The 576,716-nt window shown below is 41.7% G+C and overlaps 2 protein-coding genes and 1 long non-coding RNA gene across 3 annotated transcripts; 1 reads left to right on the top strand and 2 right to left on the bottom strand.

Moving 5' to 3' along the window:
• Positions 1 to 9,573: 9,573 nt before the first annotated feature.
• Positions 9,574 to 31,741, bottom strand: LOC123366286. Its single transcript, XR_006578013.1, has 3 exons — positions 31,612 to 31,741; positions 22,221 to 22,325; positions 9,574 to 9,696 (listed from the first exon to the last, which is right to left on the bottom strand). It is a non-coding gene; the product is annotated as an uncharacterized LOC123366286 (long non-coding RNA).
• Positions 31,742 to 86,027: 54,286 nt separating this feature from the next.
• COL9A1 (collagen type IX alpha 1 chain) lies at positions 86,028 to 188,489 on the top strand. The gene is made up of 38 exons (XM_045010285.1): positions 86,028 to 86,104; positions 86,413 to 86,486; positions 88,212 to 88,289; positions 88,422 to 88,554; positions 97,950 to 98,346; positions 109,118 to 109,201; positions 109,944 to 109,964; positions 111,372 to 111,446; positions 111,951 to 111,986; positions 112,095 to 112,157; positions 118,002 to 118,055; positions 119,828 to 119,863; positions 128,570 to 128,593; positions 128,885 to 128,938; positions 131,612 to 131,665; positions 134,131 to 134,163; positions 134,266 to 134,322; positions 134,831 to 134,884; positions 136,354 to 136,407; positions 138,606 to 138,659; positions 139,903 to 139,956; positions 143,072 to 143,125; positions 143,279 to 143,332; positions 143,459 to 143,512; positions 143,777 to 143,830; positions 146,301 to 146,345; positions 147,203 to 147,256; positions 147,361 to 147,414; positions 159,403 to 159,456; positions 160,246 to 160,317; positions 162,774 to 162,809; positions 162,916 to 162,960; positions 167,072 to 167,104; positions 173,771 to 173,917; positions 175,075 to 175,129; positions 180,595 to 180,783; positions 185,972 to 186,049; positions 187,303 to 188,489. The coding sequence occupies exons 1-38, from the start codon at positions 86,028 to 86,030 to the stop codon at positions 187,485 to 187,487; spliced, it is 2,829 nt and encodes a 942-aa protein (XP_044866220.1). The 3' UTR covers positions 187,488 to 188,489.
• A 12,337-nt stretch (positions 188,490 to 200,826) lies between these two features.
• On the bottom strand, positions 200,827 to 533,752 carry COL19A1 (collagen type XIX alpha 1 chain). Its single transcript, XM_045008597.1, is given in 52 exon segments — positions 200,827 to 200,963; positions 201,190 to 201,267; positions 207,476 to 207,604; positions 220,691 to 220,757; positions 221,907 to 222,077; positions 237,534 to 237,578; positions 237,708 to 237,743; positions 240,670 to 240,732; positions 240,834 to 240,878; positions 242,658 to 242,702; positions 246,508 to 246,561; positions 250,857 to 250,883; positions 252,298 to 252,342; positions 252,427 to 252,477; positions 254,830 to 254,874; positions 259,668 to 259,721; positions 260,923 to 260,976; positions 265,605 to 265,658; positions 266,573 to 266,626; positions 267,799 to 267,840; positions 270,460 to 270,513; positions 270,609 to 270,662; positions 270,759 to 270,794; positions 272,903 to 272,980; positions 273,071 to 273,115; positions 273,425 to 273,514; positions 275,085 to 275,138; positions 277,750 to 277,803; positions 281,472 to 281,525; positions 281,622 to 281,657; positions 284,803 to 284,838; positions 287,263 to 287,307; positions 291,419 to 291,481; positions 321,489 to 321,542; positions 346,052 to 346,105; positions 367,781 to 367,816; positions 369,070 to 369,123; positions 398,246 to 398,299; positions 436,202 to 436,246; positions 473,212 to 473,265; positions 483,954 to 484,016; positions 484,511 to 484,636; positions 487,002 to 487,082; positions 492,981 to 493,256; positions 493,619 to 493,742; positions 524,924 to 525,023; positions 525,574 to 525,648; positions 531,923 to 532,020; positions 532,022 to 532,050; positions 533,489 to 533,634; positions 533,637 to 533,701; positions 533,703 to 533,752. Coding segments are annotated over 52 exon segments (3,579 nt in total).
• Positions 533,753 to 576,716: the final 42,964 nt, after the last annotated feature.

Below are 576,716 nucleotides of genomic sequence, written 5' to 3'. Positions count from 1 at the left end.
GGCCAGGGAGGGTCGGGCGGGGACCCGGGGCCGGGGGGGGGCCGGGCGGGGACCCGGGGGGGGGGATGCGGCCAGGGAGGGTCGGGCGGGGCCCCGGGGGGGCGGGTGGCCGGGCAGGGTCGCGGCCGGGCATGCGGGGGGGGGGGGACGCGGCCCGGGAGGCCGGTTAGGGTCGGGCGGGGACCCGGGGCCGGGGGGGGGGGCCGGGCAGGGCCGCGAACGCGGGGCCGGGAACGCGGGGGGGGGGGAGGACCAGGCAGGGCCGCGGGGGGGGGATGCGGCCAGGGAGGGTCGGGCGGGGACCCGGGGGGGCGGGTGGCCGGGCAGGGTCGCGGCCGGGACTGGGGGCGGGCGGGACGCCGCCAGGGAGGCCGGTGAGGGTCGGGCGGGGACCCGGGGACGGGGGGGGCAGGGCCGCGAACGCGGGGCCGGACGCGGCCAGGGAGGGTCGGGCGGGGACCCGGGGCCGGGGGGGGCCGGGCGGGGACCCGGGGGGGGGGATGCGGCCCGGGAGGGTCGGGCGGTGACCCGGGATCGGGGGCGGGTGGCCGGGCAGGGTCGCGGCCGGGAACGCGGGGGGCGGGGACGCGGCCAGGGAGGCCAGTGAGGGTCGGGCGGGGACCCGGGGCGGGGGGGGGGCCGGGCAGGGTCGCGGCCGGGAACGTGGGGGGGGGGACGCGGCCAGGGAGGCCGGTGAGGGTCGGGCGGGGACCCGGGGACGGTAGGTGGGGGCACGGCAGGGCGGGGGGGGGGTGCGGCCGGAGCCGGGCGGCCGGGGAGGGGTTTGGGGGGAGTCGGGGACGCGGGCCGGGCAGGGTCGCGGCCGGGGAGGCGGGGACGGGCCGCGGCCAGGGACCGGCCGGGGAACACGCCCCCGTTTCCTACCTTAGGGTCGTCTTCCTGGGCCGGGGAAGCCTGCCTGCTTCTCAGCCCTCCCAGGCTTCCCGCGCGAACAGCTGATTCACGGGAAGCCGTGGGGGAGGAGAAGCAAGGAGGAGCTTCATGGCAGGAGGTGGAGGCAGAATTTGCAACTGTTCGCGCGAACTGTTTGCTAAAATTAGACGCCGGACAGAGAACTTTAGCAAGTGGTTCGCTGTCCGGCGTCTAATTTTAGCAAACGGTTCGCGCGAACCGTTGCGAACCGTCTGCAGCTCACCCCTGAATGTTGGTATTGTCCCTTGTGGCTTTTCTGCCCCAACAGTCTGAACCCGCTATACTCTTGGATTGAAGGAAAGAGTTATATCATCATCGTTGTCCGATGAGCCATTCTCCTTTTGTACAAGTCTGAATGAATCTTTCTGTGAGATTCTTCTGCTCTTGTACACCCTGCTAAAATGGTTCAACTTGCCACATTCCTTGCAATGCTGTCCTAGTGTGAGGCACTTCTCCTTTACCTGCTTTTGGTGTCTCCCACAATAAATGCATCTCACTATGTGTAGAGAACCATGGCCACCTGCTCTCCTTTGCTCTTGTCTCATTGCATGTACTTCTGGGGATGTTGTGCCTCCTAGGGCTTTTAGTCTCTTTCTTTAGGCTTCCGCTGCATGCTCCATATCTAAGCATCTGTCTAATGTGAGATTTGCCTTCCTGGAGCAGCTGCTCCCACAGGTGGAGATCTTAAGTCCTGCAGACTATTATGTCCTGAATCAGGGAGTCTTGTCAAGTCCCCAAAATTACACATAGCAGCCAGTATGCATAAGGTAGTAATATATGGGTCTATCCTCTTCCCTTCAGATTGGTCTCTAGTGAAAAACCAGTGTTGCTCCATAGTTTCCTTATGCTTTGAGGACCAATAGGTCCCCGGGGCTCCTAGGACTGCTGTGAGGTTTGAGGCTGTGGTGAGCTTCAAAGAAGCGCAGACCTCTCTGCCTTGAACACCAATCATGTAAAATAACAGTTTTACTTTCCTGCTGTTGTCATCCTTCCATATGTTGTCTGGCCTGGTATGTGCTCAAATTCCTCCTTCCACTGGTTTAGGTTTGTGTCTACAAAATCCAGGGCTCCAGGTGCTTCAGACCAAGTTCCATGGCTCACACTGCCAGCTGCTACACCTTCAGAGAACTCACAGCTCAGATGCTGTCACCATGTTTCATTATTGCAGAGTGAAGTTGAATGCAGGTTAAGTCGAACAAGTGGAATTTTATTAAACCCTGTGCACTGCTCTGTTCATATGGCTGAGTTGCCTCCAGCCTAACTCCCCATGTTCCCTGTTTTCCTGGTGCCCCATCAATAGCAGTCCCTCCAGTGAACATGGCCAGCTGACTCCAGTTCTACAGATCATGATATAATCATGACCAGCTACAGCACCAGTGTGGACAAGGGGCATGATATCAGTGTCCTGATGTCAATAATACGACTGTGCTGTAGTGGGTTAGGCTACCGTGTGTTAATATTCTGCAACTACTTAACCTGTAATTAGCAGGCAATGAAGACATACCGTGCTCACAGGGCTAGACTGTGACTCTTAGTGTGTGGTTCCAAAACTGCACTCACAAACACCAGGAGACCTGTTGGAGAAGGAGAAAAGAGGTGGATGCGGGGGTGGGGGCAGACTGTTCTGTTAAAGAAGTCACATTGTTTTCAGAGTCTACACCCACTAGAATTCTCTTCAAAAAGGTTCTCAGCTCTTTGGAGTGCATGCTCAAAAAGACAAGCTTCACAACAAATCACAAATAAAAATATACAGCTAGAAAATCCTCTCACCCAGAGAGCAGAGACACATTTCCTCTATAAAAAAAACCAAAACCTGCTTTCTGCTCCACTTACCTTGTTATATCTGTTCCTAGTAGTGGGCTCCAGCTGCTACAGTTGATTGCAATGTTCTGCACATGAGAGAGCTATTCCTCTGGGTCGTAAGTTCCAATTTCTCAGACAGGCATTGCCTGTTTTTATAAGGGAAACTGGATTGTGGCGGGAAACATAATCCTGAGGACCCCATTTGGGTACTGAGGTGTCTGTACTCTGTACCTTAGTATTGCCCACCCCAAACATTAAAAAATCATGAGATTTTAACAAAATAATCCATTTGGGTTCTTTTAGCTTGCTTCTGTTTTTTGAGCCTTCGGGGGAGGAGGGTGTCACTATTTCCAGCTAATATCTGTAATCTGAACTAAAAACATACTTTAAAAAAAAATGAAAGCTGAGATTCTCATGTAATAACCTGTCTTTGTGAGCTCGTTTTTTAGAAAACATACCAAATATCATAAAACTCATGATACCACAAGCCCTAACCTAAGGCTTCAATTTAGCAAAGTGTTTAAACATTAAAGTCCATCCCTTTTAAGCAATAATACTTAAGCACATGCTTAAGTCCCAAAATCTTGGAGTCTAAATAAATAGTTACACCTTGTCAGGGGGTTGAAGTCTGAGCCTGACAGCACTGTCCAGTGGTGAGAGTCAGTGGCCTGGGGTAAGGAAACCTGGGCCCTACCTGCTCCACGGGCTCCAGTCCAGGACCCTGTGAATATTAGCCCAGATACATGGCTTAGAGGCAGGCGCTATGCCTGTTCCCTGGGCTACTTCCTACCCCGGCTTTGGTTCCTCCATCTGTGCCAATGGTCTGTTTCTTGATTCCCCCTGGAGTTCTCTCTGATCACTCTCTGGAGGGTCTTCCTTTGTCAGCTGCAATCCCTTGTGCTCAACCTCCATGTAAAGAAGGGCCTATGGAGGTTTGTCAGTGGGGCCTGGTCTTAGCTGCATGGAGCCTTGGCGGCTTCTCTGCAGAAGCTTGCAGCACACAACTGCTCACTGGCTCTGTCCATCCAGACTGAGCTGAGCTGCTCCCTTTTGAGCCCAGCCTTCAGTGTGAGCATGCCCAGCAGATGTGACTGAGCAGCGCCTTCTGGGCCCAGAGCTGTTCTTTAAACCAGTGTGGGACTCGTACACTCCATCACACACCTTATAATGTGTGTAAAAGTGTGCACATGCACCATAATAGGATGCATGTGCGACTTTAGAGGCCATTAAAAAAATCTTAGCCTTTGGATGATAGGAAACTCAGGATATAATATTTTGTGGAAAAAGAAAGGAAGTTAACCAAATACCATGCTTCATGTAAAATAAAATAAAGCCATCCATAAAATGTATTTCCTTGTGAAAATTCTTTCCATAGAAGTATGAATTTATTTAATGAATTTATGTATTATTTTATGAACTGAAATAGCAGTACCCACCCCTTTGAGGTTCCTGCACAGACTGAACAAAATTGAAGTATAGAGAAGTGACATACCACACACAGTGTGGTGTCCCATAAGCCTAGAACTCACTTCAGTTTTCTCAAACCACTATCGCTTTCTTTTTATAAAAATAAGTTCTTTGTTAAAAAGCACTAACAGCAGAGAAAAATATGTCATCACCATTGTAAAATGTGTATTTTTCCTTAGTTTGTTCATGTTACCAACTGTGTTTGTTACCAACCGTGTTTTTTAGGTGATATTTTTCCACCCACCTCATAGTGTGTGTCTGTCATATAATACATTATCATGGTGAATTCTTTTTAGTATTTAGTATTTGTTTTGCTTTATTTATTACTGAAGAGGATGTTAAATGGTTACATAAAAATCTGTAGATATGACTAAAGTTACTCTACCACCGTCCTAGCCTTTTTGTTGTTATTTTATTTTATACAAGTATTTTCCTCTAGCCCTTTATATTTTAATGGACAGGCTAGTGTGTATGTGTACTACTGCTCCACTGGATGAATCTAATGTGTTCAGTTCTTCATCACAGGAAAATTACTATTACTATCTAAAGGAATTTCCCCTTTAGTTCAAATATTATGAGTCAGTTGTTTTGGAGTCTTGAGTAGCTGAATTTTATAGTATGACCACCATCTCTGTGAAGTTCTGAATGGCCTCAATGACCAGCACGGTGACAGAGAAGTTCTAAGTAATTACAGTTTGTTACAATATTCTGGAAATACTACTGGACAACGAGTATATTAACTCATTATAGTAAGTTTATTAATGTTTATAAACTGCCAAATAATATTTTTAATAATATTTTTAAGAAAACCAGTAAAGAAATTCCCCTTTGTCAGACTAGCTCATATAAACTAGTACCAATAGAAAGAGGAAGTTAAAGTGTAAAAGGGAAATAAAATAAATGTGGTTTTTATCGTTTATCTTATTGCGTACAAAAGAGAGGTGCTTTGGTAATATTGTACTGTATAGTGAAATTAATACAAATTACTTTGGCTGTAATCAATTTGAGAAGTTTCTTTAATAATTTAGGTCCAATCTATATTATAAACACAGTTGTGATAGGGATCCATGGTTGACTCAAACCCATTTACAACATAGTAACTGTCGTACTGTAGAAGAGATCTTAACTATGTTTTGTAACCAAGCAAAGGTACACCCCAAAATGGAACTGTGTGGTAGCCAGATCCACTGGTGTGTATCTGTAGTTTCAATGGGACTTTAGGCCCAGTCCACATTGGGGTTCAGTCTCAGTTTGCTGAACAAGTTTAAAACAAGGTGTTAAAGCAGCTCAGGCTAACTTGTTTTAAACATGGTTAGGCAGCCAACATAGATAGTTCCAAACCATGTTTAGAATTTCTGTTCTTCCCTAGAATTTGTGTTCTACCCTCCCATGTCTTAAACCAATTCAAACCTAGTTCTTGGCACAGGATAGGCAGGGCTTAAAAGATCAAAGCATTGGCTGGAACACGACTACTAAAAAGTCTACCCACAGCTTATAAGCAAACAAATTGAAGCTAAATGTCAAATGAGTTTATTTACAGATGGGTGATACAATTATTAATAAGCCAGTAATCAAGTCCTCAAAATAATATAAAATGCAGAGCACTACCTTTGACATTTTGACTGAAATTAAAGAGTGCAATTTAAATCACTGCAAGTTCCTCATAGATTTCTTATATCAAAATTCTGGACAGTTACAATTAATGAATAACTAATTTTATATATTTTTTTAAAAACTGAGCTTGAGCATTGACATCTGTTTCTGCCTATGGTCATTCATTACTCAGTATAAAAATTTGGTATGCTCTAGAACATAACAAGGAATGTTCTGTTTTATTTTTGAAAGTTTTATGTAGGAAGACTTGTGTATTTTGCATTCCAAAGACTAAATAATCTAAATTGTAACACCCAGATAAGCATCTGAACTTAGTTTAATACAAAGACATTAAATAATTTTAGATTCTATACCTAAAATCTATACTGTTTTCAAGATTAAAAATATATTTCTGTGTAAGCTCTATGGGGCATGGCTTGAATCTTCTCTGTGTTTTGCACAGCGTCAAACATATAGTCAGTGCTTACTAAATAATAATATAGCAGTCAACATGCTTTCTCCTCATCAGCCAGCCTCATAAATAAAACTTCTAGGCTGCTTTAACTTTTCTGAACTGCTAAATCCACAAAAATATATATATTTTAAGTTTCAAGCATGATATCCAAAGTATCCAAAGATCTGTTATCTCTCTGCTCCCACATTTTAATTTACTGTGATCTGACAGGTGAAGAAAGTGGCAAACTACAGGATTACTATAGAAATATATCACTTAAATACAACGGCTTTTGTGCAGTTTTAATTTATTCTACAGGTGCTGGTGACAGAGTGAAATTAATTATGGTCTAGTAGAAAACCTACTCAGTTTCATGTTATCCTGGGGAAGTACAAAAGCTGTTTCAAAATTATTGATTAGTAATTCCTCCAAAATTTTTGTTGTGTCAAGTTTGTAAAGCTGATTTTGACTTTGCTACCCCTGTTTTCATGCAAACTCAGTGTTCTTGAAATTTCTCATGTGCGCTTCTCTACAACAGGAACATTTTCTTTGAAAATTTGTGGAGGGTGGGGAGCTGGATGATGGAAAATGGAAGGAAGTAATGGATAAGTTGTCCATTAGAGATGATCATTTGAAAAAGCAGAGGCATTTCACTTAAAAAAAACAACACTCTGTTTTAACTTTGGGGGAGAGAAGAGGGCTTTGTATTTCAAAACCAGCTAGGCCTAGACACCCTTTTTTTTTTTATTTTCCGAAGTTGGGTTTAGTGAAGACTTGTGTCTTTGATTAAATTGTTTTTAGAAAGGTTTGATGGTTACAATCAGTTTTTCAATCCTGATTTATACATAGGAAGAACGTACTAAATCAGCAGGTAGTGGTTCTTTGTGTATCTAACTCCCCCCCCGCGTGATGACAGTCCCAGTGTATGCTGTCTTCAAAAGTACACTAATATCTATTAATCTATTTTGAAAAAATCTTAGTAGCAAAATTTGATGTTCTACTGACATTTCATGTGTTTGCATTTGAGTCAAGTTTACTACTTCTGTGAGAACACACCATGGCTACATACGCTGGCATATTTAGGAGCTATAATTCACCATCATTGCAATTCTACCAGTGTTAATAATAACGTAGGCTGTAGTGTATACAGGAAGTTGTGAGAAAACACATTTGAGATGGACCCATGTCCTTTATAGCTAAAGCGCAATGATGATCCCATGATTAAGGCACTGAAGAGTTATTAAGATGAATGATTTCAAATAGGGATAAGTGGGAAACAGTTTTCTTATTATGCAAGAATTTGAGTTTTTTCCTGTCCTGAATCGGAAAGAAAAGTCTAAATCTTGAAAATGTTCACAAACTGGCAACTTCAAAAAAATTTCAGTTTAGGTCTGTCAAAACACTTGTTTCAATAAATTTGAAATATTTTGTTTACATTTTGATCTTTATTCTTTTTTTTAACCCTTTTTAGTATAAATTAAGATAAAATTTTAAATAAAAAAAATATTGTGAACTACAAACCACAACTTGGTTTAGAAAATATCAAAATGGAACATTTAACAAGTTTGAACTCTTTTTGCCAATTTTTGGGGGGGGGGTCGCGTGGAAAGTTTGTTAAAACTGATCCTTTCCCATCAACAGTTTTGGTTTAGCTGAATTGGCATTTTTCAGCAAAAATGTGTTTCTCTGAAAAATTCCTCTCCAGCTATAGTTTCAGTTCTCAGCTTTGCCAGACTTCTGGTGTGACATGGGCAAATCACTTAATTGCTTTCTTTCACATCTCAGACAGTATTATCCCTGTTTGACATGTGTCCAATACCCTATGTACTTATCAGCTCTCTAGGTGGTGTTAGGATATACTAATTAATGCTTGAGACATTTAACTAATGTAGTAATTGGGTCCTGATAGATACAGAGCCAGCCTGATAGATTAACTAAAGCAAATGTAGAGACCCATTAGACCTATTTTTGATAATTTGAGTTTTGTTAATGTTTCTCTTTAAAAAGACAAGCCGAATAAACTTAATAATAATTATTCTCTTCTTCAATACACTGTCTGTAGACAGTAACAAACTTACCATTATTTACTATCATGTCTTGAAACTCTTTTTTAAAGAGAAGGTTCTTGAAAAAGTGTTGGGGGATTCCACTGATTTCTTTGATTTCTATTAATAATGTGTTTAGACTTAAGCATGGAATTAGAATTGTATTGATTTTCTTCTAGCACCGGAGAAGGGTAAGGAGTTAATGTTTCTTTCAGCCTCTCTTGATACTATTAGCCAAAGGGTATCGTTTACTCGTCTGCAAAATCCTTCAGAAGAACTTGGAGTTGCTCTTCACTAGCTTCTCTTTCTCTCCAAGAAGTACCAGAGGGTACTGCTATACATTTGCCTTCTTTCTCTATATCCTCTGATTGTGGGGTTCCCAGGGTTTTGCTAACACCCCTCCTGTGTTTATAAGAAGCCTCTAGGTGAAAAAAATTAGATATTTTTGGCTGCAACATCACCTATTTGCTGATTATTGTCGATTCTATGTTTCCTTTTCACAGAACCCATATTCTCCAGTCTCAATCTCCAGGGATGAGATCCTCAACCCCCTGGCTGCTTAATGTGCCCCCTGGCTGCTTAATGTGAGATAAAAGGGTCAGAGTGATGTAAACAGGTCCCAAAAGCCCTGGGTTCCAGCTCATGCAGAATTCCGCAGGCCCCTTTGCCATGATTTTTATAGAATTCCAGAGCCGTTTCCATAGGCTGAAGGGAGGATGACTACATTATATTAAAGAGAAACTGTCAACTTGAAAGCTAGTAATTAAAAAATAAAAATAAAAAAAGAGTTTGAAGTAGTTTCAGGTAATACATTTGCCCATAAATTTCTCTAACAAGTTTTGTGATTTTACACTCTATTTTTCCTGTTTTAAAAAGTGTTTTGATCTCCCCTATTGCAGTGAAGATCTGCACAGTACAGGTCAAATTTACCAACAAAGGCCTTGGTTATGCAAAAACTCATGTACATGCTTAACCTTAACCTTGAAGTCAATGGAGTCTTGTATGTGTAAAATTAAGCATGTCTTTGCAGGATCAGCCTGAATATGGAAAAAAACCTATAACTGACTGCAGTAAGTGTTGTCAAATTCACAAAGTAAATACATTGAAAAAGAGACTTTTCTTTTCTCTCTTTCACTTACAGAAATCATATGCATTATTTGTAACAATAGCAGATTAGTAATCAGAATGTATTTTCTGAAATGATTAGTGAAAAGCAGTGAAAACTAACTTGCAAACTAACCTTGAATCTGAAACTTTTTTCAAGGAAGATTGTCCAATGTCATCTCAGAAATGATGTGTTTGGTTTCTTTTAAAAAAATGATTTAAACATCTATGAAAAGAATGTCTGTACTTTTCATGGAAGATCTTTCAGGGTTCTGATGGAAGAAATATGTGTGGTTTCTGTGGAAATCCAAGAAATTATAAGATATTTTCATAGAAACCACAGAATATTTAGACTATTTTTAATAGCACAGAAAACATATTATGAACCATTATTAACCGCTTCTGACCATTCAAGTCAGAAACCAGTACACCTTGAATTTGTGGCCTAGATAGATACAATCAATGAGACTGTAAGAATATGAATCACACTTTAAAGAGGGAATGACTTTAAAAATGAGGATATTTATGGAAAAGCAATGTACCGTGGTGGCAGCTTTCTGTGTTTTCTCAGTTCCACAGATGAATATTTTGTTTGCATAATTGCTTTCACCCTCTTAGCCCATCTCTTTCTACTGCCAGATCCTACAATTAAGTTATCAAATCTACATCATACCAATGGGCCATAAGCGTGCCTCTTGACATTTATGATTATCACTGTAGTACAGGTCTCCAAACTCTTCCTGTTGCTTTAAATTTTAAATAGATTCAAAAAAATCCCCAAATACCCTTTTACAACTGGCTAAGGATGGAATTTCTTCCTACCATTTTCATTTAGCTTATGCCCTGAAGAATAAGAGTTTATATACCGTATATATTCGACCATAAGCTGGTTCATTTATAAGCCGACCCCCCGCAAGATGCATACGTAAAAATGGAAATTTTTTATAACCCGTTCATAAGCCGACCCTATAATTCAGGGGTCAGCAAACTTTGGCTCCTAGGCCATCAGGATAAGCCGCTGGTGGGCAGAGATGGTTTGTTTACCTCGAGTGTCCGCAGGCACGGAGGTAAACCTACGTAAACAAAGTGTCCCAGCGCGCCAGCTGCTTACCCTGACGGGCTGAGACAGCAACTGGTGGGGAATTTTTTTTTGGGGGGGGGGAAGAGGGGAGTCAGGGGAGTAACCCCTGTGACCACCCTCCACAGGACCCCCACACTCTCCCCATCCCATCCCTTCCCACCTTATCTGGGGAGGGCCAGGGGAGGATGTCTCTGACCTGGCTGAAGCTGCTCCAGCAGGCTGGGCAGCGTGGCTGCAGCCTGCTCTGGCGGGCCAGATTGGGTGGCGCGGCCGCAGCACGTTCCAGCCGGCTGGGCCAGGTGGCACGGCCACAGTGTGCTCCAGTGGCGTGGCCACAGCCTGCTGTGGGGGGCAGGGCCAAGCGGCACGGCTGCAGCCTGCCAGCCTGGAGCTGCAGCTGCTTCGGAGGCTGGGGTGGAGCAGTGTGGCCAGAAGTGGAGAGACTCTGGCCCCGCCTCTTCCCTTCTGGCTCTGCCAGCTGTGCTGCTCTCCTTGCTCCCTCTGTTGAGGGGAAGGGCTGTGTCCCACCTCTCCCTCTCTATACCCGTTCATAAGCCGACCCCCATCTCTGGTGCTTCCCTTTGTTACTAAAAAAAATTCGGCCTATGAACGAGTATATATGGTATATTGCTTATAAAAAAATCACATCTAATGTAATTAGCTAGTTTCATTCTATACAAAATTGATTTTTATCGTCTGTCAGGGAACAAAATTCAGCTCCCTAGCATTAACGTGGCAACTGACTCTATTGTTCTAGGCTCTGCAGATTGTTGAATCAATGGGAGTTAGGCCCCTAAATGCCATCAATAATCTCACCCTATGTGTATTCTGCCTATGTTTTTCAGGGTGTTCTTTGACAGCTCTCCCCACCCATGTTCTTCTAGAGCTCCCATTTGCTGCTGCCATGTAATAGTCTTGCAGTCTTCAAATGCCTAACCAATCATTCCTATGATAGCTGAGTGATCACAGAGGGTTTGCAATGTATTTGCCAAAATTTAAAACAAAGTGTCTTCACTCCAGTGTGTGGCTGGGTCCACACATGCGTCTCCTTGAGGGTCTATCTTTCTGCTCTCTATCCAGCAGAGACGCACAGGGCTTCTTACCTGGAGTCTGACCTCCTCCTTACTCTTCTTTTTGTGTTTTATGGCAAAGCAGACTCACTTGCTGAGTCTATGACTGCCAAGCACTGGACACAATAGATAATTCAAGAATTAAGTCTCTCACCTTTTCCAATATTCTTAAAGCACTGCAATATTGCTTAGTTTTATAGGGCCCCATTTTCCTGATGCTCTTACTTGGCGTTGCAGTGAAAATTTTGATACTTTAAGGCAAATATGTTTTTCATATAAATATCCCCTTTTAATGGTATACTCTTTGCACTCCCAAAGGAGATGATCACCTGTTTCCTAGACCTTGCACATCCCATATCATCAATCTTTATGTTTGTTTCTTAGAAACAAATTACTATTTAAGCCACAATGGCCACTTGAAAGCCTACATAGAGCTACTTCACTCTCCCTCTCAGGGCCTTGGTGTATATCAGCATTTTTTACTCTTGGGCATATTTCACAGAATATTTCCCCTCCCCTCATTTATTTTGTCCATATTTCCTGCCATTTCTCTCTCAACTCATTTTTAAACAAACATTTTAACTCCAATTTACTTAAAGGGATCTCTAAATCAACTTGGTCATGTTTGACAGCATTTTTTGCCCCTTTGTCTGTCAGCTCATTGCCCACTACCTCTACATGTGCTAGGATCCAAGCTGTTACTATGATTACACCCAACTGTGTCAATTCTGTTGTTAAGAGAAATATTTCATTAATATGTAATTTCTGCTATCTGAAGTGCCATTTCTGACCACCAGTAGTCTTGATTGGATATCAGACAGGATGACCACGGCAGCTGGGCACACATCCATGAGCCAATTTAATGCCATCATTATTCCTGCCAGTTCAGTCATCAAAACAGTACACAATTTGATAGACGTACAGCTTTCTTGATTCCAAGCAAGGAACGCAAAATACTGTTCCCACTCTTCTAGTTTTTACATCTTTGGAACCATTGGTATTCACTTGGCATTTATCCCAAATGTATTGATTTGCTATATCTTGCACATTAAATCCTCCTTTTTCTCTTTTAATTTGATTATGCAATTCCATAGCTACCTCAGGAGGCATAATTTTCCAGTTATAACACATTTTCCCAAAGCTATAGATTTAAACCTCTTTGAGTTTTTCTTTTCCCTAAGATCCTTTGTCCATGCTTTAACCCTACTTACTTTAGGCATTTTGAGTTTTTGCCCTACTCATCGACCACTTAATTCCCTTCATTCTCATATATTGGCTTAGTGTTTCCATCGTCTAGTGTTTCTAATGTCTTTCACCCAAAAGGTTAAGTTTAAAAGTTTCATTCTTAAAGTAATAGGCATTTCACCCACAGCTATTTGCAGTACACACAATAGCATTGTGAATGAAGGCACCACATGCAATTCGCAGCACCCAAGCTTGGCTTGAGTCAAGCTTTTTCAGATTTGTTTTTTACCCCAAACTGAAAGCCTGGCACCTATACTCAATAATTAGTGCCAAGTGAGCTTATCATCAAATATCACACCTAAAAATGTGAAGCTTTTAACTATATTTATTTGCTTTGCATACAGATACAATTTATAATCTTTTTAAATTTTGTTTTTAGTGAATATCTAATTCCCTTAGTTTTGTCAGTTGAGAATGTAAAGCCCCATCTTTTCCCATTCCACGCCCTTCCTTAGTGCTTCATTTATTCTTTTAGCAATTATTTCAGGGTTTCTGGATTTTTTTTGGCCCATAGGGCACAGTTGTCAGCAAATAAAGAGATGTCTATTCCAGCACTCCTCTCTTTTGGAAGATCATTGAATGATGTTGAATAAGGAGGACTGATGACACTCCCCTCCAGAGTCCCATTTCCCCCTTACTCTTCCTCTGCTCTTATCTCTTCCCCAAAAAGGCCTGATTGGGTCACATGACTCACCAGACACATAGCCACCTGGAGAGGTGAGCTAATTCTGTCTCAGGAGGGGCTCGGCCCATCTCCCCTTAAAGAGGCCAACCACCCTGTGACAGCCCCCTTGAAAATTCCAGCGCATAGTAGTTTTTAATGCACTGAGGTACTATTTTTTTAAAATGTTCACTCTGGTGAAAATGCCATTGATTCCAAGTTAGGTGAGCTGTTGCTAGTTTTAGGGATCCTGCCTAGGCACATCTTTCTGAAAATTTAGCCTAACATCATTTTTAACACATTTCAATACAAAGATAATGCCTAAGGGCTTAGTCCTGAAAACACTTATGCATGTTCCTAACTTTATACATAAGTGATCCCACTGACTTCAATAAAACTATTAATATGCATAAAGTTATTCATGGTTGTTTACAGGATTAGAGCCTAATTTTGTAAGAGATTAGTTTGTTTAATTTAGAGGATATCAAAAAGATATATAAATGTGTTTTGTATTTAAAACACTACTTCTGATTTAAAAAAAAAATGGCATTAAGAAATATGCATATGCGCTTGGGTAGGAACTGTCTTTTTGTTTGTACAACGCCTAGCACAATGGAGTGCAGGTCCATGACTAGGGCTCCTAGGCACAACAGTAATACAAACAAACAATAATAAATAATAATAAGAATTCAAATGATAAGCTAAGGGTAGGGAGTTGTTAGGAAATATCTATGGATTTTTAATGCACCAGAGTGCTATATATACAGTTAAGAAAAAGCAACATTTCAGCTGAAAGGATCATACATTCAATTTCTCCATAGGATTTACCACTTTCTATGTAGGGCTGTTCTCATTTGTTTGTTTCTTGGAGAAAGCATTTCTGGCTCTTCTGTAGTCACTTTTATTGTGGGAAGCCTTGTACAAATAGCAGAGTCCTACATTTCACCCTAAAGGTACTAAGATTTGATCTTATCTCCAATAGAGAGCCTGCTGTCAAGAAGAGTTGACACTTATCATCTAATTATTCAAGTCCCCAATGATTACAGCTATCATGGTGGGTCTCAGAGAGAAAGTTTTTGAGACAGTCAGGCATCAACCAAGTGAGAACTTGAATAATTAATATCAGTTCCTTGAAGCAAATCTTGAATCAGATAGGGATCCAGTGTTGTGGATGTAGCATCAGTCTCTGTACCTACTAGGCAAGTCACTACATGCTGGTCCAGAAGAAATGACAAATGATCTTCATAGACTGACACAGCTAGAGTGTTTTGCTGTCTTGTTGGAAGTAAAAAGGCATGGCTCACACATTTAGGTCTACGTCTGATAGGAAAGGGACTTCTTTTCTAGATAGCCAAAGATGGAAAAGGCTCTACTGGACACTGTTGCTATGTTATCTGGTTGTCTAGAAGCTGCAGTTAGTCCAGAAGGACCCCAAAACTGCACACCCACTTTAAAGCCAGAGAGTACAAAGTTTCAATAAAAAACAAGTCCGGTGCCTGTCTCAGTGCCTTGAAAATTTTTTCTCTCCTACCAACATCATTCACCACTGCATCTATTTGGTTTGTTTCTTGGAGAAAGCATTTCCACTTTCTCAAAGTTCCTAACTGTCAGAGTGGTTAAACACTGGAATAAATTGCCTAGGGAGGTTGTGGAATCTCCATCTCTGGAGATATTTAAGAGTAGGTTAGATAAATGTCTATCAGGGATGGTCTAGACAGTATTTGGTCCTGCCATGAGGGCAGGGGACTGGACTCAATGACCTCTCGAGGTCCCTTCCAGTCCTAGAATCTATGAATCTATTTTAGCTGGATTGAGCTACAGACAGTTGTTTTTCATCCAGATATTTATCATGCTCAAGCATTGAGACACCCATGTGTTAGCATTTTTTTTTGCGCTATGAGAACAAGATATAAATGTGTCTGACTTTGAAGCCTGTAGTGTCTCACTCTTTCCAGGTGGTTTCACATATACTTTGAATATGTGGGAAATATTACTGATCTTTGTGGAGTACTCACAAAGAGTTGTGTGTGTGAAGTTGACTGTCTACAACCAAAAGTCTAGAGGAATTGGTTGATACTGATGAATAAACTAATAATTCTTCTAGAAGTGTTCCACTTTATTGTCAGTTGTATAAATTAAATGGGGCATGGCTAAACAAATACCGGTAAGTAATGGAATACAGAGCCTGGCAAATTTGACCCTGATAAAAGAGATAAAAAAAAACATTGCCAGCTGATGGCTATTGGTGGCCTATATGAAATGATTTAACGGTCTCAGTCCACCAGTTAATAGACATCCACATCAGAAGAATCCTCCCCATATTTGATGTAATTCCTGTGAGGAAAATTTCAGAGAAGAGACCAAGGGCTCAGTGTACATAGGACCCAGCTCATCCCTGGTGCAAATCTGTTGTAGCTAGTGAAGTTATATCAGAGGTGACTTGGACCCACTGAGACTAACGTATATGCTCACCCCAGAGGCTGCCCCCCACAGAGGAGCACACTGGTAGGGCAGGGTTTGGGAAGCTGCTTACCCATACTTTACTGTTCGGTGGATAATAAAACAGAACTTAAACTCCAGGGGTTTCATTCTGGTATCTTTTGGAAGCACTATATTCGTATAAAACCTTTTTTTAAAAAAACTGTAATCATTATTGGCATATACATCTGACTTTACTAACAATTTTCAAATGCATTATTTGTAACTGGAACAATCACTGTTCCTCCAGTCCCTTCTCTTTTTCAGCATGTCATTTATTTGTATAGTGCCAAGGGTTCCCAAACAGAGAAAAGGCCTTATTATGCTAGGTACTGCATAAACAAATAAACCAACAGGCCCTGCCCCAAAAAGTTTACAGTGTACACATCCTTGTGATCTGCACCACTGCATAATAGATACTCAATGGTCACTTAAATGTCCACATGGTTTACATTGCTTAATTAAAATGATAGAAAACATATTTTCAGAATGACCTGGAAGTATGTCAAAGCACAACAGACTCTTTCAGCGGAATCAGATATAAATTAGATACCACAATGATAGGTGCCTTAGAAATACCTAATATACCTATTTTTTTTTGTAGGAAGACACAATAGAGAATAATCTCAGCAGTCAGTGTATAAAACAGTCCATGGTGATTCAGATAGGATCATGAATGCAAATGATTAACACACCCATAATTAACTCTGCAGAATAAATTCTTCAGACTCTGCCTCAGTGTACACATGGAAAATTGTGTACAAATAGGTACAGTATGTACTGGAGTTCAACCTAACACCTATATAAATTTCCTGTTGAATATTCATTGTGGGTAGGGACTGAAACCTCCTATTAGATAAGTGCCCTAATCACCAGGCTATAGAATCAGTCTGTTTGGCCCAGTGACTAGTCAAGTATTTTATACAAAGTGGATCAGCTTCAACAGGAGAGACTGAGGGTATGTCTACACTATGAAATTAGGTCGAATTTATAGAAGTCGGTTTTTTAGAAATCATTTTTATACAGTCGATTGTGCATGTCCCCACCCAAAATGCTCTAAGTGCATTAAGTCGGCAGACTGCATCCACAGTACCGAGGCTAGTGTCAACTTCCGGAGCGTTGCACTGTGGGTAGCTATCCCACAATTCCCGCAGTCTCTGCTGCCCATTGGAATTCTTGGTTGAGATCCCAATGCCTGATAGGGCAAAAACAGTGTTGCGGGTGGTTCTGGGTACATGTCGTCAGGCCCCTCTCTCGCTCCCAGACGTGGGACTGCATTGCTACATAGCAGCAGCTCATTGCCTTTTGGCAGCAGACGGTGCATTACGATTGGTAGCCATCGTCATCGTATTCCTGGGTGCTCTTTTAGCCGACCTCAATGAGGTCGGTCAGGGGCGCCTGGGCAGACATGGGAGTGACTCAGCCAGGTCATTCCCATCTTCTGCCAAGCACCCAGGAGATGATGATGGCTAGCAGTCGTACTGCACCATCTGCTGCCAGCCTAAGATGTAAAAGATAGATGGAGTGGATCAAAACAAGAAATTGACCCGATTTGTTCTGTGAAATCAACGGCCTGCTAAACCCAGGGTTTTGAGTTCAATCCTTGAGGGGGCCATTCTGTGTGACAGTTGTTTGTGTTTCTTCTTGATGCAAAGCCACCCCTTTTGTTGATTTTAATTCCCTGTAGGCCATGTTGTCAGTCACCTCTCCCTCCATCAGAGCAACGGCAGACAATTGTTTTGTGCCTTTTTTCAGTGCAGACCCCATAGCACTGGGATCATGGAGCCTGCTCAGATCACTATGGCAATTATGAGCACTGTAAACACCACACGCATTATCCTGGAGTATATGCAGAACCAGAAGCTGCAAAAGCAAAACCAGGCGAGGAGGCGACGGCAGTGCGGTGACGAGAGTGATGAGGACATAGACATGGATATAGACTTCTCACAAAGTACAGGCCGGGCAATGTGCCCCAGCAATGTGCACATCATGCTGATGAGCTCTTCATGAGCTCTGCATGGTCACCTGTGCTGATCAGCTCACCACGCTGGCCGAACAGGAAATAAAATTCAGAAGTTCTCGGGCCTTTTCCTGTCTACGTGGCCAGTGCATCTAAGTTGAGAGTGCTGTCCAGAGCAGTCACAATGGAGCACTCTTGGATAGCTCCCGGAGGCCAATACCGTCAAATTGTGTCCACACTACCCCAAATTCGACCTGGCAAGGCCGATTTCAGTGCTAATCCCTTCGTCGGAGGTGGAGTAAAGAAATCGATTTAAAGAGCCCTTTAAGTCGAAAAAAAGGGCTTTGTCGTGTGGACGGGTCCAGGCTTAAATTGATGTAACACTGATAAATTCGACCTAAAATCGTAGTGTAGACCAGGCCTGAGAGTAACTCAGCCTAGAATAGCCAATAGTCTAGTGGATAGGGCACTCACCTGGGCATGAGGAGACCTGGGTTTAAGTCCTGTGTCTCTGACATACCAGGTAAGTGACAGGGCTATTAGGAATAAAGAGATGGTGCAGGACCACTGCTAAATCCCCCTGTGAATCTAGTCTGCAAAATTGAAACTGTTCATTTAGATATTTTAGAAAAAAATATTCTTTCATTTCAACCAAAACAATTAGCCAAAATCAACACAAATTCGCAACATTTTTCAGCTAATCCAAATCTGCATTTTTTGGTCAGAAAACGTTTTGGCCAAAAATCCCACCCAACTCTAATTTGTACTGAACATTTTTTAAATGTTCAACAACAACAACAACAAAAAAGAGGAAATCATAAGCATTTCTCAATAGATGACTTTCTCCTCCCACTCTTATACACTCTCCAGTTCAAAGTGTTACATCACAGCAACCTTCCTTGAGCAAAGAAAATTGGATGAGGCTTCTGTAGGAGAACACCAACACCACTCTCATTTTAGCCAGTGGTTCAGCAGTTCACTGATTTTTGTATATATTTAAATACTAATAGAGATTTTCTCACAAAAGATGCATTTTAACACATTAACACTAATTAAGCAAACACTATAAATGTGAGATATTTCAAATAATATATTTTTTTGACTTATGTGTATATTCACATTATTTAGTCTAAACCATTGTTGCAGGCTAAGAATCATTCTATAAATCTCCATTCGTATTGGCTAAGGATGCTGGGGAGTTTCTATAGTATATTTTACATAGGGAGAAACCAAGCCCCCTACCAGTATGGGTGCTGGCTAGATAGCAGGACTGGTATATTTCTGCTGTACACATGAATAGGGTGTGGAGAACCCATACAAGAAGTCTGCACTTCCTGTGAGCTGCTGAGCTGTCATCTGCAATGACTGCCTTAGTTCGGACATGCAAGAGTGTTATGAGGATGGCAGCTGGCCAGGGGAGAAGTGCAACACTCTGCATTTCAAGGATGAGATGTCTATTCCTTCCAGCTATGGAGGAACTAAGTTTGGAATAATATATGCATTAGATGGGCAGAAAGCAGCCTTTGATACTTTGAATGTTTAATGCCCATGAATTCTTCTATCTCTCAAAAGTGTATCTTCCCTGATCCCCACACCCTATGAGTTTGTAAGGGCAGGTCTCCCACATGAAGCATGGCTTTGTTTCAAATAGGTGGCTTCAGATAATTACCTACTTTGATTGTATGCTGCTCCCTGAAACAGGAGACTCATGAGTCAATAAAATAAGCATAAATTACAGCCAGTCTGCAGTAGAATAATTTATTGTGTAAACTTGATTATGACTCAGATACTCTCGTACTTCTTGGATAAATCTTCTAATTTATTCATTTGGATACCACATGAAAAGACAGGAGAAAAAGTAAAAGAATAGATTTGGCACAAAGAAGGTCACAGTCAAGATTTACAGGGCCCATCCAAATTAAGGTAATCTGGGGATCTAGACATACTCTATATGCGGATCCCATGGCCCAACCCCAGATTGAGGCACTGATCACACTTCCTGATCTGACAGCAGCTTTCAGAGTTAAGCAGAACGGTGTGGTTCATACCTTGTGGAGCTATTCTTTCAAGCATCACAGCAAGTCTGAGGCCTGGGCTACACTAGTGGGGCGGGGGTGTTCGAACTAAGATACACAACTTCAGCTACGCTAGTCACGTAGCTGAAGTCAAAGTATCTTAGTTCGACTTACCTGGCCGTCCTCACAGTGACGAGTCGACTGGCGCGGCTCCCCCGTCGACGCCGCTTACTCCTCCTGCCGAGGTGGAGTACGGCCATCGATTAGCGGATCGATTTATCGCGTCCAGACGAGACACGATAACTCGATCCCCAATACATCGAACACTACCCGCCGATCTGACGGGTAGTATAGACATAACCTGAGTTACACTTGGGTCAAGTTTGCAAGATTTTCTTTCAGTCATGAAGGCTAGAAACATTGTTTTAAAATGAAAGCTGAGATTCTGATTTTATCATTCAGCCCTGAACCCAGCACAAGCTTTTGAAGCAGTACCTCCTATATCCCCAAACCCAGTAGTTGTTTCTACATCATTCCCTGGGATCATGTACTTCAGCTCCAACCCCTTCTCCGATAGCTTTCCTTCTCGTTGTTTCTGTCTCCTGAGAAAGGGCCCTCAGATTACCCAGAACCTGAGTTACTTTCCAAATTTATCCCCTTCCTGGGGTTTGGCTTTATAGGTGACTCAAAAACACTAGCACAACATAAACCTCAGCCTAAAGTTTTCTCCCCAAGATAGGCTGTTCTTAGGATTTTCTTACAGGACCTTCTCCAGTCCTGCCCCATTTATATCCTTGTTGGAGCTAACTTGACTCACTGCACAGCATGACTGGACAGTACTTACTTTGAATTCTAATGGAGGGTTTTAGCACCTGGACCTATGACGACTCCACAGGACAGCCCTACACTCCTATACAGGGACTTAATCTGCCACCGTGTTACATTCTCCCTAGGTGTTTTTATTCCCCTTCTTCCCCCTGCATTCTACTAGACATCTGCACTCATCCAGCCAGCTCGCCCCTCACTGTATGCACACCCATACTCATCCAGGTACCCTCTTGCACATTCACCTGGCACCCCCACTCACCCAGATCCTTATACTGGGAGAGAGGGCTGGAGCTCTAAGGGGCACCAAGGGAATGGTGAAGAGGAAGCATAGGTGCATAGAAGAGTGGGTGCTGCCAGCTGAGAGGCAGTGGTGTAACCAGGTGCAGTTCCTTCTAGCAGTCAAAGGGATATTGCTTATTTGCCTCAGACATGTTGTCCCACTGAGATCTGGGAACTAGGAGCTGGGGTCTGCTTTCCACAGCCTATCACCTTGTATACACTGGTATAAATAACTATACACTTATGCCAATGCAAAGTGAATTTCAAATGGTGGATAAAACTCTACTACTCTGATATAATAGCATTTTACAAGCACTTTGATCCAGTATAAATTACTATACAAAATGCAGGGCAGTGGAGACTCATGCTCGGGGATTTCTAAGAGGAGTACTCCAAATCTGGAATTTTACTTCCCTCTTGCTCAAACAGAGCTCATATTTATTGACCATTGGGTCACATTGCAAAGCCTATTAGTTTACCCAGATTTTTCAGGGAGTGGGAGAAGGTTTCCGTTTTGTAGGTTGGAAATGTGTTAGCATTGTCATGCCAACTTTAATTAATTTGTAACGTATTGTTAAATATTGTTCATGCAATCAGAGCTGGAGGATAGCTGCATTGTGTTATTCAAAAAATAAATACCGGTACATTTCCCCTTGCAGTTCTCGTACACCATCTATGTGAACTACGCTCTATGTGAATGCTTAAAATAGGTTAAATTCTTATGTGTAAAAGTTTGTAAAGCACTTTCAGATCTTTTAGGATAAAAGGTGCAATATATAGGTGTCTTTCACCCTGTTTATTCAGTACCTAACACAATAGAGCCTTGACCAGGTCTATACTACAACATATATATGTATATATATATATAACTTAATTATATTGCAATATATTATATTACTGAGGTAATCAGAGAACACATTTATTCTGGTTTTTAAGCAAATTTCAGATCAACACTTTTATTTTCATTATACAGTCCACAATGGTAGAATAATTTTTGGCTGAGCAGAGGTTGCCATAATAGAGTATCTAGTTCAGTATTTGGTCTCTGATGCTGACCAGATGCTTCAGAGGAACCTCATAGTCTCATTCATTAATTTGTATCCCTTGGTCATGTATTCTCTTATTCATCTTCTCTCTAAACTTAACCATCCCAATCTCTTCATATGGAAGTCTTTCCGTGCTTCAAATTACTTTTGTCACTTACCTCTAATCTCTTTCTTTTTCTGCTTGACTTAAATGCAATCAGTACATTTTATTCAGAAATATATCCCCAAGTTACTGACAGTGCACAGTTTTCCCATTAGGTTTCCTAAAGAGGCAAAAAAACAAAAACAAAATCAGAAGTAGGTCAATAGTTATTTAAATGAGAAGACAGGCTTCTCTATCTACTAAATTAATTGTAGCTCATTTTCATGCAAATTGGTAATTTACCAGTATAGAATACACACTAAACATGTCAGCAATACGTTCTGTTATAACTGGGAAAGCAGTGTCACTTAATCTAGCATCCAGACTCTCAGGAACAGTATTTATATTCAAATTAATTAAATTCTGGTTATTATGGATGAATTTAGCAAGTATAGACATACAAAACTTGAATAGGTCATTATTTTTGGAACACACATGTAGGCTGTGAGTTTTCTCAACTCAGTTTACAGAAATAATCTGCACCTTCTGACTTTTTGAGGTAAAAAATTAGGACTAAATCCATTGGAGCAACAGCTCCACAGCTATATGTTTTATTACATTCAGGGCCATCCCTAGCAGGGTGCAGGGCCCAGGGCAGAAGTGATGAATCTGTCACTTCCGGGTCCCGACCCGTCACTTCTGGGACTGACCACGCTGGCCAATCACACTGGCCCGCAGAGTCCCCCAAAATGCGGGGCCTGGAGCAGTCGCCCTGATTCGCCGTACCCAATGGATGGCTCTGATTACATTACAGTACTACATGATTTTCCTTTTTGCCTGAATGGTTAGCCAGTATTCAGGATCTTGTGGGTTGTTTCCATTAAGAAGAGAAAATTGACGAGGGAATCAGGTATTTCTATGATGCAACCCTGTTTATATACAAAGCGCACACAAAGTCCTGCTTCCCCAAACACCCCAGGAATCAAACAATAGGAGGCAGTTTCTTTGCTCACAGTTCCAAGTCTCTTTCCAGACAGCATTCTGGCCAAAGAGTTCTCTTGCTAAGTTCTTTCTCAAGGCCATGCTCCCTCTCCCTTTCTGGCTGTCTCTTTGGCTTGACTGCTGCCTTCTCTTTTTGTTTCTTAGCTGCTTCTACTTGCAGACATGCACACCTCTATCAAACAATAAACAGCAAAACCACCCCACCCACATAGCTAAAACAATAGGAGCCACATAAAAGTGCAGTCAGAAATTGAGCTATATTATGCCAAAAAAGAAGTTTAAGTGCTTCTGACATTTATCATGAGTGCAGCTTTCATACTCATCACATCAGCTCCATGGAACAGTCATATAGTAGGCTGAAATTGTCTAGCCCTTATCACTGCCGGAAAGTGAACTACTTTTTTTTTAAATAAAATTTTGAGCCAAAACAGTTAAACCATTTTGAATTAGGAGACAGAGAGAGAGAGTGTGTTTGTTTGTTTGGGGGTGGGTGGGCAAGAAACACTTTTCTCAATATAAAATAATTCTTATGACTTTTCTGTGATCAATTCTAACACAGAAATATCTGAAGTTAAAATATACAAGCCCTCACTGATAAAAATTGACTTTATGCTTTCTCCTGAAAATTGGTCAGGAGATCACAGAATCATAGGACTGCAAAGGACCTAGAGAGCTGTTCTAGTCCAGTCCCCTGCACTCATGGCAGAACTAATTATTATCTAGACCATCTCTGACAGGTATTTGTCCAACCTGCTCTTAAAAATCTCCAATCATGGAGATTCCACAATCTTCCTAGGCAATTTATGCCAGTGCTTAACCACCTTGACAGTTAGGAAGTTTTTCCCCATGTCCAACCTACACTGCCCTTCCTGCAATTACAGCCCATTGCTTCTTGTCCTATCTTCAGAGGTTAAAAAGAACAATTTGTCTCCCTCTTCCTTGTAACAACTTTTTGTGTACTTAAAAATTATCATGTCCCCTCTGAATCTTCTGTTCTCCATACTAAACAAACCCAGTTTTTTCAATCTTCCTTCATAGGTCATATTTCCTAGACCTTTAACCTTTTTTGTTGCTCTTCTCTGGACTGTCTCCATTTTGTCCACATCTTTCCTGAAGTGTGGCACCCAGGTCTGGACACAATACTCCAGCTGAGGCCTAATCAGTGGAGAGTAGAGCTAAAGAATTACTTCTTGTGTCTTGCATACATCACTCTTGCTAATACATCCCAGAATGATGTTTGCCTTTTTTGCAACAGTGTTACCCTGTTGACTCATATTTAGATTGTGATCTACTATAACCCCCAGCTCCTTTTCTGCAGTACTCCTTCATAGGCAGTCATTTCCTTTTTTGTAGGTGTGCAACTGATTGTTCCTTCCTAAGTGGAGTACTTTGCATTTGCAGATTCAGATTTGCCTGTGTTTTATGAACCTTTGAAAATCATACTGTGGCATGTAATTTTTTAAAATAACGATGGTATTTTTTACATTTTACCTAATATTCAAGATGAACATAGTCTATACTGTGTACACAGATGTGTGTGAATAATTATCTGTGTACTAAAATGTACTGAAATTTTGTTCATCAAATGGGGTAGGATTCCATAGGGCAAAAGGAACTTGTGATTTTGCAGAAGTATAACTTTGTGTGGTCAATGGCATGGAGCTCAGCCACATGTTCCTCTTTTGCCCTACATGGTGCTTCACTGCTTTAGTTCTCACTCAGCCTCCTAGGGCTGATGTCTGTGTAGGGAACTGCTTCTAGATGGTTCATGTGCATGTTTCATGGATTTGGATATGACTATTCTTCTGCATATCTTCCTTAGCTGCTTGAGCACATGAAATAATGCAAAACAGCCCTGCTCCAGCAGATATGTACACTTTAGCTCTGTTTACCTGACCCTTAGTTGCTAATTTTATGGGTCAGAGCCTCACCCTGGCCCCTTTTATACTGGGTAAAAGGGGTAGAGTGATATAAAGGGGCCTTAAATCCCTCATACCCAGTCAGAGGAGACCTTTCCCCTAGCATATGCACTGCAGAAGACAGCTCTCAGGCGTCCTTCCAAGAGTCTGCATGCAAGCCTCACTATCGGGGGTGGGATGGGTGTGGTAGGGATGGAGCCACCGCACACAGAACTGCTGAGATTCTAGGCGGTACTGTCACCTATAGGACAGGCCTAGGAACAAGGTTGCCATAACTTAGGCTCCTAGGGCTAAGTTATGTTGAGAGTCTCTCCAGCCTCTAGAGCAGCCCAGGATTGGGAAGATGTAAAGGTGGCCTAAAGCCATTATAGCCCCTCTACCCTCTGGGCTGGGAGTTCTGTGGTGCACCTTTTACAGGCAAAGCACAGAATCTCACCCTATATTTAGATCTTGTTCCCATAACTCAAATTAGGAGTATAAATCATGGTACTGAATTTTTTCAGTAGATTATTACTGGTGTGGGGCAGATAAATTTCAGCAGAAGTATGCTCGGCAGCAATGTTAAATTGGGATGCAATGATAATGCTGTGCTGCTTGCATCCTCTTTTGTGTGAAAAGCTTTCTAACTGGTTTGTCAGGAATGAAAACAAAACTTAAGAATAATTTTTGCTCCTGCCTCCAAAATCTTCATTTTGTACAGTAGGTTTAGAATATGAATTACAGGTGTGGACAGATGATTAATTTTTAATTAAATAATTGTCTATGCTCTTAGATGCTCTGTCTGCCTCTTACATCATCTGAGGGCAGAATTTGGCTCTAAACATTTATCTGGGGAGAAAAAAAATCACAGAAGAAGGAATTACGCAGATTGTGCAAAACAAACAGATGTAAGAAAAATAAAATAGTGCTAGGTACTATACACACATGATAAAGACAGTTCCTGCCCCAAAGAGCTTACAATCTAAATATGCCAGGCAGACAAAGGAAATAAGGGAAAAGGGGGAAATAGACATAGGAAGGTGAAGTGATTTTGCCCAGTGTTACCTGGCATGTCAGTAGCAGAACTGAGAGAACATGTTTTCTAATACAATGCATTGCTCCACTGTACACAAAGACACAGAAGGAGAAATGCCTCACAGTTTCTTGGGGTTAAAATATTGGACAGACAAAAAACCATTTGAGTGGAACTAACCAACACCCTTTTTAGCAAACTCTAAAGAGTTGAGAAGGCCTGAATATACCATTAAAACTGAACTATCCTGTCACCAAATTTTTCCTTCCAGAGGAGAGTGGAGATATATCACAAAGCAGTATGGAGACACTGACACACACTGTGCCAATGCAGCAAAGAGTCCTGTGGCACCTTACAGACTAACAGACGTATTGGAGCATGAGCTTTCGTGGGTGAATACCCACTTCGTCGGATGCATGTAATGGAAATTTCCAGGGGCAGGTATATATATGCAAGCAGGAAGCAGGCTAGAGATAACAAGGTTAGTTCAATCAGGGAGGATGAGGCCCTCTTCTAGCAGTTGAGGTGTGAAAACCAAGGGAGGAGAAACTGCTTTTGTAGTTGGCAAGCCATTCACAGTCTTTGTTTAATCCTGAGCTGATGGTGTCAAATTTGCAGATGAACTGAAGCTCAACAGTTTCTCTTTGAAGTCTGGTCCTGAAGTTTTTTTGCTGCAGGATGGCTACCTTTAGATCTGCTATTGTCCAGGGAGATTGAAGTGTTCTCCTACAGGTTTTTGTATATTGCCATTCCTAATATCTGATTTGTGCCCATTTATCCTTTTCCGTAGGGACTGTCCAGTTTGGCCGATGTACATAGCAGAGGGGCATTGCTGGCATACAATGGCGTATATTACATTGGTGGATGTGCAGGTGAATGAACCGGTGATGGTGTGGCTGATCTGGTTAGGTCCTGTGATGGTGTCGCTGGTGTAGATATGTGGGCAGAGTCGTCATCGAGGTTTGTTGCATGAATTGGTTCCTGAGTTAGAGTTACTATGGTGCAGTGTGCAGTTACTGGTAAGAATATGCTTCAATATGCTGCCAATGTTGTGCCTATTGTAATCAACCTGCTGGCTCAATACCAGGCAGTGTGCAAACCCTCTATGCAAAATCTAGCTACCAGAAGATCTATACCCTCAGAGTACAGGAAAGGGAAGTACAGTCTGAGGTCACAGGGAATTAGGCTAGAAAGGAAGCAAAGGTTGCATGAGAATAATAGGAGGCCAGAGGTAGCAGTCTGAGAGCTAGTTGAAGAAGGAAGTCTGGATAGCAGGTGGCCTAACAGCTGGGACTGGAGGGCTGGAGAACTGGGCTGAGACATATCCTGCTGCTGGCAGGGGATCAGCATTAGCCACAGGAGAAGTCACAGGACAATGGCCTGGAGGCAAGAAGACAGGGCTGAAGAATTATTCTGGGACCTTACCATCTTATATTTCCCCTTTAGACTGGAGTGTCCTCAAAGGCTGGGTTGGGAACTGTTGGGGCATATCTGTTTTTTTATTAGAATCATAGAATATCAGGGTTGGAAGGGACCTCAGGAGGTCATCTAGTCCAACCCCCTGCTCAAAGCAGGACCAATCCCCAACTAAATCATCCCAGCCAGGACTTTGTCAAGCCTGACCTTAAAAACCTCTAAGGAAAGAGATTCCACCACCTCCCTAGGTAACCCATTCCAGTGCTGCACACCCTCCTAGTGAATTTATTTTTCCTAATATCCAACCTAAACCTGCCCCACTGCAACTTGAGACCATTACTCCTTGTTCTGTCACCTGCTACCACTGAGAACAGCTGAGCTCCATCCTCTTTGGAACCCCCCTTCAGGTAGCTAAAGGCTGCTATCAAATCCCCCCTCACTCTTCTCTTCTGCAGACTAAACAATCCCAGTTCCCTCAGCCTCTCCTCATAAGTCATGTGCTCAAGCACTCTAATCATTTTTGTTGCCCTCTGCTGGACTCTTTCCAGTTTTTCCACATCCTTCTTGTAGTGTGGGGCCCAAAACTGGACACAGCACTCCAGATGAGGCCTCACCAATCCCGAACAGAGGGGAATGATCACATCCCTTGATCTGCTGGCAATGTTCCTACTTATACAGCCCAGAATGCCATTAGCCTTCTTGGCAACAAGGGCACACTGACTCATATCCAGCTTCTTGTCCACTATAACCCGTAGGTCAATAATAATAATAATTGGAGATATACCAATCTCCTAGAACTGGAAGGGACCTTGAAAGGTCATTGAGTCCAGCCCTCTGCCTTCACTAGCAGGACCAAGTACTGATTTTTGCCCCAGATCCCTAAGTGGCCCCCTCAAGGATTGAATTCACAACCCTGGGTTTAGCAGGCCAATGCTCAAACCACTGAGCTATCCCTCCCCCCAGAAAAGTAGATCTTTTTCTGCAGACCTGCTGCTTAGCCACTTGGTCCCTAGTCTGTAGCAGTGCATGGGATTCTTCCGTCCTAAAGTAAGTGCACCTATGGTATAGGCCCTCTTATTTCTGGCAGCCCTTGTAAAGGAATCCTCATTGTTACTTGCAGTAAAGGTTAGATCCTAGTGCTTGGCACAACCATAGTACTTGCCTCCAAGCTCATACAGTATTGCCAATGCTACATGTACAAAAATCATGAGTCAGACCCTCCCCCATCACAATCATGTGATTGGCTTTAAAATAATGAGATTTGCTAAAAATAATACATATGGGTGGAAGGTGTTATTTGCCTTCTGATTTTTGAAACTTTAAGGGGAAGCCACCTGCCCCCAAAATGTCAGTGTGGTTTCCAGGATCAAAATCCAGTTTTAAATACACATGCTAAATAAATCCCTCCCACTGGCTGTTCAGAGGGGATCCCCTTACCATCTACTAGCCCCTGGGTATTCTATGCCTCTTTCACACCCATCACTATCCTCTGCACCGTTCTCAGTCTCTTCCTGCTCCTCACATAACTTTTCCCCTCAGACTCCTCCTGCTCCCCATACTCCTGCAACCCTACATCGGCCTCATGCTCCTTTTACAGAGTCTCCGCTGTGCCTTCGAGTTCCTGTCTCCTAACGGTGTCCTGGCTAATATCCCAAGCCAGAAAGTAGCAGCAATCTTGCCCATGGACATGCCTTTGGTTATTAAGGACAGACTCAGTCCCACATCCTGACAGACTGTAGGGTAATGGTTGCCATCTTGCTGGCTTCAGCCCATTGACAGTAATGAGGAATGGTAGCCATTTCAAATAAGAGAAAATTCACAAGTTGGCAGCTTTTCTTCGTATTTTCATGAGACAAGTAAAAACCACCCCAAAACCCACTAAGGTCATAATAAACTTGTGAGATATAGCAACACTGCCCATGGTACACGCAGCATGCTACCAGGCACCAGGGAACTTGTGTACCACCACACTTCACAATGACTCCCTGCAGCAGGTGCAGTTACACTATCTTGTGGCTAAATGACTGAGTTTAACTTCCAGGGCTGTCATTATGCCACTTTTCTTTAGCACTAAATTCACAATTAAAAAAACCCCATAATCTTTCTTCCCACCTCTTCCCACCCCCAAAGAAAAGGTGATGCTACATAGAAAAAAAGTCCCAGGATGGAGGCTATAAGAAAAACAATGTTCCAGGAAACTTTAAATAGTGTGAGATTAATTTGTCAAGCTTATACATTTGTTTTTAACTTTGGTGTCATGATTCTGCATAAAGTGAAATAATACCAGGAAATAAAGGCAAAATGCAAAGTAAATTTACCAGCTACCATTGACTAGGTTGATGACTACTTATAAGTCTCACAGGTAGTTTACGCCCATCTTCATTTAACCTAGTTCTTGCCTCACACACTTCCTGTTTGTTTATTCATCTTTCACTATCTTAGACTGTGATCCCTCTGTGGCATGGACTGTCTTATGTCTTATTTATTTGTATAGTGCCTAGGATAACAGGAAACTGATCCATATTTAGGATCACTGCGCACTACTGAAATAGTGTAATAAAGTGGGTCTGACTGGTATGAGACCCACTATTTAAAATCAGTACTTGCCTACAGTTATCATTTAGTAGTAATTTATAGTACTACATTCAGCCTATATGCAGAATAGGATTTTTGTCATAATAGCTGGCAAATATTTTTAATGGTTTATACTAAAATGAGTAGCTAGAGATAACGGCTTCCAAAACTGCTAAACTAAACAAGAAGGTTAAGCAAGTCAAAGAGAGAATTCAGCAAACTGAAGGAAAGGTCTGGCATAAATTTTACATGGATTGTAAATGCTACAGGGCAGGGACAGTCATTTAGTTTTATGTTAGTACCGCTGGGTCCTGGTCTATGACTGGGATGCCTAGGCACTATCACAATACAAATTAAAAATTAATAAACTGCTGCCCCAGATAAAACACTTAGTGAAAGTAATCTTGTCTTTAAATTTAGTTGAGCTGTAGCAAATTATATTTATTGTGGAAATATGACCATAATCAGAGCCCCATTTGTGAAGGAGTCTCTACTGAGTATTGGAAAGTATTGTTGGAAATGAAATGAAATGCAGGAAATTAAATAGGTAGACAGAACGAAGCAGAAAATTAATTGTCAGGCTGACTGGTACCAAGAACAGTGAGACAAAGCTCCTGGCTAAGAAATAAATAAAAAAACCAAAAAAACCTTTTTATCTTTTCTCTGAGGATAGAAGATTTTCATTCTAACACCATGACTCTAACAATGCCATGACTCAAACTCAAAGGAAAAAAAGAAGTTAGAGATTTTAATACAGAGCTGTACTGGTTCATGGCAAGGTATTCTAAATCTTCCATTCTGTGGGTAAATTGTTCCAAAATTACCTAAGTGACTTAGGAGCCAAAATTCCATTAACTTTCAAAGTCAGTAGGACTTAGCACTATTTTTTATCTTGGCCTCTGACACACTTTGTGGGTATAAGATTTTTTCTGTTACTCCTTCCCAGAAATGGGATCTCATGATCCAGCTGTCCTAGCCCCCAGGATCGGTCCTGACCCCCCACATAAACACCTCAGCTGCTTAAGCACACTCCTCCTCAGAACTCCAATCTTGTGGGCCCTCTGGGTTACAGTTGAGCTCTCCAGGAACACAGGATAGTTTAGCACAGGGGTAGGCACCTATGACACGCGTGCCGAAGTCGGCATGTGAGCCAATTTTCAGTGGCACTCACACTGCCTGGGTCCTGGCCACCAGTCAGGGGGGCTCTGCATTTTAATTTAATTTTAAATGAAGCTTCTTAAACATTTAAAAAACCTCATTTACTTTACATACAACAATAGTTTAGTTATATATTATAGACTTATAGAAATAGACCTTCTAAAAACGGTAAAATGTATTACTGGCACGCAAAACCTTAAATTAGAGTGAATAAATGAAGACTCGGCTCACCACTTCTGAAAGGTTGCCAACCCCTGGTTTAGCACATAATACACAGATGTTTATTCCTAAACCAGTCATCCATTACTTTGCTAGCACAAGAGAAATACAGATAGAGACAAAACAGTAAAACATCTAAACACTCTTCCCTGCCTCAGTTTCCTCACCATTCTGAAGCATTTTGGGGATTTGGTCAGAGTCCTCTAGGGTGTCTAGGATCTGCCCCCTCCAATATATGGCCTCTCCTTTGAATCGTGGAGTCTCTCTCCATCTCCAGCCAGCTTTCTTCTTCTAGGTCCCACAGTTAAAAAACAGCCCTCCTGCTATGAAATAACCCCCCTTTGTTCCTCTCTTCTGCCCACACTTCCTCTGTTTTGTGAGTCTCTCTGAGGTTATAAATCTTAGCACAGACATCTGTTTTTTTTGTGCTGCTTCTGGGGAAATTCCATTCCTTCAAACCCCAGCCTGCCTTTGTAGAGAAATTGGAGAAAACTGGCTTTATTTAGGATGCAAGGTTTTTTTGGGGGGTGGGAGGGGTGGGAGGCTGTTTTTGGTTCTCTCCAGGTTCTCTCTCAAGATCTATTCAGGTGCTGATAGTCCTTTATGATCAGCCTTTTCATGGACAGACATGCAAGTGCCACTGCCTATCTCCTTAGCACAAGGAGCATAAGGTAGAACACAGCAAAATACAGTTATAAGAAATAAGGATAAAGGCAGTTCAAAATCAAACTAGAATTCATATGTTGTATACAGATTCACACCATGGCTAGGTCACTTGATTACACTTGGTTCTCAATGGCCCTACCTCCTTTATCTACAGGCAGAATTGGTCAAATACCTGAAAAACTGATCTGTTGAAAAAAGTTATTAAATTGAAAAAGGCAAAAATCCATCAAATAATTTGACAAAATCTGAACACCTCTGCCTGAAGACAGGTAGCACTCAAATACTTGCCTGCATTTGAAAACATCAACTAAATCACTTGTGATTGCTCAGAGTGGAACATTCAGTTGTAAGTATCCAAGTACATGTACACCAACAGAAAATGGCTTTTGAAAAATAAACTTTATCTATGTAATAACCAAGACTGCTACAAGAACTGAACTCTATTGTACAGAGGTATTTTGCTTTCTTTTTCAGCAGATCACTAGGATCTGGAATCTCTGTTGGAGCTAGCTATGCATGGTGTATGATGTAATATAATTCAAAGCATAATAAACAAAACATTTAAAAGATTCACATGGTAAGGTATAAACACCATCATCTGGTTGAAAGGCAAGTTCTTCCCACTCACAAAACATGTAATCCTAGACTATAACCTCCTCTAAGGCCCAGGCAATGTTCCCAGCCTTTCTCTGTTTACCATATCTGACAATCAGAGTCCAGAAACTCCAAGGGGTGAAGAGAAGGTTTAAATGAAGGAAAAAAAGCAGTTGAACCAACTGAGTGCATACCATATGTTGTACTATAAAAAATACATCAAGAAAGATTTTTTTATGAAAGGTTGTAATTTTCTGAACTTGACAGTCATTATGAGATATAGTTACAGACAATGGTTATGAATCTGTATATATAGGAAACTATAATAATAAATTTCAGTTGAACCTCATAGCAGAGCAGCGAGTAGTCAAGCAAGGAGGGCTACTGTGAGGAGGGCATACTCTTTCCCTGTCCTCAGCTGTCCCAGAAACTGCACAGACCCAATTTCTTTTAGTGGTCAGGCTGTATTTTATTCGAAATCAGGGATCGCAACCTTTGGCCCGCGGCCTTCCAAGATAAGCACCCTGGTGGGCTGGGCCAGTTTGTTTACCTGCCGTGTCTGCAGGTTCAGCTGATCGCGGCTCCCACTGGCCATGGTTTGCCACTCCAGGCCAATGGGGACTGCGGGAAGCGGCGGCCAGTACATCCCTTGGCCCGCACCACTTCCCACAGTCCCCATTGGCCTGGAGCAGTGAACTGCAGCCAGTGGGAGATGCGATCAGCCGAACCTGCGGACGCGGCAGGTAAACAAACTGGCCTGGCCCGCCAGGGTGCTTACCCTGCCGGGCCACGTGCCAAAGGTTGCCGATCCCTGTTCTAAATCCTTCTGCCCACACCAATACAAAGCAACATCACAGTTCTAAATCTCTACATCTTTTAACCCTTCTTTACTAGCGCCTTAGTAAGACAAGCAGTCTCCCTTGCAAGGGAACTCTTTCATTCCACATCCAGCTAGTCCTTTCCTCCTGTAATGCCCTTCCTGTCTTCTATCAGGGTAGTCAGATGAGGGCAAATTAGTTCCTTACCTCCCCAGCCTCTCTTTCTAATTAGATAATTATTCAATCAGCCATCATTGGGGGAACTAATTGAGGCTACAGTGATCAGACTGTGACCCACCTGCCAGATCTCAGCACTCTGTCACAGGTACCTCACAAACCCGTTGTTTACATGAAACTGGCTGTAAGTAATTATCCACTGTGCATCCTAGGAAAGGGCAATGGTGGACATTAGAGTTAATTGAAAGAACTCCAAATTGAAAAGGACACCCTGGCTCCTAAGCATCAAGTCAAGAGGGAATTTTCCCACTCTGAATAACCATGTGGGCCTACCTCGATAGGGTCCTGTGAGAGGGCGTCCCTTCTACCCTCCCTACACCCCAGGCCATCTGGACCTTTTCATTAGGCCCCTGTCCTGGGGAACCACTTGGCAATCCCACCCCTTCACTGTGAGCCGGCTGCACGAATTGCAGCTGGCTCGTTTCTGGACCATGCCAAGGAAACATCTGTACATGCTCATGCTCCATACCCTTCATGTCCTCACCCTCATGTCCCACCCTGACACGAAGGGGTGGGACCTCCTACCACCTCTGGAGAACTGGATACATTCATGGTGGTTAAGTCCATAAATGGCTATTAGCCAGGATGGGTAAGGAATGGTGTCCCTAGCCTCTGTTTGTCAGAGGATGGAGACAGATGGCAGGAGAGAGAACACTTCATCATTGCCTGTTAGGTTCACTCTCTCTGGGGCACCTGGCATTGGCCATTGTCGGTAGACAGATACTGGGCTAGAGGGACCTTTGGTCTGACCTGGTACGGCCGTTCTTATGTGAGGAACCCCGGTGGGCCAGCCTATATGCCTCCCTAGTCCCGAAGCCCACTGGGGATATCAGTTGGCGGTTCCTTCACGAAGCTGTGTGAACGGGTGTGTTCTTGGCATGGTTCATCCCCATCCCAGACACCTGCCCCTTTTGCAGCGTGAGGGAGACCCTGCTGCACGTGCATCTGGAGTGTGCCAGGTTGCAGCCCTATTCTGGCTCCTCCAGAACCTCCTGATTAGGTCCTGGCTGCACTTCTCCCCACACTTGTTTATATTTGCACACCCTATCCATGGCCTCACTAAGTCATGAGACCTCCTTGTCAACCTTCTCCTGGCCCAAGCCAAAGTAGCCATCTACACCACTAGGAGGAGGATTTTAGACCAGGGGGTACTCTGCAATTGTGAGGTCTATTTCTGCTCCTCCCTGGTCTCACGCATCCAAGAAGAGTTCCTCTCGGTGGCATCCGCTGGCTCCCTTGATGCCTTCGAGGAGCAGTGGGCGCTGTCTGGGGTTCTCTGCTTGGTGTCCCTGTCAGGTTCCCTTAATTTAGCCCTGTGACCTCACTCCTGTCCCTGTTATATCTTTAGTTGTCCCCCGTACTTAATTGAGATCCTGGACCTTGTAGATCCTCCTCTTAGGGTGAGGGAGGTCCTTTAGCAGTAGGATCGCCCACTCCCAGGATCCCAACAGGCTGAATAACCATGAGTCACCATGGACTTGGGGTGGGGGAGGGGGGGAAGGAAAAAGCCTCTTTAAAACAGGCTTGGAACTGCGGATTTTATCCAGAACTGGTAGAACAGTGTCAAAGGAGGAGACCATGAATGAGTTCTTTGAATGTGTGGATTTCCTACTAAATACACTTTGTTTATTTTTAATCCCAAGCAGCTCTCTGGTGTGCAAACTGTGTGGAGTTTGTGTGCCAAAGTGAGCTGATAACTGGGGGCTGGTTTCATGCCTTCAAGGCTAATGAACCAGAGGGTAACAGTTGGAGTTAGTGGTAATTAAGAACACAGGGAGCCAGGGAGGGTGTATTTAGGGTGACTTGGGACTGGAAGGGCTGTTGGTGTCACTCTGCAAAGAGTAACTGGGCAGGCAAGAACCAAGGTGAGACCTTATGCTTGCAGGCTGTCTACAGGTATCAGGGATCTGAACCATAGCTGTACAATACAAAGGCCTCCTAAGGTTACAGGGCAGGTGGTTATAGAACCCCTTAGCCATGTGGGTAGTCCCCAAAACATCACAATGGCATAGTCAGCACTATTTCAATACAAAAATCTCGACAGCACAGACTCCCAAGCAGTACAATTCCTGGGGAAAAACACTGTTCATCACCTCCTTTCCAGCGAATACCCTATGCAAATGCTGCAGCAAGCTGAAGGATAAAAGGATACATATTTTTAAATGAATAAATTACAGTAATTTTCATTCTTCAGTGCTTGAGTTTTTAATGAGAGAAAGAAGATGGGTGAGGTAATACTTTTATTGGACCAGCTTCTGTTGGTGGAAGAGACACGCTTTCAAGCTTCACAGAGTTTTCAATGTCAGTTGTGTTTGCTTTGCATTTGAGAAAGATTTTATTTGGAGTCCCCAATACTAAACAAATCCCATTTTCAAAGCTAGATTGAAACAGCTGACCAAAAATAAAGAGGGACAGTAACTCTGCTTAGTTCAATGAATCAACAGCAGCACAGAAGTGTTAACTGTATTTGAGGAGGTAGAATAATAGAGATATCTTAGATCATACATGATAAAAGTTGGTGTGATTAAGGAAGCTCTAAAAACCTAACTATTGAAAGATAAGCAAAAGATTATAAAACAGAATCTTCAGAGCAAGTTGTTCATATGGAACATTTATGTCATGCAGAAAACTGACTTGCACATAGACACTGTTTCTCTTCTGCCCCCCCCCTTTGTTTTTGTTTTAATTGTTGTACATAGTACAGAAGATGCTTGATTTTAAACACAGAAATGTGGCAGCAGAGATTGGAAAGGAACAGGAAGTTATAGAAAAATCAACCTGATAAAGATGAGTGTGAACTTGGAAAGTGCTGAAATAAGGATATAACATATTCCTGTAATATGTTTTTCCCCCAAACTCTTTTTGCATGGTGAATCTATAATTTCAATTCTTTTCAGGTCATTGATAAAAATAACTGATGGACTATATCTACAATTGCATAACTGGATCCATGCCGTTTTTCATAAACATTTCAACACTTAATAACTGGATGGCAGTACTATTAACAAGGCGCTCAGATACAAATGGGAAGAGCACCATAAAAGAACCCGAATAAATAGCAAATGTAACACAGTCTTTAGTACGTACTATGTGTACATCTGTCCATCTTTTTGTGCATCTCCATGTTCCACAAAAACACTAACTGTTCATACTTCTTCTAAAATCAGAATTTTAGCACTAACTGTATAGTATGGCTTTTGCTCAAAATACTGCAGGCTGCATAGCTGCCTAAGAGCTAAGCAATTCTGTATTGTAGTGGTTTCATTTTCAGACACAAAGCATTATGTATGTGCAGAGACCATGAGTGAGTGTCTCTAAAAATGCCTGTAAGGCAAACTTGATTGAACAGATATCAAGCTCTACTTGAGCTAGAAAAGGCATTAAATGTGGCCTTCTGAGAGTTTGTATAATAGATATAAGTAACATTGTTTAATATCTAATTTAGCCTATTCAGGGAAGACTGTTTTATTTTAAGATTTTTTTTGTTATCGCTTATGGAAATATATAGACATATAAAACATACTATGCTTTATATTATTGCCTATGTTTACATATAGACATATTAGTACACTGACATTTATTAGTACTACAGTGTGTGTCTGTGTGTATACACACACACACACACACACTTTACATTATAAAAAAGAGGCATATTATAGATACATGAGTTCCTCTGTAAAACAGTACATTTCCCCCATTTCTTTCTTAAGAAAAAAATGAAGAACTACAATGTATGCTATTTATAATATTCAGAGTTGCATAAAAAAAGATGGCAAAACAGCTAAAGGAATTTGGGAGAGAGGTTGCATTTTAATAATAAAAACTTTCAGAGGCTTTTGAATCTATGTGATGCTACACTGTATATAAGCATGCCATGAATATTAATTTATAGGGATTTTAAATTAATTTGAAGACATCTTTCAAACACAACTTAGTTAACTTGAAAAGTCTAGAAATGGGGGGGTTATGAATAATTTGTGTTTATATTTAAAAATACAGGTAATCAATTTCATATTTGGAGTTTCTCACTGTTAAATACAAATGCAAATAAATATGGACTGAGCCTGCTACTTAATGGGACAATGTCTAAGAAAAAAATACTATGCGCAGGAGTTTACAGGATCCAGCTTGTAGTTATTAAACACATTATGTCACTTTATATGTAATTTTGCTTTATGGAGTGCAACTGTGTACAATTTTCTTCTGGTTAAAGTACAGGAGTGAGAATCAGGCAATTTGAGTAGTGTTTCAATTTCTGCTGCATACTTGCTGTGTGACCTTAGCAAAACAACAATCTCTGGTCTTGATTTCTGCAGAGATTTGTTGTTCACAGATATTCACCTACCCATCATGTGAATAAATTTCAATTTATGGGGTGTTTGCAAATGTTTCACTTTGATTACTTAACTCTTTGCCTTTCGGGATGTGTGATTGTTCACCTAAGTCACAGGCTATTCTTTTTGTTATCCAAGTAGCTGAATAAAACTGTTAACTTGATGAAGGAGTAAAAAATAACCAAGAATGAACAGTGAATACTCTTGCTCCCAAACATTTGTAAGTACAACAATAATTTTGTATGAATAGTTAGATATATAATAAATGGTACTGAATGAGGAGGAACTGAGAAGACAATCAGCATTCCAATGAACGTATGGGACTTGTATTTTTGCAGCATTTGACCTACTCTAGTTTTAAAGTATTTTTTTACTATTAAGAGACGATCTAGTCACTTGCTTATTATTTCTTGCAGAAGCTAGCTCACTCCTACTTAACTTTGACAGTAAATAACAGCAAATATTACTACTAAATACAATTACACTGGTAGGGAGAGTGAGTTACAAAGAATCTTCTGGATATTTTGGAGTGTACAGTAGTCAGAGTTCACAAATGTCCAGTTTTGGATCAGAATATCCATTTCCATTCCCTGTCTTACATAATTTCTATCAGAAAAACAAATTATGAAGTTACAGCACTAGGCTTTAAACAGGATAATGTTGTATGCATCTTAAATTCACCAGAGGTATTTTTTTAAATTCGCTTTCTATGTTAGTGGTAGTCTTTACATGGCTTACCTGATGTTTATAGAAGTCTGCTCTTTAGAACAGAAGGTTGTTCATTCAGGTCCCCTAGCAGATACTGCATTCATATCTTATTGGTAAACTAGTACTATGATGGCACCACCTAATATGAGTCAATGCCACCCACATACACCAGAGCTTATGATTGCTTTGATGTCATCTTTCAATGACATGTACAGAATAAATCAAATTGAAGAAGGTGAAATCCTGGCCCCCTAATGAACTCAATGGAAGTTTTGACCCAAAAGGATTTTTTAAACCAATTTAACTGAGAGCCGAATCAGTCCCATAGATGTTACAAGCCAGATTCTCTACTGCAGTAGTTTTCCAACTTTTTAGGGTGTATACCCCTTTCAAAATAATGTAGTCTACTGCATACCTCCATCTGAGATAGGGTCATAATATATCTATGAAAACAAAAACAAAACAAAAGTCTGTAAGGGATAACATGATGCAATACAACACATAAGCCCTGGAGAGTGTTGCCCCAGAGCACAAATTAAGCACTGCTGCCCCATCTCCCATTGCCCTGAGCTCACTTATGCAGCCTCGCACCCCATGCCTGCCCTACTCCTTGCCTCTGGACTATGACATGTCCCTGACCATGGCACCCTGTGTGGTCCCATGTGATCCATCCGTAAGGCCAGCACTGCATCCCCTTGCCCTGCCTGCCTGAGCCTGTGTAGGGGAGTCTGCTCAGGTGTGCATCGTTCCACTCCCCTTCCCTATCCAGCATTAAAGGATTTTTCTCCCATACCCCCTGACAAGAGTTTGTGTACCCTTAAGGGTAAGCATACCCCAGTTTGAAAACCAATATTTTATTGCACCAGAGCAGAGAGATGGGGCAGTTAGGGAGATGGTAGCTGCTTCATGACTTTCTGCTCCAGTGCTGGCTCTGGCGTAGATTAAAGAAGCCTAGGGTGGCCCTAAATTGTACTAGCTAACAACAGCCTCTCAGACCACCGACCTCTTTGCCCATGAAATGGCTCTTTCCCTAGGGATTATGGGGAAGATGATTTAGAAGCTAGCTATCTTGGCTCTGCGATCATGTGGGAAACATCCTTAGAGTTAAGGCTGGATTTTCTGTTCTGCCTGAGTGTGGCAATGGATAATGAAGGCCAGAGACTCTGGTCCTCTAATAGATTTGTCTAGCCAGATTGTTTAATAAAATAAGCATCAAGGCTTCTATAAATGACTTTTTCATCCTGTTTTCTTGACCTCATTTTAGCATCATGTCTTAATTTTCTGGAGGTCTGAACTTAAAATGATATTAAAGTGAGAAGATAAATACATACTAATTTTGCATGGTATATTTTTGTAAGTCAACTAAATCTAAAAAGAAATTGGCTTCTCTTTGAACAGTCATCTGAGAGGCTTGCTTAATGGCTCTCTTTTGCAACACTCCTGGATTTACATACCAAAACCTCATTTCTAACCACTAAACCAGAAAATGACACAATAGAGAGTTGCAGTACTTCACAACTCACTGAAAGTGGTCTCTAGCAATAGGCCTTATAGAAAATTATTACCCATTTATAGTATAACATTAAAGACAAATTTCACACCTGGGATATGTGAATTTGGCTCCTGGAGTGTGAGACAAAGATGTATGTTACTGTATAATAATTACAAATTGAATGCAATTAGAAGAGTGACTCAAGCTTTATCACCTATAAAGCATATGGGTCTGTGATTTTTGACCAAATGCGCAGTTATGTTCCTTTAAATGGCAATGCTGCAACTGTAAAATTGTAATTTTACTCCAGATTGCATAGTCACTGTAATTTTTTACTTCCTTCCAGCCAAATCCTGCTCTAAACCTCTCCAGAGGTACAGGAGGAATGAAAAGCAGCAGGATGTTTTCCTGCTGCACTGAAGGCAGTGCGAGCAGCAGAGCAGGATGTAGGAAGGCTGCAGAGGGGTGTCATGGTAGGGGTCTACTACAGACCACTTAACCAGGAAGAAGAGGTGGATGAGGCTTTTTTTAAACAGCTAAAAAAAAATCATCCGAAGCACAGGACTTGGTGGTGATGGGGGACTTCAACTACCCAGACATCTGTTGGGAAAATACACAGCAGGGCACGGATTATTCAATAACTTCTTGGAATGTACTGGAGACAATTTTTTATTTCAGAAGATGGACACAGCTACCAGGAGAGAGGCTGTTCTAGATGTGATTTTGACAAATAGGAAGGAACTGGTTGAGAATTTGAAAGTGGAAAGCAGCTTGGGTGAAAAAGTGATCATAAAATGTTAGAGTTCATGATTCTAAGGAATGGTAAGAAGAAGAATAGTAAAATAAAGACAATGGATTTCAAGGCAGACTTTAGCAAACTCAGGTTGTTGGTAGGTAAGATCCCATGGGAAGCAAGTCTAAGGAGAAAAACAATAGAAAACAGTTGGCAGTTTTTCAAAGAGACATTATTGAGGGCACAAGAGCAAACTAGCCCACTGCATAGGAAAGATAGGAAGTATGGCAAGAGACAACCCTGGCTTAACCAGGAGTTCTTCAATGATCTAAACATCAAAAAGGAATCATACAAAAAGTAGAAACTTGGTCAAATTACAAATGATGAATATAAACAAATAACACAAGTATGTAGGGACAAAATTAGAAAAGCCAAAGCACAAAACGAGATCAAACTAGCTAGAGACATAAAGGGTAGCAAGAAAACATTCTACAAATACATTAGAAGCAAGAGGAAGACTAACAGGGTAGGCCCATTACTTAATGGGAGCGGGGGAGGGAGAGGGGAACAACAACAGAAAATGTGGAAATGGCAGAGGTGCTTAATGACTTCTTCGTTTTAGTTTTCACCAAGAAGGGTGGTGATGATTGGACATCTAATGTAGTGAATGCAATGAAAATGAGGTAGGATAAAAAGAGGCTAAAACAGGAAACAAGAAGTTAAAAATTACTGGAACAAATTGGATGTTTTCAAGTCACCAGGGCCTAATGAAATGCATCCTAGGATACTCAAGGAGCTGACTGAGGAGATATCTGAGCCATTAGCTATTATCTTTGAGAAGTCATGGAAGATGGGAGAGATTCCAGAAGACTGGAAAAGGGTAAATATAGTGCCCATCTATAAAAAGGGAAATAAGGACAACCCAGGGAATTAGAGATCAATCAGCTTAACTTCTTACCCAGGAGGATAATGGAGCAAATAATTAAGCAATCAATTTACAAACATCTAGAAGATAAGGTGGTAAGTAATAGTCAGCATGAATTAGTCAAAAACAAATTGTGTCAAACCAACCTGATGGCTTTCTCTGACAGGGTAACAAGCCTTGTGGATGGGGGGAAAGCGGTAGATGTGGTATATCTTGATTTTAAATCTTTTGATACTGTCTTGCATGACCTTCTCATAAACAAACTAGGGAAATGCAACCTAGGTAGAGCTACTATAAGGTGGGTGAAAACTGGTTGGAAAACTGCCCAGAGAGTAGTTATCAGTGGTTCACAGTCATGCTGGAAGGGCATAAAGAGTGGAATCCCACAGGGATCAGTTCTGGGTCTGGTTCAGTTCAATATCTTTATCAATGATTTAGATAATGGCATACAGAGGACACTTAAAGGATGTGGACAATACCAAGCTGGGATGGGTTGCAAGTGCTTTGGAGGATAGAATTAAAATTCAGAATGATCTGGGCAAACTGGAGAAATGGTCTGAAGTAAATAGGATGAAATTCAATAAGGGCAAATGCAAAGTACTCCACTTAGGAAGGAGCAATCAGTTGCACACATACAAAATGGGAAATGACTATCTAGGAAGGAGTACTATGGAAAGGGATCTGGGGGCAAACACCTTGTCAGCACTAGGAATGTCCAGAATGATAACTGTGGAAAGCAGACTGATGAAACCACTGGCCTCTGACAGTTCCTGCTGAGACTGCTCTTTGCATTTGTTCCTGCTGGGTTGAATTTCTCAGGCCTGGATGGCTTGCTCCTCCCCTGGATTTCTTTCTTCCTGAACCCCCACATCTGGGCAGGGAGTGGAGGGTAAGAGAAGGAAGGCCAGATGATCCCTAGTAACCCCAGAAGGAAGCTAGAAGTCACTCCTGCACAATTCTGGGCTTGGGTGGTGCTGGCTTGGTCCCAGGTGGGTCCCATTTCCCTCCCCCCATTCTGATAATGTCAGATTAGTGGTGATATTGAGGTGGGAGGGAGAAAAAGAAAAGAGGGAGGGAGGGATGGAGAGAATCATGAAGGGCAAATACAGTGACACTAAAGTGGAGAAACTGGGAGGAAGGGAGGGAGGGAAGAAGAGTAACCAATTAGAGAGGAAAAAAGGAAAAATATCTACAGTCAGAAGTGAAGCTCTCCTTAAGCATTTGTGGTTGCAAGGAATTATCTGTCACATCAGCACTTCTTGAAGATGTATTTGGATTTAGGTTTGAAATATAATATGAATGAGATGTAAACAAATGCTTGTGATTAAAGTTAAACAAGAACCAGGGAGCTTTTGCGGGTGTAATTCACTGATATTTTCTGAGTAATTTACTCACTTTCTATGTATGAGAAACATCAGTGAATGCTCAGAATCATATAAAATACTAACAAACTAATCTTAGCATTCTGCAGTCTGTACTATGTAGTTGACAGGTGCACAGACTGAAGAGCATCTGAATTACTAAAACATAATTGCTGCTGGTCTTCCATAAAGCAATATAGACCTGATAATAATCACAATGTTTGCTTCATCCCTTCAAATCCACTGTCTTCTTAGCTCACAGTTTTTCAGTTCATTGAGTTTATTCATGCAGTGGGAAGTCACAATTAAGTCTCAAACAAACTTTATTTGACAAGGGTATTTTCCCCACTCCTCATAGACAGGCTTTTGCTAGGCTGATTTTTGCATGTAGTGTATTTTATTTTAAGATTACCAAACTTTTTGATGAGGAAATCAGAAAGTACAAGAATGTTTTGACCAGCTAGTTGACTGCTTAAATACGTGTTCTTAGGCATTTTTTCTGGACAAAAAACAGGTTTTTATAAATTCTTTTAAAGATACAATTACACATTTCTGGATATTTTTCAGCAAGTATTCATGAAGCTTTTTAAGTCTTGCAACATGGTCACACTAAATTAAATTAAACTACCTAGGTATTGCTTACTACTACTACTATTATATGTTAATAGTATTAGTACAGTAGTGCTCGAGATCTGTTGACACTTGCTGATACTCTAATTGCCAGCTCAACTGTAAAAAGTATGTGAAAGTTCATAAGATGTTACAATAACCTATTATAATTAATGTTGATGTGAAAAGGTGTGAAAGGGAGACAAAGACTGAATTAGTCTAAACAAAAAGGCCTTCTGATATAACTGAAAGACTCTGCTGAAGTCATGCTTGGAAAAAACAGAAGATGTAAAACTGGAAATTAATGAACCAACATTAGTATGTCAGTGTGACAATCTGTATCCCTATTTACCTTTTTTACAAAACTATAATAGATTTTGTACAAAGTATGCCTTGTGAGGTATCCTTTGAAAACTCAATCTGCTGATCATTATTGTCCAGGTAAAATGGGTGTGGCAATATTGTATGTAAAGTTGTAAGATTGTACTGTATGACATTCCTGAGACATGTTCCAAGTTTTAAAAAAGCAGGTGCAAATCTGTTCCTCGGAGACAAAAGGCAAGCTGACTTCTCAACAAAATCTAATGGACTATCACTGGTTAAGCAGCCATTCAGCTGAGGTTCAGTAGACAGTTTTCAAAGAAAAAGAACTATAAGAAAGGGGGCTACTCTCTTTCTCTCTGCGCAAAGGCATCTACAACACTTGAAAAAGGAAAACACTGGAATGGGGAAGGGGTCCTGGCTGAAAGGATTCCAGCCAGCAAGACTGCTAAAGCATGTGGTAAGAGACCTTTTGCTTTGAATTCACATAGCTTGTAAAGTATTAGTGCATTTTACTTTTTATTTCTTTGTAATCAATTCTGACTTGTGCCTCATTACTTGTAATCACTAAATCTATCTTTCTGTAGTTAATAAACTCATTTTATTGTTTTATCTAAACCAGTGTGTGTTTGACTTGAAGTGTTTGAGGACTCCATTTGAGATATGCACAAATCTTGTTATGTTCTATTAATGAAATGGACTTTCTATGAGCTTGTATTGTCCAGGAGGATTCTGGGCAGTACAAGATGCACATTTGAGGGAAAGTCTGAGACTGGGAGTTTGATTATGTCATCCTGCAGTGTAATTCAAGAGTGACTGGCAATAGCACTCATACAGTATAGCAAGGGGTGATTTATGTGCTGGAGGCTGTGTGTGAGCAGACAAGGAGTGATTGCTCTCACAGTGAAGAAGCATAAAAGGTATCCCAGTGTGATGATGTTCCTTTTGTCTTTCAAATGTTGTTGGTGCTGTGAGTAGAGATGAAGGGAGAGAGATGATGTGTCCTCTGTTCTCCCTTCTTATAATATTTCTCTTCAAGAATCATCTCCAGCTGGGATTCAGGTGACAGCAAGTCTGTCTGCCAATATGTAAGTTTACACTATGCGTTTAAACCAATTTTAGGAGCGTTAAACCAATTTAACGCCGCACCCGTCCACACTCAGAGGCCCTTTATATCGATATAAAGGGCTCTTTAAACCGGTTTCTGTACTCCTCCCCGACGAGAGGAGTAGCGCTAATATCGGTATTACCATATCGGATTAGGGTTAGTGTGGCCGCAAATCGACGGTATTGGCCTCCGGGCGGTATCCCACAGTGCACCACTGTGACCGCTCTGGACAGCAATCTGAACTTGGATGCAGTGGCCAGGTAGACAGGAAAAGACCTGCGAACTTTTGAATATCATTTCCTGTTTGCCCAGCGTGGAGCTCCGATCAGCACGGGTGGTGATGCAATCCCAAATCCAAAAAGAGCTCCAGCATGGACCGTAGGGATGTGATCGCTGTATGGGCAGACAAATCTGTTCTATCAGAGCTCCGTTACAGAAGATGAAATTCCAAAGCATTTTTAAAAAATCTCCAGACAGAGGCCACAGCAGGGACTCAGCACACTGCTGCGTGACAAGCGTAATGGAAAGCCAAAGAATCAAATGGACGCTCATGGAGGGAGGGAGGGGGGACTGAGGATTCAAGCTATCCCACAGTTCCTGCAGTCTCCGAAAAGCATTTGCATTCTTGGCTGAGCTCCCAATGCCTGTAGAGTCAAACACATTGTCCGGGGTGGTTCAGGGCATAGCTCGTCAATTTACCCCACCCCACCCCCAGAAGGAAAAGGAAAAAAAATCATCTCTTGACTCTTTTAAATGTCACCCTATGTGTACTGAATGCTGCTGGTAGACGCAATGCTGTGGCAGTGAACTGTAGCATCCTCGCTCCCCCTCCTTGGTGGCTGATGGTACAATATGACTGATATCCATGGTCAGCCTTGTGGCAGATGGTACAGTACAGAAGGACTGGTATCCGTCCTCATCATCAGCCCATGAGTGCTACTGCTTCCCAGTAGATGGTACAGAACGGCTGGTAACAGTCTTCATCATAGCAACAGGGGGCTGAGCTACATCAGCCCCCACCCTTCATGTGTAAAGAAAAGATTCTGGTCTGCCTGGACTATCATAGCAGCGGGATGCTGGGCTCCTCTCCCCCACACTGCTTAATGTCTTGTCTGGACTATCATAGCAGCTGGAGGCTGCCTTCCCCTCATTTTATCTCACTAACAAGTCACTGTTTCTTATTCCTGCATTCTTTATTACTTCATCACACAAATGGGGGGGACACTGCAACGGTAGCCCAGGAAGGCTGGGGGAGGAGGGAAGCAACAAGTGGTGTTGTTGCAGGGGCACCCCCTGTGAATGGCATGCAGCTCATCATTTCTGCGGGATCTGACACAGAGCGGCTGTGCTCTCTGGTTCTCTGATACACTGGTTCTCTAGTACACTTGCCCCATACTCTAGGCAGGACTGATTCTATTTTTAGATACCATAAAGGAGGGATTGACTCGGGGAGTCATTCACATTTTTGTCTTTTGCACCCCCAGCCGATCTCAGCCAGGGGCACCCATGACAGCAGCAGAGAGTACAGTACAGAAGGACTGGTAACCGTCATCTCATTGCCAATTTACAATGGCAGCAGACGGTACGGAACGGCTGATAACCATCTCTGCTATCATGCAAAAGCAAATGAATGCTGCTGTGTAGCACTGCTGAATCGCCTCTGTCAGCAGCATCTAGTACACATACGGTGACAGTGACAAGAGGCAAAACAGGCTCCATGGTTGCCATACTATGGCGTCTGCCAGGGCAATCCAGGGAAAAAGGGCATGAAATGATTGTCTGCCGTTGCTTTCCCAGAGGGAGGAGTGACTGACGACATTTACCCAGAATCACCCGCGACAATGATTTTTGCCCCATCAGGCACTGGGATCTCAACCCAGAATTCCAAGGGGCGGGGGAGTCTGCAGGAACTATGGGATAGCTACGGAATAGCTACCCACAGTGCAATGCTCCAGAAATTGATGCTAGCCTCGGACCGTGGACGCACACCACCGAATTTATGTGCTTAGTGTGGCCGCGTGCACTCGACTTTATACAATCTGTTTTACTAAACCGGTTTATGTAAAATCGGAATAATCCCGTAGTGTAGACGTACCCTTACTCACACCCTTCTTCCTGCCAAAGAATGGCCACTTACTCAAGTGGACTATAACTGGGTTATGTTGACACCTGGCTGAGGTGCTGGCTAAACTTTGTCCCTGAGGAACTGATTTGGGCTGCTTTTCTAAACTTGGAGCATGTATCAGCAATGTTATACAGTAAAATCTTATAACTTTACATACAATGTTGCTACACACATTTTAATAGGACAATAATGTTCAGTAGATTGAGTTTTCAAATGATACCTCAAGGTGTACATTGTACAAAGTTTATCATAGTCTTATAGTAGTGGTGACCATAAAGGTACAGTCTGTCACACCCATCCATTGGATTAAAGCAAACACTTATCAGAAAAAAACGAAAACATTTCTTCCCATGCCTTTCCTTGGCAGCATGACTGAAGATCCTGTCTGCTGCTCAGACTTCTGATAAATGCACAAGAACAGGCTATGTCTGCTCTTTAAAAATAGTTTTGCTATGAAGATGTCTAACATGTTCTTCACTATGCCTCTCCTGAATGAATGAATTTATATATATATATATATATATATATATATATATATATATATATTCCACATCAAGACAAACTTTTTCAGATTATCCAAGCAAATTAGCCTCTATACAATTTCCATAACATTTCTAGGAATATGTGAATTACTATTTTTCTTAATACAAGTTGGCAGGATTCCTGGGTTCTAGTCCTGGCTTTACCATTGACTTGCTGTTTGAACTTCAACAAATCAGTTAATTTCTCCATACCTCAAGTTACCTGTCTGTAAAATGAAGATAATATTTACCTACCTTACAGTGGTTTTACTTTATGGTTTTGTTAATGCTTGTAAAATACTGTACTTCTAGAACCTGGGATAAGAACTGAAATAGCACTACAAAATGTTATTGTTATAGTGGGCTTTTGAGGGGTTGTCAAAAGCCTTACTAGGTAATTGTCCTTCACTGGTTTGCTAATATCAAAGAATTCTAATATAATTCTTATTGTGCCAAGATTCTAGGCCTATGCATATTAACAAGTTTAAAGGACTTTATGCACTGTGTCTTTTCAACTGGGTGACTGGACTTGCAATATCATTGGGCACATGATATCTGATCTGGAGAATGATTTTCCATAGTTGTTGAACCTAATCTTTAAACAAGCACACAGTTCTAGCCTCAGCATGTCATAACCCTCTATTCCATATCTCCAAGTCTGGAGCCCAGAGTAGAACTACAAAGTTTTAGTTGTATGAAAGGGATTGATGAATTTTGTTACATCATGTTCTGTATCATTCTGTCCCATACTATCAGCTGTCAGCATTTAGCCAATGGACTGGAAAATGACTATATAAATACAACACTATACCAGATAGTCTCAGTCCAATTTCCATTTAGACACTAATGTGTATCATAAATAAAATGCTAAAAATTTTAACCAAACAGATTAGTTCCATATTTTAATAACTCTTGCCCTTCAACTTTAAGGCAATCAAAGGACATTTTCAACATTTCATTAAAGATGTTCTATAATAGATGATGATGGGGCTTTATTTTATTAGAAAAGGGTGGTAAGCAGGATGTTATTAGATAAGGGCTAACAGGCATTTTGTGTTCTGCTCTTTTGGAAAAGTCCTATTTAATGGACATAAAATTCTATAGATTTCATTAATTTCAACTGGGTTCTGTAAAAAACGTAACCTATAGAATTTGATAGAGAATTCCATCCTTTCTGCAGGATTTCTTGATCCACCCTCTAGCATGGATATATTTCTCTATTAATTTTATAGGATGGTTCAAAAATCCTATACAAGGCTATCATTCTCTATACATTTCTGTAAGACATTTTTATGCAGGTGTCCAAACTGCAATCACAACCATACTATTTCATTTTCCCCTTATTTTCAATTCAGGCCTTGTCATTTACATAAATAATGATATTTAACACTATTTTAGTGCTTTACATTTGTAATGGCCTTCACTCGGGGGTTGGTCAGCAAGCGTGGCATAGTGATCAGGCCTAAGACCCATGACCAGCAGGGGGATTGTTGGTAGGGGAGCCCGGGCCCTCCCATTCTACTGAGGGTCCTTTGGGGCTACCAGTGGTCTGGCAACTGAAGCTCCCCTCCTTGGGCCACTTCCTACCTCTTCCCTGCCCCTGGGCCAGCTCAGCTCAAAGCTTTCCACTGCTGGGGTAGTCCAAACAAAGAAAGATAAAAAGAGATTACCAATGTCTGTATGCAGGAGAGAGGGAAATGCTCTCTCTGACTGTTTCTGGGGTGGGTCCTCCCTTCCCTCAGGGAGGGCCCTTTGGGGCAGTTATCTTAGAGATTTCAGCCTTCCCTCTATTCTGCTCTGCTCTGCAGGAGTTGCAGTTTGCAGGTCTGCTCTCTTCCAGGTCTGCCCCCAAATGAGCTGTTTCCCTGTCTTTTAGTTGCTCCCTCTGATGGAGCATTTAGGTCTGTCCCACCCCACTATATAGATATAGTGGGGTGGGACAGACCTAAAGTAATTACTTAACCCCTTGTTGCCCAGTGTGGGGTTTATACACCCCCTCACAACATCTTCAGAATGCTATTTTATATAACAACCTCACAACTATCATGGGAGACGGTACCTAGCATAAGCCTCCATTTTATAGATGAGTAAACTGAATGCAGAAGTTGAACAGAGAAGTTAAGTGGATTACCCAAAAACAGACAGAAAGCATCAGAACCAGGATTAGAACTCAGGAGTCCCTCAATCCCATTTAATCCACTACACCACACTGCCACCATTCACAAAAATGGCAAAATAACTAACTTACAAACAACATGGGCTATACATTCTCAATGTTTCAGCTCAATTGATTATAGTATGTTTTGTGACTTTCATATCTGTTATGTTTATTCATTATTTTTTCCATTTTAGTTTTTTTTTAAATGTATCCATATAATAACATTCCAGCATTATCACACTGTGTCACTCTGAAGCCTGGTATGTCTACACTGCGACGTTGTCGACAAAACTTTTGTCTTTCATGGGTACTTAAAAAAGGCCCCCTCCGCCCCACAAAGACAAAAGTTTTGCTGATGCAAGTGGCCGTGTGAACGCGGCTTTGTCGGCAGGAGTGCTCTCCTGCCATCAAAGCTAACACTGTTAGCGGGGCCAGAAGTATTTTGTTGGCACTTTTGCCGACAAAATACCGACAATGTTAACAAAGCCTTGTTGCTAAAAGCCGTGTAGTGTAGACAAATCCTAGAGAGAATGTTTGTTGAGTTAGTGTGAAGTGATGGAAACAGTTACAAAGATGGTTTACAGTTTTTTGTTCAAAATATCAGTGTCAATCATCAGTGCAATTCATGGTCTATTACTGTCCAATTTTTAAGGCCTCAGCTATTTTGACTTTACAAATTTCATCCATATGGCATGCGGCTACAGTAGGGCATATTGCTATGCCTTGCAAAGATTCCTAGACCACTGTTATGTCAGAGGTAACTCAGCAAATCACCACCCTTGCTCTACAACTAATTTGCATGAAACAATTTCATTGGTTGTATGAGAGCGACTATGCAGATGGATAACACTTGGCCCAGCTGCCACACCTGTGAGATAGCATATGCTTTCAGCTACTAGTTTTATATAATGAATACAGATTCAAGACCAAAAAAAGAAACAAGGCCTGATCATGAGGTACCATACATACATCAAAAAAGAAGCACATACAAAATTGTCATACTAGTGATGCCCCTCGATTTAGAATGGCCCTATCTCTCTCTCCCCCCCACACCCCCCACCCTCCTTTCATCTCAGTATACCTTAGGACACATTCATGCAGCTGCTATCCATACTAAATCCACTAAAGACAGTGGAGTTACTCAAGGGATGAATTTGGCCCATGTTGTTGTAATAAACACATGGTAATCTAATCTAGTAGGGTATTTCAATCAGATAGTGTTATAGCTCTCTTCTTCTAGGTGTGTTGGTCTCTTTGCTTGTCACTAGTCTGTCCTTCCCATATCTCCAGTATGGAAATAAAAGTGTGCATATTTATGACCAATGACTAATGCATTAATGTGCTTTTATGCGCATACCTTATTTCAGTTGACAAAATAGCTTTTTCAGATTAGTATGATGAAATTTGAGACATTAATTACTAACAGCACATTTCAAAATTGCAACTGCGTGTTTGCTGGAGGCAAGCCATTTTTTTTAAATGTACAAGTAAAAATATCATTTGCCTTTTTCATTACCATCCTCACCGTGGTAAGGGTGGATAAGATGACATTTATACATGAGCTGGTAAATTTATGAAAATTTTGCAAAGTTTTATTGTGCCATCCAGGCTGCCATTGATAAGATGTTTTTCTTCCAGTGATATAGGTCAATCAATGCCATTTCAAAAGCATTGTTGGTGAAGTGTGGCTATGCTATTTTTCAGCAAGATATATACATTGAATTCCTCAGATTTAAAGTTTTCTTGACCAGATATTAATGTGGAATCTGAAAACAGGCAAAATTCTGTGTATTTTCTCTCATAGAGGTTTTATATGTGCATCCTGAGGTGCAGTGGTTACCATATTAACTATGTAGGTTTGCAGATTATTCAAGAAACTCTGCAAGTCAACAGTGTCTGTGCACAGGCCATCAGAGCTAATCAGGACATTGGGGCTAATCAAATTTGTGAAAAATACTTTTGCAAAATTTTGGATATGAGGTCACAGTCCAAAACCCATGTAATTGATCAGTGTCTTAAAACAACAGTCAGACATTTGTTGTGAATATTGAAAGATTTTTTTGGGTGCTTGCCTAAGATGAAATAAAAACCTATTACAATATATTTCACGCCAAATCCAAACTTATAAATATGCTGAAGAGTGAGAAAGGCTGCTCCTCTGCTAGATAAGAATGATTGGAAGTGCGGTGGCCCAGGCTCAGTTGTTGTCACAAGTTTAGATTCGTTTGAAAATCATGCCAATTATGTTTGAATTATTTTTCCATTGCCTGGACACGGTTTCCACCCACAATCTGATGTAGGATGAGTCATTTCATAGACACAGAGACAATAGTTTAGAAGGGTCCTCAAACTGAACATGAGTATTTGTGCTCCAGTTCTCCATCTATATGGACTGCAGGAGGCTTTAGATAGTGTTTCTCTGTGCTTAAATGCATCGTGATAGTTTGCCTTTTCATACCACAGAAAAGTAGGAATTCATATAATGCTAATTAAAGACACAGCAAGTGTGAGGTATTATTTAGAGGAGCATATAATCTTTAATAGTGTTCCTTTGCCTTATCCTGCATACTGTTTTGTGCATCATAGCAACACTGTCACAGCCCATAGTCTAATTTTCATGCTTTGTTTTGCAGAAAATATATTTTGAGGCAGTATTGAGTATTGTGTGTTCATTTGCATGAGCTCAGAATAATACCCAGAATACTTTGCTAGCACTTGTGAACCTTTTAGCAACACTAAGTTCATTCTCAGAAAGAATTAAGGAAAATGGAAATAAAAAATTGCCCAATTCTGCTTGTAATCAGTAGTGGATCTCACATTTACTTTAATGGAAATTAGCTTTTCTTAGATATAAGCCTGTGTAGGAAATTAAAATTGAGCTCAATCCTGATGTCAGTGGAAGTTCTGTCTGAGTAAAGACTGCATGATCAGTTATGTTATATGTGCACTCTTCTGCTTTTTTGTTTCAATTACTGGACTTAAAAATGCAAGCTTGGCTATTTTATCCTTTATTCTGCTAACAAAAAAGTGTATTCAGTTTACTGCAGATGAGATGAAAGATTTTTTTTTTGCCTTCTTGTATTATTCTCTGGTAGTTCTGATAAGACAAATTCTAACATGTAGAGTGAACTCAAAGTGGCTTATACTCAATTAGTACATTCGTTTGTTTATTAAAAATAAAAATAAGTTCAGAAAACATCATTACTACCTGATGAAACACTCAATATCAGGCAATGCTAGAGTTAAGGTTATATGCCTCCTTCTTTGTAAGTATCACAATATAGCCTGTAGTAATACAAATAGTATTGGTCTGTGTTAACTCAGAAAAAGAACTTGAGCTTCTTTGTGAATGAACAAAGACTTTGCTCAATGTGCAGCTGAGGTCAAAAAGGCAAACAAGATATTAATATGCATAAGGAAGGAGTTGGAGAATAATACAGAAAAAAATATACCACCATTATTACACTTACCCTTTTGGCTCAAACAGTTAACCAATATTTGGAGTCTCATGGGTTGTTTTGGTTGTGAGGAGAAACTGATGATAGTCAGGTATTTGTTTGATATAATGCTGTTTATTTACAAAGAATGTAGACAAAGTCCTATTTTCCAGAATTCAGTAGGACTCAAATAGGAGGACATTTCTTTGCTGACAGTTTCAACCCTGTTCTCCAGCCAGTACTTTGCCCAAAAAGCTCTCTTTGCTTTCTATCAGGTTCTTGGTTCCAGTCCTCCTTTTGCTGTCTGCTTGGCTTTTTTGGCTGCTTCTCTCTTCCTGTTCTCTGGCTCTGTCTGTTTCTGCTCCCAGCTACACATACCTCCATCAAACAATACCCAGAAAAAAACCTTCTACCCACATAGCTCAGTTTCTATCCAGGCTTGTTTGAAGCTGTGTTTTGCTTGTAGCTCCTATACTTTTAGCCCTCTTACTCCAAAAGAGAGCTTAACTGCTTCTTACGTTTGTCCTGAATAAAGGGCAGCTGTCTCGTCCATGAGCTTCAATGAGGTTTTACCCAAAATCCATCATGTGGCTAGTGAGATGCAAGCACCTGGGAGACGGCCAACTGGTGAATATTTCTAGGACACTTCTGTCTTATTGCTAAAATTTGGGGCATGTGTGTGAAAAGAAGCACTTACTGTGCTGGGAATTTGCAATTGAGTTTGGTAGGACTCTGGGCTGGCTGTAGTTTTTTGAAATCTAGGCTTGCTTGCTGACTGTCTGGGCTAGATTGCCCTAGAGTTAGTTCAGTTAGAGTCTGCTTTCTAGCAGGGTTCTTTCAAGGGCTCTTTGAAGTGAGAGCATCTGGGAGACTAAGGGAGTTAGCCAGATGAGTTCACCAGCAGAGGAAGGTAGGCATGTTTTTGTTTTCCTTTCCTTAACTTGCAGGTACTCTACAAAGAATAACCCACAATGGGATAAAAATGGCATGTTGGCAACACCACTGCTAGCTCTTCCTATGCCAGACAGGTATCCTGACCCTGGAAGTTTCCACCCAGGCCTGGTCTTGACCTGCTGGGAATGTGGCCTGCTGACAAGGTGGTGAGGTGTCTATTCGTGGAGTCCCTCATGAAGCAGGTAAGAGATGCAGGAGGCAGCTGGTCTGTGTAGCATCAGGGAGCCCAATTACTTCATCAACAGGATGAACTTGGAAACGTCTGGGACAGAGGATGCTAGCCAACTACAGAGTTACCAGAAGAGGAAGGAGAACCAGTTGCTCAGTGGGGAGGAGAATGATTGTTGGCCACCTTGGGCATTAGACAGTGCTCTACCCTTCATGCAGGTCATGCATCATGATCAAGAACCAGTATACTGTACTGCCAATTGGCGGTGAGGAGCAGACTTCAGGGGCTGAGGAGGAAGAGCCACCTGCCCCAAAACTGGGAGGCTCATAGCCACCACACCCCAAAGGAGGAACTATATGGTATTGGTGGTTGGGGACTCTTTTCTGAGGCAGATGGAGGCATCCATCTACTGACCTGAAACGATGTCCAAAGTTTTGGAAAGATTGTTGAGGCTCATCTGTCATTGCTAACCCACACTGCTCATCCACCTGGGCACTAATGATACTGCTAGGTGTGACCCGAGCAGATCAGTGGTGACTACAGGGTCCTGGGAGTGAGGATGGAGGAGTTGGGGGCACAAGTGGTGTTCTTGTCCATCCTTCCAGTTAAGGGTAAGAGCCCAGGCAGGTCCATGTGCACCAGGAGAAGAAGGCATGGCTGTACATATAGTGTCGATGGGAGGGTTTCAGCTTCCTCAACCATGGGATGCTGTTCCAGGAAGGTGGTCTGCTGGGAAGAGATGGGGTCCATCTGACCAAGAATCATAGGACTGGAAGGGACCTTGAGAGGTCATCTAGTCCAGTCCCCTGCACTCAAGGCAGGACAGGACTAAGTATTATCTAGACGATCCTTGACAGGTATTTGTCTAACCTGCTCTTAATCTCTAATGACAGACATTCCACAACCTACCTAGGCAATTTATTCCAGTGCTTAACTGCCCTGACAGTTGGGAAGTTTTTCCTAATGTCCATCCCAAACCTTCCTTGCTGCAGTTTAAGTCAAATTGCTTTTTGTCCTATCCTCAAAGGTTAAAGAGAACAATTTGTCTCCCTTCTCCTTGTAAAAACCTTTTTTTATGTCCCCTTCCAGTCTCCTCTTCTCCAGACTAAACAAACCCAATTTTTTCCTCAATTTTCCCCTCACAGGTCATGTTGTCTAGACCTTTAATCATTTTTGTTGCTCTCCTCTGGACTCTCCAATTTGTTCACATCTTTTCTGAAATGTGGTGTCCAGAACTGGACACAATACACCAGTTGGGGCCTAATCAGTGCAGAGTTATGATAGTTAATATTAAAAACAATATTTGAAGGACTATAAACCTTATGCTTCATGGTTTAAGCAAATTTTTAACTAGTGGTGATTAAGCTGGAACCTTCACAGGGGCAGATTATTCCACATCTATGTACTGTGGCTCTCTTGAACCTTTATTTGAAAAATCTGGTGCTGATCACTGACATAATTTTGGAGTAGATGGATCATAAATCTGATCCAGTAAGGCAATTCTTATGTTCCTATGTTTCTCAATTTACAGAGGGTCTGACTCTGGTCTGTCGTCATTAGAAGTCCTCTTACTCCGCTGTACCAATTACCTACACCATCATGGAGGGGAGAGCAGCCTCAATGGGACTAGAATGTCCCCCCTGTGCATGTGGGCTTGTAGTGGGAGGAAAATGAATGGAGCATTAGCTCCATCTCCTAATATACTGACCAGTGTGGCAGTGTTGGGGCTCTGGGGGGACATATAAACTCCCCTTGGAACATGAAGAAAACCAGGAGGCACATTCTGACTGAGTCACAATCTGCTTCCTTGTCTGTTCCTAGGGCAGCACAGCTACAAGCTGCCACATCCATGGGGCTTGTGACAAAGCCAAAACTGATTTTGAATGCTGCTGCTATTCTGGACTTTGAATACTGTGTGCAGTTCTGGTCAAAAAAAAGATATTGGAAAAGGTACAGAGAAGGATACCAGAAATAATTGGTAGAAAACAGTTTTAGTACAAGGGGAGATTAAAAAGATTGGGACTCTTCAGATGGAAGAGAGATGACCAAGAGTGGGATTAATAGAGGTCTATAAAATCATGAATGGTGTGAAAAAGTGAACAAGGAAATGTTATTTACTCCTTCACATAACACAAGAATCAGGGATTATCCAATGAAATTAATAGGCAGCAGGTTTAAAACAAACATAAGGAAGTGCTCCTTCACACAATGCACAGTCAACCTGTGGAATTCATTGCCAGGTGATGTGGTGAAGGCCAAAAGTATAACTGGGTTCAAAAAAGAATTAGATAAGTCCATCAATGGCTATTAGCCAAAAATGGTCAAGGATGCAACCCCATGGGGTTGCATGTCCCTAAACCTCTGACTACCAGAAGCTGGGACTCGATGAATTGTCCTATTCTCTTCATTCTCTCTGAAGCATCTGGCATTGGCCACTGTCAGAAGACAAGATACTGGGCTAAATGGACCACTGGTCTGATCCAGTGTGGCCATTCTTATGACCCCACAAAATCATATGCATTTTTTTCTACCATTTTAGATTCAAATGTGTAGCATTTTCTTCTACCATAATACTCTGTGTGCATACCATACAATCAGTGACCATGCAGTTCATTTATTTATAAAATACAGCTTTAAAAGTTGCAACTAAAAAACTTCATGATGATATCAGTGGATTATTTGATTATGTGATGTACTCATGTGCAGTACCTTTTCAGCATTGAGCTCTCATTCTAACTAAATTACTCCCCATGTGAAAAGTGTGATTTTCAAAAGACTAACTTGCCAGATCAACTGATGGTCATTAGCACATTGAAATGCACTTTTGCTCAATGAGAGCTAGTTTCTTTCCAAATTTCAGTGTTCTAGTCCCAGCCATACAGCACTAGCATTGATGAAGTTTATCCATTTTCTTTAAAAAAATGGATAAAGATTTCTTTTCCCCACTCCCCCACTCTCAGAAATAGCTCACGCGGGGCAGAGACTGGGCCAGCGCCTGAAAGGCAAAATTTCAGAAAGCGAGGCACATCTGCAAGCCAAAGGTTAGAGTGGAAATGCTTCAGCAATGTTATGTATAGATGTTGCCGCTTAAATTGAAGAAAGGCACATTTAACCAACTGTCCTAAAATACATATTTTTAAACACTATGAGGAATAGTCTCCTCACAGTGCTTCACAGTAATACTAATTATTTATTCATTTCTATATCTTTAATGAATAAACACTCATCCATTCAAGTTGGAACTATGTACATTAAGTGCATTGAGATGAGACAAATACTCCTTTCTTCCATGATTTTGTTTAAACAATCTGTTTTTCTCTGGCAGACAAAGCCTCTGAAGCTGTTTACCTTAGCATATTGTACAATGAGAGCAAATGGACTGAATCCTACTAATTAGAACAATTAGAAAATCAAATCTTTTTCTTAGATAAACAGTAGTCTTAGGAGTTTGCAAACTGTACAGCTGCAAGGCACTCATAGCAACCACTGTCATCTACTTTCATCATAATAATGACTAAAAAAGTGTGATATGACCTGCAATAAAGAAAATGTGAATGGCATAGAAACAGTTATTTCCACTGGAACCCCACCCCCCGCAAATCCTAAAATATTCCTGCCTTCAATAAGGAATGGTGACTAAACACATGCTTCTCTCACATTGTAGTGCCCTGGGCAGTTATAGAGGTTCATTGAATAGGTAATGCCCAGGCCAGTATCATTGCTTATGTTAAACCTGATTGGCTATGTACTCTGTCTCTTCCTCTAGCAATTTTTTCAGGGTTCATTGTTTGTCCAAGCATCTGATGGGATACACACAGACACACACTAAGAGATTCCATTATTTACATGACATTTCCTCGTGTATTGTCAGTGTAGTATTTTTAAATATATGTTTTAGCCAAATTCCTGTCTTGGTTTTACCTCCGTTAATCTGAACAACATCCATTGACTTCATTGGAGATACTCAGGAGCAACTTCAATGTAAGAGTAGAATTTGGACCTCTGTGTCTACATTTGTCTCATCCTTAACTCTGGGCAGTAAAGGGATTAGACGTTAACTGTTTATCTGAATTCATTAAAAGTTAAAGTCAAATATGAAAAATACCAGATTGATGTCACCAGAAACTGAAATATTTATTGACAAAACAGGTGCAGCAGAAGCAGTGCAAGTTTCCTTGCAATGCACAAGTTCCTGGCTAAATGTCAAGGCAGGTATTCTATCTTCATCCCCCTAGACCTGTCTACTTTGATACTCTAGAGCAGGGGTTCTCAAACTTCATTATAGCACAACCCCCTTCTGACAACAAAATTTACTACACAACCCAGGGGGGAGGGGCAGGGCACACAAAGCCTGAGCCTGACTGAGCCCCACCACCCCTAGCAGGGGGCCAAAGCTGAAGCCTAAGGGCTTCAGCCCCAGGAAGGGGGCCTATAATCTGAGCCCCGCCTCCCAGGGGGGCGGGGCTCAGGCTTTGGCCCTGGGCCCCAACAAGTCTTAAGCCAGGTCTGGCAACGCCATTAAAATGGGGTGGTGACCAGGGCCAGCTTTAGTAAGTGCAGGGCTTGATTCGAATACCCGGCGGCAGTCCGGGTCTTCGCCAGCACATTGGCGGCGGGTCCTTCACTTGCTCTGGGTCTTCTGCAGCACTGAAGGACTCACTGCCGAAATGCCATTGAAGACCCAGAGCGAGCGAAGGACCCACCACAGCCGTGCTGCTGAAGACCGGGACTGCCACCAGATGAATAAAAAAAAATTAAAAAGGTGCTTAAGTTAGGCTCTCTTCTTTAGGGTGTGGGGCCCTCTTAGGCACAGGTGGGGCCCCCCAATTTGGGGGAATCGGCCCAAAGCCAGCCCTGGTGGTGACCCACTTTGGGGTCCTGACCCACAGTTTGAGAACCCCCGTTCTAGAGCACTCTGCTCCTTGATGTGTTATCCTCCAGTAGCTTCCATAAATCTCTCTTCTCTTGAGTCTCCTCCTACGTCTTTGGATCCCCTTTCAGTGTCTCTTTTGGTCACTCTCTACCTCTCCACTTCCCCTCTGTTGGAGTCCTTTGGTGTGCCTTTCTTGGCCATCTCTCCTTTAATACTCTATCCTTGGGTGACCTCATCTGCTGCACAGCACTCTTCTCTAAGCTGCTGACTCAAATATACATTCTATACAACATTATGCCCTTCAATTTCAGATCTTGGACTATATCTCCAACACTTCAACATGTATGGCTCACCATCTTAAACTCGAGATGGCCCAAACTGAGCTCATAATCTTTTCTTCCAAACTTCCATTCTCTGCAGTGGTTGACACCACCACTATTCTCTCACCCACAGCCATAACCTGGGGATCATCTTCACACCTCCCTCTTTCTCCCCTCATATTTTGGCTCTGACAAAATCTCGTTGCTTCTTTCTCCACAAGATTTAAAAAAACAAAAACCTACCATTCCCCTTTTATCCCAGAGCCAAATTGTTTTTCCATACTCTGATCATCTTGTTTCTACTACTCCTATCTCCTCTTGATAGCCTTTTTGATACAAAAGTCACTCCCCTCTGGCCCATCCAATATGGTGCAGCAAAAACCATCCGTGTTCCTCATTGCTTTGACAATGTCACTGCCTCTTTCAGTTGCTTAGCTGGCTCCCTATTGAACTAGGCAACAAGAAAATCTTCTCCTTGCTTCTTCTCAGCACTCAGTCCTGCCTATGTTTCTGACCTCTCCTTTTGTGTTGTCCTCACTGCCCTCTACTCTGTCAGTGATAAAAGCCTTGATAGCCCTTTAATTTCCATCTCTTCCAAATTTCTGTCCTCCTTCCATGCTACTCTTCACACTTCACCAAATCTCCACTTTCACCTCATAAATATTACTCCTCAAAACTCACTTTTGCAACATTGCCTACAAAAAATGAATGTGTTTACATGTAAAAAATGACAAATGTCAAAATGTACAGTATTAATGACTAAAATGAGTCATTAGATCCATAACCTTAGTCCTTTCCTGCATCCACCATTTTCTGGTTTATGTATTATCTTGACTTCTCTGGGAAGACAATTTTTTCCCAAGAGCTGGGTGGTTTGGGTGCCCAATTTAAAACAACTTTAAAAGGCCCTGGTTTTCAAGAGGTGTGGAGCACCCACCCTCTCAAAATGAGGCTCCTTTAAGGTATCTCAGGTTGACATTAAAAAAATCACAAGTCCCTTTTGAAAATCTTGCCGTAAATTGTTTGAGACAGGGAGCTGCCGTTTATGTGGTTTCAGTGAAGCCCCTGACAGACATGTGCGATGCTATAAAATATGTAATATTCCTGTCCTGACAGACTCGCATCTTAGAATGGAAGGCAGCTCAGTCTCCATACCATCAATTTCTTCTATGCAGTGGTGAGCATATACTGTCAAAGGATGGCGGTATTCTTCGGCCACTCCAGGAGGCAATGTCTGTGGAACTCACACTCCCTACTGGGGATGAGGAGACATAAGACCTTCAGGACTACATTATTTTCAGCTGTAGCAATACTTCCACAGATTGATAGAAACAAATCTGCCAGATCAAGTATTTCTGCATATTCTTCAGAATTATTTTTTTTTTAATTAAAAATGTTTCAGGCAGCAGGAATGAGCTATAAACGTGGTCAACACCTGCCCTCTGATTTGAATTCAGATATCCAAACCAATTAAACTTTGAACAGGCTTCCATTACAGATCAGTGTCCCATCACCACCCAATGGATGCCTTTATTTCCTCAGTACAGCTTAATGTGCTTTTATTTGGCAATATGTTTCAGAATGCTGGACTCCCTTCTCTTATCAAAGTATATAACTCTAAATTTCATATTATTAGATTCCTTTCTACAGACTAGTGGCCTCTATAAATAATAAAGTATTCTATAATTTACTGAAGGACACCTAATTTTAATGCCCCTTTATCACTTCTAACTATGTGCCAGCATATAGCATCTAGCATCTTCATACTGCACAGTAGTTTTCTTGCCTACATTACTTGCAGTATTTTCTAGGCCTCTGTTATGGGAGACAAATTTCTACCCACAATATTATCTTCTACTGAATTGTGGGAGAGATTCCTACTTGTTGCTCCTCTGGTACTTGTAATAATTTACACACCTTTCCACATTTGGCTTCTGCCCAAATCAGATTATATAAAGCTTAAAAGAAAATTGATAAGGAAAACAGCCCTGCTAAACCTGCGATTTCTCAACATCTGTTGCAAAAGAGAGCAGTGTAGTCAGTAATGCACAATAGTGTTGACTATGACAGTCTTCCCCGCCCCCCCACAGAGTTTTGTAACACTTGGTTGAATAAGGTTTTAGGATTAAACCATCAGGCTATATAGAGTAACTCATCTCAGTTTGTCTAACCTAACTAAACTGTGCTCTTATTCCACTGTAACCACACTTCAATGCATTTTCCTTTTTCAGAGCAATTTTAATGTTAATTTTGTGTGGACTGCAATATAGAACTATTCCTGGCTGTTACCCAAGTACATGCCAGGATTATACACTGCTTGAAATGTCTAGCAGATTTTTTAAAAGGAGTATGTCTTTTGCACTACTCTGTGGTACCTAATGGTTATTTCTTGTGCTATAATGTTTATGTATGCTTTACAGTTTGGTATCTAGCCCTTCCCCCACTTTAAGTTACATTTACTGTTTAAACACTAAGCTGATATCATCAATGTTACCATTACTTAAACTGCAGCTGCTGAAGGCTTCCTTCTGACAGCATCTTTAGGGGCCAAATATTTCTTGTCTTACATATGTACAGGCCTGTTGAATTTTTAGGAGCAAAATTTCCCTTCTGAAAATGAAAAAGGAAGCTACTCATTTCAGCCATTGTTTTGCACTCAATGAAGATTTACAAATGGCAATTGCAAAATTAAAGGCTCTGTGTGCTGGTGAATGTGTGCAGGAATGCTGAAACGCATGCCTATGTTTTATATACCCTAACCTTCATCTTTTTAGACTGAGCTCTTCACGGCTTTTCCACAGGTCTGTACGGGGCCTACTATATTTTCAGCACAAATGTGATAAAACAAAAAAGATACAAGATATTTGATGCTTATAGAAGAAATTCTAAAACCCACACATCAGTGCAGAGACTGTACCACACACTAGCTTTAATTATGATGTGGTTCTACACTATTTAACATTTTTATCAATGATCTGGCCAAAAAACAAAATCACTGATAAAGTTTGCATATGACACCAAGATTGGAAAGGTGGTAAATGGCTCACTGTCAAACTGGGAGGACATATCAAGTGATATTGATATTACTAAAAATGTTAAAAGTCAAACAATATTTGGAAGACTGAAGATTTCCTACATCTCTGCAGCAAAGTTCTCTATAAACAGGTCACCTATGATTGTTGTGGGTGATGTTAGAGTGATTAGTGTGTTTAAAAAAATTAAAAGAATAAAATTTCATTCTTGATATTGTCAGCACCAATTCCCTTTGGTCTGATAGTAGTAATACTAATTCTGCACCTTTCTGAACTGGCTTTGGGTCACTGCTTTGACTCTCGATAGGCTACACAATACATAAAGATGGAAAGGGCTATCTAGTAATCCATGCAATACATTATGTAAATTAATGTTAAATAACTGATACAAGGTAAAAAACAAGACAAAGTCTAAATAACTAATTGAAAAACTGAATATTAGTGATTGTAAAACTGCACCTATTGGACAGATGGGAGAATTCACTAATCATGCTGTCACTCATTTACTCAGGCCTACTCTATACTAGAAAAGGTTTGCCAGTATAGCGATACAAGTATCACCATACCAGCAAACCCTTCTAGTGTAGACATGCTTTACTAGTATAGCTTATATCAGTTCCCTGAATGAAATACACCATACTGGCAACAACACTTTTTTTTGTTGGTATGACTGAATATGGTAGGGCTTTTTCAGGCATAAAAATGTTGTAACACTCCTCCCCCCGCAGATACCTAACCAACCTTACTGTACTGGCAAAAGTTTCCAATATAGACCTGACCTCAGTCTGAAGGTAGCATCTGATAGGGTGATGGAGAAGACAAAGATACAGGTAATCTGAAAATGGTAAAGTTGTTGAGAAAACTCCTGAAATTTTCAGAGCCTGAGAACATTCTGTACCAATCTGTGCTGGACCACCTCTAAAAGCAGGTTCTGTGTCTTAGAGTACTGTTCCCAATTACACTGGAGAAATCAAAGTACTCAGAGGAACATCTGAGAGAAAGCAGTCATCCTGGGTGACACTTTGCTTTAGAAAGTGTCCTCCTGTTTTTATTGCTGAATGTGGCAGTCAGTTGTGTTTGCATATCCATGCTCCAGGACTGCTACATGGCTCCCTGGGGGTGCTATTAATAAATATACTTAAAAGACATCTATCTATACAAGTATCCTAGGCACCTTCCAATAAATGAAACCCATTAATGGTCAAATCTTCAAAAGTGTCCATGAATAGATGCATGTGCCCAAGTCAAGAATTACACACATGCATCTTGAATTGCATACATGCACCACCTGGGATAGTTGTGCTCTTCAGTCAGGTGGATGAACATTAGAAGATTTGGCCCAGAAAAGATGTAGAGTGTGCAAGTTCAAACAGTCAATGGTGTAAAAATAAATAAAAACATGCCTACACAAGGGTGGCATTCTAACCTAACTAGCAACCTCCCACACTGTTCAGAGAATGTATATCTATCTATATTTAGGATTTTCATGTGTTTTGGATGCTCCTGAAAGGTACTGGAGTGGTGACCCTGGAGACTAAAGTTTAGAGATTTGAAGATAAATACACATCCTCAAAACTTGTACTGCTTGGCCAGCAACATTAAAGAATGGCACTTCCTCCCCCATCCTGAACCTGGAGGGATCTCATCTAGGGGTGATAAGGTTAATTCATTGTCTGTGTTCAATTAGTCCTGGTTCTCCTCTAAGACTGCCAGAAGAGGGGGTAATTGTGTCATATGGATGTTTGTCTGCTAGGTGCTGGACTGAGATACTTAATTCATTTGTAACAGGCTAAAAGATAGCTGATTATAACAACTTTCATTCACTTCTGAGACAAGATTGAATCAGACCATTAGCCTAGAAGTGATAGAATTCATATCCCATTATTAATCCTCTGAGCTACTGACTGCCCTCTCCAATATACAATTTTCTGTACCATTTAGACTTTCTACAGTAACATCTTTACTGTAATTGGTCCTCTTCACAGAAAGACTGCAGCATACAATGTAGTGTCTAACTCAGTGAAAATTACAAATATTGCAGAGAAATGTGTTTGGCATCTCAGATGAAGATAGCAGTTTTTACGATAAACTTATCCTCAATTTTTATACAAAACTCCTACTGACATCAGTGGGAATTCTGTGTATAGAAAAATAGTAGAATATTGCCATTTAATCATCATTAAGAGTTTGTTAAGCCTTGAATTATTGACCGTAGTCTCAGTCAAATTTCCACAAACATTTTCCTGATTTTTGTTAGGCTCGCTTTTGACGACTATTGTTAGTCATCTTCCCTCCAAGTTATACTGTGGCTGCAGGATATAAACTGTTTAGATTTAAAAGAAAAGAAAAATGTACAAAATATGGTCAAGTACCTATATCTCAATGCATATATTTAGTCAGATAAATTCTGACAAATAAAAATTCAATGAAATTTTTAGTTTTATGAAGTTATTATTCACAGGAATTTTGTTTTGGTAGCATGTGAGGGTGATAGTAGAAACTTTTGGGATATATTACAATAAACATGATAGTAAAAAAATGCTCTCCTCAAACCGATATAGAAAACATTTGAAGAACAAATAAAGGCCATCCATTTGGATTTCTTGGATGAGAACATTTCTCAGCCAGGTTTCATAATTCACTGTGTTTTGCAAAAAAATTCCACCAATGTCAAAAGGAAAGAAGTATGGTAATAGTAGTAACAATGTATGTTTGCTTGTACAACCAAGTTCAGTGTGTACAAAAACAAATGAGAAGGTATCAAGACAAGTTCTGTGATATATCCTGGAGTAGGTGACTAATTATCACATGGCATCAGGAAAGATGGAACTATTACTGATGCAATGCGGTTCAGGACATAGCATCCAAGATGGAGAGAGCTGTCCCTGAAGATAGACAGCTGAACTGTTTTTATAGCCAATTTACATTCCTTCTTATCTGAGCTGCAGCAAACTGTTTACCAGTCTTATATAAAGCCATCAAAGTTTAAAATATATCAAGCTGATGAACAGTCTCCTGGTCTACCCTCTCTCATTAATCTTTTAAAGAAGAGTTCTTCAAGTTCTCAACCCTGTGGATTTCCTTTAAAAGACAACAACATCTCAAAGCACCTTGCGTACTTCAATTTTTTTTGTTCTGAATACATAAAGGCTGGCCCTACCTGACTGCCCTAGCTGTTAGATTAAACAGCTGAAGATGTGATTAGTCACAATCTACCATAAATATCCATTTATCTCTTTGCAAAGTGGGTATAAAGTGCTACCAAATCAAATTTCTCCCTACTCACACTATCGGAAACTCTCTTTACATTCATTCACAAAGTAGAAGGTAATGGAGAATCAGGTACGAATCTACAGGAGAAATATAGGCTGTGATCCTAGACATTATCTGTGAATTGTCTGTGTTTCATTCATAAAGAGAAGCTGAATTCAGGTTAAGTTGAACAAGCAGAACTTTAAAAAAAACCCTGTGCACTGTTGTGTCCCTGTGGCTGAGTAGCTTCCAGCCTAACTTCCCACATTCCCAGGTGTCCTCTCACTAACAGTCCCACTCCCCCGCCCCAAGAAACATGGGCCCTCCAAACCCAGTTTAACTGATCATGATACACTCTAGATCCCCATATCCAGGCTGTGTTCAAACCTTGCTGCTTCTTCCTGTACAACATATCTAAGATCCAACCTTTCATCTCCAGACACAGATAAAATTCCTCTTCCAGTCTTCAATATCTCACATCTTGGACTTCTCCAATCTCCTCCTCTCAAGGCTCAACAAATCCCAGCATGTTCCACTCATATGCCTTCAAGATGCAGATATAAAGATTTCCCCAGCTTGTCACTTTGACCATGTCACTTGTCTCTTTGCATTCCTACACTGGCTCCCCTTCCTTCACCACCACCACCACCACCACTTGTCTTAATTTTTCAAGGCCAGTCACAGCCTATCCCCCACAACATGACTTATCTCTCAGACTATTGAGGAATCAGCTCCCCCCTTCCACTCTGCCAATGAAGCCAGCCTTCATTGTCTATTTGTTAAATTTTGAAAGAAGCATCTTTGTGGTTTCTCTCATGTTGACCTTCATGCATGGGAGAAGCACCGGTAAACATCCATAAAGCCACCTCATTGTCCTCTTTCAAATCCTTCCTTGCAACTCACCTGTGCTGGGATGCCACAACATCTCAACAGTTATTGGGCAGCTGTTGTGCTGTGACTACTGCTTATGATGCCTGTAAGTATTCTCATTGTTCCCTTGAACTTTTGCTGTCTGTTTATTGTACCCACATATTGCCTTTCATCTTATACTTAGATTAGAAACCCTTTAGGGTTAGGATCAGCTTTTTGTTCTGTGTTTGGATAGCACCTAGCATAATGGGGTCCTGAATCATGATTGGACTCATAAGTGTTACTCAGGGACGGCTCCAGACCCCAGCGCGCCAAGCGCGCGCTTGGGGCGGCGTCCCAGCAGGAGGGCGGCAGGCGGCTCTGGCAGACCTCCCGCAGACATGCCTGCGGAGGGGCCGCTGGTCCCACGGCTCCGGTGGTGCATCCGCAGGCGTGCCTGTGGGAGGTCCACCGGAGCCGTGGGACTGGTGACCGCTAGAGCGCCCCCTGCGGCGTGCCGCCCTGCTTGGGGTGGCAGAAATCCTAGAGCCGCCCCTGGTGTTACTGCAAAACAAAAATTATTCAAAACCAAAACTATATATAAAGAATGTTAAGGTTGCAAAGTCAAGCACTCAAAAGTTAGGAAACGCCACATCTAAGATTGACTTAATTCAGCCCCCTGGGTACCTATGCATTATGATAAAGTCTTTAATTACACAATTACATTCTATTTTTTCCACAGGGCCTTGGCCTAATCCAATGCTTGATCCTGCTCTATTGTAATCAAAGGGAGTTTTACCATAGAAATCAATGGACACAGGATCAAGGTCAGTCAAGCACACTCTCAGGGTATGGCTACACAGCAAGTGGTAGAGAATCTCAGAGCCCAGACTACCACTCTAAAAATAGCTGTGTAGACATCACAGCTCAGGAACTGAGGCTTAGGGTGGGCTTCAGAGCCCAAGCCATGACATCTACACAGCTATTTTTAACATGGTAGCATGAGCCACATGGGCCCCATTCTGTCAATCTGTGTTGAGACTTGTTTTATAGATGTACCCACAGTGCACAGATTATATGGTGCACACTGAATGGGTAGCTATCTAATATTTTTATTTTCACCATTCAGTGTGTTCTGCGCTCCTTCCAAGCCTTGCACTGAATACAGAATTATTAATTTCCTCATTAACTTTTCTATGATACTCATCCCTAAGGCTAAATTTTTTTCACAGATATTTTTAATAAGAGTCACGGACAGGTCACAGGCAATAAAGAAAAATTCATGGAAGCCCATGACCTGTTTGTGACTTTTACTAAAAATATCCATGACAAAATGGGGAGCTCAGCTGTGGGGTCCCCACACCACCCATGAGCTCTGGGGTACCCTCACCAGGTGGGGGGGTACCCTGCAGATCCCGGCTGCCACAGGCAGCAGGGGGACGCTGCTGCTCCCCGCCGCCGCCAGCTGAAGTCGCTGGAAGTTCTGCAACCTCTATGAAAAAAATCATAGCCTTACTTATAGCCATAGTATCCGAACACTTGGCAAACATTAATACATTTATATTTTTAGGAGTCCTATGAAAATAGGTGGTACTATTACCCCATTTTATAGATGGGGAACTGAAGAACAGAAGTTAAGGCCGACATTTTCAAGTATCCACTAATTTTGGGTGCCCAACTTGAGGTACCTAACACCTCATTGTTTTGAGTTCTTAGCATTTTTATAGCACATCTATAGCATTTTAGGGCACAGCTCCCATTCACTTTAGTTGCAACTGTAAGTGCTTAGTGCTTCTATGAATCAGGCCTCAAGGCAGCCACCCAGAAAATGAGGAACGCAATCAGTGAGACTACCTGTGGAAAGTTTCATTTAAGTGTCATGGAAGCTTTATGTAAGAGACAAGACTAGAATCCAATTCCCCCAAGGATAGCATCCAGCTACCTTAACTAGGAGAGCACCTTTCTTTTTGCCATTCCCTGCCTCTGTCACGACACACCTTACAGATTCCTCAGTAAATGAAGCCAGGGTCCTATGAAGAACAGCCTCCTTCACAACATAACCCTGATTTTTTTTGCTGAACACTATCCGTTTTGTGCAGCAAATGAGGCATGCACAGCATGGGGCCAAATTAAGGTTGCACGGGCAACCTCAATCTGGCATTTCCTAACTTTTGAGTGCTTGACTTTGCAACCTTAATTTGTGTATGGAATTTTCTAAATATTTAAAAAAAGCAAACACCTGCCCCCCACTGAAAATCCATCATGTTAAACCATATTGATACCCACATGGTTCATCTTCAGTGTTGGAAGCTGTAGGTCCTTAGCACAGACCTCTACCACTTGAGTTAACAGGGAACCGGTAACAGCACTAGTCTGTTATCCTCCACATGGAAAAGCCACTAGAGGAAAACAAGAGACACAAAAACAGTTCCTCAGCCCATCCTGAGCTACAGTTCTGAAGGGTTTTCCCCTTGGTCTCTCTATCCTTCATGCTTCAGGGTTTACTGCAGAATTCTCCCTTGCTTTTTTAGCTGAGCACTGCTTCCCAGGGCTTTCACCCCCTTCCCCAGTGGGTTCCCACTGCCTCCCTTCCATTGGACTTTAGCAGTGACTCTCAGGGAACCACTTGTAGCTGCAGCTGCCCTTTCCTTACAGTCAGCCTGGCTCCTTAGAGCCCCAGGTGCTGTTCCATCCTCTTAATTGGCAAGACTGGGAGCATCTTTTAGCACAGGGGACCTGACCTGCCAGCCCCATAAAACCCTGTCCATCCCAGCATGCCTTGTGTTGTTCTTCCTCACCTCTCTCTCTGAGTGAGTCAGGTTTCTTTCTCCTCCATCACAGTGCTTGGGTGCCTGCAGGTGGATCACTGAGAGCCCAGTAAAGAGTCTGCTCTCAGTGCTGTCCCTGATTACAGCCAGCAGGGCTTATTGCAGGAAAGTACCTGCGCCACCTCAGTCCCCAGATAGAACATGTTCAGTCTAATCAGCTTGTAGGAATTATATGGGGATGGAGCATGCTAAGGGCATGTGTAATCTAATGTGCTGGCCTCTAACAAGCAAACAGTGATTTTTTTTCAGAGGTTTATAACTAGGCCAGATTAGGTTTCATGTGGGTTGCAAGAAGCACATCCCTGCCATCAAGATGACCCCCTTGTCCAACTTCAAGTCCCTGCTTCAAAGCCCAGAGGCACTAGAGTTCATGATGAAATCAATGAAATAATTTTTAACATGGTGTGACAAAGTTCCTCCCCTACCTTGGTGGGTTCTGCGCTTATTTGGCAGATTTGCTCACCTCAGTGATCTTCCCCACAGTCTGGGTCAGCTTCTCCTGTGTCTGATCAGGCATTGGGAGGTTTGGGGGGAACCCAGGCCCACCCTCTACTCCGGGTTCCAGCCCAGGGCCCCATGGATTGCAGCTGTCTATAGTGCCTCCTGTAACAGCTGCATGACAGCTACAACTCCCTGGGCTACTTCCCCATGGCCTCCTCCAAACACCTTCTTTATCCTCACCACAGGACCTTCCTCCTGGTGTCTGATAACACTTGTACTCCTTAGTCCTCCAGCAGCACACCCTCTCGCTCTCAGCTCCTTGCACCTCTTGCTCCCAGCTCCTCAAACACACTTCCTCTCCTCTGGCTCCCCCCTCCCTGACTCCTTTTTAAACCCAGGTGCCCTGATTAGCTTGCCTTGATTGGCTGCAGGTGATCTAATCAGATTGTCTGCCTTAATTGGTTCTAGCAGGTTCCTGATTACTCTAGTGCAGCCCCTGCTCTGGTCATTCAGGGAACAGAAAACTACTCACCCAGTGACCAGTATATTTGCCCTCTACCAGACTCCTGTACCCCACTGGCCTGGGTCTGTCACAATGGGTAAAATATTTTTTCCCCTTAACCTCACTCTCTGAAGTGGCTGAATGGGTTTAGCTGAAGCTTAAATACAGACAAAACCTGAGTCTGAGGCCTTGTCTACACTACAAGACTATTTCGAATCAACTTAGTTCGAATTTGTGGATTCGACCTTATGAAGTCGAATTTGTGTATCCATACTAAATACACTAATTCGAATTTCTGAGTCCACATTCACGGGGCCAGCGTCGACTTTGGAAGCGGTGCACTGTGGGAAGCTATCCCACAGTTCCCGCAGTCCCCGCTGCCCTTAGAATGCTGGGTAGAGCCCCCATTGCCTGCTGGGGGGAGGAATGTGTCGAGGGTGGTTTTGGGTAAGTGTCGTCATTGAACCGTCAATCACAACCTCTCTCCCTCCCTCCTTGAAAGCGCCTGCGGGCAATCTGTTCGTGCACTTTTCTGGTCAGTGACAGCGCGGACGCCACAGCACTGCAAGCACGGAGCCCGCTGCGATCATCGCCGTTTTCTCCTCCTCGCACTTTATCGTCCACGTCTTCCACAGTCAGCTGCTGAGAAATTGGGCTACTTTTCAATGGTGCTGCAAGCACTGGGGGACCATAGGGGACGTTTTACAAACATCAACGTCAGGTGGCCGGGCAAGGTTCATGATGCGTGTGTTTTCAGGAACTGTGGGCTGCTCAGACGCCTGCAGGAAGGTAGTTTCTTCCCGGACCACGAAATAACTGTTGTGGATGTGCAGATGCCTATAGTCATCCTCGGGGACCCAGCCTGCCCGCTAATGCACTTGCTCATGAAGCCCTATACAGGCGCCTGGGACAGCGACAAGGAACTCTTCAAATACCAGCGAGCAGCGTGACCTGTGACTGTTCAGTTTCTTTACAGAGAAGCTGAACCTGCCCCTGTTTCTTTACCCAGTTACTGTTGACTCTCCTCTTCGGTTACATACCCCGTTCACCCCGTTACCCCCACTTCCAGCACACGTGTAAAAATAAAATACATGTCCCATTATTACTTAGCAAAGGTTTCTTTATTCATGACTTTTCGTGAAAGGGTTGAAACTGGGACGCAGGCTGTGCTGGGTAGGGTGTGCGGTGATGTAAAGACCGCCTCTAAACTCAAGGAATGACAGGCTCCTGCTCCTAGAGCGGTCCGCAGTGCCGGAATGCTTCTTTCAACGGAGCCTGCCATCCCTCTTTATGGAATTCTGTGTGCGGGCGGATATGTGACCTTGTGGTGGAGGAGGACGGATACAGATTCCTCAGCTGCGTGACTCAGCGGTCCAGGACAAGGACCGCTGTATAAGATCTGTAACCGCCCTCCCCCGCTGCAAAGTCACATCTCCCCCGCCCACACAGATCCTGGAAACCACCTCCAAAAACCGACCAGGGTGCCTACTGACTGCACCGTGTGTGTGACCCGCTGCTGATCCTGCCCCCGTGTCTGTACCCTGGGAAAGGTGACTGTCCTATGCAATTAACCACCCCCTTCCCCACGCCCCCCATTCAAACACAGTCTTCTTTGAAAAAACATAACGGAAACAGTAATTAACAGCAAAGCATTTTTATTAATTAAGTAGACAGTTAGGGGATGGGACTGGGATTGGGACTACTGTGAGTCTGGAAGTGAAGGACTTCGGCAAATGTAGGGTATGAGAGCTTTTGGGTACTTGAGCACTGTGCTGTGGTGCAGTGACAGTATTCACGTCCCCGGCCGCCCCTCCTCCTGATTATTTTCGGTGAGGGGGGTATGGGACTTTGTGGCGGGGGAGTGCGGTTGCAGATACACTGCAGGGTGTCTCTGTACTCCTGCGGTCCTGCAGAACATCCACAAGGTGCCTGAGCGTGTCCGTTTGCTCCCTCACTAGTCCAAGCATTGTTTCAGTCACCTGCTTGTCTTCCTCACGCCACCTCTCCTCCCGTTCGCTGTGTGAGCGCTGGCACAGAGAGACGGTCTCCCTCCACTGGCTCTGCTGGTCCGCCTCTGCTAGGTAGCAGCCCATACGTTCCTCGAACATCTTGTCCCTTGTCTTTTTCTTTCGCCGCCTAATCTTCGCCAGCCTCTGCGAGGGGGATGCTGTGGCAGGTCTGGAGACAGTGGAAGCTGTGAGATGGGAAACAGGGAGTGAATTCCTTGCAAAGATACATTTTTGCGAACAATTAACTGAGTCTAGGCTGTCTCTGTGAATTCTGGGTTGAGACCCCTGTGCCTGCTGGGGCAGAAATCATTTTCGCGGTGGATTCTGGGTAAATGTCGCCAGTCATTCCTTCCTCCGGGAAAGCAACGGCAGACAATCATTTCAAGCCCGTTTTCCCAGAATTGCCCAGGCATACGCCATAGCGTGGCAACCATGGACACTGTTTTGCCTTTTGTGTATGTCACCGTATGTGTACTAGATGCCGCTGACAGAGGCGGGCCAGCAGCGCTACACAGCAGCATGCTTTTGCTTTTGCATGACAGCAGAGATGGTTACCAGCCATATTGTACCATCAACCATACCATAAATTGGTAATAAGATGGTAATAAGATGGGCATGGTTACCTGTCCTTTTGCACTGCCCCATTTGGGGCTGTCATAAGTGCCCCTGGCCGAGCAGCCAGGGGCGCAAAACAAAAATTGGGAATGACTCCCTGAGTCAATCCCTCCTTTTTGGTATCTAAAAATAGAATCAGTCCTGCCTAGATTATGGGCAAGTGTACTAGAGAACCACTGTATCATAGAACCAGAGAGCACAGCTGCTCTGTGTCCGATCCTGCATAACTTATGAGCTGTATGCTATTCACAGGGGGTGCTCCTGCAACAACACCACCTGTTCATTCCGTTCTTACCCCAGCCTTCCTGGGCTACCATACCATTGTCCCCCCACTTGTGTGATGAAGTAATAAAGAATGCAGGAATAAGACACAGTGACTTGTTTGTGAGAAATGAGTGGAAGGAAGCCTCCAGCTGCAATGATAGTCCAGGCAGGACATTAAGGAGTGTGGATGAAGGAGCCCATCATCCCTCTGCTAGTCCAGGGGCAATTGAATCTTTTATTTACAATGAAGGGTGGGGGCTGATGGAGCTCAGCCCCCTGTTGCAATGATGAGGACGGTTACCAGCCATATTGCACCATCTGCCATCAAAAATTAGGGACAGGCGCCCTTGATCGACCTTACTGATGCTAGTCGGCATGGTTACCAGCCCTTTTGCACTGCCCCATGTGCCAATAGGCTGATGATGAGGACGGATTTCCATCTTTTTGTACCATCAGCCATCCATAGCGTGGGGGGAGCAAGGATGTTGGTGTTGAGTGCTGCACCATCGCGTCTATCTGCAGCATTCAGTAAAGATAGGGTGACATGTAAAAGAGTCAGAGGATTGTTTTCACTTCTGGTGGTGGGTGGGGTGTGTGCGCAAATTGCCGAACTATGCACTGACCCACCGCAGACACTGTGTTTGACCCTAGAAGCATTTGGAGCTCATCCAAGAATGCAAATACTTTTCGGAGACAGCAGGAACTGTGGGATACCTTGCGTCCTCATTCCCCCCTCCCTCCATGAGCGTCCATTATATTCTTTGGCTTTCCGTTACGCTCGTCACGCAGCTGCGTGCTGAGTCTGTGCTATGCTGTCTGTCCGTAGATTTTTTAAAAATACTTTGGACCAGGCGTAAAATTACAGTAATTACCCTAATTAGATGCAGGAGTCTCCGAGCGAGATCACCCTGAGGAGGGTCACTGAAGGAGATAGAGAGCGCATGCTGCGTGAAAGCTAGCACGAACCAGGGCCCGATGCAGCCGTGCTCGGGGAGGCAGTGCTCCCTGAGTACCTCATGAAAGCCTTGCGCGGAAAACTGTGCTACCACGGAGCACCCAATAAGGCAGCTCTCCCCAGGAACCTCCTGCTGATGCTTTTCGATTAACGCAAGGAGAGCTTCGTGGAGATCTCCAAGGATGATTTCTGTTCTATCCCCATATCTAGAGAGACCTCCTTTTCACACAGTTAAGATTCCTGTTATATTAAGAATAAAAGTTAACATGGTTAAAGCACTGCATGGTGTGGACTGCACCCTTAGCAAGTTTGCAGATGACACTAAACTGGGAGGAGTTGTTGATACACTGGAGGGTAGGGATAGGATACAGAGGGACCTAGACAAATTAGAGGATTGGGCCAAAAGAAATATGATGAGGTTCAACAAGGACAAGTGCAGAGTCCTGCACTTAGGACGGAAGAATCCCATGCACTGCTACAGACTAGGGACCGAATGGCTGGGTAGCAGTTCTGCAGAAAAGGACCTAGGGGTTACGGTGGACGAAAAGCTGAATATGAGTCAACAGTGTGCCCTTGTTGCCAAGAAGGCTAATGGCATTTTGGGTTGTATAAGTAGGGGCATTTCCAGCAGATCAAGGGATGTGATCATCCCCCTCTACTCAGCACTGGTGAGGCCTCATTTGGAGTACTGTGTCCAGTTTTGGGCCCCACACTACAAGAAGGATGTGGATAAATTGGAGAGAGTCCAGCGGAGGGCAACAAAAATGATTAGGGGGCTGGAGCACATGACTTATGAGGAGAGGCTGAGGGAACTGGGATTGTTTAGTCTGCAGAAGAGAAGAATGAGGGGGGATTTGATAGCTGCTTTCAACTACCTGAAAGGGGGTTCCAAAGAGGATGGATCTAGACTGTTCTCAGTGGTAGAAGATGACAGAACAAGGAGTAATGGTCTCAAGTTGCAGAGGGGGAGGTTTAGGTTGGATATTAGGAAAAACTTTTTCACTAGTAGGGTGGTGAAGAACTGGAATGGGTTACCTAGGGAGGTAGTGGAATCTCCTTCCTTAGAGGTTTTTAAGGTCAGGCTTGACAAAGCCCTGGCTGGGATGATTTAGTTGGGTTTGGTCCTGCTTTGAGCAGGGGGTTGGACTAGATGACCTCCTGAGGTCCCTTCCAACCCTGAGATTCTATGATTCTATGATTCTATGAAAGCACTTACCGACTGCTCCTTCCCCTGATTCAGGGTCTGGGTTAATGGCCGGGGAGGGTTGTTGGGGGATCTCCGTGATGGTGATGAATAGATCCTGGCTGTCGGGGAAACCAGCGTTGTAAGCGCTGTCGCCTGCCTCGTCCTCCACAAACCCTTCCTCATCTTCACCGTCCGCGAACATCACCGAGGAACTGGCCGTCGACACTGTCCCATCGTCAGAGTCCACGGTCACTGGTGGGGCAGTGGTGGCAGGCTCCGTAGCGTCCGTTTGCCGCTTTGATTTTTTGGTAGCCTTGTCTGGGGTCCTTGATTTTCACGCGGCGCTGCGTTGCATCCCACCTGTATCCTCTGTCTCTCATGGCTTTGGAGACCTTCTCGTAGGTCTTCGCATTCCGTGTTTTGGAGCGCAGCTCCGAAAGCACAGACTCATCGCCCCACACAGTGATCAGATCCAAGACTTCCCGGTCAGTCCATGCTGGGGCCCTCTTTCTACTCTGAGATTGCATGGACTCCTCTGCTGGAGAGCTCTGCATCGTTGCAGGTGCTGCGGAGCTCGCCCCGATGTCCAGTCAGGACGTCAGATTCAAAGTGCCCAGACAGGAAAATGAATTCAAATTTTCCCGGGTCATTTCCTGTGTGGCTGGTCAGAGAATCCAAGCTCCGACTGCTGTCCAGAGCGTCAGAGTGGTGCACTGTGGGATAGCTCCCGGAGCTACTAAGTTCGATTTGCATCCACACCTAGCCTAATTCGACATAGCCATGTCGAATTTAGCGCTACTCCCCTCGTCGGGGAGGAGTACAGAATTCGAACTAAAGAGCCCTCTAGTTCGAATTAAATGGCTTCCTGGTGTGGACGGTTGAGCGGTTAGTTCGAATTAATGCTGCTAAATTCGAATTAAAGTCCTAGTGTAGACCAGGCCTGAGGCAGATGCCTAGAAGGAAATATTTTACCCTGAAAGGTTAAAGTTTGCCAAAAAAGTTATAAGTAACTGAAAACAGGGTTTTAAAGTGAACAATATCAAGAAGCCTTGGAGTACTGCTTATAATAAATAATAATAAAAAAAATGATAATGCTGCACTAAGTTCCACGCAGATGGACCCCTCCACCCTTATAGAACCCTTACTGAAGTCAACATGTCTTTGCCAGGGTCCAGTGGGCTGCTTGCAGAGAGCTCAGTACAGGATCAGGGTCATTCACTAAGTTGCCAATAGATACATATTATTTATATAATATAAACAGACTCTCTTTCTTAGAGTTATTATACAACTTGATCCTAACATGCCCAGGGGTCATAAACTTCCTCAAATAAGTCCACATGGGCTTGGTCCCCAGTCTCTCTCTTCTTTAACTCTAGTTGTGCAAGTTGTGGAAATGCAACCACCTTTTACAAGAGCAAAGGAGACTGAAGAGAAGGAACATCAAATGACAGGAACACTAAGAGTATTGCTGATTCTGATGGCACTTATTTTGTGTATGTTTTTTGGCTTTTACTGTTGGTACAGTGGAGTGCCTGGTTTTAAATATATAAAGTAGAAAAATCAAACTTACCATGAGACTAGGTCTATGCAGTCCTTTAAATCTCATTAGCACATTGGCTTTTCCTTTCCATGCAGAAAGGTGTCCCTTCTTGGTTTGCACATGCCTATATTTAAACTGAAGGAAAAAAAATGTTCAAGGAACCAGCGACAAAAGAACTGAGAATAAATATTCTACTCCTAATTATCACCTACATGACTCAAAGCTAGAAGACCTGCTAGACTGCAGTCACATGGAAAGCAAGGGCCTACACTAGAGAACGGAGAAGTCTAAACTTCTAATTGCTGTTGAGTCCATACAGCTCCAAATGAAACCCTGGGAGAGACATCAAAAAGCAGGCACAGGAGCCAGCAGTGACATAACAGTGAAATGACTGAGAAACAAATTAAGGCAGCAAAATTAATTTTAGCAAATTTCCTTATTTGCCAATTTTCCCTATCCTTAGCTTCACCTCAATGAATTTCTGATCATAATACTTCCATGTTGGTGTAAGTATATTGATGACAATAGAGTTATTTCTGATTTACACAGGTAAAAGTGAGAACAGAATCTGGTCCTTTTTCTCTTAATATGAATTACTGCATACCTATAAGTTATAAGAATCATGCTTTGCAATATTTTGCTTTTGTATTATTCATATTAAGTAGTTAGAGAATATGTCAGCTAGAAAAATTTTAGCTACTTTACGTTTCTTATAAGGAAAGAAACAGTTTTAAAATTTAAAAATATTAACAGAATTGTTTTTATACCTGATCTAAATTGCAAACAAAAATATGCGCTTTTATAAATTTGGGCAGGGCCCTTTGAGTTCTGTGGCTGTGGAATTTGCTTCTGGTTTTACACCTTGTTGAGGAATTGTGCATCTGAAACTCAGCTGTCATTTGAAAACAAAATGTGTGTCTACCCTTCTGGTTGTGAAGATAGAATAGAAAACATGAATGAGTGTACATAATACATGCCTACCTGAGTCTGCAGAGGTACAAGTATGAAACAACATGTAGGAGAAGTCTGAACTTCCCTATTTATCTCTATGAGGGCTTCAGTTGCAGAATTTGGCTTTTCTCCCCCCCCCCACAAGGAATTTGCCTTTATGCTGCAACCAAGCATCTAGCAGGAACAAATCATCCCAAAGTGCAGAAAGAATAGCAAATATGGCAGGCAACCAGCTTGACTTAACGGTAAAATCTTTAAAAAAAGAACAGGAGTACTTGTGGCACCTTAGAGACTAACAAATTTATTTCAGCATAAGCTTTCGTGGGCTACAGCTCACTTCTTCGGATGCATAGAGTGGAACACACAGACAGGAGATATTTATACATACAGAGAACATGAAAAGGTGGAAGTACCCATACCAACTGTAAGAGTCCAATCAACTGAGATGAGCTATCATCAGCAGCTCATCTCAATTGATTGGACATTTACAGTTGATATGGGTACTTCCACCTTTTCATGTTCTCTGTATGTATAAATATCTCCTGTCTGTGTGTTCCACTCTATGCATCTGAAGAAGTGAGCTGTAGCCCACGAAAGCTTATGCTGAAATAAATTTGTTAATCTCTAAGGTGCCACAAGTACTCCTGTTCTTTTTGCGGATACAGACTAACACGGCTGCTACTCTGAAACCAGTAAAATCTTCAGTGAGCTTAAACTAAAAAAGGAAGCTTACAAGAAGTGGAAATTTGGTGTGATGGGGTTGGGACTCACCACTGCAGTGCCTCCTGCTGGTTACCTCCAGGAATTAGCTCAGTTCATGGGGAGCACCTTCTGCCAGTGGTGTCCCATCCGTCATCTGTTCCTTGCCAGTGTCTGGACCCGTGTTGCTCCCCACTCGGTGGCATCCTCTTCAGGCCATTTCCCTCCGGCAGTGCCCACTAGTCCATCCTCACCCCCTTCTCGGGGGGCGGCAGGGGAGTTAGCAACAGTCCGTGCACTGGCCTCTGTGGACAACCACAACCTCCGAAGTCTAGCCCCTTGTCTCAAGGGCCAGTTGCAGTTTGTTTCAGCCACCCTACTGCATGGCCAGGTGCAGTACAAGGGAGAAGGGGGGCAGGGTGGGACCCAGGCCTGCCCACTTCTCTGGGTCCTGACCTAGGGACCCTTTGGTGGCAGCCTTCCTGCCCTCCTTCTCTCCCCTTGTGTGCCTCTCTTCCTGGGCCGCTTCCCCTTTGTACTGGCTAGGCCCTTCCCTCAGGGCCTGCAGCCTGACAGGTAGCAGGCTGGAGTTCCCTTCTGCTCCCCTGAGCCTGCGCTGCTCACTCAGAAGCTAGACCTTCCCCTCTGAAGGTCTAGGAGAGACTCCCTGCAGCTTTTCTGGGCAGCCTTTATATATGGCCAAGCTGAGCCCTGATTGGCTGTCTCCAATCTCGGCCCTGATTGGCTCTCAGTAAGCCCTTTCCTGATTGGCTGCTGCCTTTGCAGCCTCTCTGGCCTACTCTAGCCCCCTGTCACATGTGGGTGGGGCAGTTGCCCCACCACATTTGGACAGATGACTAGGGAGGAATATAAAAATATTTCTAGAACATGCAGGGATCTAATCATCATGCAGTGTCAGGGTTGGAAGGGACCTCTGGCGGTCATCTCCTCTAACCCCCTGACAGATTTTTGCCCCAGATTCCCTAAATGGCCCCCTCAAGGATTGAACTGACAACCCAGGCCAATGCTTAAACCACTGAGCTATCCCTCCCTCCAGGAAGGCCAAGGCACAATTGGAGTTGCAGCTAGCAAGGGATGTGAAGGGTAACAAGAAGGATTTCTACAGGTATGTTAGCAACAAGAAGAAGGTCAGGGAAAGTGTGGGACCCTTACTGAATGGGAGAGGCAACATAGTGACAGATGATGTGGAAAAAGCTGAAGTACTCAGTGCTTTTTTTGCCTCAGTCTTCACAGACAAAGTCAGCTCCCAGACTGCTGCATTGGGCAGCACAGTATGGGGAGGAGGTGAGCAGCCCTCAGTGGTGAAAGAATAGGTTAAGGACTATTTAGGAAAGCTGGACTTGCACAAATCCATGGGTCCAGATCTAATGCATCCAAGGGTGCTGAGGGAGTTGGGTGATGTGATTGCAGAGCCATTGGCCATTATCTTTGAAAATTCGTGGCAAATGGGGAAGGTCCCAGATGATTGGAAGAAGGCAAATATAGTGCCCATATTTAAAAAAGTGAAAAAAGAGAACCCGGGGAACTACAGACCAGTCAGCCTCACTTCAGTCCCCGGCAAAATCATGGAGCAGGTCCTCAAGGAAACCATTTTGAAGCACTTGGAGGAGAGGAAGGTGACCAACCTGATTGCCTTCCACGATGAGATAACTGGCTCTGTGGATATGGGGAAAGCGGTGGATGTGATATAGCTTGACTTTAGCAAAGCTTTTGATACGGTCTCCCACAGTATTCTTGCCAGCAAGTTAAAAAAGTATGGATTGGATGAATGGACTATAAGGTGGATAGAAAGCTGGCTAGATTGTCAGGCTCAACGGGTAGTGATCAATGGCTCAATGTCTAGCTGGCTGCCGGTATCAAGCGGAGTGGCCCAGGAGTCGGTCCTGGGGCTGCTTTTGTTCAACATCTTTATTAATGATTTGGATGAGGGGATTAATTGCACCTTCAGCAAGTTTGCAGCTGACACTAAGCAGGGGGAGAGGTAGATACGATGGAGGGTAGGGATAGGGTACAGAGTGACCTAGACAAATTGGAGGATTGGGCCAAAAGAAATCTGATGAGGTTCAACAAGGACAAGTGCAGAGTTCTGCACTTAGGAAGGAAGAATCCCATGCACTGCTACAGGCTGGGGACTGACTGGCTAAACAGCAGTTCTGCAGAAAAGGACCTGGGGATTACAGTGGACGAGAAGCTGGATATGAGTCAGCAGTGTGCCCTTGTTGCCAAGAAGGCCAATGGCATATTGGGCTGTATTAGTAGGAGCATTGCCAGCAGATTGAGGGAAGTGATTATTCCGCTCTATTTGGCACTGGTGAGGCCACACCTGGAGTATTGCATCCAGTTTAGGTCCCCCCACTACAGAAGGGATGTGTACAAATTGGAAAGAGTCCAGTGGAGGGCAAGAAAAATGATTAGGGGCCTGGGACACACGACTTATGAGGAGAATCTGAGGGAACTGGGGTTATTTAGTCTGCAGAAGAGAAGAGTGAGGGGGGATTTGATAGCAGCCTTCAACTCCCTGAAGGGGGGTTCCAAAGAGGATGGAGCTCAGCTGTTCTCAGTGGTGGCAGATGACAGAACAAGAAGCAATGGTCTCAAGTTGCAGTGGGGGAGGTTTAGGTTGGATATTAGGAAAAACTTTTTCACTAGGAGCGTGGTGAAGCACTGGAATGGGTTACCTAGGGAGGTGGTGGAATCTCCATCCTTAGAGGTTTTTTAAGTCCCGGCTTGACAAAGCCCTGGCTGGGATGATTTAGTAGGTGTTGGTCCTGTTTTGAGCAGGGGGTTGCACTAGATGACCTCCTGAGGTCTCTTCCAACCCTAATATTCCATGATTCTATGATTTTTTTTGTCTCCCTGCTCTGCTGGGACTTGTCTGCAATTGCATTTTGCTCTCAGGCTTTCCCCAGAAGAGGGAGTTAATGGGACTAAAGTGCATCTTTCCTACTCTGTTCCATGGAGGCAGGCTGCAGAGGGTCAGAGAGCCAGCTGGCAGCTTGGTAGTGTGGGGAACCAGCTAAGCTGCCCGGAGAACAGTGCAGCAGCTGAGGCTTAGAGAGGTGGACACATGAGCCACAGAAGCTGGTTACAAAGCTCCCCTTCTCCTAGAGTTTCAGGGGGAATAGTGAGGAAAGGTGCCAAGCCACCAGGACAACTATGTGGTGGGCAAGACCTAGGGAGTAGAAAAAGGCCTTCTGGAAAGTGTAACAGAAAATCCATCTGCAAAAATAATCACTGTCTGAAATAATCACACACCAACTTCACCTCATTAAGTTCTTGCAACTATGAGCCATAGTTGTATGTACATTTGTGTGGAGTGGGGGTAGGGAGAAGGAATTGTGGGTGGAATCCTGACCCTATAGAAGTTAGTAGGAGTTTTGCCATTGACTTCAATGAAGCCAGGGTTTCACTCAAAGAGTAACTCATGATGGTAAAATAAATTAGTGTTGCTGCAGCATTTAGGGGTTGCTACCACAGAATTCAGTTCCATTGTGCCATAGGGTACACAGGGCCCTGCTCAGAAGCATTACAATTTGTGATAATATATCATGAGTCTGGCTTAAAATTAATTTAAATGTGTTTAAAATATTTTATTAATTGAATATTTTATTATTTCCCCATTCTGTTGGGATTTATAAGAACCTCCTCTGAACTGATGTTTTGCTGTGTCTGTGGAATTCTCAAACAACACATAATGGGAGGCAATGGGTGCAGCAAGATAAATAAGGTAAAGATTCAGGAAGACATGTTAAAATCTAATTGAAAATACTTGGAAATATTTTGAAAATTTCTGTGCACAGGTTATCCTTTGACTTGTGATTTAAGAGACCAGTGCTTAGTGAGGGAATTTGCAAGCTGACTCACTAATGTTTTAGTATTATTACTAAATAATTTCTTGTACATTTTAAATTGCTCATATTCATATACACCAGCACATGTCCATGGACATGTTTCTGACCTCTCTGACATTGGTGTAAATGAGTTAATCCACTGAAGTCAGTGTAGTTACACTGATGTCAAACCATTAAAAGTGAGATCAGACTTCAGTCCTCGGCTGCAGCCTAGCTGTGTTTATTGTCATCTTAGCATGGGTTTGATTATATTCTGCTTAACATCTATTTTCTTTTAATTTTCTCTTTAATTCCTCTAGTAAATACATTTTGATATATTTAAGTTAATTGGAATTACTGACTGTAACATTAGAGGATAATGACTGTCTGTCACCCCTGGAGACAAAGTACATATCTTCTGACCTAGAAACGATAGCACAGTCTGGATTTTCATTCAAAGGCATGGGGACTGCAGGTTCCATCATCTCAAAGGAATTGTTAAGATCAGAAGGATGGAGAGGCATGGAAACAGTTAAACTGGCTCCAGTTTATGTATTTTCTTTACTTTTGCCCTTTAAACATTTCACTGATATTTTTTTGATTATTTGTAAAGATGACTTTGTGGTGGAAATTGAGTTTACAGACTGATTTCAGTGACATTTCACTGAAGTTACTCTAGACGGGCTTCTGTGAAAGGAGATAAAAATCTGGCCTCTTATGTTTCCAGTTTTTCCTCACTGACCTATCCTAGAAATAAGCCATTTGATCTTTACAAAAATTAGAATCTGTCAGCTTGGAGAAAGCTGCTTTCCCTCCCCGCCATGCCAAATTTCATACAACTTTGGACAGAAAAGCATATTTTAATAATGAAGGTAAGAATTTATTGGATAGTAAATTATTTGTTACCCTCCAATAATGTGCTGGAGCCTGACAACGATTATACTTTCACTGTCAATTCAATTAGTTCCTAATTCTAGATGTTAGCTCAGTTATTTGCGGGGTTTTAATTAGAAGGCACTTGATGTCAGTGCAAGTTTCGCCATTGATTTCAGTGAGAATACTCTCGGGTCCAAAATACCACAATTCTTAGAATGAATAATAATGAGTAGAACTTTCAGAAATGCAATCCCTCAAATCATAGAAGTCTGATACTATAATTGAAATCAAAAGACAGTTGAGGAAAATTATCTATGCAGTAGAATAAGAGGAAAAAAGCTGAAATGTAACAACCATTTTTTTTAGTTAGGTTATAGTATGTAGAGAATAGAAGGTCACAGCAATCAGGAGGGAATAAACAAAAGTTAGTACCATTCAGGGCCATCCATAAACCATAAATTTACAGCAAAATAGCTATCTGGGTCACAATTACTTATTTTCACCCTCAGCTTACATGCCTAGCTTTGAAAATTTGACATTTAGAAGCTAAAGTTAAAAGGCAAGTATGAAGGCAAAATTGAAAAGCAAAGTGCCTCATCAGGACAGAGGTAGCATTCCACATAGAGCAGGAGAATAGGAGAATACTCCCCACCCCCGCAACAGTACAGAGTTATGGAGATGGGACAGAGTGGAAGAACTGCCAGGGAGCAGCTACCACCACTCCTTCCAGTGACCACCATTCACTTGTTAAAGTCACCACTTTAACAGACCAAATTGGGCTTTAGTTTCTTCTGCTACTCTGATCCCAAAGGAGAGTGCTAATTCCCTTGTCCTCAGGATTTCAGAATATTACCCAATATGGATTGGGTAGGGGGAAGGGTGGCAGTTCTCTTCTGAGCTTCACCCACACAATAAACTCCATCCACATGAATTGTCAAAATTAAGCACCACACACAGTAGATTGTACAGCAGTTCAGAATGTGACCATATGTTTCTCTGAGCTACTTGAGCTACTGGGGTTTGAATACGTTCACAGACTCTGTCAATGGTACTTTCCAAAGGCCACCCATTTGGGATACCAGAATGAGCCATCACTCAAAGTACATTGTGTACGTCTGTGACTTTCCCTTACACAAGGTATGGAATAGTTCACATTACCATTTAAATGATCGTTACTGGACATCTGAGTTGCATCTCATTGAGATGAATGGGGCAGTTCATAACTTCCAGAGCTATTGCTTCAGACTCTCAGCAGATTCAGGCAGACTTCATTGAATTAGTTATACACCATTCACTTTTTTTTTTGGTTTGGAACCACAACAACTAGAAACTTGCTTTTTTTTAAATGAAACCTGAGAACCTCAAGCTAGCACTTTGACAGACATGCTAGTAGGCCGTACTGCCACACACTGGCCCAATCTGACCCTGCCTTTCCATACCACATTCTAACTGTTGATCAGCAGTAAATATCAGAGTCTCCTACCTGCTCGTGCTCTTTGACTCAGCCTTTCCATGCATATAAGCTTCAGTCCCTCTCACTCTCTGCAGCCATATGAGCTAATGTTTATATGTCTGAAAACACAAAATAAATGGCCTCTAGCAAAAACAGCTTATCAACTAGGACTGAGGAACTGCAGTCTCTTTAGCTATGTAATGTGTATACCTTGGCAAGGTTCTAGTTAAAGCAATGAAACCAACTTAAAAATGATTGCTTCTGTTCAGAAGAATCCTTTGCCACACCTCCCAGGGTCTAGCTGGGACAGTCTAGTGAGGAAGTCAATGAGAAATGAAAGGTTCTTCTTTCCAGGGTTAGGGGTAGTTCAACCTTATCCTAATTCCCAGAACTGTCAAAATATACACATCATAGGGCCACCTGTTTCTTCAAGACTCTTTAACACATTTATCTTTCATTGGCTTCCCTCACCAGCAGACCCTGCCACTCAGTGGGTGGTATGGTCTAACTTATGTTTCCTCACCACATCCCCATTCCGAAGCTGGCATGAATAGCAGCCTTTCCTCCACTCTCGTTGCCTTTTTATATCCCAGCTAGTTCCTGAGAGCCGCCCTCAGACCCCACCAGGACACACAAGCTGTCCAGCCCCCACCTCCTTCCCTCTGCAGGATTAAAGCAGCCCCAGCAGACGGAGCCTCATTCCCTTCTGAAGTCCTGTATGGGGCAGAAAGAGCCAAATCTGCACTCATTCATGCACTCTTTGATGGGATTAACTACAGGAGAGCACAGGACATAAATATACACCCCAAATACTCACATGATAGAGCTGAAGAAAACCAGCAGAGAAAATGAAGAGGAACTGGTAAGAGAGCAAGTGGCATTTGTAAGCAATCAGTAATTAACAGCTGACAGAGAAAGTGATTAATTGGTAGCATTTAAAACTGTCTTTGCCTGCTGTCTTCCCTATTTTTTTATTTTTATGACAGTTTTATAAGTAAGAAATGGAAACTGAGATAACATCATAGGCACATTTTGTTGCACTGGTAAAGATAAAAAGCTTAACTCTAAAAGGGTTTGCTTGCCAAGTGTTAGCAATCCCTAAGTCATGTATTTATTTAATATGTGTGACCATGAGCTGAAACAGGATCGCATGATATATCAGAAGCTGTAAATTCATGTTTGAGTTTTCTTTCTGTTCACAGGCAAGCTCCTGTTTTCTTGTACATGTGTAGTTTTCTGTGGGCTCTGGTGTCAGCCAACGTCCAGCAGCAAACAAGTAAGGGTCTATCCTTTATCTGTGTTTCATTTCACTGGTATTTTGATAATCAAAAGAGTTCCTCAAAAGAGTTTGATAATCAAAAGCATTTTAGTCGCAGCTAAAACACCTCACTAGCTAGACATCACTTAGACTCTCAAAATGTGTGTGAGAGAGTGAAAGCAAGAAGGAGAATTTAGAGAAAGTGATGTCTTTCACAGACTGGTATTTTAAATCTACCATTTGGGGTACACTCTCCATCTTCCTGTCATTGTCTGATTGTTCTTGTTTATCTTCTTGCCATCTAAACAGACCAGAGAGTAAATACATTTCTAAGGTGAGGATCACAATCTGGAAACGGATACTAAGGACTGGGTGCAATAAAAATAATTCCTCTAGTTAAAGGTTTTTCTGGTAGATGTGGCAACAAACTGGATCCACTGTATTAGCTGACCATCAAGCAGAAATGACTGGATGTCAGCCGCATATCCATTTCAATAACATAGAATAAGCCATTTCTAAGGTGTAAAATGTCAACCTGACGTTTTTCTTTACGTCTATGTTGTGAGAAGGAAACCCACATTTATGGTTGAGTCCTTTCAGCAGACAAGAGGCTCTCTGTGGACTGGGAAGGTAGCTCCTTCCAACTTGCATGCATCTTTCTTCCCCATCCAAACTTTAGTAACATTTTCCAGTTTAACTAGATGTTAGGCTTGGGTAGAGCTCTTTCCAGCAAATGTTTATTTTGCCTTTTTACTTCTTTAAGATAGGGGGACTGGTTTTTTCCCCAATGCTCACAGCAATAATTTTAAACAGACAGTATTTAGAAAGTGAGACATGTATTTGGTTTTCCAGGGAAATTTCTTTTACACTCTTGTTCATGTCAATAAAGAGAGCCTGCAAGTCTCTTTGGCCCCAAACTTATGCTTCACCAAGGCTTGTTATTTGATCAAACATGGCAAGGATGTGGGTGGGAACACCTGGAATATCAATGAAGGAGTGGATGCCAACAACTTCCTTTCTCAACAGCCACTTCAGCTAGTGTGAGGATTGCTTTCAGTTAGAGAGGCAGTAGATTGAGCTAACTAGTATTTTTAAAAACTTTGCTTAAACCACCAAAGGTTCTGGACAAACCCTCCATATAGTGTAGGGGTCGGCAACCTTTCAGAAGTGGTGTGCCGAGTCTTCATTTATTCACTCTAATTTAAGGTTGCGCGTGCCTCTAACATATTTTAACATTTTTAGAAGATCTCTTTCTATAAGTCTATATATATAACTAAATTATTGCTGTACGTAAAGTAAATAAGGTTTTTTAAATGTATAATAAGCTTCATTTAAAATTAAATTAAAATGCAGAGCCCCCCAGACTGGTGGCCAGGACCCAGGCAGTGTGAGGGCCACTGAAAATCAGCTCGCGTGCTGCTTTCGGCATACGTGCCATAGGTTGCCTACCCCTGATATAGTGCAAGATACATGGGACAGCTGCAATTCACAAACAGTGCTGAGGAAGGGAGAATTACAACCCTTTTCTAATTTAAACATTTAAACAAAAAATGTACAAATAAATCAGCCATCAAATTATTCTGTTAAATTTGAAGACTTCTAAAAGCAGATGCTCATCTGCTTCAGTGGGTCCAGTATTGGCCATTATTCTAATATTACTTTATTTAATACATATTAATTCCCTTAGCTGGGCAATTTCAGGCAATTTCCATCATGTGATGAAGAAGGATCTTTTCTTTGCAGGGTTCCCAGTCACCTTCAGCTCTAACCAAAAGACTGACCTCTGCCCACCAATCAGGACTGGCGAAGATGACTTGCCAGGCAAGTAAAAACTTTGCAGGAAAAAACTGCTGTTTAGACATTGCAATCAGGGTATGTTCAAGCTCTGTGATTCTTCAATGCTCACTTAAAAATAAAGAAATAATGTCTAGCTGTGCATGTTTGTTCTTGTAGGTTACGACCTGATTTCTCAGTTCGCACTAGATAAAGCTGCCTCCCGAGGAGTCATCCAGAGAGTGGTGGGCTCCACAGCTTTACAAGTGGCTTATAAATTAGGCACAAACGTAGACTTCAGGATCCCAACCAGGTAACACATTTAGTTGTTTTACTTTAAAAGTCTGTTTTAGCATATTGTCCCCCTGAAAGTTTGCCCCCCTCCCGAAATAACTAGTTCTTCAGCTGGGGTTGGCAAAGCTCTTGGAATGGATACAATGTATCCAGTGCCTCCCCCCTCCCCCCTTTTGTTTTTGTGTGATGTCACTAGACTAGATTGACTAGACAGTAATAGCTAGAGGGAGCTCTCCCCACTTCCTTCCCCTACCAATAGTGCTGCTCGGGGGGCTGGAATTTTCCAGCTAGAAAGGGTGTAACCTCCAGAAACTGATGCCAGTAGCTGGAGAGGGCTGTGTGGAAAGGCTAGGGGGGCATAATGAGAAGGTGGGACTGGGTGGGTGCAGAGGGGCAGAGTGAAGATCCTTTCAGTGGGGATGCCTCACAGATGGCTTTGCCAGGGAGGAGGAAGAGAAGGGATCTTTTTGCCAGTGTGATAGTCACAGGGGAAAGGTAAGGAGGAGGAGAATGGATTGAATGGTGGTTTATTTTAGTCCTTTGGGAAGAGAGTGCACACATGCTCCCACTTCAGTATCAGTCACATGACATAGAAAAGTTGAAAACCTTTCCCCCACGTGTCACAGACAGATTGCTACAGGAGACTGTATTTTGGAATCTAATCGTATTTACATTCTATGGGCCAGATCCTTGGTTCCAGGTGAGTTCTGGACCCAGGACCAAAGGGGGTTACAGGATTAAGATGCCTTACCCAAACTTGGGAGAAACTGGGGGCTGGTTCAGCTCCTGATGTAAGTTAGAACAGCTTCACTTATCCTAGCTGATGATGCCCCTTAATGGACCATTATTTAGCTGAGGAATCACCGTAAAGCAAAGTGCTGCTGCTATGCCTCAGCTGGTCCTCTCGCACCCCTTCCTGCCACCAGTACATTGTGGCTGCTTTGTGCTTAATTTGTAGGCTAAAGTTAGACTCCAGTGTAACTGTCTGGTTAAACTGGGTTTATGGTTGCTTTGCATTACTGCAGTAACACAAAGCAGCTGCAGTCTCCGGGTCCTGATACCTTATGACCATAAGAGAAATGGGAAGTTAATGCCATTAAAAAGGAGGAGACTCTCAGCTTTTCAGTGTGATACACAGTTCTTGTTTCTAGCCTTGGAATAGCCTGAGATATAAATTAAAACGTTACAACTCTGAAGTCTGATCAAAAAGCTATTTTAGGTCATTCATAAAGGTGATTTATTGGCACATATGGTAACTGAGCACCTGTCTTCACTGCACCGTTAGCTCATGCTGTAACTTGAGTGTTGCCCCTAACCTGACTCCTGTCTACATACCAAAATCTCTAGCTTGATTTAGGTGGTGCTTTAAGCTCCAGTTAGTTGGGCTGTCAGTGGGCCTAGGTTGAAGTGTGAGTGCAGCTGATGCTCCAGTTAGGAGCACAGTGGGAATGCAACTACTCTATGTTGCTAATCCAATCACTCAGTGCGTCGCAAGTGTACTTTTGCAGTGTGGCCACTTTAACTTGAGTGTAGATAATTCGAGCTAACACTGCAGTGGAGTCAAGCCCTAAGGCAACACGTAGTCCAAGTTAAAATGCTTTAAAACTCTCTCAAACATTTCTCTAATAGATATTCTGTGAATGGGTGGTATACACAACACACAATGGTTAGGTGTGGTTTATGGATTTTATTGGCATGAATTTTGGTTGGCTGAATTACTCAAGAGCATTAAAGTAGTGAGAGAGCTATGGATGCCACCCCACAGAGACTGAAACTTCTTTTATGTGACCTGAATAACTCAGGCTTTGTCACTGTGACTTATGTAGGCATCCCATATTCCTTCTAATAAACCTTTAGCCTGCACCACACCAACACTTATTCATATATAATATTTTAATACAAGTTTTTGAAACAGCAGCCAACCCATTACAGCTTAGGTCCAGGAAGTGTGTTCTCCTGCACTCTCCTTTTCTTGTAAGCCATTGGGGGGAGGGATAGCTGTGGTTTGAGCAATGGACTGCTAAACCCAGCATTGTGAGTTCAATCCTTTGAGGGGGATCTGGGGCAAAATCAGTACTTGGTCCTGCTAGTGAAGGCAGGGGCCTGGACTCAATGACCTTTCAGGGTCCCTTCCAGTTCTATGAGATAGGTATCTGGTTTTGGGTCCCATTGAAGGACTGGCTGTGGCATTGCTAGGTGATGACTGAACTCCAGGCAACCTGGTGGCTATAATGTATTACAGCCAGGCTGTTCTCTTAGGGTATGTCTTCACTACCCGCCGGATTGGCAGGTAGGGATTGATTTATCGGTCTAGTCTAGACACGATAAATCAACCCCCGAGCGCTCTCCCGTCGACTCCTGTACTCCAGCTTGGCAAGAGGCACAGGCAGAGTTTACGGGGGAGTGGCAGCAGTGAACTCCCCAGAGTGAAGACACCACGGTAAGTCGATCTAAGTATGTCAACTTCAGCTACATTATTCATGTAGCTGAAGTTACATAACTTAAATCAATTAACTCCCCCCAGTGTAGACCAAGGCTTAGATGCTGAAATAGAATTTTGTATAGAGCCATAAGCATCCTCCATAAATTTAGTGGTTTCAGTGGGCTTGTTTCTGCACTGCATTGTGCTGTGTGTAGGCACCTCTGAGGTGATTGACTCCCATGCAAAGCATAATTGTAGTTATGCTGCTGGCTGTGTGAGCCAAAGCCCAAACTCCAAAAGGGCATAGTTAAATCAAAAGAGGGAAGTGATTAGGATCAGTCTATGCTGCACTTGTTCTCCAGCTGGGAGTAAGTGGCTCGAGTAAAACACAGCAACCATGAGGCAGCCTTACCACCTCTACGATACTATGCTCCGTATCTGCTCTTCTGCTGATGTCCATCTTTGTACTGCCATTACTGTGCTGCCCCTTAGCATGTCAACATCCCTTTACATTGTAACTGAGTGATAAGAGACTCCCTTTTTTCACATGCAGGCTTTTGAAAAAAAAATCGTACTAGCAAAGTATTTATGACATGTAAGCAGGGATGAGGTCTGGTCATTCTAATACATTGTATTAATAAACTACCATTCATTGTCCCTAAAGTGCACCCACAAATATTGGAGATTGGAATTATATTGAGTGGTGTCCCAGTACCCAAATATTATAATTCTGCAAACTGCACGCCTGAGTTCTCAGATTAAGTTTTCCCTAGGGTAGAAACCAAAGTGCTTGCCAAATTTCTAGTGCAAATAGTACAACATTTATTTACACGGGTCTGGTGAGCTCCCTTTAACGGGTGAAATGCCAACTAAATTACATTAACAAGATGTAAGGCAACAAAAGGAGCTTTGTAAATTTCTATATAGAGATTTGTATCACCTGCAGAGGACTCTCAGAAGCTGTTTTCACTGTTACTCCCTTCAAAGACTGTCTGAAAATAACATTTATCTGTGAAGAAGGGCTCCTTTGAAGGTCCTGCTGCTCTGGATCAGGCCATAAATAGTCTTCTACTGCCTTTTCTTTTTATCTTGAGTATCAAACCTGTATGCAACCATACAACTGACGTTGATGTCACACTGTAATAGAAAGGATAAAAAGCAGTAACCTACCAAAAAGGCATTAATTTATCTAAGGGTATGTTATCTAAAAGGACAATGGAGCCCACCTAAGGAAACAGATCTTAAAAGAAACAGATTTATACTGCAAATCAAAAACAAGGATAAGTTAACCTTTTGAATGGTCAGTTTCTGCCACCCTTACACAAAATGATTAGTGCCTTGCACCACAAGTAGTCCCACTGAAATCAATGGGCTAGTCAAGGGGTATTCAAAATGAATAAGGGTGGCAGAAACTGGTCCTAATCAATTAAAGGAATCTTTCTGGTGTGCATTAGAGTTATGGGTTTAATAACTCTCATGTCCCACTGAAACATTCTTTTAAAAGGAAGTGGTAATGTTAAAAAAGTTTGCTAAAGGCCAACTGCAAAGGAATATACAGAAATAAAACCACCTTTAAAAAACTGTTTATGAATTCAGATCAGTAACACAATATCAGCCTGCTTCTGCATTCCTTGCACAGTCATAACTGTTAGTGGTATTTCTGGGTACATGCAGAAAGCAGGATTAGGCCCTATATAGAGAATTAAGAATTATAAATACATAAGGTTGAAATTCTGCTCTGATACACATCCTTCGCAGCCCCACAGTAGAGGAGAGGGTAAGTCAGGTCAGAATTTGGCCTATACTCTTAATATATATTTGCAAGTTAGCTTTTCTTTCACTCCTCTGCCAAATTCTAAATCCAAAATGTCTTGATTTCTCCCCTCCATACATTAGGGCTATCAGACGCACGTATAGGAGTGTAGTTTCATACTTGAAGTGCTTGTGTCGCCAACGGTGGTCATAGGGGAAACATGGAATCTGGTTCTCCAGACTTTGAAGGGAGATGAAGAATTATCAGCAAATATTTTGTTTAAAATATTAATATATTTTTACCATAGTTTCTAATTTTGCCTTAGTCAATATGGCAGAGTCTGGGCCAAATTCTGTACTCAGTTCAGGGCCGGCTCCAGGGCTTTTGGCGCCCCAAGCAGCAAAAAGAAAAAAAGAAAAAAAAAGCCACAATTGTGATCTGCAGCTCTACTGCCACCGCTTCAGTCTTCGGTGGCAATTCGGTGGCTGGTCCTTCGCTCCGAGAGGGAGTGAGGGACCCGCCGCCGAATTGCCACCGAAGACCCGGACGTGCCCCTCACCGTTGGCCGCCCCAAGAAGCTGCTTGCTGGGCTGGTGCCTTGAGCCGGCCCTGACTCAGTTACCCTGATGTCAACGAAGCCTGTGGAATTACTCTGCATTTATACCAGTATAACTGAGATGAGAATCTGTCTGCTCACCATTCAGTAGAGTTATGCATGTAAAACATACACAAAAATAGGTCATCTCCTTCTCTAAACATTTCTTGCTTTTGGTTCTGCCAAGTTTAGCAGTTGCTCTGTGAGAATGCAGTTCTTAGGTTTTCTGATAGCAGGGTTGAGTTATTAAATATGAATATTTAGCTATGTTTATGTAAAGTCATTGTCTTTTCCTTTACTGTTACATATATATTTCTATTCATTTTGTTTTCTCTTAAAGAAAACAGTAGATCTGATTAGACAATCAATTCCCTTCTTTCGATCCGGCTTCCAAAAGTTACAGTATTTCTTTATTTTAATTTGTTTAAGGCAGAGGAGGGGCTGTCTGAGATTCTCTCATTATTTCCCCTGATGCCAGATTCTGCCCCCACCTCTTTCAGAGACACCATGATGTGGAAGCGTTTGCTGTAGCTGAGTGGCATATGGGTTCTTATGGGGTGATTGAATTTGATGCAGAGAAAGAGGAAGCCAACTGATAGATTTGAATTGAGGGGTGATGTGATCACAGCAGCAGGAGAAAAAGATGATTTAGTGGCAACATCTTGGATAGACAAGTGGTAAAGATAGGTCAGATGCAAGGAGTCCACAGAGATGAGGGTTGCAGTAGTTGGAGAGGAATGCCCTATGCATGAACTAAGGATTTAGCAGTAGGGATAGAGAGACGTATACATGTAAGAGATATTATAGAGGAAGAAGTCCACTGAAAGCAGTGAAAGAGTCCCATTATGGGGGAGGAGGGAAGGAAAGAGGGTATGAAAACAACCCTGAGGCTTTGAAGCTAAGTGATAGGGAAGACAGTGGATTTGTCACTACTTGTAAAGAAGGGAAGGAACAGAGTGGGGTTAGGAGGAGAGACAGAAAAATAATATCAGATTTTGACATTTTGTGTTAGAGGTGGCAACATAAAAAACAAACCAAAAGGATTCGAACAATAAGATTTAAGCAAAATCCTATTCTGTAAGGCACATACACATGAACATCTCCATACTGTTCCAAATCCCACTCTACAGGTTTATCCATATATAGGCACATCTCCAGTTACGTATGTATGTTCTCCTCATTATACCCCAGGTCCCTAAATGGCCCCCTCAAGGAGTGAACTCACAACCCTAGGTTTAGCAGGCCAATGCTCAAACCACTGAGCTATCCCTCCCTAGGGTTGCACCAGCCCTGCCCACCCCAGCCAGCCAATCACACCCCCACCCTGCAGAGCCCAGCTGCAAGGTGCCCTCCAACCCAGATAGTCACCCCCTACCCTTCCCAGAGCCTAGCTGTGGGGCATGCCCCAGCCCAGACAGTCACACCCGCTACCCCACTGAGCCCAGGGTCCCAGGCTTGAATGGAGTTTTCTGCGTGCTATCTCCTTCCTTCAGTATGTGTTGGGAACCACAGCTGCCGGGAAAACCTCCAGCTCCCCCTCCCCGCAGCAGTGTCTTCTATTTGTGAGCTGGGGAGCTGGGCACTGTCAGGTCCAGCAGTGCCAGCAGCTCTGCAGCAGAAATTCTGCAGGGAATAAGGAAATCCGGTGCAGAACATTGCAGAACTACTAACTGCTGTCTGTAACCTATCATTTAAATCAGCTTCTGTACCAAGTGATGGGAGGATAGCTAATGTGATGCCAACTTTTAAAAAAGACTCAAGAGGTGATCCCGACAATTATAGGCCGGTAAGCCTGACTTCAGTACCGGGCATACTGGTTGAAACTATAGTAAAGAACAAAATTATCAGACACATAGACGAACATAATTTGTTGAGGAAGAGTCAACATGGGTTTTTCACCAAAAGCTCTTAAGCAAAGTAAGTATCATGGGATAAGAGGGAAGGTCCTCTCATGGATTGGTAATAGTTAAAAGATAGGAAACAAAGGGTAGGAATAAATAGCCAGTTTCAGAATGGAGAGAGGTAAATAGTGGTGTCCTCCAGGAGTCTGTACTGGGACCAGTCCTATTCAACATATTCATAAATGATCTGGAAAAAGGGGTAAGCAGATGATACAAAATACTCAAGATAGTTAAGTCCCAGGCAGTCTGCAAAGAGCTACAAAAGGCTCTCTCGAAACTGGGTGACTGGGCAACAAAATGGCCGATGAAATTCAATGTTGATAAATGTAAAGTAATGCATATTGGAAAACATAATCCCAACTATACATATAAAATGATGGGGTCTAAATTAGCTGTTACCACTCAAGAAAGAGATCTTGGAGTCATTGTGGATAGTTCTCTGAAAACATCCACTCAATGTGCAGTGGCAATCTAAAAAGCAAACAGAATGTTGGGAATCATTAAGAAAGAGATAGATAAGAAGACAGAAAATATCATATTGCCTCTATATAAATTCATGGTACGCCAACATCTTGAATACTGTGTACAGATGTGATCACCCCATCTCAAAAAAGATATATTGGAATTGGAAAAGGGCAATGAAAATGATAAGGGGTATGGAATGGCTTCTGTATGAGGAGAGATTAATAAGACTGGGACTTTTCAGTTTGGAAAAGAGACGACTAGGGGGGGATATGAAAGAGGTCTATAAAATCATGACTGGTGTGGAAAAAGTAAAAAGGAAGTGTTATTTACTCCTTCACATAAACAAGAACTAGGGGTCATCAAATGAAATTAATAGGCAGCAAGTTTAAAACAAACAAAAGGAAGTATTTCTTCACACAATGCACAGTCAACCTGTGGAACTCTTTGCCAGAGGATGTTGTGAAGGCCAAGACTATAACATGGTTCAAAAAAGAACCAGATAAATTCATGGAGGATAGGTCCATCAATGGCTATTAGCCAGGATGGGCAGGGATGTTGTCCCTAGCCTCTGTTTGTCAGAAACTGGGAATGAGCGACAGGGAATGGATCACTTAATGATTACCTGTTCATTCCCTCTGGGGTATCTGGCATTGGCCACTGTTGGAGGACAGGCTACTGGGCTAGATGGACCTTTGGTCTGACCCAGTATGGCCATTCTTATGTTCTTAACCTGAATTCTGCATTGCACAGTGGCACAGAGTCCCCCAGGAGTAATATAGGTGAAGGTACAACCACTTATTTTGTACCCCTATCAGAAGTACAAGAGTTAAGGTTATGCTACGGCAAATCTCATCCCCTGCATTCCATCTCCCAACATACCATCTTTTCCTGCTACTCAGGTAGTAGCAGGCATGGAATTCATAGTATAAGGACAATTAGTGGCAGCACTAGGTTAATATTTTAGGTAGAGTCTATACCTGGACAATCCTTTGTGACTGCAGTCTAGTCACGTTCATTCCTGCTGGTGCTTTGGAGCCTCCTACTGGAATGTGACTACACAGGCTGAGGCACTTAAAGGCTCTGTTGTTTGTAGTGCAACTGTTAATCTGGAAGGACTAGTTTATTATATTAATTAAACTGTGTTCTGAGGTAGATAACTTATTTTAAGACTATTTTCTCATTTTTCTGCATAGGCTAGTCTAGTGGCTGAATTGCCATTAGTGAAGGACCAATAAGCCCTACAAAGCCAAGGCAGATTGCGTCTTTGGGTAGCCTACTTGTTCTCTGGAAATTGTTTTTGTGTGTTGTCCTGATAGCGTAGCCTGGCACATCCCCATGCCTAATCAGGCTTAGTGAAACATATTTCTCTTTTTATAAGAATTTTAAATGGGGACAGATAAGAAAAAAAACCCCTACCTAATCAAAAGGTTTATGAGAGTATAATACCAGTATCTGTAGCAAGTTTAAATAGCATAATCTTTAAACACTGTCCTATCTGGTGAGATGCATTGACACAGCTTTCTAGAAAGAAGCAAATTTCAGTTATTTTAGATTGCAATGTTGCAAGAAACATTAGACTGTTCTGTGTTTCCAAATTGCATATTTTAAAGGGTACATAGTAAAATAATGCAAATAATAAAAAGCAGAGGGATTAGCTATTTCATAATAGTAAATCTGTTCTCTAGTGCATGTAGCACTGAAATTGAATACCACAGAATACAATAAATTTTTAAGTGTGAGTTCTTACCTTTTATATAATTTTCAAACAAGTAACCTACTTCTGCTAAAGCAATTGCTAATACGTAATAAATGGTTATTGTTGGGTAGATCAACAGAATGTGTTTGAAAAAACAATCATGGAACTTTAGAAATGAACCAGTTCTGCATTGATTAGAAAGAGCATTATAATATCACAACAGATTTAAAAAACAGGATTGACTGGTTGGTTTGATAGGCCATAGGTGCACAGCACTATTATAGGAGACCTTGATTTAATTCATAATATTGGCCTCTGATTGCTTGAGCCATCATGGACAGAGAGGCTTGGCATGAACATTATGTAATGTAGGAAGAGCCCACACTGATGAAGTACAGTTTCTTTTGCCAAATGAGGAGCAACACGAATGGCTGAAAAAGAGTTCCCCTCAATTTCTCCTCAGCGGAAGGATAGTAGTTGTAGTATGGTTCCTTTGAGTGATGGACTCTTATTTCTCTCAGAGATGACAGTCATAGAGGACTCCCCCACAAAAACCAATCTACTGTGCTTGATCCTATACAGGTTTTTGTATCCCAATGGATTGCCTGATGAATATTCCTTTCTAACTACATTTCGGATGACTGGAAGCACACTTCAGAAAAGCTGGAGTATTTGGCAGGTCCAGGATTCGTCAGGAAAAGAACAAGTTGGAGTGAAGCTTAATAGTCAAACAAAGGCTCTTGAGTTTTCTTATAAAGGGCTAGATGGAAGTCTCCAGACTGCAACCTTTTCACATTTGCCTTTTTTATTTGATTCCCAATGGCACAAGGTTATGGTCAGCGTGGAAAAGAGTAATGTCACTCTTTTTATTGACTGCATTATGATAGAATCCTTACAGATAAAGCCCAGGGGCAAAATCAACGTGGATGGCTTTGCTCTGCTGGGAAAACTTATAAATAATCCTCAAATTTCAATTCCGGTAAGTTTCAAAGTCTTCTATCACAGAAAAAGTGCTAGAAAATCTTCTCTCTTGTAACATTTTTTCTGGTGAACATATCTTCAAATATCTTGTGACCAAGGGGTTTTAAAAAGTACAGACCAATTTAGGGTTAAAATTAAGTTTTAGCTCTTTATTCCAATAAAATTGAATCAAGTCAGGCTTATAATGCAGCAAATTATCTTAAGATATTTTTGTTGTCAACCATATTATTTTTGTGAGAAGACTAAATCAAAACCAAGGCATAAGTTTGAAAGGATGCAGTGCTTGGCACAAGACAGGCCTTGAAAACTAGCAACAAGGTGCACATTTTTAACAGAGAGGGTAATTAACCATAGAAATAAAATTACCAAGATGAGAGGTGGATTCACCATCACATGAAATCTTTAAATCAAGTCTGGATGTCTTTCTAAAAAATAAGGTCTAGCTCAATCTGAATTTATGGCTGGTACAGAAAGTACTGGGTGAAATTCTATGGCCTGTGTTATGCAGGAGGTCAGATTAGATCATCATAATAGTCCTGTCTGACCTTAAAAGCTATGAAAACAACATGCCCTGAATATATGTCACAGATAATACCCAATTTGATGGACTATTAACCCTAAAAGTTTCATTTATCTTGCACTAGTATATGTTTTGTTTCTCCTTGCCTTTTTTGCGTTCTCTTTAAGACGAATAAAGAAATCAGTTGTTGGGAATGGGAGGGTGTGTGTGTGTGTGAGGTTCTAAGCATTTCACTCTAATTGACTATGCTTCATACTATATAAATACCTCAACATTCTTTGTTATTTAGGGGGTCCAAGGCACATTTAAATGTGTTGTTGGAATATATTACTTAGAGTAGTATAATTTTTAAAGAAATAAATTGAGTTTCCTAGTCTCCTTTTCCAATATTTATCGTACAGAATAGCTTGGCTTTTTATTGGTGTACTATAAAAATATGTTATTTTAAGATAAATTCTTTATCATTTGTTGTCACTATGATTCCTAAGGAGAGTTGCTGGTATAGCTCTGTTAGAAAATTATGCTGGCCTTTGAGCCTTTACAAGGATTTATGCTCAAGATTTCTGGTATGTTTTTCAGAGGCTAGAAGTTCATGTGGCTTTACATTGTACCCTATCATTCTTTTTTATCTAAGGATAAACCAAATAATCCATTATAGAAACTAAACAATACAGAGTACATTATAGTTTGAAAATGGAAAAAAGACCCTCTTGAAAATAGGCCTTGCCAATTGTTTGTGATAAACCCCCCACCCATTAGCCCCTTACTGTTCAAATTCTAAATGCTCCGTCTAGATTCTCAGATGAGATAAAACTGGTGAAGCTCCAACGACTTCAGTGGTACTACTCCAATTTATACCAACTGAGGATCTGGACCCAAAGGATCTCAAAGGTATTTAGTCATCTAACTCCTGTGGATTTCCCCAGTATCCTAGTTATAATTATAGGTCAGTTATATAAATCAGTGTTTTATCATAGGTTAGCTACAAACTTATTCTTGTTACTGAAAACAGAAAGGAATAAACTTCAATAAAATAGTGATTAATTGACTGTTGATACAAAGTGCTGAGCTCCCATAGCTCCCACTGGTTTTAGGGAATTGAGGATGTACAGCACCTCCCTGTAGGCACTTGCATTTTGCTGGAGCTGACCCTCAAGCTACAAACATAGAATCATAGGAGATTAGCATTGTAAGAGACCTCAGGAGGTCATCTAGTCCAACCCCCTGCTCAAAGCAGGAGCATAAATCAACTAAATCATCCCAGCCAGGGCTTTGTCAAGCCAGGCCTTAAAAACCAAGGATGGAGATTCAACCACCTCCCTAGGTAACCCATTCCAGTGCTTCACCACCCTCCTAGTGAAATAGTGTTTCCTAATATCCAACCTAGACCTCCCCCACTGCAACTTGAGACCATTAATCCTTGTTCTGTCATCTGCCACCACTGAGAACAGCCTAGCTCCATCCTTTTTGGAACCCCCCTTTAGGTAGTTGAAGGCTGCTATCAAATCCCCCCTCACTCTTCTCTTCTGCAAACTAAATAACCCCAGTTCCCTCAGCCTCTCCTCATAAGTCATGATAAGTCCCCTAATAATTTTCGTTACCCTCCACTGGACTCTCTTCAATTTGTACACATCCCTTCTGTAGTGGGGGGGACACTAAAACTGGACATATTCCTACTTAATTTATATGTTTAAATAGGTTAACCAGTCTGAACCAATTAAATGGCATGTAACATCTAAAAGGCAGCCCTTATCAACATGCAGTGCACAGAGGTAGATTTGTTCCATAGCGCAGATTAGGAGAATTGCTTAAATGTAGTGTGCTATAGCCAATGGCCTTGGTGTTCTAAAAGATGTTGCCTACATTTTTTTTCTGCTTATGTTTATGCTGTGTATTTGAAGTTCAAAAGGTGGAACTCCTGCTACAAATGGTCAGTTAACACAAGCAATTGATGTACTGAAGTAGGGCCTTGAAGAAGCAGAATCAGATTGAAAGAATATAGGTGGGGAATCCTGCAATGAAAAAGAGACATAAAGGAAGTGAAACTTAAAAAAAAACCAAAAAAAAAAAACCTGTACCAGGTGGGTTCAGAATATACGTAGAGTATTCTTGGTTTACTTTAGTATAAATTTAACAAACAGCAGATAACATGCTACCTGTCAGATACAGAGATGTGGGCAGTCAGGGCTAGTGTTTAGAGCAGGAGTTGGTAACTGGAAGTAGGAGCCCAGGGTCAGAGCCAAAGGTCAGATGCCAGAGCTGGAAATCAGGAATTGGAACCTAGAATAAGAACCAAAGTCCAAGGCCAGAGCTGAAGTCAGGAAGAGGGTCAGAAGCGGTCCCCTGAGAGTGAGGAAGGGCTGGGAACAACTATGGGTTTTAAACAGCCAGCACCCTACTACTGTTCTTAAGATCAGGCCTGCTGATCCCCTTTACCAGTCCTCTGTTGCTCACTAGGCAAGTAGAACTAGTGATCCCAAGCTCAGCTACAAGCTCTCATAAACAAATATGAACACAACAAATTAGTAATCTTACAAGACCCATCTGTGTTACCTGCCCTTCCTACCATGGGATCCTCTTCAGTTTTTTTATATACTGTAGTTGCATACAGACCCCTCCATCTGCATTTTCTGAGAGCATGAATTTGAGAGTGTGAGCATTTCTCTCATTGTCACTATTTTAGCAAATATTTTCTCCAGTCTCCCTGAGAAAGTTAAAGAGCATCTTGCTTCCACTTTTCCTCCAGGATATTATGAATTCTCAGGTCTTAAAACTCAGCATGTCCAAAGGAAGGTGCATATGAGCTGGTACCTTTATCAGTGTTTCTAACACTTGTAAGGTATATTTATAGGACAATTCTATAGGCTAAACTTCACAGAAAGAACTGGAACTTAATGCAGAATAATATTTCTCTTGTGTGTATGCAGTGAATATAGTGTAAAAGAAACTGGAACACAGAACATACCTACAATCCTAGCTCCACTTAAGTCAATGGGAGCTTTGCCATTGATCTAAGTGGGGCCAGATTTTACCCCTAATGTTGAAAGAATGCTTATATATGCTTAATACAGCAAATACTTTGCTGAAGAACATTCGAATAGTGTATAAAGTTAACCCTTCTAATATATAAATCCCCTTCTACATGTAAAGACATTGTTTACAAGAGTTCGGTTCAATATACATTCCAATTACTAAGGTTGCCATTGATTGTACTGGGAGCCCCAGGCATATATGAGTGATAATCTGGTTTTAACTTCACTCAGTGATTACTCTAACTGAGGCATCTCATGTTTCTGAATAGTCTCAATTTATTTTGCTCATTTGTGTTGGTGATTTCCATTTTTCGCCTGCTATTTGGCATGTATTTTCCTCCCAAACACTCCCTTCTCACGCATTCCGAGTATCCTGTTGCATACTGAAACACCCCAATAGAAGACACTGATTTTCTGTAAACTACATGGAAGAAGATTGTATTGCAGGATTATACAGTGTAACTCTGAAAATTGACCCTACATAACCCACATTAAAAATACCACTGTTTAGGCTGTGTATCAAAGAATTAACGGAAGGACCTAGGGGGTTGATTAACTGCTCTTTTACACTGGTGTAAAATCAGTGATTTAAGTGAGAGGAGCATCAATAAAGATCAAAAGGATCTCAATACAGATCTGATTAATTGTATTTTTACAGCTGTATTACCTTTTGAATCACCCACTAGATGGCAATAAAACCAATGAGGCACACACAAGTCAATTCACTGAACAGGTAGTTCAACAGATTATAGAAAATGTTTTAGATTTATTCTAAATGCAGTGGAACACATTTTCTTAAACCATATCAGACAGCTAAATGTTTCAGTGAGAGTTGGCTCTTGTGCTATTGTACATCAAATACTACCTTGGAATCTCAGGCCTCATTTAGATCCCACTTATGCTTAATCTACCTCAGTTCTTGCACAGCACAGATAAAACAGTAGCATTTTTGGCTCTATTGTTAATGTTTTGCAAGCCTGCTGGCATTTTACAGATACCTTAGGGAATGAGATCACGTACAGAAAAATAGAACTAGCCCAAATAATATATATTTGCTATTTAAATATATAATAAATTAACCTCCCTAACAATATTGGAAAATGGATGTTACTCTATTAACCATTTAATTCCTATAAGACGCTAAATTATTGCATTTGTAAGAAACCAATCACTATAGTATCTAGGCATTGTAAAATGGTGTGCTTTGTGTATGATTACAAAAGAATTCTGAAATGAATGGGTTTTAGCAGGCTCTGGACATGATGAAGTAATCAGTGGACATTAGGGCCCAGTTAAACCATTTCCATCCCATAACCATAATTCTATAATACAGGTATATGAAATTAGATATTCTAAATCAACCATAGTAAAGATGAGAGTGACAAGATTTGTTCTGGTTGTGTGTGTGTGTGTATATATATATCAAAAAAACATAGTGGTAAAAATCACACATCATATACTGCATTTGCTTTAAGAATAATATTTGATAGAATGATTCAGAAAATAATCTTTAGCTAACCATAATTAACTTTGTGTTCAACCTTATGCAACTTTTTTCTCAGGTGTATAATCCCCTGGACATTAATGGAACTGCATGCATGAATCATTTCTATTTACATGAGTAAAGCTTGCAGGATTGACCCCTTATTTTAAAATGCACTTGTCGCAATGTCTCTTTCACATATGACTCCATTATCCACTGCTAAATAACACACTAAAATAGTGAAATGAGAAAAGCTATTTTAGTAGGCTTAGTTTATATTAGTTCTGAAATCTCCATGTTCTTTTCTGAGCACCTCAATTCTGCATTTCTCCCCTAATAACTCTTTGTGCTGATGTGTATGAGAAGAAAGTATGACAAAGTATCCTCATATGAGTGCAAAGCACCCTCAAAATATTTTTCTGATGTAAGGAAAACAGTGTCGTCTTTCATGACCTATTCAACAGAATATAATCCATGGTCAGTTTGGTTATGTGGGAAGAAACCTATAAAGCAAGGCTGGGCTGCAGATGCTCTTTTTAAAAACTGTCACTCTCTTTTCTTTAATGGGCTCCAAGCCAGCTGTAGCTTTGAACAATTCACTCATAGTTAAACTTTTTATTTTCATTTTAAAAACAGCTTTCATCTAAGCCTAGTTATACATTACATCCAAAAACAAAAAAACAAACACATTAAGGTTGCAAAGTCAAGTATTCAAAAGTTGGGAAGTGCCAGAATTAAGGGTGCCAGTGCAACCTTAATTTGCATCCCCCTCTTCCTTCGCCTTTGGGAGTCTGTATTATGATATAGTCTTGAATTACACGGTCATTTTTTTCCCACAGGACCCCTCCTCATTCAGTGAATGGTAGTTATTCAGTGTTTTTGTTTAATGGGGCATTTCTACGGTGCTGTCACCATACTATCTGAGCTCTTCACAAAAATGAATGAATGCATCTTCACTACACCCCTGTGAGATTAGCTGGGGAACTGATACACAGAGTGATTAAGGTCAAAATTGTCAAGTATTCATCAATTTTGGATGTACAATTTGAGATACTGAGGGCCTGATTATTTTGTGTTTAGCATTATTTAGCACTTTATATGTCAAACCACAGCTCCCATTGACTTCAGTTGGAGCTGTAAGTGCCCAACACTTCTGCACATCTGTCCCCTATGCTGGGCACCCAGAAATTAGACACCTTTTAATATATACGCATGCCTAGTCTTTACAGCATTAAATTGTTAATATTTCAACAAGCGCCAAAGGTTAGGAATGCGAGGGAGTTAAAACACACCGAACACTAAACCAAGGAGTTAGAGTCAGAACTGTGAGATGCTTGTGTTTCTTATCAGTTTTTCAAACAGTGTTTCTCAATATAACACAGCTGGTCCCAGCCCCTTCACTGATCTCACTGTTTCCCAGGGCTTTGTGAGACAATGCTGCTTCTCAGTATTTTCCACTCTGAGATTACCCAGAAACCTCTAGATGCTTGACTTCAGTCAGGTTGGCACAACTGGTTTTGTGCTACATCTTTATTCAGGCCTAACACCCCCAACTTGGGTCATCAGCAGGGTCCGGACTTTTAGAACCATAACACAGACTTCTACCACTTGATCTAATACAGTAAATGGTGGTAGTGGTAGACTGTCATCTTCTATGTGGACCATCCATTAGAGCCGAGAAACATACTTTGCCGGCAGATTTCACAGCAGGGGAATGTAGAGACTCAGGACTCCTGAATTCAGTTCCAGGTTTTAGAGAGGAGTATCCTCTAGTGGTTATAGTATCATCTGCCCCATCTATGCCAGCCTGTCTGTGTTCCCCTTTCCTTCTATTCAACCACTTGCCCACTGATTCCGCCCCTTCCCCCTCTGTTTTAATCCAACCAGGTGCCCAATCCCTCAGCTCCTGCTCATCTCCTCTTCTGCTTCTATCTAACCCCCCCACTTCCAAATCTTCTCAGCTCTGGTTCCACATGTTCCTATCCAACCCCCACACTACAGCTTCTGACCCTCTCCTCCCTGCATCTATACACCTGCTACACACCCCAGCTCCTGACACACTCCCCTCTGTTGCTATCAAAATTTATGCTCAAATAGTTACAGTTTGACAAAGCAATAAACAATTGAAAACAGGATCTTATAATGGAAAATGTCAGGCAGCACTGCTAGCTACATCTATGATATCAAAGAAAGAAACTCTTTGGAATATCAAGGATGGTTAATCTTTTGATGCCTAGAGTCAAGATTTCCCTTTATCAGTATTGGGATACATTGAAACCAGAGTCATAAGGTGTAAATATGAATTTTGAATGTCTTATTCTTATTATTTTGTGTTATAGCCTTACCAATGCTTAACGATAATTTACATCATGCAATTATGTATATATGCAATTGGCTCTGGTTAAAGCAAGCAGGGAGGTTTTAAAATGATTGTTGAAGAAGTGAAGTAAATAAGTGACTCACAACTAGGGAAGGAGAGTAAATATAGAGAACAATAAAGATTTGATTGCAAGAATTTCAGTAAAGGCAGAATCAAAGTTTGACATCTGTAGTATGCAAGGTCTTGGAAAATTTTTTGAAGGAAAAAGTAGTCAAGGACATTGAGGTCAATGGTAATTGGGACAAAATACAGCATGGTTTTACAAAAGGTAGATCGTGTCAAACCAACCTGATCTTCTTTGAGAAGGTAACAGATTTTTTTAGACAAAGGAAATGCAGTGGATCTAATTTACCTCGATTTCAGTAAGGCATTTGATACGGTTCCACATGGGGTATTATTAGCTAAATTGGAAAAGATGGGGATCAATATGAAAATTGAAAGGTGGATAAGGAATCGGTTAAAGGGGAGACTACAAAGGGTCATACTGAAAGGTGAATTGTCAGGCTGGAAGGAGGTTACTAGTGGAGTTCCTCAGGGATTGGTTTTGGGACCAATCTTATTTAATCTTTTTATTACTGACCTTGGCACAAAAAGTGGGAATGTGCTAATAAAGTTTGCAGATGACACAAAGCTGGGAGGTATTGCCAATACAGAGAAGGAGCGGGATATCATACAGGAAGATCTGGATGACCTTGTAAACTGGAGTAATAGTAATAGGACGAAATTTAATAGTGAAAAGTGCAAGGTCATGCATTTAGGGATTAATAACAAGAACTATTGTTATAAGCTGGGGAGGCATCAGTTGGAAGCAACAGAGGAGGAGAAGGACCTTGGAGTATTGGTTGATCACAGAATGACTATGAGCCGCCAATATGATATGGCTGTGAAGAAAGCTAATGCGGTCTTGGGATGCATCAGGCGAGGTATTCCAGTAGAGATAAGGAGGTGTTAGTACCATTATACAAGGCACTGGTGAGACCTCATCTGGAATACTGTGTGCAGTTCTGGTCTCCCAAGTTTAAGAAGGATGAATTCAAACTGGAACAGGTACAGAGAAGGGCTACTAGTATGATCTGAGGAATGGAAAACCTGTCATATGAAAGGAGACTCAAAGAGCTTGGATTGTTTAGCCTAACCAAAAGACGGCTGAGGGGAGATATGATTGCTTTCTATAAATATATCAGAGGAATAAATACCAGGGAGGGAGAGAAATTATTTAAGCTCAGTACCAATGTGGACACAAGAACAAATGGATATAAACTGGCTATCAGGAAGTTTAGCCTTGAAATTAGACGAAGGTTTCTAACCATCAGAGGAGTGAAGATCTGGAACAGCCTTCCAAGGGGAGTAGTGGGGGCAAAAGACATATCTGGCTTCAAAACTAAGCTTGATAAGTTTATGGAGGGGATGATATAATGGGATAGCCTAATTTTGGCAATTAATTTGTCTTTGACTACTAGCGGTAAATATGCCCAATGGCTTGTGATGGGATGTTTGATGGGGTGGGAGCTGAGTTACTACAGAGAATTCTTTCCCGGGTGTCTGGCTGGTGAGTCTTGCCCACATGCTCAGGATTTATCTGATCGCCAAATTTAGGGTCGGGAAGGAATTTTCCTCCAGGGCAGATTGGCAGAAGCCCTGGGAGTTTTTTGCCTTCCTCTGCAGTGTGGGGCACGGATCACTTGCTGGAAGGTTCTCTGCACCTTGAAGTCTTTAAACCATGATTTGAGGACTTCAGTGACTCAGACACAGGTTTGATACAGGAGTGGGTGGGCGAGATTCTGCGGCCTGCATTGTGCAGGAGGTCATACTAGATGATCAGAATGGTCCCTTCTGACCTTAAAGTCTATGATTCTATGATTCTAAGAATTCTAGCAATTTTATGGAGGTGGCAATTGGCGAACTTGAGGACATAGATGTGGTAGTAAAGGACTTCAATCTCTGAAGCATTAATGAGGTACAGTATATGGAGTAATGTGGAAACGAGGAAGTCAACATAAGGAGCCAGATAGGAATGGAGGGATCTAAGAATGAGCCAAGGGGGATGTAAGCTGGGTTCTAGCTGCATAGAAATCATGACCATGATTGAAGAGGCCAATGAGATTTCCCAAAGGGAGCAGAGAAGATGACCAAGAAGCATTGAGGCATTGAACAGTGGAAAGGTTGAAGGGAAGATATGTGACATCAATCAGCAATAAGAAAGAATCAGGGAAACAGGAGTCTAACCAGGAAATGAAAGTCCTAAAGACTCATACTTCTTCCTTGAGGTTCTCAGGAAGGCTAGATCTCGACCTTTTCCGTATTACGAATATATTTTACAACAGAGAAAAGTATCATGCTCCTTCCTTCCCATTCCATCTGGTCATAAAGAAGGGAATGTTGTGACCCCCCCTTCACCTGTTTTGCAGCCTGAAAAAACATGGAATAGACCATTCATTAGCTTCATGACCACAAAAATCATGTAGAATGAGATGGGGAAATGATCTAAGATCTCACAAAAAGAAATATTATGCATGTGTACTAATATAATTTACATGGATGTACCTGTGTTTAATGTACCATATGGTACATTACATACCAGAGGACATACCTCTGAAGCTATATACTGCATCTATTCACCCAGTCATTTCCAGCAGAGGGTATGTAAAGCACACTTTCCTCATCTATGCAGACACATAAAGGATCAGTTGTTAGTTCTTAGAGGCAAAGAAGTGATTTTATTTCTGGGTCATTTTACAGAGTCAATGTGAAAATATTGAAGAAGATGTGAAATCTCACAAAGGTATATCAGCCCGCCCCAGAATGTTTCTAGTGTATATATGATTCAGGTCTCTAGAATTCCTCCTACTTAGATCTTCGACTCCTGCATTCATTGTCAGACCTGTCATTCTTTATCCACATAGCTTTCTAGTCCCAGGAAATCATTTTGTGAATGTGTGTTCATTAATAAAACAACTTCCACAGCATAATATAAACATGAAAGAACACCTGTTCTTGGACATGACCAACTGTAGACTTCCTTCTCCCTTAATTCATACAACAGGTTTTATGCTCCTTTCTAAATACACAAACAGATGCTAGAGCAAGGGAAGAGCCGAAGATAACTAGCTGGTCTGTTCTAAAGAAGTAAGCTCCAGCACCTGATACCATTCAATTGTTGAGCACCTGCTGTTTATGCTTAATGTTCCAGGAACTATAAGTGTTATATGTGTTATATATCCCTTTGAATCGTATCTCTTCTTTTCTACTACACAACTTTTAAAACCCAGAGATGGCTGATCAGAGTGGTCTTATTCAAACCTGGCAAGCATGAACATCTGAAATAAATCAATCTCATTTTATCCCCTTCACTAGTTTGAAATCCAGTGGATGCTGATTCATTGCGACCCTCTGAGACCACAAAGAGAAAGTTGCAGTGAACTTCCAGCCAGGAGACAGGTAAGGGGCTTCCTTGGCCTTACATTCCTAATATTCATACTATCATTGAGTCTACATCTTTAACCTTTTCCTCTGGGTCGCTGGCAGTTATCAGTCTCCTCATTTTTCTTCTGGTTATAGATGTCTATATTTAACATATGTGTCTGGGATTTGGTGCCTTTCAAAACGGTCTCATGGTTTTAACTCTTCTCTTGCTTTCTTACTTTTTTCTTATCAAACTACCTAAGGCAGTGATATTTAAAATGTGTGCCTCTGTAGGGCGTGGGGCTCTTTGCAAGCACCATGGCCTAGCTTTGCTTTTCTCTCTTGATAATTCATGCAGAAAGTTAAGGGATTGCTGCTGAGGACCATGGTCAGAGCAGCAGCAGCAGCAGCAGGGCAAAGGGTTAAAGGAGCTGGTATCATTCAATCCCCTCCCTCCTAGCATTCAGATTTCCTCCAATCCCCATTACCCTCCTCTAAAGCCATTAATAAACAGAAGAAACAGATGCCTGTAGCAGGGCTTACCTTTCTGCTGCTGCTAGTGGAGTCACTTGGGGGGAATTGTATGTCTTGCGGGTCCTAAAATCCATCAAGAGCAACAGAGTGGAAAACATTGCTGGCCAGCAGAGAAGTGACCATGGCTAGCACTGCTCGGGGCAGGGGATCGTTACCTTTAGGGGTTTTTCTACAAATTATGTGCCTTTGCCTGGCTCAAGTAAGTTGTACCTGACTTTTATTATACATTTCTTATTCATTGCAGATAAGCCAGACTACCATGGAGGTAAGTTTTAAGGAAAGAAAGCCTGCTCAGTGCAAAGAGAAAGGGTCTATACAAAGTCCCTGGGAAGCTGAGGACAATCTCCTGTCCTTTTGTCTGGGATCTGATGCCTTTCAAAATCCAACAATCTCGTGGCTGGGTTGTCTTATCCCAGCAGTGGTGGCTGTAATTGTATTTTATTTAAACTGAAATCACATTAGCATTTCAAAAGTGGAAAAAATAAGTTAAGCAAAGAGATGTAGATGCAATGGTTGCTATTGCTTTGAACAGAGCCTTTCTATGCAATGTGCCAATGAGCAGTGATATGGCACGGTTTAAACTGCAAGTGAGAATATCATCAGTTTAATAAGAACTTGAGAGGGTGCTCTAAGAAAGAAACATTCCTAAAATGCCAGTAACATTGGAAAAAGAGCAGGAAGGACAGGGGCTATAGCTAGGACTGCCTGAATGGGACCGGAGATTTCAGACTCTGGCAGCTCCTGCCAGACTGAGTGCATCACCTCCTCCTGTAGGGGCTTGAGGTTTCACTCACAAAGCCCCCATTGTGAGGTTTGCTTTGCCCGGCAGTTGGAGCTTAGTAATAAAGAAAACAGTCCAGTATATTATAAAACTCGAAGGTTACAAACATTCTTTCAAAGAACGCATTTCTTTCGGTTCAAACATACCCCTCTCAGGAGCCCAGCCTGTGGAGAAGGCTAATTATAACCAGGATTGTAGATTTTAATGTACTTGTGAGGACAGGTAACAGGAGTTTTTTTATAAGGAAAAAAATGTTATTGCAGTGAATATATTCAGAGCAGAGAAGGGCTGTATTTTTAAACTTTTCTTCCTAACACAAACTCTTAAGAAAAGTCTCTTCTCTTTAGGCTGAATGAGCTTGTTAGAATAGGTGTGGAGAATTTCAAAGCGTTCTTCACAAAGAACATTATTATTTTTCCTTCACTGTTTTTATATTGATTTTTCAAGGACCGGGCTACTGAATTTCGGATGCAACTATTACCCCCAAACCTTTTGCCCCGCAAAGCCCAGATTGTACTGTACAGTTACACAGTGACAGATACACTGGCATGCCTGTTTTGTGCAGTGGGTGAATGACAATAGACGAGGACAGGGGGAGTTTTTGAGAATTTGTACTCCTGGTTCAGATGTCAGTGGACATGTTGGCAGTCACTGAACAAGGGGGAATGCAGTTCAGTGGGTCAAAATGACAATTACTTTAATCATCAGGTGCACAAGACCAACTGTATGGTCAGCTAAGAGCCCTGGTGACTGAGGATCCTACTTAGAAGCCTTTGGAAGTTCTTTCCCTATGGGCTGATCTCCCCGTTCTTGTTCCCTTACCCCCGAGGTGCTGCAGGTTTTCTGGGATCTGCCCACTGTCTAATTGCAATTTGTTTTATTCCTTGTCAGAGAGGCCCCCCAGGTCCACCAGGCCCCCCAGGTCCCCCAGGTCCACCAGGAGTTCCTGGCATCGATGGCATTGATGTAAGTGTCTCCCATGCATGAGTCACCACAGCTGGCAGCTAGGAATGCGTCCTGCACACACCTGAATTATTCTTACTACATTAGTATTAGCCCTTGGGATCCTTTGAATTTGGCAGCACTCTCTAGTGTCCTTAATAACCTTCATAGGAATTATTGTTCAGCATCAGCTGAAAGAGTGATGGGTGTGTGGGGTGGTGGTGGTGGGGGGAAGGCAGTCTGGTAGTCTGCAAAAAGGATTACATGGGAGTATTTATTACAGTATGTGATAGGAATCATATGCAGTTATTCTTGATAATCTGTAAAAACTATACAGGATTATTCTTGATAGCATACAGTAGGTCTATAGAATTATTCCGCATAATAGGAACTATATGGGATTACACAATAGAAATGAATTAGGGATCATTCCTGATCATCTGTTTAACATTGCACATGGGTTTATTAGTGTCACCTCGGGACTCTATAGGCTGCTGACTGAACTGTTTCTCTTTTACATCCTGTTAGGGAGACAGAGGTCCCAATGGCCCCCCAGGCCCTCCAGTAAGTAATTTACATTGCTTTGCATTCGATCTTTGTGTCAGAGTGTCTCAACTCTGCTTGCATCTCACTCTAAAATACATTATTTCTTTGTCCATTTGAATCCTGAAGGGTCCGGATGGTGAGCCAGGCAAACCAGGTGCCTCCGGGACGCCAGGAGAGCCAGGAGCTGATGTGAGTAGACTTTGCCTTCTTTTTTGGAAAAATAATTAGTTCTAGACTATTTCTGTAGGGAGGCAACCTCCTTCTAAGGTCTCTGGTTTAATCACAACCCAGATGGCCAGCCGTGCCTGAGTGAAGGATCTGGCTGCCATTTGAAAGGCTCTCTCTTACCCACAGGGCTGGGCTGGGAGGTGGTTAGAGAGACTGGGCACAGGGGAGGACTGAGGATTCCAGCCTTTCCTTGGGTGATAACAGAGCAAGGATTGTTTGGAGTTACAGAGAAACAGCTCTCTCTCCCCTTGCTCTGAAGAGGGGCAAGAGCTGTGACAAGAGGGGAGAGTCAATCAAAGGGGAGGGGATGCGATTGGGAGGAAGGTACTTGGTGAAAGTCCTCTGTGTAGGTGCCCATACTGTTCATCTACGTACAGCCTGAACAGAACCAGCTGCCGCAAGGGAAAGGGAGGAGGAGTAGAGCTACTGCATATGCTGGGGGACAGGCGGCTGCAGCAGTGAAGGGCGCCCTCTCCCGCCCTATGTCCTGTTGTAAACCAGAGCGTGCACACTGCCCTCCACATGGAGTCCAGGCTTTGGGAATTAATGGGAGCCAGGGGCATTTGTGGGCAAATGAAAGCCAAGCGAGATGAATGGAGTCTCAGCATCAGGACCTGCCAGGCAGCATCCTTCATTGGCTCCTCTCCTGCCTGCGGGGGTTCTGGGAGCAGCCCGGGGAATCAGCTCCACACTGCTGTGGGATGAGAAAAAGGAGACCAGAAAAAGAAGACAGAGAGACACTTTGAATTGCCCCCTACTGACCAACAGGCAAGGGCAAGACCTGTCTCTTGAAATAAGCAAGGAATCCACAACTGAGGCAATTTCTTTATTTCCAGTTGGTGTAACTGGTCTGCAGGGGGTGTTAGCAGTTTCCAGGATGTTAAGAACTAGCCAAAGATTGATTCACTTTGCCCTGCCTGTGGAAGCATCACATTCACTTTTCCGATACAACGCTATAAGGGCAATCGGGGGCACAAACTGAGAAACTTCCTCTTGGGGAATGTTGAGACAGAACGAAGAAAAGGGAGAATATCTGTATGAGGGAGCCTAACAAGACCAAATGGAAGACTCATGCAAGAAACATGCTAGCATGTGAAGGAATACATTTAAAATGTGATCCAATCCTCTGGAAATCAAGGGTTGTTTTGAGTCATTCTTCATGAGACAAGTTGTGATCTTTTTGTTTTTTGTTTTAAAGATCTGGAATTTACTGCTGAAAAGCAAACTTTTATTTTATATAATTATTTTATTTTATATTAGAAGAGCAGTGGATTGTGAACTAAAACAGCAGATAGAAAGCTCATGCACGGATTTAACAATATGTCACGTACTCATGAGATCAGTCAGGAATGGATATTTTTAAATCTTCCACCCCACAAGATGAACTGGAAAAAAAAAGTCTGTCACATATTTTTCAGTATTTTCTGATTATGAAGCTTTATACTGGCTGGTCAAGCAGTAATCTAATCTGAAAACTTTATGCCTTAAATAATAACCATGGACCATGGAAACGCATAGTATAAGAAGTAAATAACCAGAGGATTACTATCTGGTTGTAGTGTTAATCAGAAACACTAGTTTCTCAGTAACTTCAGATAGAATGTTAATGTATTTTATAATGTGAATGGTCATGCATTTGTTGTAACATATAGTTACAAAATTATTACAAGCTTTTAAGTGCCCTATGGAAACAAATGAGGTCCATTTTTTACAATTTAAATGAAGAAAGAGACTGATTAAAAAAACTTGCACAAATATAGATTTTAGTTATCTTTATATAATTTTAGAAAACCAAAATATAATATGAAAATACAAATTAATTTAAATACCCAGATGATTGATGGTCTTTAAGAGTGTTGCTTAACACATCCCACTCATTTTATATTATATAAACATTTCCCCCAAATAGAATTTTTATTCCTCAATAGCAATATATGACCTTGTAAGTGTGAGAAAACTATTGTTATGTCACATTTAGCACATCCAAATTTGAGACAGCTAGCTAGGTGGAACTGTGGTAAAGTAATGTTTATGCTTTACTGAACTGAAGCTTATGGATGGACTTTAACTGTGTTCCCAGGAGAAACAGACTCCCAAGAGAAATAGTGACTTAAATATATATTATTCTGAAGGAAGGAACATAAGAACATAAGAATGGCCGTACCGGGTCAGACCAAAGCTCCATCTAGCCCTGTATCTGTCTATCGACAGTGGCCAATACCAGGTGCCCCAGAGGGAGTGACCCTAACAGGCAATGATCAAGTGATCTCTCTCCTGCCATCCATCTCCATCCTCTGACAAACAGAGGCTAGGGACACCATTCCTTACCCATCCTGGCTAATAGCCATTTATGGACTTAACCACCATGAATTTATCCAGTTCTCTTTTATCCACTTCCTTCCTTTCTTCAGAATAATATATGACTGTTACTGCCCTGGTGACTTTGTTTCTTCATGGGGAACAACACAAGGGCCTAAATATCTAAGGTTCAAGGGAATCTTATTTTGATGGAAAGCTAGAACAAATCCATTGAAAAAATATACTGGCACTAAAACACTATCTTATTCGTAGATTTGGGGAAATGTCTTATTGTAGTTCTTTGCTTTGATAGAGTTGTCATATTGGTATTTATGTCTTATGCAAGGATTTAAGCACATTACTGTGTAGCTTATATAAAAATGACAGAAAAATAATTTGTAATATTAAGACCTGACTCAGCAATTTTAAGGGGTGGAGTATTATATGGAAGTGCTTAAATTAACTTGAAAATGAAACATGCTGGAAGTTGATTGTTTTTTCTGTAAAAGTCTTCTGCAAAAGGTGAACTAAAAAATCCTATTAAAACCTGTTTAAGATCCAAAATCCATAATAGAATAGGGATTTGATCTTGCCAAAATTCACATTAATTTCAATATTCCAAATTGACTTCACTGAGTTGTCCCTGAGACCCTCTGTGTGCAAACTGAAAAACAATAAGCAAAGACCAAATATAAAATCAAATATTTGAACATCTTTTTCTTCTTTACTTTCCTGCCAAGACTCAATTTCTGGATTCTTTATTTCCTTTTCAGGATAACTCAGTCACCTAAACCACATCATTTTCTTGAACTCCACAGTTAAAACATAAGAACATCTAGCCTAGTATACTGTCTTCTGACAGTGGTTGGTGCCAGCTGCTTCAGAAGAAACGAACAGAACAAGGCAATTATCAAGATCCATCCTCTGTCATCCCGTCCAGCTTCTGGCAAATAGAGGCTAGGGCCACCCAGTGCACATGATTGTATACCTGACTATTCTGGCTAATAGCCATTGAAGGTTATGAACTTATCTAATTATTTTTTTAACCCAGTTATACTTTTGGCCTTCATAACATCCCTTGACAATGAGTTCCACAGATTGACTGTGTGTTGTGTGAAGAAGTACTTCCTTATGTATGTTAGAAACCTGCTGCCTATTAATTTCACTCTGTGACCCCAGGTTCTTGTGTTATATGAAGGAGTAAATAATGCTTCCTTATTCACTTTTTCCACACCATTCATGATTTTATAGACCTCTATCATATCCCCTTAGTCATCTTTTTCTAAGATGAACAATCCCAGTCTTTTTAATCTCTCCCCATATGGAAGCTGTTCAGCTTTAGGTGCTTTTGATGCCTTCTTGCTCCTGCATATACCCCAGTCTTATTGAATGAGTGAAAAATAGTAAAATGTAAATTTGTTTACAGTTGAAGACTACACAAATTGACCTTAACATACTCTCATTGTGCACCCAACTGGCATGGAATTAAAAATATCATGTATCTAGGTTTTTCATTTATACTGTCCTTCCTCATCCTTAAATTGCTGGGCCAGTTATGATTTCTTTAATCTTATTTTTCTCTTACAAATTATTCCACTGCCAATTATAATAAACCGAACAAAAATACTGCACAGTAATTGTCCATAATGACCATGTAAGATCCAGAAAGTAAATTAGCAGGAAAAAGCCTTTTGGGTCACATACTGAATTATTAGAAACTCACCAAAAAAGGAAAATATTGGACAAACTTAAAAGAGAGGATTTTTTTTGATAGATTTCTTGAATTATTAAGCCACATAAAATGATTAAGGACAAATTAATCCTTACTGAACTCCCAGTTATAATTGCCTGCTTTTTTTTTTTTTAAAGTTTTAGTCAGAGGTGCAAGTATGGCTTAAGGGCCAAATCGTGACCCAACCTGTATCAGCCACATGGCCCTTTAATTCAGGGGATAGTCTCAGCTCTGAATCTGTGTGACTATCTCATTTAGCTTGAGGCAACCATATAGTATTCCCCAGAGGCTGGGTTTATGATTCCACCCTCCTGGATTGCCATCTGTGAACACCAGGAAGCTGGAGGGGATGAGACAGGGGAGGCCTACTTCAATATTTCTGTGTGGTATGGGGGCCAGTTCCTCCTTGGCTGAATGACAGGGACGCTCAGGGCTGGTGCAACCATTTAGGCGACCTAGGCGGTCGCCTAGGGTGCTGGGATTTGAGGGATGCCATTTTCTTCGGCAGCGACCGCGGCGGCCGGATATTCGGCTGCCCCAGTCGCTGCTGGCATTTAGGCGGAGGGAGCTGGGGCAGGGGAGCGCAGGGAGGGCCGCCTGCAGCAAGTAAGCGGGGGGCAGCACCCAGGGGAACTCCCCGCCCCAGCTCACCCCTGCCCCGCCTCCTTCCTGAGCACGCCATGGCTGCTTCACTTCTCCTGCCTCCCAGGCTTGTGGCGCCTAAGCTGATTGGCGCCACAAGCCTGGGAGGCGGGAGAAGTGAAGCAGGCATGGCGTGCTCAGGGAGGAGGCGGGGCAGGGGTGAGCTGGGGCCGGGAGGTGTCTCAGGGTGGAGGATGGGGGGTGGGGAGCTGCCACAAGGGGGCACCTCAAGGTGGAGGGAGGGAGCTGCCGCAGAGGGGCAGGGGGGGGGGGGGAGATGGAAGTTTTGCCTAGGGCGCGAAACATCCTTGCACTGGCCTTGGGGACACTGAATGGTTTACTATGGCCTACAGAATGAGGTCATGGCTAACATGGCCTCAGTAGAGCTGTTAGTCTGAGGACCAAAGAATTCCTGTCCTTTATCATTGCAATCAGAAGTAGAAAGGGAAGAGATCCTTCCTCAGAGTGCTTCCACATATGATTGGGCCCTGCTCCCTATCCTTTCTTCCTCAACAGTAACCTCTTCAACTTGTTTTGGGAAGAAAGACAAGGGTGAGGAGATACACAGAGGGCTGCTGTGAGGAGTGGTTTGGGGAAGTCATTTCCATCCCCTCCATTCTTGCACAAAGCAGATGTGGCTTCTATTCCCCTTCCCCAACTCCCTAGGCCTAACTATCTTCCTGATTGGTCAGCCTGGTGTCTAGCTGACATATATAGCAAGTAAGTGGCTGCCATGTGCCTTATTACGTACATAGGGCTAACATTTGGTTAAAATGATTGTACTTCCTAGGGTACATTTTTAATACTATCAACAATAGTCTATTTTGGATGCCTATGTGTAGCTGTTATTGAAGTTATGCTTTGAAGTCAAAATATGGCCTTATATGTATGAATAATCTATACAACATATGAACAGTATCGGTGTGGGTATAAATCTAATGTAATACAGAGGCTTTTAGGGGGATGACTGACAATTTCCATATTCACATTGAGCTGAATATGGAAGGAAGGGTGGGGCCTTTTCATTGGAGATCACCAAAAGGTCATCAATTTTTCTCATCTGATTTCAAAGTTTTCTGTTGTGATTAACAAAAATATGAGTTACATTAATATGCTACATTTTATTTCACAAGGGACTGACAGGCCCTGATGGATCACCTGGCCCAGCTGGACCCCGAGGACAAAAGGTAAGAATGAAGTCATTTATTAAGTCTTTGATGCATTTTTTACAGGCATACTTATAGACTTTTTCATAGAATCATAGAATATCAGGGTTGGAAGGGACCTCAGGAGGTCATCTAGTCCAACTCCCTGCTCAAAGCAGGACTAATCCCCAACTAAATCATCCCAGCCAGGGCTTTGTCAAGTCTGACCTTAAAAACCTCTAGGGAAGGAGATTTCACCACCTCCCTAGGTAACCCATTCCAGTGCTTCACCACCCTCCTAGTGAAAAAGTTTTTCCTAATATCCAACCTAAACCTCCTCCACTGCAATTCGAGACCATTACTCCTTGTTCCGTCATCTGCTACCACTGAGAACAGTCTAGATCCATCCTCTTTGGAACCCCCTTTCAGGTAGTTGAAAGCAGCTATCAGATCCCCCCTCATTGTTCTCTTCTGCAGACTAAACAATCCCAGTTCCCTCAGCCTCTCCTCATAAGTCATGTGCCCCAGCCCCCTAATAATTTTTGTTGCCCTCTGCTGGACTCTTTCCAATTTTTCCACATCCTTCTTGTAGTATGGGGCCCAAAACTGGACACACTACTCCAGATAAGGCCTCACCAATGTTGAATAGAGGGGAATGATCACATCCCTCTGCTGGCAATGCCCCTACTTATATAGCCCAGAATGCTATTAGCCTTCTTGGCAACAAGGGCACACTGTTGACTCATATCCAGTTTCTTGTCCACTGTAACCCCTAGGTCCTTTTCTGCAGAACTGCTGCCTAGCCACTTGGTCCCTAGTCTGTAGCAGTGCATGGGATTCTTCCGTCCTAAGTGCAGGACTCTGCACTTGTCCTTGTTGAACCTCATCAGATTACTTTTGGCCCAATCCTCTATTTTGTCTAGACTCTAGCCTATCCTTACCCTCCAGCGTATCTACCACTTCTCCCAGTTTAGTGTCATCTGCAAACTTGCTGAGGGTGCAATCCACGCCATCCTCCAGATCCTCCAGATCATTAATGAAGATATTGAACAAAACTGGCCCCAGGACTGACCCTTGGGGCACTCCACTTGATACCGGCTGACAGCTAGACATGGAGCCATTGATCACTACCCACTGAGCCCGACGATCTAGCCAGCTTTCTATCCACCGTATAGAGCATTCATCCAGCCCATACTTCTTTAACTTGCCAGCAAGAATAGTGTGGAAGACCATATCAAAAGCTTTGCTAAAGTCAAGGAATAATGAGGGTAATGAGACTCTACAGTCTTTTCTAATTAATATGAAAGGCAATCCTGATTCAGTTGGACCCTCCTTCTGAGACACTGAGTGCCCTCAACTCCCATTGACTTCATTAGCAGTTGAGAGTGCTCAGCATCTCTCAAGGGGTATTCAGCCCTTTGCATGATTGGGCCCTATAATAGCTGCTATCACCATATGTAGCCAGAACCATAGCTGCAAAACCTCAGTTCCTCAACAATTCAAATGTAGGAACTTTCAACATAAAAACACTAATACAGAGTAAAACAAAATGTTTGAATTGTTCTCTTTAAAACAAAACAAAGTTATAATATTTATGATCTGATTCCCTGTCCTTTTCTCACTCTGAGTAGAAATTTCCACTGAATTAAATGGGACTGCTCGATTAAGTGCTAGTCAACATGAGACAGGATTGCAGAATCTGTCCCTTAGTATGTAGCCTTCAAGGGACAAGAACTATATCTTCCTAAATGTTGTGTACAACACCAAGTGTGGTATTATAGCTTGACAAATAATAATATTCTTATTATTTGCAGGGTGAACCTGGATTGCCTGGAGGTCCTGGACTTCCAGTAAGTCATATATTTATTATAGTATAGACTTAAAATAGCAATATGAATGATTTTCATTGCTAGATGGCATGATGGAAAACAAGAAAATCTCTTAACGTAGTTCTCAAGGAACTCTGAGGTAGTAGAGCAACACTTTTATTTTTGCATTGGTAGGGTACAGATTCAGTTATTCAAAGGCATTTAAGGCACATTCTTTAGAAAATGGAGTCTCTAGTTGATGGAATTGATTTTTTTTATAACCCCATTACAAAGAGTTCATTGCATTCAGAATAACTGATTTATCTGCATGCTCTAAAGGGAAGGAGAATTTCTGAGAATGGATCAAAGTTTTTGCGAACATATTTTCTAACAATTTCGATCTCTTTGTGGAAGTGAAGGAGAGCCCTCAGACAGGGAAGCCCATGGTTTACATGGGCATGTTAGCCCAAGAAGGGTCAGGTTTCTGCTCCTTATCGCCATATAAATTTAAAAGTTTGTATGAGTGAAATATGAGTGCATGAGAGAGCTTATTTATTTATTTATTTATTTTTTTAATGGTGAAAGACACAGCATAATGTGAGAAGAGGATTTCAAAGAGAACTGTTCAGCTTTGAATTCAGAGAGGGCTAAATATTCAGGTTTGGAGGCTGAGAAGAATTGCCAGGTTCAAGACCTTCCAGAATTGGAGAACTGAATGATTCTAGACATAGAGAAACTGAGATTGTAAAGGAAACCCTTTAAAAAGCTGGGAACTGGAACAATTGGAGGGTATTGTGTCCTGATATATGGCTTCAGGAGATTAAGAATTGATTCGTCTCTGAGACTGGAATTGTTGGGACTAAGTATTAGGTTTGCTCTATTCCATCTTGATCCACAGCTTTGTAGCCCTGACTGTATGTTTTCATTTTTAACTGTGACCCATTAATTTTTACTATTATTTATATACAGGTTCACTCAAAATGCTTAGGCATAAAAGAATATGTATTCCTTTTCTTGAAGAATGGCTTACATTTAAAAATGTTCAAGCTTAAGGTACATCATTCCATGTGGATATATTCCTTTATTTTCCAAGGATACATGTTCCTTAGCTGAAAATCTGAAACCTAGGACAATTGGAGTACAAACTTGTGACAGCTAGTGGGGTCTGTGTATCCATAACATAAACAAGCCGTGGTTACAGAAATAGCAAAACTGAGAGGGGTGCTAAACAGATTGAAATGACTGTTTTTGGGGGGGGAAGGATTTGCCAGTTATTCAGAAGAGTAGATGGTGAAATGATTGCTTAGGACACTGGTTTGAATTAGCTGCAAAACTAAATAGATAGAATGAAGGAGATAGCTTTAAGTTGCCAATTCTGTTACTCAGAGGATCAGAAAGAGTGTGTAAGAAGAAATTTACGATTTGAGGTGAAAAGTGACTATGAACAGGGGCGGCTCTAGAAATTTCACCGCCCCAAGCATGGCAGCATGCCGCGGGGGGCGCTCTGCCAGTCGCCGGTCCCACGGCTCCGGTGGACTTCCCGCAGGTGTGCCTGTGGAGGGTCCGCTGGTCCTGCGGCTTAGGTGGAACCGCGGGACCAGCGGACTCTCCGCAGGCACGCCTGCGAGAGGTCCACTGAAGCCGCGGGACCAGCGGACCCTCTGCAGGCAAGCCGCCGAAGGCAGCTGGCAGAGCGCCCCCCGCGGCATGCCACCCCAAGCACGTGCTTGCCGTGCTGGGGCCTGGAGCCGCCCCGACTATGAAAAATTAAAAGCTGCACTAATGGAATTATTTCAACCTAAAATACATGGTAATGGAAGCTGGGCTGCATTTCTATAGATGTGAAACTTGGGGAAAGTATAGAGTAGTTTAACTTCATCCAAAGGGAACCTGCAGAGAATGTTGGTTCCAGGACAGAATAATAGGAGTGCCTGTTGGAAAGGTGGATGTCAGAAATGTCTTAAAAGGATTTCCCTTCTTTTGGAAGCAGAGTTGCTACTGTGAAAAAACATCAAGAATGCATCACTATAAAGGAAACTGCAGTTGTTCAACCTGCCAGCTCCACTAGGAGTGGAATTTATTTGGTCTATAAGAGCTCAAATGGTCCTTGTGAGGTTTGTAGAGAACACAGATTTTTCACATGCACACACATTGTGGAGGAAGGTCACCTGTGGTAAGACAGTGAATTAGAAACCATATTTGGGGGCTGTAAAAGTGATCAGTGGGGGTTACCTGAGTATCATGGGCCACTGTTTTGCAGTTCTAGCTGCTAGTGATCCACTCCAGTGTGCCTTTGTAGTGATTGATTTTTTTTTACTGGATTGCAAGCTGTACTGCGCATGCCTAGTAGAACATGTATGGTAGTGTGGTTGGTAAACAGGTATCACTAATATTGGAATGTGGGGTGGCTGATGTTGTGTGTAAAGTTGTGATCTAGAACACAAATATTAGTAATTCTCAGGTCAAATGAACTATTTATGGCCAGGAAAGAGGGATGTACTGGAGACATGTGCTGATACTATTGAAAAGTATCATTTCATTGTGGGTAGGTAAAACAAGACATAGCAAATTGCCAGTCCATTTAGTAAATGTGACTCCTGAGCCCCAGATTTTAGGAAAGGATACAGTGTTTGGAGAACTTTGGGGTTGGTGATCTGGCACAATGGTTATTAGCATGAAAGAGCCAAATCCAGATAGAAAGAGTTCTGCTGAGAATAAATCTCTCTGGGGAATTACATTCATGCAAGCTTCATACTGAGTGAATGGGACTGAATGCTAGAGAGAATAGGGAAATTACTGAAATTCTCCAAAAAAAGCTAATATTAGTGATCTTGACTTTAGTGAGATTAAACTAATTCCTATCCCTGCCTCTTCCCTGCTCATGGAACCTAACCTATAAACCAGGGAATAAGGAGGGCCTCTAATTCTCACCTGCAGGCAATTCTGAGAAGCGCATACTGGCCTTGTTTCATGTTTCAGTCTCCTGAAACCCTGAGGTTGGTCTGTTAGACCTCAGCTAACAGAAATACAGTGAACACACAAAAAGGCATATTGGTTGCCATGGTTAGATGAAAATCTGGATGCACTTGTCTTTGTGGGCTGGTTTTCTTCACTGGATTTAGCCAATGGCCTTTGGTGAGCAGATTAGCCCCCAGATACTCATTCACAGACTTATTTTCTTGCAAAAAGGGCGACTTGAAACTGTTGAAATGCTGTGCACTATTAGAAAATCAAACACTTTGGTTACTACTGTTCTTTGCCACTGCTTTTTATGACCATTCAATGGGAGTTTTATCCAAATTGGAACTGCAGGATTTGGTCCTAATAGAAATTTTGAGGACATGAACTTTACAATATTTCATATCCATTTTTCTTGTCTCTGTTTCTCTTCTTCTCCAGGCCCTTTTCTGACCCTCCCTCTCTCTTTCTTTCCATTTTTTCTTCTAATGTTCCCCCCCATCTCTTTAGTCCTTTTTATTCTTTCATCTTCTGCTCTTCTCTTTTGTGTAGTCCTCTCAAGGGCCACCTCCACAAAATTAGTGCAATACTTCAGATAACCACGTCACCAAACAGACTGATTTCTCTACTCTGGTTAGGTCTAGGGAGATTGGGCTACCAGCTACAGTGTATGTATAAGGCCTCTCAAAGTTAGAATATGTCAGAGATACATTTTTGTAGCAGTTACAATTTTTTAAGAGGATTTGCCTGTCATACAACTTTTTAAATTTTTGATGGTCACAGAGTTATCTAAAGCCAGCAGAGGCGGTTTGGAGCATATTTAGCCTGCAGCTATAAACATACTATTTTGTAAGAGCAGCAGCCTCTTTACTTCGTTAAATGTTTATACACCTCTACCTTGATATAACATGACCCGATATAACACGAATTCAAATATAATGCGGCAAAGCAGTGCTCTGGGGAGGGGCGGGGCTGGACACTCCCATGGATCAAAGCAAGTTCAATATAACGCGGTTTCACCTATAACGTGGTAAGATTTTTTGGCTCCCGAGGACAGCGTTATATCGAGGTAGAGGTGTATATGCATTAAGCAACCAGATCCAAACCACTTACCATTATTTTTTTAATACCCATGCTTCTGTTGCACTAGAAATCAGAGACTGAGGAAAATGCCAATTATCACATCAATTCAGCAGACTAAAATATTTTTAAAGGAAATAAGGCTGTGAGATAGATTCTGAAATACTAGTTCTTACAATGATTAATCTCTAGTAGTGAGATGTTCCATAGTTTACAGTCATTTGGAGGTGTATTACACTTTTCCTATGTTTTTATGCTCCACTGTATACCTGTTACATTGTGATTACGTACAGGCAAACGTGACAGGCATTTCAAGCAGCCTGGGTATAGGTTCATTTTCAGAGCAGAAATTATCTGATTTGGCTCATGTTTTAAATATGGAACTCTTATTCTCTTAGCTCCTTGCAAAGCTCTGTCTTAAAAGTAGTATTTTGTAATGTCCCCTTACTTTAATATTGTTCGTTTTAAAACTCCCAACATTCCCTCACCCTGTTGAGTACTTCCTGCCATTCCATTTGATATTTCCAAGACCTGTTCAAATGCTCCAATGCAGCAGTAATTTTTGACTCTTATAGTGCTACACACTGTAGCCTATCTTGTTGTTGCTGTGGCACGATCCCCAAAGCTGTTTCATTTCCACTCCCCTTCCCTGCCTCCTCTTTGTTGGTTGGTGAACTCTAGCTGGAGATCTCGAAGAGGATCTGAGACTTTGGGTTTCATAAGGATGATATTTTAGATGAAGTCAAAGTATCACTTTCATTTCTTGCAGATCTGTCAAAAGTATTGCTCAAATTTACACAGGAAGAAAAATAAATTTAAGCAGGATATACAAGTTATGATATGCAGATGCTACTTGTAATAGAACTGTAAGAAAAATGTACTGTACATCACAACATACAGTGTAAAATAAGAAACTGAAATAGTGGAAATTTGAATGCTTGTATAAATTCCTGATTGCAAATTAGATTTTGCTACCTGATATTGTTCAGCAAAATAGATACCAATGGTGGTAATTAGCCAATATTATAAGACATGAAAAATAGTAATATTTTCTATTAATATGCAATACATTTTTATCAAATACTGTGAAATCTACAGTAAGAACCAACTCCAATAGACATTCCCTGTCTCAAACAACCATTTTAAAGTAGCTTCAAGATTTCGAGTACAGTTTTGTACTATTGTTTGTTAAAGATCACTTTCTTCTAAACAAGGCAGTTTAGGTAGTTATTTAAGACAGGATTCCTTGTACTGTGTGTGACGGGTTGAATCACCGACCCTTCCTTGGGAGCTGCCACCTGATGTGCCAAGACTACTTCTGCTCCTGCTTTCCTGCCCTGTCAGCTTAGGACTTAAGTGCCCTGCCTGGTTTGAGCCAGACTTGCTAGCCTGCCGCAAAGCCAGACCCAGGTCTGAATCACGTCCCCTAACAGCTGTAGGTTTACCTGAAAGCAGATTACATAAGTGTTCTTATCTTTAACATTCAGAGGCCCAACTTCCAATGGGCTCTAAAATCCAAATAAATCCATTTTACCCTGTATAAAGCTTATACAGGGTAAACTCATAAATTGTTCACTCTCTATAACACTGATAGAGAGAGATGCACAGCTGTTCCCGCCCCCAGGTATTAACACATACTCTGAGTTAATTAATAAGTAAAAAGTGATTTTATTAAATACAGAAAGTAGGATGTAAGTGGTTTCAAGTAATAACAGACAGAATAAAGTGAATTACCAAGCAAAATAAAATAAAACACTCAAATCTAAGCCTAATACAGTAATACAACCGAGTACAGATAATATCTCACCCTGTAAGATGTTTCAATAAGTCTTTTTCACAGACTGGATGACTTCCTAGTCTGGGCACAATCCTTTCCCCTGGTACAGCCCTTGTTCCAGCTCAGGTGGTAGCTAGGGGAATCCTCATGACGGCCACTCCTTTCTCTGCTCCGCCCACTTATATATCTTTTGCATAAGGCGAGAATCCTTTGTCCCTCTGAGTTCCCACCCCCGCTTCTCAATGGAAAAGCACCAGGTTAAAGATGGATTCCAGTTCAGGTGAGATGATCACATGTCACTGTAAGACTTCATTACCCACTTGCCAGCACACAGGTATACAGGAAGACTTACAAGTAAAACAGAGCCATCTACAGTCAATTGTGCTGGTTAATGGGAGTCATCAAGATTCCAATCCACCATTAATGGCCCACACTTTGCATAATTACAATAGGCCCTCAGAGTTATGTTTCATATTTCTAGGTTCAGATACAGAGTGGTCCATTTATACAAATAGGATGATCACACTCAGATGATAAGCTTTGTAATGATACCTTACAAGAGACCTTTAGCATGAAGCATATTCCAGTTACATTAGCATATTTTCATAAAACCATATAGAGTGCAACGTCACACTGTGCATTCACTGCACATGGCAAATATTTGCTAAACTATTCTGATTACTAGGTTATAAATACGTTATATAACTGTGTGTGTGTGTTATACACACACACACATACACACACAGACACAAAAGGTGGGATTTTCAGAGATACCTAAGTGACACAGGAGCATATTTGCCATTGAAAGTGTATGGGAGTGATGCTTCTAAGTCACTTAGGTGTTTTTAAAAATCTCACTCTAAGTATTTAGCATATTTTCATATTATTTCTAAAACTGGGTGACCTTCACCCACAGGTATTTTGTTTGTCACAACATTTTGTGTATGTACAGGAGTTCATGTTTTCAGCATGTGACTGTTGAGAATTCCCCTGAATAAACCTCTCAAATCATTAACTTCCACCATGCACCACCTGTGCTGAGGAGACATTGGACAAAATTTTGATCACAGTGAGAATGGTATAAATCTGACCTGACTTCAGCTGAGTTAAGCCAACTCCATTTTGCTCTGTGGACTCTTCCTAGTGAGAGGTGGCACACAAAAGCCAGAAACCATTCAATTCTGCAACAAAGGTTGGTGAATTAGTGGGGGATCTATTTCAGGGGCTCTGCCATTGTGGCAAGTAAAGCACTGCCTCATTTAGAAAAAGCACAACACGAATCAGTATAAAACACATTCTGTTCCTCTCGATTCTATGCACCATTCATAGATGGTAATTTAACAGGGTAGCCCTTTGAAATGAAGGATCCATATGGAGACAGCTGCTTCAGTGCCCTAAGTGTGTATCCTCCTCCTTCCTATAAGCAGAATAGAAGCATGATTTCACTGAACAGCCTGGCAGCTACTACACAGCATTTAGAGACACTTTCAAAAGTACCCTTACATAAATGGTACATGTTGAGCTAAAGCTAGTTACAGTATCTCAACTAAAATTTTGACCTAGAGGCACAATTTGATTAAACAACATATAGTGGGTGCCCTTAAAAAGTTTCCTTTTACTTTTTTACCAGTAGGTCAGGTATTACAGGTATGACCATTATTCCCTTTTCTTAGGGTTATGTTCTAGCCTTAAAAAGGTAAAAGGAAACTTTTAAAGGGAATCCATTAAACATCCAGGTAAGTGATTTCTTTTCTCTGGAGGATGGTTATATTATGATCTAGAACCTGACTGCAGGATATGTGCTGTCAGTATGTGAGACTAGTAGAGGGGAAATTTCATACAAACACAAAATAGTTAGGCTTCCCCTAGTATTGCATGACAATGTACATTATATTTATTGCATAACATCTTTCAAACACACTGAGTTAAACCATGCAAGATTTAAATTATGCAGTTACACAGTTAAATAACAGCAGAGGCAAAGGTAAGTGGTGTAGGCAAGGAAGAAAAGTTTACTTATTATTTATCATTAAAAGAGTAAAATGAAATTGTATTTGGTTATCAATATGTTTGAAATTCTTCTCTCATTATGCAAGTTCTTCTAATGCTACTCTGGAAACTACAGTCAGTATTCAGTGTAGTCAATATTCTATGGCTTCTAAACTCCACTCAACCCAGGTGGTTAATTTCCTAACACAGTCCCTGATCTTGCAGAGACTTAGGCATGTGTGTAACTTTGCATGTGAGCTGTCCCAGTGACTTCATTGGCACTATTCCCCTGCATAAAGTAAGTCTTACAGGATTGGGGTGAACCTTGCTATGGAGTATGTATTATACCTAACAGGAAAAACAGCATTTGTTGCTAGGACATATCTGATTAAAATAATCAAGAACAACACTGATAGTAAATGTAAACAGGAGCAGCTAGTTGCTTCTCCTGCTGAGCAAGAAGCAGTAGTTTAATGGCTTTAAGGGACTTAAGAAGACCTTGAAATAATTGATTTTTTTTCTACTTTATTATTAACCACTACTCATGGAGAAGGAAATGACCACTTCCTTCATGTGTCATCAAGGCGTATCTTTTGGCATAGGTTTCAGTGCTTGATAACTAGCTAAACCTATTAGTAGTAGTTTCTTGATTCCTTTGCCAGCACATATTTTTGTACTGCAGGTTAGTTTAGTCAAATAAAATTACTGTACTTGCCTGCTGATATTAAGTATCTCATGATAGTCTTTATACTACATGTTGAATATCAATTAAAATTGCCAAAATACCTACTCAGCAATATCACATTAGGATAGTAATGTTCATTCATTGAAGGAATTGTCACAATTTTGTGTTTGATCACCCTAAATGATCCTACTCTTGGCATCCAACAAGATTAAATGTCAGAAAACGTAAATATTTGCTAACCACATTTTTCTTTTTTCAGGGTAAGGGGATTTTTGGACCAGCAGTAAGTATCATTTTATACAATCTACAGTCTGTGATTGCATAACAAATCAAAGTAATAAAATGAAAAGACAGAATAATAATTTTGGCCCTCATGTTCTGTATCTATTCATACATATTTTTACAACTAACATTTTAGACCATTGTAATCCTTTGGGTGTACAGATGTGTTTCTGAGGGCACAATTTATCTCCTGTTGCTTTGGGAAGATTTTTCCCTGTGTACTTACATCTCTATCATACAGATGATTGTAAATAATGTATACATTTTTCTTTCTTTTACTTGGTTATTGTAGGGCCCCCCTGGTGTAGCAGGACTTCCTGGTGAAGTAGGCCGTGTTGGTCCATCCGTGAGTACTGCATTATGTTTGCCAGTAATTTGCATTTTCTCATTGGCTGAAAGACACTGTACAGAAGGAAATATAATTATTATACCATCCAAACATGGTTTAGGATATGAGAACGCAAAAACATACATAAGTATTTCATTTGATTATTTTTCCTACTGGGATTGTAGCGGGGTAGGTTGGTGGAAATCTCGTCAGAAATAAACAAGAATTAATAGCACAAAGATTCGGCCATCTGTAATAATAGAATGAAGTGTTTCATACAGTATTCCACACACAAAAAGAATGCTAAGGATGCAAAGGAATTCACTAAAAAATTAGGAAAGGGCAAAGTTATGGTTGGCTATAGAATGTTAACTTGGCCCCTGGTGTGTATACATTTTGTTAAAATATTTTATTACATGATCACACACTGGTTTTCCCCATGGTCCCTGTCTCATGTCCCTGAATAAGGCAGTTGTTCAATATTTCTTTGGATCCTCATCATTCAGTGTGGCCCCATTTACTGCATATCAACCAATGCTGCCCTGATTAAGGATTTTTTTCTCTTTAATTATAGCCTTTTTGTGGCACTGATCTCCAGACTATCTGAATACCTCACAAACATAATTAATTAATTTATCCCCTGGACACCTCTGTGAAGTCAAGAACTATTATTATCCCCATTTTCAGAAGGAGAACTGAGACAGAGACAGATTAAGGGCTAGTTTGTACAATTTAAGTACATCCCATCCATTCACAAACCCATGAGGATGGAGCAGTCCCTGTCATCTCCTGAGCACTTAGCACTTATATTTCACATCTTCAGAGCTCTTTAGAGACAATATGGGTTACACTCTTACTGGAATCAGAGGTGATACATAGTTCCACCACTCCTTAGGTAGACCAGAAAATAAACTGTAACTCAGAATCTTAATTTCTTCACTTGATCAGGAGTGGGAGTGGGTAGTAGAGTAAATTACTTTATCCCTTTTTGTGGAACTGCTTATTTGCCACTGTTTACATAGGTACTCTGACCAGTGAATAGGTGTCCCTCGTCCCTGCCCACCTACCCACTTTTTCACAGTGGTAGCTACCAGGCAAATGTTAGTAAGGGCAGGTTCAGCATGTTGTCTTATTTTAGTTGATCATTTAACTTCAGTGTGAACCTCTCAAAACACTTTGCAGTCAGTCATATCAAATAAGAACATAGTTAAAAGGTGAGACCAATCAATAAGCAATAAGACTTGATTTAAAGTAAGACTGTAGTCAGAAAAATGATACAGAACTCCCACAGTGCTATTTTTACTGAATTATTCTCTTTCACTTACTTCCATATCAAGTTTTCTCAGTTTTATATATCAAAAGATATTAGCGAGACAGGGTAGATGAGGTAATATACATTGTCGGACCAACTTCTGTTGATGGAAGGTACAAGCTTAAAAAGCTGAATAAGAACAGAGCTCGTATTCAGGTTTGGAGAAGGAAGCAGCATGTCTGCTTCCCGAGACCTGAAGAAGAGCTCTGTGTAGCTCAAAAACTTGTACCTTATAGCAACAGAAGTTGGTCCAATAATATGTATTACCTCACCTACCTTGTATCTCTCATATCCTGGGACCAACATGAGTACAACAACACTGTAAATCAAAAGATTCTAATTCTCAGCTTGGGCTTCAAAAATCTAGCTGTTCTCTTCCTGATTTGTACATCCTTCCCAGGGATGAAGATTCTTGATTCAGAAATTAGCTGACAATTTTGTGGATGACACGTGAGGCAGAATAGGCTCTAGATTACTTTCAATACTTTACTGGTTCTCCAATGACAACAGTAGTAAAATCTTGGTTTGGGGCCTACTCTTGCTTCCAGTAAAGACAACTGCAGAGTTCCCATTGGCTTCACAGTACAGGATTAAGCCCTTGTCCTTAAAGCAGGTATGCCTCAAAGACACAGACAGAGCAAATAAGGGAGTGTCTGGTTTACACAATTGCTTTTCTGACTATAGCTATACTTTAACAGAGGCTTATGGCATACATGAGATGGAGCAACAGAGAATGCCACAAGTAATGGGACATAGTAAAATATCGCCTCTCAAACATCTTGCATACTACAGTACTTGACAGTATTATTTCACCTGTCATTCTATAGAATTCCTTGGGAGATATCAAACAAATCAAATGCTTTACAGTTCAAATGAAATTTCTGTTGTGACCTCTATTGTGCTGAAAATGGCCATTTCATGGCAGATGTTATGTGATATATTTTTACTCCCTATTAAATTAGTACCAATGATACTGGTGCTCTATATGAAGTAAAGAGATGACTGGTGTTATTCAAGAAGACTTCTTATGTACCACGTCTTTCTTTATTTTAGGATTTTCTATCATGTCTATCATCATAGTATCCACACACTTAAATAATAATAAGTCACATGTTGTTTGAGGATTACACCACACTCTTAGGAGAACTTCAGCCATGTGATACAAGCAAATACAATCTCACACCCATCTTGACTTTAAGTTTATTTCCCTATACTCTACAACCAGACCTGTATTCTTGAAATTTGAGTTTTACTGTTCTAAGATTGGTTGCTTAGTCTGTCCTTTTGTGGTTGCCTCACCGTAGCTACTACAGGCCTGAATATACAGCTGTTTTATGTATCATTGCCATGAATTAATGACATTTATTCTAAAATATTAGGGTGATGCTGGAAAGAGAGGTCCTCCAGGCCCACCAGGGCCCCCAGGTCCCAGAGTAAGTGGTTATGTTTAATATATGCTAATGTTTGGATAAGTGCTGTGTCCCTGTGTGACCTGTCATTTAAATCAGATTCTGCACTAGATGACTGGAGGATAGCTAATGTGATATCAATTTTTAAGAAAAGCTTCAGAGGCAACCCCAGCAATTACAGGACAGTAAGCCTAACTTCAGTACCAGGCAAATTAGTTGAAACTATACTAAACAACAGACATATCAGATACATAGATGAACACAATTTGTTGGGAAAGAGTCAACACAGATTTTATAAAAGAAAATCATGTCTCACTAATATATTAGAATTATTTGAGGGGGTAAGCAAACATGTGGACAAGGATGATCCTCTGGATCCTGTGGATGTAGTATACTTAGACTTTCAGAAAACATTTGATAAGGTCCCTCACCAAAGCTCTAAGCAAAGTAAGCAGTCATGGGATAAGAGGGAAAGTCCTCTCGTGGATCAGTAACTGGTTAAAAGATAGGAAACAAAGGGTTGGAATAAATGCTCCGTTTTCAGAATGGAGAGAGGTGAATAGTGGCATCCCCCAGAGTTCTGTACTGGGTCCTTTGGTGTTCAACTTATTCATAAATGATCTGGAAAAAAGGGGTAAATAGTCAGGTGGCAAAGTCTGCAGATGATACAAAACTACTCAAAATAGTTAAGTCCAAAGCAGATTGCTAAGAGTTACAAAGGGATCTCACAAAACTGGGTGATTGGGCAACAAAATGACAGATAAAATTCAATGTTGGTAAATGCAAAGTAATGTACATTGGAAAACATAATCCCAACTCTACATATAAAATGATGGAGTTTAAATTAGCTGTTACCACTCAAGAAAGAGATCTTGGAGTCATTGTGGATAGTTCGCTGAAAACATCCACTCAGTGTGCAAAAAAGCTAACAATGTTAAGAACCATTAGGAAAATGATGGCTAATAAGACGGAAAAATATCATAACGCCTCTATATAAATCTATGACACACCCACATCTTGAATACTGTGCGCAGATCTGGTCACCCCATCTCAAAAAAGATATATTAGAATTGGAAAAGGTACAGAGAAAGGCAACAAAAATTATTAGGGGAATGGCACAGCTTCTGTATGAGGACAGATTAGAAAGATGGGGACTTTTTAACTTGGAAAGAGACAACCAAGGGCTTGTCTATACTACCCACCGGATCGGCGGGCAGTGATCAATCCAGCGGGGGTCGATTTATCGCATCTAGTATAGACACAATAAATCGACCGCTGAACGCTCTCCTGTCGACTCTGGTACTCCACCAGAATGAGAAGCACAAGCGGAGTCAACGGGAGAGAATCAGCTGTCAACTTACCGCAGTGAAAACACCACAGTAAGTAGATCTAAGTACGTTGACTTCAGCTACACTATTAATAACTCTTTTTTCTTCTATTGACTGCACCCCTTTTGTACACAGATCTCTAACTTGCAATTCAAATGGCTGATAGAATCATGAATTGTCTATCAACTCTTCTACTGCAAGAGGGATCTTTTTTCTCTAAAGAACTAAGTCTTGTCCTTATGAAGGAGAAGTTTTTGTTCTGTTTTCATTAATCATCAGAATGTAAGAAAGTGCACCTTCATGTGTTTCATTTACCCAGATAACTTCTTTAAGAATCCCGACTCTGAAAACAATTTTCAGTCAATTACAAAGTAGAAATACTTCTGCTAAGAACATAACATAAGATCTGTGGTGCAACTGGACTACATAGCCAAATGAGATATGGGAACACTTAATATATAGTATTAAAAATCAGATGCAACTGTTGATATTTAAAACAAAAATATGCTGTGTTTACAGAATACACTGAGTTCATATGTGATTATTAGTCTGAATGTATACAAAAATATGTATTGTATTACTTTAGTCTAATTCTCATGTGTGGCTTTCAGTACTTAGAAGAAATATGTGATGCTTCGAAAACAAAGAGTTTTTGCTTTTCAGAAAAGCAAATCCATGATGGAGGGCAGAATATTGCACACAGACGCCTGCAATTTATGACAATTAAATAAAGCTCCCTTTGCGTATGTCTACACAGCAGTTAAACACCTGCAGCTGGCCTATGTCAGCTGACCTGGGCTCACGGGGCTTGGGCTCCAAGACTGTAAAATTGTGGTGTTTGGGCTTGGGCTGGAGGCCGCCTTTCAGGGACCCTTCCCCCTTGTGGGGGTCTCAGAAGTTAGGCTCCAGCACAAGCCTGAACATCTAGACTGCAATTTTATAGCCGCAGAGCCTGAATACCATGAGCCCAATTCAGCTGACATGGGCCAGCCATAAGTGTTTAAGTGCACTTTCTGGATTTCAGCCCCAGAGATTATCTGACATTTCTATATTTTCTGCTTGCATACATTGAAGTGTGTCAGGTGTGGTTTTCATTGTATGAGACCAGGTTATTTTTTTCTGCTGTTCTCTTTCTAACTTTGAACCTTTTATCAAATTTAGGGAACAATTGGGCTGCATGAAGGAGATCCATTGGTAAGACATTTGTTCACCTTTTTGAAAAATACAATCTTAAACCAAAATGTACTTCTTTAAGTTTCTTATCCATGTTAACTCAATGTGTGGATACTTTTTCAGTGTCCCAATGCTTGTGCACCTGGTCATCCAGGACATGCTGGCCTAATAGGAATGAAGGTAAGAGAACTGATGTACTGAACCACTGATTGGGGTGGGGACTTTCTGGCCTTTGGGTCCCATTATATTGTCCAGAAAGCATGGTGCCAAGATACTGGTGAGATCACTTTCCAAAGCATCTATAGTCCCAAAGCTTCAGACATGCTAGGTATTCCTCCAAGCCTTTTGATTGGCTTGGAAGGCCTCAGAATGTCAAATTGAAACAAGCACCTTCTTGACTCACACTTACTCTAGTTTCTTTTATGTTCTTTTGTCTGATTTCTGGGGATACTATCCCTATGAGAGGATTACTAGTGCAGTGTTGGACACATTGATTTACTGGATCTGGGATTAGGTTTTTCTGAAGGTTGCACTACAGCCCATTTCCGAATGTGTCTAGGTGTGCATGGAGTTGGGGAGGTTTTACAGAAGGTACACCTGGAGAGTGGTAGGCAGGCTATATTGGAAGAGTGGATTTCTCAAATTCTAAATAAATTGTCTGCACTCTTTTTTTATTCCTTTATTTTAGGGTCACAAAGGAGTAAAAGGAGAGGATGGTGAACCAGGGAAACAAGGTCATAAGGTAAGAGAACAGTATTTTAATGGGCAAGCAGTAGTTTAATGGAAGGCAATGATTGGTAGCAAAATAACTGCCAGCTTAGCCTATGCTTCAAAAAGAGTCATCTTGTTAGAATCCATCAAAATTATTGATAGTTCTGCCAGAAACAACTGACAGCCCACTTCCTGTATGGCTAAGTCATTATCTGCTAAGTCATCCCCTCTATTCTGCATTCATTATCACACAGAAATTGGCATTCTCACTTTTCATTTTGATCATCAGAATAATTATTATTGAACTAGCTGCACAATAAAACCAGTATTTATTAATGTTAAAAATTGGGAATTAAGTGCAGAGAGTCTGTAGGAGATTAAAGAATGCTTAGGGTAGCACAACTGAGCAGGGAGAGGGCAAAGGGAGAATGAGATGGCAGCATGGGGGAAAAGAGTACATGATGGGGAGGGAAAAGTATAGGAAAGATCTAGGTAACCACAGCAGAGATGAAGGAAAGGGCCAAGGACTGAATTGCTTGAAGACTGAATTCATCTGGAATGGGCTTGTTGGATACTTGTGAGGAAATTTGGGGAACCCTGAACTACCTTTGCCCATGCTGTAACTTTTTGGTCCACAGAGGACTTCTCTTTCCAAGGCAGGCAATCTAGCATCTTAAACTACCTTAAAAATAAGGAACAAAGTTTGTGCCATAAACCCCTGCTCCATATCCATATATACAATGAAAAGAATATTAACTTCTCAGAAGTAGTCCGCCCACTTTTCAGAATGCTTGAGCTATGGGAGTTGCCAAATCCCTGTTGTGCCCCAGAACCAACCTCTTGTAAATCAGCCTGGCACTGAGAATTGTAGTTCTGCTCTCTAAGACAGGGGGAGCGGGGGTAGGGCGTGTTACCTGGTCACCAGAAAGGTGTCTGGATTAATAAGGCACAGTATTGGTTTAGTAATAACAACACTGAAGGATAATGCTGGATTGCATGTGAGGCTATCAACGTACACATCCAGTTTTCAGACTCTGACCTAAACCTCATTACAGTTTTTTAAAATCTGAATTAATAAACCTGGGAATACTAACTTTGAGAAAAATGGAATGATTTAGCTTAAATAAAACATACCCTTGCTACTCTTGAGCAAAATGACCTCATCTTCATTCACACTCCTTCTTGGAACACATTTCTTCCATGAAGCCTATAAACAATAATTCAGCAAAGAAAGAAGTCTGCAAATTTTTAAGAGAGAGTTGAAATGTGTTGCAATTCCCCTTTAATTTGATGAGCCAATGTATTATGTGCCTTAATTTACTATCTGTCTAATATTAAGTGTAAGCTCTTTGGGGCAGGAAATGTGTCAATGCTGGGTTTCCTTCAATGCAGAGCATGTTGACAGGGATCAATGAGTAAGAAGTGGTAACTCTTATGCTGTTAGTGTTTTCTCTTTCCTGGTACGGATTTGCTTCAGCTTTCTTTCTTTTGTTTTTCCAGGGTGAGGAAGGTGCCCAGGGAGTCATAGGTGATGTCGGAGCTCAAGGCCCTCCAGTAAAGTATTTCCTTTTTGAATAGCACTATCAATTTGTTTCATGTCACCATATTTGTTTTTTATAAGCAATTAGACATGAAATAATATTACACATCTATCTTTTAATAATAATATCACACTGATTGTGATTAAAGGTCAAAATATTTAAAACTGTGCATAGTAAAACCTCACAGCATGCCCTTTTCTGCTCTCACAGCTTGGTTCTTGTAATGCTTTCACCTTGTTAATAATTAGTGTGGTCTGTCTTATATTAGCAGCAAAGAGTCCTGTGGCACCTTATAGACTAACAGACGTTTTGGAGCATGAGCTTTCGTGGGTGAATACGAAATACGTGGGTATTCACCCACGAAAGCTCATGCTCCAAAACGTCTGTTAGTCTATAAGGTGCCACAGGACTCTTTGCTGCTTTTATACATCCAGGCTACCCCTCTGATACTTGTCTTATATTACTTTTTAAACCACAGGGAGGCAACTAGATGATTGAACTGGGCTTTTCTGACCTTACTGTGCATGATTTTGGTGACCTAGGCCTGAACCTGGAAAGACTTTGAGACTTACGGTACATCTATACTAACAAAAATAAAACAAAAAACACAACCCTGCAGCAGTGAGTCTCCGAGCCCACGTCTACAGATTTCGGCTTGTGTGATGGCGCTAAAAATAGCCAAGTAGATATTCTCACTTGGATTGGAGCTTAGGCTCTGAGACCACACTTCTTACCATGTTTCAGACCCTGAGCTCCAGCCTGAGAGGGAACATCTAACACGGCTATTTTTAGAAATGTGCGCCCAAGTCTGTAGAACTAGGCTCTGAGACTTACTGCCATGGGTCTTTTTTTTTTCCAGAGTAGATGTACCTTTAGACTTTGCAGAACTGAGGATTTAGTGGCCACCACTCCTGGGCAGATTGTGGCATACTCCTATAGTTTCATTGTGCCTCTCCCAAGAGTCCTAATTTCCCTGTTCCTGTTTGTTCTTCCTTAGCTGGTTCCTCCATGATCAGCCCTCCCTCCAGTTCCCATAGCTAGGATATGCAATAGGGAACAGGAAGGAGCAAGGGGATCACTCCCAACAACAGAACTGGGCCTTAATCATGGCATGCTTACTCCCTTTGTCAGAGTTTGCATAGTCTCTGGTTTCCTGGTGAGTGAGTCAGGAGAAAGAAGTGTGGATGGTGAGGACTTATATTTTTCTGGGATTTAAAAGAGTTCTCTAATGCTTACTGTATCCAGGTTTGACTGGAGATTTGACTAGTGCAATTTTGGGGGAAATAAAATCATTCAGTAGGCCTGAACTATCCTTCACGCTCATGACTTTCAAGTCGTAGATCACGAAGGTCCAGACAAACATAAAAGTCTGATTAGAGCTTACAGAAATATAAGAGACTGCATAGAATGAAGAATATAAGCCCTTCTTATCCTTAATACTGATAAAATCTCTCTGATAAAGTAGTTGCCTGAGCTCACTGTCCTAAAAAATCCATTTTCAGTTCCCAAAGGGGACCTGTAGTGTTCATCCTCAGCCAGGCCTAGTCATTTAACACACTTGTAGTTAGTGGCCCACGGTCATACAGGTTCTCATGTAGTGCATTCATCAGGAAATAACACATTGCTTTACTCATTTAACTCCACAGCTCTTCAAAATCATAATATTTTAAAGTGTTGTCCACTACAACCGAGGATTCAAGAGGCAGGGAAAGTGATGTCATCTTAAAAAGGGACATGCCAGGCCTGGGGGGGGGGAGGGAATCTTTATAGGGAAGACGGTAAGGATTGAAATAGTCTGTAAGGTTTCTTAGAAATAAAAGCCTTAGACCCAGTTCCTCTGTCAAATTTTTTTTCAGGGGTTTACTTCAACTTTATGGTCCTCAGAACAATGAGTGTTTTTCTGTCCCTAATATTTAGTTGTGTTTGAGGCCTCAGTGCGGTTTTGGGCAATCTGACAATTCCTCTAGACTGAGTTACCTGTGTTCTAATTTGATATTTTATTAATTGTACAGTTTTCAAATTACCACATGAATTAAACATTTTAATGCAGAAGCATTTGGCTCTTTTTTATATATAAGGGAAGGAATAAAATGACAAAGAAAATATGTAGTATCTTAAGAAGTCTACTATCTGAAAACTACCACATTTCTGATAACAAAATAGCAGTATGGTCTAAATTGTCACAATACTTTTCTTATTTTTCATTTCCAGGGGATTCAGGGTTTGAGAGGCATAACTGGTATAATGGGAGCAAAAGGAAACAAAGTAAGTACTAGCAATTATCTCTATAAAATCAAATGCAGCTGGTAGAGGTTGGCTCCACTACATGCAATTTTTAAACCATGGATCACTATGCAATGGGTGCTTTCTGGGTTTAGCCTTACTTAAACCTTTGATGCCCTCCTTTGCTATGCCTGCACTTTCCCTCTCCCACCAAGTGTGTTGCAGTAATTGTAACATCATACTTCTGGTCAGGACGACAGCCAACCCTTTCTTTTCTGAGTAAATGCCTTCAGTACATCAGTAAATTTTGCAAAGTGGACTTTCTGCAATTTCTTACTATTCTCTCCTTCTCCCCAAGACTTACAGTAGTTTGGCATATCCTCTTGGTGCTGTTGGCAAGGCATCAAGCTTAATTGTGATATTAATTTACGTGAACCATAACCTTTTGAAATAAAACTGAAGTTTATTGAATATTCCTTTCCCCTAATTGTGTCCGCCTCAACCTTTCTACTTCTTCTGTCTCTAATTTTCACCTGCTTGCCTTGGTACATGGATCACTTTCATTAACTCAGTTTCGATAGCCAGTCACTGAACAGTATGGTGCAAATCCACTCTGAGTATCCAGTGAAAGATATGGAAAGCAAAGCTTGCTTTCTTGTTCTACGATTCCCACCATATACCTCCACTGTCCCCTTCACCTCCCACAGTTATTTGGCCATTTACATTCCTGCCCCAGCTATGTGAAATACTTACTGCCTCTTTCTGAGGCACACATTCATTATTCTTTCTAAACCTTTCCTGAAAAGATTTTTTTTCACTTTGGCTTATAATTGATTCTCTCTATAAAGCATTTTTGAAGATAGTTTTATGAGACACTATATAAAAATCAATTGCAATTCACATTTTGGTGTCAGTCTATTATACTATATATGTGCAGTGTGTTTTTGTGTGATGCAGGGAATTAGTTAAGAACAACAATGAATTGTTCTGAAATAGTTTAAAGTGGCTTAATTCATCACTGTCCAGTACGTTTTGATAGAGGAATGACAATTTCATATATAACATTTGCTGGCATTTAATTATATAAGTCCCCAAAAGGCAAACTAGAGTTTAAAAAGATTAAAAAGCCACTTTATGAAAACTGTACTTATTTTAATAACCCAGAGCCAAATTCAGAGAGGTGCAGGGCACTTGCAATTCCTACTGAAGTACTTGGGATATGTAGGTGCTTGGTACATCTCAGGAAGTCAGCCCTACTATCTTGTGTTATCTCTTTATTCTGTAGGGTGCTCGTGGCCTTGATGGTGACCCTGGTCCACGAGGGCTCCCTGGTGGATCTGTAAGTAGAGTTTTGTGTCAGCCAGATCATTCAAAGTGATATTAACTTTTAAGAAAATTTATAGAAGTAAAGCAGGGGGCTGTTTGCTTTGGCAAAGGGTTTTCTCTTAGTACAGTGGAGGGAAAACTACAGCCTGCGGGCCGGATCCGGCCTGTCAGGGCTTTCAATCCAGCCCGTGGGATTGCCAGCCCCGTGGCTACATCTTGCTCCATGCAGCTCTGGCCTCCAGGGGTGAGGAGGAGTAGCTGGCTAGCCCCAGCTGGCATATGGCTCCTAGGAGTTGGCTCTAACTGGTATAAGTCAGAGCAAGCTGAGAAGAGACTTCAGGCTTCTCCAAACTGAGCTAGGCAGAGACTAAGGGAGTCATTATTAGTGTTGTTTGCCAGCTTCTCTCTCATTTCCCCTTGGGGTGGATGTCATGGGAGGGAAGTTATTTGCTAGGCACAGCCTCAGGTACAGACAGAACCAATCAAACTTCGGTTCTGCTTCCCCTGGGCTTCCACATCCTGACAGAAAATTAGGGAATGAAGGAACCGGTGCTGCTCCCTCCAGCCTCTGCAATGAGCAGATGCTAAGCGTGTGAGCTGTATAGCAATCACAGCAAGGAAGGGACAGCAGTTGCTCAGAGTTCTCCCATCTCACCTCAGAGCTGCTCCTGTGGCCATGGAGAAAGAGGTGTCCGCTTGTGGATCCCTGTAGTAATAGGGCTAATTCAAACACTTTGGTTTAACAATTTCAGGGCATTTTCTTCTTGACACAGTTATGCTCAAAGGCCACAATTTAGTCTCTTCAGGACCACAAGCGTCCCCACCCCAGACCCAGGGTTGGACACCACTGCTTTAGAGGCTGCTGTACACTTACAGCTGGCTGCTGCTGTGAGACTTCTGGTTGCACTGGAGCTGTTCTAGTCACACCTCGATTCACGGCAGCATGATGTTTCTGCTATGTGCTTGCTTCATTTTCATCAGCCCCGACTGCCATGCTCCTGGTGCCATGTGTTCCAAAGTTAGCTCAGACGTTCACTCTAACTTTCCCAAAAGTTCCTTGTTCAAAATCCCAACATCTAGACAATCTTGCATGTGTTCTCCTTACTGATGCCAAAGTCACAATGTTCTGCAAGTTCTTATAAAGGCTTCCAAGCTTTCTCCAGGTCTCTGCCCTTTTAATAAAAGCATGCCCATTTGTGTGTTACATTCAATATAGAATGATCAGTACCTGTATCCTCAGAGAAAATGTTGGGAGACAGCACAATGGGCCTCCTTTTCTTCCCACTTCCCCACTAACCTCCCACATCCCCACTGGTTTCCCAGTTTTCCACTTCTCAAATCTAGCTAAACTAAAGGGAGGAGGGGGGATGAAGGGAAGGAAAAAGTAGATCAAATACCACCACTTATTGTGGGTGACAGTTGCCACTGCTAGGCATCAGCTCCCCAGCTACAAAGGTTTTTAACATTATTGAGGTATAAGCAGATTCTGAGGGAATCTGGAAGTAATTGCCCCATACCCCCTAGGATCATTGTCTCCCCAACCACCCTTCACATAACATTCAACCTTATAGTTGATCTCATTTAATCTCTACTAGACAGGATTTCTTCATGCTTAAGCGCATGATCATAAACGGTACAAATGACAATATATGTAAATAATTCTCTCTCCAGCCCATGATGTAACATTGCACAATTTGAGCATAACTGTGTGTGTTTGAGCATTTCTTTCTCAGAAGCATCAGGAACAGATGATTTCCTGTAACTGATACCAGACAAGATGGGCCAGGTTAGCCTGGTATAACAATTTGTGTTCTTAAAATGGCATATATAAAAAATAAAGAAAAAATGTTTTTTAAAAATTGGGTATAACATACATGCATATTGTTGCCTCTATTCCTGCCCACTGTCAGAACACAGCGGCGAGCACTTTTATGTTTTGGAGACACAAGAGTCTCTTGTTTTACAAACAAAACAGAAAATCTTCTCTTTGCATTATTCAGTTGAATGATAAAAATCACAGTGACTCTTCCCTTTCATACATGGGGATAAACAAATCATTTCTGAGTCCAATACAAGCTAAATGTTGTCCATTTAAACAAGGGCACTTTACCTCTTTTCAAACAATATTTGTTTTGGTGGGGAAAGCAGCTTGGGATGTCATAACAAAAGAAATAAAAGTTAGCCTTATAGCAGAGAAATTGTTCTAATTAAGCACCTTTATTCAGGTGGTATTGTGTATTGTATAGGTTTTTTCAGACATTCTGAGTCTGACAGTGTTGCTATTGAGGTTAATGGTGTAACTTGATAACAGAACAGGCACTTAGTAAAAGGATGTTTATTTCTCAGTGCCAAATCAGTAAACTCCCTTTGGGCTCTGAAGGTCAAGCTGGGCCTGTTAACTATAAACTGCACAGGCCAATTAATGTCTATGTAAATTACACATTAGTTTAAATGTAAATTAGATATATTTCATTTAGAATTAGTGCGTCCTCCACAGAAAAAATATAGATGTACTCACCTTCTGAGCGTAAGTACCTAAACACCTGAAACAGTGTTTTGATCTAATAAGGGGAAGGGAAGTACCATCTAATATATCTTAAGAAGGTTTGAGAAAACTATATATCTATCTATAATTGCCTAAATGGACTAGTCAGCATGGACACCAGCATACAGTGAATGTAGATATCTTCCCTTCCCATAGTGAAGTGATTCCCTTTTGAGAGGGTTCCACTGAATTACTTTTTAGTTGTTTATAGAGTGAGAGTGCAGCCTAAGCGGCATATGGGTAAATGTGAAAACAAAAGGACATTTAAAAGGCAGTGGTGCTTATTAAAAGCTAGATCTTGCATCTTTATGCACCCAAACGCTAATTGGCTTCACTGGGAGTTTTAGGTGTTCCCAAGTAATGCAAGACTGAGCCATTAAACTGAAATTCACCAGTTAGAGGTCGCTATGTACCATTTAAGACTCACCTAAACCCTTGATTTGGGGCTCAAATGTTGCACAGGGCCAAGCACATGCTCTCTGCACAAGAGTGAATTTCACCTTTGATGTTTTACCTGATTTCATTTAATCAGTATGACCAATTGTATTCTGACAATTTTGCTAAATGAAAATATTTCCTGCAGGGAGACCAGGGACAGAGAGGTCTACGGGGAGAGACAGGTCCGAAGGGAGACAGGGTGAGTTCAAATCATATTTACCAGTAAACATTTAGCAATAATATTATATATCACATTACGTGTGCTGAAGGTAACTTACCAAATACATCCATGAATAATCATGTATTGATGCTTCTTGCATATGCCACTTCAATTTATCTTTTTTTTTTTTAGGGTCCTCAAGGTATTAGAGGAATAACTGGCCTCCCTGGGCCTAAAGGAGAAGCTGTATGTATATCTATTTATTTTAAAAATTTGCTCCCTATCATGATCCTTTAAATTGCAAATGCTGGGGAACAGCATTAAGACAAGCAAAGAAAGTTCTTTATAACAGTATGCTATCTGTTTCTCAAGGGCTTACCAGGGGTTGATGGCAGGGAAGGGATCCCTGGAATGCCTGGAGCAAAGGTAGGCTAACTATATCCTATCTAGCTATCTCAGTTTACATGTCATTTGATTCACATTGTTCTAACTGTAATAGCTCCACTCACCCATATATTTTGTATGTTTTTCAATTGTGCTACTGCTTTTGGTTTCTGAACGTTCCTGTGGTAATTTGTAGTAAACTTCCCCAGCCTAAATGTCTAAAATCACACTGTTTCTAGAAATAAAGTTTTTTTTACTGATTTAACTGAAGATTTTATATAATTTATGTAAATCGATTTTTTTCAGGGTGAACCAGGAAAACCTGGTGCTCCAGGTGATGCAGGACTTCAAGGACTGCCAGTAGGTATCTGATACTTTAAATGTGAAAGTCCTATTCAGTTCAAACACAAAGAAGAGACCAGTTTCTCAGATGCACTTGTGCCAGCTTTTGTGCCTCCTCATCATACCTTGGGTGGAAAAACTGAGTGAATGGGCCAGGGAGGATAACTCCAGTGCAAGGGTGATCCTAAAGTGTATAGCCAAAATAGAGGGTTGCACACAAAACAAAGTCCTGGCTGTCAGCATAATAAGGAAGTAGGTTACTAAAAAAGGGTGGACCAACATGCAACTTCCTTGGGAGTTCTTTCTGGGCTAAGGGTTCAATGTCTTGTGGCTGTTACAGGCAGGCATAAATAACAGCCCGCAGGCTACTCTAACAGAGCACAAAGTAGAAGGCCTGGACACCAGGATCAGAACAGTGTAAGTAGAAGCTTTACACATCACCCCCTGACTCTCTGCACCATGGGAATATCGGAGCATGTGGCCCAAGAAGTTTTTAATTTTGCAAAAGTTTATCCAGGCAGTGGAGTTTCCTAGCCCTTGTCTGATAGTCGGGGTGTCTGAGCACGGTTTAGTTTTAAGTATAAAGGAATTCGTTTACAAATCAGTAGAATGCTATTTTCATTCTTTCTACCAATATTTATTCTTTATTCAATTCTTTTTACTAATCATCTCTTTATAGTTCTATCCGCCTATCTATCTGGGTTTATATACTTGCTCATCACACATTGAAATGAAAAGAGTTAAAATGCCTAAATAACTTTCTGAATCCCATCCCGAGTGCCTTATAAATTTTAACATAAATACAAACAAGAAATTCTGGGCTTATTTATTTGGTATGGGTTTTAGATTTAATGCTGTAGGAGGTGAGGCTTGTGGTCATCCTGATGTGTAGGAGGCATTGCTATTGGGTTTTTTTTTTTTTGGTCTGAGTTAATGGATTGAAGGTATATTCTGATATTTGTGTATTGGGATTTGATTTTGTCTTTATCAGCACTGAGGGCTCAGCTCTCAGCTGTACTGATCTTGTGTTTGGGGCAGCTAAGGAGGTGAGGCAGTGAAAGATGGCTTTCTGCCTTTCCTAATCTTGGGACTGGGTGGGGGGCCAAAATGATCCACAATGAAAGTTAGAGCAGCCTAAGGCTGGTTGAATTTACCCAGATGGAACAATCCCCAGCGGCTGTTCTGCCAGTCTAGGATTGCTGGAGTGCCCCATACTTCCTCCTGCCCCAAAATGTCCCATGTGGAAGGGATGTGGGGGAGCTAGTGGCCAGATACACTCACTTTATGTCAGTGAGGGATTTGCCTGTGATAGGAGAATCTGCAGCTGTCCCAGTATGGGGCTCTCCACACTTGGGTGTTGTGAGGGTTTCATTTAATTCAAACAGTATAACTAAGAACAAATTTAATCTACCATAAAATACATACATAATAGGCATAGCCCTGCTCTGCTGTTAAAATACACAAGGCTATTCTTAATTCATGTGGATTGGCCACAGTCAAGGAGACGTATACCATACCAGTAAATACATTTTTATGTTTAATCTTGTAGTTTGTAGATTTAAAATGTTGGATATGTTGGGAATATAGATAGTGCATAATGTTCCCAAATTAAAAACCTTATTTCCTTTACATTTGCAGCTAGAGAAAAATTCCGCCTCCAATGCCAGGGTAAAGAATACTTCCTGCACTGGGTCAAACCAGTGTCAAGTGTTAAAAAGAAACTTTTCCAAAACATTCTGCTACAGGAGCAGATACTCAGAGAAGATATTGAAGGAACTAAATTAAAATATCATTTGATTTACAGTTGCATTCTGAAGTTGGTTTTGGTTTTTGCTATGTTTTTTCCTAATGATAGAGAGCACTTGCTGTGAACGGTTGTATACAAGAGAGGGAATGTGGAGTGTAAACAAGAAAGAGGGGTCTTGTAGTCTGAGCATAAGATTGAAGTGGGGAGTTCTGGGTATTATACCCATTTCTGAATCTGGCAGTGGCAGTGACTTATGTTGTGACCCTGAACAAAGTGCAATCTTTCACCGCCCTGTGCTGCCTTTTGCCTAACTATAAAATGGGGATAATACTATTTACCTACTTCACAGGGGGATCAGGCTTTATCAATTGCTGTTTGGAAAGTGCATCAAGATCTTCAGGTGAAAGGAATCAAAAAGTATAAATTATGATTGCGATAATGTAAAGTTACATTTTTAACAGCAGTTTCAGCAGGTGCTTTTTGTACATTTCTAGACTCCGTAATAACACACAAATGACATTTAAAATGTTAAAGAGTTCTGTGGCACCTTATAGACTAACAAACGTATTGGAGCATGAGCTTTCGTGGGTGAATACTTCATCGGATGCATGTATTCACTCACGAAAGCTCATGCTCCAATACGTTTGTTAGTCTATAAGATGCCACAGAACTCTTCGGCGCTTTTACAGATCCAGAGTAACATGACTACACCTCTGATATTTAAAATGTTGTTTCTTTTAGGGTTTACCTGGCTCCCCAGGTGCAAATGGTGTTTCTGGTCCAAAGGTAAAATAATTTAAATAATCTACTTCCTTTCCTCTAAAACTGGATTTTGTGTTTATCAAATTTTAAAATAGCCAATGAAGTATTGTTCACTTGTCATTATGGTTAAATGAAAAATAACCATTGACATAAGAAATGATACATGCCAGATAAGTGAACAAAAACGTAATCAGTGGTTGGTCTGCAGTTTTTGCAGTTCTTTCACTGTGACAATAGCACTGATTTTACGTAAAAGATGAAAGAAGGTTTTGTTGATTCAAAATACTTAAAAGAATTTTTTTTTAAATGCAGCATATAGTAATTCTGTGAAATTCACTGCAGAGGATATCATTGACACATATAGCATAGTACACTTCAAAAAAAGATTAGATACGTTAATAAGAACAGCATATACAGCTGCATTAAATGGATAAAAAGACAAGAGCTTTCAATTATAACAGTTCAAATAACTGAAAAATGGCTGTTCCAATTCTGCTCAAACTCTCCACGAATATTCACATAGGGCCTGAGCAAAAAGCATTGAAAATTTCAGACCAAAAGAAATTTATTTGAGGAAAAAACCATGAGCAACTCAAAAAAAGAGATTAGCTGGAAGTTGGGATTCAATTTAAATATATGGCATGCTTCCGTGCATCCACTATAATTGGAGTCTCATCAGTGTGATTGGTTGCTGTACAAAAATAAGGGAAGAATTTATGGGAGTTGGATGGAGGAGAATCAGGTGGAGAATAAAGAGTAAGAGCAAAAATGGGTACAGTAGGTGGTTTGATTTCATTGCTTGTTAATTTATTTGTTAATTCTCTTGAACTGCTATGGTAACTGGTAGTTTGGTATAGCTAACTTTTTCACCTTTCTAACAGGGCAATGCAGGTGCCCCTGGGATACCAGGTTTGATGGGAAATTCTGGTAAACCTGTAAGATCACTTTTCTTCTTTTCTGAATCTTTCACAAGAACATTCCTTTTTTGTGCAAAGAGTCAGTTTTCAAATATGCTCTGTTCTTATCATCATGAAAACAGGGCGAACAAGGACCACAGGGGATAGAGGGACCAATAGGACCAAGGGGTCCACTTGTAAGTACTTGACTTGTTTCCTACTGTGCATATTTGGAAGTGTGATGTCTGAGGTCCTGGTTGATGAACCCAACAATGTGGTATACATACTACTTATCACAAGTGCCAGTTACTTAAGGAAAACACTAAGCTCTAACTCCTTAGTCAAGTGAATGCACATCAACCCACATTAAAAAAGCAGCTGTGCTCACAATTACAGTATATACAGATTTCAGCTGGACTCAAAACAAAACAATTGACGCAATTATTCCACAACTTATTTTTGGTGGTGGTGGCGAGTTTGAAACTGAAACATGGATCCTAGCTAGTCCCTGTTTTCATAATGGGCTGAGCAGAATCCCCAGATCCAAACAGAAGGACCCATGGACGCACATGTAGAGACCCCCTGGTCAAGAGTGGGAACTAAGCCCAAGACTGTCAACACCAGCAGCACAATCCCTACCACGAAAGCTAAAAAGGTAACTGATTAGCTATCAGTAAAGAGCATGCCCTTATCCTTTACAGGGCCAGCTATTAGAAACAGACACCATCACGTGCTCTGAGCCAGTGCTGTGTACACACACACACACACACACACACACACACACCCCTCTGAACATTGGAGTGTTAAACATGTGAATTTTGTGGCTTGGATCCTTTCTAATGCTTCTACTAGATATATTACTCACTGGTGGAGGGGGCTGGACAGGTAGTGCTTTGAACCATAGTAGTTCCTTCTGGTTGAAAATACTGGTGTTCAGAGGGGCATGCACTTTTGCTGGAGATTGCTTCCACAGCACTAGCCTACTTCAGAAAAACATACAAGAGGTTTTGAAAGATGGCTAGCCCAGGGTAAGAATAAGCCTCGAGGGGGGCTAGGATAGGAGAAGCAAGGACTTACATAGAGAAATTTGGTGGCACTCGTTGAAGTGTAATGCTGAAGACAGAGGGACAGAGTCTATGCTGTGGATGAGATATGAGAGGTGGTGGCTGTAGGGGGCTGGTAACAGCTTTTTGATTTTCTCTCTCTGTCTCTCGCCTGGCCCCAGTCTTGGTCCTGAGAGTAGTTAGAAGAGCATGATGCTGCTGTAACTTACTGGAAATGGTCCCCAACAGACTGTCTGTGAGTTGGGGATAGCTTTAATGCACTGGAATTCACAGTGTGAGACCATTTGCTGCTCAGAAGAACTCATGCTCCATGACCTCTGTTTGCGAGTTCCTCTCTTGCCATCCCACTCCAGAGGTGCTCACTTGCTGTGATATAACATTAGTGATTTACTTGTAAGGGGAACCAGGCAGGGAAACTGGCTTCTATAAACTAATTGTTCTCTGACTTTAAATATTCAACAAAACTCATCAAAAGAACAAGTTTACTTTTCCTTTCTGTATGTTTCTGTGGTTTGCATTGTCATTTGCTGAATGTACTTCATTACAACACACTATTTTCTTTGGAACACACCTTTGCATGACTTTTGGCCATTGGCTGTCCAGGAAGGATATAAAAATAGATAACATGAATATATATACTCAGCATGTTGTGACACAATATCTCAATGTTAAGCTTGCCATAATTATACTCACCAAAGCTTGGGTTTGTTGGAAGCCTCCAACTGCATTGTCTTGGATGGAATGGAATTTGTTTTCTGAACCCTTCTCCTGGCATTGATCTCCTAAATACTTGAGAGACACATAAAAGTTATAGTTAGATCAAGAACAAAGTATCTCTCTACATTGATAATGCAAGATAATCTGCTAAACTATGCTTTTAATCCCATAACATGCAAGTATGAGTTTATGAAATCAGCAGTCCATAGAAACAGGAGTTGACATGCTGGGTTAATTATTAGTAACCCTGCTGTCAGACAGAAACACTCAATGAAGATTAAATATAGTGATTTTTCTGATTGTCACTGCAGAGATCAGGGGAATGTGTTCCCCTCATTTTGTTTCATCATTCAGTAATGTAACAGTTTCTGTAAACATGTGAGCAATATGATTAAAAAAAAATCTAGAAAAGAGTGACTTCAAATCCACAAAAATGGAGGGACAGCTTGTAAGTGTTATCATTAGTAGGATAATAGAAATACCCACTGCACATCACACAGATTTAAGTAGAAGTAAGCTGTTTTTAAGCCATAGTATTTTATTCTCTGAAGTTTATAAACCACCCTTCTGATGAAAATACTGAAAATATTCAGTATCATTCTACTGAGGAAAACAGACTGTGAATGGCTGCCACAGCTTCCTGCTGGCTGCCTGGGAAACCAGGGTGGGAAGTCCAAGTCTTTTTCACAGGCAAGCTTCAGTGATAGAAGAATCAGGAATTTATGTTCAGCCAAAGGCAGGAAGTTGAGACTCTCTTTATTTTGGGCAAGATTCTGCCTAGTCCTTACTTGTGTGTGCAGTTGTGTAGCAGGAGCAAGCAGCATTCCCTGTACACCTTGTGCAGTCAGCATTCATGCCAGGCATATAGCCCTTGCTCTCAGGAATGCAGAGACTGTTCTGCCCTTACGACTCAAGGACAGTTTGCCTCCTGCCTCTCCTCATCTCTGCACTGCCATGCAAGGGGAGCAGACTGTGCCCATTAGGTGTAGCACCCTTGTGCTCTCTGCACTTTCCCTTACTCTGGACTGTGCATAACAGGTTGGAGCTATCATCTGCAGCTAGTGGCAGGAAGAAGTAGCTGCTGTGTGGTTTCTGCATATGTTGGAAGTAGGATTAGTCCTACTGGAGGTGTACGGATGTCTATTCTCCAACAGAACTGATCCTGTAGTGGGAAGGGGAGTGCAAAGAAAAAAAAAGGCCTTAGCATAAAGTCTTGTGAAATCCCAGTATTAAGTGATATTTTTAGTCATCGCATCATATGGTGACAGCATTCAGAACAGCCGGACATGAACCTAGGAGCTGGCCCCTAAATAAAACACGCACTGTAAGGCGTACTCTAGTTTGCTTAATAAGATCTGATTTCCATAGTGTTTGAACTATTTTTGTGTGTACATTTACCACAGGTGGGCAAACCAAGGGATTTGTGCACTCGCATATGTCTAGTCAGGAACTTCTCTCTCCATGAGCTTGTGCAAAATCCCTGATTTGTGCCCATATGTCAAAAGAGTAAGAGCAGGCAGAGACATGGGCCAGGCAGAACATTTAGCCCACATTTTATTGACAAAATAAAACTGTCACTTTATCACACTGTTGCATCATGTTCCAGTTCAATCTTCACTAAACAATGGTAGTAACTGCCCACTGAGTGTGGAAACAATGTTTCATATTGTGACAAAGTTCCTCCTCTACCTTGGTGGGTCCTGCGCTTATTGGCAGATTTGCTCACCTCAGTGATCTTCCCCACAGTCTGGATCAACTTCTCCTGTGTCTGATCAGGAGTTGGGAGGTTTGGGGGGAACCCGGACCCGCCCTCTACTCCGGGTTCCAGCCCAGGGCCCTGTGGATTGCAGCTGTCTGTAGTGCCTCTTGTAACAGCTGCATGACAGCTACAACTCCCTGGGCTACTTCCCCATGGCCTCCTCCAAACACCTTCCTTATCCTCACCACAGGACCTTCCTCCTGGTGTCTGATAACACTTGTACTCCTTAGTCCTCCAGCAGCACACCCTCTCACTCTCAGCTCCTTGTGCCTCTTGCTCCCAGCTCCTCACACACACTTCCTCTCCTCTGGCTCCTCCTCACCTGACTGGAGTGAGCTCCTTTTTAAACCCAGGTGCCCTGATTAGCCTGCCTTGATTGGCTGCAGGTGATCTAATCAGCCTGTCTGCCTTAATTGGTTCTAGCAGGTTCCTGATTACTCTAGTGCAGCCCCTGCTCTGGTCACTCAGGGAACAGAAAACTACTCATCCAGTGACCAGTATATTTGCCCTCTACCAGACTCCTGTACCCCACTGGTCTGGGTCTGTTTCAATATGTATCAACAAAGAGTTCATTCTCCCTGAACAAGTCCTGATGAACCACTGCCCTGCTGTGGTGTTATGGAATAGTGTGCTTCTGGAGAGGCCATCATTTGGCTGTCATGACTAGAACATCTTGACAAAAAGAGGGAAAATTCCACAATGTTTTTCAGTATATCCACAGGTTTTATTTTTAAATAAAAATTTCAGAATTAGACATTTGCAATATTTTGACCAGTTTCTACAACTGGTCAAAAATGGAAACTTAAAAAAATTCATATTTTCAAATTGTATCAGTTATGGAAAAATTGAAAAATTTTGACCAGCTCTGTTCATGACCAACCACATACAGTCATCAAAGATCCCATAGTTGCTCTTCAATGAATTATTTCTTTTGTCTTTCCTTCCCCTCCCCTAATCTCTATGTTGGTCACCTCTTTACCACTTATTTCACTTTATTCCTTACTCTCTTCTAACTTTTCCTTTCCTCAAGTCTACACTCTCCATCCTCCTACTGATCATTCCCTTCCTTTCTCTTCTCTCCAGGTTCCTTCTACTGTCAAAGGCCCTCTACTCATATTAAGCCCGTATTCCATTTACCTTCCTAGTGGAGGGTTCTGTGGCAGGAGTCAGGAGGGGTCTGGAGTTCTTCCCTTTTTCTCCTGACAGAGAAGAGGAGGAGCCACCAAGAAGTCACTGCTATTAGGATCATTTTCTTACTAGGCCTAAGGAAGTGAGAGAACTGGGAAGCCATGGCACCTTCTCTGGGTTAAAAGGAAGGGGAGTCAAAAGGGTTGTGTTACCTCTGTCCTCTGCTTTAGTGCTGTGGATAGACAACAAGGCTAGTAATTGCTGAAGGGCCAGGACACTCTTCAGTGTGGGATGATGGAGCCAACAAAATTAGCACTCCTCCAGTGCGCCTCTGTGGTGTAACTTGATATGGAAAAAGCAGCAAAGAGTCTTGTGGCACTTATAGACTAACAGACGTTTTGGAGCATGAGCTTTCGTGGGTGACATGCATCTGATGAAGTGGGTATTCACCCACGAAAGCTCATGCTCCAAAACGTCTGTTAGTCTATAAGGTGCCACAAGACTCTTTGCTGCTTTTACAGATCCAGACTAACACGGCTACCCTTCTGATACTTGATATGGAGAGGGGGAATAGATTCTTGTTTACAAATTTAAACATGATTTTTTTCTATTTTATTAACAATATTCGCAGGCTGCCTCTTTTACCTAAGCAGCCTGCAAGAGACACTTACCAATGGAAAATTCCCATTTCTGCTGGCAAGTGAGTTTTCAAGCCCTGTTGCTGCTTCTGTGCCCTATTAAATAATGGCTGCATTTCCCTCATTGGTGATTACATTTCAGTGGTGAAGAAGTAACACCTGTATATTAGAATCATAGAAGATTAGGGTTGGAAGAGACCTCAGGATGTCATCTAGTCCAATCCCTGCTCAAAGCAGGATCAACACCAACTAAATCATCATATTGTTAACATATCAGTTTGGGAACCTTTGGGATGTAAGGTGCTATATAAATAGGACAATTTTTATTATTAAAATCCACAGAAGAATATTGTTACCCTGGTTGTTAGCCAGTCAGTGCTCAGAAACCAGAGTTGTCATATCCAATAGCTTAAACATTTATAATAGTTTTCCAGAGGAGGTTTTAATGATTCAAAATGAAGATAATTAGATTACATAGTCTATTCCAACAGACAAAATACTTTTTATCTGTTTGTTGGAATAGATCATACAATCTTATGTGCTTGACTACTGAAGATTTTCTGTATAGGAAAATAAACACTTGAGAAAATATAATCATCTATCTAATTTTAATTAGAAAATTGGTATGGGCCATTGAGAAAAAGCCTGTTATAATTTATGCGCTTTTTATGAGATGTTCAACCTTCATTTAATAAAACAGGAAAATGACATCCTTACATTTGTAGCAAGAGTACCATGCAACTTGCATTTTCTAATTTCCAATCAAACATATCTTCTTTTCCATTGTAATTGTTTTGTCAGTTAACAGTATGTTTGCATCACATTACAAGTCATTCTAAATAATTACTGAACTCACTTGTGGTTTAAATCCTTTTTAAACTGGTCATTGTGGCAGGTGGCCCAAAAGAAATAATTCTTAAACGTCAAAGTGTCAAGCCTAATCAGTGAGGTTGACTGTGTTCCCTTAAGTAATTATGTGAAATTTTTCCTCCCCACACATTTATTAAGATTTAGCAGCATTTAATTTTTCATAGTGAATTTATACCTTTTGCTTTATTCCCAGCCTTTCTAGTTGGTTAAAATTTTGTATAGTTCTGAATTTGTTAAATAGCTTGGGGTGTTTTAAGCTTTAATAGTAAGTTGAGTAAATAACCTTGAGACATGCATGCATATTAGCTTTTATATACTGGCTGTTTTAAAAAAATATTTAGTATATACAGTAGTTTTTAGCTAAATTATTTTCTTTATCTGTGCTCTAGTGCAAAGATTATTTTCATCGGTACAATTGTAAGACCTTTTTTTCAGCCTGAAATGCATCCTGGATTGCTATACTAATTGTTCTGTCACTTAAATCAACTTTTTGATACCAGGTCCCTTTACATGCCTCAAGTTTAAAAAGTGGGTCCATTTTCTTCAGTTGGGCATCAACACAGTGGCAGGATAAGTAGTCCGATGTCTTCACCTTCCCAGGACGTACTGTGCATACACACATTTTTTGGCACTGCTTGTCCATTTAAGTCTTAGAGCTTCACAAATAATGATGTTGTTTTTAAACAACCCCTAGGGCATAGGGTATTATTACTATTCCTATTTTAAAGATGCACAGATAAATTAACATCACACAGGATATGTGAAGCAAAAGAAGAACCCAGGTTTCCTGGTTCTCATTTCTAAGCCACTAGATTCTTCCTCCTGTGCCTGACTTGATTTTGAAGGGATAATGTCTTAGGCCATACAATCACTTGGCACTTGCAATAAGTGTATGTTAATACTTATCAGATTCTATATTTCTACTATACACACATCTTTAAATATTTAGCCCAGGTAACTTTAAATAATGCTGGATGGTTAATGGAATGTTATCTGTATTCTTGATGCCATACATTCCATGAATAATTGTTAGTGTAGCATTGGCAGATAATGTGATGTTCAGAGGTGTGACCATCCTGTCTGACAGTATAAAACTGATATTAAGCCACTTGAAAAAGTTAGCTTTTGTTAAAGATGTTTAATTTTTTTGCTGGTAGTCTCAGTTAATTCAGGCTAGAGTTGGCATGTGGGCTGGAGGGGAGGTGGAGGAGCCGTGCTACAGACAATGTCCCCAGGAAGAACCCTGTCTGGCTCAAGGCAAAACTGCACACATGCACTCAGATTTACCCCAAAGTGTGTTTATTCTTTTCTGCAATAGTAAACTCTAACAGGGCTGGGTCCTTGCCTATCCTACGAGCTGTTTTGCATTACTGGGACAGACGACTTGTCCCCTTGCATAGCCACCAATGCCCTTCTCTGCTCAGATGCACCTGAGGATCCAGCCCACAATGGATGGTGCCTTTTATCTGAGGATCTGAAAGGACACTGGGGCTAGATTGTGGCCAGCCCCTTTACACACCAGCATGGCAGCTGCATCACCCTTAGAGAGTGCACCCCTCCTCACCCCTTTTCTGGCAGCTATCACCACAGTGGTGCTAGGAAATAGCATGGACTGTGCTCCCCAACCACACTGTGGCTGTGCCCAAAGCAGGGCACAGGTGAGGGGGAAGCACCTTGCATATTCCATGCCCCCTCCCTGGCATTTGGGCACCCAAGACGGGCAACCACAATTTGGCCATTAATGCATTAATGTGTGGAAGTTCCTTTTAAAACATCAGATAAAAGGCACTATGTACTATAAGTGCTCATTCCAGCTGGCAATAGTACATGTTTTGGCATACATTTTTAGTGCAGTGCTTATAGGTTGGGCAGGAGTCATAGCTAAATCCCTGATATAACATTAAAATTTACTCCTCTGAGATGTAGGATGAAAAAAAATATTGAGAGATATACTAAATTAAGGGTACTTCTACACTTGGAGCAAGGGGTCTGATTCCCAGATCACAGAGAGATACTTGCACTAGCTCTCATTGAGCTAGGACACTAAAAATAGTAGTGTATCTGCAGTAGCAGGGGAGTAGTGGCACGGGCTTGCTGCCCTAAGTACAAACCCACCTAATCTCTGTGGGTCCATACTTTGGGCAGCTAGCCTGTACCATGCTCTACACTGCCCATGTTACCATGGCTACACTGCTATTTTTAGCACACTAGCAGGAGTGCAATTGCGCGTATGTTTATACAAGATAGGAATCACACCCCCAGCCCCAGGTATAGACGTAGCCATAATGAATGCCACTTTGCAGTGACAGTAAGCCATTGCTAATCATAGTGATGACTGGGTTTGCAAATGACTGAATCATGTGAAATAATGAGTAAAAATCAAAAGCAAAGATGATGCATCATAAAATATACATTGTTCACTTATTTTTTCAATTGTAGTTTTCATTATTTCTTACATTGCTGCCTAGTATACCACAAAATGCAGCATAATGAATGTTGTAAAAGAAACAAATACTTAGCAATTTGAGATTTCATTAAGCTTTGGCTATACAATCTTTGCTGAAAGGCGGGGAGAGGCTGCCAGTTTTTGTGTAGATTAGTGGTGCAATTTAGTGAACTGCAGATTAGCAAGGTACTACTGTAGTTCTCACAATTTTTCACTAACAAAAACATCACTGTAAAATCTATAGAAGCCCAGTAAACCACTGAAATAGAAGAATTAGCCTGAGAATAAGTTCTGTATTGCATTACAGGTGACTTGAATTCACCAACAGAACCTATCTCCTTTTAAAAAACTCCACATGGTGTGAAATCCAAACCAGCACAGAGGGCTGGTTGAAGTTTCTCCATGCAGCATAATTCCTGCATAGGGCACAAAGGGGCACTGGCTTCCATTTCATCGCATAGGCTGAAATAGCAGCTATGGAGGGGCTGCACTTCATCATCATTATTATTAATTAGTATTATTATGGTGCTGGGTGGATGGCCTGCTTGGGACTTTTTATTCTCATAACCTGTGCCAGAAGTACATTCTGCATATGAAGGTCACAATCCTGCTTCCAGTGAAGCCAATGTTAAAACTCCCACTAATTTCAGACAGGGGGGAGTGATCCCTCCACAGCTGCAAGATGTGTAATATAAAATCTATTTGCCTTATATAAGAGATAAGATAAAACTAATGTGTATAAGCATGAGAATTCTTGATGATCAGAACTGGTCATGAAGTCTTTGGCCCACATCCTCGGCCTGCCATCCAGCTGTTTTGCACTGGAGGAGTCAGGATGCTGTTGTAACAGACTATCTGGGGATTCTATGATATCAGGGCATCCCCAAGTAGCAAAATACCACCTACTTCTGGCCCTTCCACCCCTGACATGAGTGATGTGCTGGGGGCATAGCCAATGTAGACAATATTTTTATTGTCTATTCTGTTTAAAAAGTGAGCAGTGAACAGGTGACTTTTACACCTTTTATGAAGACTATTTTGTGTTCTGGTGATCTCTGGCCAACAAAATAGATCCTAGGGGATCGTTCCTGTCAGGTGTAATGTAGAACAGGTCTTGGGCTGCTTTAAATTATGCCTGGGGCTAATGTAGATCCTGGCTGGCCCTAGGACTGGGAGTTGGTGGTGGTGGAAAAGTGGCTTTGAGTTGCTGTCTTCCTGACTTTCCACTCAGGTCCAGTGTCAAGCACAGCTCATCTGGACCCAAATATATGACATTAGTATGAAATAATCTATCCAATAACAGTATCTGTGGTAGCAGAAGATGATATCTTCAATGTATTTTTTCACCATACTAGGGAAACAATAAAAAATACTAGTATTTGAGGAAAAGTTGCAAATTTAGTATTGCATGACCAGAACCTGCATGATTCAAGTCCCAATTATTTATTCTGTGTCAATGTAATTGTGTTGAAAGGATTTATTTTACTTGCATGTCATTCAGAAATGGTCCTTATGTGGTATCCAGATATAAATGGTTTTTAAACTGATCTTAGTTAAAATTAAATCTTCTTTCTTGAACCTGAAATCTAGAACAATATGTGACAATCCTGGGTAGAAGTGTAATACAGAATTCATGTGGTTAAATGTAGGATTTACAGAAAATTACTGAGTTTTTTGGGTCATAGGGTGAGGGTCAGACTGTTACTATGAATAATGCTTTCACAAACCATGCAGCAATACTTCTTAAAAAATAATGGCTTTAACAGCACAGGAACTTTGTTGAGGAAATGACTGGGAAAAAATCTTTCTAAATTCTCTGATCTCTCCAGGATACCTCATTATTTTGTGAAAATTTGAGAGTTCAGTCTTTCTAACCTTGTCTGAGAAGCCAGTCCATGCATTTATGACATATGGCGTAAAATGCATTTTTTGTGTCTCCTTTTATACACTCATGTCACAATTTCCTTTTCATTCTGAAATAGTAAATTAAATATTGTATGTCATATTGGAGTAATTAGATCCACTCTCAGCCAGATCTTTTAGAGCCACACACATCAGATTAAAATCACTAGTCTTTATAACTGATAACTGTCACTGCTAAATAAAGAATGTTGTCTCGTTACATGCTATATCATGATTTGATAGCAAGTATTATCCCTAAATTGTATACGGTATGAATTTCAAAAGTCCCCAAAGACCAGATTTTTAAAGGTTTTCAGGTGTTGTGACACTGATCAGTGCAATGGCTAACAGATTTAGGAGCCTAATTCTCATCTTCTAAAGGGATTTAGGCACTTAGGACAATCACTGGAATTTAGGCTCCCAAAGGTCTAAATGCCTCTAGAAAGTGAGATTTAGGTTCTTAAATCAGTTGAGCCTTGCAACACTGAGCACTGCAATGCCTGAATACCTTTAAAAATTTCAGCCTATGTGATTTAGGTGCCTAAGTCCTATTGACTTTCAATGAGACAGACTCCTAAGGGCCAGATTTTTAAAGGTATTTAGGTGCCTAAAGATGAAGGTAGGCACTTAGTGGTATGTTCAAAAACACCTAGGTGCCTAACTCCCATTGAAATATCTTTGAAAATCTGTCCCAAATTCCTTTTGAAAATGGGACTTAGGCACTTTTGAAAATTTTTTCAAATTTTGAAATTCACCCATAGCATATATTTTAAAGAGATAGTGCTGGTATTAATATATGGATATGATGTCTAATATATATATATATAATTTAAATTTTAATATGTACACATATCATGAGGTTAAAGCATAATTAAAGATGTATACTTGTCCTGACATCCATGACAAAACCCTCAAGTTTTAGGGTTTTTTCCCCCCCAAAAAAATTCATGGTCTTTGTTACCTCATTGAGTCTGCTGCTGACCAGAACTCTCCCATGAAATTTTCACATTTGGCTCTGGATGTGTCCACTGTAAGAGAGTATGAGACTTTAGGCTAATAGTTAAAAGCCAGATTATGATATTCAAACTCACACTGGGCCTCATGACCACACTTATGCATGCATGTAAGTCCCATTGATGAGACTTAAAAGCACATGCCTAAAGTTAAGCATGTGCTTAAGTGCTGTCTTGGACAGGGATAGACTTAATGAAGTGATCAAGTGCTTTCCTGAAGTTGGCTAGTGATGAGCGGCTACTCACTGGAGTAGTCCCATGGAGAGGATCACTTCTGTGAGTAATGTCTAACTGGTGTGAGTTAGGGGTTCACAGACTGTCCCTAAATATTATTAAATAATTGTAAAAATTGTAATTGTAAAATAGAGGTTGTTTGTCTGTATTGGGAAATTATGAGAAAAGTCCAGGAATGTAATGTTAACATAGTGTATGCCATGACAGACATATAGTGATTGTTAAACTACTTTTAAGAACTTTTTAGTTTTATGACTCTTGCATTTGTTTTCATTAATATACATGAGCCTTAAATTAGAGCCCACTGATAAACAGTAATTGAATCAAGATTGAGGGGGGAAAAGGTCATTCATTTACAATTAATGAGAAAATAAATATTCAAGGTTGTAACAATGCCCTTCTGTTTCTTTAAAGGGTAGCAGAGGTGAGCCAGGTCCTGCCGGGCCTCCAGGTCCACCAGGGAAACTGGTAAGCAGCATATTTCAGTTCCCATCAGCTTATATTTATTTTCCAGGAACTTATGGCATCAGAAGGAATCCTCACTCCCCTATTCATTTACACAGGGAGTCAAGGGAGTATGATGAAAAGGATGATTGATAAGCTTCCTTTTCAATACGCTGTGTCTGTAATAAAAATCAGTGTTCAAATTTTAAAGCATATGAAAATGTGTTGAGAATGTATTGTGGTTATGAGAGGTGGCAAGATAGAAAAAGTGTAAAGCTTTTTTTGTTTTGTGTGAAGCCAAAGCTGTAAGATTGTGTGTGCGCTATGCATTTTCAAGAAGCAGGAGTAGTGAAAGACCAGCTTTCTGCTAGCAGCTACCTAGAACTAATGAATGGGACAGATCATGAATGCCCTCTTGTACTACCACTCAAATAATATTTACACAGTACTAGTTAGAAGCACAGTTGGCGAGGTCTGAGCTGAAAGAGCCTGCTGTTAAGGAGGAATGTACAAGCCATGGGGGATAAATGACAGGAATTTTTTTGTTAAGAACTAAACTATTTAGCACTAGGGCTGGAGGGGAAAGTCCAATAAGTGCTGCTATTTGTGTTCGTCAATAATAAGTTCCTCAAAAGTACTGTTTAGATGGGCAAGATTCTGCAATCTCCACTCACACAGACTATGCCCCGACTGGGACTAAAATCCTACTCAATGTGTGTAAGGGGCCCAGAAACTGGACCTTGGTTATAGTTATCCATTGGTTCTATCCAGAAACAATACTAGGAAGTTTCCATCCTTGGTTTGTTTTCACAGGGTCCTGAAGGGGACCTAGGACTACCGGGACTGCCAGGTCCTTCAGGCCTGCCTGGCACCAAAGGTGACAGGGTAAGAAATGCGCTCAAATGCACCATAAAGAATGGCAACATGTAGAATACAATGATTTTAACATCACTCCTTCATTGTTATGATTATTAATTTCTCAGAGTTTCTTGTTTCACAGCAAAATCAATTATAACTTCATAGAAGTTGGGTGCTCTAAATGTCCGATGGCTAATTAAGGCTCATAAGAATCTACCAAAAAAATCCACCCTGTAAATAAATAAGGTTACAGATAAAATTTTCAGAAGTGTCTCAGTCCCTTTGAAAATCACTGATCTAGGCACTCTTGAAAATGGGAAGTCACTGAAAATGTTACCCTACTTCAGTATCTGCTATGTTTCTGTACTCTGTATATACTATAGAAATATAGTGACTGCTGAAACTCCTGAGGCTATCTATGCACATTCACAAGATACAAGTATCTCAAACAGTATTTTGTAGGGAAAAATTGGGCCCCTGAGAAGCCTCAGAATTCCTACTCACTTGCTGGATTATACAAAAGATATGCTTTTCCTCCAGTCGCTCAGGAAGGACATGGAGAGTCCACATTGGTGATGTAGAGAGGCTAGGCGTGGGTTGTGGTTGTGGTTTATGCCCCCTTACTCCTATGCTTGCCCACAGAAGGCTTAATAACAGTTTTTTAAATTACTTATCTAGGTAAACTGGCAAATTTTTAAGGGCCACCTTGAACATTTGTCCTCTCTGTATTGCCATCAAGTTAGTATATTTCTGTGTGGTTTTTCAGAATGTTGACTTCAGGTACACACACTCCTAGCCAGCTGTCAATGCTGCCAGATAGGAATCTGCAAACTCCTCTTTTTAGTATCAAAGAGTCTTTCATAGTTTCTGAGGGTACATCCAGGTAACTTCCATTTATGTAAGTGATTTCTGAGAGTATTTCTACATTTGTTGTGTTTTTTTAAGCATAGGGCCAACTTCATTCCCAGTGTAACTCCCTTAAAATAAATGGAGTTATGCTAGGAATTAATTCAGCTCATTGTTTATTTTTATTTTTCCTATTTTGAGAGACAGCCCTATATATAAAACCATATTTTTAGTCTATTTCCTTTTTCATCCCATAGAGGCCATGCCTTCCACTGAGCCTTCCCACCCTGCTCGTCCAGAAGATTTGGAAATGGCTACCTCTGGAGCCAGTCTCAGGCTTAGACAATGGGGTCACTCCAGACTGATGCAAAGTCATCAGTGTCTCCCTCCTCCCTTCCTGGGGACTGGATGTGCTTTGCATGCAATGTATCCAGCCTTACTTGAATGAAAAACCCAGTGGTATGTGCATTAAGAGCTGATGTACAGAGCAACCACAAGAAGCCATTTGCAATGCATGACAATTCATTTTAACAATCCTTCCAAACCCAGGAATTAGGCCACATATTCTTCATCACCATCCACTGGGACCTGTTCTATTTACCTGTATACAAATATAGAGGACTCCTGTAACTGCATGGTAGCACTTTGGTGGATCTTTCATATTTATGTGGGGAAGTGGGGGGAAGCAATGCCAGCTCTCATGTCTCACACTATTTCTGATTCACCATATTTTGGTCTGGTTATTTATGGCTTTTCTGTGGCCTGTCTTTGAGTGGCAGTTAAAGTCCTTTGTGATGATGGCATTGGTCTTATGAATATCTTTCCACTATGAATTGGACAGAGATAATCAATATAGGGCCTGATCCGAAGCTTAGAGGAGTATTTCCAATGATTTTACAGAGACCTTAATGAACAGCCATTACATCATAGTCACTTTTGGTCACTACCCTCCCGCTTTGAATTTGAACTGGAGTGAAATGCTCTGTTTGGCTATTAGCCAGGATGGGCAGGAATGGTGTCCCTACCTTCTGTTTGCCAGAAGTTGGGAATGAGCGACGGGGGATGCTGGGCTAGATGTACCTTTGGTCTGACCCAGTAGGGCCATTCTTATGTTCCTATGGCCAAATGCTTGAACTTTCTATTCCCCAAGTATAAACATTCTGAACAAGTGTGTCTAGAGATGGACAAAGGAGATTGGAAAACTTCAGAGTGAGCCCTATGTGACATTTGATCTAACTGGATATAAAGATTTACTAGTGCCTTCCCTCCTCTCTCTGTCCTTATCACTATCCTTTCCCATAGGAAACATCAGAAGAACAGAGGACTCAGATCTAATCTTTGCCTCTGAGTGAATCTGATTTATAAGTACACCAAAAAAGCTCCTGAACTGGTTGTTCTACAGTGTTGTTGCAATAATATAACATGAATCGAGACCCAAATATCTCTAGGAATACTTATGATAAAATACATTTTAAAATGGAAGAAGGAAGAAAAAGCTGCTTTCAGATCCAAATATTCCAGAAATGCTGGTTCAAGATAACAGCCTCTTAGTTCTGACCAGAGTGAAATATAAAATCCCTCTTTACATTCAGTGATTTCTAAGTTCTAAAATATTGTGTTTTTTATTTTACATTTAGGGATTGGTTGGTGAGCCAGGGCCTAAAGGTGAACAAGTAAGTCTTCTAATACTAATCATGATATCAATCACTGTACTCTCTAGAATCATCTAAATTTTAAGGAGCGTAAGACTCTTACAGCATGTGTCTTGTTTTGATACAGGGTCCTGCTGGAGGAGAAGGAGAACCAGGAGAAAGGGGTGACCTGGTAAGACATTATTTTCACTTAATCTGTTTTAAGATGTTCTTTATGTGAATGATACTAATTTTTTTGTTTTATCTGTTGAAGAAACTTTTCCAACATGATTTTTTCCCATTAGAAACCAAATCTCAGTGTTATCATACAATTTTATCACTGCAAAAGTAGAGTGGATGTATTGGTTACACTGCAGAGTTTTGCAGTGTCCTTTGGGACCTGCTGCACCAGTGTCTCAGTTTTGAAATCCCCTGGCTCCTCTGAAACATTAAAAGCCTTGTTTTTGTTTTTAAAACTATATGTAAAAAAGGAAACATCAACACACTTGTCCATCAGGTCCAATAAGCTGCTTCTGGCAATGGCCAATACCTGATGCTTCAAAGGAAGATATATCCTTCTTCTACTTGTAAAACAATATACTAACCAATTGTATAATGCAGTAGTCTGGACAAGAAAATTCATTCCTCACTCCTGCAACAATCAGCTTACTTCCTAATGTATGACATTTGATTACCCTTATGTCAGCAATTAAAAGTTTTTAAAATTGCAATAGGGACTCCAGGGGATTTGCTCTTCAGCAAGTGTGGTTCCTGTGAAGCAAAATTTTGAGTCTGCTACTAGTGAGTCAGTTTCTGAAGTGATGACATGGCGTGTTCTGTACGAAACACAAAAATATGACCATAGGGACATTTATTTGTAAAAACAGTTACTACATAGTAAATGCCCATTCCCCGCCCTGGGAAACCTGCTACTCCGCTACAGGCTATTGAAGATTGGGAGAGCAACCACTGTCAGGCAGGGCTGGATTAACTCTCCTGTGGGGTCCGGGGCTATTAGATTTTGGGGGGCCCCAATATACAAGTCTTTCCCCTAATTTAAAACAAACTGATCACAATTATGGCATCGAGGCTATTAACACTACACTAAACTTGCCTTTTAATTAACATAAAGCCATTCTGTGGTTACATTTCAATTTTAAAACATATAGAATATAGTTAAGTTAATTCAAAATGGCCTGCTTCTTACCCTGGAACAGCTGTTCTATTAGTTTCTTTCTGGGAGGGAGTTTGGCTGCAGGAGGGGGCTCCAGGCTGGGGCAGGGTGTTGGGGTGCAGGAGAGGGTCAGGGGTACGGGCTCTGGAAGGGAATTTGGTGCAGAAGGGGATTCTGACCTGGGGCAGGAGGGTGGGGTGCAGGAGGGGGTGCAAGGTCCAGGCTCCAGCTGGGAGGTGCTTACCACAGGCAGCCCCCTGCCGGTGGCGCAGCAGGGCTCAAGCAGGCTGCCTGCCTGCATGCTGTGGCCCCACACCACTTGTGGAAGCAGCCAGCTGCTGGCACATCTCTGCGTGCCCTCGAGGGGAGGGGGAAAGTGTCTCCATGTGCTGCCTGTGCCCACAAGTGCCGCCCTCGCAGCTCCCATTGGGAGCTGTGGGGACAGTGCTGGGGGCAAGGGCAGCACGTGGAGCGAACTCACCCTGCCCCCCCACCAGGGGCCACAGAGACGTGCCAGCAGCTAGCGTGCCAGGAGCGGCACGGGGCCATGGCATGCAGGCAGCCTGCCTGAGCCCTGCTGCACCAAGGCCCCCTTTTGCCCAGGGCCCTGGGCTGCAGCCCTTAAAGCCCCTGCACTAATCCAGTCCTGCTTTCAGGGAAATATCTCCATTGGTATTATGATAAAATGCATCTACACATCATTATGGTAGTAATTTGAGCTCAGTGTAGGACAGCAATTTTATTTCACAGAGGATTTTGAGATTTCCAAATCTGGTTCTGTTATGATTTGGAACAGAAACCATAAATTTCAAAATTCCTCATGAAATGGAATTACCGTTCTCTGCCCAGCTCTACTGAGAACCCGGGTTATGGGACAGTCCTCCTGGCAGGCTGCTGGGGATGCTGGAAGCCCTGGAAGCTCTGACTCGTAGGATATATTTACTCTGGAGCTGGAGGTGTAATTTTCAGCTTGGGTAGACATACCTATGCTAGCTTTGATGAAGTTAGAGCACTAAAAATAGCCGTATAGCCACAGCTGCACATGAGGCAGAATGGACTCGCCATCCCTCTCTGAAACCCTAGGTCAGTGGTGGGCAATCTGTGGCCCATCAGGGTAATCTGCTGCCGGGCCGTGAGACAGTTTGTTTACATTGACTGTCCACAGGCATGGCTGCCTGTATCTCCCAGTGGCTGCGGTTAGCCGTTCCCAGCCAATGGGAGCTGCGGGAAGTGGCACGGGCAGCAGGGACCTGCTGTCCACTGCTTCCCGCAGCTCCCATTGGCCGGGAATGGTGAACCACGGCCACTGGGAGCTGCGAGTGGCCGTGCCTGCGGACAGTCAATGTAAACACTGTCTTGCGGCCTGCCAGCGGATTACCCTGACGAGCTGTGTGCGGCCTGTGGGCTGCAGGTTGCCCACCATGGCTCTAGGTACATACTCAGGGCAGGTAGCTTATCTCTCTGTCCGTTCAGCCACAGCCACATTGCTATTTTTAGCATGCTAGCTCAATCAAAGCTAGCACAGCTATGTCTACCCAACCTGGAAATTATACCTCCAGCTCCAGTGTAGACATACCTTCAGGCAGCCCACCAGGCAACCTACCCCAGAGCTGGGGAGCCTGGGCTGCTGAGGCTGGGAGCTTGGTGACCCTGGTCTTCCAGGGCTTCCAGGCTTTTGGTTCCCCATCAGCTAGTCAGGCTGCCACCAGTAAGCTGGGCAGGCAAGATGGCAGGAAAACAGGCAGGTTTTGAAACCTGCCTGGCTTCTGGGGGAATTTTGTTGAAACTGACGTGGTCCTGCAGAACATTCTGATTTCAGCAAATCAGAAAATTCTGATTAAAAAAGAGTTTCAGCAGTTTTTCTGCCCAACTCTAATTATTATAGACCGGAGTGGGGAAACTGTTTTAATCCGGCCCTCGAGCTCCCACTGGGGAGCAGGGTCTGGGGCTTGCCCTGCTCCAGTGCTTAGCCGGGGAGCAGGGTTGGGGGCTGCTCCCACAGCTCCCAGAAGCAACGTCATGGCCCCACTTCAGCGCTCCAGCCAGGGAGCAGGGTCGGGGGCTGCTCCACTTGGCTCCTGGAAGCAGTGGCATGTCCCCCCCGGCTCCGACACGTAGGGGCAGCCAGAAGCCTCCACTCTGCATGCTGCCCATGCCCCAAACACCACCCATGCAGCTCCCATTGGCTGGGAACCACAGCCAATGGGAGCTGCAGGGGCGGTGCCTGCAGATGGGGCAGTGTGCAAAGCCACCTGGCCGTGCCTCTGAGTAGGAGCTGGAGAAGGTACATGCCGCTGCTTCCGGGGGCCACTTGAGGTAAGTGCCACCTGGAGCCTGCATCCCTGAGCCTCTCCCCACGCTCCAACCCCCTGCCCCAGCCCCACCCCAGAGCCCGCACTCCCAGCTGGAGCCTGCACCCTTTCCCACACCTAACTGCCTATCCCAGCCCTGATCCCCCTCCTGCCCTCTGAACGCCTCGGTCTGAGCCCAGAGAACCCTCCTACACCCCAAACTCCTCATCCCAGAGCCTGCACCCAGCCAGAGCCCTCACCACCACCCCCGCATCCCACTCCACCACCCCAGCCCGGATCCCTGTCCCACACCCTCATCTCCTCATTTCTGGCCCCACCCAGAGCCCACTCCCCCAACCAGAGCCCTCACCCCCTCCCACACCCCAACCTCAATTTTGTGTGCATTCATGGCTCGCCATACAATTTCTATTCCCAGATGTGGTCCTTGGGCCAAAAAGTTTGCCCATTCCTGTTATAGACTATTACTCAACAATGGGATGTTAGGGGGCTTTCCCTGTTTATAATATATATTTTGAAACATATATTATCAATAAACAAACATATTTGATAATATGATACAAAAATCACTTTTTTGAAATTGCAATACTAATGGAAAAACTGAAATCTGTTTTTTTCACAAATAAATGTATCAATACAAATTACTTTCAATCCTTTTGGTTGATTTTGGTTGGTTGTCATTTTGTGTACTTCAGCAAATTCCTTAGCTCTTAATGGAACAATCATTTTTTAAACATTGAGGAAAACATATCAAGTACACTGCATTTGTAATTGAATATGAATATCCTGTTCTGACATAATTTGTCTTATTTTTTGTTTAGGGTGATATGGGATTGCTGGGCCCAAAGGGATCAGTAAGTATGATGAACTACACTGTTATAGAAAATCAAAGGTATAATAAATCCTGTGGATCGTTTTCTGGTTTAGGAAACAGAGCACAAATATTTAGCTCTTCAAAAACTGCCGTGTAAGCAAATGAAATCCCACACTCATTTTTTGTTTTTAAAATTCTGGATGACTCTAATATGCAGACTAACTTTGAATAGAAATTCTCATCTTGCAAATTAAACCCTGTAAAAGAACACGGTAGTTTTATTTGTATATTAGGATATGACTGGTGGCTATGTCAGTTTGGAGAGTGAGTGATATTGTATAAAAGCACTGGCAACACAGTGTCCTGCAGACAGTATATAGTCTTTCTTCTATGACAGTTCTGGCTTTGGGTTATAATGTCTTTAAAAACAAAATTATTTCTGGTACCAATCCCATGTACTACATTATCCTGAAATTAAAGATAGTGGGCTGACGGGGAAGCCTAGCAGAAGCACCTTATGTACCATAGAGGAAAAAGAATAGGAGATTTCATCTTGATCCTTCATTTTTGGATCATCCAAGGTTGGGAGTATTACTGTAGCTGAGGGTTTGGTCTGTGACAATAACTGTTCTTACCATGAGAAACTGAGGATGGATGCTACAAAGAAAAGCTCTTCCAGAATTCTCAATGGAAGGTGGAATCATGGGTCTGAGAAAGCCTTCTAGCAAGCAATAGAAGTTGTACACTACTGATCAGGAGCTTTAATGGAATAAATGAAACATGAGATCTTCCAAGGCAGTGGGTCTCAAACTATTGTATGGGTGATCCCTTTCAGAGAGCAAGCCTCTGAGTGCGACCCCCCCCTTATAAATGAAAAACACTTGTTTATATATTTAACACCATTATAAATGCTGGAGGCAAAGTGGGGTTTGGGGTGGAGGCCAGGGTCGCCCGGGGGGGGGGGGGCGCGGGTGGCGGCAAGTGGGGCAATTTTCCCCAGGCCCCGCAAGTCCTGGCCCGGCGGCGGTCCGGGTCTTTGGCGGCATTTCAGCGGCAGGGGGCCCTTCAGTGCTGCCGAAGATGTGGAGCGACTGAAGGGCCCCTGCTGCCGAAATGCCGCCGAAGATCCGGACCGCTGCCGGGTGAGTACAAGCACCACAGCTCCCCCGCTTTGCCTCAGGCCCCCGGAATCCTCTGGGCGGCCCTGATGGAGGCTGACAGCTCGTGACCCCCCCATGTAATAACTTCATGACCCCCTGAGGGGTTCGGACCCCCAGTTTGAGAACCCCTGTTCTAAGGACTGCTGCCTAAAATCACACTGTTCCCTTACTGTGGCCCTAGACTGATCATCTTGGTGAGTGGTCCCGCAATGGAGGGTATGGCTACACTTGAGAGTTGCAGCGCTGGGAGTTACAGCGCTGGTCATCCAGCTGTGTAGGGAAAGCGCTGGTGTGTGGCCACACTCACAGCTACCAGCGCTGCAGTGTGGCCACATTTGCAGCATTGGCAGCGCTGTTGGGAGTGATGCATTATGGGCAGCTATCCCAGCGTTCAAGTGGCAGCAACGTGCTTTTCAAAAAAAGGGGGGTGGGGTGCAGTGTGACAGGGACCGGGGGAGAGAGAGAGAGTGGATTTTTGAAGCCGACACTGTGTATCAGCTCCCTGCCTTGCAAAATCAGAAAATTTTCCCGACCCCTTACTCTTAACTGCAAACAGCCTGCAGACCAGATAAGCAGCTGCTCCAACGGACTCCCTTTCTCCGCCCCACCCCCGCTGTTTCTCTCGTCAAGCAAACACTCGGATCCCCCTGCCTGCCTCATTCACAGCAAGGTAGTGGGTTTATCTCATTTGATTGTTCAGTCAGTTACAGATTGATCACGGCAAACAGGAGTTTTGTTTGTTTTTTAGATAAGCAGCTCCCGGAGCCCCGAGTTCACAACAAAACAAAGAGAGGCAGCATAACAAAACAAAGGGAGTAATTTAGTTAAAAGCATTCTGGGATATCTCCTAATACCCTGGAGGCCAATAACAGTGCTGGTGTGTGGCCACACTTTACGAGCAGCGCTGTAGCACCAGCGCTGCAATCCTTATACCCCAAGCAGACCCAGGTGTACGGCCAGCGCTGCAGCCAGGGAGTTGCAGCGCTGGATGTGCCCTGCAGGTATGGACAGTTACTAATTACAGCGCTGGAAAGCCTCCACCAGCACTGCAAATCTCAAGTGTAGCCATACAGGGAGAGATAAACTTGGCAATTGGTCAGATACAGTGACAAAGAGAGACTGGGGCAATGCAGAGTCTTCAGGATTGAGAGAGGGTTTGTAATAAACATGTTAAAGGCTACTTGCTGGATTTCCTTTGTGCAAGTCCAGTAGCCTTTAAGATAGCTCCATCTTGTGGGTTTAACAGAGATCACATACGGGTAATTTACCACATTTGTCGGTATCCCCTTGAGTTGGGAAGTTCCCTGTTTTTGATAGATTTGTGGATGCCTAAAGTGCTTAGGTATTTATTTATTTATTATTTTTATTGTAGGAGCACCCAGAGGCCCCAGTCAGGTCAGGGCCTCATTGTGCTCAGTGCTTCACAAACACATGAGTGAGAGACCGTCCCTGACCTGAAGAGTTTATAGTCTAAGGCCTGCACTCCACTAAAAAGTGTTTGCCCATATTCCATATGACCATATAGATATACCGGCAACCCCCTTCCTTCCATCCTCCCCTTGGGGGAGACACAGCTTATACTGGCAAATGAGTGCTTTTGCTGGTGTAGCTTATTCCAGTTCCCCAGACTAAAGACTTTTTTTGCTGGTGCCTCTACACTAGGACCTGCTATGTTTGGGGGTGTGTGTGTGATTTTTTTCATACTCCAAACCAACATAGCTATGTTGGTAAAACTTTAAAGTGTAGACCAAGCCTAAGGCCCCTGCAACGTGTGTGCAAGTTAGAGTTCTGTGCCCAGGCTGAACCCAAATGAGGTAAACAAAATATCAACCCCCCATTCCCCGATCTTCTCACACTCTTCTGCCTGATCTCCTTGGCCCTCCGTGTGGGCTCAAGGGGCTGACTGTGTACAGCAAATTTTAGAATCAGGGTCTGAGGCCCTAATCCTGCAAACATTTACACACATGCTTAACTCTGAGCATATGAGCAGTCCAATTGATTCATGTGCATTCAGTTTAGCAAATGTGTTAGTGTTTGCAAGACTGGAGCCTGCATATTCATATGTACTTCACTACAAAAAAATCCATCAAAACTTTCCCCCAGTTCCATACTGTCAGAGAATATCACGTTCATGCAGAATTTCATATTAACTGATAGCACATACTTATGCTGTTGCAGTTGCCAGGCGATGGGTCTGCAGGGATTGGCAGCTGGAAGGCAGTCAGAAGTTCTGTCATTAGAGGAGTATTAGGCATCTGGAAAAGAGAGGGAGGTCAGACGGAGGGGGTGGGGTGAAGTCAGTTGTCTTGTTACTAGGGGTAGCTTCTGGGGCCCCTCTTCCAGTAGGATTGCGCATGGTACAAATTAGGACAGAACTTGGCCTGAAATTTGAATATGAATATACTTTTAAAAGTTGTGCATCAAAAAATGTCTTATATACATACCTAAAATGGATGCTGATTAATCTGTGTCAGTGGAATGGTTTATTATTCACCACTAAATTCAGGAATACAGAACTCTTCAGGTAAGGCTATATGTCCCATGATGGTTATGTCACCGCTGACTCCAGTAACCTATTTAAAAAGACATAGAAAGCAACTCTTCTGGTTCCTTCTCTGCCACTCTGCAAGCATCGATTGATCTAGGCCAGTGATTCTCAAACGTTTGTACTGGCGACCCCTTTCACACAGCAAGTCTCTGAGTGCGACCCCCCCCTTATAAATTAAAAACCCTTTTTTATATATTTACCACCATTATAAATGCCAGAGGCAAAGTGAGGTTTGGGGTGGAGGCTGACAGCTCGCAACTCCCCATGTAATAACCTCACGACCCCCTGAGGGGTCCCGACACCCAGTTTGAGAACCCCTGATCTAGGCTCATATATGGTTTTCTGAGACACAGAGGGTGCATCTACACTGCAGTAAATAATGCATGGCATGGCTGCGGCTGGCATAGGTCAGCTGACCTGGGCCTAAGGGGCTCCAGCCTCAGGGCAAAAAATGGCTGTATAAATCTTTGAGCTTGGGCTGGAGCCCAGGCTGAGACCCCATACATGGGAAGGTTGTGCTGGGTAGCTGGATAGGTAGCTGCTGGGGCAGCTAGAGTTAGGTAACTGCTGGTGGGTGCTTAGGAGCAGGGCCAGCTCCAGGGGTTTTGTCGCCCCAAGCAGCCAAAAACAAAACAAAACAAAAACAAAAAAAACCCCGCGATCGCAATCTGCGGCAATTCAGCGGGAGGTCCTTCGCTCCCAGCAGGAGTGAGTGACCCTCCGCCGAATTGCTGCCGAATTCCTGAAAGTGCCGCCCCGCTCCGGAGTTGCCGCCCCAAGCACCTGCTTGATAAGCTGGTGCCTGGAGCCGGCCCTGCTTAGGAGAAGTTAGCTGGGGCAACGTGGTGGGGGAGGCTGTTGCAGCTGCAGGAGGATGCAGGAGCCAGTGTTGGGTTCCTCACTTTGTCCTTGTGCTGCTACTACCTCCTCTTCTCACTGCTCCTTCCTAGCTGTGCTCAGCAGAGGGAGCAACAAGCCAGGAAGCACTTGGCTGCCTGACCAGCAGACACCACAGCAGCCCCATGTGATCAGAAGACAAAATTTCAGGAAAATGCCTACTGCCTTCCTGCAGCTCAGGTGGCTGAGATGGAAGAATGCAAGAACCTTGACAGACTTGCAAGCCAGACTTTCTTATTAAACAAATGCAGCTTTTACTTAGCTGCAAAGATGGGGATTGCAAGATCCTTGCACCTTTTCATTCAGTGAGTGTAAAGAGCTGTGGCCATTAACACTGACTGCTTAATTTCTCAAAAAGAACAGGAGTACTTGTGGCACCTTAAAGACTAACAAATTTATTTTAGCATGAGCTTTCGTGAGCTACAGCTCACTTCTTCGGATGCATAGAATGGAACACACAGACAGGAGATATTTATACATACAGAGAACATGAAAAGGTAGAAGTATGCATACTTCCACCTTTTCATGTTCTCTGTATGTATAAATATCTCCTGTCTGTGTGTTGCATTCTATGCATCCGAAGAAGTGAGCTGTAGCTCACGAAAGCTCATGCTAAAATAAATTTGTTAGCCTTTAAGGTGCCACAAGTACTCCTGTTCTTTTTGCGGATACAGACTAACGCGGCTGCTACTCTGAAACCTGCTTAATTTCTGTTTCTTTGAAAAGCTAAATGATTGCAGTAAAGCTTCTTCCTTATAGTCATGAGGCTGCAGCTTAAATGCACTTTGATTACTTTTCTTCAGCGTATCTAATATTTATTGTTATAGATTACAAAATGGGATGCTTCAATCTGCCTTAGTTTATGGCCTTTTTGGTTTGTAGGCTACTTTTAAATATTTAATATTATAGGATTTGTGCAAAGGCTTAATAAAAAAATTAGTTCTGCTTCAGGGACTCTGAATAAGTAATATAGCATTGTGGAGGTGTCAAGTGGCAGTAAAGGGCTTGTTTAACAAGTCTTTCTTTCCAATCAGTTTATGGGCTGCATTGTCAGGGGAAATAATTGTTCCCCCAGCTGAAGATGCTGAAGTCCTCAGAACACCATGTGTGCTTGATTCAGTGGCTCTGCCCTGGCACAAAGAGAACAAATCCTTGGATGATTGAATGTTCCCCTCCTAAAAAGCACATTACTTGTCTTTCTGTGCAGTGTGGCTAGTCTGGGGACCTTTCATCCTTACATGTGGGTTTCACAGGATCCTACTACAGTAGCCTGTACTCACCGAGCTGAGCTTGGCTACCACAGAAAGGGCAGTGCCAGCACAATGGTACGTTCCCCTTCCTTCCCTGACACTGCAGAGGCTCCTCCTTGGGAGTCCATGGGGTAGGAAGGGATGAGAGCTCTCTGTGGGATTTTCCTTCCTATGGAGGAATGTGGTGCCAGTTACTGCAGAGAAAGTCTGCAGTAAGTTACAATGCTTACCTCCTTTCTGCTGTTCTAGGGACAGATGCAGATGAAGGGATCTCATTGGAGGCAAGACATTGGGGGAAACAAGTGACAATGTGAAGGCCTAATGTCTCCATACACAAGCCCCTTGTCTCTGAAGATCCACCCCTGATCTGTGAAGGAAGAATCAGAAAAAAATTATAGGAGAGTTTAAACACAAGAAATAAAATCCTAATCCTATTGGGGTCAAAAGGAGTTTTGCCATTGACTTCAATGGGGCCAGGATTTCACCCATAGAGTTTCAACTTCCCTATGCAGGTTCACCCTGCACAGAGGAGCATCCAGCTCTTAAAATAATGTGGGCTGATACATATAATAGAAAGTTTTATAATCCACTAACCAACCCTTCATTTATTTCAGATTTTAGTGCATCCCTTCCCTCATGCTATTCCCTTTGTAACAGAAAGGATATTTTTCTTTAAAAAAAGCAGAGTCAAACAATAGCCAACAGAATTTGACAGAGGTGACCTCATCTTTCATAGTAAGCAATGTGAAAGCGTAGGCATTGCACACAGCATATCTGGTACTGCAGAAACATAGTGTATAGCTTGTATTGCAAAAATGCAGTCATACAAAGTCACTGTCTCTCATTTGTAGGTTGGTAACCCTGGTGAGCCTGGCCTTCGTGGACCTGAAGGAAGTCGTGGACTGCCTGGCACAGAAGGGCTACGAGGCTCACCTGGACCTCGCGGTTTGCAAGGTGAACAAGGTGCTCCAGGTCTGCCTGGCAGCCAGGGTCCAGCAGTAAGTGTTATTTTTATGTTACACAGATTTTTCTGTCTCTCAAACACCACATACAACAAGGTATGCAGTTATAACGGAGATGTGTTTGCTGCTGGTGGGTTAGGGACATGCGCATGAAGCCAAGGTGACTTCAAACACCCCACACATTCTGGAATACATTCTTTCTTTGTAGGTGGTAGCACTACTGAAACGAATCTGGGGGCTAGAGTGGTTCACAAATTGAATATGAGTCAACAGTGTGATGCGATGATGAAAAAGGCTAATATTCTAGGGTGTTTTAACAGGAGGGTCATATGTAAGACACGGGAGGTAACTGTCCCAATCTACTTGGCACTGGTGAAGGATCAGATGGAGTGCTATGTCCAATTCTGGGTTCCACATTTAAGAGAGATGTGGACAAATTGGAGAGAATCCAAAAGACAGCAACAAAACCGATAAGATTTAGAAAACCTGGCCTGCGAAGAAAGGTTAAAACAAATTGGGCATATTTAGTTTTGAGAAAAGAGGACCGAGGGAGGGGGAATCTGAGAAGTCTTCAAATATGTTAAGGGCTGTAATAAAGAGCACTGTGATCAATTGTTCTCCATGTCCATTGAAGGTGGGACAAGAAGTAATGGGCTTAATCTGAAGCAAGGGAGATTTAGGTTAGATATTAGGAAAACTTTCTAACTCTAACGGAATTTAATTTCTGGATCAGGCTTCTAAGGGAGATAGTGGAATTCCCATCATTGGAGGTTTTAAAATTGGACAGACACTTGTCAGGGATGGTGTAGGTTTATCTGGTCCTGCCCTAGTGCAGGGGATGGACTTGTCTTCTCAAGGTCCCTTCCAGCCCCATATTACTATGATTCATGTGACAATTAGCTACAATGTAGTAATGTCACATATCTGAATAGCTGGAACCTATGGTACTCAGTCTGCAGCCTGACTTTTTCTATTCATGTTCTTATACTGCATACATTCCTGTGGTATGTGTGTGTATCAAGATCACAAAAGTGGTCCATACACTGATACTCCCATTGACTTCAATGGGACTAGTCACATGTGTAAGGTTGAAGACCTGGAACTTTTATCATCAGCCAGCCAGAGTCTTAATTGCATTCTCATTTTATAAATAACTACTGTATATTAACTGCTATTAAATATTTTTATCCCAGGGTAGAGAGCCAACAGATCAGCACATTAAACAGGTCTGCATGAGAGTCATGCAAGGTAAATAATTGCAATGTTTAATCTTTCTTGTGCATTTAAAGCAGGGATGTCAAACACTAGTGCGCTGGTTGGATCCAGCCTTCTTGATGTATTAGTGTGATCCATTTGACATATTCAGATTCTGCAGAATCTAAGCTTTGATTTTTTTTAAAGTACGATTCTAGCCCTCCTAGTTGCAAAGATAATCTTCCAGTGTGAAGCAAGTTTAACCCAAAGCCCACAGAGAACCTGGAACAATCACTCCTGTTTCATTTATTTTAGGGGGGTGTTCCATCAAAAGCCTGATGACGACATTTTAAATGTCACCATTAACTATTTGATTGCTGATCATTTTAGCAGAAAGAATAAGGGAGGAGTGGGAGTACAGCACGTTGGAAAGCAGGAATTGCTGCAAGGAAGAAAATGCAAAGGGAAGAAAAGAGATGACACAAAGGAGGGGGATAGAGAAAGGGAAGGAAGAGAAATAAATACCAGAAATAATAGTGGTCCTAAAGTTGAGCACATTTTTCCATTAAGTGATATTAACTGTGACAAAAGCTATTGAGCAAAGAGAAAAGAATTGTGATAATATATAATTATTACACAAAGGCCATCCTGTGCCCTTGATCATTATGCAAACTCTGTACTGTCTTCAGAGCTCAGCTGTGGACTAAGGGTGCTTCTAAAGCTGTAACATTTATTAAAAATTGAACTTGTCCCTATATACAGAATGAGTTTGATCTCCCTGGAGTAAAGAAAGTAGAATTTGGATGAGATCATTGTACTCTTTCTTGGATTGAATGCTTTCCAATGAAAATAACCGATAAAAGAAACATTCTCCTCACTTACACCCTTGCAATACTGTTGACCGATGCAGGGACTAAATGGAAGCAGAATCTGGGGCTTTATCAAGCAAAGACTGTTTTCATGCAAATAATTGTGGACTAAGTCCAGCGGTATTGGGCCCCCTGTTCATTTAGAAACAAAACAATTGCCAAATAGGCTCATTGTGTCCAAAACAATTTAAAATTATATTTGTAGAGTCAAATCCTGCCCCCTCCCCCCCTAAACCCATGCAGCCCTATGGAGTTCTCTGGTATAAGTCTGCCTGTCTTGGGGTTTACGTCAAGCTAATTACTGTCATCATTGAGGGGAGAATTTGCATTTATATGTATACTTGGAAGGATTAGATTTGTTTTTTATCAGTAAGTGTCAGTTTCACAAACCACCAAAAATACTTCCACTGCTAATATGTCAAAATTTACAGATAGGCAAAGTTAAAAAAATGCTGTTTGAGAACTTATTGGAGTTTGATTTAAGAATATTCACTTGGTATATGTGACATGTGATACTGATAGTGTGTTTTAATGGTTATAAAACTTAAACTTTTTGAATGTTACCACCTATTGTTATTACATAATTATTATATGACTTGTTGTAATAATTAGGCCTAAAAATTTACCCTAATTGTAACTCTACTGTAAAAAGTATGTAAAAGTTCATAAAATGTCATAATAACCTATAACAACAAATAATGAAAAAAGGGATGAAAAGAGGAAAGACCGAATTAATCTTAACAAAAGGGCCTACTAATATGGTTCAAATACTATGTTAAAATCATACTTAGTAAAAACAAAACATATAACACTAGAAATTAATAATTGGTGTGTCATAAAGTAGGCCTAATTGGTAAACAAAATGAGGGGATGGGCTATTCTACCCATCACTGCGTTTTTTGGGTCCTTAAAAAAAGAGACTTTGTGGTAAAAAAGATGGAAACTACTGAAGCAAGCTTCACCATCATTGCTGCCACCCTGCCATTTCTTGGAACCCTAGGTCTTCGTCATTCTAATCCTGAAAAACTCCCTACCCAAACCAGGCCAAAAAAAGGAATCCAAATAACATCGCCACCTCTACTGGCTCCAGCTAAATCCCAGACACCACCTAGAATAAAATAAAATCAGACTTGAGCAAGAGCTGCTGCTGCTGCTGCTCATCTCAACTTATTTCTTCTTTTCTCCAAAAACCGGTTACTACAATCTTGGATACCGTCCAAGAGACTGTCAAATAAGAGGGGGTTTCCTTCTGAAAACTCCTTCCAGCTAAAGGAAAAGGGAACAAGGAATGTTGTTAAAATAAAAGCCTTACTTGATACTTTTACATTTCAAATACTTTAACTGTTTTTCCTTCTTCTTTGTATCTTTAATAAAAGGTTAAAAAAGTGGTGTGTTTTCCATAGTACTAAGCAAGCTAAAGTTTCTGTGCATGAAACCGCAAACCTTGTTTACATTGTTTAATGTTAGACAGTAACTAAATTATGTTAACACCTTTGGTCCATATATTCCATCAAAATTAATATAACAGACCCTTTCATAAATTCCTGCAAATGTGAAAATTTAAATAGACAAAAAATTCTTATATCCCATAATTTGCACAACTGTGAAAATCTAAATTGAGAAAAATAGAAAAAAACCCAACATTAAAATAACCAGTGATGATATCCATCAAAGTTATAAAGAAAATAAAAATCAGATTCTGCCAAACCTGTTTATATGTTAGGAATTTGCATCTCTATTTATTACATTGGAGAGTGGATTAAACTGTGGTTTGAAAAAAAAACATCATTGTGGGCCAGATGCTGCAGTCTAACAGTGCAGGACCTGAATGTGGAGGTGGGGAGGAAAGGCAGCTGTAAGCCACCTTTACACTAACCTGATTCTGTGGCTGACTAGAGGCTGGTCCCACTCCCAGCATAAGAGCAGCCTCAGAGCTGCTCTGACTTGCTCCCAGATGCTCACAGCCCCATGGAACTTTTCCATCAGCCAAGGATAGCCAGAGCAGAGCAGTGCTTCAGACTCTCCCTTTCCCCAGATATGCCATCCTCCCACCCCAGTCCGGGGAAGAGAGGTGGGTTAGAGCTACTATGCTGGCTCTACATGTCCTGCGGATCCCCCTTACGTAACAGGAATCCCCAGGCAGCTATTTAAGCAGCCAGATCTTAGGAGAGGATCTAGCTCTCTATCCACAATGGATATTGATTGGTAAGAATTTTAGAACAAGAGCTGGAGAACAGCCTCTCATGGGAACCCCCGCCCCCCAGGAGAAATCACTGTCATGATTCCCTCCCTTCCACTGTGGTCCCATTGGGGAAGGGGTTACTATCTCTGCCCTCCCATGTGGAGCAGGCACAGGTCCCTGCAGAGCCTTGTAGCCAACTGCATAGACCATCTGCCACGGCTGCCCCAAAGCCTGTATTATCTTTTTTTGCAGACTCTCCTTACATCTGGGAGAGGACAATGTTTATCCCCTCATACCAACTCCTGCCTAGGCCCCAGCTTTCCCTATCGAGGTTTAAGGACCCACAGAGTGTCCTGCAGGTGGGAACAACTGTGCCAAGGGGTTGTCTGGGCCTTCCTACTTTTGTACAAAATCGGGAGATGGATACAGAGAGGATTGCCTCTGCTTGAGGACCTGAGACAGCCAATCCCACCCATATTACAGAAAAATGAACATCTCTTATCTATCATACAGTCCTTTGCAGCCCATTGAATTGCCAGTTCTTTTGTGCAGAGAGTTCCCTGAAGTTCCTGGCTATTACTATGGTAACTGGAGACTGGAAAGTGTTTTTATGAAAAAAGTAAACTTCTCATAATCTGAAATCACTATGCTTTAAATGATGGTAACTGCCTGCACTGAAAATGTGATTTGCCATTGGTACTTGTTCACTGTTAAATTATAACATTCAGCCATCCACTTGCAATATATATAAACATGTAGAGAGTTGGTAGGGCCTTATAGGATTAAGTGACATGTCAAAGTGAAAATCATGGGCAAATATTCAATCCCCTAACTCTATTTGTTTGGTGGGATTTGAGTCTAAACATTTTTAGAATCACCAAAGAGATTATTAGATGTCTGCCATAGAATAGAAGATGCCCTTTGGATATTAGGCTATCACTTACCGGGATGACATCATTGTTCTTTATTATTTAATTTGAAAATTCTCTGGTTTTTTTGAAACTGCCCAACAGGATATTATCTTATTACATTTCAGATTTGATTGCTCTAGCAAAACAATATTTTGATCTGTCCGTTACCAGTATTAAAGGACCTTTCTAAAAGAAGTGTTCTCTTGAAAGGCAGAAAATACAGGGCTGTGGAAGAGGCTTATAATGAGATCAGCCCTAGAACTTGAAGCATATACTTACAGGCATCACAGCTAGTGATGAATAAAATGATCTGGAAAAATCGGTATTGTCCCATTGTACCCATTCAGACCTCTCCAAACAACATTCAAACTTTTCAAATATTCATATCCAAACTACATTGCTCCTGAAACCCACCTTGTTTAAAGACAACTGCCTGAAGCCCAGCTCTTCATGCTCCAAATGTCTCTCTCACCTACATATTGTATCCTGCCTTCTGTGCAGCTTTCCCCAGGCTCCCCCAACTGTAGTACCTTCCTGTCCCTACTGGAATCATGTGCTTACACATTCTAGGATCTCTCTGTTCCTTTCCTGTTGAGAAGAATGTGTTTAGCCAAGAAAAACAGACTGTCTGGCACAGAATTGGGACTGACTGTGCCTAGGAATGGCTGTTAAATGTAGGCGAGGATCTCTGGACGGAAGAAGAGAACTGAATAGTCTGAAAAGGGGACCACTGCCACTAGAATGAGTATGGCAGTGGCTTGAAAGAAAAGGAGGAAGAGGAAGTAGTCTGTGGAGGCCATTCTAAGGAACATTGAGGAGCTGATCCTACTCCTATAACAATCAAAAGAGCTTTGCCATTGACTTTAATGAGACAAGTAACCATCTGAAACATGCAGAAAAATTTAATGCACACTTACAAATTGAATTTATGCACATTGTCATGGCGAATTCGAGTATTTTCCCCTGAAAATGTGGGTTTAGGAGCTGCTCTCTATAATTACCTCATGTGCCATGTCTTGACTTAGCGTTATATGTAGGATGATATATTTCTTCCTTATTTTGGTATTCTTTATATGCCCTTTCTTTTGAGGCCAGATCCTAACATTAACTACAGTGAAACTGAAACCCACCCACCCTTTAAAGAGGCACTCTTATTTTCTATTTTATTAATTTTACATATATACATTTTACAATGTATATAATTTATTTAGATGATTTTGAACCACAAAATGTTTTGAGCATGAGGTTCAAAAAGCACAAGATACTACTTTGTAGGATACGTATATAGCAAGCAGCTTGCTATTGACAGCACTGGCTCACAAAAGCCTCCTGTGTCATGGCTTATGGAAAATGCCCTGTAGAAACATTGTGTGATGTCACGTGTGTCATCCTTCTCTAACAGCTTCCATGGTACTGTATTTGCTGTAGGTCAGCTATCCTTTCCCCTTAGTGACAATCAAATACAAAATGCTCTTTACACTCTTGGGAAAGCCACTTAGTGCTCAACTAATATAGGCTCTGTCTCTTAATTTCTCCCTTCCTGTTTCTTTCTTACAGAACAACTTGCTCAGCTAGCAGCCAGCCTTAGGAGGCCTGAATCTGGTGCTACAGGTCTCCCAGGTCGACCTGGACCACCAGGTGCTCCCGGGCCTCCTGGTGAAAACGGCTTCCCAGGACAGATTGGATCCCGTGGTTTGCCAGGTCTTAAAGGTCCTCCTGGTGAGATTGGTTTTAAAGGTCCAAAAGGTAAGAGAAGCTGCAGTAGGCTTTTTAATTTGTGAAGCATAAATGCTGCCTGCTTTTTGGTAAGGTGCTTACTTATAATATGGAATCAAATCACACTGAAGTGATGGTGACCTTAAAAGGAACTAATTTAAACAACACAGAGTATGGCCTCATGAGTTATCTGGGTCGTAAAGCTTTGAGCACTTTGATTTTAGGATTAATGCTGTAACCTCCTTTCTCTGCCGGCAAAGTGGCTGAATTTAAGTCTCTAATTTTTCTTTCGTTATTGTTTACTTTAACCTGCTAAGCTGTGAGTTCTAGTGTCTCTGGGTATGTCTAGACTGCAAAAAAGCCCCCTGTGGCAGCAAGTCTCTGAGCCCAGGTCTATGGAGTCTGGCTCATGGGGCTAAAGATATGGCACTAAAAATAGCAGTGAATATGTTCCCACTTGGGCTCAAGCTCAGGCTCTGTGACCCACCCTCCTCACTCCATTTCAGAGCCCGACTGGGAACACCTCATTGCTATTTTTAGTGCCATAGCATGAGCCCTAGGCTGTATACCTGGCCTCTGAGATTTGCTGCTGGTGGTATTTTGCAGTGTAGACATACCCTCTGAGGCATAGAAAGATAAAGGGCAGAGGGCCAAATTTTAAAAAATATTTAGGTGCCTAGTGGGATTTTCAAAAGCATTGAGGCACCTAACACCCAGATGCTTAGGTGGTTCTGAAAATCCCATTAGGCACATAAATACCTTTAAATCTCTGACCCAAAATGACTTGCCTAAGATCACATAAGCCTCAATTCAGCAAAGCATTTGGTCTTAAATCCAACCCTAGTCATCCAATCACTTAACCACATGCTTAACTACTGTGCTGATCAGGGATGGACTTCTGAATTGTGGCCATCATGAATAAATGGCAGGGTCTTGCCTCCTAGTTAATTCCTAGAATCCTCCTCACACCCATTTACTATCTCTCTTCCCCCCCACTCAGGGTGTGTCCACACCAGTGGTAGCTAATACATGGTAAAATCCTAGGGTGGACAAGGCAGCTTGGCCTTTCATACATTAGTAAGTTGAGATAAACGGTAGGAGGAAGAACTAGCAGGAAAATACATTTTTTCCCCTAGTGACGACAGGGCCTTACAGTCTTCTCTCTTTTATTTACCTCGTCACTTTACATCTGCTTAGTTTTTACCATGCCTCCAGTATGTTCATCCTGCAGCTCACACAGATGGTGCTCTTTGTCTTCTGATACACCCTCTGAATGTAAAACCAGCCATGTTTCATCAACAAACATGACTTATTCATTAAACTTTATGGTAGTATCAGCCTATCATTTTAAATCCATCAGATCTCTTAGCTTACAATCGATGGACAAATCTTCCTTACTGTTTTCCTATAATAATCAAACAAATTCTACATTCAGCACCATTGCACTGTACATTGCAAAATCTATTGATCCTTTGAAAAGGTGAAATCTGTGTTAAGGAATTGGCTTACCCAATGTATTAAAAATCTTTATGTAATCTAAATTAATAATTTTTTGTTCCTGACTGACAGGGGTCTTTGCCTTCAGAGGATGGTTGGGGGAAATTTTCTGCAAAACTAAAGTACTTATTTCTATTTCCAGCCAGCAGGGTTTTTTTTTCTTCTTCTTGAATAAGGGCAGCAACAGTGTCCTTTTAAAAATTCTGTTCCCTTGCAAAACCCTCTGGGTAATAGGATTGGAGTGTTAGTTTTTGTCAAAAGCAAAATCATAAAACCCTGATGAGAGGTACAGTATACAAGGAAAACACAAACTTTAATTACAGTGGTGCTAGAGATCTGCAGCTACATTAATGTAGGAATTGCTCAAGGAATTATTTTCAGGAAATTCTATGGCCTGTGTTATATAAGAGGTCAGACAAGATGATCACAATGGTCCCTTCTGGCCTAGGAATCTATGAATATATAATATAGTCTCACCCACATTCTCTTCTTAAAAAGCTGGAAAAAAAATAGAGGCACAAAGGTTCACATACTGAACACTCTTCACCTGGCTAAAAAATGTAATTATAAAATACAAGAAAGAAAAGTTTAAGCACAAACAATAAATGAAAAACAGCAACTAGAAAAAGCAACTTCCCATAATGCCATGCTTCCATGTTACCCTCTGGTAAATGTGTGGGTGCATTTCTAAATAGCTCAGTGGTAGTATACGTCCTATCCCATGCAAGGGTTTTTGTAGTAAAGAATGTTTTTTAGGCTGTAAAACATCCATCACCTGAAATTGGGTACATGTGTCAGTAATTGTGCTTTGGACCAACCCTTACTGGAAGGTTTCTTTGCATGTAATGGCCGGGTGATTCTTCTGCACTCTTGAATGCAAGAGAACTAGGGTAGGAAAGTGAGGTGAGTTCAGGGAAAGCTGCTGCAGAGGCTTCAGTTCAACCTAAAGAACTGGACTGGCAGGAGCACGTTGATGCTGCTTGCTAAGGAGGAGCTATCAGAGACATTTCAGTCTGTAGCTATTCTGGCACCTAGACACCAAGATGATCAGTGCCTTAGAAACACAGATAAATACTAAGTGCTTCTGATCTTGCTAGTTTGGCTTTGGAAGATGGAAAGAGTTTTTAACTGCTGTCAAGGAAAAAACGATTCCGCAGAAGAATTACATGTTGCCAGGGCCGCCCGGGGGAGGGGGGGGCAAGTGGGGCAATTTGCCCTGGGCCCCACAGGGGCCCCCATGAGAGTTTTCGGGGGCCCTGGAGTGGGGTCCTTCACTCACTCCGGGGGCCCCGGAAAACTCTCATGGGCCCCCGGAGCTTCTTCTGCTCTGGGTCTTCGGTGGCAATTTGGCGGCGGGGGCCCGCCACCGCCGAAGACCCCAGGCCCCCTGAATCCTCTGGGCGGCCCTGCATGCTGCTGTTGATCTGAACTACATACACAGTATGGCTCTGAACGTGATAGCCCCTGCCTTCTAGCACTAAGGGTACATGGTGTTCTGCAGCAGGCAAACTGTGCCAAACAAATAACAGGTCCCTGCTCTGAGAATCAGTGTTACCATCTGAATGCACAGTGGTGACCGAGAGGTTATAGAGACATACAAAGACGCGGTCCTGAATGCAGGGGGGAAAGTGAGGACTGGGAAAGTATAGCTGGGAGCTATTTGCAGAGAGGTGAATCCATGGGATTGGAAGAGGTCATCCAGGAAGAGAGTCAAAAGAGAAAAGAAATGAGATCCAAGCAGGGTCACCGAGTACTATGGATCCATGGAAGCGCACGCTAAAAGAATAGTCAGAGAGGTGAGAGCACAATGCAATGGAAATCTGGAAGGAGAGTGTGTGAGGAGTGATCAGCTGTGTCAAGGGTTGAGAAGATTGGGTCTGAGGGAGGAGGTCTTTAGTGAGAGCAACTTTGGTGGAACGAAGGAAGCCAGAAATGGAAATTCAGTCAAAAGCCACTTTGAAGCAGGTCAGAAAAAGAAAACTGGAAGAAAATTGTCAGAGGGTGCAGCTGTAAATGATACACTCAAGGAGTTTAGTGCAAAGAGGAGAGGCGTGTCTATAACTGGCAATAAACACTATTCCAAAGTTTGCAGTAGTTTGGAGTACTAAAATATATATGAGTAACGTGACATCAAGGCTCCCTGCTGCTGTAATTACCAGGACAGGGTTAATCTCCAAATGGCGTGGGCAGCTGTAATCTTCTCTGAAATTTGGAGATAGCAGCTTCCTCCTGTAGCACACATTCGGCATCCTCAATGGATATTCAAACGTGTGATATCTCAACAGCATCAGCTCAAATGACTTCCCAAGAAGCTTCTGCTGTGCCCTTTCTAACTAAGTGATAATTGGCTATTCTGGCTGTAGCGAGTTAGGACCATGAAAAGAAAAGAAACCATTCTAGTTTTTATTCTAAACTTTCTCAAACATTATTAGATTTATACTTCAAGGGTTAAACTACTAACTTTCTCTCTGCTGCGGGATGCCAAGGGATTGCATAGGCGGCGGCCTCTTCAAAAGAGGATGAAAGCATTCTACAGTGACTCTATATGGGGTGGACAGCATTTAATCCAGATGGCCAAAGTAGCAAAGATTTTAAAGCTCCCACTCAGGGGTGAAAGTAATAATAAATTCTTACTGGTACGGGGCCGGCTCCGGCCCCCAGAAGGGGTGGGGCCTCGAGTGGAAGGGCAGGGGTTGGGGGGGGTCAGCCTCCCCCAGCCAGCCCATCCACGCTGCCTGGTCCCCGCCGCCCAGGGCTCCGGCGGTGATTTAAAAGGGCCCGGAGCTCCAGCTGCAGCATTCCTTATTCTTTCAGGTGCCTAATAATACCCAGTTTGGATGTCAGAGAACATTCTAATAAGAATGGGGTTCTTTTTCTCCTGCTCTAGGAGGTGGAGCCATGACATCCAAAGCAGTCATGCACAAACCCACTCAGGACCCAGCACCTGAGAACTAATGTACTTTGTAGCCCACCTACTTCAGCCTTCCCCCCAAAATGGCTTGCCTGTTTTGTCCTTCATGTTTTGTTTTTGACTAGTCTCTCTCAAGTTAGATTAATAATAATTAATGGAGATATCCTATCTCCTAGAACTGGAAGGGACCCTGAAGGGTCATCAAGTCCAGCCCCCTGCCTTCACTAGCAGGACCAAGTACTGATTTTGCCCCAGATCCCTAGGTGGCCCCCTCAAGGATTGAACTCACAACCCTGGGTTTAGCAGGCCAATGCTCAAAGTGGCACTATATGAAACATAGCATAATCCAATTGTCATTTTAGGGAAAATGTTTTTTTTAATGTGTCTGCCCTTAAGTGTAACTGCTGTGGATAGTAATATGCTGAATCCACACTGAATTTTTACAAGAATATAATTCATTGTTGTTTGCAGTGTTGTTGTAGTTGAGTTGGTCTCAGGATATTAGACAAGGTGGGTGAGGTAATATCCTTTATTGGACCAACAACTCTGGATGCGAGGGACAAGCTTTCGAACAACACAGACCTGGAGAAGAGCTCTGTGTAGCTTGGAAGCTTTTCTCTTTCACCAGCAGAAGTTGCAAAGAATGTAAGTCAGGCCATCACTCAGACATGCTTGCTCTGCACCTCACCAAGTGAGTCCTCTGCTAAACTCCCCTTCTCAAAGAGTCAGTTGTCCTGATAGTTAAATGCCTTGAGGTAGAAAAAACTGCTTTCCACAGACTGTGAATGACATTTCACTAATTTACCTCAGGTGAAGCTGGTGAAAAGGGGGAGAGAGGATTTCCAGGCAGAGGACCCAAAGGCTTACCTGGAACAACAGGTCTTCCAGGTAAATATTCAGGGGTGTATGGAAGTGATAAGAGGAATATATAAGGGGGGAAGGTGAAGGGTGGGGGAGGAATTGACATTGTAATTTTGAAAAAAATTCAAGTGCAGGCATTTGTTAAGGAATCAGCTGTACGTCTGTATTTTTATATTATATATAAACAGTTACACTGTCATGAACAAGGATTATTATCATCATAGTAAGAGAAATGGGCCTGGCCCTGATCCTGTTATCATTGAAGTCAATGACAAAACTCCCATTGGTTTCAATGGGATCAGTATTGGGACCAGCGTGTGTAAATCAAAAAATGTCATATATGCAATTCCCATAATGACAACCACAGAAAATGAAAGAATCCTACCCATCAGCAACAGTGGAGTCCTCAAAGCCTCTGTTTACAATTTGGGGGCTTCAAATTACAGTTCTCCTTTACTTTTGTGGTCATTAATTGCCATGTTGTGTCACAGAATTCCAGAACCCAGATTCATGCTCATAAATGTAACGCAACTGCCCTCTAGTGGTTAAATGAAAAGATACATTCATTTTCAATATAACAAATTCTCTCTCCGGCACATTTCTGAGTATATGTATGGATATAAGCTAATGAATGTCCTTCTCTGTGTAACAAGGATAACAGTAAACACAGATGTTTGGGATGTCTGAAAACCTCAGTTTATATAATATAAATGTACCACTTGAAGAAACTTACAGAGATTGCTTATTATTTCATCAATTCATTGACAATTTAAAGAGAAATACATAAAAACACACCTTGTTACTCAACAGATCTGCTCCCTGTGTGTATTGAGAGTCACATCTGACTATAGGACAAAAATAATTTTTTAGTGCTTTTTACTCCAGTTAGCTCTAGTAAGTTAACAGCCTGGATTCTATCCTTCTTGTGCATCATCAACAGAATTGTTCACTAAGTTCTAATTATTAACACTGCAACACCATTGATGGCAGTTGAGCTGGACAGAGGTAACTGTGGGGAGAATTTGGCCTATGGAAACTTTATTGCTCGTAATATGTGAGAACCCAACCAAGCTCAGGTTGAGTTTGGAGGGATGGCTAATAGAGAAACATCTTTTAATGTGTAAAGGGAACACATTTTATATAGAACTCAGAGTAAACATGGAACCCCACAAAGCTATTTTCACAGTCACTTAAGAACAAAACCAAACTTTAAATAAAACAATCCACATTTTATACCTGCCATGTAGTGCTTCTGTTTACATATATGTTCATTCTTCCAGGTGAACCCGGCAAACCCAGCTATGGAAGGGAAGGCCGTGACGGTGAACGAGGCCCACCAGGAGTGGCTGGTCAGCCTGGAATACCTGGTCCTCCAGGTCCTGCTGGTCCTCCGGGATATTGTGAGCCAGCGTCTTGCACAGTGCAAGCTGGACAGATTGCTGGTAAGAACGTGAAAGGGCCTTGAAAGTGCAATGCAAGTGCTGTGACATGTTAGTATCAGTTTACTCTCTGCACGTACAGCTGACGATAAAAAAAATGGAGGAGAAACCTGCCAAACGAGGAGAAACCTAGCATCCAAGGCTTCAATAGAACATACTTCAACACATTGTTTGTACGTTCTTACCAAAAGGCAACCAAAATTAGAATGGTGGTGCTTACAAAACTACACAGGCAAGACCCTTTGGCTCTCTCTCCCCCCTTGGAGACAACAAGGCAGTTGTCCTAAAGCAATTTCTTTTAAAAAATAAAGCCCTTTCCCAGTCACTTCTTCCCCCTCTCCTTTTTCCTCCCATCAACTAAATAAAAAAGACAGAATGGTTTGTTTATCTCAGTTGTAGCTGTTAATTTTTTTTTGATACACTTGTAAAATAAATTCCATGGAGCTGAATTGAACTAATCAGATCATCTCAGCTATAATCATTTCACCATGTGTTTGTGTTGTACAATGTATACTAAGCCTCTGTCTCCAATAACTGTGATTTAAATTGTACAAACATGGCTGCCAGACCCTTCCTGTAAAAACATGCCACACTGAATACTTTGTATGCTGTAAATCTCTGTAAATGTGTGATCACTGGGTTATCATGAGTACATCATGTACAACAATCTCTATACGTAATGCCGGTTTTCATTTTTGTCTCCAATTTGTGTTGAGTTCCTACTTTTATATGAAGCCTGCTCCATCTCAGGTCCTTCTATGTGAAATCAAACTAAGAAGGCAAGAAGCCACTGTGAAGGGAATTTTAATAGCCAGAAATAAATGAGTTTGAGATTATTTATTTTAAAGGTCTAAAGTGACATCTCTGGTTGTACAAAAGGAAGAAATAAATAATGTTTCTTAACCCCTTGCATGTTTTTGTATGAATGGTCATATACACCACAGTTCAAAGAAATAGTTCAGGTACAGTCTATCCCATAGAGACATCCCTGTTTCCCTTTTCTATTACAGCTCTGTTGCTAGAGAAAAATGTGCCATGTGGATATTTTTGTTTCTCTCCACCATGTAAATTAAAGTTTGTGTGTTTTGGAATATATAACTTCTCTAAAGTGTCCTCTCTTGAGACAGAAATAAAACTGTCCTGATTTAATACTTCCTCCCCCATTAACATTAGTTTCCAAATAATTTTAAAATCTATACCTGGGTACAGGTGCCATAAATATTAATGTCTTCTAGTTCTTCACTTTTTTTGCTTATGCTCAAACCCTTCACATTTTTGTGACAGGAAATAAAAATGATGGTGTGTGTGTGGGGGGGGCGGGGAGATCAGTCAACTAAGCTATAAGTTTTGCCTAGAAAATACAAACATCATCAGTGTGTTTTGGGGAAGAGGGGAGGGAAATCCTGGGGAAAAAAAAGTACTTGAAACATTTTTGCTTGATGAGACTGTACATTAAAGCGCAACATACTTCTGAGTAATTCCTCTGAGGGGCAGTAATGAAATTAATACCTACCAGAACAATGGCAACCAGAACTCCTTCCCACCTCCAGAAAAGTCAGTTACTTCTTGTTTCAGGCACATACCAAGAGGATGTGGAGGCAGATCCAGCACAGCACTGAAGCACATGCTTAACCTGAAATGTATTGTCTAACTATGAAAATATTACCACTGCAGTGGTTGAAGCAGATCACAATAGGAGGAGAGGAACTCTCTAGTTTTGGTGGCTGTTGCAATGCCCAAGATCTTGGTGTTACAACAGCAATATGGCAGTTACAGGATGTATCTTTGGGAAGAAAATAAGGACAAAAGAAGAAAAGTACACAAAATCGGTTCATGGCCCCAAGCAGGTCCACAGCCTGTGCTCTGTGTGTGTGTGGTGGTACTTATGAACATGTCTGTTGTGGAGCACCTATTCCTATAAATTCCAACAGTTAGACTGGACCAGGATAGGGAATCTGTAAGGATGTAAAAGTAAGTAACAATGGAAGGTTTGGCTGGCTGTCCCCTGGCAAATTTTGAAATACATTTTAAAAGATGTTAAGACCTTAAAGGAGAAGGAGGTATTAACTGTGAAATTGCCATAACACCTTTCCCCAAACAGCACTGCCTCCTGCATCCTCCTCCATTCTCCTGCAGCAGCCAGCTTTGATAGGGGCAGCCAGTGGCCTTAGTGCCATTGAGAACAATGGGAGAGAGCAGCCATTTTGAGATGATCTGAAAGAGATGACTTCTGCCTCTGCTGAAGGAGAAACTTCAAGTTACGATGAATAATGGGAAAAAGCCAATTAATCCTATTTTTTTTAAATGACCCATTGCACAAAATGTATTCAAGCTTCATGTATCTGCTACTCTTGTGTAGTCAGATAGTGGCCTTACTGTGAGCTTTTGGGACAAAAAGGTCTGACATTGAATGTGAGTTTCATAAAGGATCCATTAAAAACAATTAAACAATTAAAAACAAGAGATTTACTTGTAAGTATTCAAAAAAATTAATTCTGTACTCAGTAAATGTAACTTTGGAGAGAATACACTGTATTTGTCATAGTACATAACTAAAAGGTTGAATCCCTACTTTAAGAACAACTCAACCTGAACAATAATTAAGGTGCTGCTGGAATTATTATTTATTACTAGTATTATGGTATGGCCTAAAGGACCCAACCAAGATCAGGGCTGAGGCACTGTATACACACTGATAGTAGGAGAGTCCCTGCCCCCAAATGCTTACAGTCTAAATAGACAAAGTGAATTGCCCAAGGTCACAGCAGGACACTGGCAGAGCCAGGCATAGAAGCCAGGTTTCCTGCATCACAGCCAAGTGCTCTGTCCAATAGCCCACATTGCCTCTCAGCTAAAGTCCTCTACTCTAATACCCTCATGATGTCAACAGTGAAGGATCTGCCCCAGGGAGTTTAATTCTTTGGAAATACAGCTCAGCACTTTTATGTAAGGTGATTAGTTTGTTCACCCACAAAACAGGGCTATTTAGTAAGTGGAACCTGGCCTGTGTTTTCCACAGATAGATCGACTTCGTTGAAAAACCCAAATAGTTTAAGAATAGGGTGCAATCCTGTAAGGTGCTGAGTACTTTCCATTTCTTGTAATTGCTTAGCTCCTCAAAGAACAGGGACCACAGTGAATTCAACAGAACATGAATACAATGTTATAGTTTCACCAACAAACTTTTATTTGGACTATATCAATGTAATAAAACGTGTAAAACTGTTACAAGAAAAGAAAAACCTGATAGACTGAAAACTGTTTCTCCAAATGTAATATAGTAACATCAGGAAGGAGTGGAAGAAAAAGAAACATTTTAAAGACAAAAAACATCCAACTGCTTAAAAAAATTATTACGGTCTTAAAATGCTAAATATTCCACAATAGAAATGAACGATGTAAGGTACAAAACGTAACCACATATATATTAAAAATAAATAAAATAGAACTATTACGATAAATATATTTGACATTCTGGGTTCAAGTCAATGCAAACTTCAGTTAAGTGGATAACTTATGATTTTGCAGCAGAATTTCTACTTTGGAGCTGAACTGGAAAATGAATTTCTAGTTTAAAAAGCAAAATAAAACTGAGCAGTAAATCCTCAGTCCCATGAATAGTCAGGTATATGCAACATGGACAGAGGTCTCACTGGTCATAATATAAATAGATGACAACCATATGTAATCTATGTGTATATACGAATCCAAGTGGAAATATCAAGAAAGAACAACGAAACAAAGAAAAGAAGAAGTGACATGGGTCACTGTTAAGCAGAGTCTATAATGTGGACATCACCCAAAACAAATGGAAGTTCATTGATTCTTTACAAGAGAAGAGCTGAAGAAGTGCTGGCATTACCTACCTTTGATTTCCATTCCAAATCTCTGGCACAATAGTGTGAGTTAAGACTAATGGGAGTCACTAATTAGGAGTATGATGGCACCTACATTAATTCCTATAATCTGATTGCATAACGAGAAATAGCACAATTAGCTCTACTGAACTTCTGGGTTAAGTGTAGAATCATAGAAGTGTAGAACTGGAAGGGATCTCAATAGGTCATCTAGTCCAGTCCCCTGCAGTCAAGGCAGGACTAAGTAATAGTTAGACCATTCCTGACAGGTGTCTGTCTAACCTTTTCTTAAAAACCTCCAGTGATGGAGATTCCACAACCTCCCTGGGCAATTTATTCCAGTGCTTAACCACCCTGACAGTGAGGAAGTTTTTCTTAATATCCAATCTCCCTTGCTGCAATTTAAGCCCATTGCTTCTTGTTCTATCCTCAGAGCTTAACAGGAACAAATTTTCACCCTCCTCCTTGTAATAATCTTTTATGTACTTGAACACTGTTATGTCCCCTCTCAGTTTTCCTTTTTCCAGACTAAACAAACCCAGTTTTTTCAATCTTCCCTCATAGGTCATGTTTTCTAGACCTTTCATCATTTTTGTTGCCCTTCTCTGGAGTTTCTCCAATTTGTCCACATCTTTCCTGAAACGTGGTGCCCAGAACCGGACACAATACTCCAGCTGAGGCCTTTATCAACATGTGAAACAGCAGCAAAATATTGCTTCATGTTAAATACAAATGTAATACCTGCTTATGATTAATCAACTCATCATTCTCTGATCGGAATTCAATTAATAAGTCTAGTCTGAGGTATTGCTTATTAGGCTATCAGCCAAAGAACTGCAGCATGTGCAGTCGCACCAAAATGCATCAGTGGTTCTCCACCGTCAGGCCATGAGGCACAAAATGTTGGGTGCAGGTGCTCCCAGTCATTCCCTTTTCAAACACATTCAGTGTGAGTGATTCACATGCATTTTTTTTCATTGCTATTTAAGAGTTGCAATAATATACCTGGACATCAGCAAGGCTTTTGACACAGTCCCACGTGACATTCTGATAAGTAAGCTGGAGAAATTTGGGCTTGGTGGAACTGCCATTAAGTGGATACATAATTGGCTGAACAACTGCGAACAATGAGTAACTATTAATGGAAAGGGTCAGATTGGAAGAAAGTCTCAAGTGGGATTCCATAGGGATACATTCTGGGTCCGGTGTTGTTTAACATTTTTATTAATGACCTGGATGCAGGAATAGATAGCTTCCTGATTACATTTACAGATGACACAAAGCTGGGGAGAGGGCTTGAAAATGCTTTGGAGGATAGAGCTAAAATTCAGAGGAATCTTGATAAATTGGAGAACTAGCCAACAAAATGAAATTAAACAAAGACAAATGCAAGGTGCTACATTTGGGGAAGAAAAACCAAATGCACAAATACAGAATGGGGGATAACTGGCTTGGCAGCAGCACTGCAGAGAAGGACCTGAGAGTTGTGGTGGATCACAACCTCAATACGAGTCAGGCTATGTCTATACTAGAGAGCTTATAGCAATGCAGCTGTACCAATGCAACTGCACCATTCACAGCTGTCTAATGTAGTAGCTCTAAGATGATGGGAGAGAGCTCCCAATCCATCCCCAAGGAGCAGCGGTAGCGACGTTGATGGGAAAAGCACTCCTGTCGACATAGCGCTGTCCACACCAGCGCTTATGTCAGTGTAACTTATATCACTCGGGGATTTTTTTTCACACTCCTGAGTGACAAAGTTATACTGACATAAGTGGTAGTGTAGACAGAGCCTCAGCAATGTGATGCTGTTGCAAAAAGAAGCAAATGCAATTTTATGTCGCATTAACAGAGACATAGCATGCAAGTCAGAGGAGGTGATAATACTGCTTTACTCAGTATTGGTTGGGCCTCAGCTGGAGCACTGCATCCAGTTTTGGTCACCAATGTACTGAAATGGTGTGGAGAAACTGGAAAGGATCCAGAGGTGAGTGACAAAGATGATCAAAGGGATGAAATGAAAGTCATATGAGCAAAGGCTGAAGGAACTGGATATGTTTAGCTTGGAAAAGAGGAGATAAAGGGAGGGGACATGATAGTGGTCTTCAAATACTTGAAAGGCTGCCATAAAAAAGAGGGAGAAAAGTTGTTCTCTTTTGCCACAGAGGGAAGGACAAGAGGCATAGCAGATTTAGATTAACTCTCAGGAAAAACTTCCTAACTGTAAGAACAGTAGGATAATGAAACAGACTGGCTATGGAGGTTGTAGAAGCTTCTTCACTGGAGGTTTTCAAAAGGAGGCTGGATAGCCATCTGTCTTGGATGGTTTAGATACAACAAATCCTTCATCTTGGCCGAGGGTTAGACTAGATGACCTTGCAGTCCCTTCTAATCCTATTGTTCTATGATTCTAACAGTTGATTACAGATGCTTTATTTTTAGTAGTGGTTTATAGATGGTCTCGACAGTTGGGTTACTATAGAGTAGAGATTTTAGTGCTGCAAATATTTCATTTCTTGGATCTGAGGTTGCATGGGTGTAAAAGAGTGGAATTTGGCTTTCTGCCACCACTCTACCACTCCCTCTGAGGAAAGAGGCACTAGATGAAACAAGGCTACTTTGTCAGGAAGAAAGAGACAGAGCAAGAGATCATGAGCTAGATTCACAAAAAATGTAGGTATAGTGATGCTCAGCTTCATTATACCTAAAAAATCACTGGGATTCAAAAAGCCTCCCCGTACAATGAATGTGGAGAGTCAGGTGCCTCAGAATGGCAGTCACAAAAGCCGATGTGCTACATGGCTGCTCACCAAAGCTACCTAATAGGAGATGTAAAGAAGAGGTGTGTATTCTAAGCCCCGCCCCTCAGCCTAACTGTGGGCTGAAGGGAGGTACTTCCCTCTGTGTGGGATTTCCCAGCTGCAAAACCTCTTGAGGTTAGGTGCCCTGCCATTTTTGCAAGAAGATGGTTGTGGGGATGGGAAGAGGAAGAGGGCCTTGATTCTGAGATTTAGGTACCTAAAGTGGCAGTTTAGGTGCTTAAGTCCTTTTGGACCAATGGACTCTGTGCCTTAGTTTCACAGACATTAAGTATTTTTCCTAGTAGCAGCTAGTAGTTATGCTACATGGTACAAACAAATATCACACTCATGCAATAATTTTTTAATTGCTGGAGTAATTGCATGAAACCTTGACCTGATGACTGGATATGTCAAGGAGATGATGGATGCCACTGGTTTTGGTATTATTAACTGGCCATGGGTTCTTTGCTTCCTTTCTCTAAGCTGTTGCTTAAAATAAGGTCACTATGTTCTCTGTTACAGGCACAGGCAACAAAGAGAAGGAAGAGAGACAATATGTACATCAGTTCTCTTCTTTTGCAAGGCCCTTTCCACTCCCATTTTAATTTTGTCATAATCCTTTATTTTTCAGTTCTTTAATTTGATTATAGTTATAAGAAGAAAACCTTGCCGTAATCTGCATTTCTGTGAAATTATCGATGAAGACTGAAAAGCTTAGACAATAGGAGCAGTGATTTTGCTGAGGCAGCTAACTTTGTCTTGAGAAGAAAATCATCATTACTGGTCAAAATGCTGTCTAGTGCCCTTTCAACTCCATCTAGCCCCTCTGTTCTTTTCCTCATGGGAGAGTTGGACATTTATATTAAATTTTCAAATGCAGGTATCTAAAAATAGGCACCTATATTAACCCGTATTTAGACAACTAACTAGATTATCCGATTTTAGGATGGGCTGAGTATCTACCTGTAACTCCCATAGAAGTCAATGGAACCTCTGAAAAATCAGTCCACACTGAGGTGTCTATACACAGATTAGGAGTGAAATCCTGGCTCCGGTGGAGTTAAACTCCCATTGACTTAAATGAAGCTGTGATTTCAGCCCAGATATCCAGCCGTAGGTAACTACATTTGAAAATACTGGCCATAGTGAATAGCAAAACCTGAATTTACTCATTTGTGCCTGAGGCTATGTCTACACTCAAACTGCTACAGCAACACAGCTACTCTGGTACAGCTGCGCTGCTGTAGCACTTCAGTGTAGACACTTACTACAGCAATGGGAGAGGTTCTCCTGTTGCTGAAGTTAATCAATCTCCCTGAGAGGCAGTAGCTAGGTCGATGGTTCTTCCACTGAACCTGGCCTTTGGGCTGGTCTAAACTGGGGGGGGGATCGATCTAAGATACGCAACTTCAGCTACATGAATAGCGTAGCTGAAGTCGAAGTATCTTAGATTGATTTACCTCGGGTCCTCATGACACGGGATCGATTGCCGTGGCTCCCCCGTCGACTCCGCTACCGCCGCTCACTCTGGTGGAGTTCCGGAGTTGACGGGGAGCGCGTTCAGGGATCAATTTATCGCGTCTAGACGAGACGCAATAAATCAATCTCCGATAGATTGATTACTACCCACCGATCCGGTGGGTAGTGAAGACGTACCCTTAATTGTCCCTTTTGTGCTTTACCTGATTTTGAACCTTGTGTTGTCATTGTCACATATACAAAATGAGTGTAAACCATTACCATTCTCATCTGGTAGGATCTGACACAGATGTAAATGACCATGCAAGGTACAAGGCAGTGAAGGATATCTTGTAATCCACTTAACATGTATGCACTGAATTGAACTTTAAATGTTGAGAAAAAATAAATGAGGCCAAGAGGTATAATATTTATCACTAGAGCCTTGCGTGGATACAAAATTTGTATCTGAATCTGATTCACGATCCGCAAACACTGTGTGCGGATATCTGCAGATTTTCAGGGCTCTATTTATCAGTATGCATGTACCATGATGAATTCAATGACAGCTAAATGTTATTCAAAAATGAAATACAACAATAAAATACAGTGCATCATCAAATTCTTCAAACTGTGAACAGAGATAAAATATATTTACAGTGAAAAATTCAGTATGTAATTAAATGCATCACTTTTCTAAGATAAAAGTCTCAAAATCTTTGTAGATTACATTCTTTACACTTATGAGCTTGTTTTGGTCTATCAACACATAACATTTCTGTTAGCATACCATATGTTATACAGATTCTCTTATGGTATGATAAAGCTTGGATTTTCCATTTGAACCAAAAAATTTTTAGGCAAAGTCATAGTTAAATTTGTAAGCCTTCATGAGCCATACCAAACACAGTAGATGGAGCTGGATTTAGATATCATGTACTTCGGGATCTATTTTAGTTTTGGCCACATTTCAGAGAGAAATTTATGCTTCTTGATATACACAGAATATGAAGTAAAAATTATTCAGTAAAAATTAATATCAACTTTAATTTTGATTTTCTCCTAATAATTTAACAAAAACAATTTTATATCACAGCAGTCATTTTAGTAAATAGATAAAATTCAAAGACCTTAGATGACATTGCAGTATGTTGAAAAACAGATGTGTATATAATATAAACCATCTAGATCATGTTTCTTCATACAACTGTTATGTAACACTACAGACGACACATAAAATACTATAAAAAGGCCAAAGAAAAGAAACAGATGCTGTATTCCATAAAGCTGGGCACAGGCTGACATGAAAAGTAATAGCTCACCATCGTGACAATCAGAAGCACTACAATATTTTATGAACTGGTTATCAGTGAGTTAAGAAATTACTTCACACTTAGCCTTACCTATCAGGTAAACATGTATATCTGTCAATAACACATATGATCAGAAAACACAAAGGGAGGATTGATAACAAGGGAAACCAATCCTAATACTATACTACAGAAACCTATGTGCTTATTTTACCACTGAAATTAAGTACAGTTTATTTATTCAAAATATCCATGTATTAAAAGCATTAATGTAAAAGATCACAAGTAGATTGCAATGCTACTTGATTTAAAAAAGCACCCTACTCTACGATTTACTCAATACTCCAATAAACTTGCCGCTCCCTTAAAGATGCATACTCTTATGGTGGAGATAAACTGATGTATAGAAGTGACATGTTTTATTACTGTACAATCTCCTGCATTATATGCATATATAAAACATAAATAAAACCTATGTCATATAACCTGGAAATATTCATCCAATAAAGGCAGTATTTTTGCAAACACTGCTGTCTAAAAACAAACTGTAAATTTTAGAAAAAATATATTAGGCTCAAGGATAAAAGTGGAAAGATGGCACAAGATGTAATGTATCTACACTGCACTGTTTCCTGCCTTCCATTTTTAGAGTTCAGTCTCTGTTCAATCCTTTGCACTAACAAAAGTGTCCTGAGTACCACCATGTGGACAAAAGGAGGTATATAGCATAGGCTCTGAATAACTCTGAAAGGTTTTGACATTAACTAAGCCACAGCAGCTTTATTACTTTCCTGAAGCAAATCTAAATCATTTCAAATATATCAGCCACTTTAAGAAAATTCCAAAGTTATCTTCATAAATATTGGACAGTAGGATTTTAAGTGATAAGAAATACAGGAAACTGGTCCTGGTATATTCCAAATATCTCAAAACTAATCTAGAGCAATTTGAAGAACCTAATTAATAATATATCTCATCATATTTCAATTCTAAATATTGTTCTAGCTAAAAAAATCCTAGTTCAGAAAAATATCTTGAGCTCTCAGAAAGATAATCCTCTTGTATTAGGCAACATTTACTATAGCACACGTTTGTTAACAAACATATAAATGAAATTGAAGAAGTAAAGCAAAATCCTCAAAACAGGTATAAATCAAGGAAACATTAATTTGAAACTGCAAAAATGTTTTAAAGATAAAGCCTGACAAATGAGAAGCACGTTTCAGGCCATATTCTGCTTTCAGTTCTAATCATGTAAAACTGAAATAACTCAGTATAAAAGTAGTGTTAATCCAGAATGATGCCATTCTATCCAAACACAGAATGTGGCTCAGCATCTTGGAAATGGTATACAGGTACCTGATATTACAAAACACCCTTTTTCTCATGAGAAATTAAATTGAGTCTATATCAAAGTGAAAAATCATTAACCAAAAAGACTGTGAAATAAATTAATCATTACCAACACAGTTACCGATGGAGAACTTCAAAGTGTTCAAATACTCTAAACTCTAATAATGAGTCAAAAATGAGGGAGAGAAAAAGCATCTGTTGGAAATGTGTATGAAAAAATAATCTTTTTAAAATTCAAGTAAATTAACATTTATAAAATCAGGCTAGGTAAGTTACAAGCTTTCAGAGTTGTAGTTCAGCCAGGAAAATGCCCCAAATATACAGATAACACCAAGTAATATATCTATATACACTGTTCTGTATAGCATTCTAGAAAGGGAACAAGCTCATAAAGATTCTAATCATGTCGTTTTCTTAAAAGACAGCACCATTTTTTGGTATTATCACAGGAAGTGAAATTTAAAATTAATTTATAAAGTTAAAAAAATATTTTAAATATTTTAAATAAGATTTGGAATCACTAGAGAAGTACAAATAAATCAACTTGAAAAAAATACCCATGCAATGTACCTGACCAGCAGTTCATGTAACTAAACTGAAAACATATATGGCCAATTTCTCTGGTGGTATAAATCCATTGACTTCAATGGAATTATGCCAGAAGAGAAATTGAACCATACAGTCATGGGTGCATCTGAACAAAGCAACCCATTTTAAAATCTGTCTCAATCTAGATATACTTGCTAGGAACTCTATTCAAACCAAATTTCATTTTCACTGTAGGTTCTCTGAAGGCATCCACACTTCAGCTTCTCTAATACGCATTTGCATTCTAAAGTAAAAAGAAAAATTCTTCTTTGAAGTCCAAGAGTCCAAGATTTGGCAACGATCTCCTGATAGCTGTGGATCAAGAAATTCTGTCTCCCCTAACTCATACTGTATATAAGCACTTAGCAGAGCACAATCCAAGAGAACCACTAACAACCCACTGATAGGATAGATTGTTTTCCACCATCCCCACTGATTTACTCTGTGGTCCTTGATTACAGCTACCTGTGCTCTGCTAACAGCATTTTCAGTTTCTAGCACATGATAGTTTCAAGTGAGATTAGTGATCTGAAGGTCCCTTCTGGTCTTAAACTATGAAACTATAAAAAACTTGTCATGTGACCCTACATCTATCCCAGGGCATGAATGAGGCTAATATTCAGATGATCTGGCTTCATCTGTTTCAGATAATCCAGAGGGTATTTTGGGGAGAAAAAAAGCCTCTTTTCATTAGCCCTGCAAGACTAAACATTTTATTCATTGTTGTTGACCATTTGCTAAATGATCCACTTCTTAAATGTCTGTAGGATTCATTTCACTTTATTCTATTTTGCTTTCTAGTGATAGCGTCTGCCATGGTAAGAGTCACACAAAGCGTTTGTAAACAGTATCCAGTTATGCTCCTTGATGCCTTTCCAAAGTGATTTTCACATGTTTCCAGACATCTTGTGCCATCCAACTAGTCTTTTTGCATTCTAATCTGTCCCTGTACAGATATCCTTTTTTGGCACATACTGTTAGTGTGATGAGGTAATCAAGGAAATACATGTTGCTTGTGTACCACTTGCTGAGCTTTAAAGGTTGCTTCATTGACCCTATCATTGTCTAGTACCTACACTCTAAAGTAAAAGGTCTTTACATTGCAAGCAGGGATAATGCCTGCCTACCAGATTAATCTGAGCATAGACAACTAGGAGACCACATATTATATGATTATAACTATTTGTTGAAGGATGTGCCATCACAATTTAGTTCCAAGCTCAAAATAAAGCCAAACCCCAACAACTGGCCAGCTTAGATTTATGCACCTGAAGTTAAGTGAATGAGCCAGTTCTGAACTGGATTATCATTCAGTGATAGGAAATGCCTTTATTGGCCAGATATGATAAATTTCCAGACAGTCTGAATCCAGCAATATGGTGCACAAGGGTAGAGAGGATATCATAACAAAATCTTCATCTCCCCCTTTGGCTCCACAGAAGCAATTCAAGTGAGCTTGAATGTCCTGGGTGTGCTTCGTAAGCATAGGTCAGCTGGGTGTGGAAACCTATGCCATGACTTTCTGAAGTGAACAGTAACATTTCGTATGAACAGAGTTCCCCAGCACCCTACCTAAGAAAATAAACTTCAGTGGGAACATGTGAATTTAAAAACTTTACAACTGTAATTCACTCTGTAATAAGATGAATAAAACCATTATTAACAAGACTGAAAAATCTGTACTGTCTTAAGTCATCAAGTTGTAAGAAAATAAATTGTGTTTGAAGAGAAAAGATCATAAGAACTATTTGGGCCTGTTGCCGCTCTAAACCAGAGAAACAGTAAAAATATAACACATGGAATGAACTCACAAAATCATTTCAAAACTCTGACACGGCAATTAATGTAGTAAAAGGCTCGATCTAAGTGCACTATAAAATGTCTATATATTGTACAGTATATATATGGACAAAAATGCACTAAGTATTATGAAGATTAAATTGATTCATAAAGGGAAATAAGGTATAAACATGAACCAAAGTGTCTCTGGAGGGATGTTTATTTCCCACTGGCACGCTGTCGAGCCTGAGATACGTGATAGTAACAATCTGCTGGGTTGCACCTTCCGCTCGGCCCTGGAGGCCCCTGGGGACCTGGTGATCCTGGAGTGCCTGGGAGGCCTGGCACACCAGTGGCTGATAAAATAAATATTGCAATTAGCATAGACATCATCACTGTGCATATGAGCAGCCTCTTGGTATTCTGGTCCTTCGCACCAACTAAACAGCAAGAGGCATGGAGTCTGATTCTGACCTCCAAAGAAAATCAATGGAATTACACTGGTCTAAAACTGGTGTGAGATCAGAATCATGTGCAAAGAGTGTGTATTTGTTTTACAATGATAAAGCTAGAGACATTTACCTGAAGGGCCAGGTGGACCAGGATTACCTGGGAGTCCAATACCAGGCTCTCCTCTTTCCCCCTTCTGTCCTCTGTAACCTACAAAGGATAAAAAGATACAAAGAATAAGAGTGCCCTGTAATTATAACAATCTTTTTTCTAGGCACCTTACTGACCCAAAACTACCAAAACAAACATGTGAAAACTGATGCCCATTTTTTCTGAGACTGGTAATCCAGCTATTGTACTATTTACCTTCCTTTTATTACACTTGGGAAGATTCCTACCAGTAACTGATGGATCCTGAGACAGAAGAGTATCAATAGATAAATTGGCCTCACCCTTTCCAAAGATTTTCTGTTACTTTGGTCAAGACTCCAGGACAAAAAACCTGAACGTATATCCTACTTCAATATTAACCATAAGGTGAAATGATATATGGTATCAAACAAAAAATTAGATGTAGTAGAAAGAGTAAAAAACCTGCCTACCATGTACCTAACGTGCTCATTGTAGTGAATAGAATAGAATGCCGGAGGATAGCTTATATACCAAGGTAGTCAAACTTTCTGACCACCAGTAGCTCAACATCTCCCATGAGCTACTGCAGCTAATTTTTTATCATTTGTATTATGCGTGTATTTTACATTGTAAGATTTTTGGGCGGGGCCTACATCCTCCTGAGGGTTTGTAAAGTACTATGCACAGCTATGCCACTATATAAATGGGGGACGGGGGAGGAGCCCTTTAGTTATAGCGTACATCCACAGCGGTCTTCACTTTTAATACAGTGTTGCTGGAGCCTGTGAAGATTATAGGTTCCAGCATGCAACGGACTAGTGCTCACATGCTCAATAACTATGGATGGCACATTTGGATTTGTGCTCTGCACAGGCTACTACTCTGTACTGAAGATGAGTGGCTACGTTTGTTCAGCTGTATGCAAACAAATTCAGCCCTCAGCTGAATGAGAATTAGGTTCAGCCCTCCCGTTTCTTGGCAAGTTGTCAAGATGGTTCCATCAGCTGGGAAAACTCTGGATGTACTTAGAATAGCAGTACAAGAGTCACTGAAATGATAATATTCCTTACAATTTCCCTAGGCCTGTGACTTTTACATTAAAGCAAAATGACTGATGGGAAATAAATATAGTTTAAGAGGAATAACAAATCTGACACCAACACCTAACTTTTATAAGGATTTTTGGGAGGCCCATTTCTCCTCCTCCATGCAAGAGTAAAAGTGGGTGGGGTGGTGACATACACTCAAGATACACTGAGAATTAATGCTCCATCCCTGGTTAAATACAGAATTGCAACAGAGAAGATTAAATTTGCTGTGGATAAGGTACCAATATATTTCCAGTGTCTTACTATGTCAAGTAAGCTGCTCCTTTTTGGAGCAGCTGTCCCCCGATAAGAGCAAAATTAGAAGAGAAGGGTTGTGAGGTGACCAATGAGCACTGAGTCAATTGTTATCTGAACAATAATGGGACTGGTAGCTGTATGGCTGAAGTAGCCGGTTAGCAGTACAACATGGCAACACCACTTCATGTGACAACTCAAGAAGAAAATGGGAGGACATATAAGTATTGTGGGCACCAAATGAAACTATGCAATAGAATGGTTCGCAGATTCAAACAGTTTTTCTATTTAACACAAGATCATCTTAAATTTCAACGGAAAACCTATTATCAACTGCCATCATTCTTGGTCTCAGAGCAAAGCAGCGATTGGTAATTTAGTCTCCTCTCTCAACATCCCAACATTCCCCTTCAACACTGAAATGATAATTGGAGTCCATAAAATCCAAAACAGTAGAATACGCATGCAATGTGACATGCACGACAGGACAATCATATAAAAACAGGCAGGTATCTAAAAAGAAAACAAGCAATTGAATAATTCAGAGAGAAAAAAAGCTCTCTTTACATCAGCTGTGCATTCTGGTAGCTGAGCCCCATTAAACAGAACTGTCTAAGACATTCACACACAACTGTGAAACCCCAATACGAAAGGTGAAGGAGCTTATATTCAGTAATGGATCTTGAATTTGTTTTTAAATTGCCATGATTAACAGTATTTGTGACTATATAAGCTAGCTGGCTATGGAAGTTTTGTGCAATTCATTGCAGTTGCTACTGTTTGTGAAGGTCAATCACATAATTAAGAAGCTGATTAAATTTCGTATTTATTATACCTCTATGCGTCTTAATTTTACAATTAGTAGTTAGAGTACAGTTTATCAGAACAAACCCAGCTAATTATACTTTAACAAAACAGGGCTACCATTAATCATTTATGTTTTGTATTTCTATATGCATGGGGCACAAAGAAATCACATTTCAAATACATCATGTTTACAATGTTTATAACATATCATGTGTACATAATAACACGGTCAGAAAGGGACTGAGGCAGATTGACAAATTCTGTAAACATTACTGAATTTCAAGTCAATAATTAAAAAAACCCTCAAAAACAATACTATATACAGCAGGCACATTGTATGAGTGAAAATAGTATAAACAATGGCTAACTGTGTTTGAGTACATATACAAATGAGTCTTTTGTACATATTGGCATAGTAAGTTTCAATGATACCAACATTTAATAAAACATTTCTCAGGTAACTTTTCTAAAAATAGTGCTTTATTTTACAGTGTGTGAACAATAAGAAAAACATGTAAGTATATTATTGGAGCACCTTTCCGAAACAATCCAGTATTTAACTCTTGCAATTAAACAGTTGATTTTATATGAGGTATATTTTACGCAGAAGTAGGTCCCATGATTACACTTCTGGAGGATAATATTACAATCTACCTGAGCAAATTTTTAACAAACTCATATGAGGCACAGAGGAATATAACTATACACCTAAGTAAGGTTTTAGGTTTATTACAAAAAACCCAGGCACAGATCCGATGCCGTGTATTTTCTGTTGGCAGAGTTACAATTTCAGTAACAGGTTTTAATTTAATTCAAAAGGCTCACAAAAGGCAACAGTTTTCCTAAAGTCTTTTAATTGTGTTCTGGAAGTTTTATTTTGTTGTAATTCTTAAAACAACAAATACCCAGAAGATTTAGGTCCACCAGTATAATATGTGGATAGTTTTGGTAAACACTTAGTAGTGTGCAGAAAATATATACTATAGTGGTAGAGTGCTGTTTTCTTCTCATAGACTGATTTGACTGGAATTTTACATACAGTTTCAATAGAGTGCTAACTGCCAATATCATCATCATTAATAGTCTGTCAGCAGCATCACTACTCTAATCCAATAGTATATATTCAGGAGAGCACAATTACAGGAGAAAAGTCACTTGAGTTATTTAACTCAGAAAAGCTTCAACAAGATTTTTCTATGCAGTCCTGAGTCTCTTCTCCCCACACTGATACTCATGGGAGCTACAAGATTAGTGTCTAGAGAAAGATGAGGCTCTTTAGCATACATGAGAAGAGAAAGGACAACAATGCGAAAATATCTGGTGCATTTTACTGTGTAAATAATCTAGATATAAAAAAATCTTAAATACAAGAGACCATACCATAAACAGTTGTAAGAACAAAATTCTCCTGTCTGATCTCCCCTGGATATTTTGTGTGTAGGGCCAGTTCAGCCAAATCTGTGGCTGCAAGGATCATGTTTACCGCTTATGCTCTAGTGTAATATGGTATGTGAAAAAACAAACTGTTTCATACAGAAAGATCTCTGCCCTTCCCTTCTTGCTCTCAGTTACATCTGTGCAAACTCACGTAAATCAATGGAGTTAAGTCAGTTACTATAACTTTGAACACAATATAGACTCACATGAATGCTACTCCTGCAAATTTCACTGGTAACACTGCCTTATGGTATCATGTTACAATATTCGTACTGTATACTTACTTTTAAAAAATGAAAAAGAAATGTAAAAAAGTCTCACTCACTATTACATATAGCAGGGGTCGGCAATCTTTCAGAAGCAGTGTGCCGAGTCTTCATTTATTCACTCTAATTTAAGGTTTTGCGTGCCAGTAATACATTTTAACGTTTTTAGAAGGTCTCTTTCTCTAAGTCTATAATATATAACTAATCTATTGTTGTATGTAAAGTAAATAAGTTTTTTTAAATGTTTAAGAAGCTTCTTTTAAAATTAAATTAAAATGCAGAGCCCCCCGGACTGGTGGCCAGGACCCAGACAGTGTGAGTGCTGCTGAAAATCAGCTCGCGTGCCGCCTTCGGCACCTGCCTAGCCCAACATATAGCCTAACAGCTTCACTGCTAGTCCTGTATTCCAGCATCTGTGCTGCAACTTTTGTTGATATTATACCACTTCACTCCAAACCTAATGTAACATCATGATTATTTGTATCTGATACATTTTGTCGGATGCACCTACCAGTGAGGTTAACATCAGTTCTTCCTTGCAGTGTAGGAACATTGTCAAGGCTTGCAGTGAACAATTCTGGGCTCCATTAAAATTTTATGAATCTGCTCCCAATGTTCTAGGGATCCCTTAAGTATGTTTTTTTTTTAATTTGAGCACTGAAGCACTTAGGCACTGGCAACCTTTACTCTTCTCAAAAAACAATGGCAGAACTACAGTTTAAAATAACCAACCCAGTGCATATTATCTCTCTGGTATACCAGGTGTGCACATGAACATACCCTGTTGAACCTAGACACACATGCACATAACATGCTACCTTGCTGAGACTAGACATACATGTATGTTACATGCTTCCCTGAAGAGTCTGTCTACTACATTTTTTATTGTCTCTGATTGCTCAGTATTTTAAATTTTGTTGCCTGCACCCAAGAATGAAATGAACAGGCATAGAGGGAAGGACATCTAATGCTTGTGTCCTCTCTCTGGTTTCCCACTACTGATGTAGGGGTAGGTAGGCAGGTCAAACTTTTGCTTTTTCTTTCCTTTAAAGTGCAATTTTATATCAACACGTCTATTTTCTTATGCATCAGAGGTGGGAATGCCTCTCATTTAGCTCAAGCCTTGTTATTTTACATACTGAAACTGTGTACTGAAATGAAGGGTAAAGTATGTCGGAATCCTGTGTCAATGGGGAACTACTTTTACTTAAGAATAAAGCACCAAAAATAAGCTTATTTTTTCTATACGTATAGCTACCATCTTCACTTCTTGAAACTCACTAACTTGAAGTAATTCATATTACGGTTTGCTACTTCTGAGAGTATCCACCAGGTACAATCTCATTGAACAATCTAACAGTGGCATTAAAGTTGACCATTTACAGTGATCTGAATACTTAGAAAATTAACAAGTCACTGTTGCAAAACTCTAATCCCTTTTATTGCCTTCCTTGAGCCTTTATTCTTGTTTATTCTTCTTATTCTGAGCTCATCACATTTTTCAAGCTTCAATCAAGGGTTTGCTCTTATCAGTGTTATTAGTCTTTACTCTTCTTTTAGCTCTCCATTCCATACATCTTCAGATATGCTTTCATGTTCTTCATTCCAGTCTGACTTGCTCTGACTCCAGAGCAGACCAAACTAACAAAAGATAATAATAAAGAACTACCTATACATATATTGTAAATTATATACTATCCCCAAATCATTTTTATGTATTTTATAAATTCTTCTGCCATTCTTTTCCTATTAATTTCCCATGCTAGTGTGGTTTGTGATGAAATACAGGAGAATTCAATTATAATGAACTCAGTTTCTGTGAAACTACTTCTATGGTGAAGGATGGTACAGTAGAATCAAGGTCCCAAATTGTTTCAGTGCACTGCACTGTGCAATTTGCAGTTTTGAATTTAGTGAAAATCCAATTACTGTGAAACTGTTTTGTGAAAATAAATGACTTCACTGTAAGAGAGATACATTATATGGGGAATATTCTTTCCCTCGGTCTTTTCTCATCAGTGTTGTCTCTGGATCAGAACTGCAAGAACTCAGACTTAGAGCTCAAATCTTTGCTTCTCAGGAGATAACCTGGTTACTAGAAATGTGCATCAGATATGTTAAGAGCTACAATTGAGCACTGGTATAGTTTTTCTTCCATGTGAAATCACTTCTATAGCAGGTTTAGATAAAGTTTAGATACTGACAGATAGCTTATCATTTATTAGAATAAAATGCATTGATTAGGCATTTTTAATAGGGAAATACCACACATTTGCTATGGGTTAATTTATAGATCTACTCTGGAAATGCAGTAGTATGGTTTTAAAAGTTAATCATTAGGAAGCTAGATATGTAGTTCTAATTTAACTATCATTAGCAAGTATATGAAGACTAAAAGCACGATACCTATGAACATTTTATTAGAAACCCTACCTTGAGGTCCAGGTTCTCCTGGTGGCCCTGGTAATCCATCTTTTCCTGGTGGACCTGGTTTCCCATGACCGTGGGAAGCTAACATTGCAGCTGGAAGCTTCAGTTGGGATACAAACTGAGCCATCCTCTCTTCATTAACAAAGGACATAGAAAAGAAAATGTGTAAGAGATTTGGTAGCACAACATATGAAAATCACTAAAACACCAGCCTCAATTTCCAGACTAATCCAGAACTAGTTATCAGAAGTGACTTTAGCTAATCCTTTAAATAGATAATACCTTGATCTTACAAGGTGCTGGATACTCCTGTAAGCACTGAGAACCTTCAACCCCTTTGACATTAACGGCAGGAGTGCTTATACCTCCCAGAGTTGAGCACTAATGAATAAGCACTAACACTCATATTCTGCTGTATATATATATATTTTTACTATTTACAGTTCCCACCGTCTCCTGGTGATGGAAGTATACGGATACATGGCTACAGAACAGTATATAAAGAGAATGAAATTCACTCCTGTGCAGAGAGTCCACACAAGATCTATAATTCCACTTAAGGTACAAAAACAGGGCTTAAGTTGGACTTAAATTCTACACATCCTTGTACTGGCTGCCCTCTGCGCTGGGGTGAATTTCCCTCTATGGTTACCTTCCCTCTATGGTTTCCCTCTATGGTTACACCTGATGGAGTGTCTGAAGGTGTCAAACCTAAAAGTGATCACAGTTAAAAGCAGAGCCAAGTCAAAGTTGTCAGACACTTGACTTGTCAGGGAGGGTGCAAGTAACCCATTTCCCAGTGTGTGGAGAACGAGGAAATGCTGACTTCATTAATGAAGAAAAACCATTGAGATATGCATTCCACTAAGTCTTGCTGGCTCACTGCCTCTGAGATACAGGACTTGGAAGTGGCATATTCAGGATTTAGCTTTTGGACTAGTTGTTGGAGTGGCAAAGAAACTGCTTACGGTGGTTGGGCAATTTCCCAATTACAACCATGTCTGCTGCAAAGATTTTCAATTAAAAATATTAATATTACATGAGAATCAGACCAATGGTCCATCTAGCTCAATATACTGTCTCTGACAGTGGCCAGTGCCAAATACTTCAGAGGGAATGAACAGAACTGGGCAATTTTGAGTGATCCATCACCTGTTGTCCAGTCCCAGCTCCTGGTAATTGGAGGTTTAGGGACAATATAATCCACGTGTGGCTGCCTTATTAACTCTTTAGATGTAGTCAAAGATTGTTACTGTATAATTCTGAATCCATTCTAATGTTGTGGATTCAAAACTTTAACTCAAAGTCAGAATATTTCTGGGCTTGAATTCCATTCATCAGAGAATTTGAATAAAGAGCCGCATGGGCAGAAAATAAAATATTAAGGTGAAAAATGGAGCAGAGAACAGGTAACGTACAATTCTATTTTGAAACACAACTGTGGGGTTCCATGCATATGAATGACTCCAAATCACTGTATTTATGGTGCTGGGTGTTCTTCATAGAAAAACATGTGCACAAATGGCTTTCTATAGCATGCAAGTTCTGCTTTTTTAATATTTCTGTGCAAGAATGACAACACACAAATATAGGGCCTGATCCTGTAGCCACTCCAAGTACAGGACTCCCATTCTCATTGGTGGGAGTTCCACTTACAGAGTGACTACAGAAACAGGCTTACACCAGTCTTGTAACACACTAAATATTATTCTGCATAAGTTTGGCCCAGCTGTTAGTGCTTGGACTGACATGTTAGGCCTGGTCTACACTAGGAGTTTATGTCGAATTTAGCAGCGTTAATTCGATTTAACCGTGCAACCGTCCACACCAGGAAGCTAATTAGTTCGACCTAGAGGGCTCGTTAGTTCGAATTCGGTACTCCACCCTGACGAATTTGAATTCCTTTTCCTGTCTGGCCATTTTGAATCTCAATTCCTGGTTGGACATCGGGGCGAGCTCAGCAGCACTGGCAACGATGCAGAGCTCTCCAGCAGAGGGGTCCATGCAATCTCAGAGTAGAAAGAGGGCCCCAGCATGGACTGACCGGGAAGTCTTGGATCTGATCGCTGTGTGGGGCGATGAGTCTGTGCTTTCGGAGCTGCGCTCCAAAAAACGGAATGCAAAGACCTACGAGAAGGTCTCCAAAGCCTTGGCACTCAGAGGATACAGCCGGGATGCAACGCAGTGCCGCGTGAAAATCAAGGACCTCAGACAAGGCTACCAAAAAATCAAAGCGGCAAACGGACGCTCCGGAGCCCAGCCCCAGACATGCCGCTTCTACGAGGCACTGCATGCCATTCTCGGTGGGTCTGCCACCAGTGCCCCACCAGTGACTGTGGACTCTGAGGATGGGATAGTGTCGAGGGGCAGTTTCTCGGCGATGTTCGTGGATGGGGAAGATGAGGAAGGGTTTGTGGAGGACGAGGCAGGCGACAGTGCTTACAATACTGCTTTCCCCGACAGCCAGGATCTCTTCATCAGCCTCACAGAGATCCCCTACCAACCCTCCCCGGCCGTTAACCCGGACTCAGAATCAGGGGAAGGATCAGTCGGTAAGTGCTATAAACATGTAAACATTTATTTTTTAAAAAACAGGAATAAAAACTATATGAAAAGAAGGTCAATACATATAGGGATAGAACAGAAATCCTCTTGGGAGAGTTCCACGAAGCTCTCGTAGAGGTACTCGAAAAGCCTCCGCAGGAGGTTCCTGGAGAGAGGTGCCTTATTGGGTGCTCCGTGGAAGCACATTCTTCCGCGCCAGGCTATCCTCAGGTACAGTGGGAGCATTGCCTCGATGAGCATGGCAGCATAGGGCCCTGGTCTGTGCAGGGATTCACGCAGCATGCGCGCTCTGTCTCTCTTAGTGACCCGCCTCAGGGTGATCTCGCTCGGTGACTGCTGCATCTAATTAGGGGAATTAGTGTAATGTTACTATTGTGAATGCTTGACTTTTCCTTTGCATAACAATGACCGTCGTTTAATAGCCACGTGGTGGAGGCTGCAGAGGGAAAGCATACAGGGATCTTTCCCGGGGACAGCCGCGAGGGGCTAGAACAGGGTCAGACTTTATGCTTTCCAGATTGCCTGCAGCAGGAGGGCACTGCTATCCATTAACTGTTAAGTAGCCTAAAGTTTACGGCTTACCAGGCCTGGCTGCTACACGGATTCTGCTGTCCTGCCCCGCTTGTCTGATCTCCAGTGCAAGACCCCAGGCAATGAAAGCGAATGCCGAAAATTCGAACTTGTCCTGAGAGCGCATGAGATAGGTGCCGTGTATGGTCTTGTTCACAGAGACAGACTAGACTGTGTTCAGTGTTCGCAAACATGTATCTTTGCAAGGAAATCACTTCCTTTTTCCCATCACACAGCTGTGGCTGTTTCCCGACCTGCCCCGGCATCCCCCTCACAGAGGCTGGCGCAGATTAGGCGGCGAAAGAAAAAGACTCGGGACGAGATGTTCGCTGAACTGATGGCCTGCTCCAGAGCCGAGGCGGCCCAGCAGAGCCAGTGGAGGGAGACCCTCTCTCAGCAGCAGCGCTCACACAGCGAACGGGAGGACAGGTGGCGGCAGGAAGACCAGCAGGCGACTCAAACGCTGCTTGGACTAATGAGGGAGCAAACGGACACGCTCCGGCGCCTTGTGGATGTTCTGCAGGACCGCAGGCAGGAGCAGAGAGCCCCCCTGAACTGTATCTGCAACCACCCTCCCCCGCCACAAAGTCCTGTCCCCCCCTCACCCAAAATCACAAGAAGGAGGGGCACTAGGGGCCGTGAAAACTGTCACTCCACCCCAGCAGAGCGCTCATGTAACAAACAGCTCTCATTCCCTAAAGTATGAGAATTGCTTCCCTTCCTGGCTCACCCAATCCAAAATCCCAGTTTCATCCCCCAACTGTGTAGTTGAGTATTAAAAATAGTTTGCTGTTCATTACTGTTTCCGTCATGTTTCTTTGCAGAAGATTTTTTGTGAAGGGGAGATAGGGGTTTGTTAATTGCATAGGACAGCCACCATTACCAGGGTACAGACATGGGGGCAGGATCAACAGCAGGTCACACACAGAGTGCAGTCACTAGGCACCCGGGTCACTCTGGGAGGTGTCTGCTGTCCCAGGTCAGTCTGGGAGGTGTATGCTGCCCCAGGGTCCGAGCGCCTGGCATCCACAAATGGCAAGGCAGGCTGCCCTTACCATGCCCTTCCACCCTAGCCATGAGCCTCTCCGATGCCCTGAGCCCCAGGCAGAGCCATCATCCCCCTACACCTACTCACCCTTCCCACACACCCCTCACCCCTTCCTGCAAACCCACCCCTTCCTGCACACCCTCCTGTAACCGTCTTCCCCCCAGAGACTGCTGTAGGAGCAGGAGCCTGTCATTCCTCGAGTGTAGAAGTGGTCTGTACATCACTGCACACCGTACCCACCACAGTCTGCGTCCCTGTTTGAACCCTTTAACGCGAATTCGTTAGTAAAGAAAATTTGTTAATTAAAAATGTTCCAATAACTTTATTTTTAAACGTCTGTTGGAAGGGGGGAAACCTGGTGAATGGGGTATGTAACCGCTGAAAAAAGTCAATAGTAACTGAAACAGGGGCAGGTTCAGCTTCTCTGTAAAGAGACTGGACAGTCATAGGTTACCCTGCTCTCTGAGGAACCTAGCTTTCAAAGCCTCCCGGATGCACAGCGCTTCCCGCTGGGCTCTTCTAATCGCACGGGTGTCTGGCTGAGCGTAATCAGCAGCCAGGCGATTTGCCTCAACCTCCCATCCCGCCATAAAGGTCTCCCCCTTGCTCTCACAGAGATTGTGGAGCACACAGCAAGCTGCAATAACAATGGGGATATTGGTTTCACTGAGATCTGAGCGAGTCAGTAAGCTCCTCCATCTCCCCTTGAGACGTCCGAAAGCACACTCCACCACCATTCTGCACTTGCTCAGCCGGTAGTTGAAGAGCTCCTTGTCACTGTACAGGGCGCCTGTGTAGGGCTTCATGAGCCAGGGCATTAGCGGGTAGGCTGGGTCCCCGAGGATCACTGTAGGCATCTCCACATCCCCAACAGTTATTTTGTGGTCCGGGAAGAAACTACCTTCCTGCAGGCGTCTAAACAGACAAGAGTTCCTGAAAACACGCGCGTCATGAACCTTGCCCGGCCACCCGACGTAGATGTTGGTAAAACGTCCCCTATGGTCCACCAGTGCTTGCAGCACCATTGAAAAGTAGCCCTTTCGGTTAATATACTGGCTGGCCTGGTGGGCCGGTCCCAGGATAGGGATGTGAGTCCCATCTATAGCCCCACCGCAGTTTGGGAATCCCATCGCGGCGAAGCCATCTATGATGACCTGGACGTTTCCCAGGGTCACTACCTTTGAGAGCAGTAGGTCAACGATTGCGTGGGCTACTTGCATCACAGCAACCCCCACGGTAGATTTGCCCATGCCAAAGTGGTTCGCTACTGACCGGTAGCTGTCTGGTGTTGCAAGTTTCCAGAGGGCTATGGCCACTCGCTTCTGCACACTCAGGGCTGCTCGCATCCGGGTGTCCTGGCGCTTCAGGGCAGGGGCCAGCAAGTCACACAGTTCAAGGAAAGTGCCCTTACGCATCCTGAAGTTTCGCAGCCACTGTGATTCATCCCAGACCTGCAGCACTATGTGGTCTCACCAGTCCGTGCTTGTTTCCCGGGCCCAGAATCGCCGTCCCATAGCATGAACGTGACCCATTGCCACCATGATCTCCGCGGCGCGGGGTCCCGTGCTTTGTGAGAGGTCTGTGCCACTCTGACACTTCATGTCCTCACTGCGCTGCCGGAGCCTCCTCGCCCGATTTCTCAGCAGCTGACTGTGGAAGAGGTGGACGATAAGGTGCGAGGAGTTGACAACGGCCATAAGTGCAGCGATGATTGCAGCGGGCTCCATGCTCGCAGTGCTGTGGCGTCCGTGCTGTCACTGACCAGAAAAGTGCGCTAACAGATTTCCCGCTGGCGCTTTCAGGGAGGGAGGGCGGGAGTGACGGTTGAATGACGACGGTTACCCAAAACCACCCTCGACACATTTTTCCCCCAGCAGGCATTGGGGGATCTACCCAGCATTCCAATGGGAAGCGGGGACTGCGGGAACTGTGGGATAGCTGCCCAGAATGCACCGCTTCCAATGTTGACGCTTGCCCCGTTAGTGTGGACTCACAAAGTCGAATTAGTGTCCTTAGTGTGGATACACAAATTTGACTTCATAAGGTCGAATCCACAAATTCGACCTAAGTTAAATCGAACTACTCTTGTAGTGTAGACAGACCCTTAGAGGGACAGGTTTGATTCCTGAGCTTTGCAGGGCTTTGAAGGCTGAACATTTAACCCTAACTTTGCTCTGCAGTAACCATTATGGCAGAAGGGAAGGAGGGACCTATATCAAGCCATCATAAACCAAGCAGAGCCAACTGATTGTGGGGGAGAGGGGGAAGAGAAGGTACAGATGGAAAGTAAGTTTCCACTGAGGACTGGGAACAGGAAAATTCTCTCTTAAGGGTATACTAATTTATTCCTCAAACAGGAACAAACAAACAAACAAACAGGCCTTATTGGTGTTCAACGTCCACACCAAAACTAGTGCCAGCTGTGAATACAAACAGCAGAGTATTCACAATAAGGTCAGAGAAGTTAGTGTACATGCTAGAGTTGATTGATGTATTTGTTTGAATAATAATTCTTTTTTGGTAAGTGAATTTTTCATAAACCAGTCCTGATTTTTTCAAGTATGTCTACTATTTGTATATATGTGATGAATAGCTTCTACAAATATTTTTCAAACTATTAGTTGTCATTAATGGTTTGCTTTGACTATTTGGTTATCATTGTTCATGCTGTGAAGAGATCTGCCAAAATGACATGGCATTACTTCTGCTTCCCGACTAGAAAACTAACTTTTTAAATAGAACAGCAAATGACTACATTGCTGTAAGAATTAATGGCTGAATAAACTCGCCTCAATTCATGAAACATTCACAATTTGCAAATATTTTGGGAATTCATGACAGAGGCTGAACACTCACAAATAATATACATTAATTATTGCCTTGAGCCAATATCTCAACTCCTTTTAGGAATGGTTTAATATTTCTTAAGTAAAGAGGAGACATAAATAAGGAAACATGTCAAAGAGTAAAGATAGTATCAATGTATATTTCAACACCAAGGACTGAAATTAACATGACACAATTCCATCTGAAACACATAGCATGCAGAAAAGCAGTTAACATGCATAATAGTATGTATATCTTTTCTAAAGAACTGACATTATAACTCTTTAGGCTAATATATTTATGGAGAAAGGACAATTAAATAGATATTTTGGAATGAGACACCTGTGCAAAAAGTAAAGCTTAAATACATTTCTAGATTATCTTTCATACATGTGATATACTATATACATTATTACGGTTGAAGTTTAATGTTAAACTAGCTAAGAGTTATAACTAATAGTTAAAACAATTTTAGCTAATAGTTAAATCTAATTATTATTTTACATATATTGTGACAGGGTCGGGCCAGATGGCTACAGGAGAGTGTAGAAGGCAGATATATTAGCCCCAGATTAAGCAGGTCCCTTTTCCCTGGGTAAGGTAACAGGAGTGGGTTCCAGAACAATCAAGAACTTGCTGGAACCAATTACGGCAAGCAGGCTAATTAGGACACCTGAAGCCAATTAAGAAGCTGGTAGAATCAACTAAGACAGGCAGGCTAATCAGGGCACCTGGTTTAAAAAGGACCTCACTTCAGTCAGTGAGGGGCATGCAAGGAGTGGGAAGTGAGAGGGCATGCTACTGGCGGACTGAGGAGTACAAATGCTATCTGGCATCAGGAGAAAGGTCCTGTGGTGAGTATATAGAAGGTGTTTGGAGGAGGCCATGGGGAAGTAGCCCAGGGAGTTGTAGCTGTCATGCAGCTGTTACAGGAAACAGCTGGAACTCGGAGTAAAGGGCGGGCCCGAGTTTCCCCCATTTCTCCCTCCCTATTGCATACAAGAGGCGTTGACCTGGACTGTGGGTCCCACCAGAGGGGAAGGTCCCTGGCCTGTCCCCTGATCCACTAGGTGGATCAGCAGAGATGGCAGGGATTGTTCTTCTCCCTTTTCCCCATGCTGGCCAGTGACGCAGTTAGCTGAGTGAATGGCAGGTTTGAGCCACTAGCAAAAGTAGCCAAACTGAGGGCTGCCATGAATCTCTGAGGTGAGCAAATCTGCCAATAAGTGCAGGACCCACCAAGGCAGAGGAGGAACTTTGTCACAATATCTATTTAAATATATCTTAATACATTTGGCAATATGTAAATAATTTTGGTTTAAAATACTTTACATATTTATAAGTTATTATGTTTCTCCTTTTAGAGTAGTTTTATTACAAAGATTAATAACGACAGTTTTTAACAAACATTATTCTCATCCACTTGCTATATCATATATTGTTTTGCACATGGTAGTCAAGATACTTATACGTTCAAGTATTATGTAGTTTAATTACAAACATTGGTTATGAGAACCAACTTACTTTATTAATATAATCATAATACATGTAATTTCATGAGTTTTATAACACAGATAAAAATGCCCAAATAAATGGGCATGGCTCTAATTGAATAATTTTAAATATTTCTATATACTTTCCATCCCAGCTGTCTTAGCAGGTTGATTGCAATCCAGTTTAAACCAGTCTGTGAGTGGCCAGAAATGTGTGCATTAAATGTAGGGTTGCCAGGTGTCTGGTTTTCGACTGGAAAGACCGGTCGAAAAGGACCCTGGTGGCTCTGGTCAGCACCGCTGACCGGGCCTTTAAAAGTCCGGTCAGCAGTGCCGCAGGTCTAAGGCAAGCTAGTCCCTAGCTGTCCAGGCACTGCACTGCGCCCTGGAAGCGGCCAGCAGGTCTGGCTCCTAGGCAGGGAAGCCATGGGGCTCTGCGCACTACCTCCGCTCCGAGCACCAGCTCCGCAATCCCATTGGCCGGGAACCAATGGGGGGGCGGTGCCTGCGGGCGAGAGCAGCGCGTAGAGTCTCCTGGCCCCCCATGAGAAGCTGGACCTGCTGGCCACTTCCCGGGAGCAGTGCAGTGCCTGGACAGGCAGGGAGCCTGCCTTAGCCCTACAGCACCACTGCCCACGGTAATCCCAAGGCCCAACCCCCTGCCCCAGCCCTGAGACCCCCCAAAACCCAGAGCCCCATCCTGCACCCCAAACCCCTGCCCCAGCCCAGAGCCCTCACCCCCTTTGCACCCTGACCCCCTGCCATAGCACAGAGCCCCATTCTGCACCCCAAACCCCTCATCCATGGCCCACCCCAGAGCTCACACCCCCAGCCCAGAGCCTGTACCCTCTCCCACAGCCCAACCTCCTGCCTCAACCTGCAGCCCCCTCCCACACACTGAATCCCTCAGCACACCCCCAGCCTGCAGCCCCCTCCTGCACTGTAAAACTCCTCATCCCCAGCCCCACCCCAGAGCCCTCACCCCGCCCTGCACCTCAACTCCCTGCGCCAGCCCCTTCCAACACTTTGAACCCCTCATTTCTGGCTCCACCCCGGAGCCTGCACCCCCAGATAGAGCCCTCACCCACTCCCGCACCCCAATCCCCTGCCCCACCCCAGTGAAAGTGAGTGATGGTGGGGGAGAGCGAGCCACCGAGGGAGGGGGAATGTAGAAAGTAAGGGGTGGGGCCTTGGGGAAGGAGCGAGGTTAGGGTGTTCGGTTTTGTGTGATTAGAAAGTTGGCAACCCTAACTAGATGGCTGCCTATGACTCTAAGAGTTAATATGAAGGAGACAGACTATCTCACTGGAAGATTTTGCAGGTTATTAGAAGAGTGTCTTTGGTTAGCAGGTGGCAGTAAATACCCAAACCTTTTAGCTGTATAAAACAGGGATGAATGTATTGTGGGAGAATAGGCTTTCTGTGCCTCCTTAACAACGTCCAGGCCTCCCATCAAAACCTTTAGTGTGAGTGAGAGTGAGAATGTCTACAATGCAGAGTTTTGTCACCAAAAGTTATGCTGCTTTAATTAAAGCACTTTAATTAAACTGCTGTTGCATGTCCACACTATGCTCCTTGTGTCAGCAGAGTGCATTCACACTAGCAGCTCTTGCATTGACACAGAGAGCAGTGCACTGTGGGTAGCTATCCCACTGTGCAATTGGCCGCAGGGTGTTTTGGGAAGGGTTTGCACTGCCTCATGGGGCAGGCACAGCATCACATGATGCAGGTTTTTCAATCCCATTGTTCCATAGGCATCTTACTAGACTGCCAGTTGCTTTTCAACTGAAATGGGGGAGGGGGGAAGTGTGTGACAGGGAACGTGTGTGGGGAGGTGGGGGTGGGAGGAGAGACAGACAGTGTGTGTGTTGGGGGAGTGTGAGAGAGAGTGGGAAGTGTGTATGTGAGAGAGACAAAGTGTATATTGAAGGCATAGGCGGTGCACGAAGTAGACCCCTGGGCCTGCCCCTTCTGCCCAAGGCCCTGCCTATGCCCTGTCCCTTCCTCCCTCCCCGCTGGAGCCCCAAACTCCCCACCCCACGGCCGGAGGAGCCCCAGTCAAACCTCCCCCGAGCTACCAGCTGGCCCACTCTATGCACACCAGCTGGCCCAAGCACCAGCCCAACCCCCAGGCTGGCCTGAGCCACCCTAGCTGCCGGCCCAGAGTGAATGCACTCTGCTGCCAGCTTAGGGGGAGAAGAGGAGTGAGGGCGGGGCCTCAGTGTGAAGCATGGGCCTGGGTTAATGGAGACTTAGCCTCCTCTGGCCTATTATACCCGCCACCCACGGTTGCGGGAGTATGTGTAGGGGGAGAGTGAGTGTGTCGGCATGCCGTCTCTAAGTGCAGACAGCCGCAGGAAGCAGCCAGTCCTGGGGGAGGGAGGGAGAGGAGAGAGGGACATCCTGACATGAGCCCCCGCCTCCCTCCCTAACTCTGTACAGCACAGCAGTCTCTCACATGCACACACACATCCACCCCTGCCTGCCTGCCTCTGTGTTCGTAGTGCAGAAGAGAGAAACATTCCACATTAATGATTTGCTCTACACAAATGTCTACACCAGGCCTGCACAACTAGTAAAGCGGCGAGGGCCACATTACTCCAAAGAAAACAGCTGAGGGCTGAAACCTCCCGGCCTTGCGGAAACACCCACCCCCAGCACCTCCCGGCCCCATGGAAACACCCCGCCCCAGCGCCGCCCAGCCCTGCAGAAACAAACCCTCCTTCCCCAGCGCCGCCCCACTAAAACAGCTGTGGGCCAAAAAGGAAGGTTGTGGGTGGGGAGGTGATACTTGATTTTAAATCAACCAGGGGCTCCCAGCTAAAGAGGTGGCTGAGAGCCCTCAGGGGCAAATTAAAGGGCCCGGGGCTCCGGCGGCTGGGGGAACCCGGAGCTTTGCGGGGCTGGGGCAGGAATTTAAAGGGCCCAGAGCTCCTGCTGATGAGGGAAGCCCGAGCCCTTTAAATCCCAGCCGTGGCCGGGAATCAAAGGGCTCTGGGCTGCCCCAGCTGCGGGGAGCCCTGAGCCCTTTAAATCTCAGCCGCGGCCAGGATTCAAAGGGCTCTGGGCTGCTCGCAGCTCTGGGCATACGGCCCGTGGGCCGTATGTTGTGCAGGCCTGGTCTATACTAATGCTTTGTCGCTTTAAGTTTGCCGCAAAAAGCTTTATGCCTCTAGTCAAGGTGGTTTTGTCGCTGAAACTGAAGAGTTTTGTTGCCAAAAGTGGCATTGCAGTGTGTACACCTGCACTGTTCTGTTGCCAAAATCTGCCTTTTGGTGACAAAACTGTGGTGTAGATAAGGCCAGAGAGAGAGAGAGAGATGCTGACCACTCTGGGATGGGCAATGCAGTCTGAGGGAGGGAAAGGAGAACGTAGCCATGCCCCGGACTGCTCCAGAGCCTGAACAGTGACACGGAAAAATCTGATTGCAGCTTTGGCCATGCTCATTGACCTCAGAGTTATGCCACTACTGCCCAAAACTGATGTAAAATCCTAGCGTTCTGAGTTCCTCCCTACCTGCTTTGGGCTAGGTCAGAAATGTTAAAGCTATTCATGCTATTTGGTGCTTCTGCTTCCAGCCCTGACTAGAAACAATAAGGATAGATGTGTATAACATGAAAAATAGGGTTTTTTTTTTGTTTGTTTTTTAAAGTGAACCTCAACCCAGCTGCAGTTTGGCCTATATTTGCATTTTGGGTTAATCTTTGGGGTAATTATATATTTTTATTTTACCCAAATGAGTTCACCCGTCTTTAACAGTGAAAAAACAAGCAGGACAATGGTTCATTACTTAAGAAAAAGGGCTACAATAAATACAGAATGACTGGAATTGTGCCTTAATGAACGTGATGAACCAATCAAAGCACATAATTGAAAGTCTTCCAATGAGATGTAAAGGAAGTTACACAACCCTAACACAATTGAAATTTTTGTGAGAAAAATAAGGAATATAAGGCAAAAAGTACAAGCAATGAGAAACTGAGAAATCAGCAGGATGTAAGAATCTGGAAACACAGAACACAGTTTACGTATCAGAGCATGGCAGAATAAGAATAAAAATGTAAATACCATATCTTCACTTAAAAGCCACCCATAACTACTAACAACCTTCATTTAATAGCTATACCTTTACCATCTAAGATTCAAGGGAAAATAATTAAATTTAATAAATGCTACATTGTTCTTGAAACTGCTTTTGATTTAAAGCTAATGGCAGTTAATGTAATTTAAGAGAAGCTGTGGCTTCATTAACAACGTATATGAACTGTTTTCTTTTAAATCAATACACAGTTAATGGGGAGCTTCTGAATTAGTTGGAAATAAAATTGCACAATCCTAAACGTTGTCCAGTTAATGCAAGAAGACAATGGGAATTTTACCTCTGTGGGATCAGGCCCTTCACATTCCAACTATTATTTATTTTTTTACTTTTGCTATTACTATTAACATTTTGAACAATCTTTGTTTTTTAATGCTAAACTGTATTGCATGTTCTGGTTAACAGATTTTTGAACATGCAGTAACAGTTATTTGTTTGAATATGATTTTATTAGATAGACTTTCACTTTTATTATACCTAAGTGTAAATAATCAATCAAGCAGAAAGGATGTCCTTGCACAATTGTTTAGAAAAGGTACACAAAGACTATACGGAAGTAAACATCTAGAACAGAAGATAAGATTTACATTTAGTTGTACAACATTTCATTTCCTTACCTTCAAAAACTCTAAGAACCTCTTGTTTGATGTATTTTTTCATTTCTTCAAATGAAACTGTGTCAGCCTGATGGAAAAACCAACAGGGGACACACATCAGTAATCTACAAATGTGGAAACAGAACATTCTGAAAGCAGCATATCTGATGCTGCTGAATAGATAAATTTAATCAAGGGATCGTGTAGTTGCATTGAGTATACAAAGGAAAGCACATAAAGCTTTTGCTGGAGATTAAACACTGAGAGAAGTTAAGGCATTTAATTAGCTGCAAAGGCTGTTTATTGCAGGTACACTATAATATTATGAACAATTACTGATCCTATGAAATAAGCAGCAACATGTTCAGATTATATCATTAAAATAAGCACGTTTTTTGTCATATGTTTTAGCACAAATTTGTCACTATCAGATCTGTGAAAGACTTTCTAAAGATGTCCAATAATGTAGTTTTATCATTCTCACCCTTTGTATGTTGCTTGTCTATTTAGATTGTCAACTCTTGGGGGGAGGGACTGTCTCTTGTTCTGTGTTCGTGTAGCATGTAGCAAAATGATGCACTAATCTTGGTTGGGGACTATTTTTGTTATTGTTGTTTGTTTTTTGCATAAAAGTAGCATCATCAATGCTGATATGATGAATAACTCAAACCACAGCAGGGTGAAATATCCATTATCTGAATGATTGTGTCTTCCAAGTTAATAAATATTCAGAGCACAAAGGTATGTGTGTGGAAAAAACAGAAGGCGTGTGAATGAAGAAATGCAGTGTTAGGAAGTATTTAGTGTTATTTTTAGGTACTAATTTCTGGGGAGAGTGTTGGGATGTGTTTCTTTCTTACATACTTTCACTTGTATTTTAGGTCTTTATTTTACAATGCTTCACATACAAAACTAATTGTATAGTGTAATCATCTATCCAATTTGTCAAAAGCAAAATTTAATTAATTGACCTTAAGCTATTTTCAGTGTAGCAGAGACTACCACAGTTCAGGTATGGAACACTAACAAAAAAAAAAGAAAATTAAAAATGATGGCTTGATTGCTTGCACTGATTTTTTTTCATTTGATAACTGAACAATTAGACAGCTCAAAGTAACTTTAGTATTTGTGATGTATTGTACTGGATAAGTATGGATTCATTTCTGCTCCCCAGAACGCACAATGTTTACTTCTCTAGGTTCCCCCAGCAACCAACCAAAGCACTTTATTTTCTTACCGGAAAACCTGGAGGACCTGGGGAACCTGGGGAACCCTGATGACCTGGTGATCCTGGATAGCCCCTGTCTCCTGGTGGTCCAGAAGGTCCTATACCCCCCTTTTCTCCTGGAAGGCCAGATTTTCCTCTTTCACCTTGTGGACCTCTGTCCCCTGGAATACCTTGATCTCCCTATTCAAAATAAGAAGCATAGAGAATACGTCTGTTAGTCTATAAGGTGCCACAGGACTCTTTGCTGCTTTTACAGATCCAGACTAACACGGCTACCCCTCTGATACTTGATAGAGAAGATTGTTATTCTATATTAATCAATCAATGTGAAAACTCAATCAAGAATGTTGGGAAGAAACTTCTCTCCTGAATGACACTGAATGTCCATTTGGAGAGGGAATCATATTTGGAAAATAATTCAGAAGCTGATGCTTTCTTTGAAAAACAAAGGAGACCATATTCTCTTTTCATCTGTTGTAATGTTTACATTCAATGACAAAGAAAATCATAGGTGCTGTAAGTGGGGATGCTGCCGTTCCCACTGGCTTGAAGTGGTTTACATCATATACAGAGTTTACAGTTTGGTTGAACAGCTCTCAGCACCCCTACTATACAAATGGTTCCAGCACCCCTGAAAAAAATGTTGATGTACAAGAATGAACTAAAAGACCATACAGAAGGATTACACCAAGCATTACTGGGTTTCAAAACATGGTCTCTCTCTAAAATAGATGAAAATAAAATTAAAAGTTCTTGGGTGGTTATGCCTGATCAAGAGCCTAATAGTTTTCTTTCTATCAAATCGATCACACTTTTATGTTCCCCTCTGCCATAGTATCTGAGCACCTCACAATCTAATTAATCCTCACAACACTCAATGAGGTAGAAGGACTATTATCCACATTTGATGATGGGGATCCAAGAGACTGAGACTGAATGACTTGCCTAAAGTCACATGGGATCAGGCCAAACTATTAAATGACTAGAACCACAGAAAGCCTAATCTTCCCCTCTCTTTCTCTAGTGAAGACTTACAGCAGACCCTAATACAAGCAGGTTGTAGAGCAGGGGTGGACAAACTATGGCCCGTGAGCTGTTTTAAGCTGGCCCAAGAGCTCCTGCCATGACCCCAGGTCGGGGGCTGCACCATGTGGTTTGGCCCTGCTCCGGTGCTCCAGCTGGGGTGCTGGGTTGGGGGCCGCACTGCGCAGCTCCCAGAAGCAGCCGCATGTCCCCACTCCAAGGGTCGGGGGCCACTCCATGCGTAGGGGCCGGAAAAGGGACATGCCACTGCTTCCAGGAGCTGCTTGAGGTAAACGCTGCTCAGAGCCTGCACCCCCTGAGCCTCTCCCCATGCTCCAAACTCCTCAATCCCAGCACAGAGCACCCTCCTGCACCCCAAATCTCTCATCCCTTTCCTGCACCCCTGCCCCAGCCCTGATCCCCCTCCCGCCCTCTGAATCCCTCAGTCCCAGCCCAGAGCACCCTCCTACACCCCAAACTCCTCATCCCCAGCCCCACCCCAGAGCCTGCACCCCCAAACCAGAGCCCTACCCCCTCCCGCACCCCAACCCCAATTTTGTGAGCATTCATGGCCTACCATACAATTTCTATTCCCCAATGTAGCCCTCAGGCCAAAAAGTTTGCCCACCACTGTTGTAGAGGGTGTAACATATGAAACAGGGTAGAAGGGACACAATATAGATATAAATAGGCTAACAGGAGTTATATTATAAAGAGAAAAAAGTTGCTAAACCTTAGTAGTTCAATGAAATGTTAAGGGGAGCTGAATACAAATTAGCATTCAGTACAGCAAGTATCTAAAAGCTGTGCCCAAATGGGAGCTGCACTGGAATTTGACTTGTGTTCTCAATGGGACATGCCTCCCTATTAAACTGAGTGTAGCAATATGATGCATTGCAGAACTCTGTGGGCTGCATTTGCCCCATAGGCCATATTTTGGCCACTCCTGCTCTAGTGCACACTAAAAGGGAAGGGAAAGAAATATATCATATCAACACAGTTTCTACTGAGTCAGGTGATAATAAATCAATGGGATATTTATGTGCCATTTTCATGATATTGTAATAAGGAATATATAGACTCAATATACCAGGCACAAATTAGAGAAAAGAAATACAGTAGACATTTGAACAGATTTGGTATTTGACCTTGATGGCAAAACTGTGAGAAATTAAGTGCATGTGTTTTTCTGGACTTGGTGTGTTCCACAGTTTCAGTTCATCAAAATAATAGCAGATAGAAGAAGTTGTTTTTAATGATTTATTTCCTTGCAAACAAAACAAAGCAAAGGTCAATGTTTCAGCCAGCAACAGCTTTAATCAGGCCTTGGGTGTTCCTGGCTGAGATGTCACTTGATTTGTTTTGTATGAAGGAATTAAATCTTTAAAAATGACTTAATATATTTGTTATTAGTCTGCTGAACTTAAGCTGTGGAACAGAATGCAGCAAGTCATGCATTTGGACTGCTCATGAACAAATGATGGCCCTTAAGGGTCAATGACTCTCCTTGCTGCACCACTTAAAATTAATGTTAAGTTACACAATTGGAAGTGACTAGTACAAAGAATTTATTAATTTTTTGGATGAAATCCTGAATGTACAGTAATAAGAGCAAAGTAAACAAGTGTATTAGTTGGATTAATAGGATGCAATGAAATGAAGTATTAGTTAACTATACAGAGATTTGAAACATTACTCACTCACAGTAAAATTGTAATTGTACATTGTAGGAGTAAGCACAGATACTTAAAGACTGCATGATAAAAAGGACATAGAGAAAGGGAAGGATGTACAGCAGGAAGTTAGAGATCTCTTTTTATCAGGCATTTGACCTCCAAATCTCTGATTTCTTCTTCGAGTGCTTGCTCATATCCATTCCAGTTAGGTGTGCGTGTGCACGTTCGTCGGAAGATTTTTACTCTAGCAACCCCCGGTGGGTCGGCTGGGTTGCCCCCTGGAGTGGCGCCTCCATGGCGCCGGATATATACCCCTGCCGACCCAACCGCTCCTCAGTTCCTTCTTACCGCCCGTGTCGGTCGTTGGAACAGTGGAGCGCGGCTTTGCTGTCCTCCACTTCCCTAGCTACTCCTTATCTCTTCGCTATCTTTGTTGTATATAGTTATAGTATAGTATAGTATAGTAATAGTTAATTTGATAGTTCTTAAATAGTTAGTGTATATAGTTCAGCGGGGTTTGGGCATTAGCCCCTTCCCCGCGCCCGGTGCTGGGGCCCATGCCCGGTTCACCGGGGTTCAAACTGTGCTCGGCCTGTCATAAGCCGATGCCTGCAAGCGATCCCCATGACTCTTGTCTAAAGTGCCTCGGGGAATCGCACATTACAGATAAGTGCCGTATTTGCAAGGCATTTAAGCCAAGGACAAAGAAAGAGAGAGACTTTCGCCTAAAGAATCTCCTCATAGAGGCAGCTTTGAACCCTCCGTCCTCAGCACCGACCGCTGAGCACACTGCTAGCAGCGCTCCTCCGGCACCGGACCGTGCCAGCACCGCCAAAACACCGTGGCACCGGCCATCTCCGGCGCAGGGTCCTGCTCGGCACCGATCTCTCTCCCCGAAGCAGAAGAGATCGAAGTCCTCTACCTCTGTGCCTTCGGCGCCACAGATGCAGCCCCGTTCGGACCACCCGGCACCTGCACCTGCTGAGGCACCAAATGCTGCAGTACCGTTGACTCCGGTCCCACGGGGGCCGTCGAGTCTGGTCCCTGAGAGTTCCCCGCTGAGGCCTGTCGTTGAGCTTACGGTCCCCTCTACACCGGAGACATTCTCCACAGCCAGGGACCTCATTGCCATGACTGAGTCTGTCCTGCCTCAACCCTCGGCACCGCCGGTGCGGGTATTACACTCCAGAGGCAAGCCAGCCATAATGAGGCCTCCTTCAGTTGACTCGGCAGACCGGCACCGATCATGATCCAGGTCCCGGCGCCGTTCGCGGTCTCATCGACGATCACGGTCCCGACGCCGCTCGCAGTCCCAGCACCGCTCGCCCATTCGGTACCGGTCATACTTGCGGCATAGATCAACATCTCGACCTCCGGCCCAGTACTCTCGGTACCGTTCCAGCTCTCGGCACCGCAACTCTCGCAGCCATTCCCGCCGCAGACCTTCGAGATCCAGGTTGACCTCCCGGCACCGCGCTGGTCGCAGGTCCCGGTCTCGCTCTCGGCACCGGTATGACTCCAGGTACTGATCCCCGGTGCCGAGGAGATCACCAATGGCGAGAGAAAGGGGCTCGTACCAGGGTCTTTCAGCTCCTCCCTGGCCGTCCCGGCACCCATCCGTGTCTTCGCAGGCAGACAGTGCGTATGCCCAAGACAAGGACACCGATGTACCCGCTGCGATATTCCATGAGCCCCAGGCTCAGGATCACGGTCCTCAACAGTGGGCATTCTGGACACCTTGGGCATATCATCAGGCCCAAAGTGCGCATCCAGGTCCATTGCGTTCTGCCACATCAGAACACCGGGTGCTGGAAGCCACGATAAGCCGCCCTCCTCCTTCTGCTTCGGAGGAAGTGTCGGTCCAGCCTCAGGATTCCCAGATCCCACGGGAGACAGAGCCTGTCCAGCAAGAAGAGCCCTCGACTGACACACTTGTCCCAGGTCTCTCCTCATCCTCCTCCCCTGACAAGGCAGTAGCTGGAATGTTGACTGTAGGCCCTCCACCAATCGACCTGAGGGCCCACCAGGACCTCCTCCGGTGTGTGGCACAGAATATGAACTTGCAAGTCGAGGAGGTCCCAGAGGTAGAGGACCCCGTGGTGGACATCTTATCATCTGATGCCCCCACGAGAGTGGCCCTCCCCTTTATACGGACGATCCAGGCCAATGCCAACACGATCTGGCAGTCTCCGGCCTCTGTCCCACCTGCTGCCCGCGGAGTGGAATGTAAATACCTGGTGCCCTCCAAGGGCTATGAATATTTATACGTCCATCCCCTTCCTTGCTCCCTAGTTGTCCAGTCGGTCAACGAGAGAGAGCGCCATAGCCAGCAGGCTCCAGCCCCGAAATCAAAGGACGCGAGGCGCATGGACTTGCTGGGGCTCAAAGTCTATTCTGCAGGGGCACTCCAACTCCGTGTGGCTAATCAACAAGCCCTCCTTAGCCGCTATAACTATAATACCTGGGCAGCAGCGGACAAATTCAAGGAGTTGCTCCCGCAGGACTCCCGACAGGAATTTGCGGCCATCCTGGACGAGGGAAAAAAGGTCGCTAGAACTTCCCTCCAGGCTTCCCTGGACGCCGCGGACTCAGCGGCCAGGACCCTAGCCTCTGGGGTTACTATGAGGCGTATCTCATGGCTGCAAGTCTCGGGCCTCCCCCCGGAGCTCCAACATACAATCCAGGACCTCCCCTTTGAAGGGCAAGGCCTGTTCTCTGATAAGACAGACCCTAGGCTGCAAAGCCTAAAAGATAACAGGGTCATTATGCGCTCACTAGGCAGGCACATGCCAGTGACCCAGCGCAGGCCCTTCCGCCCCCAGCCACACCGCTCTTACCCTCAGCCCAGACAGAGACAGGACTTTGCTAGAAGGCGGGGTAGAACCAGTCGCCGGAGGCAATCAGGCAACCAAGGGGGCCAGAACCAAGGTACCTCTGGTCTCTTAAGCAACAGGGCCTAGCGGTGTCATCTTTGACGGTGCACTTGGCGGCCATCACTACCTTCCACCCAGGGGAGAATGGCCGCTTGGTGTTTTCGCATCCTATGGTATCTAGATTCCTCAAGGGCTTGGAGTGCCTATACCCCCAGGTACGCCACCCCGCCCCGACCTGGGACCTCAACCTGGTTCTTACCAGACTTATGTCGGCCCCATTCGAGCCATTAGCAACTTGCTCCCTTCTCTACCTGTCCTGGAAAACCGCCTTCCTCATGGCCATCACATCGGCAAGACGAGTTTCGGGCTCTCATGGAGGACCCTCCTTATACGGTGTTCCACAAGGACAAGGTGCAGTTGCGACCACACTCAGCCTTTCTCCCCAAAGTGGTATCGGCCTTCCATGTTAACCAGGAGATCTTCCTTCCGGTCTTCTTCCCGAAGCCACGTTCATTGCGCAGAGAGCAACAACTGCACTTCCTAGACGTCCGTAGAGCACTCGCTTTTTATATCGAGCGGACAAAGCCCTTCCGCAGAACCCCCAACTCTTCGTCGCAGTGGCAGAGCATATGAAGGGCCTACCCGTTTCCTCACAGAGGATTTCATCCTGGGTAACATCTTGCATCCACACCTGTTACGACTTGGCTCATGTTCCGTCGAGCCACCTCACTGCCCACTCTACCAGGGCTCAAGCTTCAGCCGCTGCTTTCCTGGCTCACGTGCCCATCCACGAGATGTCACACAGCTACCTGGTCCTCGGTCCATACCTTCGCCTCTCACTATGCCCTGGTTCAGCAGTCCAGAGATGACGCAGCCTTTGGCTCCGCAGTATTACACTCTGCGACATCTCACTCCGACCCCACTGCCTAATTAAGGCTTGGGAATCACCTAACTGGAATGGATATGAGCAAGCACTTGAAGAAGAAAAGACGGTTACTCACCTTTGTAACTGTTGTTCTTCGAGATGTGTTGCTCATATCCATTCCAAACCCGCCCTCCTTCCCCACTGTTGGAGTAACCGGCAAGAAGGAACTGAGGAGCGGTCAGGTCGGCAGGGGTATATATCCGGCGCCATGGAGGCGCCACTCCAGGGGGTGACCCAGCCGACCCACCGGGGGTTGCTAGGGTAAAAATCCTCCGATGAACGTGCACGCGGCGCGCGCACACCTAACTGGAATGGATATGAGCAACACATCTCGAAGAACAACAGTTACAAAGGTGAGCAACCGTCTTTTCCAGTGAGTTAGAGCTTATTAATCACTATAATTAGAGCTTCACTATAAAGACCCTTGTGATTTGTGATGTTTTGCTGAATTAATTGAAATCATAATGAATTTCTGACTGGGATTTAAATTGTCATTGGTAAGTGTGCAGACATAATGAACTGTGGGAAAGGCTATAACTGCAAAAAAACAAAACAAAACCCAAAACAAAAAAACCCAACCCAGTTACCTACCTTTTGTAACTGTTGTTATTTGAGAAGTGTTGCTCATGTCCATTCCATTCTAGGTGTGTGCGTGCCCACGTGCGCAGCTGTCGGAGATTTTTGTGTTAGTGGTACCTGTAGGGCTGGCTGTGGCACTGTCTAGTGTGCCGTGCTCATGCTGTGGTATATCAGGCGCTGCCGGCCCACACCCTCTCAGTTCCTTCTTGCCAACAACTCTGACAGAGAGGCAGGAGGGCGGGTAATGGAATGGACATGAACAATACATCTCGAAGAACAACAGTTACAAAAGGTAGGTAACCATTTTTCTTTGAGTGCGTGCTCATGTCAATTCCATTAAAGGTGACTTGAAAGTATTATCAATGGAGGCGGGTTCAGAGTTCACAATCGTGCATCTTGTAGCACTGCTCTGCCAAAGCCAGCGTCATCTTGAGGCTGCTGGGTCAGCGCACAGTGTGACGCGACTGTATGAATGTACGACCACGTGGCGGCCCTCCTGCCCATCTGTACTTAGCCATGCAGCAGCTACACCATCAGGTGAAGCAATGCCAGGTTCAGGTACAGCAGATTGCTGTGGTTTTGGGAGAGGTAACTGCAGCAGATTGGTCACCGAAAGACTCAGCAGCATTCCAAACCAGTGCTGGTGAGTCCAGGGATATGAGGATGACAGATGCTTTTTCTTGCTTTACCTTTAGCAGGACTCAGTGGATAAACGGCACTGGCAGAAAGGCATACATCAGCATTCCCGACCATGGAGGTACGTGGGCGGCCACCAGATGGATGACATACCGCACACAAAAGTTCCAGAGGCTGAGCTTCTCCCAACACAGGGTTGAAGGCCTGGTGCAGCCCTACCTGTTGATGCAATACATTGCGGCCATATTGTCCGTGAGGACTTGCATCACCTTGCCTCTCAGGTGGGGCAAGAATGCCTGACAGGCCAGGAGCACCACCGTGAGCTCCCTGACATTGATATGAAGGGCTATATTGTGCTGCAGTCAGCAGCCTTGGGTGTTGAGCTCGCCCAGCTAGGCCCTCCAGCCCAGATACGACACATCCAAGACTAGGGTGAGCAATGGTGATGGGGACTCAAAGGGAACTCCCTGCAGCACTGACTTGGGGGCTAGCCACCAGTCCATGGACAAGAGGACATGGTTCAGTACCATGACCACTCGGTCTAGGGGGTGCCTGCTGGGAACATAAACCATTGCCAGCCACGTCTGCAGGGGTTGCAGATGAAGCCGGGCTTGACTGACCATGTATGTGCATGCAGCATGATGATCGGGTGCTTCCTTATGTGGGCAATGAGATCTGACATGGCCTGAAAGCGTGCTTCCAGAAGGAAGGCCCTGGCTTGCATGGTGTCGAGAACCACTCGGATAAACTCTAAGTGCTGGACCAGCATTAACATGGACTTTTCTATGTTTATTAACAGACCCAGGTTGCTGCAGGTGGAACGCATCAGATTGAGGCTTCTTTGCACCTGCTCCGGAGACCTGCCCTTGATGAGCCATTCGTCTAGGGACGGAAAGATCTGGACCCCTGAACGTCTGAGGTACACTGCTACCGGCATCATGCATTTCATGAACACCCTGGGAGCTGAGGACAGGTCAAAGGGTAGCACTGTGAACTGTAAGTAGTGCCCGGCCACTATGAAACGCAGGAAATGTCTGTGTCCTGGGAATATGGAGACATGGAAGTAAGCATCCTTTAAATCGAGAGTGGCATACCAGTCTCCCGGATCCAGAGAGGGGATAATGGAGGCCAGGGAGACAATGCAGAACTTCAACTTCTTGAGAGACTTGTTGAGGCCATGCAGGTCCAAGATGGGTCTAAGGCCTCCCTTGACCTTCGGGATGAGGAAGTATCAGGAGTAGAATCCTCTTCCTTCCATTTCCTGAGGAACCATCTCCACAGTCCCCAACTGCAGGAGTTTGTTGACCTCCTGAACCAGGAGTTGTTCATGACAGGGGTCCCTGAAGAGGGACGGGGAAGCAAGGGGCGGGAAGGAATGGTTTCCAAAAACTGCAGGGGATAGCCTGGAGCTACTATGTCCAGGACCCAGCGGTCTGACGTAACCCGCGACCAGGTCGAGCGGTAGGGAGAAAGGCAGTTGAGGAAAGGATGGGCAGGATCCGTCTGGATGATTGGGGCATTGCTACCGAGTGCACCCTCAAAATGATCGCTTTTGGCCCCCCAGGTACTTAGCGGGTCTGGCCTTGGCTGGCAAGTGGGAGGAAGAAGGGCGGCGATGGCTAAACCCAGCATCGCTTCTTCTTACAAATCCCTGATGGGCTTGCCAAGGCCTTGACGGTGGCAGAAGCCGGAATCGCTTTCTGGCAGACTGCGGGGTATGCATGCTCAACGAGCGAAGGGTAGCTTTAGGGTCCTTCAACCCGTGTAGCCTGGTGTCCATCTGATCAGAGAACAGCCCAACTCCATCAACAGGGAGGTCCTGAACTGAGGCCTGCATCTCCTGGGAGAGGCCTGTCACCTGGAGCCAGAAGCTGAGTTGCATGACCACAGCTGATGCTACATCCTCGCTGCGGAGTCCCATGCCATCTGCAGGGAACATCTGGCTGCCATGGTACCTTCCTTTAACAGGGTGCCAAACTCCTGAGCCTGACCCTCAGGAAGGGAATCCTGAAACTCTTTAAGACTGTCCCAAAGATCAAAATTATATCAGTCCAGCAGGGCATGATGGTTTGCCACCCGGAATTGTAGGCTGGCTGTTGAATAAATTTTTCTGCCAAATAAATAGAGGTTTTTGGCCTCTTTATTTTTGGGAGAGGAGGCAGTGGGGACTTGCTTGTACTTTTCATTGGCTGCAGACACAACCAGCGAGCCCCGGGGGTGGGTGGGTATAAAGATACTCAAAACCTTTGGCCAGCACAAAATATTTTTTCTCGGCCCATTTTGAGGTGAGCGGGATGGAGGATGGGGTCTGCCACAGTAACTTGGCAATCTTGAGGTCCCCGTTGTCTACAGGCAGGGCGACCCGGGCAGGCGTGGAGGCCAAGAGGACATTGAAAAGGATGTCCTCCTGCTCAGTCATCTCTTGCACCTTGAGCCCCAACTTCTCAGCCACCCACCGCAGAAGGGCTTGATGCTCCCTAAAGTCATACAGGGGGCTAGCCCTGGAAGGTCCTGTGACCAACTCATCTGGGGAAGATGAGGAAGACTTGGCCTCTGGTGGAGGCACTGAGGGCTTGGCCACCACTGGAGAGGGAGGTTTAGGGTTGGGTACGGGATGCTCTACTCTGACCTCAGAATGGGCTTCTGGTACCAGGACCAGTGCTGGTGGGGCTGCCTACCGCTGTTCCAATGTGGCTACTGAGGAGCGATGCGAAGGGGGCATCATCATCACTGGAATGCCCCATGTTCCAGAATACGGAAACTGTGTTGGCCACTGGCCTTGCTGCCAATGTGGTGCTGTGGATGATGGAGCAGGCTCCGGTGCCCAATCCTGTTTCTGAGACTGGGGCAATGGGCTGAACTGAGCCCCTCTGTGCCAGAGCAACCACGTCTGGCAACCAGGGAGGAGCCATCGATGCCTGTGTCTGTTTACTGGTCATGGCTAGCGGTGATCGTTGGCCAGGCTTAATTGACGGTGACTGTACCAGGGAGTGTGGTCCTGGTGCCAGGGAGATTAGCGTCAGGGGGACTGGTGCCATGGAAACCAGAAAAAGATGGGGAGCATTCCCATGGTGCCAGCAATTGGGATCGTTGAGATGGTGAATGATGTTGGACATAGTATGGGGAGCGTTGATCCCGTGCCAGACAGTAGTGCCAAGGAGACCGGGAGGAGAGTCAGAGCGACCAACGATGAGATTGGGACCTGTCTCTGGATTCTCTACGCAGTGGAGATTGACATTTCTTGTCCGGTGACCTGTGGTGCTCCCCTGCCAGGGGTCTTCACGGCAGGCTTGCCTTCTCAGAGAGCCTTCGCCTGTTCCTGCAGCAGTGAAGACATCATAGGAGCAGGTGGAGACCTGCGTGCCCTCAGTGCCTGGGCTTGGGATGATGATGTAGGTAAGATTGTGGGTCCCATACCACTCTCAGGAGTTGATGGTGGACCTTTAAGGGGGCTAAGAACCCTGGTCATGGAGGCACACTTGCACGGCTCTGGAGAAGGCTGGCAGGCAGGCCCAGGTCCTTTGCTGGATGACCCCTGGCCCTTCTTACTCGGTGCGAGAGACCACTTTTTAGCCTTCTCTTCAGTACAAGCAATGATGAACGGTGCCGAGAAGAGCCAGGTGCCAGTGGTGGGTTGCGCAAGAACGCTGGGGCGCTTGGTGCAGCCTGCGTGAAAGTCTCGGAAGCCGGACGGAGGGTGGACTCCATGAGGAGAGCCCTGAGGTGAATATCCTGCTCCTTTTGGGTGCAGGACCGAAAGTTCTTGCAGATCCAGCAATGCTCCTTGATGTGTGACTCCCCCAAGCACTTAAGGCAGCTGTTATGGGGGTCACTCACAGGCATAGGCCTGCTGCAGTCTGAGCAGGGCTTAAACCCAGGAGCCCAGGGCAGGCCCGTCTTGGTGAAAGGTCCCTGCTGGGACCCTAACTATTTAACACTTAACACTATCAACTATGTACAAGAGGCCTGAAGGCACAAAGTCCAAGGGAAGAAAACTGCTAGCTCTTGATAAGCAAGAGAGGCACTCTGACTGACAACCATGGGCAGCAAGAAGGAACTGAGAGGGCGTGGGCCAGCGGTGCCTGATATGCCGCGGCATGAGCGCGGCACTCTAGAGGGTGCCACAGCCAGCCCTACGGGTACCGCTAAGGCAAAAATCTCTGACGGTTGCACACATGGGCGCGAGCATACCTAGAATGGAATCGACATGAGCGAACACTCAAAGAAGAATCCCCAACCCTGTAACCAATATATCAATGTAACCGGTCCCAAACTGCTAACAATAGTGCACATTCTAGACATCAGAGTGGCACAATAACATTCTCTTATAGATATGTATTCAGAGAATACATTAACATGATGTTTTTTAGAGAGTTACTCTGCCAGTATTACTGAAGCACATTAATTTGCAGCCATTTAGGTTCTCATGGAAAAGTCTACCGAGCATGCGTATTATATTTTGGGTGAAAAAATATAATACATCTGAAGAAGTCTTTGCTGCACATACATAGTTTTAATTCAGCTAATTCACCTTTGCAAGGTGTGCAAGGATTTAACCATGACTAGTTGCCCAGATGCTACAGTAATACTACTAATAAATAATAAATGCAATGAAGGTTCCAGTGGCATCCTAGTCTCAGTCATTGTGGAACTTATAAGGGGGGAAGGGACTAGGAAAAGGATGCTGCCTGCTTTGAAGGGTGTGGCTGAAGAAGCCCAGTGCTGATGCAGTTTACGAGCTCTGCAGACAGTGGAGACTAAGAGTGCCTTCTCCAGGTATGAAGCATCTAAGATTTATAGGAGTGGGCTTCTCTCTTGCGGACTTCCTAAAGCATACAGGAAATGACTGGAGCATCTTGACAAATCCATAGTAGGGGAAAGATCCTGATGTCATCCCCAGATACAGATCTACATGTTTCATAAAATGGGCTCCTTCCTTCCTGATTCTAATGGGAGTTCTGCTTGAATAAGGACTGAAGGATCAGACTGCATGTACTAGTCTTTCCTTGGCAAACTGAATGCCAGAGAAGCATTCTAAAATGAAACGGATGAGAAAATCCTGTTCTGGAGTGAGTATAATATTGAAAGCGGGAAGTAGAATAACCATCAGTATGATTTCTCTTTCTCAGATTGAAATTGGGCCCGGAAGAAACTTCAACAGACCCAATTCTGCTTTGCTGCCATTATGAATTCAAACTAGACTATGAACAAAATAGCAACCTGAAATAAAGTAGATTTACAAGAAGCCTGATTTAAGAGTTTCAATATCACAAATGTATGTATAATTACCATTTTACTGGTTTAGAATTTAGTAGTTTAAGCATGGATAAGGGTTTCACCAAAAAATTTAGAAATGCTGATTTCTCTTTGACAAAGGTTCTATTGCAGGGCACAGTTGCTCTGATAGAAGCACTTCTAGGAGTCTACAATATTTTAATACCACCATAGCAATTTAAAAATACTAGATTGGACATATTATAACTTAATAAAAAAAAGTGATTCTGAATTTCTACCAATAACATAACATCCACAAATAACTGAAGTCCTGAAATAGCGTTTCTTTTTTTTAAACTAGTTCTTTATTTCTCAGGATACCAACATGGCTCTAATCTCGGTGCATGAGGCAAATCAAATGACAGAGCCAAATGAAGTGACTTAGTCATTAGGATTTGAATGTATGGTAGATGCACCCCAAATGGAATCCAGTGCCATCTCAAGTTGTATACCATTTATAAAGTACCTATCATTGCAGTGTCTAATCACCTAAGGTGTATGTACAGTTATCACAGCCTACATGCACCCACCTTGGTCCCATTCCTTCTCAAACTGGACTCTACAAAGACTTAGATATGAAATCATCAACACTATAAACATTTTCTCCTTTTCATTCTGCCCTTCAAGGATTGATGCGTCTCTTATTTTATAATCATTACAGCTGCTTTCAACCTGAAAAGGTATATTGGGGCTAGGAATGAAAGAAATCAAGGGAGGCAGTATAATCACTGTTGCAAGAATGGACCGACTTGTGCTATTTTCTGTTATCATTGCAATCTCTCTAACAGGAGCAGGGCTTTAATACCTAACTCCAACTAAATTTCTCCTCTCCAATTGGCACTGCGGATCTCTTATCTGCAATGCAGACTTCTATTGTACATTCTGCAATTGTTCCCCATGCAAATCTTAAGCTGACATCAATGGGACTAGTGTTTGCAGAACAACTGCAGAATTTGAAAAAGTGATTCCAAGAGAGGAGGTTAATTTCATCCTCATTCTGTAAACACAGTAATACAGTTGGGGCATTCATGGTCCTTCTGTTTTACAAGATTGTGAGAGATTCTTTATAATTAAAATGGCAAGTATCACTGGAACCATCATTATCTCTAAAAAGTGAACGAATGTTTTAAGTACAGCTCTTCCACACAATGGTAAGTTGTGTCCAAGAAGAGCAGCAGAGGCAGGCATAATTGCTTTTTTGAGGGCAAAGGTATACAATCTATTCCATCCATTAGGATGGAACTGATTTTTCCCCCAGGTGTCAGAGTCCAACTCTGGTGGAGAGAGGAGCAAGGACCATGACCCCCTCTCCTACCCCTTTTTAGCATCTTAATCCTTAGTAGCAGAATGCAGGGAGCACAGGAACATCTACTGTGCAGAATGGTGAAGAGAAGTTGCTTCTGGGGAAGCCACACTGCTCAGCATCCCGCCAATTATATTTGAGTACTGCTAGAACTGGTTCACACTTTCAAAGAATCAGAAAAGTTGTAAGGGCACCCAATGTATGTTTTAGTGTCCAACCTTTGTATGGGTGGCCTTTTCCTTTATCTTTATCTCAATGGATACTAATTGCATGGAGAGTCAACAAAATTAAAGAATATCGTAAAGGTCAAGGTATAGTAATATAACACTGTAGATAGTGGAATGTTTAATAAGAAGATGGCTCATAAGTTTCATTTGGGTCCTTTATTTTTAAAGGCAGGAATAGCAAATTGCAAAACGTTAATCCACACAGGTAGAAATTATTTTAACAATGATAAAAACTTCATTCTTTCTCCACACTATAATCTTGGGTTCCTCCTCACAAGTTACCATAGGGCAGTGGTGGGCAACCTGTTGCTCATGGGCCACATGCAGCCCATCCGGGTAATCTGATTGCGGGGCACGAGACATTTCGCTGACATTGACCGTCTGCAGGCACGGCCCCCCCGCAGCTCCCAGTGGTCGCAGTTCACTGTTCCCACCCTAGGGACAGGATTTTCTGATTCTCCAACTAAAATGTGTTGTTGATGATGTTACATTTGAATTGTGGGGCTTTATTTCTGAGGAACAGATCTATTAACAGTGGAGAACTGCTGATGGAGACAGAACTAGCATTTTTGGGTAAGCCCGCAAAATAATTTTTTGCACCTCCCCCAAATATAACTGATTCCTGGGCCCCATAATCACATTACTATGCACGGGCTGCCTAAGTGAGATGATTTCTTGACTTCCTGACTCAAACTTAACTGAATCATTTTATACAAAACATATGTGCATGCCGGAGTCCTGGGGAGTGGAGGGGGGAATCTTTATTGCTCCCTCAGCTGCCTATTGCTGCAGTAGAGCTTCACTGCTTGTTCCTTTCCACCCTAGTGATTGATTTATATTGTCAAGGCCATCTTTGCTAGGAAAAAATGTTACAAACCTTTTCTCTTCACAAATGCTAATTTTTTCCTTTAAAATTCTAGTCCCCCAACTCGGGGGAGGGGGCTCTGGCCCTGAGCTTCTCAAGACCTAAAAGCTGACACTTAATCGAGTTCTCACAAAAACTTTTTGTTGCTTTTGTCTCAAAGATTTAAAAGTATACTAGACAGACATCTGGATGTTCTCCAAAGAGCAAAGTTAAATAATGGTATATACTAGAAAGGATTATTACACCAAGACTTACACGTTCTCCTTTGGGACCTCTGTCACCTGCTCTTCCCATCAGACCCTGAAAATAAATGTTTTTGAAAGTGTAAAATACCTTGCTTAACAACTTGATTATACATTCATTTATTAAAACAGTTACATTATCTGTGAAATATGAAATATACTAACATTGCAAATTATGTTTTCCTACCTGAGGTCCTGGCAATCCATCTTTTCCATTTATTCCCTATAAAGAGAAAACTATGTTTTAACAATTTACTATAACTGCAGGTAAATACGTACGTTAAAAAATAAGAAACAGGCAAGGAAAACCCTGTGATCTGTGATGGCATTAATAAATATTTTGAAAGATAAATAGCTGAGTCAGAGGTTTGTGTTTTGGTGATGGCTGAAGTCAAGTGTAAAGAGCTGGAAGATGTGACAGACAAGTAAGTTTGAGCTTAAACTGCACAGCTACAACATGCTAGATTGGAGTTGAGGAGGACATAGGTAAAATAACATCTTAGTCAGCATGTTATTCTATGACGATGCCATTTTGAAAGACAACTGAATTTGGAATTCTGCAAGTCAGAGTAGGTTCTATGGATATGGAACTGAATGGGCATGTTCCCAATGCTACACATTCACTAAAATATGGCACACATTTCTCTTATTGTAGCTATTGGCCCTTAATTGATGCAACATTTCAGGGAACAGATGAAAAGGGAAGTTGAAGGTAAAGCTATAAACCAGCCTAAGTGCCCATCGATCTAAATAATGCAGAATTTTTTGACTTGCATTTGTGATAAATCCAGACCCCTCTCCACACAGTCACAGGGGGGCCCCAGATGCAGCAGAACCAATGTGGTTCTGCTGAGAAGGAAGAATTTGAGGAGTATGTACATGGAGAGCATTTCCCTTGCACACTGTAAATGGAATTCCAGGAGGACTATGCGTTTGCTCATACAGTAAATTGATTGAGGCAGGGAGAGGGATCAGGCTGAGGGAGATGAGGAATAGATCTCTCTCTCTTTCTGGAGATCTCCTAAATTTTATCCCCGGTGGAGCAGGGTAGTGGCAATAGTAATAGTAAGTAATATAGTAATAATTGGAGATATACCAATCTCCTAGAACTGGAAGGGACCTCAAAAGGTCGTCGAGTCCAGCCCCCTGCCTTCACTAGCAGGACCAATTTTTGCCCCAGATCCCTAAGTGGCCTCCTCAAGGATTGAACTCACAACCCTGGGTTTAGCTATCCCTCCCCCCTATGGCAGTCACCACTACAGCTCTGGGGCTGCATTAACAAGTGTAGATGTTCAGACCAGTTTTTAAACTGGGTAAATTTGGCATGGAAGAAAGTAAAGGAGAATAAGTATAGGTTCTATACAGGTTCTATAACCTTGCTCACTTACTTCCACATTGCCCAATTTAAAAAACGATATTCTCAGTTGTAAATGCCAGCCCATCAGACTCAGCCTAGGCTCTCAAAATCCAGCCATATTCTTTCTACCAACCTGACCACTAATAAAGATTCTGAATCAGAGCTTAGCTCAAAATATTTTGTTAATGAGGTGCTAAGGTAACAGGGAGGCCAGCTCATCCATTTATATTTGTATTGAATGCAATGCCAAGAGGAATAAAATCTGTTTCTAAGTTAAAGTAAGAAAATATAACCCTAAACCACCACCCCCCACACACTATTTTTACAATTACTCCCCCCCCATTAGACTGCAATTTTAATATTGCTATTAGAGGTTTGTTACTTCAGGGCTGAATTTGTAGGGTTTAAAGAGATGTTCAATGAACCTGCACCTCTCACTCTGTTCCTGGACTCGTGAGCACAAATGCAGCATTAGCCATTCGTGACAACGGTATTATTAGATTAATATGTTACATAAAACTACTGTACAGTGTTGCTAACTCTTGCAATTTTATTGAGAGTCTTGTGATATCTGGTGGTTTTCTTAGGAGCACAGCTCCTAGAGTCAAGCAATTATAAGAAAATAATAAGACCCAAGTGAACCCCAAGACTCAAAACCCACAAAGCATGTATATATATTTAAATTCATGTTTTTTAAGCCCATCTCAACATTTTTGGGGGGCTAGCTCATGATTTTTTTAATGCTTGGGCTTGGCAAAACTGACTTTATTGTTACTCCTAAGCACCTTTAACTCCATATAACATTACAACTATTGCTATTTATTTATTATTTAGTAAGAGTCACTTGTGTGCATTGTACTTTACTGAAAAACAGAAGGACAGGTCACTGCTCCAGACAGTTAAATACGGTGCATAGTGACCCATCTTTACGGTGTCCAGAGGATGAAGCTAGCAGGATGGGTTCCTGGTCCTGTCTGAGACCCTTGGGTACTACCAGAATAGAAATAACTATTATTATTATTAATTAAATGAATTTGATTTTCAAAGTTGCTCAACACACACCAGTTCCCATTCAGTATAATGGCAAATACTGGGTAAAGACACCTTTTGAAAATTTGACCTCTTCATTTAGGAGATTAAATGGGAGGTGCAGGGTTCTTTTGAAAATCTGCCCTTGAAGAATATAGTGAACTGCAACAGTATCTTGACCACTTCACAACTACCTCTCAGGGAGCAGAATGCTTCAGCTGCTATGTTGCACTGGCAGCCTACAGAGGAGTTATGACAGAGTTATGAATCAAACATTTCTTTACTCATCTGAAGTTAGGAATTTGGGCAGGCCATCTTTTATAGACTGTATGAATTCTTGGATTAACATCCCTACTCCAAAAAAGCTTGTAGGGGATCATTTTTGTCAACAAGATTCAAAGGGCCCTCAGGGCATATTCAATAACATAACTACCCATGACAATCCCAATCTTCATCCAGCATGAACTTGGACTTGCATGACCAATGCCTGGTTCTACAGCATCAGATGTTCATTTGAGGTTACCTATCCATATATTATCAGGGTCAAATCTATTTATTTTGTAATCTCTGACAAGGCTGAGTGTAGCACATGAAGGGTGTGTCTACACTTGGAGCTAGGTGTGTGATTCCAAGCTAAAGGAGACATATTTGAGCAAGTGTACTAAAAGTAGAATATAGTCACAGCAGTGCAGGCAGCCAGGAGGGGTTAGCCACCACTAGCCTACGCTTATCAGAGACACTAGGTATGTGGTTAACTACTTACTGGTATTCCAGATTGCCCTTCTGGCCCCGGAAAGCCGATGTCTCCTACAGGGCCTCTTTCACCCTTAAATGAGAAGAACACACACAAATATATAACATCTTCCATTTTATATTTAATATGTAGGAATGGCAACAGAATAAGCCAGAGTTCAAACATGCACTTACTGGTTCCCCTGGCATTCCCTGTGGTCCAGGAGATCCAGTCTTTCCCTGTGGAGGGAGACCAAAGAGAAACATTTAAGATCTAAATAAACAGACCTAAAATATCAATTTCCTTTAAATGAAACAGAAAATATTATGCTTATTTGGTCAAAATGATCATGTAATTAACACTTCACTAAATGCTTTCAGAGACCTTTCAGAAGCATTTTGTAAGAAATGCTTTAAAACACAGTTGTTTATTTTTGTTTCATATTTATCCAATTCCTTGTCCAAAAATAAATACTGCTTAGTTTAGCCAAGTGAAATCACTCTCCAAGTCATCTTATTTTCATCTCAGAGAATCTATACAGACATGAGAGCAGTACAGCATCTCCATTCCTTCCTGTCCATGACTTGTTGCTCCATTACACCCAGCCTGCTCATGTCCCTGCACATGACATCCCACTATCTAGTGGGTGGTCGGCCTTCAGATTTTACAGACACTGGTTGTGTTTGGATGATCTTTCTTTGGCATCCTATCATCTATTTTCCTTCTGCAGTGTCCCCACCCTCATCATCTTTTAAATTGTGGGGCTAATCTCTTACCCTGATTTCATAACTACTCTCCTGACTATATCTTTAAATCATTCCACTTTATACCTGCCACCTTTCAAAGAACTCTCATCTTTACGGCCTCCAGCATTCTGATGTCTGTTTCATTTAAGGCAGCTGCTTTCAGCCCATAGAGTAATACTGTCAATACACTAGTCTAATACATTTTCATTTTGGTACCAAATGTAATGTTTTTTTCAGTCCATGATTTCACCAATTTCTGTGCAGCACTTGTGGCTAAGGCACATCCCCTTTTAAACTCATCCTTGATGCAACTGTTGGCACTGATCGAGCTTCTTGGGTACACATAAGATTCCACTTGTTCTACAACTCCTCTGCTGCATTTCAACATTTTATCATCCATGTTCCAAAATGAAGCCACTTCCTCCTCTTGGCATTTATTGTAAGTCCAAGTTGACTACACCCATTTTCCAAGGTAGTGAAGAGTATCATCAATTTAAATGTGTCCGTCCGTTGTAGGACATCATCTGCTTAAGCTAAGGAGCCTAACTTATCATACCCTCCAACTCATCTAACTTTCAACTCCATCTTGTCACTCATCAGTTCCTAACACATGATTAGACCTGTACTAACTCTGTATCTACAGCAAAGAGTTCTGATACCCTGCCTTAGCTGAAACAGTTACTACCACACATGTTCTTCCTTTCTCCCCTACCACTTACCATATAAAGAAGGGGCATGTTGAAGAAGGTATTTCCGAAGTTTAAAAGAATGACATGAACAGCTTGTATACTCACAAGAAGCAAACAAAAAACCCCCCCACAAATATTTTCCCTTCTGATATTTGATAAATACAGGAAATATATAATGGACATAACTCTCTTTTATTCTAACTGTACTTTTTGAAACAAAACCAACAGAGCTATGGTGATTTACACCAGTTGAGGATCTGACCTACTGACTGCTGTAGAAGTGTTGGATGCATAAGGAATGAAGGATTAGCTTTATGCAAGTGGCGGCTCTGTAGTTTTTTTCAGCTTCTTAGTATGAGCTTCTCTAAAACTCTTACTCAGAAAACAGCTTAAAATACAAAGAGATATTTAGTATCCCCAACTGGGAAAAAAAGTTGCTTCATCTTGATACATGTCTATAAAATTTCTAGCAAACATTACTCCACAAATAGTAATGAGTAGTGTGGATGAGCATCTTTTGCGCTTTGGCATTTTTTTCAACTTTTCCCAAGAAATAAGCTGTTTCTTTCATGAACATACTCACTGGTAACCCTGGTGCTCCTGGTGAACCAGCAGGTCCCTGATCTCCCTAAGGAAAAGATACCACAGCATTGTAATATTTCCAACAAATGAGGACACAGAGTCTTCAAACAGTATTAGTTAATGAAGATATAAATAGAATGGGAGAGGCAGGATTGTTTGAATTCTTATATTTAGTTCTGCCATTGACTCTTTTTGGCATTGAGTAAGTAACATAACCTTTTCTGTTTTAGTTCCCTGTCTGTAATGTCATGTATATTTGCCCTTATGTTCAATCAAAGGGATATTCCGGTGAAAGTTAATGTTAAAATGCTTTAAAATGGACCAGGGTCAAGTATCTGACCAACACATAGATCTCCAAATAACCCTCATTTATACTCATGGCAGTGACCATAATTAACAAAGTATAATTCAGTATTGTATGACCATCTTTTCCTTCCATGTCATCTTAAAATAGTTGGCACTAATACCAACATTGTAGCTTTATGCAGTGTCCTGCTATTACACAGGAAGGGAGTCTAAGAGCATTAGGAGTTCTTAGTTCTACTACTGCCTTTACCATAGATTTTTTCTTTGATTCAGGGTGCCTCAGTTTCAACATATATAAAATAGGGTTGAGGATGATAATAAGTAACACAACTACATTACAAGGTACTGTGTGAACAAATTAATTGTCTTTAATGAGTTTTGAGACCCTCAGATCAAAAATGCATGAATAACATACTACAGTAGAGATTGACATTAACTAGATGGTAGATCTCAAAGTCTTTTGGGCATTTCATTTGGTGCAGACAACAGATAAAATACATGTAGCCTCTTGCCATTTTGGGGGCTTCAGAAAGGCAGCTCCCAGGAGCTCTCACAGATGGAGAGTAGTGCAGACACTGAGACTGCAACAACTGAAACAGCTTGTCTTAGCGTGTGCATGAGACCACAACCAGCACCAGGAATTGGGACAGAGAAGAGGCGTCACCAGGCTAGAGGCCTGACTGAAATGCCTGGACAGCCACCTGCAGGCTACAACCACTTCCAAATGGCAGAGGCTGCCCATCCATGTCCTGCTCATGGACAGGCACTGTGCTCAAGGGATGGGAGTCAGCGGTTGGTTACTGGCTGCTAGCCCAGGTATGAGATAGACCTCCTGGGTTGCTCTTCATAGAGCAGGCAAAAAACCTCCAGTTTTCCTGTCAGCCACAAGGGCCTGGCCAATGGGAAACACCCAGTTTCCCAGAGGATGTTCCATCTCCCCTAAGTGTCTGTGAAACAAAGCCACTTTTTCCACCCAGCCAATAACCAAGCAAAACCCAAGAGGGAAAGAAGACTTCATAGGGAGAAGATTGTTTGCCAGCCTCACTCATTAGGCCTCCCTTGCCCTGTAAAACAAGGGAAAGGCAGGGTTGGAGCCACCTGGGATCTGCTCCACCCAATGAGGGATCTACCTTGAATCTTTAACAATGAATATTTGGGATACATCACCTAGATAGATAGAAAAGGATGCCAGGGGTAAGGAAAGCCCTGGTTTGTGGGTGCACAGCCAATTGAAAACTCACCTGGAATCAAAGGGGTGGGTGACACCACACTGCACATAAGCGGTGGTCAAGCCTGCATCCTCCACATGATTATTTCACTGCACAACTTACCTCTGTTCCGTCAGCCCTACAGAGCTCACACTAGCCACTTGGGACCTGCAGGCAGACTCTGGGATCACACCTATTTATTTGTATAGTCTATGTGGGATTTTGACTGTGTTGGCTAATTAGAAGAATATATTTCAGGAAGAGTCTGATTGTGGTAGTGGGGTTTAATCTGTTCATTCATTAATCAGTTTCCTTGCCTTTTCCCTTTACCTAATTCCTGTCTTCTAAATTAATCATATCCTTTCTTTTAATAATGTGTTTATTCCTTTTTAAACTTGGTTGGTCTACAGTTGCTTTTAATTTGTAATGTCCTAGAAGTCACAAGCATTGCATTTGAAGTTATTCACCAGGCCACTAGCTGGATACACTGTGTACTGAGAATGCAGTTTCGCTTCACTGACTAGCAGGTTAAGGGCTGAGACCTGCCATCAGCCCGTGAATTCCAGAGAACCCAGTGCTCATTGGTCCTACACTGGGACACAAAGCCGGAAGGAGGAGCAAGTGAACTCTACCATGCTTGGGGGTCAGATGTTCTCAAGAAGGGGCTACATAATGATTCATTATGATTATCGTTATACACAATGATTTATTAATGATCTGGAGGATGGCGTGGACTGCCCCCCCGGGGAAGTTTGCAGATGACACTAAACTGGGAGGAGTGGTAGATATGCTGGAGGATAGGTATAGGATACAGAGGGACCTAGACAAATTAGAGGATTGGGCCAAAAGAAATCTGATGAGGTTCAACAAGGACAAGTGCAGAGTCCAATGCACTGCTACAGACTAGGGACTGAATGGCTAGGCAGCATTCTGCAGAAAAGGACCTAGAGGTTACAGTGGACAAGAAGCTGGATATGAGTCAACAGTGTGCCCTTGTTGCCAAGAAGGCTAACGGCATTTTGAGCTGTATAAGTAGGGGCATTGCCAGAAGATTGAGGGACGTGAAAGATTGGAAAGAGTCCAGCAGAGGGCAACAAAAATGATTAGGGGGCTGGAGCACATGACTTATGAGGAGAGGTTGAGGGAACTGGGATTGCTTAGTCTGCAGAAGAGAAGAATGAGGAGGGATTTGACAGCTGCTTTCAACTACCTGAAAGGGGCTTGCAAAGGGGATGGATGTAGACTGTTCTCAGTGGTAGCAGATGACAAAAGAAGGAGCAGTGGTCTCAAGTTGCAGTGGAGGAGGTCTAGGTTGGATATTAGGTAACACTATTTCACTAGGAGGGTGGTGAAGCACTGGAATGAGTTATCTAGGGAGGTGGTGGAATCTCCATCCTTAGAGCTTTTTAAGGCCCGGCTTGATAAAGCCCTGGCTGGGATAATTTAGTTGGGGATTGGTCCTGCTTTGAGCAGGGGGTTGGACTAGATGACCTCCTGAGGTCACTTCCAACCCTAATATTCTGTGATTCTATGATACAGACTCATTATAACACAAGAAGTGCAAAACAAAAATGGTTATAATCCACATATTTAAAAATAGCAGGTCAAATCCTACAAGGCAAGAGAGTTGCCTTAGCTTCATTGGGAGCAGGACTGGGCCCACTGGAAGTTTCAGGTGCTCAGCATCTCTCTGGATTTGGTCCACTTTGCTTACCTAGATTTTTAGTCTCATTTAAACTAGCCTTCTTTGTAGAAGTCATGCATGCAGTCAGTCTGAGGCTTACACTATCAGGTGGGATCTTTGCCTCAGAAATGCATTTATAATGGACAGCATAACTACATTAGATGAGGAAGATGATGTTTGGTCAAGGGGAATAAAAAACAGTGAACATATCTAGGGCCATATCAAAGGGTTCGTGTCTTCTGCTAAGGAGTGCTTTGCACTTCTAATCGCATTAATCAAGGAAGTAGCTTGTTTAGTAAAATCGAAGTGGCTGCTCTAATACTAATGGAATAGAATGAATGACTGGTAATGGATGGAAGTCTGATTACACACAACTCGTTATTCCTGAAAAAATGGAATTTTACATTGATTGAATTGTATTATGTAGACCTAGATTTAAACAGAAAATGAAAATACAGTAGGCATGCAACATTTCTACATATGCAGACTCAATCTTTCATGAAACATTCTGCTGCAGATAGACACCATCAACAAGTGAGTAGCCTCTTAAATGAAGGAAACATTTCCCTGCCAATAAACACTGTAGATATACAAAAGAAGCAACAACACCAATGGAAAAGAAGAGAGGATATTTTTCTTTAATAAAGACTTACCTTTTCTCCTGGAAATCCCTCTAGTCCAGGTAGTCCCATTGGACCTGGTTCTCCCTGTTTTTTTTAAAGTGTTGCTTAGATTAATAATTCTGCATGCTGAATGACATAAAAATAGTAATATAGCAAATAAAAGCAAAGCATTCAACTCGAGATTATTTAAATATTGTATTTACTTTAAGTGAACAGCTTTTGCTATGTGTTGTTTTTATGACCTGAGAATTAGAACTATTCCCAGAACAAGTACATGTTTATTTTCTGATTAATTGTTTCAATTCTGATTAAAAACCTAATCAGAGCGAATCCCCTCTGGTTATCTACTTGGTCAAGGTCAGCACTAAACCACTTTCAGTCAATAAAGGGAGGGGTTTGAATATATCTTGTCAATTAGAAAAGTAACATGGGTTGCAAGGTTACTCTAGAATTCTCCTTTTGACTGTAAAAAAAAAAGATGCATCTAGAGGCTTCAGAGCAAAACTCTGTTTGCTAAGTAAAGCCTATTCTCCCTAGGGATGTGTAGATCAGGAGCACTCCAGCATTAAGTCTATGAGCTTTGGAAGAAAAGCCAGAAAATGAGTGAGATGATGTAGCAACTACTGAATAGTAATTCAGCTTTACAGACAAGTAATATTGAGTGCCAAAAAAAAAGGACATTTACCATAACAAGCTATTTATCTAGCTATCTTGGAGTTTTATACTACTGCCCATCACCATAGTATCTGAGTGCTTTACATGTAAAATCAATAACAAAATCCCAAGGGGATTTCATGGCATCTCTGTAACTTGTCCCTTTAATGGGGTCAGAACTCTGTTTGGGATAGAGAGATTTTCTGAGGATTTAGAGGCTTGAGAGTGGTTTGGGAATAGAAAGAGTGTTCAAATTCCAATAATTACTCATCGTGGAAAGGCTTTTTTCTAAAGATGGTGAGACTTTGGATTTGCCAAATCTCTTCTGAAAGACTGTTCCTTACCAAGAGCCCCTCGACAGAGAATGCTTTGTTCCATACTTCATCCTGCACTTTGTAACCTGCACTGTACTAAAGGAGTGCAGATATCACATGGGTTCATATATCAAAATTTGGTCTTTGATGTAGCTGGGGCTTCATCCATTAATTACTTTGAAAATGAGGACCAAAACCTTAAAATGTCATCTGACTTGAGTCTGTCCAGTGGAAGGACTTGTGCACAGGCGTAATGTGTTCTAAGTGACCAGGGATACGGAGAAGGTAGGCAGTCGTTGCATCATCTTCACATTCAGCTTTAGATATAATGAGTTATGTTAATCCAGCCTGGTGGTGACAAATGCATGGATCACCATGGTCAGGTCCTCATATGGAAGGAAGGGACATTTTCTAGCAAGCTGGAGGTGCAAGATGGCATTTTTGGAAACTGACTATAAAAAAAAAGGACATTTGCAGGGCTTCTTGATCTTCAGCATGTGTTATGGGGCCAACTCAGCCAGAGTGGTGGGCTGGATAACACAATTTTCTTTCCTGTTGGGCTCTGTACACATTCTATTGAACTTTTCAGTGAAGGATGCTGATAGCCCTTCATAGCAGTTGATGCTGGGATCTTGTGTCTGGGATAGGCAGTCTGGGTTGACTAGCTGGTTCACTATGCAAAATAGCTCTGCTGGCCATGATTCTGCCATGTTGATTGTGAAAGGGTTATTTTGCCTCCTTTACTGCAATGGTGCAGTTCTGTAAATGTGGGTTTGTGCTGCTTTGTCCCCCATGACCATGGTATTTGTGACATTCCTTAGACTGTGGTAGATTTAACTGCTGTGAGTGGTAAATGTCCAGTTTTTAATGGCACCCACTGCATTATGTTAAATAAATTGGCATCCTTTCCTCTTCGAGAGATGGTGGGAATTGCAGCCTACGATGTAGATGGTTTTCAATGTCTCATGTGACTGACTAGTCCAATCTGAAATTTGCATGCTCTTTGGCAGTTATTGCAGATGTATGTATCTTGGTTGGGAGCTACTTGCTTCCTACGGGCTCTTTAAAAATTTCATATTAAAACTGAAAAAATATTTCATGGTGTCAAAGTACAAACAGTTATCTACCAAAACCTGGGCATTGCAAAGCTTTTCTATTTGTTCCAAAAATGTAAATATATGAAATATAAAGCTTTTGTGAAAAGGGCACACTGCAATCTTTGAAGAGAAACAGCAAAGCATTCAATGAATCGGCTTTATTACGATAGGTTTTAAATGTGAAGCTATACAATTGAGATGTACTGTGGCTCCAATTATCATCAACTTCTTGGCAGCTACAGACAGCCCAATCATATTCTAAATACTTTTGAGCATTAATCCCTCATTACACTGTTCCTTAAGAAAACATAGTCTTCTGGTTGCTAAATGCTGGTACAATGTGATCACCCCCTATGAGCAATTTCAACTTTACGTGTTACTGCACTGGGCTCAAAATTAAAACATTTTCCATCTTTATTTCTACTGGGCCTACTTCAGGTAGTGATTTAATCTCATAGAATCATAGAATCTCAGGGTTGGAAGGGACCTCAGGAGGTCATCTAGTCCAACCCCCTGCTCAAAGCAGGACCAAACCCAACTAAATCATCCCAGCCAGGGCTTTGTCAAGCCTGACCTTAAAAACCTCTAAGGAAGGAGATTCCACTACCTCCCTAGGTAACCCATTCCAGTGCTTCACCACCCTACTGAAAAAGTTTTTCCTAATATCCAACCTAAACCTCCCCCTCTGCAACTTGAGACCATTACTCCTTGTTCTGTCATCTTCTACCACTGAGAACAGTCTAGATCCATCCTCTTTGGAACCCCCTTTCAGGTAGTTCAAAGCAGCTATCAAATCCCCCCTCATTCTTCTCTTCTGCAGACTAAACAATCCCAGTTCCCTCAGCCTCTCCTCATAAGTCATGTGCTCCAGCCCCCTAATCATTTTTGTTGCCCTCCGCTGGACTCTCTCCAATTTATCCACATCCTTCTTGTAGTGTGGGGCCCAAAACTGGACACAGTACTCCAAATGAGGCCTCACCAGTGCTGAGTAGAGGGGAACGATCACATCCCTCGATCTGCTGGAAATGCCCCTACTTATATAACCCAAAATGCCATTAGCCTTCTTGGCAACAAGGGCACACTGTTGACTCATATTCAGCTTTTCGTCCACCGTAACCCCTAGGTCCTTTTCTGCAGAACTGCTGCCCAGCCATTCGGTCCCTAGTCTGTAGCAGTGCATGGGATTCTTCCGTCCTAAGTGCAGGACTCTGCACTTGTCCTTGTTGAACCTCATCATATTTCTTTTGGCCCAATCCTCTAATTTGTCTAGGTCCCTCTGTATCCTATCCCTACCCTCCTGCATATCAACCACTCCTCCCAGTTTAGTGTCATCTGCAAACTTGCTAAGGGTGCAGTCCACACCATCCTCCAGATCGTTAATGAAGATATTGAATAAAACCGGCCCCAGCACCGACCCTTGGGGCACTCCACTTGATACCGGCTGCCAACTAGACATGGAACCATTGATCACTACCCATTGAGCCCGACCATCTAGCCAGTTTTCTATCCACCTTACCGTCCATTCATCCAGCCCATACTTCTTTAACTTGCTGGCAAGAATACTGTGGGAGACTGTATCAAAAGCTTTGCTAAAGTCCAGAAATAGTACATCCACTGCTTTCCCCTCATCCACAGAGCCGGTTATCTCGTCATAGAAGGCAATTAGGTTAGTCAGGCATGACTTGCCCTTGGTGAATCCATGCTGACTGTTCCTGATCACTTTCCCCTCCTTTAAGTGGTTCAGGATTGATTCCTTGAGGACCTGTTCTATGATTTTTCCAGGGACTGAGGTGAGACTGACTGGCCTGTAGTTCCCTGGATCTTCCTTCTTCCCTTTTTTAAAGATGGGCACTACATTAGCTTTTTTCCAGTCATCCAGGACCTCCCCCGATCGCCATGATTTTTCAAAGATAATGAAATAATACAAATTTTTCATACTTAAATGCCTCTCTAGATTACTAAACAGAGAACAAAATCCACAGACACCTTATATAATGTATCACTGAACATAATATTAACAGCTGTAAAAAGAAATCTATTGACCTGGAGCTGTACATTTCTCTAGCCTTGGTTATAAAACAAGTTTTCTTAAATGTATTGATACAGTAATTTCCTGCTCAGCTTCCTGTATTGTCCCACTCACATGGCTAGGACCATACTTTGAGCTTTTGGGAGGGCTCTTCTAATGACCTATGAAGTCCTCAGTTCCCTAGTAGTCCTCCCGCTCCTTCTCCTCATCATCCCCACATCCAAACTCATGAAGATACACTTGTCAGTATGACTGAAATGACACATTCCAATAAAATATACATACCATTGTGCCAGGATCACCTTTTGGACCCTGCAAAGAATGATTAACAAAGGTATTAGAAAATAACTGACCACAATTAGACAAGAATGTGGTGTCTTTAACACTACCATAATAAAAATATATAACAATTATAATAGAACGGTAGAGTAGTAGTGTATTCAGAATCACTACTAGCAGCCATCTTATTTTGTTAAATCTGGGTCAAATCCTAGTGTGTGTTATTCCATAGTGCAGAGCAGGGCATATCTCTGTGCCTGGCTTGATTCTATGCCACGAAGTGCAAATGGTATCACAAAGGGGAAAGCAGTGCCTCATTAGTGGCCACAAAGGGTTTACACAGCTGCCAAAATGATTAAGCCCGGGGTGAAGTCTGCCTATGGCTATAACGTCACAAAGGCACTAACCATGTGGCTCTCTGGCTCCACAGTCCAAGTGTATGTGTAAGAGGGATGGGGCAGACAGAGTCCACCTTAGACACACAGGAGTGCAAAGGTTACCACTGCCTGACAGATCTCTTTCAGAGCTCTCAGCCAGGACAGCAGCCCCTATGGAACTCATGAAAATTGAGGGGAGGGATACATTCAGTCCATATGACTCCCACATTCTCCTCATCATCCAGAGACAGATGGGGAAACCGAGGCAGAGAAATTAAGAGACTTGTCCAAAGCTATGCAGCGAGTCAGTGACAGCACTAGACTAGAATTAATGAGTTCCTTATTTTCAGCATGAAATTTAATGCACTACTAAACAACACTGCCTCTAAAGATAAAAAGTGCACTATATGTTTTAAGAATTATTACATTAATGCAATATATAGTCCAAGGTCAAATTATTTTTGTGCCCAGTTCTGCAACCTATATTCATATTAAACTGCACTTACTCAAAGGAGTAGTCCCATTAATTTTAATTAGGGTACTGGCATTTTGTAAAGTACTATTCAGCAAAATCTACGGTTGTAATTATCAATATTTATATTGAAATTTTAGTCATTCTCCCAGTGTCTGCTAGGCAGGGGGGCTCCAAGCACCAGTGCGCCAAGCGCGTGCCTGGGTGGCAAGCCGCGGGGGGTGCTCTGCCGGTCGCTGCTAGGGTGGGAGGCAGGGTGCCTTCGGCGGCTTGCCTGCGGAGGGTCCGCTGGTCCCGCGGCTTTGGCGGACGCCTGCGGGAGGTCTGCCGAAGCCGCGGGACCAGCAGACCCTCCATACTTGGGGCGGCAAAATGTCTAGAGCCGCCTCTGCTGCTAGGCTGTTTGTTACATATACTTATGAAATGTGTGTTTTATTATTAATGTGTATCAGTCACATCCTATTTGAATTGTTTATTGTTATTTTTCAAATGTAAAGTTTTCCATTACCCAGCTAACAGACAAGCTGCATGCAAGATATGAAGCTTTCTGCAAATGTTTTAAACTAAATATTACAGATAATATCTATTAAATACTTACAGGAGGGCCCGGCGGACCAGGATAAGTAGCAACGCTTACACCTCCCTGGGGGAAAAAAAACCACATTCATTTGTTTCATAAGGCAATAATTAGGAAAAAAATGTTAAATCATTTAATAAAGAAAAATACCTGTAGCTTATATAAGCTGCTCATTCCATTCCTTTCATTGTATGGCATACCCTTAAAATATGAAAATATTCAGAAAATATTTTTAAAAATATCACAACTATGAAGGTGAAATCAATGGAAAAACAGCCTTTCATCCTTTGAATTGTTAGTACACACAAAGCCAAAGTACCATTTCTGTTAATGGGTCTTGTGACAGATATGGTAACTACCTGCAATATCCTGGACAAACCTTACTGAATTCAGTTTATTATCTTTGTAGGTCAGGGACTGTGTGTAAATCCATGGAGGAGGGGGGCCTCAGCTCTCCAGGAACTAAGAGGAGTGGGAGGTGGTTAAGCAAATTCACTCAGGTTGTAACACCTCCAGAGGGCTACCACCCTGGAGAGAGGTTCTCAAATACTGGTTCAAACCAGATTCTCCAGGGGCCAATAAAGAAAAGACTTTAAACTGATTCAGTGCATTCTTTCTGATCCAGCAAATGGTCAGAACCTTTTGTCCAAGGGGGGCCCCAGTCCTTGGAAGGACATGGCCCAGTCTTTGTGTTTGTTCGGAGCTAACTGCTGTTATGAACTTGTGACCATAGAATAAACCCTTGGTGGGATGCGAAAGATGATTCACTGGCTACAGCCCTTGTTGTAGTCCGGGGGTGATCTCTCGTATGTTTATTGGCACGTAAGTAGGTTCTTTTATTGTTAACATGTTTTCTCTGTAACGCTTTTCCTTAAAATAAACGTACTTGCTTAGAAAGAGCTGTGTGGCAACTTAATTGTGGCAATTACCCTGTTTACCATCTCTGAGGAGAAAAGTAAAGCAGGCCTGTTTAGGCAGTCTGACTTTCCTGGGGAATACTATGTAGGCAGGGAACCTGGAATTGCCGGGGAGAGAGACGTGTCTATGCCCAGAGTGGTGGCGGCTGGGCTGCTGAAAGCCTATGAGTGGGTGCCCTTGTGGGACCCTAGAGAAGGAATATAGGTGCAACTGCTCCGAACTGTGACAGTCTGTCCTGCAAAAACTCCAGTGAAGTCAGTTAAGAGTTTGGGATGTATGATGAATGGAGGATTGGGCTTTTTATCAGCTTATAAAAATGAAGGCTCATGAATCCTAAGGTAACTGTATAATTTTTATTATATAAAATTGCCAAACCATTTATGTGACTGGCCAAATGATGTGGGTAAAGGAATTCAAGGTATTGTACATTTCTTTTTTTTATCACCTTAAAAAGTTACATTTTAAATGAAAACTACAAAGCATTTGAGTCAGGCTTCAAGTACTTCAAGAATATAGAGGCTTGTACTATAGCTTTGAATTAATGCTCAAATTTGACAGATGAGACACTAATAAATTCAGAAGAAAAATTATGAATTCAATAAAATTCAATAGCTGAACTACCAGTTTATGCTAAATGTTTATAGCCTGTTGACTGCTAAGGCACAAGTTAACTCAAGTGTATTCAAGATACAAATGGATGAAACTTTTGCTTCTGAAAAGAGATTTATATTTTTTCAAATTCTATTCACAGGATGTTTAAGGTGAAGGAAGGAAATATGGATGTAATCTTTTTTCATATATGGAGATTTATAAAATGTATGCATAAGAAAAGGGAGAATGACAAAGTGAAGACCAAAGATGATACACACCTTTTCCATCCCCAGATCAATTTGCACTTGAACTACAATGTGTTTTCAGTATGAAAGAGAAATTTATTGAGTTCAGAAGACTTTAAAATGTGAAGTTTTATCATGCAAAACAAATGAATGTAAATAAATATGGCTGGTTTTATTTTACTTTAATTTTCATATACTTTATTGGTGAAACCAGTGGGCTGCAGCAGAACAGTCACAGTTGTGGATGTGAGGAACAAAAAAGGAGCAGACTAGGGGAATGGTCATGCAGTCAGATACTACTACAACCCATTGGCTGTACAAGATGCCATGTACAACATGAACAAGTAGCCTACACCCTGACTCTAGGTTTATAAAGGAAGAATCTGTCCCCTCAAACCTCATATTGTTTTAATATATTTTCTCCATGCCTGCCTGTTATATTCTTAAAGCATTTTGTATTTTTCTGTATTTTGTATTTTTAAAAAGAAATATTTTATGAAGAGCACTTTACAGAAAAAAGTACTCATATTATTTTCAGAGATTCATAGGGCGAAATCTTGGCTACTGATGTCAATAGGAGTTTGGGCCCAAAGGGACCATTATGATCATGTAATCTTGCATTCTGCGCAACACTGCCCAAAGATCTCCTGGATCAAGTCCATACACTTCGGCTTGAGCTATAGCATATCTTTTAGATTTAGATAGACATCCAATGTTGATTCAAGGACTTGGAGAATCCACGACGTCCTTAGGTAAATTATCAAAATATATTCTTCAAAATATGAAACAAATGACTTACTGGAGGTCCAGGTGATCCAGGCTTTCCAGGAGAACCCTCATTACCCTATGACAGTACAAGATTCATACATTTCATTTACTGAAACTGATGTAATACCTAGCACAATGATAATAAACAAGAAATAAAATCTATATGACCCTCCTCCTTCTCTTTTTTTGGATAAGTACAGCTATATAAGAGGTTAATTTGGACTCCCCTCTCTCTAGTTTCATCTTAATCCCCTAAGTAAAATAACATAAACAAACAAACAAACAAGCAAGCAAGCTGATATGGGGATAACACCTTTATATTAGATCTAGAGTCTTAGCCCTATGACATTGATTATTTGCAATAGGTTTCCTTATGGAAATTTTAACATAGTAGTTTTACTCGTTTTACGTTGAGTAACTGAATACAACATATTCTTCATATTATTGGGAGAAAAGACAGCGAGAAAGATGTTCAACTTCATAGCAATAAACAAAATTTAGAAAATAAAAGTTCAGAATAATTTTCATAAATCATAAACCACATTGTTGAACATAATCTTCAGTTTATGGATTAAGTTATAAAGAAACAACCATTACTTAAACAAAAACAAAACAAGAACAAACCTATCATTGAAATATGACAGAAAGAATGAATTCATCACTTTTTGTAGTGAATTGTGATGATGGTCTAACTGTGGGTAGGTTATATCTGTTGCCTGTTGGGCTGACATGGACATGGACAGAAATGGAATACATGTGAGCAGGCTCCCCAAACAGTTTACATACTAGTGGGCACTCTTAACAAGCATGGGCTGTTACGTTTTTATGTTATGACATGAAGCACTGTCCCATGGAAGTGAGTTCTTCTGGTAATGTCACTATTATGAGTCAATAAAAACACAGAATCATGGAAACGCAGGGCCGCAAGCGTCCGTGAGAAGTTATCTAGACCATCTATCCCACGCTGAGATCTATACCATGCTGAGACAGGACCTAGTACACCTAGATGATCTGTGACCCATAAACCTTCAGTACCAACTGGTAAGTGTGTTACAAGAATATTCTGATTCTGGTATGTACATTCTGGTTCACCAAATACAGTTGTGTGAGGCCTTAAATGAAAGCCAGTGTCATACTGTTTGGTAATATAGTTGTGAACGTATAACTCCTCCTATTAGGTGAGGAGTTATATATGTAAATTGAAAATATGTTCTTGAATTCTGTATCACAGGAGAGGTGGAGGAAAAAAAGTGTTCCTGACAGACAAAAGATGTTTATTCTCCTGTCTCCTTGTTGGCCAGTAAATTAAGCATTGTAAGCAGACACAATGGTGGAACATTACATACAAAGTCAACAGAGAGATACAAAGACAACACAGAAGAGCACACAACAGGGGAATAACTTGAGATATACTTCAAAGGTCTGCTGGACTTTATTATGGAAACAGAGAAGACAGCCTGTCATCTTGCACTTAGGAAGTAAATGGGCAGTAAATTTACATTCATGAAAATGGTATCTCAACCAGCCTTGGTTGAAACGCTTCAGAAGACATTTGGGGGGAGATAAACTTCTTCAGACAGAAGATTAGCCTACTAAAGCAAGTTTAGTCTCTAGAAAGTGTGTTATGATTTTGGTTTTTATGTAACCTTTTGCTTCCATTATCCTTACTCACTCTCTCTTGAATCTTTGATAATAAACATATTGTTTTCCCTATAAATATACCTCAGTGCTGTAGTATTAAGCAAGGCGAGACTCCTGAGTTGAATTATACAAGTTGGTATTCCTGCAAGTGTTCCATGAATAAAAGGCTGGACACTATAGGGGAATGTATCAAAGGAGCTTGGGGACTGAGACACACCTATTGTTAATTTGCCAGACAAAGTAAGGGTTGGCATTGTCCAGAGGAGACTGGATGATGAAAATGACACGCAGTTAAGCACAAGCACGTCTTTCTCTTGCTGGAGGTGAGCGGGTAACAAGGTGACTCACAGTCCTAGATACCCTAGATACCTAGAACTATCACACCATCCCTGACAGGTGTTTGTCTAACTTCTTCCTCTTCTCCTTCCCCTAATTCCATCATCTGGCATCAGTATGTCACGCAAATAGGATGTTCATTTGTCTCAGGCTGCACTAAGGTCCACCTGCTTACCATTTTCTTTGATGCAATCCACCCACCACTTCCTCGGCTTTCCTTGGGGTCTCTTTCCTACCATCTTCTCGTGCCATGCTATCTTCACCAGGTCCTCTTCATTCATCCTCTGTATGTGTCCAAACAGCGAAGTCATGCTCCCTGGATTTTGTCAGCGACATCATAGACCTGACTTCCATTCTAATGCTTTCATTTTGAAATCTGTCTTTTCAAACTCTATAGCCATCTCTACCCCAATATAACGTGGTCATGGGGAGCCAAAAATCCCTACCGCGTTATATGTGAAACGCCATTATATCGGGGTAGCGGTGGCAGAGCTGCAGTGGTGGTTTAAAGAGCCCGGGGTTCTTTGCAGCAGCCGGAGCCCCGGACCCTTTAAATCGCCGGCCGAGCCCCGCTGCCGCAGCCCCGGGGTAGCAGCAGCAGGGCTCCAGTGGTGATTTAAAGGGCCCTGGGCTCCCCACAGCAGCCAGAGACCTGGACCCTTTAAAGCGCTGCCTGAGCCCCGCTGCTAGCGTGCTATATGTGAACCTGTGTTATATCGGGTTGCGTTATAGCGGGGTAACGGTGTACCTTGAAGGCATCTCATCTAAAAAACCTGTAGGTATTGAAGCTACCATTTCTTTAGTGACCATGCTTCTGTGCCATACAACATTGCTGGATGCACCTGGGTTCTGTAAATGGCATATGCTTGTCATACAAAACCTGCTATGTTATTCCTCACTCTTCCAGCATTCTCTAGTTTGAACTGTATCTGATATACTACCTCACTGTCTTCTGTAACCCAGCCACTAAGGTTCTTAAACTGGTCAGTTTGGTGTAGCTGTATTCCATTAATCTCTATATCCAGTTTCCTGTGGCACCTCTACTGACCTACATGACTTCAGTCTTAGTCATGTTAATTTTCATCCCAGGCCTGCTTAGCTGGTCAAATCACTGATTTATTATTTCCCCAAGGTCTTCTTTTGAGAACATCCATATTGCTATCTTGTCTGCATACAGCAACTTGTGACCTTTTTCCCATTAAGATCTTTCTGTTGATGTAGTCCATCAATATGATACACAGCAGCAGACTGAGGGTCAACTCTGATGCAGTCTGATTATTACTTCAAACGGGCTTCAAAGGGGTTTGTTGCTCAAACATGCCTGAATCACTGTTTTGGATGATCTATATAGTGCATTTACCATAGTTATTAAATCTTTGGAAACTCAGGTGTCTGTCTAACCTGTTCTGAAAACCTGCAATGACATGGATACCAAAACCTTCCTTGGTAACCTATTCCAGTGTTTAATTATCCTTATAGTTAGAAACTTTTTCCTAATATATAATCTAAATCTCCCTTGCTGCAAACCAAGCCAATTAACTGTTCTACCCTCTGTGGACATGGTAGATTACTGTCCTCTTTATAACAACCTTTCACATATTTGAAGACTTATTTCCCCCCCCATCAGACTTCTCTTCTGTAGACTAAACATGCCCAATTCTTTTAACCTTTCCTCATGGTCAGGTTTTTTTATCATCTTAACCTATCATCATTTTTTGTTGCTCTCTTCTGGACTCTCTCCAATTTATCCACGTCTTTCTTAGATTATGTGCTCCAAACGGGACACTACTTTAGCTGAGCTCTAACCAGTTCCAAGTAGAATGAAACAATTACCTCCCATGTCTTAGGTATGACACTGCTGTGAATACATCCCAGAATGACATTTGCTTTTTTTACAACACTATGACATTGTTGGTTCATATTCAATTTGTGATCTTGTATAACCCCCAGATTCTGTCCTGCATTAGCCAGTTATTTTGTATTTGTGCATTTGATATTTCTTTCCCAAGTGCAGAAGTTTGCACTTGTTTTTTACTGAATTTTGTTTTATTGATTTCAGACTCTTTATCTAATTTATCAAGATCATTTTGAATTATGATCCTGTCCTCCAAAGAGCTTGGAACCCCATCAGCTAGCCTCAACCAGAAATCCAAGAACAGAAAATGTGTGTCCTGCATCTGAGTTAGTTATTATTGGAACTTAGCTTTACCAGACTTTTTATGAGTAGACCTGTGTACTGAGTTAACAAGGAAGTTTCTTCTATTTAATTTTGTTTTAAGTGACTTGGAGGAGGAAGGTGAGTTCCTATCTTTGCTGCTGCTATTGTTTTGTTAGAGGAAATTTTCAAATCCATCATTCAGAATAAATATAAACATTGAGCTCTGAAACAATATGGACCTCCACTTAAATAAAAGCCACATGCCAGGCTCGGGTAGGAGTTAGACATGTGGCTCAAGAAGGGTTCCATTGTGCTCTTATCAGGGGTGGAAGACTGATTGGACTGGAGCAGTGTGTGCATGTGTAACAGAGGGAAGCAGCAAGAAACACTAGAAACAGACATGAAAAGGGGAGCATAAAACTAAACAGACTGGAGACCTGGCTGAAAGAGGATGTGTATATCTTCATAGACAAACAGGATTGCATCATAGAAATACCTGGCTCCAACATCAATTTCTCCTCTTAACAGAAACAACCTTGTAGGACCACAAATTTTGGCTAACCACTTGGGTCAAAAATGGGTAGCAATATTGTCTGTTCAATTCCTGTTTGCCTTTTGACTCCCTGGGTAGTCATGCTCTGTTTCTGGCATGTCAAGAAAATCATAAGTGAGGAAAGGAACTAGGGAATTCTTCATAGACCTTCACTGGAACTGAAATAAAGAATGTTCAATACCTTTTCACCTTTTGCCCCAACTGGACCGGGATGTCCAGGTCTTCCTACTGCTCCCTGAAACACATAGGATTGGTTCATATTAGTGAACAACAAGGTATTCTGCATTGCAATTAAGTTATTAAAACTCATACTTTTTGAAGGTCATTTCAACTTAATTAAGTCTCTCCTCTAGGCTTATATTTCTTCTGGCTGATACAACAGCTGCATACAACTGATAAGCCCTATGAAGGGTAAAAGTTGTGTTTGTGGTTGCATTTTCACCTTGGCAGACTAAATGTAGCGACCTTAATTGGCACCTTTTGATACTGCTAAGCATTTCGCCTTGCTGCTTAAATGGCAATTTACATAATTACCCATTATGCTTTGCTAAATGTGTTAGAGTTTTTGAAAGAAAGCTTAACTTAAGTACTGCAAGCAGTCAGGAAATTAAAAATAAGCGCAATAAACAATGTGATCTGCATCTTTTAAATAGGAAGCAAAATGTAGTAGTATTTCCTAAGGGTATGGAAAAGATATAACATTTTCTATCATTGCTTTACAAATGTGGCTCGCTGGCTTTCTATATTAATAGCCAATTTAGAGTCACACTTTATAATTACTAACTTTCAGGATTCAGTGTTTTCAGAGTGTTCAAATTGAATTATTATTAGAATTTATCACTAACATACCAATAATTTGGGTTCAGATGCATAATTATCTGAAAGTTATTACATCATTCAAATCAATTTTGTGTATAGATTTCCTGATAATAATCACCAAGAAACGTATTATAAATTATATACACAATAATGGTTCTGACAATGGCAACATTTTCAGGAATTTAAACTCACAACATAAACTTGTTTCTACAAAACTACTTGGGCCAACTTCTGTTACTCTTACAATGACATTCATTCAACTCCCCAGAAGTCAACTGAAGGCAGACTCTGGCTCTTTATTAGCCCCACAGAGAAAAGAACAGGCTAGAAATATGAAGAACCAATATGAAGCTATTATTTAAGTGAAAGTTAAATCTCTGGAGTCACAAACTCATATTAAATTATCTCATCTTTCCGTAAGCTAAAGCATTACTCCCAAAATAACATCTTTAATTTTCAATTAGTATTGGATTATTGGATTTATTAGCATCTTTAACATTTGGCTCAACCTAGTCTCCTTTTCATTACATCTTGATATTGAGTACAACAGGTTCATTAGACAGTTATTGTAACCTCCAAAGGAACAGATTAGATCATAGATTATATCAAACACTTACAGAAGGTCCACTAGGTCCTGTTAGACCAGGGAGTCCTGGAATACCTTGAAGACCCTGAGGAATTAAAAACATTTATGAATATTTTTCTCCATAACACAGGTTTAATCTTGAAATCCATTATATTCATCATACCCATCACTGTTACAGTTTATATACAAATTATTTTTTAGCTAAACAAACATATACTGTTCTGAAGTAGCACATAATAGATAACCTCTTGTTTGATTGATAAATTACACTCTTCCCCATCACTACTGTTGGTAACTTCTGTCCTTTATATCTTTTCCTCTTTAGCTCTGTAGATAAGAGCATGATGTCTGAGCAAAGTACAGAAACAATTTTTCCTTTTCCTATCACTATAAACTTTCTTCCTATTCAGAAAGGCGTCTGTTCACACCTCTCAATATTACCTGATATTATCTAAGCAGGATATTGCATTGTGCCAAATATCCCAATTATTTTGGTTTTATGTAAATAAAAAAGTATGGATTTTTTGTCATAGTACTTAAAGAACTACTGCACACTTTTCTTCCAGCTACTGCTCGTAATTCTATTTTATGGCCTGAAAATTCACTAGCATTCGGCATGCGTGTAAAATATATTTAATAGTTTTAATAAGGCTTCATCTCAAAAGTGAATAGCTAAATCTCTTTGTTTGAATTTATAATCCATGCCTCATATCAATACTAAAAAGACCTGGAATGATTATATCAGTTAATATTCAGAGTACTAGTGCAACATCTGGTGATGAGCATGCGATGGAAAAGAAAGACACTTAACCACTATGCAGATGTAGTATATCTGAACAAAGATAAGTAGCCCATTATCCATATCATTTCTACATTGAGATCCTAAAGGTTCTCAACATAGGATTGGAGGTCTCAGTTTCCAAAAGATCAACAACAAAAAGACTTCTCTGTAACTCCCCAAAGTGTTTTTTTCTTTTGTAACAATGTACTTGGAGTGAGGGAAAATGGTGGTTTTTGCACTCACTGTCAGTGGTGCTGCTGCTCTTTGTAGGGCATTCCAGAACTGTGGCTTTCAGTTATCATAAGTTGCTTTCCCAGTGGGCATACAAAACCTCTGTGATGGGATCCCTGGGGTGCAGCCTAGGACTGTGGGACCACTGTGCTCCCTTAACTCTCCAGCCTGGGCAGTCTCTCACAATGCCTTGCTAGTGACCATCAGCAAACTCCTCCGGGTGCTGTTATCACTCAGCTCAACCGCATGTGGAACCCCCAAGCCAGCTAGATTGCATGAATGCTCCCAGAGCCACTCATGAATCACACAGGGAAAGGCACCAGCCAAATCCCTCCAGCTCCTAGCCTTGTACCTCAAGAATATACTGTCTCCCACTGCTCAAGATGGGCAGTGCAAATTTATTAATTGGCTCACCACTTCTTTGGTGGAAAATGGATATCAGCCTTTGCAAACCTGACCAGTTTTGCCACACACTTCATACAAACTCACTGGTAAAGATAAACAGTTAAACAAATTTATTGACTACAAAGGATAGATTTTAAGTGATTGTAAGTGATAGGCAAAAAGTCAGAGTTAGTTACCAAAAGAAAATAAAACAAGCACACAGTCTAAATTCTCAACCCTATTAGACTAGGCAAATTCTAGATTAAGCAGTTTTTCTCAACCCACTGGATACTGCATCCTTAATATACAGGTTTGTCCCTTAAACCTGGACCAGCCTCCTCTGTTGGAGTCTTCAGTCTTCTTCTGAGTGTCTTGGTTTCTTGCAGCATAGGTGAGGGCAGGAGAAAGATGAAGCATGGGCCTGCTGTGTTCTGTTTTATACCCTAAGTCCCATTTGCTTGGGGAACACACAAGCCCAGGCATGTCTGGTGGGCATTACTGAGTCTCTAGGGAATGTTGAGCAATTCCCCTGGTATGACCTCAAGCAGGTGAGTCACTGCATTGTAGCTCCCTTGCTGGACAATGGCTGTTGATGGGCTGTTTGACGCTCCACCTGGGTGTTGGTTACTTTCCTTCCTGTTGCCTCTGGGAAGCTAATATCTGGCTGATTCCCCAACTTACAACATGTTTTAGTGACAACCATACAATACAATTCTCATAACTTCATATGCGTTAATGATATACATATATGGATAGAGAAATGACTTTCAGCAGATCATAATCTTTCCCCTGATACTTCACAGAAAATCTGAAAGCAAAGGAGCCCAGAGGAGGGAAAATTCAGGGGGAAGTAAAGGGTTAAAGAAGAAAAGGGAGAAATCAGGAAAGGATGAAGAGGCCTTTGCAAAACCTAAATCGTCTTAACAGTGTAATTCTCAAAGTATAGTGAAACTCGGAGACCAGATACTCTGGGGGAATATGAAAGAAGTGGAGGAAAGATCAGGGAAAAGAGAATTCTGAGTTATGGAAGAAGCATAATATGTAGGTAATAGAGGGCCTGATACTGCTCCCACTAAAGCAAATGAGAGTTTATCATTGAATTAAATTGGGGAGGCACTGGATTGTTCAGCTGCATAAATGGAGTTTTGGTTTATAGTTCCATGAATTATAAAATAATATGCAATTCCAAATGTATACTCATTAAGAGCCTGTTCCAAAAGCTCATTTATGTCTTGAGACTATTGAGAGTATATGAGAGTATTTCCACTGGCTTCAATGAACTTTAGAAGACCCTAAAACTATTGTTCCATTTTGTGGCTCTGGTAATCAAACCAAATCATAAAAACCATGAGAACTTCAGATCCATTACTGGAGTAACAACTCCATTATGTAGTGTCCTGGATGTAACATTCATTCACCCAGTTACAATGAAGTAACCTAAAGCATCTGCTAAAACACTGGAGCTACCCAACATTGTTGGAGTGCCTCTTACCAAATGGTGAAGGAGCATTAGAATAGCTTCGTTATTGACTGAGTGAGCACTGCACCCTATTGAATCAATAAAAATTTACTTAGAATGAATTTACTCTGGAGCCTCTTTAAAAGCCTATGTGCAAATTATAACCTGGTCTTTTTGTTATTACCTTCTTGATTGCCTCTAAGATCTGTCTCAATTTTTGGCAGTTAGATACTGTCAGAATTGTTTAAAATTGGTTCTCTGTGTGTCAAGTTGCTGCTGCATGCATTGCACCAGAGATGTTGTGCATAGAGAAAGGCCACACTACTGTTTTACCACAGTCCCATTTATTTTTAAAATAAAATGTTTTAGAGCCTTATTTATTATTGTAATTATTTTAAAGTATGTCTTCTAAATCTCAGGACATCTTGAATATTTAAGAAACACCAACCTTGCAGATTCTCTGAATAGTGTCAATACAAAAGGAAAAAAAAACATGATAATTTCTGAAACCATATTTATATTTTGGCAATCTGCTGAGATCTAGGGCAAGCAGGGGCAAAAGCGGAACACTTTTGTTCTGATTCTTTACACCACCCTCAAGATAAGATGTTCCACGTGAATTTTCTTTTTTCCCTTAACATTTATATCAGTTGCTTAGTCTGACAATAATTCATCATTGTTATTAGCATTTTTCTGGATTTATTTTGAATTGTGCAGGAAAGAAAGCATATCGACTAAATCAAAGGTAAAAATCATCATCATTCCATCACAGTTTTGGTGAAAATCTGACACACACTTTACCTCATCACGCTCTTGAAGTGATGGATAGTGTTGAGTACAAATTTCAGTTTGAAAAACACTTTCAATCCATATTTTTATTGAAAATTCACCTTCACTCCATAAATAACATTAGCTATGTACCATGAAACCCCCAGAAAGAATACGAAATTCATCAATACATTCAAAATTCCAAATATTAGCGATCATAATTTTTCAGATACTTTCTCTCCTATCAAAGCAATAACATTTACAAGAGAGTAGTATATTTAACATGTTTCAGTTTAGGTGCTTTGGTATTTAATAGAGCTCACCAAATAATCTGTAATGGATGATTTATTTTACCTATTTCATCTGGCAAATTATCTCCAAGGAGCACATGATTCACTCACATTTATTAGCTGATTAATTTTAGTGAATTCTTTTGACATAAGATTGATCTTGAGCTTTCATTGCAAATATCTGGCATTTAAAACTGGAGCTGTGGAATTTCATTTTCATTAGGCAATAGGTCACATGGTATTTCTCTGTACCCTTACTGGCTTACAATACTCTAGGAATCCAGTATCTCGCGAAAATACATTTTCAAATTCAAAATTCAATCTCTCTGAATATTTTCCTACATTCACTTAATATTTGCTGTTGACATGAATAATCCTGCCACTAAATTTGTTTATTAGAATACTGTTGGAAAATGAACACTAAAGGGGCAGTAATATAGTCAAAGCAAATTTGTTATAAAATGTGAACAAACATTCTAAGAATACTCAGCATATACCCATTTATTGCTCCATCCTGTATTATCTTCTCAATGTTAGCATTTAAATATACAATCATTTGTAATTAAATTAAGAGATGTGAAAAATAAAACTGCCTTACTTAACTGAGTAACAGTACTTAATTATCTGGAAAATTCAGAATAAAAAACTGTTAATATCAGCCTTCCTAACGCTTATATATCTTCTTAACATATTCTAGAGAATTAGATAATATGTGGATTTAATTCTCAATTTGGACCTTTATTCATGTACACATAAGAATAACTGTAATATAATGATTATTGAAATTAAAATAATTTTACCTCATCACCTTTCTCTCCAGAGAGTCCAGGAACTCCACGTTCACCTTTGCTTCCCTATAAAGACATAACTTTTGAACTATCATGAAAACCTATGTACTGTAGTGTGTTTCATTTTAAATATGCTAGTATGGAACTTACGGGTTAGCAATAAGGGACCATAAAAAAACAAAGAGCCAAATTCCACCCCGGCACAGGTCCCACTAAAGTCAATAAACATTATGCCTACTTCTTATGTGCTTGAATTTGGCCCAAAAGACTGAGGCTGGGTGCAAAGTTAGCTTGATAAACTACAACTAGATCACAGAGGGCATGGATCAGTGTTAATGTTGTGCTCCCCATCAATAATTGGCCCGGGCTGGGGAAGCTAATGATTCAACCAACAGACCAAATTCAATGATGAACCCTGGTAACGTGCCATCTGAGGCACGTTGCGCATATACTACGCAGAAGGCTAGGTTACAACTCTTTTCAAAGCAGAATATATACTTTTAAATTATTATTATTGGATTTTGCTCTAAGGGATTTAGGTGTCAAAACCTGCGATCTTTAGTAATTCTTCAGTAAGGCATAATTCCTAATGACTTCAATACAAGTTTAGAATATGTCCCTCTGAAATCAATGAGACTATTCACATGAGTAACAATATGTAAGTACTCAGGATGGTCCAGTGATTGTGGTGCTACCCTGGGAATTGAGAGATTCCCTGTTACACCATAGACTTCCTGCATAGCCTTGGGTAACTCACTCAGTCCTCTGTGCCTCAGTTCCCCCATCGGTAAAATGGGAATGAATCACAGCACTTTGTAGCATAGGGGTGTTGTGAGAATAATACACCAAAGATTATGAGGTTCTGAGATACTACAGTAGTGGGGGCCTTATAAGTATATAAGATAGACAAATAGGATTTGGACCTGCATTTTTAATGGATAAAAAAAAAGTTATCTAAAGTACTCACTTAATAAACTTACCTTTGGCCCCTCCCTGCCAGGGATTCCTGGAGGACCTCTCGGCCCAGTATCACCCTGGAGAACAGAGGAAAATAAAATGATGGGAAGTACTTTAGCAAAAGAAACAGTGGATCATATGAATATATAGTCACACCCATAATCTTGCCTTCCTGCCATTGTGACCATCCCTGTTAGGAAAGCCTGCTACTCCCTTTTCTTCTTTAATGCCTATTAATCCAGGAACACCGGCCTGGAAGTTGCTACAAACATTTTGTTAGAAATATATAGAATTGTGGCGACTAAGCTTTCTACAGAGACATTCATAAATCAAGAACACAGGAGATGCTGGAGGTTTCATTATTTTAAATCTTCCAGTGGTGTAATTTTAGTGATAATATATTAAATGTGAATGAAACAGAAACTGGTGCATGATCTCCCCGGTTTCTTGGCTCTAGATTTTGAGGTGAGACAGAAGTTGCACTTTTGGAAAATATGAGATTCCCCGAAGCAATGCACTGGGAGAGTCCATCACTCACCAGGATTGCCTCCTGGCACAACAGGTAATGTACACACAAACACTTATTTTTTGGAAAAGGTTTTTTTAATTTTTTTTTTAAATTACGACACCTAAAATTACTACAAAGTACTAACTACTACTAAGAACAATTAAAATAAACTAACTACTAAAAGAACTAAGGGGACACAATTGAGGTAAAACAACATGGACAATTGTTAAGGCCACTTCAGCCTGAAGCGGTTGAGAAGGAACTGAGAGCAGTTCGCCCGGGCATGGCTATATAACACCAGCACTCAGCACATGCCTGAGTAACGTGCATCTGTGGGCTGAACAGACACCTCTATGAGAAATCTCCGATCAAAGGTGCCGGGGATGCAAGAACACCTAGAGTGAAGGAACTAGGGTGTCCATAGGGACCTTACTCGAAGAACAACTAGATTTGTTTTTGGATAAAAGAGAGGATTAAGCAGTTTAATGAAAAGCAAGAGGTGGACCCAGGCCTCAAAGGAAGGATCTGGATCAGGATCCAAATTTTTCCGATGGCAGACATGACAGGTCTTTTACTATCTCTGAAGTGTCTTACACCCATAACTTTGGTGATTTACAGTATATAGTAAAACATAACCTTGGTTTTAGGAAAAGCTGACTTATGAAAACATGCAATGTCTATTTTGCTTTGAACAACCCATTCATATTAGTGGTAAGACTTCCTCCTGTACCAATATACTACCTTCAATGAAGCACCCATGTCTCCCAAAAGTGGAAGTGCAATCTGAAATAAAATACATGCATACACTTAAGAAATATTTAATATACTGTATATATCCCACATCTTTAAATATTTGGTTCATGGTTTCCATATGTATTAATGGTATCCAAAAAGTTTACATAAATATGCAAATGAGTCATGATTAAGGCTGTTTTATCATGATATTTTTAAGGAAAAATAAACAGTATTCATGCTGAAAAGTGCAAGAGTCAAATATTCAAATATATTTTTAAAATGTTGTCAATGCTTTCTACCCAAGGTAGTTCTTTGTTCCCTATTGTAGTGAACTAGCTAGAACTGTGTTTGTGCTATGAAAACAGTCAACACACTGAAACATAGTAGCCCCGCTATCAGAGTGTACTCTTCTGAAACCCAACTTAGCCTTCCAAAATGTTTAACAGTCTTTTTTTTATTTCTGCAGGAAAAGGGAGAAATATCATCACCCCTGGAAAATTAAAGCCCTTGCAGATAGTTCTTTGATCTGGTCTTCTGTGTAGCAGTACTGTTTTCCTCCTGTCTTCCCTTAGTTTTCCAAGTGCTAGGTTTAATTTTGTATCTCTCAAAGTGTCCATGAAACTGACTGAGGGTAGGTCTATACTTACCCGCCGGGTCGACGCGTAGAGTTCGAATTCTTGGAGTTCGAACTATCGCGTCTAATCTACCGCCACCACGAACGGCGGTGGCGGAGTCGACGGGGGAGCCGCGGACTTCGATCCAGCGGCGTCTGGATGGGTGAGTAGCTCGAACTAAGGTACTTCGACTTCAGCTACGCTATTCGCGTAGCTGAAGTTGCGTACCTTAGTTCGACCCCCCCCCCTTAGTGTAGACCAGGCCTGAGCTGTTGCTGTTACCTCCACCCACACAGCTCCAAAAAATGAATCCTCATATGTCAAAATGTAGGGATATTTTTGTAAATCATTAAAAAAATCACAAGCTAAATTACTCCTGTGATTGTTGGGGAAAAAAAACAGCCTTGGTCATGATATACAGTTAGATACACTGACAAACTTGGTGTGTACTTGTCTTCAATTTAACCAATTTCAAATGTTAACATTTTTAAAGCTTTAAGGGTCCTGTCCACACCAGGAAAGCAAAAGTGTCAAACCTTGATCTTCAGTACATCAGGAAAATTGCCCTTTGCTGACAACGGATGTTGTCTGTGCAGTGGCACCACCGCTAAACATGATTTAACAGCTAATGTAGAGAAGGACATACCACATTCAGCATGGTTTCACAAACCTTGAAAAATCTGCCAGGAAAGTTCTTAGAGAAGGACTACTCTACATGGCAGGGTTTAAACACTCACCGGGAGGGATGTTCATTAGAGAAGAGGCTAAATTCACACTTTTGTAAGCAGCAGCAATTTGGCTGAAAGACACCATAAAGTTTCCCAGCACTGGAACTTGATGTTTGGGATAGCCATGTCTTTTTATTTTCTTTTTATATATGTCATGTCTCAGTTATCACTGCATCTCACCTGTTATCTGAAACTAAGCCTTCTTAAAAATCTGGTTATATGGTAGCAGGTTTTGGTCCAAACCACTTAGGAAAGGCCAAATCACATTATAATTCTAGGACCACAAGTGAGGTTAACAAGTGACTAAAGGGTTTCACTTTGCGGAGCAACAGGTCCCAAGAGCTGCTCTAGGAATTCTGAGAGGTTTATTTATCTTTTTTGATGCCTCTGTCAGCATTTGTTTTAAAATCAAAATTAAGCTTGTAAAGTTTCAACTCTGGGGAACATGTTAAAGGATCTAAACTCGTTGAGGTGTCTGTTCATTTTAGCCATTTAATTCTTTTGTTACTACTTGAGAAAATTAGTTCACATTATGGGCTAATTACTTGCAAAATTTCATTAATAATATAATAGCTTTTTAAATGTGTCAGAGCAATGCAATTTTTCCCATAGTCTTCTAATTTAAGAAGAACCAAACTATAGTCTTTGAAAATGTATACAGAACTGCTCCTGGGGCTGAGACATGGTAAGCCAAGTTGCAGCCTGGAACAAACTATTAAAGCTAAAGCATAACCTCCTGAAAACAGGCATTTATCATGAAAGTGCTCACATAACCCTAATATTAATGATATTGTAACAAGCTAAATAAAAAAAATCACTAGGTAGTCAATTGAATACAACAGGGATCGGCAACCTTTGGCATGCGGCCCGCCCGGGGCCTGATGGGCTGGGCCCAGGGCCGGTGCAACCCATTAGGCGACCTAGGCAGTCGCCTAGAGTGCTAACATTTGGGGGGCGGCGACCTCAGCGGCCAGATCTTTGGCTGCCCAGGTCGTCGTCGGTCTTTCGGGGGCGGGACCTTCCGCCACCTCTGTCGGGGGCAGGATCTTCCGCCACGTAAGCCGGCAAAAAAGCTGGCAGCGCTCTTGGCTGGGCCGGTTTGTTTACCTGCCGCATCCACAGGTTTGGCCGATCACGGCTCCCATTGGCCACGGTTCGCCGCTCCAGGCCAATGGGGGCTGTGGGGGCTGGCCCTGGTGGGCCGTGGGCCAAAGCTTGCTGATCCCTGGAATACAATTTGCTAGGCCTACTAGGCATCTGATGTCTTTCTGTTTTAAAATACTTGCATCCACACAATGTAAGTCAAGCATAGTCTGTATACATACTGGGTCACCTGGAGGACCAGGAAGTCCTGGCTTCCCATCTGGTCCCGGAGCACCCTAGAAACAGAAACAAGGCCATTGCATTTTAAATTTTGGTCATTGATAAGGGGCACATATATCAATATTGTGTTATATAAAGAACTGTTACTTACATCAGCACCTGGGGTACCTGGAATTCCAGGTAATCCAGGGGGTCCTCTAGGGCCCTAATATACAGAACAGTTACTTAAGATATTATTCAAGAAACTGGAAAACATGTTAAGTTAAATTTATTTTTCCAAACTATACAATAAGTATTTTACCTGTGCACCTGGTTCCCCAAATGGACCTTTAGGACCCTGTAAAAATAGCCAAATGTAGACTCAGATAACAGCAGCAATGCTTTTAAAAAAGGGGTAATCTTGAACCAAAAATACTGAATGTGGGCTTTTGGTTCAGCGCATCTTAGAGAATGGGACCTGCTGAAATGGCAGGTTACAAATCTGGATCCAATTTTGCCAAAGTTCAAGGTTGATCAGATCCAGTATTTTGGTTAAGAACCATTTCACATGGAAAGTAAGGCCACCGACTAATGACACAATTATGTTATTATGAAATGGACTGTTCAGTTAGCTTGTGATTTACAGGGAAAACTGAAATTTATGCAATGCAATAGGCAAAAGCATCACAAATTGTAGGATGCCTAAGAATCAATGTAAAAATGTAAACATTTAAATAACATTAATTTGTTTTTTACATGATTAGACTTGCTTAAAACTTATATTTGAATCTATAGCCACCTGTCTCAAGCATTATGATTTCTATAACTTAGTCATTTCAATAAAGTGTAAAGTACAGTTTAATATGTTGTATTGGACTGACAAGATATTGCCATTTTCATCACAGTGGGATTCAGGAGCATTACCTGTGTCATCTACCTCCTATATTATTGAACACTGTCAAGACAACTAGACAAAGAAAGATTATCACTTGGAAATTATGGAACAACTGCTGGCATTCTCTGAAACTCAGTCCTTTTAAGGCCAAATATTTTCCCAATTTCCCAAGTTGCAGACGGTTCCAGGGCTTATGGAGGGGAAAATTCTGGGGGAGCACACTGGGGTCCTGATCACCATAGAGCTGTGCTGTATTGGGGCTCACACAATAATGAGGATGTTTGAGTGGACATGTGACTATGTAAATGCAGAAGGAAAAATCCCTCACCTGGTGAATATGGGTAGCAACCCCATGTAATCCACTGCAGCCCTGAGTTTCCCTTGAGGGAGAAATCTATCTTCCAGTCCACACTATTACACATTGGCTCTGTACAACACCTCTTTACACAGGCTTGGCAAAGGATCTGTACTTGGTATTGCAACCTTGAAAAACTCTAGGGCCCTTAACATTTTAAGTTAGCAGTGAAAGCTGAGAGAAAATAGTATAGGTTGTTGTAATGAAGTTAATAATTTGTGGAGCTAGCTACATTCTAAAGAAAAAACACTGATATTTTTCAATGTCTTACTTTTCAAAAATATGTTCTATTTACTTTGTGGGAATATCTGAAGAAGTTCCTGTAACCACTGATACTTCCAGAAATGGACTGGATGCTGAAGTAATAAGTGCAATAAAGATGCAGTGTTAAGAAGCAAGAATGAAATAGCATTTTGAACAGTGTGCTGCTGATAGCAAGAATGATTTAAAAGACCATACTACTGCAGCTATTTATTCTGATTACTCCAGATATAGTGTCCTTTGCTCATTTCATGTTTAAAATATACAGGTGGAAATTGGCCACATCTGGACATTGTTGTTTGATGGGTGTGAAGCTTGTGCTGAGTTGTGCAGCTCTGGCTAGAGACTCTGCACCCACAATTCACCCACAGTACTCCAATTCTAGTAATTCAGGCATCCTAACACTGAAGCCCTGGAGCTGCTGCCCAGCTGCCCAGCCTCACCTTTTCCTTCCCAAGGCAGAGTACCTGCCTCTGCCCCACCCACTGTACAGGGCATGGGGGATGACACAGAGAAGGGGACTGTTGTTATTGACTGACTGACTGACAGCCAGGGATGCTTTACGGGGCTTAGTGTCTCTTCTCATGTGCCAGTGCTGGAACCAGAAGGGGCAGACAGATTCAAAAGAGCTGTCAGCCAGAAAAAGAACCTTCAGCTTTAAGATGTCCCAGAGCAATGTGCAATTAATGTGGGAGGGCACAGAGCACAGGCTCTTGTAACTCTCCCATCCTCCACTTATAAGTGAAGTTCTAGGGGGACTAACAGCAAGACCTAGACAGTAATATCATTTTCCGCTCTGTGAAAGGAGAAGAGGTGTTGGGTCAGGAATCACAGTGCAGCAGGGAACTCATATCAGGAATATCTAATCTGAAACGTGTTATATGACCCTGATCATTACATAGATTTCTCAGTAATAACTAAAATAAAACTCTCATATACTGTTTGCTATACTTACAGGGGGTCCTTGAATTCCTATTCCGAGTGGCCCCATCTCTCCAGGGGACCCTTGTACGCCAGGTAGTCCTCTTTCACCCTGATAAAGTTACAAAACTTTCTGTTTCATCTTTAAAAGCAGAAATTAGTGTATCTCTTAGAAATAGGAACTGTGATAATTTTTGTATACCTTAGGCCCTCGTGGACCTGGGGTTCCAGGAGTGCCAGCCAGACCCTAAAAAACAATAGTTCTACCTTAAAATTACAGAGTCTCATTGAATTTTATTGTCAGAGGTAGTCAGCATTTGTAAATAAAAATGATCTGTCTACATCTTGATTATTAGTGCCACAGTCTGTAAGATCATTGAAAAGACACTTGCATTAACAAGAGATTTTAGACTGTATTGTTTATGCACTTGCTTTACAGGTATAACATACACTTTGTTTTCAAAATTATACTAGTATTGCTATACAAATCATTTTCAGTAGTGCTAGAAGTGCTACATGGAAACAAGCAATGAAAGCCCTTGTAGTAAGTACTTACTGGTTTCCCAGGCAGACTTGGCCCAGGGGGTCCTGTCTCACCTTTTGGACCTGGATATCCAGGAGGCCCTGTAATTCCACCAGAATCACCCTGTGGAATAGATATAAACCACTAATTGAAATGTTAGTGTTTTCTTTCAGGAAAATTAACATTAAGGTAGGTCTTGGTTATCATGACTTTTTTACATGGTAGATCTCTGTTACCTGTTATCTCTAGTATCAGAGGGATAGCCGTGTTAGTCTGGATCTGTAAAAGCAGCAAAGAATGCCACAGGATTCTTTGCTGCTGTTATCTCTAGGTATTGGTAAACATTTTAAGCAGCCCTATTTCAGAATGTACCACTGTACTTACATCAGCTTATTTGATAATCAAACACATGACTCCAGTTTTATAAAACAAAACCAACTTTTTAACATTATTTGCAATGCCAGTCAGGCTCTACACACTAAAGCAGGTGTTTGCTATACTGCTAGCAGAGATTTTTCATTGTAAATCAGATAGGCCAACACCTATTCTACAGGGTAGTGAGTTTTCTGACAGGGTGTTTGGAAGTACTGACATGTATTGAAATCTGTTACATATGTTTAGATAACACATTACAGCTTTTAATTTCTTAACAAAATATATATTTGCCCTAAAAAAATGTTACACAGGTAAGTATGCAAGGTAAAAAAACAAAATAAAACACAGGAACATGGGATTTGCTATAGCAGAAAAGACCAAGAGTCCATCTAATCTAGTTAATAACTCTGCTATTTTCCCAGTTACTCAGGCTTGCAATGCTGGTATCATACCTATACTTCTTTCTCCTTCATCCTCTAATACCCAGACTGCCTCTTAATCCTACCAGTTATTCCTCTGTAACATCTCCACAGTCTATCCCCTCCTCTCTATCCCTATTGCAAAAATCTGGGTCCGTGCCTTAGTCAATATCTCATCTCAGTTACTGACATTTCCTCTTCTCACCTTAAAGGCTCTGCTCAGTTGTACTCCTGCCTACATCTCCCTTATCTTTCTCACTTTAACTCTACACTCTACGAACACAGCACATCCCTGGCTAGCCCAACTCCTTCTTCCACAAGTGACTTTGTGCCTTTTCTCATGCTACCCTTTCCACCTCAAATATCCTCCCAGATCATGTGTGTTGTGCAACCTTATGTTTCTTCCTGTTCCACAAGACTAGCTTCTTAGGTCTATGCCCCAATGCTGACCTCTATTCATGCCTTCTCAACAGCTTGCACCCTCAAACTATTAATGTACTTCATTGGCTTTCTTTAAAACACAAACCCCAAGATGTATAAATGCAATAACTTATCTCAGAATTCACATCCTTCCCATATAATTCTCCCTTTCTCCCTGTACATGAAGGTACACAAACACACAAACACAATATTAACCCTTCCTGTTCTGTAGTACTGGTATGTCCAACTGCAGGCCTAATCCCACCCCCCTTTAAGTCAATGGGATTCTTTCAATTATTAAATTGAAATTGGATCGACACATTAAAAGGTAAACTCTTCAGGCAAGAGACATGTTTTTTATTTATTCTTAAAGTACCTAGATAGATGAATGTGGAAGGATGGAAGACTCCTTCAAGATTATAATATTTGACTAATATTTTCTAAATCATAAATTTAATTGATCAAATTTTAGTGCATACCTTTTCTCCTTTAATTCCTGGTTTTCCTGGTATCCCAGGCTCTCCTGGTAAACCCTAGTTAATTTAAAAAAAACAACATTTTACATTGATTACAGCATCTTTCAGGTCAGTATGCTATCTGAGATTAAAGGTGAAAAAGGCACTTAATCTGGAGTAGTTACCATACATTATAGGCCCAGCTAAGATCCTCTTATTCATGCAAGTGAGAACTTCTTTAGGGGTATGCATATGTTATTTTGTTTAAATGAATAATTACTAACCAAAAATTGCCTTCTATACCCTTCTGGGCAGTACCTTCCTGAAAAAATTCAATTTAGAGATTTCTGGGGAAAAAAATCAAAATAAACCAAAGTCCTGAAAACTGACAGTGTTTAAAGGAAGATGGCAGCAAGTAAAATGACTAGATTTAAAGGATTAGTTTGCCTGCGGCTACTGGGATATGATGCGCATGGTGTTGGGCACCACTTGCTTGATATTTTCTTTACTCTTAAAGCCTCAAGGAACCAAATTTTAATATTGTACATTTGATTAACTCCAAATCTCCTTTTTTAAAAAAAAATGTTAGTTTTAAATAGTCAAAAGACAACAATTAAAAATCTCAGCAAAATAATGGCATTCTGTCCCTCCTCCACATGTCTGCTTCCACATCAAAATTTTGAATTTCATATTTGTCCTTTCCCTCCTAATAATACAAGCAACTAGAGATGCAAAGACATGAAAGAATAATAAAATAAATTTAAAATTACCTAAGCATGCATAAATAGCTTAAACTCAAGTTCACTCTCTAACCCCACAAGATTTTCATTTACTTTATATAAAAGTGTGATCTACATTTGTTCCAAAAGGAAGTATAGAGTTGTCATCTGCCTTAACACATTACATTACATTTATTCCATGAAGTAATGTATGCTTGTCCATCATGAACCTTAGGTAAGTTCCACAGCAAATGGTAGATCTACTCAAAGGCAAGAATGTCTAGTATTCATGCCCAACTATGATATGCAAATTCAAATGAAAAGTAATTATCTTTGTCAAAAAGATCTTGAAAGGCATATCACTTGAACTTTTCTTTGCACTGGGAAACATTTAATCTTGTTAGCACTTGCAGGTAAAGAATGAATGGAATGTTCATGTCAGTAGGAAGCATTCAATTGGCTGTGTTCTCCTTGCTTGACTGTATTCTGCCCTAAATGCAGACAAACTGTTTGTTTCATACATTTCATACATCATTCATTTCAAAAGGATATAAAAAAATCCTGAACTGTAGATGAGTGAAAGATGTTCATTAGTTTCACAAATGGAAAATCATTACAAAAGTACATAGGAGTTTAGATGTGTTAACTATGAGCCAGATTTTCTGCCCTGCTTCATCCCTGTTTAGAGTGACACAAAGGGGATTCAATCTGGCCCTACCTGCCTTGCTGGGGATTCCCCTGTGTAGATAAGTGATCTTCCCTTGCAGACTCTGGTGTACAAGCCATGTCAGAGGCAAGGAGGAAAAAAGTCCAGAGTGAGTTAATCACAGCTGGTGAATGGTTTCTCGGGGAACAAGATTAAAGCAGCACTACCTCCCCATGCATTGGGCAGAAAATCTGGGAGTCAGAACTAGCTTCATGACAGTCCTCTTTCCCAACTCTACTGTTCCAAATCAAAGCCTAGGCAAAAATAGGGACTATGGCTATACACATTGCACACAAGTGTGCTTGGTGCTGTACAATAGATAAAGGACAATGCAGTCCCGGCCCCAAGAAATTTGCAGTACAGTTCACAAACAATTTTTGGGACTGGAGAGTTCAGTCTTGAAATTACATGTTTTAATATGCCACTTAGTCAAAGACACTGTAGATGAATGTACCTTACAAACCAAAATTTTAAAACTAGGTACCTAAATTGGGCATGTATAAATTAAATGTTAGTAACTAAATTCAGGTGCCAAATAAATTATTGCATACACAACCAACTACTTGTGTTCACAGTCACTTGTTTTGCACACAGCTGTGTATTTTGTACTCAAAATGCCCATTTGCATACACATGCACATATTTTGCGTGGCCAACAATAACAGAATCGAAATATAGCTTCAATGTAGTTATACAAGGGATTAATTTGGTCCTTACTTATACCACTGACCTAGAGTGCTAAGGTAATAAATAAGTCTGCATGCTTAGGTTCATATTATCCACTATTACTGAAAGTTTGTTGATAATGACAAATTATAGATTTGAAAAACACAGATAGTAAAAGTGAGGCCATTTATTTATAAGGCCTTGAATTTTTCTTCCCTTCCCAACTTCCCCAATCTTATATCTTATCACACTGATCTTTCCAACTCATTGTAATGATCTCAGACAAGCTCTGTAAGGGGATTATAGTGGGATTTTTCACCTTTGGTGTATATTTCTATAGTAGGGGGTGATCTGGGCACTTGTGTGTTACACAAATTAGTATTAAAATCCCCACTTGGTAGATGACAAAACAAAGACACTCAGAGGTTTTGCACAACCCTGAACACTAAGAGTTGGAATTTGCATTTTCAAATCCCATGGGCTAACTATTAAATCACCCCCCATAAAAAGACCACACAACAATAGTTCACCTGGCACTGTTTGTCTAATATCTCACCTGAACAGATTTTACTGACTGTAGAAAATTACACAATACTTACGACTTCTCCTGGATGTCCTCTGGGTCCAATGGGTCCTGGAGGACCTTGCAGTCCCTACAGTGTGTGTATATATATATATATTAATTTGAGTTAAAAATCAATATATTTGCAATTATTTTATACTGAATAAAGAATAAAGCACTTTATCCACTATAAGGACATAAACCAGGGGTGGCCAACCTGAGTCTGAGAAGGAGCCAGAATTTATGAATGTACATTGCCAAAGAGCCACAGTAATATGTCAGCAGTCTGTGATCAGCTCCCTCAACCCCAGCGCCTCCCACCCACAGCAGCCCCGCTGATCAGCACCTCCCCCTCCCTCCCTGCACTTCCTGATCAGCTGTTTTGTGGCGTGCAGGAGGCTGTGGAGGAAAGGGGGGAGGAGCAAGGGCACGGCAGGATCGGGGAGGGGACAGGAAGGGATGGAGTGGGGGCAGGGCCTGTGGCACAGCCAGGGGTTGAGCAGTGAGCACCCTCTGGACAATTGGAAAGTTGGAGCCTGTAGCTCCAGCCCTGGAGTCGGTGCCTATACAAGGAGCCGCATATTAGCTTCTGAAGAGCTGCATGTGACTCCAGAGCCACAGGTTGGCCACCCCTGACATAAACAAAAGAGCTGCTAAGAATTATTTTCTACCTGGATTAGAGAGCAACTGTAACCCACACACCTCCTGGGTGTGGTGCTCAGTCCCCTCTAGTGGCACCAAGACCACTTAGAGATTAATGAGTCTGCTCCAGTCTTAGCTAACAGCAATATGGCTTTTAGCTCACACAGTAGAGGCTCATGCACTAAGCTCCAAAGGTCCCAGGTTTGATCTCGCCCGTCGAAGACTATGGTCTGTCAGTGTTACAAAAAAGTTACTGCTAGTTCATTCTCCACTGCCCTGATAGGATTTGCATTGTTATGCTTCCCAATGAACTATATTAGAAGTTTCCATATTAATGAGCTAATTTCTCAAAACATGTCCACATAGGGGGTCTGCTTTATGGGCCAGATCGTCAATTGTGTAAATCATTGTAGCACTGTTGAAGTCAATGGAGCTATGACATTTTACACCAGCTGAGGATCTGGCCCAGTGTGTCCACAGGAAGAGGATAACAGCTGCTGCTGAAAAGGTTGAAAAAAGAATACTGCCCATGGGACTTTAGGACTCCAACAAGGCCATGTGTGACTGGATGGACCCTAAGCCATTGAACTGGAAAAAAAATGAATCAAGGCTTCTTGCTTTAGGATTCTGTTGAAGGAAGGAATGCTCTATCTGTTTGTCATGGTTATAACTTCTATAAGATGCATATGCATCTGGGAAGGAATTGGAGAGTTTCTTTTCTTAATTATATCACCTGTCCAAGGTCACGGAAGAAGGGTGAGAGGAAAGGGGTTTTAGCTATTAGGGCAGTAGCCACTAATCAGGAGACCTGGGTTCAAGTCCCTGTTCTGCAACAGACTTCCTGTGTGATCTTGGGCAAATCAGCTTGCCTCTCTGTGCTTCAGTTTCCCATCTGTAAAATGGAGTTAATAGTATTTCCCTATCTTATAGTTTTGAGAGGATAAATACATAAAAAATGTGGGGCACTCCTATACTATGGCAATGAGAGCATTTAAGTACCTAGGATAAATAGACTGAACCGTGTCCTTGGGTTGCTGCAGAGGTTTCCTACATCAGTGAATCCCAGATCAGCCAGCCAGGTGAGGAATCATGCAGATCTTTCTAAAGGCAGCTGAGATGGTGACCATTGTTTTGGTAAGGTCCTGGGGGCTGATGTCAGACCAAAGGAAGCCAGGTATATGGCCTCTACCAAGTGGAAGTAACCAACAGTTTACAGAACATATCCCCATTCTGAGGATTCTGGGGCAGAATAGAGAAGGAGAAATGTGACTGAAGATCGGGGGCAGGAGAGGATTTAAGGATTTATAACCCAAGAGTTTGAGGCAATCCTGTTTCAGGAGTGAAGGAACACAGAATCTATCTGATTTGAGGGACAGGAATAGTTAGAAATGGCTCCAGTGTTTTTTCTCTGGACAAAGCTTTGGCTCTAGATTCCTTCTTGTGAAAGGAATGCTGAGGTTTGTTCTTAGGTTTCTATTTCACTGAAGATTTCCCCACAAGAAGCTGGGCCTATTCCTCCCTGAGGAAAAGGAGAAAAATGAGGCTTTGTGTTTCCCTAGCTGGGAAGCAGAGGTGGAGAGGAAGGTTGTTTTCTCCAAAACCTCCTTCAATGCAGAATCCACTAAATTCCCAATCATATGGGGACACTTAAAGATTAAGGGCAAGGAGACAAAATTTGAAGATATCCTCACCTCAGGACCAGATTGGACTGCAAGTGAACAGAATCTTGAGCCACATTGAGAATATTTGATAGGGCAATGTTAGAGGTTCCTGTGTACCAGGAAGGGCAACTTGGAGTCAACAGCATTGATCCCCTGGGTCTCCATGAGCCACAGGAGGTGCAAGGGGCATAGAAAGTGATAGTGATTTGGATGTTCTCAGTTTAAAAGATTATTTTCATAGCTTCATCCCAGGGGCTCATGAAGGAACACACTGGACTCCAGAGTTAGGTCTAAGGTCTTAGACTGGGAAATTATGGCTAAATCCATGTTTGAGTGGAGCAACCAGAGGCTGTGGAAATCAGAGTCCACATTGTAGAGTCTGAAAAGACCTTTTGGGGCAGGGTGGGTGTAGAATCAGAAGAGGCAGGAAACAGAAAAGGCCCTGTTCATTCAGGTTATGGTTTCTTCCTGAGTGTCTAAAGCTGGGGATGGCACCGGATTCAGAACCACTTCTGTCCCTGATTGGGCTTGAGCATGGTGTGCTGCATGAGCAGTCTGCATGGTTCTTAAGTGAGGTGGGAAGGATGGACAGAATGGGCCCATTGCCAAAGGCTGCAGAGGAAAGGCACAGGAGAGGTATTTTGGCTCTGAGAGGAAGACTCCATTGTACCTACTATTCTATGCAATTACAGAGCTCAGCTGAGGCCAGGAGGAGAGATGGTTCCTCAGCTAAGAAACACAAGCTATTTCTAGAGAGGAAAGAGAACAACTAGAGAAGTCTGCCTGCACTCTGTAAATTGAGACTGATAGTGTTGCATCCACTCTGGCTACCACCTGGTTGGCTGACAGATGAGGACTCATTCATTAGTCTGTATTGGTGATATCCACAATACAAAATGTGTAATTGCACACATAAATAGCCAAAGGATAGAAATAGTAGTGGTCCTAAAAGTTCCTTGCAGCATTTTTCCCTAGTGAGTGAGGCTGAAATCAACCACAATATTACTAACTAAATGTAAAACAGCTATATTCTGCCTTCAATCTTGTGTAAGTCTCCAACTGACATCAACCCTGCTATATATTGTGGGTAGCATATATTGTATCACCTGCACCTAACCATAATTAATTTGTAATTTAGCTCCCTACACAGAATAAAATTGACACGTCTGCATAAATATTAGCATCAGAATAGCCTCTTTTTGGTTATGGAGGCCATATTTCAAAAAATGTAATTCCCAAAAAGTGCATTCAGACTTTTGAATACACATGTTATTCAGGGATGTGTGCATGTATAACCCCAGCTTGTATGTACACAAGAACTTTGGGAATGCAACTCAAGTACACACACTAAAAAAAATTGGCCTGTGCTATATAAAGTGAACGAAATAACACCCAACGGCATAATAAGAAGCCACTACACGCTACTTTCAATTTTATAATAAATAGTTTTAAATACCTCTGGTCCTGGATTTCCAGTGAGTCCAGGAGGACCACGATCTCCTGTTTCACCCTAAAAAGCATAATTTTTCTCAAATAATTTAATGTTATTTCTACAAGAGACAGCTGTGTACAAACTAGATATTTTGTATACCAATCAGAAAAATACCTTAATTCCTTGTGATCCTTTCATTCCAATTTCCCCCTGAAAATAACAGATATGATCACAATAAGTTGAAATTTAGACTAAGATTGACTGTGTTGAAGTTACTACACACAGAAATGTTGTCATATTAATTTAGTTAACACAATTTAGCAAATAATGAAAATCTGGTTATTCTTTAAAGAGTTGTCGATGGAAAACTTTGAAAAGGATTGTCTTCTGAAAAATTCTATTTGGAGTTTCGGGTATGGTGATTTCTCGTCTCATGTTTTATTCCTAAGGATATTTGCATGAAAACAAAATATTTGCTTAAGAACTCTCTGTTCCTGGTGCTTTTTCCTCACTTAAAGTCATTACCCTGTTTGTGATGGGATATATGCCTTTCCAAAGCTACTCATTTTTACAGTATATCCTATTCCACATAGGTTCTTATACAGCATTCATCACCATAGTATATGAGCCCCTTCCTGCAGTGCATTAAGCAATGTGACTAACATTTGTCATATCATAAAGAGAGGATTATGATTTACTGTAAGAAATACAAAGCAGCTCTAGATGTAATCTTAAAGAATAAGGATTCTGATTCCTTGAAAACATCTTTAGTAATAAAAAAGGGACATGTAAAAATATGGCTATGAGAAGAATTGCCTGCAAATAAAGTTTTTAAGAGCTTCCCAAAGAGATGAATGGGCTTTTAATAAAGACGGTAACATATTTTATGTAGTATGCTTGATGTTCAGTGTTAATTGCAGAGTTAATGAAATAGCTGCAGTTTCTCACTAAGATGACTAGTGCATTTGCTAGTGTAATAGTTAGAACTCTGAGGGATAGTATGCTTGATCTTGCTACCTTTAATCTCTACAGCCAATATCTTATTGACTCAGTAAGAGCAGAATAAGGCCGCTGTTGAGATGTTTAGACTCAGCTACTTCCATCTCAGATCAGCCAGACCTTTCTTGGGATCTACAGTGCCAAAGCCTACTCTGTGGTGACCCTGCACCTTGTATTTAAAGTTCCAAAAATTCATCCCAGAAATAGCTTCACAGAAGAAATCAGAGAGAGGCCAAGGACAGATTTAGCCCAAGGACTGCAAGCACTGAGATTCTAGCTGCCCTCATGCAGATGTACAAGAAAGGGAAAGGTTCCTTTTTGCCAAAGCCTCTCTCTGAGTTGGAAGAGCGGGCAGTTGAAAATGCCAACTTTTAATATGCCGATTTGATATGTCAATAATCGAGAGGCAATAAACATGGAACCCCATGATGCCATTTTTATAGTCAAGTTTCAGAATATTTGGCATGAAACCTATTAAAATGTACCAAAAAATTACAGAATGTAAATGTGACAGGATCCCCAGGTGAAGCCTGGGGGTTAAGACCCCCTTAACTCTCCAGCCTGGGCTGTCTCTCACAATGCCTTGGAAGTGACAAGCAGCAAACTCCTGCAGGTGCTGTTATCACTCAGCACAACCACATATGCAGCCCCACACCCAGCTAGATTGCATGAATACTCCTAGAGCCACTCATGAATCACACAGAGAAAGGCACCAGCCAAATCCCCCCAGCTCCCAGCACTGTACCTCAGGAATATACCATCTTGCACTGCTCAAGATGAGCAGTGCAAATTTATTAATTGGTTCACTACTTCATCAATGGAATGTGGATATACACCAGCCTTTGTAAAACTGAGCAGATTTACCAAACACTCTGGGTAAATTCACCGGTAAAGATAGTATCAGAGGGGTAGCCGTGTTAGTCTGGTTCTGTAGAAGCAGCAAAGAATCCTGTGGCACCTTATAGACTAACAGACGTTTTGCAGCATGAGCTTTCGTGGGTGAATACCCACTTCTTCGGATTCTTCATCCGAAGAAGTGGGTATTCACCCACGAAAGCTCATGCTGCAAAACGTCTGTTAGTCTATAAGGTGCCACAGGATTCTTTGCTACCGGTAAAGATAAACAGTTAAACAAATGTATTGACTACAAAAGATAGATTTTAAGTGATTATAAGTGATAGGCAAAGAGTCAGAGTGGTTACCAAAAGAAAAGAAAATATAAGCACTCAGTCTAAACTCTCAACCCTATTAGACTGGGCAACATCTAGATTTAGCAGTTTTCCTCAACCCACTGGATACTGCAGTTCATAGTACACAGGACTCACCCTTGAAACCTGTGCCACTTCCCTCTGTTGGAGTCTTCAGTCTTCTGAGTGGCCTTGTTGCTTGCTGCATAGGTTGGGGCAGGACAAAGGCAAAGCAGTGGGGCCACTGTGTTCTGTTTTATACCCTTAGTCCATGTGCTTGGAGAACACAAGTCCAGGCATATCTGGTGGGCACTGTTGAGTCACAAGGTGAAGCAATACCCCGATGTGTCTACTGTGAGTGAGTCTTTGAATTGTAATTCCTCTGATGGACAATGGCTGGTGATGTCTGTTCAGCACCCACTTGGGCATTGGTTACCTCCATTGTCATTGCCTCTGGAAAGCTAGTATCTGGGTGCTTCCCAAACCCACAGTGTATTTTAGTGAAAACTATCCAACACAATTCTTATTATTTTATATGCATTAATGATACACATGTTTGGATGGAACAATGGGTTTCAGCATATCATAACCTTTCCCCTGATAACCCACATGGGATGCTTTATATGTGTGGAAGTAGAGATGGAAATGAAGGGGATTTCAATGTAAATTGTGTAGTTTGTGAGCAAGAGCTAGGCTAGCTGTAATCCTAATAACGTGAGATTTGTAGAAGCGAGGATTGTGTGAGGCGAGTGGGAAAGAACTGTGTGAGAAGTTGTTGTGACCTTGAGTTAGATAAGTATGGAATGTAGACTATAGTTTAAATTGGTGAGAAAAGTAAGATATCAGGATGACCTGTGTATAAACAAAATGCAGCTGTTGCCCTTTATTGTTTGTAACAAAAGATATAAATGTTTGCTGTAATTGTTATCTGGAGAGAGACCTCTGTCTCTCTCTCTCTCCATGCAATTGCTAGAGATAATAAAGTATCTGACTTGCTGCACCCAACCTGAGTGTGAGAACTTTGTTTTTCTCCGACATATGCAATATCACAATTAGATGAGGAATATAGGGGTTACAGGACATTGCCAGAGGTAAGAGTGTCACAGCATACATGGTGAGAAAATAAGATCTAAGCATAAATATTGTCTCAAAGCTTTAGCTGTACTTACTGGATCCCCCTTTTCTCCTTTTTCAGAAGACTCTCCCTGTGACAGTATACAGTAAATGTTAATACTTACATGGTAATTTTAAATGATAAATAGTTTGTATGTCTGCTTTTGGAAAACAACTCTTCAAAACATATAGAAAACAAACTAACAGTTATATGTATTCAATACATACATACAACTTTATAAAATATATAAACTATGAAAGCCCATTTAAAGATCACATTAATTTAATTATAAAGAATATAGACAGACAATAAAATGGGATTCTATCCAAGTTTGTTTCTTTTATGTCTGGGTCACGTATTATATATTACATGTAATCATAAGCATAAAGCTTTCAAACCTGGGTCTGCACATCATCATGCTACAACTTTCCACCTGCTAACTTACTAGCATTAGCTAGAACTGGGACTCCTTGAAGCCCAATTCAGAAAGACGGCTCCACCTCTGGGCCCCAACTGGTGGGACAACAGAGCTCTTGATTGGCCTGCTCCCCCTACTGAAGGCATGAGGAGAGCAGTAAATTGTCAGTACAACTGGGGCTTCATTCTGCTTTGGACTTCTTACCCTCTACTACCTGCTTTTGACTTTCGGTTTCCTTACTTGGCCTGATTCCTGGTTCTGGATCTCTTCTCCTGACACTGACCTCCTGGTTTCCTGACTCATGCTGATTCCTGGTATCAGTCTCTCTGTTCCTAATCTCCTGGTTCTGAACACTGGGTGGCATGGGGACCTGGCCACTTGCCTTGTACTAACCAGCAGGCCTGTCTGCCTATGTCTTGGGCCTGACACAGGATCGGAAACAGATATCAGAAAGTGATGACTGAAATAGTGTAAAAATATGAGTTAAATTCTCAAAAGCAAATGACTTTTAATACACAAAACCATGATTCTTTCAAATTAACAGCCTAAACTAGATTTCTGTTTGTATGAAGATCATTTACAGTACACGGTTTTAACAAGAACTAGTTGATCCTCTAACATTCTGGGGCCTAACATTACTTCAATTTAAATCACTAGCAAAACTCCTATTGATTCAATGGAAGCATGACTGAACTTTTTGCTATTTCTAGAAAAAATGCGGTTTACATCTTTTCACCAGTAATGAAAAAATTGTTTCGGCTGAATCTGCTGTTGGAAAGCTTCAACTAAAACTAAAAGATGATTAACTAGAAAAGTCTTTTTCTAAGCTTTGATCATGCTAAGAATGCTGTTTTTTTCATCTAGGTATTGAAGATGGTACTTCTTCACACAATGCACAGTCAACTTGTGGACCTTGTTGCTAGGGGATGTTACAAAGGCCAAAAGTGTAACTGGGTTTAAAAAAGAATTAGATAAGTTCCTAGAGGATAGGTCCATCAATGGCTATTAGTCAAGATAGTCAAGGATGCAACCCCATATTCTGGATGTCCCTAACCTCTAACTGCCAGAAGCTGGGACTGGATGACAGGGGATGGATCACTCAATAATTGCCCTGTTTTGTTCATTCCCTATGAACCATCTGCCATTGGTCACTGTCAGAAGATTTGATATTGAGTTAGAAAGGCCATTGATCTGACCCTCTATGGCCATTCTTATGTTCCTAATTTAAAAGAAAGTAAAAGAATATTGTTATTTTAATCAGCAATCAGTATTTCATTGTTTGAGATGCTTGCTTTCTTTTGAGGTTTTAGGTACCTCCTGGTTGTGCCTAGATCTGTGGTGTTTTGGAAATTCATGCATCTTGAAATCAGGAAGCAGAGAAGCACACAAAAAATAAAGAGGCAAAGCAAAAAATGGACTAACCTTTTTCAAAGTATAAAGAAGATTAATTCCATATAGGGCTTTTTTATGGCCAGCAGCTTTTGTCTTATTTTATGCTAGCAGGTCTGCCCATCTCTAAATTATAGACTCTATCCTGATCCATCACCATCAGAAAGGAAAGCCCAAAAGGACCAGAAATGTTGCAATGTCACCATGCTGGTAAGCAATGCAGCAGAGAAAGCATTCAGAGGACTCTGTACATGACAGATCGGCAGTATCCAGGGCTACATACAATGAGTATATGAAAAACTCAGCAATGACTGGACAACTCATTCAACAGCTCATCCCTCTTCAGCAACCTACTTAAGCACATACTTAACTTTAAGTTCGATGGGATTTAAGTATGCAGTTGAGACACAGCTTCAATACACCAGGGTTAAACCCAGCTTTGGTGCACAGCAGGTGGCTCTGTCCATTAGTCACCCACATGCCCAACAGCCATGACCACCCTGTAGAGACGTCCAGGCCAGAAAACAAAATGTAGGTTGTGAGGATGCTGGGCCCAAAGTCTACCATTGGAGCATATTTTTCTGTGCCCACAGTTCTTCTACTTGACCTTTACTCTTTTTCAAGGATTTGGCCCAATAAAAATAAACCACACTGAGCCATCTTAGCCATCATCACTTCTAAGAATATGAGTTAGGAATTCTTATTTACCTTTTCACCTTTTGCACCAGTTAAGCCCATTTCTCCTTGCCGGCCCTTTTAAGAAAATAAAAAAAATTATTGACAATCTTTGTCCTTTTTTATTCTGACAAATGAAAAGAATCTTCCCCATCCATCTGCTCCTTGCACTGAACGTGGCATGAAATCGCGTAATCATCATAACTGAAATGTGTGATTTAACCAGCTTCAACTGAATTTAAGTTATTGTCTTCTGCTGGAGAGCAGGAAATTCTACATGCTACTCAAAATCAAACATTTGGCAACACTATGATATATGTAGTGTGTCTTTTCTCTTTTCTCCTCAGACCAACAATACATCAAATTGGCAAATATATATTCCATTATTTAAAATACACAGATGCTTTCTGTCAAAAAGTTTGAACCCAACATTTGACCACTTAATTTGCTATAAACTGCTTGGGAATGACCTGCATCTTTTAAATACTTTTGGTGTAACAAACCCTGTCACTTTATTAAAGAGAATTTTTTTAAATACCCACTATTTGCTAGTGCTACCAAAAATATTTTTGAGCTCTCCTTGCTGGTTCAATAGATAATATTATGTATGCACATATTCCAAACACTATGCACATTTCCTTTCGCTCTCCTAAAAACACAGAAAAAATATTTTTCACTTTTCCCCCTGCCCAATTCAAACCTAAAAAATGGAGGAAATTAACAAAATATTAATATTTTCAGAGTTCTAAAAGAGCATTACAATGGTACAAACTATCATAATTTCATTGCAAATCACACAATTTTGGCCCCTGCTTGAGCCAGTCTTAAGATGACATGAGATTTTCAGCCCTATTGGGGAAAAATCCTATGACAGGCTGTATTCCCCACTTCCCTGCCTCCTGGAGAGAAGCCAATCAGGGCTGCTGCAGGAACCAGGCAGAGCTCGCTCCTCACCCTTAAGAACTGAGTTTTTAGGTAGGTGAGGTGGAGAGGGACCAGCTGACATTTCACAGAGGGGAAGGGGAAAAGAAAGAGCCCAGCAAACTTCCTTCACTGCTCTCCTGTTATAAATGGATAATCTCCCCTGTGTGCTCCTACACACCCCCTACAACACCAGACCAGGGAAGTGGGAGGAGGGCATGAATAAACTCTGGAATTAATTCCCACACCCAGGCCTGGGAAGACAAAGAGGAACCCCCTGAAGCCTCAGATCTGAGAAATAGGGTGAAGAACCACTGAAGCTGCAAGAGCAGAGGTGGGGTTGGGGGGGCCAGAAATGCTGTGACAGTTGCAGGGGAATGTATAATTAATTGCTGTGATGGGCAGATGTGGGGCTGTAGAGGAACAGAATTAATTAGAATTTGGGGGCTTGGGGATAAACTAGATGATCTGCATAATCGTGCAGCATTTTATAAAAATCTTTGTAATTTGAGCTCATGTGGGTCCCCCAGTGAGACCTTCTGCAGCAACTTACTCTATACATTTGAGAGCAGTGCCAAAACTGAAATTGTCACACAAACATTGAGGGGTGTTCAAAAATCAAAAGGCCAAAAACATGAGATCATCTCTTAAAACAAAATCTCATTATTTAGGAGGGGGATTGACTCATGATTTTTGAACTTTTGGGTTGGATATAACTGCATTACAAACAGTGGAGATTAAAAATATTGCAATGAACCTACAGGCTCATTACTGAGCACTGTGTTAACCTCCAATGCAACGTTCAGCAAGTAGAGGGCTCCATAATCCCTCCAGTTCAGTAAAAGGAAGCACTGCCAGAAGAGGACCTAGCTTGGGGGGGGAACAAGAGGCTGCATGATGACTGCAGTAGCAGGCTGGAGGCAGCTGCCTAACGCTGGTTGTGGAGAGAAGCCTAACGGTGGTTGGAAAGGCTACGAGCCAGGCTGGGAAGAATCCTGTCACGGTGAGTCCATGGCTAGCTGTGACAGGCAGATACTTAGAAGCAGCCTGCAAACAGCTAGGCCACATGCATGGGTCTGAAGATGACAGATGAAGAAACATAATTCTGGCTGTGGGATCTCCAGGCCAGTGCATAACTGACTCCTGCAGGGAGTAACCCTGGCACTGGACTGGAGGTCACTGACCAACATACCACTTTATAAAACTTAAGGGGGGGCAGGGAAGGATAGCTCAGTGGTTTGAGCATTGGCCTGCTAAACCCAGGGTTGTGAGTTCAATCCTTGAGGGGGCCACTTAGGGATCTTGGGCAAAAATTGGTCCTGCTAGTGAAGGCAGGGGGCTGGACTCAATGACCTTTCAAGGTCCCTTCCAGTTCTAGGAGATTGGTATATCTCCAATTATTACCTTTTATTACCCTTAGGGGTTGGATTAAGAACTGCTGTGTGCTAAATTTCTCTCTTTTCATTTGGAACCATTAAAACCTAGATGCCTAGGGAAAATCCAGTATTTATTTCTGGCAACCCTCGTAATGCAATTCTTTGTTATTCATCATATCATATGAGTATGTTTTGGAAGAGGTAGGCAAATAACTGATTTTTCAGTTCACTGGCGGTTAAAAAAATCAGTTTGATCTTAACCAGAATATTCTGAAAAATTGCGGTGAATTAAACAAGTAGGTGAAAAACTAGGTTTGGGCAAATAAATCATTTTTTTAAACTAATCATTTAGTTTCCAGACATTTTTTAATTTAAATGCAAAGAAAGTGAAGGAGAAGATGGTGGTGTGTCCCCCTCCCATGTTATAATTGTTAGCACAGTAGCTAGGGAACTGGAAGACTCAGGTTTAATTCTTCCCTCTGCAGAGAAGGGATTTGAACTTGGGTCTTTCAGTGTAGAAGCATACCTTAGCTACTGGACTATGGGAATATTCTGATGTGTGTTTTTCTCAATCTCTCCTATTCAAGCAGGTCCACCGTGTATAAGTAATTAAAACATCATTGGCAGAGGGACATCAAGTTGGGTCTCCCACACTACAAGAATGTGCTCTAACCCCTGTCCTATAGCATAGTCTTGGGCAGCTCTTTCTCAGTCTCTCCCGTTGAAGCTGCTCCACTTTGTATAAAATACCTGAATAGTGATTGGACCAGCAAGAGAAAATGACAATGACCCTAGATGTCAAGGGACTCATCTAGGAGGTAGAGAACCAAATTCACGTCCCTGCTCCACTGACTCTTTCATTATTTATACACAGCAGAACAGCTTGACCAGAAGAGACTGAGAGAAACCCACTCCAGAAGGTCCCATACTCCAGTGGCTAGAGCACCATTCCACAATGTAGAAAACCAAAGTTCAAATCCCTTACCCAGAAGAAGGGGAATTGAACCCAGGCTCCCACATCCTGAGTGAGTGCCTTAACGTGTGGGCTAGAAGCTGCAACATGCACACACACACAAATCTGTTTTGTGAACGGTATCTAAGTTCCACCCCACCTGCCTCCCAAATTTTTATTTGGCTACTTTGTGTCCAATTTCAAATAGATGTGGGTGATCAAAACTGCATTTTCCAGTGAATAAACTATTTGTCTGAAAATGTCACCCAGTTCTATTTGTGGGACCCCCCCCCAAGAGCTAGAGCCTGAAAGGCCTAATGCTTGGAGTGTCTACATAACTTGCCTCTGAGCACACGGTACACCCAAATCACTGCCAAACATCTATCAGACTGCTGTACCATAGCATTCACAGCACTTTCCTGCAGGTTAGACATACTGTAGGTGAGCGTCCTTTCAAATGATAAAGCTGATTTTTCACTACAAAAATGAAAATTCAACTACATTAAAGAGGTATAAGTCTAGAACTAATTGAATAAAAGAGTCAACCTGTGTAATTCCACAAGAGTCTGTTGGGACAATTAGTAAGGCTGGATTGAACAAAGTAGTGGATTCATATATGACTGGTTAAATCACTGGTGCCATGCAAGCTAAGATGATTAAATGAATAATTATGTCTCTAGTTTCAGGGCATGAAATGAGCACTTGACATGCTCACTAAGGAATTTTTTCCCAGTATAATATTACACAAATATATAAATGTTATTTTTTTCTCTTCTTCCTTTCTCTCACTGGCCAGTGACCAAAGGTCTGATCAAGTATGTAATCTGCTCCTCCTAAGGAGATTGTGACAAACCAGATGAATGAGACTACGGGAAACTTAGCAGTGACAAGCTGGTTGTTATTTTGCAATTCCTTATGCCCTTATGTCTCAGATGCTTACAATTTCTCCCTTTTGTCCTTTATGTCCAGCAGCCTCAGGTAATCCTAGTTGTCCTGCATCACTCTGTGAAGAATTGCAAGTGAAAGAATATAATAAATATAATATACAATTATAATAAATATAATATGCAGTTACATAATTTTGCAATATTAGGTCCTATGCTGATATGTTATTTTCTGTGTAAATGCAAACACCCTAATTCAGCATCAAACAGAGGGGATAAGATAACCTGTGCACTACATCAAAGTTATGTGGCACAAGGTTCTTCTTCTCCGTGTGGGAGATATTCGTATTCCATTCAACTAATGAGAGTTCTACATCTATAGAGAGAGCAAAATATCCATGTTGAGTACTGCTGTGTAGATCTGAGAAGAGAATTTTGTCTTAAATCATTGGAAATAACATTATTTTTATGATCATTATCACAGTACATTTCTTAAGTGTGGGAGAAAGGAACAAAAACCAAAAAATCCCTTTCTAATATGAACAAGCATCTCAAGAAATATTCATTTTAGTTTTGAACAGCATGAAGACACAGATAAAGAAAGAGACAAATTGATATTAGTGACAGTATATTCCCACTGTTCCTCAGAATAAGCAAACTGATTGAAGCAATTTGGCTTCAAATTTAATTTTTATTGAGACTACCCTTTCGCAAAAGGCCTGTACATATTAAATATGTAATACATGGCTTTTTGCGTTAATTTTACATAGGGAAGACATGATAAAAAGTGAAGTAGGTATATGCAGTGGATGCAATGTGGCCTAGTGGCTAGCTGAGTGACCATGGGTAAGTAACTTTACCTCTCTGTGCCTTGGTTTCCCCATGTGTAAAATGGGAATAATGACGTAAAATGTTTTGAGACCTACTAATAACAAGTGCTAGATAGATATTATCATTAACAATAATAAAGGAGATAAAATAACAAAATATAAATTTCAGTCAGATTCCTATTGATTTTATAAAGGTATATCTTTATCTCTTGATGGCTTTCTGTTCAATTTCTAGGGCATTTCAGCAGTTAATCTACATGAGTCTTCATCTGTCTGCTGGCTACCAACTAATATTATGATTAGCTGCAGAGGCAGCTTAATGACGACTGCTGAGTACCAGTTGACGTGATGAAGAGAACAAATTTGAGACAAATAGTTACTATAGATTGAATATAGATAGTTATTGTTTGTATTGAGATGTGCCTTGAATTTATATGTATGGAAAAATTTAAAACATTCTTTTGGGAAAGATAATATTACATCAACCAGCTGTATTTTTATATATTATTTGAATATCCACATATAAATCATTCTTTGTTAATTTTTTAAGATGCAGGAAAATATTTAGAAGAAGAAAATAGTGATAGAAAGTATCAATAGATTATTCAAGAATTAAAGCAAACATTGGAAACATTTTCTAGAACAGTTTATGTATATACTTTCAGTCACTTTCCACTGTGCTTTAAATTATTACCTTTCAATGCCTGTGACCTGACTGAGTCCCACAACGCTGACTTTTCTGCCCAAAGTAAGGACGTTTGTAAGTAGATTTGATTTTAAAACTGAACTGACCTTATATTTATGTGCATCGAAATAATGATAAACCACAAATCAAAGGCCAAATTCTGCGCTCGCTTAAACCCACTGAAACCATACTGAAGTCAGTAGAATTGCGCATGGTGTGGGCACAGAATAAGCCTTGACTATGTAGAGAAACAGGTAGAGATGAGTGGTTATTAAATTATGATGGGTCTTCAATGGTATCTGTCCGTGCCACCTCCTTATTTTTCTTATGGGGACCATAATATTTGTCAAAATTTCTAGAAATGCCACTTTAAATAAACCATGAAAATATCACCAGAAAAAATCCCTATGGACTTCACAAGAGTTTCCTACAAGGAAAACCACTGAAAAAAAAATCTTCAGTGAGAACTTGAGAGAGCCTTGAGAGGCCACATAAAATCAAGGAAATTGGCATTCCATTGTTACCTATACAGAAGGGAATCTCATAACCCACAGAACATCACAGAACATATTATCTTGCATTTATATAAAGCTTTTCATCTTACAGACGCTTTACAAATGATGTATTGTCAGTAAAGGGATTTGGCACCTACCAGGTGTAGTGGAATGCCCACTCAGTATTCACCACATTATATAACAGTGTGAGAGAGCAGAAATTTAGATCAAGGATACAGGAACAACCTCCTACTTGTGAGAATAGCTCAATGGGATTTTTTTAATGTCCACGAAGAGCAGACAGGTTCTCATAAATATTCCCCTACCCTAAACTACACAGAACTTAATTTATCTGCTTCAATGGGTCAGCCCTGCTGAGAGTTAAACCTGTGGCTCCAGAGAGTCTGGGTATTTAAAACCTGATGTTTAGACTAGTAAACCATCTCTGCTATCATAGTAAATACTATGCATCCGAAGAAGTGAGCTTTAGCTCATGAAAGCTCATGCTAAAATAAATTTGTTAGTCTTTAAGGTGCCACAAGTACTCCTGTTTTTTTTGCGGATACAGACTAACACGGCTGCTACTCTGAAACCTTGCTTGTGAATAAGTCATTAAACTCTTCACACTGGACAGCTGAAGGAAAGAGTAAGTTGGTGCTCTGTAAAGGATTTAAAAGATGATTAATTTCTTGAAACAAACAGCTGGCCTATATTTTGCCAGAAGACATTAATTGGGAAACATAAGATGCCCTAGGAACCCTTAGAGCCTCACGATGGTGAGAAACATGACTCCTGTAGACAGATGCATATCAAATCCTGAGGACCTCCACTGTCGCTTTAGAATTAATCTTAAATAGTGTGGATTCAAAGAGAGCCTTTGGAATGTAAAAAAGGAAGATGTCAAATAGCCTGGAAGTAGCTTCAAAAAACAAGCTGTAGACAAGGAAAATACTTGATATTAACAGAATTTACTTTTTGGCAAGAAAAAATAATTGCTAAGGTGATCAGATATATACATGCACAGGAAGGTGACAGACCAAGCATAGAGACTAAGACTCTGAATCTGGAAAACATCTCTCCTCAGGACAGCACATAAGCATGTGCTTATGTCCCAGTAAAGTTAATGTCCTGAATTGGGGCTTATATCCAAAAGGAACTTATGGAATGAGTCAACTCATTGGAATATATAATGGAATTGGTTGCACGTCACATATATCTTCTGTGCCATAAATATTGATGAAATAATTTAAACATTCTTATTTGAGCATAAGCTTTCGTGGGCTACAGCCCACTTCATCAGATGCATAGACTGGAACATACATCCCATGAAGTGGGCTGTAGCCGATGAAAGCTTATGTTCAAATAAATCTGTTAGTCTCTAAGGTGCCACAAGTACTCCTGTTCTTTTTGCAGATACAGACTAACACGGCTGCTACTCTGAAACCTGTCATTAAACATTCTGTAGTCCTCTCCACCAAGAAGGAAAATTTATAAATTTGGTAAAAAAAAACCTTGTGAGCATTCAGAAGCTTTGTAAAGTCAGAGTTCTGACATTCAGCAGGACAGGTTGCATTAGAAAAATATGAACTATGAAAATATAGGCAGTGATATATCTGATCTTAGATTTTAAAGCCAAAAGGAACTTTTATAATAATATAATTTGACCTCCTGCATAACATAAGCCACTGAACTCACCCAGTAATTTCTGCATCAAGCCCATATTATATATCTCATTATATATATGATATATTAACAGCTCATTTACATGTGTATTTGAAGGTTTTCTATATAGACCCAATTTATTTCTTACTGTAAATTTTACTCACCTTAAATGAAACAGAGCTTGGAAAATCTTGTATTAAGGTTTAGCAGCTTACAGTGACAAAAAACTGAACTCAAGGCCAAGTCATATTTCCTAATTACAACAGACTGCAGAACTACGGAAAAAATCTCTGGTAAGGATTTAAAGGAATGACTGACAGTATTGTCAAAGTAATTTGAACCTTTATCTGCTAGGTATAGGAGGGAAGATTAAATGAAATACATATAATCTAGAGGTACTGCAATAAAAATGTAGAACTTTAGAGAAGGCTGTTTGGAAATCAGAAACGACGAGGGACATAAAAAATGTGACAATATATTTGGATTCCAACACTGCAAAAACTTGAAATACTCTAGACAGCAAGGTTCAGATATTCAAAGTAGCCATTAGGTTTTTACAGAAAACATTTCTTTAAATCCCTTAAATAGCTTTGCAAATATCAACTCAAGTTTGTAATTTTCCATTCTATTCTCAGGTTCATCACAGGTCATATTAAGAAACAAGAATTTAAACTGAAGTCTTTGAGGGTAAAAGAGGAATTAATAATCTGTCTTTGGGAAGGTTAAACCTCTGAGTTTTGTAAACCATGAGACAGCTTTTGAGAAGTAATATGTATATAGCCCCCAGATTTGTAATTTCTTTAAGTTCTGCATTCTTTTTCCAAGATTGTAGATTTAGACAAGAAGAAACATATTTTTCAACTCAGGCTGATACAAAATGGGTTTAATTTTCTTAGTTTGAATAATGAAACCTCTCTCTTATATAGTGCTTTTCATCCGTAGATCTCCTAGCGCTTTATAAAGGACTGATCAAAAGATATCAAAGAGGAATACCAATGAGGAATATATAAGTAGGGGAGAAAAATTAGCACTCCTGCAATGCTTCCTTCTCACATTATTTGTCTAATAACTTTAAAATATGAGAGCTCTGTCTCTTCAAGAGGCTTTACTGAGTTTTCACTTCTATGGCTATTCACGGAAGTTTATGAAAAGTACCATTAGACAATCAAAGAGATCTTCACAGTTCCTTTGAAAGAGAAACTACCAAGTTTGATTTTTGGTCTCTTTCATAAATGTAAAGCCAAACTATTAAAAATTAAAGATTATGGTCTGAGCAAACAATAAATACACTCAGACATACACACCCTCATTTTCATGTGAACACAAGAATGGCTGATTCAAGGAGCACTAGATGTCAATGTATACAATTAACCCATTTATGGTGTATGTGCGGGTGTGCATGTTTTTCACATGGAGACTTTGAAAATTTGGTTCTGAATCTCTACAGCTATAATTATTTGGATGAGAAACGACAGATCTCTACCTGTTGATTATGAGAATTGCACTTTAGAATGCTTTTTATAAAGAATAATTGGGACTATATTGTAGAAGCTGCCTTTATAGTATAATGCAGGTTGATACCTGTAGAATCATAGGTCTTGAAGGGACCTCAAGAGGCCATCTAGCACAGTCCCCTGCACTCATGGCAGGACCAAGTATTATCTAGACCATCCCTGGCAGGTGTTTGTCTAACCTGCTCTTAAAAATTTCAAATGATGGAGATTTCACAACCTCCCTAGGTAATTTATTTCAGTGCTTAACCACCCTGACAGTTAGGAATTTTTTCCTAATGTCCCACATAAACCAGTCTTGCTGCAATTTAAGCCCATTGCTTCTTGTCCTTTCCTCAGAAGTTAAGACAATTGTTCTCCCCTCCTTGTAACAACCTTTTATGTACTTGAAAACTGTTATCATGTCCCCTTCTCAGTCTTCTCTTTTCCAGACTAAACAAACTCAGTTTTTTCAATCTTCCCTCATAGGTCATGTTTTCTAGACCTTTAATCATTTTTGTTGCTCATCTCTGGAGTTTCTCCAATTTGTCCACATCTTTCCTGAAATGTGGTGCCCAGAACTGGACAAAATGCTCTAGTTGAGTATCAGCACGAATAGAGTGGAAGAATTACTTCTTGTGTCTTGCTTACAACATTCCTGCTAATACACTCCAGAATGATGTTCGCTTTTTTTGCAACAATGTTATACTGTTGACTCATATTTAGCTTGTGGTCCACTATGACCCCCAGATCCCTTTCCACAGTACTCTTTCCTAGGCAGTCATTTCCTAGGATTGTACCTTCGTAAGTGGAGTACTTTGCATTTGTCCTTATTGAATTTCATCCGACTTACTTCAGACAATTTCTCCACTTTGTCCAGATCACTTTGAATTATAATCCTATCCTCCAAAGCACTTGCAACTCCTCTCACCTTGGTATCGTGCACAAACTTTACAAGTGTACTCTCTATGCCATTATCTAAATCACTGATGAAGATATTGAACAGAACCAGACCCAGAACTGATCCCTGTGGGACCTTACTCGTTATGCACTTCCAGCATGACTGTGAACAACTCACTGGGAACGGTTTTCCAAGCAGTTATACACCAATCTTATAGTAGCTCCATCTAGGTTGCATTTCCCTGGTTTGTTTATGAGAAGGTCATGTGAGACAGAATCAAAAGCTTTACTAAAGTCAAGAAATACCATGTCTACTGCTTCCCCCCATCCACAAGGCTTGTTACCCTGTCAAAGAAAGCTATCAGGTTGGTTTGACACAATTTGTTCTTGACAAATCCATGCTGTTACTTATCAACTTATTATCTTCTAGATGTTTGCAAACTGTTTGCTTAATTATTTCCTCCATCATCTTTCCAGGTACACAAGTTTATCTGATCTGTAATTTCCCGGTTGTCCTTATTTCCCTTTTTATAGATGGGCACTATATTTACCCTTTCCCAGTCTTCTGGAATCTCTCCCATCTTCCATGACTTTTTGGAGATAATCACTAATGGCTCTGATATCTCCTCAGTCAGCTCCTTGAGTATTCTAAAATGCATTTCACCAGGCCCTGGTGACTTGAAGACATCTAACATGTCTAAGTAATTTTTAACTCATTCTTTCCCTACCTTAGCCTCTGATCCTACATTATTTTCACTGCCATTCACTACGTTAGACGTCCAATCACCACCAACCTTCTTGATGAAAACCAAAACAAAGAAGTCATTAAGCACATCTGCCATTTCCACATTTTCTGTTATTGTTCCCCACATTGAGTAACATGCCTACTCTGCCCTTAGTCTTCCTCTTGCTTCTAATGTATTTGTAGAATGTTTTCTTGTTACTCTTTATATCTCTAGCTAGTTTGATCTTGTTTTGTGCCTTGGCCTTTCTAATTTTGTCCCTACGTACTTGTGTTATTTGTTTATATTCATCCTTTGTAATTTGACCTAGTTTTAATTTTTTGTAGGACTCTTTTTTGATTTTTAGATCATTGAAGATCTCCTGGTTAAGCCAGGGTGATCTCTTGCCATACTTTCTATCTTTCCTACGCAGTGGGATAGTTTCCTCTTGTGCCCTTAATAATGTCTCTGAAAAACTGCCAACTGTCTTCAATTGTTTTTCCCCTTAGACTTGCTTCCCATGAGCTCTTACCTACCTATATCCTAAATCAAAATACTACACAGTGCCCAGACTGTAATCTTTACTGTCAGAGTTTTCCATATAAATAACATCTAAAGGGACAGATTTTGGATTAAGCTTCTGACCTGCTTGTGCCACTCTGGTGGTGGAATCCAGTCCAGTTGACAAATCTCTCTCGCGCGCACACACACACACACACACACTTAACTTCCCTACCTGGTTATAATGCCTGTTTAAGGAATTTTGAAATCAATATAACCCAGGAGGACCCTATATTGGAGGGGGAGGAAGGAGATATTTTTCAAATAGGAACACTTTATGTTACTTATTCCTACATTAAAACTATGGTACACTTTTAAAGGTTTCACATGTTAAATTTGGTTACATAGTAAATTATTGGTTCTAAATTCATTATAATTACTTCCGGATAAATAAAAGTACTGTAAAAGAGTGTATCATTTAAGCGAGATAAAGTCCCCCAATTCTGGGAACCAGCAGGTTATTTCACCAAGGATCAATGTGGCAGAGATTGAAATAGATAACATTTGTATCAGGCTTAATTGAAGTCTGCTCTGGTAGGTGTAGAATCTTTTTTAGTTTGTTACTGGAATGTCTCAGAACTGCCTCCCACAAAATTAAACTGAAAAAGAAAAAACCTAGTTATCAAGCAGAAGCAGTTACTGATGGGACTGGACAAACAACTCAATTATTGAATCTTAATTTGAAGGATAGTAAAGTTTTGTTTTCATTGGGAAGACAAGAACCCTTAGATGGACTAATTTTCAATTTTTATCAGTAATAATTATACTTTACACTTTTATCGATGCCTTTCAACCAAGTGGTGTAACTGCTTCATAGAAGAAGATATCATGTTTAGATACAGGGGTGGTGGGTGCTCTAGAAAAACAATATATTACTTAGACCTGTAAAACTCAGAAGAATAAAATATATTAGGCTAAGTTTTTCCCTTACAACTGCACTGAACTGTGTCTCCAGTGAGGTTTGCACATGCTGGAAATCAGAACAGAACATGCTCTGTTAGATCCTTGGAAGTAGGAAACTGGGAAATTTATAACAAAAATAATGTATATATCTTAAACCTGCACTGTCCATATTCTGCAAAAGAAATTACATTCTGCCTTGATGGCTGGGAGAAATACTCATTTAAATAACAAAGGGAAAATATACTGGGTCACATCCTTGGATCTCCCTGAGATACATTTGGTGCTTCCCATCTGAGGCCAGTTCAGCCCCTGGCACAAATCAAAGCAACCCAGGGCATTTGGGCTGGAGGCAAGAGGCAGTAGTACGTAGCATACATCAGCTGTGTGGGCTTTACACCACCTGAAGATTTGTGTGTGCGAGCTAAATTCTGTTCAGTTTTAAGAAGGGCTCTCTCTTGCTAAAATAGAATTTGTTTAGCCAGAGACTATTCAGATCCTATGGCTTAAACACCACATAACCAAAAATATCTCTACACTATAACTTGTATAAGCAGGGTCTGAATGAGCTCTCCCCCGACATCTTTGCATGGACACCCCTACTCAGCACACCTGAGAATGAGTCTGAAGAGAAGAACACTACCGTGCTATAGCCTAGAATGGAAACTGATTCTGGCCTTGATCTGTTGAACCCTGTGTAAGCTCCACTTCTTCATGCCACCAATGAGACCACCCTGGAGTAACGGGCCTGACCTACCAGCATTCCCAAACATCCTTGAAAAAAGACAGGATGTGACGACACACTTCGATTTTTGGACAGTGGGATCATACAAGTGGAAGGTGTTCTTGGTGCCCCGGGCCCTCCAATACTAGAACCATAGATGCAAAGGTCTATGCAGTATCTGAGGAACCCTCACCTTCTCTAGCCCCAGGAGCAGTCCCCTCTGCCCGTGCAATGCCCACTCTCAACAGGCTTAACAGGGTTATAAGGCCAGTAAACAGGTTAACTTATGATGCACCTGAGGAAGAAATTATGTACTTACCTCATAGGCTTGTGGCACCTATGGTAGGCTTCCTAAGACCCTATGAGGAGAACTAGTGGACCTGGTACAATATGGAGTGCAATTTGCCAGATCGACAAATTCTTTCCTGGGGGGAAAAAGTAAGCCGGGTCTGAATGAGCTCTCCCCTGACATTTAGTGATGAACTGGAAGAAAAGACTTCAGGAGCAGAACCGTATTTGCATGGACACACTTACTCTCCCTAGGTTCAGCAGACAGAACTGCTTTAAAAATGATCAATTTTGGCTTTTTTTTGGCTTCAATTCATGTTAGTATTGAATGCAGGGGTCCTGAAACGTTGTTTTCCCTGCCGTAACAGTAAAGTGCAGCAGTACTGTACTTATCAGGAATCCTAGTTTTCCACTATTAAAAAACGTCAACATTCGCCAATAAAAAAGATAAAAATCCTCATTTATCTGTGATTAAAATGAAATGCTGATATATATATATATATATATATATGTATCAGTTGAACACAATGTTTTTAATTGATATAGTTACAATTTTTAAGCAAGTTCGAAGCCTATCAGTGCCCTCACTCAGTATAAGAAAATTATCCAGCTCTCTGTATCAACCAAACCACCAGCCACCCAGGACTGATAGTGGCTAGGGCTCTGGCTGTCAGTCGCACGGATAAATGGGATTCCACTGTATATGTTTTTACTTTTTCAAAAAAGGTAAAAACTAAAGATTCTCTATGGAAATACAAATTCTGCATTTTTCCATGGCAAACAGATTTCTAAGATCCCTGCTCATCATGCCCTGATGGAGGGAGTCACCCTAAATTGAACCTCACTTACTAAGCAATGGATAGGGATGCCAAGTCTGAGTAAAGATGAGAGAGGGTGGGGACAGATGTTCCTATCTGATGGTGTGTACTCTGCCTAGAGCATCCTAGACACCATTTGACTCTCCCCTCTCCAGTGTTTAAGAGTAGAGCTGATTGGATTCAATTGAGAATCCTTGGTTCTGTTCAATGATTACTAGAATTGAAATCACTGAGGAGCAGGTCTATGGGCTACGCCATAGATGTGGTGTCAGGACAGTGTTGCAGTGAAAAACAATGAAGAGGCAGCAGCAGAGAAGTTCTACACCTACTCAGTGAAATCACTGAGAGCTGGACCAAGTAGTGGAATCTCAGAATGAGGCATTGCAGAAATGCCAGTGAGTGGCACACAGGATCAATGATAACAATGGGTGAGGAGCAGCAGATATAACTGTGGCAACAGCTGTGGCCAGTGGTGGCAGAGATAACAGCAGCAACCACATTGCAGAGATGGAGGAAGCAGCGGAGGTATTGCTTGACCATGGGCGGTGTGTGAACTGCCTCTGGGGGGAGGCTAGCCACTGGCCCCACCACTTCTGCCCAAGGCCTTGTCCCTCCCTCAACTTCCTGCTAGAGCCCATAGCCACCCTTCTGTGGCCACTGCTCCCCCCCATCCCAACACCCCCAGCCCCAGAGCGCCGGGTGGATGGCACGGTCCCTGCACCTCCAACCCCAGGCAGGCAGGTAGTGCGACTCTAGCATTCCCAGCCCCTCTGGGTCCTGGCTGCAGGCTGACCCACCCTATCCCTAGCCTGGGCCACGGGGGAAGAGCAAGAACTGGAAGCAGGCAGGAGTGAGCCTGGAGGCAGAGCACAGGCTTGGCCATGTCAGGATGTTTGGGGATGCTCAGCCTCCCCTGGCCTGTGATACCCATCGTCCATGTGCTTGACGTCTCCCATCCCCTTTTCGGGTTAGGAGGTGAACCCATGTGAATGCACCTCTGAACTCTGAGTCTTCACTGACCAAAGTTCTGTTATGCATTGTTACATGGAACTCCTAGATATTTAACCCTGCCCATGTTGCTGCCAACTCCACCTAGCAGAAGGGTTACACTTGCTAATGTTATACTGAGGAAAGCCGGGTTGGGCCAGGTTAGTAACTAGACAAGAAATCTCCAGTGAATGCACGCATTGCAGGAATTAGTGTCAGTGATTCAGTGGATGGCAATCTGCCCTTAGAATCAATACTGAATGGTACCCTAGCATGGTGTTAGGTGGCACTGTGCTCCTGGAAGCATTGTCTTTTGGATGAAATATCAAGAAGAGGTCTTGTTCACTCATGGTCATAACATGTCTTATGGCACTTTTTGAAATGGTACAGATATTAACTTTGCTTTCCTGGAAAAATTTCAGTTAGTAAAATTACATTCTAAATTTTCCCTGTAATTTCAATTGGATAAAGTATTTTCACTTCCTGTCCTAAAAGGTCATGTAATGATGCTATGCCCTCTTAAATAGTGGACTTATTTCACAAGAAGTAACTACGTTTCAGTATGAAGTAATCTTTCTATTTTACCTCAAATATCTCTATCTTTTGTGTAACACTTTCTCAAGTGCTTTAAGAGCCTTCAAGATATTATACACTGAAGATATTATTGTTAGGCAACATGAAAGAGGAAAGCTTTTGAAATCTTCATAACATGAATCTATAGAAAAACCCTATGATCCTGCCCAAGGACTCGTAAGCACATTCCTGTCATCTGCAAGAAGATAGCAGCCCAAATCACTTATTAACCATCGTGCAAAGCAGGAACTAGGGAATAAGTCAGTATTAGAACTCTACTGTTTTTGTTTGGGTTAGTGGATAGGAGCAAAGACTTTGAGATCAAGAGCCAGCGTGAAATTCAAAAGAGTGGAACATCAAGAGATTCCAGAGGAGTCTCAATAAAAACCCGTAAAAGGGGTTGGCTCTTGATCAGATCAAGAAGGCCAACCTCAGGAAGCTTCCAACTTTAGGAATGTCCACATGGGGCATGGCCAAACAAGATTCTGATTTGTGTAAAACCATCCAGGCCTAGTGAGCCAGAAGGGAAATATTGAAATGATAAATACTTACGTCTCAGTAAACATAAAGCAATAGAGATATTGTTCTGAATAAAGGAAAAATGCAGAAGGAGCTCAAACAAATCCAACTGTTCAATTTTAGAGAAACTACTATAAAAATCAGATAGCTCAGGAAAAAAGAAAAATGTAAGGAACAATTTGGCTATACCAATACATACTGGCCTTGCCATGACATTCTTGATATCTCTGACAGTTCCATGTGTTAATGGGTATGAAAGATGCTATTGTGAACTCGATATGACAGAAGATCTTTGTTATGTGATACTTTTGTATTGTGGTACCAATTGTTCTGGACACAAAGATGTAGTGATGGATTCATGGAAGCAGTTTGATATAACTTCTGAGAAAATAATAGCTCTCAGGAGTAATAGAACTCCAACTATGATTGAAAAGAAAAATGACACAGTTATCTTGCTAAAATAAAAACATAACTGATATCAGAAAAGGGTTCTTCCCATGGTGATATATATATCATTTCATACTGCTTTTCCATAAATCAGCTTTCTATGAAGAATATTAGGTTATTGTAAGCGACATTATTATTATTATACCTAGCTCTTACATTGTGTTTTTCATCCATATATCTCAAAGTGCTTTACAAAAGAGGTCAGTATCATTATCCTCATTTTACAGGTGGTCAAACTGAGGCACAGACAGGTTAAGTGACTTGCTCAATCCACAAGTCTACATTGCCTCTCTCCACTAGGTCACACTGGAGCGTGAGCAATGACTATAGTTAATATATTTTTTTGGGTGGGGTGGTAGCTGGAAATAATAGCTTCTGAGCATAAGACTTGCTCTTGCCCCTTCAAAGGCATATAATAAGGGATGCATCATCAAAGCAGTGATTCATTAGTGTGTTGAGGAAAGGTTATATGGCTTTCACTCATCCAATTATTTTGAGTCATTTCTCCAAGTATAATTCGTTTTCCCCTTTCTTAAGAGGAGCTAGAACCACTGTATTCAACCTGTGTCTGAAGGGAGCAGGCAGTTCTGTAACCAGAAAAGTACAACTTCCCATTTTTCTCCTCAACCTTGAAAATAAAGAATCACTTCCATAACACACTCAACTCCTACTACTTATTTGCCTGAGGAGTTAAGAGTCTCAAGGCTGGATCAGCACATGGTCACATTTCTTTGCCCTATACACTGAGACATCAGGATAGATTGATAAATCATTATTTCGACAAAGTCTTAAAAATGACCACAATTTAAAGCCATTGTATTAAGAATATAACAGTAATTCAATGATTTTGTTATCTATGCTGAAGTCAGATGGCTGTCCAAGGATGGATTTTTTGAAGATGGCATCATTTGGCTCCTATATAACTGTGTTTTAAAAAAGCATTTAAATGAAGTAAAACTGAAATTGTAAGGGAGCATGATTTGCATTCTGACCCCAAAGCCTTTTCCTGCAGACTCCCTCTCTCCATAAGAATGCACAGAATGGCAAACACCAAGTTTTCCCACACATATAGAACACCATTCTGCAAAATCCTGATGGGATCTCTTATCAGTGAATCTTCCTTGAGGTATTGTATTCCATGATGGGATGACTGCCACCATGCTGTGCAATGGCTCAGAGACCAAACCATTCATCATTTGCACTGGTGTCAAGCAGGATTGTGTCATTGCTCCAACAATCTTCTCCATTTACCTTGCCGTGCTCCTGATTCTTATCTGTGACCACCTTCCTGATGCAATAGGGATTGAGTATCATATGGATGGTCAACTCCTGAGTGTCTGACGTCTCCAAACAAAATCTAAGATCATGAGAATTGGCATCACTGATCTTCAGTATGCAGATGATTGGATCATTCTCCCACACACAAAGGCCAACCTGCAAAGTACCCTAAATCTTTTTGCAGATGCCTATCACAGCCTGGGTCTCTCTCTCTCAACATCGGGAAAACCAAGGTACTCTACCAATCCTCACCTGCACAAACTACTCTTTGAACTTAACAAATCACCATCAGCGGAGAACCCCTGGAAAATGTGGACCATTTTCTGTACCTTGGCAGCCACCTCTCCCAAACAGCCAGTATTGATACAGAAATCAAATACAGGATCCGCTGTGCTAGCACATCCTCTGGAAGACTATTCAAACAAGTATTCAATGATAGGAATCTGCAAACAGCTACCAAGATCTTGGCTTACAATGCCGTTGTCATCCCCACCCTTCTCTATGGGTGTGAGACCTGGGTAACCTACAGATGACATCTCAAGCAGCTGGAGTGGTTCCAGCAGTGCTGCCTGAGGAGGATTCTCAGAATCAGCTGGGAAGACCGATGCACTAACATCAGTGTTCTTTCTGCAGCCAACACCAGCAGGTCATGAAAAACCAACTCCGTTGGGCTGTCCACTGTGTACGTATGGCTGAAATTCGCCTCCCAAAGCAAGTACTCTTCTCTCAGTTAAGTCAGCGAAGAAGGGCTCATGGAGGGCAGTGGAAAGTACACCTTAAAAAGGGAGGCATCAACCCAACAAACTGGGAGGACTTGGCATGGAACAGAACACTGTGGCGCCTCACCCTACGCGAAGCCACAGCTCACTTTGAGGAGAATGGATGTGCTCATGAGACAGAGAAACAACAAAGGAGGAAAAAAGGGAACAACACTCCAGCCAACAACTATGTCTCCTCCAAGATCACATCTGTCACTTCTGAGGGAAAATCTGCAAGGCATGAACTGGGCTCCTCGGACACTTAAAAATCAATCAATGAATCCCTTTAGCAGACAGCATCCTCGCATCGAGGGATAGTGAAGAAGATTACTTTAAAAATGAGAAACAGGCCCATGTTTTCAAGTAATCAAAGAGAATGTTACTTCCTAGGGGGAAAACGTTTTGCCATGATGAAAGTGAATGAATGAAAGAGAGGCATTCAAGGGTATAAGTTTCTCCAGACCTCCCCATGGAGTTTGTGGAGATAAAAAGCTAAGAAGACAGTAAAGACAACTGAAAGTCAAACAGGAAGAAGTTATTTAAAAATAATGGATTAGAGAATAAAGTCTGGGAGAAGCGTATTATATCAGAACAGCACAACTCAGGTGAGATATAAAGCTGCAGGCCAATTGCCTACAACCACAAAACAAGGATAATTATGAAATGCATGCCCCTATGGCTCACTGTGATTATACTATTATAGAAAGAGACAAGGACATAAAATTCATATCAAAGGGTTAGATTGTACCTAGCCTTGCACAGCTGCACAGAAAAATTGGGAGTTGGGATTGTGGGGGAGGGAGAGGAGGGCACAAAGAAACTTTCCTCATAAATGTGCTCTTGAACAGAGACCTGGCATAATTGCAGTCCTTTTATTGTAGGTGCAAAAGGGCTGGGGCACTTTAGCATTGACAGCAGCCCTAGAAACACCATACAGGGTGGCGAAGGGCAATTGAAGAACCATAAGTCCAGCCAACAGAGCTGGATCAGAGTGAGAGAAAGTTCCCGCTGCAACCTATTAAAAGGCGTAGCCGATGTTGCCTTTGCATAGCCTATGGAAACCTCATGCCTGCCTCATCATATTCTCTTCATCCCCAAGGTGGGAAATGGGATAAAAACACAATCTAGACCATTGCTTGTATTCTGGAACTAAGGTGTCACCTTAAATTCACGGTGAAAATATAAAATAAATGTAGCCATGACATTTCAACCATGAAACTTCTCTCAGATATGATTTCTAAAGTTAACAGTGAAGCACGTATTCTAATATCTAAGTTTAAGATGTTATGCTTGTGCTGTTCTATAACTGCATGGCTAGATTCATTATATGTCAATCTGGTGGCTCAAGTTTACAGTGCCATGATCTAGTAAGATTTCCTCTATGCTGTAAGAGGTCAGGAAAGTAACTTTACCTTCCTAACTCATTTACAGATATGCCATTGCTTTTCCTCCTCTTTCAAAAATAAAACAAGTGTAATTGAGCTATAATATAACCCTGGAAGGACTGCACTGCTATGTCTGCCACCAATCCTGACCTCTCAGAAATTGCCTTATACATGAAATAAATCATTTATCACAAAATGGAACGAATGCCTTTAGTATGTCACAGTTTCATAAAACTGTCCTATCCTATGCCATGCAGGATTGTCTTGTGATTAAGGCACACTTGGGAGACCTGGATTGTATTCCTGACTCTACCAGTGTGACCTAAGGAAAACCAATTAATCTTGCTGCCTTAGTTTCTCCATCTGTAAAAACAGAAATAACACTTCCCTACTGCACATGAATGATGTGAGGACACAATTTATTAAAGCAATTTAGGTGCCCAATTACTACAGTGATGAGCACCATAAAAAAGACTATAAATAAACTAAAAGTATAACTCAACAGCAGAAATATTCCTACTTTTGACTATATATCTAAACCCAATCAGGACCAGTCTTTATATTTCCTTTCACCTTACTTTTCTATACCAGCATCCCTGCATAGTACTTTGGAAAGACCTACAGCTCACAAGCCTGTTTGGCCAAAAAAGAACTAGTATGACTGGTTCACAGGTCAGAAGCAATTTGATAAACAGTGGTTACAGGAACACTGTAAAGGCAGCTTCCGTCTTTTGAATGAGTGTTTTTCACCTCTGCTACTTCAGATATTTTTCAAACTTGCTCCTTTGTGAATATCAGGAAAGTGCTCACCTGAGCTGGGTTTGTCTGTTTTTGGACTGCATACTGAGTTATATAATTGACGGAACTGAAACACAGACAGATTACGGTTATACGAATAAGAAAAGTAATAAAAGTGTGTCCTGATTGTTTCCCAAAAATTACATGCAAGTTTTAGGTGTTATTTTTGTAGTAAAGCTGGGGGTGAGAATGTGGGAACATAAGAGAAAATGCCTTTAAATACATTTTAAAACATATTTTTTCTAAGTTATATTGTGGTCCTTTCAGTTTTACACGTCATCTGCATTTTCAGCAAACATGAGATTATTGAAAATGTCCTTTCAGTCTCACAGCATGTTGAATGGATCAATATAATTTACATTAAGTATGTTACATTGCTGACACAGCAGTAACAGAAAATTTTGGATTGATTTTCACAGGATTAGAAGTGAAAAAGTGAATTTTCAGTGCAGTCTGTCTAACCATCTAAGAAATATTTCAGAGTAATCACTTCTTTCCATACCATATTGCTTCCCCCCCATGGAAAAACATTATTTTCTGCTCATTGTAAAAGAAAAATGAGAATCTTCAGCACAAATTTGTGACACACAGGGCCGGCCCACAACATTTTGGCACCTGAAACGGGGAGCTCAAACGATGTCCCCATACCCCTGCACTTGGGCCAAAACTTTGAAAGGTCTCAATTCTGCGTTCTTCCTGTTCTACTCCTCTCCTGATACTGCTCTGCTACCTACTCCAATAAAGGAGAACAAACAACTTAAAATGCCTTGTTCAAAAATTTTAAGTAACACTTAACTTTCAAACACCTGAACAGCAAATGTAACTTTTCTTGTCTGCATAGTAAACACTGGCATTTTTATCTGTTTGAATAATCAAACTGGTGCTTTCTGTGCCTTCTTGGTTGCAAAGATTTGAACTGCTTCCTGAAGGTCCACAGTCTGGGCCAGCTCATGCTCTGTTGAGATGGTTGCAAGGCCAACCAGCCTCTCCTGTGTCATTGTGCAGGGTAGATGTGTTTTTATTAACTTCAGCCTGGAGAAGCTGCGTTCTCCACTTGCAACTGATACAGGAAGTGTTAGAAGAATGTGCAGAGCAACAAAAGCATTTGGAAAGAGGGTGGTCATCTTAGGCCTGGTCTACACTAGGGTGGGGGGTCGAACTAAGGTACGCGACTTCAGCTACGCGAATAGCGTAGCTGAAGTCGAACTACCTTAGTTTGAAGTACTCACCTGTCCAGACGCCACGGGATCGAAGTCCGCGGCTCCCCCGTCGACTCTGCCACCGCCGTTCGCAGTGGTGGAGTTCCGCAGTCGATGGGAGCGCGTTCGGAGTTCGAACTATCGCGTCTAGACGCGATAGTTCGATCTCCGAGAATTCGTATGCTACGTGTCGACCCGGCAGGTAAGTATAGACCTGCCCTTATTTGTGAACATATATTCCAGAACAGCCTTTGGAATTGATCCTGCTGAAAGGATCTTGTAAAGGGTTTGAAAGGGTTTTCAGTTCATCACCTTAATCACTCGCATCAATATCTCTAGTACTCTGCATTGCTGGTGTAGGTCTTCAGGTATAGTGAGGAGTTCTGGAATATCATACAACATCCCAAATATACTGCTGTGTTCTTTGAGCTGCATGAAGCATTCTTCAACTGACTGTATTGCACAATCTAGCACCTGGTTAAAGAATTCAACTTTGAATTGTTGCTTGAGGTCTCTTATGGGATTATCCCATGCCTCGTAATCAAAATGTCTTCTTCTTCGGTGACTCTTGTATTCTTGAATGGGTGGGAAAATAGCTTTAATGTGAAGTTCCTCTGCCAACTTCTGTGCACTCTTCAGAATGTTTTGATATCCCTCATCTGACCAGTAAGACTGTAGGTATGACTTTGCTTTGTCCAGTTGTTCCATTGCTCCAGATATGTCAAGGTCAACACCTTGGAATCTTTTGCTTACTACATTTATTTCAAACAGTATGTCATGCCACAACACTAAGCCACACAGAAATTTGGAGTTTCTGGTGATTCCATTTCCCTCTGCCACTGTTCTCCCATGAACAGTTTCTGTCATAACATTATCCTCCATAATGGCAACTATGGCATCATCTATCTTCCCAATTTGGTGTTTGATAGGCTTTATCGCCTCCACTCCACTTTCCCATCATGTGGCACTCAGTGGTTTCAGTCCCAGAGAGGATGTTCCCAGATGTTGCTTCAAAATTTGCCATCGATGAGTTGATGCAGAGAAAAATACATAGATGCTTTGAATTACATTAAAAAATTCAGCAGCCTCACTAGAAGCTGATGCTGCATCACTGACCACCAAGTTCAGTGAATGAGAACTGCATGGGACAATAAAAGCTTGAGGCTTTTACTCTCGGATTCGTGTCTGCACACCTCTGTTCTTTCCTCTCATGTTGGCACCATTATCGTTGCCCTGACCTCTCAGGTCAGCTATCACAATTCCCGTATCTTCCAGCTTTTTAAGAAGCACATTTGTCATACCAGCTCCTGTAGTATCATCAGTGTCAATAAATTCTAGAAAATGCTCTCTGACAGTAACCATTGCAGGGACATTTTCATTAGGTTCTGTTGTTACAAAATGCACCATTGAAGTCATTTGTTCCATATGGCTCATGTCAGGTGTGCAGTCCAGAATAAGAGAGGAATATCTTGCTGACTTCAGATCTGCCACAATCTTCTGTTTGACTTTTGTTGCAGTAAGTGTATGATCTCATTTTGAATTGCTTTTCCAAGGTAGTGGTGTGTGTACATTTCCTAGGTGGTGACTCGTCTTAGATGCTCCTGGAGTACAGCATCAAACTCAGCCATCAGCTTCACAATTTTAAGGAAGTTTCCATTTTTTGGCACAGACCACCCTCTTTCCAAATGCTTTTGTTGCTCTGCACATTCTTCTAACACTTCCTGTATCAGTTGCAAGTGGAGAACGCAGCTTCTCCAGGCTGAAGTTAATAAAAACACATCTACCCTGCACAATGACACAGGAGAGGCTGGTTGGCCTTGCAACCATCTCAACAGAGCATGAGCTGGCCCAGACTGTGGACCTTCAGGAAGCAGTTCAAATCTTTGCAACCAAGAAGGCACAGAAAGCACCAGTTTGATTATTCAAACAGATAAAAATGCCAGTGTTTACTATGCAGACAAGAAAAGTTACATTTGCTGTTCAGGTGTTTGAAAGTTAAGTGTTACTTAAAATTTTTGAACAAGGCATTTTAAGTTGTTTGTTCTCCTTTATTGGAGTAGGTAGCAGAGCAGTATCAGGAGAGGAGTAGAACAGGAAGAATGCAGAATTGAGACCTTTCAAAGTTTTGGCCCAAGTGCAGGGGTATGGGGACATCGTTTGAGCTCCCCGTTTCAGGTGCCAAAATGTTGTGGGCCGGCCCTGTGTGTCACAAATTTGTGCTGAAGATTCTCATTTTTCTTTTACAATGAGCAGAAAATAATGTTTTTCCATGGGGGGGAAGCAATATGGTATGGAAAGAAGTGATTACTCTGAAATATTTCTTAGATGGTTAGACAGACTGCACTGAAAATTCACTTTTTCACTTCTAATCCTGTGAAAATCAATCCAAAATTTTCTGTTACTGCTGTGTCAGCAATGTAACATACTTAATGTAAATTATATTGATCCATTCAACGTGCTGTGAGACTGAAAGGACATTTTCAATAATCTCATGTTTGCTGAAAATGCAGATGACGTGTAAAACTGAAAGGACCACTTAGTCTCATCTCAAGCTCTTTCCACCTATGGAATGCTCTCTGGTGATTTGCTGCCTTTTCCTGGCATGCCAGATTTCTACTGTCCTTTGTTCCTGCAGAACCCAATGTGTCTGGACCATTAGACTGGAAGAGCTTGGAACAAAAACAGTATGCAGCATTCTGGGTTTTTGAGTACATAAGCCATGGCCTTTCCACTTTGTCACAATTGGGGATTTCATGCCAGTAATGTGTTGGATGGAAACTTCTATTTTCATTGTCTTTGGGGAACATGATGTTATTCACTTGCTGTGGCCCATGCAGTACAAAGAAGTCCCTCAGGCTACTGCTCAAGTGGGTCCACAGTCCTGGATCATCTAGACTTAAGGAAGAGGAGGTTACTTACCCTGTGCAGTAACTGACGTTCTTCGAGATCAGTGTCCCTGTGGGTGCTCCAGTTCAGGTGTTGGTGCATCCCTGCATCTTCGCACAGAGATTTTTGCAGCAGTACTCGTACCGGCTACGCATGCGAAGAGCCTGCCCCCCCGCTCTGAGTATACTTTAATAGTACGCATGCATGGCCGGTCTCCTCAGTTCCTTCTCTACAACGGAGGCTACCCCAACTCCGAAGTAGAGAGGAGGAGGGTGGGTAGTGGAGCACCCACAGGGACACTCATCTTGAAGAACGTCAGTTATTGCACAGGGTGAGTATCCTCCTCTTCGAGAGAGAGATGTCCCTGTGGGTGCTCCACTTCAGGTGACTTAAAAACAGTGTGTCTCAAGGAGGTAGGGACTTTGGATCTGATAGGAATGCAGTAGATAATACAGCTCTGCCTAATCATGTATCAGAGAGAGGGCCTTGAGTAAGGGCATAGTGTTTAACAAATGTGTGTTCAGTGGACCAAGTGGCCGCTTTACAGACGTCAGCCAGGGGAACTTTGCATAAGAAAGCCACAGAGGTAGACACAGATCTAGTGGAGTGAGTTCTGATGCCAGCTGCTGGAGGTGTAACTTGTTTTATCTGATAAGCACAATCGGATGCACTCAGAAATCCAGTTTGAAAGTCTCTGGGTAGAAATAGGTGTCCCTTTGGAATGCTCCGCGATCGAGACAAAAATTCTAGAAGAGTTTCTAAAAGGTTTGGTTCTATTCAAATAGAAGGACAAGGCCCTGCGTACATCTAACATATACATTGTGGCTTTGAAAGAGTTTGCATGTGGTTTCGGAAAGGTGGTCGGTAGGTGTATCTGCTCATTAATGTGGAATGAGGAATGCACCTTTGGAAGAAATTTGGGGTGTAATCTAAGGGTAACCTTGTCCTTGAAAAATAGCGTATATGGTGGATCTGCCATAAGAGCTGCTATTTCTCCTGCTCATCTGGCGGAGGTAATTGCCACGAAAAATGCTGTTTTCATAGAAAGGTGTAAAAGAGAGCAAGTGACTAGGGGCTCAAATGGTTGTTGAGTTAGGCAGGATAATACTAAATGAAGGTCCCACGGAGGGGTAGGCGGTTTAATGTCTGGGTATAGGGCTTGGAGTCCCTTGAGGAAATGCTTGGTGATCAGATGAGCAAAAATGGAGGTATTGTCGATTCTGTCATGAAAGGTTGTAATAGCAGCTAAATGGACTCTGATGGAGCTGAAAGAAAGGCCAGATTGCTTAAGGTCCAATAGGTAGTCAAGTATGAGCAGGAGAGGTACCGATGTGGAAAAAAGTTGTTCAGCTGAACACCATTATGTGAATCGCTTCCACTTTTGTAGATAGGTGGTGCAAGTAGATTGTGTTCTGCTGTGTAGGAGCACTCTTTGAACTTGGTCAGAGCAAGCTAGTTGGGAGAACTTTGTAGGAACCAGGCTTTGAGGTGAAGCATGGACAGATTGGGATGAAGAAATCGGCCATGTTGCTGTGATAAGAGGTTCGGAGTGAGGGGCAATGAAATTGGTGGTCGAATTGACATTCTGGTGAGGAACGGAAACCACAGTTGTCTGGGCCACGACGGGGCAATCAAGATCACCGTGGCACGATCTGTTCATATCTTTGTTAGAACTCTGTGGAGAACTGGTATGGGGGAAAAGCATAGAGTAAGTTTGGGTGCTATGGGACCATGAATAAGTCTCCCAGGGAATGTCTCCCCAGTCCCACTCTGGAGCAAAATTCAGGACATTTCGTGTTTTTCGCAGTTGCAAAAAGGTCTATGGTTGGGTGACCCCAAATGCGGAATATGTTGTGGATGACTGTCTCGTTTATCTCCCATTCATGATCCCAGGGAAAGCGTCTGCTTAATTCATCCGCTGTGGTATTCATAACTCCGGGAAGATAGGTGGCTGATATCCGGATGTTGTTCACAAGGCACCAATTCCAGAGCTTCATAGCCTCTGTGCAAAGTGAATGAGAGCAAGCTCTTCCCTGCCTGTTTACACAGAACATGCAGGCAATGTTGTCTGTCATTATGTGTACATGTTGATTCCTGATTAGTGGGAGGAAGTGATGCCAGGCATTGCGTATGGCTCTAAGTTCTAGGACATCTATGTGCAGGGAGGTTTTGGTTGAAGATCATAGCCCCTGGACTGTGTGGTGAGATGTGTGTGCCCCACCCTGTGAGGGATGCATTGGTAGTCATTTTGAGGGATGGAGTGTCCTGGAGAAAGGGGACTCCAGAGCAGAGTTTGGAGGGAACTGTCTACCATACTAGAGAGTCTTTGACTCTGAAAGGTATGGAGAGAGGCTTGTTTAGAGTGTGCACATTTGGTCTGTAAACCATGGCCAACCAAGCTTGGAAGCACCTCATATACAGGTGTGGATTTTGGACCACGAAAGTGCACGAGGCCATGTGACCTAGTAGTTGTAGGCAGTCTCGGGTAGTGACCTGGGGACTGTTGCGAAGTTTTGTGGCCAATAGTTATATGGTGTTGAATTGGTCGGGCGGGAGAGATGCCAATCCGATCCGGGAATTGAGGTCTGCTCCTATGAACTCCAGGTGCTGGGTAGGATGTAATGTGGATTTGTTTTTGTTTATTTGCAGGCCAAGAGATAGGAAACAATCAATGGATAATGGAATGATAAAGCAGTGATGTAGAACCTTATTGAACACAAATGCCAAACAAGATCTGTTTAAATATCAAGATAACAGGTGTCAATCTTAGGCTTTGTCTGGCCACGTTTTTTGTATCCGTATAACATGTTAGGTAGGGTTATCATGTTTTACATATTTAGTTATCGTAGTACAATCTCTAATGTGGACTTAGTTGTACTGGTATAGTTTATTCCCCTTCCATATCGGAATAACAGTATCAGTATAAACACACGTACAATTTTCTACACTCTGGGTCCTAGTGGCACACCCCCCCCCCCCAGTCTGGCACCTGAGGCAGCCACCTCAGTTCGCCTCATGGTAAGGCCAGCCCTGGTGACACAGTGTAACTACACCAAAGAGAAGCCGCTAAAAGCCACAAAGGCATGACATCTACCATGACTGGATAAAGTAAACAAATCATGTGTTACCATGTCTTTTAAAAACAACCAGACCAAAAAAAAACAAAAAACCAACCAACAGGACCAACCACTGCCAGATTCTTCAGCACTACCACAGGAGTTTTCCAATACACTTCTAAAGGCAGAGAAAAGTCTTGCAAGGCTAGAAACTCTACCAATGGTCTCTGCTTACCATTGCTTTGATTTTCTGTTTATTGTAATTAACTGATAACATTTGTTCACTTTCAAAATATTGGTAGAATTACAATATTTCCTGAGGCAGAGGAAATGAGATTTCCAAGGCAAACTGCTGGCTACTTAAGATAACTAGGCTGGTGGCACTGACATACATACTGAATTCTGAGAGAGAATTAAACAGACAGAATGCAAGTAGTCCATGAACACTCACTCACTGCTTCATGGGGAATATGGACAAGAAGAGAGACTTTTAAAGGTTTCATGTAGAACAACGAAGCCCCATATAATTTAAAAAATACAAAGCATACATAAAGACTACCTTTCAAGAAACAAGTATTGCTAAAGGTATACTTGCAAGTAGCAGCATGTAAACTCTTTGTGGCAGGGAATGCCTTTTTGTTCTGTTTGGTGCCTTGGTCCATGACTGGGACTCCTAAGTGCTATGATAACACCAATAAATAACCACAACCGTTTCCCAGACAAACCTTGGACTCAATCAGGAGAACGAGACCTTGATGTGAAGCATCATGTGATTCCAGAGAGGGTTTTTAAGGAAGGTTTTCAATGCCAAAGTATGTGTGAAATAGAGACTCTGTGAAAACCATAATCTTGGGAGTTTTGGTAGAAAGAAAGCAGAGAAGAGCAGTTTTAAGAGGACAGATCATTCAGAGTTTAAGATGCTAGTCTGGGACTCAGGAGACCCAAGGTTCAGTTCCCTGCTCTGCCTCAGATTTCTGCTGTGACCTTGGACAGTCACAGTCTCTCTAGGTATATGCTGTAATAAAACATTGCAGCTGGCCCGTGTCAGTTGACTCAGGCTCATGGGGCTCAGGCTGTGTGGCTAAAAAATTGTATTGTAAATGTTTGGGCTCAGGCTTGGGTCCCAGAGTCCAGGCCTAGTGCAAGCCTGAATGTTTACACTGCAATTTTATAGCTCTGCAGCCTGAGCCCAAGTCAGCTGACACGGGTCATCTGTGGGTATTTTATTACAGTGTAGACATACCCTCTGTGCCTCAATTTCCTAGCTTAAAAATGGAGATAACTGTACTTCCCTGTCTGAGGTGTTCAGTTACTATGGTATTGGGGCTATCTGAGTAACAGATTAATAGTTGATACGGGGTTGGTGAATTTACAGCGTGAGGGGCAACAGAAGTAAACATGCAGAGCTACTATATAGAGAGAGATAGACAAGCTTGCATGCTTCATATCAAGGGTAAGATTAATTTCTGAGAGTGTGATGTTGTTAGCTTTGAAACAATCTGGTTTCCCCAATAACAGACAGGTATATTGAACAAATTAAAGCCATAAGTGTCAGAGTGGTATTAAGAGAAAACACAGGGCCCAGTTTTGCATCATCGAGTAGCATTTACTCTTGCAAGTAGTCCCAGTGAAGACTGCAGAATTAGTACCATAGAAGGCAATTCAGAATGAGAAAGCAGGTGAAACCTTTTTATTCTCTGCTTCAACTTACATATCAAGAAAAAAATCAAGAAATGTCTAGGATCTTCTATAAGGGGGGGGGGAAAAGAGGGCAGTGCCAGAAAATTAAACCAGTGTAAAGCTTTTTGATCATTAGATGGATTTCACTAGCTGCCTGATGTGTTCTGTAAGGATGTCTTTCAGTATTCCAATGACCCACAAGGTGACACTGGAATGTCAACAATGTCCCTAGCAGCTGTATAGTCTGGAACTATGACCCGAGCAGGACATGCGACAATGCATATTATTAAATGATGGTGTTTCCATTTTACAATTCTTAACAGATTTTTAAACATATATTGTCATTCTGTGGTTATGATGAGATAAAGTGATAATTATTGCCATGAGTCAAATATGATAGGTCAGTTTCTCCTGCAAATATTGTCATCATAGCACATTTCTACCACGAACACATTTGTGTTTCATCTGCAAAAGGGTTTGCAAACATTAACAATCTAACCCTCATAATGGCCCTGAGATCCATAGAATATCCATAGGATATTTTTATTTCTGAAGCCTGAAAAAATATGTTAGAATTAATCAATATGTGCAAATACATACACTATGATCCTGCAATCCTTTAGGCAGATGAAACATTAATTGAAATTAAAAGGAGTTTATCTAAGGACTGCAGGGTTGGGCCAATGCAGGATTAGGCTGACAGCATATATAAATACAGCACTCAGTTCCCTCTACACTCTCCCTCAAAACTACTTCAAGTATTCAAGAGAAATTTCTTGCTGGAACAAGATTTAAAACAGAATAATTTTACACAAAGAAATATACTTTGCCAGCATCTCCTTTTGTGTTGCTGGTTCCTGCAGATATTTCTGTTAGCAGGTACTGCAGGAGAAAGCTCTTAACAGCTTACTTCTGCAATGAAGTTATAATCCTGTGCTTATGACCTCACAGGTTTTGCTATGATAATGCCCACTTTAGTATCACAAATTGAGCATTTTTAATTCAACAAAGACTGAAGCAGAGGGAGAGCACAGTTAGTGAGAGATGGCCTTCCTTTCAACAGAAATGTTTGTTAAGCAAGCAAGAAAAAGATATGAAATGCATGTGAAAGGTGAATGGTTTTTGGCTTCGGAGTCATACTATTTGGAAACTTCTCAAGTAACAAAGGCATACTGTATTTAACTGTAGAGCCTTATATAATTCTCAATCATTTAAAAGGGGAGAAATTAACAAATAAACACTAGAGGGAGCTGCTGTTCTATTTAAGCAGCTTCTTGGCTTTACTGTTTTCAGCATAAATTGTTATGCATTGAAGTGTGACAAGTATGAGCACACAGCTCAGCTGTCTAATACTGAAATAATGGAACAATACTCAAAAACAATATCAGAGAGCAAGGACCAAAATCAAGAATTCTGCACCAGGAGTGAATAATACATTTTACAACTACACACTGTTTAATAAACCCTTTAAAAATACTCAAAGGGGAAAACAGAATATCAACTGGGGGAAATAAAATGACAAAAATCTTCTTTTATAACCCATTAATAGAAATTCTCATTGACTTCAATGGAAGCTAGATTTACCCCAGAGAATACATGAAGCAAAAAAGAAAGACACCTGAAAGGGGATGAGCAGAAAATGTCTCTTTATTCAATACTCCAGCTAAAAAATGTAATGATTTGCCTTTCTGGTATTGACATAGTTCTTAATCAAGACTGTATAGTAGGTTGTAAGGGAATATGAACTCACTACAAATATAGATTTTATAAAAATAACAACAGAATTTAGGTGTTGAACAAATTAGTGAGCCACAGATAAGAGAGCTAAGAGTCATCAGGCTAGATTCACAAGAGGGTGTAAAGAAAGTATAAACTGGCATAATTTATACCTTCTGGCTCTTCAGATATACAAATAACACTCATTTAGACAGTCTAACACTCACATCGCTTACCAGTGTACACTTATAGTCTGTATACGTCACTTGAATTTGGTCCCGCTAGCCTATTACCCTGTACTACTTTAGGAGTGTCTTCTACACCAAACCCCCTAAAGATTTTATCGAGTCTAGCCTTCAGTGTTGCTGGCTCAGAACTCTCCTTATTGAAGTTTTTGCCCTTTTAATATTTTAACAGTTGAAAATGTTTTCTTACTATCAAATTTAAATGTTCCTACATTAATTTCATATACCCAATCTGTGTTTTAGCCACTTTAAATAATTACTCATTTTTATCTTATTCTTTCTGAAGTACTTATGGGTGGTGATCTCATATCTCTCTTCTCATTTTTCCTGTAGAGTCCAGGCTTTACATGCTGAGCTCCCTTAAGCTCTTCATAAATCATAGTTGCTAATCTTCTGATAGCAAACCTATGGGCATGTGTGCTAACTGTGCTGTGCTCTGGACTGTGGAGAGGTAAGGCCAAAAGTAGGGGGAGCCAATGTGTCCATGTGAAAGAAGCAGCTACTTCCATTTAATGTCCAGCATAGGAAGGGCCAATGGAAGAGCAAGATAGCAGACTGAGATAGATTGAATGGGAAGAGAAATGACAGAAGCAAAAAAGGGAGTGGAAAAGAAAGGGAGTGGAAAAGAAAGAAGGAATTAAAAAAGCACCCTATAGCCTTGTCTATTCACAAAAGTAGTACCTCTATAGATATTTTAGTACAATCTCTAATGTGGAATTAGTTGTACCAGTATAGTTAAAGTGGTACAATCATCTTATTGTGGATGCAGTTATATTGGTGTACGTGTGTTTATACTGATACTGTTATTGCCATATGGAAGGGGAATAAACTATACCAGTACAACTAAGTCCACATTAGAGATTGTACTATGATAACTAGATATGTAAAACATGATAACCCTACCTAACATATTATACGGATACAAAAAACGTGGACAGACAAGGCCTAAGATTGACACCTGTTATCTTGATATTTAAACAGATCATGTTTGGCATTTGTGTTCAATAGGGTTCTACATCACTACTTTATCGTTCCATTATCCTTGTTTGGATTCCCTCCAGTGTACGGTGTCTCTATCACAAGGAACCACAAACTGTACACAGGACTCCAAGTGAGGCTTCAGGATGGCTGTATGAAGATGAATTAATATCTACTTATTTTTACATACAATGAATGACCACCACCACCTGTTTTGCTTTCTGAAAATATTTTCTTAGAAAAAATTAAAGAAATTGCCAGTGACAGAATGTGTGATCTTTTGTTTCTTCTTAGATAAGTGCAGGAACCATCTATTCCAATTTACTCACCTACCCCTGACAGCTTCCCTTCACTATGTCCAGCAAGAACATTTCTAGAAATAAGGATTCTGAAATATGGATTGATGGATATCACCTATTCCAGTGAAGGCTGAAAACTGTCAAAATGTGGTTTGAAACTGGGAATATTACTAATGTTTAACCAGCACAAAAATTTGATTATAACAATGACACTTTTGTTTAATCCTAACCATTAGTATAGACCAGGGATTCTCAGACTATGGCTCAGATGTAACCTTTTGTTCACAGAGTCCTTCCTGATGAGTCACAGAATGGAACATTATGAAAACTGTGCAGTAGGGCAAGAGGCAGTGGTCCAATGGTGGATTTATATTTTATGGAGTGATCCACAGGGTGAAACAGTTGAAGAACTGCTTGCAGACAGTGAGTTTCACAAGACAAATACACTTTAAGAAAAGAACCTTTCAACTCGTTGACTATAAGTTTACCTTATTAAGAAGTACACACCTAGCTCTTAACATCTTTCATGCATTTGCGTGTGATGGCATTTTTACAATATAGTAAACAGTATATAATGTCACAACTCTTATCAAATCTTATTCTCTCAAAGATCACATTTGTTACTGCCCAGAGAAGCCCTGAAGCAAGACAAACCCAAGCCTGAGCTCAAATTCCAAATCATGTATCTCTAATAAAACCCAAACTCTCAGATCTGAGCTAAAACCTTTAGTGCTGCATATTATAAATCCTTTCATATAGTTTTGTATTTCTTAATCTTTTTTATTCTTCTGTAAACTCATTTGATCTACAGTTGAGTGCTCAATCCAGTATTGGGTATAATCCTCTACACCATTCAGTTGGCAAGCTCATCACACAGTCCTTCATCTTTCAAATTATCCCTCTGAGAAAGAAATTATCTGATCTTAAATACAGCATCATACATTTGGTAAACTGAATGAATGCATAATATCCATAGTTAGCATTTTCAGCCAGCCCCTCTCTGAACTGTTAGACAGCAGTGTGGGATCTTGTTTTTCCTTTTTAGCTTCTCTTATTTAGGATCCAATTCTTTACCTTTGTTCTATCAAAAGGTTGAGAGTTGTAACTGCCTGATATTGCAGAGAGAACAAAGATCCATTGTGTTCATTTAAAGCTATCCTCAGGTAAGCTGCTACAAAAATGCTAACAAAGTATACACCAGTTCTTGACTGAAGTGAGAATTTCCCACTTTCCTTGCTGGTTACTCACCGGAGGTCCTGGTGATCCTGGTTTACCAGGGAGTCCTGGTTTACCTCGCCTTCCCTGGAAACAACAACAAAAAAACCCCAGACATTTATAAATATTACATCTGAGGATTGATTTGGAATAAAATAATCTGTAAAAGCAAGATTGTTTGTACTGTTTATTAACAAAAAGATCAAAAGCTATCCAAAACGGAAATACTTTTTTACCATTTATTGCAGCATTGATAAGAACTTATTGCCTCAGAAAAGTTCTTAACTATGGGAAACAATGTATTTGCATCACAATAATTTTTACTGGCACATTTTTCCAGCTAGGTTTCAAGAGTGAAAGCATATTGGTAGGGAAGTAACATATAACAAACCCATCATCTTGATAATGTCCAAATAAATTACATTTTATTTGATCGCTCAATGGTCTGGGATGTAAAACTATAATGCAGCTGTCACCATAAGCCATATAATAATTGTACAGGTTGAACATAACCAATTTAACATATACCCAGCACCCTATTTCTCAAAGCTGATTTTCAGCTGTGTCACTAGTGAACTGAAATATGTGTGTCTTACTTATTGATCTCCATTACTTAAGTCATTTGTCACCTACTCAGATTCACAAACAGCTAAACCTCAATTTCAAGAGCTAAGCAGTTATACAGGAACCCAAGACCGGAAGAGAGTGGACTAAAATCTTTGAGCAGTCATACATCTACCGGTATCATTTCAAAGTTTATGTATTTCACATATGGTCTTGAATTGTTATGCTAAAACACCCATTACTTAGCTTATAATCAAAGGTTTCTTTATGGCTGATGGAAAGGAAATTTTTTGTTGATTTAAGTCAAACTGATAACATTTAATTAGAGATATTTTTGAGGTTTCATTCCTTGGGGTTTCTTCCCCCATAGTCCTATGTTACTAACAAGCTAAGAATGTTGTGGTTGAAACTGAAATCATGTCAACGACCCATTAAGATTAATCTCAGTTTGATGTGTTATTCTAAACTCCATTAGAACCATTACGATTTATGCTATGAATATGGAATGGCAATAGTGTAGATTTTGTATTATTGATCCTTTATATGGAAAGAGTTTAGTTATGTTTCAAGCATTTTTCTCAGTACACATTTATGAGCTGGAGCCATTGCAGTGTAAGCTGTGAATGAGTATTAAGACCCAGTATGAATTTCAATAATACTTATCCAGAATACCAAAACTTAACAGTGAATTTTTTTTTCTATTTGCAATAAACACTAGCTAACCTCAATATTTCACCTATTTTATACAATTATATATATGAATATATTCTTATTATTGGTAACTTTTTATTCTGAAACACAAAGAACCATATGCTGCTTTCTGATACACATCCACCTTAAAGTGACTTCAGCAAGGTTACTGCAGACATATATGAAGGCAAAAAAGGGCTCAGAATTATTACTTAATTCACAGGAGTTTAAAAACTAAGGCCACCAATGCCTTTCCTTGCATTCTGCACATACACCTGCAATAATTTAGCCAAATGCTGCCTCAAAATCAATGGGGATGCATAGGAGAAATTGAGGAAGAAGTTAACCAAACAGAAGTTTTTTTTAGAGTGCGTGCATTCCTGTGTCTTACAAAGGCTACATCGATTTTTGGAGGGTGAGGAGCGAGAGGGGATACAGAACTTGATTTGCAAAAATGCTCCTTGTTTATGCAGTTACTACCTCTGTGTATAAAACATGCATTTGTGCCTGTAAATACCAGTCACACAAATACCTAACTAAGGCATGATCCAAGTCAATGGGAGTATTTCTACTGACTTCAATAGACAGAGGGCAGGCTCTGAGTGAACAAATGCAGTAATTCTGTTTTTGACAAACAGACTAAAAATGAAACAACTTACAAGCTTAAATCTTGATTGTAAAATTTAAATTTGTAGCATTTTTAGACACAATAACTGCTGACAACTAATGTCAAGTTGCTATGGCAAAAATACACATATTTGTGGCCATAAAACCCATTTTTGCCCTTGGATATGGGGTAAATATACATGCAAAAAGGTATAAGTTAACAATTTACAAATGCATCCAATTTATTTGTAAGTACCTGATTTAGCCAGAAAATATTTGATTTGTGCCTGCCATTTTGTGTGTGTACATACAAATGTGGTTTTTTGCAAGAGTAAAATAGGAACATTATTCCGAAAACATTCAAAAATTTTCAAAATGAAAATCCTTGTAGATTCTGAATGAGTGTCACAAATTGACATTGCTAGAATATCACATAACTGAATAGATTATTTAAATACATGATAAATGATGTATAGAGATGGGCCTGAGAAGTAGCATTTGGATTTGGGTCCAGATCTAAAACTTTCCTAAAAGTGTTTGGACCTGAAAGTTTTCCTTTGACCCTTCACAGGGTGATGTTAGGGACTAGGTTCCAATCTGGTTCCATACTTCCTGAAAGTTCAGGGGTGTAGAGGTCTGTGGTTTTGTTTGGGCTTATCTCTACTTTACAAGTGTAAATATAAGCTAATGTTTATCAGCTTTATTTGAAAAACAGTAATCATATATATCCCCAAAGAATATAGACAGAAATATGTCCTAAATACAAAATAACCATACAATGGATCATCTTTTTAAATAGCTCCTCTGAGTTATTAGGACCAACATACTGTCAACTTCTTTAAAGCATGTCCCTGTTCCTGGTTGTACATATTTAGGGTGTATTGAGGACGACACTTAGAACAGTCTAAACAAAGTATCAAGGAAGTGTTAAAGGAAAGAAGGCAGGATTTTGATTGACATACACAACTGTGAATGGAGTGTTAATTACATAGGAAAAACCAGAATATTCTGGGAGCTAAATGTTTCTTTTTTTTACATGAGCTGAAATATAATTTGTGATGGATGTTGCAAAATTAAAACAAGAGCGGGTGGCAAACCTTTTTGAAATCATTTACATGAAAAAAATCAGAAAGAGAAATAGCTTTTTTGGTTCTGTTTTTGCTTTGCCATTCATTAGTCACTGCCCATTGAGACCAACAGTATACTTTCTCCTACTCTATATTCTACAATTAGTTTAACAGACAATGGTTTATGTCAAGTGTACAAGAGACTATATGGCTACAAGAACATCTGCGGTACACTCAACATTAAAGGACCGGAAGGAGATGAACATATTAATACGAGGGGAAATATTCTAGGAATGCAAGGTTTATGTTTGTCAAGTGCTTGTTTCCTTTTATAACTGATTTTTTTAAAATTTGTTTTCTTTACAGAATTTGTAAAAGTGAACATCTGTTCATTAATGTGAAACATTTTAATCAAATTGTTTTTTTTTAATAAACAATGTGCACTAAAAACAATGAATTTTATAACTACTCTCAGCTCATTAGAACTATAAACATAGAGAGCCTTTAAGACACTAAGACTACTAAAAGAATGCAATAATATTAAGTCACTCATAATGTACTCACACCACTGCTTTACAAAAATATTTTCAGAATTTATTTCTGAAATGAAGAAGTAGCCATTCCTGGGGGCATAAAAATCAGTCTTCCCCTGCCTCTCCAACAGATACAAGACTTTTCTTAAAACTGTTATACTGTTATAATTGATCTATAATTGTTGTTTAAATCCTTCTATGACCATCTGAAAGCCTAAGCAATATCTGGGAGAAAAGAATAATTATAGAAAGATAGCTCTTTTATTGATTTAAGATACTTTAAAAAAAAAAATTACAAGCTTTTCCCCAAGCCCTGGGGTAAAGTCTTTTCCCCAGGATCAGGCCAGAAACAGATTGTGACTCAATCATAATCTGCTTCCTAGTCCCTCTTTCACTCCAGAAGGGAGAAGCAAAGATCCCCTTGTGTGCTGTCTTCTTACTGTGTGGGTGGGAGTGCCAAGACCCTATCCACTCCTCACCTACCCATGTGGAAGAAGGAATTAGCAGCCATAGGGAATCTTAGCTCCTCTCTGCAGTGCTGGTCACAATGCAGATTGTTGGCACAAGGGAGTAAAAGGTTGCTTTTTGCCCCCCTAACTTCCCTGCATGGAGGCACCAGACAGACTATATCTGGGCTCACAATAAAAAGTTGCTTAGCACAACACTCCATATACCCATCTTATTTAGCAACTGTTACATTTAGAGTGAAATTCACAATTTTCACCGAGTAGTTAAACTCACAAGAGTGTTAATATCTGGATTATGGAACTGCTCATATGAGAAAATAAGAAAAATCATCATAAACTTGCTCTTCCTAACTAAAATGAAATATCCAATATTCTGTAAGCTAAATTAGAAGAAAGGAAGGCATGATACTAACTGACTATATACCACTATCCAGATCAATCTCCATTAAATAATATAAAATAATTCACAAATAATTGTAACTGAAATTATTGCTGGCATGTTGTTGGTACTGGCATATATTTTTGCTAGTAATTCAATGTAGTGAACATTATCTATGAAGTAACTATGTAAAGTTTACATCCATACCTCCCTTTATTCATGGAATGTCTTCTCTGGAATAATTTGCATTTCACTTCCTTCTCTTACTGAAGACTCACTTTTGTTGCCAATTAATCAGCCAACTAGTGATTGGTAGGTCACAGGCAAAAGAAAAAAAACACACCAAAAAACCAACCAACCAACATGTTATATGCTTCAGAACTCTCAGGTTGTGCACACAGCAAGAGAATGTACCCCGTGAACTTATTTTACTCTTGAGCTTGTTCCTCTAGTTTGTCAAAGCTGTCAAGTTTTGTCTTAAATCAGAATGTAAACTCTTCAGAGCAGACTGTGCGTGTCTTCCCATGTGTTTGTATAGTGCCCGACATGACTAGGCTCCAATTCTGACTGGACTGGTGCCTTTTGGCACTACTGCAATACTAATAAATACTAAAAACATTAATCTCGACTGTAGCTCTCTACTGTATCATAATATAATCTATTCAACTTTAAGAACAGAATTCTTCAGGAGAAATGCAAGTAACGTTAGTGTCTAGAATAAGCTGCAGGATTATTAAATATTTTAAGATATAAACAAGTAGCATTATGCAGGGAATCCTACAAGCCTTATGAAAGAGAATTAATAATTTAATGATCCCATACTCAAGTATGAGGGAGAAAATGTACTTGAAACATGTCAGGATGAATTTTCAAGGGAAAGGGCTAATTAGCAGCATCTTAAAGCATATGTCATCACATTTTGAAAACAAGAACTAGTCCCTATGGAGAGAGTAGGCAGTTGGGTTTTAAAGACTCAACTACTCTAGCTAATATATATGATTAATGAGCGATATGTCAAGTGGCTGGCCTAGCTAAAGAAAGACACCTTGAAAAAAAAAAAAAGGTTGTAAGTATACAATTTTTTAGAAAGAGATTGCTCGTAAGGCCAAATTCAACATATAAGAGGATAAGAATGACCATACTGCATCAGACCAATGGTCCATCTAGCCCAGTATCCTGTCTTTGACAGTGGCCAGTGCCTTATGCTTCTGGCAGTTGGAGTTTTAGGGACACCCAAAGCATGAAGTTGCATCCCTGACCACCTTGCCTTATACCCAATGATGAACCTATCCTCTGAATTTATCTAATTATTTTTGAACTCATTTATACCTTTTGCCTTCACATCCCATTGCACTGAGTTCCACAGGTTGACTGCACTGTGTGAAGTAGTGCTTTCTTTTGTTTGTTTTAAAAAAAATGCTGCCTATTAATTTCGTTGGGTGACCCCTGGTTCGTGGGTTATGTGAAGGGGTAAACAGCATTTCCCTATTCATGTTCTACATACCATTCATGATTTTTAGACCTCTGTCATATCCCCCCTTAGTCATCTCTTTTCTAAAATGCATAATCCCAGTCTTTTTAATCTCTCCTTAAATGGAAGCTGTTTCACCCACCTAATCATTTTTGTTGCTCTTCTCTGCACCTTTCCAAATCCTAATATATCTTTTCTGAGATGAGGCAACCAAAAGTCCATGCAGTATTCAAAGGGTGGGCATAGCACAGATTTATATAGTGGCATTATGATATTTTCTATTTTATTATCTCTCTCTTTCCTAACGGCTCTTGACATTCTGTTAGCTTTTTTAACTGCTGCACCACATTGAGCAGATGTTTTCAGAGAACTATCCACGAAGACTCCAAGATCTCTTTCTTGAGTGATACCAGCTAATTTAGACCCCATGATTTTGTATGTATAGTTGGGATTATGTTTTCCAATGTGCATTACTTTGCACTTATCTACATTGAAGTACATCTGCCACTTCCATGCCCAGTCATCCGGTTTTCTAGTTTTCTAGTGGGATTCCAGAGGGATCGGCACTAGGCCCAGTGCAATTCAACATTTACATCAGCCCCGTGGGAGAACCACATGGGGAAGGGGTGGTCAATGCGCTTCCATAGGATAGAAAGTTTGTTCTTTCAATTTGTTTTTAATACACCTAGAAATTACATTAACAAAACTACCTTAAAAGAATATTCAGGTAGCAAAGTCAAGCATTCAGAAGCTAGAAATTGGCTGAATTAAGGCTGCTTGTGCAACCTTAATTCAGCCCCTTTGAACATATGCATTATTGATACAGTCCTTGTTACAATTATGTACTATCGGCTCTCTGAGCTAAGAGGTGAAAACATTATCTAAAAGTTGTATTCTACAGGACTGCTTCCTCATTCAGTGTACAGGAGGGACAGTGAATGAGACAGAGGGTTACAAAAAGAAAACAGATGTTCTTTTCTGTGATGATGGATAAGATTATTACAATGCATATACACCAAGGCATTGAATGCAGTCTACACAATCAATTTTAATTGTATTTCCTAGCTTTTTTTGTATGCAATTTAAATTGTAAGCTCTTCAGGAAAAGGACTGTCTCCTATTAGTGCATGGACAGAACCTAGCACAATGGTACCCCCATTTCAGTTGGAGCCTTCAGGCAAGTTGGGATGCTCATCTTAACCTTTGGAACGTCACCTCTCTGAAGCCTTTCAAATTAACCTCTCTCCCTAACAAACCTTGGTGCCTCCTCATTTCTTGTATCCTTGAAGTCTCCAGAGGAAGGCAGAAAGGCCCGCTTCCTTTTCCAGTGTTTTCAGGATGGGAAAAGATGACAGGCCTGCTTCCTCTTTAGTGTCTTCAGGTGCTTCAATTTTCTCCCCCTGCAAACTTCTCTATTTCTCCTCCCCTTCAGTTCTGAATCATTCCTCTCTTTTTCTCCTCTAAGGCATCTCACCCCATCTTCTAAAGTTTTTGCTCTCAAGTTCTCACTCTCTTTCTCCATCCATTTGAGATTTTTTAACTCATCCTCTTTTCCTCATCATGGAGAATCTGTCTCTATTCCATGTCTCTCATGCATGTGTATTGTGGCAACATTACTAATCTTTACCTCTGCTCCAGTTTCTCCTCTCAATACTAACTCATTTCTCAGAGCAACTGTGCTAACATGCAAAGCAGCAGGAGGGCAAAGGAGGAGTGAAGCAAAGATTGAAGGTAAATGGAGTGGTTGATCCTCCTGCTCTCTCAGCAGGCAGGACAGAAGGCCACAGAAGGAGAAAAGCTATATGGAGTTCTTACCAACGTAGGGTGGAAGGAACAGGTTGCCAAAAGTGAGACATGTTTGATTTCCTGCTTAAAGTTAGAATACTGGGGCTGTTGTCTGCTGTAAAACACCTTCAAGTTCAAGTTCAGAGGTCAGTGAAAAAAGGCTTCAAAAGAGTAATACATCTTAAGGAAAAATGTGAAGGAAGAGTTTTGCTTGGTACACAAGAATTACCCCTCTCTTACTCGATATCACAACAGAATAATTCCACACCCCAAAAAGCCACTCCATTTACCTTCAAGCAGCCTGCTTGCTCCTCCCAGCTCTGCAGCAGCGAGACTCAAAAAGCACCAGTGAGGCCTGCTGCCACTTTGCCTCTGGCTGGAGTTGAGACCTGCCCTATACAATTATTAGGATTATTTTTTATTTATACAACAGTAATGCCCAGAATAGGCCCCCACTTGTGCCAGGCACTGTACAAACACACAGGAAGCAACACATGGAAGGTGAGGGAAAGGTATACAATAAAAATTTGTATATTAAAGCTGTAGGGGAACTTGACTCTGTTAGGAAAATGAGAATTATAATAAAAGCACAGCTCAGAATATAATACATGCCCAACTTGGGACCCCGGAATGACAGTATCTCCTCATTATCATCTGTCCTGATATCCCACAATAAAATCTGAGTGTAGAGAAAGTTACCCAGTATTGCTTTGCTAAGAGAAACCTCTCCCTACTGTTTTTAGAAGTTCTAAGTTACTTAAAACATATAAACCAGAAAGCAATAACTGTCTGCAGGATTTAAAAAAGTTCATGGAACTTTATTATTTATTTTTTGTAATTTGTTCTAGAAAATATCCCTGATTATTTAAAATGATATGACAAAGAAAGAAAATACACTGCTTGTTTTGAGCAAGGAAATCCATTACATGGTTGTTACATATGAAATTGAGTACAAGTATTAAAGAGGGATAAGGAGGCTAAATTTGGGGAATACAATTAAGTATGTTATGAGTTTTTAGAAAAATGAAGAACTTGTTCTTACAAAAACACTGTGATCATTTCAGCTCTTTGTTCTTTGGTTTGATTTATTGTCTACTGTATATCCACACTAGAGGCTTTCTTACAAAACTACATTAGACATGCTTAAATTATATGCTTCTCAAAAATAAATGGAACTGTGCATCTCTTTTCATTTCACAATTAGTGGCATAATTTCTTCAGAATTAGTAATGCTTCATATCTTCACTTTTTTACTTCGAGATTTAGTTTCTATGGCAACCTCTGCATATTCAAAGAAATTCATCATGTTCAAATCATCAGGTACCAAAAAATGTAATAAAAGTAGGTAGCTGATACTATATAACAATTTACACACTAAGGCTGGGTAACTTTTTTTTTAAGTGATAAAGTTCTGTTGACTACTAGAAGCACCTCTCTTAGCATGTTGACTTGGATTTTTTTATAAGCATATTCAATTAGCATCTTTCAGCCATTTCATACAATTCTAGAAAATAAATGACAGAAGTTAAAGGATGTGAACCAACATATAAAGATGTGAAGATTGCCAATAGCAATAAACATAAAAACTGTTTGGGGGAAGATGGTATACTGGCATCATTTGCTTTATACCAATGATAACATGCTTCCTTGGAGTTTAGTATGCAATTTTGGTTGAACAGTTTTCAGAACGAAAATAAATTAAATCAGATAAGTCACTGGTAAGTAAAGAGCTTTGTAAAAAGAAAGCCTGGTTTTCAGTCATGAAGATGACAAAGAAAAGTAGCAATTAGTGCTGAATACTGCTTATTTCCCCAAAGGCTTTTCTTACCCTTGCTTTAACCCCTTTACAATCTGTTTCTACTGTGCCATTCACCATTGTATCACATGCCTTTTTAGTTGACTTTATGGACTGGAAGGGTATTAAATATATTATATGTATATATAACGATAGATATCTCCATCACCCATCGTACAACGAAAGTGAGGAATAGGATAATGTGGGGTATCGGGGAGAAGAAGAGTGAGAGAGAGAGAGAGAGAGAGAGAGAGGGGGGAAAAGCAAAAGGGAAAGAATGTGTGTCTTGGAAAGAAAGTGATAAATGATGGGTATGATATAAATGAGGAGAGAAATTAGTTAATAAATGGAAGAAAGAAAATATGTGAATGAAGAAGCAAATGGAATGAGAAACTAGGCTCATAGGTTTTTAACTTGAATTCTGGCGGTAATTCATTCTTCTCATAGGAAAAAAGAATTAGAGGAAATACTGGTTAAGATCAGAAAGTTGAACTACAGCGTGTCAAAACTAAATGAAAAAATATATTAGCCCAGGTTTGTAAAATTGAGCGTAAGTTCACTCAGAAGACTTGCACAACAAAAGGAGCTATTCAGCAGCATGGTCTGTGCCTCAAGTTTGTAACACAATTGGAAACTTGGCCCCACAGCATGTACTCTGCTCAGTGCAAGTCCTGGGAGGTGATCACCACCTGAAACTCTTACTGATTTCAATGGAAGGCAATGCTCAGTATCTTATAGGATTGGACCTCAAACCTTTCTGTTCCTTTAGTGATGCCCTCCTATTTTCTTTTTCTACATTTTGCCCTATACAAAGAATGTTTCCAAAATCTGTATTTCAAACTATTCCCCACACTTTATTCTAATCCTTCCAAAAAACCTCTAATTTCTCCTGAATCATCAAAAGGGAATTTTAAAAATCCACAAAAACAACCACCTAATTTAATAAACCATAAATAGGTGTAAATGCTTTCCTGTAGAACCACATGATATTTCAGTAAGGCATTTGATACGGTTCCACATGGGGAATTATTAACTAAATTGGAAAAGTTGGGGATCAATATGAAAATTGAAAGGTGGAAAGGAACTGGTTAAAGGAGAGACTACAATGGGTTGTACTGAAAGGTGAACTGTCAGGTTGGAGGGAGGTTACTAGTGGAGTTCCTCAGGGATCGGTTTTGGGACCAATCTTATTTGGAAAAATCCAATCTTATTACTGACCTTGGCACAAAAAGTGGGAATGTTCTAATAAAATTTGCGGATGACACAAAGCTGGGAGGTATTGCCAATACAGAGAAGGACTGGAATATCATACAGGAAGATCTGTATGACCTTGTAAACTGGAGTAAAAGTAATAGGATGAAATTTAATAGTGAAAAGTGAAAGGTCATGCATTTAGGGAGTAATCACAAGAATTTTGGTTATAAGCTGGTGACGTATCAGCTGGAAGTAACAGAGGAGGAGGACGACCTCGGAGTGTTGGTTGATCACAGTGTCATAAATAAACAGATCAGGGTTAAGGTCTCTTCTACCTGTAAAGGGTTAACATGCAGTACCTGGTGACCACCTGACCAGAGGACCAATCAGAGACAAGATTTTTTCAAATCTCTGTGGAGGGAAGCCTTTGTCTGTGTTCCCTGTTTTGCTCAGAGAACTCTTTTTGGCTCTAAGAGAGGACAGTCATGTCTCCAAGTTCTCCTGGAGTAGTTTCTACTAATTAATAGTGAGTATTAATTAGAAAGGCGAATTAGTCTTATGATTTGATTTCTATATTTGCAATTGTGTGTTTGCTAAAGGAAATGCTTTATTCCTGTTTGCTGATATTGCTTTTACTGAGAAAGGGGGAGGGGGAATTCTCTCCAGAGATTGATAAGGTTATACCCTATGAATGTCCAGCTTGGGCTCATAGAGATTCTGTATTTTCTTTTTATTCTTTAATAAATTCTCTTTTCTTTGGACTTGGTTAATTCCTTCTCTTGTGGAAATTCAGGGGAAGGGGAGGGGGGAAAGAGACAGTCCTCCTGGGTTTGATTCAAGCAGTTTGAATCAGGTATCTCTTTCCAGGACTAGGGAAGGGGAGGGGGGAAGTGAGTCCCTCTTTGTGTTGAGTCAAGGATTTGACTCGGTGTATATCTCTCCAGAGCAGGCTGGAGAGAAGGAAGAGGGGGAGGAGGGGAACTGGCTGTTTCTCTCTCTCTCTGGTGAGATTCAAGGGGTTTGAATCTGGGTTCCCCAGGGGAAGCTTGGGGGACAGGCAGTGTGTCAGACACTTTAACCTGACTGGTGGCAGCGACAAGGAGACCTACCCTAGGATTTTAGGGTGGGGGAATACATGCTGGTCCTCACTTTGAAACCCCCCAGTTTCAAGTGAGGGTGTAGACCATGACATGGTGAGCAGCGGTGTTTTGGACCCATTGATAAAGGCACGGCTTTTCTACCAAAGGCACTCTGAGGCAGTTTCAGGGTTAAAAGCATTTTCAGTTTCTTGCAGGGCTATTCTCTTCTCCTAAAGCAGGACTGCAGGTTTGGAGGCACAGAGACCCCGAAGCCAAACACACACAGGTTTTCTAACTGGTATTGTTAGAAGAAATCTTCAGCCAGGTTGGCTGGAGGAAATTAAGTTTTCCAGCAGGCTTTGTTGGAAGCAGTTTTTCTTTCTTGTTGCTTGAACAGGCAGCTTGAGGAAAAGGCAGTTTTGAAGCAGTTTTCAGGGTTAGAAAAAGTTTTTTTTTCTCTGCTGGCTATGCTGAGAAAAACTATTCCCTAGAGGTGTGTCCTTCCTTTGTGATATCAGGTATCACTCAGGATTCCTAAGGTGGGGGGAAGTGCTCGTCAAAGTACATTCCCATCCAGCGGGAAAAACAGGTTTGGGGGGGGGGGGGAGACAGAAACCCTCCAGCCAGATTTTTTTTCCCCTGTGTCTTTTGAAATCCTCTGGAGCCAGGGAATACAAATCCCTGAGAGAATTCACTATACTTTTCTCGCAGGTACTAAGTAGCACCAGCCGGTCAGCTGGGCTTATTAGTACCACAGCTCAGAAGGAGAGGGAGATTATTTTTTGTTTTTTTTTTTAAACAGATTTTCAGCTGGGTTTAGCTGAGGGAAATAAGGTTTTCAAACAGGCTGTGTTAGAAAAGGATTTTTTTTCTTCTTCTTTTCTTTTTTCTTTCTGTCCGCTTAAAAACAGCTAGGCAAAAGGTGTAAGTTTTTCTAACAGGCTTTGTTATAAGGACCCCTACTGTGAGGTACTTAAAATTGCTAAATACAAGTTACCAAACCAGATTTTCTAGTTTCTTGTAAGCCAGCAAACAAGCAAACACCATTTGCAAATCAAAAGCTTTTGTTTCTTTCTATTCAATCGCGAGTAGACAGGGTAGGAATTGGGAAGCAAGCAACCCAATTCCCTGACTGCAGAGGGGTGTGGCCAGCACCAGAAGGCACTGTTCTCCATCCCAAGAAATTTCCCACCTACATGGCAGGTGAGAACACTGAGGCCTTCTTGAAAAAATTTTAAAAGGACCTGCCATGGGTACAGCATCCCTGAAGACCAGTACAAGGACTGGTCAGGAAAGTGGACTTTTGCTGTCTATGACAATTATTCCATCCCCATGCTACTGGGGGAAGACTTGGCCAACCATGTGCAGCTGGCCAAGAGGGGGGGAGTGGTCACCCGCAGCCAGGCCGAACAAGCAGGCACTCCCATCCCTGTTCCTGAGCCATCCACCAAGACCCGGTCTGTGTTACCAGACACCCAGACAGAGGTGGTGGAACCGGATCCCATGCCAGCAACTACAGCAGCCATAGTACATCCAGTCCCAGAACCGGAACTGGAAGAGCAACCAGCGGCAAAACCAGCGCCAGCACTGACGCCAGCGCTTGCAACTCCACCGCCAGGGGCCGCCAACGGGCCTAAACTGGCAGAAGCAGCAAACAACTCTACCCAACAGGCTCAGCCAGAGCCTGAAATATCACCTTGTGCACCAGCGGAGAGCGGTTCACAGTCAACGGAAACAACCTCATCACCTACATCGCTTCCAGAGGGACCAAGTCCAAGTCCACAGTCTAAGGAGGAACTAGTGTCTCCAGCTTCAAGGAAACAGTTCCAGACTGAGCAGGAAGCCAATGACAGCCTTAAGAAAGCTTGGGCGGCACGGAGCAACCCACCGCCTCTCAGCTCTTCTACCCAATTCCAGTTTGTTGTAAAACAAGGACTTTTATATAAGGACATTTTTTCTGGTGGACACCAGAAAGGCCACAATCCTCAAAAACAGTTGGTAGTTCCAACTAAGTACCGGTACAAGCTCTTAAGCTTGGGCCATAACATCCCAGTGGTCATTCTGGGGTGAACACAACCAAAGACAGGTTGGGGAAGTCCTTCCACTGGGAGGATGGGCAAGGACGTCGCCAAGTATGTCCGGGCAAATGCATAAAAAGTGTTGTTCAATGTCAAATATCTTGTTGTTTACATACTTAGTAGTATATGTAATAGTGCATGTGTTTTGTTAATCTGTTTATTTTAAAGTTCTAGAAGGAAATCACCGCCAGTGTGGTTCCCCCACTGTCTGCGATTTGGGGGGCGTGTCATAAATAAACAGATCAGGGTTAAGGTCTCTTTTACCTGTAAAGGGTTAACATGCAGTACCTGGTGACCACCTGACCAGAGGACCAATCAGAGACAAGATTTTTTCAAATCTCTGTGCAGGGAAGCCTTTGTCTGTGTTCCCTGTTTTGCTCAGAGAACTCTTTTTGGCTCTAAGAGAGGACAGTCATGTCTCCAAGTTCTCCTGGAGTAGTTTCTACTAATTAATAGTGAGTATTAATTAGAAAGGTGAATTAGTCTTATGATTTGATTTCTATATTTGCAATTGTGTGTTTGCTAAAGGAAATGCTTTATTCCTGTTTGCTGATAATGCTTTTACTGAGAAAGGGGGAGGGGGAATTCTCTCCAGAGATTGATAAGGTTATACCCTATGAATGTCCAGCTTGGGCTCATAGAGATTCTGTATTTTCTTTTTATTCTTTAATAAATTCTCTTTTCTTTGGACTTGGTTAATTCCTTCTCTTGTGGAAATTCAGGGGAAGGGGAGGGGGGAAGAGACAGTTCCTCCTGGGTTTGATTCAAGCAGTTTGAATCAGGTATCTCTTTCCAGGACTGGGAAGGGGAGGGGGGAAGTGAGTCCCTCTTTGTGTTGAGTCAAGGATTTGACTCGGTGTATATCTCTCCAGAGCAGGCTGGAGAGAAGGAAGAGGGGGAGGAGGGGAACAGGCTGTTTCTCTCTCTCTCTGGTGAGATTCAAGGGGTTTGAATCTGGGTTCCCCAGGGGAAGCTTGGGGGACAGGCAGTTTGTCAGACACTTTAACCTGACTGGTGGCAGCGACAAGGAGACCTACACTAGGATTTTAGGGTGGGGGAATACATGCTGGTCCTCACTTTGAAACCCCCCAGTTTCAAGTGAGGGTGTAGACCATGACACACCGGATGACTATGAGTCATCAATGTGATATGGCCATGAAAAAAGCTAATGCAGTCTTGGGATGCATCAGGCGAGGTATTTCCAGTAGAGATAAGGAGGTGTTAGTACCATTATACAAGGCACTGGTGAGACCTCATCTGGACTACTGTGTGCAGTTCTGGTCTATCATGTTTAAGAAGGATGAATTCAAACTGGAATAGGTACAAAGAAGGGCTACTAGGATGATCCAAGGAATGGAAAACCTGTCTTATGAAAGGAGACTCAAAGAGCTCAGCTTGTTTAGCCTAACCAAAAGAAGGCTGAGGAGAGATATGATTGCCCTCTATAAATACATCAGAGGGATAAATACCAGGGAGGGAGAGAAATTATTTAAGCTCAGTACCAATATGGACACAAGAAAAAATGGATATAAACTGGCCATCAGGAAGCTTAGATTTGAAATTAGATGAAGGTTTCTAACCATCAGAGGAGTGAAGTTTTAGAACAGTCTGCCAAGGGGAGTAGTGGAGGCAAAAGACATATCTGGCTTCAATACTAACCTTGATAAGTTTATGGAGAGGATGGTATGATGGGATAGCCTAATTTTGGCAATTAATTGATCTTTGACTATTAGAGGTAAATATGCCTGATGGCTTGTGATGGTATGTTAGATGGGGTGGGAGCTGAATTACTACAGAGAATTCTTTCCTGGGTTCTGGCTGGTGACTCTTGCCCACATGCTCAGGGTTTAGCTGATCATAAGAACATAAGAACAGCCGTACTGGGTCAGACCAAAGGTCCATCTAGCCCAGTATCTGTCTACCGACAGTGGCCAATGCCAGGTGCCCCAGAGGGAGTGAACCTAACAGGCAATGATCAAGTGATCTCTCTCCTGCCATCCATCTCCATCCTCTGACAAACAGAGGCTAGGGACACCATTCTTACCCATCCTGGCTAATAGCCATTTATGGACTTAGCCACCATGAATTTATCCAGTTCCCTTATTTTGCCATATTTGGGGTCGGGAAGGAATTTTTCCCCAGGACAGATTGGCAGAGGCTCTGGGGTTTTTTTGCCTTCCTCTGTAGCTTGGGGCATAGGTCACTTGCTGGAAGATTCGCTGCACCTTGAAGTCTTTAAACCATGATTTGAGGACTTCAGTGGCTCAGATATGGGTTAGGGGTTTGTTACAGGAGTGAGTGGGTGCGATTCTGTGGCCTGCATTCTGCAGGTCAGACTAGATTATCATAATAGTCCCTTCTGACCTTAAAGTCTATGATTCTATGATACTGTCACTCTCATCCTTCCTCTCCCACCCCTTTTTTGTGTGTTTATGACATCATTTGAAGAGACTCTCTCTATTGTATTTCTGTGCAATGCCTAGCATACTTTGATAACACAATATTATATATGATATATATGACAATAATAACCACTATTAATTCTAGTTTTGCTGTACTGAGTTACTATAGAGAATTCAGCTATCCTTTTCTTCACAAAACACATGCAGTTTGCATATTTTAAGAACATATATAAGGGTCAAAATATGCTTGGGGCACAAATAAAGGACAAAATTGTAGTACGATTTACTATATGAACATTCACCTCCCACTGACTTCAAAGAAACACTTATTTCAAAGGTTAGACTTTGATGATGTAATTATTGAAATCATGACTATGGAGCTAATAATGAATGAATGTTGTTGGTAATCTACTTTACAGCCAGGGAAAAAACCTTGCTGCCCATTTGAAAAGTATAATTTATTAATCCTACAGTACATTCACATTAACTGCCAGCATTCAGCATTACTAGAAACATGACCCCTCTAATTCAACAGCAAAAAGAACAAGAAAATTGCTCCATTTGATCAAAGTTCAGAAATAGAATTAATGTTAATCTACAAGTGGCATCTCATCTGTCTGCTAAATTCTGAAAATGTGCCCTATGTAGGTACTGTCTCCTCTGCCACAATGATTACTGAATAAGATTCTAATGTGGATACAATCCATGATCATTAAGAGCAGAGTGCACACTGGTTGTGTCACTTTTTCTTTGGGCTAAATTATGGAATCACCATGAGCCCAGAATAAGCACTTGAATGTAGTTTGAGGACCCAGAAGCAGACCAAGTACAAAATTGCTACCCTCCAAATCATAGTTTGGTTCCTGATTTTCTCTTCCTCTGGGAGTTGTTACAGGCTTAGGGAGGGTTTAAATAAGGAGAGGTTTTTTTGTTTTAGAAAAGATGACACAGCATGCTGGTCAGATGGGATTCTCTAATGATTCAAAGATCTAGTCAAGGAATTTCAGGGTTTCGTCTCCCTCATTCTGTACAATCTCATTACCTTGTAGTTCCCTAAATATATCCCACTTTTCTTCTTGGTTTCTGAAGAATTTTTTCACTCTTTGGAAGATCTGGAAATACAGCTCCTGCTAACATTATGGCCAATGGTATTTTAGGAAGTATCCAGAAATGGGCCCTAGAACTCAAGGCATTTCATACATTCCTCAACAAGCATCTCTACTGCTTATTCTCCAGATATTTAGGAAACAAGAGACCTGAAATTGCTCAGTGACTTCAGGAGCAAGAGTTGAGAGATACTTCCAGTCTGAATTTGATCATACAGCAAAGTAATACAGTACTGTCAAGCCACCAAGCCAGTGCAGGATCCATATTTATAACTTGTATATTCATGTGTTTGGGCTCAAGTGATACTACAAAACTGTATCTCTAATTTATCTTTTTGACATGGCAGTTAAATTATTTTAAATAATTTATTGATTTCCCCTTGCTCTTCACATAAATAACTTGTAGTCATAATTTGTTTCAGTGCTATTAGTATCTTGTGTTAGTAAGCAATGATCACAGATGTGTCAAAAAGTATTTTAAGACTCACATAAGTGGGATAAAATTAAAATTGAACATCGCTGGTAAAGTCTAAGGCATTTATTTTTACTTGTGTATCATTCTTACTGTACATGCACGTATAATTTTTAATGCGGACATTTTACATGTGTGTAAAGATGTCTACTAATCATATTTCAATTTTAACAATAATGTATCCTCACTTCAGTGGAAAGAAAAAGTCACTTGTTCTTCTACCATATAGAATAATAAAAAAGCGTGGTTATTCAATACAGTAGATGTGCACATAAAGAATTCAGTCGAAAAAGTAATATTTGTTTTATGAACTAAAAATGGAGGCTTTAGAAAATCAGTTTTGCTCCAAATGCTTGAGCATTACTATTGTACTGACTGAAACTCAATGAGCTAAATTCTGCTGTTATCTATTTATTTTGCATATAAACTGAATCATGTATTTGATATTGCTTTCATGCTGAAAATTTTGATATCATCTGAGATTGCAAAGCTCAATTTACCTGAACTATCAAAAAATACTGATTCTCTGAGTATGCATATAATTTATTTATGTGCTGAATTCTTCTATAGCTGACTCTGCCACTCTGTGCTGAATATTATTTAGCAAGAAGGCACTGAGGCAATGTCCCAGAAAATGTATGAGACAGTTCTTGTAAATTACTTACAGTGGGGTGAGAAACAAAAATTGAGTTCTGTACACTTGAATTAATAAACTCTTTCTTGATTGGTGTTGGCTCCTTTCTCCATGCTTCAGTTAGGAGCTCAGATCTTCTGGAAAGATAAAAATAATTTTCCTTTGAAGTTATTCCTCTTTGCTCTACGTTGTAGGCAACACTTTTCTCATATCTGTAGGTCTGTTCTGAGTAGAATCCTGGTGCCTTCACTTCTCTCTGTGGATTTTTTTCTTAGTAAACTTTTTTTATAGCCTGTCTGTATAACGGTACTGCTTTGATACTTATATTTAATAGGTCTCTCAGTTTCTCCTACACACTCACACACACACACACATGTACAGGTCAAATTATGTTCTCTGTTACACAGGTGTAAATTTGGAGTAACTGTATTAATTTAAATGGAGTTACTCTGGATTTACAAATGTGTAGTGTGACAAAGCACCATGCCTGTATTGGTGGATCCCGCGCTTCTGGAGGATACAGTGGCCTCAGAAGTTCATTAAGGCCCTCAATATGACCTCCCTTTCCCAGTATGGTGGCAAAGGTTACAGCTTATTCAGCTATTTTAATCACAGGCTGGTATGGGAGGTGGGAAGGTGGAATACCCACAGTCTCTGTTGCTCCTTAGAGCTCCTTAGGCAGTTTGGTCTCCTGCCTGGACCAAAGTTTGTTTCCCCTTTCAAAGGGATCTCTGTAGATCATGCGGGGGGGAAAGAGGGGAACCCGGGCCCACCCTCTACTCCGGGTTCCAGCCCAGGGACCCTAATGATAGCAGCTGTTAGCAGCTTCCCTCCTCCACTGACGCTGCTTTGATTCCCTGTGCTACTTCCTCGAGCTCCCCTTTTCCAAGCTTCACCCTTACCTCAGGGTTCAGTAAAGCTTCCTCTCCTCCAGCTCCTTTCACCTGGGCTCCTCTCAAGAGAACTGGAAAGGAGAGCTTTTAAAGCAGTATCAGTGGGACCTTAATTGGTTCCAGCTGTCTCCATTAGCCTAACAGCCTTAACTGACTAAATTGGCCTCAGGTGTCTTGATTGGCCTGGAGTAGCCCTTGTTTGGCTATGCAGGGAACAGGGACGTGCTCATTCTGAGGCTGATATACCTGCCTTCCACCACCCTCTTATATCCTTCTGGTCTGAGTCCGTCACAGTAGATAACTTACTTTCCAGACCAGAAAATTCCAATGCGGGGTGTTGAAAGGCCCATAGTGATCCTGGGAGACCCAATGTACCCCTTACTCCCAGGGCTCATGAAGCCTTACACTGGAAACCTGGACAGCAGCAAGGAGTGTTTCAACAATAGACTCAGGAGGTGCAGAATGAACATATAATGTGCATTTGCCAGATTAAAAGCTCACTGGCGCTGCCTTTATGGCAGGTTAGACCTAACTAAGGATATTATTCCCATGGTCATAGCAGCCTGCTGTGTGCTGCATAATGTTTGTGAGGTTAAGGGTGAAAAGTTTCCCTTGAGGTGGAGCATGGAGGCAAATCACCTGGCTGCTAATTCCGAGCAGACACCAGGGCTACTAGAAGGGCAAAACTGGGGGCAATTTGAATCAGGTTTTGAGGAAGCATTTTGATAATGAACACCAGTAATATGTCTTTCTGTAAAGCATTCTGTCATGCTTTGTTTTCTTGACGCCTTGCATTAAAATTTTGATGATTGCTTCCTGTAGTCTGCAAATCTTCCAATTTCCACTATGTATTAATTTCATCAGCAACCACTGCGTGTAGGAGACAAATAAAGATTTATTATCTTTCAGAGAGTATGTTTTTATTAAATACTAATTAACAACACAGAACACGCTTGGTGTAAAGGGAGATAACAGTGAAGGGCAGCGTCCTGATGTAGGCTCTCATAGCTGTGTGCAACTCCAGCTATCATTTTGGAAGCTGTCCAAAGGGGTGGAGTGAATGAGGTACTGAGACGGCCCGGGAAGATGCAAGGAATTTGTGGAAGGAGTTTGGAGAGGGCATGATAAGCAGTTCTGTATCAGCTGCAGGGGTTGGGGGCGGGGGAGGAGCATGCATGTGTTCTGCTTGAAGTCAATTAGGGACTTCAACATCTATGTTTGTTCCTGCATCACTTTTATCATCCGTTCCTGGCCCATTACAATTTGCTCCTAGGTCTCCTTCTTGTCCTGTCTATTTTATAATTTTCAGTAACAGTCTGTCTTCACGTCCGTTATTCTTGCTTTTCGACATTTGAGGACTGGAGCACTTCTCGAAACATGTCCTTCTTGCTCCTCCTCATCGCTTCCTTATCTGGTGGAGGTGCTCCACCGGTTTGTAGGAGGTTCCCCTGAAGGCCACATCTGCAGAAGCACAGGAAACAATAAATAGAAGCATAATTTTGAGTGCACTCAAAGCATTGAATCATTATAGTAAAATACACCTCTTTTAAAATAGGAGCTGGTTTCTCATTGCCTTTTGGCAAGCACACAGCTCAACGAACAACCCAAACATGGTGAGTTCAGGACAGGGCCGGAGTGTCACTCAAGATGGGTCAAAAGGTCTAGGTGGCTTTCTAAGGGGATCACTGCAAGCAACTGGGGACAAAATTGTAAATTCTGCTGTCATTTTCCATGGGGTCACTGAAGCTCATATCTCACTCCTGAGGGTAAGCAAGGATGTAAGGGTGGACTCCTGCATATGTGTGGCATCAGACCAGGTCCCTATGCTGCATGTCTATGCGCCGCTTTGGTCCCTGCACAAGTGATTGCCTATTGCCGTGGAAAAGTTTCCTACAATGGGGGAAGGAACAAAGCAGCTCTACCAAGGAACCTTTGGCAGAGAATTGGCAAGTATCTCCAGGAATGCTTCCTAGAGATATCTCTGGAGGATTTCTGTGAAATCTCGGTGTCCGTTAACAACTTTTCCACAGTGCCCCTACTGCGTAGCTGCATAGGGGAATGTGAAGCAGATGAAAACACAGCTAGTCGTGTACATTTCTATTCCTTAGCCCACTTCTAGCGTATAACAAAGCAAAGGACAGCTCTACCTCATGTAACCGAGCAGCATCAACTCAAAAAGATCACTTACCAGAGCTTCCCTCTCCTGCATCGTGATTTCTGGGACTGGCTTGAACAAGAAGAGTGTTGCCTGTCCCATCTCATCCTCCAGCTTGACTTCCTCATTCACCACTTTGTCCTTGAGGTTGAGTCTGCTATCTCCAGTCCCACTGAAGCATCAGCAGGGCTCTTGGAAGCGGAGGTGGGGTCACCACCAAGGACGGTGTCCAGCTCCTTTTAGAAGCAGCAGGACTTTGGTGCAGCACCAAAGCCATGGTTTGCTCGCTTGCTTTCTGGTATACCAGCCTCAGCTCCTTTAGATTCGCACGACACTGATGTATATCCCGTTTGTAGCCCTTATCCAAGATGCCACAAGAAATCTGTCCATAGATATCAAAGTTTCTACGGCAGGAGCAGAGCTGGGACTGCTCAGCCACTTCTCCCCTCAGATCCAACAACTCACGTGTACTCCAAGCAGGGGAGCGTTTGCTGCATGGAGCCACCATGGTCAGCTGGGAAAATGTGATGTGAGGTCTCCATGCGGAGCAATCAGGAAATTGCCTTTAAAGGGGGAGGGGTCAATGCCTGTGTACCTGGGTTGAGGGCAGTGAAGTTCAAACTGCTGACCACAGCAGTCAGAATGGGCATTGTGGGACATCTCCTGGAGGCCATTTTACAGTCACATAACCAAGTGCAGTGTCTACACTGACACTCTGTCGATATAACTTTGCTGCAAAAAGCTCAACGCATCTTGTCTAGGTGGTTTTATTTTGTTGGAAAAGCAGGAGAGTTTTGTTGACAGCAGGAGCATTGTAGTGTGTACACCTCCACTGTTTTGTATACAACAGCTGATTTTTGTCAACAAAACTCTGTAGTGTAGACAAGACCTTATAGTATGGTTCTGAGCTCCAGAGGAAAACTCATGAGGAAATAAATAATTCTGTATTAAGTGTAAGGTTTCGATGGTGTGTAATAAATGAAGCATAGGGTCACATAATGAGTGATGAAATAAAAAGAAATATCGAATAACCACTGCTTTGTCCTTCCTGTGCACTGAAAGAGGCAGACGTCTCATTAAAAATAGTATGTGACACAATAATTAAAAAGTGCATCAAAAATCCATATGCAGGAAGAGGATGGAGTAAGGTTGCGTGCACAATCTTAATTCTGTCATTTTGTAACTCTTGCGCATTTGATTTTTCAATCTTAACATCCTTTTAACATAGTTTTTATTTGTTTGTCACTATGTAATACCATATATAGAAGATGCGCAACCTGACTGAGGCCTTCCATGCACTGGTTTTTTTAGCATTCAGGTAGCTATGCTGGTGTAGCTGCATTGGTGCAGACCCCAGATTTGCAACTGCTGATTTACACCAGTACACCATATCTATTACTACATGCACCCACAATGATGCACCTACATTAGTGTAACTATAACAGTGGCTAAAAATCTCAGTGTTGATAAGGCCTGAGTTATTGTGGTTGTTAAAACCTTAACATCTTCATTTCCAGATTTTTAATGTATTTAAATTAAGCTACCATGATGATGCATGATAATTAATTAATTAATATTATAATGGGTGGTGCAGGGCACGAAAGAATTGTCATTCACTCTACAATAATATGAAGCGTATGAGAGAGGGCGTAGTCCAAACCTCTGTTGCTGCTGCTGTTTGGCTGGAGACAGTTGTCTGCATGGCTGTGATAGTAGGGGAAGAAGCACTTCTGTTTATACTGTATTGTCTGTATACTACTAACTGGAAAAGACATCAGCTTGATGTTATGTATGAAATACAATTGGCTAAGGGAAATCTAGCTTCTCACTAAACTTCCCTGCTTAACAAAAAGAATACAGCTACAATTCATTTTTCTAGCAGTGGACATAATGTTACAGTCCTAGCCTAAAAGCAGCACCACAAAATAACTACATTTTAAAATTTCAGATAACTACCATTGTCTGCCTTTCAGATTATTGGATATAAGGGACAAATAAGTGTTAGTATTCTGGCTGTTTTGCAGACCTGAGACTCCACAGAAAAACTTCCTATTTAGAGCATGTAAAAAAAAAAAAAAAAAAGGACAAGCAAGGCCTTTTCCATATCTCACATATTTAACTACATAACAGTAAGAGTTAGAACATTCCCACACTCATCACTGTGTACCAGGATCAGGCCTGTGGATAGTTCCACCAAAGTAAGTGGGACTGCTTTCCTGAAAAGAAATACTCCTTTGTGTGTCAAGGCTGCAGCATCACATCTTTAGCAATCAGCATTATGCCATTCATGAAAGATTGTACACAAAGGACCCAATATGTAAGGTACTCAACACCTTGATTCCCATTAACTTCTCTGAAAAATGAGTGTCTCAATGCCCTGTAGGACTGGGCCAAAATTAATTGTGAATGAACAAACTTCAGAAGGGCACACTAGTTTTGTTTGCTAAGAAATCTGACTTTGAGATAAATATCTTTAAAGTTCAGATGTTTATCCAAACTTTGGTCTAAAATTGGTCTGACAATCTCATGAGAACAAACTCTCTTTTGAGTTTTCCAATACTTTCCAGTTCAGGATGGCTCATAAATACTATGACATCAGCATCCGTCTTTGTATTTTACTACTTCTGCTGGTAGCAGAGGAAGCCAAGAAATGCAGAGGCACAAGAAAATGAGTAAAAAAACCCAGTTAACCCAACATTTTTTAATTTCGCAAATGGGTCTAGATTCATTTCAAGTTTTGAGCATGTCTTGGTTGCTTCTTATTTCTTCCTAACCGTTATCCATTCCTTGTATAGATATCATCAACTATGACATGCACATATCAAAACTATAATAAAACCTGACCATTGGCCCTAGCTCTGAGCAGTATAATACTTAGCATAAAAATCACATGCTGATGTATGATATGTGCACTAGGATACCTTCCATTCCCACAACAGAACTGAAAGTTGAGATCAATTTTTATTATTTTTCCAGTTTAAATTACACCAGATGCACTTTACACAAACTACAATTCTGCATCTGTGCTGCCAGTCATTAAAACATTTAAGATTGAATGAGATTTAACAGTTAAACAAACAAAGACAAAACTCAAATTTCAAAGCTCAGTTTGAGGAGACTGCTTCATACTCAGCTGCTATCTTTAAGACTTATTTTTATTGGTGCTCAGCAAGAACACATTAACATCAGTTCACACACTTGCCAGTTGTTCACAAAGTTTACTCACCCTCTGACCTTCTTTCCCTGGTGGACCTGGAGGACCTTCTACCCCTGGCAAACCCTGGAAATACAAACATTCAAGAATGTAACATTTCAAGATGATCTTGGCTTAATTTGACTCAGCCTGTAACAAACCATACTTGTAACCAAAGGAAACTTAAAATGTTCATTACTGATAGAGATCACCTTATGTCCAGGACTACATTATGTTCACATGTAAAAAAAAAGTAATACTTTTTATTGATGATCGTAATACCAGCATAACCATATTGTGCCATATAAAAGCCAATGGATCCGAATAATTATTGGGTTTTGACGCAGTATTGTTTTAAATATAATTATAAAGGGTTTAACTATGATTTGTATCTGTACTACCATATATCTTGTAAAGTCAGCATGCCACATACAAATTAGCTGGCTTCATTAAACTAGGGGGTCGCACACTCTGTAGCTTGTGTAGGCTGAGCTTACTGCACAGCAGGGGCTCCTTGCATTCCTCCATTCCCCTCCCCCATGAATTACCTGGGTGCCACTTTCCCATCCCACTCTACTTCAGGGACAACCTGCATCATCTCTCTGCCAAGAGTTCAGTGTGCCTCCCATTCCCCCCTTCTCCCACACTAGGATCCCCCAATCTTTCCCCACACACCAACAGCTCTGATTGTATCCCCATTCCCACTTCCCTCATGCCCTTCATTTGCCCCTTTGCCCTCCATACCAGGGTTCCCCAATCTCCTCTCCACCATGGTGTGACATTTTCTCAGAGTGCCTAGGACTCTGAGTCACGGTAGTAACCTACTCCCTCAAGTAGAGAAAGACTTGCGAGTGCTAAACTGGGTGTCAGCTCCCTGATACCCTCAGTCTGTTAGCCATTCAAACAATCTCCTCAGGGCTCTGCCAGCCTTTACTTTGCCTTGCAGAATGACACTTGGTCTCCAAGCTCCTCTAAAGCATCCCCCTGTAATGTCTGGCTCCCCTCTCTAGGCAATCACAGAATTTCCAGGTCAGTTGTCCCCAGAGAGACAGTGTACACAAAGTTTGACAGGCACAACCCAGGATCAGGTCCTTTATAACATTACAGCACCGAAATATATTTATAGTGAAACAATCATAAGTTTATTATCAAAGGTTACGTTTATGAGATAGTGAACAAGTGGAAACAGAAATGATTACATATAAAACAAAAGCATTACATGCTTCTTAGAGCCCAAACTTAACTTTAAGAGGCTAAAATCCTTGTCTGAAGTAGTTTTTCACCTAAAGCAACCTCCAAGTACCCACCAGGCTGGGATCCACCATTCATGGATGCAAAAAGCACTGTCCTTTTTGCTCCCCCAGTAGCGAATAAGTATGTATTCTTTTGCATTCCCCCAAAGTCCTTGTTTTCTCCCGCAGTCAGTAAACCCTCAATGTTTATTCTCTGGTGCTGGCTGACTTCATGTTGACTTCACATCTTTGTTCTTTATCAGCATTCAGTTCAAACTCAGAGGCTCATTGTGAAACATTAAATGCTTAATTTATGCGCCAGTTAGCTAGATGGACAAACATTCCTGATCTGAGGAAAAAAACCTCTCTCTGCAGGTGACTCATACTTGATACAGAAGCTCAGGATATATTGTCAATATATACACAAACTTTTCAAATATCATTAGTACATACTTTTCATCATTAGTACATAATGACCAGTGTGACACCAGTTTTTATCCGATACCTTACAAGACCTATTTATGGATAAGTACCATAAAAGCAGTGTTTTAGGTGAAGAGTTTGTAAGGCTTATTAGGAGTTGCTGACACAGAGTAGTGAACCTTTTGCCAGCTGGCACCAATGGACCTCTGTGTCACACATGAGTTCCCACTATCTCCCATGTTACTGTCTGTGCATGCGTCAGCTTTTCCTATTCCTCTTTCTACCCCAGGCTAGGGTTTTGTGTGCCCTATTCCTCCATATCAGAGCCACCAGGAACTATGTTGCCTGCCCATTCCCCCATACCAGTGTCCCTATTCTCCTCCAAAGCGAGGGACTATGAACACACTGTCATTGCAACCTTATTTGTCTGGGTGATAAATCATTCAGTGTATCAGTATGTTAAACTCTACCAGGAGCATGGGCAGAGATTGTTATTCTGTAAGGTGTTAATGGGCACCATCCACCAGTTTGACCAACAGATGAAGGTGGAGGTGCCTGAAGCTGTGGCTGTGCTAAACTAATGGCAGAGACTCCATGTGTCCCACATTCTACCCTCTCCCAACCTTCTCTTTCCATTTTCCAGTTGCTCCCCAAATCAGTAAGATTCTGGCCAGTGATGCCTATAACATTCCCTGAAATATTGGAATTGATTTCATGCAGTGTTCAAAAGTTATCACATCACATTACATACAGACCAACACCTTTGAGTATAGGGTCTTGCAAGCTCACCCAATAAATAGCAATACACACCATATCTCTGAAATCAAGTTTAGGCACTTTGCCCTGATCTTATAACTGACTGTGCCCTGGTCGACCCTGGAGCCCACATCCAGCCTCACTGTTGAGATCAAGGTGCAGGGTTCTGGCTGTGCATAACAAGTCACAAGATTGGAGCCTTAGGTTTTTTATTTATTCAAGATAAACTCCCTTTTTGACTAGTTAAGACGTAAGTGTGGAATCATGTCATGTTTTTAGAAAACTGTGTATATTTCCAGAAAATGAATTAAAACATTATGATCTGCAATTCTGGTGATAACATTGAAAAAAATAATGAGGTTTAAATTGCTACCTCCCAAACCTTAAAAAGGTGGCATCACTTTATTAAAATGAATTGTATGAATTCAGTTTTAAATCAAAATTAATCTGTTCAAGAGCTTTCCCATTTATATAATTTCTCCACTCTGAATCACAACAGCTGGGAGAACTCCTCAGACTTTATTAATTCACTACATGATATTCTGTCGCTTTAATTTAAAATGTTAACAAGTTATTGTTTCAGACACTTCAAAACTGCTGCAAACTACATTCATGCTTCAAACGATTTCTAAATTTTCTATTATTAATGGTTGATGATGCATAGTTGTTCACAAAGTCACAAACATAACAGTTAACTTGCTAGAAAATATTTGTGTATGTTAAAGTAAAACATTTCCTGTGTGAACCAGAAATCATACAGCACTAACTGTAGTGAAGCTATGTAGTTTAAACACACACATGCATTCTCTGTGAATGCCCCTCTACTTCAGAATTCACTCCTCCAGGTTGGTCTACAAATTTGCCCTGCACTGGTCACTTCCCAAAAACAATGCATAGATAGCTCATCTTTTTGATGATACTGTTGCTGGGAATTGAAGAGGTGGAAAGATTTTAGTTTGTGATTTTCTCCCCCTCCTGAATAGTGGTTGCACACAAGGGAGCAAGATGTTGCCTTGCTTTGTAATTATTTGATTATGAAATGTATTGTAAATTGATGGCAAGGGTACTTGGAACCTTGGAGAGGCATTTTTTTATGTTTGCTTGCAAAATATAAAATAGATTCCTAAAACTAAAAATTAAGGTCCCGTATGCAATGACTTTTCTAATCACTTCAGAAACTGAGCGGTTCAAAAAGCAGCCATTATTATATGCCCTCAAGATAAAAGGACAGCTTAGAATATGACCTATAGTCTATCCTTTGGCAGAAGCAATTAGTTAAAATGAGAACACACCAAATATTTATTCATAAAGTAAAAAAAAATTAACTTTATGAAGAATTTTATGAAAGACATTACCTTCAAAGACTGTTGTTAGCCTTACAGACAAGTACAGTGTTTGGTCTTCCTAAACCTTAGCCATTTTTTGTCTGTGCAGCTAACTCTCCACTGCATCCCCAAACCAAAAGACCTTTGTACCATGGTTAATAAGAAGGTAAGTTTCTTTAAAAATAAGAAACGGCCATAACAAATATGACAGTGTATGAACCCCAGAAACTTGTGTATTACATAAAAGGAAGCACTCAGCATTATGTACCTGTACAACAAAGTCTTAATGGAAAAAACTGTCATAACAGCCTAACTGTACAACACAGTGACAACTAGTTTTGTAGCCAACATTTTCTGTTCTAAATCTATTCTCATTCTTTTTCTTCTAATTTTAAAATATCACATAAGAACATAAGAATGGCCGTACTGGATCTGACCAAAGGTCCATCTAGCCTAGTATCCTGTCTACCAACAGTGGCCAATGCCAGGTGCCCCAGAGGGAGTGAACCTAACAGGTAATGATCAAGTGATCTCTCTCCTGCCATCCATCTCCACCCTCTGACAAACAGAGTCTAGGGACACCAGTCCTTACCCATCCTGGCTAATAGCCATTAATTAACCTCCATGAATTTATCCAGTTCTCTTTTAAATGCTTTTATAGTCCTAGCCTTCACAACATCTTCTGGCAAGGAGTTCCACAAGTTGACTGTGCACTGTGTGAAGAAGAACTTCCTTTTATTTGTTTTAAACCTGCTGTCTATTCATTTCATTTGGTGACCCCTAGTTCTTGTATTATGGGAATAAGTAAATAACTTTTCCTTATCTACTTCTCGACATCACTCATGATTTTATATACCTCTATCATATCCCCCCTAGTCTCCTCTTTTCCAAGCTGAAAAGTCCTAGCTTCTTTAATCTCTCCTCATATGGGACCTGTTCCAAACCCCACAATTACGGACAAAGAAACAGCTAAGGAGGTTTATATTCAAGGAAAAGGAGGAGTGCTCAGTGTAATCGGAAACTGGAATGGAAGAACTGCTCTGTAAAAGCGGCTGTTCCCTGGCACTGAAATTTAGTTTTATTAGGGCCTTCTGGTTTACAGATGAAAACACAATATGTTCCAAAGTACCCAACATCCTAGATTTAGAAATGTAATAAAATAGCAGCTACTGCTCTTTACTCAATGAGGTACTAGATAAAAATAACTATATACCTTCAGTCACCTTCCAGAGTAACTTTCAAAATGAATGAAAAGGACAATTGTCCAACAGAGAGTCCTCTTCACTACAAAGGAAGTAGAGAAGCAGCCATTGCTTAAGACTGGAAACACTGAAGAATCTACCATAGTGGATAATTCTTTAATGCGGTAAACTTATACATAAGGACACAAGAGCAAAGCATCCCACTGCGTATGAAAGATAGGAAATATGGCAAGAGACCACCCTGGCTTAGCCAGGAGTTCTTCAATGATCTGAAACTTAAAAGAGAGTCCTACAAAATGTGGAAACTAGGCCAAATTACAAAGGATGAATATAAACAAATAACATAAGTATGAAGGGACAGTTCTGGTCAATATTTTCATCAATGATTTAGACAATGGCATAGAGAGTATACTTATAAAGTTTGCTGATGATGCCAAGCTGGGAGAGGTTCCAAGTGCTTTGGAGGATAGAATTAGAATTCAAAACAATCAGGACAAACTGGAGAAATGGTTTGAAGTAAATAGGATGAAATTAAGTAAGAACAAATGCAAAGTACTGCACTTTGGAAGCAACAATCCGTTGCACACATGCAAAATGGGAAATGACTGACTAGGAAGGAGTACTGCAGAAAGGGACCTAGGGGTTACAGTGGATCACAAGCTAAATATGAGTCAACAGTGTAACACTGTTGCAAAAAAAAAAAAAAGCAATCATCATTCTGGGATGTATTAGGAGTGTTGTAAATAAAACATGAGAAGTAATTCTTTCGTTCTACTCCGCACTGATTAGGCCTCAATTGGAGTATTGTGTCCAGTTCTGTACGCCACGTTTCAGGAAAGAAGTGGACAAACTGAAGAAAGTCCAGAGAAGAGCAACAAAAATGATTAAAGGTCTAGAAAACATGACCTATGAGGGAAGATTGAAAAAATTAAAGTTAATTTAGTTTGGAGAAGAGAAGACTGAGCGGGACATGATAATATTCTTCAAGTACATAAAAGGTTGTTACAAGGAAGAGGGAGAACAAGTGTTCTCCTTAACCTCTGAGGATTAAATTGCAGCAAGGGCAGCTTAGGTTGGACATTAGTAAAAACTTCCTGGTTAAGCACTGAAATAAATTACCTAGGGAAGTTGTGGAATCTCCATCATTGGAGATTTTTAAGAGCAGGTTAGACAAACACCTGTTAGGGATGGTCTAGATAATGCTTGGTGCTGCCATGAGTGCAGGGGACTGGACAAGATGACCGTACAATGTCCCTTCCAGTCCTTTGATTCTATGTCTTTTCTATCTCTAACATCTATGATTCTAATACAGAAATAAAAGGGATAGATTTTGGAGTAAAGGACATAACAGTAGAGCAGGGGTTCCCAAACTTGTTTCACAGCTTGTTCAGGGTAAGCCCCTGGCGGGCCGTGAGATACTTTGTTTGCCTCAGTGTCTGCAGGTATGGCCGCTCCCAGCTCCCAGTGGCCACAGTTCACCGTTCCCTGCCAATGGGAGCTGCAGTGGCCTGGCCCACATCGCTTCCCACAGCTCCCATGGCCAGGAATGGTGAATCGCAGCCAATGGGAGCTGCAAGTGGCCATACCTGAGGACACTCTGATAAACAAAGTGTCTCGCTGGGGGCTTACCCTGAACAAGCCGTGAACCAAGTTTGGGAACCTATGCAATAGAGGAAATCCAGAAAAAGAACTCCCCAGCTGTTTGAGAGAGATGTTGAGCATCCACCTCCATCTCACCTCATGAAATGCTCTCTTGATAAGCTCTGTCAGTTTGTGATGGGAAAAACTGTGTCTGGGAGGAGGTGGTCTGTTTTACCCATGTCACCACTTCCTAGCAAACATGTTTAGCAATGTCCACAGGAACTAAGGTCACGTATCAACCTTAATTCTCATGTGGTCCTGTTCTGCACTGTCATATCTTCTTGGGGATGACAATGAGGTGTGGGAAGATGTAAGTGTCAGTACTCTAAGTGAGGTCATGGTGGCAGGAGAAATAGAGGGCAGTCTTCCACAGATGGTCTGCGATCCATGGGAATTTTTTGAAAATCTTGAGCTACAAGATTGGAAAGTCATGCCTTGTACCCACTTTGCGGACAAGTGAACTCCACTCCAATCCAACTGGATGATCTCTTTGAAACTCTGTGAGAGTTTTCTGCATTTCTTTTGCCCTCCTGCAGGTTTTTCCATGGGAGGACATGATATGACCCAAAGACTAAAGCCATATATGTTTATATACATTTATTTTAGGGTTTCATATGTACAAAGTCCAATATGCAACATGTAAAAATTGGCCAAACAAGTTACTGCTCTGAGACATTACAATATAATGGCACAACCAAATCAAATACAGAACAAGTGGTATATGCAGTCTTTATAGCCAATACCTTTCATGGAACTGACAGGCTTCTAGGAGGCTTTTTAAAAGAGGAGGCAGAGTGTGCTTGGTGAAAGTTAAATAAAAGGAGGACACTAAGGTGTGTCATGAAAAAAAAGCAGTCAAGAGTTTCAGGAGTGGGCAAAGGAGGCATCAAACAGGAAACTTGTGAAGAACATAGAGGGTGAATAGGGGCATAAAAAGGGATTAAATAAGATACGTAGGCAGATGTTGAGTTGTGCAAAGCCTTAAAAATGAAGTTGAGTCACCTAAACTTGAAGCAGAGAAGAATGGAAATTTATGAAGGAATTTGCAACAGACTAATCCATGATTAGAATTGTGGGCAAGGGAAAGGATGGGTTAGATATGAAGCAAGGAGGTGGTTACAGTAAATAAAGTGACAGATAGAGGTGTGGACTACGCTATTAGCAGTGGGAATGGAAAGGGAATGCTGGATTTTACAAATGGTATAGAAGTAGCGGTGAATCTTTTAAATTAATCTGAAAAGTCACACATTTGTATGCAGTGTTATTGTAGCCATGTCACTACCAGGATATCAAAGAGACAAAGTGTAATAATATCTTTTATTGGACCAACTTTTGTTGGTGAGAGAGACAAGCTTTGGTGCTTGTCACCTGAAGAACTCTGCGTAAGCTTGTCTCTCTCACCAACAAAAGTTGGTCCAATAAAAGATATTAGCTCACCCATCTTGTCTCTCTAACTTACATATTGTAAATCTCACACAGAGCAGAAAATCTATAATTTTAATATTTTTAACTGGGTGGTTATTATACACCACAATTCTCATACATAAGTTTCATGGGCTAACATGGAATAATCTGTATGAGTTTTGTTAAATACACCTCTATCTTGATATAACACTGTCCTCGGGAGCCAAAAAAATCTTACCGCGTTATAGCTGAAACCGCGTTATAGCTGAAACCGCGTTATATCGAACTTGCTTTGATCTGCCGGAGTACGCAGCCCTGTCCCCCTGGAGCACTGCTTTACCGCGTTATATCCGAATTTGTGCTATATTGGATTGCATTATATCAAGGTAGAGGTGTATCTTGAATGAATCATCAAAATGCGTCTGGGTTTCTTGCGTTATAGTTACTGATGACACATAAAAGCAGCAAAGAATCCTGTGGCATCTTATAGACTAACAGACGCTTTGGAGCATGAGCTTTCGTGGGTGAATACCCACTTCGTCGGATGCATGTAGTGGAAATTTCCAGGGGCAGGTATATATATGCAAGCAAGAAGCAAGCTAGAGATAACGAGGTTAGTTCAATCAGGGAGGATGAGGCCCTGTTCTAGCAGTTGAGGTGTGAAAGCCTAGGGAGGAGAAACTGGTTTTGTAGTTGGCAAGCCATTCACAGTCTTTGTTTAATCCTGAGCTGATGGTGGATGATGACACATAGTAATTGTTAAAATTTTCAGCTGATCATACCCTAAATCAACATTTTTGATAAGTAATTGGAGATAAGAGTTATTAAACCTTAGATGTGAGAAAAGAAATGTGTTTGCAATGATGGAAGTAAGTGACTAGCAGTGCAATCTAGTTAAACAGTTTGTAGTTTCAGTAGGTATTAAATGAAGTGTGTTAGATTTCATACAACTCCCCCATTATAAGCTGCTCACCACAGGATAAAGAGTAAAATCTTCTGATGTGACCATGAAGATACAAAAAACATTTGTATTGATTTAACAGGTCTTTAAAAATGTTTACAGAAACAGCAGATGTCTGCTTATTAGATTTAATGGTACAAATTAATTACATTAGAACATGTTTTGAACAAAAGCAAAGTACTAATCATAACCTCAGTCAGTTATGAAAAGCAGCTGAAGTGGACAAGTGAAGTTACTTAAAGACATGATTCATATTCCTTACTTCCTGAGGCAACTTACAGCCCATGCCAAAAACACAGTACAACAAATATATTATACAAGTGTATTTTAAGTATATAAAAGTTAGTACAGAGTGTGTCTGATGGGTTTTGAAACATAAGATTGGACAGGATCTCTATAAACTCTTTGTTCTGCTGAAATGGATTCCATGCATGACAACCTACCATTATTAGCACAAACAATAAATGCATTAGCCTCACTGAAGTATGGAACTGCTTCTTCATGAGAACTTCACAGATTAATTCAATAAAAAAATGTATGTACAAAACTCATATTATAGGTTCTTGTTTTTCTTCTCATTATGAAGCAGTGAAATTCTTAGGTGAATCCAATTCTAACAACATGTCATTTCTGCAAGACAGCAGGTAAGCTATATGTGGAGTTTAGGGAGACAAGTCACAAGTACACAAAAATCTAAATAAGGCATGTGGAACCATCTCTCATGGCGATGTGTGAACAGATCACTTCCCCATGTTTGGAATGTGTGATTTTGTATAATATTTAACTAAATAATAATAAACCTTTCTAGGACTCAACTGTCATGGGCATTACTTAGTTGTTCAGTTTGGCAATACTAAATTTCTAAACAAAAATGTATGTTGACTCTGTAAATGGGATTATTCAAATACCATAGAACCAGATCTGCTCTCATTTACATGATAGGAAGCAACAGAGCAGAATTTGGCTCTTTCTCTGTATTTTCCTTTACAGGTGGATCAGTGATGTCTACTACCATGTGCTGATGTTGAACTGCAGGCGCAGTTTTCATTGGTATGAATGGAAGTCTTGACTTGGATAGAAGGCAGTATATATGGCCCTGCCTCTTGCAAGGATCGATGGTAGAATGGCATTAATTAGCACAAGTAGTACCAGTAATTTACTAGCATGATTAAAAGGTGACTATTAATGTCAACTGTAATTTTGAAGCAACAAAAAGCTGCTGCATACTGGAGGGAGCAAAGAGCCTTCCCTGGACTTGCATGGAATGCTAAGTTGGGGAAGGAAGGGACAGGCAGTAAGCAGAGTCTTGATTTGACTCTACTATTTCTCAGCTAAATCTGCTGGCTTGAGGCCCTAGACGAAGCATGCCATACTCCTCCTTTAAAGGGGTGTTGCGAACTGCGGCGCAACCTACAAGCCCTCAACATGCACAGTATCTTAGAGCCAGGGTGCTGCCACTCTGCCTTGCCTCTAATGCGGGGCTGTGGCTAAATGCCATGAATGACCCACTGTGAGCAATATATTGTTTTATAGTGGAATCCCTATTTTATGAACTAATTGGGGATTGAGCAAAAATTGAAACACTCTCAATCTCAACATCTTGAGAATGTCTCAAAATTACAGAAAAAAAAACAGGAGTACTTGTGGCACCTTAAAGACTAACAAATTTATTGTAGCATGAGCTTTCGTGAGCTAAAGCTGAGCTTTAGCTCACGAAAGCTCATGCTACAATAAATTTGTTAGTCTTTAAGGTGCCACAAGTACTCCTGTTTTTTTTGCGGATACAGACTAACACGGCTGCTACTCTGAAACCTGTCAAAATTACAGAAGGTACAGTGCGTAAATTAATGTATTAATCATTCAATTATAGTGTATGTTACAAATGTACATGGTGTGCCTGATTTTTCTTTGTGATAACTGCATCTCTTCTTTCCCACCAAAACTGTCTTTTTCAAAACTATTACAGTCACTTGAAAGGTGGCTGACAGATTTAAGTTACATTAGATGGCAGAAAGATAAGATCAATGCTCATAAAATCAGGGTTCTACTATAGGTCACATTTACTTTCTTCACTATAGTACCACAAATTTAATGAGGAAATTCGATCAATATTTCTTTAAAATAACCATGTGGGATTAATTTAATCTAAATGGGACCTGACCCTGCATTCAAAACTCACTGAAGTATATGGAAGTTCCATATGCAGAGCAGCTGCAGGATCAGGCCCCATACTGCTCCCACTGAAATCAATAGGTGTTTTGCAGACTCCAGTTCTATCACCAGTTACTCTGTCACCACTCCACTGACTTCAGTAAATCTCAAAGCAGAATTTAGCCCTAACTGTATATATCAGATTATATCAAAACATGGCCTATATTTTTAAAATATATCATGGAAGCAAACAAAAATATAATCTCATTTTCCTATAGGTGTGGTAATTTCTACACCTTTTTCAGAGAGTGGAGCTTTAAATTTATTTTAATTTATTTTCAACAGAGACCACCATTTGAATAAGAAATGGACAGAACTATTTCATAAAAGTTCATAGTTTATGAACCTACCACTTTTACTAGACAAGGGTTTATTTTCTAAGTGAAAAAATGCATTATTTAAACTCCTGAAAGAGGGTCACTTCAAATGTCTCTTTACATTGAAGTGCACTAGTAATAGAGAGGAACAGGGAACTATTCTGACATCATTCTTCTAATGAAAGACACATAAATCATTTACATGTCAACTGAGCAGACTGCAGGTTTTTACAAAACATAAATCTTCTCTGAGACCAAAACATAAATCTTCCCTTAGGCCCAAAGCACCAGCTCTCTTGTATTACTGCGCAGAGGAGATAAAAATAAAAATAGCTTGAAACTACAGAAATATCATCTGCTTCTCTAGACAAGTTTACCTTGACAGAATCTTCCCTCACATTTAAACAACATTTAAAAACCAGGAGCATTTCCAAATTCTGCTATGAGAGTTAAAGATAATCCCATGACTACATCTAGCCCAAAAGAAATGGATAGGTTAATATTTTCATGAACACTAATAAACCTCCATTTAAATGGCAGAAATGGTTAAAATCCAGGTTCCTGTTACTGGAGACATATTTTTAAATAATGAAAATATAAAATCACTTCCAAGTTATATATTAATTTATTAATCAGTCTGCTCTCACCTGCAGTTTTTAATTTTAAGAGGCGGAATAATACTGGATGAAACATTTATGAAGAGGATTTCCCTTGTAGGGCCTGAATCTGCACATCCTTTTTCACACTAGTAGTCCTATTTTGGGATGTATGGAAGGACGAGTTACATAGAAAATGTCTGCAGAATCAGCCCACTGGGTATGAAGAGCATTACTTCAAATGGCTAACATTAAACCCTCAAGGATATAGTATATTACATCTTCAGTTAATTAACTATTCAATAATTAAGGTTTTAAATACAATGGGTAAACTGAAACTTTGTGTTATAAAATAATTTACAGTTTTATTCCTATGTGACTATTACATAACCTGCTACATCAAAGCTGAATAGTCTGTTATTGGTGTGGCATGTTTACTGAATCTGAAAGTGACCACAGAACTTGCCCAGGCCTGAATTTGCAATTTCCTCATGCTGACTGCTCTGCACAGTATCTGTGTATGAATTTCCCTTGAGCTTGATTTAACTAAGCCTCCAAAGCCCAAAGAGTCAGCATTCCAAATATCTGTTTAGCAAGCAAGTCTTAGGTACGTTTGCTTGTGACTGACTTAACCTTTGGCTTCTGTGTAAACACTTGGTGCCATCTGGATGAGTATTTTATAACTCCCAAAAGGGATAGGTCCACAAGAACGTACAGACGGACACTCATTTTCCTGGGGAACTAAAAGCAGCAGATCAAGTGTCAAGAGGAATAGTTTTCATATACTTTACAAGAGAGATCGCTGCACTACCTTCCTTCACCTGTCACTCTTCTGACATGACATGCCCAGGCTTAAACTGTGGATGCCAGAGAGGAAGAGAGGAGCTTAGCCAACTGACATTTCAGAGACCAGTCTGTCCCTTCCCAAGCCTAAATTCTGTATTTTGACAAAACTGTGCAGTATAACACTGTGACCCCTGCTTTTTATTCCCTGGAGGGTTTCTAGAGATGTATTAATTTTTAGGACTTGAAAACAAAATAATATATTCATGTATAAGCCAGCTTCAGTAAATTACATAATGTTAAGGGTGTAAAAATATAACTACAGTGAGAAGATTCAAAGTTCATTCCTAACTTACACTATTATAAATTTTAAAAAGTGTTTAAAAAGGAATAATGATGAACCTTTAATACTTGTATAGTACTTTAGAAAGGTAAAGCACTATACAAACTACACACAGTGGCAGAAATGAAGTACGACTGTGAGCCCTAACTTTGGATTCCCTGCATCAAATCATTACCATAATCAAGGACTCAATGTAAAGGATATTCCACGAGCAGATGTATGAATGACTGACTTCAGGAAAACATAACATCTTGAATTGAAGATCTTTTTAAAAAATGCTTTAAAATGTAGTGATCAGAGCCATTAGAGCTTATTGTGTAATAATGTATGATTCAAATGCATATACTTAAATTCTGCAAGAGCTCCTAGAAACCCTCCCTGAACAAAACTCCTTTTGACTACTCACTTCAACAGAAGTTACATGCATAGATGCTTTAAAATTTATCTTGGTGTCTCCTTCTCAGCTTCGGTTGTATTATATTTCTAATTCAGTTTCTTTTTTTCTAAAAATTTTAAGCATGGTGAAATTACATTAAAAACAGCAAAATATATAACACTTTATACTTACATATTATCTTAGCAACACTCAAACAAACACACTGCTTTAGGGCCTGACCCAAACCCCTAGACTTCAGTGGGCTACAATCAGACCTTTATTTAACAGTATGACACACACATTCCCTCTTGAATTCTTTGCTTCTTCTCTATGCCTAAAGTTTTGTTGGTGGTGGTGGTGGTTTTTGGAGGGCAGTGAAGAGATTTTTATGAAAGGTTTTCAGACTTGTATTATTAACTGGACAGATTCTCCAAACCATTATGATCTCTCAGAGCAATGCATATTTTGACTCATGTCAATATCCAATATAACTGACTAAACATTTTGAGGAGCTTTAGAAGAAGTATTTCCATTGTCAAAATATTTTGGTATGTGTTTCATCTATCTGTTAAGACTTATTGAGTAATTATGTATTTTGGCACACAAACTAAATTCTGATCATGCATTATTTACAAGACATGGCTCTTATGGTTATCTCTGTCATGTATGCATAGTTAAACACTTGTTGAAAAAATGTGGATTTTCCCTCAAAATACAGAGGGCTCCACTATCCCCTGCATCCTAATTCTGCTTAGTGTTGGGGGGTGGGGAGGGAGGGTGGAGAGTCAGGGAGCTACTTACAGCTCTCTGTTTCTATCATGGCATATCCCTGGCATGAATTAGAGCAACACTGGGTTTGCTCTAGCTCATGCTAGGGCTGGGCAGCACAGAATATGGGAGCCTAGGGCCTGCTTTAAGTTATACTACTGGTGCCTGGTCTCCAAGAAACCTCATGCAGTGGAGGATGTGCATAGGAAAACAGAGCTCTGCCACACCAGTGTCACTCCCACTCCCTGAGCACTTCCTCTACACTGGGATGGAGAGTGGCTGACATAGGAAATGATCTTCCAGCTTTACACCTGCAAGGAGTTCTCTGTTGAAAGTTAAAGCCAGAATCCAGTCCCTTTGGATCTTGGATCACATGAATAGCACAAAAAAGGCTAGTGCCAAATCTGGTCCAGAATCTCTGTTTGCCTCATAAAATTTCAGATTAAAAAGTGAAGTTTATTTTAGTTATGCCCCCAAATCACCCAAGAACAATTTATTTTATATTTCCGTATCACCAAAATAACCAAACAAACCATTTTCTTAGTAGGAAAAATCAGAAATGGCTCCAAGTAATGCCAAGCTTCGGCCCAAAATACTATTTTGTGATGAGTTTTAACCCCTTGAATTTAACAATGTTTATAACTGAAACACTGACACCTCAGTTTTTGCTACAGCAATCTGAATAGTATTGCTATCAGGCCCAATTCAGTGTTATTTGAACCTCGGGTGTTATCTGACCTACTATTTATTTATGGCAGAATGAGCCATCTTTCATCTGAGGTTATATATTATAAAGTCATGGCTACATAAAAATCATGCAAAATGAAGCATAAGATTTAGAGACTGGACTGGATTTTCCTCTAATCCCTGACCTCATTTGTCTTTTTTTAGAATTTGCCACCCGAAACCCATGACACTTTGCAATGGTAGAGCGACAATTTTCCTGCTGGACTATCTATTCAAGCAGTGTTGTAATCTGTCTTCAAGTTGCTATGGTGATCCAGCCTCACCCTTGCCTCATCTTTCAGTTTACTACTGTACATGGAAATTCTTCAGATGGTATTAGCACTTATCTGAGTGCTTCATCAGTTTCTGCAGAATTAAAGCTGTTTTACTATGCCTGAATCATTTGGACTGGAACACTTTATAAAGCACCTTCCATCAAAGAACAAATCTCAAAGCGTTAGATGTTTGTTTTATAAATGTGAATGATTTAAGATAAAATAAGGTTAAGCCCAAGCAGTTCAAAAGTGGCTTCTGATTTTGAATGTCCAACTTGATACATCTTGGACCTAATTTTCAGAGAAGCTGAGCACTCACAATTCCAGTTGAAGTAAATGGGAGCTGGGGGTGATCAGCACATCTAAAATTTAGGTTCAAGATATCTCTAATTGCTTGATTAGATTTATGGTCTCTTTTTAGCGTGAGAGAGGCACAAAAGGACCATACCTGGGCCATGGAGCACATGGAATATAGATCTCCTTAACTCTCCTTCCTGTGTCTTAAACTCAAAATCATTTTCTCTACTTCTGATCTAATGGTCCCTTCACGCCTTAAAATCTAGGAATCTGTATGAAGTGTAAACTACTCCCATTCATCTGTGAGACCATTAACTCTGAACCCTAAGGCTCTCCAAGTTAGAATATCAAATTTGTCAACTATTTCACTGTTAATCATTTTCAGAAAAAAAACATTCATCCTCTCTGTGACAGTGATCAGAGTTTGGGTGTGTGAACAGGTCATTAGTATAGAAGTACCACTTTTTCCCTCCTAACTGAAGCCTATATATAAAATCTTTTTTATGCTGGACAAAGTGCAAAGGTCCTCACTTCTTCGTTCTTGCCTTCCAGGCTTCTTCCTTCAAAAATTGTATTTCAGTATGGATGCATAGGCCCCAATTTCTGACACTCTTTCCCACATATCCTGCCTTAAAAATGCCAGAACAATATGAAAAAAGTTCAGCGGTGCTGAGTCAGATTGGATTATATTTATATCAAGTTATTAACTCCATTTTGTATGATGTGTCGAACAGATGTCTAAACTTGCTTGAGAGCAGTTTACCATATTGCACTCCAAATTAAAAGACTGTCACCAAGAGTCATCAAGGTTGCAATCTGGGGCTATCGACTGAGAGACTTTTAGCTACTGCCCATCCCTATGGACAATGGCAGCTGGCAAGCGGAGCATGAAAAATGGAGAAGGGGTTGGAGAATCCCATTGGAGCAGATGACAAAGAGACAGACTATATTTAAGAGCAAGGAGCAGCCCATCACCACAGGTAAGAAGGGAATGCAGGAGAGAATAGGCAAGGGGGAATCTGCCCAGCCTGAAATGTTGACAAACCTCACTCACAGAAAGGGTGAGCTCAGTCTAGGGGAGGGTGCCTCTCAGGACTAGTCTGGGCCCTAAAGACTAGCGATTAGACTCTGTGAAGATCCAATTGGCTTAGAAGCACATGGGACCCAGTGAATGAGTCCACTTTCAACTGATTGGTGCCTATACAGAGGGGTAAGAGGCCAGGTTGTACCAGGTGTAACAGGCATCTACTATAATGTAAAGTGTAACTGAATGTTAATGAAGAAAAGCAAATTTCAAAGATTTCAGTGATTCAATTCAGAAAAAAATGCAAAATCCCACCAGCAACATGTAATGCCCAGCCTACACCCAAGAAATGGTCACTGATGATAATGAAATCACCAACTTCAGCCCAGTTTCTATTCTTTCCTTCACAGACAAGATTATTGAATAGCCAGTAGCAAACAAACAAGCAAATCACTGATATTTTAGACCCCAATCAGACTTTGGATCAGTTTACTGAGACACTGCAGGTTGAAAATATGGGAGATTGGCTTATGGGGATGGACACAGGTGACACATCCATGTTAAAGCAAGGTGATCCATCATTTGCATGACAGCATCCAACAAGGTGCTGTTCACTTCCAAAATCTTGCAGTTGTGGAAGGACTTCCATTAGGATGCCTCTTCTACTTTGTCTACAGGGAATTAGTAGGGGGTAACGTGTTGGAAAATATTGACCCTTTCCTTCAGCTTATGCTATTTAATGCAAGATTTACTAATGAGGTTACAACCACCCATGTTTTTATCACAAATACGGGGCCTGATTTTGCTTGTATATTCAAGATCTGCTGGACAATAATTAGCCTAGATATCTCCAGGTAGGTGTTCGGTTTGTCATCAGGACATGGGAGGTGGTGTTGGTTGCATCTCCATGACTGCAAGACACCTGGAGGTTTCCTACACCAAAATTGGATCTGATAGACTGTACCTATCTAGTATGAAAATTCCAAGGTGCAGCAGAGATATAGTAGATTTTAGTATATAGATCCCTGCTGCACCTCAGAAGGCCTTGCTGAGCTGAATGAGGTCCTCTCTGCTGTGGAGATGCTGAGAATGAAATCACCCAGAACAATTAATGTCAGTATGGATGATGGCTCTTCTAGGTTAGCTCAGGAGCTCATGAAAACCATGGCACTATCTCAGATGGCTGGCTGACTCAGTGCAAACAGCTGGTCACACTCTGGATCTCATGTTTGGACTGAGAATTAAGGTGGAAAGTATGGAGCTTACACCTTTACCTGTGTTTTCATCATATCATCTACATTATCCTGATCAGTGGAACGTGTGTGTGTGAGTGTGAGTGTAGAGAGATAACAAGAACAAACATGATTATTCCTGGTTGTCTTCACTCAGACAACATCAATACCCTTGCCGTGAGGAGTTTTCATTTTACTTTGGGAGTAATGTTATTTGATTCAGACTGAACTTTCAGTTCCATAGAACAAAAAACTTTTCTGGAAAGTTTTGGCCAGCATCAGTCAATGCAGTTCTGTAGGTGCTCAGGGAGCTTCAAGCTATCACAATGCAAATTAGATCCATTTTCTTTCTGGCTGATAAAGTCTAACAGAAAGACATTTGACTTATTAGTGGAGAGGACTGCCAACATTTCCTTTCTGGGGCACAAAATGCCAGCTTCTCTTAAAGAAGCAAGTGTTACATACTTGCTCAAGAAATCACCTCTTGACACTGATTTTGCTAATTATCACCCTGCCTCAAATCATCTTTTTGGAAGCAGGTTACAAGGAATGTAGTAGCACAGGAACTGTGGCAATATCAGGAGTCCTGAGACTTCCTTGACCCTGACAGAAGTACAGAGACTGCTGTGAGCTTTTTGGTTTACAATCTCATTCTGGGAATGAGGGCTGGTCTACACTACGGGGGGAAATCGATCTAAGATGCGCAACTTCAGCTACGTGAATAACGTAGCTGAAGTCGAAGTATCTTAAATCGAATTACCTACCGTCCTCACTGTGCGGGATTGATGTCCTCGGCTCCCCATGTCGACTCCGCTACCGCCGTTCGGGTTGGTGGAGTTCCGGAGTCGACAGGAGCTCATTCGGGGATCGATATATCGCGTCTAGATGAGACGCGATATATCAATCCCCGAGAAATCGATTGCTACCTGCTGATACGGCGGGTAGTGAAGACGTACCCAGAATGAAAAATCAATTTCCACACTGTTTTTGATATCATTCACTATGCGGTTTTTAACATGGTTGCAGAAACGAAAAGGGATAAATGGAGTTGCTCAAGAGGCTCTTTTCTCTTTGACGAGACTCAGAGGGTATATCATTGATTGCACATCTACATTAATGGTGCTCAGCCAATGAATTGCAGGATTTTATTTTTTCTCCCTTCTTGTTCAATGCATATTTCAGCACATTGGGTAAGACAACAAGCCACTATAGACAGCAGTGCCTCCAATGCGCTAAACATTCAGCCATCAGACAGCAGTAGCCAAAAATATTTTTTATCTTGTACACTTGAAAGAATTTTGCAATCTTTTTGCCTTGCAATGCTAACATTGCTCTGACATCAAAAATTACTAGAACATGTTCTGCATAAAATCACTCAAACGTTCAAACTTTAGGTGGTGCAGAATTATATTACTATTCGTAGTAGTAGGTTTGCAGTGATCACAAGTGCTATTTGCTTCACAGAAGACAGTTAAATGGTGTTTCTTTCAGTGTTTCACAGACTGCAATGCCTTTCAATTAATTTCCATGTGCAATTTAACCTGGTGATTTTAATCTACAAATTCCTGGTTACTTTAAGGAACTTTCACATATGATGTTGCATTAGCTGAAGCATTTGAGTGACAGTGCCCCTGGTTTAAACTGGGAGGCGGGTGTTGGAGGCACAGGATTTTCCAGGAAGCACTATTAACTTTGGAATTTGCTCCCCCCCACACACACTTTGGGTGCCCTCCTAGATGCAACAGAGTGAGGGGAAAGGCTAAGAGGGCAATATGACAGAATAAAATGTTAGACATTTGGACCAACAGTATAGAGTATGGATTTTTATTAATATATTTTATATAGGAACAACCACCAACAATACACAACTCTATGTGTCTTTCTCCTCTAGCACAGACAATGCTGTCTTCCAGCTTTCATGGAGTCAGAAAGAAATTAGAACCTGGATAAAAAATAACTCACTCAAATTAAATTCAGGTAAGATGGAGATGATGTAAGTAGGAAGAGAAAAGCATTTTGATGAACTGTAAAAAACTCACCCTCTATCAAGGTCATGTGGCCACCAGTGGTTAAGAAAATGCACAATCTCAGGGTTCTGTTGTACTCATTGCACCTAGACCCAGTATAGCACCAGTTATCCAAAATGCCTTCCTTCATTTTCAACTGACAAGAAGACTTCACCCCCTACTCTTGAAAAAGGACTTGGCTGTGTGACTTCACGCTTTTGTCATGCCCAGGACAGACTAATGGAATGCGCTGTACCAAGGATTGAAGGCATAGGCCAAGTAGAAATCCACTCAATAATTATACATTCATGAAACACAAATATCAAGTAATGTCCCATCTTCAAAAATGACTAGATGTTTATATAGCTAATAAGGACATTCACAGTGATGTTGGATAGAATAAGAAAATGATGAAATTAAGGGCATCAGGCAACCACTTGCTGACAGAGTTTAGGAAGAAACTTCTCTTGTAAAAAGACAATTATTCCATGATTTTCCACTACAGAGTTTCTCACAGTTGCCTCTGAAACATATGGTATTAGCCACTGCTGCAGAAAGGATACTGAACAAGATGGACCGCTGGTCTAATCCAGTATGGGTACTCCTATGTTCCTAAACACGATAGGCCAAAAAGCTACCTATCAGAGTGTCCAGTTATACTAGTAAAGAATAAAAAAAAACAGACTTTTTGAAGGGCTAGAAGCACTTGAGCTTCAGGTCAAAAGCCAAACTAACTAGCAGCTGTTTGGAAATAGAATAATCTGGCCTGTTCAATTCTGGATCAATTTCAAGGTGCTGGTTCTAATATTTAAATTGTTGCATGGGCTAGGTACTAGCTATTGCAGAGTCCCTCCTCTCTTCTTGCCATAGCAGTTATGAAAGACTGCCCATAAATACCTCCTCGACAGTTTTCAGGGGAAAAGGGGAAATAAAGGTTTTGCAGTCCTCCTGGAAGATTCACAAATACAGGCTTTGGCAGACCAAGTAAAAGAGCAAGTTCAAAACAGGGAACCCCTAACATAAAACATCCTGCCAGCAACTTTATCTCGTTTTATGTAGAGTGAGTTCCAAACTGAATGTCTTTTCTGATCTCAACTGTGTCCCTTAACTCAGACTTTGAGTGTGATTTTCAGAAAGGTGAGGCCCAAGAGCTTCATGCATTTTATGTACATGTAATTGCATACCAACTCTGGTGCAATGATCACTATTATACACCCAAATCCTCCATTTGCACTAGCAAATTTCACAAGCAATTGTTATAGTTGTGTGCACAAAGGCCAGTCTTTAACTTTCTGAAAATCAGGCCTTGTATGTCAAGTTTCAATATTTTGAAAATAGAAACACAATATTATATCACAACAGTATACAGCAACAGTATCATAGCCTCAACTAAATAATAAATACTTAATAAATGAGCTAGCTGATAGAATAATCACATTATCTTTAGACAGCAAATTTCATTTGCATTCTAAGCTTTTACTGAAAATCAGCAGTTTAGTTCTTTCACTGGTAACATGCATGTTACGAGCCAGCAGGTTAAAAAAGGACATTCTCATTGAAGTTGTGTGGGAAATACCTTCAGGATGTTTTGAATATTGCTATTTTCTTTTTTATATTTATACATTTCCATTTACCTATTCAGTGCCAACTAAGAAGTGAGAGCCCCATCTTACAATGAATTACCTACTGATAAATATGACATTTAGAAAATACACAGACATCTGGAAAGAAGGATGTGGCTTTTTTTTTTAAAACAGGAAAGAGGTTTGGATGGCAAATAAACAAAAAAAGCCCCACTTCTTGAGTGTTTTCCTTCCCCCCACTGCTTTTTACTGTTTGTTCCTTTGTTTTCCAGAGTACGTACCTGTAAAGCAGCTTGTCCTGGAGGCCCTTCATCTCCCTAAGAGAATCAGGGGGAGAGGGGAGTCAGCAGTTCATTCAGTTACACATTTTTTACTTTTAAGCATAGTTAGAGGATATCAGAAAGAAACATAAATAAGTTTGATACCATATTGATCAGCAACATGCTCTCACTTCACAAAAACTTATGTAAAATATAAAATAGCTTTACTAGACCTGAAGAAGAGCTCTGTATAACTTGAAAGCTTGTCTCTGTCTCCAACAGACGTTGGTCCACTAAAAGATATTACCTCACCCACCTTGTCTATGTAAAATGTTATTTCTGTAGTGCCATATATGTGCATGATATTTTACAGCTATACAAAAAGACAAGCCTCTGACCCAAAGAGGTACAATTTCAGAAACCAATCCTGTGGATACTTTGCACAAGATTAATTTAATGCACACCACTTAGCCCACTGAACTCAATGAGACTGCTTATATATGTAAAGTCACTCGTGCGTGTAGTGTTTGCAGAGTTAGATTCTCAGGGCCTGAGCATACCCTGAGGTTCATGCCCTAAGCTAGAGAAAGGACAGCAAGGGATGACATAAAAAATGTAGAGAGGAGCTTGGGGAAGATTGAGGAATATATTAAATACTACATAAAAATATATCTCACAATCATTAATGTACAGATCTTGTTGGTTCCTTTATTAAGATAATTTGTATTGTATATTTAGAATTATAAAATACATTGATATCTCATATTTAACATTTGAGAGATCAAGAGAAGACAAGAGGATGTGTGCTCTTGACTAGAAGTTAGCAATGGAAGATAGTCACAAATCATGGTTATGTTTATGAAGATGAAAAGTATGGGGTATAAGAACTCATATTCTTGGTAACAATATATATATGGAAATTAATATTTCTGTATACAGAACTGGCATTGAATAGTGTAAATAAATAAATTAGCCCTGAGGCTACACATTGAACAATGTGGATAAAATCAATGATTGAGTAACTGCTCATTCAGTGGGCACCTTCTATCCTGCACACTGAGGCAGGGGTCCTGAGGAAAAAAACAGTATGTGATCATGTAACTAAATACTGTATCATAATACAAACAAGGGGGCCCAACTGAATTTGCACAGGCAAACTTAATTCTATTATTTCCTAATTTTTGAGTGCTCATCTTTGCAACCATAATGCTTTTAACAGTTTTCTGTGTGTAATATGTCTCCCTCTGTGTGTATTTGTATATATATAGATTAATGGCTAAATATTAATGAATTTACACACACACAAATACCTTTTCTCCCTTAGGACCAGCCAGACCAGGATCACCAGGATCACCTTTTAAGCCCTGTACAAATAAAAAAAAATGCATATAATGTATATTAATTTTAGTCCACAAAAGGTCTTGGGCAACATTCTCTGTTTGTGTGAATTAGCATCTGCTAATCAAATCACTGTTAAATCACTAATATTATTAGTATTGAAATAAAGTAAATATTTATTTTGATTTGTTCAAAAACCAAGAGACACCTACTAGAAGTTTTAGGTGCCCTCAACAGATATTTAAATATACAGGGCCAAATTATCTAGACAGCTGTGCTTCTTTTGCTCAAGTGATGCAAAGGGAGTGGGGACGTCCTCTAGGGCTGGTCTACACTGTGAGGTTAGGTCGAATTTAGCTGCGTTACGTCGATTTTATAAGCAATGAAGCTACACAACCAACCCCATTCTGTCGACCTAAAGGGCTCTTAAAATTGACTGCTGTACTCCTCCCTGACGAGGGGAACAGTGCTAAAATTGACCTTCTTGGGTCGAATTTGGAGTAATGCAGATGCAGCGTTGTGCAAGTCAATGGTATTGGCCTCCGGGAGCTATCCCAGCGTGCTCCAGTGTGACCATTCTGGACAGCACTTTCAACTCCGATGCACTAGCCAGGTACACAGGAAAAGCCCTGGGAACTTTTGAATTTCATTTCCTGTTTGGTCAGCATGGTGAGCTCAGCAGCAAAGGTGCCCGTGGAGTCCCAGAATCGCAAACGAGCTCCAGCATGGAGTGAACGGGAGACACTGGATCCGATTGTTGTATGGGGAGAAGAATCTGTGCATGCAGAACTCTGATCAAAAAGAAGAAATACTAATATATATGCAAAAATCGCACCGGGCATGGTGGAGAGAGGCTACACCAGGGACACACAGCAGTGCCGCTTTAAAGTTAAGGAGCTCAGGCAAGCCTACTACAAGACAAAGGAGGCAAATGGTAGTTGCGGGTCAGACCCCCATATATGCTGCTTCTATAATCAGCTGCATGCCATTCTAGGGGGGGACCCTACCAGTACCCCACCACTGTCCGTGGACACCTGCAAGGGGGGAGTCTCACGCAACACAGAAGAGGATTTTGTGGATGACGAAGAAGAGAAGGAGGAGGAGGAGAATGTTCTCCCGGGCAGCCAGGACCTTTTCATCAGCCTGGAGCCAATACCCTCCCAAGGTGGGTTCCCGGACCCTGAAGGCAGAGAAGGCACCTCTGGTGAGTGCACATTTGTAACTAAACTACAGGGGTTTAAAGCAATTGTGTTTAATGTTTGATTTGCCCTGAAGAATTGGGATGCATTCATGGCCAGTACAGCTACTGAAAAAATCTGTTAACGTGTCTGGGGATGGAGCGGGAATCCTCCAGGGACAGCTCCATGAAGCTCTGAGGAACTCTGAAAGCCTTTGCAGAAGGTTTCTGGGGAGGGCTGCCTTATTTCATCCTCCACGGTAGGACACTTTACCATGCCAAGCCAGTAGCAAGTAGTCTGGAATCATTGCAGCACAAAGCATGGCAGTGAATGGTCCTGGGTTTGGGTCGCATTCATGCAACATTCGGTCTTTATCTTTCTGTGTCAGCCTCAGGAGAGTGATATCATTCATGGTCACCTGGTTGAAATAGGGGAAGTTTTGTAAGGGAACATTAATCCCCTCTGTTTGCTGATCCCCAACACATTAGACCCCAGGCATGCTTGGCTGTTTGCACTTGGCTAAAAGGGATCATCCTGTAGAATAGCCACGCAGTGTGGGGAGGGGTATACTATACGTCCACCAAAAAAAATGCAGACCCTCCTTCTAAATGGGAAACCCAATGGCAAATCCCATTGCTTGCTATGGGAAAGGAGGGTGCTGCAGTTTGAAACCTTCCCACGTGTTATGAAGGCAAAAGAAGCCAACCCCACGTACCCTTTGGCTTACCATGGCTCCAGGGCAACTGAATTCTGTTGCCCAGCTGTGTTTGATGTGTCACCATACCGGAAGGCACTCTATATAAAAGGCAAAATGCGACCTTGTACCTAAAGCACATGCTGTCTGCTGTGAATTGCTTGATTCTCTGTGAAAGAGTCTCCCTTTTGTTCTCAGAAATGTATCTTATTAAATTTTACTCTCCCTTTTTATCCCCCCTGCAGGTGCAAATGTTTCTATGCTCCCCATATCAACTCTGTCCCTGAGGTTATCGCAGATTAGAAGGCGAAAAAAACATACTCGCGATGACGTTTTCCGAGCTCATGAAGTCCTTCTGCACTAATAGGGCACAGTTGAATGCATGGAGGCATTCGGTGGCAGAGGCCAGGAAAGCATTCAGTGAGCATGATCAGAACATGCAGAAGGAGATGCTGAGGCTAATGGGGGAGCAAACGGACATGATCAGGCATCTGGTGGAGCTGCAGGAAAGGCAACTAGAGCACAGACCCCTGCTGCATCCATTGTATAACTGCCTTTCCTTCTTGCCAAGTTCCATATCCTCCTCTCCTAGACTCCCAAGAACATGAGGGGGCACCTCTGGGCACCCAGCCACTCCACTCCAAAGGATGGCCCAAGCAACAGAAGGATGCCATTCAAAGTGTTTTGATTTGTAGTGTGGCTACAATAAGCAATGTGGCCTTGTCCTTTCCTCCTCCCCCACCCCACCCAGGCTACCTTGTCAATGATCTCAATTTTTTTTTAATAAATAAAGAATGCATGGATTCAAAACAATAGGGACTTTATTTCCTTAGCCAGCTGTGGTCAAAGGGGGGAGGGGGATTGGCTTACAGGGAAGTAAATTCAACAAAGGAGGTGGTTTTGCATCAAGGAGAAACACACACAACTGTCACACCGTAGCCTTGCCAGTCACGAAACTGTTTTTCAAAGCCTCTCTGATGTGCAGCACACCTAGCTGTGCTCTTCTAATCGCCCTGGTGTCTGGCTGTTCAAAATTGGCTGCCAGGTGATTTGCCTCAACCGCCTACCCCACCATAAACGTCTCCCCGTTACTCTCACAGATATTATGGAGCACACAGCAAGCAGCAATAACAATGGGAATATTGGTTGCTCTAAGGTCTAACCTAGTCAAGCAAACAGCGCCAGCAGGCTTTTAAATGTCCAAAGGCACATTCTACCACCATTCAGTACTTGCTCAGCCTATAGTTGAGCTGCTCCTTACTACTGTCCAGGCATGTGTACAACTTCATGAGCCCTGGGAGCAAGGGGTAGGCTGGGTCCCCAAGGATAACTATTGGCATTTCAACATCCCCAACGGTAATTTTCTGGTCTGGGAAGAAAGTCGCTTCTTGCAGCTTTTTGAACAGTTCCTAAAGATGCAAGCATCATACACCTTTCCCGAACATCCCACATTGATGTCGGTGAAACATCCCTTGTGATCCACCAGTGCTTGCAGCACCATTGAGAAGTACCCCTTGTGGTTTATGTACTTGTTGGCACCAGTCTATCGTCTCACCACAGTTAGGGAACCCCACTGCAGCAAAGCCATCCACTATGACCTGCACATTTCCCAGAGTCACTACTCCTGTTAGCAGAAGGTCACTGATTGCCTTGGCTACTTGGATCACAGCAGCCCTCATGGTAGATTTGCCCACTCCAAATTGATTCCCAACTGACCGGTAGCTGTCTGGCGTTGCAAGCTTCCACAGGGCTATCACCACTCGCTTCTCAGCTGTCAGGGCAGGTCTCATCTTGGTATTCCTGCGCTTCAGGGCGGGGGAAAGCAACCCACAAAGTTCCATGAAAGTGGCCTTATGCATGCGAAAGTTTTGCAACCACTGGGAATTATCCCATACCTGCAACACTATGCGGTCCCACCAGTCTGTACTTGTTTGTCGGACCCAGAATTGGCATTCCACTGTATCAACCTGCCCCACTGCTGCTATGATGTCCCAATTGCCACATTCCATGCTTTCAGGAACATCTGTGTCCATGTCCTCCTCACAATCATCCTCGTGCTGGCGGCTCCTAGCCAGGTTATGCACATACTGCAGGATAATGCGCGAGAGTTTACTATGTTCACAACAGCAGTGCTGAGCTGAGCGGGCTCCATGCTTGCCGTGCTATGGCGTCTGCGCGGGTAACCCAGGAAAAAAGAAGGAAATGATTGTTTGCCGCTGCTTTCAAGGAGGGAGGGAGGGGAGACTGACAACATGTACGCAAAACCGCCCACGACAATGTTTTTGCCCCATCAGGCATTGGGAGCTTAACACAGAATTCCAATGGGCAGTGGGGACTGTGGGATAGCTACCCACAATGCACCACTCTGTGAGTCGATGCTAGCCACAGCATTGAGGACGCACTCTGCCGACCTACTGCGCTTAGTGGGGACATGCACAATCGCCTGTATAAAATTGCTTTCTAAAGATCGACTTCTATAAAATCAACCTAATTTCATAGTGTAGACATACCCCTAGACTCCGGCTGGGGATCTCTCTGGCGTGGCCTAGCAGGGATAAAGCCAACGGAGCCAGCTCATACACCACTCACTCCACAGTATCTGATAGGAAAGGTATGTGGAGGATGAGAGGCAGGAGGAGTGGGTTGCATTGTAAATGACAGGGAGTGAATCCCCAGCTGACATATTGTTCCAAGATCACCAAGTCAGAAAGTGTAGTTCAGAGCAACCCTCGGGCTGTTCTAACCTTCATCTGGAGCCAGGAATAGAATCAGAGAGAAATAGTCAATTTTGTAACAGTCCCCCTCTATGTTGCAACCAGTGAAAGCGAGAGAAGCAGAGAATATGGGCTGCCATTCTTAGATATTACAAATTCAGCAATTTTGCCTACTCACATCACCAGAAATGTCCAATAAAGAGAAGATAAAGAAAGTACCCTCAGCACTACTACTCTACAACCCTCATTGTTCTCCCTACTCCTCAAAAGCCTGAGGAATAGATGGGCTTTACAATGTGCCCCTAAACTCAACCAATTCAAGCTATTCTGGAACAAGGCAGGGACTGAATTCTGAAGCTGGGGCCCATCACAGAGAACTACCAATCAGAAGCTCCCTTTCCTTTAAACCAAGTCATCCCCAGCTCAGCACCTCCACTGATCTCAGCTTCAGAAGTATGCCATGGGGAGAGAGTAGGGAGGTCCTAAGGCATTTAGGGCTTTATAGGCCAAAATCAGATCCTTAAACTCTGCCTGGAAACCAACTAGCAGATGATACAGGCCATGAAGCACTGATGTAACATGGTCACACTTAACAAGCAGGCCATCGCCTTCAGCACTAAGTGCGTTGGATGAGATGGTGACATAAAAACTGGATGTCAACTAGACATGAATTAAGATTTACTGCCCTGAATTCTTCACCACCCTCTTCCATGCCTTACAAACTCAGATTGCAATAATTGGAAAGATAGAGACAACTGACACTAAAATGATAAGCAACATCTGTGCCTTGGTGGGTACAGAAACATTAAATCAGCCAGTGTTCTAAATACTGCATATTTGTGCAACTTCACTTCCTGCTAAAATTACATTAATTCACCATCTGGAAGGAACATCATTTACAACTATACGAGCATTTAAGTACCCACTTCGGATTAAATTTGTGGTTGTTGTAAATACCCCTGATTTAGCTTTGATTTGTCCTTTATTAAGCTTGCCAAATATGTAAGAGTTAAATCAAAAGTAGTTTTGCTGGTTGATCTTAATTTTTTTTTAAAGGCAAACAGATCCAAAAAGCAAGCCAAAAACCAGCTTTCCTTTTTAATTCTCACGTTTACAGCCCCCATACCTCTATGTCCACCTACTGCACTAGTTATCACCTAGAAGAGTAAAAAATCCAATATTTTATATATAAAAATAAAAGACATTTGATGGATATGTCAGGTATCTGGAGAGTTTGTGTTATTTTCTATTTTGTGGATCTGGTTCAGAACTGACAGCATTAGAGAATCAGTGGTGCAACAACAGGTTTCACTAGAGGAATTAGAGAGAGAAAAAGACACACAGAATTTTTCAGCGACCAGAATGACAAATATATTGAATATGTCAGTATTAGGCAGGAAGGGCAACAGTGGAGGAATAAAAACCAGCGAAATCAAACCGTGTACTGTCAAGTTATGAGCTTCTTTTTTCTAACTGGTATGTTTATGGCTGTTAGTGCTGAGCCTTGGGGGTACCAAGCAGAGGTATACAGCCTGGCTGCTATTGCAGGGACACAATGAAGACAAAAGTCAATCTTTAATTGAGAGGAATAGGGGGAATTGGACAACACTTACATTTGCAGTTAGTGCATTAAAATGAGCATATTTGAAAACAACCCTTTACAGACTAAACTGAGTAAAACCAGGAATCAAACTGGCCAGCAGGGCTTTTAAATCATGCATTTATTTCAATATACCTGAACAGGCTAGGAGTAACTAGCAACATGTCTGTCCTTTACGGTTACGCGACAACAAAAAGACGAAAAAGCAAGTAGGAAAAATCCTTAAGATGCTTTCCTACTATAAATATTTTTTATTTTTCCACTGTATAGTTTTAATTACATTTGATTTAATTTTAAATATGTTAATATGTTACAGACATAGTTGCTGTCAGGAAACAAAGAGCTGGCATTGTATCAGACTTGTTCCTCTCTGTCGCCCCCGCTTTTAAACTGACCAGAGTTCTAGCTGCTGCTGGCTGCCTCTGAAATGACGTAAGAGCAGAGTAATTGCGATGCTGGATCAGACCTATGGTCCATCTAATGCAGTATCCTGTCTCTGACAGTGGCCAGAACCAGATGCTTCAGAGGAATGTGTGTGGTAACTCAGATCTCATCAGAAATAAATTAGGTGATTTTAAATTAACTACTACATTAAAAGGCTGTTTTTCAGCACTGTTTTAAGAAAACAGTTGATTCTGAAAACAAACTAATTTCCCCTGACCCAAAGAGTCTATTATGATATTTCACCAATGTCCAAGAATAGTATAAAAATTCCAACTGATCTCATCACAAAGAATAAATAATTCAATGAATTCTTACTTGTTTTAACTCTAAACTTCTCTGGGGAGCACAACAATACACTTTTGTGAATTAAGGAATACACCTTCACACCCTACATTCAGCCTTCAACTAGATGTCTTTCCTTTCTCAGAAAAACGCATAAAGTAGGTCCTGCAGCCAACTGTGCAATAAGATGCGTGTCCCTATGGCTCTGAGGTACACCTGCCTTGTGAAGCATTTTGGCCTCTTTTTGTTTGCATGATTGGTGAACAAGTCAGTTGAAGGTAGGATGAATGTCCAAATGATGAGATCGAAAACCTCTTGATTCGGGCATCACTCAGAGCTGTTAATCCTGCACCTGCTGCCTTTGATGAGGATTGCTCTGGAAAAAAGGAGGAACTCTTCCACCCATCTACTTGTCCCCACTGCTTCTGCATGTAATGTTGTTTCCCCTCAGTTGTTTAAATATGTGACCGTTGTCAAACTGTGTGACTGAACCATGACGTGGTTCCCTCTTAGGGTGGGCTGGAACCTTTACAGAGCTAACTTTACCAAATGCTCTCAGCTGTAGGAGGTTTCTGCTGTGATCCTTTTCCTCCAGGCTCCAGAGATGCTGGGTTATTTGGGTCACCAAGTGAGCTCTTCCGACTGGTATTGATTATGAGGACTAAAGAATCCGTATTGCAGATGGCCATGCCTTTGGTGGACTCTGCTGTGGACTGATCACCATTGTAAGTAATTGAACACTTGTGTCAGAACCCATACTTGATCTTTCATGCGTTCTGGGGTGTGGTCCAACACCTTCAGAATGAAGGCCTGAAGGTGTCTAATATGTGACTGCACCCAGGGAGTGATCCCGATGCACAACACCAAAAGTCCTAGCAGTAGGAGCCATAATGCTATGGTAGGTCTCTGGCAGCTCAGAGCAAGAAGATACATTCCTGGATTTTCTGAAACCTTTCTAATGATGGGTAGACACTTGCTACTCAGGATTTTTGCCCCCTGGTGGGTTATTTTAGTGGATGGAACCAGGAAACTTTTCTTGCAATTAATGATGAAGCCATGCACCCGGAGAAGACTCAACGTCTGAGACGTGGTCCTGTGCGCTGCTCAACACGATGGAGCTCTAATAAGAATGCCATCCAGAAAAGGATGGAAAGGTGGGTTTCCTGCAACCTGAGTCAGGCTATTATCCCTATCAACCTCGTTGTAAAAACCCCGGGGGCAAGGACAGGCAGAAGTACTGCTTGGTACTGATAATATTTCCTGTCTTTAGTGAGTCTCAGAAATCTGTTGTGGCACAATCTGAGGATATATAGAGATATTCATGGGCTAGATCTACTGAAATCAAGAAGTCCCCCGGGTCAGAGATGACACTGTAAAGGCTAGGATCTCCATCCACAACTTCATTTTCTTCATCCACTTGTTAGTCCACAAACTCACCTTCCTCAGTGGAGGAGGGGGAGGAAGAAGAGGAGTCGGAGGATTCGTATCTCCTAGATTTGTTGTGCTTTTCCTTCACTTTTTTTATTTTTTTAAACTTTTTTTGTGCACATTGGGAGGGTAGGTGGTCTGCTACAGCCTTGGTGATGCCTTTTGCGGCTTGTCTTCTTTAGGGCCTGAAGCCCTCTAGAGAAGTCTGTCTCAGAATCCTCCCCACTGAGTCCCATTCCTCCTGGGAGTGGAGAGAGGGAAAGTCATTGTTGGAGCCCTCTTGGTTGGCTTGAGAGAGAGGAGGGCTGATTGAAAGCCCTGCTTCTTTCCACAGGATACTTAGGACAGAGACTGGGTGGGGGTGGGGGTTGTGGCCTTGCAAGCCTCCCTTCTGTGTTCTGTAGGGGACTTACCACCTAGTTGAGTGGTCAGGGCTCTCCTTAGTTTTAGAGCCTGTATCTGCTCTGCACAGGGGTTCCTGGTCTATTCCCCCCCCACTGGAGACCTGGCTGCCTTGGTAGTAGGGAACCCCACCTTCCTGTTCAACTCATAGCCCCAGGACATAATGGAGTTAGGGATGGAAGGCTGGGCACAGTCTGGGGATAACTCATTGTCTGCTGAGCCTGGGATGGCAGCCTCACAAACAGAGCACTGCTTTGATTTAACCGTGGGCTGTCTTGGATGCTCTGCCAAACCTGGAAGAGGCAGAGGAGCTGGCAGGGAGATGCCATAGAGGAGGGTCAGAGAGGGTTAATCCCCACCCCCTGGAAGAGTTACCTGCCCCAGGGAGGAAGAGAAATGTCAGAAAGGGAGAACACTGCTCTCCCCTGCCCAAAAACTTGGCGGAAACAGCTCAAAGTGCAAAGAAAGGGTGGGAGGAACAGAAACTGCTTGCATCTGCTGCCACAGAGGCAGAGAATCTGGTAGCAAGCGGGAGCACAGGGGGGCATGGCCAGAGCATGGGGAGCTAAAATGCTGCTCTGCCTCTGAAGCTGCAGAGTGAGGAAAGCAGCCCACATGTCCAGAACTGTGGGAAATGCTGGTTTGTGGAAAACACATTTTCCTTTATCCCTTCAAAGAGGGCCTTTATTTCCTGTATACTTAAAACTGTCTGTCACTTCATGTACACACATACATACATTAAACAAAACCTATCACTTACTGGACGTAAAAGGCAGCAGCCAGATTTGTAATTTTGTTTTAAATTTAAGAAAAGCAAAAAAACACCTGAACAGCTACCTAAGGACAGCCTGCTATGGAAAATCGTGCCATTTTCAGGGATGCTTTGATACCAAGTCAGGAAAGACTAACTTGATTTAGTGTTCTGAGAAATACTGCTGCAGCTCCTCTTAGTGAAAAGTTTTGGTAACAGTTCTGAGAACAATTTACTCAGCAAAGTTGGTTGTTATCTGGAATTGGAAAATAAACAGTTCCACAAGTCCTTGGGATCAACCACAGAGAACAGGCTGAGTAGAGAAAAGCCAAAGGACACAGGAGAGACCAGGACAGAAAAGAGGCTTGAACAAATTTTCCCCCTGAGCCACCTGGGCTTCATTACAGGTCTTTAACATCCCAATGATCTGCCAGCCAGCAAACTTCTCTAAAGGTAAGGGACAGTTGAGAGGGTAAAAAGAATAAACAATTGTACAGCTTGCTAAATAGCTGTCTACATACGTGACAAACTGTATCGGGAAGCTTATCCAGCATTCCAGTTTATGGAAACATTATCTGACTTGTCAAAGGGAGAAGATCACCTTGAGCTGGGTGCTGTTTGAAAGTATGCTGGGGGCTATCCTACAATGATATTTGCATTTGGTTATGTTCAAAGAGAAGCCTTGCTGTTGGGCCTTTATACAGAACCAGGACAATGCCCTGGGATCTGCAGTTTCAGCACGTGGTGTTTTAGCAAGATCTTCTGCTGCTCATAACCTACCATATGGATTTCTATTGTTTGAGATTCTTACCCTACATTAACCATTAACCTGGCCACAAAAGTCTGAAGAAAAGTACAGTGCCCAGAACTGTTAATTCTGTAAGAATGTACCTGTAAGAATCAGTAGGTCACATTCTGAAGCCTAATGAACATTAGGAAAATAAACTTTTTGTTCCCAAATGCTTTGCACTCTGAATTCTTATTATATAAAAATCTACCTGTGCTCTTTCACTCCTTTAAGCACTATGTGAACTATACTATATATTAAAAATGTTCTGAGATGCCAAGTGGCAACCAGTGCGTACATGCCTCATAAAAATTAGAAAGACACCACTAACTGACATCACATTATGTTGCCAGTGCACAAATGATGCCACAAATAAGTTCAATGGGCTCCAACCTAAGGACCCAGTCACCTCATACACAATTCATGTGCCTTTTACTGAAACCTGGAATACAATATGACAAGCACTACATCGCACAAACATCTCACTGAAAAACACTACAAGACTGGCATAACTTTTTGAGGATGGCAGATCTCTCATCTAAAGGAATGTTACTGGGGAAGAAAAAAAGCATATGATTTATTATTAACTACACTTATTGATGCACGTAGAAAATGTTCTTACATCTCTTTCACACATATTCCTTGACATGAATTCCACGTCCTGCATTTGAATAAATGGACTCGATCTTACCTTGTGCTAAAATCTCCCATGCTGGTGCCGATCCCCTTTATGTACTGAAAACTGGGAAAACAGCCCACCTTACTGCTGCCTACAGTACGGATCAAAATGACTATAGGGAAGATCATTGATCCCTTACTGAGTTATACAACTCCATAGACAACCAACCCACAACTTACTATATAGCACACTCAGGAAACCTAAACTGAAATATCAGTTATGGAGTCACACAGATTGATACCATCAGGATGTAACAGATTGGGGCAAACAGTATCATGCTTCGACATAAACAACTGACTACCTTCCTGTGTGCCTCTCATGAAGTTCTAATACAGTAACTCCTCACTTAACATTGTAGTTATGTTCCTGAAAAATGCAACTTTAAGCAAAATGATGTTAAACGAATCCAATTTCCCCATAAGAATTAATGTAAATGAGGAGGTTAGGTTCCAGGAAAAAAATTTTCACCAGACAAAAGACTACACACACACACACTTTAAACAAACAATTTAATACTGGTACACAGTGATGATGATTGTGAAGCTTGGTTGAGGTGGAGGAGTCAGAGGGTGAGATATTTCCAGGGAATGCCTTAACGCTAAATGATGAACTAGCAAATGACTGAGCCCTCAAGGGTTAACTCTCACACTCTACTGTACAAGGCAGCAGGAAAGGAGGGAGAGCAGGCAGAGACAGAGAGACACACCCTGTGTGTGTGTGAGAGAGAGAGATGTGCATTTCCCCTCTAAATATGAAGAGTGGGGTCAGAAGTACGCCTTGTTAATTAGATCAGCAAGCTGAGACAGGACCGCAGCTGCCTGGAAGCTCCCTCTGTTGTGTGTCCCCCCTGCTCTATGGAAGATGGGTAAGCGGGGTGCAGGAGCAGGGGGACACCCTGACATTAGCCCCCCTCTTCCACCTCCCCACACAGCAAGCAGGAGTCTCGGAGAGCCACTCCAAGGCAGATGGCAGGAGCAGCACATGGCAGTGGGTGGAAGGACATCTGCAATTGCTAGCCTGCTGGGCAGCTGCTGCACAGGGAACTTAGGGGAGCAGGGGAGCTGATATGGGGGAAGTCGGTCCACCCTGGTTCCAACCACCCACCAGCTAGCTCCACCAGGCTGCTCTTCCTGCAAGCAGTGGACAAAGCAGGCAGCTGCCAAATGATGTTAGAAGGGAGCATTGCACAACTTTAAACAAGCATGTTCCCTAACTGATCAGCAACGAAACAACATTAACTGGGATGACTTTAAGTGAGTTACTGTATAAGCATTGATCTTTCTCTTGCTCCTCTCCACAAAACATAGACTTCAAACACTGCACTCTATTTGGACTTTCTGGGTTTCAAAGCAAGGGCTAGCATTTGGAGGGAGGGATAGCTCAGTGGTTTAAGCATTGGCCTGCTAAACCCAGGGTTGTGAGCTCAATCCTTGAGGGGGCCACTTAGGAATCTGGGGCAAAAATTGGTCTTGCTAGTGAAGGCAGGGGGCTGGACTTGATGACCTTTCAAGGTCCCTTCCAGTTCTAGGAGATTGGTATATCTCCAATTATTACCTTTAGCACCCCATTCTGCTTTGCTCCTAGCAAAGTCCTCAAGCACCATATATAATGTAGAAACGTAGCTGATTTTTACCTTAAAAAACAATCAATTTCTCATCTATGTTCTCCTATAAGTTCCTCAGAGCATTACAATGGACCTGTAAAATGCTGCTGTGAAATAAGTTTGAGTTTTTTTTGTAGATACCTCTATAAGAGACACCAGTAAGGCATTTACACCTAAAAACAAAATACTGTGCCTATGTACCTTGACACTGGAACTGTCTAAAAATTTGTATGTTTCTGTACATCTGTTTTCCTTCTCTACCCAACCTCAAACTGACTTCTGCCACCTCGGCAAGCATAGAAATAAAAACACACGGCTGGCATAATTGGAAACAAAATGGTGGACATTTTTTACCTAACATTATTTCTTCTTTGCATAGAATTTAATTGCTTTAATTTGACAGCCCAATTATTTTCACAGGTCTGTCCTCTGAACTTTTAGGGCTCTAATAAGTGAGGGCTCTAATAAGAGTGCCAATATTTTAACAGAAAAGGTTTCTTCAATTATCCTTTTTGATTGGAGAAGGAAAATTCTTCATTTAATCAATTGGTCTAGCTATACATGGAGTATATATTTTTTTCATTTCAGATATGTGTTACCATTTCCACTCCATATTTTGCTAGTTGTCCTTAAACCCAATTGTAGACATGATACACCAACATTGTGCATTTAATGATTTTTCCAGGGATTTTATTTAATTTGTCAAACAATTACCAGTAGTGTTCTGTGAACTCCTCTCATGCCTGCCTAAGGAGTCTGGAGTTTCATTGATTAGAATTTCCGTTTCAAACCCTATTCAACTGGCAGTAATCTGAATAGCACATAGATCTTAATGTCTCTCCATAGCTACATTAATGAATATTTACATTGCAAATCTGTTCTTATTTCATGTGGGATGTAGGATTTAAGCATGACTGAGAAGTAATTATATGTATCAGTATCAGAGGGGTAGCCGTGTTAGTCTGGATCTGTAAAAGCAGCAAAGAATCCTGTGGCACCTTATAGACTAACAGACATTTTGCAGCATGAGCTTTCGTGGGTGAATACCCACATCGTCGGATGGCATCCGACGAAGTGGGTATTCACCCACGAAAGCTCATGCTGCAAAACGTCTGTTAGTCTATAAGGTGCCACAGGATTCTTTGCTGCTTTTATATGTATCAGGGTATATTTCAGGATTAGTGCTGACTCTTCACACTGCTATCAGAGAATGTGACCATGCAGAGCCTACAGTGATTAAGAACTGATGGTATTATTAATGTTAGGAGGCTCTAAGTGGCTTGTAGGGATAAAGTTTTGATGTAATGCTCAAGTTAACGTTACTCTTTATGTTATATAGGTAAATAATTACTTACAGGTGTAATGGAAACATATACTTTAGGACTAAAAGGATAACATGTAAACTATTTATAGTTACTCTTTAGGAAGCCAAAACCAATCGTATCAGCTACTACTGGCACACACAGTATCTATGCTGTCAGATGAGTTTAGAATAATGGCTCAAACTGGGATATTGTGTTGTATAACTTGGGTTTACTCAGAAATAAATGGACTTGTGCAGTGTGACTCAATATATTTAGAGTTTCGCTCCCAAACCTTGCTGTGAATGAGACTAATGAAATGAAATAAAATAGCAAGTATAATTAATTTGGGACCAGGGAAGTAAACTTTGGGGTCACATCTCAGCACTTCATACTACTGATCTAAAAAGAAGACCTGGCATCCCTGTGTCATTCTGGCTGGACGAAAAGTTCTCACAAGGGGAGAACAGAAAGAAGAAAGGAAATGTTGTAATCTAAAGGAAATGTTACTCACCCTGTACAGCAACTGTAGTTCTTCAAGATACATGTCCCTATATGGGTGTTCCACTCCATGTGCTTCTTGACCCCTTAATCAGAGATTTCTAGCTAGCAGTGCCCACACGGCCCACCTTCTTGTGGCAGACACTGAGGGTATATAGGGGTGCATGGGCAAACTGCCCTCGGTTCCTTCTCTATCCAGTTATCCTCTTAAGGAGCAACCCAAGGAGAGGGGAAGGAGGGCGGGTAGTTGAGCATCATAGGGACATGTATCTTGAAGAACCACAGTTACTGGACAGGGTGAGTAACCATTTCTTCTTCTTAGAAGAGCATCCCTATGGTTGCTCCACTCTAAGTGATTACTGAGCAGGTGAGGGCTTCACCAAATGCAGCATCAGACCTGATGACATGGAGCAGGGCACAATGCTGTGAAAACGTATGCAATGAAGTGCAGGAAGCAGCTCTACATAGCTCACAAACTGGGATATTCTTCAGAAATGTCACTTGGTTTAATGAGCTCTCACCCTCTAGGGAGGTGGAGCACCTGCCAATTGATAACAGGTGTAGCTACAACCTAATGTCCATTTGGAAAGTCTTTGGGAAGAAATGAGCACCCCCTTAGACCTATCTGTGAAGGACAGATAGAGTCTAGGTGGTCTCCTAAACTGCTTAGTCCTATCCAAGTAGAAAGCTAAGGCCCTTCTAACATCCATGGTATGGAAGTAGGATTCCTGCTGAGAACTGTGAGGTTTCAGAAAACATATTGGTAGATACATCAATTAGTTAAAAAATCCAAAGTAATCTTGGGTAGAAACCTAAGATGCAAACATAAAGAGACCTTATCATGAAAGACTGTGGTAAAGGGGTATAGGCCATCAAAGCCCCAATCTCCCTACCTTATGGACCAACATGATGGCAAGTAGGAAGGCCGTCTTCATAGATAATGAAGAAAGGAGCAGGTAGTCATTGGTTCAAATGAAGGTCTCACAAGGTAGTTAAGAACTAGATTGAGGTCCCAAGAAGGGGTGGTGTGCCTAATGTAGGAAAAGAGATTACTCAGATCCTTGATAAATCTGGACGACACTGGGTGAGCAAAATGGAAAATCCCTTGACCAGGGATGAAAGACTGATATGACAGCCAAGTGTACCTTGACCAAGTTGATGGATAACCCAGATGTTTTCAGATCCAGCAAGTAATTCAGGATGAGGGACAGAGGAACCAACTCAGGCTGAAGGTAACAATGACCGCACCAGTGGGTGAATCGCTTACATTTCTGCAGGTAAGTAGTGCAGGTGGATGTCTTTCTAATGTGCAGTAAGACCTGCAGTACATCTGTAGAGCAGGAAACCTCTATTCCCTAGGGCCATCCAGGAGCCAGGCCCTAAGAGACAGAACCACCAAATTGGGGTGAAGTGCATGATCTGAGTCCTTAGACAGGAGATGGAGAATGGTTGATAGCTTTGTGGTTAGATTGGTGGCTGGATACAGAGCTGAAGCAGGTAAGCTTGTCTTGACCAGGAAGGTACTCTGAGACTAACTCTGGCCTTTGTCCTACCTGACCTTATGCATCACTTTTAGAATTAGGAGTGTTGGGGAAAAGACATAGACAGATTCCTCTTCCATGTTAGAAGGAAGGCAAACCCCAGGGAGTGGTAACCCAGATGCTCCCTTTAATAGGAGAGAGGACACTTCCTGTTCTCATAGGTGGCAAAACGACCTACTTCATCTCTAGAATATGTCCCGGAGGACCTGAGAATCCAGCTCCAATATATAGTCATAGGAGAGGTGTCTGCTGAGGACATCAGCAGTGGTGTTTTGGATGTCTAGAAGGTAGGCTACTGAAATCTGGATGTGGTTGGCTATGCATCAGTTCCTGAACTTTATAACTTTGGTACACAAGGAGGGTGATGTTGCTCTGTCCTGCTTGTTGATGTAAAACATGTAGGACATGTTGTCTGTCATGGTCCTGATCACTCTGCTCCTGATGAAGGGCAGGAAATGGAGACAAGTATTACTGACCTCTCTGAATTCCAACAGATTTATATGGAGCCCTATCTCATGGGCAAATCATCTGCCCTGAACTGCGAGGGCACTGAAGTGGGCTCTCCAACCCAATATAGATGCATCGGTTGTTAGTCACTAATGGGGTTGGGTGGCAGAAAGGGATGCCTGCACAGACGTGCAGTTTACCTTTCCATCAGTTCAGGGAGTTCTTGACATGCAAAGCATCCACCCCCTGACTGACTAAGGTGTGTCTAATGAGGGAATAAGCTGTTCTCACACCTCCACTGTTTCCAAGGTTAACCTTGCATGACTGGTCACAAAGGTGATGCTGTCATATGGCCAAAGAGCTGAAAATAGTTCCCTATGGATATCTGAGGGCTTCCCTGAATTGTCCTTACCAGTCCTGACAGAGTCATAAATCTGTCTAAAGGGAGGTACGTGCTGGCTGCCTCCGAGTCCAAGTACGCTCCTATGAACTGAATTCCTTGCACCAGTACTAATGTGGACTTCTTTATGTTTAGTTGTAGGCCCAACTCTCAGAACAGAGAAAGGGCCTTTCAGTGGATAACTTCACTGCCTAGAAAGAGCAGCCTTTGAGAAGCCAGTCGTTGAAACACAGGAAGATGAGAATCACTTCCTGTTGAAGGTAACATATCATGACTGCTCGAACCTTCAAGAACACACTTGGGGCTGAAGATAGGCGAAAGGGAAGCACTTGGTACTGGAAGTGATTTTGGCCCACAGCAAAGCCTAGGTATTTCCCTCGTGATGGATGAATGGCTATATAGAAGAAGGTGTCTTGCAGGTCAAGGAAATAAAACCAATCCTCTTCCTCTAATGCAGAAATTATAGTTATGAGTTACTATAATTCCTGCTCTAGAGGAAGGGGATCTTACCTTCAACATCTGGGGCTTCACAAACTTGTTCAGCTATCTAAGATCAGCCTCCATCTTCTGTTCTTTTTTGGTAAGAGGGGTTGCTGCAGAGGGATGGGGAAGAGGTTAGAAGGGAATGTCTGTGACTGGGATTCCAGGAGGGCCACACTGAGGTTACTCAATTAGGGCAAACTGCAGAGAATGGAACAGACAATCCCCAAAGCTGGTGGATATTCCAATACTTAGATTTACCAAGCGAGCACAAAACAGCTTCTATAATACCTTACTGGTTACCCAGAAACCAAAACACAGTTCCCTTAAAAGTAACCCAGCCTTTGGGCTCCCTCCCAGACAGCCAAGTCAAATATGAAAGTTCTATCAATCCCAAAGGATTGAACGCATTACCTCCCAAGTTAGTGAATATTCCAGATCTTACCCAAATACATGCTTACAGCCAATTCTTATTAACTAAACTAAAATTTATTAAAAAAGAAAATAGAGAGTATTGGTTAAAAGATCAGTATACACGCAGACATGAGTACAGATCTGAGATCAGTTTCACAGTAGAGATAGTGAGCTCTGGAGTTGCAAATAGTTATTTGAATTAGTCCATAGATTCAGTCCAATGTTCATATCCAGGGTGACCCAGGAGATCTCAGTCTTACAACTCAAGCTTCCACTGCATAAAGCATCAAGCAGATCTGAGATGAAAGGATCAGGTCCCAATAACTTTTATACAGTTCCAGGCCTTCTCTTGACAGCACAGAGTCCTTAGGTGAGCAATAGGCAATCATTGAGACTTTGAAGTAAACCTATTTCCTAAGCATCACCGGTAATTAGCTACATGGGTTAACATAAGGCAATTGCCTGTTTTTCACCATTCACAGGTGACTGGCTATACATTTCAAAGAGTGATATCACTATATTTACAGTTCATTTAAATGTTAAATTCTCCTTTTGATCTCTGAATTAGCAGAATACAGAATAGACAGCAACTGTTTGATTACATTGTCAACATCTAACAATAGATATGTAAACACACAAAAAACACAAACAGCATCTACCAATATCTTCCTAAAGGTTGAATTTGGGTCATTTATCCTGCAGGATGCTTAAGCCTTTCTGGCCATGTGTCCCAGTGTCAAAAACTGGATGGTGTAGCCTGATGTTATGACCTCCAAGACCCATTGGTCTGTGGAGATCTGCTCCCAAGCCAGGCGGAAATGGACAAGGCAGTCCCCAAAGGGAGGAACCTGAGTGGTCATGGATGGCAGCTGGGCAGCCCTCCTCCTCTAAAACTTCTGCATCTTTCTGGGAGGTTCCATGGGTTTTTGGTACCCCATAAATTGAGCAGGACATGATCTTGAGGCAGCCTGTAACTTACTGAAATGTTTCTTGTTCTTAGGTATATAGATGCCCAAGAAACATAGGGTCACACTGGAGTCCTTAAGCACATGCCGAGGATCATTTGTGATCTACAAGAAGAGTTTGTGACCATCAAAGGAGAGGACCTCTGACCTATTTTGGAGTGCTCCTGGAAACCCCAAAAACTGAAGCCAGGACGTCCTGTAGACAACTACCACCATGGAGAGGGACTTGGCATCAGTATCTGCAGTGTTCAAGGATGCTTGAAGAGCCATTTTGGCCAACAGCTGACCCTCAGCAACAATAAATTGGAATAGTTTCCTGCAGTCCTGTGGCAGATGTTCAACAAAGGCCACGAGCTCGCTGTAATTTGTGAAGTTATATTTAGCAATGACCACCTGATTGATCCAGTCGCTTTTGGTCCTTGTCATAGGAGGTAGCCCTGGAAAGTGCCATCTACCCCGTTCAGTCACAACATCCACCAAAAGGGAGGTAGGTGGGGGATGAGAAAACAAGAAGTCACAGTCCTTAGGAGCACCTAATACTTCTTGTCTGCTCTTCTGCAAGTTGGTGGAATAGTGGCCAGTGTCTGCTATACTATCTTAGCTGGATCCAGGAGAGCCTCATTAATGGGTGGTGCCACTCTGGAGGATGTCACTGACTACAAAATGTCAAGCAGCATGTGCTGCTGGTCTCTGACTTCCTCAAGAGGGATCCACAGAGCATCCGCTACCCTTCTAATGAGGCCTTGGAATTGCCTAAAGTCATCAGCAACGGAAGAAGGGGGAGGCATAAGCGCCTCAAGTGGCAATGACAAAATGGGAGTTTCAGGGGTGACTTCCTCATCAACTATGGCTTCCAACTCCTCAAATGTCTCCTCCTGCCTTGGAGGGGTAGAGGGTGGATGTGGAACCCAGGTCTGCTGCTGGGGTGGTACAGGTGGTTTATTGACCTATTGCCAATAGGCATCTCACAGATCCCAATATGGCCATTGTAGAGGTCCATAATGGAGAGGGGGTGGCATACAAGGCTGGGCCCACCATGCTTGATGTGCCGCAAAGTCCTCCCTTCATGAAGGGAGATTCCCAAAGTAGTATGTAGGATAACCCCTGACAGAAATTGAGGAGACTGACTGGGAGTCCTCTTCTTCCTCCACATCATCCCATGGGGGAAGGGCGTGTCAATGAGGATGGAATAGAGTCCTGTGTCAGGGAATGGCCACTCAGAGACTGAGGTCTCAGTACCATGAAGTGCTTGGTACCTGACAACAGTGGGGACTCTTGTTCATTCGACACCAAGAGATCCCTTGAATACCAGAACTCTTGATGGATCTGAAAAGGGTCCCAGGACTGACACCGTAGCCAAAGTTACTGTGGCTGGAGATGACAGTACCAGTAATCCTGAGTGGTCTGCAGGCTTTGTCAGGTTTCCTCATTACCAAGAGTACAGCTTGTACAGGCACCCCCGGCTGAGCAATTTGCATCAGTACCAGTCGCTGGGTTAAGGTACGGAACTGCACCAATGGCTGAGTGGAATGCTTCGGTGCTGACAACAGGGCTGAGCTCGATGGTAATCTGTGCGAGACATTGACAGTAATGGAGACACAAGGGTATACAGCCCTTTAAGTTTAAGCCCAATGACTGGCATCTCTAAGCATGCTGATAATTGAATCCAAAGCATCTTATTTAAGTGTTAAAAATAGTCATGTGATGTTTCCAAGTAACTTAGGGTATTATTGTCTTGTGTAATATGACTTCAAAAGTATATTTTTCTGAGATAGTTTCTGAAGTTCCTGTGTTGATAATCTATCACATTTTGACACAATATAAGCAGCTCACTTGATTGAAATATTCAAAACGTAAAGAGTTAATACTGTATGCATTCATACTACCCCAGTGCAAACCTGTCTCAGAGTTCACCAGATATACAATATACCTTACTCATCCTAAAAAGATTGTGGAACAAGATCCTGTGTAGTAATAGAGATCATGTAAGAACCAACACAGAAATGTCTCCAGTGCTATGGAAAGAAACACAGATGTGTTTTTCCATGCTGTAAGCATATACGTATGCATGGCAAAAGTATACAGTTCACCTTTCTAGACGGGCAGGCTACAAGAAATTACATCTTTGAATCCCTAAATGTAGGTTCAGCTGAATGTACAGTATACATGTTCAAATAGAGGATATTCACTATTAGCCAAAAATCATAACATTTCTTATTGTAAATTTCCTTTCTGATTGCAGCGTCTCCCACAATTCTGGATGTCTGGGTTGCTCTCCTCCCTCTGCAGCTCACACAGGTGGATCTGAGTCTGGCCCAGTCCCCTCAGCTCCTGCTTGCTTCCAGAGGAGTTATTTCCAAGCTATAAAACTTACATAACATCATTAACAAACGATCCAGAGATAACGCAGTAACCATGTACGTTAGACCAAGGAAGATGACCACATGGTGATGATTTCACTTAACTTTTTACCCTTCACTCATGAGCTATCCATGGTGGTTAGAACTGTGGGAGCCACTGCTAGCAAAAAGGAAATTATCAGTAAGAAATTTCCCATTCTGCAGCTCAGTGTCTCCCACAATTCTTGATGTCTGGGAAGTAGCAAGCAGTGAACAGATGGAGAAAGGGTCATAGAAAAGGTCAGAAAAGGGAAAAATGGTATCCCTCCCCATTTATAATATCTGCTCAAAGGGCAAAATCATTTTTGGGTCACTGCCTGCAGCACATTCCTGCCAAAAGAAGCCTCTACAGAGGAGAGGAGAGGAAGTCCACCTTGTAGTGCTTGATAAAGGTGGTAGCACTTGACCAAGTGGCCACCTTACAAATTGCCACTGTGGATGCATAAGCTCTTTCTGCCCATGAGATCACCATGGATAGTGTGGAGTGTGCCCTGACCCCTTCTGAAACTGGAATCTCCGATGCCTTGTGCTCTTTCACAACACAGTCTAATCCTCCTAGCAATAGAGGAGTTGAAAGATCTGAGTCCTTGGCATTTCAGATGGGAGGATACAATCAGAGCAACTGACCTCATGGATTCTATGTCTGAGGTAAATTTTCCAAGATATTCTGACATCTAAGTCATGCCACCTCTACTCAATGGGATGCTGTGGGGCCTTGAACAGAATGAAGATAGAGCCACCTCTTGGGAAGCATGGGAAGAAGAGTTCACCGTCAAGATAAAGGGTGGAGTGTATTGTGAGCACCACCTTGTCCTCATGAAACATGCAGTAAGGTTCCTGCATAAAGAAAGCCACCACCTCTGACACTAGCCTGGTGGATGAGATAGTTATCAGAAGGCAAGTTTTGATTGATAAATAAAATGCTGACATTGATGTCAGTGGTTCAAAGGGATGGTTTATCATGGCTCTTGGTATAAGTGGAGTCCCATTTGGAAAAAGAAGTCTAATCACCAGCTTGGCTAACTAGACTGTCCTAAGGAATTTGGCTACCTGGGGGTTCTCTGCCAGAGTATCTGCAGATCTTGTGAATATCACATTAATAAGGGCAGACATATGATACACAATGGTGTCTGAAGAATGTTGGAAAAAAATCCAAGATAGCTGGAATTCCTGGATTTCTAGGGTTTGCTTTTGATCCTGGAATCAGCCACAAAACCTGGTCCAAATAAAGGAGTATACTACTTGTAGCAGTCTAGGGAACCTTGGAAGATTTTGTTATGGCTTGGCTCAGGCAATTCCGCTTTCTCAGCCTCCGGTTATTGTAGGACACAGCATGCTAGCTTTGACCTGCCTCAACCGGCTGGGACTGCTGCGTGGCAAGCCCCTGGCTGTTGGCCAGGGGGGGCAGCCCCGGAGGGCGGAGAGTGTCTATTGCATTATGTATGAGCTGATATGCTGCTGTTTGTATAAAATGAGCATGCTTTGTGTTTGTTTTAGGACTTCACCCCAGGCCGAGCTACAGGGCGCTGGGTCCCCGTCTCAGTGACAGCAACGCTTGGGGTCCCCGTTGCAGATGTGTCACTTTACCTTCATTAAAGCCAATTAATCTCAGTGTGGAGTCGGTCTCGTTCTTGCAGAGTACCTCGGACCCTTTTGGGCAATAACACTACTTTAAAAGTTGATAGTCTTCTAGAAGAAAGAAGTGTTCTGATAACTTTGGAGGACAGACCCAACGATACTAACACTTTCCTTTCAATAGTCAGGCTTTTGATGCACCCGGTTCAGATATAACTTAAGCAGAGGACATTGTGTCAGGATGTCTTGTCCCTTTGGGAACTATAGTGGCAATTCCAGTTTCATCTCTATCAGGCCAGAAAACCAGGTCTCCTTGGCCAGTGTGGGGTTACCAATATTACTGTTCCCTGTTCTCTTTTTATTTTCCGGATCACCTTTCCTGGTAATGTGAAGGGTGGAAATGCACAAAGAAGGCCCTTAAAGCCATCTGAGTGATAGGGCATCCATCTCCATGAATCTGGGGTCCACTTCCCTGGTGAAGTACTTTGATCTCGCCACATTCATGTGGTTCACAAATAGGTCAGTTGGGGGCAGGCCGACCCAATTGGACAATTAACTCAAGAATGTACTGATTCAGGCACCACTTGGAGTCGTATACCATGTGCCTGCTAAGCCAGTCTGCCTTCTGGTTCAGATCTCCCATTAGGTGAACTTCCTTGAGGGAGAAGAGAAAATGCTCTGCCCACTGCATGATTTCCACTGCTTCAACATGAAATGCTGGGCTTCTTGTTTCCCCCAGTTGTTCACATATACAGCTGTGGTTATGTTGTTTGAAACAGGACATGGCTCCCCTCTAGGCTGGGCTGGAACCCTAGTAGCATCAGCTTGATTACTCTTAGTTCTGGAAGGTTTATGCTATGGGTCTTTTCTTCCAGGTTCTAGGTGCCTTGAATCATTGGGGACCCCAGGTGCACTCCGCAGACCTCCAGACTGGCATTGGCTGTGAGGATCAGGAAGATTTGGAAGGCATATGGATATGTCCTTACGGACATTGACCTGGGCTGACCACCATTTTAAGGAGTTGATTACCCACTCCAGAACCATCACTTGATCTTTCTTGTGTTCTGGGGAGTAGTTCCATACATTTAAGATAAAGCCTTGAAGGAGCCTGATGTGTGATTGCGCTCGTGAAGTGATCCCTAGGCACAGTACTTGGGGAACTAGCAGTTGAAGGCTCAGTGCATTAGTAGGCCTCTTGCGTACATGAGGAGGTCAAGAATCTTGTGGATCCTAGAGATGGATACATCCTTGCTTGTAAAGTGTCTATGTCCATTTCCAACTGAGTTATTTGGGTGGAAGGAATCAAAGACCTTTTCTTGATTTTGATAATACAACCATGTGCCTGCAAGAGATTCAAGGTCAAGTATGTAGCTCCGTGTCCCACTGCTGGGGATGGAGCTCTGATTAAGATGTCATCTTGTGATGGGCGTCTGGATATGATTACCACCACCATCTTTGTAAATGGGATGGCATGGTCTGATAGAGATGCGGAGGTATGCATCCGGCTGATCCATTGCACTCAGAAAATCCCCTAGCCATGACACCATAGAGGTTAGAGTCTCCAGCTGCAACTTTGTTTTCTTCATCCACTTGTTGAATCTTTTGAGATCTATAATGGCTTGGAGTACCCCTGTATGCTTCTAAATGATAAAGGAGATGGAGCAGAACCTTGAGAATCTGTATGCTAAAGGAGTGCTATCTATTACTCCCATATGCAGGAGGTGAGAAATTTCATTCTGGATTAGACCATGCTCTACTTGGTCATTTGAGATGGAGGACTGGATGAAAAATGCATGGGATGGAGCTCGCAACTTGAGGGAGTATCCCAGACACACTATCTCCCTGCCCCACTAGTCCATGGTCAAAGCAACTCATTACTCCAGGAAGTGGGAAATCTTGCCCCCAAGCTTCAGCTTCAGGTGGAGGCCTAGGTGGTCTTTGTTATAAAGAGGCTTTGGGAGCGGCAGGGTTCTCTTGGGGCTTTCCTCCCGAACTATGGTTCCACAGCTTTCCTCTGGAGAATGTGCTGTATCTTCATTGATATTTCTGTGAGGATGAAAGGAATGCTTTTGTCTGGAGGCTGCTCTGTGCTCTCTTAAAGGCATGGTGTGACATTGGAAGGCACTCTTTAGATTTTGCTGCCATGTCTGCCACTACCTTGTCTAGTTTCTCTCCAAAAAGCAGGGCTCCCATGAATTTGGCAGAGCACATAACCTGCTTTAAGTGGTTTTCCACCTTCCAGGGATTGAGACATAGGTGGCTCCTGGTCACTGAGCTGGAGTCCATGGCTTTGGCTGAGATTCTCCTTGTGTCCTCTGAGGCTTCAGCAATGAATGCTGTTGCAGGGAAACTTTCTTTTAAAAAGAGCCAAACTCAGGGTGATCTCTATCCTCGAGGGGTCTGAGACCTTTGAGCCAGGAGAGAGATGCCCTTGCAAACCAAGTAGCTTTTAGAGATGCCCTGGGGGAGGATAAAGAGGCCTCGGAGTCTTTTTTAGAGAGTGGCCTTCATTTTTCTTTAGCCAGGGATGCTACAGCAACATGAACATTCAGCATCTCAGTAACCAGGACTTTTGGTTCCTGGATCCTATAAACCCAAGACCATTTCTGTCAATGTGCTTGCTCTTGTCTAGCTTATCCCATTCACCCCTAATTACTTCCTTGAAGGTGGAGTGTCAGGGAACTGTAGCTTCAGGGGAAGATTTTGAGAGGAGAAATCCGTTCAGAAGCTTACTCTCAGGATTTTGTCCAGGTTGAATCTGAATATGGATACAACCTCATTGCACATGGCCTAAAATTGCTCAGAGGAAAAAACATTTGCTGAGTCTTTCCCTGGTGCTGATTGGGGTCAGAGACCGACAATGCACCATCCTCTGAGGAGGAGGAGGGGGAAGAAGAAAAGGAGTCAGAGGACTCCTTAGGACGGAAGAATCCCATGCACTGCTACAGACTAGGGACTGAATGGCTGGGTAGCAGTTCTGCAGAAAAGGACCTAGGGGTTACGGTGGATGAAAAGCTGAATATGAGTCAACAGTGTGCCCTTGTTGCCAAGAAGGCTAATGGCATTTTGGGTTGTATAAGTAGGGGCATTTCCAGCAGATCAAGGGATGTGATCATCCCCCTCTACTCAGCACTGGTGAGGCCTCATTTGGAGTACTGTGTCCAGTTTTGGGCCCCACACTACAAGAAGGATGTGGATAAATTGGAGGGAGTCCAGCGGAGGGCAACAAAAATGATTGGGGGGCTGGAGCACATGACTTATGAGGAGAGGCTGAGGGAACTGGGATTGTTTAGCCTGCAGAAGAGAAGAATGAGGGGGGATTTGATAGCTGCTTTCAACTACCTGAAAGGGGGTTCCAAAGAGGATGGATCTAGACTGTTCTCAGTGGTAGAAGATGACAGAACAAGGAGTAATGGTCTCAAGTTGCAGAGGGGGAGGTTTAGGTTGGATATTAGGAAAAACTTTTTCACTAGTAGGGTGGTGAAGAACTGGAATGGGTTACCTAGGGAGGTAGTGGAATCTCCTTCCTTAGAGGTTTTTAAGGTCAGGCTTGACAAAGCCCTGGCTGGGATGATTTAGTTGGGTTTGGTCCTGCTATGAGCAGGGGGTTGGACTAGATGACCTCCTGAGGTCCCTTCCAACCCTGAGATTCTATGATTCTATGATTCTATGATTCTATGACTCAGACCTCCTAAACCTTTTATACTTTTTCTTCTCCTTTGTCACTTCCCTTGATTTTTTAAACCTTTTTAGCTTGCTTAGAGAGCATATGTGCTCCTCCACAGCTAGCTTGCTGAGGGCCTGAAGTCCTCTCACAAGATCTCTTTCTGAGTCCACCTACATGGTCCCATTCAACTTGGGGTGGCCAGTTTGGGAAGAAGGGGGGCTGCTTATGAGCCCTGCTTCTTTTTCCAGGGCACTCTCCCTGGGGGGCAGGGAGAGAGGGAGAGTTTGTGATCCCACAATGTCTGCCCTCTCTCTTTTCCAGTGACTCCTTGGGACTTAACCCTGAGTTAGCTGACAGGGATGCTCCTATTCTTTGAGCCTCTCGCTGCTCTGCCCATAGACTCCTGGTCCATTTTTCCCATGTCAGAGTCATGTTGCTCTGGTGAGTAAGGGAATCCACAGTCCTATCTGACCCATAGCCCCAGCACGAAACAGAGTTAGAGATGGAAGGCTGGGTGCAGGCAGGGCATAACTCACTCAAGCCTAGGAAGGCAGTCTCATGATGGAGCACCATTTGGATTTCATTTGGTGCTTTTTAGGCTGCTCTACTATACTTGGGAAGGTGCAGAGGAGCCAGCAAGGAGGCTTTGAGGGATGTAACAGCTGGCTAAAAAATTGATCTGAGGCAGGAGAGAGATCACTGCTCACCACTGCTCTAATTAAAAAAAAAGCCCCCCTTAGGCAGATGTGAAGGCGGGAGCTGTAAAAACCAGCATCCACATGCTGCCATGGAGGCAGAGAAACTGGAAGCAAGCAAGCACTGAGCGGGGTGTTCTGCCTCCATGATTTTCAGAGAGACAAGAGCAGCCCAGACATCAAGAATCATGGGAGATGCTGGTCTGCAGAAAAACTGGATATCTGGTGTAAAAATATAGCTCCCTAATATAAGAAAAAAATACTTTTCCGCAAAGAATATACACTATATAAAAAGCCAATTAAAATAAAGAATGTCATAAATGGGAAGCATATTTAAAAAGCTATAAACTGCATGTCAGGCTTCAATGCAATTAATGATACTCATTGTTCACAGTTATTAGCAAACACAGCAGACACCACTGGTGAAGTGGTTAAAGATGTTTCAATTCTCCTGCCTTCCAGATCTGATCCTGATAATGTTTCTAGTTTTCAACAGAATCTATACGTTGAGGTTCAGCTCCTCAACATACTTGACAGCTTTCTGTGAGGTGCTGAGTGCCATCAACACCCAATTACAAGCTCTCTACATTTGCAGAATTGATGCCTTGCAGAATCAGGACCTAACCAGGGGCGGCTCCAGGCCCCAGCACGCCAAATGCGTAGTTGGGGCGGCATGCCGCGGCGGGCGCTCTGTCGGAGCCGAAATGGCTAGAGCCGCCCCTGGACTTAACCTAGGTGACCCTAGCCTAGAAGGTCACAAAGGGGACCTAAGAGGGCAAAATAAATAATAATTTGTTGTAGTCTTGCTGTTAAAACCTTCTGAGTCATCATTTTGGGACTGAGCTGGGGAGGAAAAAAGAAATCAAGATTTTCTGCCTGCTCCCCTTTTCCTTTCTTTTCAGGCAGAAATAGGACTCACTAAGGGGAAAGGGTGCCAGTATTATGCCCTTCACCTGAGCAGCTTCTCAAGGGGTATCACAGTCAAAGGGAGAAGGGGGTGCAGGGAAGAAGTGAGGAAGGTTCAGGCGACAGATACTGGTTTTCTGCAAGAGCTCTCATGCTGAAGGAATTTTCCTCCCTTTACTTGAACATGTTTGAAGGCTTTGTGGTATGATGCAGACTGGCAATGATGGTTTAAAGCAGCCCTGCTGCTTTCCCCATGGAGATCCCAGACTTCCAGCAAAACACAGACCTGGCTTGTAAAAGAGACTCCTGAAGGGGATGCATGGGGGTGGGACTAGGTCCTAAAACCATCTTGCTGAATTCTCCAGCATATGCGCAATACTTTGTGCAGAAATGTGGGAGACAGCTTAGAGGATGCCCACATAATCAAGTGCCTTGGCATGTCCCTATGAAGTGCTAAGTGCTGGGGGATGCCTCTGGTGCAACAGAAATCTGGATTAACTGCTGCATGCTATTCCAAATACAAAACTCCTTTGCCCTGTAGTCACCTAAACCTTTTTCCTTCTCAGAAATCAGGGATTCAGCATTAGCTTCTCCTTGGCTCCAAAAGATCCCTCTCCCCCACAAAAAATCCAAAACAAATGAACAGTAAACACACACACATCCCCAGGGCTCATTTCCAACCTACAAACTTGTTCCATTTTCCTTCATGGCACCTGAGCAGTAATTCTTAGGTGCTCCCTGACCTCTGACTTCCCCATTCAATTATCTCAAACCTCACACAAAATGTTTCCTAGTCTTGCTCCTGAAATGTTCTTCCCCAGTTTAGCTCCCAAGCTCTACAGGCTTTCAAAACCCCTTCTCTCTCTTTTCCTAAGGTATAGTAGTTATTTTTACTGCTTTACCAGACACTCATTGTTTCTGTGTAAGTAACATTTTCTACTGTTACATTATATTATACTGTTTCATTTTATGTTTAACCTCATTCAAATCAGTCTGATTAAAACCTAACCGAAATGATGACTCTTTTGGGCATTTTAGACAATCTTTCTCTCTCTCTCTCTCTCTCTCTCTCTCCTTTTTTAACAGTTAATCAAGAAAGTTTTAGAACAGAAGACAGTCAAAGAGTTATAGAGGAAATCCATTGTTACTTTTCAACGCAGCGTGTGTATTCTCTGAACTTGCAATTTTGTCTTCTGCTTTCTATTGGAGGATATACAGTAATTTATAATGTAAGCTATTTATATGTAAGAATTAAAAGGTTATAAATTATAGACTGCTGTTATCAATCAACTTACATCTTTTCCATGCATGCCTTCAGGTCCTGGTTCTCCTTGATCTCCCTTCTCACCCTAGGAGGAGGAGTATATATTTTAGTTTTATGAACAAAAATTATTTTCAGCTGGAAAACTGCATTATGGGAAAAATATCATCATATTCATTACTGTGCTCTATATACAGTACAATATATTTATTGCTGACAGCATAGGAAAACTATTCCTGACACTTAAAGAGGTGTTTCATCCAAATTAAGAGCCTGACCATGCAAGGTACCAAGTATCTGGGGAGCTAATGCTCAGTTCTTCGCAAGAGGCATTGAACACCATGTAAATATTCATGTTTGCAATGTTGCACTCAAAAAATGTGGATGGATGGATGTTTAATAGAAACAGACAAAATTATTCCATTAGAGAGTCATCTGTTAGAGGTCTGGGGACTGTCACACTCTCACTCTGCCAGCTGAAACAGTGTATTCTGATACTGAGTTTGACTAAGAAATGTATAAGAAAGTTCCTATATGACTGAAATAATTTACTTCCCCCTCCACCACATGTGAAAACTCTGATTTATTATTTCAATTTAATATTTGTTAACTGTGTGCCAAGAAACAATTTAAAAAGTAGAAAGTTACATTCAGATGGAGAATAAGTATTTACAATCACTCCCCATATCCCCGTCAGAATGGCCTGCCATGACAATTATCACTAGCACCACATGTGGTCTTAAATATTTATACTGTAAGTTCCAATAGGAAATGAAGTCCACATGTTGATTTGAATCTGTTACTGAAACATAATCTGGAGTTTAATTTAAGACCAAAGATTGGCATTATAGTCTTTTTAGCATGACATTTTATTTTCCATCGATAATCATAGGATAGCTAATCAATTTAAAATAAATTTGAACAGTTTATTAGACTTCCATTTATTTCTATAAGACTAACAAATACTGGTGATACAAAAAAGCCATGTTTTACTCTTTCTTAAAGTATACGTTCTTCAGGACAGGGGTGGTGTTTTCACACATAGGCCTGGTCTACACTGGGTGGGGAGGGGATCGAGCTAAGATACTCAACTTCAGCTACGAGAATAGCTGAAGTCAACGTATCTTAGATCAAATTAAATTACTTTCTTTGCGTCTTCACGGCGCTGGATCAATGGCTGCAGCTCCCCCGTCGACTTTGCTTCCGCCTCTCGCACTGCTGGAGTTCAGCAGTCGACAGGAGAGTGATCGGTAAATGCAGCTAGACTGAGCTTTGCAAGTAATAAGAATAATTCTCACAAAACCATGGGGACAGGCTGTACTGAAGATCAAATCCTTCATGTCAACCAAAGAAAGAGAACAGCAGTGCACTGAATCTCAGTCATCTCAAGGGGACTACAGTGGTCTGAGCAAAGCCTATTAATTATGTCAGTATAATCTTCATAATTCTGTTAGCTAAATGCTATAGAACTGAGATCAACTAATTCCATTTGTGACACAACCCTGATTCAAAGCTATTCCTCCAGTGGCAATAACAGAAGGGCATTTAATCTAATAATAGAAGACCATTTTTCTAAAATGAGTTTATATGAGCTTTCTTAAACAACTGAAGCCTACCAATAAATTAGCATCAACAGGGCTGTATATTTAATGGACCTCCCACACTAGAAGCCTCTAGGTAGTTCTTTGTTTTAACTCTTGTCCATCTAGTTCATAACAAACAATATTATATATTACCCTAAAATATCCACTGAAGGCTTTTCCTTAAGCATCCCTATACTTTTATATTTGGTCAAAGCTGCAGTTCAAACCAGACTTTCATGGATTCATGTTTATTTATTTATTGGGGGGAGGGGAGATGGAGGAAGGGAGGGAAACTAATGCCAGCAGGCCATTCTAGAAATTTAAAAAATCCTTGTTTAAAATGTTGGTAGTGCATTTTAGCTATCAGCTAAGCTCTGTTTTGTCTCTGGACTTATGTTCAAGAGCATAATCTTCCTTGACAGACAGCTTAAAATGTAAGCAAAGCCCCAAAATGAATATTGTTTTTAAGTATCTTAAGTAAGACTTCAGAAGAAACTGAATTAAATAAGAACAAATCTTTTAGATTTCTATTTGTCTGTATCATTCTGACAGTTTGGAAGTTTAATGCTGGTTTCCCCTTTTTCAACTCACAATAGTCAAATTATTGTTACAGTTTGCCAGAATTTCCAAAAGTACAATAATATATTTACAATAACATCTCATTACTGTAGTTGAATTATTTTAAGATTTCATTTTCTAATATATTTCTAGGAGATTTAAAAATATCACTTGAATATCAGGAAATACTTTTCCTTTTGTGGTTTATCTTTAGTTGTTTACGTATTTTATATACATGGAAAATGAGATGAACAGGTGCAGTGCAGTTTCAACAGTGATGTTACTCTGTGAACCCAATGAAGTCTATACAAGCCTGAGTACAGTATACCTTTCCATATTTCATTCTGCATTGGCAGAAATAACATACATCCTCAGATTGTCTAATCCAAATTAAGACCACCCATATAACCTGGATGAAAAAGATGGGTCACAAGCTAAGATGATCTTCTATGCCAGGGATCGACAACCTTTGGCATGCAGCCCGCCAGGGTAAGCCCCCTGGCAGGCCAGGGCGGGCCAGGCCAGTTTGTTTACCTGCCGCATCCGCGGGTTTGGCCAATTGTGGCTCCCACTGGTTGTGGTTCACCGCTCCAGGCCAATGGGGACTGCAGGAAGTGGCGGCCAGCACGTCCCCAGGCTGCTTCCCGCAGCCCTCATTGGCCTGGACTGGCGAACCACAGCCAGTGGGAGCTGTGATCAGCCGAACTTGCAGACATGGCTGGTAAACAAACCGGCCCGGCTGCTAGGGTGCTTACCCTGGTGAGCCGTATGCCAAAGGTTGCTGATCCCTGTGCTATGCCTTAGAAAACATTCGTCCTCCCTACTGCAGGCAGGCAATCACTTAAAATGCTGATGAGTGGTGCAGGCCACAAAGGGGTGGTAGTGTGGTGATTGTGGCTGCTGGGTGCAGGTGAGAGATACAAATATTCCAGTTTCCATGATTCAAAAGATGTCAGACTTCAAAATGCTCATTGGTTGTTTAGACAAAAGCAAAGATCATTTAGCAGACAGGCCAGGATCCCTTTAGCATCTAAAGAACCTAGGTCAGCCTGCCGCACTGTATGATTTTCATGTGAATTTACATTGAATTTTCAGTAGATTAAATTACTTTCATTCACAAACATTATTCTGTGGATTGTTTCTCTCTTCCTTCTGCAAAGCAAGAATTCCTGTAAAACAGAGTTCTGATTCTCATCACTTACTCCTATGTTAATTAAGCCAAGTTATCTTGCTCATTCCTGACTTTATTATATACATTGTATACTTCATAACCTATCTTAAAATGTCGCCAATCTGCAGAATTTAACATTCAGTAAAGTGTGGTAAGAGTTTTAAATAGTCAACATTGCTGGATATATCTTAGGTTTGCACAAAAAAAAGTGTTAAAAGCTATTTTAAGTCCAATGTTCCTGCCTGCTCAAAACATCTTCAGATGGGACAATTAAAGTTAATTTGTGAATATTTGCAAAATAGCATTATAATGCTGGAAGTACTGTGTGCCTTATTTGTTAATTAAAACTAATCCAGCATTACAATATTGAATTATGTGCAGAGATTGTATTTCCTGGATTGAATTCTGCTTTCAATTACACTCACACAACTAGGCAGTGGAGTTGCTTCAGTATAGCTGAAGATACTTGTGTGAAATCCTGGCCCTACTGAAGTCAGTGGGAATACTCCCATAGGGCCAGAAGTTTGCTCTCTGCCTACAAAAATTGTCATAAAAAAGAGAGTATCAACTACCAACTCCAATTTTCCATTGCATTTAAAATATTATTGAAGTTTCCCATAGCAACTGCTATAGTTAAGGCTCAGTTCTAACTTTTATTCTAAACTCCACTTATTCAATTAGCCATTACTGTCACAGATCCTTTTTATGGTCTTTTCCAACTTTGGTCCCAACCCAAATAGATGTTTAAAAAAAAAAAAGAGAGAGAGAGAGACAGTTTGAGCAAAAATGAGCTAGCTGGTTTTTGAGTGTGTTAGCATGAAGAGATCTACATTTTCTCATAAGTTCCAAGTGAGAATTTTCTGCTTACATGAAGCTGAAAATATGAACCTTGGCTTGTTTTTACAGTCTTTCCTGAGGAAGGGAAAATAACCCAAAACTAAACAAATTGTTTACAGTATTTTTTATAATTTAAGCATTTAAAGTTGGTAGTTTCATGTAAGCTTGTTAAAAAAATCTCTCATTTTTCTGCTACATTTTAGGGACTGTTCATTAAGGATGGTTCAGTTAAGGACAGTGATAAGGATTCCTTAAAGTAAAGATGTATTTGTTAAGGATGATTCAGTTAAAAGAAGTTTATGTCAATGTGTTCACCAAAGACTCCGTCAGTTAAGGAGGTGTTTGTTATAGATGCCTCAGGTAAGGCTGCCTGAGTTTAAAATGAACCAGTTATGGTGATGTTTCAATTTAGAAGCATATTTTCCTGCCTTTCCCTCCTCCCTCCAATTTTTCTTTCCCCCACCCTTTAAATTACACACAAAATCTATAATTAATACAAAATTAAGAGATCAAAAAACATGTCAGGAAACTCCAAAAAATAAGGTTTCTTCTGCAGCATTACCATGTCAACATTACTTATTTTCTATTTCTGATTTCCTTGTTAAATAAAAATCTTAACATATTTCTCTTTATTCCAATCTATTCTTTAAAATATGCAGGCTATGCAGAGCTGAGGCAGAAACATTGACTTTTGGAAATTCCTGATTTTAGAATGCATTATTTTACCTCTTTAAAAGCTAGTTAAAGCCAGTTTTGCATATAATAAATGTAATCTTTATTACAGATGCATTTGTGGTGTGCTGTATCTGAAGATTAATTTCTCTTCCTTGTGACTCTTTCTTCATAACTCATAATAAATTGAATCCAGCTATAGCAAATATTCACTAATTTTCCCTGCAGATGGTATGAATTTACCAATTGAAATATTGGGCTGAAGACAGCCCTTAGGGCTCTCTTCTGGCTTTTACAGTTAGAATCATGCAGGGGTGGGGTTGTGAAGGCCCTCCATCCCAATGACATTCTCGCTGACTGAGCCAGAATGCCTCTGGCAGTGCTGGGACAGTGGTATCCCAGAAAAGAAGCAGCAGCTGATACACCTTTAAAAGGGTCCAAGATATGCTTCCCCCTATGCCACTGGCCAGGATGAAAGGAGAGTGGTGACACAACCTCATCCCTTGGAGCTGTTTAACATTGCTGTTGGCTATAGATGCTCTCCATACTTGAGTACAAGGAGACAATGACCAAGACTAAGAATACCCTCTGCTCCCTGACAAACTACACTGGGCTAGCCACGGCCTAACAATTTGCTTTCTTGTCAGTAAACCATATATTTTAAATAGCCCCATTTTAACTTTTTCTTTGCAAATCTCTATAATAAATATTTTTGTTGCATTCACTTTTCTAAACAATACTTCTATTTATGTTGACATAGATAAGAGTCACTCACTTTTTTTTTTAACCTTTCCGTAAAAGAAAGATTTATATGGGTTTATTACTAAGCCATAACAATTCCAAGGTTAAAATTTGACAAATAAGTTATCAGCGATTAATTTTTTTAATCACTTGACAGCCCTAGTCGTAAAGCCTCTAAATGTTTTTCATGGTGATATCCATTTTTAAAATGTCCATTGATACATATTTATACAGATTATAATACCTTGAACTCTGTTGAGTTAGTAGTATTCATTCTAAAATACTCTGAACTTTCAAAAAACTTTAATGTGGTATTTATTTTAACTACATCTAAATACAAAAGGAAATTCACACAAAAATATAGCCCAGAACAGAAAATGAAATAGAAGTAATGGCTGAAATGCTGTTCTTAGCTCTCCCCATTAGGGCAAATTCTGCACTGCCTTAAATCCCATGGAACACCACTGTTGTTGAAAAATTTGGCCTAGTGTGCAATTGTGGTGTACACCATCTGATGTACCAAAAAGCATTTTAGCTCCAACCCGTGTGAATTCCTGTATCATATGAATAACAATACTCAAACACAAAGGGATGAGTTAAAGATATAGACTTCTGAGCTTCAGCCTTAATTGTGTTATCACTGATGCAAATTCTGCCCTCAGATAAGTGGGTTCACTTTCCATTGGCTTTAAAGGAACTTGCGTATGTTTACCTGATGGCTGAATTTGGCCCCAAGGCTATGGTACCAAAATCTGTAATAGTATTTTAACATTCTTTTGTGTATGTGAATAAATCACATGTTAAATAGCAATGCCTGTGCTGATGTGCATTAGTTGTACTTCAAATAAATATTACAAATAAATGCATTTCATGTTCAATTGCAATTGTTTCAAATTTTATATTGGGCATGCCTCATTCTGAGAGAATTTGTTTGAACAAACAAACAAAAAATCTACTCTTTAATGGGGCTAGATATTTTTCAAGGCAACCAACAGACATTACCTTCCAGGTAAATTACTGCAACATCAGCTGATGAGATAAAAGGAACTTTTCAGAATTGTGTTCCAGAGTTACTGTAAATAGAAGTTGTGCACTCCTGCTCGAAATTTACTTCTTCTTAAGAAGAAATTGTTAGTTCAGAAAAAGGTAATGGAATATAGAATCTTTTACCTCTACCAAATTCAGCCCTAGCTGGTAGTAACCAAAACTTGTTACCATCCATTAAATGAACTGTCAGGTGATCTCAGTCTAGACCCTATTGGACAAATACCCCATAAACAGAACTTACCATTACAAATGACACTATTTGGCAGAACACTTTTGTTGGAGGTCTAAGCAGAATCAATATGAAGAATTAACTATCCACTCAAGAATAGGGTTGAAGCACAAAAGTGGGGCAGTGTGGGGAAGCCTATACTACTGCTATACATGACACATCTGTTCCATTGACAGACGAAGGATGTTAGTTTCCTGGGTTGTCAATCAACACTTTTAACAAGTACAGTACTAATTTCAAAAACAAAACAACTAAATACAATTATGTAAGTCATTGGGTATACTTGGGCATTTCTGAAAGTTGAGATAACAGCTACTTCCAGTAAGTCATTATCCATCAAAAGAATGCTAACAAAGGAAGACGTTATTATAGTGATTTAATAACTTATGGAAACAAGATGTGGCTCCATAAAGTGATCCAGGAATGTAGAACTCCAACATTTCTGCTGACCATGAGAAAAAGAGAACTAGCTGTTTGTCTCTTGTTACCAGAAGTGAGACTGGATGAAAAGTACAATACACTCTGATCAGTGTGGATATTAATATTAATACCATATTTATAGTTTAAGGTAAACAGGAAAAAAAGAAGGTATCACTGTGGTTTCTCCTCTTTTCTAGACTATGTACTATATGCAAAAGGTGGTAAGGTGCTTCATATTCACATTAATATACAGGGCCAGATCCTGATTCAGGTTTCTTCTCAGAGCCCTAAATATGTTCACAATCCAGTCAAGTGCTGAAGCTCCAGAGGAAAAATGAAATCCTACAACAAGGAAACACCCACTCAGAAACAGCTACATACAACTGCTGAGCCCGACTAGGTGGTGATCTCAAAGACACCTTACAGTACTGCCATACATAGCGATTGGAATACTGGGAAGTGTAACTGGGAGAGAAAGTGCCTCCGCTTATGTCCCAGAGGGGGTGGCAGCGTGACAGTTGTGGAGAAAGCAAAGGGAGCAATGGGCTAACATTCCCCTTACTTCCATGTAGCTGAGTCAAGATGTGGCCCACATTTTTTAATTTGAAGTTTGATTTCTGTTTATAACACCTTTGTGTTATTGTTGAGTTAGGATTTTTCTGTAAAAGGAACAGACTTGGGTTTTTTTTCCCCTCAAGGCTGATCTCCTAAGGAAAACTAAATACCAATTTATTTCTGTCAGCTGTTGCCAAAGAGCATTGGTTTCACAGAATCTGTTGGACTGTATTTTTTTAGGCACCAATAATTTCCATGGCTTTGGCAGGCTATTACTATTGTTATTTAGTCACTAAAAATGTTTTGCAGATGGTTAAAGCAATGTCTAATATTTGCATTACTCAATGGACTGCAGTGCCTTTTCTGCAAAGACTGAAACTTCTATAGTACTTCTAGAGAAACATTGTCTCATTCTATATTTGTGACTATGTAATGTGGTTATCAGGCCTTGATCACTGGTCTACAATTTTTGAGAAGTCGTCTGCTTCAGAGATAAAATGTGCTATTTATTATGTATTTTGATGTGCTGAATTCAAATATGACAATTAAAACAACTGATTGGCTACTGTTTCTAAGTTATTTAAGTTTTTACATTTTATGTCTATGTATATTGTGTAGATAGTAGAGTTTTAATCATAAATTGTAAACCTAGGTCTTTTCATGTGTTTATGGTTGCTTTAAATGATACTATTTCACCTGTCCTGTTTATGTAACACTTTAAAAATCAGCAAAAGGGTTATATAAATAAAATTTATTATGAAACAAAAGGCAAAAAACTATTATGTACATAGTTTAGTCCTATTCAGTGTCTACTCGGCGCTTCTTGGCTTATCTCTTGTATTCATTAAATGGAGCATCTCTTGTCACTGTCCAGCAACAATCTGCAAGCATTGATGGGCTCCATTTGCCTTGATAGCGTTTCTCCATTGTTGCAATGTCCTGGTGAAATCGCTCGCCGTGCTCATCGCTCACTGCTCCGCAGTTCGGTGGAAAAAAATCTAGATGAGAGTGCAAAAAATGTATCTTTAGTGACATGTTGCAAACAAGGCTTTTGTATGCCTTGAGGAGGTTTTCCACCAACAACCTGTAGTTGTCTGCCTTGTTGTTTCCGAGAAAATTTATTGCCACTAACTGGAAGGCTTTCCATGCCGTCTTTTCCTTGCCACGCAGTGCATGGTCAAATGCATCATCTCGAAGAAGTTCACGAATCTGAGGACCAACAAAGACACCTTCCTTTATCTTAGCTTCACTTAACCTTGGAAATTTTCCACAGAGGTACTTGAAAGCTGCTTGTGTTTTGTCAATGGCCTTGACAAAGTTCTTCATCAGACCCAGCTTGATGTGTAAGGGTGGTAACAAAATCTTCCTTGATTCAACAAGTGGTGGATGCTGAACACTTTTCCTCCCAGGCTCCAATGACTGTCGGAGTGGCCAATCTTTCTTGATGTAGTGGGAATCTCTTGCACGACTATCCCATTCGCAGAGAAAACAGCAGTACTTTGTGTATCCAGTCTGCAGACCAAGCAAGAGAGCAACAACCTTCAAATCGCCACAAAGCTGCCACTGATGTTGGTCATAGTTTATGCACCTCAAAAGTTGTTTCATGTTGTCATAGGTTTCCTTCATATGGACTGCATGACCAACTGGAATTGATGGCAAAACATTGCCATTATGCAGTAAAACAGCTTTAAGACTCGTCTTCGATGAATCAATGAACAGTCTCCACTCATCTGGATCATGAACGATGTTGAGAGCTGCCATCACACCATCGATGTTGTTGCAGACTACAAGATCACCTTCCATGAAGAAGAATGGGACAAGATCCTTTTGACGGTCACGGAACATGGAAACCCTAACATCACCTGCCACGAGATTCCACTGCTGTAGTCTGGAGCCCAACAGCTCTGCCTTACTCTTGGGTAGTTCCAAATCCCTGACAAGGTCATGAGGTGTGGTTCAGAGGAGGAGGATGGGAGAAAATGTGGGTCCTGTGACATTGATGGTTCAGGACCAGAAGTTTCATCCTCTTCCTCGTCTGACTCAAGTGAGAATGATTCTGGTGCATCAGGAACCGGCAGTCCTTCTCCGTGGGGTACTGGGCATATAGCTGATGGAATGTTTGGATAATGCACAGTCCACTTTTTCTTCTTTGACACACCTTTCCCAACTGTAAGCACCATGCAGAAGTAACAATTGCTGGTATGATCTGTTGGCTCTCTCCAAATCATTGGCATTGCAAAAGGCACAGATTTCCTTTTCCTGTTCAACCACTGGCCAAGATTTGTTGCACAAGTGTTGCAGCATATGTGTGGGGCCCACCTCTTGTCCTGATCTCCAATTTTGCAGCCAAAATAAAGGTGATAGGCTTTCTTAACCATAGTGGTTATACTGTGCTTTTGTGATGCAAAAGTCACTTCACCACAAACATAGCAGAAGTTATCTGTACTGTTCACACAAGTACGAGGCATCTCTGCTCACTTTGGCTAAACAGAAATGTGTCACTTTGCAAAATCAAACACTGACAAATAAGAGAGCACGACACTGTATGATTTCTAGAGCTGATATAGGGCAATTTGTTCAGCAGAGTGATGTAAGCTTCGTTATGATTGCATCATCCATGACTTCTAGGAATAACATGATGCAATTCATATCATGTATGACGCAATACCAGCTTCAGATTGCATCATTCATTGTTTTGCCTAAAAAGCAAGTACTGTCCAAACCCAGTGTAGCAGGGTGGACCCTGCTCCTGCCCTGAGGGGTTTAAAAAGCAGCCTGGCAGGGCTTGAGAGCTGCTGCTCTAGGCTGGGCTGATTGGGGAAGTGGCTGCAGCTGGGGCCACGCCCCAAACTGAGCCACAGCTGGCCCCTATAAAAGGCCAGGGAGGCCAGAGGCCCGAGGACCAGACAGTCTCTTTCTGTCTTCAGAGAGAGAAGGGCCTAGCTGCAGGGAGCTTGAGACTGGATACCTGAGTGAAGCAGGGCTGGGGAAAGGCTGAGGAGCTGGGGAGCTCCAGCCTGGAAAGCCCGAGGCTGCAGCCTAGCTATAGGCCAAAGGTACTGTGGGTTGCAGAGGGCAACCCAGGGGTAGGACAAAGCAGCAGGTCCAAACCCTCCTTGCCAAGGATGAAGAGGCTGAGACTGCAGTCTGCCCCAGGGTGTGGGGCTAGACAATGACTGACAGTAGCCACATACTGAGGCAAGGTAGGGATAGAGGGTGGGGGTTCCCAGAGACAGAAGGGGAAGCCCAGAGCGAAAAGGGGTTACTACCAAGGGGCAGCACCCCCCTGTAAAAGGGCACCGGGTCCAGGGAAGGGCGCGGGGGCCTGAGGACAGGTGGATCACCAGCCTGCAGAGGGCGCTCCAGCGCTGGAATAGAGCTAATTCCCAGAGTCACCAGCAGGAGGCGCCGCAGGGGTGAGTCCAACCTGTCTACACCCAGTCATAGATTTATTCATAGTTCCAGTCAAAGATGTACTTTAGTCATTTCTGGTTTAAATTGAGATCCCTTCCCTTTATAACTCACTTATCCTCCGCTATTCCCAAGTCAAGGGTCGTATATACTCACCCAATAGCATATATTGAAAACTAGAGCCAATCAACAATTTTAAGCATCATTTTTGTTCTCAGTGACCCAAAATTAGTAAAGTTGGACTACATTTATTTCAGAAGCATTTTGGCTGTAGAGCAGTGTTATGTTAGTATCTGTTGCCTTTGTATTTTTAGACTAAAAAACATTACTTTATCAACGTTATTGAACCATACGTGCAAGTCCAGCGGCACTTTTTGGCTATACAAAACTGCTGAAATATCCTGAGGTGTGATGTTTAGTCCTTTGTGGTGAGTGTATACTGTATGAATGTTTTTTATTTTTGTATTGAGAAGATTTGTGCAAAAGTCTGTTGTTTTGCTTTTCAGGAGTTCATGTGAATGTTTTTCCATGATTCGATCTATGAAGGTTGTATTCCAAGTTTCATTTTAAATTGGAAACCTAATTGCAAATCAGTGAAAATACTGGACTTCACCTTGTTTCTGCTTAACCAACATGAAATCACAAATTTTGTCCAATTTTTAATGCAAAAGCATGAATTGTTCCAAACTTATTTGAAACTTTCATGAACTATAACAAATCTTTCAATGAACCAGATCTGAGTTTAAACTTTGTTACAAAACCCATCACTAAATGCTTAAAGTAGTTTCACTACAAGCATTTTGCAAACCTTAGAAATTAAGCAAGTGTATAGTGGTAATAGTTTTGTGTGTTCATTATACAGTAATGTAAGACACCGCTCCATTTGATGTATTATCTCCTTAAGAAATAGAAGTGCATGGAGGTCAGAGGTCAAGAATGAAAAGTGAAATAAGAATGAAGACATAGGAATGTATATGCAGCAAAAATGCTTTGGAAAAGAGGCATTTCTTTGATTTTATTTCACTTGTTCATTCTAGAGTGCGATGTGGTTTTCCTTTTGAACATTGTGCTGAGAGCATGAAGATAGTGAAACGGTTTCAGCAAGTTAGTTACCTGTGAAAGGAAAAGTTATGAGGGAAGATCTGGGAAAGGCAAAGATTAACTTGTCTTGGACTCAGAAAAAAGGGTGCATAGGCAGTAGTAGGGATATATATAAAGGATGCCAACTTTTATGTATTTGTTGTCTATATCTTTTTTCCTCCTCTTTTACATTGAATACCTTTCATATATTGCAAAGGAATACTTATTTTTATTGTAAATACAGAATGAAAAAAATGTCAGATACATGCACCAGTCTCCCATATTAGGCATCCACATTTGAAAGTTTGGGGACAATATACCACACATAAATTATCACTTTTTCTGCTAAATAAATCTGAAATGGTGAAATTAAATTAAATTAAATTGAACCTTCCCTTCTTTTAGTGAAGATATAGCAGAACTTAGCTGAGACTAGTAGAAAAAGTAACTAGAAATAGGCAGAATAGCAGACCAACATGGATTTTCTTTGAATTTCATTTTTCTTGTACTAAAGGATCTCTTATAATGAAATTTCTGCAAGAGAAAACATACATACGCAATGCCATTTTTAATGGGTGAAATATCTGTTTTTAAGATAATTCAGTTATTTACCAGGTAGACACTAATATGCCAAAAAAGAAAAAGCAGTACCACTAGTTTGCTTCTATGCTTTGTTCATGTCAAAGAGACTGCCACCCTGATTGTGACAGAAAGCCAGAGACAAAGTTCAAGTTCTCTCTAAATGTGTTCACCATCTTTTTTCTGCTAAAAATAATCTGATCTCTGCTTGAGAAAGTTGGCTGTGTCAAGTCAAAAAGAGCCTTTAATCTGTAAATGTTATTTACACATGACTGAAAGACGTTGGAAAAACATGAGATGGAAGCCAGAGCTGAAAACCAGGCACTCTGAGGTCTGACTGTGTGTGGAGTGTATGTACTAGTGTTGAAAGAGAAAAGGTTGGCTTCAGGAAGTATCTCCTGTACATTACTGGGTTGAATACAGCCCCATTCAACACTCACAAAAGGTTATTACCATCTGATACCTTTTCAGCAGACTACATGAAATAAGTTCCACTGAACATCTGTCCATATCACAAAAACAACTCTCTCTGTTAGAACTCATTGGTAATCTTGTTCACTATTTTAGCAGAGAACAGAAAAATTGATAGATGGTCTGAAATCACTACCAGAGTAAGGTTCAGAGATAATATGGAGGAATCATGGAAGTATTTCAAACAAAAGTTCTTGCTGTATATAACTGCAATTGATGCAGACACATCCTCAGCAGTTCCAAGAAAGTGACCTTATTAGCTGGTGCTAAGACTAGATATTTAGAATTTCCAGCTCTCATTCATGAACCGAATTGATTTTGATAGGGTCCTAGCACAGTTTGAAGCTTACTGTATGCCTAAAAGGTGCACCTAAGAAAGATTTCTCTTCCACACAAAATTATAGGAGGAATCTGCTACAGACTTGAAGCTAAAAAGACAGTCTTACAGTTTTGGCCTCTTCAGAGATTCCCTGATTATAGAGAAGCTGGTAGTGGGCTGCAGAGATAGGAAAGTATGCGATGATTTGCTGAGAGACTAGGAGTTGACTTTAGAAAAAGCCTTTCAAATTTGCAAAGGAGTGGAACATGCAAAATTGCAGGCTTTAAGTAAGGATGAGAGTCAAGGAAGCATACATGAGGTATCCCACTGCAGCATACAGAGGACTGAAGAATATGAAAGTATTAAAGTACAATCATTCTGCCAAACAACACCAGGCAAAAGAAAACTGTAAATGCAGTGAGGGAATACACTGATGAGGTATTGTACATTGGTTTCACAGAACCTTATCACAGACCCACGTAGCTGGATTATCTCACCATCTCTTCTTTAGATACCTTGCAACTTTTATTTCTTGTACAGAATAATTCTCTGCAACAGTGCATATAGCAACATCCACTGGTGGTAGCAGCTGCAATACATTGCTGGTTTCCTTGCAGTGGAACCCTGCCAGTCCAATCTAACAGCATACCCTGGCTCAGCAATTGCCACTCAGACCACACTGCTTCCAGCTTGAATGAGAAAGGAGACTCTCACATGTCAGTAGCTTTATTCAGGTTGCTATGTTAAATAAATATATTGTATCTGCCAACTAGGGTTCAATTATGTTTGATTCATGTTGCTGTAACACCAGATCCCCTGCAAAGCCTCCTGCATTTAACATTCCTGGTGACACATGTCAAAGGGAAAGCTCTAAAATTAGTTAGAAATGGCATAATTTCTTAGACATCCATTACTTGGTATGTAAAAGATTTTATTGTTTATATTTTACTATTCTACAGATGGAAATTGTTACACATAAAAATGACATTTCTGCCTTATTTGTTCTAATTTTATATGCGTGTATACACACACACACACACTAGATAGTACACTGAAAATCACAGTCCTGTCAAAATTAGTTTCATTCACAGTCACAGTTAATTGCAGAAGCAGGTTAATTAGGCCATTTAAAATCACCTGGATCCCATGAGATCTGTTTAAAACAGACTAGATCTGAATAGGAGAACCTGGTATTCTCTCTTATCTTATGGATGTACAGCAAGAAGAGAGATTCTCATGACATTTTTGGTTAAAAAGTTATTTCCCACAAAATTTCCAGTGAAACCAACCAATGAAGTTAGCTTCCAGAAGAATATTTTACCTGTAAGAAAGAATTAGAGGATCTGAGAAATTTAGAAATTCATAGTCGTTAGAATAAAATCTCTCTCCACTTAGAGCTTGCAATAGCCACTATACACCTTTATGCCATACCAGCACTTCTGTGATCCTGCCAGCATCTCATCCTACACCTGTCAGCTCCAATGGCCAATAAAAGCTTGATAACAGGTACCCCAGCTTGGGAGCAGCTAGTGCTCCTTGAAACAATAGGGCTGGAATGTGCCTGCTTAGAGCAGGTTAAAGAGTAGCAGCAGAATGAACTGGTCTGCATTTTCAGTGGTGGCTGGGCTCCAGTGAGTATTACTGCTTTTAAAAAAATAAAAATAAAATAAAAAACAAAAAGCTGATCCTGTCTGTACTTATACTCCATGTCTGTTTGTTCACAATAACAAAGCAATTAACTGATTTTATGACTGGATTTCTAAGTGTTTGGGGATATTTGTTTTTATATTAGCAAAGAACAAAAGTGTCAGAACACAAAAGGCTCATTTGTCAATGCTGTGCACTCACATTCTTGATGTCCCTGAAGTGAAAGGATTTAGAAGGTAGTTCAACATTTTAACCTACATCAACAATGGTTTGGAAAACTTGTATCTAAGACACTATGTATTAAATTGAAAAGAATTACCAACTATTTATAAATCTCTGTGAATGACACTGGCAAAGTCTGTGTCAGATCTAAAACCTTAATTACAATGATTCAAAACAGAACTATGCACAATAGCTTATTAATAATCCAAGTACATGCAATATAGAGCACACCTATGCACGTGTCCTGTGCAGTGAATCTGCAAGTGAAATAAATACTTCTGAACTTGTAGTAATTTCTGTCATATAAATTCTTAGACAGACAAATGCAACTAGCATCAGGTGACAGACGTCTATCATCATATAGCCTTTTCTCAAGTTTGGCCTTTGCTTTAGGGTTTCTAGTAATACTGAGGTCACTTGAATTCCATCCATTAGTAGGCCTTTCAATATCATTCAGTGATTGACAGAAACATGAACACAGACATTACAGAATGCTTGTGCAAGGATATCCGAGTCCTCAAACTATTTTGGAGTAATTAGGAAACAGCAGCCTTAAAGGGACATTCCAATCGAGGTTAAATGTTTCAGTTTTGTAAAAAGGAAAAAAAAGTTTTTACAATCACCAGAAATGTGATAATTTTTATATTCAACTGAAACATTTTATTCAGATTTATATATTCCTTAAGTGTCTCAACCCAAAAATTGCAGTACTGTGCTAGTTCATGACAGAATATCTAAAAATAGGTTATTTCCAAAATTGTTTTATTGTTAATTATCTTCATCCTTCCAATTCTGTTTGTTTTGTCTAGCTGTTGTGTTCTGCCTGTCAAGTCGAATTTAAGCTCTCTGAGGTAGGGACTGTCTTCTTTGTTACTTGTCTGTACAATGTCCAAACATGGGGACCATGACCTATGATTGTATAATAGAACTACCTATGAACCCCAAATAGTAAAAGGTGAAACTGATTAATCTTTTTCATTGATAAAGATGAATTGCCCTAGAAATGGGTGGGATGTCTTTTAAATAGGCTATGCGAATATAGCTGTATTTTGCTACTGCCTTGAGATCCACTAGTACATACAATTGTGCAAGTGCAGAGTAGCACTGAGGACAACAGATCTCTACAAGTGCTCTGGGGTCTGCATTAGCATATCATGATGCAGGACCAGGGCCATGGCTTGCATTAGGAAGGTGGAATTAGAGGTTTGAGAACCTTGCAAACTATTTGATGGTTTCCTCAAACCTAATTAGAGTTCATTAGCCTTTCTTCCTGAATTTTAAACCCATGCTTTTGCTCCAAGAGTTAATTCACCATTCAGAAATGTTTTCCTAGCTAAAGGGAAGCTGATGCTAGGTAATGTGGATAGAAGAACCTCCCACAGCCTCTGAGAGCCAGGATGGCAAAAATGCATGGCCTGTACCTTATCTATTTTTCCTGATTCATTTCTCTCTCCCTCATTCTTGCTCCTTTTACTACAGTGTCTCTGCATTTATTTTTCACTTTACCTATTCTCAACTCCTTTTTTCATCCTCCCCACCTTCTGTTTTTCACACTTTCTCCACATTACTGGATTCATATACTAATGCTCTCTTTTGAAAGGTGTGCAATTAAGAAAAATGAGGTTTTCCTAGTTCTAGTTCCTATCTCTTTACTTGGACATAGCAGAATAGCATGTTACAGAAAACTAGATGCCAACATATGAAATGAGTGGACTTCTAGTTACAGGTAGTAACAGGTAGTTCTGTTCCACTCAGTCTGACAAATTGCAATGAAATATACTGTACTCAGTTCAATATATTCCATAAGAGTAAAATATCAGGGTGTGGCCATGGTCCTGAGTGAGCAGGTCGGGATGGAGAGGAAGAGATATGGGAGGAAGAGCCAACAGAGCAAGGAGCAACACTGAGAACCAGCACTGTCTTGGCCACACTGGAGCAATGAGAATGAGCTTGGCCCAATCCACCTAGAGCTTGAAGATTACTTGCCGAATGATCAGAATGGGGACGTAGGCATACAGAAGGGCTGACTTCCAGCTGCAGTGGAAGGTGTTTGAGAGGGAGCCTACGCCGAGATCCCCTGGAGAGCAGAATAGTTGACACTTCCTGTTTTCCCTCCTTGCAAACTGGTCAATCACAGAGATGCCCTGGGTTGTGAAGACAACCTAGAGAACACTCTCCTTCAGTAACCATTCATGGCTTATGGAGAAAACCCTGCAGAGGTGGTCAGCAAGGTGATTTTGCACCCCCCAAAAATGGACTGCTACCGAGTGAGTGATGTCTTCTTCAGTGCAAAATTGCCACAGGTTGATTGCCTCCAGCAGAGTAACTTAGAATGTACCCCTCCTCCGAACTTGTTCACACAGTACTTCGCAGTGGAATTGTTAGTGAGTATGTGAAATACTGCATGCATGATGAGGTCTCAGAAGGCATGATATGTATTGTGCTTATCCTGAAGTTAATGTTAATATCCCCTTTCGATTGCTGAATCAATAGAATATAGTAATGAAACATTATAGATAGGAACAGGAGTTTAGCATCTACAAGCTAGTTAGATCACATTGTTAAACTTCTAACAAGATAGAAGTAAACACAAATACACTTGGTATATATTCTTAATTCTCTAACAATACAGGCCTACATTGCCCACTAACTCCAAGGCCACTGATATCCTTCCCGTATCAGTGACCTTGTACTCAGTGGGAAGCTATTCGGTCATGGAGATCCCGCTCTTTGTCCTACTCAAAGCCAAAATCATCTGCCAGGTTGCCGGTTGTGGCTTTGAGTCAGCCACAGCCCAGCCATTGGTGGTCTTCCTCCTCAGAGAACTGCTTGAGATTGTTGGGGAACATGCTCTCGGGGCAAAGATGCCACTATGGGGTGCAGCAGCAGCAGCAACATCTCAGTTTTGGTTTTAGAAAGCCCTTCTGTATGCCTACGTCCCCATTCTGATCATTCGGCAGGTAATCCTCAAGCTCTAGGTGGATTGGGCCAAGCTCATTCTCATTGCTCTAGTGTGGCCAAGACAATGTTGGTTCTCAGTGTTGCTCCTTGCTCTGTTGGCTCTTCCTTCCATATCTCTTCCTCTCCATCCCGACCTGCTCACTCAGGACCATGGCCACTCCCTGATATTTTACTCCTATGGAATATATTGAACCGAGTACAGTATATTTCATTGCAATTTGTCAGACTGAGTGGAACAGAACTACCTGTTACTACCTGTAACTGGAAGTCCACTCATTTCATATGTTGACATCTAGTTTTCTGTAACATGCTATTCTGCTATGTCCAAGTAAAGAGATAGGAACTAGAACTAGGAAAACCTATTTTTTCTTAATTGCACATCTTTCAAAAGTTTGAGAAACACTGATGTATATGCCCTTTCCCATACAGAGACCCATTCAGCTAAATCAATTCCTTTGTCCAAATCCGTCTCCCACCTTTCATCTTGGTTGTTTTCCTACCCACTTCTTTTTCAATCAAAATATCTTAGAAATAAAACATTTTGGTCCAGATCACTTCTGGGTCAAATCTTCAATTGTGCTTAAAGGTCCAAATAGAGCTATTTTGTATCCAAATTTGACAATAAAATGTTTGACTTCTACATATTGAAAATACAGGATCTTTATATTATTTACATTATTACATGTCTCTTGGTATGATTTCAAATCAGGACCCAGGAACAGCTGTACAAATTGAATAACCTTAGCTCTTACAGTGAATAGTTAATTTGATATTTCCTGGGGATAAATTCCTGATTATTGATTAAAGTCGCTAAGGGAGAAGTCCTCTGCAGCAGGAATTTAAAAAAAAATTGTCCAAAGCTGCTAAGGTGGTCTAGAATAGATGAATTTTTTTTCAATGTTTTGGTGACAAATTTCTTTTAAACCCAACAACTGCTACAAATAGCTATATATGGGCTCCAGCCTTGTTTGAGTTTTACCCAGCATGTGTATGATTGATAGTTAACACAACTGATCACATCTTTTAATTGTGATGCATAATAAACTATATGAGTGAAAGCCAGCCCACCCCTCATTGTAGGTCTGTGCAGACCTTTAGAATGCACACTTTGTCTTTCATGTTTCCATATGAATTTTAATAGTGCATCCTGCTATGTTTTTAATGTCATGTGTTTGACCAGTAAAGCCAATCAAAGGGTACATTGGTAGAGAAGAGGAATGCCAATCACCAACTACTGAATTGCATTGTGTCAAATGCCTAACGGAAAAAGAGGATTCATCTTCTGTTTATTCACCTTGTTATTTCTTCATGTATACAGTCTCTCTCATATTTCTGCAAGTCCCAGTGATTAAAAACAGAATCTAACTTGGGGCAAATGGATTTTTAACCAAAGAAACACAATGAATTCTTTCCAGCAAGGAATTTTTGTAAGTTAGGATACTGACTGGAAGAAAAGGTTCAAGGTGAGGGATATTTCATTTTTATAGCTTTTGATGTAAGAAGAAGATTTTCCTCACAGAAAAATAGCCATCTTTAAGACAGAGGGGCAGATCCTCAGATTGTCCAGTTGTGATAGCTCTATTGAAGTCAGTAGAGCAAGGACACTTTCCACAGGGTGAGGATCTGCCCCTATTTTTTCTTTTATTTCTAATTTTCATATATGTTAGAAAAAATGTTAACTTATGAAATATAAAAATGGAAGATTTGGGGGAAGATATTTGCATTTTACTCTTCGGTCTTAGTTTATTCTACAAAAATAACTAGAAAATAAACTGTTTAATGTAGTTACAGTCTAATTAAGTTCAAATTGCCCCATATCCTTTCCCAGCCAGGAGGGAGTACTGCCAAGTAGCCATTATAAAACTATGGCTTGAGAAAAAGAGCATGGTTTGCAAGATAATCTAGGGATGGCGCTAAGGGAGTGGTTAGTTAAAATTTTGGTCAGTGAAAAAGGTACCATAGGAACTATTAATGTGCATTATTTAAAAAAAAATCTGTACAGGATCTTTTATTATAGGATTAATTTCTAGGCCAAGAACACAATATTTCCCCAGTTTTTAAATCAGAAATTGCAAAGATTTTATGAAAAATTTCCCACAGACGAGTTTAGAATTTGTTCCCTAGTACTTACCTTGATCCTACACATTAAGAACCTTGAAACATTAAAAAAAACTATTTTGAAACTTTTTAAAAGCCTTCTTGTATGATGGTTTTACAAGGTGAATGAGACCGAACTTCTTTTCATTTGTGCCTTAAAGTAGGATTATATCAAGTAGATGTTAAAATAAAGTATATTGAAAGAACAAAATTGTCTCACTCTTCTTTAGACTAATCCTATAAGAAATAAACTGAAGTGATAATGTAACTTTTGCACACTATTTGGCTCAATGGCATGACAACAAAGTGAGTTTACAGGCTGATCTATGGCTTCATTGTGGTGCTGACAGGTTCACTGTATGTTAAAGAATAATACTTGCACTGCTCATAAAGCCAACAATCTCCAGTACTGATAACAGTGCCCATAGCAATAGTATTAGATGAATTGAAATGACAGCTCTGACCTTCTAGTTTCATGAAATGTGTCTTTCTTTGGATTACTGTGCTTGCACAGAAGGGAACAAACAGTGCAGAATAGTAGAGAACCACTTACTTCCATACAAGGTATCCTTGTACATGAGATCAGTCCATTCCTCCTAGATGCACAGCTTATGTGGATGCCACAGGCTGGATTCTGCAGCCTGCCAAGTTCACTTTGCACCATTTACACAACACAAAGTGAATTTAAAATAACCAGACATTTGCACTTCTCAGCATCTTCCTGGGCCAGCTCTCTCTTGGCTCCACTGTACAGTGTAAAGGGGAGCAGGGGGTGGGAACAGGAGAAGAAGGAGCATGACAGAATAAGGCTTTACTATACTTGATCCGTCTCTGATGGATCTTCTACTAAGTGTAAATTAAAGCTGCCCCTTTTCACCCCATATCTTTAATTTGAGCAGGATCATGCCACTGAGAATAGTGGGAGTGTATTGGGCTTCCTGTCAGCTCCCACTCTCATTGTGCCCAAGCAGAGGTTGGACCAGCAAAGAATCAAGGCCAACAAGTTCATGCCTGATTAATTTAGAGATTGAAGACTGCGTCAGTTTTAAATGTTCATCTTTACAGACTTGCATAGTCAGCATAACAGAAGTGTAAAATTTAGTTAATTCTCACACTTTAATATAAAGAATAGTGGTGTCATATTTGTTAAAAGTCACAGGTGCTGTTTTAAACAGTATAAAACACATGCCATATTGTCTGAATTGACATTTCATTCCATGTGATAAATCCTGATGTGACAGTGATTTTTGCAGTAGTAAAATTAATTTTTCAGTATTACATTTATTTTAATTTAGCAACACTGCAATTTCAAACCTACTTGCTACTTACAAGTATTTAATAAAAAACACCCTCAACCTAATGTTGTCTAGTAAGTGAGCCATTACACGTATTACCATGGCATTTACACATCATGACTATAAACCATGAGTCACAGGTGTTAATACATTTATAAAGCTGCAGAACAGCAGCACTGGAATAATGGGAAATTAATTCAGCTTTACTGTGCTTAATATTCATTTGCATTGAAAAGAAAATTATTAAATGATAGAACATCTCAGTTTTGGTTTTAGAAAGCCACTTTGTCCCTTATCCCCACAAATCACCAGATGTAGCCTCTGAAAAGACTGAACCAGTTCAGTACATAAGGTTTGGGCAGGCACTGGGAAGGAAAGAGATAACCAAATAACACGTGACTGTTACAACAGGAGATGAAACCCAAAAAACTGGATAGTTGCTTCTATCCACAACAATGAAATGATATTTAGTGTTTGCTGCCCACTTGATATTTTTGGATTTTCAAGACCTGAAAGTCAATAAGTTTGCTATGAAAGTCAAAGTTCAACAGATCATAAATTTGGGAGAAAAGTCCAATTTTTAGAAGAATACAGAAAACACTGCTATTTACAAATACAAATAATTCAGGATGGAGGTTCAATAATTTACTATTCATTGTTCTTAAAGCAGGACTCATATGTTAAGGGATAAGTTTCTAGAAAATAAAATAAATAAATAAAATAGGATATGCTAGTTACAAATTGTTTTTGTCCTTCTCACCTTCATATTTTCTTCTATACTATCAGGAGGCCCTGAAATGACAATTCTTTTCTAGTGTACTAACCACTTACCTTTCTTCATTTCAATTCCGCTGGAAATCCCATTTATTCTTTTCAGCCCACAAATGCTAACTACATTAATATAATACAATTACCATTCACTCCCATTTGTTTATGAGCAAGAAAGCTCTAAGTTATCATCACACTCTGGTCTCACAGTGTGTGCTGTCCTTTATTGAGATTGTGAGCTCCTTTGGGTAGGGACTGTGTCTTTATTTGTGTTGTATATGGCATATACATAATACAAATTGTTTAAAAATCAATGGTCCATAAACCATAATGTTACCTTTTGGGTAGCTAGACCTACGATAAATGCAGGATGTTTAACTTGCTCTGATTACTTGGCACTTGGCGTCTGTTAGAAATCAGATCCAATGCAATCAGAGCAGTGTTGTGAGATATACAAAAACACCACACCCCACAGGTTCAGGAATCTTCTGCCCACCAGTGATTGATCTCAGGTGAATAGCAAGTCATGTACTGAGGCTTAGGATACTGGAAGAAGACAATGTCCGTTTGCCCTGTTAGCCAGAGTAAGAGCACTATGTCAGTAGCCCTCAGAAGAATAATAGAAATTAAAGGTGGAAAAAATAACCTAATCCACCTCAATCAGTATAAATTATTGCCTACACTCACTCTCTGTGCTTTGCCCAATCTAGTTTTAAATTGCTCAAGGTAAGGGACCTTTATTTCCTTTGGAAAACTTCTCCATAGTCAAACAAACATTCTCCAACTACCATCTACGTATACTGTAACTTCCATTAAGTGCAAAATATGCCTTCTGCATTTTCTTCAGAGCCAAGCATACCGTCAGCATTTAAACAGGGAATAAATTGAACAACTATTGGTTCTTATTAATTAATGTCTAAAGTGGCAAATTTAGACTTGTTGACTCAGTTTTCACAATGAAGAACTGTTACTACCAGGGAGTGCATGTTTTTAAAATGGTCACCTTAAAATAAAGGGAAGCTGAATAAAGAGTGGCAGCAGCAGCTGGAATCATGTCCCTATGTCCAAACAAAGTTTATTCATAAGACTCAAGGAGATCATGGCACAGCTGCAAGGGAAATACTTATAAGTCAACAAGCACTTCAGAGCAGAAGAATGGGAAACATAACCAAAGAACTGAGAACTCTCTGTAGAGTTAGAAAAAAATCCTAACGGCAACAAATCATATTTCAGAAAACTGAGATTGAATAATCTCATATAATAATTTTTAATGATTACAGATGTTGATTGTAACTTCTGTTATTTATTACCATTACTGGATAATACAACATCCCTCTCTCTCTCTCTCGGTTCCTAAACAAACAACTTTAAATGTGACTAAATTTTCCTAATCTATAACACATTTTCTTTTAAAGCATTAACAGGGGAAAATTGACTGGTACTTTTGAAGAGGTATGGTAGCTGGTTACACCCCAGCCCTTAAAAAGAGCATAGCTCATAAGTAGTTTGTACTTTCCATAGCTCAGGAGCTATATCCTCCATGGTCTTCCCCCAACATGATTTTAAATTGGGCAATGTTAGGTACTTATATGTGCCTCATAACCACAGTACCAGAGCACCACACAATCTTCAATGCATTTATTCCCACAAACATACTTGTGAGTTAGGGAAGTACTATTATCCCCCTTTTGCAGATGGGGAATGAGGCAGAGAGAGACTTAGGGTATGTCTACACTACAAGAGTAGTTCGATTCAACTTAATTCGAATTTGTGGAATCGACCTTACGAAGTCGAATTTGTGTATCCACACTAAGGACACTAATTCGACTTTGTGAGTCCACACTAACGGGGCCAGCGTCGACTTTGGAAGCGGTGCACTGTGGGAAGCTATCCCACAGTTCCCGCAGTCCCCGCTGCCCATTGGAATGCTGGGTAGAGCCCCCAATGCCTGCTGGGGGAAAAAATGTGTCGAGAGTGGTTTTGGGTAACTGTCGTCATTGAACCATCAATCACGCCCTCCCTCCGTCCCCGAAAGCGCCTGCGGGCAATCTGTTCGTGCACTTTTCTGGTCAGTGACAGCGCGGACGCCACAGCACTGCGATCATGGAGCCCGCTGCAGTTATGGCCGTTTTCACCTCCTCGCACCTTATCGTCCACCTCTTCCACAGTCAGCTGCTGAGAAATCGGGCTACTTTTCAATGGTGCTGCAAGCACTGGTGGAGCATAGGGGACGTTTTACCAACATCAATGTCGGGTGGCCAGGCAAGGTTCATGACGCGCGTGTTTTCAGGAACTGTGGTCTGTTTAGACGCCTGCAGGAAGGTAGTTTCTTCCCAGACCACAAAGTAACTGTTGGGGATGTGCAGATGCCTATAGTGATCCTCGGGGACCCAGCCTACCCGCTAATGCCCTGGCTCATGAAGCCCTATACAGGCGCCTTGGACAGCGACAAGGAACTCTTCAAGTACCAGCGAGCAGCGTGACCTGTGACTGTTCAGTTTCTTTACGGAGAAGCTGAACCTGCCCCTGTTTCTTTACCCAGTTACTGTTGACTATCCTCTGCAGTTACATACCCCATTCACCCCGTTTCCCCCACTTCCAACACACGTGTAAAAATAAAATACATGTTCCATTGTTACTTAACAAAGGTTTCTTTATTAATGACTTTGCGTTAAAGGGTTGAAACTGGGACGCAGACTGTGCTGGGTAGGGTGTGCGGTGATGTAAAGACCGCCTCTAAACTCGAGGAATGACAGGCTCCTGCTCCTAGAGCGGTCCGCAGTGCTGGACTGGTTGTTTCAACGGAGCCTGCCATCCCTCCTTTTTAGGATTCTGTGTGCGGGGGCTATGTGACCTTGTGGCGGAGGAGGATGGATACAGATTCCTCTGCTGCGTGACTCTGCGGTCCAGGACAAGGACCGCTGCATAAGATCTGTAACCGCCCTCCCCCGCTACAAAGTCACGTCCCCCCCCACCCACACAGAACCTGGAAACCACCTCCCATACCGACCAGGGTGCCTACTGACTGCACTGTGTGTGTGACCTGCTGCTGATCCTGCCCCCGTGTCTGTACCCTGGTAAAGGTGACCGTCCTATGCAATTACCAACCCCCTTCCCCACCCACGCCCTTCAAACACAGTCTTCTGTGAAAAAACATGACGGAAACAGTAATTAACAGCAAAGTATTTTTAATAATTAACTAGACAGTTAGGGGATGAAACTGGGATTGGGGCTTGGGTGAGCCTGGAAGGGAAGGACTTCTCAAAATTTAGGGAATGAGAGCTTTTGGGTACTTGAGCACTCTGCTGGGGTGCAGTGACAGTTTTAACGCCCCCTGGCGCCCCTCCTTCTGGTTATTTTGGGTGAGGGGGGGTATGGGACTTTGTGGCAGGGGAGGGCAGTTGCAGATACACTGCAGGGGGGCTCTGTCCTCCTGCCTGCGGTCCTGCAGAACATGCACAAGGCGCCGGAGCGTGTCCGTTTGCTCCCTCATTAGTCCAAGCAGCGTTTGAGTCGCCTGCTTGTCTTCCTCACGCCACCTCTCCTCCCGTTCGCTGTGTGAGCGCTGGTACAGAGAGAGGGTCTCCCTCCACTGGCTCTGCTGGGCCGCCTCGGCTCGGGAGCAGCCCATAAGTTCAGCGAACATCTCGTCCCGTGTCTTTTTCTTTCGCCGCCTAATCTTTGCCAGCCTCTGTGAGGGGGATGCTGTGGCAGGTCTGGAGACAGTCGAAGCTGTGTGATGGGAAAAAGGGAGTGAATTCCTTGCAAAGATACATTTTTGCGAACAATGAACACAGTCTAGTCTGTGTCTGTGAACAAGAGCATGCACAGCACCTATCTCGTGCGCACTCCTGCTGCAGGCAATCCGGAAAGCATAAACTCTGCCCCTGTTCCACCCCATCGCAGTGTCCCCCGACCCTTGGAATTCCGGGTTGAGATCCCAGTGCCTGATGGGGCAAATTTCATTGTCGCGGGTGGTTCTGGGTACATGTAGTCACTCATTCCTTCCTCCGGGAAAGCAACGGCAGACAATCATTTCGAGCCCGTTTTCCCTGGATTACCCTGGCAGACGCCATAGCGTGGCAACCATGGAGCCTGTTTTGCCTTTTGTCACTGTCACCGTATGTGTACTAGATGCCGCGGACAGAGGCGATTCAGCAGTGCTACACAGCAGCATTCATTTGCTTTTGCATGACAGCAGAGATGGTTATCAGCCATATTGTACCATCTACCATGGTACAATCATCATTGGCAAGGTGATGATGGTTACCAGTCGTATTGCATTATACCTTCTGCTGCTGTCATAGGTGCCCCTGGCCAAGATCAGCCGGGGGCGCAAAAGACAAAACTGGGAATGACTCCCCGAGTCAATCCCTCCTTTATGGTATCTAAAAATAGAATAATTCCTGCATAGAATATGGGGCAAGTGTAGTAGAGATCCACTGTATCAGAGAACCAGAGAGCACAGCCGCTCCGTGTCAGATTATGCAGAAATGATGAGCTGCATGGCATTCACAGGGGGTGCTCCTGCAACAACCCCACCTGTTGCTTCCCTCCTCCCCCAGCCTTCCCGGGCTACCGTTGCAGTGTCCCCTGATTTGTGTGCTGAAGTAATAAAGAATGCAGGAATAAGAAACAGTGACTTGTTAGTGAAATGAAATGAGAGGAAGGCAGCCTCCAGCTGCTATGATTGTCCAGACAGGACATTAAGCAGTGTGGGGGAGAGGAGAACAGCATCCTGCTGCTATGACAATCCAGGCAGTACAGAATCTTTTCTTTACACATGAAGGGCGGGGGCTGATGGAGCTCAGCCCCCTGTTGCTATGATGAAGACGGTTAGCAGGCCGTCTACTTATGGACTGATGACGAGGACGGGTACCAGTCGTATTGCACTACACCATCTACCGCAAGGCTGATGATGATGATGACGGATATCAGTCATATTGCACCGTCAGCCACCCATGAGGCGGGGGGGGAGGATACTACAGTACAGTGCCGCAGCATCGCGTCTACCAGCAGCATTCAGTACACATAGGGTGACATTTAAAAGAGTCAAGAGACGATTTTTTTTCCTTTTCCTTCTGGGGGTGGGGGAGGAGGGTACATTGACGAGGTATGCCCTGAACCGCCGCGGACAATGTGTTTGACCATACAGGTATTGGGAGATCAGCCAAGAATGCAAATGCTTTTCGGAGACTGCAGGAACTGTGGGATAGCTTGCGTCCTCAGTCCCCCCTCCCTCCATGAGCGTCCATTTGATTCTTTGGCTTTCCGTTACGCTTGTCACGCAGCAGCGTGCTGAGTCTCTGCTACGCCATCTGTCTGGAGATTTTTTAATAATACTTTGGACCAGGCGTAACATTACAGTAATTCAAAATAATTAGATGCAGGAGTCTCCAAGCGAGATCACCCTGAGGACGGTCACTGAAGGAGATAGAGAGCACATGCTGCGTGAAAGCCAGCACAAACCAGAGGCCTATGCAGCCATGCTCGGGGAGGCAATGCTCCCTGAACACCTCCTGAAAGCTTGGCGCGGAAAAGTGTGCTACCACGGAGCACCCAATAAGGCAGCTCTCCCCAGGAACCTCCTGCGGAGGCTTTTCGATTACCTCCAGGAGAGCTTCGTGGAGATCTCCCAGGAGGATTTCTGTTCTATCCCCATATATATAGACCTCCTTTTCACATAGTTCAGATTCCTGTTCCATTAATAATAAAAGTTTACATGTTTAAAGCACTTACCGACTGATCCTTCCCCTGATTCAGGTCCGGGTTAACGGCTGGGGAGTGTTGGTAGGGGATCTTCGTGAGGGTGATGAAGAGATCCTGGCTGTCGGGGAAACCAGCGTTATAATCGCTGTCGCCTGCCTCGTCCTCCACAAACCCTTCCTCATCTTCCCCACCCGCGAACATCGCCGAGGAACCAGCCATCAACACTATACCATAGTCAGAGTCCACGGTCACTAGTGGGGCAGTGGTGGCAGGCTCCGGAGCGTCCGTTTGCCTGCGTCCTTGTCTCAGGTCCTTGATTTTCACGCGGCACTGCGTTGCATCCCGGCTGTATCCTCTGTCTCTCATGGCTTTGGAGACCTTCTCGTAGGTCTTTGCATTCCGTTTTTTGGAGTGCAGCTCCGAAAGCACAGACTCCTCGCCCCACACACCGATCAGATCCAAGACTTCCCGGTCAGTCCATGCTGGGGCCCTCTTTCTATTCAGAGATTGCATGGACTCCTCTGCTGGAGAGCTCTGCATCGTTGCCGGTGCTGCTGAGCTCACCCCGATGTCCAACCAAGAAATGAGATTCAAACTGGCCAGACAGGAAAAGGAATTCAAATTTTCCCGGGGCTTTTCCTGTGTGCCTGATCAGAACATCCAAGCTCGGACTGCTGTCCAGAGCGTCAACAGAGTGGTGCAGTGTGGGATAGCTCCTGGAGCTACTAAGGTCGATTTCCGTCCACACCTAGCCTAATTCGACATGGCCATGTCGAATTTAGCACTACTCCCCTCGTCGGCGAGGAGTACAGAAGTCGAACTAAAGAGCCCTCTATGTCGAATTAAATAGCTTCATGGTGTGGACGGGTGCACGGTTAATTCGAATTAACGCTGCTAAATTCAAATTAAAGTCCTAGTGTGGACCAGGCCTAAGGCCTAGACCCACAAAAGGGACTTAGCCTTTGCCATGTTGAGCATCACAACACCTAACTTTCATGTGCCTAGAAAAAAACACAGGAACACCACTACAATCCACAAAGCCTGAGTTAGACACCTACACTCCCTATACCATGAATGGAGTGAGATAGGCAGCTTAGAATGTCATCCACAAAGCCAGCATGACAGGGAACGGCCTAAGTTAGCCAATGGGAAATCACAACAACTAGGGTGTGTACTAAGCTCTGCTCCTCTTTCAGAGGTAGATCCTGAAGTCTGGGCTGCAGGGAGGCACCTATCTCTGCTTGTGATTCACAAATCAGGGAAAGACAGGCATTTATCTGCCTAAATCATGTGCAGGGCCAGATCCAATAGGCACATTCCCCACAAAATGGCTGGGGGGTGGGAGGAGGAAGTGAGAGGAGAAAGATATCCCCTAAACCTTGTGGTCACAGTACTCCCCTGAGATGTGGGAGAGTCCTAGTTTTCAAGTCCCCTCTCTGCCTGATGAGGAGAAGAGATTGAACAGGAATCTGCCACCTGTCAGGTGAGTGTTCTAACCACCAGGCTATAAAGTCATGCTAATATTTTCTCTGACCCAAATAATATTTAATTATCCAATCATTTAATTAAAGCAGAACTACTTAAATAGGAGAGATTGAGGGAGCCCCACATCAAAATATCCCATAAGCAATGGGTAAAGCACTCACTTGAGAGATGGCCGATCTCTATTCAAATCCCTTCTCCTCAGACAGCAGGTGGGAGTCCCCAGGTGAGTACCCTAGCCACGAGGCTAAAGGTTATAAGGGAGGTCTGCCTCGAGCTTCCCACCCTTCACCTCCCTAGCTCTTTTCTGTAGAGTTAGGTGGCCTCTGACAACCATCTTTCTCCTGGTTCATGAACTGCTCTGGGGCTCAAGTGGGAGATAGGTGCCTGGTGTTCTAGAGTGAGGTAGCAGTGCACATGCTCAGAGGTAGAAACATAAGCACTGAGGGAACTTTTACAGCAAAAACTTAAGCACTAAGCAAGACGCCTATGGGTTCAATGGCAGCTAAGCAGGAGTTTTGTGGATAGCAGTGGTGCCTAAAAACAGGAGTCAGGTACTTAAGAACTTTTGTAGATCCCACTCTAAGTGACTTGCCCAAGGTAACATAAGATGTCCATGACAGAACAAGACTTCCATCCAGGTTTTCAGTGGCCTGGGTAGTGTGGAGGGAAGCCTTTGTCTGTGTTCTTTGTTAGAGAGTTCTCTTTTTGGATCTAAGAGAGGCCAGACATGTCTCCAAGTTCTCCTGGAGTAGTTCCTACTATTCAATAGTGAGTATTAATTAGAAAGGTGGATTAGTCTTATAATTTGATTTCTACATTTGCAATTGTGTGTTTGCTGAAGGAAATTCTTTATTCCTGTTTGCTGTTACTTTGCTTTTACTGAGAAAGAAAGAGGGAGGGGGAATGCTCTCCAGGTTTATAGGTTAGACTCTGTGTATTGTTCCATCTTGGTTACAGAGACAGTGACTTTCTTTTTTATTCTTTAATAAATCGTTTCTATAAAGGACTTGGTTGATCTTTCCTTGGGTGGATTCTCAGGGAAAGGGGAGGAGGGAAGCATCCCTCTGTAGTGGATCTCGGTATCTCTCCTAGGAAAAGGGAGGGGGGAGGAAGCAGGGGGGAATGGTTTATTTCTCCTGGGTGTAAGAACTCCATGGATTTGGGGCTCTTGGGATCCCCAAGGATTTTGGGGAAGGACTGTGTCCCAATACACGTACCTTATTGGGTGGTGGCAGCTTTTACCAGATCTAAACTAGGATGTTCGTTTAGAGGAGTCCAAGCAGGTCCCCATTTTGGAACCCAACAGCTCTAAGTGGGGGTGAGACCTATGACAGGTACGAGTAGCAAATTCTCATCCTAAATGATGATTTAAGCCATCTGCAGAGATTCTTAAAGAGCAAGCTGCACTTGCTTGCAGCTTAAAACCCCAGGTACTCCTTTCACAGGCTAGAAATCCCTCTAGCCTGGGTTCAGCCCTTCCCCCAGTTCAGTCCTTCTTCCTCGGGTATTTTCAGGAGTTTCCTTGGGTGAGGCGTCAGTGAAGAACCACAATGTCACTCCCCTGCTTTAAATAGCTTTTGCATATGGCAGGAACCCTTTGTCTCCAGGCTTAGTTCCCACACCTTTTAGTGGAGAAACACTGGTATTCCAAGATGGAGTCCAGTACCAGGTGGCTTGGTCACATGACCCTGTAGGGTCACAGTAGACATAACTCCTGTTTTTAGCGTCCTCAGGAAGGCTCCCCAGTGGGAGATTAGTTTCTTCTAGAACCTATTATTCTCCCTAATGGCCCTTCCCAGCCAGCCAGCCATCTAGACTGACTGCATTCTGCCTAATGGGTGTTCCCAGGTGTAAACACATTTTAATAGATGTATAGACAATATTCCTAACTTCAGATACCAAAATGATACTTGCATACAAATATGATAATCATATTCTGTGAATCATAACCTTTTCAAGGATATTAGACATGATCTATCTTGCATAAAATACATCGTAGTTATGCCATAATCATATCATAATGATATTACTATGAAGAATATGGGATGCAATGCCACAACATACACCCTATTTAATGAGAAATGCAATCAAAATGCAATTCCTTCAAGTATAGGAACATGCAAACTACCTAATCCAAACACAGATTCCATACTCCACACCCCCCAAAACCATCTAGCAGGAGGTGGTTCTCATTTCATCTTTCTTTCTTAGCATCCACATCCAAAGCATTGATATGGCATATATGAAGTCTATAGATCTGGAGATCAAGAAAATGGAAATCTCCCAAATCGCAGCATATGGTATTTCTCTCACTTTACTGCAAAAATTCCCCATTTTGATTCCCCTCCCAGATGTGGCCCTCTCTCCCCTTCTAACTTCACCTTTTGAAGAATTCCATTCCCTTATATAGCAGCCTAAAGTTTAAATGAGGGTAGGTGAAACAGTAGGCTACAACATGCAAGCTTCCTATTTACAGTATGTTGCCAAATAATTCAGTTGACACAGCATCATGAGCTACATCATGATGGGGAATCAAGCTCAAAGTTTTGAGATGCACAGATTCATATACCAGCAAATAGTTCAGGGCTTTCCAGCAGCTGTTTGTGGTGGCTGCATTATTCTTACTGTTTTGGCTGATGTGGTTGGTGAAGTCAACAGCTTATATGTCAGTTTTAGTAGTATGCCTAAGATAAAGTATGCAGAACTTAGTCCAGCTACGATAGCAGCTCATGCTTTTCTGCTGGAAAATGTGTATGTGGTGTTTGTTAAAATAATTTAGAAATGTTTCTTCATTTTTGTTTCTCTGATATAAATTCTGATATATATGTCCCATTATGCATCTTTGATATATTCCTACAAAAAAGGCATTTCCTCCATTTAGCTTCATCAGATGCAAGATTGCAAATCTTTTGTGACTGTGAAAACAAGATGTCAAATTAATCATATAAGTTCCCAAAACAAACTAGATACCTGTGCAAATAAAATGTGGGTAGGTGAGCAGCTCTTCCAGTAGAAATTGAACTAATTCTCAATTTTCCCTACGGCTAGAATCTGAGCTCTTAGATTTTATCAAACATCTATGATGCTACTAGCGTTAGTTAGTTATTTCCAATATCATCTCTGGTGCACTATGTGTTTTCCAAACATTTGGAAGACAATCTCTATCCACAGGAGCTTACAGTTAAGCAAACAAAGACAGCAGGTAAGGGAAAAGTGGAATAAATAAATATAAATAGGATAGGAAAGTTATGCCCAACTTACTCAAGCATGAAAGCATCCAACAGCAATTTTCTTGAAGGCAAAAAAGCTGAGTATCATGAAATGTGTGGACAGACAATAAGACCAGATGACAAGTGGAAGTAAACCACATAACAGTTCTGGGTTCATCATGCATTTATTCCCCACTGTGATTATTAATTGCCTACAATGTGTTTTTCTTAGCAACAGTAGATTTAGAGATGTTCATGCAAATGAACATTTGCAGGATATCTAAAAGACTCTCTCCTTTCTTTCCACACTCAGACTCCTTTAAATATGTAGCCCTGTTCTTTCAACGGGAGTTTTAATAGTGCTATGTTAGTGGAATAATTTGCTATTTCTAGTTTTTAAAGCTTGGTCTACACACAGAGTTCAACTGAAATAACTAAAGGAGTGATTTTATATCATTTTAGTAAAGCCAATGCAATTTTCTACATACACACTAGGATATCCATTTAAGCCAGGCTTATTGCAGGTGCAAGATAAACAGAAATAAACAAGCCCACATAAAAAGTTGCACTGGTTTAACCAAACCAGTTTAGTTTACCCCTAAAGCACATGTTCCAAAATGGTAGCCTACACAGGAGCGCACCTACCACAGGACTGGAAGAAGCCATTTCTGAACTGGTTTAGACCATATCTATCAGTAAAAGATACTACTAAATATATACATATTGCACACAAAAAGCTACATTAAGAGAATTATTAAGGTTGCAAAGTCAAGCACTTAGGAAATCTTAGTTTAGCCTTAATGTAGCATATACCTTTAATTACATAATTATATACCATTTTTATCCACAGGATAAAATGTCTTGTCTCATTCAATGCACAGGAAGGACAGTGCCCACTCAGTGAGCAATTATTCAATATTTTATTTTATCACCACTATTCAGTAGTGGCCCTATATCTTATTCGCCGCACAATTTTCAAACCCTGCATTGAAGAAGTAGTTTCCTTGTGAGCTTTCCTATGGCATTCATCACTATCGTAACAGTGCTTCACACACAAATTATTATTGTCACAATACCCCCGTGGCATGACAGGGTTGCATTATCCTCAATTTACAGTTGGACAGTTGAGACGCAGAGAGAGTAAGGGTGCCCAATGTGAGACAACTAGAGCCTGATTTTTCAGAGTATTTAGCATTATATCATACTTTATGTGTTTGAAGCAAAGCTCCCATTAATTTCAGTTGAAGCCTTGAGTGCTCAGCCAATCTGCGAATTATCCCAGGGTCTCAAGTCAGGCACTCAGACAATGAGGAACACACAAGTACTGACCATCTGTGGAAAGTTTAAATGAGGTGTCTAGCATCACATAGGAACTCTTTGGCAGAGGCAAGTACAGAATCCAATACTCTAAGGCAGGGGTGGGCAAACTACAGCCTGCGGGCCAGATCCAGTCCCTCAGGGCTTTCAATCTGGCCCACGGAATTGCCCCTGTGGTGCTGCGGGCCCCACGCCGCTCTCAGAAGCGTCCAGCACTGGAGCCCCCAGGCAGGGGGGCAGAGGACTCCAAGCGTTGCACTTGCCTCCAGGCACCACCCCCCACAGGTCCCATTGGCCGGGAACAGGGTACCTGGAGGTGCGGCAAGGGCAGCACACGCAGAGCCCTCTGGCCCACCTCCCCCAGGGGCCACAGCTCTTCCTGGAGCGGCACAGCGTGGGGCCAGGGCAGGCATGCAGGGAGCCTGCCCTGGCCCTGGTGCATGCCGCTGCCACCCTGGAGCCGCTTTAGGTAAGCTACACTGGGCTGGTGCCCAAACCCCTCCTGCACCCTGCCCCCCAACTCCCTGCCCTAAGCCCCCTGCCTGCACCTCGCACCCCAACTCCCTGCTCTGAGCCCCCTCATACACTCTGCATTCCTACCCCCTGCCCTGAGCCCCCTGCTGCACCCCAACCCTCTGCCCTGAGCCCCCCCCTTCCACAGTCCGCACCCCTCCTGAACCCCTGCCCTGAGCCCCCTCCTGCACTCTGCACCCCTCCTGCACCCCAACCCCCTTCTCTGAGCCCTCTCATACACCCCGCACCCCTCCTCTGCTCCAATCCCTTGCCCTGAGCCCCTTCCTGCACACCGCACACCCTCCCATACAGCACACTCCCTCCCGCACCCCAACCCCCTGCCCAGGCTCTGCATACAATTTGCCCTCCCAGATGTGGCCCTCAACCCAAAAAGTTTGCCCACCCCTGCTCTAAGGCAATTGAATATTACCCTGAGACTAACCTTTCTGTTCCTGCAGTCTCCTGCCTCATTCATGACACACCTTTCAACTTCTAAATTAAGGATAGTATAATATATACAAACAAAAGGCCCAAATTAAGATTGCATAGGCATATACTATTGCATGCTCAGTTGCTTTGTAACACGAAGGAACCATGAGGGGGATGGAGCTCGTGCAGTAACGCCATGGGGATAACACATGCACAGCCTGATCAATACCAGGAGCTTTAAGAGGCCTGAGCATGCTCACTGAGGATGGAATCATCCACGTTTCTAGCTGCTAAGAACTGAAGTAGTATCTACTGAGTGTGTGCACACAGTGATTTTTCAAAAGCTTATAACTTGGCCAAATTTAGGCAGACACAGTCACCCTCTTGCCAAATTTCAAGTCTCCGCTACAAGATATGGGGGCACTTTAACTTTTTAAAGAAAAGGTCACCAGAATTTTTTTTAACATGGGTAAAACAATGTTTTCCCCTAGCTTTGTTCTTGGAAACTGCTGAAGTTTTCCAAAAGCTTTCAGCCTAAGCAGACGGGGATGAAAATTTCAGCTCAAATGCTTAGAGTTTGGCAAAGTTATAAGCAACTGAAAAGCAAAGTCAGAAGGCTTGTCTACACTACCTGCCAGATTGGTGGCAGCAATCGATCCAGCGGGAGTTGATTTATTGCATCTAGTAAAGATGCAATAAATTGACCGCTGAGCACTCTTCCGTCGACTCCAGTACTCCATCAGAACGAGAAGCGCAAGCAGAGTTGACAGGAGAACATCAGCTGTCAACTTACCGCAGTGAAGACACCGTGGTAAGTAGATTTAAGTATGTTGACTTCAGATACACAACTTCAGCTATGTGAATAGTGTATCTTAGACTGACCCCATGCGGTAGTGTAGACAAGCCCTCGAAGTGGGAAGTGTCAAGCAACTTCAATAGCTTCTAAAGTGCCATCAGCCCTGCCTACAATAAACATGCATCTTTTTATGAATTAAATCTTTTGGGGTCATCTTATGTCTTGTTAATTGAGCATTTTGGTGCTGTTACGATGTTCTGTTCACGAGTACAACAAACATATTTGTCACATTTTCAAGCAGCGTGAGACAGCTGAGGTTAGAAAATTCCTGACCCAATATCTAGAAAGATTATGCTTTCTCAAGAATATAAAAAGAATGAAGGCATGTTTGTAGCAGAGTTCATTTTTTTTTAATAATATACTGTACCAGAATATGTTACTGGGTGTTTATTACCACTGTGCTTGCATGTATATGTTCAGATTGAGGTCTATTGCCTGTCCCAAGATCTACTACATGTAAAATAATGCTCATTTATCATCACTTATGAAGGAGGTTAACAATAAAAGTTGTATGTAAGTGACATAAAACATCTAAATGAATGAAGTTGAACTGCTGAATACATGGAAATACAAATCTTAAACATAGAACAATATCATGTGCATGAGTTTTATACTTTCCTGTCAAAAAAACTGAAGAAAAGTTTGTTCTTTAAAACTTGAGTATTATTGTTAACAAGTCTTTTAAAATTACATTTTATGGATAATTTGATCTAATCACAGCTAGCAATATATTACCCAAACTGCCAATATGTAACACCAGCCAAACAGTGTAATGAGAGTTCAACAAGCAACATAGCTTCATCCAAACTTTTAGGACAGAAAGCACTGAGGTGGTGGTCAAGGCAGCACAATCAGCCCATAGGGTGTAAGGAATGCAATGTATTGCTTTGTAGTGACCCCTGTTAGTGTTCTGAAGATATGTCACAATCAAACTCCCAAAATAAATTGATTTATTAGGCACCCATCCTGGGTTCTAGGTGCTGAAGTGCGTCCAGCCTTCCTGAGCAGGGGCGGCTCTAAGAATTTGGCCGCCCCAAGCAGGGCGGCATGCCGCAGGGGGCGCGCTGCCGGTCCCGCGGCTGCGGGGGACTTCTTGCAGACGCGCCTGCGGAGGGTGCGCTGGGAGGGCGGCAGGCGGCTCCGGCGGACCTTCCGCAGTCATGCCTGCGGGAGGTCCACCCGAGCCGCGGGACCAGCGAACCCTCCGCAGTCGTGCCTGGGGAGGACGCTGGTCTGGCAGCTCCCGTGGACCTCCCGCAGGCATGACTGCGGAAGGTCCGCCGGAGCCGCCTGCCACCCTGCCGGCAAAATGCCGCCCCAAGCGCGCGCTTGGCGCGCTGGGGACTGGAGCCGGCCCTGTTCCTGAGGGAGACTTAATACCATGTGAGCTCTCTGAGGGCAGGAATAAATTGGAGAATGCTGCACCAAAGAGAAATTTCAACTGGGAAGACAGCAAGTGACCTCACTGTCACCCTCCTCCTCCCTGGGATTTCACCAGGAAAGGATAGTTTTGAATTTCTGAATAAGCACATCTCCAAGCTAGGCTGGCATAGCCCAATTTTGAGGCTTAGCCAACTGATTCCAAGCTCCTAATGCAGAATGACAGATGCAGGCGGCTGTGCCTGCACAGGCATTTCTCGTGTCATTTCTGGTGCCAGAGGCCCAGTACTAGAGTTCCACTGGCACATGAAATGAATCTTACACCCTACATGTAATTTCAAATACTGACCAATTTCTATAGATAGTGGACAGCTGGGAAAAAGAAGGAAGCTTTAGAAATGCAAATATACAAAACTAAAAAGCCTTTACCTTGGAACCAGGAAGGCCAGGAACACCTACTAAGCCATCTTCCCCCTGAAACAAAATGTACATAACGTTCATTATTTGGCTCTCATTCATATGAGCAAACCACAAGAAAAATCAAAGACTGCTTATTCCCAGCAATATTTTCAAACTAAGCAAGTCACAATAGTTTTACAGGTGATTATGGATAGATATTTGCCTCTTTAATCATTTTGTATATTATATGTATTTTTACAGCAACATCCTGGGTATATGCTGTATAGCTACATACTGATAATTTTTGTTGCTTTGATCAAACTATATTTCACTCAGAAAATCGTGAATAATGACTAGTTGCAGTGTATCAAGGAGTACTGTCAATTTTCTTTATTTTACTGTGAGTGACAGGATTTCAGAGGGTTCTGGAGCCCATCTTGTGATGACATAAGGAAGCTCCAGCTCCCTCACAAAGTTCAGCCCTGCCAAAAGCCAGAAGAGTCTCTCTCCTCCGCTCGTTGTTTTCACAGGAGGAAAGGAGGAAGCAGAGAGCCCAGCAGCTCAGAGCGGGTCCAGTCCCTCTTCTCCCCTCTCTTGTGAGCAACTGGGACAGAACAGCACATCTGCTCCTCCCAACTACTCCCTGCAGCACCCAGCCTGGGAAGGGAAGTGGGGAGGGGTGAAGAGTCTCCATAGCTGCCCTCCAGTCTGCAAAGGGGGAGAGTTGACTCCACTGTTGCTGCCCCCTGGCCTCAGAGAGTGGAGTGAAGAACCCCATGAGAAGCAGAGGTAAGGAATATAGCCCCACATTACAGCTGGGTGAACTATGGTTTTAAACTGGGTTTGGATGTTCGCTAGAGTGACAGGCCAAAGGCACGTGACCAAAAGGAATGTGTTCATGAGAAAGAAGAGTTGTTTTGTGTTAAACTTGTAGTGACTCTTGAAATACCATTGTTATCTTATTTAAGGTTTGGGCTGGAGTAATAGAACTAAAGAAAACATGGTTAGCCGGGTAATAGGTGAAGTAAACAATTATTCGTTTGTTTAGAAAGAAATACTTAGTTCAATAGCTAGGGGAAAAATCAGCAAAATAAGATAAGGAGGAAACCCTGAAAAGAAAGGGGCCAGCCACGAATCTTGTCTTAACCAGGCCAGGGTTCAGCCCCAACACTCTCTCACCTAGTTTTGGCTAAGGTCCAATGAATAGCAATGAAATCACTGGTATATTATAATGTACAAAAAGCAAGGTTCTTTTGGAATTTCTTTGTCAGATCTTTTCCTTCTCTCTCTGGAGTCATGCCATGATGGGACGAGATCTCCTGCTCCTGATCTTGTTGTAAGTATTTTGGCCAATGCTTATAACTGTCTTGTTGCTAGGAGTATAAGTATGTATATGCTTGTATTGGTATTTTGTATATAAAACCAACACAAATTGGCCATCGGACTAATAAAGGAATACTTGTGTGGAAGCTGAGTTATAGTAAGCCTTAATAAATTTATTACGAAAATCATTTCTAACAGCAGAGCAGAATTAACTGCTGGGCAGGGGCTGGGCAGATGTCCAAAAATCTCTGTAAGTAATTCATTTAGGAGAGTGGGCAACACTAATGGTCACACACACAGAAGAGCTAGGGAGAGTTAAAAATATCAAAAGACGAATCAAAAATATAATCCCAACAATATATTTTTTAAAATCATGATTTTGGGTCTAATCTCTTGAGGTTGGCAATATTAATCTAGCAATATGTTCAAAAGGTAATATTCTAGTCCTTCCTGAATGCTGTAGCATTGCTTTATAACTTCTGGGCAAGAGCCATGATCAGAGAGTTAGGGGCATATTCTGAGGCTATGTCTACACTAGCACGGTAAGTCAACCTAAGTTACGCAACTCCAGCTACGTGAAGAACGGAGCTCAGGGATCAGCAACCTTTGGCACGCGGCCCACCAGGGTAAGCCCCCGGGTGGGCCGGGCCAGTTTGTTTACCTGCTGCATCTGCAGGTTCAGCCAGCCAATCGCAGCTCCCACTGGCCGCGGTTCGCCACTCCAGGCAGGAAGCGGCGGCTAGCACATCCCTCTACCTGCGCCACTTCCCACAGCCCCCATTGGCCTGGGACGGCGAACCGCAGCCAGGCCAAACCTGCCGACGTGGCAGGTAAACAAACTGGCCCGGCCCACCACGGTGCTTATCCCGGCGAGCTGCATGCCAAAGGTTGCCGATCCCTGACATAGCTAGAGTCGACATAGCTTAGGTAGACTTACCCCGGTGTCTTCACTGGCCACATTGACAGGAGACACTCACACGTCGACCTACCTTACTCCTCTTGTTCCTGGTGGAGCACCAGAGTGTGCTCTGCTGTCAATTTAGTGGGTCTTCACTAGACCCGCTAAATGGACCCCTGGTGCATAGATCACTGAAGCATTGATGCTGCAGTAGTGTAGACATAGCTTGATTGCCCTTTCAGTGATGTAACTCAGGAATAATTCCACTGAAATCAGTTGTATTACATCAGCCAAAGTGGTATCAGAATTAAGTTCGAATTTCAAAAGGTATTCATGCTGTATTTCACAGAAGACTCCATCTTGAATCTTTCCAGGAAGACTATGATTGATTTAAAAAAACAAAACAAAAAAAACCCCACTGATCTTTACTGGGGAGCTTTTCAAATTGAGTGACAATTCAACACTGCACTTAACACATGCCTGCACAACATGCAGCCTGCATGGGCTCACTGTGCTGCTCGCGGGCAAGTAGCGCAGTAGCGCTGCTGGGTTCGCCCCCTGCCCAGGGGGGTCCTCGCCTCACAGCCCCGCGCTCCAACCACTCTAACGACCAGAACAGCATGTGTCTCTGTCTCCCGCTCCCCCCCGCCTGGCGTACAGTGGGTGCATCTCTTCCGGGACCCACTGAGGTGGGAAGCACTGGGCACGAAGCAGAGCCGGAAGTGCCGAGCGAGGGGAGGGGCACCCGGCCTGGGCCGAGACACCCCCCCAACCCCTCCCTTTGGTTGGGGGTGGGGCGGCTACTGTGCTGGTTGGTCCCAAGGCAGCCTCTGTAGTGATCGGGGGTGGGTGGGTTTGAACTGTCTGTGAGCAGCCAGGAAATCCCAGGGGGAGACGTGTGTGTGTGTGTGTTGCACCTGCCCTGCCCCGACTGCTGCCCCCTTCCCTGGTCCAAGGACCTTCCCCTTCCCCAGCCCCTATCACACTGCCACCCACCCCTTGGGTTCCCTGCGGCCCCTATGTTTGTGTGTTGGACAGTCACATCCAATCCCTTCACACTGCCCCCCTTTCCCCTCCCTATATTTCATGGGGGGATGACGAACCGAGTGGGCGGGCAGGTAGGCAGTGGCGGCGAGGCTTTATACTTGGGACGGGCGTGAGGAGGCAAGTAGCGAGTCGGTGGCTGGAGGGAGGTTGTTTCAACAGGGCCGGGTGGCGCTGGGGTGGGGGATGTGTTTCGGGGAGGTGGGGCTGGGCGGCGCTGGGGTGGGGGGGTGTTTCCGTGGGGCCTGGGGGTTTCGGCCCTCAGTTGTTTTCTTTGGAGTAATATGGCCCTCGCCGCTTTACGAGTTGTGTAGGCCTGACTTAACACATGGCTTTCGAAGGAATAGTATAACCAAAAGAAATGTTAAGAATTCATTATCACTAAATGAATCCCTTCAATAAGCATGATCACAAAAGTAAAGCTCCTTATATAGTCAACCTCTAATTTATGTCTCCACAATGGAGAAAATGAAAATGTTTCCAATGTATACAGTTGAACAGATATTTTCATTGAATTGTCCAATGTGCATAGGTAATCAGACAGTGTATAGTAAGGAAGGGCTAAGGAAAGGGTTAGGCTATTATATAAATTACTGATATTGGTCTAACTTTGAATTCTGCATTTATTTCTCGTCACTTTACCACTAAAAGCATATAGCACAAACAGAAAAGATTCAGACGAATGATGGAAATGGTCAGAGGTATAGAAAGACTTCCATATGTGACAAGATTAGGACTATATAGTTCTAATTTACTTATTAGATATACAGTAATAAAAGGCTAGAGATGGTAAAGTAGACTCTCCTATTTCTCCTCTCATAATAAAATATATGAAATAATACATGAAGTTAATGGCAATAAATTTTAAAATTATTACATTAAAAACCTTTTTAAAAAAACACACACAATATATCCTGTGACAGTGAGAGTTCCTTCTGTTATTAAGATCAGGAACTTATCCAAATTCAATGAAGGATTGGACATTTATATGACTAACAGCATCCACAATTATAAAGAATAAAAATGCGTAAGATATAAACACAAAGAGTGTTCTTTGCTCCTGGCAAATCACGTACTGAGCCATTCATGCTGAAGCCTACTTGCACTTTGAAACACACAAGAACAATAATTAATTAGCATTCCCTACAGAAGCTTTGACACTAGCTCAGAGAATTCAGCCATAAAATCTCCTCCATTGCCCCCATAAACCTTCATGGGCTTTTCATCAGCAAAACTATAGACTTTGATCCCTAGTGAGTGTCGCAACCTGATACGCAGTTATGGCTCTGTATGGCCAATTGTCGGTCCACGGCCATCTTGTCCTGTTAAAAGGACAAGGCAGCCTCCATCTTGGACCAGGTTCTTGTTGCATAGGAAAGGGCAGAGACCTAATCCTGCCCAGCAACACTAAAGTGCTGTGTGTACTTTCCTGCTTTTTTTTTCTGTTGGGCCGTCTAAAGGTCAGGCTAGTGCAGTGTGCAAAGACCTGATTCTGCCCAGCAACTCCGTAGTATGCATTTTCCCGCTCTTTTTGGGCCCGGTCGTCTGGAGGTCAGGCTAGTTCTGCCCAGCAACTCCAGAGTACTGTATACAGAGACCTAATTCTGCCCAGATACCCCAGTGTGCCGTGTGCAAATCCTGCCGGCGTGGAGGGCAACAGCTCGAAGCCTGGAGGGAGGGGGAACCAGGGAACAATCAGATGTTGACACGAGTGAGTGAGACCCTTTCTATAAAATTAGGTTTCCCCCCAAAATCTGTGTGGAGTATCCGCGTGTCAGCTGAAGGACCTGATCAACCTTTCGGCCAGAGTCTCCTCCCGGTATAGTTAGCTCGTGTCGTGTCGTCTTCGTTGTCGCCTTGGACCTGTTCCTGGCACCTCATCATGCTTCTGGTGTCTGCTCTGCTGGTCAGCTGCGCCTGGAGTGCGGTATTTGTTTTCTAATTTCTGGCAGTTTGCTTATCTAGCCTCCTATTTTTCCCCTCCCTAACCCAGTACCAAGTGTGTACACAGTGTTAAGGATTAAAGTATTGAGCTCATAATTGCACAATTGCCTAGGTGTATAGTTGTTCTAAGGTTTTAATAAATTGTTTATTGTAAACTGTTTTAAGTGTGTAAGTCACTGCTCTGTCTTTGTCCGGAATGTTTGTGTCTGGGAGCTGTCTCCACCTGGGGATTAGCTGACCAAGGGGTTCCTGTCCCCCGGTCTGTGTGAGTGGAATCTGCCCAACTGCAGCCGCACCACACTCTGGGTTTACCCTTAGTGTGAAAGCAAGGGCGGTTGAGGCAGTGGCCTGTAGGTCTCTTTCCTGTGTTGCACCGGGCACCGCCCTGACGAACCCGATTCCCATCTTGTGTGATTGGTGTGTCTGCCTATCCAGTGTGGTGCAGTGAGCAGTATAGAATTGTACAGTTAATGATTTTTGGGTTGTTTATATTGCCTAACAACATCCCAGCTAAAAATTGCCTCTCTCCCTTGGCCCAAGTTGTAACTTTCCCCCAAATAAACGCAGCCACTTGGCTTTGCACCTTATTCTGGTCCTGCCTGATTTTCCTCTCCCAATATAAAGCTGATCGAACCGCAATCTATTTCGGACAGTGAGTAACTCCTACTGCACTCAATTCACTATTTTCCATCCACATCCACTAAGTAACACAAATGTTTTGAAAGATGGAACTCTCACTTTTCTACCTCCAAGTCATATAAAATATATAAAAAGGACAAAGGAGGAGGAAGAAACTCTCATCACGCCCTAATACTATGGACAAAGAGACAAAAACAAATGACTCATCCATATAACAAGAAATTAATTAAATAAATAAATAAATACAAAGCTCTTTTGGTCTACAGCAGTCTTATAACTTAGCCCTGGTAAAATGGAGTTTTTATAACTCCATTCGTGGCATGTTTTCTGGTCCCTGGGTCATTCATTTGGCTCTTCTCGGTCAAAACAGATGTAAATGCATTGGAAAAATTCTGATAAGTTATTAAAAATAATTCACATATGTAAATTTGCGGAAAACTAGGAATTCAGAGACTACTAATAATCCTAGATAACAATTTTCTATCTTCACAGTTGCATCAATACAAACCAGAAAACATAAAAGCTTCTCTCCACAAAAAGAACAGAAATAAGGGTTTATTATTTAATTTGACAATAGTCTAACACACTGCTATTTCCTCTCTTGTGAAGTCTAAGATATGGGTAAACCTTCAATGTTCTGTTTCAGAAAAGTAGTCTTTGTAGAATCAGGGTTCTCAGTTAATTACATTAAAATATGCATTCTTTATTTAGAAATCTTTATGACATAAAAATAAAATATTTTATAGCAATGTATTTTAATATCTTACTGCCTATAGGATTGTGTAGCAGGGTGGACCCTGCTCCGGCCCTAAAGGGGTTAAAAACAGCCCTGGGAAGGGGCTTTTTGGCTGAGCAGATTGGGGAAGTGGCTGCAGCTGGGGGCCACGCCCCAAACTGAGGAGCAGGGCCTTATAAAAGGCCAGGGAAGCCAGGGGCCCACAGAGTCTCTCTCTGCCTGCAGAGAGGGATGGGCCTGGCTGCTTAGCTGGAGGCTAGATACCTGAGGGAAGCAGAGCTGGGGGAGAGGCTGAGGAGCCAGGGAAGCTCTAGCCAGGAAAGCCCCAGGCTGCGGCCTAGCAAAGGGCCTATAGGTACTGTGGGTTGCAGAGGGCAGCCCAGGGGTAGGACGAAGCAGCAGGTCCAAACCCCCTTTGCCTGTGATGAGTGGGCTGATACTGCAGTCTGCCCCAGGGTGTGGGGCTAGACCATGACTGTCAGTAGCCACTACTGAGGCAAGGCGGGGATAGTAGCGCGGGGTTCCCCTGGGAGGGGGAGACCCAATTATAGATAGCGGGCACCGGGTCCAGGGAGGGACGCCGGGGCCAGAGAACAGGCAGGTCACCAGCCTGCCGGGGGCGCTCCAGGGCCGGACCGAGGGACATTCCGGGACCGACCAGCAGGAGGCGCGGCAGGGGTGAGTCGGCCCGTTTACAGATTACTATTTTAGGAGACATTTAAGTGGATTTTAGAGTTTGTTTTCAAAATGTAACTATTTTCTAAAATAAAAGATCTATAAACAGGTCAAATGAAATATTGTTAGAAATCTGATTAAATGATATTTTATCATTGATCATAGTCCATTATTTTAACATGTAGATACCCGATTTTAAAGTATTAACTAGTATTAATGTAAGATTACTCAAAATGGTACCAAAAATTAATTAAGCACTAGATTACCTAAACATACTTTAAAAAGTAAGGAGAAACCTAAACAAATAATTTGGAACAATTTAGAATCATTGAGAATTTACAACATTTTAGAAGTTAATGTGGTATATAATATCAAACATATTAGAAATTAATGAGATTCCCTTCAGGGATGGGAAAGAAAAATATTAATTACTTTAAAAACACTTAAAAGGATAATAGACGTTTCACAGAGAAAGTCTATGGGTACGTCTACACTACGGGATTATTCTGAATTTACATAAACCGGTTTAGCAAAACAGATTGTATAAAATCGAGTGTGCGCGGCCACACTAAACACATTAAATCGGTGGTGTGCGTCCACGGTCCGAGGCTAGCGTCGATTTTTGGAGCATTGCACTGTGGGTAGCTATTCCGTAGCTATCCCATAGTTCCCGCAGCCTCCCCCGCCCCTTGGAATTTCCGGGTTGAGATCCCAGTGCCTGATGGGGCAAAAATCATTGTCGCGGGTGGTTCTGGGTAAATGTCGTCAGTCACTCCTTCCGCTGGGAAAGCAACGGCAGACAAGCATTTCGTGCCTTTTTTCCCTGGATTGCCCTGGCAGATGCCATAGCATGGCAATCATGGAGCCTGTTTTGCCTTTTGTGACTGTCACCGTATGTGTACTAGATGCCGCTCACAGAGGCGATTCAGCAGCGCTACACAGCAGCATGCTTTTGCTTTTGCATGATAGCAGGAGATGGTTACCAGCCATATTGCACCATCTACCATACCATAAATTGGTAATAAGATGATCGTGGCTACCAGTCCTTTTGCACTGCACCATTTGCTGCTGTCATAAGTGCCCCTGGCTGAGATCAGCCAGGGGCGCAAAAGCCAAAATTGGGAATGACTCCCTGAGTCAATCCCTCCTTTTTGGTATCTAGAAATAGAATCAGTCCTGCCTAGAATATGGGCAAGTGTACTAGAGAACCACTGTATCATAGAACCAGAGAGCACAGCTGCTCTGTGTCAGATCCTGCAGAAATTATCAGCTGTATGCTATTCACAGTGGGTGCTCCTGCAACAACCCCACCTGTTCATTCTGTTCTTCCCCCAGCCTTCCTGGGCTACCATAGCATTGTCCCCCCACTTGTGTGATGACACAGTGACTTGTTAGTGAGAAACGAGTGGAAGGCAGCCTCCAGCTGCTATGATAGTCCAGACAGGACATTAAGCAGTGTGTAGGAGAGGAGCCCAGCATCCCACTGCTAGTCCAGGGGCAACTGAATCTTTTCTTTACACATGAAGGGTGGGGGCTGATGGAGCTCAGCCCCCTGTTGCTATGATGAAGACGGTTACCAGCCATATTGCACCATCTACCAGGAAAAATTAGGGGCAGGCACCCTTGATCGACCTAACTGATGCTAGTCGGCATGGTTACCAGTCCTTTTGCACTGCCCCATGTGCCAATAGGCTGATGATGACGATGGATATCAGTCTTATTGCACCATCAGCCACCCATGGCAGGGGGGGAGCAAGGATGTTGGTGTTGAGTGCTGCAGCATCGTGTCTATCTGCAGCATTCAGTAAAGATAGGGTGACATGTAAAAGAGTCAAGAGAGGATTGTTTTCCCTTTCACTTCTGGGGATGGGGGGTGTGTGTAAATTGCCGAGCTATGCCCTGACCCACCGCGGACACTGTGTTTGACCCTAGAAGCATTTGGAGCTCAGCCAAGAATGCAAATACTTTTTGGAGACTGCAAGAACTGTGGGATAGCTTGAGTCCTCCAGGCCATGAGAGTCCATTTGATTCTTTGGCTTTCGGTTACGCTTCTCACGCAGCAGTGAGCTGAGTCCCTGCTATGGCGTCTGTCTGGAGATTTTTTAAAAATGGATTTTGAATTTCGTCTTCTGTAACGGAGCGCTGATAGAACAGATTTGCCTGCCCTTACCGCAATCACATCTGCATGGTCCATGCTGGAGCTCTTTCTTTATTTTGATTTTTAACTGCCTCGCCACACGTGCTGATCGGAGCTCCACGCTGGGCAAACAGGAAATATTCAAAAGTTCGTGGGGCTTTTCCTGTCTACCTGGCCACTGCATCCGAGTTCAGATTGCTGTCCAGAGCGGTCAGTGGTGCACTGTGGGATACCACCCGGAGGCCAATACCGTCGATCTGCGGCCACACTAACCCTAATCCGATATGGTAATACCGATACTAGCGCTACTCCTCTCGTTAGGGAGGAGTACAGTAACCGGTTTAAAGAGCCCTTTATATCGATATAAAGGGCCTCTTAGTGTGGACGCGTGTGGCGTTAAATCGGTTTTACGCTCCTTAAACCGGTTTAAACACTTAGTGTAGACCAGGCCTATGAAATCCAAGATGTCTGGCTGTTTCCCATCCTCAATATAAAAGCAAAGAGTCCTATTATTTATGACTTGGGATACTACTTACAGTTTGGCTTACAGGATGTATTGGATACATCAGAAACACTAGCCATGCAATTCCTTTTAATATCAATGAACAGAATGCAATTCCTTTTAATTCCTTTTAATTCCAGAATTCTGGAATGCAATTCCTTTTAATATCAATGAACAGAATGCAATTAAAACCTACTTGCTCTTTTGAAAATTTATGGATTTGTGCCTTTTATTTATCTTGAGTTGCCAGGCCTTTGGATCCACTCAGAGGCCCTGCCTTTTTGAAAATGGGAACAACTATTTTCCATGGTAAAGAAATTGAGGGTCATACTAATGCCGCTTTCGAACATGTACAAAACAAGCCTAAAACCATTACAGGGGTTATGACTTTTTTTAATAAATAAAAAAAATCAGATTATTCTCCACTGTATCACATTTTCCTTATCTCACTGGAACGTTTCGTTGCTTCTCTAAGCAAACTCCAACATTAATGGTTAGAATCACCTTATAAACTATTAATTTGATTTAAAAAATACACACACATTCAGCAGATACTTACTAGCACTCATACTGTGAATCCTGTATATTCATCATATCATGGAGCCTGCTTTAAATGTGGACATTTTTGATTCATGTTCACACTTCAGTTACAGACCACAGAACATACCCGTATTTTCAAAGTGCACTAAGATCAGGGGGAATTGTCAATATTCAGCATCTCTGAAAAATCAAGCTTTACGGGTCCAATTCAGTTTTGCCCTACAGCCCCTTTGAGCAAACTAGACTGGCACAAAAGGACAATATGGCAGGCCTAAGCTCCTCCCCGAGAATACCCCCAATGCCACAGGGGTTCCTGCCAGGCAGAGAACCCAGCTCCTCTTGCTCTGTGCTCCCTCCACAGCAGCCCCAGAGCAGAAGGCATTCATACATCCCTGGTGATTCTGTGCCCTTGCAACTTCCCATAGAAGTCAGAACACCCTCAGGAGATAACTAGCCTAAACTGGGGGCTGAACCAGTCCTGTCCTTACACTGGCCCCAGCTTGAGCCATCCCTTGGGTAGGGCAAATTGGGGAAACCTTCCCAGACCCCATGCTTTGGGGGTCCCCACACTTTGATCAAATTGGGACTGTCCTGATATTTAGCCCTTTGTCCCATTTCCTGACCAATGTATGATCGGGACGCCATTTGTCCCAATAATCAGGTGAGGAGGCAGGGGGGAAAGTGAGATGGGAGGTGGGTGGGCGAGCAGGGTGAGGAACCGAACAGCAGGCGGGAGGGAGGTGAGGAAGCAGGCGGGTGGGCAGATGGTGAGGAGGAGAGTGGCGGTTGGGTTGACGGAGGGGGCATGCCGAACGGACGGCAAGGAGACTAGCAGGGAGGCAAGTGGCAGGCATACGGAAAGGAAGAGAGTAGCAGGCGGGTGGTGGTGGGAGGTGAGGAGGTGAGCAGCAGCCGGGCGGGCAGAACCCATCATCAGCATGGATGCATATCTTCTGGAATGGTGGTTGAAGCATGAAGAGACATATGAATCTTTAGCGCATCTGGCACGTAAATATCTTGCGATGCCGGCTACAACAATGCCATGTGAACACCTGTTCTCACTTTCAGGTGACATTGTAAACAAGAAACGGGCAGCATTATCTCCTGCAAATTGTAACCAAACATGTTTGTCTGAGTGATTGGCTGAAGTAGGACTGAGTAGACTTGTAGCTTCTAAAGTTTTATATCATTTTAATTTTGAATGCAGTTATTTTTTGTACATAATTCTACATTTGTAAATTCAACTTTCATGATAAAGAGATTGAACTACAGTACTTGTATTAGGTGAATTGAAATATACTATTTCTTATGTTTTTTACAGTGCAAATATTTGTAATCAAAAATATAAAATGAGCACTGTACCTTTGAATTCTGTACTGTAATTGAAGTCAATTTAACAATGTAGATAACATCCAAAAATATTTAAATAAGTGGTATTCTATTCTTGTTTAAAAGTGCGATTAATCGTGATTAATTTTTTTACTCACTTGACAACCCTACATTTTACACATATTTATTTAAAAATATGATACACATGTGCAATGAGCATGTGCTAGGAAATAAATCCTATTTGACTGATCTATGACAGTGGCTCTCAGCCTTTCCAGACTAGTGATTTATCTTGCATACCCCCAAGTTTTACCTCACTTAAAAACTACTTGCTTACAAAATCAGAAATAAAAACACACACACACAAAAATAGAGTCACAGCACAGTATGACTGGAAATTTGCTTAGCTTCTCATTTTTACCAGATAATTATAAAATAAAACAATTGGAATATAAATATTGTACTTATATACTGTACTATACACTGAAATGTAAGTATAAACAAGTCAGTACCTGTATGAAATTTTAATTTGTACTGACTTCCCTAGTGTTTTATGCAGCCTGTTGTAAAACAATGCAAATATCTAGATGAGCTGATGTACCGCCTAGAAGACCTCTGCGAACCCCCAGGGATATGTGTACCCTGGTTGAGAATCATCGATCTATGATATTCTATTGCAAATGAAAAACATGAAAACACTTGCTACTGAGTATTGAGAATAAAACAAGCAGGCCTTTCTGTTTACAAATGATTCTAAAAGATTCATAATCTCATATGGAAAACTCTTAGAAAATTAAGCCTAGGCAGCTGGATATTTCTATCATCTGTATTGATAAAGTGGACAAGATTTTCTAGTGATATTAAACTCTGGACAAATTGATAGAGTTTTGTAACTGTACTTGTTTCCTTAATCTGTCCAAAGAGAAATTGAGATCTGTCCAAAGAGAAATTCTTTAAGTCTTATACAACATTGCTTGATTTACACAGCTTTAAAACAAATCTAAACCCCATTAAAGTTCACAGAACTGGAAGTCATTTAAACTTATTTCAACTTATTGAAATAACATCTGAAATGCAGAAATTGTAAATGTTAGTTTAAAATGTGTTCTACAACCGTAAAGGATTATTTGGGTTGTAAAAAATGGCCACGCTTATTTAATATAATAAAATACCGTATATGACGAGTACTATATTAACAATAACATTTGGGGCCTTGAGTAAAGGACACGAAAAGAAACACTCTTGGTCAATAATGAAGGCCGCAAGGCCAAATGCCTTATCTGAAGGAATTATTTTTGTCCAGAACAGTTTCATCTATTCATCAGTTACCTCTGCTCAAGATTCAGTGAGCCAGATCCTTAGCTGATGTAAACTGGCATATGTCCAATGATTTCAGCTACAGTGTACTCACAAGGAAAAATGTCAGAAAGCTACACCAATGCAAACATTCCGAGTGTCTAGCCTAAGATGGGGATCTTATTTGTTCTGATAACATAATGGTGGTGTACTTAGCTAGTTGAGAAACATGTACCAACTACTGATTCAATTCAAGTAGTTCAGAGATACAGTTTTTATTTGTCTAGTGCCATTTGGAAGTTAAAGATTGTTCTCATGGCTGTATCTCCTTATTTGGAAGTCCTTCGATATATTCTAGATGTGCGTTAATAGGCTATTTGGATTAGGGAGGATATATACACAGTATATTTAGAAAATCGAATAGTTGGATAATTTTCAGATCTCTAAATCCAAATATCGTTGAGTCCAAATATCAAGCATGAGATCCCCATGGGATTACCTCCTACCCACAAGCCCCAAGCCACCTCACCATTACTAATCTTGAGAGGTCTTTCAGGTAGAGGAAGGAGTGTGGCAGCTCAGTAGCCTTGTAATCTTTTCCCCTGCCCCTTTTCTTACAATGTATTTGTGGGGTGGCTGGTTCTTCTCCGGTCTTTTTTATGGGGCAGCCGAGGGCATTGCACAGCCACATCTCCAGGGGGAATTGGCTATCTGCATGCCCACCAGCCCTATTCTGCTGCAGCTGGGCGGGAACGGCTCAAATTGTTGTCATCCTTACTGCACTAGGGTTGAACAGTGTGATATCTCAGACAGCACTGAACATATTATGCACCAGATTTTCAAAGGTGCTCAGCACCTATTGAGAACAAGTGCCTAAAAAGGGAGCTGAGATCCTTTGAAAAGCTGGTCCACAGTAAATAGGGGAACACTGACTCTCAGTCTTAGTGAGTTATATCTCCATTACAGTATTCTCTATACCTGCAAGAATCAGGACCAAGGAGCCAGGATCAGCACACTGATAACTGAAACAGCGTCTCCCACAGGACAGTCCTGAGAACTACCACAAAGCATTGTGTTTTGGATGAGATTTTTAATCATTTTTTGTAAAAAGAAGTGTTGATTGCTTGGGGGGAAAATCGGCTGTGGATAATAGATGTAATTATACATTTTTCTGGCTGTGCCCCTTTCTTTCTCTTGTATGGCTCAACTAAATGCCACTAGCACACAACTTTAAAGAATCTCTATTGTCTACGTAGGAAGCTCCTCCAGCCACTTTGCAGCATTACCAACATGACCTTGTCATTGCAAAATAGCTACACGTTTTTGTTAAAGTTCTTGTAGCCTAATCCTATTCAAGCTCACTGGCTTGCATTACTACTCTGGGAAAATGCCCAATCTAAAATATAATGAAAAACTGAAATCTCAATGGAAAAAATTAGTCAAAGCCACTATTACACTATAGAACCTATGGTCTAAGGCTCTGTGGGTTCACATTAATCAAAGGTGAGACGGGGGGCTACATTGCAACTATTACCTCCGCTGCTGTTGCTGTTTTGCATATAGTCACTCCCTAAAGGCAATAAGATTACTGAACAACACCCACATCTACTTTTCATAGAATCATAGAAGATTAGGGTTGGAAGAGACCTCAGGATGTCATCTAGTCCAACCCCCTCCTCAAAGCAGGACCAACACCAACTAAATCATCCCTGCCAGTGCTTCACCACCCTCCTAATTAAACAGCTTTTCCTAATATCCAATCTAGACCTCCCCCACTGCAACTTGAGACCATTGCTCCTTGTTCTGTCATCTGCCACCACTGAAAACAGCCTCGCTCCATCCTCTTTGGAATCCCCCTTCAGGTAGGGGAAGGCTGCTATCAAATCCCCCCTCATTCTTCTCTTCTGCAGACTACATAAGCCCAGTTCCCTCAGCCTCTCCTCATAAGTCATGTGCCTCAGTGTCATTTTCGTTGCCCTCTGCTGGACTCCCTCCAATTTGTCCACATCCTTTCTGTAGTGGGGGAGCTCAAAACTAGACCTAATACTCCAGATGTGGCCTCACCAGTGCCAAATAGAGGGGAATAATCACTTCCCTCAATCTGCTGGCAATGCTCCTACTAATGCAGCCCAATATGCAGTTCCTTCTTGGCAACAAGGGCACACTGTTGATTCATATCCAGCTTCTCGTCCACTGTAATCCCCAGGTCCTTTCCTGCAGAACTGCAGTTTGGCCCCAGCCTGTAGCGGTACATGGGATTCTTCCTTCCTACGTGCAGGACTCTGCACTTGTCCTTGTTGAACCTCATCAGATTTCTTTTAACCCAATCATCCAATTAGTCTAGGTCACTCTGGACCCTATTCCAACCCTCCAGCATATCTACCTCTCCCCCCAGTTTAGTATCATCCTCGAACTTGCTGAGGGTGCAATCCATCCCATCATCCAGATCATTAATGAAGATGTTGAACAAAACCAGCCTCAGGACAGACCCCTGGGGCACTCCACTTGATACTGGCTGCCAACTAGACATTGAGCCGTTGATCACTACCCGTTGAGCCTGATGATCTAGCCAGCTTTCTATCCATCTTATAGTCCATTCATCCAATCCATATTTTTTAACTTGCTGGCAAGAATACTGTGGGAAACCATATCAAAATCTTTGCTAAAGCTTTTCTCCTTCTTTTCCTCCATTCACCATTGTTAAAAGACCAAACAGTAATACAGACAGTGTAACCAAATAGTCTCCTGTAGAGACAGTTGTGAAGTCCTTTCTTTAGTAATCAGAGTGCTATTTTGAAGCTTACAGCATAACTAGTAAGCATTTACACTCTACACAAATATATTCTAATCTGTTAATCTAAACCCCAGTCTACACTACAAATTTATGTCAGTATAACTACATCGTTCAGGGGTGTGTTATAATGTAGTTATACCAACCTAACCCCTGGTGTAGACAGTGCTATGTTGACAGGAGGGTTTCTCCCATTGACTACTGCCTCTCAGGGAGGTGGAGCACCTATGCTGATGGGAGACACTCTCGTCACCATAGGCAGTGTCTTCACTAGGTGCTAGAGCTGCATCCCTCTAAGTATAGACAAGCCCTTACTTCCCATCTCTTCTCTACCTCCTGTAATGTGTGATCTGTATCTAGATCATAAACAATTTGGGACAGAGATTTCCTTTTCTTTTATGTTTATGCAGCACCCAGTATAATGGAGCTTGGGGCCTCTGTTAACGAAGTCTAAATAATTAGGAAGTGTTTGCCTCAATGAGTTTTTGCATACTTCTTACATGTCCGCTGCTCTTGGACGCAGCTGTCACTTAAAGATATAGACAGTTAAATGAAAACCTATCACTGAAGATTGCAGTTAATGAAAATACTTAAGCATTACTGGCAATAAAGAAAATATATATCTTACACTCAAGGAAAATATGTAAAATTAATCCCCAATGTAACTATTTAGTGAAGTCACATCAGGGATAAATTTGTTCCAATTAGTGTTCAAGTTAAAGGAATTCTAAGTTAAAGGAATTCCCCTCTCATTTGTGGAGCATTGCAAGGAATTTGAGAGTAATTCACAGAAAGAATAACAGTGGAAAAAACCCACTGAGTTTGTGAACTAAAAAATATCAGCTGGCTGGGCTCTCTGTACCACAACTGTAAAAATCTGGCTTCTGTTAGCTATTTTATTATTACAAATCAAACACCTGTGTTACCAGCTATACTACATGTGTGTGACTGCTGAACCATCTGCAGTACACACCCTTTGTCAGTTGCTTTACTTAGTGTGGGTTACAAATGAGTTCATTGGAGAGAAAGTCAACAGGAGAGTTAGCAAGCACTTTTTCTATTTTAGGAAGCTCCATACAACAGCAACAATTCTGACTGATGATTATTCAAGACTTGGCCCAGCCTCAGACAGTTGTGTTGGGTTAATCAATTCAGGTTTCAAACATGCAACCTGAGTCGTGTGTGTTCAGGAGTACTGGCTTGCAATGAACATTTTGACTAGCTCCCATTGTGAAAATAAATCATATTTTCAGTCCCTATTATTGATTTTACTATATGAAGAATCTAAATATAGACAGCCTTTATGTCTGACAACTGGATATTTGCCAGTTAACAAATACTATCTGTGTTTGAAAAATGTAGCTGTATGTACAGCTTTGTGGGGAATAAAAACAACAGATAAAACAAAAAACCCCACCCACATTGGTATAACAGAAAAGTCATGTTTGAGCTGGTTTCACTGAAAGCAAATAAAGTTTGGCTGTGAAAAACTGTAGATCCAATTGCCGAGGGACCAAAGATTATTATAAAAGTCTTCCCCTGGGTTCTCCTTTGCACATTTACAGATCTTCCAAAGTTTAAAGTCTGGCAATGGTGGAGTTATAGTTCAATTCATTACAACTCACAGCAGCCAACAAAATCACCTGCAGCCTCAATATAATTCATGAAATATAAAAGACTACTTTCTGGGGCTTGTAGAAAGCTTTTAAAATTTCTTCCAGGTAAATAACTGGACTACAAGGTATAAGCCACATAGAAAATTTTGTTACAGGCAATAGAATAAACTACTTTTTAAATTAGACAGGTAACGTAGGAATTATCCTATCAGAACCAATCAATGATTTAAATTTTGTTTAAATCACATCCTTACAGGCGGTACATCAGCACAGTCCAAAGGAGTCTATCATAGAGCTGCTGAGCATCAAGCTGCAATCTTGCCTTTGGCAAAGTCCAAAAGACAATCCTTCAAAGAAAAACAAAAACATGAAACAAAACTAGGCATAATGTGCTTGACAATTTCTGCAAATGCTACTGCATGGGGAGAAAAATTCCTTCCTGACATACTTGGGGACTAACTCTGATTAACCTGTGGCACTGATGGCAACCGGGAGAGGGGCAAGACTAGAAACAAGGTGGGCTTTTCTTCACATACAGCACTACAAAAGCACAGCTGCACTGGTGCCAGTGTAGTGCTTTAGTGAAGACGCTACTCCTGTCAGCATAGTTAATGCACTTCCCCCAAGATGTGGTAGCTGTGTCAATGGGAAAAGTTCTCCCGTCGACATAGCACTGTCTACATGGGTGGGGGTTAGGTTGGTACAGAATATCAGGGTTGGAAGGGACCTCAGGAGGTCATCTAGTCCAACCCCCTGCTCAAAGCAGGACCAATTCCCAACTAAATCATCCCAGCCAGGGCTTTGTCAAGCCTGACCTTAAAAACCTCTAAAGAAGGAGATTCCACCACCTCCCTAGGTTTCACCACGCTCTGAGTGAACAAGTTTTTCTTAATATCCAACCTAAACCTCCCCCACTGCAACTTGAGACCATTACTCCTTGTTCTGTCATCAGGTACCACTGAGAACAGTCTAGATCCATCCTCTTTGGAACCCCCTTTCAGGTAGTTGAAAGCAGCTATCAAATCCCCCCTCATTCTTCTTTTCTGCAGACTAAACAATCCCAGTTCCCTCAGACTCTCCTCATAGGTCATGTGCTCCAGCCCCCTAATCATTTTTGGTGCCCTCTGCTGGACTTTTTCCAATTTTTCCACATCCTTCTTGTAGTGTGGGGCCCAAAACTGGACACAGTACTCCAGATGAGGCCTTACCAATGTTGAATAGAGGGGAATGATCATGTCCCTCGATCTGCTGGCAATACCCCTACTTATACAGCCTAAAATGCCGTTAGCCTTCTTGGCAACATTGTTGACTCATATCCAGCTTCTCGTCCACTGTAACCCCTAGGTCCTTTTCTGCAGAACTGCTTCATAGCTATTCAATTCCTAGTCTGTAACAGTGAATGGGATTCTTCTGTCCTAAGTGCAGGACTCTACACTTGTCCTTATTGAACCTCATCAGGTTTCTTTTGGCCCAGTCCTCTAACTACATTGCTCAGGGGTGTGGATTTTTCACACCCATGAGTGAAAGTTATACTGATATAGGTCTTTAGTGTAGACCTGGCCAATTACAGAAGCTTTAAAAAAATGTGGGTATAATATATGGCCACTGTGCGGAATGGCGGTTGTTGTCAGGGCCGGCTCCAGGCACCAGCATTCCTTGGGACAGCAATCTGCAAGGGGCAGCAGTCTGCGTGTTTTTGCCCCCAAGCAGCATGCTGAATTGCCGCTGCGGACAGTGGGGGCAGTCCGTGTGCCGTTAGGGCGGCATGCGCATTTCCGTGGTGTCGGCAATTTGGCGGCAGCTTCTGTCTTCAGCCAGAAGCTGCGCCGCTGTGGAGAGCTGAACACAGAAGCTGCCGCTGAATTGCCGCTGCCTCGGAAATGCGCGTGCCGCCCTAATGGCACATGGACTGCCGTCCACGGCGGCAATTCGGCGTGCTGCTTGGGGCGGCGAAAACAGTATTGCCGGCCCTGGTGGTTGTTATGCAAGGATGTAGAGTGCAGCTGCATCCTCCATTCTGGGGATGCTGCTGGGATATACCCTGAACAGACTAGTGTAGGCTGCTGCTTGTTGGCAGCTCTCATTACTGTATTACATAACATTTAAATACAAAATAATCTAGTTGGTAAATATAAGCTCTCTGTGCCTTAATAAGAGACCCATGAACACTACAATTTGAGACCTGGATTAACTACACCTCTACCCTGATATAATGCAGTCCTCGGGAGCCAAACAATCTCACCGTGTTATAGGTGAGGTCGCGTTCTATCAGGGTAGGGAGAGGAACCACTCCCCGCCGCAGCTCACCTCCACTCTGCCTCTGCCTCCTCCCATGAGCACGCCACAGCTCTGCTTCTCCCCCCTCCCTCCCAGGCTTGCCGCATCAATTAGCTGTTTGGCGCAGCAAGCTTGGGAGGGAGGAGAAGTGGAGCTGTGGCACGCTTGTGGGAGGAGACAGAGTGGAGGTGAGCTGGGGCGGGGGGCCCCAGGGAGGGCCGCAGCAAGTAATGGTCGGGCGCAGAGGAACTGCTTGCGGTAGCATGAATTCGGATATAATGCGGTAAAGCAGCCCCATCCCCCGGAGTGCTGCTTTACTGTGTTATATCGATATTCACATTATATCAAACCGCATTATATCGGGGTAGAGGTGTAGTTGTAAGCACTGTATAAATATTTCCAGTATTGCTAACCCCGAACATTAAAAAAAATAATCATGAGTCTGGTCCCCAAAAATCATGAGACTGGCTTAAAAAACATGAGATTTTTAAGAAGTTATACTTTTGACTTCTCTTTATGAGCATTTAGGGTCCACTCAGGTCACATTTTCATGATTTTTCTCTGTAGTTGTGAAGGCTAGAAACTTACTTTAAAAATAGTAATAATGAAGCTGAGATTCTCATCTATTCACATGACTCCAGAAGCTGGGGTTTTAAGAAAAATACCAGCTGTTGGACTCTCAATATTATTATAAGATTTGGCAACACTGTACAGTGGTGCCAAATCAAGCTGCGGCTGAGGCATGAAGATAAAGCTAGTCCTAATCTACAAAGGGAAACAGAGGCAAGGAGCAGGTGAGACTGCCACATTTGCCTGCACAAGGGGCTTGGAGGGTGCCCTCGAGGGTGGATGTGAATGGCTACTCCCCAGGGAGAGCTGCCCCTGAGGAAGAGAACTTGGCAACCAGCCAGAAACAACAACTGCTGCTGCTGCCTGCATCAAAAAGGCAGGTGCTCAGGCATGACCCTTGCAAACCAGCAGAAGATCAGCTGCAGCCTCAGCAACAGCCCAGCCACAAATTTAGAGAAGGAGGAATCCAACTAGGGTTAACACTGTCCAGTTTTTAACAGGACAAACTTGTTTTTGTACTTACTGGCCAGTTAAAAGATTTGACATGCCAGGCTAGGGACATGTTAGAGTGCTCTACAATTCACACTCCTAACACGACTGTGGACCTGTGTTAGGATAAGGTAAGAAAAATGATAGAACATAAAAGTACAGTGTGTATGACAGAGAGAGTGTGTGTGTGTGTGTGTAAAATCATTTTCTAGAACACTCTAGTGAGAATTAGCTACAGCAGCACTAAAACCATTTTTGTTGGGAAGGGAGGCTGGTGTAACACTGACAGACCCCAGTCATCAGCGGGCAGGATCCAACCTAGGATCTCTGGAGCTAAATGCATGAGCTAAAAGCCATACGGCTGTTACCTAAGGCTGCAGAGCAGACTCATTAATCTCTCTCTCTATGTGATCTCAGTGCCATTAGAGGGGATAGAACACCACACCCGGAAGGTGTGTGGGTTACACTAGCAGTAGCCAGTTTTTCTGCATCTCAGAGGTGGCAACCCTAAAGAGCACATTCCAGCTACAGGACCTTAGACAGAGACCTCAGACCTCAGATCAAGATCCTGGAGCATACCCTAGCAGAAAGGACTCCAGACAGGACCAGCTAGTGCATCCTAGCTAGCATACCTTAGATTAAAAAGTCTACCAATGAGCAGTAGTTGTTTTGTTTTGTTTAAATCACATCCTTACAGGCGGTACATCAGCACAGTCCAAAGGAGTCTATCATAGAGCTGCTGAGCAGTACCAGTAAGTATTGGTATTAAAGGTAATAAAAAAAAGGTAATAATGGGAGATATACCAATCTCCTAGAAATGGAAGGGACCTTGAAAGGTCATCGAGTCCAGCCCCCTGCCTTCACTAGCAGGACCAATTTTTGCCCCAGATCCCTAAGTGGCCTCCTCAAGGATTGAACTCACAACCCTGGGTTTAGCAGGCCAATGCTCAAACCACTGAGCTATCCCTCCCCCTCTGAGTATTAGACTTCTGTATTCAACTTGCATTTTTCCCTTATTGTCAATTTGCTGCTTCTTTGATTTTTACGGAGATAAGAGGAGCAGAAAAGCCTCAGCAATGAGCTGCCTTAAGTGCATGAAGCATGCTCTAGATCAGGGGTCGGCAACCGGTGGCTCGCGGCTCGCCAGGGTAAGCACCCTGGCGGGCCGGCCCAGTTTGTTTATCTGCCGCGTCGGCAAGTTTAGCCGATCGCGGCTCCCACTGGCCGCGGTTCGCGGTCCCAGGCCAATGCGGGAGGCAGGAAGCCGCGGCCAGAACATCCCTCGGCTCGCGCCGCTTCCTGCCTCACGCATTGGCCTGGGACCGCGAACCGCGGCCAGTGGGAGCCACGATCGGCCGAACTTGCCGACGCGGCAGATAAACAAACCGGGCCAGCCCGCCAGGGTCCTTACCCTGGCGAGCCGCGAGCCACTGGTTGCCGACCCCTGCTCTAGATGCTGGGTCAGATACACAGGCCTGCAGTTAAAGTAAAAGAAGATAAAGGATGCCCACGACAAAGAAAATGGAAGCCCCTGTGTACTAACACTAGCCAGCATAAAAGCAATCACCAGCACCATTCTTTCCAGCAACATCGCTTCTGACTACAGAACTCCCTTAGCCAGTGCCCACAGAAGTAATCCAGCTACACGAGGCTCTTTGTCAAGAAAAGAAGCTGCACTGTTGCAGGTGTCTGAAGCTTAAGAGTTTGGGAACTGAAAAATCATAAGTTGTTCAGCTATACATAGAGTCTGAACTACAAAAAAAACACCCAATATGGCAAAAATAAGTCAAAGTAGCAGATAGTTCTATGGAATCACATTTGTGATCAAAGGCTATTCAAAACACAACTTGCAGTTAAAAATATACAATGCTCCCTGAAACAACCAAATAAGTCTTGGAAAATGCAGTGGTCAAGAGTGAGTCTGCCTATCAAGATTTTTCACACAACATACAAACTCAAAGTATCAGAGCTTTTATGGACTTCGCTCTTTTCAGGTAAATCCATGTCTTCAATGGATTCAACATGAGAAGAGCTCTTCAGTCAAATTATGTGCAGGCATCACTGAACATACATTAGTACAGGGGTGGGCAAACTTTTTGGGGCGAGGGCCACATCTGGGTGAGGAAATTGTATGCAGGGCCGGGGCAGGGGGGGTGGAGTGTGGGATGTGGAGGAAGGGGCTCAGGACAAGGGATTGGGGCAGAGAAGGGGTGCAGAGTGTAAGAGGGGGCTCAGGGAAGGGGGTTGGGGTACAGGAGGGGTACGGAATGCAGGATGGGGCTCAGGGCAGGGAGTTGGGGTGCACGGTGCAGCAGGGAGCTCAGGGCAGGTGGTTGGAATGCACAGGAGTGCAGAAAGGGGCTCAGGGCAGGGAGTTGGGTGCAGGAGGGGTGCGAGGTACAGGCAGAGGGCTTAGGGCAGGAAGTTGGAGGGCGGGGGGCAGGAGGGGTTTGAGCTCCAGCCCGGTGCCGCTTACCTAAAGTGGCTCCGGGGTGGCAGTGGCGCACACCAGGGCCAGGGCAGGCTCCCTGCATGCCTGCCCTGTCCCCACGCCACTCCAGGAAGTGCTGCGGCCCCTGGGTGGGGGGGGGGGGCAGAGGGCTCTGCGTGCGCACATGGAGCCCTTTGCCTCCCGGCCCGGGGGCTGCTTCTGAGAGCAGCGCCGGGCCCGCAGCACCACCAGGGGTAATCCCGCGGGCCGGATCCAAAACCCTGAAGGGCCGGATCCGGCCCGCGGGCCATAGTTTGCCCATCCCTGCATTAGTAGAAGTAGAAATATCTCAGATATACAGGAGACTCAGAGCAACCCAGCTGTGATGGCAGATGAGTGCATGACTTCAAACAGCTACTTAGTCTTGATCATGTGCCTTCATTTAGTGGTAAAATGAATAGTCTACAGAAGCTAATCCATCCAAATCACTGCACTGGTAAAAGTAGAATAGCAACCCTTCAAGACCATAATCTAAGACATTCTCTGAAGACTTCTTGCAGAGAAACTGAATTTGTTTTGCATCTAACTGAGCCCTTACCATACTGGGAGAAATGAACATTTACAAATCAGGCAGAGTCTGTAAATTGCTCACCAGCTGCATCATTTCTGCTACAGTCTCATTAAGAGTGGTGGCTATTAAAGTCACCAAAGTACATAGCTGGGTGAAGAAAAGAAGGTAATGTGGGCTTCACCCATTCAATATTTGGAGGTTTGTAGACATTCGTTATGGTCAGTTGTCAGATTCTTATTGCAGTAATAGAAATTTCCATGGCCTTCGATTCTTCCAGGACTGAGACATCTTTAAGACTATGCCCATTGTATATGGCAAGGCCACACTTCGCAATGTTCAAGGTGACATGTATTTTATATCTTACAGCTTGCCATAGTCTGCATCTTGAGTTTCTTGTACAGCAACATCAGTGTAATTCTCCTTAAGAACTCTTGAAAGATAGTCACACTTAGCATATGACAAACTTTCCACATTAAGTTTGTACATGAGTATAGCTATCCTTATGGCTCTTTGATGCTAGACATGGACTCTTAAATTTCACATTGCTAATTATACCGAGACAGTAACAAATCAACATCCAGTAGCCTTCTGACGACGCGCATTATTGATTAACGCAATGAACAACAGGAGCACCACATTCATCTCAAATTCCTTAAGAATTTGGGGCCAAAGGAACAAGCATAGTTGGCACTGCTGTACATTCAACAGGTAAGATCCCAAAAAGCTGGTATGAGATGATAGTCATTTCCCTTCTCAAACATGGGATACTACCATATGATGCCACCAACTGTCACCCAATATTACTCCTCTCTGCAACTCGTAAGGTAACAGAGAGGGTTTTGCCAGCTCATCTCGTTCCTATTTTAGAGGCCATCCTGCAAAATGAAAAGGCTGGTTTTAGACCAGGAGGAAGTTGCTGAAACCAGGTTCTTGCCATGACTAGTTACCTCAAGGCTGGCTTCTAGTGGAATCTAAAAACTGGAACAGCATTGATAAATTTATTGGTCACTTATGATATGGTATCGTGATCAAAGGGGTCATCAAATGCTATAGCACTATGTGAATCCTGGCCATAAAGCCACATCTTTTTGAATGGGCAGATCAGCAAAATATTCACCCTCATTGATATTTAACCTCAAGGATTCATGCTGGCTCCTTCACTATTCAATATCTATATTAGTGACTTACCTGACAAGTTCACGTAAGTTCATTTGCATTAACATCATCATTCTTGTGGTATAAAGCAAAGACAGCACCACCACTGGTGCGCTCTGCTGACCTCAAGATAATGGCAGAATACTTGCAGTATTGAAAGCTCTGCCGCAACGCCTCCAAAACATTGGTAATAGTCTTTCACCTAAACAGTAAAGCCACTAAGGAACCATTTAATGTCACTTTTCATATGTCTGAAATGAGCCCTATTCTAAGTACCTGGGTGTAACTTTGGAACGAGCTTGATTTTTAAAGCTCATCTAAAAAAAGACAAAAAAAAAGGTAAAAACAAGGACTAATCTCATCCAAAAACTTGCAGGATCAATATGGGATGCCAATGCATGCACACTTAAATGACTACTATCGCTGGCACACTCAAGTGCTGAATATGGTGTACCAGCCTGGGCAGGCAGTTCACATACCAAATTTCTGGCTGTGCAGTTTAACGCCGTGATGAAAATTATAACTGGAACATTAAAATGAGCACCTACTCAATAGTAGCCCACTCTGAGACGTATACCCGCATCCAAGATGCGGCGAGAAACACACAACAGCTCATGAGTACAAGCAAATCATGGCCAACCTGAAAATTCATGAGGACACCTCCAAAATCTTCTGAAGTCATGCCTGAAATCTCTCAAGCTTTTTGGGGGATTGTGCTAAAGCTTTTAAAGCATCCTCATTCAATATTGACATGCACTGGAAATAATTCTGGGATAATTCTAATGCCCCAAACAAACATTTGATTGCTGACCCCACAAAAGAACTTCCTGGCTTCAATCTACCCTGGAAACAATGGTCCAGATTAAACCACTTCAGAACACTGCTGGGCAGATGCTGTCATTTATTACATCTCTGGAAGACAACACACAATGGCATTGTGGACACAGTCATAAACTATGGATCACATTATAAATCAATGCCCACTTGGATTGTTTTCTGGTGGCATCTCAGGTTTACTCCAAGCAATTTCCAAAGCTACACATTGGCTCTAATCTGGATTTGGCTACATGAACATTTCTAATCACCTCATGTACTATAAGAAAGAAGTTTTGTTGATTTTTTTGCGCAGGAGGGAGGGGAATACCAGAGTAATTGCCCATCTATTAACTAGGGGGTTCTCAACCAGTGGTATGCATACCAATGGGATTCTGGCTTTAGACAAGGCTCAGAAGTGAAAAAACAGGCTCAAGTGTCACACTGAAATGTAAGTATATTTATATTCCAATCAATTTATTTATAAAATTATATGGTAAAAATAAAAAAAGTAAGCCATTTTGCAGTAATAGTGTGCTCTGACGCACTCGTATTTTTATGTTTAATTTTGTAAGCAAGCAGTTTAAGTGAGGTGAAACTTGGGGTACTCAAGACAAATCAAACTCCTGAAGGGGGTACAGTAGTCTGGAAATGTTGAGAACCGCTGCACTAACTCGCATCTACGTCACTGCTTCATTCAACGCTAGAACGTGATGTTCAGACTGAAGAATTTTAAGGTAAAAGGATGATGATAATCTAATCTGTCTTCCATGTCCGATAGGAATTTGTCTAGTACTTCCTATATCAAGCCAAAAAATTCTAGTTGAACTAGAGCATACCTTTTAGAAAGGCATCCAATCTTGATATGAAGACTCAAAGCACTGGAAAATCCACCACTCCCCCTGGTGAATTGTTCCAGTGGTTTATTACCCTCACCATTAAAAATGTGTAACTTACTTCCTAGTTGAATTTTGATGAATTCATCTAGTCATTAGATTTTGTTATGCTATTGTCTGCTGGATTAAAGAGCCATCTAGTGCCAGATATCTTCTCCCTGTGCAGATGATTATACACTGTGATCAAGATACTGCTGCAGATATCAGAAGAGTGAGTCACTGTAGATGTTCTTTAGCAAGCTATATACCAGTGGTGGGCAGCCTGTGGCCCGGGAAGTGGCAGCCAGCACGTCCCTGCGGCATGCGCTGCTTCCTGCAGCTCCCATTGGCTGGGAATGGCGAACTGCGGCCACTGGGAGCTGTGGGCAGCCATGCCTCTGGATGGTCAATGTGAACAAACTGTCTCATGGCCCGCCAGCAGATTACCCTGACGGGCCGTGTGCGGCCCATGGGCCGCAAGTTGCCCACCACTGCTGTATACCATCTGATTCACCACCATGCCTGATCTGAAATTGTTGTGATACAACTTATCAATTCTGGCTTAAAACTGAATATCAACTGGAGGCAGAAAGCGAGAGATACATCAAGGCTATAAGAAATGTCAAGTATTTTTGAAGCTTCCATGGAGATGCTGAACAGTAGCTTCAGAAATATCCTGAATTCTGCCAAGGTTCCATACAACGCAGGAATTGTGCTAGGCAGTGTATCCAAACTGAGAGATCTATCAAGACAGCTGCAGAGAAAAGAGTGCATTACCAGAAGCTCACACACTAATGTCATGCACACAACCACAGATTCCAAAGCCAGAAAGGACCATTGTGATCATCTAGTCTGACCTCCTGTATAACACAAACATTGTTGCAGTTCTGTGTATTTATATCAGTGGTTGTTGATCCAGGAGTATATGCTGAAAAGGCAGAACAGGCCACACATTCCATGTCTTTTGGCAATATCAAATTATGTCATGGAAAACATGTTTGAGTCTATGATGCTGATAACCTGGGTGCCAGCTCTGGCCAAGGTTATAGATGTTAGTTAAGAACTGATAAACTCATAGCTGGAAACCAAGCCAGTTCATCGTCGTGTTAGTTTTGTTCAAAATAGGTATTAAACTTATATTAATGTATTTAGTGTTTAGACTGTATGAACTGCTTGTAAATTGATGCATGCATTAATTTAACTTGCAATATCTGTATTCCATGCTACAAGATAAAAATATAAGTTTGTTTTAGAACTGTAAAAATGCCTGTTCTGAACGTGTGAACTCAGACAGGAAAAGTGGCTCCACCCACCCATCCAGGAGGACTATCAAAATTAAATGGGCCATCAAAGGAGAAAAGCTGTATTAATTGCCCCCATTCACCATGGAGAAGTATGTGCATGAGGCCTTGTCCCATCAGCTGGAATGCCAGAAGAGGGAAATAAAAATAGCTAACATGAAGATTTTTCATCTCTTTCAAGTTTGAACTCTTACAAGGGCTGGAACTAGGAAACAAAAAGCAGAGATCCCCAGGGTTGACCTGTGTTAAGCCCTAAAAAGACATTCAATGCTGACAGATTGCTACACCTCTGTCATCTTTAGAATCACATACAAACTCATTTGTGCGTATATGCTTGCTTGAACCTGTAAAACAACTCTCATTTCTTTTAGCAGCATGGCTGTAGTGACGGCACAGCTGTGTTGCTAAAAGCCTCGTAGTGTAGCCTTACCCTTAGTTGCAGCATTTTACAGCAAGGCCTTGACCTGGCCCTGTAGTTCTGGGTTAGCACTGAAGAGTTCCTTCTCTGTCCCAGTCTCACCTTACATACCCCTAAGAAGCAGGCAAGCTGCCTTAATTGGCTTGCTAGTTCCTGATTAGTCATGTCCCCTCCTTGCCTTTCTAGGTCTCTGGGAAGAGACAGCAGCTGCTCCCAGGAAGCTCCCTCCATCCTGAGCCGTGTCCGGTCATCCCCCCCACCATGGAGATGAGGTAAGTGAGATGCAGGAGCAGAGGGAGAAGGGGAACACCCTGACATTAGCCCCTCACCCCCCCCCACCCCGCACAGCAAGCAGGAGGCTCCCGGAAGCAGCTCCAAGGCAGAGGGCAGGAGCAGGATATGGCAGTTGGAGGAGGGACAGCTGAACTACCGGCAATTTATAGCCTGCTGGGCAGCTGCTGCACAGGGAACTTAGGGGAACAGGGAACTGATAGGAGGGCTGCCAGTCCACCCCGGTTCCAAGCCTCCACCAGCTAGCTCCAATGGGCTGCTCTTCCTGCAAGCAGTGGTCAAAGCAGGTGGCTGCCAAATGACGTTATAAGGGAGCAACTTTAAATGAGCATGTTCCCTAATTGATCAGCAACATAACAACAAAACAACGTTAACCAGGATAACTTTAAGTGAGGAGTTACTGTAATATTGGGCTGTTAAGAAGGCAATCCTGTCCTAATATCACCCACCATCACCAGATACAGAAACAGATCTTAAGATGATTAAAGAAAACTTTGTTTGATGGCATTCTGTCTGGCAAGAAATCACTTATCAATAGTTCTGGTTCTGAAATCCCCATTTCTTTAATTGTTTTGTCTTTATAGTCCCCACTTCTCTATTGTTTGTCTGGATGATCTGTCTGGGTCTTTGATTGTTTCTGTCTGTTACAGAATTAGTTTTGCTAGGTGCAAATTAATTAAGGTGGTGGGGTATGATTGGCTAGATAACTTTGTTACAGCATGCTAGGATTGGTTAGTAAAATTCAGAAAAATGATTGGTTAAGGTATGGCTTAGCAGGACTCAAGTTTCACTATATAAATTGGGGTCCAAGAAGGAGACCAGCTGAAGGAACAGAAGATTAAGAAAAAAGGAAAGACCTGGAAAAAGAACTCACCTCTAAGAAACAGCCTAAGATCAAAGCTGCTAAGAATCCCCTGCATAACCATGATGTACAGTCTAAGATCAAAGCTGCTAAGAATCCCCTGCATAAACCATGACGTGCAGCAATCAGAATCCAGACAAGACTGACCTTACCTGGCCAACAGGGAAAGTCCACCTGCCTGATCAGGATTGGTGAGCATAGCATTGTATGCTTAGCATGTCTATTCTGCTTGGTAATTGTTAATAAATAGAGGATAAGAATATTAGTATGTAAGGCTCTTTCACTGGTAAAAGGTCCCGCAAACCTGCAAAGAGTACGCCCTGAGCCCTAGGAACTGGGTAAAGGTGGGTGCGAGTAACAGAAAATTTTGTGCAGGTAACACTCTGAGACCCTCCCCTTTCTTGGGATCTCAGCCTGGTCTCCAGCCACAGCCAAATGTCTACACTGTAATTTTATAGTCACACAGCCCAACCCCAAGCCACCTGACCTGAGCCAGCTGTGCATTTCATTGCAGTATAGACCTACCTTGGATGACTAAGTCTTGTCAGTAGCACTGTTTGAGTGGATTTTCCTTGAGCAGAGGGGTGTCAGGGCACCTTTGTCTCAAGCGGGAGACAAACAAGGCCTATAAAACACTCACAGTCACATTTGATATTAAGGTTCCATTTAGACTTTTTCAAATGGTTAATAAAGAATTCATAGATGTTTATAAGTATGTTACAGACAAACAGTAAATATTATAGATGGTTATAAGCAACCTATTGAGCTGTTGTAATCTACAAATATTAACTATTAAACCATCTACTAATCATTTATTAACCCTTAATAAAATATAAATGGAACCTTGACACATCTATAAGTGTGACAGAATTTAATGTGAATAAAACCATCAGTATGAGGCTTCAGTCCCTACAAAGACTGAAGAGGCATGATAGTGTCCTTGGAATTGAGAGAACTGAAGATTGCACAGACAGAAATTCCCATTTCCATAGCTGAGAGAGAATTCAATACCACAATCAAAAGAATCAGAATTGCAGGACTGGAAGGGACCTTGAGAGGTCATCTACTTCAGTCCCCTTCATTCAAGGCAGGACTATGTATTATCTAGACCAGAGGTGGGCAAACTACGGCCCGCGGGAAACATCCAGCCTGTGGGACCCTCACGTCTGGCCCCATAGCTCCTGCCCCGGGATGCTAGCCCCTGGGCCCCCCGCTGCTGTTCACCCTCCCCTGGAGCCTCAGCTTGCCCCACTGCCATGCTCTGGGCGGCGGAGCTGCGAGCTCCTGGGGCAGCACAGCTGCAGATCCTGGCCTGATCCGGTGCTCTGTGCTGTGCGGTGGCATGGCTGGCTCCAGCTGGGCGGTGTAGCTGTAGCGCCACCAGCCACCAGTGCTCCAGGCAGCGCGGTAAGGGAGTAGGGAGCGGGGGTAGGGTGGGGGTTGGATAGAGGGCAGGGGAGTTTGGGGTGGTGGTCAAGGGGCGGGGGTGTGGATAGGGGTCGGGGCAGTCAGAGGGTGGGGAACAGGGGGGTAGTCAGGAATGAGAAGAGGGGTTGGATGGGGCGGTGGGGGGCAGTCAGGGGACAGGGAGAAGGGGTGGTTGGATGGGACGGTGGGGGCAGTCAGTTGTGGGGGTTCTGGGGGCAGTCAGGGGACAGGGGGGTTGGATGGGGCAGGAGTCCCGGGTGTGGTGGAGGATAGGAGATGTGGGTCAGGCCACAACCTCCTCCCGAAACCAGCCCTGCATACAATTTCCGAAACCTGATGCAGCCCTCAGGCCAAAAAAAGTTTGCCCGCCCCTGATCTAGACCAACTGTGACAGATGTTTGTCTAACCTGTTCTCAAAATTCCCTAATGACTGAGATTCCACAGCCTTAAATTATAAGGGGGGGGGATCGCAGTCAGAGGCTTGCTATGTGAAAGAAGTTACCAGTGCAAAAGTTTGAGAACCACTGTTTTATGTACTTGAAAACTTATGTCCCTCCTCAGGCTTCTCTTCTCCAGACTAAACAACCCCCACCCTCTTTTTTTAAACCCCCAATCTTCCCTCATACGTCATGTTTTCTAGACCTTTAATCATTGTTCTTGCTCTTCCCTGGACTTTCTCCAATTTGTCCACATCTTTCCTGAAATGTGGCATCCAGAACTGGACACAATGCTCCAGTTGAAGCCTAATCAGCATGGAGAAAAGCAGAATCATTACTTCTCATGTCTTGCTCACAACACTCCTGGTAATACATCCCAGAATGTTTGCTTTTTTTGTTTCCAAGAATGTTACACTGTAGACTCATATTTAGCATGTGATCCAGTATGATTCCCAGGTCCCTTTCTGCAGTACTCCTTCCTAGGCAGTCATTTCCCATTTTGTATGTGTGCAACTGATTGTTCCTTCCTAAGTGGAGTACTTTAGATTTGTCCTAGTTACTTCAGACCATTTCTCCAGTTTGTCCTGATCATTTTGAATTTTAAGCCTATCCTCCAAAGTACTTGCAATCCCTCCGAGCTTGGTATCGTCCACAAACTTTATAAATGTACTCTCTATGCCATTATCTAAATCACTGATGAAGATATTGAACAGAACCTGACCCAGAACAGATCCCTGCGGGACTCCACTTGATATGCCCTTTCAGCTTGACTATGAACCACTGATGACTACTCTTTGGGAACCGTTTTCCAACCAGTTATGCACCTACCTTATAGTAGGTCCATCTAGGTTGTATTTCCCTGGTTGTTTATGAGAAGGGCATGTGAGACACTATCAAAAGCCTTACTAAAGTCAAGATACAGTCTTCAGTAATTCAGAGCCCCAGTTTGGGGCTTAGAGAGAAGCTTCCCAGCTCACTCAGAGTACAGTTGTTCCCCCTGGACACGAAGGTGGGGAGAAAGTGGGCAGGGTCAGGCCTCTGGTCTCCCAGGCAAGTCTTACTCACAGTCCCAGTTCTCTCCCTGTAGATAGTTCTGCTTCAGCAGCTATTAACTGACTGTTTTCTTACAACCAATCTCTCCTTTACTCACCTACACAGCCTGACTATCAGAAGTCCCTTTTAAGCAGGTCCTCCATAGGGACCATGCCTGGTAACTGTTGAGGGGCAGGGCCTTCTTAGCCCAATACCGTTCCACCACTCTTTTAACCTTATTATGGACTCTATAAAGTCATCATACATACATAGAAGAGGAACAATCCTAACAATGAGATCTGCACAGTCTCACGGGAGTAGTAGTGTCTTCTGGGCTCAGGATGGTACTTGAGCTGTGAATGGAGATTATAAGGAGTATGCAATGCTCCTTTTTCTTCCCATCTGACCTCAGATATAAGTCTAGACAGCAAAATGGTGAATGTTTTTATTCATATAAGCATGGGCTTCTTTTAATCTTGCTAAACTATTTACATTACTAATACACTGCAAGAGTAAATCCATCTTGCAGAACCAAATGTGCTGCGTAGTGCATATTTTGCTGCTTTTAGAGAGCTTATATCACTCAAAACCTTCCTTTTTGAAAAGTCATTGAAATATTTAATATTTTAGGCTGTCAGTCCATAATGTAGCCCATATCCATTAGCATAAAAATTAAGTTAGTTCACTTACAACCATCTGAAAGTCAGATATTGCAAATTAACAGCAATGAACAATTCACTATTTTCAAAATGTAGTTTATGGAGCATATATACATTATCATGAATGAAAATACCACGGACAAAAGAAGTGATTACTGTCAAATTCTTCATAGGAAGGAGGGTAGGAAAGGAGGGTAGGAAAAAACAAAATCAAACAGTCTAAGTAGCATCCATTTCACCTGTTATACTGACCTCAAATAATTTGCTACCAATTACTGACTATCAGATGGTTGTTGGGTGCTTTAGTTTTGCTACAGTGAAATAAGGGATTAGCAAACATCACATGAAATGTAAATATACACTGTCAATAATTGTTTTTAAGCAATAAACGTTTTTTGCAATTATTTTTACTAATCTGCTCAAGTTATCTTTAACCCAAAGAGCATCCCTGTGCCAAAGGACGAGGGGCACCCTGGTATCTAGCAGTGAGTCTCAGCTGGCCTGACCAGCTCAATATACCCCAACTCACTGTTGTCATAAACTGCATCTAAAAGATGTCATGGAAGGTATGCTAGAATGACATGCTAGTCATTAATATTATTGCATGGTGTGTGTACAAGTGATGTATGGAAAATTATAACTATGTGCTAGAAATATGTTCTTAAAATGTTTTTGGAAGGTACGGCATAAGGCACCCTGCCCTAGACAAAGGAACATGGTTCTGCCTGCTTGAATGTGTCTCCAATGTATACTGAGCAAAGAAAGACGATAGAAGTATATTTACATAAAAGGCAAACAAAGCCATCAGACTAGTTTGTGGGGGAGATAACCACTTAACTATCATAGTGGCAGGGAGGAAACTGCAAAAATTAACATGGACTCAACTCCCAGGTGGACACAGCAAACTGAGTCCCTAGGAGGACTTCCTGCCTTGACAAAAAAAGAAATTGTGAGGCTATAAGCAGAGAGAGAAAGCCATTTTGGCATACTTCACCTGAGGAGACAATGAAACCAAGTGCTTTAGGCTCTGTGTTGTATCCTGGCTAAGCACTGGGCAGCTAGGCTGGAAGAACAACTGTGATGAGAAAACTACTCCAAACAAAAGTTTGTTAAGTTATGTTTCTAAGACTAAAACCTATTTTTATTTCTGTTTGTTTGTAACCATTTCTATCCCAATTCCTTCTGCTTGGTATCAACTGAATGCAAGTTCTTTGTTAATAAACTTAATCTTGTTTTATTACACAACCATCTCAGTGCAGTGTTTCAAACTGAAGAGTAAAATCCTCAGCCAAACCAACAGGCTGGTGCTAGGTACTGTTTATTTAAAGAAACAGCAAACTTGAAAAAAGGTTTTGTGAAGGACTAAGCACTGCAGAAGAGATGGTTGTGGGGAGACTGGGAACTGGAAGGCTATTGGTGTCACTGCACAAAGAATAGCCAGGCTGATGGAAGCCAGGGTGAAGTCATTGTGCTGTAAGCAGGCTGCTGGTGTCAGGGATCTAAGCTGCACAGTACAGAAGCACCTAAGGCTACAGGGCAGGTGGTGACATAACCCCTTAATTGTTTGGATGAACCCCCCAAAGTGTAACAGTACCTCATTATTCAGAAAATTTATGCCCTGCATAGGTTGGTGGTTAATTTTTTTAAAACAGTTCTTGACATGCTTTAACCTAGCAGTTTCAGATTTAATTTTAGTTCACTTTTAATTTAATATTCTGACAATTCAGCTCTAACTTGTTCTGAAATGAAAAAGGACTACAATGCTCAGGAAAGCTGGAAAGTTCTGATATTTCAAACAGACCACAGTTTTGGGGAGACAAAGCTGCAGTAAACTGAACAAGGACCCAAACAATCAACATTAACTCTGGATACCAAAGATAGACTACTGAATGCAATTACAGCATTCATGTCAGGGAAGGAACAACTTCTTCTGATAATTTAGGCAAATTACTTAGAAAAATTGAGTTTATACCTGTTTTTATCATGGAAACCACAGGAAGTGTTTTATTATGGGACTTAAACAGAGCTTATCCTAATGCAAGATGATTTTTACAATTCTCCTCCCCGCCCCGAAGAATCTAAATTGTAAAAATGTACATAGACAAAATATTTTGGAAAAAGCTACACTTCTAAAGACAAATGTGAAGTCAGAGAAAGAGCCAAGTACGTACGATATTTCAATTTTTTTTTGTGTCATTGCTGACTTTCTACTATGCATATTTTTAGCAATTTACAGATGGGAAGTGGTTGCATAGAAACCCTCTGACAATCATTTTCTTTATTAGTGCGTGCACATGGAAATCCTCCCAGACTGCACATCTCTGCAGGCAAAGAAGCAAATACCTTCTTAAATACCATTAACAATTTGGAACCCCCAAAGACTTAATGGGTGCCACGCACTACCTTGGATAAAAAACTGACTGACAAACCATTTTGACTGACATCATAAGAATAGCCTGATCTCTAGATCTTGCTCAAATGACTCACTCCTGAGGCACACCAAATTTCAGAAAAATCTGACTAAGCATGTTGAGTTTAGAGGACTTTGTGTAAAGGTCAACCTTTAAAGAGTGGTGGTAATGCAACCTTAACTATAGTGGCACTGCTGCACCACTATCCTGGTAGCAACACTCAGTCACTTACAGATTCCGTTGGAATTAAATTGATAACCTGATGGTGGAAGCTCTTTATTCCAAAACCAACCCTCAGAGCCATCCAGTCCCCTATTATATTGTTCTATTTTAAAATGTAGCTATCAGTAGTAGGCTCCAAAATTCAAATTGTAATTAAACTTAATTTTCAAATAGATTTCACAATTTATTTCTGATGCAAAGAGCTTCTCATTTTATAATTTCAGACTGCTGGGTTTCAACAAATGAGTAAAATTTACTTTTAAAATGGTAAAAAAAATTATAGAATATAATTACAATAAGTTGTATGGGGAAGTTCTTAGGTGATACTGAAATTGAATTGTCAGATTCTTAGAGAAGTTACTCGCTGTTCTCTGCCTAATACTACTAGCATGAAATGCTCATTCCATTTCATACTCATCTTACTACAGATAAAACCACTGAGATGTATTTGTATTGTTGAACTGCATTAGTATGTTCTTACTCCCAACTGGCCTATTAACTTTCATAAACAATCTTTTCAATTAGTAATTGAATTTAAGTCATTTAAACCTGAAGGTCAATTCCATTCATAATATTGTACCACTCCACCCCTAAATTAGCAAATTCTCACCCTGAGTGATAAACAGGCTGGCAGATTCTTAAGGAGCAAACTGCACTAATTTACAGCTTCGAATCCCCAGGTGTTTCATTCATAGGCTAAAAATCCCTTTAGCCTGGGTCCAGCACTTCCCCTCAGCTCAGTTTTATGTTCCTCACTTGTTTCCAGGAATCTTCTTGGGCGGGGAGTTGGTGATGTCACTCCCCTGCCTTAAATAGCTTCTATATATGCTTTGTCTCAAAGCTTGATTCCCACGCCAGTCAGTGGAAAAACGCTGGTATCCCAAGACGGAGTCCAGCACCAGGTGACCAGGTCACATGTGCCTGTAGTGTCACAGCAGCCATAACTCAGAGGCTGTTTATAGCATCCTTCAGGAAGGCCTCCCTCTCTTTCCCCCTGGTGTGAAATAAGCTTCTTATAAGGCCTATTGTTCTCCCTAACGGTTTATTAACTTGAATGGGCCCTTCCCCGCCAGCCATCTAGACTGAGTCTTTTGTCTAGTGGGTGTTCCCCATGTGTAAACACATTTGAAACACAGATACATAGTCAATATTTCTCACTTCACATACAAAAATTATACATGCATATTAATAGGAGAATCATATTCAGTAAATCATAACTCTCAATAGCTTACATGACCTATCTTACATAAATACATCATAGTTATTCCATAATCATATTATATAATATCATCTCTATGAAGAATATGGAGTGTAGTGTCAACACTTACCTTTTCCCCAGGAAGCCCAGACACACCATTTTCTCCTTTAACACCCACTTCACCCTAAAAGATAAATTGCATATTTAGAGATGTAAGTTTTCTGAGTTTGCCTTGCTACCAAGACAACATGTTATTAACAGATTGTTTATTTCCCATGTATATATAGTTCTGTTTTCTATCAAGCTTTACAAGATATCACAAAATAGTGCTCTCATTGTGAGAGCATTGTTTAGTGAAAATATGAGCTATGTAAACTTTGGGGAAAAACCTGATGGCATAATATTAAAAACCTCACTTAAAGAAAAGCAATTCAGAATTAAGGCCCAGTAAACACTTTATACACATGCTTAACTTTGCTACCCCATGCACTCCCATTGATTTCAGTGGAACTGGTCATTGTGGTATTAAAGTTGTACCTCTGGGTGGGCACTTCTGTCATAATTTGCATTATAATGAAAAAGGTGAGATTTGTATTTTTCTACATTGCAGATGCATGAGGGCAAGATGTGTACTTCTGTAACAGGGTTATGTATATACAAACATCAGTACCTAGTACCTTCACTCCTCATTAGGATACATCAGAGAAAAGGAAAGTGTGTTTCAATCATAGAATCATAGAAGATTAGGGTTGCAAGAGACCTCAGGAGGTCATCTAATCCAACCCCCTACTCAAAGAAGGACCAACACCAACTAAATCATCCCAGCCAGGGCTTTGTCAAGCCAGGCCTTAAAAACCTCTCAGGATGGAGATTTCGCCACCTCCCTAGGTAACCCAGCCAAGCTCCATCCTCTTTGGAGCCCCACTTCAGGTAGGTGAAGGCTGCTATCAAATCCCCCCTCTCTCTTCTCTTCCGCAAACTAAACAAGCTCAGTTCCCTCAGCCTCTCCTCATAAGTCATCCATTTTCTCATTTTATAGAAGGTTTCAAAAATATAGGGGCCAAAATCCTACTGTCCTAAAACAAAACTCCCTTTCATTGCAAGATTTAGCCCAGTGTCTACATATATGCTACATGCAGCTAATATTTCTACTGCTAGCAGCTCACTTCTGCAGCTAGTATTTCTTCTTTTTTAAGATGCTAATAGTCAGGGGCAAAAGAAGTACTCACTAAACTGGAATATCCATACCTCATGCTAACAAGTCCTTTAATGTTAAATTCATCTACTCCCCATACTTAAAAACAAGTATAAAATTTGTTGGGGATTTGATAAAAGATTTATTGGACTAATCCTCAGCTAGTGTACATTGGCATACCTCACTAACTTCAATGCTTCTAGGGCAATTTATAATAACTGAGAATCTGGACCATAGTTTTTTTTTAAAAAGTGAAGAAAATAACACACACTTAAATCTTCCTTAGTAATTTCAAGTATGACAATCTATAAAGTTTTGAAATTAAAATGAGGGAAGATAACAAAAACACTGAATCAATATTAGATACTCTAATAATCACAAATGAAAAGTTTTTCTACTCTTATCTAAAAAATAAACTTTTTTCCTAGCAATCAACAGTTCAATTCCACAGCCCCTTTTCAGTCAATAGCACATATGACAGTAATCCCACTGATTTCAATGGCATTACTCACATAAGTGCTCCTCAGTGGGAGAAAAAGGTTACAGAATTAGACACCAAGTAAAGAAAAGAAAAAAAGTTTAGGTCATGTCTTCTGGTTATCAGTTTCTAAAAGCAGGAGATTTCTCCAGGTGACTACTACCTGAACTTTGAAATGAACCCACTCGGTTGCCTATAACCGTTGCCCTTGTCTTTGTCTCTTCCTCTCTTGCCATAGCATCCATTCACAGAAACCCACAGAAATGACTGCACCTGCACAAGCCAGCTGGCAACTCTTATTTAATGGCATGTGAGTGGGATCAGCAAATCAAGCAAAATGAGTTACACATGTGTATGCAGCTGCATTCCATGCAAAAATTCAAATCCAGTGAATTGAAGCAATGATTAGTTTTTTTCATTTTTTTCATATTGAAATTGCCTTGAATAAGTTATGTTAAGTTAGTTCAATCCCAACAGCAGAATCAAATCTTCAGTATGTGAATGACAAACAGCCACTGGCACTATGAGAGGGTGAACAGCAGGAATGACTCTTGTTTCCTTGCCTAATCACCCACATCATACTTTGCTTCCTGTGCCACTTTCAGCTAAGAGAGACCAGAACCATTTTATATTCAGCAGAATATTTTTACATATTATATGCTATAAATTCATAGTTCTATATGCTACTTATGTAAAAAAAAGCTCTAAGTGTGAGTGACTTACTAACTAGTCAACCATGGTAAATTTACACAGCTGTTTCAGAACAGTAGATAGACTTTCCTCCTAAAGACCTTAAGACAACTATATTCCATAGCAAATTGGATTATGAAGTTATTCCTGTATCATATAATTGTGATTTTAATAATCAGAGTGCAAAGGGTACAGATTATACTTTGTTATACTCCCTATATAAGAATGACTGAGCTTTCATACAGACATCAGGAGAGACTAAATAGCAGAAAAAAGAATCAGTAAGGGTATGAATGGACGAATGGATAGGAAGGTGGATAGAAAGCTGGCTAGATCATCAGGGTCAACAGGTAGTGGATCAACATCTCAATGTCTAGTTGGCAGCCAGTATCTAGCAGAGTGCCCGATGGGTCGGTCCTGAGGCCAGTTTTGTTTAACATCTTCATTAATGATCTGGATGATGGGATGGATTGCACCCTCAGCAAGTTCACGGATGACACTAAACTTGGGGGAGAGGTAGCTACACTGGAGGGTAGGGATAGGGCCCAGAATGACCTAGACAAATTGTAGGATTGGGCTAAAAGAAATCTGATGAAGTTCAACAAGGGCAAGTGCAGAGTTCTACATTTAGGATAGAAAAATCTCATGCACTGCTACAGGCTGGGGACCGACTAGCTAAGCAGTAGTTCTGCAGAAAAGGACCTGGGCTTACAGTGGATGAGAAGCTGGATATAAGTCAACAGTTTTCCCTTGTTGCCAAGAAGGCTAATGGCATATTGGGCTGCATTAGTAGGAGCATTGCCAGCAGATTGAGGGAAGTGATTATTCCCCTCTATTTGGTAAGGTGAATCTACTGGTGAGGCCACATCTGGAGTATTGCATCCAGTTTCGGGCACCCCACTACAGAAAAGATGTGGACAAATTTGAGACAGTCCAGCAGAGGGCAACAAAAATGATTAGGGGGCTGGGGCACAAGTGGAGGCTGAGGGAACTGGGCTTATGTAGTCTGCAGAAGAGAAGAATGGGTGGAGATTTGATAGCAGCCTTCAACTACTGAAGGGGGGTTCTAAAGAGGATGGAGCTAGGCTGTTCTGAGTAGTGGCAGATGACAGAACAAGGAGCAATGGTCTCAAGTTGCAGTGGGGGAGGTCTCAGTTGGATATTAGGAAAATCCATTTCACTAGAAGGGTGGTGAAGCACTGGAAGGTGGTGGAATCTCCATCCTTAGAAGTTTTTAAGGCCTGGCTTGACAAAGCCCTGGCTGGGATGATTTAGTTGGTGTTGGTCCTGCTTTGAGCAGGGGGTAGGACTAGATGACCTCCTGAGGTCTCTGCCAACCCTGATATTCTATGATTCTATGTACATTATTATTTTATCTGCTGTTATTCTATAACAACCACTATGCTTTGCTTTTCATTCATAGGCCTCAAAGTAGTTTACAAAAGGTGAGCATGCATCACTATCTCAAAATTACAGATGGGGTGACTGAGGCACAGAATCAGTGGCAGAGATGAGGAAAAAACAGGTTCACTGATTCCCAGCCCTATGCTCCATCTGCTAGACCAGTCTTCCTCGTCCCAGAACATGCCAGCAATACACTGAATACTGAATGTGTGCTTTATAAATATAAACAAATAAATTAACAACAAATGAGTGCAATAATAGAACAGAATTAAAATCAATGACTCAGAGAGAAACTATCAGCAGCAATTTTTAATCAGGCAATTTTGAGCTTTCCAAAATACTCAGACAAAACAGACTGATTTCACCAGACACCCATCATTTGCTGGCTCAGGGTTAAAGAGACTTGGATTTAAAGGCAGGATTCTAAAAACCCCACATTTGTTAAGTATGAAACTACAGGGCTAATAATAAGTAATATGGGGAATATTTTCAAAGGCACAAAAGGGAGTTGAGCACTTGAGTTAAGAATCTGATTATAAAGATTACTGGTGATTACAGATATCAAAAAATTAGAACCATACTGTAATTACAGTGTAACTACACTGCACTGTAACAAATGTTCATGCACTATGAAATATAATTGATTAATATAATCTGACAAGACTAGTGGTCTAGTTGTAGAAGAAAATCTGAGTTCAAAACCTGAGCTGTGTGAGCCTGCAAGGTTATGGTGAACTGAACCCAAATGTTTTATTCACAAAGTTTGGAAGAAAACCCATCTATTTATGTTGTTTGGAAGTTATACCATAGTTGAATACACTCTGACAACCACAGGAATCCCATCTCTCTCCCTTGCATAGTGGTCCTTTCTATTACCAGCCCCTTCTTTCAATTACTGTGAAATCCTTGATGTTTTGAGTTGAGAGCAGATAAAACACCTTAAGGGTTAGGCTCAGGTGACCTCGTACCTCTCCTGGAGACAGGCAGCCTTTCTCCCTGATACTTGGGGGGGGGGGGTTCCCGGTTGCCTCTTCCCCTACTTTTTATCTTATTAAAGGGACCATCAGGAATGGACAATCGCCAATACACACCAAAGGTATTGGGGAGAGGCCAGGACACAACTGACTCTTGGATAGGTAGCAGGAAGGGGACACACTAATCCCAGGCCACAAAGGCCCAGATCCACAAAGGGACTTATAGCTAGGCACCTAATAATGTGATTCAGAAAAGCCAGCAAGTTAGGTGGAGAGCTGCCTAAAATAGCCAATGGAAGATGCTGAGGAGAGGGGTGTGTCCTAGCTCCCCCACCCCTTAGGGACTTAGATGTCTAAATCTGGGTTTCAGGGAAGCACCTATCTCTGCTAGCAATCCACAACCAGGAACCCCTCTCCTGGAGTCAAGTGGCTTAGGTGCCTACATAATTTCTTATGAGAAAGAGTTAGGCACCTGCCTCCCTCCACACAAAACAGTGGCTGGAGATAGTGGTGGTGTTGCCACCCGCCTTATAACCTTTAACCCAGTAGTTAGAGCACCCACCTGGAATGTGGGAGACCCAGGTTCATTTACCCCCTCTAATTCGAGTGGAGAAAGGATTTGAACAGGGGTCTCCCACCTCTCAGCAGGGTGCTCGTATCACTGAGTTATGAGATAGTCTGATGTGGGACTCCCTCAATCTCTCCTGTTGAAGCTGTTCCACTTTGGATAAATACTTCAAGAGGCACTGGACCTGAGAGAGAAAAAGAGAAAATGACTCTGTAGCTGATGGTTGGGGCACCCGCTGGGGAAGTGGAAGACCAGGGTCCCATTGCCCTGCTCCAATGACTCTAATTATTTAAAAAGAGAAGGTGAAGATGTTTGAGAAGGCCTCACAGACTCTCCCTTGGTACAAACATAATCCTTCAGGTTTATGGATACATCTCAAACCTTGAACACAGGGTCAGTTTGAAGGGGATAAAGGGTACAATACAAATATTTCCCACTTGTCATTCAAAACTGCTCAGTCCTACGGTCCTGCAGGCGGGAGTGTTACACCAAGAGCCTTAGCCTTGTGAGAGTAGAGAACCTTGCACTACTAATTTAAAAAAAAAAAAAACCCTCTGGACAGTTCTGGAATGGTACTGATAATGGTTCCAGAGTGAACTTAGCCAAAAAGATGGGCTATTATGCAATGAGATCTCTAGAGAAGGAGGAATATAGGGAAACAAGGAGAAATGGGTGAAAAGATGTTCATGGCTGCAAGAGAGTAAAGGACCATTTGTCTCAGATTTGTATAAGATGATAATACCCTGATTTTCCCCATACAAAGTTAGCAATGCAGACCTTGAAGGAATGCTAAAACAACCAGAGGGAAATAAATTGTCAGCTCATCCATTCAACCACTGAGCAATGATACTTAAATGCACTAAAGATGGTAACAGTTTCATAAACTGAACATAGAAAAAATCTTGTCAATGTTATGGGTCATGAAATCCATTCAGTATAATTAAATTTTGAAATAGCTCAATGACCTGTCATTAAAAAATGAATTTAAACCTATTATTAATATTCACTATGAATGGCAACATAATGACAATTCTTCTCAACAGAACTCAAGGTATTTATTGAGTAAAATATTTAATAAATAGCAGACTCTTCAGAGTCTTGATATATGTTACAGATATTAGGAGAGTTGCTATATTTTTGACAATGCTCACTTCTGTCAAGTCATAAGCAGATAGGGTGGAAGTTTACCAGATCAACATAATAAAATGTTCCTCTCAATTTTCCTTCAAGATTCCTCCTAAAGCAAAACCAAGTTTTAAATAATGATTGTGTGGACAGCAACATATTCCCTTCTTATGATGCTAACCATTTCCCAGTCTGAAGTGGAAGCAATTTTGCACATCTGACACTACCTGCACTGTTTTTTGATCATCTCATTACATTAACTATCCAGAATGCCTCAAAGGCAATTGACCTTTTAATCTTCATGTCATGCAGCCATTATGTGGTGCACCTATTGTAAAACTAGGAATTATATGCTAGTACGGAACACAGAAGATGGTACCTTGTTTCTTTTATCATGCATTACAATTGTAGGATCACATACAACAAAACTGACCTAAAGCAAAATATGTTAAAAAGAACGACAAGACAGTTTCAAGAACTGAATCTGATATGAGAAGGAAAGCACCAACTAATTATGTCACACATTAGCCCATGGTTTTGTTAGCAAGATACATGCAAATGCAGTGAATGGGTGGAAGTGTGGACATAATTTGGCCTAGTGCACATAAATATTCCTAAGTGTTGCATTACATTTCTGCATTTGTGCTCAGAAATAGACACACTGGTCCAGATAAAATGAAAATTTACTCTCCCATGAACCTTTCTCATCACTCAAACCCAACCTAAATGCAGCTTTTTTTTTAGGTTTGATTAAGTTTTCACATTTGCACCTTTACACGTCTGTGTTCCACCTGGCACCAGAAATAGAAATATCTAGCTACCTTAAAAGCCATTCTAACTTGAATTCGAATTAGAAGAAAGAAATACTAGAAGGTTCAAAAGAAAGTTGTTCCCGTAAGAAATCCAATCTAATTTTGCACACCCAAGAAACTGACATTTCTAACAGGAGTCCAAACTTCTGGGTCTATATCTAAATTAAGTCTCCAAGCTTTTGAGAGTTGCTCACCATTAATTAGTGCAATGAACACCAGATATGAAGGGAATCATCCTGAGGGTTTTAGATCAATATAAAAGCTTTAGCAGGAGTCAGGGGAGCTTAGGCTAAAAGAAGAGCCTGACAGAGACCACTTAATGTTCTCTAGAGTTAGTGGGTATATGCTGACACATGACATGCATGTGCATACATGGGAGCAAGATACTGAAAAAGGGAAATATGTGCTTTGAGAACCTCTCATTTTGTAACTGCAATACACTGGTCTAGAAAATGCAACGTCTCCCTGTAATGGACTGCCCGAGTAACTACAACTTACCACTTTCACACTGCCAAAGGAGTTCTCAGCTCAAGCAGAAAGGCCTCTTTTCAGTTCTGAAGTTCCCAGGTTCAATTACTGCTATCAACGAGCATGTCTGTATGTATGTGGCTATGGTTTTTTACATGAAAAATTTTCTTTCCTTTTTCAGGCAGACTGAAAACTTTAAGGCCACTACTTAAAACAGATGAAAAATGTAAATGTCTGGAGACTTAACACTGCAGGTTAGACACAGTGAACCAAATATATATTTTGGTGGCCCTAACTGAAGAGAACAAAAACTTCTGGGTCATTGGTTTGAATCCAAACAGGGTAAGATTTGTCTAAATATGGCTAGAATCTGATGACTATTAAATTCAATGAGTTTGTGATCTCAGTCCAGTGCCCAATGGACAGACCTCCACATCACAAAAAACACACCAATCATAACTGCACTAAGTAGTACCCTTGTGGTCAAACTCAGGACAAAAGACAGGAACTAAATCCACATGCTGAATTAATTAATATCATCCCCCTCTAAGCATGTCCCATTCTCCCCTCCCCGCCCCCACCTTCCCAGCAGAGAAGAGAGGCACACTGGTGGAGTAATGTAGAGAAGCTTGCAATGATGCTATTGCCAGAGCTGTGTGTGTTCTGTGGATAATTAGATGAGAACACCAGATCATAATGGCTGAGAATTCCAATTTCCCCAGCCAAGTTCTAATGGCTGGTTAAATCTTTTTCATGATGCATCCACTTTTAATGGTGCACAGCTGAGACCTCATCAAAGGAAAGAGACTATTTCTCACCATTATGTTATGGGTAAAAGAGAAAGTATGCAAGAAGGAAGATTTTTTTCTTTGTTATGCTCTATTTCTCTACCACACCATTTATCACGTTATGGGTATTGGCTACAAAAGCAGCAAAAGGTTTTAACATCCTTGCCCCACCTCTGATCTCCTGTGTTTGCCTCCTCTTGCCCCTGTCCCAAATTCCTAAGAAACTTTATTGGGAGCCTCAATCCACTTCATATCCCTAAAATTAAACTTCACCTTAAACATTGCCCAGTTACTTCTCTAGATTCACAAGGCTTGAGGTGCCTAAATTGGGAGGTGATTTAATGCTGTCAATTCTGTTTATTAGGAATTGAGAAAGGGGTCATCTTAAACTACTCCTCCTGTCTTCTGGGAGTTCTTTTCTTTAGTAATTTCTCTTATCCTGCTTCAATGTATTTTTCCTAGAGGAAAGACACTTTTTTCCTTTTAATTAAAATGAGATTCCCAAACCTGACCCGTCCTTTGTAGGTGACAAATCTGAGAAATTGCCACAGACTGAAGTGTCATTAGAGGAGGTTTTGGAATTAATTGTTAAACGTAACAGTAACAAGTCAACGGGACCAGGTGGCATTCACCCAAGAGTTCTGAAAGAACTCAAATGTGAAATTGCTGAACTATTAACTATGGTTTGTAACCTGTCCTTTAAATCGGCTTCTGTACCCAATGACTGGAAGATAGCTAATGTAATGCCAATATTTAAAAAGGGCTCTAGAGGCGATCCCGGCAATTATAGACTGGTAAATCTAACATCAGTACTGGGCAAATTAGCTGAAACAATTGTAAAGAATAAAATTGTCAGACACATAGAAGAACATAAATTGTTGGGCAAAAGTCAACATGGTTTCTGTAAAGGGAAATCGTGTCTTACTAATCTATTAGAGTTCTTTGAAGGGGTCAACAAACATGTGGACAAGGGGGATCCAGTGGACATTATGTACTTAGATTTCCAGAAAGCCTTTGACAAGGTCCCTCACCAAAGGCTCTTATGTAAATTAAGTTGTTATGGGATAAGAGGGAAGATCCTTTCATGGATTGAGAACTGGTTAAAAGACAGGGAACAAAGGGTAGGAATAAATGGTAAGTTTTCGGAATGGAGAGGGGTAACTAGTGGTGTTCCCCCAGAGTCAGTCCTAGGACCAATCCCATTCAACTTGTTCATCAATGATCTGGAGAAAGGGGTAAACAGTGAGGTGGCAAAGTTTGTAGACATTACTAAACTGCTCAAGATAGTAAAACCAAACCAGACTGTGAAGAACTTCAAAAAGATCTCACAAAACTAAGTGATTGGGCAATAAAATGGCAAATGAAATTTAATTTGGATAAATATAAAGTAATGCACATTGGAAAAAATAACCCCAACTATACATACAATATGATGGGGGCTAATTTAGCTACAACGAATCAGGAAAGAGATCTTGGAATCATCGTGGATCGTTCTCTGAAGACGTCCACGCAGCGTGCAGCAGCAGTCAAAAAAGCAAACAGGATGTTGGGAGTCATTAAAAAAGGGATAGAGAATAAGATGAAAAATATCTTATTGCCCTTATATAAATCCATGGTATGCCCACATCTTGAATACTGCGTACAGATGTGGTCTCCCCGTCTCAAAAAATATATATTGGGATTAGAAAAGGTTCAGAGAAGGGCAACTAAAATTATTAGGGGATTGGAACAGGTTCCATATGAGGAGAGATTAAAGAGGCTAGAACTTTTCAGCTTGGAAAAGAGAAGACTAGGGGGGCATATGATAGAGGTATATAAAATCATAAGTGGTGTGGAGAAAGTGAATAAGGAAAAGTTATTTACTTGTTCCCATAATATAAGAACTAGGGGCCACCAAATGAAATTAATGGGCAGCAGGTTTAAAACAAATAAAATAAAACTTCTTCACACAGTGCACAGTCAACCTGTGAAACTCCTTGCCTGAGGAGGTTGTGAAGGCTAGGACTATAACAGGGTTTAAAAGAGAACTATATAAATGCATAAATAGCATAATTTACATTAAATAAAATAAAACGCTACACAAATGTTTCTTAAAGCACTGGTCTAGTTAAACCACATTCTGGGTCTCCTGTCTGTCTTCCTGCAGTGGTGGTAAGGGGAAAAAAGCACAAGGAAAACTGAGGGACCACGGGATGGGTGCCGTTCTGTTTTATTATAATATAATTAATTTCATATTTATATTGTTATATTTAATAGATGTATAAGAGGATTTCTCAAACAAAAAAAAAGCTGTATAAGCTGTCTTGTTACAGAAAGAAGGAAGAAACAGAGGTAAAGCCTTGGCAGGTGTCATAGGGATTGTCATCTTACCTTTTCTCCTTTATCTCCTTTCTGACCTGGCAAACCAGCTACTCCTGGCAATCCTGCTTCACCCTGTTTAAAAATGAGTTTTCAGATAACAGAAATATGTGATTTTTTCCTTTTTCTACCACAGGAACTTTAACAATATAAATCAGTAAAGATAAATCTGGCACTAACACTGGGACAATGATACAGTGCTGTTATCTGACACTGAAAAGATAAGAGTCCAGTAAATAGTGGACTCTCACATAAGCAATCTAGGTAAAATATAATTGTGTAAGAATAGGTTTCATTTTTCATGCTGCTTCTGAAGCTGATTCAACAACAGTCCATTTTTTTTGTAAAGCCAACAAACATTAACTTTTACTTTAATTTACATTTATTTTATCTTAATCTCCAAATATAAGGCTAGGTGTACCACAGAAATAAACCATTTCCGTACCTCCAAAGAAATTCAGAATTTCTACACCTGTATCAATTAAACAGCATGGTGCATTAAATAACAGTTTGAGAATCTGCAAAGCATGCAAGATAAAGGATATATGTGTAGAAGACGACTCTCATACTTTGTTTGGAAAGCAGAGGCATTGGTCTTTAGACTCCTGCTGTGTTACTGGAAGAGCATGTATTTTGTTGACACGAACAGTCACTGGTGACGAAGAAGTAGTAATGAAACTCTCCTCCAGTGGGCACTAAAACAGAAATAATGATTATTCTGAATTGAGTCCACTGCTGGTAACTGACAAGTACGAATCCAAACATTGTTCCTATTCAGCCTTTTTTGTCTCAGGTTACTGCACACAGCACCAGTAAAATGAAGACTATAGATGTGTGATCCTACTGCACTGAAACCAAACCTATGCAAATATTCCTGTTTTATAAATAAAATTTAAGTCACTCTTAACATTGTAATACAATGTTAGGAAATCCCTGATCTGTCCTGTCAGTGTAAGGGTCCTAGTTTCCCTGAAAATGGAAGAGGGGAATAAAAGGCTACTGAACCACCTGATCACCCCAGGAAATGATTAAAAGTAATCATGGGCAAGGGGGGAGGTTGTCACTTCGGTGATGTAACTTGCTGGGTTTACCATTCAGAAAACTCCCAAACTGAAGCCAATGCTCAAATGTCTGGAAACCATCTGAGCTGAGGCTGAGGCTACTCATTAGGTACACTGAAAGTCAGGTGAATAGAAACTAGCATATTCTAATGAAGACATAACCAGGGTCTCTGTGATCCTGCAGTCATGGAGTTTCACCCAGAATACATCTCTTGTGCAGACGTTTGCTTCATAATAGAAGCTTTTCTTTAAAAAAAATCCAATTTTAGCCATTACCGTTGCTAAGAACGGCTTATAAAATCCAAAAATATAAAATTGCTTACAATAGTTACATTTAAAGCAACTAAGTTTATGATGATTATAATAAAGTAACAATGTTTAGGCAGGTCATTTTACATTTTCAGAACAAGGAGCTTTGTCATTTGTCTGTGGAATGAGATATACTAGAATTCAAAGCTTCTTTTATCCGTGTAGTTGAACTGTACTTTAAGGATGCTATAAATTCAATATGACAAGGTGGCTAAAGAAGGACCTGAAAAAGAGCTCTGTGTAGCTCAAAAGCCTGTCTCTCTCACCAACAGAAGCTGGTCCAATAAAATATATTATCTCAATCACCTTGTCTCTCTAATATCAAGGGACCAACATGGCTACAATACTGCAAACATAAATTCAGTATGACCTTTTCCATACATAACTAAATATTTTAGTTGTGTCATAGCCTGTTTAAAATGATTGCACTTCTGTACACAAGAAGTTAACAGAAATGCCACTCATTTTACTCAGCCCAGTAGTTTGCATATTAAGGAGGAAGTCTCTTTTCTCACCAGGAATAAACTACGAAATGTATGTGAACATAAAAGTGTTATTTAAAATTGAAATTTCTCTTCACAAGCTTGCTCCACTCTACATTTCTGACCTCACATCTGCCTACTCCTTGCTCACACACACTGTACTCTGTTGTTCTAATCTTGGCAAATTTTTCTCCCCTTTCCCTGTCTCTTTACAGCTGAGATACACTAGTGGTCATCCATCCTGTGGTTTGTTGGCCTTTTGGAGGTTTAGGAGATGGTTGGGAAGCCCATTTTGCCCTCTCAAATCCATGTGTATATTCTGGGGACAGCCTGACTCATTATCCATCCTGCCCTATCCATCTGATTTCCCTCCCTCTCAGCTGCTTCTTCTCTCCAAATCTGTGTTTAGTTGTGTCCTAGTGCCCATTTTGCATGCACAACTCAGGTACAACTATTTTAAAAATATGGGCCTGGTTCAGTGAAGCACTTATTCGCATGCTCAGCTTCAAGCAAATGAGTAATCCCAGTGACTTCAAACCCACATAACTTGTATCTGTCAAAACAAAGGAGAAAAGTAATTCCACTGAATTCAATGAATATGGCACCTTATCTTTACTATGTGCATATCCAAAAAATGCAAAGTACATCAAAGATAAAAATATTGTTGTCAGGGACAGGACATTCAGTTGTTTATTTTCTTTATTTCTATTTTCCTTATAGTAGTAAAATGAAAGTATGTTAACAAAAGTTCTGTCCTCATTCTCTCCCCCTCCCCATTCCATCTCATACAGGTTTGCAGTGCCCTTTCCACAAGCCCCAGTGTCTACACATAATGGAATCATAAGTAAAGCTGATAATCAAGTGGGAAAGATCTACATTCTAACCACTCTACCTGTGACTTCCTCAACTATTAATTAGTATGGATAACTGTATCTAGAGAGTGGGGCATGGCAGCCTCCAGTGTTCTTCATTGGAACAGCGTCCCTTATATTCCTCTTTCACTGAAGTGCTGCTCTGCCAATGCTAACCTGTTTCAACAACTCACCTAGCAAGAGCTCTTCTGGAAAATGTATCCCATTTTTAGGAAAGACCAATTTAATGTTGCCATGCTTCTTGTTTACGCTCTTTAAATAAAATAAGGTGAAAGTTTTGTCATAAAAGATTAATGCATTTTCAGTTTTATATTTACATTTTTACAAATAACCTACCATGCCCTCAGATATTTCACAACAGGTCTCTTGAGCTGCATATTTTGGGTTACAATAAATTGTTATGCGGCGAAGTTCAATCTGTTAAAAAATGTAAAAAAGAGTAGGGATTTATATCAACAGTAAAAAAGGAATATATTTAGGCACTAATGGAAACTATGTAATTTTCCAAACTTGCCATTATAATCGGTCATTCTGAAAATATCACATTTGACTTAAATATGTAAGAAACAGACACATTCAGAACTTAATGAAAAATCACATGAGTATGATGGACCAAATTCTTCTCTCAGCTACTGAAGTGTAAATCCTATAATGGGACCCAGTTATCTTCATGGAAGTTGTAATCCTCTGCATCGCTCTTGCTATCTGTCCTGAGTTTTAAACACTCACTGAAGTGTATTCTCAATGTCACACACCCCTGGAGTGATCCCTTCTAGCAATCCACTAGAGCCAGAGTATGATCTATCACTTTGGACAGGCCTTTGCCTGGCCCTTTCCACTACATCATTTGAAGAGCAGGAATCAAGTCTTTTATTCTGGATACTTTAGGATGGATTGTCAGAGAGGAGGTAGCCCCAAGAAGCTGATTATAGTCCTGGCAAAAGTTAGTGCAGTGACCTACCTACTCTAGCTTAAATCACTTGCGTAAGGTACTTTGTATCAGAGGAGAACTGGCATGGCACGGCTCTGCTCTCTCACAACCCCTCCTTAATCCTGCCCTGGCCCCAGCACACCTCCTCTCCCCCCCAAAACACCATATACACTGGGGAGTATCAAGAGTGCTTGGTGGTGCAGGAACTATCTCCATGGCCTCCACCAGCTTTATGCCAATGGAGTTCCCCTACACAAGGGGAATTCCCTGCTGGCAAAGTCCACTGAAAATTTGGTCTTTTATTATGTGTTAATGGCTGGGCTGTATTTAGGATTTAAGGACAGGTCCTGAGGTGTGTGTGGGGGGGAGACATACATTTTAAATAAATATGGGCTTCAACCTGCAAGATGCTAAGTACTCTGGCCTTGATCATAGAATCTGTTTGGATAGAAATTCCGTGCTTGAATAATAAGAGTATAGCAGTAGGAATATACTATCAACCTCCTGACCAGGATGGTGATGGTGCTTTTGAAATGCTGAGGGAGATTAGACAGGCTACTAAAATGAATAATCATGGGGGACTTCAACTATCCCCATATTGACTGGGTACATGTCACCTCAGGACAGGAGGCAGAGATAAAATTTCTGGACACCATATAGTGCTTCTTGAAGCAGCTGGTCCCAGAACCCACAAAAGGAGAGGCAATCTTTGATTAAGTCCTAAGTGGAGCACAGGATCGGATGCAAGAGGGGAATATAGATGAACAGCTCAGTAATGGTGACCATAATGTAATTAAATGCAATTTTCTTGTAGGAGGAAAAATATTAAAGAAACCCGCCACGGTAGCATGTAACTTCAAAAAGGGGAACTTCACAAAAATGAGGAAGCTAGTTAAATGGAAATTAAAAGTCACAGGCATTTCACTTTCATAAGCTGCATGGAAACTAAAAGCACCATAATACAGACTCAAACTAAAAGTATATCCCAGCAGAGGACAAAAAAATGACTCTTTGGCTAAACAACAAAGTAAAAGAGGTGGTTAGAGGTAAAAATAAATCCTTCAAAATCGGAAGTCAAATCCTACTGAGGAAAATAGAAAGGAGTATAAAACTCTGGCAAGTCAAATGTAAAAGTATAATTAGGCAGCCCAAAAAGAATCTGAAGAGCAACTAGCGGAAAAAAAAATTGTTGCTGTTTAGTTTTTGTGTAAGTACATCAGAAGCAGGAAGCCTGCCAAACAACCAGTGGGGCCACTGGATGATTAAAATGCTGAAGGAGCACTCAGTGAAGACAAGGCAGTTGTGGAGAAGCCAAATTAATTCTCTGTGTCAATCTTCACCTCAGAGGATGTGAGGGAGTGTCCCACACCCAAGCCATTCTTTTTAGATAACAAATCTGAGGAACTGTCCCAGATTTAGGTGTCAATAAAGCTGGTTTTGGAATAAACTAATAAATTAAACAGTGATAAGTCACCAGGACCAGATGGTATTCACCCAAGAGTTCAGAAGGAACTCAAATATAAATTGCAGTTACTATTTGCAGTATGTAATCTATTGCTTAAATCAGCCTCTGTACCAGATGACTGGCAGATAGCTAATGTAACCAGGGCCATCCCTAACTATTCTGGGGCCCTACACCGCCACAACCCCCTCCCCCATGGGGGTGGGGGGCAGGCCTCCGCGGGGGGAGATGGGGGCTGGCTAGGGGGTTAGGAGGGAACCCACCCCCCTCCAGCACTCACCAACGGCGCAGAGTGGGATTGGGCTTGGGCTGGGTCACTGCACTTCCTGCTGCCGGTGAGTGCAGGCCTGGCCCCGCTGCAGTTCTCAGGGGAGTGGGGGCAGGGCTTGGGTGGAGCAGGGGTGGACGCCATGGGGAAGAGGTGGGGCAGGGGCTGGAGCAGCACGCAGCTGCGCAGGGCACCAGGAAATGTGGTACCTCAAATTTCCTGGTGCTCTATGCAGCTGCATACTTTGCATATGGGTAGGGATGGCCCTGAATTTAATGCCAATTTCTCAAAAAATGCTCTGAAAGCAATCCTAGCAATTACAAGCCAGTAAACCTAACTTCAGTACCAGGCAAACTGGTTGAAATTATAATAAATAACGAAATATCAGACACGTAGATGAACACAATACATTGGGGAAGAGTCAACATGGCTTTTGTAAAGGGGAAGCATGCCTCACCAATCTATTAAAATTCTATGAGGATGTCAAAAAGCATGTGGACAACAGTGATCCAATTGATATAGTGTACTTGGACTTTCAGAAAGCCTTTGACAAGGTCCCACACCAACCGCTCTTAAGCAAACTAAGCAGTCATGGAATAAGAGGGGAAGTTGTCTCATGAATCAGTAACTGGTAGATGATCTCTTGAGGTTCCTTCCAACCCTAATAATCTATGATTCTATGATAGGTAACAAAGGTTATAAATAAGTCGTCATTTTGCACAGTGGAGAAAGGTAAATAGCGGAGTCCCCAAGGGATCTGTCCTGGGACCAGTGCTATTCAACATATTCATAAATGATATGGAAAAAGGGGTAAATAGTGAGATGGTCAACATTGCAGAAAATACAAAATTACTCAAGATAGTTAAGTTCAAAGCTGACAGCAAAGAATCACAAAAGGATCTCATAAAACTGAGTAACTTGGCAATAAAATGGCAGATGAATTTCAATGCTGTTAAATGCAAAGTAATGCACATTGGAAAACAGAATCCCAACTATAAATAGAAAATGATGGTGTCTCAATTAGCTGTTACGACTCAAGAAAGAAATCTTGTGGATAGTTCTCTGAAAACATCTGCTCGGTATGCAGCAGCAGTCAAAAAAAGCTAACAGAATGTTAGGAACTATTAGGAAAGGGATAGATAATAAAAAAATACAATAATGCCACTATATAAATCTATGGTACGCCCACATCTTGAATATTACTTGCACTTTTCATTGCCTCATCTAAAAAAAAGATATATTAGAATTGAAAAAGCACATAGAAGGGCAACAAAAAATATTAGGGGGATGGAACAGCTTCCATAAAAGGAGAGATTAAAAAGACTGAGACTGTTCATCTTAGACAAGAGATGACTAGGGGAATATGGTAGAGAAGTCTATAAAATCATGAATGGTGTGGAGAAAGTGAATAAGGAAGTGTTATTTACCCCTTCACATAATACACGAATTGGGTCACCCAACGAAATTAATAGGCAGCAGGTTTAAACAAACAAAAGGATGTACCGGTACTTCTCACATTGCTTAATCAACCTATGGAACTCATTGCCAGGGAATGTTGTGAAGGCTCAAAGTATAACTGGGCTCAGAAAAGAATTAGATAAATTCATGAAGGACAGGTCCATCAAGAGCTATTAGCCAAGTTGGAGAGGGAAGCAAGCCCATGATCTAGGTGTCCATAAACCTCTGACTGGCTTCATCCAGAAGCCAGGACAGGATAAAAGGGGATGCATCACTCGATAATTTGCCCTGTTCTGTTCATTCTCTCTGATGCATCTGGCAACAGCCACTGCTGAAAGACAGGATACTGTGCTAGATGAACCATGTGTCTGACTGGTATAGCCATTCTTGTGTTCTTACCATCTAGTAACACTCTTAAGGACTTGCTTAACTTTAAGTATATGAGTAGTTCCACTGAAGTTAAGCATGTGCTTAAGTGTGTTGCCGGATCAAGACCAGAGTATTCAGCACTGTGCAGGATCAAGCTCTGCAATAAAGATGGTTATGCTAATAATATAAAATAAAGTAAAACAGTTAACATGAATAATAATGTGCTGAGTGTAGAATGCAGTTGGAAATTTTCATGTCATCACTCTAAACCCCACACAGCAGGCTTAAAACCTGGTAGGCAGATGTGTACTAAATATTACAACTAACTAACATTTCTCACAACTGCAAATTACTTCCTCTGAGTTTTTGCACAAGAAAGTATAAGAGGGAAAATCTCTGGAGTAGAATATAGATTATAATATGTAAGGGTTGCTTTGGTGACTCAGATAGCAGATAAATAAAGGCTCCATTATCACTGGATAGGGAAATTCAGTTGCCTTGGCACTGCAGCAGAGTTCTTACTACACCATTTTATTTAAAGATAATAATAATAATCTTATGATGTTCCCCTGACTGTAGTTGCATGAATCATACTGTTTTCAGACTCATACATCTACCATGTTTGGGTAGGTGAGGATTTAATGGTTCCCATGAAAATATTTGGAGTGGCTAAACATGTTATACATTCTTTCCCTTTCTATGACAAATTAAATAATATGAAAATTGAAAACTGAAAACAAACAATTACAGTGAAACCCTGCGAAAATGCGATGTTTGGGGTCCAAAAACTTCCATTGCGCTAAATGCGGGGTCGCGGTGTAGCGGGGTTTCAAACCAGCTTCAAAAGGAGCCGCGGCTCCCCGCCTGCCGGGGACAGAGAACTCCGGGGCTGCAGGCACCGGTGCTCTCTGTCCCCAGCAGGTGCGGGGCCGCGGCTTCTCTCTGGCTACAAAAGGAGCTACGGCCCCCCACCTGCCAGGGACAGAGAGCACCGGCGCCTGCAGCCCCAGAAAAGCCGGAGAGAAGCCGCAGCCCCGCACCTGCCGGGGATAGAGAGCACCGGTGCCCGCAGCCTTGGAGTTCTCTGTCCCTGGCAGGCGCGGGGCCGCGGCTCCTCGTGAAGCCAGAGAGAAGCCGTGGCCCCGCACCTGCCGGGGACAGAGAGCACCGGCGTCCGCAGCCTCGGAGTTCTCTGTCCCCGGCAGGCTTGGGGCCGCAGCTTTTCTTGAAGCCGGAGAGAAGCCGCGCCCCGCGCATGCCGGGGACAGAGAGCACCGGCGCCCGCAGCCCCGGAGAAGCCGGAGAGAAGCTGCAGTCCACCCCTGCTGGGGACAGAGAGCACCAGCGCCTGCAGCCGCTCTGTTTTCTGCAGTACTGTGAAAACATTATCTAAGTTGTATCTGCCTTAAATGCGATTTTGAGTTATAGCAGGGCGCGTTATAGCGGGGTTTCACTGTACTATAAAGTGAGCCCTAAACAGTATAGTAGTAATAAGTCAAAATGACTTTAACTTCTAAATGGATATAGAAATGTAAATAATATTGAAAACAGGAACCCGATTCTGTACTCCTATTCAGACAATATTGCCCATTTGGAACAATGGAGAGTTTTGCCTGAATAGAGATTGCAGGAGTTGATACCTTGTTTAGAAGAGAATAAACTAAAAATTCGACCAGTGAACTGGTGTAAAACACCCAATGGGTATTAATTTTTTTGCATTTTGTTTTGTTTTCATATTTCTTTAGTATGCTGTTACAAGTATGTTTAAAACATGATTTGCATATTAGCGCATTTTGCTTTAAGAATCATCTCACTGGTACAACTCACATCTACAGGCTTGTCATCTGCAGCTCGAGCAGCAATGAAAGTCTGTCCTTGAAAGTCAATGGAGTCTTTTAGATCAGTCTGCCATCTCTCAATTAAGTTACAATCCACATAGAGCGAAACAATCCTTGACTGTATACTAACGGCAACCTTATGCCACTGCCGATCAAAGAGAGGATAAATTTCCCGATTTTTAAAGGTGTGGTGTAGCACATTTCCCTGAGCAGATTTGGCTATGTATTCCACAACTTTTTTTGAACCATCAACAATGACAGACACCTGGGGGAAAAAAACATAATTTAGTATAAGCAAACATGGATTGTACATAAACCAGGAAGAAAAATAAATGAGCAACTTAATAGCATAGATTAGGCAGAATCATTAAATATTCTCTCCTGTATCTTTTTCAGTGTCCATCCATCCAACATTTCAACACACCTAGCACCATTCCAATATTACTGGAGAAATTTTGCTGAACTTCTGTATTTCTGTGATTTGAATAATGACCCCCAAGCTATTTTGAACAGCAGATTTGTCTTATGTAAATTAGACTTGAATCCAGAGGCAAAAGACCCACCAACCTATATCTATCCTCCTCCAACAAAAAAGAAAACTATGTGAAAAATAAAATATATTCTTACCTGTGGGGTGTCATGCTGATTTAAAATTTGCCATATATGCCACCGTTCCTTTCTGGTGTTTCGTCTTACACGGAATGTGGCTATTAAAGAGTATTCTTCAGGAAGCCCATTTGGAAATACTTGCCTATGGGTGCAGGGGGAAAGAAAAGATTCTTTTTATTCTGATATATGAAAGAAAGGTGGGGGAAGGGAACTAAGGATACAGCAGACATATGTTCAATACACAGTATCAAATCATGACTTCATTTACACTCATGAAACCCTACTGAGGCCAAAGATTGCAATAATTAAGCCTTTGAATTTTGAAACTGAAAGATACTATGCTGCAAACACAATTGATTTTCCAGCACTGAAGAAATGTTTTGAACAGGTGAGACAGATGTAAACAACAGGTACATATATAACAAAACTGCACTGACATCTTGTAGTATGCTAGTCTATGTTTCATTACTCAGGGAACAATATTTGTCTAATGAAAAAAATACATGGTGTTCACCTGGATTTACAGATCATCCAGAAACAGACACTCCCCTCATCAGAATGTGTGAAACCTGATAAAGCAGAAAAATGTCCCCTTTCGCCCTCCCCATGACCATTTAATGTAAATGGTTTAATTTTATATCACTGTAGATGTTAATACAATTACATACTCATTTACAGCCTTTTGTCATCTCAAAGATGTCAATATGACCTCCGAATGTAATAGAAACAAGAGACAACCTCCAACATTAATGAATATTGCATTATAATTTATTTATCTGCAGATCGGGTAGGAAAATAAACTAATATATACATAAAACACTTTACCTCTTACCACTTGAGGAAAAGTACATAGAAGTTTTGCCATCAATTCATAAAGTCACCTATTCTGGGACAAGAACAAGAATGCCTAAACATTTCAAAGTTTGAAGCGCAGCAATTACACTTGTAAATGCTCAGTGAAATCCTGCCAGGTTCATCTTAAAAGTAAGTGATTTAGATAAACAAATAGCTCCATAGAGAAATTAAAGATTCAGTGAATGATCTGTGAGGAGTTTTAAGGATGATTATAGAAGAGTCTAAAGAGATATTTGTTTTGAGAAAAGCAATGGGAGCAGGTGGAAGATCAAGATAAGATGTGAAAGCATATAGTGTGATCCACTTGTGATGTTCTGCAGTCTGTTTTAGATTAAGCATTTATGTGGCTTCTGAGATGTGAAGGGTTTTTTTAGGTTATAAGTTACTGGTTGTTTTGTTGTTGGGTGGGGCAAAAGAGGGAAGGACATTGTTTTGCTCTTGTTTTTGTAGTTTTTATGGACTGATTTTAATAATCTGCCTGGCTACCAATAGTCTTTGAACAGGTATCTTTTTGTCTTTTTATGTGAAATAAACAGGTTTTTTTTAAAAATAGGGCTTTTTCAGGTCTTGATTCTGAAGTGAGATTTTAAAAGTACAATAATTTATTGCTTTGCGGGCTTCTTGTAGCCTTCACTCATGAAGGTAGTTATGCTGGAATACTCTTGTTTTCCCAAAGGTGAGTTAGGGACGGCACAGCTCAAGAGAAAGGGGCATAGTTTCTAAAAAGGTTGGGAGTCTGAACCAACATATCGATTATTTGCATGTTCCCATTCAGAAAGAAGTGAATTGGTGCCCCAGTTCATGAAAGCAAGATTTTTCATGTACTTGCAAGTCTAAACAATACACAAGAGCCTCCTTACGAGAGCAGTACACTATTTTTAAGAGGCAGGACCAGTCCTGTTTTACAGTGAAATGTAAGACAAGTAGGATCTGTGACAGACACCCATAACCCTGTGACAGGGTGAGCTCACCCTGCACTGGATGAGGAAAGGTTAAATTCTCACTGTGGACGGAGGAAGCCATGCCCCCACATCCCTACTGGGCATGCTCCAGGTGGAGCACCAGTATAAGAGGGGGCAGCCCAGCTCATTCTGGGCTGACTGCCAGAAAGGAAGGATGCTCCTTGCCAGCTCCCACCCAGGTCCACTAGGCCTCACTGCCCTGCGAATCCAGGGTATCTCTATTGACACTGGCCACTAGGCCTCACTGCCCTGTGAACCAGGGTGATTCTATAGACTCTTGCCATTAGGCCTTACAGCCCTGCAGATCAGAGCAACTCTATCGACTTTAGTCCTTAGGTCTCACTGCCTAGAAACAGAGGTCAGCTCGAAGGATGGGGTGAACTCACCCCGCACTGGATGGGGTCCCCCACCCCATCACAAACCCACACAGCACATCTTTGCATGGGAGTGTTTGACAGTTCATTTTCTAAAGTGCCTATCACCATGATATCTGAACACCTTATTAAGGAGACATCGGAGGGCTTTAGCTACTGGGAGAATTGGGTCACAACAGCTGGTATTTCTTGAGGCAGAAGAGTGCCGTCAAAATCTTTTACCAGTCAGAGAGAGGGGCAGTAAAAGTTTAGGAAACTCTGAAGAAGTTGGTGTGAGAGGGAGAAGGAAAGAAAAAGGTCTTTAAGCTATATAGTGAAGAAGTTTCTGGGCACTTTCTTTACACTAACATTAAGAAAGTACAGTGATTCTCGCAGTTGGCCCCATTGAGCACCAATGACACTTGTGATCAGGGCCGCCCAGAGGGGGGGGCAAGAGGGGCAATTTGCCCCAGGCCCCAAGCTCCACAGGGGCCCCCACGAGAGTTTTTCAGGGCCCCTGGAGCGGGGTCCCTCACTCGCTCCGGGGGGCCCGGAAAACTCTTGCGGGGCCGGGCACAGGAGCTTCTTCGCTCCCGGTCTTCGCCGGCGGGGGGTCCTTCCACTCCAGGGTGGAAGGACCCCCCACTGGCGAATTACCGCCGAAGACGGAGTGGGACCCACCATCGAAGTTCAGCTCAGTCTTCGGCGGTAATTCGTTGGCGGGGGGCCCTTCCGTTCTGGGACCCGCCACCGAAGTGCCCCGAAGACCCGCGGCGGGGAGCCCCCCGCCGCCGAATTACCGCCGAAGACCGGGCTGCACTTCGGCGGCGGGTCCCGCTTCGGCGGTAATTTGGCAGCGGGGGGGTCCCCGCCGCGGGTCTTCGGGGCACTTCGGCAGTGGGTCCCGGAACGGAAGGGCCCCCCGCCACCGAAGACCCCAGGCCCCCGGAATCCTCTGGGCGGCCCTGCTTGTGATGCTGCCTAAATTAATAACGTTTAATAGTCTTTTGAAATTTTGAAAGTTTACCTCAGATATATTATAAAGGAGAGTTGTAATTGTCCATGCAGTGTGCATCACACGAAAAAACACATCCCTCTTTCCTCACTGTTTATCAAACAGTTTGGGAAACAGAATAAAAGTTCAGATGTAATGGGCTTGTTCTTGCTTCCCTTGTCACTGATCTGGAAAAGTGACAATGGAAGAGAGCATTTCAGAGTAAACTAAGAAAGCACACAGGGCCAAATTAATTCCTAGTGTAACTCCACTGATTTAAATGGAGTTAGACCAGGGATTAATTTATCCCAGAATCTATTAATTATGCTCATATGATTTTCTGATAATGCTGGAAATGTTGAAGAATTTCAGGTTTATAAATGAGATTCATGCTAGAAGGATCAGACTCACAATGGACTGGTGAGTCAATAGACCTAAATAAATGAAGTAGCTGATTCATTGATTTATCACATTTAAAAACCAAAAGCAACAACAATTACTCTCTCTTCATGCTCTTCACTTCTTTGGAAAACAGACCAATGTAAAACTATACTTTACAGTTATCCCAATTGCATTATGCCAGCATAGCTACTGTATTCCAAAGACCTAATTTAACAAAAGGCACGTAGAAGGCATGCGTTTAGTCTCTGAGGGAAAGAAGAATGTCAACAGCGCAAGTAAATGAACATTCCTTGGTGACCAATTAATGGAAAATCATTAATGGATGCCTTACAGGATATGCTTCCCATTCAATGGTGAATTCCATAATGCAGGCATCTAGGGAATGGAGCCCTGGAAAATTGACATCCTCAAGAATGATTGGGTTTTGCTTATGTTCTATTGCTTGAATGGCTCTAACTATACATAATAGAATAAAAAGCAGCTACCTGGTTTAAAGAGTGCCTAGACAGAACTGATTAGTAAAAGTGTTATACTAAGACAAAAAGATTGAAATTATATAACCTTTGATCAGAACCAAAATTAGGGTGTATTATGGAGAGATGTGTTCTAATACACAATACAGCTCACAGAAAGACACATACCCTAAATCAGAGAACACCATAATGTTAATATGGGACAAACAAAACTTCTAATTTAGAATCTTACAGAATATTAGATCTGGAATTTAGAATCTCTTTGAAATCTTAATATAGTGTTTGATTTAGGTGCTCCTATCAGTGTGAGCATGTAAAAGGAATTGTCCATGGCAATACAAATCCATTATTTGCAATAGTAAAGGAAGTACACAGCGCTGAACATTAGTGAAAAAGAGGCAAGTTACACCAAGATTAATGTAGCACTATACTGTGCCTGTACATAGTGCAATGATGATGGCATGATGCAGTATCACCCAATATGTAAGCAGTGCAGAGAAAGAAAGTGTGGCCATAGGAAAAAAAAGACAGGCTCAGGTGAAAAAATGTCTGCACTCTACACTCCCTGAACAGCACAAAGGTGTAAAACCTATCTATTTCGAACTACACCTCTACCCCGGTATAACGCCACCCGATATAACACGAATTCGGATATACGTGGTAAAGCAGCGCTTCCAAGGAGGCGGGGCTGCGTGCTCTGGCGGATCAAATCAATTCGATATAATGCAGTTTCACCTATAACGCAGTAAGATTTTTTGGCTCCCGAGGACAGTGTTATATCGAGGTAGAGGTATATAACATAGGTTGCAGTATCAGCCATGTGCCTCCAGCCTGCCCACAAACTCCCAGAGTGTCCTCCCTGTGACATCAGAGTGCTGTAGAGTATGCCAAAGAACACACATTCACACACACAAGAACATACAAATGGCTGTACGAGGTCAGACCAATGGTCCATCTAGCCCAGCATCATGTCTTCTGATAGTGGCCAGTGCCAGATGCTTCAGAGGGAACGAACAGCATAGGACAATTTTGCATGATCCACTCCCTGTCATCCAGATCCAGCTTCTGGCAGTTGGGGACTTACAGACACCCAGACCATGGGGTTATATCCCTGACCATCTTGGCTAGTAGCCACAGATGGACCTATCCTCCATGAACTTTTCTAATTCTTTTTTGAACCCAATTATAATTTTTGCCATCACAAAATCCTCTGGCAATGAGTTCCATGGGTTGACTATGTGATTTGTGAACAAGTACTTCCTTTTGGTTTTAACCTGCTTCCTACCTTTTCCAATTCTAATACATCTATTTCGAGATGGGGCAACCAGACTAAATGAAGTATTCAAGAAGTGGGCATACCATGCACTTATATAGTGGCAGTATGATTTTTCTGTTTAATTATCTATCCCTTTCATAATAGTTCCTAATATTCTGTTAGCTCCTGTGATTGCTAATGCACATTGAGCAACTGTTTTCAGAGAACTGTCCATGATGACTCCAGGATCTCTTTCTTGAGCAGATACAGCTAAATTTAGACTGTGTCATTTTGTATGTATAGGTAGGATTATTTTTTCACACGTGCATTACTTTGCACTTCTCAACATCGAATTTCATCTGCCATTGTGTTTCCAGTCATCCAGTTTAGTGATATCCCTTTGTAACTCTTCCCAGTCAGCTTTGGACTTAACTGTCTCAAGTAAGTTTGTATGGCATCATCTGCAAATTTTGCCACCTCACTGTGCACCCCTTTCGCTGATAATTTATCAGTATGTTAAACAGCACAGCTCCCAGTACAGATCTTTAGGGGACCTTGCTTTATTGACCTGACCATTTATTCCTACCCTTTGATTTCTGATCCATTAGAGGACTTCCCTCTTATCCCATGACTGCTTAGTTTGCTTAACAGCCTTTGGTGAGCAACTGTGATGAGGTGTACCTGTCGTTTGTGACTCTCTAAAAGAGGCCCCACAGTCCTACTACACTCTGCTCCGGGAAAAGAACAGTGAAGATGGGTCCTCCAGGCCTGCCAAGAGAGATCTCACAGAAGCAGCCAATCAGAGCCCATTAAGCTCAGATAAAAGGCACTGCAGGGATTGAGCAGGTCAGTTCCTGGCTGAGACCAGAAGGGTAACAAATAACCAGACGTTTTGCAGCATGAGCTTTCGTGGGTGAATACCCACTTCTTCAGATGCAAGTCTGCATCTTGCATCTGAAGAAGTGGGTATTCACCCATGAAAGCTCATGCTGCAAAACGTCTGTTAGTCTATAAGGTGCCACAGGATTCTTTGTTGCTTTTACAGATCCAGACTAACACGGCTACCCCTCTGATAAATAACCAGAATTTGTTTCTGGCTGTATTTGCTTAAACTTGGTTTGTAGGGAGAGGGCGGACCAAAGAACCTTAACCACGAGTTAAGTGTGAAGCTAAAAGAGGCCAGGTAGGAGGAGGCCCAGGGAAGATGCAGCAATGAATTAAAATCAACCAGTGCATAGCTGCTGTATATAGGGTCTCTGGGTTGGAACCCGGAGTAGTGGGCAGGCACAGGGTTCTCTACCAGACTTAGTAGCACTAGCCCCAAGGAGGAGACAGGGCTTATGGGAGAGCCTGAACAAAGACTTGAATTTAAAAGGCCCAGAGCCAGGGCTGAAGACCCCAGTAAGGGCAATGGGACTGTTCATTTATTGGACACTTTACTACCCTGGAAGGGGTTCATTTGGACTTTGTGACTTTACTGGAGGACCAAGCCACACAAGATCCACCAAAATCAGCTAGCAGCCTGCAGGAGGTGTCAGGGGTGAAAAGAGGACTGCAGTACCACCCCAGCTGCTAGGAGGTGCTCAAAAAATGACATCCTTACAAGGACCTTGTCAAAGGCTTTAGGAAAGTCCAAGTATGCTATGTTGACTGGATCACCCTTGTCCACAGAGTTGTGTACACCCTCAATGAATTGTAATAGATTGGTAAGGCATGATTTCCCTTTACAAAAGCCACGTCATCTCTTTTCTAAAATATTGTGTTTATCTATACATCTGATAATTCTGTTTTGTTTTTTTTTAAACTATAGTTTTAACCAATATCAATTCGCGTGGTACCCAAAGTTAGGCTTATCTGCCTGTAATTGCCAGGATCACCTCTGGAGCCCTTTTTTAAAAAAGGACAATAACCATGAACATGCAATCATAGGACCTGTGGACAACAACAGTTTGTGCAATCAATTTCTGCCTTTAACTCTATTTGCAGGAAGTTTTTGTCATGGCTTTTTGCAGCAGTTCAATAACCATATGCTTTTTAAGGGGCTGGGAGCAATGAGTGTCTCCACCAACTCTTGACTACATATTATGCCTTTTACATTTTTTTTTTGCATGAACTTTATACTTGAGCACACTGGGATGTGGGATGATGAAGTACACGTTCTTGGTTTTTCAAAATACAAGTTCTGAAAGTGTCTGAAACTCAAATCTCTTGGGTTTTTTTAATCTCTACTGTGCTTGAAGAGAGAAATGTGAATGAATTAAAGTGAGTAATCATTATGCTATAGCCAGTATTCAGTGCTATTTTTGTGAAGCAGAAGTAAGAGTTACCCATATCAAGTTTAGTAAGGCAATCTTTTATTTACCTTTTGGTTTTTGCTTTAAAAAGCACTGATGGACAAGAAGTTGCTATTTTTAAATCTTACGAACTCTAATTCTTCCACAGTGAATGAGAGTGTGTTAGAGTTTATGATGAACTTCCGTATTTACAAGTATCAATGGAGCCTCTGACTTGCTGAATATCTTCCAGGAAGAGAAAGATGATCTGAGTTACATTTCCTGAGACTGAAGTGAGAGATGCTTGGAGTTTATGTCAAGACATTTCTTTTCCAGCTGACATATCCCATCAGCTGTCATGTTACAAATAATTTGGTGACTAGAGCTAAGAGTCAGCTTTAACTGCTTTCCTATGGTGGTGGATGATGTATTTAGCATTGACTGAGACTCTGAAGTCTTACCCTTTTCTCTGTATGTGTGTATCTATCTATCTATCTATCTATATCTCCTTACTATATGTTCCATTGTATGCATTCGATGAAGTGGGCTGTAACCCATGAAAGCTTATGCTCAAATAAATTTGTTAGTCTCTAAGGTGCCACACGTATTCCTGTTCTTTTTGCAGATACAGACTAACACGGCTGCTACTCTGAAACCTACCCTTTTTGTGTTTGCTGAGAGGATTCAAATTGAGACTCACTGTTAATAAGAAAACAAAGGTCAGATGACCAAAGCTAATAATCTCACTTGCTCTTATTGCCAATGCTTGCACATTAGCCATAACATTTACTAAGTAGAAAAAAGTTCATACAAAAAAGGAGATATCCTGAAGCATAACTGAGTAGTATAAACAAAAAAAGAGGATAGCAACTAATAGGAGCCATCTACCAGCCAGTGCCAAGGGTGGGTACTTTGAATGCTTATTAAAATAAAAGTTAAGATCAGCTGTCTGTTACCTGAAATAATTTTCCCTAATCCATCTTCCTCAAATCACATTATGATTAATTGTGTGGCTTCATGTTGCATTAGGCATCAAGTTGCATCATATAATGTCATATGAAAACAACTTAGGGGAAACTATTTATGTAATTTAAGAATCATTAATGACTTGGACAGGGAATGGTTATAACAAGTTCAGAAAAATGAACCAACTGAAAACTTTGCTTCAGTCTGAACACTGAAGTGAACATTCATTTAAAGTTTGAAAAGCATTGAGTTAACTTTGTACAAAACATTTTTTTTCTTTTCTACTTCTCAGTTTTCCCTTACTGTAAAGTCTTACACCATTATAGATGGGATTGGCAGCATTACCTATTATTAAGCTTGAACTTCGAGTATGGAGCCTGTATCTCCTGTGCTGTCAATGATCCCCTGTCTAGCAGGCAGACAGTGTAGAGGAGGAAACAGTCTGACTCAAATGACAAGAGGGAAGAGCCAAACCTAGTGTGTTGCAAAGTATGGCTGGGGGAATAGATCTGGAAAGGAGCCTGAGTGGCGGAGACTGGGACTAGAGGCTAGCAGGGAGTGAAGACTGAGATTGAAGAATGACAGTGAAGCAGAGAGTGGGACTGTGATCCAGGGGGTGGAGATGGGGACTGTTTAAACAGGGGACTGGGAAAGGAGGGTGTGTGCAAAAGAGGGGAAACAGATCTGATCAGGAACCCGGGTGTGGATGGGCAAAGAGACTAGGACAAGGAGAAGGGATGGTGAGGACACTGCGCTTGGATGAAAAGTTCATGGAAGAAAACTAGAATTCGGAGCTAGCAGGGAGATGGGCAACTGGAGGCTAGGAAGGACTAGAAAGACTGGTTGTGAATGGAGACAACTGGGACAGACTGGGCAAGGAGACTGGGGACAAGGAACTGGGGGTAGGGAAGGGCGAAGAATGGCTAGGTAGGGAGATTGTGAGTTTAGGGATGGGGAAGAAAGAAGGATTGGAAGCGGGAGTCTGGAGAGATGAGACTAGGATTTAATGGACGAAGATTGGGACTGATAAGTGAGAAGAACAGAACGATGGGAGGAGCGCAGTGCTGATGTAGAGACAGGACTGAGGCAGTGACAGGTTGTGGTCACTAGAACTTCCTTCTAAAGCCTGGAATGGAACTTAAGATTCCTAACTCTCATCATTCTTCTCCTATCAACAAATATCTATGAAATCTGCTGGCAAAGTGTTCCATTCTGTCTTAGAGCTGATCCACACAGACGATAATCTACTACTACTATCAGTTACTCCATTAGCTCAAGTGGCAGAGGTCTCTGCAGTGGATCTTAAAGGTTCCAACCCTGCTGATGAGCTATGTGAGTCAATGTCACATGAGAGAAATGCTGTCTTTTCTGTTTGCTTTTTTAAAACTGAGAAAATTACACACAAGAACTATGTTAAAAAACATTAACTTTGCAAGCACTTCAAAGTTAGGAAATGCCAAAATTAAGGTTGCCTGTGGAGCCAGAATTCAGTGCCCTTGTGTGTATGTATTACTGAAACAGTTGGCACTTTCTAATCCTACACAGATAATGAATAGATATGTAAAGTGGGTTGACCAGTGAGGAGTGTGGATGAGGTAGACTGCACTCTCCAATACATTCTGGTATGGTGCATACAGAAGATGAATCTCTGGCTTGCATACAGGATTGTAAAATATTGTAGTCTCTGGTCCATAATGGAAAAGTGAATGAAAAAAGATGTCTCACACATGGTGAAGGAGAAGATCTCTGGTGTAAATGTGGAGGTGACTGAAATACAAGGGCAAAAATGGGGTTAGTGTTGCAACCTAAACTGCAAATTTCCCAAGTTTCTGCCATTTAGGATTTTTAAATTATTTTCTATTTACATTCATAGAATCATAGAATCTCAGGGTTGGAAGGGACCTCAGGAGGTCATCTAGTCCAACCCCCTGCTCAAAGCAGGACCAAACCCAACTAAATCATCCCAGCCAGGGCTTTGTCAAGCCTGACCTTACATTGTTTTAAATAAGAATATATTCTCAACGGTAATTGTTCATTTAAGTTTTTGGTCTAGGAGTTTCTTTAGCTTTTATTAAAGAAGAAAAACTTCCCTTTTCTACATAATTTTTAAAAAAAAAGTCAAAAATAATTTTTGCTTGTAACTTCAATGAAGCTTTTACAAACTCTACAGGACAAGCTATGCTGTTGGCATGTATAATTTCAGTGAAGTCTCATATGTGGTTCTCAGACGATTTATAGCACTGAATCCCGCATGGCAGAATGATATACAAGAAATAACAGGAGCTATGAGCTTTGCTGGCTTAAGCTTTGGAAATTGTAAACAAACTGAGCCCTATGTCTTAGATCTTGCTAAAATTCTACATGGCATCTGATGAAGTGGTTTATAGCCCACGAAAGCTTCTGCCCAAATAAATTTGCTAGTCTCTAAGGTGACACAAAGACTCCTAGTTTTTGCTGATACAGACTAACACAGCTACCCCTCTAGTACATAGCCCATGAGGCTCACAGAGCTTATAAACTCTTCTAGCACAGTTCTAATGGAGCTGAAATTTCAGGCACAACTCAGGGTTTAAAAAAGGCTTTTAAAAAGCCACGTGATTCAGAACTCTGCCCACCCTCCCAGCAGACACCACTTAAGAGGCCATGTGACACACTATCTAATACCCAAATTATTTAAAATAAAGGAATGGGCAGGCAAAACTTATAACCCTGTCTCATTAGATCATCGAGGATTGCTCCCCCAGAGAACATGAAAAAGAAACATATCAAGGTCATTTCAACCATGTTCCATTCCTGCCTCCCCCACCCTTCTAAGCATCTATGCATATACATAATAAGGCAGGCCTAGCTCAATAAACATGTCCAACAAACATATCCACTCTGTGATCTGGGGTACTAGGCCATTGTGGGCCCCTGCTGGAAGCCCCACAATCCTATGACACCCCACCCCAAAAAGAGAGCAGTGAAGGTGGCTCCTCCAGGCCTGTCTAGAGAGGTCTCATGGAAGCAGCCAAGCAGAGTGCAATAGGTTCAAATAAAGATGCTGAGGATCAATGCAGGTCAGTTCCTGGCTGGAACCAGAGGGCTAAGGAAGGGTGGAGCTCAAGGGATAACCAGAGTTTCGTTCTGGCTGCAGTTGCTTAAGTTGGAGGGAGGCCCTGAGAACTTTAACCCTGGGATAAGGGGTGAAGATAAAGGGGACCAGGTAGGAAGAGGCCCAGGGAAGTAGCAGCAACAAATTTACATGATCAGTATGTGGATTCTGTTTATAGTGTCCCTGGGTTGGAACCTGGAGTAGTGGGTGGTCGTGAGGTCTCCCACTGGTGAGGTGGTGTAAACCCCAAGAAGGGGATGAGGCTCAAGAGAAGGGCTAAATGTAAAGGCCCAGAGCAGGAGTTTAAAACCCTGGTGAGGGTAGACAGACAGTTCTGTTGGACTCTTTGATACCCTGGAAGGGGTTCATTTTGACTGTGTGACCAGGCCAAGGGCTGAGCCACTGAAGACCTACTGAGCAAGATCAACAACCTTTGGGGGTGCCAAGAGTGGGAAAAGGACTGCAGTACACATGCAGTGGCAGGAGCTGCTCAAAAGGTGAGTGTCTCCCATTACACTCCCCCTCCCTTAGAGGAAGTTGACTATTTTAGTTTAAAACAATTTTAACAAAAACAAACCTGATTTTAAAAAAAATTGAATGTTTAACTAAATTCAAAAATTCATATGCTTGTTTTGTTAAAATATACATTTGCTGTTGAAGAAAAAAATCCAGAATACATAATGTTGCTGTTTTAGTTAAATAAAACAATTTAAATGTCTGTCTGGTGATGTTCTCCTCCTAATACAGCATGGCAAGAATATCCTCCAAACATTAATGATTAACCTGTTGAATTGGAGATAGTTCACCTCCCAATGACTTCATAAATATCTGCTTCAAAAGATAACCTGTGAGCCATCCAAGAAAGCTAAAGCCTGCCTGGATCCCTCAGTAAGGGGAGGAGTGCGCCAACCCCTAGATCATGGGTTGATTGAGGCACAGAAGAACTGTCTAGAGCACCACAGGCACACCCAGGATGAAATGTCTGCCAGCTGAGCCTATCTGGGCTGAAAGTTTGGTTTTAGACACACTGCTGCTAGACTTCAGGAAAGGACCTTGTCCGGAAGGATAAGGACTCTGGTGATCTGACTGGACAGCTAGGAGATACGGATGGCTGGAGTAGGCCAAAGGACAGCGGGAGAAACTGAGAGAAACATAACATAACAGCCAGCCAGGAGCGTGGCATGTTGGGATAGCAGCGTTGCTATACTTCTCTTGCCTTCTAGCAAGGAAGTGAAGATTCCACCAGTCAGGAAGCACAGCAGCATCCATTTTGTGATAACTTGGAAAAGATCCAGTTGATATCATGCTGTTGCTGGGAGGAGGAGGAGGGAACTCACAGGATTGATGTATTGAGCACAGTGGCATGAAGTTAAGAAGTATTGTTTTCTACCCACTCACTTCAAGCAGACAATGGGATGGCATCCAGCTGTAGCCCCTTTCTCTTGCCTCAATCACAAGGGACACATATTAGGCAGAATTATTTGGAAACAGTAGCTCAGACACCAGATCAGGTATTGCCAGCCTATTCCATTGGCACTAACGGAGAAGGAGCTAAAACCAAGAGCAGTCATCCAAAGAATGCACAAGGGGTGAAGATGCCAGCAGAATAAACTGACATGAGACGCTTTGGCAGCTGTGGAAGGGGAGCCATGAAGAAACTATGACTTTTCTAAAAGTTGTCATGACTAATCCATGAATTTATAAGCCTGGTGTTCCATTTACAATTGAAGGCAAATTAAATAAAGTGCTCTACAACTTGTAAAACTGTTTAAAAAAAACAAAACAGTCTCCTGTGATAGGTCTCAATGAGAATTAATGACTAAAACAAGTTTAAACATTTTCCACTGAGGCATTTGAATTGTGTGGGCAGGGAGAGGAATTTCAAGAGTGAAAACCCCCATATTCAGACCTGTCTGAATCAGCAGCCAAAGAAAGAATAGTTTAACGCTGTAGGGATCAATTATATGAATTAGAAGAAATTTGGTACCATTTCTGGGTACCTTTTGGATAAATAGTGCTGAAGTGGTTCAAAGAAAGCTACACCTTCATTCCTCCAAGCCTCTACTTTCCCCTTCCCTCTTCTCCCTATTCATATACATTTTCTCCTATTTTATTACTGTAACCCCCACTCTAATGTCTTGTGTCTGTCATATTGTCTGGTCTTGCAGCTGTGATGTGTTATAAAACTGCATAATCTACTGGAGATCCTATGAAGGATGTGATATTTGGAAACCATATACAAGCTGGAGATCATTCACCTTTTTGTATCTTTCATTATTTGTTTCTTCATGAAAACGAAAAAAAGTAATCTTAAAAGTGAAATCCCACAATTTTCCAAACTCTCACAGATGACTTATCCAATTAACCTCAAACTCTGAAGAAAAAAAAAATTTATGCAGGCCAAGACTTCAGACATTTTATAGGAATGAACTTTTTACTAGCAAACTAGAGAGTGGATGGGGTTCAAAAAAACAGATTAATATAGAAACTGTTTTACATCTTTACCCCCTGAGTCATTAGTCTGAGAATATAATTTACTGGCATAATGGGGCATCCTATTTAATAGAAATATTTGCTATGCACCAAACCACTTTGTATTAATATAGTTTAAATGTGCCCAATACTGTACCATTTGTCATTAAATCATATCACTGTGATAATGATGCACAATGAAGGACTGATTTCTTTTTTTTTTTAAAGTAGTAAATAACTAATGGCTGGGGATGAACTCTTCCCTGATGATTTCATTTTTAGCCTGGGGACATCAGATTGCCTACTGGAAAATCCTGGCTAATGATAAAAATGCTGTGGCAAGATTATGATGACATTAAGCAAACTTTATTATATTACAACATCACTGATATGTGACATAGCATAAATATCCCATACCTATAAGTTCAGTATATGCATGCACAGAAGGTGCTTTATAAAGTAAAATGATCAGGCCATTTGCTTAATTAATAGACTATGGTAAGTGCAAGCAGCCTGCTCTGATTCACTCCCACCTTTTAGGATGACAACCTACATTCTTAAATTATACTTTAAAAAAAAACACCACATCTGATAGCAGAAACAAGCAATGTATGATTAGAACTAAATCAATCTAAGACTTTTTAAAGATATGATATCAAGTCTACCTGCAGTGACAAGGTTTTAGTATGATGCAAATTAAAGCAGCTTAGTTACAGACCCCAAAAATATTATTCATATTAATGATGCCCACAGATCTTTAACATGAGCAGTGTTTCTTGGCATTGCTGTAGCACTGAAATCTTCCAAGAATTCCAACCAGCTACTGAATCATGTCCTTTTTTTCCTGAAATCATAACAGTTATCTTGAAGCACGATTTTTATAAATGCTCCTAACACTTCAACAACAACTGAAGTTAAGCTAATAGATATGTAATTTCCTGGTAACATACTTTTATAAATAATATTTTTATTTACCACCTTCCAAACTTCAAGAACTGTCTTCTAAAGTTAACTCTTACAAATGGGATAGCTAATTTGGTTTGAGCATTGGCCTGCTAAACCCAGGGTTGTGAAGTTCAATCCTTGAAGGGGCCATTTAGGAATCTGGGGCAAAAAAAAAAAAATATTGTCAGGGAAAGTACTTGGTCCTGCTAGTGAAGGCAGAGGGGCTGGACTCGATGACCTTTCAAGGTCCCTTCGAGTTCTATAAGATAGCCTATATTTATATATATATGGAGATATACCTAAGAGTTCCATGATGTCTGTTTTTCATATAGTAAATTTGGATTTGAGTGATTCCTGTTGACTACTCAATGTTTAGACATTCTAACCTTTTAATAACAACTTTTGGTGTTACTGGCTTTGTTGCTCCTATATATCTTCTATACAAAACATTTGTTGATAATTCCTGCAATTGTATTTTCTTATATTGTCTCTCTCTTCCATATGGCTATCCTTGAGCATTTACCTTCTATATTACCAATTGTCCACCATTCATATAGAGCTCAAACTTGCAGTACTAAACAGTCTAAACTCCCACTGCCTTTAATGTCACAGGATATGCCTCAAGGAAACAAGCACATACTTAAATTGTTCTCAGATTTTTTTAATCTACTAAACTTGTCATTGTTAGAAATGATTAACTTCACAGCTGTTGACTGATGTTATTTATTTAATAGTTGTATTAGCATAGTGCCTAGGAGTCCCAGTCATGGACCAGGAGCACATTGTGCTAGGTACTGTACAAACACAACAAAAAGACAGTCCCTACTCAACAGAGTTTACAAGCTAAGTTTAAGACAGACAATGAGACAATATCAGTCAAGATGATAGGCGGTGGACTTTGCACACCAACTGCCTAGGCTCCAATACGTCTGTTAGTCTATAAGGTGCCACAGGATTCTTTGGCACCAGAAATAAAAGTTCACCTCTGGCAGTGGAATATCCTCATCTTCAAAATGAAATAATGGTCAAAGTGACGTATCATTTGGGGTAATTCAAAACATTTTGTCACCTACAACCAATCAAACCCCTGCTCCTTATTCAAACTCCAGGCACAATATGGAAGTGGAGTGGGAGGCATGTAAAATTTAAAACGTCAAAGAGATGTTTTTAAACTAAGGCCGGGGGGAAGCTGACAAGTGCGGAGGAGCATACGGTTCAGCCAGAGACATCTGTTAGGGAAGGATTTATTAAAGGGGATACTCTATATATCCTACTAAAGATGAGAGGATAGTAATTGATAAAGTACAGATAGGAACTGAAAAGAAATGAAAAAATGAAATCGAGTACCATTCAATTACATCACATGAAGGCCGACAACTAAATAATGACAAATTTTATAAGTGCTTATATACAAATGCAAGAAATCTAAATACTAAGACTGGTGAACTAGAGTGACAAGTATTAAATAAGGATATTGATATAATAGATATCACAGAAACGTCATGGAACAGCTAGGAGAGTGGTACTAAATGTGAAAGACAGCATAGAGTCAAATATAGTAAGAATCTTAAATGAATCAAACAGTACCATAGAAACTCTATAGATAGAAATTCCATACTTGAATAATAAGAATATGGCAGTAGGAATATACTACTGACCACCTGACCAGGATGGTGATGGTGACTGTGAAATGCTGAGGGTGATTAGACAGGCTACTAAAACAGAAAACACAAAATCCCCATGTTGACTGGGAACATGCCACTTCAGGATGGGATGCAGAGATTAAATTTCTAGACACCATTAATGACTGCTTCTTTGAGCAGCTAGCGCTGGAACCCACAAAGGGAGAGGCAATTCTTGATTTACTCTTAAGTAGCACACTGGATCTGGTCAAAAATGTGAATATAGCTGAAAAGCTCGGTAATAGCAACCATAATGTAATTAAATTTAACATTGTTGTAGGGGGAAAAATACCTAAAAAACAGTAGTATTTAACTTCAAAATGGGGAACTACACAAAAATGAGATGGCAAGTTAAATGGAAATTAAAAGGAACAGTAACAAGAGTGAAATGCTGCATGGAAAAATACCATAATAGAGGCTCAAATTATACGTATACCCCAAATAATAAATAAATAAATAAATAAATATGTTAGCGTTACCAAAAAATATGTTGCCAGGGCTAAAGACAATAAAAGACACAATTAGAAACAAAAAAAAGATACATTTTAAAAATTAGAAGTCGAATCCTACTGCAGAAAGTGGAAAGAAACAAACTCTGGCAAGACAGGCAGACCAAAATAGAATCTGAAGAGCAACTAGACAAAGAAACTAACAGTAAAAAAAAAAATTTAAGAACATCAGAAGCAGGAAGCCTGCCAAACAACCAGTGAGGCCACTGGGTGATCGAAGTGCTGAAGAAACACTCAGTGAAGACAAAGCTGTTGTGGAAAAGCCAAATGAATTCTTTGTATCTGTCTTCATTGCAGCGGATATAAGGAAGTTTCCCACATCTGAGCCACTCTTTTTAGGTGACAAATGTGAGGAACTGTCCCAGACTGAGGTGTCCAGAGAGAAGGTTTTGGAAAAAATTGATCTATTAAACAGTAATAAGTGACCAGGACTAGAGGATATTCATCCAAGAGCTTTGAAGTAACCCAGCTATGAAATTGCACAACTCCTAATTGTGGCACATGATCTGTCACTTAAATCAGCTTCTATACTAGATGATTGGAGGATAGCTAATGCAATGCCAATATTTAAAAAGGGCTCCAGAGATGAGCCTAGTAATTACAGGCCAGTAAGCCTAATTTCAGAACCAGCCAAATTGGTTGACAATATAGTAAAGAATAGGCACATAGATAAACAATGATATGTTAAGAGATGAGTCAACACAGCTTTTATAAAGGGAAATCATGCATCTATTAGAATTCTGAGGGGGGGGGAAGTCAACAAGCATGTGGTGATCCAGTGGATATAATGTACTTGGACTTTCAGAAAGCCTTTGACAAGATCCCTCACTGAAGGCTCTCAAAGTAGGCAGTCATGGGATAAGAGAGAAAGTCCTCTCTTTGATCAGTAAATGGTTAAAAGATAGGACACAAAGGCTAAGAATAAAAGGTCAGTTTTCATAGGTGGGAGAGAGATAAATAGCAGGGTTCCCCACAGATCTGTACTGGGACCAGTGCTGTTCAACATAATCATAAATGATCTGAAAAAAGAAGTAAACAGCAAGGTAGCAAACTTTGCAGACAATGCTAAATTATTCCAGATACTTAATTCCAAAACTGACTGAACAATCACAAAGAGATCTCACAAAATTGGGTGATTAGGCAACAAAATGTCAGATGAAATTCAATATGGATAAATGCAAAGTAATGTACATTGGAGAACATAATCCCGGCTATATATACAAAATGATGAAGTCTAAATTAGCTGTTACAACTCAAGAAAGAGATCCTGGGATTCATGGTGGACAGTTCTCTGAAAACATCTTCTCAATGTGCATCAGCAATCACAAGAACTAGTGCAACCATTAGGAAAGGGATAGATAAGACAAAAAATATCATGAAGTCACTATATAAATCCCTGGAACACCCGCACATTTAATAATGCATGGAGTTCTGGTCACCCCATCTAAAAAAAAAAAAAAAGATATTAGAACTGTAAAAAATACAGAAAAGGGCAATGAAAATGATTAGGGGGATGGAACAGCTTCCATATAAAGAGATAGATTAAAAAGACTGGGGTTGTTTATCTTAGAAAAAAAAAAGAGATGAACAAGGGGAGATCTGGTATAGATCTATAAAAACATGAATGGTGTGGAGAAAGTGAATAAGGAATTGTTATTTACCCCTTCTCATAACACAGGAACTAGGGGTCACCCAATGAAATTAATAGGCTGGGGTTTAAAACAAACATAAGAAAGTTGTACTTCTTCACACAACACACAGTCAACCTGTGGAACTCATGCCCAGGCAAGGTTGTGAAGGCCAAAAATATAACTGGATTCAAAGAAGAATTAGATAAATTCATGGAAGATAGCCATTGATGGACCTATTAGCCAAGATCGTCAGGGACACAATCCCATGGTCTGGGTGCCCTATACCTCCGACTGCTAGAAGCTGGGACTGGACAAGAGAGGATGGGTCCCTCAATAAATTGACCTGTTCTGCTTATTCCCTTTGAGGCATCTGGACTGGTCACTGTCGGGAGATGCTGGGCTAGATGTACCATTGATCTGACTCAGTGTGGCCATTCTTATGTTGAGAGGAAACATATTGCACAGGAACAAAGCTTTGAGGCAGCGAGTGGCATGTCCTGGCTCCTTCAGAGCCGTCTGATGGTCGCAGCAAATTGGGGTGACCTGAGATGAATCTTCTCATATACCACCAGTCAGAACTTAGTTTCTTATTCAAACTTTCACATAGAAAATGCAAGTGGCATAACAGCATACCAGGTGACAGCATATTGCTCAAAAATGAAGCTTTGGGTCACCAAGTGAAAGGTCCCTGCTCTTTCAGAATAGTCTGATGGTTTCAGGGATCTGTCACTAAGGGTGACCCAAAACTTATTTTGTCACATACAGTCAGTCAAATCCCATTTCATTATTTTAGCCCTATGCACAATATGGAATTGGGGTGGGGGCCATCATATACCACAGCATATTGTTCAAGAACAAAGTTTTGGGTTGGTGAACGGCATGTCCCATCTACTTCAGAGGATTATAACTGTAATGGAGACTTATCAGCATGACCTGAGACTTATTTTGCCACATACAACCAGTCAAAACCCAGCTCCTTATTCAATCCCTATGTACAATAAGGAACTGGGATGGCACCACACTGCTCAAGAACAAAGCTTCAGTTAAGCGAGTGGTATAACCCAGCTCTTTCAGAACAATCTGTTGGTCACTTGGGGTGACATGACTTATTTTGCCATGGACAGTCAAAACCAGCTCCTTTTCTGATTAATTATAAATAATTAATTTAATTTTTATAACATTCAATTACATTAACTCAATGACATTTCTAAAAATTTAATCTTACATGGATATATATTTTAAATAATTTTGTCCTTTGAATAAGGAACTGGGAACCACAAATAAGGAGCTGGTACCATGAATAAAGAGTTTGGAATAAGAAACTAACGTCAGTCTTGTTACCAGTATAGATACACCAGCAAAGCTTTTCTGGTGTAGATTAGCCTTTATACACCTGCTAAATCACAGAAGTCACACAATAAAACCTGATTTCTTATGTTTTTTCAGCCTGCTGGTGAATTCCTGTTGCAAGCACAGGTCACTGCTTCTTCAGCTAAAGAGATCATACATTTCTCACCCTATGTCCATGAGAGAGATATATTCCATTGAACCACTCAGCAAAACTGTGTAAATTACCTTTCAATCATACAATCCCTAATTCCTCCAAACACAACATAGGGCAAGATCTGCTGCCAGTTGTACCTATGCAACTTCACCGAAGCCTATGTTTGACTCACAGTGTTTGTTCTTCATTCTCTTTTTGGGCAGAAGGGACATCCTCACAGAAAAGACAGAGGTCCATTGCACAAACCCACTGATCTCAGGAATTATGCCTGAAACCTGGGCCTCTCAGTTTATCCTCCACTACACACTCCTTGAGAATGAGACTCCTGGACCCATGCTTCCATAAAAATCCTCTAACATCAGGTGCCTCCTAAGACCCTCGTAAGTGGAGGTTCCAACCAGCAAAGTGAAAGTAACAAGAAACTCATAGAACCATGACCGAATGTGCACTCATCTTTAATGAAGACCACAGTCAGAAGGGTCCAGGAGAATTTCTTATGCTAAATCTCGAACCTTGATAACTACACAAGAGCCTTATTTAGCAGTAATAAAACCCATAAAGATTAAGATTTAAAGTGCCATTATTCCAATCAGTGCTGGGACTGAAAGGTGAAAATGTGTTCTCAAGAGTCACTTGAGAGAAGACATCTGAAGATATTGTATAACTGCATATGGCAAAATCAAATTGTTTTAATACTGCCAATTTTTTTAATTAATATAATAAAAGTTGTCAATCTAGAGAGTAGGTACATTTGTAAAATGTAATGCTACCAATGCTATGTTTTTCAAATAATCTTGGTTGGCAAAAGATTTTCTTGAAACCAAAGACAACAGAAAACATATCAGTGTTAACTCCCATTCACTGAAGTGCTAGGACTCATGGTGTGGGGGGGAAGGCTGCCTTTCCTACATGTTCACTCAGTCTTTTGTGCTTTGTTTGTTGTCTATATCAGTCTTAAGCCTTATTCTACAACATGAGGCATGCAGACAGACCCTTAAAAAATTTATGTTCCCAGACCCACATTTTCTTCAGGAGATGTTATGTTACAACAAGGAATCTTGACATCTCCAGCTACAGTAGGCAATCTTTTAACATAGCTTTTCCATTTCCATTCAGTTTCATATAGTCATTTTGATGCAGGTACTATTACATGCACAGGCCTTCATTACTTTTGTTTTTCCAGTTTGTTTTTCCATGACAGGTAGCATGTTTGAATCACAGAATTACTTATTCAATAGTCTTAGGCCTTGTCTACATTACGGGGGGGAGATCAATCTAAGTTACGCAACTTCATCTACGTTAATAACGTAGCTGAAGTTGACGTACTTAGATCTACTTACTGTACAGTCAACATTGCGTAGTGTGGGCTCGAGACACTCTCTCGTTGATTCCCTTGTGCTTCTCATTCAGGTGGAGTCAGGGCTGGCTCCAGGCACCAGCGCAGCAAGCAGGTGCTTGGGGCAGCCAACGGAAAGGGGCGGCACGCATAGCTCTTCGGCGGCAATTCAGCGGCGAGTCTCTCAGTCCCTCTTGGAGGGAAGGACCTGCTGCCAAATAATGAAGCGGTAGTAGAGCTGCTGCCGATCGTGGATTTTTTTTTTCCCCGCCGCATGGAGCGGCAAAAACGCTGGAGCCAGCCCTAGGTGGAGTACAGGAGTCGATGGGAGAGGGATCCCCAATGCATCTATCGCCCCGTGTCAAACCCCCAGTAAGTGTAGACAAGGCCTTAGTAACTTAGGCCCAAAACCTGCACTCAAATCCATTACCAAAGATGTCCATACCCATGGTTTTAAGAACAGGTGGTTTTGCTTTTCCATCACTTTATTCTTTATTTAAATGTGCCATTAAGTCATGTAAAATACAAAAACAGTAATATTACAAACATGCAGAAAAATAGACATATTTATAGCGTTCGTTTTTAAAGGCAGCATTTACCCACAGTTACAACACTAGTCCAGAGATGCCACAGTTTTTCCTTTGCTGAAAGTGGGGAATGACCAGGGATCCTAGTTTTCCATGATAAAAATAAACAAAATTCTCCAATAAAAAACCATAAAAATCTGTATTTTTCCACAATAAAATGAAACACCGAACTTTAGTTTCCCTAGCCACAATATATATCGGTATCAGTTGAATACAATGTTTTATTGCTACATTTACAGTTTTTAAGTTGATAGCCCGAGCTACGCCTATTCTCCAGTCCCAAGTAGATCAGATAATCAGAGTTCCATTGTATGTTTTTATTTTTTCACAAAATGTAAAAACAAAAGATTCTCTGTACAAATGCAAATTCCACATTTTCCATGGCAAACGGATTTCTAGGATCCCGGGCAATTACTAGTATCTGGTGATATCTACAGGCCCAAGTTAACATTTAATGGCAATCATTGTATTTTATTTATTTATTCATGAAATGCAAGCAATGATCAAGTTTGTTATTATGTACAAAAATATACAATTGTAAGACTTTCCACCAGAAGCAGAAAAGGAAATGAACTAAACTCCAACCCATCTTCCTGCGTACTTTGAGGCAAAAACCTGGGTATTGCACTAAAGTCACACTCTTGGTTCAGCTAAGAATTCCAGAGTCAAGGGCCTTCTCCTGAAAATAACCAGTAACCAGGAGACCAGACACTTCAATCTGAAGACTGTTAGCTCCAGCACCTCAACTGATGCTAAATGAATCCATGATATATGGGGAGAAAAGCAGTTTCTCAGATAACTAGGACCCAAGTCATACAAGGTTTAATAAACCAAAAGCACCTAAAAGCAGAAAAGAACTGTTTAATATGTTATCTGTAACTGCCACTACCAAGTAGATAGACAGCCACTTTCCATTACAGCTGTCATTTCCAAAGAGCTGAAACAATGGCTGAAACAATGGGAGCCACCATCCAAACCACAAGCCACATGCAAGGATGATCAGAAGCTGAGGTAGGTGGTCAGAGGGGTTTTGCTGGGGTCTGAATGCAGACAGAGTGGGTTGGGTATTGTTTTGGTGGAGGGGTGTGTGTGTGTGTGTGTGTGTGCGCGTATACTTCTGCTCAGACAGACAACACACACTAAGAGAAGAAGTTGCTCAGCGTGACCCCATGAGAAATCTATGAGAGGGGGATTTTGGGGGCAGAGTGCTGACTGGAAAGAGGCTTGGAACTGTGAGCAACTGTTTTTATCCTGCTGTGTTCTGGGAATCATGACTGTGTACATTCTTGGGGAGGGGGAAGGAGATTCCATTAAATAGCAATTATCAAATTTTCCTCCAACAAGCTACCCAAAAGACTCTGAATATTAGGTAACCATAAAAAGAGCTAACAATATTTCCATACATAGTACATTACAGTAGACCATCCTAGAATTAAGAAAGGGTAGGAATCACTCTGGCAAGGGCCAGTTCTGAGATAAATGGTTGCAAATGTTTTACTAGAAACAGATGAGAAAACAAACAATTTGTCTCCTATACCATTTAGATCAATATTTCTAAGTGCCATCAGGAGCCACAATGCACTCCCAAATTTCAGGCTTAGATTAAAACAGAAAACCTCCTCAGTAATGGCAACAGTAACCACTTCTGCTGGAGAAAGTAAATAAGGAAGTGTTATTTACTCCTTCTCCTAACACAAAAACTAGGGGTCACCAAATGAAATTAATAGGCAGCAGGTTTAAAACAAACAAAAGGAAGTATTTTTTCACACAACACACAGTCAACCTGTGGAACTCCTTGCCAGAGGATGTTGTGAAGGCCAAGACTATAACAGGGTTCAAAAAAGAACTAGATAAGTTAATGGAGGATAGGTCCATTCAATGGCTATTAGCCAGGATGGGCAAGGATGGTATTCCTAGCCTCTGTTTGTCAGAAGCTGGGAATGGGCAACAGGGGATGGATCACTTGATGATTACATGATCTATTCATTCCCTCTGGTGCACCTGGCATTGGCCAGTGTCAGAAGATCGGATACAGGACTAGATGGATCTGTGGTCTGACCCAGTATGACTGTTCTTATGTACCTTTCACAGCCTTTCAACAACCCACTAAAATCATCCCTTTCTTGTCTGGGGTCTCATGCCACTCTAATGTAAATCCCAATCGAGGCCAGGCAATGGAAATGCAGAGAGACAGAGCATCATTCAAGTTTGATGAAAACGAGAAACAGACAACATACCGGTAGCAACTCATCCCAAGTAATATTGCTCCTTTCCCAGTGTCTTTACATACACATTGCAAGGGAATTGTAACAAAATACCCCAGCAGCTTCCCGGACAAGAAATCCCAAAGGAAGAGGAACAGAGAATGGTTTTGGACAACCGAAGTATCTTCGGAAAGGAAAAAACCACAAACTCCAGTCTGACACTGTCCACCTTAGGATAATTGGGGGCTGCAGTACGTCAATAAACCCCTCATTGCAAACCATACAAAAAAACTGATGACAGATCTAAAAAAGTTAGCTTGGTCACCTGGCTTTTGTCTAGCGCTTGGAGATCATCAACCAAAGCAATTAATACATACCCTTATCTAAAGGCAGACAGAAAGGGAGTGAGGAAATCCAAGGTTATCAAATTCAAAAAGTTTCCTTGCTACCACCATCTCAATAATCTTCCCTAAAAAGGGAATGCAAGAGACAGTGATAACTGGCAAGCTTGCCAGTCTTCAGAATTTGCATCTGAAGCAAGGAATATGGTCCTAGACCACAGGAAAGCTGACAATTAACCTAATATCTAGGATACAATTTCAGGTACACGGATCACTTTGAAGAAGTAAATATTACTCCATTTACCACACTATGGTATCTGAGCTCCTGCAGTATTTCCTATACTTAAGAGTGTTAAAGAATTGTGAAACATCTAAATGTTGCCCTCTCAATGGGACAAACTGTAGTTGTGGCCATTTATATGCTTACTCTCAACTTTCCAACTATGCATCTGAAATTCCTGAATAGCCAATACTACTCTGAAGACTTTTGAGGCAAAAAGTAACAAAAACTTGGTGACTACTTTTTCCTGTGTCTGGAGATTTACCTTCACACATAGTATTTCAGCTCCTCTCTCATCCTCTCACACTAGCAAAGTAACTAGCTTGTTCACTTCCTTTACAATCTCATTAAACCGTACCTACTGAAATACTTCTCCATCATTTATATTTATTAAAATAGAATAAAAATATATTTTATAAAAGATTATTATGACTGTAGAATCAGATTGTCCCATACTGTGCATTTTGTTTAGTGTCTAGAGGCCAAATCCTGTACGTTTTACTCAGGAACAACTCCCAATGAACATAACATTCAGGTAAGGACTGCAGCATTTGGCTTATAGTATTTTAATTTAAAACTTTACCATCTACTCCTAGTAACCATTAACAAAGGACTTGCATAAATATAATCAAATTGTTATTCTTTCTATGTAGTATAAAACATAAGCTGTGCACAGTAGCCTCCTGTCACTGGTGACAACCTTTACCCTTTCAAATGTCTTGAACATAAGAGATACAGGTACAGAAAATACCCCAAATTCAGTATAATGAGCTGTGGGAGGAGCTGGAGTAGGCCTATAAAGAGGAAGTTAGTGTTAAGAGAGGCAGCAGGGAGGAGCTCTGCAGTCACCCCCTAGATAAGAGGGGACTTGGCTAGCTATAAGGAAGAGTTCTAAGGTGAGAATAGTCCCTGGGATCCTGCCTTGGACTACAGACTCTGGCAAAAAAACAAAAAGGGGAGGAGAGGAGGAAGCTCCACTGGTAACACAGAGGTGGGCAAGAAGATAGGGAAGAAAAAGGTAGGAAAGAACCCAGGGACATAGCAACAAGGTCTGAGGTTGAGCAGACCATAGTTGCTGGGCATAGGGTCCCTGGTCTGGAACCCAGAGTAGTGCGCAGGCTTGGGTTACCCTGCCAACCACTGAGAAAGTGGCACAGACTGGGAAGTAGCTTGGAAGACTGCTGAGAGTTTAAATAGACTGTATAGCCACTGGGTCTTTGTTATTGGAAGCGGAGGAATATAGTGACCTGGCTGGAGCCAATTCACAAAGAGGGAGTAACCTGAGTCCAGAGAGAGAGAGAGAGGGAGAGAGAGACACATACCGACCATGGAGTAAGCAACCGAAGAAGAGGACATTAGACCTGTTGACAGCTAATCACCAGATGAGCCACAAGGAGGCGCCCTAGTGTGGAATAGTAAACCCCCTGACAGCAACTTATTTACAAACATATAAATAGCTGTAGCATTATTCCAGCCATTGAAAAAACCCAAATGGCATCACGCAAGAACAGAGGCAAAGCATAGCTTATTACCTACACTGTAGCTGAATGAGTCAAATGTAAGTGGAGATCTTGACATTTGCTAGTCAGCTTAATCAGATACCTTCCAGTTTCCTGTAGTATGGGTACCAGTGTTCTGCTACTCACAGCATACCAGATCTATTTACATATCCTATCAGATGGGATGAATATGTAAGTCATGTTTACATGATTAAACTGAGATGTCTGGATCTACATAATGTGACACAATGTAAAAGAAGGCAATTTAATGAAAGAGAATGTATTAGAGATACTGTGGCTGGGCAACTGAGATAAAGTATTTCTGGTGGCTGGTATTTGAGTTCCTGACCAGCTTTCTTTATAATTCCACCATATCAAATTATAGTGACTTTACTCTCCTTACTGTCAGGCATCCTTTCAAATTAATTTATGAAATTTCTCTTTTTAAAAAGCAGCTCAAGTGTTCAGAAAAAAATATTTGAAAGTACTGAAAGGCTTCAAACAGAAATTGTTTTAGCAGAAAACCTGAGAAATATTATACATTTAACAAACTGTAGAAAAAGTAAATTGTGTTAAGTGTTTTGCATTTTGCTACAAAATGGAGGTAATAATCAACAGAAAAGTTGATTCCCCTAAGAAATAATACTTTACATTAAACCATAGACTTCAAACTCCCAGCCCGCATACCGGGAGGAGCCCACCTGATATAACTATCCAGCCTAATTATATTAAATTGTTAAGTATTTCACTGCTAATAATTCCAGCAGTCACATCCAGCTAAATTGCACATCTATTGTTCTAGATACAATGGACAGGTGGATTGGACAGAAAAGCCTACTTTCCTTTTAAAATGTACAAAGCTAAAAGCAGTACAGGTCTGCATAGCCATCCTCTCTCATGTCTGGGCTCACCCTTCACTTGAGTTCATTATCCGTGGCCTAAAACAGAGTTGAAGGCAGATAAGGTGGGGGAGGCAGGGGAGACACAGCTGGGCTTCCCCCATCTTCATCCCAGAGGCTGAAATGAGCTGTTCCCTGACCAGCAAACTGAAAGGAGGCAAGGAAGAAATATAACTCTGCTAGATTCTTCCTGCAATTTTGCCCTCCAAATACTAGGACCTGCTGTTTACAACTGCTGACCATCAACCAGTAGCTATCATCCTGCTTCTCTCATTTTCACTGCTCCGGGCTCCGGCTGCTCCCTCACTCAGTGCAGCAGAACGAGCTGTAAGGAAGGCATAAAGAGCAGCTGGGGACAGAAGCAGCATGGAGAGCACTGGTCAGGCACCTTAGGAGTGGGAGAAGAACTTCCGCTGAAATCCACTAACATTATCACCATCCTTATGGAAAGGTCCTACAGAACTGAATAGAACATAATTCTGCAGGTTTATTTAAAATCAACCTGTAGAATGTGATGATCATATCTCTGCTATAGAATTCTATAGGATGGTTCAATAACCAAGAAGGATGTTATTCTGCTGGTGTTCAGAATAATTAGTATATAAAATGAGCTGGATTACTTTTTTTGGAAAATAGTTTATTTGCCATGGTTTCTGCCAACTTGAAACTATTCATAAATTTGGGTCAAGTTAGCTGAATAATTAAGACAGAACAAAAATAAAATCAAAGTGTTTCAATAATATTGAAACAAAAATATTTTGTTTGAACCCGATCTGAAATTTATTTTAATTTTGGGCATTTTTACAAAAGCAAAATGCCAGGAGGTGGAGGGGCAGGAAGCTATAAGAGTGTGTGTGTGTGTGTGTGTGTGTGTCTCTCTCTCTCTCTCTCTTTCCCCCTCTCCTTCTCCCCCCCAATGACTATTCATCCTCATTATGAATGACTATGAATTGCCACTGTGAAGGACAATAGTCTAATCAAGCCACAGAGAGCAAGAATGACAATTCACCTAGGATGTAGGAGACCCAAGTTCATGTCCCTGTTCCAGATATTATTTAACTAATTATTCACAGTGCAACAGAAGAGAGACATCAGACTATATCATAGCCCAATGGTTAGGACACTCTCCTACAATGTGGTTGAACCAAGTTCAAATCGTTTCTCCTCATCAAGCAGAGGGGGAATTGAACCTGGGTCTCCTACACCCCATAAAAAGTATCCTATTCACTAGGCTAAAGGTTATATATCTGTTCCTCTACTCCCAGCTGGCATTTTATCAATCTAGTCCCTTTTGTAAAAGTGCCTAAAACCTAAATGAAAAATTTCAGGTTAGGTCAAAATGCAACTTTTCTTTTCAACTCCACACCAAATATTTTCAACTTTTTGATTTGCCAAAAAAATGTTGTGTTCTGTTCAACCAGAAATGAAAGAGTTTGTTATTGTTTAGAATTGCCAGCAAAGTGAAAAATCTATTATTCACTCTTTGAAGCATGTGCTGTGATAAGAATAGGGTACAAGAAGCAGGAAATTAATCCAGTAGAAGAAGAAACTGGGAGCAGCTGGAGGTAGATAAGAAGCTCACATACAAATAAACTCCACCCCCGGAAAGGATAGACAGAAAAGAAAAGGAAAAAAAAGAGAAGTGTGAATAAAGAGTCAGACGAAGAAGAGTCCAAAAAGAACATTAAGAAAAAAAAGCAGAAGGAAGGAGGATAAACTCTAAGAAAAATGAGGAAAGAAACAGGTATGAATTCAAGGAGAATTTTGTCTAAGGAAAGACTGAAGAATCAGTATTTTATTTGCAACTCAGACTAATTTTAATCCATATAGGGCCAGACTCAACATCCACAGAAGTCAGTGGAAAGACTCCCATTAATTTCAGTGGGCATTGGATCAGGATGATAATAATGAAACTTCCTCATACACACAAAGAGAAATAACTTCAATACCAGGACTATGGCATATTAAGGAGCAGCATACATTCAGTTAAATTTTCATCTGTGTATCTCTGCACTCCAGATGAGGTAAAACTTGAATAACTATGGTTTCTGGATGGAAAGATTGTTACAAATGAAAACACCTAAAGACTAACATATATATTAGGGCTGTCAAGCAATTAATCACACTGTTAAACAATAATAGAGTACCATTTATTTAAACATTTTTTGATGTTTTCTACATTTTCAAATATATGAATTTCAATTATAACACAGAATACAAAGTGTACAGTGCTCACTTTATATTTATTTTATTACAAATATATTTGCACTGTAAAAAAAAGAAATAGTTTTTTCAGTTCACCTAATATAAGTACTGTAGTGCAGTTTCTTTATCATGAAAGTTGAACTTACAAATGTAGAATTATTTACAAAAAAACCTGCATTCTAAAATAAAACAATGTAAAACTTTAGAGTCTACAAATCCACTCAATCCTATTTCTGTTCAGCCAATCGTTCAGACAAACAAGTTTACATTCACGGGAGATAATGCTGCCTGCTTCTTGTTCACGCCACCAGAAAATGAGAACAGGCAATCTCATAGCACTATTGTAGCTGGCATTGCAAGGTATTTACATGCCAGATGTGCTAAAGATTCATATGTCCCTTCACACTTCAACCACCATTCCAGAAGTCATGTGTCTATGCTAATGACGGGTTCTGCTTGATAACAATCCAAAATAGTGTGGACTGATACATGTTCATTTTCATTATCTGAGTCAGATGCCACCAGCAGAAGGTTTCTTTTATTTTTGCTGGTTCAGGATCTGTAGTTTCCACATCTGAGTATTGCTTCTGAAAGCATGCGCCACACTTATCCTTCTCAGATTTTGGAAAACACTTCAGATTCTTAAACCTTGGGTCAAGTGCTGTAGCTATCTTTAGAAATCCACATCGGTACTATCTTTGTGTTTTGTCAAATCTGCAGCGAAAGTTTTCTTAAAATGAACATGTGCTGAGTTATCATCCAAAACTATTATAACATGAAATATATGGTAAAATGCAGGCAAAATAGAGCTGGAGATAATGCTTTTTTTTTTTTTAAACCAGTGTCATCAGCATGAAGGATGTCCTCTGGAATGGTTGTTGAAGCATGAAGGGGCATATGACTGTTTAGAATATCTGGCAAGTAAATACCTTACAATGATGGCTACAAAAGTCCTATGTAAATGCCTGTTCTCAGTTTCTGGTGATATTGTAAATAAGAAGTGGGCAGCATGATCTCCCTTAAATATAAACAAACTTGTTTGTCTTAGCGATTGGCTGAATGAGAAGTAGAACCAAGTGGACTTGTAGGCTCTAAATATTTGCATTGTTTGGTTTTTGAGTGCAGTTATGTAACAAACAAAAAATCTGCATTTGTATATTGCACTTTCATGATAAAGAAATTACACTACAGTATTTGTATGAGGTGAATTGAAAAATACTATTTCTTTTGTTTATCATTTTACAGTGCAAATATTTGTAATAAAAATAATAATATAAAGTGAGCAGTGTACACTTTGTATTCTGTGTTGTAATTGGAATCAATATATTTAAAATGTAGAAAAACATCCCAAAATATTTAATATATTTCAATTGGTATTCTATTGTTTAACAATGCGATTAAAATTGATTAATCACAGTTATTTTATTAATCACAATTCATTTTTTTTAGTTAATCGCGTGAGTTAACTGTGATAATTGACAGTCCTAATATACATCTTTATGTGGCATTATCTGATAAAACTGCTTAATATATCAGTCTGTACCTAGTATTTAGCTTGGATCCTGTTAAAGATATTTAGGGATAAAGTATTGTTTTACTTACCGAGTGTCTCTGATAAGAGGTGTGCTTCCCAGTTTAAAACAGGTTTTTTCACCTCCACAAGATGCCTGTCTCAGAGAAAAGCTTTCTGCTAGATCAAAACCTGTGAAATGTGATATACTAATTTAGTCTATTCTTTGTTTAATGCAATTTTAAAACCTGGGGAAAGTATTGATTTTTAGCATGCTTGGTGCTTTCTAGTCTATAGACTGACAGGCTATTTCAAATTCCAATGCTTTAGGTCACAGAAATTTCCAGTTTGCATTTTCTCATAGGAAGGGATATGAGTGTGAAATTCCCTCAGCTCTTGACTTTTCAACCTCTGAGGAATGCACTGGCTGTTTTCTTTTACCATCTGAACTAATGAGAATAAATATGCTGCAGATCTACAGTGTGAGAAACGAATGTTAAATCCAGACTAATTTTACAAGCAAAAATTCAAAGAAAACTTATATGTATAGAACTTAAGCCAGAAAATTACATAAATTTATTCTAATTTTAATAAAAACAATTTTTCTAATATTAAAGACAGTTTTAATTTAATTTTTTTTATCATCTCTATACAGTTAAAGCCAGCTTCAGTGGGGCCAGGATTTCACCCAAGGTTTGTAAATTTTAGATGCTCTATCTTTTGTGTTAAAGAAATCACTTACCTGAAACATCAAGATTTTCTTTATAGATATGTCTAAGCTGATGTCCACCTGGTCTCATTATAGGACACACTGTAACTACAAAAGAATAAAATGTAACAGCTCCCATCAAACATTATCAAATAAAAAAATGCATCAGACATAAAACTATTTAGTATCATGGCAGTGAATTGCAAGGCAACATGAACAGAGTTTAATTTTCAATGTAATTAGATTACTACTAATATTCCTTCTTGTTTCTTTATATTTAGAATTATGAAATAAACCAAACTACTAGATTAAAACAACAGTAATTATATTTTAGTGTATGAAGTATAATACTATAATGATAAACAGATAAGATGTAATCATGTTTTAATTCAATTGTTTGTGATTAAAGCAAGCACATATTAACTATTCAACCACTATGGGAAATAATATTACATTCTTACAACTTTTTTCCCCCAATCAAGAATACCATAAAACATGATGCTATATGCTTGGCAGGGGTGAGGGGCGTTTGTGTGTACAGTAAACTTTGAAAAAAAATATTTTACAGATACAACAAAAGTTATAAGTATATGATGGATTACCCTAGCAACAGTTAAATATTATTTGCAGTGTAGAAAATAATCTCAAAATGTGGATTAATAAGGATATTGTCATATTATATAAACAATGAATATATCATTGCTTATCTCTTTAAAAGACTGTTACAAATTAAGCAGTTTCGCATTAGGGATTGTTTTAACTATGCATTGATGTATTTGTTTCTAGTAAACAGGCACAGTATTCTAATGTTTGTAGTACAGTACACATGCAAAGGCTAAGTCTAACAGACTGGTTACATTTAGCAGCCAAGATCAAAATAAAATAGGGTAAATTAGTTTAACAATTTAAGGAAGTATATTAAATGTTTAAGTTTTAAGTATCGTAATAACCCTTTTTACTAGCTTGTCTCTAATAAGTAGTATTTAAGTATGAGGACCTATATATGGGCTCCTACATTTCCAACACCTTAAAATCTAATATCAGTGAATCTTAACCCAACATTTCATCATGTTGCAGCAGCTTTATGCTTCAGTAAAGACACACACATACTTTTTCAAGAAGTGGATAAAGACTAAGGTCAATTTTGTACATGTTAAAACAGGGCTCTATCTTTTTACAAAACTCATGAAAATAATCCCACTGAAGTCTATTGGGACTACTGGAGGGAAAGAAAGCAGGATTTGGTCCAGATACTCTGTAGGCATGCAGTCCTGTCTTGAGTTGAAGAAGTGCCCAGAAAAGATTGCCAAAATAAGCCTGAAGTTTCAGCAATGGAGGACAAGGGGCTTTCCAATGTGTCCGTTCAGCGATAAGAGAGGAGGAATGAACTAGCGCTATCCTAGGAACAACTATCCTATATTTAAAGGATTTCCAAATATGTTAGAGACTGAAAGTTGACCCGGAAAATGGTTACAGTTGTAATTGTAAAATGCCTGCAATACAACACTGACTCTGTAATAATACAGAAAATACATTCTTCTCCAAAAATCTTGATTTCAACTCAGTGTATAACAGTATCACATCTTTACAATTAACTTAAGTGGTTAAGTAGAAGTAACCAGTAAATTTATAGCTGGAAGATATAATTTAGATTAAAAAATTATTACCTCACAAAATGATTAAACATTTCTGAAATAAAGATGACATTGGTTTCATTAAACACAGATTGGGTGAAGGCAGTAATATGCATCAGATTCTGTCAAACATCTTGTTTCATTTGTCTAAACTGCAGCCCACAATTAGAAAGCAAGGTCATTTATGGGCAGATTTGTTTCAAATATATCAATTAATAGATATGTAAGAAGAAATAAATACTATATTTATTTCTACTGTTCCTATAAAAGAACAAGAATAATTCACATTAGAGGCAATTTTGCCCAGGAGAATATGCAGAATTGTAAGAGTCTTTGTGCTGCCATCTTAGTAGTTTATATGTAATCTTTCATCAGTCTCCTAGTTGGCAATACAAGCCCATTCTCAGTTGTATTTATTGTGCATTGAGTTCTCTTATCATGTACTTATTGTACTTCTAATACTCTGGTGGAAATATACACTCTAGAGCAAGAGAGGCATGTTCGCATTATATAATTTTTATCCCTGAACCGACAGATATAAAATGTACAGGCCTGATTCTGCTCTCATTTACACCAATATACATCTATAACAACTCTGTGGCAGTGAAGGGAGTTACTCTGAATTGACAGCAGCATAACTCCTGTCCAGCAACTTTAACTTACACTAGGGTGGAGGATCAGAGAGTTGCACCTGGCTCCTTCTGGCCCCTCTCCACTAAGTCCAAGTGAAGAATCATGCCCTAATTTCTCTGCTATCCTGCTGACTGAAGTTGTTCCTGAGATGCCTAAGGCCATGTAACACACTGTGCGTGTATTTTTATCAAAGGCATAACAGTCATGGCAGGAAACACAGCATACTAAGGCCACATAAATGCTACTTTGCTGGTTGTATTCTGTATACCCACAAAAACTAAAAGAACTTCTTCTAGTTTGTGCTAAAAATGACCCCATCACCTCAGTGGTACATTTTCCTAGACAGCTGAGCCAAGAGATTAGAATGTTAAGAGCAACAGCTTCCCCTACATATTCTTTTTCATACAAGGAGCTGACAGCCCTCAACTTTATAGACTGATACAATGTCTGTTTTACAGCTATGTTTTATAGTGAGGAAGAAAGGTCCAGCATGATTTTTAACTATTACTGACAACACTGACACTTGTATAGACACCACTTTTGTCATGGGTCAAACTAGACAGTTTAGAAAACTAAATTAGACAAGGGGACTACATAAAGACAACAATCAGGAAAACAAGGGAATTCTTAACATTCAGCAAGGACATAAAAACATGACCTGATTCACTACTAACTTACATTACACCAGAGTAAAAGTAACTGAGTGGAGCATTGCTTTGTGTCTAGTTTTAAGTCCATGATTTCCACTAAAAGTAAATGGTAATGGCAAAGCTACCTGAAAAGAACACTGAAAATGTAATGTACTTCATAAGGCTATCCATCCACAGAATGGGTATAGAACTTAAATTATAGAAATTCATGAGTTCTACTAATTGAGTTTAGTCTTGTAAATCAATAAAATTCTTTCAACTCTACAAAAAAAGTCTATATACTACATGTATATATTCTCACATGTGAATCATAGATAAAACCTGAAGCTTTAATGCAAGTCTAAGATTAAACTTTCTAATGACATGCAGTACAAACTTCAACTCCCAGTAATTAGGCTACATCTACACTGCAAGCTACGGGTGTGATTCCCCAGCTTGCATACATGTACTAGCAGTAGCTTAATGAGAGTAGCATGAGTACAAACAGTAGCACAGCCATGACAGCACAGGCCATGGCAGCACCGGCAGTGGCATGGCTTAGCTGTGAGGAGTATGTACCTACCAGTTTCAGGTGGGTTTGTACTTGGCATGGCTAAACTATACCATCGCTGCCATTGCCCATGCTACCATGGCTACACTACTGTTTATACTCATGCTAATATGTGTACACAAGCTGGGGAATACACCCTAGCTCTCCTAGTATAGACACAGCCTAAAAGTTCAAGTCTGGCAGTTTATACAGTCAGAAAGCCTAATGTATGAATCAATTCACTACAGTATTAACATCTTTTTATCTAATATTAATATATTGTGTTCTATAATGAGGTATTTTTCATATCAGACTTAAAAAAACGCATTGGAGTGTGCCCCTGAAATTATTAGTGGTGTTTGAGTCAACATTTTTCATAAACATACTTCATGTCAAAGGCAGTGGAAATCCAGCATGTCTTTTCCAGTACTGTTGGGAGGCCCAGAATCTTTCATATGCCATATTTGTCACAAGTCAGACAACAAAGCTTAGCAGCCCATGTTACAAAAAGGGTACTCATAGCAAAAAGTTGGACAAGACGATCAAAATGAGACAGAATTATTAACATTCAAGCAGAACTTAGAAATGATCATATTAGAACTTCCTAGAGCTCAGTTCCATATTGTGAAAACACACGCTCCCAATAATCAAAAACTAGTTAAATCAACCACATAAACAAAATAAAACAATTAGGAGAAAAATATACCAAGGAAAAGTTGGGTTTAACACATGACTATGGAGATCTTCAGTGTGGTAACCCTATCCTCTCCCTTAGATTTATTATATTTTATTTTTAGAAGTAATCACTTCCCTCCAGTAAATGTTTCATACACCAGAAGTTCTGCACAAACAAAAACTGAAAGGGATCATTGCTGTGAATCAAACAGATGTCAGCACACTCAACAGGGCCTAAGGAAGACTGCTCGAAGCAGGCCCACAGTAATCTGTCACACACTTTCACATTTCCTCTTTTCAGCACTGCCATTTCTTTAATTACAACAATATTAACTAATGAAATAGTTTCCAAGGCACGTTCAGAATACTAAATGGAAAACAAATCGCTCCCCTTATCATATTAATCCACACATGTACTTTACCCTTTCTTTTGCATGATTGATTTCCTGTATTTCTTTATGATTAAACTTAAGCGGGAACTCTCCCTGCATTTCAAAGCTTTCCCAAAAAACTGTAGCACAATTAGACTATACTATAGGGGTGTCAAGGTATGGGACTTGTATAGAAGCAAACTTTGTTGGTACAGCATAGCTTGAGTAGTGAGGTGGGTAGGGGCAAATGGCACAAGTAAAAATGGTGAAACAGGACAGCCATAAAGACGTGTCACTGCAAGGGCTGCCTTGCAAGAATCTTGAGAGGAAGAAGCAAAAGCAAGAGGACCATCCAGGATGAACTGACCTTGAGGAGAATAAGGGAGTCACTTGGATCAAATGAAAGAAGAAAAAGCTTAAAGAGTTTGGATATTTGTCTCTCCTTTCATGTGTCCGAGCCATCTCTCATGGCCTAAATGGTATTCTCTGACTGGCTTATATTTAACTGAAAAGCCTTTTACCTGACAAGAGGGAGTTGCACTCCATTTTGTTTTCAAATTATTTAAGTTGTACATATGTTCATGTTGATCATTTGAGCGTCTTCTGCAGCCCTTTTAAAATGTTCCTTCCTCAACCCTCCAAATGAGGTAGCCAGATGTGCCCCCAGCTACACTCCTTCAAATAGCAAAAGGGGATTATTGCAGGGTAATTAGAGGAGGTTTACCCTCCCACCTCCCAGGGTTTGAGAATAATACACATACAGAGCTCTTAGCTTTTGCTGCTCTAAAAGTTCAAGAGAGAGTTTAGAACCCAAACTCAGATTCTCCACAATGTACTACTTGCCCAGTCATAATTATCACTACTATTTATTATTTGTACTCCAGTAGCACTTAAAGGCCTTAAGCAGGATTGGAGTCCCATTGTGCAAGGTACTAATCTTAAACACCTTGGGCCTGATTTTTAGGAGCGGTGAGCGCTCACAAGTGCTATTGCCTTCAACTGGTTTTCTGGAGGCTAGGCATCTCTGAAAATCAGGTCCTAATTGTCTATCTTTCTTTTTAAAAAAAAGAACAAATAAAAAGCCTTTTTTTGTTAGCGATGTTAGGCACACTGAAGGGAATTGAGATATAGGCAGTGTCTATGGCCAACTCCAGGAAACTGACAAGTCATTATTTGATGCAATATCATACCAGATGGTCACATTTACAAGCATACAAGTGATTTATTTCTCAGAGATGGTGGGTTATAGTGACAATACCGAGGAAGAAATGGGACAAGAGATGGGGAGAAGGACATTGTTTTACAGAAGACAGCTAGTAAGAGACAGATAGCAAGACGGAGGCAAGAAAGGGCGGGGGTGTCATAAAAGTAATGCACCAAACTTTACTGTGACCATTTTGCTAGAATTTTATCTCTCTTTCTCCTCTCCTCTGTTTATTTAGGGGCAAGGAACTGCCTTCTTCTACCTCTCTGAGGTGCTGGGCAGGCCTTTGGGGCTCTTAATAAATGCTTTCCTCAGATTAAAACACAGAATCAATTAAACAAAATTGTATTAACAGAGTTCTAGATTTTTCAAGACCAGAACTGGACTCTTTTTGGATATGTAATATTAAAAACAGAAAATATCAGGGGACTACATTGCAAGTGGCTAAACTGCTTCCAAAAATATATTCCTCTTTGTGTATGGGAAACAGAAACACTGCCTTTAGCTACATCCGATATGGACTTCTTCAAAGAGATGTTAAAACTGATTGAGCTTCCGTAACTTCATATCCTTACATGGTCCATTTACTTTCTAAGTATCATTATTTATTTGTTGAGCTGTGTCAATATTGAGACTTGTCCTCAGCCTTTTGTCTGTATGGCTATAAAAACAAAAAAGAGAAGTACCTGTCTTGTCAGTGGCTGCCATATAAGTTGAAACAGGAAAGAGAAAGAGAATTGCCATCCAAAGCCAAATTATGCATAATCCAATGTGCTTCATGTCCCCTCAGACACGTGAAAAAATGACCACAGATCTGAAACAAAAAATACTCACAATGGGAACAATATCTTCTTATTCTCCCTTTCCCAGCCCCCCGACAAAAAACCCACAAGGAAGAATTTATTTGTAAAGAAAAGAGAAAGTCATTGGTTGTACACAATGTATACCATTTAGCTGTGTTAAAGCTCTGAAAAAGTTTAGAATCTGAATTTAGAATTGGGTGAACTATATTTCTTACTACTTTTTTAGTTTCATGAGCAATTCATTTACAGAAATACTAACTCAGATATTATTTAAAAAGCCACTAAATTATCCATTAGAATGACTAGTTCTTTTTCTCCCTTCTAGCTTTTTAGTCTTAGATATTTTAGTTTAATGGTTTGATGGCACAGTGCTGCAGAATGACTGCTAAAGTAGTCATCAAATCAAATGAGGAAAACTTATCATTGCTTTATATAGTCTTTTATTTAAAAACAAAATGGTCATATATTTGCTCATATTCTTTGCAAAATATGCAAGTGTCTAGGACAGCCTGACCTAAGTTTGCAGTTTAAATCTTATTAAAAAAGAATGAAACTTGTCCAACAAAATATCTTTGTCTTCCAAACACAATACTGGGCTTCTTCTAAACCAATTACAACTAGCAGGAAAGTATGGATTTAACAAAGCACAGTACAATGCAACAATAAATTATTATTCATATTTTTCTTAGAGAAAGCATGATGTTGTCCTGTAATATGAAGATGAACTGAAGAAAAGATACAGCTGGTGTGTCTGCTCCGGAAATGTATCTTTATGATTATTTTTGTGTTGCACTATTTTCATCTTCATGGTTATTCTGTCAGTCAGCAGTACAGACCATAACACAAAATGAATTTCTGTCAAAAGAACATCATGGTGTAAGTTGCAATCCGAAGAAGTGGGTATTCACCCACGAAAGCTCATGCTGCAAAACGTCTGTTAGTCTATAAGGTGCCACAGGATTCTTTGCTGCTTTTACAGAACCAGATTAACACGGCTACCCCTCTGATACCTTACAAATTAAGTAACTGTTACCAATTGCTAATGCCGCTATCTCCTTCACCATGCCTACTGTATCTCTGCATGTTGATTCATCGCTAGTTTATTACTTCAGAAGATGATCAATCACTTATACAATCAACCTGCCAGAACTTAATAGCAAGAATTGACTTGAGTTTATGACGGTCCAGACTGTAACACAACCCGCCTTGGAAATTTAGTTTCTCTAAAGAATTTTGATTTGTTTTACAGACAGGATAATACACGCAGATACCAATTGACAGGCACTGAGATAACTGGGCAGCAGAAGGGGGAAATGTGCAGATCCTTAATTCCTCTGCGCATGAGCCCGCCCAAGCTGCTGGAGTGTGGGAAAGCCAGAGCACTCGCTCCCGGGGAGGGGCCAAGGCCTGACACGGTGCTGGTCAGTTTGCCTGAAGCAGCAGCAATACCAGTGGCGCTGCCTACAGGGTCTTGACTCCTAGCAGCAGCTGCTCTCCTGCCGTCTTTGCCCTGCTGTGCTTGCAGACTCCAGCCTAGCTCCAACCTCCCCAGCCAGCCCTAAGCGTTAGCTCCCAGTCATCGCTACCCCCGGGTCACAACCCCAGCTCCCCATCCCCAACCGCTCTAGTCCGAAGCCCTTTGTCCCCAGCCCAACCCCTCCCCCCCGGAGCGTCCTGCAGCGCAGCCAGCCCGGCGGAGACGCGCCAAAGCATCTGGGAACCGTAAGTCCCGGCGCCCGCTGCCAGCGCACAGCGGAGAAGGCGGCAAAGCTGGGGGCGCAGGACCCCACCCCACGCGGCTGTTCACGCGCCGCCCGGGCGCCCCCCGTGGCCACATCCCTGGCAGAGAGGTGAGCGCGCCGCGTGAGGTAGGGGTGAGCGCCGCCCCCATGTCTGTGTGCGTGGGGTTCCCTAGCCCGAGGCCTGTGAGTGCTGCACTCGCCGACGGCCGGCCGGCCCCGCGGCTCTCCATGCAGAGCCCTTCCTGGGGCCCCGCCTGCAGAGCGCCCCGCCAGTCGCTGGGGCTGATGCCCAGCGCCTTATGGGAGCGGGCCCCCCCCCCGGATCTGCATTTATCCTAACTGGCTTTTCTGCCGGGAAATTGCACTGCCTGAGAAGCCGGCCTCAGCTGGGGCCAGGAGCGAAGCTGCAGCAAAACTCGGCCAAACTTACCAGAAAACTAACCAAAAATAAAGGGCAGGTGGGGTTGGGAGAGGCAGCGCCTGCTGCCTCCAGGTAGGCATTGCAGGGGCCTGGGGACATGGTGGAAGATCGCGTCTGGGGAGGGGAGATCAGTTTCTCTCTCTGCCCCAACAGCGTGGCTGAGCTCTAGTCAAATAAAAGTATAACTGGCAGTGAAATGCACGAACAATGTAATTCAACGCAGAAAAACTCAAGAGCCCCTGAGACCCATGTAGGTTCGGGGCTGTGCACCTGCAAATTCCCAATAAGGGGCTGTCCTTTCTTTTACCATATCCCCTTGTCACTAAACCATTTCAGTTTACTGCATTTAGGCCAGCAGACTCCCACAATAAGGAAAAACGTTACAGACTAATATATATTTGCTTTTGTGTATAGACATATTGTATGTACAACCATAAGTATTTATTAAATATATACGTTTTGGCCTTGTGCCAATTTGTAACAGCATTTAATCATTTTGTTAACTGTAGTACATGCACTAGGAGTATTTTGATTAGCAGTTTTAATTGAAACAAATATATATACACACACAGACATAACTATAGTAACTTATTTACACAAGGTGAGCAGATTAATATAGTACATTATCCAGTGTGACAACAGTATATAAACATACAGTGTATAGTATTTATATATAGGGTACAGTCAAAATCAGAAATAAACTTGATTGGCAATAAAGTGAGCTGAACACATAAATACAATAGTATGTGTGTGTGATGTGTAAACATTGACTACAAATATGAGCTGCTTACCTTTAATTTTTACTTATTAAGTCCTCCAGAAGCACCGTAAATATCTGTACAAAGCTGCTGTAGTGCTGAGGAGTTGCTGGAGCGAGTCTCCAAAGAGTAGGATGCAGCTCTGTCCTTATTAGTCTCACACAGTGTGACCCTCCCACTCAGTGAGCACAGAATATACTGCAAGACAGGACAGACACCAACACAGTCAGGGGTTTTACATAATCACACTAATCTCTTCCAAGTCTGGTAATAATATTAAAAAGGTTATTTTATTTTATGTTTTTTATGTTGTTTGTATAATAAACTGTTCCACAAATAAAATTGTCTGGGTTTGATTGCATGAATGAAAGGGTGTGTGGGTTCTGTTTGTGGAGCAGTGGCTATGAAGTACTGTGCATGGCATTAACACACCAGCAGGGAACTGGCTTTTAACACTTAAGTGTAAGCACATGTCATTAATTTTATATACTTTATCATAAATTTAAGACCAACCAACGAACCAAGAGAATGCGCCTATTTATGGCACTGATGTTGCAAAGCACAGCAGATGACTGGTATTTAGTTTGCCTTTTTAAGCCCATCATTTAAAAGCCAGTCTGTTCTTGCACTGTAATATCATCTGTCTGTGATAAAATGGTGACACTGAGCCTTGCCACTAATTCTCACTTGAATATGCTAAACTGTACTTTTCTTGGGCCCTATGAGTGTGCTCATGACAGCCTTTAGACATGTAAACCAGAGGATAAAAGGATATAGAGTAAGAAAACGATTACAAGTACATACATAGAAGGTAGGGAGAGCAGGATCTTATTTTAATGCATCTCATTTAAATGAATTTAAAGTTCTCTCTTTTTCTAGTAGATCTGTTTTTGAAGTCAAGATGAGGAGGTGGTGATTTGTGAAGAGTGAATCTCAAAGGGTTCGAGGTTTAATATTGAGTGGATAAACATCCAAAAAATTTGTTTATCTGGAACTTGTCTGAACTTGGTCTTAAAATCAACTGGAAATTTCATTATATTGGATTTTTCCTCACAAAATTTCCAACAGTACTTCCTGGTTTCACCCAGCATCAAAATAACTGCACAAGACAACAAGTAAGTCGCACTTGAAGTCATGGTTCATAATTTTTTATTTTATCTTTGTGACATGACTTTTAAATCAGACTCTGCTCTTCCCAGCTCAGAATCACAAAGAGTAAATAGTCTTGTGGCTCAAATATAGGACTGAGTCAGGACATTTAATTTTTGTTCTCAGGTCTGCCACATCTTGTGTGACTTTGGGAAAGTCACAAATCCCTAGACACCAGTTTTCCAGTCTGTAAAATGCAGATGGAAATGCTTCCCTATCTCATAGAACTGTTATGAAGCTAAGGGCCTGATCCTGCAGCCAAAACTTGATTCTGCAGCCCTTATTCAAATGCGTAGTCCCAAGGCAAAGGGACTACTCACAAGAGTTTTGGCTGCAGTTTGCTCTATGTGATTCTGAGCTGGGAAGTGTGGAGAATATTTTAAAAGCCATAACACAAAAATAAAAGATTATAGAGGTCTAGTACTAATGAAATGTATTGTGATTATTGAATTTAAAATATGTTTTATTTTCACTTTACCAGGGCCGCCCAGAGGATTCAGGGGGTCTGGGGCAAAGCAATTTCGGGGGCCTCTTCCATAAAAAAAATTACAATACTATATTCTCGTGGGGGCCCCTGCGGGGCCCGGTGCAAATTGCCCCACTTGCTCCCCCCCCCCATGGGCTGCCCTGGGAAAAATAATCCTTCTGCATCTCGGCACAAATCCAGTTTTGAGAAAACTTCTTTACAAGGTATCACTGGCTCTCAGCATCAGCTAGTGCTAAAAGGCACTAAAGTTCATTAAAAGGGTTGGACAAATATGTGCCGTCAAAACTGTTTCTGGATCGAAAACTAGGGGTTTTTAAAAAGCAGAAAAAAAATCACGGACAATGTCTGCTTTCCTTCAAAATTTGTTGTGGTTTTTTTAATTGAAAAGCTGAAATTAGTCTGCCATAACCTGAATATGGTTTGGGGTTTCAGAAGTGTGTGGCCAAATATCTGCTGCTTGCTGTGTTTGATTGTTTAAAGAAACAATAAAAAAATTCTGCTTAAAAAAAAATTCAAAACTTTTTGAACCACCTCAGCTTGTGACCAAACACCTGAGCCCATCCAGTCAGAGATTTTTCCAGGTTTCTGATACTCTGCTGGCTTCCTTGACTCATATCTGTCTCTATAACTTTGGGTTCATTTAGGTTAGAATATAAGAACAGCCATACTGGGTCAAACCAAAGGTCCATCCAGCCCAGTAGCCTGTCTGCCGACAATGGCCAATGCCAAGTGCCCCAGAGGGAGTGAACCTAACAGGTAATGATCAAGTGATCTCTCTCCTGCCATCCATTTCCACCCTCTGACAAACAGAGGCTAGGGACACCATTCCTTACCCATCCTGGCTAATAGCCATTAATGGACTTAACCTCCATGCATTTATCTGTTTCCTAGAGACTGGCTCCATGGGGTCCCTCACAAACTGGAGACTGTTACTGTGGGTTTGTCTTTAGTATATCTTATGTACATACTCCACGAACTGAGCATTTGAGCTTGTTCCAAATCTGGGATGAGCCTATGTTGTGAAAACTGAAATGCTCAAAATAGCACATGCATGTGAATGGACACAGGGTGCTAAAATTAAATTAATCCAAGGGTTCTCAAACTGGGGGTCGGGACCCCTCAGGGGGTTACAAGGTTATTACTGGGGGCTGTGAGCTGTCAGCCTCCACCTCAAACTCTGCTTTGCCTCCAGCATTTATATTAGTGTTAAATATATAAAAAAGTGTTTTTAATTTATATGGGGGGATCACACTCACAGGTTGCTATATGAAAGGGGTCACCAGTACAAAAGTTTGAGAACCACTGAATTAACCCCTCTGGAGCCTCAGGAAATGTAGGGAGGGGGTTTCCCTTGGTAAGGTTGGGAAGGAGGTAGGTAGTGTAGGATATTGCTCTTCTCGTGTGATCCCTCCCGCAGTGACTAATTTTAAATGAAGCTACCCTCCCCTGACATGAATCTCCCTATGGCACTGAAATTAAATATAGACTATAATTTGGCATTTGAGAAGTGAAAAGGGTGGTAGCCCTAATGGAAAAGCTAACAGCTTGACTCTTCTGGAAGCCTCAAACTGCTGAATGAGCTTTAGGGTAGGGAAGGTTGTGCCTCCCAAACAGCCTGGCCCTGCCCCCATTCGACCCCCACCGACTTCCTGCCCCCCAACTGTCCCCCTCAGAATCTCCGACCCATCCTGCTCCTTGCCCCCTCACTGTCCCCCAGAGACCCTCCACTACCACCCCAGGACCCCACCCCTGCTCCCTGTCCCCTGACTGCCCCAACCCCTATCATCCCCTTGCTGAGTCCTGACAGACCCCGGGAATGCCCACGATCCAACCCTCCCATTCCCTGTCCCCTGACCGTCCCCCCAACCTCTGCCCCCTCCCCGTCCACGGGACTCCTTGCCCCTTAGCCAGCCCCCCAGCCCTGACCACTTACCCCTTACCCCTGGCTTCCTCCTCACCCGGAGCCTCAGCGCATCCAGGAGCTTCACTCAACAGAAACACCGTGTCTCCGGCGGGGCCTGAGCTCTGCCCCGCTCAGAGCCACGTGGTCAGGGGCCGGGGCTGGGAGTTCCACGCTGAGCTCAGCTCCCTCCGCCCCCTCACCACGTGGCTCTGAGCAGGGCAGGGCTCAGGGGCCCCGCTGGAGCCACGCTGCAGCTGTCCGGGACACTGCTGGATGGGCTGAGGCTCCAGGAGAGGGGAGGGGACGAGATGAGACGGGGCCCGGTGGGGCCAGAGAGGGAGCCTCAGCCATGCTCGTGGGGGTCCCTGCAGAGCCCGGGGCCTGGGGCAAATTGCCCCACTTGCCCCCTCCTCTGGGCGGCCCTGCACTTTACTCTTTCTACAAAATCTACCGAAATTCTACAACCCTTGCTTAGGTCCTGTTCACATTTCCTAAATATCCTGGATTCAAATCCACTAGTGTAGATGCCTACACCCAAAAGGAGTGTCACTGACCACTGGATTTCAGTGTCCACAGGAAAAAATTAATGAATATTTTGGCAATTAGATAAAGATTCTTTTGTAAATAGCACAGAATTTTATACCTAAAATTAAATATTCAGTTACAAAGATCTTTGAATTAAATTTGTCTTCCAAAGATTCAGAAAATTTATCCAAATTTTGAGCAGGGGACAATTTACAATTTTAAGGACTACTTTTAGATTTGTTATAAATAAAGAGAATATATTTCACACTATCAAATAGAGCAGAGCAGAATACCCTTCAATATATGCTTCCATGCAAATCAATCTACATGATTAAGTCCTTAATAATGGCTGCAAGATCAGGCTTTATAGTTCTGAATTCAAACAGAAGTTGCATGTTTGGGAGCAGAATTTGGGCCACAGATTTTCTGAATGAAGTGTAGTCAAAACATCAGTCCCCATAGATTTAATTTGTATTGCTTCAATCGTAGATCTACTCTGGTTGATGGTTTGCTGTATATTTGCCTAACCTGGACATGCTGCTAATTAGTAAATCCCAGACACCAAAGGCTTGCCAGGGAAACTGATAAGAGGCACTGCCTGACATGGTGATAGAGTTTGCAGGACTCATCATTTTAGGAGATTTCAGCATTGATCAAAACTCCCTTTCCAGACTTTTCACGTTAGTTTCCTCATAGGTAATTTCCAGACCCACCCACTCAGTTAACAACACCCTGGACTAGATCTTTGGATTTGCTGTGGACATAAAAAATTAAGTAAAATAAATAAAAATCTCCTTTTAATGATCAGGCTAGTTCCTCCTTCAGGCAGAAATAATAAATCTCCCCATTGCAAGGCTAAAGGAAAGCAATACTGTGATCTGTTCCTGAAACCTTTTTGACTCAGCCAAGTTCCAAAATCTACTTATAGCAGACCCTGCCCAACCAAGAGGCCAAGGAGTAGAAGAATCAGTAAGGTACAGTAGCCATTCTCTGACTACTGCTGTACACTCTGAGCCATAGTCTTAGTCATAGGCAATGGAAATGGAAGGGTAGAGGGACAAAGGACCATTCCCCATTGCACACACTTTTTAAACAGGGGGGGCATGCGCCCCACATTTGAGAACCTAAACTTGGCAGGGATGCAATGAGAGTCATAATGCTGTCAAATTTGGGCTGTTTTGGTTGCTTGCCCTGACCCCACCCCATACTTCTGCAATCCTTCTGGTGCCACTGTCCTCAGCTGGTGAAAATTGCATAGCTGTAGTAAAGTCAGTGATTTACACCAGCTGAGGGTCTGGTGATCAAAGTACCATGGTCCACATTGATTAATATGGCTCTTTGATGACCTGGAATAGAAAATCTGCGAAGAATACAGTGGTCAATAAGATCTGGGTGTCCAAATGTTTGTTAAATGGACATGCACAATAAGGTGAGCAGTCACAGTGAGTATGTATTCACTTGAATGTCATTTAAGGCACAAAGTGTGTAAATATAAGATACTAACATACTGGCATGAAAGAGGTTGCACTCCATCTAGATCCATGCACCTTCTGTACTTACCATAATGCTGTTTGCACATTCTAACTCAGGGATTGGAAACCTTTGGCACGTGGCCAGTCAGGGAAATCTGCTGGTGGGCCGGGACGTTTGTTTATCTGCAGCATCCACAGGTTTGGACAATCACAGCTCCCAGGTCAATGGAGGCTGTGGGAAGTGACGTGGGCTGAGGGATGTGCTGGCCGCCACTTCCCACTTCCCCTATTAGCCTGGAACCGTGAACTGTTGCCAGTGGGAGCTACGATCGGCCAAACCTACGGACGCTGCAGGTAAACAACCAGTCCCAGCCTGCCAGCAGATTTCCCTGACGGGCCACATGCCAAAGGTTACCAATCCCTGTTCTAACTGGTTCACTGCAAGAGCATTATTGAACATTATTTGACTATACTCAGAGCTGAAATTTCTGTTGCTGCTTTTGTATATTTATAGAGATAGGTTGTGCCATTCAGGTGCAGCTGTGAGAAGGAAGAATTGGAGAGGCACACCACCACATGAGATGCACGGGGGAGGAAGCATTGTGCCTCAGAAACATCCGTCAGCTTCCATGGGGTTAGCATATGGGTGAGAGAAGGAGAGAGCTAAAAGCTCTGCCTACTCCCCACACACTTGCATCTCTAATGCAGGCTTTGTACTCCCATGAGCACTTGGTGCTGAGATCCAGGGAACCTCTCTATAGCCAAACAAGGGTCAGGGGATTCTGACTACTCCCTGCATGGCAGCATTAGTGCCTGTCACTATCTAGCCTTACCTAATTGTGTAACGTCAACAGACCCTGGTCGTCGGCAGGCAGAATCGAACCAGGGACCTCTGGAGCTTAGTGCATGAGCCTCTACAGCATAGGCTAAAAACCAACTGGCTGTTAGGTAAGGCTAGAAGGCAGACTCATTTAACTCTCCCTCTTTAAGTGGTCTCGGTCCCACTAGATGGGACAGACTACACAAACCCAGCAAGCGTGTGGGTTACAGTTACAGGGCATGGAATGTGTTACTGCAGTCAAAACAAACCAGATCTTTCTCCCACATTTCTAAGTAACTATAAAAATGTGTTGTGAGGATTTGCATTAGGTAGATACTGTAAAAGAGTAGTTATGGTCTGTATCAAACTGCAAATCCTTATGCACTCACCTTTGATAGATTTTACAACTTGACAGAATTTTCCTTGGCAGGGAGAATAAGGAAGGAACTAGCAAAAATAGCCGTGAGATTAATAACAGCTATTCTGTTTGAAATAGTGTAAGAAACATTGTATCTGTTTTTAACAGAAGATAAAAGCAATTTCAAATTAAGGGCCCAAGGCTGCACATACTTACTGCTGGTACAGTGTTTACTACCATGAGTAGTCCCTTTGAAGTCAATTGGAAACAGTGCAAGTATTCCCAGTACTAAGCACCACGGTTAGGACTCGTCACTTGGACGCTTTTGAAAACTGTACCCTACACTTAATAGTGAGTGCTTCCAGAACCGAACCTATGTTATATTTTGAAGTCAATGGAGTTACAGTGATTTACACCAGCCGGATATCTGGACCTGAACATTTAGTCATGATATAAGATGTTGAAGAACTCATAATTTCAGTAGTATTCATGGTCTGCAGTTAAATAAAAAGTTAGAGTAAATGCATTCAAGGAAACTTGGCCACTGTAGGCCACATGTGCTGTAAACTGACCTTCTAGCCTACACAGACTGCAGATGAACATAATCAATAATCCTGTATATATGGTAGTTTTGGGAGCCAGGGAATTTGCATGTTAACACACACTGACAGCCAAAAAGAAGAGCATATATATCATATACTGCCCTCAGTATACAGATGACCAGTTAGGCCCACTTACTGTGCAATTAAAATAAATAAAATCAAACTATTTATTAGGACTACAAAGTAACACATAAGCCTGCTAAGAGGGTTGTATTAATAAATTTAAATAATAGAAATCTTAGAACCGTAGGACTGGAAGGAACCTTGAGAGGTCATCTATTCCAGTCTCTGAACTCATGGCAGGACTAAGTATTATCTAGACCATCCCTGACAGGTGTTTGTCTAACCTGCTCTTAAAAATCTCCAATGACGGAGATTCCACAACCTACTTAGGCAATTTATTCCAGTTTTTATCCACCCTGACAGTTAGGAACTTTTTCCTAATGTCCAACCTAAACCTCCCTTGCTGCAACTTAAGCCCATTGCTTCTTGTCCTAAGAGATTAAAGAGAATATATTTCTCCCTCCTCCTTGTAACAACCTTTTATATACTTGAAAACTGTTATCATGTCCCCTCTCAGTCTTCTCTTCTCCAGACTAAACAAACCCAATTTTTAAAATTTTCCCTCATAGGTCATGTTTCCTAGACCTTTAATAATTTTTGTTGCTCTTCTCTGGACTTTCTCCAGTTAGTCCACATCTTTCCTGAAATGTGGCATCCAGAACTGGACACGATACTCCAGTTGAGGCCTAATCAGCACGGAGTAGAGAGGAAGAATTACTTTTTGTGTCTTGCTTTACAGTACTCCTGCTAATACATCCCAGAATGATGTTTGCTTTTTTTTTTTGCAACAGTGTTACACTGTTGAGTCATATTTAGCTTGTGATCCACTATGAGGCCCAGGTCCCTTTCCGCAGTACTCCTTTGTCCAGATCATTTTGAATTTTAATCCTATCCTCCAGAGCACTTACAACCTCTCCCAGCTTGGTATCGTCCACAAACTTTATAAGTGTCCTCTCTATGCCATTATCTAAATCATTGATGAAGATATTGAACAGAACTGGACCCAGACTGATCCCTGCTGGACTCCACTTGATATGCTTTTCCAGCTTGACTGTGAACCACTGATAACTATTCTCTAGAAACGGTTTTCCAACCAGTTATGCACTCACCTTATAGAAGCTCCTTCTAAGTTATATTTCCTTAGTTTGTTTATGAGATGGTCACATGAGACAGTATCAAAAAGTATTCTTAAAGAAAATAGACTCAGTTGTGAAAGGTATTGAGAATAATATTGGCACAAATCTCAGCAGTGTTTATTATTTTTAGCACATCAAATGTGTTTTGGAGCATATCCAAGACCAAAACTGTATTTTATTTTGATGTAGAGCCAGGACAATTTCTGAGAAATGTGTTTTTTTAAGTGCTAGCTTTTATGTAGCACTTATAGGGCTTGTTTTCACTGGAAACTTAACTCAGACTCAGCCCCAGGTTATCCCCTTAACATGCTCCATATTCACACATTCGCATGCCTCTTTCAGTACTACACAGTGAAATAGTCACCCCTCCCTGCGATACAGGCCCTGGGGTAGCTGTTAATGCACATTGCTACTCTCCAACGCGACTGCAATGAAGAAATGCAGCCACAACAACTGAGACATGATGATCTTCTAATCACTTCTTACAAGCCCCCGGACCAGACATGTGACTCCTAGTGGGGGCAGGGAGCTATCTGGACTCTCTCCCATGACAGAGTCATAAGTGAGTGGCCCAGGGGAGGGGAGGCAAGGCAGTTTACTGGACTCTTGCCCCATGACAGAGCTGTGAGGTTCACGAAGAATATGGGAGGGAAGGGGAAGGGACATTCCCAGGGGTGGAATCACCAATCTAGAATTTCCCAGGTCTTAGTGTCCAGAACTTAAGGGGTAGGCAAGCAACCCCTTTAGTACTCTGCTGGCCACTGGGATGTAGTCAGCAGCCAACAGACTATGGATCTTCCTAGCAGGCAGAATGTTACAGATCAAATACTTTTGATCCAAGTCAGAGAAGGAGCAGACAGAGGCCAAGGCTATTGAGTTGGCTCCCCCTGCATGGTCTAGAGCAGTGGTGGGCAACCTGCAGCCAGTGGACCACACGTGGCCCATCAGGGCAAGCTGCTGGTGGGCCGCCAGATTGTTTGTTTACATTTGCACGGCCGCCTGCAGTTCCCAGTGGCTGCAGTTCACCGTTCTCAGCTAATGAGAGCCGCGGGCCGCAGGTTGCCCACCACTGCTCTAGAGGGTGGATGGTGTGGTGAGTACCAGTGCAACTAACAGTCCCAGTTTTCAGCAAAGCAGGTTTAAATAGGAATTGCTACTTCATGCAGATGTCTCTGATGGAGTGGAGATGGGAGGAAGCCTAACCAAATCCCACAGAGGTGATCTAACTTCCTTCCCTTATGAGGGAGATTGAGGCACAGCTGAAAGTTGCTGCAGCTAAGACCCAGGTTGGAACTGGGGAAACTGAGGCATAGTTCATTGTTGATGTGGCTAAAATGTCAACTGAAAGTTGGGTAACTGAGGCTAAGATCCCAACCAAAACTGGGGACTGAGATTGAGGAAACTTTGAAATGTCTCGCTGTTGCTATGGCACAGACCCTGGCTGAAAGTGGGAAAACTGAGGCAGTTAAGGAATATTGTAAAACATGATTCCTATTTAATTTCATACACTTTGTGGTGTCCTTGGGATGGATATTTTGCATGTGGTAGTCATATGTGTCCTAAATCATGGCCACACCCAATTTATTATTAATAGCAAATTAAGAGATAGAGGCTTTATTGAGTGCTGGACAGTTTCTGAATCAGTGCAGTAGGGTTTCCTTGAAGGGAAGACTGGATGTCAGTGTTGAACCTGGAAGGTGATTGGAATGCACTGGAGTGCATTAGGTGTGGTAAATAAACATTGCCTTCATAAAAAGGAGCAGCTGTCAGCCCAGGTTATTAGGGAGAGTGGGATCCATACCTTCAGAATGTAACAGTATACCACCACAGTTGGTTGGTCCTGCTAAAAAATTATTTTCACAGGCTTAGACAGTTTCCTCCCACAATCCCTAGAGTGGGCAGACAAGTTCCCCCATAACACCTTGTAAATGTGAGCAGAGAGTGACACAGTGAGTTGTAGAGCTATGAATCTTGGGATATGATTCCAGATAGCTGCATTGCTTGTTACAGCCAGAAACAGCACCAGTGCATGTGGGGGGCATGACAGCACAGAAGTGTGGTTACAATATTGTGGGTTAGGCTACCATGGATTAACTTATCCTGTGATTGCTTACCCTGTACTTCACATGCACTGAAGACATAGCCTTAGATGCCGAAGCTGGAAGACTTAGGTGTTGTGAGCAGCTCTGGTTCTTTCACTCTCCCAGTAAGCCAGGGGAGCTCACATGCATCGTGGTGGTAATTGCAACTGAGAATCAAGTTTGCACATTCTGCTGTTCAGTCTCTAAAACAGCTAGCACTGGACCAAGCCAGGCTGTGGCAATTTAAGGCCTGATTCTGCAAACACTTAGCAATTAAATAATATTATTCCCATGAGTTAATTACTCATATGTAGGCTTGGTGCATAAATTGCCAGATACAAATTATAATTATTACAGGAATCCTATTTGATATAGATACATGATAATAAATTTACATATGTTTATAAAATATATATTCAGGTGATTGATAAACTGTCTCCTCAGCCTGGAGATACAAACTCTGCCTCGAGTGAACAAGTGATTGAAAGGGTAACAGGCCCTCCACAAAGAGAGCTGTGTGTTTAGCCACAGCTACAGCATGGAGATGGGGAAGCCTTTGTTTTAGGAAGACACTAGACAACACCTAAATATTGTTTAATTGTGTGTTCATCAGAACCTTTTTAATATGAATAAATAAACTTTGATGCACCTTCAAAGCTATTTGGGGTGAAACATCTTTGGTTTAGGTTTCAGGCATTGTAATTAAAATTATGGGGCGAGATCATTGTCTTGTGTAAATTGGAATAACTCCATTTATTTCAACAGAGGATCTGACTCATGGTTCATTCTAACAGAATAAGTGTAGAAGATAGGATTTGTAGAAGAGCTGTCGAGTGATTAAAAAACCTAATCGTGATTAATTGCACTGTTAAACAAAATAGAATACCATTTATTTAAATATTTTGGATGTTTTCTACATTTTCAAATATATTGATTTCAATTACAGCACAGAATACAAAGTGTTCAGTGCTCACTTTATATTTATTTTTTATTACAAGTATTTGCACTGTAAATAAACAAAAGAAATAGTATATTTCAATTCACCTAATACAAGTATGGTTGTGCAATCTCTTTCATGTAAAGTTGAACATACAAATGTAGAATTATGTAAAAAAAACTGCATTCAAAAATAAAACAATGTAAAATTTTAGAGCCTGCAAGTCCATTCAGTCCTATTTCTTGTTCAGTCAATCATGCAGACAAACAAGTTTGTTTACATTTGCAGGAGATAATGCTGCTCGCTTCTTGTTTACAATGTCACCTGAAAGTGAGAAATAAAGTTTGTATGACATTGTTGTAGCCAGCGTTGCAAGATATTTACGTGCCAAATGCGCTCAAGATCCATATGTCCCTTCATCCTTCAGCCACCATTCAAGGGGATATGCATCCATGCTGATGACGCATTCTGTTCAATAACAATCCAAAGCAGCTCAGATGGATGCATGCTTATTTTCATTATCTGAGTCAGATGCCACCAGCAAAATGTTGATTTTCTTTTATGGTGGTTCAGGTTTTGTAGTTTCCGCATCAAAATGTTGCTCTTATAAAACTTTTGAAAGCATGTTCCACACGTTGTCCCTCTCAGATTTTGGAAGGCACTTCAGATTCTTAAACCTTCGATCAAGTGCTGTAGCTGTCTTTAAAAATCTTACATTGGTACCTTCTTTACGTTTTGTGAAATCTGCAATGAAAATGTTCTTAAAATGAACATCTGCCGAGTCAGCATCTGAGACTGCTATAATATGAAATGTATGGCAGAATGCAGGTAAAATAGAGGAGGGGACATACAATTCTCCCCCCAGAAGTTCAGTTTCAAATTTAATTAACACTTTTTTAAACGAGTGCCATCAGCATGGAAGCATGTCCTCTGGAATGGAGGCTGAAGCATGAAGGGGCATATGAATGTTTACCAAATCTGTCATGTAAATACCTTGCAATGCTGGCTACAAAATGCTGGCCATGCAAATACCTGTTCTTACTTTCTGGTGACATTATAAATAAGAAGAGGGCAGCATTATCTCCTATAAATGTAAACAAGCTTGTTTGTCTTAGCGATTGATTGAACAAGAAGTAGGTCTGAGTGGACTTGTAGGCTCTGAAGTTTTACATTGTTTTGTTTTTGAGTGCAGCTATGTAACAAAAACAATCTACATTTGTAAATTGTACTTTCACAACAAAGAGATTGCACTACAGTACTCATATGAGGTGAATTGAAAAATACTATTTCTTCTGTTTATCATTTTACAGTTCAAATATTTGTAATAAAAATAATATACACTGATTTCAATTACAACACAGAATACAATATATATGAAAATGTAGAAAAACATCCAAAATATTTAATAAATTTCAACTGGTATTTTATTGTTTAACAGTGCGATTAAAACTGATTAATCGTGATTAATTTTTTTGGTTATTCGCATCAGTTAACTGCAATTAATCGACAGCCCTAATTTGTAGATATGTAGAATTTGTGCAAATTAAGGCTGCTGACATCTGAATAATAAGAGTTTAGCCTGAGTATAGAAATAACTGTAAATAGACTTAGGCCTGGTCTACATTACAAAGTTAGATCAACGTAAGTCACCTTGTATCGACCTAGTTGTGCATGTGTCTACACTTAAGTTTGTCTCCCACCCATATAAGCACCCCATTACAGTGGCGCAGTAATACCAGGTCCCGGAGCAGCGTTGAGCCATGGTCAATCTAGTGAGACTGACGCAGTGCGAGTGTAGAAACCATGTTACCCATATTGACACTAACAGTCCTCCAGCAGCTATCCCTGAATGCCCAGCACTGACTGCTCTGATCACAGTTTTGAACTACACTGCCCAGTGGTCATGGAGAGCGGATGGTTCCACCACCCTTCCCCCCGCTTCTTTTAAAGCCCCACAAATTTTTGAAATGCCTTTTTCTGATTGTCCAGCTTGACAAGCCCACCTTGTCAAGTAGCTCTCTGCACATCTAGCACCTCTCCATTGTTATGTGCAACTGCACAGCTGACCATGCTGGCTACACAAAGTAGCCCACAACAGTAGCATTTAACTTCATAAAGGGGAACTACACAACAATGAGGAAGCCAGTTAAACAGAAATTAAAAGGAACGGTCACAAGGGTTAAATGCCTGCAAGCTGCATGAAGACCACTGAAAAACACCCATAACAGAGGCTCAAATTAAATATATACCCAAATAAAAAAAATAGTAGGAGGACCAAATAAATGCCACCATGTCTAAACAGAGTAAATTAGGCGGTTAGAAGGAAAAAGGCATCCTTTAAAAATTGGACTTTCACAACAAAGAGAAAAATAGAACAAACTCTGGCAAGTCAAGTGTAAAAGTGTAGTTAGGGAAACCAAAAAAAGAATTTGAAGAGCAACTAGCAAAAGACACATGAGCTAACAGCAACAACAACAAAAAAGTAAGTTCATCAGGAGAACAAGCCTGCCAAACAGTCAGTGGGGCCACTGGACGATCAAGACGTTAAGGAGCACTCCAGGAAGACAAGGCTGCTACGGAGAAGCTAAATGAATTTTTTGCATCAGTCTTCACTGTAGAGAATGAGGGAGATTCTCACACCTGAGCCATTCTTTTTTAAGTGACAGATTTGAGGAACTATCCTGGGACTGACATGGCTCCAACTACACTGCCTACAACAATGCCAGACTGAGGTGTCGATAGAGGAGGTTTTGCAACTAATCAATGAATTAAACAGTAGTAAGTTACCAGGACCAGATGGTATGCACCTAAGAGTTCTGAAGGAACTCAAATATTAAACTGTACAGCTAATTGTAGTATATGACCTATCACTTTAATCAGCCTCTATACCAGCTGACTGACAGATAGCTAATGTAATGCTGATTTTTAAAAAAGGCTCCAGAGGCAATCGTGGGAATTACAGGCCAGTAAGCTTACCTTCAGAACCAGGCAAACTGCTTGAAACTATAGTAAGAAACAGAAATATCAGACACATAGATGAACACGATTTGTTGGGGAAGAGTCAGCACTACTTTTGTAAAGGGAAATCATGCCTCACCAATCTATTAGAATTCTTTGAGGTGTAAACAGACATGGACAAGGATGATACAGTTGATATAGTGTATTTGGACTTTCAGAAGCCTTTGGCAAGGTCCCTCACCAAAGGCTCTTAAGCAAAATATGCAGTCATGGGATAAGAGGGAAGGTTCTCTCATAGATCAGTAACTGGTTAAAATATAGGACACAAAGGGTAGGAATAAATAGTCAGTTTTCAGAATGGAAAGAAGTAAATAGCCTTTGTACTGGGACCAGTGCTGTTCAACATATTAATAAATGACCTTGAAAAAGGGTAAACAGTGAGGTTGCAACGTTCGCAGACTATACAAAATTACTCAAGATAGTTAAGTCTAAAGCAGACTGCAAAGAATCACAAAGGGATCTCACAAAACTGGGTGACTGGGCAACTAAAAGGCAGATGAAATTCAATGTTGACAAGTGCAAAGTAATATACATTGGCAAACATAATCCCAACTGTACATACAAACTGGTAGGGTCTAAATTAGCTGCTACCACTTTAAAAAGAGATCTTGGAGTCATTGTGGATAGTTCTCTGAAAACATCTGTCCCTGCCCTCAGGTATATGGGATCTTGGGGAGCAATTACCACATTTTGTTAAATATTGTTAAATGGGGTGTCAATTAATTTCTTTATTAAAGGAAAAAGGAAGTGGTGGGAATTTAACAATGAAATACGATGGGATGGGGTGCATAGGATGTTTACAATAGACAATGATGGGGGGGGTTCTTATTGAACAGTGTAGGGAGTTCTAACAGTGGGGTACAGTAAGTGGGGTTCAGCACAATGGGATACAGTACAGTCAATAAGCAACTCAACTTTATATAGGAACAACTTTAGATACAGTGTGGAATGCAAAATGTACCCAAAAGAAATGCAAAGTAAAATGGTAGCTTCAATACAATACAAAGTGTATCAGAAAAGTGGAGGCAACCAATGGGGTGTTATAACCACAAGTAAAATGTGAATCACAGTGCAATGATACAATATGGGTGATAAGTGAAATTATGCAATGTAACAGTATAAAAGAAAATTAAAGACTTAATTTGTGAGGCTGTGATAGCAGATAATCTGCAAGAGTGTACCTAAAGGCTGGGTCGAGAAACAGGAGTGGGGAGGGGAGTGAATGATCAGTGGCAACTGATGAGAGGAGAGTGCAGCTGCAAGCAGCGAGAGACTCTGAAGCCCTGGGGGGTGAAGCCCAGAGCAGTCTTCAGGAGCCTGCGGGCTGGACGTACGGGAGACAAGAGCAGCTGGAGCGCACTTAAGGGGAGTCTGGGAGCAGCAAGAGGGGAGGGCGCTGAACGTGCAAGCGATGAGAAGGCATGTGGAGAATGGGGGAGATGGCTGAGGGAAGAAACAGGTTGCAGCAGCGGAGAGCACTTCAGGGAAGCTGCGGAGCAGCGGGGTGAAGACAAACGGAGCAGTGTGATGGTGATCTTCGGTAGGGGAGGGGCAACGGAGAAGCGGGAGCATGAACACAGGGGATACAGGGAGAGGCAGCAGAGAAGTATAAAGAAGGGCTAGAGGGAGGTTTAAGCAACAAGCGGACACCCCCCCCCTAAAAGGAGAGAAGTGACAAAGGGTTTGGGAAGTTACACGGGGAGAAGCAGCAAGGGGTTTGGGAAGTTCGGAGGGTGATGCAGACGCGGGGGAAAAAACAGTAAAGAGTTGGGAAGTTCGGGGAGAGTGCAGATATGGGGGAAAAAGCAGCAAAGGGTTACAACAGGGAGACACAGAGAAGTACACAGAGGGGGAGATTGGAGCGGGGGAGAAACAGACACGGGAAAGTTCAGGGAGAGATCGGGACAGCAGGAAGACGAATTCAAACAGCAAAAACCTTATCTATCGTCTAACTTAATCAAACTTTTATAAAATGACAAACAGCTTATACAAAGTAACAAAACAGGTACAGAATACAACCAGGCAATGGCTTTTTTTTTAAAATCTATCTTAACCAACGACTAGGCAAAACAACAGATATCACAATTCTAAGCAAAACTATAACAAGCAACTATATGGAGCAACAAAACAGCAAACTATAGAAAGGCAGGTGAAACTTACAAGCGCTACAATCTTAGCAAACTATGACTTATTAGACTAAAAAGGAAAACCTATGGTGCACCTTATGCTATGGGGAAGTTACAGAGGGCAGAATGGTATGTGCCCAGGATACAGCTCCCAAGGCAGCCCCCAAGGAAACCAAGGGATGGTGGCTGCAGCCGTGGATACGGCTGAAAGCAGTGAGCCCCGAAGCAAAGCCCACTGGAGCAGAGCTTAGCGGCGGCACAAACTTATTTTTAGCGGCAAAGCGCCGCAGAGTTTAAGAAAGGTTTTAAGACACAGACCAAGGTTTAGCTTGAGTCTGTGTGCTGGGGAAACAGAGCCAGCAGCTAAAATAATAAAATAAAAGTATAGAAAGTTTCACAGAGGGATTCTTACCAGTCCCCAAGTCAGCAGCAAAGGCAGAAGCAGCAACAACATCAGAAGAAGCAAGGAGAAAGGACCCCCCAGAACCCCTGGCTGATCAGACCAGGCAGCAATGCAGGAACCTTTCTGATGTTTTTTTCAAAATGCCTGTTTTTTAAAGACAAACTCAGGCAGTTTCCTGCCAGTAATCCTGATAGGCTCCCTCTGTCACAGGGGAGGAGACACAGGGAAAAACTGCAGGTGAGCACAGAGACGTGCCTGGGCAGAGTCCTGGACAATAGGTGTGAGTTCACACCTCAGGACTCAAAAGCACATGAGGCCTATGACTCATGCCCAGGATCTCAAAAAACACATTAGATCTTGCAGCTCTGGACATTGCCTACCCTACACAAAGCCCAGGTTTAACAAGGTGATAACAGGACCAACCCTTTGAACAGGGCAGTGGTCCCACTTAGCACGCAGCACAAGTGGCCATCCCTTTGAGAAGGGCAATGTCTCTTGGTAAACGACTTAAGGGGCCCTCCCTTTGAGAAGGGCAGTGGCCCTGGTAAACAACTTAACAGCCAGGGAGGGGCGGCCACAGGAGGAGAACAAAAACAAAATGGAATAAGGGGACAGCTGTAAGAAATAAAATGGAATAGGGGGATAGCTGTAACAGAGAACATCTACTTAATATGCAGCAGCAGTCAAAAAAGGTAACAGAATATTAAGAACCATTAGGAAAGGGATAGATAATAAGACAGTAAATATAATGTCACTGTATAAATCCATATCCCTAAATATATATTTGTTGCCCTTCTCTATACCTTTTCCATTTCTTTTATCTATCTAATCTATCTACTATGTATAAAAGAATGGAAAAGGTATAGAGACGGGCAACAAAAATGATTAGGGAGAATGGAACACCTTTCATAAGAGGAGAAATTAGAAAGAGTGGGACTGTTCAACTTGGAAAAGAGATGACTACAGGGTGGAGGGGAATATGATAGAGGTCTATAAAATCATGAATGGTATGGAGAAAGTGAATAAGGAAGTGTTATTTACTCCTTCACATAACACAAGAACTGGGGGTCACCCAATGAAATTAATAGGCAGCAAGCTTAAAACAAACAAAAGAAAGAGAAAATTACTCACCTTGTGCAGTAACAATGATTCTTCGAGAGGTGAGTCCCTGTGGGTGCCCCTGCGCTTCTAATTGGAGAATTTTGGTAGCAGTGTCTGTTCAGCCCGCACATTCACTCTACCTCCCTCATGGTCTGCCTCGAGACTATCTAACACTGCGTGGGCAAACCACACACAGTTCCTTTTCTACCACAGAGCCCCTTCTCAAGAACTCCAAAGACGGGACGAGGACAGGTTGTGGAGCACACATAGGGACACACATCTCGAATAACATCATTACTGCACAAGGTGAGTAATTTCCTCCTCTTCTTTGAGTAGTGTCCATATGGGTGCTCCACTGTAGGTGACTTCACATCAGTATCCCCGACAGAGGGCTGGGGCTTTGAAGTGGAGTCTGTTATTGACAGTAGCACTGTGGAGCCGAAGATGGCATCAGAAGCTGATATCAAGTAATTGCATGGTGTTCCGCGAAGTATGGGCAGAGGCCCAGGTTGCTTCCCTGCAGATTTCTGAGATGGGTACATCTTTAAGAAATGAGGCCAAGGTGGAAATGGCTCTTGTGGGGTGCATGCAGCTTCCTGAAGGGGGAAGCAGGTACAGTGGTTAATTCAACCAGGGACCCATTAGAGGAGTCTTTGAGCTGATATTACAGAACCCTTGGATCTTTCCATGAATAAAAGGAAGAGTTTAGGAGAGTTTCTAAAGTCCTTAGTCCTGTCCAAATAAAATATTAGGGCTCTCCTAACATCTAGCATATGTTGTCTCGCCTCCCTGGTGTCACAATGTGTTTTTGGGAAAAAAATGGAAAGGTGGATTAGCTGATTCATATGAAAGCAGGAGGCTACTTTGGGGAGGAACTTGGGGTGTGGCATCAAAGTGACTGTCTTTAAAGAAGATTGTGAATGGCAGAAAAGCCATCCATGTTGCTATTTCCCTATCCTTCATGCTGAAGTAATGGCCACTAGAAATGCTGTCTTCATGGAAGGTGTAACAGAGAGCAATTAGCCATTGGCTTTAAGGGTGGTCTAGTCAAGGTTCTCAGAGCTAGATTGAGGTCCCAAATTGGGGTAGGCAGTCTGATGTGGGGAAAGAGAATTCCCATGCCCTTAATGCATCTACGTGTTGTTGGGTGGGACAATACTGAGTATCCGTCATCTGGATGGTGGTAGTAGTGCCCACGGATTACTGTAACAGGAAGATTGAGAATTAGAGCATGGGTGCAGTTAGGAAGGTCCCCAATGTTGCAATGGTGGGGCATGGTGCGAGGCCAAGGATAAATTGTTGTCCTTGTCACTGTCTGAATCCCCCCTGGAGAAGGGTGGAGCTGACTAGGGTGCTGGGGGTAAATGGCCCGGTGCTGCTCATGTTTCTCTGAATCTAGATGTTCTCAGTACTGGGGTTCCAGTACTGAGTATCAGGGACTCTGGTTCCTCCGCAACCATAAGATCCCTTGAGAAAGGGAACTCCTACAGTACCATTGATACACTCGGTACCGTCAAGGAGTGATGGTGCTGACTTGTCAGTACTGATGGCTGTTTATGGGCGGAACACTCTGATGAGAGTTGCTTTGACACACTCGGTGCCAAGGGTGGTTTTGTTGGTGCTGATCTCTTAGGGGCAGTATGGTCTCTCTCCTTATCTGTGGTGGGCAGTGCCGTTGCGAGCCTGTGCCCATTGGGTCTTTAGGCACTACGGCAGAGCTCATACTGCAGGGTCCCTGATCTCTCTGGGTACCACACTTTGGCGCTGTCGGTGCTGTTGGTACTGAGTTGACTGAGCACGCTGGGGATCCCCTCTGGATCATCAAGGACTCGGGTTGAGGGCTTGGAGACCTTTTTCTAGAGGCTTTGCAGGGGAGTCAACTGACTTTTTCTGCAATTTCACCCCTCTGGAGGTTGAAGGCTCCAGGTACAGTATGCATCCTGGAGAAGCTTTCAGACCAGGGTCAGTCAGTGGCTGAAGTGAGGAAAAATTTTAACTTGAGCTCTCAGTTTGCCTTTAGCTGTTGGCAGAAGATGCACTTTTGAGGAATATGTCCCTCTTCAAAGCACTGGACACAACAAGACATATTGGGATTGCCTCCTTGCAGGAAAGGTACCTCTTGAAGCTGAAGAAACCAGACATGCCCCTTTGGGGCAATCTTCTCAACAAAAGGCAGGAAACAGTGAAAGAAAAAGTTGGGTTTTTTTAAAACTGAAAAACGGAAACTCTAAACTACTAAAAAGAAATGGAAACTCTAAGAATAGCTACTACTTATACTAAGTACTATCAGTGTAAAGAAGGAAGAGACTACTGCTCACTCCGTTCGAGGCCAAAGGTTGTCGAGAAGGAACTAAGTATCTGCTTGTGCAGCACTAAATAGCTTTGAGGCAAACCATTAGGGAGGGAGAGCACATGTGCAGGCCAAATGGGCAATGCTACCAAAATTCTCCAGTTAGAGGCAAAGGGGTACAGATACACTTATAGTAGAGCACCCATAGGGACACTACTCAAATAAGAAGTTCTTGTTCACACATTGCACAGTCAACCTGTGGAACACATTGCTAGGGTATGTTTTGAAGGCCAAAAGTGTAACTGGATTAAAAAAAGAATTAGATAAACTCATGGAAGATAGTCCATCAATGGCTATTGGCCAAGAATACTAGGGACACAACCCTATGCTCTGGATGTCCCTAAGCTTCTGACTGCCAGATTCTGGGACTGGATGCTCATTCCCTCTGAAGCATCTGACATTGGAAGACAGGATACTGGGCTAGATGGACCATTGGTCTGACACAGTATGGCCAGTCTTATGACATAATGGGGCTTCTTGAGTAGTAAACACAGATGCTGTAGATTGTTGTGGACATACAGTTTCAACAGTCACAGACTCGCCTCCCTTTGCAGTCCATGGAGAACTCCATTATAGCACTTCCCTACACCTCCCGTCAACATTCCATGTGGCCACATCCCTACCCCTACCACTCCACATTGGGGGATACTAAGGACAACCACAGGTTCTCATACACTGACTGTGAAAGCTGTGTGTAGCTAAAATGGATATAAATGTTCTTTCCCCTTGTAAAATTATTTTCCATTAATTTATTAAGTTTTTAATGTTTTTGCTTTTAAATTAGAGAGTTTTCTTTGCACTCAATAAAATTCTATTATTTGGAAAATAATTCATCTTTATTAGTTCACAACATATGCTGCAGAATGCCTAGCGGTACTGAAAGCACCCACTCACTTGTGACATTACAGCAAGCAACACAAAATTAGTAAGTGCACTGTCAGTGTTATATTCATAGATGTGCACCAAGCACCATAAAATTCCTAACAGGCCCCAAAACAGCAGGGCGTGGGAGAGCACAGTATACCACAATGTATTATTGTGTCTCGCTGTTAACCTGCTCTTTCAGATCCCACCCTGAACTGTATAGCTCCGCATTGAGCTTCTTATAGTCCTTCTGTCTGGCTGTTCATACTCAGCAGACAGCCGCTCTACCTCTACCCTGGCAGCAACTTTTACCTCTTTGCTTCACAGATACTATGCAGGACAGAGCAGGCAGATATTACCATTGGGATTTTTTTCCCAATGAGATCCAGTCTTGTGAGTAAACAGGATCAGTGTGCCTTTAATTTACCAAAAGCACATCCAACTGTCATTCTGCACCTGCTGAGCTGGTAGTTGAATCTTTTCTTGGTGCTGTCGAGGCAGCCGGTGTATGGCTTTATGAGCCAGGGGAACGAGGAGTAGGTTGAGTCCTCCAAGATCACTATTGGCATTTCAACATCGGTAATGGTAATCTATTGCTCAGGAAAGAAAGTATCTGCTTTATGAACAGTCCTGTGTTCTTAAAAATGTGAGCATCATGCACCTTCCCTGACCAGCCCACACTAATGTTGGTGAAGCATTCCTGGTGATCCACCAATGTTTGTATAACCATAGAAAAGTAGCGCTTTCTGTTGGTGGCAACGTGGTGTTGTGCCAAAAAGGATATGCGTGCTATCACTCCATTGCAGATCAGGAACCTCATTGCTGCAAATCCATCCACTATGTCCTGCATGTTGCAGAGAGGGACAGTCCTGCACAGAGGAGATGATTAATGGCACCACACACTAGCATTACAATGGCCCACACAGTAGATTTTCCAACTTCAAAATGGTTTCCCACTGACGGTAGCAATCTGGAGTTGCAAGTGCAATTGCCATTTGCTTCTTCACTGTCAGCACAGCTCCCATTCTGGTGTCCCTCCCCAGGAGGGACGGAGTTAACCTGAGTTCTTAATTAGATGTTAGGTATAACCCACCTCCAGTCCACACACAGCAGTCTCTCATATGAGTTAAATGGTGCTCTCAACCTGCCCTGTACCAGCTACCATGGCTCGGGTTTTGGTTAGAGGCCGGGTTCTGCTTTCATGTGGGTTAGTAACCTGCCCACTTTCCAGTGAGGAAACTTCAGTGCCGATAGTCTTCAAATGCCTTCCCACAATTGCCCCATGTGCTCAGAAGGACAAGTTCTCCCACATTTCACTGGGAAAGAATCATAAAGTGGCTCAGTTTATTGCAACACAAAGGTCCATGGATATGACTCCAGAAGTTCTAGTGACCGGCACAGGTGAGTGCAGCACCAATAAGGACACAGTAACTCAGATATGGCTTTACAGTATGGCTGCTCAGGCCTGAGCTAGGCTAATTTGAGTGCTCGGACCCAGGTGCCAATCACCTGAGTTAACTCTGCAGTGAGGATATACCCTATGTGTGTAGACAAGCCTGGAGAGTGGTCATCCATATCCCATTGTATTTCCCCCCTTTTCTCTTGTGCCCCTTTGTAAAATTTTTGGGCATGCCTACACCACAAGCTTTGGCCAATGCAGGTTACGCTGGCATAAAGCCGCAAGAGTTAGTATATTGCCTACTTGGCTCCTGGCATGGTGGGGCAGAAACATGTCGTGCAGGTGTGACTGAGAGCAAGGGCTCTACTTCACAGCATGCAACTGTCTCCATCCCATACATTCATCTAAATCTCATAACTTTTGCACCTTTTAAAAAAATCCCATGAACCCGCTCAGCCTTCCTCACTGTCCACTGTCTCAAAGGCTGAGAGACCACTGCTCACAGCCAGAGGAACAGCATAGAGCCTGCACAACTCTGCACTACTGTCATAAGCATTCAAGCACAGGATGCAATATCCTCTGGTATTTGCAGAGCTGAAAGAAGAGCCACTGTGAACATGAAGATTTGCTGGAGGGCAGCTTGCTGTGGGACATAGGAAGAACCAATTCAAGATTGTTAGTGGCATTGATAGAGCAGCTGCACCACTCCTGTGCCCAAGCACTGACTAGTGGGATCACACCATAATGCCAGATGATTAGCAGAGGCTGCAGAACTTTTGGATACACAAGGGCACATTCCTAGATGCGCGTGCCAAGCTCACCCCACAGTGAAGAAATGCTCACAGAAGTAGCACTTATTTAACTTAAATTGGTGTAATTAAACCCATGCAACTTGTGGGCTCTCATACCAGTTTAAAACTGGTTATATCAGTTTAGCATGTGCCTGTACATTTACTAAAGCAAGCTAAAATTATATAAAACTGGTTTAAGTAAATTGATATAAAAATTGCTCCTTTAGTTAAAACAGTATAATGGTGTATGTAAACCAGGCCTAAATGAGGATGCTATGGGCACTGACTGTAAGAGGTGCATTGCCAAGTAAAAATCTCCAAATGATGTCTGTCTGAAAATCTTCTGACAGCAGAAAACCAAATGCTGTAAGCTTGTAAATTATAAAGGTATTATCTCTAGCCAGCTGCACTATATAAATGCACTTTTTATACCAAGTGTGTTTGGGCATGTGTTCCTGGTGGTATTGTATGTTATGGCATCTGATCTCTATGTTCATGCCTTACAAATATTTATTGTAGCACACGTTCTTTATGTGGTTGTCTTGAGCTCAAACATGAACTGATGATAGACTGCAGTAAGAATAAGTACATTTATTTTAAAGATAAGTTTCACAGCTAGCCATAGTAGATAATGCATGAATCAGGCCCCTGTTTGGTGGGTTTTTAAAAATATATTAGGTAATAATTGGAGATATACCAATCTCCTAGAACTGGAAGGGACCTTGAAAGGTCATCAAGTCCAGCCCCCTGCCTTCACTAGCAGGACCAATTTTTGCCCCAGATCCTTAAGTAGCCCCCTCAAGGATTGAACTCACAACCCTGGGTTTAGCAGGCTAATGCTCAAACCACTGAGCTATCCCTCTTCCCCTATAGTGCTATGGATAAGTTTCTATTCTTGTTATGTTGATTTAATAAAGCGTCAAAAATAAAATTACAAAATGTATAGGAACAGAATCTCTATGTGTACTTAAGCAGAGCTCATGTGCAGTGGAGGGGAGAGAAATGACACAGGGAGCTCCCTGGATCTTCATCTTCCTGGCCTTGGCATACATTAAAACTCTTAATATATATTATATTATTGGAAAATAGGGTGTGGTGGAGTGGTGGTCTTGTCCCACCCCATACAGGAAAGTGTTAAAGAGCTCTTCTGGGCACAGTCAGCCCCTACCTGTACCTGTAAGGCATATCAAGCCTGGACGGGGGGAGGGTGTAAAAGGATTAATCTATGCTCAGGTTGGGGCAGCACTCTGAACTCAGAGCTCCCATAGACTTGGAAGAAAGGGTTTCTGACGGGGGAAACTACTTGAGAGCCTTGGCTGCCCAGACCCTCTCAGAAAGGAGAAAACAGTTCATTTTGTCTTTTGCTTTCCCCGTTGGCTTTCCAAAGACCCTGGTCTTTTCCTTTTGTGGGCTGCAGAATCTTCCTTCCTCTTTTCGTTTGGGCTACTTAGCATGCATGCATGCATACATCCACCCCCTACAACCCATAAAGGGGCAGGTGACTCAAACAGCATAGTGTGAAGGCAATGCCCCAGATTCCAAGACTAAAGCAGTGCTAACATTCTCCCCAAGGAGGAGCCAGAGTGGCATAATGTACTACAAATGGTGGGGATGCGGGTACTCTCATCCTAACTGTCATCACTTCCAGGGGAAGAATACCCCACTGGGAGCAGCTCAAAAGCAGAGAGAGGAACCAACAGGATCCCAGGTGGCAGAATTAGTCCTTGTTGAATAATTTATGCAAATATTCCCAGGTGGAGAGGGAGAATGAGTATTGAGACACCATCCAGAGATACTAACAGAAGTAGTACAGCTAATGGAGAGCTTTATAGCCACCAAGAAGTCCCCAGGAATGGGGACTTGAGGGAACTACAGGGCTAAGAGATTGGCCAAGCCTGACATAAGATCCAGTCAAGGGAGCTCTCTCTCCACCAGTCAGAGACAAGGGTCCTCATCTCCAACCTCATTTTGCTTAGAACAACTATCCTGCCCACAGGCAGACCTCAGTGATCGACTAATGATGCCCAGAGCAGAAGTGAATCAAGACATTCAGTTCCTGGTCACATGCACACAAAGGGTCAGGTGATGCTGAGGCATGGCCTCCCCACCATTGAGGTTCACCTCCACATGAAAAACAGGTCTTTGGTAACAATCCGGTGACTTGACCTTCTTATGTAGTCGAAATCGCATACAACAGAAACACCTTTTATGGAATGTGTGTATGCCTCGCTCTGGCCAACAGAGAGCTGATCCTGGATGAAAGTGCCAGCCAAATAGCTCTCAGGTGAAAGGTCTATTGGATTTAGGATGTACCCAGACCCAGACCCAGACCCAGCACCTAGAGGATAATAGTGTGATAAGTAATAGCCACCCGAATTTGTCAAGAACAAATCATGCCAAACCAATCTAATTTCCTTCTTTGACAGTGTTACTGGACTAAGGGGATAGAGGAAGCAACTGGTGTGATATATTTTGATTTTAATAATGCTTTTGACAGAGTCCCACATGACAGTCTCATAAGCAAACTAGGGAAATGTGGTCTAGATTAAAATTACTATAAAGCAAGTGCATGACTGGTGGAAATCCATACTCAGGCTAAGTCTACACTAGAAACCTTAGAGCGGCACAGCTGTACTCTTGCAGCTGCACTGCTGTTAGATATCTCATGTAGCCACTCTATGCCGACAGGCAAGAGCTCTCCCAATGACATAATTAAAGCATCCCCAACAAGAGGTGGCAGCTATGTCAGCGGAAGAAGCTCTCCCACTGACATAGCACTGTGCACACTACCACTTATGCCAGAGAAATTTATGTCAGAGGCGTGTGTTTTTTCACATCCCTGAGCGACATAAGTTTTGCCGACATAAGTCTCAGAGTAGTTATCAATGGTTTGCTGTCAAATTGAGAGGATGAATCTAGTGGGGTTCTGCAGGGGTCTGTCCTGGGTCCAGTACTATTCAATATTTTCATTAATGACTTTGATAATGGAGTGGAGAGTATGTTTATAAAATTTGTAGTTTACACCAAGCTGGAAGGAATTGCAAGCACTTTAGACGGCAGGATCAGAAGTCAAAAGAACCTTGACAAACTGGAGAACTGGTCTGAAATCAACAAGATGAAACTCAATAAAGACAAGTACAAAACCGGGAATAATTGGCTAGGCAGTAGCACTGCAGAAAAGGATCTGGGGATTTTAGTGGATTACAAATTGAATACGGGTCAAAAATATGATGCAGTTGCAAAAAATGCTAATATTCTGGTGTCTGTTAACAGGAGTGTTCTAAGAGACAGGAGGTAATTGTTCTGCTCAACTCCGCACTGGTGAGGCTTTTCCTCATAGCTGAAGTACTATATCCAGTTCTGGATGCCATTCTTTAAGAAAAATGTGGACATCTTTTATCAAGGAGAGAAACAAAAGTGATAAAAAGTTTTAGAAAACCTGACCTATGTGGAAATGTTAAAAAACTGGATATGTTTAGTCGTGAGAGAAGAAGACTGGGGGTGGGGGTGGGGGCTGATAAGTATGTTAAGGGCTGGTGCAAATAGAACATTGATCAATTGTTCTCCATGTCCACTGAAGGTAGGAGAAGTAGTAATTGCCTTAATCTGCAGCAGGAAAGATTTAGGTTAGATATGAGGAAAAGCTTTTTAACTATAAGGATAGTTAAACACTGGAATAGGCTCCCATGGGAGGTTGTACAATCCCATTCAATTGAAATTTTTAAGATCTGGTTGGACAACTACTTGTTAAGGATGGTTTAGGTATACTCAGTCCTGCCTCAACATGGGGCAATGGTCTGGATGGCCTCTCGGGGTCCCTTCTGTGCTTTATTTGTACTATGATTCTCTGATTCTATGTACGATAGGTATATCACCTCCTTACTTGTATGCAATATTCCCCTGCTTATACATCCAAAGATAGCATTAGAGCTTTGTAAGCATGTGACTCAGCAGCTGGAATGTCCCCTGGTGGCTGGGCATGGCATAACAAGCTTTTCTCTAGTATTTCCTGCTGACAGCCATTCTGGCACTGCTTCTTGCAACATTGCCTGCCGACTGGGTCACAGAGTCCCAACATATAGTTGGTCAACTTCACATTGGATCTTGGTCTCAGTCTGGATTCATTAGTGCTTACCCTCTGGGGTTCATTAGTCCTTACCCTTTGTTGTGGGGGAGAGGGTTCCACTCCAATCAGCTGGGAGGGGAACCCAGGCCCTCCTCTCCACTGAGTTCTGATCCAGGGACCCTTGAATAGGCAGTCACGGCCTGACTTCACAGGCCCTTGGCTGTGTCTCAGTTCCACTTCCTATTTCACCCTGTTTTTGGACTGACTCACTTTGTGCTACTCCTTCCCGACTGCCCTGGGCTCCTCTTGTAGACATACCTTCCTTCAGGGAGGCTCTGTCTGCCAGCAGTCCCACACAGCTCCCTAACTCCAGCCAGGCTTTTCTTGCTGAGTGAGAGCCAAAGATAAGCTCTCCTTCTTGATCAGGGCTTAACTGAGCTAGATTCACCCCCTTTAACCTACTGTAGGTGTAGCAGGGTGAGGCTGACTGTGCCTAAAGAATTTCTCCTTCAGATCCAGTATGGGGATCACACTCCCTTAGCCACCACATCACAAAAGGAGCTTAATGTTCAGCTGAATATCCACCAGGCCCCTAACTTTCTTTCAGAGTCATGGCTTTCCACTGTTCAGTCCCCCATTCTGGAAGTGTGACCTACATTCTGTTGTTCAAATGAGCCCAGATTACCAAATAATCCAGATAGCTCTGACATGTACTTGTTATTTATCACTCAACCACTTTTTGTGTCATCTGCAAACTTTATCAACAATGATTTTTGGCTGAGTGAAGCTAGGCCCTACAATCAATTTGACAACATTCTCTATTTGTATGTAGTATGATAATTTTGGAACATCGCATCTGATCAATTCAAAAATGTCAGGGGATGTTCAGGCATCAGTGGGCAGAATACTATAGATTTTGGGGAAAACTGGAAAAAATCGGAAAGGGAGAATGGAGGACACACAGGGCCCCTCACATCTGCTTAGCACACCTATCCTCTTTATCCACTTTGTAATTTTCCACAGATCAAAGAAACACTTGAGGGTAGCCATTAACACCTTCCAGCATACAACCCCCATCTCAGCTCTGTCCATGTCCCAATGGAGTTTAAAATGTGGACACCCTGAATGACTTATCTCCCAGACAGAAAGAAACAGCAGGGGGAGCCAGAGACAAAGGAGAGTGAAGAAGGCTTAATTCAGTGGTCCCCAACCTTTTTGGCTGGCGGGTGCCAGCCGAAGAACCACTGCGGCAGTGGAGCACCTGCCGAAATGCTGCCGAATTTCGGCGGCATTTTGGTGGCAACGCCTCTCGATGACGTCGCTTGCCGTCGACAAGCGACGTCATCGAGAGGCGTCCCCACCGAAATTTGGGAGCGACACCTCTCGATGACGTCACTTGTCGACGGCAAGCATCGTCATCGAGAGATGTCCCCGCCAAAATGCCGCTGCGGCATTTCGGCGGGTGCTCTCCTGGGGGCCAGGACGTGGGCGCATTAAGATGCCCCCGCGGGCGCCATGGCGCCCGCAGGCACTGCGTTGGGGACTCCTGGCTTAATTCCTTCTTCTAGTGCTGACTTCCCAAAACCTGCTCCATAGTGGGGGAGAGAGAGAGAGAGAAAGAGGGCACCAACAGTCTGCCCATCTTTTAGCAATCCAGGGGGACGAAAGACATTTTTTTGGGGAGGAGGGGGAGGTAATGGAAGAGGAACAAAATGAGAGATACAGAGCTCCTGGCATGGGGAACTCTGGTATGGGGTTATTCAGTTCTCTTTCCTACTGTCAGTAAGTGTCAGGTGAGTTTAAAGTACTTACCTATATTTATGCCATATAGGCGTACTAAGTTATGCTTTTCAGTTTTACAGTTCATTACCTAGATCATGCCACAAGAAACCCTCAGAACAATTGGCATTTACAAAGGCTAAGTGGTAATCCAAATGCCATCAACATAAACTCCTTTTGAGATCAGAAGCTGGCTATGAGCGAGCAAATAGAAGCTTGCGCTATGGAAACTATGCTACAAGATGAACAGCACCTGCAAGATGACCAATAGAGTCATAAAATCAGTTGAGCACTAGAAACTATGCCCGAACTTGAAAGCAGGCCAACGTATACAAAATTTTAAAAACATGAAACTGATAAAATAACAAAGAGAGGAGGCGTGGCTTAGGTGACTTAAGAATCAAATTTAGGTATAGTGGCAGTACTCTGTAAAATTGCTAGAGGTCTACCCATAGAATCTAGAGTCACAAAGTGTATTTTTTCTTTAAAAACATGAAAAACTATTTGTACTTAAAAAGCTGTATAATATACTTTGCCGATATGAGCAATGAAGTAGGGATGGTGCATGGAGGAATGCAAGGAGCCATGTCTGTGCCGTGAGCTCGGCCTCCATGAGCAACAAAGTGTGCTATCCCTCAGATAATTTTCTTACAGATCATTGATAAATAGCACTGGGCCAAGAACAAAACCCTAGGCACCCAACTAGAAACACCTGCATCAGATAGTAATTTTAAACGGGGATTATCATCTATTTAATCCATTAAATTGTACTAAATTATTTTTGTATGGTGCTAATTTTTAAATTAGAACATCATGCAATATTATGTTAAATGTCTTGCAGAAATCTATTATTGCAATAGTTGCCCTTATCAACTTAACTAATGTAATCAAAAAATTATTTCAAATTTGACAAGATATTTTCCATAAACCACCTTGACTAGCAATAATTATGGGTTTATACTTGAATTCATTGCATCTTGTGTCAACTGTCATTGATACATTTAGCTTCCTTTATCAGTCATCTGTATTTCATAACTGCTGATATACAGTCATTGCTATCAACTCCTCCCACGCATATTATTGCTGGTTTCTCTTCTTAATCAGAGCAATTTTTTTAACTGAAGAAAACTCTTCTTTTGTGGTTCTGGAATTATGGGTCTTCGGGCATCTAGTGAAGTTTGCTTGATCAATTCCCAGATATCATTCACATTCCTTTGTGTCAAATTTTCTTCCTAATCAAATTGTCTCATAACAGTTTTCAGTTTTGGACATCTTTTTGAAAGCTTAAAAGTGCAGGCAAAAGCTTGTATTTCATGCTGTGTGTCAGAGCAGGCAACCAGTAGAGTAGGGGGATTCAAAGAAGCGGGTGTTAGGACCACTGTGACAGGCCTTGCTTATAATTTTTTTCAACATAATTTTTGATGTAACAGGGTGATCAAAAGTGGATGTAAAAAAAGGCTAGAGAGGGGAAGGTTGTAGCTGCCATGATGGGAGATGATAAAGTCCTAGACAAGAATTTTAGTGGTGCAACAAGAGACAGAAAATTGCATATTCAAAGCATTGTAGAGGAAGAAGAGGCAAGATTTAGATATGTTCTGGATATGTGGATCTAGAGAAAGGGAAGAGTTGACTGTGACACCCAAGTTATGGCCTCAATGACTGGGAGGGTGGTGCTGATGACAATAATGAGAGAGATTCAGAGAATGAGTAAGGCTTGGGAGACATAAGGAGAAACTTGATTCTGGTCATTTTAAGTTAAAGTTAATGACAGGGCATATATGAGATGTCATGTTTGTGAAATTTTGCATGCAAGTAAAGATTGGTATGAAATCTCAATGCATATCTGTCTTTATATCACCTGAATATTATTATTTGTGTAGTCTATCAATAAGTTGTTGTATTAAGAATCAAATCCTGAAGAGCTTACTCTGGTAAAACTGCCATTGAAATTTTGAAGACAGTAGGAGATTTTTTTAAGTAAAAACATCAGGATTTTGCCCTGTTCTTTGAGCAACTGAAATCAGTGGCTTCCACAGGAGTAGCAGTAGTCTTATAACAAAGAAATGCAATATGGGAGCCCCCCAATGGGTAAAACAACAAAAAAAAGCCCCTAAATTCACATTGCTATTAAATAAAAATTGTATTGCCATGTGCATTAAGTCTGTAATTTACAATCCAAAGTTAGGACATTCTGCTCCTGTTAATATATTCCCCCACAGCATCCTCCATCCACAAGTCAGTTTTCTGCCTTTCTCCTATACCAACTCCCAGCTTCAACTCCATTGTCCAAACACACCTCCCTCCTTCCATATAAATGAGCAGTTCACTCATGAGATAAAAAATGAACTGGAAAAGCAAATGATTTATTAAGCTAATCCCTGCTCTTCTTCCCTGCTCTTTCTGTAACCACTGACTATATTATATCTGAGATCAGGCTGTAAGCTCTTCGTGGCAGGGAACAGGAATTCCTATTATATTATTAGTTTTCATTTGTATTACTGTAGTGCCTAGGAGCCATAGTTATGGACCAAGACCTCCTATTAGTATTATGAGGTGCCTAGCACTGCTTTGGGTACTGTAAAATATTAAATACATCAACAACAACATATAAGGACTCTGGGATTGCTGCACATGTGCGCACTTACACAGTTGTATGTATGTATGCAACTTCAATATAATTCATCCTTCAGAAAAACAGGAGGCAGTCCTACTGTACTTGGCATCCCCTACATGGGCAAGGTCACTGGACTCCATCTATTTGATCTTTCTCTACCAAGGATAGAGTCTCTTATTTCCTAGGGCAGTCAGTCAGTGCATATTTCCATCAATATTAAGTCACATCCAAATTATAGTTGTGGTTGAATGACATTTAGTGGAGGGAAATAGCTGAAAATAAAAGAAAATAATTTACTTTTTTGTGAAGTTGCAGCTATGGAAAGCTGCACAACTACAGGCCATTTAATCTAAATTATAAAGGTTAAAAGTTGGTAGCAGTAAACTCATGTCATTATTCCTCTCTGTGACTTTTCTTTGTTCTTTCTTTTCCTCCACCCCTCCAACCCCACTTCATACCAGGATTCCTGAGAAGAGCATCCTCCTTTGATCTCCCAAAAAGTTTATCTTCCATCTAGGTAGGACTGCCCTGTGGGAGAAATTTATTGCATTCTACTGGAACCAGTACATTCAGGCTCTCTGTCAATTAAATGTGAAGCAGCTGGGAGATGAAATCCATCACCCCCGAAACAGGGCCAAAGTGTGCAGCAACTCTGCAGCTTCCTTCATGCCAGTTGCCAGCCTCATGCCAGCCACAGCTCCTTCATGCCAGTTGTGGGGGGGGGGGAGGGTAGAGGGGAGTTTCAAGGATCAGTGTAATGATGGATCTGCAGCTCTATGTAATCTAGTAGGCACTTTGTAATTATTTATCACAATACAGTTCCTTAATCTCCCAGGCTTTTTTACATAAAAGTGACCCTTTTTGTCTTTTTAAAGTTTTAAAAAGTTTTAAGAAGGTTTTGTGCCATTGCTTTCCCCTGGCCTATACTAGCTTGGTGAAGCACCGGTGGAAGTTGGTGAAATTACAGCCCTCATGAGTTCTGGTGTGTCTACGTCTTCATTCTTCTGTGATATTACTGCTGAAACCATGATCCCGTTTAGCCCTTTGAAAGGAGTAGGGTGAAATTGGATGAGAGAACATTTTCTTATTCATTCACACATATTTTATTCACTCACAGAAATCCCCAGATTTCAAAGTATTTGAAAAGTTTTAAAATCATATAAACTTAGGACTGTAATGGGAACTTTTAAGAGCTTGAAACTGTTTGTTGATTGTTGTGTATTTGGTTGTCATGGGTTTTGTTACTAGACTGTGAAAGTGAAACTAAAAATCATGGCTACTCTGACCAGGCCCCTGGAGCCTTTTGATGAGAATACAGAGCAGTCATGTGTTATTAAAATGACATTGATGTAGGCAGCTAGTGGGGGTTCACCCCTAAACTGCACAATTCCCCAACCCCAGCATGCATGCACAGCTCAGCAGGTGAAGCCCAGATGCCCACCACATGACGTTGTGGTGGGCCCCTCAAGACTCCTCCTTGAGGTGAGTGCCAATGAGCCAGAGTGGGACGAGCCCAGGCCACCATTGTGGGACAGCACAGAGCTGCTGCTGCCAGGGATTGTTCTGCCACCCCCCAGGTGAAACCCCACAGGATAGGACAGAGTTGCCACTGGCCTGGGTGAATGCAGGGCCGGACAGGTTTGCTTTGCTGCTTTTGCCAATGATGAGTGGGCTTGCTCTCCAAAACCCACATCCTTGGAGCCAGGACAGAGCCAGGCCCAGCCCCCTACCCCAAAATTATTTTCACCCTTTGCCTATGATTGTTGACCCTGAATGAACTGTATTAATTATTGTCTAGTTAGCTTAGTTTCTTAGGCCCTGCTCTGGCAAAATATATACATATATATTAACTTTACTTGGATTACAAAGTGACTACTCATGGTAGTAAAGTTAAGTATGTCAGGATTCCTAACCTTACCACACTATAGGTAAAATTTACCTCTGTGCATGTCAGCACAAGGCCCATGCATCACTACAATGCTATTTGGAGGACTTAAGGGGTTCATAGGCCTTGTGCTGGACCTAGACATAGGTGTGAATTTCATTCTGAATGGAGACAAAAAAAATATTGTTAAATCTACTCTTTGGCCATTAAAATAGACTTATTGCAAATGACACACACATTATCCCATCAGTGCAATAATCAAAAAGTACAGTTGATCTCTGAATTCTATCTATAGGGCACCTGATGGAGAGGGATTTGTTGATTTTACGTTATCCTTGGAATAATGGACAAACTTTTTATGTATGTAAACTATGAACAACAGGAGGAAAAGCAATCAAGATAGGGTAATGTATTTTGACATTGCTTACAATTACTTCTAAGACAATTTCATGTTTAACATAGTCCTATCTAGGTAAACTAGATGGAAAATACCAACAGGACATGAACTTAAAATATGAACTGCTTTTGGAAAGCCCACTTGCAGCTGCAGGCACTGTATATAAACATATGATGAACCATGTCAAAGAAATGTTTGTTCTCAACAAATGTAAATATTTTAATAGCAACCATTTGTAAGCAGGGTAGATACAAATCTATGGGTTTTTTTTTAAAAGAAAAATAAAAAAAGATGTTATTTGTTTAAATTGGATTTTTTTATTTAAATTATAAGTGTTTCTTTTAAAAAATAAACCTGTTTAAAATGAAATCTTGAATGTAATACAAAATATTTTAAGGCCTAAACATATTACAAACTCTCAAAACATTACATATAAATTAATATGATAAGTCCATGGCCAAGCCTCTATCAAAAATGTTGAGTTAAAGACTGCTTTTCTATATAAAGAAAGAATCAGGGAGAAAAACATAACTTCTGAGGTCAAGCTTTATAAATATGCACAGTATGCCATGTACTGTATTAAGGGCTTGATCCTATGGAGACCAAGGGACTGTGCTCCTGAGAGCAAGAGACTGGTAAAGTCATCACAAGCATTGGGATTAGCCTCTGACTCCAGAAGACACCATTATGTTGTTGCCGGCTCAAAGGGCCCGAGGCGGAGCAACAGCAGCGTTCGTTGCCCGGTGTGCGTCGCACTAATTAACACACCAGGGTGGAGAAACAAACCAAGTTTATTTGAGCCCAAATAAGGTGCCAGGGAGAAAAAGCATTCTCAAATCCTGCACACCCGCGCGCAGGCGGGGTCCCAGCATTTATACCCCCCTTGTTTGTGTAAGCCTTTTGTTTGGTTTTCCCCCTCACCCCTCCCTTCCCAACAGCAGTTACTTTAAACATTACATTTCAGCGTGTTAGAAAAGTTCCCATTTGCATATTTATCTATGGCCTTCACAGCACAAACGCATGCAGATTTTCCTCCCCCTCCTCCCCGCCGCTTTTTGCTGTTTCAAACTGTCCTACAGCTGCAAGCTGAGACAGCTGACAGTTACACATTTTGCTTGCTGTCTCTTAGCATCTTTGGGTATGTCTACACTACAAGAGTAGTTCGATTTAACTTAGGTCGAATTTGTGGATTCGACCTGATGAATTCGAATTTGTGTATCCACACTAAGGACACTAATTCGACTTTGTGAGTCCACACTAACGGGGCAAGCGTCGACATTGGAAGCGGTGCATTCTGGGCAGCTATCCCACAGTTCCCGCAGTCCCTGCTTCCCATTGGAATGCTGGGTAGAGCCCCCAATGCCTTCTGGGGGAAAAATGTGTCGAGGGTGGTTTTGGGTAACTGTCGTCATTCAACTGTCACTCCCGCCCTCTCTCCTTGAAAGCGCCGGCGGGAACTCTGTTCGCGCACTTTTCTGGTCAGTGACAGCGCGGACGCCACAGCACTGTGAGCATGGAGCCCGCTGCGATCATCGCTGCACTTATGGCCGTTGTCAACTCCTCGCACCTTATCGAACACCTCTTCCACAATCAGCTGCTGAGAAATCGGGCGAGGAGGCTCCGGCAGCGCGGTGAGGACATGAAGTGTGAGAGTGGCACAGACCTCTCACAAAGCACGGTACGCCGCGCCGTGGAGATCATGGTGGCAATGGGTCACGTTCATGTTATGGGACGGCGATTCTGGGCCCGGGAAACAAGCACGGACTGGTGGGACCGCATAGTGCTGCAGGTCTGGGATGAATCACAGTGGCTGCGAAACTTCAGGATGCGTAAGGGCACTTTCCTTGAACTGTGTGACTTGCTGGCCCCTGCCCTGAAGCGCCAGGACACCTGGATGCGAGCAGCCCTGAGTGTGCAGAAGCGAGTGGCCATAGCCCTCTGGAAACTTGCAACGCCAGACAGCTACTGGTCAGTAGCGAACCACTTTGGCGTGGGCAAATCTACCGTGGGGGTTGCTGTGATGCAAGTAGCCCATGCAATCGTTGACCTACTGCTCTCAAAGGTGGTGACCCTGGGAAACGTCCAGGTCGTCATAGATGGCTTCGCCGCGATGGGATTCCCAAACTGCGGTGGGGCTATAGATGGCACTCACATCCCTATCCTGGGACCAGCCCACCAGGCCAGCCAGTATATTAACCGAAAGGGCTACTTTTCAATGGTGCTGCAAGCACTGGTGGACCATAGGGGACCTTTTACCAACATCTACGTCGGGTGGCCGGGCAAGGTTCATGACGCGCGTGTGTTCAGGAACTCTGGTCTGTTTAGACGCCTGCAGGAAGGTAGTTTCTTCCCGGACCACAAAGTAAGTGTTGGGGATGTGGAGATGCCTACAGTGATCCTCGGGGACCCAGCCTACCCGCTAATGCCCTGGCTCATGAAGCCTTATACAGGCGCCCTGGACAGTGACAAGGAGCTCTTCAACTACCGGCTGAGCAAGTGCAGAATGGTGGTGGAGTGTGATTTCGGACGTCTCAAGGGGAGATGGAGGAGCTTACTCACTCGCTCGGATCTCAGCGAAACCAATATCCCCATTGTTATTGCAGCTTGCTGTGTGCTCCACAATCTCTGTGAGAGCAAGGGGGAGACCTTTATGGCGGGATGGGAGGTTGAGGCAAATCGCATGGCTGCTGATTACGCTCAGCCAGACACCCGTGCGATTAGAAGAGCCCAGCGGGAAGCGCTGTGCATCCGGGAGGCTTTGAAAGCTAGGTTCCTCAGAGAGCAGGGTAACCTATGACTGTCCAGTCTCTTTACAGAGAAGCTGAACCTGCCCCTGTTTCAGTTACTATTGACTTTTTTCAGCGGTTAAATACCCCGTTCACCAGGTTTCCCCACTTCCAACAGACGTTTAAAAATAAAGTTATTGGAACATTTTTAATTAACAACGTTTTCTTTACTAACGAATTCTCGTTCAAGGGTTCCAACAGGGACGCAGACTGTGGTGGGTACGGTGTGCAGTGATGTACAGACCGCTTCTACACTCGAGGACTGACAGGCTCCTGCTCCTACAGCGGTCTCTGGGGGGAGGACGGTTACCAGAGGGTGTGCAGGAAGGGGTGGGTTTGCAGGAAGGGGTGAGGGGTGTGTGGGAAGGGTGAGTAGGTGTGGGGGGATGATGGCTCTGGCTGGGGCTCAGGGCATCGGAGAGGTTCATGGCTAGGGTGGAAGGGCATGGTAAGGGCAGCCTGCCTTGCCATTTGTGGATGCCAGGCGCTCGGACCCTGGGGCAACATACACCTCCCAGACTGACCTGGGGCAGCAGACACCTCGCAGAGTGACCCGGGTGCCTAGTGACTGCACTCTGTGTGTGACCTGCTGTTGATCCTGCCCCCATGTCTGTACCCTGTTAATGGTGGCTGTCCTATGCAATTAACAAACCCATCCCCCCCCCCCCCTTCACACAAAGTCTTCTGCAAAGAAACATGACGGAAACAGTAATGAACAGCAAACTATTTTTAATACTCAACTACACAGTTGGGGGATGAAACTGGGATTTGGGATCGGGTGAGCCAGGAAGGCAAGCAATTCTCATACTTTAGGGAATGAGAGCTGTTTGTTACATGAGCGCTCTGCTGGGGTGGAGTGACAGTTTTCACGGCCCCTAGCGCCCCTCCTTCTTGTGATTTTGGGTGAGGGGGGGACAGGACTTTGTGTCGGGGGAGGGCGGTTGCAGATACAGTTCAGGGGGGCTCTCTGCTCCTGCCTGCGGTCCTGCAGAACATCCACAAGGCGCCGGAGCGTGTCCGTTTGCTCCCTCATTAGTCCAAGCAGTGTTTGAGTCGCCTGCTGGTCTTCCTGCCGCCACCTGTCCTCCCGTTCGCTGTGTGAGCGCTGCTGCTGAGAGAGGGTCTCCCTCCACTGGTTCTGCTGGGCCGCCTCGGCTCTGGAGCAGGCCATCAGTTCAGCGAACATCTCATCCCGAGTCTTTTTCTTTCGCCGCCTAATCTGCGCCAGCCTCTGTGAGGGGGATGCCGGGGCAGTTTGGGAAAGAACCGCAGCTGTGTGATGGGAAAAAGGAAGTGATTTCCTTCCAAAGATACATGTTTGCGAACACTGAACACAGTCTACTCAGTTTCTGTGAACAAGACCATACAGGGCACCTAATCTCATGTGCTCTCAGGACAAGTTCGAATTTTCGGCATTCGCTTTCATTGCCTGGGGTCTTGCACTGGAGATCGGACAAGCGGGGCAGGACAGCAGAATCCGTGTAGCAGCCAGGCCTGGTAAGCCGTAAACTTTAGGCTGCTTAACAGTTAATGGATAGCAGTGCCCTCCTGCTGCAGGCAATCTGGAAAGCATAAAGTCTGACCCTGTTCCAGCCCCTCGCGGCTGTCCCCGGGAAAGATCCCTGTATGCTTTTCCTCTGCAGCCTACAACACGTGGCTGTTAAACGACGGTCATTGTTATGCAAAGGAAAAGTCAAGCATTCACAATAGTAACATTAAAGTAATTCCCCTAATTAGATGCAGCAGTCGCCGAGCGAGATCACCCTGAGGCGGGTCTCCAGGAGATACAGAGAGCAAATGCTGCGTGAATCCCTGCACAGACCAGGGCCCTATGCTGCCATGCTGGTCGAGGCGATGCTCCCATTATACCTCAGGATGGCCTGGCACGGAAGAGTGTGCTTCCACAGAGCACCCAACAAGGCACCTCTCCCCAGGAACCTCCTGCGGAGGCTTTTCGAGTACCTCTCAGAGAGCTTCGTAGAACTGTCCCAAGAGGATTTCTGTTCGATCCCTATATGCATTGACCTTCTTTTTATATAGTTTTTATTCCTGTTTTGTTAAAAAATAAATGTTTACGTGTTTATAGCACTTACCGACTGATCCTTCCCCTGATTCGGAGTCCGGGTTAACGGCCGGGGAGGGTTGGTAGGGGATCTCTGTGAGGGTGATGAAGAGATCCTGGCTGTCGGGGAAAGCAGTATTGTAACCGCTGTCGCCTGCCTCGTCCTCCACAAACCCTTCCTCATCTTCCCCATCGGCGAACATCGCCGAGAAACTGCCCCTCGACACTATCCCATCCTCAGAGTCCACGGTCACTGGTGGGGCAGTGGTGGCAGACCCACCGAGAATGGCATGCAGTGCCTCGTAGAAGCGGCATGTCTGGGGCTGGGCTCCGGAGCGTCCGTTTGCCGCTTTGATTTTTTGGTAGCCTTGTCTCAGGTCCTTGATTTTCACGCGGCACTGCGTTGCATCCCGGCTGTATCCTCTGAGTGCCATGGCTTTGGAGACCTTCTCGTAGGTCTTTGCATTCCGTTTTTTGGAGCGCAGCTCCGAAAGCACAGACTCATCGCCCCACACAGCGATCAGATCCAAGACTTCCCGGTCAGTCCATGCTGGGGCCCTCTTTCTACTCTGAGATTGCATGGACTCCTCTGCTGGAGAGCTCTGCATCGCTGCCAGTGCTGCTGAGCTCGCCACGACGTCCACACAGGAAATGAGATTCAAACTGGCCAGACAGGAAAAGGAATTCAAATTTTCCCGGTGCTTTTCCTGTATGGCTGATCAGAACATCTGAGCTCGGACTGCTGTCCAGAGCGTCAACAGAGTGGTGCAGTGTGGGATAGCTCCCGGAGCTATTAAGTTCGATTTGCATCCACACCTAGCCTAATTCGACATAGCCATGTCGAATTTAGCGCTACTCCCCTCGTCGGGGTGGAGTACCGAATTCGAACTAAAGAGCCCTCTAGGTCGAATTAAATGGCTTCCTGGTGTGGACGGGTGCACGGTTAATTCGAATTAATGCTGCTAAATTCGAATTAAAGTCCTAGTGTAGACCAGGCTTTTGGCTGGTTAAAGTTCACAGCATGGAAGACCACTTTGGTTTACTTAGGCCTAGTGACACCAACAATGTATCTCATCAGGATCATCCACTGAGCCTGCCTGGATGGCCTCATACTCCTGTTTTATAGCTTCTCCCTACTTGGAGCTCTGATTGGTTCAGTTCTCAAATTATGAATATTTATGATACCAAGCAGCATTTAAACTACTCTCCAGCTCATGAAAAAACACCGAACTGCCCAGTAACGACCAGCCCTTGCTTCTGGATGGTTGCTTCTGGATAAGTGGCCTTGCTCACTCTCCTTGCATGTGTGCATAGAGATATAAAGAAAATCCATTAATTTCTCAACTGCCTCTCTCTGTCTTTGCACAAAGAAAATATTGCAGTGCAAAAGGCATGTGGGTTACACAAGCAGAAGTCATTGATGGTTGTTAGTTCTTTTCTTTTCCTGGGGGTAGGGGCGGGTGAGTATGTAACAAGGAAAAAGGAGCAGAGTGCACAACTAGAAAAGAGCAACAGTGGTGTCAAAGCAGGATGCTTTGGGAAGAAGGGACAACATTCTTCAAAGTGCAGCCTCTAGCCTTAATTTCAACACCTAGGAAGGGGGGTGGATGGGAAACAGCCATGGTGGCAGGCTGTAAAAAAAGACCCCATTCCCAAAAATATTTGGGAATATTTTCAATAAATTTCTGTACATCTAGGTAAAAGAACACATGCCAAATATAAACAGGGCAACAAAGCAATGCCAGGTCTGGTTCTCAGAATAAAACATTATGAAAAATACTCCTCAGAAGACAATGACTTTGAAGATGATGATACGGACATGTCTGAACTATCTGGATCAACCGGTTAAATAGACAACTAATTTTTGCACCATTCTTATGGAGTGCCTACCATGTTTTACTATTCCAGTAAGTGATTATTTAGATTGTCATAAATGTGTGTTTTGTGTGGATTACTTGCAAATTTCAAAATGTTTGTGTTCTAAATATAATTAGTATGTTAGTTTGTTGTGGGAGTATTTATCAATTACATTTTTACTGTTACTGCTGGCATTCTGAAGTGATTCTTTATTGCTCAGTATAATCAAACATACTAGGTGAAGATTTCCTGTTTAGAAGTAAAGCTTTTATTAGGCATTTATGAATTTTTAACATTTAAAAAATGTTTTGTTTTGTCAAGCTGCTTGGTGTGTTGCTATAGATAAGGGTTTAAATAGATTTAGATAATACTTATGATTTATTAATTATTTTCCCTGTAAAACTGGGTGTAGAATAAATGATAGCATTTAAACAGTGGTACAAATAGCTGCAGTAGGAGGAATCTTTCATTTTACAGTCTTTTTTTAAAAAGCAGGGAGTTGTGTAATACTCAGTGAGTAAGAATGACTTCTTTTTTAAACCATTTTGTTTCAGGGTCCATCTTAGACATAAGGAGTTATGGATGCCCACCATCTGCAATGTCTATAATGTCAGAATCATCAACTGGTACCACCAACAGTGCTGCAACTAAACATACATCAGATACTATATTACCTGTATATAGGTATGGTGTAAATCAACATATTTTAATGGTTAAAATCAATG

The sequence above is a fragment of the Mauremys mutica genome, chromosome 3, assembly GCF_020497125.1.
Source record: "Mauremys mutica isolate MM-2020 ecotype Southern chromosome 3, ASM2049712v1, whole genome shotgun sequence".
In the NCBI taxonomy this organism is placed as follows: Eukaryota; Metazoa; Chordata; order Testudines; family Geoemydidae; genus Mauremys; species Mauremys mutica.
The sequence above is the reverse complement of the archived record's forward strand: the minus strand, read 5'-3'. Positions and strand labels throughout refer to the sequence as shown.

Excerpts from the sequence above, each read along its gene's own strand:
- COL9A1 (XM_045010285.1), top strand. The coding sequence starts at position 86,028 with ATGATAGAGCTGAAGAAAACCAGCAGAGAAAATGAAGAGGAACTGGTA. Across the intron at positions 119,864-128,569 it reads CTGGAGGTCCTGGACTTCCA|GGTAAGGGGATTTTTGGACC; the intron begins GTAAGTCATATA and ends TTCTTTTTTCAG. Across the intron at positions 180,784-185,971 it reads TGGTTTTAAAGGTCCAAAAG|GTGAAGCTGGTGAAAAGGGG; the intron begins GTAAGAGAAGCT and ends AATTTACCTCAG.